A 576,716-nucleotide genomic window follows, 5' to 3' on the forward strand; every position below is an offset into this window, starting at 1 on the left:
ATGATGGAAGAAAGCAAAGCAGTAAAGAAGGATGACAGCTGGTTTTCACTGTTATGGTCATGGATGCCATCTTGGCTGTCGGACGGACTGAAGATTATAGTTGGATGCATAATACTGGCTGGAGCTGTACTGATTATAATAAGATTATGGAAGGCCCGGAAGGCACGCACCACAGACGAAATGCTCGAAATGGTTGGTATGCACCCCTTGATGCAAGCAGATGATGGCCAGCACACAGGCACAATAATAAAAGAGAGAGAAAAACTGTGCAAACAGATCATCACCAACCACCTGGACCCACCATCTGTGAAGCTCAAAAACCCAAGAAACCCAAGGAGCTACATAGGGAAATGGGTATACTGCACACCTGGAGGAACCTATGTATATATGTATTGGTCATTTGGAGACCATGTCAACCATTATGGACACTTGGGAGGAGTAACAAAAATATGGAGAGTAAGAGGAGATAAGTAAAAAGATATGTTTGTGGTTGACAAGTCGACCAGAGGGGGGACTGAAGTGGGAGAATGGAACAAAAGACTCTATGATACCGTAACTTAAAGCGCCGTGCATCAAACTTCCCCACCTATGCACCAGGCCCAAGTAGGCAGCAAGCAAGAGCCTCCATGAACATTGAACGAGCAAGAGTACAATTGCTGACCCTGCAGAATGAGCCCGGCAATAACAGACAGTCAAGGGCACAATGTTGCAAACTCGCATGCGACAAGCCGAAGCCAAGGTCACACCTGCAAACTAAGCCAGACACACAGTGGAAGATACAATATTGAATGTGCAGAATTCTGCCTCAACGACGGTCTCTCCTCACGTGACCAAGCCGAAGCTGACAGGGTGCCAGGCCCAGGAGAGAGGAGGCGCCTGGATCCCACGTTTTGAGACACAGGCAGCAACAATTAAGCGACTCAATGGACATCTGCGGCAGTGGGAGTAGCCTGCCCTCCAGCATATGAACAAATCCTCGCATTGTCTACACATACCCATAGTTATACATTGTTGCAAATGACAGGTGCACCGCGAGCTGGGAACAGCGATGGTCCCAGACTGGGGGGCTCGCGAGTGGACCAATCAGAACATGGGGCTCTTATCACTGACGCCATTAACATTAGCCAATCCTCAGGGGTCTTCATGTAACAATTTCCATGTATGTAATTGAAGGCACAACCCAAGTATACCACCTGACTGACCCTCAACCACTAACAACGTTCTCTATACGTATGCTATACTAACCCTACCACTCGAGGAACCAATCCAGAGTGGCGATAGGTTTTTTGCTAACTTTCCCAGGTGACGCAAGTAGCGCGTCATACTAAGGTAAAAAGGGCCTGCGAGCCCCACGGAGAGTGAGAGTGTCAGGACGGACGCGTACGATCCTTGACCCATCCCTGCCGTTTTGTTTAAATAAACAGCAGAACCACCTTGCTTCTTGCGTGTGCCTTATACTCATTTTTGGGATACACGGGAGCAGTTGGGGCCTCCCTGCCCGGAGGTCCGCATACGGCCCAGCCGACCCCGGGAGAATTTTTCCCCCCGACAAGTTGGAGAGATCTGTTTAAGATCTGCTTTTATTTTATTTTTCCGAGTGCTCCCGTTGCGAGGAGGCCCGGCGGCGCGGCCCACTCTGCCGCTGCCCCCTTTTGAGGACTACAGGACCATCGCGGAACTGCGAGACGACCGGACAGCGCAATCCGGATATTGGCCTTCGGGAGCCGGTTGAGAAGTATCCCGCCCGTGGTTGGCGAGTGTCCAGACGTGGTCCAGACGAGGGGAGGTGGCGAGTCGCTTGGAGGGGTGCACGCAGTCAAGCGGCCCCGCATCAAGAGAACTCGGTGAGTATGCCACGCCCAACAAGCAATGTGAAATTGTGAGGGAGGGGGGAGGAATAGAATACGGGAGGCGGGAGGTGTTACACAGGTGCGCGGCAAAGGTTTGATAAATTAGTGTTGACGGTGAAGTGAATGGTAGCTGGACAAGTGTGAGAGCAGTCCGCTAAATTACGGAAGAGGAGGGGGCGGAGCACGAAAACATCACGTGCGGCCGCTCGTAGACACTGATTGGCCTAGGTCGCGACCACGTGTAAGGGTGTGTGTGTGTGCAGTTTCCTACGATTTGGCGATTAATGATCAATGAGTAGATGAGGATCCCTATTGATCGAGCAGGAAACTCGATAGATAGGTGACGTTTCCCTGTAGGCGGTAGCTAGCTGGTTGCCTAATACGGAAGATAATTGGCTGGTTAAGCCCTCCTGTCGAGGGGCGTATCACACGCGAGGCAACGCAGCGTGCGCAGTCCGATTATATTGTTGATTACCTTGTTCCAGGCGTGACAGGAAGACAGCTGCGGGGTTAACGGGGGTAGATTAAAAGCGTATTTTGAACTTTTAAAAACATGTGAAGAACTTACCTGTAGTTTTGGAGGAGATCGGTGACGTCACCAGTAGGGCTTTCATAGGAAGAGAATAATGGTAAGGGAGCGGAGAAGGAGATAAGCGGTAACGAGTAGATCGGGGCAAGGTGAAAAGGGGGACGTGGCAGCGCACGGAGAACGCTGGCCACGACAAGTGAAGAAAGAGGAGGAGAGGTAAAACAAAGTGGGACGGCTGTATAAGAACATCACACAAGGCACGCAGCCGCAGGGGGCTACATGCGCCTCGGCCGTAGGGGCCGTAAAGGTGTTCGGTAAAGGAAGAAAAGAAAGAAAAGAATATACAAATGTAAATGCTATATTTTACTATTTTTTCCTTAGCGGACAATCGCAAGTTCCCAAAAATACGGGGCCAGGTAAAGATCTAAGGTTGTATAGCGTACACTGTTAGCAAGATAACCGCTACCAAATAGGGGTAGAATAACAAGTGAAGTGCTACTATGTCATACGGGACAGGATCGGGAGGGTGGGGGAACACCCTCACTACCCCGCTACAGCACATATGTAAAACACTGTCACCCCAGAGGGAGAAACTGATCAAATACAGCATAGAATGGACACAGGGGACGGACAACAAAATGACGACACCATGGCCGCCTAATGGCAGTTTCGATCCATATACCCAACATTCACTATTAACCCACCTGCATAACACATACAAGGGGAAGAAGTTGACACACCACGTGGAGGTGTTTAACTTATGGAGGATGTTCCAAGGGTCCCGACCAGGACCAAACGGAATGTTCATTATGGGGGAAACAACAGAAGAGAAGAAGATTAAGGAGGAAGGAGAGAATGGGGAAAAAGAGAGTGAAGGCACACAGAACACGGGGAACGGACAAGAGGGGGGAGAAAAGAGTATAAACCTAAGCGAAAAGGAAATAAAAAAGCAACAGAGCAACGATATGCCCCTAGCTAAGGTAGGGAAAAAGGAGGAAGGGGGGTTATATCCTTTAACAGAACTACGAGAAATAGTACAATTAAGGGCGGCTGAGGGGTACTCGAACCCGGCATACAGCCCACCACCATATACAGCTACAGGTGGCCACACGAGAGGGGAGCAGACTAGTACGACGGGATCAGCTCGTACGAAGATGCCCGCAGGGGAGGGGAGGATTGGCGAAGAACAGATCGCGGGAATAGGACATGATGAGTGGCTAGCTGCGCAGGTACTATTAAAATTACGAGGTTCATTAACAGGAGAAGAGAAGGAGGTAGTAAGGAAAATGGACGAGGACAATACCAGGAAGAGTGAAATGAAAGGGGAAGAGGGAAAAAGAAAGTAGGAAGGGCTGTTACGACAAAAGGAAGAGATTTTGGAGGAACGATTAGCAGAATTAAGGGGTGAGCAGAATGCACTGATCAAGCAGCTCGAGAGAGAGGAAAGAGAGAGAGCACGGGAAAGGAAGGAGAGCAAGAATGAGTTGGAAAAAATGAAGGAACGAACTGAGGAGCAAAAGAGAGAAGCTGAAAGGGTGAAGGCAGTAGCAGAAAGTGTATCCAGAGCAGCACTGTGTGACAAGAAAAGAGAGGAAGAAGAGAAAGAAAAAGAAATGGAAATATGGAAAAGGAGATTACTATCAGAGACGACAAGGAAATATGAAGAAGGGAGGAAGATAGAGGATATATTAGAGCGGGAAAGAGCGAGATGGGAAAGGAAGAGAGAAGAAGAAAGGATAATGGAAAAGATGAGTAGTGAAGTAATGGAGGAATTGAAAAAGAAAAGAGAGGAAATTGGTAGAGAAATAGCGGAGAAAAATGAAAGGGAAAGAGAAGATAGGAGAGGGGAGAGTGAAGTAAGGAGGTATGTATACAGAGACACAGAAGTAGCAACAACATCAGCACAAAGGGGAGCAATTGGTAAAGAAGAAAAGGGAGGAACGGATCTAATAGACTTAAAAACAGTAACGATTAGGGGGGAAAAGACAGATTGGGGGTTGCCATTCCTGAATGACTTTTGCAGTGAGGAAGGAGAAGGAATGGAGAAGGAAGGAAGAAACAGTGAAAGGGAAAGCTTAGATAATTTATACATCACCCGGACAAATAGAGAATCACCATGGATCTGCAGGAGAAAGGAAGAACTGGAGGGAAGTGAGGGGGAAGAGCAAGGAATGGCGGAAAGGCAGACACGTGCAGCTACACCCTCATCATCCCGTCCAACATGCTCCACCACCCCACGCTCATTACGTGCAACATGCCCACCTAAACTCGCACCCTTCCCCCACGAACTGACACCCTATGCAGGCAGGCTTAGAGACCTCCCTGGACGCAGGCAGGGAGAACGAATACACACGCCCACATTAAATAAAGGAAAAGATAAAAGAAGGGGAAGAGATGGAGGAGAAACAGTTACGAGCAGGGGAAATATGGACCCAATTGACGATGTAGAAGACACGGAAGAAGAGGAGGGGTGTACGGACTCGATTCTGTGGAACCCAGGGGGTCAAACAGGACACAACTTAATGCCACTTCTGGAGAGGGGAGGGGTTAGACCACAATACGTCCCTTGGAAGCATGCAGACAAGGAAAATATAAAGTGCAGGCTCCCATCATTAAGTGGAGGTGCGGGAAAATGGATATATGAAATGGAAAAACACACCGCAGGACAGAAACTGGCAGTGGGGGATGTAAAGGGCCTTCTAATCTCAATATTGGGGGATGCAGCAGATGACATCTGGAAGAGAGCAGGCTTCCCCGGGGTTACAATAACAAACACATCACACGATGGGGCACCATTCGCAAACTGCAGACATGCATTATGGCAAGCACTGAGGGTACAGTACCCAGACACATCAGACATAGGAGCAAGTACCTCACGCAAGATGCGTGACAACGAAGATCCTGTTGATTATATCCAGGAAATTCAAGAGAAGTGGCGTATGGAAACTAGAGAACAATGGGACAAAACACCAGCAATATTCTATCATATACTAATACAAGGGCTCCCAGAAGCAGTTCAGAAACAACTGAAGAAGGTAGTGGGGATGGAAGCAAAAGCATGGCCAGAAATTCAACTAACGATAGTACATCATTGTAGGACATGGCAAGAAAAGATGAAACAAAAGGAAGAAGATAGAAAAGCGGAAGAGGCTAAATTGGTACAGAAAAAACCTACTAAATACACGATGGAAGGTGCACTAATAACTACACCTGCAACAATGACTCAAAACCCCACACAAGTAGTGGCTGCACAAAATCCCTCCCAAATACAATCATCACAGATTGTAGCACAACAGCTGCCACCACCCCAACCATACACGACTAACATGGGAGGAGGATACTCAACGCCAGGAGCTGGATATTATAATTATAACAGGGGAAGGGGAGGAATGATGAGGGGGAGGGGATACGGCTATAACACACAACAGCAAGGAGGAGGATTAAGAAATTTCTACCCCACTGGGCAACCAGTATACCAGGACAATTCAGGGAGCTTTCCATCGCAGAACAGGGAACCACCGGTATGTTGGATTTGTGGATTACCAGGGCACATGTCACGCACATGTAGAATGAGACCAGGCACACCATCATGGGGAGAACAGGGACAACAAAGGCCTACAACGGAACAGCAGGACATTCAACAACAGCAGACATTGCAACCGGGAAATGGGCAGCAACAACTAGTAACACAACAACAGCCACAGACATATTCACTGCCACAACAACAGGTAGCGATAACACAACAACCCCAAGTGCAGGCAGTACAGCAACCTGCCCACATTCAAGACCATAACATAACCTCCACCAATACACAACTACAGCAAACACAACTGGGAAGGGTGACGGTCCTGGGACACAACCCTTACACAGGAAGTGGTCAATCATTGTACCCACAATAGGACGGCCAACAGACGGCCTTAGTGTGTCCCATCCTGTCGGTAACACCTAATAGTGCGGAGGAACCACGCATAGAGGTAACGATAGGTGACAAAAAATGATCATTCCTTGTTGACACCGGGGCGACCCGGTCTTGCATAAGGGAAGGTAAATTTAAGATGTCAGGTGAGGCCATGAACACCCAAGGATTCTCTGGGGCTAGGGAGTTGGTTCCCTTTACTGATAACATTCCTTTATCAATAGGGGATTATGACATGTCCGTCCCGCTTTTATATTATAGGGCCTCACCAGTAAACATACTTGGGAGAGACATAATGAACAAGTTGAATATGACGATCTCCTTTACGGAGGACGGCATAATTTGCTCCACACCAGGAATAAACATGCTCACTGCACGACAAATTATGCAAGCATACTGTGGACAGACAGTGATTAGGGCTGAGCCAGTAGATGGCAAACTGTTCCAGTACGGAACAGACATGACATTCGCATGGATGCCAGGAATAGAAGGAAAGATCTGGAGGAGGCCAACAGCCTATTTGTTTAGACCAGAAACACCAGCCAATGAACCAGAAGGAAAGGTGATTTCAGTGAGCATAGAGAGCATTATAGCAACTGCTGATTACATCGCAGTACATGCCCAAGACAGAGAAGGAAGAGCATGGAGGGCAGTGATAGCCCTAGCAGAGGGATGCAGGCTCACCCAGGTGTCAGACGAGGAGCTCTTTTCAGAAGAAAAGGAAGAAAGTGAAATGGTATTTATGATGAGTGTAGACATATGGCTAAGAGTAACATACAAACAAGTGGCACAGAAAATTGCAATGGCACTTGAAGCACCCACATCCACTCCAGTTCCCTTCTTTGAGGAGGATATGGCAAAAGTACCAACATCATTATGGACTACTAGTCCCTATGACGTGGGGTGCATAAAGAGCATAGGGGGAGTAAGAATAAAATTGAAAAAAGGTGCAATACTCCCTAGAGTGAAACAATACCCACTATCAAAAGAGGCAGATGAGGGCATATATGAAACAATAACGGCCCTTATAAATAATGGCATATTGGTACCATCAGAATCACCATGTAACACAGCTGTATACCCAGTGCGCAAAGCTAAAGGAGGGTCTTGGCGTTTCATCCAGGACCTCAGGCCCTTGAACAACATAGTGGAAGCAGAATACCCCATAGCTGCAAACCCGGCCACAATATTGTGTGGCATTCCAGCACAGGCATCACGATTTACAGTGATTGACCTCAAAAATGCCTTTTTCTCAATACCCCTGCATCCAGACTCACAAGATCTAACGAGCTTCACGTACAGAAACACAAAATGGAAACACACTAGATTGCCACAAGGGTACTGCGAGTCACCCTCAATTTTCAACAGAGTAATACAGATGGACTTGGGAAACATTGAAGTGGAAAGCACAGTGTTGCAGTATGTTGACGATATAATAGTTTGCAGCACAAGCGAAAAACAATGCAGAGAGGACTCATTGAAGATGCTGACAATATTGGCTGAAAAGGGTTACAAGGTAGACAAAGAGAAGTTACAGTACTGTCAGGAACAGGTAATATACATTGGCCAGCTCATATCCCAATACGGAAGAAAGATTGCACCACAAAGAGCATAGGCAATATCAAAAACGCCATTGCCACAAACAGTGAGGGAACTGCAGCAGTTCCTGGGACTGTGCAACTACTGCAGAGCATGGGTATTGATTACAGCTCATACATTGGACCCCTACTTGAGGCATTAAGAGAAGCTAACAAAGGGGAGAAAAAATTGGGGTGGACAATGGAAATGAAAGAGGCCTTTGATGAACTGAAAGATGCAATATCAACTGCTCTGGTACTGGCCACCCCAGATTATGAACGACAATTCTTTATATTTTCACATTGCGACTCAGCAGTAATGAAAGCAGTGTTGGCTCAAAAAACAAGCATGGGTTACAAACCAGTAGCATTTTACAGTGGTCACTTGGATCCTGTGATGTTAGGACATTTCCCTTGCGAACAAGGTCTCGCCGCAGCTGCCTTTGCGGTAGAGAAAGCATCATCAATCACAATGGGGTGCCCAACCACACTATTTGTGGAACATGCACTATTTGCAATATTAAAAAAGCCTAAGTCCACACTAACCACGCAGAGGGCGTCAGGTTATGAGATCATTTTATCTAGATCAGAATTATCAATTGTTAGATGCAGCACAGTTAATCCTGCAAGGTTTATAGCGGAAGTAATTGAGGAAGGAGACTATGCACATGATTGTACACAGACTACCGAAATGTACTCATGTACTAGAAAGGTTGAAGAGAACGCACTAGATGGAGGAGAGCTCTTGTTCATTGATGGGTTTTATCAGCAATTGTCTCACATGTCAACAGTTTACGGCTGGTCACACGCTGAAAGTGATAAAAGGTACTATACCCCGGCCAGAGGGACCCTTCCTGCACATCCATATTGACTATGTTGATATGATCAACGTATGTCAAGGAAATAGGTATATGATTGTAGTAGTATGCCCATTCTCCAGGTGGATTGAGGCAGGACCCTGCTCACATCCAGATGCATTTAGAGCAGCTACATTTCTAGTAAGGGAGGTTTTCCCCAGGTGGGGAGTGTGCGAGGTACTGCGGTCGGATAACGGCCCGCATTTCGCTAATGAAATGTTCCAACGCATCACATCCTTACTGAACATCAAGCATAAATTCGCATGTGCATATCACCCGCAGGCCAACGGTATATGCGAACGCCTGAATGGCCTACTGAAGGAGGCAATTGCAAAGATACAGCAAACAAGAAAGAAGAGTTGGTTGTATTGCCTTCCGCTAGCTCTATTTGAGCTGAGGAATAGACCAGGCTCCGACCACCACCTCACTCCTCATGAGGTGGTGACCGGACGTCAAATGCGCCTTCCTCTAACGCCAACATCAAGGGCATTCACAGACTATGAAAACACTGCAACTGTTCTTGGTGATGAAATGTACCAATATGTGTCTTCTTTGATTACTAGTGTAGTGTTTGTGTCTCAACAGCTCGAGCGCACGCAGGGCGGGTCTAAGAGTTACCAACAAGAAGACGAGGACCAAGGACTGGAAAAGGAAAAACTGTGCAAAATTGCTAAAGGTGACCACGTGCTACTCCGCAATTTCAATAGAAAGTGGAACAGCCCACGCTTCACTGGTCTCCACCTTGTAGAGGAGGTATCTACGAGAGCAGTAAAGTTGCAGGACAAGCGTGCTTGGAATCACCTACACGACGTAAAGATCTGCAAACTCCAGACCCGCCCTAGCGTCACCGGCAGGGCCATTGTAAGAACAGTGACAGCGTTACCCACGGAGGAAGAGACTTCTACCACAGCTGATGACATAAGTGTCTCCATACCCTGCCACCCCCCAGATTCCCCAGAGACAACTACTGGTATAGAAACTGGTAATTCCCATACCGCCCACCCCATGGTCACACGATCAAAGAGTAAAGAGACTTCCGCCAGTTGAGCCCCAAACCCTCTGCCCATTGACCCCCTACCCACTACAGTAACCACCCAATTGAAGGACATTGTCTTGCACATATACACATGTAAACACTTGAATGTTCTCTTTTTTCTTTCTCGCACACGCAGGTACCGCGTATTATTGTATTGCTAAGAAAACAGATAACTAATAATGTTCATTGCCCAGGAGTAGATGCTACCCTCAGACGATAACTACCCTGAAGCCCTATCACACCAATTTGTCTATCACATAAAAAGGCCAAAGTACCTAAAAAGAAGGAGGGTCCGTGTCTACTACACAGCATTTATCTTGGCCATAGAACAATCAATGCCCCATCTTCACCGACACTTGCCTGCCCTAAGAGACAGATCGCTTAGATTGGGGTGGGAACAGCTCTTCGCCTGGGCACTGAACGACTACTTGATAGGGAGAGCTTGAAAACAACAACTAACACTAATAACAAGCCTATTGAGAATTTTCAGGCGGGCAACTTTAACGTCGCAAGAATAAGCTGCCGGACTGCAGCCAGGTAAGAGAAAAATGCCGGTGAGACTAGCTTCTGTAATAAAGATGATAGGGATTTTGATGATCACCGGATTTTTGGCTGCCTCTGTATGGCAGAAAAGTTATGCTATCAATATTTTGGCTGTACCCAAACCTAATATACCCCCACCCACGGCTGCAACAGGTGTCACGTCAGGTGGTACTAGCAAGATCCCACATAAGGGAAATAAAGTTAAACGCAGCACATACTCAGACAATAAAGGTATTGATAACTACATAACAGATTCAGCACACGTCTCGAACAACATGTGGTACCAACACATGACCCAAATAGGTAGGCAGACAACAGAAGACAGCTGCTACGTATGTTCACTGATCCCATACGCCATGAGCGCTTCTCGAACATTCGTTGCCACGGAAATAGATGAAAAGACAGCACAATGTATAATATACCTGGCACTGATCCAAACGAAAGGGAGATTTCAAGGGACTGTGGTGAAACTGGTGTGGAAAACGCGAGACACGTATCCATACGAAAACAACTTCCTCAAGACTTATTTGAGTTACCACAAAAGCAGTTTGCATGCTGAAGCATTCAGATACGTCACAAGTGGTCCTGAAAAGGGAGAAACAAAGAAAGTAACACTACAATGCCTACCATGTGACTGGTACGCCACTGAAGTTCCTGGTAAACAAGGATGTTGGGAAAGCCCACTGGTAACAATAACAGGGAAGGTGTACATGGACAACAAATGGGACATAGGAGTGATTGGCAGCAACATGGTAACAAGAGAAAATATTACAACTATTGATGAACACAATAACAGATGCTGGACGATTTGGGGCAAGTACGTACCCATGTTGACGTGGATGGAGAAGGATGAAGACCCAATAAGCATACTGCCGCTGTCTGCACCTACGATATGCTACCAACATAGAGGAGAAGTGGACGTGGGATACAACACCAACTGTGCAAGCGTGACAGAGTTACCTGAGGGGGATCAGGAACAGCAGTATTAATGGACCATTACTGGGCCTGCGGAGACAAAGCATATCACACACTGCCCCCTCTGTGGAATGGTATATGCACAATGGTACACGTTAATATACCATCACTAGTAGTGCCCCAGAAACATGTGAACGTGGCGAACTTCCCTAAAATGGATGAAGGAAACAAGAGGAAGAAGAGATCTGTAAAACCTCAGAAGGGGCCGGAGAACGAAGACAACAGCAACAACAATGTCCTGAATAGAAAGAAAAGACAAGGAGAACCTCTGACAGGAAATTACCTATGGGGAAGGTCGGAAACAGCACTCACTTCAATCCCACCAGAACACAGACTATTCAGCAGAGCAGCAATGTTCTTCTCGTCAATAATACATCCGGGACTACAAGCTTACGCAAACGCAAAATGGCTCCAGATAACTCGATGGGAGCTAATGATGACAATTAATTCTACAGTAAATGGATTCAACGCAATAAAAGAGGAACTGCGAGCAGTGAGGATGGTAGCACTACAGAACAGATATGTATTGGATCTCCTTACAGCAATGGAAGGAGGAGTTTGCGCAAAGATAGGACAATCATGCTGCACATTCATTCCTGCTAACGATGCTGACAATGGTACACTGACAGAAGCAGTATCACAACTGGCCCAGATGCACTCCAAAATGATGGAAGAAAGCAAAGGAGTAAAGAAGGATGACAGCTGGTTTTCACTGTTATGGTCATGGATGCCATCTTGGCTGTCGGACGGACTGAAGATTATAGTTGGATGCATAATACTGGCTGGAGCTGTACTGATTATAATAAGATTATGGAAGGCCCGGAAGGCACGCACCACAGACGAAATGCTCGAAATGGTTGGTATGCACCCCTTGATGCCAGCAGATGATGGCCAGCACACAGGCACAATAATAAAAGAGAGAGAAAAACTGCGCAAACAGATCATCACCAACCACCTGGACCCACCATCTGTTAAGCTCAAAAACCCAAGAAACCCAAGGAGCTACATAGGGAAATGGGTATACTGCACACCTGGAGGAACCTATGTATATATGTATTGGTCATTTGAAGACCATGTCAACCATTATGGACACTTGGGAGGAGTAACAAAAATATGGAGAGTAAGAGGAGATAAGTAAAAAGATATGTTTGTGGTTGACAAGTCGACCAGAGGGGGGACTGAAGTGGGAGAATGGAACAAAAGACTCCCACCAATCCCCTCACGCCCCTGGCCTAGAGGATTGCGGCCCAGACACCCGCCACGAGAGGAGTTTGCCTATCTACCAGACGACCAAATACCCTGGTACAGGAACATACGGATGTGCCCACCAGCCTGCCCACCAGCCTGCCCTGCCCATGCCGACACCTGCGGCATGGATGAACTCGACTGAACCATTCAACAGTAAATGAACACATCGTTAGAGATGCCATGACGACCTAACCAACGGTCAGAACTCCCGTACAAACATGCACACTGGACACTCCCACACCAATCCACACGAAGAACACATTCAGTGCTATGACGTAGGTGACGGACACACCCACTGACGCGCATCTTTATTATTTTTCACATAGGTTTTTCAAAATGCAGAAACGCAAGACGCACAACGAACTCATCTAAAATGCTTGCTGACGCTTCTCCTACCACATGCATTGCAAATGAGAAACAACAAAGACATGATACTGGGGATAAAGCAATATGATACCGTAACTTAAAGCGCCGTGCATCAAACTTCCCCACCTATGCACCAGGCCCAAGTAGGCCGCAAGCAAGAGCCTCCATGAACATTGAACGAGCAAGAGTACAATTGCTGACCCTGCAGAATGAGCCCGGCAATAACAGACAGTCAAGGGCACAATGTTGCAAACTCGCATGCGACAAGCCGAAGCCAAGGTCACACCTGCAAACTAAGCCAGACACACAGTGGAAGATACAATATTAAATGTGCAGAATTCTGCCTCAACGACGGTCTCTCCTCACGTGACCAAGCCGAAGCTGACAGGGTGCCAGGCCCAGGAGAGAGGAGGCGCCTGGATCCCACGTTTTGAGACACAGGCAGCAACAATTAAGCGACTCAATGGACATCTGCGGCAGTGGGAGTAGCCTGCCCTCCAGCATATGAACAAATCCTCGCATTGTCTACACATACCCATAGTTATACATTGTTGCAAATGACAGGTGCACCGCGAGCTGGGAACAGCGATGGTCCCAGACTGGGGGGCTCGCGAGTGGACCAATCAGAACATGGGGCTCTTATCACTGAAGCAATTAACATTAGCCAATCCTCAGGGGTCTTCATGTAACAATTTCCATGTATCTAATTGAAGGCTCAACCCAAGTATACCACCTGACTGACCCTCAACCACTCACAACGTTCTCTATACGTATGCTATACTAACCCTACCACTCGAGGAACCAATCCAGAGTGGCGATAGGTTTTTTGCTAACTTTCCCAGGTGACGCAAGTAGCGCGTCATACTAAGGTAAAAAGGGCCTGCGAGCCCCACGGAGAGTGAGAGTGTCAGGACGGACGTGTACGATCCTTGACCCATCCCTGCCGTTTTGTTTAAATAAACAGCAGAACCACCTTGCTTCTTGCGTGTGCCTCATACTCATTTTAGGGATACACGGGAGGAGTTGGGGCCTCCCTGCCCGAAGGTCCGCGGACGGCCCAGCCGACCCCGGGAGAATTTTTCCCCCCGACAGGTGTAACAAACAGAACCAATGTGTTCCTTGTTTTCCCAGAAGAAATACTTAAACTTGATGTTGTGAAGCAAAAGACATAGTTTTTTTTTTGTTATTCTTTTTATTAGTGGTCACAAAGGCTACACAGCACTACTCCACATCAACCTCCCACAATATATACGGATACATTTCATGGTTCATTGTCACGATACATGTTAGAGAGACTCGTCATCGTCAGAGATCATATCACACAGTTACATTCTAAAGGGGCCCCAAATGTCCCTGGGTTTACTTGTCACGGGTTGGGTCAGGACAAATTGTTCTTCGGATTCGTTAACATGGGTCAGTTCACGAACAAAGTGGTTCGTGCTCGGTGGCGTTGAGCTTTTCCATGTTTGTAAGATGCATTTCTTAGCCACCACACATGAGATGTTGAACAATCTTCTGTTTTTTTCGGAGCACTTGCCAATGTCCCCAAACAAGTATTTCTGAGGTGTTAGGTCAGGGGGAACCTGTGTGATTTCTTCCAACATCTTAACCACCATGCTCCAGAACCCCGCTACCACCGGACATTCCCAGTACATATGGAAGGATCCTGCCTGAGGCGTCCTGCATTTGGGGCATTTGTTTGGGCCATCAGTTGCCAATTTAGCTATTCTAGCCGGTGTGTAGTGTAGTCTATTTAGTATCTTAAATTGGATTGAGCGTAGTCCAGCATTGAGTGATACATTTTTTGTGAGTGAACAGTATTTGCCCCATTTCTTTGCCCCAATGGGCATCTGTAGATCCCTCTCCCATTTGTCCTTGGCCTGGTTCATTGTGGGGGTATGAGTCTGCACTGACATATATAGCTTGTAGATCCCCAGGCCTTCTTTAGCCGTAACTAATTGTGTACATGGGTGTGGGGGAGTTCATCCGAGAAAAGCGGCCATCTCTTTTGGAATGCAGATCTCATGCGGTAATATTGAAGTATCTTAAGTGGCCCCCACCCAGACCTCTCACAAGTTCCTTCAGGGCTACAAATTTCCTGTTGGGGAACATGTCTCCCAGTTTAATTTCTCTATCGGGGTCCCATGATTCCTCTAAGTTACTATCATGTGTTGGAGGGATGCCTGGGAAATTCCATAGGGATATTTCTGGGTTATAAGGTGTATCTATTTTCATCCTCTTGTATATTGCTCACCATTCCCGGACTGTGCAGTTTACTGGGTTGTATTCACATGAATCTTTGTATCGTGAGTCAAAAATAACCGATTGTATGCTTGTAGGGTGTGTAGTATATTCTTCTATCCATGTGTGGGGTGACCTATCTGTGGCATTATACCAATATTTCGCAAATTGTGCTTGAGCAACATAGTAGTAGAGTTCGAAGTCCGGGGCAGCTATGCCTCCGGTGCAGTATGGTTCGGTCATCTTTTCCCACCCTATCCTCACCGTCTTCCCGTTCCAAATAAATGTCACTACCATGGATCTAAGTCTGGTGAAGAAGGCCGTGCCAGGCCATATAGGGACGTTCACAAAAAAATATAGTAACTTGGGTAAGAATATAATTTTAAGAATTGCGACCCTACCATATAGGGAGATGGGCAGGCGCCCCCACATCTGGAGTTCAGTGTTTAGTGCCTGTAGTGAGTTTTCATGATTATCTGAATATAGAGTGTGTCTGTCTCTTGAAACTAGGATTCCCAGGTATCTAATGTGTTGTTCTGACCTCTTGAGTCCGCACACCGCATTTAGACATTTGGTAGCTGGGATAAGCGGGAATATTTCAGATTTAGCACTATTTATAGTGTACCCAGAGTATGCAGCAAACTCTTGTAGTTCTGCCATGATGGGTGCAATGTTCTTCTCGGGTTCACGGACATACAATAGCGTGTCATCTGCATATAACGAGATAAGCTGGGTGGAGCCTTTCATTTTAACCCCCTGTCTTCATGTCTTAGTCTCACTGCAACTGCCATCGGCTCTATGGTTAGGGCGAATAGTATGGGTGAGAATGGACAACCTTGCCTAGTGCCCCTACCCAACAGGAACAATTCAGAAATGGATCGGTTTGTTAAAACCGGAGCGCTGGGGTCAGTATACAGCAGCTTCACGTACCTAATAAAGTTGGGCCCTATTCCAAAAGCCTCCAGTACAGCTAGGAGATAAACCCACGAGACTGAATCGAAGGCCTTTTCGGCGTCGAGAGATATAGCCACTGCGCACCTTTCCGGGTCTATTTGTGCCATTATACCAAAGAGCCTACGGAGATTCAGGGCCGTGGACTTTGTGAGGATAAACCTGCTTTGGTCGGGATGGACTAGAGTAGGTATGGCTGGCAGAAGTCTGTTCGCCAGTACCTTCGCGAATATTTTAGCATCATAATTTATAAGCGATAGGGATCTATAGGACCACAAGTCCTGTGGCGGTCATCGAGGTTTAGGCAATACAGTTATTATAGCTTCTCTCATTGTTGGGGGTAGTATATTACTCTTAAGGGCTTCCTCCCATATCTTCAACAGTATAGGTACCAATTCCTCGCGGAACTCCTTATAGAATTTAGCACCTATCCCGTCCGACCCCGGTGCCTTACCAGATGACAATGCTTTGATTGCTTCAGTAATTTCCTCAGCAGTTATAGGTTGGTCAATTGCTAGCCTGTCCTCAACTGGGAGTTTTGGTAGACCGAGTGCCGCAAGGTAGGATTTAATTTCAATGTTCGTTTTCTTATCTTTGTTTGCATATAGAGCTTTATAAAATTTTACAAATTCACTGTTTATTCCCTCCTCACTCAGAAGCACCTCCCCTTGTGTTGTTTGAATGCTAGTGATCTGATTTGGTTGTTTTTCGTGTCTTATCATGTTGGACAGTGACTTTCCAGCCTTGTTTCCTTCCCCATATCTGCGTGCACATATGGGAGCTGCTACATAGCGTATTTCTCTAGTAGCCAAGTTCTCGATTTTTCTGAAGACTCTATTTATTTTGGCAAGTATCTCTTTGTCTTGTGTTCGAGTATAAGCCTCTTCCAGTGTGTCTAATTTGTTTTCAACCTCCGCTACCTCGCAGCGCACACCCTTCAGGGGCCCACCAGATTTCGATATCAGGACTCCTCTGACCCAAGCCTTGAAAGATTCCCACACAGTGGAATACCTGTCAACTGTTCCTAAATTGCTAGAGAAGAACTCTGCTATGTCCACATGTAGTGATTCCACCACACCCAAGTCCACAAGTATTCTGTGCGAGGCAAGATCTCACATAATTTCAGTACTGCAGACATAGTAGTGGAAACAAACCAATAATCAATTTTTGACTCAGAATCATGCACCGAAGAGTAATATGTGTACCTCTTACTTACAGGGTGCAGTTCGCGCCATGCATCTACCAGTGACAGCTGCGAAATAACGTGCCCCAAGGTCAGCACTGTCTTATTTGGTGCCCTTATGGTTTTTGTGGACCTATCGAGTATGGGATCAAGAGCAACATTGAAATCTCCTCCCCATATTATAATGGACACATCTATTGAAGCAATTAACTGATAGACATTCATGTAGAAGGCAGGGTCATCGATGTTAGGTCCATATGTGTTTACCAACATGTATTGTTTACCTATGATTTCCCCCCAGACCACCACATATCTCCCAAGCGGGTCCAGCTTCTGACCCCCGAACTTAAACCCCACATTTGGGTGTATGAGAGTGATAACTCCCCTGGACTGGGAAGAGTAATCTGTGTGGAACCTTTGCTTGTCCCATTTGGACAGTATGTGCATATTGCTAGACTAATATGGGTTGTATGAGTTTCTTGTAACATTAGGATTTGGGGGCCATGTCTGGTAATATAGTTCCCAATTTTCTTAGCTTTCATATGGTTATTTAAACCCCGGACATTCCATGACAGTAATTGTATCCTTAACCCGTCACCCATAATTTGAAGAGAAGTGTTTTGACGATATCTTGTCTCATAGGGTTTTGGTTTATGTGCAATGTGGACAGTGCCTGCATCTGAGCGACCACAAACTTAACAAACAGTAAACATTTCACTGCCCGTCAACTTCCCACCAGGACACAACGGCATCCAGTGGGCCTCAACTCTCATTTTATACCATAATAAGTCTTTTCCAAAACAGCAACAACCCACATCCGCTCGTCCTCCCACCCACCCTCATCATCCACCCGCAACGTCAGCTCCACTACTCCATTTAAAACATAGTTGATGAGGTCGCCCTTGGAACACAGTGCAACACGATTGCTGCTATAAAGGATACGGTACACTATGTATGTACTCTTTCAGTGCATTCCTTTAGTCTGCTGGCCGGGGTCTGTTGTTTTGTTCCAGTCTGCCCCCTACGGGAGGTAGTGGTATAGAGTTTTCAATGTAAGTCATGTCTTCAGTCGGGGATTCAAAGAAGTGCGCTCTTCCTGCATGTTGAATTCTCATTTTGGCTGGGAACATCCGAGCATATGGAATTTGGTGTGCCTTCAAGAGTTTTTTGACTGATTCATAGGATCTCCTGCTGGCCTGAACCCCAGCCGAAAAGTCTGGGTATATGTGTATTCGGTTTTCTTCATAGCGCAGTGTACCATGTTCCCTCGCCAGTCACAGGATTGCATCTCGGTCCCTGTAATTGAGGAGCCGGGCAATAATTGCGCGTGGTGGTGCTCCAGGCTTAGGTATAGGCGCTAGTGTGCGATGTGCTCCCTTGACCAGAAAGGGTTCCAAGAAGGATTCGAGTCCGAAGAGGGACTTGAGCAGTGCTTCAACTTGTTTTTCCATTTGTCCCTTCCCGAAGGATTCTGAAATACCCACAATTCAGACATTGTTTCTTCTTGATCGCGATTCAAGGTCCTCGCATTTATTCTGTAGTTTGGACATATTTATTTGAGCTAGGTGATGTCACCACCATGGTGGGCAATTGTGTCTTCGTTCGTGCTGTTTCAGTGATTTGTGCGCTCTCTTTGTCCACACTGGCTTTCAGCGAGCCAATAGTTGCTACTATATCATCCAGTTTGACATTGACTGCAGGGAATCCATTTTGCACTATAGTCGTCAGCCTGCCTTCCCATTCCCCACCTTCAGGCTCTGCAGTCTCAGTAGGATTAGTGTGTACTTCCGCAGTGGCGATCTGGTTCTGGCTGCTTGTATATGTATCCATTGGGCCTTTTCTTTATTGCCAGGAGTCTTCTCTGCTTTGCCGGATTTCTGTGGCTCCCCCATTGTGAGGTAGTAGTATGTGGTGGTATCGTTTCTTCAATAGTAGTATCCCGCACAGTGGTTAGTTTGCTACATTTCTGCGCTATGTTTCGCCAGCTTCTATAGGTTTTTCCTTATACAGTGTTGGTAGTATAATGCTTACTCAATCATTCGGTTTTTTACCATTCAGCACAAGAATGCCACGAGGTAACTGTGTCCTTCCACATATTGTGTTGCAGCCACATATAACATATAATGATTAAAAGTGTTGTGTCACTTTCCCCAGTATTCGCAGCTTCCAATACTGGCTGACAGTTTCCTTGGGCTCTTCTCCTGTTTGCAGACTAGCTTTCCCAATAGAGTCAGGGATTATGCCCTCGAACATCTCGTGTGGCGCAGGTTCAGAAGTGTATGCGTGCTTCTATTGCGCCGTATCACTTTCCGCCTGTTTGCTAGCCGCTCTCAGGAGTACAATGATAATCGGGGCAGCGGTGTATGGGAGCCGCGTGGGTCTTATGGAGCCCCTCATGTGCCCGACGTCCTCCGCCCGCCGCGTGCACCGTAGGCCAGGCTAAATGTCAGCTACTCCACGGAGCGAGCCCACCGCCCCGTGTTGCTGCAACGTTTCAGGATGTTTTTCTGCTTCCCTCCAGTCACGTCTCCGGCCCACTTACTTGGTTTTCTGCGGCGTAAATTAGGTCGGCACCCAGCCTTCCACCATGTCGTAGGGCCGCAGAACTCCTCGGAGCCACGTGTTACCTCTGTGCCAGGGATCTGTCGCCCGCGAGGTGGTGCGCTGCAGAGGCAGTACACAGGCACAAGTTTACCAGTTCCCGGCCCGACCAGGGGGTCTGCAGGATTGCTCCCGTTACAGTCGCCTTCTCACGCCTACCTGCGGCCTTTTGTGTTGCTGCATCCCCGACTCCTCTGTATTTTCCCATGGTACTCACGGTCGGGTCACGTCTCTGCCTCTCCTCGGCAAATGTTTCCACGCCCACAGCTCTGGGTCATCTAATCGTAGCTCGCTAGGATTTCTGCTGTGTGTGCACGGATGTTCGGGCTATTGGCTCGTCTGCTTATTAGGCCTGCGGACGGCCTCTTACAGGATATCTCGGCTTAGGATATTTTAGTGCAGCGGGAGCTCTTGACTCAGGCAGCCATTTCTGCAGTGCGCAACAGTGCCCCCTCGAAGCAAAAGACATTGTTAACTTGGTGCAAGCTAACCTTTACCACAGATGTAATTGTAGTTAGTAGTTGTGTTCCGTCCTGGCAGGAGACTACACAAGGGCAGAGGACCTTGTCATAATAGGCCTGGCAGGTGAGTGTACCAGGTGGAAGTCATTGAAGTACTGTGGTGTGATTATAAGAAGAAGTGGCAGAACCACTAATGCATTTTTGTGAGCTGTTGCAGAATTATCCTGACAAAGACATATTGGTTGATCCTAATGATCTAAGGAGGTATTCTTGGCTTATGAAAAGAGGTTGTTTGGAGCTCTTTGTCTCAAGTGGAAAGAGGAAAAACTTGTTTATTTTTTTTTATTTGTATTTAATTGTATAACAATTTTTACAAAGACGATGTGTTTCCACAGTTCCTCCACTCCATTTCATTAGTACCTATTCTTTACCTCCTAGAATTGCTCTATTCATTCGCTTTTCTGTCCGTCTCCAACTCTTAAGTCAGCCCAATTTGCTTGAAGAAAAGGACAACTGCCACTGCCCAACTCATCAATCGTGTCCACCACTCTTCTTCCTCTACCGTGCTTGTTTTTCCCAAGATTCTGCTTAGGTTGGTATCTTGAGCTCCTTGCGTTCCTCTGCATTTCAGCCATAAGTGTTGAATTGACTCGACCTGATTAGTCTTGCAGAATCGGCATTCACTCGTGTTGGACTCCCCTCTGATGGCCATGACCTCATTTGTCCATAACAGATTTAATTCTCAGGAAGGTTCGACCCAACTTCTTATCTGGGAACTTTTTCAAGTAGCCTCTCACCTCATCAATTTTCATTTGATGTATAGATGCTTTGTTAGTGAATTTGTAATATGCTGCTTTTTCTTGCGTTTTAATCCAGTCCAGGTCTTTCAGTTTTTTAGCCACCTTTACTGGATTCCCTATCAGTGTTTCCTTTGTGAAGGCTATTTCTTCAAGGAGGTTTGTACTCCCCTCTGCCCACATTACTAATGTTTCATTCTTTCCGCTCATCAGCTCATCTTTTAGGATCTCGTGTATTTTTGCTCTGGGTTCCGTGATGATTTTCCTGAAGAGCATCATTGCGTTCCTTGCAACGGTCCCCTTCAGCGATGTAAGGCATAGCTCTAGCCTGATTATGGTGATCGGTGCTGATTGCGGGAGGCCCAGCACTTTCCTCCAAAATGCCCCTTCCAGTCTGTCCTACAGCTGGTTTGGAATTTGGGGCATTGCTTTGGTACCGTACGTTATGGCGGGGATCACCTTGGCCTTAAAGAAAGATATCACCGGGATCAAAGACTATCTCCCAAACTTTCTGTCAACCACCCTAGCTTGACATGCCAGCATCATCATTTTGGCTGTTAAGGATTCTTGCATAGGTAGTTTGGTGCTACAATTACTTAAAGTAACTCCCAGGTATTTAAAGTACCTCACCTTTTCGATTATTTCCTCGTCCACGTACCTTTTTCCCTTGCTCAAGGTCCTGGTAGCTGTTTCAAATGCCATAATCTTGGTTTTGTTCTTGTTTAATTCAAGATTGTTCTTCTCCAGGTATTTTAACAAGTTGTGCAATTGTCTTTGGAGGCCCACTAATGTTTGATCTACCAGAATGATGTCATCTGCGCACAAGATTCTGTGGACTTCAACGCCCCCTACAGTGGGGGGAAATCATCTGATGTTAATTTTCTCCTCTTTATAATTGGCTGTATACACATTATATAGCGCTGGTGCCAAACGACAGCCTTGTTTCACTACGCGACTGGTGTAGATTTCTTTAGATAGATCCCCATCCCCATTTAATCAAACTCACATTGATGTACCTTCGTACAAGGCCATTATTGGAGCCAGTATTTTTTCTGGGCATTTCTTGCGTGATAATTTGGCCCACAGCTTGTCCCAGTTCACTCGGTCGAAGTCTTGTACAAGGTCGACGAAAGCCATAAAGATTCTGTGGCTGCCTTGTTGAACTTTGGCTTTTAAGGTGCATAACAACAGAATGTTCGCTGTTGTGCCGATGCCTTTAACGAAGCCTGTCTGAAACTGGTCTATACATTTTGCTTCTTTTAGCAAGCACTGTAGGTCCTCTAAAACACATGGTCCAAAAACCTTTCCTATGACGTCCAGGAGCACTATTGGGCGGTAGTGCATCAGGTCTTCCTTGGCTCCTTTTTTAAAGATGTGGACGGCGTTTGTACTCTTCCATGATGATGGGACAGTGGTGTTTAAGTTACAATTCTGAAAGATCTACCCAATGAGGGGAGCCGAGGTATCTGTGTTTTTTAAGATCGATATTTGAAATTACATTCGGTCCGGGTACTCTCGAATTTTTAGCTTTTTGATTTTTAGCTTGATAGTCTCCGTGTCAGATGGAATTTCCCACGGTGTTATACCTTGATGTGTGGTGTCTGTAATTGGGCTTTCAAGGTGTTTGTACAGTTCTTCAAAGACTTCAACCAATTTTTCTTCGCTCACGTTTTTCTGTAAGATCTCATTAGTCTTTGAGGACGTTGCGTTGATTATTGTCCAAAAGTCCTTACTGTTTTTGCCACTGATCGTGCGTAACATTTGTTTGGCATCTTGTTGAAGGAGTAAGGTGCGATGTTGTCGCACCCAGGCCTTATAAACACGTTGGGCTAGTTTTAGCCTGTTTTCGATGATGAGTTATTTGCCATTCGTTGGAGCTTCCTTAGAGCAGCTCTTCGGACCACCAGCTCCCTGTTGTAGCTATGGCTTGGGGGTTTCGGCCGTCAATCCCTCCTGATTTAGCTGTTCGATAAACGACTAGTAAGGGCACGTAGTCTACAGCCGTCGTGTGTGCACTTCCTTTATTTGAGCACTCCTTATGATGTTTTACGTAGGCGGTAGTTATGTCCGTTATGCTTTGGCCCGTTAGTTTCAGGCGGTTACCTCTGGGATTGGCTTCTAGCCAGTTTATAATGCGTTTGTGCTCTTGGCGGTGAGGCTGCCATGTTGTGATCAGTATGTTATGGTCACTATTTTTAGATTCCTCCACTCTGAAGGTTTGTATCAGGCTTAGCAGCTCTCTGGATACAATTGTATGGTCGATGGTCCCTTTTAGCTACGCTCTTTGCCACGTGGGTATCTCCTTGTTCTTCTTCGTCTGTAACCAATGAAGGTTGTGTAGGTCTCATTTCTCCATTAGGTTTTCCAATCTCTTACCTCACTCCCAAGCAGCCAGCGCACTGGTATTTGTTGGTTTTTCAGTGTCCATACATAAACAGTTCAGATCACTGTTTATTATGATATAATTTGCTAGCTGATGCTCACGTTCTTCTTCCATGAGATTATTGATGTCATCTAAATACTTTCCTGTCGTGATCTCTGCTGGATTCCAATAGGTGTTAACAATCAGGATACTCTCCTGGCATGTGTTGCTCTTCGTTCCTCTGGCGTTTAGCCATCTGATTCTTGAGGCCTGAAGGAAGGGTGACGGGAAGGTTTCAGGTTGGAGTTCTAGGCCGCTTCCCGATTTTATAGCTGTCAGAAGGCCGGCCCTTGGTCTGCCTGCACTTTCCTTCATTGCCGGAGTAAATGACAGTACATAACCATCTAGATATGGTTTCAACACCAACCATGTCTCCTGAAGACACAAGACGTCGAATTTACCCAGGTTCACATCAGATCTTACCATCAGGTGAGCAAACCCTCGGGTGTTCCACGAGCCCATGGTCACGTTTCTCTGTTCCTGGTTTATACTACACCGGGGTTTACTGTTCGCTGGTTGCTAGACCTTTCGGGTATTGATAGAGGCTTTAGAGGTCCAGGTCCATTTCAGCTGTGTAGCCACTCCTTCTATCACCTTGTCATTCCCTACTTCTTTTCTTGTGGTACTTCTTGGGTTTGGATCAAATGTTATCCTGATTTTTTCGCCAGGACCTTTAGGCCACCTTTCTGCCGGGATTGGTGATTTTGTCTCAGGATCTCTGTTAGATGGTCGTCACCGATTGTCCCTGCCTATCTCTTTCCTACAAGCCTTTTGTCTGCCCTGTTGTCAAAGGACATTTAGTTTGTCTTTTAAGGTGGAGCTTCTCCCCGTGCACGGTTATCTTATTCTCTTGTATACCTCTCGCAATCCTTACTTCTTATGCCTTTAGGGGTCGGCTGGTGCCTTTCCGATCTTTTTTGGTCATCATGGCCGTGAGGCACACTACCCTCCTTCAATTCCTTCAAGTCGTACCCCAGGGAACAGAGGTTGTAAGACTCCTTATTTAGGATGTTTCTCACTGTTTTAGATGCTATGTGCAAGTAGGCCCGATCGTCACTCCCTTTCTCACAGGGTTAACCTTGTTTAATATTTTTGAACTGTTGTTTGAATTCAAGTTGAAACTTTTTTTTGTGAAGTTGGAACCAAAAGAATTGAAATGGAATTTTATTACACAATTTCCTGATACTTATGTAATTATTGAATATAATCCTGCTGGAATCTAGGGAAGTGGAATTCAGCCAGGTTATAAGGAGAAACAGTTATCAGGTTGTGAACATAAGTTTAATATTTGTTATATTTGAACTGCCATATTTTACCTAGTAGAGTTGTTGTATGTACAAGTGTGAGGGACAGAAACCTTTTGTCAGAGTGTTTACTTTATTGTAGGCAGGGAAATCCCCACAGGGTACAGACAGTGAAGCATGTATCCAACCTTCTGAGTTAATAAAATGGTCTCTTTTTTCACAACGTTGTCCACCACACATTTCTGACCCCTCACACAAGACTGGAAGAAGCACACTGAACAAAAACACATGATGTGATCACCTGCTTGTGGTCATTATTTCACATAGCATGCAGCTGGATGCACCTTTTCCCAAATCTAATTGTCCAACAGGCACAGCTCTTATGAGGCAATAACCCCTGCCAATCACCCACTCGCTGCTGTGTCCACAGCCATCTGAAAGTAATGGCACTTGGAAGTGCTTATATGCGAAATAAAGACAAAGGGCCTCATTACGGGTCAAACGGTAACCGTGCCGGTGCTACCGTACAACCCCGGTGGCCCAGAAAGTCAAGCGCGGCAAATTGTAATTCCCCTTTACCATAGAGTTGTTAATGGTGCCAGTGCTTCCGTGACGGGTCTGCCCACTGTGGCAGCTGTGCCCGACAGGGTCAGACCTGCCCGGCACGGCGGCTCCGGCAGGCAAACGCATAGTTTGCTGGTCCAGAAACATTGGTGCTTACAGGCACCGTTGTTTATGGACCGGCAAACTTAGAATTAGGGCCGAAGTCGGGGGGCACTGTTGCGCACTGCAAAGATGGCTGCCTGATCTGTGAGCTCCCACTCCAGTTCAAAATCCTGTAATTATAAATCCTTTATGGAGCCGCCGTATGACTTGTAAATCGCAATACCGAAGCATTAAATACCCGTCCTTGGTACCTGAAAATCCTGGAGTGCTGCAGTGAGAGGCGCTGGGGTTCTGACGACTTGCAGTTTTGCCGACCCCTGATGCGGGAGCGATCTGTCTAGGGGCTCCACGAGGAGGTAACAGGAGGCCGCGGTCGCAATCCAACACTGGGCCGGGTAGATGCCGGGCCTGTGGATGCGGTCCGCGCCCTGTGGTGGTGACAGAGCTCCGAAAGGCACATCGGCTGAGAAGAGGAGACGGCATCAGCACCATAGTAGTGCGACTGCTGCGCAGCCCCAGAGATACTCCATATCCTGCAGCGCCCCGTCGGGGAGCGGCGGAGCAGCGATTCCACGAGAGACACTGGGACCGGGCGGAGCGAAGAGACGGCCCGCCATACACCAAGTAAGGAGAGCTGCAGCGCGGTGGCTGCGGGAAAAGACCCGACGGTGGGACACTCAACCACGTCCAATTATCCGAACTGTTACGGGCTAACGCTCGCAGAAATCCTAGCGGGGGTGCGGCCCTCACCGGCCCTGAGACGGCGGCGGACCGTGCCTGCCGCCACCCTAGATTGTCCAAAACGACGGGAGGACGACACATATAGAAGCAGGCATCTGTCGAAATACTGTACCCTGCTGACAACTCTGCGGCCCGGAACATCAAATATATGAGCATACTGCGGCAAGGACTGAGCTGGTGGTGAACCTATATACAGGACTTGGCCCGTGACCCACACCGACCTACACACTACAGTAGAAAGAGGTTTGTGTGGTAGATGGTGGGAAGGAGGGAGGTTGATGCTCCCGGTAAACCAGGAGGCCACCCAATAAGCTAAACCGCTGCTGCAGTGCGGGCTACGTTGGCCTGCCCCGCGGGATACACTTGGCCCCTATCCTCCATTGATTAAACATTGGGTGTTACCTGGGCAAGATGCTACATTGAACATAGGGGCACGGCAAGTAGGAATCCCGCCCTGGCGGTTTGTCTGACCCGGGCACTGGAAATTCTTGAAGGACCCTCAGAGTTACACTATTAGGTTTTGACGAATTAATACGTGGGAAGACACAGTCCATCAGAATTGGTGAGCCATCTGCCCACACACCAGGATCCGGGTGGCACGGCGGCACATTGTGATATACCCATAAGAGGAAAACACGGGCTACGGCCAGGGAAAAGGAAATTATAGCAAGAGCATACTACGTGCAGCGACATGGGCGAACCCCAAAAAACAGGAAAAGGGGGCAAGACCCCCAGCAGCAAGAAAAAAGGCCCTATGGACATATACACTGCTAGCCAAACACAAACCACCGCTGCAGATATACCCATCAACAACAATGAAGCTCCGAACCCGGAGAATGGTGATAAAGAGGATAGACTACCGACAATCGTACAAGATGGATTTCGGGCAGTCAATACGAAGCTGGATGACATAGTGTCCACCATTGGCTCCCTAAAGGCCAGGGTTGAAAAAGAGAGTGTGCGTGTAACAGAAACAGAACATAGAATAAGCACCAACGAGGATAGATTGCACACCATAGCCATGACATCCCCCAACTCAAAGAGGCTATGTCCAAAATGCAAAATAAATGTGAAGACCTCAAATCCAGATCAAGGCGAAACAACATCCGAGTGGTGGGCGTGGCGGAAAAATTCGGAAAAGGCCAAATGGAAAAACAACTTGAACTGCTTCTTAAAACGATATTCGGCCAGGAAGCATTTTCCGAGCACTTCTTGGTGGAGAGGGCACACCGCATACTGGCCCCGGTCCCCAAGCCAGGTGTACCACACCGTACAATAATTGCGAGACTCCTTAATTATAGGGACAGAGACTTAATCCTGCGTATGGCTAGGGCTGCTGAAACACTACAACATGAAGGAAACCGGATACATATATACCCAGACTTTTCGGCCGGTGTTCAAGCAAGTAGAATATCCTACGAACTGGTCAAAAGACTCCTAAGAGAACGGCAAATACCATACACTCTGATGTTCCCCACCAAAATGAGGATTCAGCATGCGGGTAGGGTGCATTTTTTCGAGTCCCCAGCTGAGGCCACACAATATATTGAGGCTCCTATACCCCTCCCACCTAGAGGAGATAGACCGGCTCAAAACAACAGACCCAGACCAGAAGATTAAGGTACATTTTTAGTCAAAACACTTTTTACACTACTACACCATCAGAGCTACAGTCCTGACGCTTCAATAATCAAGGCGGCTCCACTCCATATGGTTATCAGAGTTGCGGAGGCGATTGGGCGGTCATGTGAAGCGACATGGCTACCCCTGGAATGATCCAAGAGTTACTTTGGTTACATCGTGAAGTTGGGGGTGATGATGAGGGTTGGTGGGTGAGGGGAGGATGGGGGAGTTGGATGATTTGTGGTGGAAACAATTTCACTGAAGGGAGAAGGTATAGTCACCAGGAGAAGAGTGACCCAGGTTATAGTTTGACTATGGTTAACAGTTTGTTTGATGTTGAAAAAGTGGTCGCATTGGGAGTGGCGCTGATCGGCTGGTGCAGATGGCACAACTTTAATGGTCATGGCTTTGGGAAACTATGTTATCACAAAATACTGGCGATGGGATGAGAATAAAACTGCTTACATGGAATGTAAGGGGACTGAATAACCAGGTGAAAGTCAAGAAAATTGCTAATTATGTTGCTAGACATTGCCCTCAGATACTGATGCTGCAAAAGACACACACAATGGGAAGCAGTACCTTACACATGATGCCCAAATGGGGAACCAACGTTTCTACACAGACTATTCTAATCAGGCCAGAGGGGTAATTACTCTTATCCACCCAAGCTTGGGGTTCGGGCTGGAGGGTCATAAGGTGGATCAACAGGGAAGATATGTGGTCGTATGGGGCAGGCTCGCTGGACAACAACTGCTTCTGGTTAATACATATGGGCCTAATATAAACGACCCGGCGTTCTATGTGAATATATACCAGATGATCATTGCCTATGGTTTGTCTAATGTGTTATGGGGAGGGGACTTTAATGTGGTTCTGGACCCTGTGCTGGATAGGTTTTCCAGGGTCGCTAGATCCCCTAGTAAAACAGCCTCCACCCTGAGTAGCATTCTTTCACAGTTGTCAATGGTGGACGCATGGCGCACGATACACCCTGGGGACAGGAGATATACATATTATTCTTCAGTTCATGACTCCAAGTCTAGGAATGATTACTGGTTTGTTGCATCAGTCATGTCCTCTACGCTGCAGAAATGTGAAATCTTGCCCCGTACGTTCTCTGACCCCCTGTCCTGCTAAAAGATGAAGAATGCCGGGTGGAATGTTGGGTGACCCTGGGGTGGTGGAAACATTACATGTTGAGATAGCAGAATTTTTCACCAATAATGTGGGAACGGTGGGCAAATACTCCGCTGTGTGGGAATCTTTTAAAGTATGGATCAGAGGGATACTGCTGTCCAAGTCCGTCGGTATGCTAAAGAGCGTGCGCGCTGAATTAACAGACATTGAAAATAAATTGGCTGTATTAGAGGAAAACTATACCCGAACACAGAATAGGGAACTATTAGCGGACATACACACACACCTGCAGGAATTTGATAAACTGGCCGCTAGAGAAGTGCAATACGTGGCGGCCCCCATGCGCGCACGTAGGTACGGAGAAGGTAACAAGGCTGGCAGGACACTCTGTAATCTTCTCAAGTATGATAAACAACCTAACCAAATAACTAGTATACAAACAACACAGGGGGAGGTACTCTTAAGGGAAGATGAGATAAACAAAGAATTTGTCAAATTTTATACCAAGCTATACTCTAACCAAGATAAAAAATCGCCCGTAGACATTAAAAACTATCTTGCGGCTCTCAACCTTCCCCAACTCCCAGAGGGTGATCGTCTAGCGTTGGATCAGCCGATGTCAGAAGAAGAGGTCACAGAAGCTATCAAAACATTGTCATCAGGTAAGGCACCAGGGTCTGATGGGATAGAGGCAGAATTTTATGAAATTCCGGGAAGAGCTCGTCCCGGTGCTCCTCCGGGTATGGGAGGAATCCCTCGAATGCAATATACTACCCCCATCCATGAGAGAGGTGGTGATCACGGTGCTCCCCAAGCCGCGACGCCCACTACAGGATGTGGCTTCCTACAGGCCCCTGTCACTCATAAACACGGATGCTAAAATATTCGCAAAAGTAAAAGCCAATAGACTCTTACCAGCGGTTCCCGGCCTGGTACACCCCGATCAAAATGGATTTATTCCCGCCAGGTCCACAGCCCTGAATCTCCGTAGGCTCTTCGGTCTAATGGCACAAATAGACCCCAAGAGAAGCGCAGCTGCAATATCCTTAGATGCTGAGAAGGCCTTTGACTCGGTGACCTGGGTCTACCTCCTTACGGTACTAGAGACATTTGGGATGGGGCCTAATTTCATTAGATATGTAAAACTACTATACACTGAACCGGGGACTCGAGTTCTGACCAATAGGTCCATCTCTGAACTATTCTTACTGGGCAGGGGCACCAGGCAGGGCTGTCCGTTTTCGCCCCTGCTGTTTGCACTGACTATAGAGCCTGTGGCAGCTGCGGTGAGACTGAGACACGCTGACAAAGGCATAAATATAAAGGGGTCCATCCAATTAATCTCACTATACGCCGATGACACGCTATTCTATATCCGCAAACCTAAGACAAATATAGCACCCATAATGGCGGAAATACAGGACTTTGCGGCTCACTCGGGGTACACGGTGAACAGAGCCAAGTCTGAAATATTCCCACTCATGCCGTCCACAGAGTGCCCTGATGTGCTGCACGGACTTAAATGGGTGGATCGACACATCAGGTACCTGGGGATCCTGGTGTCTAGGGATAGGAACACACTATACCTGGACAATTATGAGGCCAGGCTGCAGACCATTACCACAAAGCTCCAGATGTGGGGGCGTTTGCCGATATCACTGTATGGCAGGGTGGCGGTCCTTAAAATGATAATGCTGCCCAAGCTGCTTTATCTGTTTGTTAACATTCCCATATGACCGGGTAGAACCTTCTTCGCCAAGCTCCGTTCCATAGTGGTGACGTTCCTTTGGAATGGAAAAACTGCTAGGATAAGCTGGGAAAAGATGACTGAGTCATACTCCACTGGCGGTATAGCAGCTCCCGACTTTGAGCTATATTACCATGTGGCTCAAGCACAATTTGCAAAACATTGGTATGATACCACGCAGGAAACACCCCATGCGCTAATAGAGGAATACACCACACACCCCACGAATATACAATCAGTCATTTTTGATACACAATACAGGGACACGTGCAAATACAACCCAGTTAGCTGCACGGTTAAAGCATGGGGGCCGTATATAGAAGATTGAAGTTAGAAGCACCCTACAATCCAGAGATACCTCTTTGGAATTACCCAGGCATACCCCCCACGCATGACATCACAATACAGGAATCCTGGGACCCCAATATGGAAATGAAAATTGGAGATGTGTTCATAAATGGTAAATTTGCGTCCCTGGAGGAACTATTGAGAGCGTTGGGAGGTGGGCCACTCAGGACACTTCAATATTACCGCATGCGGTCATCATTTCAGAGAAACTGGCCGCTATTCCCGTACGAACCCCTGCCCACCCATGTGTACAGATGGTGACCACTGCGGGAGGCCTGGGAATTTCTAGACCGTACACGGCGGTGCAAGCCCACACCCCCACAATAAACCAAATAAAACAAAAATGGGAGAGGGACTTACAGGTACCCATTGAAGACGAGAAATGTAATAGATATTGCTTATTGACTAAGAAGGTCTCCCTGAACGGTGGACTGCGCTTAATCCAATTCAAAATACTGGACAGATTATATTACACCCCAATTAAAATGGCGAAATTTACCCATGAGGTGTCGGATGCTTGCCCCAACTGTAATATGCCATGGGCAGGAGACTTCCATATGTATTGGGAGTGCCGGGTGACGGCGAGCTTTTAGAAGGAGGTTGCTGAGATGTTGGAAGAAATTACACAGATCCCCCAGACCTGAAGCCCCAAAAATACTTATTTGGGGACATAGGCAAATGTCCCGAGAAAACTAGAAGATTGTTTAATGTTGCATGTGCAATTGCCAAAAAATGTATCCTACTGAAATGGAAAAATGCGGGCCCACCCAGTATGAACGAATTTCTTCGTGAATTAACGCATGTCATGAATCAGAAGAACAGTATGTAATGACCCGACCCTCAACCTGCAGACCTAAAGATATATGGGGCCCTTTCAGAACTTACCTATGTAATATGTCCTCTGATGATGATGAATCTATGTTAGTCTATGTAAATATCATGACCATGATGTCTATAATTTGTTTTGTATATGTATGGTGCAGGTGGAAAAGTGCTGTCTATCCCTATGTTGCCACTAATAAAAAGAGTTTGAAAAAAAAAGAATGAGGGCCGAAGTATAGCTGAGCTTGGAAGTTAACATACCGTGTAATATGAACAGCTAAGTTCTGAGCCTGGAAGTTTGCCTACAGTGTATTATGGAAAGCTGAACTTTGTGGGTGCACTGTGTGGTGGCTCCGGCACAGTAATTTCATTTTTCTGGATTTGAGATCCAAGGGTACAATGTTTGCCAGTCTTGATTATTCACCAATTGCATACAGCATGATAAACTGAACTGTCTCTTCTCAGTCAGTCAGTAGACCTCTTGGATAGTATGATCTATACAAGTTCTCATGCTCACTCAGGAACAGGTGGTATTATGATCCAAGTCAGATGTTTACATTTCATCAGTAGACAGATTGGATAGGATGAACTCTACGAGTGGTCCAGCTCACTCAGGAACAGGTGGTATTATGATCCAAGTCAGATGTTTACATTTCATCAGTAGACAGATTGAATAGTATGAACTCTACGAGTGGTCCAGCTCACTCAGGAACAGGTGGTATAATGGTCCAAGTCAGATGTTTACATTTCATCAGTAGACAGATTGGATAGTATGAACTCTACGAGTGGTCCAGCTCACTCAGGAACAGGTGGTATAATGGTCCAAGTCAGATGTTTACATTTCATCAGTAGACAGATTGGATAGTATGAACTCTACGAGTGGTCCAGCTCACTCAGGAACAGGTGGTATAATGGTCCAACTGAGTGGTTTACAATTTAACTTTGGAAGCCTTCATCATGAGGAACACTTCTCCCATCCCAACTTTGAGGCTACCATGGCCAAATTAGTAGTCATTTTCAGTGGGAATGAGTGGATCCCATAAGTGTGCAAGACTGGCCCACCTGGGGGCATCTGCCGCATGTGAGCTGCTCCAAGGTAGTGATATGTCAGCAGGTGGCCCAGCCTGGGTTACACAAACATCTACCAAATGATTGCTATACTGGGCATTCAGCAAACACTCAGCTCTGTTGGCCGGCTAGAAAACCCCACCCTGCTTCTTGGAGATTTACTCAAAGATCCTAACAGTAATTTATCTTTCGCTTATTAATCATAATTGTACATTTACCACTGTGATCTTCGTTCTGTCGGGACATGTGCTTAATTTACTATTGACAGATGCTGAGAGCAATTACCTGCCACTTCATAGAGGAAACTGAGATCACACAAACTAGGCTTTTTAAAGAAGAGTCCAGATGGCTGTGAGTGAGTGTGTAAGAGAATTTGCCTTATACGTAGCTTCATACTCAGCCTCCCCAACACGCTGACTTTGACTCGTGTGACATCATGAATGAACAAATGGTTTCTGTGGTCCAGCACTGCACATTGAATCACCTGCATAACGTTGAGTGTGTTCATTCATATTGTGAAACATTCATGTCTCTTGTGTAGGTGAATGACCCAAAACCTGAATGATAAAAAACAATTTCAAGTTGGCCAAATAGTCAATACATGCAAAAAGTATCAGATGGTCCCGTAGAACCGAACTAACATGGAGCTCGCTCCACCCAAAGAAGTTACAGATTATATAGCGGAAACCACAAACCACAAATTAACAAAACTATGCATAATAAAAATTACAACATGAACCCGCCCTACCCATTGCCTAACACTTAATTACAATTCTCATTATCCCCTATAGTCCATTATCCTATTGGTCACACATTATCTAAAACACGTTCCCCTAAAGACGTGACCTACTACATCATCATTGTGAAATTTAGGAGTTTTCTGACTACCAGGTACATTGTTATCATAATACATTTCTCTAACAAGTGAAAAATCCTAACCATCACGTGATGTGCACCCCTCTGTCAGAGCCTGATCAAAGTGTGACTAGCAAGGTCAACTCTGCTTTGATAATACAATGGACCTCCTCATTATACCAGACACTGTGGCATACACAGACACCTCCCTGCACTTGTAGATGAATTTATTGGCATCACCTCTGCTCCTCCCATCCCAAATCACGGTACACCCCTTGCATGTCTCCATCCTTATATCTCTGTGAACCCGGGTGCGCATAAATGACATGATCGGGGCACCACTCTTATATTTGAATTTTGCTTATTTATTGGTCTCTGGAGCGCGGAGCCTGCAGTTCAAATAGGATGACCGCTCTTTGGGTGAGGGCAGTAGTGCTCTAAATCTTTACCTTGCCTCTTGGCATCACAGAACCTCATGCCCTGGTCACATGAATTCATCTTTCAAAAGGCACATCCCCACCCTTTCTCCCTGGACCTAACATTCCTTTCCCAGCTCATCTGAGCTCTGCAGCTGCACTCAATTATCTGTTATTGGCAGAGCGCGCTGCCTGTGGCCTTGGCAGCATACCATCTCTCTGGGAGATGGAAGGGGGACTCATCTCTGGATCAACTGGACAGAGCCACAGCTCCACCTTAAGCCTGTTTCTCGTACTTTCACAAACCCATCCTGTAACGCTCCCTAAAATGCAACATGGCGTAACTCCTGCTACCTTAGATGCTGGAGCTCACCTTTGCTGCAACACTTCTGACTCCATCGCATACAACTATCTATATCAGCTACCTACAAGCACATCGTTGAAAACATAACACTGTATACTACAGGTTAAAAAAAATACATCACCCTATGTTTGACCTCTGCATCTGCAACGTGAATACATTATTGCTCTTTCTGTGTGGCTATATGGTGTTTCTAATAGTGTCAAAGCTAACTACAGATGGATACATGTGCAATCTTCCACACCCAATGAGAACTAATAGCAGTATGCTGTCTACTTATATGTTTTGTGCAGTCTAAATCTTTTCGCCTGCCTTGGACATTGCACTTGCATCCAACACTTGTGAAAGGACTGTTTGAGAAGTTAGTCAATAAGTCATGTGACAGTATCAGTAAACATCTGAGTCTAGGCATGGTCCCTGTATGCTTGCCTTCAACCTTAAAGTGGGTGCCTACCTTCCTAACTCAGGCTCCCGCCCCTACTCCCAAAAGGCCAGAGGTAATGATGGCTCAGTACAGAGAGGGCCCCTCCTTTTTAAACTTCCCTTATTCTTTGAAGGCCAAAGGGTTTCAGCCTTATTTCTCTTTTGCTCTCTCCCTCTCTGTCTCAGGATTAGCATGATCGTCCCATCATACCCTTCCTTTCTTCCAATGGCCTTTCAGTTCTTATTCCCACTCTTCTCTCCACTCCTCTTCTCCACTCTTGCTCTGGACATTGCTTCTTCTAGTCACTTCTAACTCCTTCCATCTCTACTCTCCCCTCCCTCCTGCTCTCCCTCTGCCTCTCACTCCTCCTATCTCTCCTCTCCTCCTGCCTGTGGCAGATTGCCATTTGGCAATAGTGTAGGAGCACTGGCTTTTTAATTAATTAATACAATTGTGCAGGTAATTCCATCTCTAAGGGAAATCTTCTGATCAGATTTTCATAAGCTCCATGCCAAAAGCATAGTTTGTACCTCTGTCCTGCTTTTGCAGTGCCTGCCCTACCGCTGGCACAGAGTAGGTTTAGAGGTCATAGCTGGCCATTTGACAGTGACAGCCTAGTTTGTGCAGTGTAGGGGCTGCATTTAAGATATGCACCCCTGTTCCAAAACCCTATAATTATGGATCAACCTCCCGGTAGCAGAATCATTTTTAAATATAAGCCATACCTGAGTTAGGTTATGGTAGATGGTATTTTCATAATTATTTCAGCCACATCCAATTTGATATCACAAATATGTCCACTCCTGTGAGCCAAGCTCAGCATATGGAAGGTGATGTATATTCAAGTCAGATGGGTTGAGCCTGACAGGACAGGAACCTGAATGGCCAGGCCTCTTCTATGATCTCTTTGTGAGGGCAGGCAACACCCTCCACTGGAGACAGCCACACAGCAGGTAGCTGCCCTGTGCCCAGGCAACAAAGGAGCATAGGGAGTAGCTTCACACCAGTGTGCTGCATTTCAAAAGTCATTTGATCCTAGGTAGATGGAAAGTGGATGGTGTTTGAGTAGTCAGTAGAAATATTTTCAGTGGCAGAAGACCTCCACCATTTTGTTTCTCTTATGCCTTTCTCTCTACTTCCTTTCCCCTCCACTTCCCCTAGAGCAAAGCACTTTGGCTGTGATGTCAGAAGTGCAAAGTCTACTTCTTTCAAGAAAAGTGATTGGACCACTAAGGCAGGCTTACTCTAGTCCAATCACCTGCATTTGTTTACCTTTAAAAGGAGGGGTCCCCCAGCACTTCTTAGATTCACTCTGGAACTACACCTGAGAAGAACTCACCATATTTCCTTTGGGAAAGTTGCACTTTCCAAATCGCTCAGCCTGAGGTGAAGAAGGAGCCGTCGAAGGCAGAAGAAATATCTGCCCCCTACCCACTACCAGGGCAAATTAAGGTTGAACTGTTGCTGTGGATCAGGACCCCAACACTCTGCACCAGAATCTCCTATAGCTGGGAGAGCAGACCCTGCACAGAACCATCCTGTCCTCAAGTCCATCTGAGTGAGCCTCAAAGCAGCCGGAGGATCAGACCAGCTGAAAGCTCCCTGTTCTGCTGCATCAAACCGGTCGCTCCGTGTTCACTGCACCTTCGACAAGAGGGAGAGCGCTGGCTTTTGCGCTCCTCCAGTAATCCAACCAAATTCTTGTCCTTCAACCTGTTTGATGCTGCATTGTGCTCTAGCTGCGCCTGTTACTTGCTAGCCCAAAGGTACTGCTCAATGCCGCGACCCGTCCCGAACCACTGGTGAGTCACACGCCGACTCTAACCAGAGGTTACAATCACGGCTCGGCACAACTTGCCCTCCAACAGCTGCCTCACTGACCTGCACACCGACCCACCCAACATCACCACCTTTGAAGCCCATCACCCATTTACTCGAACCACTGGAGCATCATGCATCGACCCTGTCCAGCGGCTAGTAGCCTGACTCGGGCTGGCCCAACTGCTAAGAGATCCTGGGACCACCCACACTTGCATCGCTGAGAGCCTCCCTTCGACCTCACAGAGCAAATGTATTTGTCCCTACTCTACGCCCGCTTGTTGCATGGGCCCACATGATCCAACGTGCCTGAACTGATCCTGATCTGCTAACATCTACGTGCGACACTGGCTTAGGCATCCGTCAACCCACCAAGAATTGAAACCAGATACTGTTGACCCTGAACTGCCCCCTCGGTCCACTGGGACCTATTGACTGGATCACCTCAGCACCTTCTTTCACCCAAAGACATATCCTTTTTTGTGTTTGGTAATTTGCCTATCACCCCCTGTTTGCACAGTCCGAGTGCTACTTTCTTCAGTCTGTCGCAATTTTTCTGTCTTTCCTCAGGGGTGGGTTTTGTGTAGTGTTTTTCTAGTTAGGTATTATTGTGCATATGTGTTTAGTTAAAGTGTACATGTTGTTATAGATCCTCGATTGGACTTTCCTTTATTTCAGACTGTACTACTTCGCTGTTTGAGTTGCTACTGAACCACATTCACACCCCTCTTAAGAGTATAGCCTTCCCTCGGCCCACGTTACATCAAAAGGCAAATGAGGTTTATCTCTTATCTGTGCTCGTTTTACCTTTATCATTGTAATGGCACTTGGTTTGTAGAAGTGTGAGGTCTGAGTGCGCTTTTGAGCCTCTACTCATCATTGTACTTCTGGCAGGCAGAAGTCAATTTGTCACACTCCCACCTGATCTCACTATGTCTCTCACCCCTTCTGTCTCTACTCTCCTACTCCCTTCTGATCTCACTCTGCCTCTCTCTCCGCCTGTATCTACTCTACTTCTCCCCCCTAATCATACTCTGCCTCTCACTCCTCCTAACTCTACTCCCCTTCTTCCTTTGGATTTGACTCGACCACTCACTCCTTCTGTCTCTACTCTCCTATTCCCTCATGATCTTACTCCCTCTCCCACTCCTTTCTCCTTCTGATATTAATGTTCCCCTCACTCCCTCATCCAGACATACAACAGAATTGGTACCTCTCGCTCATTCCCAATACCATACTTGTAGTCTCTCCCAAATACACCAATGCACTCCACAGAATGCTTCTCCACCTGCTCCAAATTCCTCTCTGGTCTTTTGATCCTCCTGCACCTCCTCTGACCTCACATGAACAACTCTCACTGAGGACTGCCTCTACTGGGTTTTCACAGCCTTATCATTCCTTAGGAATTTTCCCTAAACTCCCGTTGTGTGCTCGGGTCAGCTGTTTCTCTGGACTATACTCTGCCTTGTCTACCCCAAACTCCACTTATCTCCTCCTCCTGTGGTCTAAAATTTTCCCTGGAAGTCTTCACAAGGGCCTTTAGCCCTCCCTGCTTTTTACCCTCTATTTCTTTCCAGCCTGCCTTGTGGTTTATCATGTCATTTGGTCTTTACTCCCGTCCTGCAATAGGTAAATCACTGTCCATAAGGATTTGGGGAAGTGTTCCCAGGTCTCCCTCAATATCTGAATCACTTGACTTCTCCACTCTTCCTCTGGACCTTGCTTATATGAATTTGCCTAGTGTTCATAATTAAAAATCACATCAGAAAAATAATTTCCTAGCATTACATATAGCACCCCAAGCTGAAAATGTCACCAAAACAATTATTTTGCTGTGACATTCCGTTCCAGAATTATGGGAAAATAGTAAATCCCTGTGTAAGATTTAAAAGACATTTCTTTTTTCTCACTTCATGCATATTAGTGAATAGATTGCTCTCCTTTTGGACCCATTTTGGGTTATTGCCCTGAAAGTGAGGCCTACCATGAGTCAAAGCACGAGGCTTTCTTCAGCGTTATAAATAGCAGACGGTTTGTGAAAGAAAGCTGATCCCATCTTGCTGACTAGCTGTTCCATGAGGGGTAGAATTGAATTAATTCTTAAGAGGTTGCCCACCTGTCTGTGAAAAAAGCCAAAGGAAATTAATATGTCAGTATGAACGAAAGGGGAAATAATGCTGAGGAGAGTTGTAATATAAATGGAACTAGATTACATCCTGGCCCCTGTGATTCGTCAGTACTGAGGGGTAGGAATATTTCCATTGATTGTGCATCACCGAGAAGTTAGGGAACATTTCAGTAGTGTGTGTGCTTCTGGAAAAATAAATATTTTATATATTAGGTCCCATGGTGTTTCTACAATAAGATCTCCTCACTCTTTCTATGTGTAATGACGTCTAGCACAGAATAATTCTCTGGGAGTTTGTATTTGTATATTTGTATTTATTTATTTATAACGCGCAAACCAACAGGCCCGGAGGCATCAGGGCGCAATTTGTACAAGGTTACAGATATGCAGGCATAAGAGAATCATTAAACATTTACACATGGGTGCAGGTATAACATAGAATCATTATATACATTTACAAGAGGATCTTATATACATATGTACAGTAGTTTCAGTGCCGATAGGTGATAATAGCGGTCGGCAAGTCAGGGTAGGTCAGGAAGAAGCGCGAAGTTAAATGAACATCTCACTGTATGCATACCTAGAAAAAATATATAACTGAAGTAATCCCTGGGGATACCATCAAAAAGAATATTGTTGTTAAAGCTAAGTTATTTCAGTCCAAAGGGAGCGTGTGATTATTTACTACCCATTCTCTTGCTGTTTAAGGTGTCCATTGAAAGTGAGAGAGGTACGCTTTTACACAATAATTAAAAAGAAACATCACTGAAGGGAATTTACCCTACATACATGATGCACATGTATTATTTTTTCTACAAGCCATTTACATACACAATGGTCTAGTAGTTCGTTGCAATTGAATTCTTAGGATGCTGTTTAAATTCTGGCATGTCTATTCAGTAAGGGAGGTGGAATTTGGAATTAAGGGGAAGCAGAGAGATCGGATAGGCAGGGATATTTTAAACTAATTTGTTGTTTTTTCAAAAATGAAAGATTCCTCCTGGACTCTTGTGCATTCAATCCATGGTACATGCATGCTCAGGATGAATTGAATGCATAGATACCTATGGTGATGGGGTGTTACAAAAGTCTCTATCTCTATAACTGAAGCCTTGGAAACTGAAGTGACTAGCGTGTTGATCATTTTTCATCATTGTAATCGGATTTAATAGAAGGTTAACTTATTTATCTTTAAATTGATTCAATTATTTCTATTTTATTAATAAATATACCTTCTGTGGAACCCTGTGTGTTTCTTCTCCTAAAAAGTGAGGGAAGCTGTAAGGGATCGATGTTATTCTATTGGGGGGTCCCAGATTCATAAAAAGAACTTAATTAAATAAAGGAAAATGAAGTGCCAGGTTTGGGGTGGGTGGAAAGTTCCCCTGAATTAGAAGTCGCCCGATTAAAACATCCTACACTGCAAAGTGTTTTTCCCTGGGGTCCACTATCCATTCAAGCGGTATGAGGAGGGGAGTGCTTACCGGTAGCTGTATTCCTTGGTTCTTTTGTTAATACACCATTCCGACCTTGAATGCCATGACTATGGAGAGCAACCTTAGAGATTGGAGAAAGAGACCCAGCCAGGACAGAGGCTGCTAAGCACAGTTACAGAGAAAGAGGCACCAATGCACAGACACAGCCCCACAAATAGCGGGAAGCAAAGGGCGGGCACCCTCTCAACTTCCCCACATCACCTCTGGGAAAGGTCTGACTCGGGCACTGTCATGGTAGGCCACCTACGCTAAATTGGAGGGTTCCATGGACCCCTGGCAGGGTCCTGTTGATGGCCCTGTTACAGGTGTTATTGTGTTGTTTGAAGGTTGTTTTGCATTGAATGCCCAGCAAGGGTCAGCTGCATTAATAAACCATCCTCAGCCTCCCAAGTTGAGTGGCTTTCTAAATATAAACTACACTTTAAGAATAGAAGTAGTGAAGGTTACTTCATCAGCCGCTTTTGTTGGATTCATAGATATCTGAAATTAGCACTCGGCTTGCAGCGCCACTTTCAAGATGTCAGAACATGTGCTAAGTACATCAATATAGGCCCACTTTTGAGGAAGATGAGGGCTGCTCCAGTGTGCTCCCCATACTCTTCTTGAAACCCTCTTCCCCTACCCCAGCAAATAGTTATTTTTAAGCAATATCCCCTCAATGGGTAATGTTATAACCTGGGAATGGCCCAGTCTCCAAGTTATAGGCCCGAGTGAGGCGAGAACTGCCACTGTTACTAGGTAGAAAAGCCCGCTGCTGAGGTATCGACAGCTATTAATATTGTGGGACCACTGGTGTAACAGGGGCCACCACAGCCCTGTGGTGCGGGGGGCCCTGCCAGCACATGTCATGGGAGGGGGCACCACTTGGAGAAAAGAAATTTGTAAAAATTAAATGTCCCACTTTTTTTTATGTTTCTTAATTCATTCTGTATTCATAAAAAAATAATTTCTGTAACAGAAATAATTTCTTTTATGAATGCAGAGTGACTACAAAAATAAACTTTCTTTTGTTAAGTCCAAGGGCTCCACCCACCCCAACACATGGAAGACCTTAGGATGGAGGCCTCCATGTCATGGGGTGTGGGGAGCCCTATGAATTCAAAAAGAAATCATTTATTTTCGAAGTCACTCTGTCTTCATACTAAAATTATTTCCATTATGGTCCGGTCCTTAATGGAAATAATTTCTTTATGAAGTCAGAGTGACTTCAAAATGAAACAATTTCTTTTTAAAGTAATATGGTACACTTAAATGTATAGGTGGCTGCCTGTGTGAATGTATGATGAAAGGGTGCACACAAATGTATGGGTGGCTGGGTGTGTGTGTGTGCGTGTACAGTGAAAGGGTGCATTTTATAGTATAGAAGAAAACAGTTCAAATTCACGTTGACAGTGAAAGGGTGCACCCTTAAATGTATGGGTGGTTGCCTAGGTGTGCCAGTATGGTGAAAGTGTGCACAATTAAATGTACAGGTGGCTGCCTGTGTGAGTGTATGGTGAAAGCGAGCATCCCCCAAAAAGGCATTTAAAGCTCCACAATGAGAGTCGGTGATGGACACACCCCAGGTGAGAATGAGACCAAGACCAAGTGCGGGTGAAGTCAAAAAGTAAAAGTTTATCTAAACCAATATAGGGCAAGCAGAGAACTCTGCAAACTCCGAGAGCACTCTGCCAAACATCAGCAAACATTCACATTTATTACAAAGTTGCATCACAGATGACGTAAGCTATAGGGGGCACATAAATTGTAGGGATTGGATGATGAAGACTAGACACTATGTAATTTGTAGAGCCGGTGCTCCTGGATTTGGGCAGAGGTCCACGTGGTGCCAGCGTGATGCTTGCAGGTCAGCTGCGCTCGTCAGGGTGGGGAATGCAGGCAGATGATGGTTCATTGATACATCTCGACCATTCTAACATTTACTCTTGCGGCCACACATACTCATTGAATGGTAATTGCAAATCACTATGCCCAGTAATCCTACAAATCGTTATTCTAACATCACAAGAAAAAATGACATGTAACTTGAGGGCGGGCATTTCATCGTTTTGGAGACAAATTACTATTCGAGGGGTGAGCAATAGGTGGCCAGCTTTCATGGGGTTAGGTCACTAGTAAGGGGGCACATTCCAGGAATACATCTGTTACTTTCTTCACGTTAGATCTAGCAGACGGACATCTTTATAGTATGTTAGTATAAGAGTGAATATATGGCCATCATGGTCAGTCGAGGTTGGGGTGAACTGGACTGCTTTGCTGTCAGGGGGCACATGATATACATCAGAGAGGCGGTGTGATGAGAAGGGCCTGTGGGCCCAGGAGGGCGAATACCTAATGCTGCTCCAAGGGGGAGGTGAGGGGGTACAATCATAGCATCGCATCGCCAGTAGGCCCAAGGCTTCACATCTCAGCCTGGTCAGAGGGGGAGAGGGGTGGGAGCTGGTATGTGGCGCTGCTACAGAGGGGAAAAAGAGGTCTTATAATATTGCTGGCTGTGCCTTGTTTAGTTGGGTAGGGGACATGCACACACACATGGAGCATATAAATGATGTAGGAACAGGTTTGTTTGTGTGTAAACACAAAAACACGGTGTACAATGCACCACTTATAACATGGGTTACATGATTAAAATCTCAGCAAATATATGTATATACATACACACAATTGAGAACTACTCTATATATGTTGTACCACATACCATAAAAAGACCCTGCACATGGCAATACTGATAGGTTGTGCAGAAAATTGTACATGTTTAGAAAATCATTGAGTACATCTTGGTGTAAAACATTGCCTTGTGCAGTCCACAGCAACCAGTGCTATTTGATCAAGAGCGAGGATCTTAAACATACAAATCATGGCGTCTGTGTGTGCAGATGGGGGATAGGTGAGGATCTCCTTGTTTTATTATTTGCAATCAATCTCATGGTGTATAACAACAGAACTGAATTTATAGTTTCTTAAGAAGGATTATCTGCAAGGGTGAAACAGGGTGGCACCCGGGTTTGGCATACATGCCTGGCACTTCAAACGGGGAACCGGGTTGGGGGGGTTATTCTCAGCATATATCATAAATGTGGGGGCTGAGAGGGAACAGGACAAGTTTTTTTTTTTTACCAACTATTTATTTTGGTTTTTCAAAAATAGATACAAACATTCATGATATTCCCTCCCCCCACCCCCCAAACATCCCAACATTGGATACGGTGTAGCAAGTTCCAACAATTTGAGACTCCTGGGTCGCACCTTCTTCCAGTTCAGCTTGTGTATTTAAATAATAGAAATGCTGCGCAATAGTCTCGGCTTAAAGTACATTTGTTCTCTGTCATTTGTAAAGTCGTGTAGTGGCATCTAGATGTTCAAATATTTTGTGTAAGAGCTGTGGGATAAAGCAGTAGTCTTTTCCATTGCCATTACCCCCCATAGTCTCACCCACCACATGGCCACTATCGGACCTTGTTTATTCTTCCAAGTATGAGCCAGGGTTATTCTAGCAGCGCTTAGCATATGGGTAATGAGGTGGGCTTTTGGACTAGATTTAGCGTAGCATCCCTCCACAGCCTCCCCCAGTAGTACCACCATCGGGTCAAATGGTAATTGTGTCCCAGTTATCTCTTTGATGTGACTGAGGAATTCTTTCCAGTATGTTTTGGCAAGTGGGCAAGACCACCACATGTGTATTAGATCACCTGGTTGTCCGCAATCTCTTCAGCAGGCCATGGGGTAATCTGGGTTAATGGAATGCATGCGTGCAGGCGTCATGTACCATCTTAAGCACATTTTGTATGCTGCTTCTTTAATGGAGGTGCATTTGGAGCTTTTCACAGCTCTTTGCCAGATTTGGCTCCAGGTTTTGCTAGAGATCGGTTCCCCATATCCGCCTTCCACCGCTGCATATAGAGGAGCGATTCTTCGGGGTCTACTGCTCCCATTAAGCTATACAGTCTCAACACCCCTTTTTTGGGTTGGCCCTCTTTTATCGTGAGCTCTAGTCCCACTGGTTCTCAGGTTGCCTTTTCTCAGACCTTTCTGTTAGAGGTCCAATGCCTTAATTGGACATAGTGAAACCTTTCAGTCTCAGGTATATTAAATTTAGCTTTGCATCTCTCAAAGGTTAGTGGTGTGCCTTCCTCGTAGAGGTCTCCCACTACTAGTGCTTTCTCATTCCCGCCCCATTGTACCCAAAAGTCAGACCGCATTCTGGGGGTGAAGTCCGGATTATGGGCAATTGGTGTCAAGGGTCCCTCTCCAATTCTCACACCTCTATTTCATAACGCTTTGTCCCAATACCATAGGGAGGCCTTGGTGGATTCAAGTAACACACCTTCTTTGTTTCTGTGTCATTCGGGAAGGAAGGGGAGGTTATCTAGGACTGCTCTAGTTGCTTCTTTTTCAAGGGCCGTCCAGCTCATTTGGTTATTTATGGGTGACTATTGGAGCCAACTGTGCCGCCCATAAATATCTGCGGATTTCGGGGACTCCCAACCCTCCCAGCAATTGGGGTCTGAACGGGACCTTTTTTGGGACTCGTGGTTTTTTCTTTTTCCAAATAAATGTCATTATCTCCCTTTGTAGTTTTTGGATTGCTGGGGTTGGGATGCATATTGGTAGGGCTCTTACTACATAGAGGAACCTGGGGAGCAGGGTCATCTTTACCGCCATTATTCTCGCCAACCATGACAACTCCTGTGCCTCCCAGTGTTTTAGGTCCTCTGCTAGCTCTTTCAGCAGATCCGGGATGTTGGCCTCATATAGTTTCTCATATTTAGGGGTCAGTTGTATTCCTAAATATTTCACTGCTTTTTGTTCCCACTTCAGCGGGTACCTATCCGCCCATTCTGTCACTAGCTCTGCTCTCTCAGTAATATTGATTGCGCAGGATTTGTTATAATTAATATGGAATCCGGAGACCTGTGTGAACTCCATTAAGAGGTCTAATGTTTTGGGTAGCGAGTGTGTTGTATCTTCCGCGTAAAGAGCTATTTTTTTAGGACCCCGAGCGCCCACTTCTACTCTTTGGATCTCTGGATCATCGCAGGTCTTTTGTGCTAGTGGCTCCATGGCCATGGCGAATATTAAAGGTGACAGCGGGCACCCTTGTCTTGTGCCCTTCTGGATAGGGATACTATCTGTGAACCGACCATTAACCATTAGTGGTGTGGATGGGTGTGCAAAGTTGGCCATTACCATGCGTATGAATATCTGGCTACACCGAACTTTTCCAGCGTCATCTGTAGGTACCCCCAATGTAGGCTATTGAATGCTCAGGAGGCAACTAGAGCTAAAACTGAATATCGCTGTCCTGTTCTACGGACCCATTCGATTGCATTTATAGCTCTGTGGATATTATCGTGTGTGTTTCGCCCCTGTATGAAGCCTGCTTGGTCGGGGTGGATTATCCCAGGCAGCACCTCTGCTAGTCTGTGAGCTAGGATCGTCGAGTAGATTTTTGAATCTCCATTTAATAACGAAATAGGGCAAGTTTTATGGAAATAGTTTGTTTTTCTCAAAGTCATCTGCAGGTAAATGATGGACTGCGGAAGGTGAAAGATACAGTGTTTGTCATGTAACTTGTTCGTGCTTACTCTCCCGTGCTGGATCTAGATCTGGAGTCTGGAGTGTCTGTCTGGATATTGTCTGGATCTGGTCTGCCAGAGTGCTTCGCAGGAATCAGTGAGTAGTGGAAAGAAATGTGTCTTCCTTATCTGCCCTAAACAGTCTCTATGTGTCATGATCTCTGCTTCCAAAAGGTCAGGGTTTTCCCAACTCCCTTGGAAGCAGATCCATAACCCAGGTTCCGAGTGCCAACCAGTCCCAATTGGGACCTTTTGGACCCAGTCCTGGCGCCAGTGGCACCAGGCTCATAAATATGCCCAGTCCCAGCGCTGGAAGCGCCGGGCTCATAATGCTTGGGTGGACTTACCTGCAGCAGACCATGCTGCTTACTTGCCTGCCAGTTGAGCCTCTGATCCTCTTCTGTTTGGAACTACTTTTCCTGTTGGGTGGGGCTGGAGCCACTCCCTAGATTCAGAACACTGGAACTCTTCTGGAAGGCAGGAACTCTTTTCTTACTTAGGCGTGGCTGTGGAAGGAGACACCTAAGCACTACAGGAGGCTATTTAAACCACACCCGGTGGATGAATCTTGCTTTGCGTTATTCTGCACCCTCTGCAGCAGAACGCTCATCGTGTCTTCTGCATCCGGTCCTGGGCCTAAGGAAAAAGGCTTACCATCCTGAATCCAGTCTTCAGCAACACCTATAAAGACAAGAAAGAACAGGTTAGCATTCCGGCATCTGAAAGGCAAAGGCTTACCTAATCTTCGTGCGCTCCGAAGGTCTTCACACTGCATTCCGGCATCTGAAAGACAAAAGCTTACCAACTCTTTGCACGCTCCGGAGGCCGTCGGCGCTGCATCCCGCATCTGAAAGACAAAACAAGGTGCGTTTAAAGACATTGGGGAACTTTAATACTCACGTGCCATTACTCCTTTCCACATCTAACCCAGTGGGTATCCCGGCACCCTGCAGCCGCTCCGAACTTGTACCTGCAAAATAAAAAGACAGTTAGAGCGCATCGTGAAGCTGGCAACAAGCGCTTACTTACGTGCTTCCAGGCGCTTCTATCCATCACACGGGCTCCATCTTCAACTCACTTCAGCCCGTCATCCGCCATCGCCGGAACCCTGCAAAACAAGAGACATCATTATTAAAGATTTTAAAGACATTTGAGTTACTCGAAACTTACCGTTTGTGCAGTAAACGACGGACAGCAGTCCTCTGAAGTCAAGAGGCCTGCGCTACCTATCCAGTGAAGAAACTGGTTACAGCACCCTGCCCCGAGGCAGATGGAGAGCTCGGCATTCACTTACCTAAGGTGAGAGCGTTAACCTGTGGGGGTCTACAGGAGAGGAGAAGGGGAAAGAGATAGGGACACCCCAATAACCCCAGTTCATTAACCCCGTATTTTCTATCTGCAGACATCTTACTCTGCACGTCAGGCATACAGGGCACAAAGGTCCAGCCCAAAGAGCCAACCGGGTGCTGCACATCACCTTTGAAGATACGGTAGTCGCCCAGTCAAGACCGGCGCCTCTGCGAGAATCAGGTGAGCGTTACAGAACGCAAAGCCTACCGCAAAACTCTCGCCCAGGCGCTATGGAAACCTCGGATACTGACCACCTAGCCCGGTTACTTGGGGAACTAAGGGCAGAAGTGCATGCAGCTCGTCAGGAAACGAACGCTCTAAGAAGGGAACTAATTATTTCCAAGGAGAGAACAGATGATCTTGCTAGACAATTGCTACAGTCACAAGCCGGACAGACCCCGCTACCCGCATCAGGGGCAAATCTTCCTTCAACATCCTCTATGAATCCAGTGCAGATCAACCTACCTGGGGATGTACCTCTGGCTCCGCCCGAACGATTTTCTGGTGACCCAAAGAGGTTTGCGATATTTATCAATCAGTGCCGGTTGCACTTCTTATGCCGGCCAGCAGCCTTTCCAACTGATCAAGCTAAAGTAGCTTTTGTACTTTCGTACCTTAGTGGCAATGCGGCAGACTGGTCGATCCCTCTAGTTAATCAAGATGATCCGGTTCTCCATGATTTTCAAGCCTTTCAGCTTAGTATGGAAAAACTGTTCGCAAGACATGCACAGGGGCAGGCCTTGGACAATGAGCTTCTTTCATTGCGACAGGGTAATCAAGACCTTTTGGCTTATATTGCATCTTTCAATAGACTAATAGTGGAAACTCAATGGCCTGAGGACAAAAGGATTACGCTGTTTTATAGAGGTCTACGTGGAGAGCTCAAAGACGTTTTAGCCCAAGTAGTGAATCCCCCACAAGACTGTTCGGATTATATAGACTTGGTCGTTCAAATAGATCACAGACTGCAGAACAGGAAGGCCGATCGTTCCAAGTTTGATGCTCGAGTATTTTCCAAACCGCCAACTCCTTCCAAAGGAGTAGACTCCGGGGAACCCATGCAAATAGGGGGTCTGAAAGGTCCTCTAACACAAAGGGAGCGGGAAAGGAGAAAACAGTTGCAATTATGCCTATATTGCGGAAACTCAGGGCACTTTCTTCGAGACTGTCCGGTGAAACCTGCCAAGAAGGCAGTAGGAGCTGCAGTTACCACAGTTACAAACTCTGAGCAGGGAAACGACCTCGCCCGACAAGAATAGAGGTCCTCTTGCCGAGCGTGAAAACCAGTTCCGTGACCTCGCATTTCGTGATACCTATGGTCCTCATTGGCCCTGATAATCCGGATCGATTACATGCAATTGAAGCTTACGTCGACAGCGGTGCCATCGGCAATTATGTGGATCATGAAATGGTTTTGAGGATGAATCTAACTCTTTGTCCAAGGCTGTAAAGGACGTCATTACTACGGTGGATGGTACGGAGATAGCCTCTGGGCCAGTAACGCATACCACTCAAGAGGTGACGCTAGTAAGTCAAGATGGACACCATGAGAAGATCGTGTTCGATGTGATCAAGGCCCCTCAGTTCCAGATTATTCTAGGAATACCTTGGTGAGAGAAACACAATCCTCTGATCGATTGGCGAGCAAGAACGGTCCAGTTTCCAGAATGTGTCTCTACTTGTCACCCTCCACCTGGTGTTGCACTGGCAGCAATTTCTTCAGAGACTCCCCAGTTACCTCCCGAATACCTAGAATACCAAGATGTTTTCCGGAAGGAGCAGGCTAACTCTCTACCTCCTCATAGGTCTTATGACTGCCAGATAGACCTGATACCTGGATCTACTCCTCCTTGTAGTAGAATTTATGCCCTCACCGAGCCTGAGAACCTTCACCTTCGACAATACCTGGATCAATACCTGGCAAATGGGTTTATTCGTCCTTCCAAGTCCCCTGCCTCTTCAGCTTTGTTCTTCGTTCCAAAAAAGGAAGGAGACCTTAGAACTTGTATCGATTATCGCTCCCTGAACCAGATCACCGTTAAGAATAGATATCCGTTACCTTTGATCCCTGAACTCCTGGACCAAGTCAGAAAAGCATGCATATATACAAAGCTGGATCTTAGAGGAGCTTACCACTTGGTACGAGTAAAAGAGGGCGATGAATGGAAGACGGCCTTCCACAACAAGTATGGGCTATTTGAATATCAGGTCATGCCCTTCGGACTTTGCAATGCCCCGGCCGCCTTTCAATATTTTATGAACGATGTCCTCAGAGAGCTCATAGATGTGTGTGTTGTTGTTTACATCGACGACATTCTCGTTTATTCTTCATCGGAATCTGAACATCGGAAACACGTGAAAATGGTCCTCGAAAGATTGCGTCAACACAAACTTTTCGCTAAGTTGGAAAAATGTGTTTTCAACGTGACTGAAGTTGAATTCTTGGGATTCATATTATCACCTGGCGGAGTGCGTATGGATTCAAAGAAGGTCGATGCAGTTCTCAAATGGCCATCACCATCCTCCGTAAAAGGTGTGCAAAGCATGTTAGGCTTCGCTAACTTTTACCGCAGGTTTATCCCCGAGTTCTCTCGAATAGTCCAGCCCATCACTGCCTTGTTAAAGAAACACAAACGTTTTGAATGGTCTACCGAGGCGGAACAAGCTTTCCAGGATTTGAAGACTAAATTTATCTCTGCACCAATCTTAAAACACCCTCGCCCCGAACTCCCCTACATCGTGGAAACTGATGCTTCAAGCCTTGCCATGGGGGCAGTTCTATCACAAAAGGACCCGGTAACCAATCAGTTGCATCCCGTGGCATTTTGGTCCCGCAAATTCTCGCCTCCTGAAGTCAATTACACGATTACTGACAAGGAACTTCTGGCTATCAAGTCTGCCTTTAAGGCTTGGCGGCATTATCTGCTGGGGGCCCGACACACCGTTACTGTGATTACGGATCACCGAAACCTGCAATATTTGGAAACCGCAAAAGCCCAATCCTCTAGACAACTCCGTTGGGCATTATTCTTTGCCGAGTTTGACTTCATAATTACCTATCGACCTGGTACAAAGAACGGTAAAGCCGATGCCCTTTCTCGGATAGGAGTGGAAGAACACTTGATCAACCCTAAACCTGTACCAATCATTCCTGAACAAAGAATTCTGGGTGTAATCGCCACAGAATCCATAGAGGAAGTTAAGGATAAAGCCAGGCAACTTGTAACTCCAGCAGACATACAGAATTGGCATCTGCAGGGAAAGGACTTTGCAGTAAAGGACAACTTATTGTATTTCCAAGAACGATTATACCTACCCAGCACAAATTTACAGAAAAAAGTAATCTCTTGTTATCACGACTCTTTAATGGAAGGTCATCCCGGTATAGCCAAGACCTCAGAAAAGATCAAGCGCTACTTCTGGTGGCCGTCTTGGAAAAAAGATATCAGAGACTTTATAATGTCCTGTGGAGTATGCGCCCAAAACAAGAGTCAAAAGGAAAGACCAGCAGGCCTCTTACGCCCTATTGACATCCCACCTCGCCCTTGGCATACGCTTTCTATGGACTTCATCACCGATCTACCTCCATGCTCCGGATACAATACGATTCTAGTAATCGTGGACTTATTCTCCAAGATGGCGCATTTCATTCCGCTCAAAGGCTTGCCAACAGCAGCAACTCTGGCCCGAGAATTTCTCGAAAACATCGTCCGACTGCACGGTTTTCCTTCGGTTCTAATTTCGGATCGAGGTAGTCAATTTATTTCTCATTTTTGGCGAAGTTGCTGTCGGTCGGCTCAAATTGATGTGAGACTATCGACCAGTCACCACCCTCAGACCGACGGACAAACCGAGAGGACCAATCAAACTCTGGAACAGTATTTACGCTGCATGCTGCAACAAACTGAAAAAACTTGGAAAGATATCCTTTGGATAGCCGAGTATGCCTACAATAACTCTGTCCATTCGGGAACTGGGAAAACCCCGTTTTTTCTTTTGTACGGCAGTCACCCTCGAACCTCGGAGTTGGATCCCCTCCAAGATCTTGAAACACCAGCAGTAGACTACCTGCATTCTACAATCACCCAAGCCTTTAAGGAAGCTGTTTCTCACCTTCAAAGGGCTAAAGAACAATACAAGAAAGGAGCAGATCAACATCGGAAGGAAGCCCCTCACTATCAAGTAGGGGATCAAGTCTGGTTATCCACCAAATATCTATCTCTAAAAGGGCCACGCACATTCAACCCAAGATACCTTGGTCCCTATTCCATCACTACCAAAGTAAACCCAGTAGCGGTCAAGTTGGACTTGCCCCCGCACATGAAGATACATCCGGTCTTCCACGTCTCTCTATTAAAACCCGTGCAACCTCAAACCCGACTAACCAAATCTCCAAAACCTATCCTAGTTGATGGAGAACTCGAGTTTGAAGTCAAAAGCATTCTGGACTCCAAGATCTCCAAATCTAAACTATTCTACCTAATTGACTGGAAAGGCTACGGCTCCTGGGAACCTGCTGAATATGTCCACGCTCCTCGCCTAATCAAAAGATTTCACCGAACATTTCCTGACAAGCCAAAACCCCCGGAGAAGCCCGGTTTGGGAGGGGCCTTGAGGGGGGGTACTGTCATGATCTCTGCTTCCAAAAGGTCAGAGTTTTCCCAACTCCCTTGGAAGCAGATCCATAACCCAGGTTCCGAGTGCCAACCAGTCCCAATTGGGACCTTTTGGACCCAGTCCTGGCGCCAGTGGCACCAGGCTCATAAATATGCCCAGTCCCAGCGCTGGAAGCGCCGGGCTCATAATGCTTGGGTGGACTTACCTGCAGCAGACCATGCTGCTTACTTGCCTGCCAGTTGAGCCTCTGATCCTCTTCTGTTTGGAACTACTTTTCCTGTTGGGTGGGGCTGGAGCCACTCCCTAGATTCAGAACACTGGAACTCTTCTGGAAGGCAGGAACTCTTTTCTTACCAGGAACTCTTTTCTTACTTAGGCGTGGCTGTGGAAGGAGACACCTAAGCACTACAGGAGGCTATTTAAACCACACCCGGTGGATGAATCTTGCTTTGCGTTATTCTGCACCCTCTGCAGCAGAACGCTCATCGTGTCTTCTGCATCCGGTCCTGGGCCTAAGGAAAAAGGCTTACCATCCTGAATCCAGTCTTCAGCAACACCTATAAAGACAAGAAAGAACAGGTTAGCATTCCGGCATCTGAAAGGCAAAGGCTTACCTAATCTTCGTGCGCTCCGGAGGTCTTCACACTGCATTCCGGCATCTGAAAGACAAAAGCTTACCAACTCTTCGCACGCTCCGGAGGCCGTCGGCGCTGCATCCCGCATCTGAAAGACAAAACAAGGTGCGTTTAAAGACATTGGGGAACTTTAATACTCACGTGCCATTACTCCTTTCCACATCTAACCCAGTGGGTATCCCGGCACCCTGCAGCCGCTCCGAACTTGTACCTGCAAAATAAAAAGACAGTTAGAGCGCATCGTGAAGCTGGCAACAAGCGCTTACTTACGTGCTTCCAGGCGCTTCTATCCATAACACAGGCTCCATCTTCAACTCACTTCAGCCCGTCATCCGCCATCGCCGGAACCCTGCAAAACAAGAGACATCATTATTAAAGACTTTAAAGACATTTGAGTTACTCGAAACTTACCGTTCGTGCAGTAAACGACGGACAGCAGTCCTCTGAAGTCAAGAGGCCTGCGCTACCTATCCAGTGAAGAAACTGGTTACAGCACCCTGCCCCGAGGCAGATGGAGAGCTCGGCATTCACTTACCTAAGGTGAGAGCGTTAACCTGTGGGGGTCTACGGGAGAGGAGAAGGGGAAAAAGATAGGGACACCCCAATAACCCCAGTTCATTAACCCCGTATTTTCTATCTGCAGACATCTTACTCTGCACGTCAGGCATACAGGGCACAGAGGTCCAGCCCAAAGAGCCAACCGGGTGCTGCACATCACCTTTGAAGATACGGTAGTCGCCCAGTCAAGACCGGCGCCTCTGCGAGAATCAGGTGAGCATTACACTATGTATGTGTTTCCAAAGTGGGTGGGTAGGCTGATTCTCTATGCCCAACCCTCTAAGGATTTGATAGGTTAGAGAATTCTCTGTCATCTGACTGGAGAAAGGATCAGCGTGTCATGAGGTGTCATCATGATGCTGCCATTTACCATCTAGGGAAGAAACTACCCTTTGCTTTTACTTAGAAAATCAATTTTTCATGACAAACATATTTCCAAGGTGCACAACTTGTTCATAATACATATACACATCAAAAATTACTTAAGGTACATTATTGTCCAACTCTGATCTTCCTAAGAGCTTGAGTTCAGAAATTACAACTTATTTGCGCTTTTGGTGGGTTTCCCAATATTGGTTCTGCACCAAATTTTACACATGCATGCAGCTCCTCTCTGGGCATATTACTGTAAGTTCTTGCATTCATAGCAACAACACTGCAGCTACAATATGAATAAATTCTGGGGTTTGGTCTGAGAACATCAGACAGCGTCCAGCTTAGTCTTAAATTGTGAGTGAATTTTTCATTTTAAGAATCCCAAAGTTTCATATTTTTGGCAGCTTGGTACACTTTGTTATACTTAATTTTATCAAACATATGTTTGCTGGGCTACCTGAATCCACAATGGTTTGTCCCCGCCCCCAGAGCTGGCTGACCCAGAGGGTCACATGTCCTGTCTCTCCCAGAGCAGTTGTTGACCAGTCACACCCAAATCAGCATATTCCTATTCATCCCAAAGAATCCATTGTCTTGACTGAGAGCAACATGCCAGGGTTCCTTGGCTAGTTCCTGTTCACACCAGTCGGTCAATCTCTTGGCCAAGGGCAGAAGGAAGCTTCTTTTGTCCAGGGAAAAGGTGTGGAATCTGTTTGATCCCAGTGTGGGAAACTTTTTATCTCTGCAACCAATGTCTACAATTTGTCTTTTCTTACAATATAACCCACATTTTTAATACATACATTAAACAATTGCTTCCTTCAAGTCATTTCAGAATATAGTTTTAAATTGTCTCCACCCCTTAGCAAGTCTTTCTTTGGCATAGTTTGGGGTTCCATGTTCAACTTTACTTAGAACTGGTTTTAAAACGCCGGCTTTCTGGTAGAGGTGAGCAATGGTACTACACCCATTTTTGACAGCCTTCTTTCCATCAGTATTTTTAAAAGGGGATTTTGCTCTAATAGCATATGATTCTTTGCTGATATTGTATTGATGTGGATTCTTGCAGTAGAGTAATGTGGAACACCCAACAATAAGGTCGGATCTTTTTGGTGGTTTTGTGAGCCATGATTTTAGCAATTTTTGACAATCAAGAAACAGATTTTTTTGGAAACTAGCTCTGTTTCTTTTGCAATCAGCATTGCTATTTCCAAGTAGTTTCAGGCTACTTTGTGGGTTGCCAATGGTGGTTTTCGGCAGTGGTCTCCTGTGCTCACTAAGATAGGCAAAAGTGGATGGTGGCCTGTTTTTCAGGTTTTCACTGCGCATTTTCTGGTGATTTCTAGCGAGCAACATGCTTTCCAGTGGCCATTATGATGTTTCTGCTGCCAGCAATGCCTAGTGATGTTGCAGGGCTTGTATGAGTGGGTTGAGACATCCCACAGGAAGGCTAAGGAAGAGGGCCCAGGACGGGTGGCCAGAGTGAGAGAGGGAAAGCAGGGGTCCCAATGAGAAGGATCTACAACTTACTGGCATTAAGGCAGAGATCATTGGAGGCGCACCAATCCTGAATCGAAGATAGACAGGAATGAACGAGAGAGGAGAGGAGCCTGAAGGAAAGCGGAGTGTCATCCACAACCCTGAAAGTTAGAGGAGAACGTAGAGATCAGGTGGGCCAAAGGGTTGAAAAGCCAGGGAGCGAGATGATAGAGCCCTGGGGAACGCCACAGGTAGAGAGAGAGGTGGCGGAGAGAAAGAGACCAAGTTGGACCTGAGAGGGGCAGTCAAAGAGGAAGGAGGTCAGCCACTCCAGTGCCTGATCCGTAATGCCCAGGTTCTCACAAAATCATTTGATCAGGATGGCATGGATGACCATGTCAAAAGCAGAGGAAAGATCAAGGAGGATGAGGACAGAAGGAATATTGGAATCAAGGATAGAGAGCAGATCTTCACGGGTATTCAGGAGAGCAGTTTCCGTGCCTCTGGCAGCTCTGAAGCCAGAATGATGATCATCGAGACAACCAACAAATTCAGTGTGGAGAGTAAGCTGGGAGATGGCCAGCTTTTCCAAGCGCTTGCCCAGGAAAGGGGTGATGGAGATTGGGTAATAGTTTGCCGGGCAGGTAGGATTGGGGGACAGCTTCTTGAGGAGTAGGTGCACCAGGGAGTGCTTAAGGGGAGAGGGGAACGTTCCAGTGGTGAAAAAGTGATTACAGAAATCGGCCAAGGCTGGAGGGAGAGTGTCAATATGGTCCTTGAAGGTTCCAGAGGAGCAAGGGAGCACCAGTTTGGATGACACTTTCATGGATCAGACTTGTCTAGAAACCTGGTCAGGTGTTGTCAGAGAGAAAGAGGAAAAAGGAGGAGGAGAGATAGAGATGGCCAAATGGGGGCAGAGAGAGGAAGAGGGAGAGGAAGAGGAGATAGAGGACAGGATGTCCCGAGTTTTAGCTGAGAATTGAGAGGCGAGAGCGTACAGAGGGCCTGAGAGGGAACAGGAGAGTTAGAGACCGCAACAAGATTGACCAGTTCCTTGCAGTTCAGCCGTGTTGTTAGAGGCCGCAGAGATGCTGGGTTGAATATGTGCTCTCTTCTTGATGAGTGCTATTGCTTTGGCTGGCATTTTGGTGCAACCAGTCTATGTATGTCTAAATGTGGCCTGGCATGCTTTACTGTAATGTTATTATGTGTTTACACTGGTCTTCATTGTGCAGCCAGTTAGACATTTTTTCAATGTGGCATGGCATATTTAATAGCAAAGCATTAATGTTCCTGTGCACTGTTGGTGACTTGCATGTATTGGATTGATGTTACCCTACAAGCCAATTCTTCTCAGAAAGTGTGCTGTATGTTGCATTAGAACACATATGTGTATCTTTCTCCTATTGCAGTGTCCAGCATACTCCTTCAGCAGAACCTTTGTGCGTATTGTGCAAGCGTGATAATCTAGGCCGACCCAGAGTGTGGCACAACCCGTGATTTGTTGCCACGTTGGGGGGCCCCCTCAGTATGGCTCACACGGGGGCCCTCAAATTCTATGTTACCCCACTGCTTGGGACCACATTCAGGGAGAAGTGGACTCGCAGGTACTAGTGGGGCAAGGCAGTAATTGTGCCTGCTGGCTGTCCGAAGAGAAGTGTGTTCAGTGCACGCAACATGCCGGCAAGTGTCAGTTTCAATATGGTTGACTATTGAACCACCCCCCCACGTAATCACAGATGCTGTATGACACGACCCTCCCACATTAGATGGCACGGATGCCTGGGTTCTGATTAAACAGGTCACCATAAGGCAACCAATGGTAGGCGTCAAAATAATTGGAAATCAGGACTATTATTTCCCTTAAGTAAACCAATGCTGAAAAATTGTGATGTATGTATATATGCATATGTGTGTGTTGTATGAGGGGGCAGGGCGCAATTGTTGGCGCAAGGACGGGGAGCAAAATGATGTGTTCGATTAAAACATAATTCTGCTAGTGTGGGAGAAGATGTGGCGGGAGGGAAGAATACTCCAAGCGGTGGTTAGGGGGATAAAAAAACGAAATGGCCCTTGATTTCAGCTTCAAATCAGAGTAGAACTATTGCCCTTTTGTGGATATAGCCTCAAACGGGCGGCAATGAGGCATAGAACCAAAACAACCAATTATTAGCACTCCAGACATTATGCCAGGGTGCCAATGGTGATAACGGTATGATATGCTGGCCATACCAGGCTGTAACAAGTACAAGCTCTTGTGAAGTCCCTTGCTTCGTTCTGGCCTATCAACTCAGTCAACTGGTACAGCCCCAGGAATCCCGCCATGGCCAGCTCATCATTATTATTATCATTAGGGATGGTCTAGCACAGGGGTCTCCTTAAGTGGTACGGCCTCTTTAGGTGCAGTCCTTTCTGTGCCGGCTGTTTTGGCGCTGTGCGTTGGGCACAGGTCTCCTTTAGTCACATCCTGTTGGCCATGGCCAATAGCGCCCAGGGACCTATCCACGCTAGGATATTCCAGTTTCCTTAAATAGAGTGCATACAAAGCACAAGTAAATCCAGTGCTTTGAATGAGAGTCTATTTAAGGAAAACACTACTTGCTCGGTTCTGGGAGATGTACTTTGAACATTTGATGCACAAATAGGTTGCTGTGTTCCCCATGTCATGTATGCGGGACACAGCAACCCCACTGCGTCTATCCTGAGGTGCCCTGTTGTCCCCTGTACCATCTTCATCATCAGAGCCAGGGGGTGCTTTGTCCTAATCTTAAAGCTCCTAAACCTTCCCTTCAGTAGTCCAAATGTGCACTCAATGCATGTTCTGGTCCTCTGGTTATCTCATAGGCTACCTCCTGCGGGTATCAGGGTTCCTGACAGGTGTCATCACCCACGTTAACTGAGGATAGCCTAAGTCACCTACAACAGGTAGTAAGGACAGTGTTCAACGTGATTGTTGCTTGTCAAAGTGCTTGTTGCTATTACTATTTTGCTGGTGCCTTTGTGTGCTCCTAAATATTGTTGAATGACACTTGTACATCACTTGGGTGGTCTGTGGCTTTGATTGGGCTCATGCAGAAGAGGGCATTGTATTCTGCATCGTTGCGCATGGGTTTATGTCTGTTTGGGGATCACCCCCAAATGTGATACTATGACCATTTTCTGGCCTGTGCCCTTGCATTGGCTGGGAATGGCTTGTAGGATTTGACAGGGACCTTGATTGATGCAAGGGGTCATGTGCCTGCTTTCAAGCACACCAGAATAGCCTATACAGTTTGCTCAGGTCACACTGTGCCCAGAGGAAGATGGATAATTGGCCACAGCCTATTTCATGCATCTTGGACTAGGAATTATGGAACTTGTAGTTTGGTCACATTAGTTCTCTTACCTGTCTTCATGTGTGCCTCTGTGCTGATTAATTGTCGGTTTGACTACTTACCCAAAAGCCAGGTACGCTGTTCTCTCTGTGTGTTCATGTAAGCTGGTAGGGTGCTGTTCCTCTGGACCATGGCATCATGGGTGAAACCTGGAAATCAGGCACACCTATGGCTGATGGTGAGTTCTGCATCACTTGTCATCTGAATGTTAACGGAATGATACTGTTTGCGGCTCCGATATACCGGCTCCACTGCCTGGGGGCACCAATGCCACATGTGTGCCGTGCAGGATTGCTATGACATTGGCAAACTGGACGATGGCATACAGCCATGCCTTTGCAGTATGCACCTGAGCCTGGGTGGTGGGCAGGCAGATGTGCTGATGGGCATGCCTCATGAGCGCATCCACACCTGCTCCAGCACTTTGGGGAATGTTGGATGGGTCATGCCATTCAGCATCTGGACAGTGTGTTGGAATGCACCCGTGGCACAGAAGTGGAGGACAGACGGCAGCTTGAGGACGAGTAGGATGGCTGTTCTGAAGGTTCTGGTGCTCTGAAGTTCTGCCCCACTCAGGGTCAGAAGGTCTGCAATGGTCTGCTGGTTCAGATGATGCAGTGGGACTAATTGTTTGTTAGTCAGTGACCAGGGGGAAAGACGGACACCAACTATGGGCGGCTTCGCAACACACATTTCTTCCACTTTTGGGGTACCTGTATCCTTGCCTGCTGTGGTCTTGCATGCCGCTGGAGCTCAAGGAACAGTCCCAGGTTGTGAAGGCCATAGTTCATGTCTGCTTGTGGCTGCACATTGCTTGGAAGTGTGTTTGAGGTAAGTGTGGGCATTAAGTACACTTTTGGTAGCAATTATTGGCACCTCTGGATTCATTTTCATCACTGGTTTACTTTGACCTCCACCTGTTATTGGCACTGTGTTTATTGGGGAATTTACTCTTTTGACAATGTTTCAGCGGTATTTCAGCTTGTAATACAGTAGATTTTCGACTGTCTTTTTTAGGGGGTAATTCCTCCTACGCAATTAGCACTGGTGGAACTACTGCCGGTTTATTGGCGTTAATTTGGCTGCCGGTAAATCTGCCTGCTGAATTAGCACCGGCAGAATTAGAGACAGGTTCTGTGACCTGTAATTCCGAAGAAGGGTAAAAAGTAGCAGTAATTCTATTACTCCCACTTTTTACCATTACCACTGAACTCGTAATGCAGGACTTCATTTTGAACGCCACCTTTTGTTGGAGGTTAAAACGTGATGATTTTTTCATGAGGTATTTGTCCTCATAATCAGGAGGTTTTTGCCTTATATGCTACACCTAGAACTACCACTTGAGCAAAATAGTCTGTCTCATAATTGGATAGGCGGTAAAAACAGGCGGCATTTCGAAATACTCCCTATCCTTGCCGTTACTGCCAGCTCTTAATGGGGGCCGTGCTAGTTTCTCTTTAAATTCAGAAGCTTTTGTTCACATACTGTGTTAAAATATAAACCAACGAAAATACCCAGATGACGGTATACAGTGTTTATATCGAATCCTTTATATTGAATGGCCATATATCAAATATTTTATATTGAAAACCTTTATAATGAATGTATTTAGTGTCGGGTAAAGGGTTAAATATTTTTTGGGAAGTGTTGGGATGGATTTTTAGGGGTTGAGAACGGGGGTTTGGGAGGGGAACCCCGAGGGGTACACCCCTCTAGGGGTACCTCCCCCTCCCCCACAAAAAAATGCATTCACTCTAAAAAATTAAGATAAAAGATTTGGTATATGGGTATTCGTTATAAATGACTTTGATATAAAGACATGTAACCCCAGAAGACAACCATTTCATGTTGCCCCTTCCCGTTCCACCCTCTCTCCTGCCGCACCAAAGCACTCATCTGGGCGAACATAGGTATTAACTGATTTCCCGGCACTCTTACCAGCGGGTTACATAAGGAGCCATGCGATACGCCAGCAGCGACCTGAACATGTCATCGACATAAGTGATATGCTATCATTCCCTTCAAGCTTATCTGTGACAGAAGGCAAGGAAGGACAGGGCTGGAAGGATCATTACATTGTGTAATGGGTCTTATCTGTGTTTGCATGCAGTCGCACATACCACATTCAAATCAGGTAATTGGCTACCTAAATGGCATTATAATTACCGAGGCGGTGTTACATAAAGGAGATAGCAGAGGAAGTTCCTTCCCCTAACATTAGATATTCCGCCAGCACTAGGGCCTCTTATCTGAGCAAAATAAGAAGCTGCACGTTTCCCTGATCTAAAAATGAACAAGTTTGGCAAAGCCAAAGGCTTCTATCGGCAGTCATGTTGCCACGCTCATACCCTTTTAACATTACAACTCGGATATTTAATGTTACTGCTAATATCTATATTACGGAAGTAAAACAATGGCTCAAGCGAAGTACTTTAATTCAGGCATGCGTGCTGGGATGTTGCATTACTAATGAAGCAAGTGATTTAAGGCATGGTGGGAGGCTCCAGTTTCCCCTTCATCGCTGCAACTCAGCGGAATTCCCTTCCACCCAACCTAAGAGGGACCTCATCCCACTTAACCTTCCGTAAAGAATTCAAAACACGACTGTTCATCCGAAATCTCCCAGTAGCTACCCACTGGGCTCCAAATGCGTTCAATTGTCCGTCATGTATTCACTTGTTGTGTCCTATTTCTATGGACACGTTATTTCACAGTTTCTGTTTGTGTCCGTTCTTTCTGTTTGTGTTGGGAGTTGTGGCGTGGCCACGGAAAGAGGAAGAGGCGGGGCTACCGCCTCCGACGCCAGTTCTGGCGCGGACAATAAAGAAAATAGCAACTCACTACCCCGGCTCCTGCGTCTCATTAAATTGACTCGATTCATTTGCATGCTTTACATATCCTCAGGTTCCTGACTTATTGGGAACCTAACATTGGCGACGAGGACGTCCTACTCACGCCCGCCTGCCGGCAACTCCAGCGTCGCGTGTGGGCCGCGGAGCAATGCCGCTGCCTCCAAATCTGTTGCACGTCGCCGGCCCGCCCACGCCCGCCCGCAGGCAACTTCAAAGTCGCGCATGGGCCGCGGAGCAACGCCGCTGCTTTCGGCCTGCAGCACAACGTCAACCCGCCCACGCCCACCCGCAGGCAGCTTCCGGAGTCGCGTGTGGACCATAAAAATTCAACGTTGCTGCCCCGGGCACGACCGTTTTCGTTTTGCTTGCGTGCCGCAGTGGAAGGGGAAAGGAAACCCTGCAGCTCTCACACACGCACCAGGAGGGAAGTGTTGCAGCCCAGTGAATAAGGGCCACCTGCTACTCGTGATGCCCTCATGCAACCCAAATCGCCGCTAGCCCCCACGTTCAGCGGGCGGGGCCGCGCTGGTGAAAGAAGTGGTGAGGGACCTTCAACACATGACACCACAGTGAGTAGAGTGCCACAGCAGCGCAGCCCAGCCATGTCCACCAGCATGTCAGCAGACAATATTGACAGTGGCTTACAGAGCCCCCAAGCCAGCTCCACTCCGAGAGCAGCCAGCACTGGAGAGGACAACTCCTCCGAATCCCTGCAGCTACAAGCGGTCCCTCATTTCGATATGACGGACACCAACAGCCTGGCACCCAGATGGGCTCGATGGCTGAAAGAACTCCACATCTACATTGATGCCTCGGGCGTGCGAGAAGAGCGCCGGTTAAGAGGCATCCTGCTTCACTCTTTGGGTCCCGTGGTGAGGGACATCGTGTTCGAAATGCCCGAAGACAACACTAACTCTTTTCAAGGCATTATTGACTCATTGAATGCTTATTTCGCACCCTTACGGAACGTTGACTACGAGAGACATGTGTTCCACACAACAACGCAAGACAATGATGAAAGCATGGACAACTTCATTATGAGGCTAAGAAAAAGAGCCAAGTACTGCGATTTTGACAAATATTCCACTGAAGAGGCACTAAAATCTCAAGCCATCGCAGGGTGCGGGTCCCCTGACTTTCGCAGAAAATTGTTGCAAAAAAGCAGAACGCTAGAAGAGATCCTTCAAATTGCAAGAGCAGACGCTGCACTAACACTACAAAAAGAGTCCCTAGGCAAGATTTCCATCAAGCAGAATGCCAAATCAGCCTCTCTCTGCCCCATCCGCACGCCTGGCAGCCCGTCGGAACCAAAGAAGTGCTACCGATGCGGTTTCCGTTTTCCTCATGTTGGTCCATGCCCTGCGATTGGACATCAGTGTGATAAATGCGGGGGAGACAATCATTTCCAATCTGTCTGCAAGAACATCAAATTCCTCCAGAACTCAGGAAGCAACAGGGAAGCCGGACATCAAGAAGGTGGACGCTCTAGGCGGGAAAGCCCGCTCAGAAACTCTCATCGACGCTCCACGCATGGAAGGAGGCGCTCTCACAGCTCAGCCAAAGAACAAGCGCCTTCATCGAGGAGGCGAGAAGAGAGGAGAGAGAGAGAAATGTCCAACCACCGAGAGAGCAGACGCCACTCCCCGCACCGCAGACCAAGACATAGGATTAGATATGTGAATGACTCGCCTCAGGACAGACAGGCAATCAGATCATCTTCATCCAGTGGAGAAAGAAAGCGGGCATACGTGCATGCCATTGGAAATGCCACAGCGACTGAATACAGTCCGACCCTCCTACTCCAACTGAATGGCCAAAATCTAGAATTCTTGATAGACACAGGCGCCACTGTGAATGTCATCAATGACATAATATACAAATCGTTGGAAGTCAAGAAAGACTTAAAGAAGGCCGACACGCTCATATACCCCTACGGGTCCAACAGACCGCTAGACTGTATTGGGATGTTCAACGCACACTGCAACTACAAGGAGCAGAGCCAGAAAGTAAAAATATATGTAATCAGAGGTGAAGTCCCGGGAGGAAGCATCCTAAGCTTCCGCACAGCGATACAAATGGGCCTCATCAGCATCATGTATCAGATCATGTCTGCATACACCTCCAGCGCCAAAGACATGATACAAAAGGTATTTCCGACACTTTTCAGAGGACTAGGGTGTTTAGAAGACAAACAGATCAAACTGCACATTAATCAGCAGGTGAAACCTATTGCCCAACACTATCGGGGCATCCCCCTCAATATACAACGGCAAGTTGAAGACGAGATCCATTCATTACTACAACAAGGCATAATCGAACCAGCGTCAGGCCCGACTCCATGGGTCTCACCAATAGTACCGGTACCCAAGAAAGATGGCACATCCAAGATACGCATCTGCGTAGACATGCGTGCTCCAAATGTGGCCATCGAAAGAGAGCGACATCTGGCTCCACGTATGACCGACATGATACACCTTCTACATGGGGCCACCATCTTCTCGAAGCTAGACCTGAACAAGGGCTACCACCAACTCGAACTTCACCCGTCTTCTCGATATATAACCACATTCTCAACCCACCTAGGGCTCTTCAGATACAAGAGACTAAGCTTCGGTGTGTCATCCGCGGCCGAGATTTTTCAGAATGAGATACACCAAATAATTAAACACATCCCGCATTGTTTGAATTACAGTGATGATATTCTTATCTTCGGCACATCCCAAGAAAGCCACGATGACACGCTACGTAGGGTCTGCATGGCGCTGGAAAATGCCAACCTCACGCTCAACCCAGAAAAGTGTGAAATCAACAAGACCACACTCAAGTTCTTTGGACACATATTTTCAAACAAGGGCATGCGTCCAGATCCTGAAAAGGTGCAAGCCCTGGTGGATGCCCCCACTCCCACTTCATCATCGGGCATACGATCATTCCTGGGCATGGCAAGTTATTGCACGAGATACATTCAAGACTTTGCGTCAGTGAGCACCCCGCTAAGAGTCCTCACCGGGAAGGACCAGGAATTTGACTGGACAACCGAGTGCGAAAAAGCATTTCAGGAAATTAAACGACGCATATCATCAGCGTCCTGCATGGCTTATTACGACCCTGACTACGACACGGAACTCACCGTAGATGCCAGTCCCGTAGGCCTGGGCGCCATTCTAGCTCAATCCAGACCGGGAGCGCCACCCAATGCACCCAAGCGCATAGTAGCCTATGCCAGTCGGAGTCTATCAAAGACAGAATGCGCATACTCGCAACCCGAAAAGGAAAGTCTCGCAGTCGTATGGGCGTGTGAGCATTACCATCTCTTCTTATATGGCCGCCCATTCACCGTCGTGACCGACCACCAAGCACTAACCACGATATATGGCAAGCCCACTGCCAAAATGCCACCCCGAATTGCCAGATGGGGTCTACGCTTGCAAGAGTATTCCTTCAAAATTATACATCGCCCAGGGAAAGAGAACAACCCCGCCGATTTTCTCTCCAGATACCCGCTACCAGCTCAAGTGGAACGACAATCCACAAAAGCGAACCAATACCTTAATTTCCTGGTCAACAATGCACTCCCTAAGCATGTCTCCATTGCCCAACTCGTGGAAGCCACATCCACAGATAAGATGATGCCCATCATAAAAGAGTGTTTGCGAACGGGCCGGTGGCATGTCAAGGAACTAACTGAAACAGAAAAGGCTCAACTTCGCGTTTTCAGACTGATACGCCACTCGCTATCAGTCTCTCCAGAAGGTTTACTTCTCAAAGAGAACCGAATTGTAATCCCCTCCAGCCTGCAGAAGCAAATACTGGACATAGCTCACGCTGGCCACCGTGGAATAGTGTCCACCAAGAGACAACTGAGAACAAAGGTCTGGTTCCCCAAACTGGATGAACAATTAGAACAAATCCTAGGCAACTGTCTCACCTGCCAAGCGGTGGGCCCCCGAACATTCCCGGCACCCCTACAACCATCAGAGATGCCTCTGCAAGTGTGGGACCGAGTGGCTGTAGACATGTTTGGACCCCTGGCAAATGGGAAATACGTGCTGGTAATTGTGGACGAAATGTCACGATTCCCTGAGGTGCACCTCATTCACTCTACAAGCGCCCAAGCGGTTATACCTGCCCTAGACAAGACATTTGCCGACTACGGCATACCATCGACAGTAAAGTCAGACAATGGCCCACCATTCAGTGGACATGACTTCGCAATGTTCGCGGAACACCTTGGTTTCCAGCATAGAACTATCACACCGCTGTGGCCACAAGCGAACGGAATGGCTGAGAAATTCATGAGCTCTCTCAAGAGAACACTCCAAATATGTTCCATAACAAATAGGTCATTCATGCAGGCCATCTGCACCCTCCTACGTGAGTACCGGAACACTCCACACAGCACCACAGGGGTGTGTCCGTCCACACTAATGTTCGGGCGCATCATACGAACGCAACTGCCCCACAATCCCCATGCCCGTCCGTCGCCAACAGCCGTAGGTGACGCCATCAAAAGAGACAAACGGAGCAAAGAACTAACAAAAGCTTACACTGATCAAAAAAGACAGGCCAAACCTTGCCACATTCAAGTGGGCGACGTGGTGTTGGTAAGGCAAGAACAAAACACCAAGGACACCCCGGCGTTCAGACCTGAACCGTTAGAAGTGACGCACGTCAATAGCTCCATGATAACAGCAGCCAGCCCCACAGGGACCATCACGAGAAATTCGTCATTTTTCAAGACCTTTGAGGGACACGCCGTACCGACCACTGATCACTCGAGGTCTGACCAGGAATCCTCAGAGGTGGAGTCAGAGTATCAGGTGGAAGTGCGAGATGCGGACGACAGTGACAGCGACACCCCTTTGCGCTGGGAGAGAACACCCCGGAGGAGCCCGTCCAAAAGGACTATTCGTCGACCTCCTCGATGGATAGAAGAAATGTAACAAGGTGCGCCCCTCTTTAAGTGGGGGGGAGATGTTGTGTCCTATTTCTATGGACACGTTATTTCACAGTTTCTGTTTGTGTCCGTTCTTTCTGTTTGTGTTGGGAGTTGTGGCGTGGCCACGGAAAGAGGAAGAGGCGGGGCTACCGCCTCCGACGCCAGTTCTGGCGCGGACAATAAAGAAAATAGCAACTCACTACCCCGGCTCCTGCGTCTCATTAAATTGACTCGATTCATTTGCATGCTTTACATATCCTCAGGTTCCTGACTTATTGGGAACCTAACATCACTGATTACCTAACTTTGTCTTGTATATACAATGCAACATGCTCCAACCTGCTACCCTTCTTGTAACCAGTAGCAATGACGGAACCTGTAACTAAGTCACTCTCTTGTAACAGCGCCTGGATGCCCCCGGGCTGCCAGGGCGCTTTATAAATGCAAATACATAAATAAATGGCTGTGCACGAGGCTTATAGTACACCAGCAGCAGCTTAATAGCTGCAGTTAAGCACACTCCCTTCCATACCGATGCTTTTGGGTTGTGAAAACGCTGTGGCATGGATATGGACACAGGCAGTTTAATAGCTGCAATCAGCCGACTGACTACCTTTCAGACGTCGGAGTTTGACGCAGAAGGGGCTGCTTTAAATCATCGGACTGCGAGAATTATTTAGACTGCACCGAACATGTGGCACTAGTCATGCTACTGACGATATGTGCCCCTCCACACGTGCAAGGAAAAGGTTGCAAGCCTGTTACTATGTAGCAATATTTTTTCTCAGGCATGTCTATAGCGCCACCTCTGATTCACAATTAACAATGTATTTATTTTTTTATTTTTCATTTATATAGCGCACAAAGCCCAGAGGGATCTAGGCGCTTTAACTTAAGACCTGGAAAGTGCAGAATATACATACTTGGAGGAGCTCGCCACTTGTTGATATCTATGTCAAAGTTGTGAGGGCACAAAGGGCGTCCCTCATCCAGATGTTGACATTCTGCAGGCAGAAATCAAAACTCTCCTAATATGCGGGGCATCGGGATTAAGTTTATGGCCATTAAAATCTTCCTAATTTAAGAATAGGTGTGTGTTAAAAAAAAAAAAAAAAAGCTGCGAGTGATGAATAAACAGAAACATATTTCTTGTTTGTTTAATTGGATTTATAGGGGGCTTGCTATGTACTGACTCATATCGAGACGTGTTCCTGGGTGCTCCCCCGTGTTGCCTCTGTCTCATTCCTCTTTAAGTGCAGCTTTGCCTCATGCCAGGCCAGAGCAGCTTATCCAGTCCTGTGCTTCATGAATCATGGGACTTACAGCTCTGCACTTATAATGGGAAGCGCTAAAGCAGGGTTGTCCAACTCCAGGTCTTCATGATTTCCCTCATTACTACTCATGAGGGAAAATGTGCATACATTTAGAATCATTGTATGCAAATTTCTCAAGAATATTAATGAGGTGTATCATGAAAATCAGACATGGATCCGGCCCTCCAATTGGACAACTCTGTGCTAAAGGAGTGTCTACTTTCACAAGGAGCGCTTGCCTCAGATCCTCGAGGGTTGTTTGGTAAATGAATGATCCCTCCACAACGTATCTCGGCCCTCTTGCTTGGAGCCTGTAGGTCAAACTGTGCCAAATCATTTATCCTACCAGCCAGACCCTAACAGGGCAATAAAAGGGAGAGGCTTTAATTAGATTCCATAACATGTGCTCTGTGGTACACCCTCCTCCTTGCTGTACCTCTTATCATCATTAGGGTAGTCATAAGTGCCAGGTCATCTATAGAACCCCCAAACTGGCCTGGCTTTAGAGCAAAAGCGCTTTGCATGCTGGTCCTAGTGAAGGCAGTTCTTAATAGGAAATGGGAAGCTACAACCATGAAATTGCTCAATACTATTGATTTAAAAAAAAAATAGCTGCACTGGCAGAGGATTTCACCCTGATATCTGTCATATGGCAGCTAGGACAGCTGTTTCGAAAACCACCCTTTATAAAAACCGAAGCTGCTAAGTGGCCCCATGTCATGCCTGATACCTTGAGCCAGTAAAGCTTGCATGCTGGGATTTTTAAGCTCATATTTACAGAAAGTGAAAATATAAGTCCAAAACTGGAAAGCACGGTTGTTTTAAAATCCAGATCATGTGACCCCCTCACACCATCACCCAAGGCTCGTAACCTTGACACCTTCTTTTGATAGCGACCTAACACTCCAGCAATTCATCATGGCTACTGCAGCATCGATTACGATTACCTTTCTCAATTTCAGGAAAATCAACCTCCAACTCACCCATCATTGCTCCAGATCCTTTATCCCCACACCTGTGCTCAGCAGATTGGACTACTGGGTCAGCCTACTTCTTGGTGTCCCACTCTAATCCTTCTACCCTCTAGATAGAGCTCTCAGCTTTGTGGCCGCTACCCTCCACAACCTACTCAATTCCTTCCACATCTTTACACACCAACACTGTGCTGGATCGCTCTCGCTTCACGTTCCTATTCCTCGTCTATAAAATTATCCATGGTCTCCCCCCCACATTGCTAACTACACCGCTCTCTCTCGAGCTGTGCATCCCTCCTCTCTCCAGAACCTTTCGATCTCCCTCCCCACTCAACCCCTTGCCCCTTCCTTCATTGTACTAGCCTCTCTCCACGGTGTCTTCCTCCCGCCTCCCTTGGCATTGAAGCTAGCCCACCAGAGGAATTATTCACAACCGCACTCAAGCTACACCATGCTAGGCGGCAGAGAGGCACCTCCCACACAGACCACTGAGCATGTACTGACCCCAGACCAACCTCTGAAAGATGCCACACCTATTGGTGTAATAGTATGCAGGTACATTAGTTGTTTGGAAAGGCTGTAGACCCTACATAGAATATTGTACTTGTGTCTGTAAACTGTTTCTGTCCTTGGACTATGTCTCTCTACACCAAATCACCGTCACCCGTTTTTGACTCAGTCAGACATCCGCCCTCTTTTACAATCACACAGTAGGATTTCAAGAGTGGTAAAAATACATATGGTAATTATAATTTTGCCCAAACTTTTGGTTTAAAATAAACACAGTATGATTTATCGCTTTGTTTTTCAGACCCCTCGCCCCTTGCTTTGGTCTATGTTGGCAAGTCAGACAGAAAAATTGGAATGCTTTGGGGAATTTTGGATTTCAGACCCGCCTTACTGAAAGGCCTGTGTTGGAGAAGCTGGATAAAAAGGTTGGACGGATTTAAGAACAAACACACCCCTCTTCCTTAAAAAAAAAAGTCAGGGTCAGCTGGACAACAAGGATTGCCCAATTAATTTACAGGCTGTAGTTTTCAGCGCACACTGGGAAGTTAGCTTTGTTAATTTCAAATTTTAACACAATTCACCCTGTAGTGTTCTTTCAAATGGGGAATTAATTAAATTAATATTTTTGGTTAAATAGGCTAGGGATCTATACAGTTTTGCCCCCCTGCCCACTATAAAGGGAAACAATTCAAGACAAGCAGACCCCCCCCACTTTTTGGTTTCTCCAGGCTTGGTTATGATATGATATGATATGGCATTTGTAACGCGCCTATTCACAAGTTCTACTTACATATCAAGCCTCTGTTTAAGGTTTAGGAAAGCCAGCTACATCTCAGGAACCTCTGGAAGATAGGGCATGGGTCTGGTCACTCCACTCTCAAAGATGGCCTCCCGCTCTCTACAATAGGAACCAGTTAGCTTTGAGGCCTTCCTAGAAATAGACAGCTCCACTCAGATGCACCCTCAGTAATCTCCTCTGGTGTCTCCTTTGAGCTGTCAGATGGTAAGTTTCAGCAGCCTTCATGATGGTATGCCTCTTCTCTCTGTCCTCCTGTCTATCTTCTTTTTCTGACCCATGTCCTAGTGCAGCCCCCCTTATATAGCAGCAATGGCACCATCAATTTTACAATCTTGGGGAAGTACCCTGCAATAATCCCTGCCACTAGGATTGGACAGTTACCCCTCTCTCTCCTCCCAAATTCTGCCTCGAAGTCAAGATTGGTTTTGGGGTCTGGAGCAACATATGGCAATTCCCATTTGTCATCATCCTTTGTTCTCCTTTCAACTGTTTTGCAAAAAACTAGTTATGTATCACAGCTTCATAATTTTACTAGCAACTGCCAGACTAAACATATTTTTTGTTTCCACTAATCATGGGGCAATAGATAAGCCGAATACCAAATCTGTATCACGTAGGATGACCATGTGGCACCTTTCTGCCATTTCTATAAAAAGCACAACAGTTATGAATATGTAAGTTATTAAGCGTATCCCTAATTTCAATGTCCACCGGCACACCAACTCTCACATTTGGAACATGTTCAGATCAGCCAGAAACCTAGTTTAACTGGCCCTTACTGTTCCTAGAATCACAGGAAGATGAATTGTATATCCCAAAATCACCTGGAAATGACATACAAAAATGGTACATAGATGACATTCATCTGCCTTATGATGGCTGTGAAAAAGGCCTAAATGATAATAGTCCTTTTAAATAAATTGTGAATCCTCCTGTGGGACAAATGGTCCTGCTGCTGCTTCTGGCTATTTGTTTATTAGTCTCCTTTGTGTTGGTTTGAAGTGGGTGCCCCATTTTCACACATTTTAGTTGTGCTCCAGCCAATGGTGACTTTTCTTGAAGTCCATGATTTCAGAACAAGCAGGTCTGGAGAACACTGAATGTTCACGCCTTTAGCATGACATTTTTATTGTGGTTGGTCATTAGATGGGAGTGGGAGATGTCTTTGAAGTTTTGCCCACAGCCAGCAAAAGGGTCTGCCTTAGGCTGACATTTTCCATGAAGACAAAGTGGCTCTTCAAATGTCACTGGTTTGTGTAGGTGAAACATAATATACATTCCTTTCGGTCAACCTGCACATCATGTTTTGTTTTCCTGACATTTTTCTGTGAGCAGTGATATTTTTTAACTTTTACTTTTTTTTTCAAACTATTTTTATTTTCACACACATGTGCAGGCTGTTTTTGTTTTCAATGTTTAAAAATCCTGTTTCCCATGTGACAGGGATCTTTGATTCCTCCTTTCCAAAATTAAAATACTGCTTGTACATTGGTAATGACAGGTAGGCCCCTTTCCACGTGGCTCTTTAATTTTACTTGAAAAATAAAAACAATGGGCATGCCTTTTTTGTTTTGGTGTTTAAAATCCTGCTATTCGTGTGAAAGGGACTTCTGTTTGGAGACTTTAAATGCACCCCACACTACCCACAGTCTCCATTGGGAAGGACATATGGGACTTGGGTTCATACCCTCCATTTGCATTGAGCGGGAGATCTGGGAATCTGATTCAGACCCACTCATTTCCATTGAGGAGGAGATTTGGGAATCTAGTTCATATCCCCAGTTTCTATTGAGCAGGAGATGTGGGAATTGGGTTCAGACCCCCAGTTTCCATTGAGCAGGAGATTTGGGAATTGGGTTCATACCCCCGTTTCCATTGAGCATGAGATTTGGGAATTGGGTTCATACCTCCCCATTTCCATTGAGCATGATATTTTTGAATCAGGTTCAGACCCCCAGTTCCCATTGAGCAGGAGATTTGGGAATCGGGTTCAGACCCCCCGGTTTCCATTGATCAGGAGATTTGGGAATTGGGTTCACACTCCCATTTTCCATTGAGCAGGAGATTTGGGAATGGGGTTCATACACCCAGTTTCCAATCAGCACATTTGGGAATTGGGTTCATAGCCCCATTTTCCGTTGATAATTACCATAAAAAAATGTGTTTAAAAGACACCTCTAAGTTCTATAGTGCACTATTCCAGATGCACGCCCAATGCTTTCCAAAACAGTTTGTGTGCAAATCAATAGCTGCCCAGGGTCCCACGTCATGTAAGGTACCCTGAGGCACGCCTGGCTCTTCATCCTACGTCGCTTTGCATTCATGGACTTCTTGTTCACTTTTATTTTACGACGAACTTAAAATTCTTACCTTGTAACATACTATTCCTTTCTTAAATGTTTTGTTCTCAATGAGTCTACTACATCACTCCCAAGTTTCACCAACCCATGCGTTAGAAAGTCACCCAGTCCTGTTTTTGCTTGGAATTCCGGGACTTGTGGTCTTAAATGTATTTAAAATAAATAAACTAAACAAAACCAGAATTTCAAGAAAAGCAGCACTGGATAACTATCATGAGTGGCATGGGGAAAGCTGAGAGCTCTGCAGCTTGCAGGCTTGTGCTCTGCAGCTTGCAGCACTGGAGAGCTCTGCAGCTTGCAGCACTGGATAACTATCATGCGTGGCATGGGGGAAGATGAGAGCTCTGCAGCTTGCAGCACTGGATAACTATCATGCGTGGCATGGGGGAAGATGAGAGCTCTGCAGCTTGCAGCACTGGATAACTATCATGAGTGGCATGGGGAAAGCTGAGAGCTCTGCAGCTTGCAGCACTGGATAACTATCATGAGTGGCAAGGGGAAAGCTGAGAGCTCTGCAGCTTGCAGCACTGGATAACTATCATGAGTGGCAAAGCTGAGAGCTCTGCAGCTTGATGTTTTGACGTTGGGGGGCCTTTCTTCTGAAGTGGGCACATGTATTTTGAGGTATTGTCACTGCGGACCTCAAGATAATCTGATGAGGTCCCTGTTTGTGTGTAGCACCGTTCGCAGCGCTCTCAAGTTTCCCAGTTGCATGTGCGAGGAAACCACACAGGCCCCTTTTCTCCCCTTTGACTTGTGGGATTTGTAGTCCTTCATTTTAAACAGAAAACACTAAATTACCAAGTGCCAGAATTATGGGAGAAAAACCAGAATGGACGTCTGTCTTTCGCATGAACCAGGGAAATTTGAGAGCTCCAAATTTCTGCCGGGCCCAATACCCCACTTATACCCTTGCATTCTCCTGGTTATCTGGATTTTATTCTATTTATGTCTTGCCATTTGATGTGTTTTATTATAGCATTTATAAAGATACAACTTCTTTCAAGTGCCAAGAGGCTTCCTAAAAGGCATAAGAAAGTTCTGTCAAAGGAGCAAGCACAAAAGTGTTTTTGTAAAAAAAACTGTTTTTTAAATCATGCTAGGTCCCACTGTGTTCAATCTTTTAAAGCTACTTCTAGTAAGCAATCGGTCCCTTTTTTTATGTTCACACCTTAGACATTTCTCACAGGTGCATACGAGAGGATAATGTGTTCATCTCTCAACAAACTGTCTAACAATACCTCATTTTTAAGAAGGGGCAGCCGTCTGCGGTTCCTTATTATTTAAAAAGTGACAATAAAATTTGTTTTAAGGACTTGTTCCCCAAGCACAAGGCAAACAACGGGAGGGGTTTCACTTTTTGCAAAAGGCCTAGAACGTCCTTAAACTGAGATTGAAAAACTCTATTGAATCGGAAGGTGCTGGAAATAGTCAAGTGTAGTTTCTCTGGAGAAAAAAAGATACTTATTCTAGCATGTTTCCATTTAGTTTCGACGCGGATAAAAAGTTGATAGTAAAACAGCAGGCGTGTGGCTGTTCCCGACCCATTCCTTGCAACCTGTGCTGTTGGAGGCAGGGGCGCCTCCTCCTTCCACAGGTACTAGGCACAACCCCCGCCCGTGCATGCAGCGAGGAGGAGGAGGGACGCGGGGCCAGGTGACTGCTGAGGCAAGGCGGCCGCACCACGCCTTGTTCACACCGCACAGTGAAAGGTGAAGCCGGGCAGTGCAAGGGGACTTTGCGGAGCTGGAAAGACAGGTTCTGTGGACAGCGGGGCTTTTGAGGGACACTTGTTCAGTGCCTGGTTGACTCTCGGTGGTTTGCCCGCGCTCCGGTGCCGCGGTTCCTGGCTGTGCTCAGGGGCAGAGCGGTGTGACAGGATGCCGCAGGTGTGGAACCGGGCCGCAGCCCTCCTCCTGCTGCTGCTGGCCGCCTCGCCTCCGCCGGGCTCCCTGGCGGACGCCTCCATGTGGACGGCCTACGTGAACTGTACCTACACCAAAAACAATCACACCCGCTCAGACGTGGGCGAGCTCGGCATGTTCGGGCAGGACTCCCCGCGGATGCGGGTTCAGGGGCTGGTGGCGGTGGCCGATGACCGGGCACACAGGGCCTGCTCCATCAATACTAACTTCTCCGCGCCGGCGGAGGGTGCTTGGATAGCGCTCATCCAGCGCGGATACTGCACGTTTCGGGAGAAGATCGTTTTGGCGGCCAGCAGGGGCGCTGTGGGGGTGGTGGTGTTCAACTCGGAGCCCGGAGGCAGCGTCACCACCATGTCACACCCAGGTGAGTACAGAGGGCCCAGTGCATGCTCGGGGCTGAAGGGAGCCACCCCACCCAAGAGAGATGGACCAGAAACTGCCATACCCCACCTACTGTCTTGGTAGGCCATAGCATTTACAAACGTGTTACTGACCTTTCTAAAATAGAGCTGTGTACAGAGATCCTAGGTGTCCAGCCTTGCTGATGTGTGGCCATCTTACACAGTCTTGTTTTTCTTGTCTTCTTCGCCTTCTGGTAGTTGAATGCATTTTTATTCTTCAATAATAGGGCAACACAAGTACTAGAATGGTGGCAAGGGTCGAAGTGTGAAAAAAGGGTATTAAAACTATGTTCGCTCTACTACCTGGGCCCTGCTTTCCTTTTTCACCAACACACCCGTTACGTTTTCTAACAGTGCTATCAAGACCCGCGAAAACACAATGAAAGAAAAGGCATTTAAAGGACCACCATTAGTTTGTTAGCATGCATCTTTATGCAGCCTTTCCAATCACCCACCATGTGCACCTCTTAAGAGACATGCCCAGGACTGTAGCTGTACACCTCTGCCCGTTACCTGTACAGACAGAGGTGACTGCAGCAATCCATGCTTCATTTCAGAAGACCAACACATATCATTACAAATTAGACATGTGTGCAGGCTTGGCAATGGGTGTAATGTCCAAGTGGTGTGTGTATGTGTGTGTGTGTGTATATATATATATATATATATATATATATATTTTATTTCTTTTTAAAAGCACAGTGTGATATAAACCTGGATTGTTACCAAAAGCAGTGCCCAAATGTGCTCTTCTCTGCTGTCCTGGACCAGTGCTTCATTCCTCTCTGAAAACTAAGGGAACGGCATACCCTTTAGTTCCCGCCCACTTCGACATCTGAATGGAGGATGCCGAAAGACTGGAGGAGCAATTAACCCCTGAAATGGGAGCGCTTGATGTCCCCCCCACCCCCCATGTGAGGTATCGTTTACATCGGGACACCCGTGGGAACGCGGGAAGGTAGGACATATGGTGTTGGCGGCGTGTTTCGGTGGGTGGCAAGAGGGAAATGTCTGAAAATTGTAGTTTCTTCACCAAATTTCAGATTTTGCCAGGGATTATGGGTAATACATTCTGGGGCGATTCGCGCAAGTCAGTCCTCTGTGGATTCCCATGGGTGTCCTCTTTTTGGAAATGCATGGGCTTCCCTGTTTTCCTTCGTGGCTTCGACGCCCTAGGCCTAAATCTGTAGGTTGTCCACATGAGCAACATTCTTGAAAATGTGCTGTGCGAAAAGACTTGGGGTTACCAGTGTTTTAGGCATTTCCCTTTGCACCCAGGTATGTGCACCCACACATGTGAGGTACCGTTTTCATCGGGAAACCTGTGGGAACGAGGGAAGGTAGGCCATGTGTTGTTGGCTGCGTGGTTCGGTGGATGACCAGAGTGAAATGTGCGGAAAATGTTTTTTTTTTTTTTTTTTCTGTAATTTTCCCGATTTTATTTATTTATTTTTTTGTTCCCCCTACCCCCACCCCAAACTATGGAATCTTTCCCTACATAGTTGTTGCCTGACCTGTGCAAATCACCCCTTCATAAACCTGGAATATTGTCTACTTTTCAGAAATGTATGCCTTTCTGGCTTCCCATTCAACTTTCCTGCCCTGTTCTTCCATGCCCTGTTCTTCCATTCCGTCCACGCATGTCCAATTGGACAAAAAACGCCAAAATCACCTACCTCTCACAAAACAGCTGATTAGCATATCAAAATATGTTATTTTGGTTTCCACTCAATCTGTTCTTGAAAGCCTTGAAAATGTTGACTCCAGTACAGCAAACCATTTGTTCCTAGCTCTTACAAGGAAAGCACCACAGTCGACTTTGTACAATATTTTATTGGCATTTTCTGAAAATAAACCAAATGTTCTCCTTTTTGGTTATTTTCTTTCACCCCCCTACAGCAAACTAGGATTCCTGGGTGGCGTCACGACCGCCTACATGTGGGAAAAAAAAGGGCCAGCTTTGGCCGAGATATCTCATGTAACAAAGAAGTTACAAGGGATTGAATGGCGACATACCGAAATCACCAAAAAAGGCCTTGACACTGGGGGGAAATACCCATGGCAGTAAAGGGGTTAAGACGGTAAAGTCCCAGAGGAGATATCATTTGTAAGGTAGCTCAGTTAGTTAATTCCCCAAATGCAGATTGTGCACAGGAATATGTAACACCTGTGTTCATCATCTGGTTAATCTTCCGGTGGGATAATAGGCAGAGTGAATGCATTCCGCTTCCAATGCAACACAGCATTTTCCAGGTCAATTGGTTCAGAAAAAGTGGTGGAAAACACTATTACTGTCACTTTTTCTAATTGGCCAGATTCTCATGCATTTTCTGGGTGGAGTTCGGGAGCCGAGTGGACACACCAGGACCCCATGTATTTCCCGCTCCACCAGACAAATGCGGCCTTACTGCCAGCATGGATTCTCATGCTGGAAATAAGGAAAGGGATTCCGATGGGATCTGCTTGGAAATTAAACCTGGCAGGCAGAGTCCAGAGGAAGCCATTGTCAATTCCGCCAGCAAAAGCTAATTGCGTGAGGTATTTACACTCTTCCAAAGTGGAAAAGCAATTTGATTTCACCTGCCTTTTATGCCAAAATCTTCCATTTTGTGGCGGAAAAGTAAAAATGTGGGCCAGTGCAAGTGGTCCACTCCATGCAGTTTACTTTGCGCCTTGATGCTTGGGGGGGTTTGCGTAATGCTACACATGTAACAAATAAATACGTTTAACATGACCCCCGATAAATGACAATTTGTGATCAGAATGAGTGAGCATGGCATGTCACTGGTAAGAGGGTGTCCTGTGCTTCTTGAGTGCGTTGGCAAATGCCTTTAATTGCCATTTCGCGTTAAGCAGGTGCTGAAACCCATCAGTGTGGATTGTGCAATAATAAGTCGACAGAGGTATTTCAAATGGCCAATTTCACTCTTTGGATGACATTGTCAAAGTGGGAGACTGTTGCCCAGCATGTGCCACTTTCTCTGCGGAGTGAATTGTGCCCACCCAGAGGAAGAAGTGTGAGAAACCCACAAGGGCACTGTGCCCTGCTCTTTCTGTGCGTGTCTTCCCCACAGGGCGACAGATGCTGACTCAAACATGGGTAAGTCTCAGGTGGCAATCCTGTACCCTAGTTGATGTGGCAAAGGATTCCAGACTTCTGAGGCTGATATCATTAGTAGCATTGAGTTACATGCCACCTGACAGGTATGTGTGATAAAGTTGCAAAGCAGAGCTGTTAGTGGGCTAAAGCAGGAGGCAATGTCTGCCCACCCTCAAAGGGTACGTATAACCAAAGTAATAGCCCCCCCCCCTCATGGTTGTAGGGGCCAGGCTCCAAAACAGGGCAAGAATGCCCTCCAATCATCCATGCCCACGAGTAGGGTACCCATCCATGCCCACAAGTAGGGTACCCCTCGTGCTCCAGGAACCCTGTTGAGCAACCTCTTTGCTTTCCAGGTGATACTAACGTTATTTAAAGCCTGAAGTCTAAAAGGTAATCACTTAATTGCAGCTGGAAATTAGCTCCTGGCGTGATCAAAATGTCTTAACCAAGTGTGACATCATCCCCTTCCTTTGTAAGCAATGTGTGTGCTCTTGCGTTTCTTCATCCAATGAATTAATGTTAGAAACAAAGGCTAGAGTTGTGTCTCTTGTGTAGGCATTAGGAAGGCAGTTGCCAGCCTCTGGCATAATATGCCCATGTTCTTCCAATATTGGCTAGCTGTTGTCCTCTTATGGCCAGGTAGAACCAGCATGGCAGTGACAGGCAAATGCCTTTCCCCTGCAGACAGAAAAGTGGAAATAAGAGGCCAATTCAAGACACGGAACAAATAGAAGTTAAGACAGACTGCAGCTGCCATTGCTGTGTTAGGGAGAATATGTTGAGTGTTCAAGCAAGGAGGTATGTATTAAGCAAGCAAGCAGTGAGACATGGGAGAGGCAAAGAAAGGCCACAGGGGCTCTTTGGGGTGTGCTTATAAGGGGGTGGGCTTGCGATCGCTCATCCTCTTTGTTTGCTGTACCCCCACCCCCTACGGAAGACAGTCAAAGCAGCAACATCACACACCTGGTCCCTCTACTCCCATAACAGGGCTTACTCAGAGGTACAAACAAGACTTCCTCTTTCTTTGAAACGCCCATTTTTCCATTCCAAGAGACGCACACGTCTCCTTGCCCCACACAAAAAAGTAGCAACTTGCAGTTGTCAGAAAAGGCTTCAACTCCTTTATTTGGCAGGAGTCCACTTACAGTTGATCTGCCTCTTAACGAGCTGGCGTCCTAGCTGTGGCCCTCTGGAAGTAATTGTTATTTCCTCTCTCTTACCATGAGCTCATAGATGAAAAATCCCGAAGATGTCCCCTGTCCCGCCCAGATTTTATGTGACTCCTACGCCCCTGCCTGCAAAAGTTGTGTTTACAAATTGTTTGTGCCACTTTTGCAAACGTAGCCCTTTAGTCGTCTTTGTGTTAAGCGATTGCATATACACCTATGAAAAGAGCCAGAAGTGCCTAGAGTTTGACATCGCAGCGCCATCGCATGAAGGCTTTCAGCCAGGGTTGTGTCTCGGGGAGGGCGGTGTGAAGGTCACAGGATTCGCTGTTCCCAGTCTCCCCAGTGCGCGGAGACTAACCTCTCAGCTCAGACTGGAAGAGCTCTTCTCCCGTTTCTTTTTGTGAGTCTGAAATCTAGAGAGAGCCCTGGGGCTCCTGGTCTTGTAGTGTGAGTTTGTCAAATATCAGTTTTCCTTTATCAGCGGAGAACTTAAAATGGGAAGTGATTAGTGGTACGTGGCCAGAGACACAGCAATGACCAAATAATGGGCAAACATTAACACATTATTTGTGAGAGACTATTGTCTGCAGCAAGTCATGCAAAAAAATCCACGTGTTGGGTGATTAGAAATCAAGCCTCGTGCAGTGCTGTGGAACACTGGTTACATACAAGCGGCCTTATGCGTTTTTTTTTCGTTGAATGTCTATGTAGTGAAAGTACAGCTTTTCAACCCATAAGATTTTTGTTTAGGCCCACATTACTTTTCATGCTGGTACCTGTCTTCCATTCAGGGTTAGAGAAAATTATGCTACTATCGTTTAGTTTTTGTTATCTTTATTTTTTTGATCAACATGGCTCATTAATGTAAATGTTGTCAGGTTGGTTTATTATGAATGTGTTCCTTTCAGTCCTGTCTAAAACAGAGTATTGTTTTAGCTCTGAAAGCCCAAACACGAACACCCAATTGTGCCAACTAGGGCTGGAATGCCTAAATTGCACACTGTGCTCAAATGACAGTTTCACTTATTATGCACAATGTGTGATCCTGGCCAAATGATGTAATCTCCTTGTGCATTATATGTCAACATTGGGAGTTCTGGAATGGATTCAGTCCACAGGATGCTCTTAAATTCTTTATATATATTTAACAAGTGACCAGATATTGGACAGCGGTCATTTCTCTTTACTTCTACCAACGCCTTGTGATGTCACTGTCGTAAGGCCCTCGTGTATCAAACCTTGTGATGACATCCTGTGATGTACATTTCTGTGACATCCCTTCTGATGATATTAGGGACCTGCTGTATTTTGCCACATGGGTCCTATGCATTCCTATGACCAGCCCTGTAAACAAATTAACCAGTCATGCCATTTTGCTGCGCTGTTTATTCACCATGAGAAGCTGAGAAAGGTTATATGCAAGAAATCCCTTGTCAAAATGATGCTTGTTCATATAAATGGCTTTATTTTTCAGATTTCTTTTTTATCAAGCAAAGGGTACGGTGACTTTATGGGTGAGAAAGGGGTTTAAAGATGGAGCTAAGGGAATTGGGCACAGGTGGTATATGAGGAGGGGGTCAGGCTTGTTTCCTTCTTTCTTTAGGGTAGGGTGATTAGATGAATGCCAACCAGATCACACTTTCACAAACCTTGGTTTCTTTGATTGCTTGCTTTCTTGTTGTTTAGACCAATTGAACCCAACCAAGACTACAACACCCAGAAACCATTAATTGGATATGTGAAAGTCCAGGACTGGCAAATCGTGTCCAGGTGAGTGGCAAACATATGCCGGTTAGTGGACACATCTTTGCGCGGGTTGAGAGGTGCTATATTTGTACACGTTGGTTTTGTTACTGATCTTCAAGTTCCAGGCAAGAGAGAGGGGCTGTTAAAACAGGATGGTAGATGGATTAGAGCCCAGTAAAGTAAGGAGACTGGATTAGAGCCGAGTAACCTCAGGAGACTGGATTAGAGCCGAGTAAAGTAAGGAGACTGGATTAGAGGCGATTAAATTGACGAGACTGGATTAGAGGCGATTAAATTGACGAGACTGGATTAGAGGCAATTAAATTGACGAGACTGGATTAGAGGCGAGTTAACTGAGGAGACTGGATTAGAGGCGAGTAAGGTCAGGAGACCAGATTAGAGCCGAGTAAGGTCAGGAGACCAGATTAGAGCCGAGTAAGGTCGGGGTACTGGATTAGAGCCGAGTAACCTCAGGAGACTGGATTAGAGCCGAGTAACCTCAGGAGACTGGATTAGAGCCGAGTAAAGTAAGGAGACTGAATTAGAGGCGATTAAATTGAGGAGACTGGATTAGAGGCGAGTAAATTGAGGAGACTGGATAAGAGGTGATTAAATTGAGGAGACTGGATTAGAGGCGATTAAATTGAGACTGGATTAGAGGCGATTAAATTGAGGAGACCGGATTAGAGGCGATTAAATTGAGGAGACCGGATTAGAGGCGATTAAATTGAGACTGGATTAGAGGCGATTAAATTGAGACTGGATTAGAGGCGATTAAATTGAGGAGACTGGATTAGAGGCGATTAAATTGAGGAGACCGGATTAGAGGCGATTAAATTGAGGAGACCGGATTAGAGGCGATTAAATTGAGACTGGATTAGAGGCGATTAAATTGAGACTGGATTAGAGGCGATTAAATTGAGGAGACTGGATTAGAGGCGATTAAATTGAGACTGGATTAGAGGCGATTAAATTGAGGAGACTGGATTAGAGGCGATTAAATTGAGACTGGATTAGAGGTGATTAAATTGAGGAGACCGGATTAGAGGCGATTAAATTGAGACTGGATTAGAGGCGATTAAATTGAGGAGACTGGATTAGAGGCGATTAAATTGAGGAGACCGGATTAGAGGCGATTAAATTGAGGAGACTGGATTGGAGGCAAATTAACTGAGGAGACTGGATTCGAGCCGAGTAAGGTCAGGAGACTGGATTAGAGGCGATTAAATTGAGGAGACTGGATTAGAGGTGATTAAATTGAGGAGACTGGATTAGAGGTGATTACATTGAGGAGACTGGATTAGAGGCGATTAAATTGAGGAGACTGGATTAGAGGCAAATTAACTGAGGAGACTGGATTAGAGCCGAGTAACCTCAGGAGACTGGATTAGAGGCAAATTAACTGAGGAGACTAGATTAGAGCCGAGTAAGGTCAGGAGACTGGATTCGAGCCGAGTAACCTCAGGAGACTGGATTAGAGGCAAATTAACTGAGGAGACTGGATTAGAGCCGAGTAAGGTCAGGAGACTGGATTCGAGCCGAGTAAAGTAAGGAGACTGGATTAGAGGCGATTAAATTGAGGAGACTGGATTAGTGGCGATTAAATTGAGGAGACTGGATTAGAGGCGATTAAATTGAGACTGGATTAGAGGCGATTAAATTGAGGCGACTGGATTAGAGGCGATTAAATTGAGGAGACTGGATTAGAGGCGATTAAATTGAGGAGACTGGATTAGAGGCGATTAAATTGAGGAGACTGGATTGGAGGCAAATTAACTGAGGAGACTGGATTCGAGCCGAGTAAGGTCAGGAGACTGGATTAGAGGCGATTAAATTGAGGAGACTGGATTAGAGGTGATTAAATTCAGGAGACTGGATTAGAGGCGATTAAATTGAGGAGACTGGATTAGAGGCGATTAAATTGAGGAGACCGGATTAGAGGCAAATTAACTGAGGAGACTGGATTAGAGCCGAGTAACCTCAGGAGACTGGATTAGAGGCAAATTAACTGAGGAGACTGGATTAGAGCCGAGTAAGGTCAGGAGACTGGATTCGAGCCGAGTAAAGTAAGGAGACTGGATTAGAGGCGATTAAATTGAGGAGACTGGATTAGTGGCGATTAAATTGAGGAGACTGGATTAGAGGCGATTAAATTGAGACTGGATTAGAGGCGATTAAATTGAGACTGGATTAGAGGCGATTAAATTGAGGAGACTGGATTAGAGGCGATTAAATTGAGGAGACTGGATTAGAGGCGATTAAATTGAGGAGACCGGATTAGAGGCGATTAAATTGAGACTGGATTAGAGGCGATTAAATTGAGGAGAATGGATTAGAGGCGATTAAATTGAGGAGACCGGAGTAGAGGCGATTAAATTGAGGAGACCGGATTAGAGGCGATTAAATTGAGGAGACTGGATTAGAGGCAAATTAACTGAGGAGACTGGATTCGAGCCGAGTAAGGTCAGGAGACTGGATTAGAGGCGATTAAATTGAGGAGACTGGATTAGAGGCGATTAAATTGAGGAGACTGGATTAGAGGCGATTAAATTGAGGAGACTGGATTAGAGGTGATTAAATTGAGGAGACTGGATTAGAGGTGATTAAATTGAGGAGACTGGATTAGAGGCGATTAAATTGAGGAGACCGGATTAGAGGCAAATTAACTGAGGAGACTGGATTAGAGCCGAGTAACCTCAGGAGACTGGATTAGAGGCAAATTAACTGAGGAGACTGGATTAGAGCCGAGTAAGGTCAGGAGACTGGATTCGAGCCGAGTAAAGTAAGGAGACTGGATTAGAGGCGATTAAATTGAGGAGACTGGATTAGAGGCGATTAAATTGAGGAGAATGGATTAGAGGCGATTAAATTGAGGAGACTGGATTAGAGGCGATTAAATTGAGGAGACTGGATTAGAGGCAAATTAACTGAGGAGACTGGATTAGAGCCGAGTAAGGTCGGGGGACTAGATTGGAGCCGAGTAAGGTCAGGAGACTGGATTAGAGCCGAGTAAGGTCAGGTGACTGCCAGGGTGCACCCCTATTAATTTTGGCTGTTCTAGTTGTCGGTATGGGAATATCATGCATATGCACAGGTATACCATAAGCAATAGCAAAACCTAGAATTTTGCCTTGTAGATGGTGACATTGTATACTTGGTTGCAACATAGTTCTCATACTAATCAACCATTGGCGTTTCCAAATGTCGATCGCCCTGAGGATCTTGGTCCCTCCCCCTTGCTGTTTTGAATTATCAGAGGAGTTTTAGTAAATTATGCTTGATTTTAAAAAATGGCAGTCCTTATTGGCAGAAAATAGGTTAAAGTTTTTTTTTCTTTCTTTTTACATTTCAATTGATGGCAAAATGGTCAAAAAATGTGATCACAACGCAACAATAAATTCTTTTACTACCGAAAAATACAGGAAAGCATCTTTATTTAAGCAGTGAACATATACAGGAGAATAACGATAATGTTGTTTAACATGTTTTCTTAGTCTACTTATTACTTTTAAGTACTTTAATTGCAAGTTGATAACGTTTCTCTTTATATTGCAATGACGGAATAATGTTTATTTTTATTTATTTTTTGTATTTGTAAAGCGCCTACAACCCAGAGGCATCGAGTCGCAGTTTCAAGGTGTCTTAGTTACATGAACTGAGAGGCAGTGCCTAGGTGACATGTAGCAGGTGCCTTACAGGATATAAGTGCAATCGTGGAATAAGACAAGACATTTGTGGATTATTGCAGTGTACAGTAATACATTTACTGTACAGGTGATGTACTGGTAGATTGGCACCCTAGAGTCTACACAAACTGCATTGATTTGATTGCATTCCCGAAGGCTGTGTGGGACTCCATGCTATGTTGGTTCAGGGTCTCGCCTTGTTTGCCATAGTTTATGCCAGGCATCCTGCGTCTTCGAGGTTCATGATTTGTATGTGCCATGCCTTCTGCTAAATATTTTTATTTTCAACTTCATACAGATGGGTCAGTATTCCCATTCTGTTTTCATTATAAATTCTTGGATATTTCCCAATAATTCATAATGCATAATTGTCTTTTGCGAGTTCACACTCTGGTTAAATAGCTCTATCAGAGGAAGTGGTGAGCAACATACATATGTTCTCCCCCACCCACCCTAACCTTCATTCCAGTGCCTCGAGCGTAAATGAAATACAGCTGTGCTGCCTACAGCCTTCTGGTCATTGCAAATCACTTTGAAGAAGGTCTAGGCCAAGGGTGTTAACACCTTTGTCCCACCACTTGTTTTGGACTATAACTCCGATCAGCACTTCTCAACATCGTCAACCGCTAGAGATTCTGGGAATTCTAGTCCAAAGCATCTGGAGTGCTGCAGTTTGCAGACCCCTGGCATAGGCCCTTTTAACCTTGTGCTGCTCACTGTTTCATCTGGCCTCTTCTATTGTGCTTGTGATACAAGAACTGATACACACTGGGTGATGGGTACAGGGTTTCTGAGCAAGGCCCCTTTGTTCATTTGTCCTTTGGAATGTTCAACCAAACATTGTGTTAATTCAAGTAAGTTAATTTCCTCTTGTCCAACTCTAACGTCTTGGGCGTGTCCCAAGTTACTGGCTGCAGATGACTGGTCGTCGACTCTGCCTTGTGTTTCGGGGTTGGCGTGATGCAGTGCCGCCCTGTGTCCTTCCTGCATTCGCCTTTAATTTATGCAAAGCACTGGGACCCGACATTTATTAAAGACTGCTAATGATTAGGTTGGGCTTCTCTTCTACCATTGCGCAAACTAGGCAATACAAGCAGACCGGGGACAAAAGAACATCACGCGTGGGTCCACCCGGCACCGTTCCTCGGTGCTTCTGTAAATGAATGCATGAGTGAAGCGAGCCTGCTAGTGGCAGGAGAGCCTGGGCATTACCAGCGCATTATTTGCATGCAATAGTTAACATTTTAATTTATCCTTTTCATGGAAATTTCTAGAAGCAGAATTTCCACTTGTCCCAAGAGTTTTGTTCCATGTAGACTAGTCCAGGGCACCTTAGTTTGTATTGAACAACTGCTTTTGCTCTACTGGTTCCCTTGTCCTTGGTACTTAATGCCACCCCTCTCTGGTTCATCTCTTGCCATGTGATCCTTGGAGGAGCACCTAATATTCCTTCCCTGTCTATAATTGTCCTAATTGTCCTTATAGTGCCCGTCGCCATGACACCTCTGGTGAATTTGTGCTTTCGATGTTTTAATTTGCATTCTACTAAAGGGATGTGAACATTATGTGATTCTAGCAGACTAGGATACAGCCAGTCACCAAACTCAATTCAATATATTAAAAACATTCACTTTAATGAAAAATCAAAGCTCTTAAAACCAACATGTAAGATGGTAAATCCCCATAATTAAAATTTCACCAGCACTTCTGTGCGTGACCCAACCACCATGTGACTGTATCCACTATGCATTAATCTTTCAACCAAATTTAAATGGTATACAGTGATGTTGTCGCATTGAAAACAAAGAATGACTTAACGAATGAAAAATTAAAGGAAACATTTCGAATTGAAATGTATGTGGTGGTGGAGTAAGGGGTTAAAATGGATGGGGAGGTGTTGGGGTGGGGTTTTAAACACAGAAACAAGAATGGCTTGGGGGGCGGGGGCCCAAATAAAAAATGTTCTTAGTTGTTTTAGGTTTGTTTAAAAGTGAATTCTTCGTTTATTTATACGTGAAAATCACATGTAACAATTAATATTCTGGTTTCCTGACCCCTGATTGGTGGGGCAATTTAATACGAACGGCAGAGGGCAAGTATATATTTTAAACCCTTTTGCTCGACATGTTTCTGTTCTTTGGCCTGCATAGTGCCTAACTTTCATCAGGAACCAACCCCAGTCCCACCACGGTTGCCTTTACAATTTTCTCAGAAGGGTCCCAAATTCATTACACTTCACTATGAACCCCTTCTTTGTGCTCGAAAAACCACACGCGCAGCATGGAACCAAGGAAGAAGGCTGTAAAAAGCTCTGCAGTATCCAACGCGTACTGTCTCACGCCACATCTCCCTGTGCTCGGAGAAATGTGGAGAAGGCATTGGTGCCTGTAAATAGTGTGCTCCTAGATGCGTTTTACCATAAGACTTCTAACGTGATGCACAATAGTAGTCTTGGTCTGCTAATCGGTGATATATCCTGTTTACTCAAGCCCTAACTAATTAATCTTTGAGAAGGACCCGGGGAGTCGAAACATGTGTTGGCTTTTGTACCATTACCAAAAATGATGAGTAAAATAATGCATCTCTAATTTAAAATCTTTTTATATGGATGTAGGATATACACTATCTGGACTAGCTGCTTTAGATTATACTGGGTAATTTGGAAGTTTTATATAGATTAATTCTTTGGATTGAGACTACATGAAAATTCATAACTGTACGATAATCGCTATATTTGTTTGATGGGACTGTGTCTTAGTTCATATTGTGTGTGTGTGTGTATACATTTGTCTCATTCTTTTTAGTTTAACTTTAGTTAAGTGGGATATTGCTTCTTTTTTACATTTGTGTCTAGACTTCATCTGCTTTTTCATGATCTTTGCATGTCAATACACTCACTTTTGAAAGGTCTAATTTGTCATTTTTGTCTTTTCAATACATTTATTTTTCCACTGAAGTATTATTTACATTATTTTCATTTCTTTTAGTGAACATAGACAATTACTAGGTCGCACACTGTTTGTGCTTATCTCTACATAATCTTTAAACTAAGCAGAGTTGAAAGGTAGCCTTTTGAATATTCGAGCAAGAACACCTCTCTAGTATGTTCAACTTGGCAACGGAAGCACCCGTTGCATGTGTGTGTCAGTCTGTGTGCGCTCCTGCATGTTGTGGGTTTTTACCATCCTTTTTTGTCTTTTCACCTGTGGCTATTGTAACCTGTCGCGGTTTATTACGCAGTCGCACTTGACTCACGGAGGTCCTTTCCCCCCAATGAATGTGGCAGACAACAAATCACTATGGTTTGTGTGTTTTTTTTTTTTTTTTTTTTTTTTTAATTATTTATTTTTTTATTCAGGTTCAGTTTGGTAAGGCCTCCAACTCATCTCGCACCCAACCCCCAACAAGTACCCGGTGCCACAATGGACTAAGAACCAGGCCGATGTGTGTAGTAAGAATATATTAATTTATTTAACCCACATTTTACAACCAGACTTAACATCAGCCACCAATGCTGTGGCAACACAAGAACAAAAATGACTTTCCTAATGGCACCAACAAAGAGATGAGATATGCAATCACAATTTCCTTTTCAAATCATCAACCAATACAGAAAAGAACAATTCAAGATACAGAGTGCTTGCTAATTTGGTTATAATACTTTTTCCCAGCAACCCCCACCCTCGATAGATCAATTAGGCTTGGCCCCTCTGAATTGAAGGCCAGTGGCAGAGAGTGGGAACCCAATGGGAAAATTGTTTTTGAATTATGATCAGAGGCAATATGAGGGGAAAGAAAAGCAATGGGGAAAATGTGTTTTACCACACCTAAAAACAACATGCAGGGCTTTGTGGTTGTTCACAGCACAATGGGAACAAACAGGAAATTTCGTTTTTGCACCATCCACATACAAAGAAATATCAGGCTTCACACTTCTGATTTAAACGAAGGGAGTCTATGGGGAATTTGGGTTTCCACCCTGCATGCTCACGTGGACGTGGAAGCAGGGTTTTGGGATTAATTCTTTTGGCAGTTCTTTATGTCGATACCGGCTCAAAACGCACATTAAGAGCGTGCTGGTTTCGAATGCCAACAAAACGCATCCTGTGATTTTCTATATGGGAATCAATTGATTTTAATTAAATTTAATATGCTAAGGATCTACACAGACCAGCAGGATATTTTGCTATAGGGAAATAACTAGAACAATACTTGAAAAATGCAGGGCCTACACAATCTATGGCTTTGGGGACAGGTTTACTTACAGAAGAGGCCTTGGAATGGGCATCAGGGAATGGCAGAGTACTGCTGGGACAGCAAGGGTGTCAGTCAAGGATTGTCTCCTTTTGAATCCTCCAAGGGGTCCCAGTCAGAATCTATGTCTCCTGGTTCCTGGCTCCAATGCAGATTTAGGCCTCTCTGCTTGGATGTTTCATGCAAGGGTACAGCAGCAGGTTGCTTCCTGGATTAAGTGAAAAAGCCCAGTTCTAATACAAATTGGTCTACTTATATGGCAAATGACATTGCGAACTTGTCATGATTCTCGCAAAAGGGATTGGTTGGTTTTCTCTACCCACCTGTGTGCTAATGGGACAAGGAGATCCAGGGTGTGAGTTAGGAAAGCTATGGGAGGAGAAAGCTTCATCCCAATTTGGCAGGTATGTTCAGCGTGTTCAAAACTCTAAAAATCTATGAACATGGCAAGTACCCTAATTTTTCAAATCTTTACATGTATGCATATATTTTAGGGAAATACATTTTAAGGCAAATCAGATGATACTAATCTGAAGTTGTCATGCCCTTCCTACGCAGAGATACATTTTTTATTCATTTACTCAGCAAGCTGTATCAGTGAAAAATATACCACTTCAGAGTTCTCATGTTAATTATTTCCTTCACCCTCACACCACTTTCAAATCTCTCAGAATCAAGGAATGGCCCAAATCAAATTTTCATTAATACCTTTCGTTATCACACAAAAATCATTTTAGCATGGTTCAAAGGGGGTTACTGCCACCTTCAATAAAAGTGTGGAATGACTGTTGTGGCATCTATGACGCACCTTTTATGCAATATGTATTTTTCTATTCAACTGCAGCCTTTTCCCTTTGTTCTCAAGTTTCATTTACACCTTAAGCATGTGACCAGCCATGGCTGGCTCATGTTTATGTTCGCCTCCCCCTTCAAGGCCTGTGGGGGCCTTCATTAGAGTTGTAATCAACATTTTATGAGAATTATGACCTCAACGTCACTTCTGCTGAAGGAATAGGCATGGCCTTATCTATCTTCCCTGTGGTTTAAATCTAAGAAGTTTATTTCTTTCTGTATTTTTAAGCAATGACCCTGATTGATGGTTGACAACCGGGCCCCTCTCTCTAGGACAGCAGAGGAAAGGTCTTGGAGGTTACGTTTCATCTTTGGACAAATGACCATCTCGTAATCCTGCAGGCAATAGCTTTTAAACATGCACACAACACATTTTACATGACATTTTATAAGGCACCTGCACCTTTCCATAAGTAATGTACTTATTTAATTGCACGGTTTCAAAATGTGAGAGTCACTTCTGGATTGTCCATATGTATAGAGCAGTTATATGAGAGAACCCTGTTCAAACTCTGAAAGTCTAGTGAGCACTTCTGCATATTGTCCTTTGGATGAGGACAAACAAAAAGGACACTCTATTTCTTGTAAATGCAAGATGCTTGGTTTCAATTTAGATGACTGGAACACAATCTAGTATTACATTGAATATAACGTACGCACTGTTGTCTAAGTGAAAGTGCAGCTCTCCATGGATTGAGTAAAACAGCATAGTGACCTCACCATTTCTGTGCTGTCCTTACTTTAATGGGTGGTTACAAACCACTTGGGCCTCTTTATTTCTGGCATTCAGGGGCTATATTTCACCCTACAAACCATGCTTGTGGAACCCCACTGGTATGTATTCATGTTAAACTCCTTCAGAATGTCTGGTAGTGGTTGTGGGCTCTTGTAAGCGGTTCACTTTTTCAGAGTGGAAACCTCTGCAAACCCAGGAGGCAAAGATCAATGAGCCCTGATTGAAGGTGCCAAGCATTGATGGCTACCCTGTAGATGATGATATATATTTCTAATTTTAAACCTCATCATCAATTCAGGCGATAGACTTACTCTGTACTGACTGATTGGATGCTTTCATGGGAAAGGAGCCCCATGCTGGGTGCACTATGAAAGTCCAGCCAAAAACAAAAAATATATATATAAAAAAAAATATCCCCACACCATGGTGAAATACAGTTTGCTACCCAAGAGTGTATGCAGAACCAGGGGTGTGGGTTGGGGGGGGGGGTGATTTGGAGGTGGGAGAACGCAGAAGGGGGAAGCATCAATGCAGATTTGGTGGGGTAAATTAAGGGGAGAAAGTTGGCATGTGTTCTATCGACACACCCACCAACGTGACGGAGAATGACACGTGCCTATATGCCCCAAGTGATTTAAAGTGGTGTTCCCATCTGTGTTCTTGCCAGGGCATGCAGGTGCAGGCACTTTGATCCCTGTTGATTGCCAAGGAGGCGACACGCAGTGGAGCATTGATCAACATTGAGCCTGTTCCAGTAATTTGATCCGACTAGTGCAAAGCCAGTTGGAGGTGAGTCAAGCAACTACCCACTGAGCATATTTCAGTCTTGTCATAGCTCCCATAAGTGGAATGGGAGTAGACCGACCAGCACCTTTCATGGTCAGCAGAAGATGAAGTTGGAGAATTCTTGGGAAGCTTTTCTACCTGTAGCATTGACAGCTGGCAAAGCCCCCTCCCCCCTCCGGTGTGGCCATTAACACTATTAGCACCACAAGTAAAAATCCAGGCTGCCAATAGCCGTTTTTTAGGGGAAATATGCCTTGTGTGTACCACGCATGACCATTTCCCTTTTTAAAAAAAACTACAACCATGCTCTCCATGGGAAATGGTGAAGGGAGTTCACAATTGAGTCCTTTTACTATGTTCACTGCAGCCATTGTAACCTGTTGAGGGAGGAGACTGGGGGAGGGCAGATGAGGCTTGCTCCAGTGGGTGGTTCTTAGGAGGTTGAGGATTCTCTTGTCTTGCTGAGCCCAAAAAGAAGATGGCAGCTCACGGGAGAGGTATGTGGCCAGGCTCGAACTGGCCTATAGGGCAACCAGGCAATGCCTGAACCAAAAAACACAAAATGCTAGTGTGAGCCAGTTTGTGTGGTCAAAGTGGGCCACTTTTTTGCCCCATGTGGGCCAGTTTGATAACAATGTGGCTAGTAGTTTTGACTCAAACTGTCTGTCCCAAAAGGAATGAATCTGCAACTGTGGGCCACTTTTTCACTGGTGCCCGAGACAATTTTACGCCCCAGTCTGACCTGCCAGTGGCGGGGATTGAACGTGGGCTCCCGTTGCTGAAATCGGCCATTGTTCCGGCCCACCTTATTTTCTGAAACGTCTGCATGGGTGTAAGGCAGGAAATTGAGCACAGCAAAGCTGCACAGAACTTGAAGGTCTGACCCGCCTAGATCAACATGTCCAGTCCGGATTCCAGTCCCGTCTCCCAAATTGATCAGGCACAGGCCCATATGTAAATGGGACAAGACTGTGCCTTTCTTTCTATAGTCCCCTACCTTCCAGTAGATTCTTGGCAACACTTTATCCTATTTTTCTGTCTGCCTTTTTGTGGGCAACAGTGCCTTCGACCTCCTTGTTCTACCCCCAAGGTATTGTAAGGTTCAGCTGATCTACTTCCAAATAAGCAATGGTCCCTTCAGGCCGTTTTACCTAACCACTTGCGGAAGTTTCAATCGTGTGTTCAACATCATGTATGTCTTTTTTTTTGTTTTTGTTTTTTTGTGTGGGGGGGGTTGGCTTTTTTTTCTTCCGTGGCTTCATCCCTCCCACCCCTTATCAAGCACCCAGGACTGTCAACATTGTATGCAGTGCTTTAGGGGGGATACAAAATCGAGAGTGGGGGTGGGGGCGGTCGGGGGCACCCCTGGAAAGGACGTGTGGTCAAATTGGGCTGAGCGTGGACTACAGGGGGGGGCGGCAGGTAACTTTGGCAAGTGCCACCGGCCCCAAACAAGCAACACCTCCTGAAGCCCTGCTAACCTGTACTCTGTGCCAACCTGCATGGCCTCGGTTGGCCCAGTGTGCTTAATGGCTCTTAAATGCTCATTTAGGGTTTGGGATCCCCTGCTGTCTGCTTGCCCGAGATAAGTCTGTTGTGCAAAGAAGGGTGACTAGGATGCCCGTATTCCCTAAGGAGGCGCCCGTTTTCTCAAACTAGATGCCATGTCGATTTACATGCTCCAAGCACTCTGGGCGCTACTCGTGGGGGACTGAAGGACAGACAGCGACTCCAGGACCGTTTCTGGGGACTGTCGGGGCTCTGCCCCGGCCCACTTAGCCCAGGTTTTCGGTATTTAGAAATGCGCCCCATATGAGGTGAACACTTCTCTAATACAGTTGGGATGAGCGTAGCTTGAAAAAGAACTTTGCTGTATCTAACATGTGGGGCCTAGCAGTCCTTAAAGGGCCAGAATGAGAGTTGCCATGGAATTGGCTGGAAGGTCAGCTGATGCCCCGGAGGCCCTTCACCTGTGACGCTCTTGACCAGCGTTCGCTAATCCCCGAGTGCAGGCGCTCATCCAGGAAGCTGTTTAGTGTAAAGTGAGATGGCGACTTGCTGCTGCGGTCTTTGGTCAGGTGCTTGTTTTTCGATAGCTTGAAGTAGGACTTTGACACTGCTTATAGGTTTTAACGTCGGCCCTTTTCCTCATTAGGGCAGTATAACTGAGCTGGCTGTTTAGTGCTTAATTTTAGAGACACCTTTAGCGTTCTATTGCCTCTCTGTTTTGCTGTCATGCTTGGAACTGGATGGAAAGTAAGCACAGCGATAAGGGCAATGTCCTCAGAAATGGGCACAAACGAAAGAGAGCTTGAAATGGGCCCTTGGTCAGAATAGCAGAGGCTGGGTGGTAAGGCGAGTATGTAGCACACTTTGTAACAACTGGTATTTGTTTTTAGCTTCATGCTGGATTCCTCACGCATCTAAGCTCTGTGTCAATAGCTATCGTAATGCGATTTAAAGGGTATTCCATGTATTGGCTTCAGTAGGATGAAGGCCTAAGTCGGCCCTGCCAGAGTCGATCTGTAGTGCAGACGGGTCCCATGGCAGAGGGGATCACTTCACTTATGAGCTATCTGCCTGGACTTTGATGTGAAATGATATAGTAACGCTCTACAGAAACACATGGCTGGGGAGCATTTTCAAGCAAGTGCTGTGATGATCATAAACTAGTAAAATGTTTTGGATGGCTAGGCAGTGTCTTCTCTCTTTGGAAATGCACTGGATGTTCGGCAGCGAACTAATCTGGAGTGCAGTGAATGCGCATTCCGACCGAAGGGGCGTTTCCAGCCACAAGCTTATTCTGATCCGGGGAGTTGTAGCTTTGTGAGCAAAAAAAGCAGCATTTTTATTTTGAAATATTTTTACTAACCGTAAATGAAGTCGATAACCCATGGATCTTAAAACAGAATAGATTAACAAACCAATGTATAATTCACTCTCCACAAAATGGCATCTAGCCAGGGTCCTTCCACATCTAATTGCAGCAGACCACACCTTGCATCACGCAGCTATTTATATTCTCCACTACCGTCCAATCCTGGGGTTTGACCCATGTAGCACAGAGGTAGAAGTCTAACTCGTATAATTCCAATTCCAGTTGTAGTGGTGTAATGTAAATATTAAACAAAGGGCATTGTGCCTAATCTGTATTATTTTAAAAAATATATATATTTAAGTAATCCTCAGCAGCAATTTGGCAAATGGTAATAGACTATACATCAACGATCACTTCAATTGTCACTTGTTCGCAGCCTTTGGAGAATTCATCTTCATAGCAGCACCTGTTACAAAGTAACAAGAATAAATTGATTACTGGAAGCCCAACATTATTCTGCAGTGGCTGCATACTGTCTGAATGTATACACCGAGCCACATCACTGAACTATACAAAAAACTAAATAATTGAACATTAAATATCTGTTTAGGTTTCTCCAGCATTATATCTTTCATAGATTCACATGCTGTGACTATTTCCTGTCATCAGGCTGGGAATCCTCGGTAACCTTGAGCAGTTTAAACTTAAACTGAAACTTTCAGTCACTTTTGTGCTCTCCTACAGTCATTTTGGGTTATACTACCCACAGCCAATAGGCACACCTTCCCTAGCTCCTCCCCTGTCGGCCATCTTCAGATTTGTTTACTGCACGTTTGGGTTGGGGGTCCTCAAATATTCTCTCCAAGTAATCTTCATTTAAAATCTGAAAATGTGATTAATGATGACTCCTTGACAACTGGCACTGACAGCGACACTGCATAGCCCAATGACCATTCCCGCCAGCGGTAATCTTAGTTTTATTGTCTACGCAGTTGGGCCAACCTCATGGCCGAGTCCATGATGAAGAGCCTGTTCAAGGCGTGTGCTCGCTGTGGGCTGAAAAACGTCTACAACGAAGACCCCCCTCTCTTTATTGTCTTCACCTGCATCATATAAGACAAGACTGCAAGATCTGCCAGTCTTTCTCCAACAAGATGTTTCAGGTTCGTCGCCAGCATATCGTCACGTGGCTCGAGGATGCCGGCAAGGGCCTCTGACTTTGCTTCTGTACAGAGCCATGCCTCTTTACACAGGGCAGTACGGCCCAGCGAACTACCTTTTAGTAAAAGGTATAGGTCGCATTAATTCCACGCCAGCAGCAGGAAGAAGCACATGGATGCTTGAGACGACCTCCGACCTCCGATCGTCTCACAAAGACCGGCCATCTCCCAAGGTCAGTGCCCTCGGGGTCTCTAAAGAAAACAGCAGCCATGGCATTTTCACTCTACCTACGGAGGCGATGCCTTCAGGCAAATCCACTAAAGTGTAGTGGCCGTTCTTTGTCTTTGTGACGTCATCACTTTGGATGCGGCTCCAAGTAGGTCCTCATCGACAACATTGTCTTCTTCCAGATCGTCCACACCAAAACCAGTTTCACTATCCACGAGTGCCTCGCTGTCGAGACTGACGACATCGAGCAAGCAGGCTACCCAGTTGATGAAGACTTTGTCAATGATATCTTCCCGCTTGGTCACGACTACCACATTCACCGATTGTTACAACCACTTCTGACAACCCCACCAACACGGTGTCAGTGCTAGCTGCGCTGCCTTGGCCTTCGTACTCAGAACTTGGAGTGGGGCCTCTTCCTGAAGGGACTATCATAGTGGAACCAAGTCTGTTTTCCTCTGACGAATCGAAGCACTGGGATGTGGGTCCTGTTATGTCGCCTCCCTGGTCCCTGCAACGCAAGACATCGCCTCCTGGGAAGCAGCTTAGTTCGCCCTGTGATTAAGCGGGCATCATAAAGCTGCCAGTATTCCTACTATTGCTCCCTCCCCCTACCGTGGAATGTGGGCCTCCGGTGCAGCCGGCTCAGCCAACTACTCCAAAAAAGGAACTTGTCAGTGGACGTTTTAACAATCCTTACTGCGCAGGTGGCTGCATTGCACAAACGGCACCTGGCACCGTTTCTGGTTCCTTCACAGTGGCCTCCTGCAGAGGTTTGTCGGAGTGATTTCCAACAAACGGAGCCGTCTGCGGACCTCCGAGGCAGGGGAGGCCCCAACTCCTCCCGCGTCCCAAAAGGAGTATGACACACGCGCAAGAGCAAAGTAATTACTGCTGTTTATTATAGAAACTGCAGGGATTGTTCTCAGCCCGTATGCATCCGGGGAGGCGCTCTCTCTTAGTGGGGCTTGCAAGCCATTTTTACCGTAGTGTGAAAATCGTCACAAAACCTAACTCCACTTCGGGTTGGCTCCCCGAGTGGTAGGGTTAGTATAGAAACATATAGAAAGAAATATTAGTGGATGAGGACGGGTCAGGTGGGACACTTGGGCTGTCCCTAATAATTGCTACAACAAATTAGTTACAAGGGGACACTTGGTGATTGGCTAACTAAAATGGCGTCAATGCGGTGCCCCTCCTATTCTGATTGGTTCCCTCGCGAGCCCCCAAGCTTGGGACCATCGCTGTTCCCAGCCTGCAATGTGCCTGGTACTGGCATGGCAACAATGTGTAACTATGTGTTAGTGGTGGACAATGGACAGGTCTTGCTAGTGGCTGATAAACACGCCTTTCCCACCGGTATAGGTGTCCAACTCGTCGCTTCGTTGTTGCTACCTGTGTCTCAGGCGTGGGATCCCAGCTATTCTCTGTCTCATGGGCTTGGCATTCTGTCAGGTCGGCTTGGTCACGTGTGGAGAGACCGTAGCTGGAGCAGAATTATGATCATTTGATTGGTATTTCAGCTTTCAGGAGCGCTTGGCGGCGGAGCACGGCGTGTGAGTTGCAACATTGCGGCCTTGGCTGTGAGCTCTCATTGGGCTCGTTCTGCATGGTCAGCGCTTTGCCTTTTTGTCTTGGGAAGATTTTCATCTGAGAGGCTCCTGTCTGGGGACTCATGCTTGCGGTCTACTCGGGCCTAGTCCTGGGTGGTGATGTACAATCCATAATATGGAGTCACGCGGTGATAGAATGTCACGAACATCAGTAGATGTATAAGATGGCGTCTTTATGGGGATAGATGGCAAAAAAGCATCTGCAAGCATGTATACACAAGCTCTTCAGGCATCTTGCATTTCTGCGGTGCTGTAGGAGGCCTATGTGAAAAATAACAACGATGCATGTCTGTGGGTGTGTCAGTCCGCTACGTCATAGCACTGAGTATGTTCTTCGTGTGGTTTGGTGTGTGAGTGATCAGTGTGCATGGTGGCACATGTGTTCTCGTCCGTTGGCTATGTCGTCATGGCATCTCTAACGATGATGGGTTTTGTGGTTGTTGTTTAGTCAAGCTGGTCCATGTCGCAGGCGTCGGCTTGACCGGGGCGTGGTATTGGCCATGCTCCTCGTGCGTGTGGGCCTCAGACACATAGTACCTTGTCATCTGATAAGGAAGTGAATGGGTTGAACTCCTCTCGCGGGGGGTGCTTGGGTCGTGATCCTCTAGGCCAGGGTCTGGATGAGAATGGAGGTAGGGTGTTTTCCCATTTTCCCGCTTCAGGTTCAAAGCTGATCCAGGGAAGATAATGCTCTGCAACCCCCGAGAAGGGTTTAATGCCAACCAATTCCCCAGCAGCTGTCCGAGGCAGGGATGGACACTGATCCAAAAAACCAGGATGACGTGGCATCAACACCTACATCCCATACTGACGAGTTCGAAGACTTCGTCCCAGCCGACAGGACACCTCATAAGGTAGAATCAGGTGTTTGCCTCCTTATGAAGTGGGAGCTTTCCATGTACTCTGGGTGGGGGTCAAGACCGGCCAAGTTGTTCGGACTTGCCTCTTAGAAGCAACGCAAGGACAGTGTTTTATATCAGCAGAGGAAACGGCGAAGAAAGTCTGTCATGTCCATCCCGTTTTTGGAGGACATCTGGGAGGATGGCCTAATCACCTTGGCACATCCCGCTGAAATTGTTTTGACAAAAAATACAGGGCCCCAGACAGTGCCCCGCCTGCCTCTGCACTTAACCTACACCGGACTCACCTGCTGGCAGGAAAAGAGGTTGGCCAACCCGTCATCTTCCTGCTCCGTTCCTACGGATGAGGAAGGTAAATGCCTCTTCCTTCGGCAAGAAGATCATTACCATCACAGCCACGACTACCATGGCCATTCTCGCACGCTATCATCGAGTTGTGGTGAAAACTGGGCCCCATCCTAGAGTTTCTGCCTAACGGCGAGAAACAGAGGCAATGGACATTTTCCACCAGAGGGAATTGGCATCGGACCATGCCATTACAGCTTCAGTGAAAATCACTGACACTCTATTTTGCCAACTTGGCAATGGGGCGGTCCTTCAGACAAGGTTGGCTAAAGAGCACATATTTCCGACCCGATGTCCAATCCTGAGTCGTAGACCTGCCTTCCGTCTGCCTGGACCTATTTGGGAAGAAGGTTGATGAGTCCTCGCTCTCTATCAAAACATGTTTGCTCCTTGGGCAGGCTACAGCAAAAGCGCCAGTCCTTTCACGCTGGAAAAGAGTGTTATTTATTTATTTATGCCATTTGTTGAGCACACCGAGGCATGTAGGCAATTTTTGTATAAGATGGTTGGTTACGAGAGTTGCTTACATAGTAGATTACATACTTTGGTAACAGTGGTTGCATCTTTCATTAGGTTACGGTAGTTATACATTACATCAGGTTACTATGTGCTGGAGAAGTACTGGATCGAATACGGACAGGTTAGGACATAGTTGTTACAGCTGGAGGAAGGTCAAGGTCAAGGTAGGGGTAGGCGGGAGCGATAGGTACATGGTATGGGTGGGAAAGGAGCCACATTTTGAGGTTTTTGCAGAAGGACCAAAGAGAGGGGTCTGATCTCGGGGCCAGAGGCATGGAGTTCCATTGTTTTGCCGCAATCACAGGGAAGCTACATCCTCCGGCTTTTTGCTGTCTCAATCTTGGTATGGTCAGGTGGCAAGAGTAGGCTGATTGGGTGGGTCTGTTAGACTGGGCTTTGGAGATTTGTCTGGCTAGATAGATCGAAGCGCTATTGGACAGGCATTTGTGAGTTAGTGATAATGTTTTAAAGGTGATGCATTCCGAAACGGCAGCCAGTGGATATTCCGTCTGGCTGAAGATGTGTTCTTTTTTTTGGATGTTAGTGAAGCTCTTACTCCATTAATCTGGACTATTTGTAGTTTATTGATGTTTCGGGCATTGGAGCCTGCAAAGAGGGAGTTGCAGTAATCAATCCTTAAAAGAATGAGGGCTCTGGCGAGGGTGATACAGTTGTCAGTGGTCAAGAAGGGTCTGCTGGCATTGATTAGTTTGGCAGGGTAGACAGCTGCCTTCGCAATTGCTTTGACATGTCTTGTTATGGAGAGCGAGGAGTCCAGGTAGACTCCTAATGTTTTTACCTATTTTGCTACCTTGATAATGTTGCTGTCAATGCTGAAGGAATTGAAAGGATTGAGGTAGGTTGTTAAGCTTGGGCTGACTACCAATGATGAGTAGTTCAGTTTTCTCATCAGTAAGACAGAGCTCATGTTGTGCCATCCAGGCTTGAATGGTAAGGTACATTTTGTTAAGTTGGAGTCTGTGTCATGGTTGCTTGTGATGGGTAGGAGTATTTCTGCATGATTGGTATACGTGACTCCCAATTTGTCTAGTTCGAAAGGTGGATTGGTGAACACATTATACAATGTTGGCGAGACACAGGAGCCTTGGGGAACTCTACAGGTGACTGGGGCTAAGGGAAGGACGGGGGTGCAAACTGCAGATGTAGAGAAGACTCTCATGATTCGGTTGGATAGGAAGGATTTTATGGCATTGGCCGAGAAGTTAGCAGCTAGGGCAAGGTGTTGGCAAAGTATCTTGTGGTTTAGCAGGTCAAAGGCTGCGGACAGGTAAAGTAGGAGGAGAATGGCCAGGTTGCCCTTGTCCTTAATCTGGTCCATTTGGGTTTTGAGGTCCAAGAGGGCGGTTTCCGTTCCGTGACCGGGGCAGAAGCCTGATTGGCAGAGGCCAAGGAGGTTGTGGGTTTCCAGATATTTTTGAATTTGCACGTAGGTGACCCTGTCAAGTATTTTCAGGAGAAAGGGTACCGTTGTTATAGGGCGGTAGTTGGTGAGTACATTCGGGCCCAGTGTATTTTTTGAGAAGTGGGGGGTACCCAGGCTTCTTTCAGGTTTTCTGGAACATTACTGGATGAGGAGTTGTTGATGAAGGCTGTGATGAACGGAGAAAGCTTGTCTGCACAGTCTTTGATGAGAGAAGCTGAGCAGATATCTCCTTGACATCTTGTGGGCTTCAGGCCTTCGATGACTTTAGTAGTTTTGGCGATGGTAACGGGTGAATTCAAGTCTAGGAGAGAATGAGTGTGGTGTAGGGGGTAGGACTAGGGTTTGGGCAGCTGGGGTGAGTTTGGATTTTTAAGTGATGATTTTGTATTGGAGTGGGTACATTTTGCAGATGAGGGCATTTTGGATGTCAAGACACCCGGATTGATCTTTGATGCAGTGGTCAGGGGATGAGGCTGGTGATTCAAGCTCGCGTAGTATGGTGAAGAGCTCTCTTGTGCCTGAGTTAGCATTTTTGATTCTCACATTGTATGAGTTGCCTTCCGATTGGATGGTGGCTTGTTAGTATTCTGTGGCTCGTGTGTTTAAGCACACTTGTTTGCGTGAGTGGGTGTCTGTGTGCTCAGCCATTCTTTTTTGTGGTTCGCAGATCTTTGAGGCTAGTGGTGTATCAGGAGTTTAAGTGGGCTATAGGTTTGGCTTTGCAGATGCCTAGTGGAGCAACTCGGTTGATTGCTGCCTGGAGGGTTTGGTTGTACAGTGTCACCATGGAGCTGGTATTAAGGTGGTGGGCAGTGAGAGGTAGTAGACTGGGAAGCATATTGTCTGGGATGATGTTTCGACAGTGTTGCCTCAGCGAATTGCGGTGGGATGTTTGAGTGGACTGCATCGCTGATGGAGAATACTATGACGTTGTGGTCTGACCACAGGCATGGGTTTTTGGCTAGTTTATTAGTGTGGTAATTGAGATATGCTAGCCAGTCCTATATGGGCCCTTTGTCATGTGTGCGGTTGGAGATTCGTTTGGTGAAGACTTGAGCGTCAATGGTATTTGCAAAGGCGAGTGCCTGGGTATCTGATGGGTCTTTAAGACCTTGGTTGAAGTCCACCAAGATGATGATTTTTGATAGGGGCTTGGTGTTGGTTGCGAGGAGTTGAGCCATGTCTTCCTTGAATGATGTCAGAGGACCTGAGGCGGTCTATAGATGAGATGGAGAGTAAGGGCGGTGTGGCATATGGGGAGATTTTCAGTGAGATGAGTACTCCTGATAGGAAGGTTTGAATCACGGTTTCTCTCTGAGGTTATTTTTGGAGATAATTACAACTCCGCCTCCTTTAGATACTGATCTGTCTTTTGTAAGGATGGTATATCCCCCGGGATGGCCTTGGAGAGGGCAGGGCTGTCTGCTGGGTGCAACCCAAGATTCTGCTGTGATTGCAAGAAGGTCTAGGTTGTCAGTGGCGATAAGGTCAGCGATATCCAAGGCATGTGCCAAGAGGGATCTGGCATTGATAAGGGCTCCGTTGAGGTGGGTTGTGGTGTCTGATTTCACACTGAGGTGTCGAGTTTCGTGGAATTTGGGTTTTAATAGGGTTTCACTTTCCAGTTTCGGTCCGACGGGCTAGTATGGGTGATACGGTTGGGAGGTGAGCTAGTGCTTGTCAGTGCGTGCTGCTTTCTAGTCGCTGAGAGTCTTTGTTCTGGAGTTCAGTAGTTCGTTTCTCCGGTCGATGGGTGGGGTGGTAGTTAGTGGGTTTTTTTGGCAACTGAGTAGGCAAGAAACTAGAAACTGGACATTTGTTCCTATTCTCCCAGGGGCAGGGAGTCTTCAGAAATATGGGGTGGTCTTGGGAGTCATAGTTTGCGAGTTTGTTGGCAGGGGAGCGAGACGTGCCTTGGGGAGGAAGCTGGATGGCAGAATGTCTTGTGGGTTTGGGAGCACACACGCCATTTGCAACTGGCGTAGGTATTTCCGTTGGGTGATGGGGTGGGGACGGTAGTTGTTGAGATCATGTATTCGGGCTTGGGTCTCTGAAGCTTGGTGCTCCCGGTGGACAGCAATGCTGGTCATTGTGGGTGGTCTGTTGTCTGTGTGTCAAGGTGGTAGTGGGCTGGTGGGATAGAGATCCTCTCTGGGCTTGGGGGGGGGGGCAGAAGGGAAGTCTTCCAAGCATATAAAATCGCACCTAGATTTGAGGCAGGGCCAAAGGGCCTGCAATACATATAAAATCACACCTAGATTTGAATGGTGGCCAGGGGCTTGCAGTACATATAAAATGAACCTAGATTTCAGTGGTTGACGGGGGCCTGCAGTACGTATAAAATAGCTCCTAGATTTGAGGCAGGGCCAAAGGGCCTGCAATACATATAGAGTCACACCTAGGCAAGCCCACCTAAATAATTGATGGTCGCAGTAGTCACTATGTGTGGGGCACTTATGCCATGGTTGGCGGAGGGAGTGGGTGAGCATGATGAGGCACCGGCCGTGACTGTGAGTGGGGGGCAGTCGGTGGTAGTGCTGCTGCATGCGTGACTTATACAGTAGGTTATCTTACTTTTGTTAAGTGTGGATAGGTTCAGGTCCTAAGGACGGCTTTCCGGGGACTGCGGGAAGGAAGTCAGTGTAACGGCGAGGTGAAGCAAGGAGCTGCGTTCGTGGTCTCTCGTGGTTCCTGCTCCTCCACGCTATGACATGCTCATACAGGAGCCTTAGTTGTCAGACTATTGTGGGAGTGGCTGGCTACAGCCTCCCGTTGAATCTGGGTTGGTTAAAGTGGGTATAGGCACCCAATCAGACTTTGCGGCACAACCGCTCTACATACCAGTGATATCTTCATACAAGTCACCTTCCTCCTCAGGAGACCAGTACAGAAGAAAGACCCAGTTTTATAGAGGCTCACAGCACCACCGTGGCTCCTCCCAACCAAGGGACCAATCCGGCAAGCAACCATGACCAGCCAAGGGCCCAGTCCTCTTGCTTCAGCACACGAATGGGAGGACAACTGTCCAGAGTCTTCAAGGAATGGAAGAACATAACATCTGACGAATAGGTGCTATCCCTTCTCAAGCAGTGTCACTTGCTGTACACTTTGACATTCCACCCGCGCATAAGCCTGAGACGTTGCGGCATATACTGATGCAAAAAGTGCGCTCGCTACTGGAGAAGGTGCCAAAGGACGAACTGGTGGCAGGAATCTACTCCTGCTATTTCCTGGTAAGAAAAAAGGCTCTGCACAGCAAATCTGGGGGTTGGAGGCACAAATTAGATTTAAGAGTACGTAATGAATTCCTAGGTCCTGTCTCGGCTGCAACTGGGAGATTTCTTGGCATCCCTCGACCTAGAGGACACTTATTTTCACATCCCTATTTGCTGCTCAAACCAACGTTACTTTCATAGTGGCAGGAGTGCACTATCAATCCAAGGCCCTTCCCTTCGGCCTATGATCTGCTCCACAGGTGTTTACCCAGTGCCTTGCTCAAGTGGTGGTTCATTTAAGGTGAAGGGGCATCCATATATACCTATACCTAGATGACTGGTTGGTGAGAGCCCCCTCCAATCCACTGGCGAAAGTCAGCACAGCGTCCACCATCGAGTGCCTACAACGGCTCGGATTCTCCATGAACTACCCAAAGTCGCTCCTAATGGCATCAAGACAGGCACTCTACCTCGCAGCGAACTCGACACCCAAACCTGCACTGCCAGACCCTAGGACGAAAGGGTGGCAGTGCTTCTGGAAAAGGTACACTGCCTCAGCAGTGCTCAGATGTCCCTAGTCCACAATTACAAATCATTGCTGGGGATGATGTCATTGTGTATCCCCTTGATCACTCGCTGCATGCTGCACATGCGGCTGGTGCAAGAATTCCTAGACGCCCGATGGATACAGGAGTCTGGGTCCTGGGATGAATGCATCATTCTGACGCAAGCGTTCAGATGGCGCCTTCGCTGGTGGTTGGTGAGGGAGACTTTGGTGAAATGTGCCCCATTCAGCCTGCCAGACCATCAGGTCACTGTCATGATGGACGCATCCCTTGAGGGCTGGGTCGCCCACCTTCGGGACCAACACACTAGAGGCCTCTTGTCTGAAGAGGAAAAGAGCCTACACATCAACCTGCTGGAGTTGCAGGAGATATTCTGGGCCCTGAAGCCCTTCCTCCCCCTGCTGGAGGGGAAAGTGGTATGGGTATACGCCGACAATACAACATCAATGTTTTATGTCCACAAACAAGGGGGTAGCAGGTCCCCTCAGCTATCCAAGGAAGCTCTGGCACTGGGCTCTGCAGCACCATATGTTTATCATTACACTCCATTTGCCGGGTATTCACAATACTCTAGACGACTCCCTCAGCAGGGAGTTGGCACTCTTGCCACGAGTGGGAGCTGCACAAGGATCAACTTCACCTATTGTTCCAGACTGGGGGCACACCGCAGATCGACCCATTTGCCACCTACTACAAAAATCGGTGCAAAAGCTTTGCAAGCAGATTCCCTCATCCGGAGAGCTTTGTGGTCACCTTTGCATTTCCATGGGAAGGGAAGTTCCTGTATGCATTCCCTCCGATCCTGCTGGTTCCTCGAGTCCTACACACCTTCAGGCTATATTGGTGCAAACTGATACTAGTGCCCCTGCACAGCTGAGGCAGTTTACGTTCTCTAACCTCCTTGCCCTCACCGCAGCTTCTCCTCCCATGTTCAATCGGCACCAGGCTCTCCTGTCCGAGAAGCAAGGGCCAGTGCTGCACTGAGACCCCCGCCTCATTCAATCTGACAGCTGGCTCTTGTGTTCTTAGAATTTGGATCTTTGTCCCTCCCACAAGACTGCCAAGAGGTCCTAGCCCGGGCGAGAGCTCAGTCCACTTTGAGATGTTATAAAAGCAAGTGGAAGCGCTTCTAGGTGTGGTGCCGGAGCGAGCAATTGCGGCTGCATGCTGTCCGACCACAAGATATTTTGCCTTCTTTGTTATCCTTGGCCTGCACCGGGTTAGATGCTCTCTTAAAGTACACCTAGCTGTGATTTCCAGATGCAACCACTCCGCAGGCGCACCATCCGCAGGCACACCATCCCTGTGGTTTCACCGGCTAGTGAAGGAATTCCTCTGTGGGTTGGTCAGGTCTTTCCCACCCGTCTGTCGCCCAGCTCTAGTGTGAGAACTAAATGTGCTACTCCCAAAGCTCATGAAACCACCTTTTGAGCCTATGCACAAGACATCCATCAAGCATATTTCCTGGAAGACTGCTTTCTTGGTGGCCATAACATCGGCGAGGAGAGTGGGTGAGATGCAGGCGTTTTCCTGCAAACCGCCTTATTTAACGTTTCACAAAGAGTAGGCTATCCTGCTCACTAACCCGGCGTTCATGCCAAAGGTGCCGTCCTCATACCACATAAATCAGCCAGTGGTTCTACCAGTGTTCTTCTACAATCAATTATCCCCAGCGGAGTGGACACTGCACACGCTGGATGTGGTGCGAGCCCTCAAGTACTATGTGGCACATACCAAGTCATTCTGTTCACGGATGAATTGTTTGTGAACTTTTGGACCTACTGGGCCAGGGAAGGCTCGGTCTATATTGTCCATTTTAAGATGGGTTGCTGCCTGCATTTCCTTCTGCCATCAACAGGTGGACAGACCACTTCCGGGAAGGCCCCAGGCTCTCTGCAGCAGAGCAGTGACGGCTACCACACTATTCTTTTTCCGGGATCTTGCTGCCTAACATCTGCTGTGCAGCCACCCGGAGATCAGCGTATATGTTCACCAGGTTCTACTGTGTCGACGGAGATTTGGCAGAAGAATCAAGGGCTGGCCAGTCGATTCTGAGGTACCTCCTCGCGTGAAGTTAGTAAGTTTCAAGTGGTAAGTTGTGCTGGGCGCTTACCTTCGTCCGTATGTATTGTTTATTAATACTGCTTTTTCATTTATTCACAGCATGTGAATCTATGAAGGATACCAATGCTGGAGAACCGCAGTTACAGGTAACTAACTTATTCAGTCCCTTTAGTGCTGTAAGCGATATTCAATCAACACTACAGCTAAGTCAATGCCTAGTCTGGGATGCTGAGGAAAACCCTTATTGATGTATTTTTATATCCAGTTCAGTACTCTGGATGACAACCCTTGTATAACACCCCCCTCTTAGAATCCCCCTGACCCCACTGAGCCAAGAAGTAGGTTTGTTTTGCAAATTAAAAGGTTTATTTGGACAATTCAACAATATATATCTATCACACTTTTATAATATATTAATATCTGATAGTACACTGAGACATATGGTGTTGATCAACAATGGGTAATCTGGCACTAGCACACTTCTTTACAATCAATGAGGAGTTAGTATAGGATGGATAAAGTAGCAAAAATACTTTTATGATTTCAAGGGAAAAGCAATGAGGAATACAATGCAGTACAGAAATACTTAATATGATTTTAGCAAAAGATAAGATAATCACTTTTTCTCTGGCAATTCACCCCCCTCTCCTATGCAATGTAAGAAATGGAAGGAGATGGAAAGAGGAGCACACAGTTCTCAGGAATGCAATCAAATGCAATACGAAATTCAGTTCCCGCCCAGCAAGCTTAGAGGAAACAGGTAGGAGTTTGAAACACAGGCCCAAAATACTTTGAATGTGGTGGCAGTGAAGTGAGCAATATGCTGAAAATGCTTTTAATTCCCTTTAGGAGGTTCAGGGTGAGTGAGAGATACTTGGGATGAGCTCAGGCTCACTTTAGCAATGATTCAAGGATGGTTATTAAGAGGCAAACGAATTTTTAGCAAAGGAAAGCAAAAAGCTGCTATCTTTTTACAGGTAAAGAAATCAGGCCAAATCGCGGCACAATTCGCGAGTGCGTGAATCGCGATTGCGGAAAATAAGGAGTAGAAGTCGGTTCTAGGCTTGTTGGAAAGCTTAGATTCTAAGCTTTCAGAGGAAAGTTAAACCACGTTCCTAGCACAAACGGTTCCAGAGATACAGACGATTTAATGAAGGTAGATTTTCGGATTTAAAGTAAAACTCAAAATGATAGGTGACAGCTTGCAGCTTTACAAATGACAGATGACACGATTTCTAGGAGGCTGTTCTACTTAGGTTAAAATAGTTTGGATTAGATTATTTTAACTAAGAGATTGGTTCTGCACAGGCTGCTACGTACTCACAATATAAATTTGAAATAGGCCTCGCCACGGATCTAGTCAGGTTTGGGCTGGACTCCGGTTCTGGTCTCGGCACTTCAGTGATCTGGGTCAGCTCTCTGGTTCTGGTCACAGCAGTCTGGGTCACTCTGGATCTCTGTGGTCTCTGGCAATTGTTCTTGGCAAAAGAATTCAAACAGCTCGCCCGGCTGTGGAATAGTTTGCAAATGATTTTAAGGATGCTGAGGCCTGCTGAGAAGAGTTCTCAGTTTGTGGGTTTAGGCCCTTGCTTTAAGTTCTGAAGTAAAGTTCTGGTCTTTGGAGATTGATGGATTTGAAGTCTGGATCTCTGGATGTGAAGTCGTCGGTCAGCATGCTCCGCAGCAAATGGAATTGAATGTCTCTACCTGTCACAGCAGTTTCTTCTTATGTGTTTTGGAAATGGGTGTGTGCCTGGGCCTAGCTAAGCCTGCCCCTCTCTGCTTGTCATTGGCCCAATTCTCCCCTCTCCCATGATTGGGGGAAGGAAATGGATTGTCATCATGATGAGGCCTGTTTATGGGTCAGAGGATCCTCCCCTGGTCAGTTTGCCCACAAATCTATATTTGATTCAAATACATCTTTCCCAGTTATACAATTTGTTGAAATTACATGTGCACATTATATATTCCTTATGGTCCATGCTTGTCCGCCTCTGATCTTCCTGGGGGCTTGCATTCAAAAATGACAACATTTTGCGCTTTTTAACTGGTTTTGCAATATCGGACATTTACCCAAAATTACACACATGTGCGCAAGGAGTATGCACATTAATTGATGAAGTGTCAGATTTTTAACATGCAAACATTTGGAGTGAGACCCAATTTTCTGCTAGCAACCCCCCAGAATACACCACAGGGTCCTAATGCCTCTCAAAATGTTCACAGAAAAATCACAAAAATAATGATATTACTTATGATATTACTTATGATTCTGACAAGTCCGCACTATGAGTTATCTATCTTTTTAAAATTATGCCCTGGTCAAAAAGGGGTGGGCTTCCCACATCACAGGGTGGAATAACTGGTTTATCCACTTCCCCCAAGCTCAGCTGCTAGCAGAGGCACTGCCCCTCCCAGTTTCCCCTAAGAGGAAGCCACTTTACGACGCCCCCAATATAACATTTGCCTGAGTCAAGGGAGTTGCATTGTTCTGTTCCTTCCAGTTCCCAGGTGCTCCACCCCAAATCTAATCAGAGAGGTGACAACTCCTTTTGGCAAGGGGCAGCAGGATGCAGCTAGGCCTGGGAAGAGTGGCTGAACAGGTTTCTCCTGTCGGGGGTAGTTGTCAGGCAGAATCCAGTTTCACTAAGCCAGGTTTCAGCTAAATGTCACTTTTTGTTCCCAGTTTTCTACATTCAAATCAAACTGACAATTTGTACCGATACATTAAATAATTACTTCCTTCAAGTCATTTCAGAATATGGTTTTACATTCTTCCACCTCTTAGCAAGTCTTTCCTTGGTCTGGTTTTGTTTCATTTGTGCAGTTTTACACAAAAGTCTGGTGGTTTTAAAACACCGGCTTTCTGATAGTGGTGAGTACTGGTAATGCAACCATTTTTGGGATTAAGAAAATGAATTCCCCACAGTTCTGAGTTGCTTTTTTGGCAATCAGCATTGCCATTCCCAATAATTTCAGGCTACTGTGTGTGTAGCCCAATGGTGGTTTTAGGCAGTGCCCTCCTGTGCTCACAACATAGGCAAAAATGGGTGGCAGCCTATTCTTCATGTTTTCCCTGTGCACCCTCTGGTGAGTTCTGGCCATCATGATGTTTTCCATGCCAGTACTGCACAGTTTTATGGTAGGGCTTGTATGCATGGGTAAAAACATCCCACAGTGCTCTCCCTCCTCAGTGTGTAGTGATACAATGTGGCGCAATGATTGTTCTGCTAAGAATGCAACTTGTCTGAAAGCAATGTTAGACTTCCAGCAATCAATCAATTGTTTATACTTTGTAAAAATTGCCGCAGAGTTGAAAAGAAGATTTCTAAAATGGCTGCCCACAGGAGTCCATTTGAGTGCTCAATTTGAGGCTAGTATGCATATTTATATATGGTATAGTGCCATCCAAGGAGGAGGCACTAATAATAACTTCATTGTTTTTAAAGAAACCTTATTGAAGGCACCAGCCCTATGAGTACCCTATACACCAACATATAAGTGGAGTGTTTCATATAAATTACTCTCATCTAAATACATTTGAAGGACACGTGTTTGGAAAATGATACTGCACATATGTGAGCAAGTGACTTATTTGTTAGTTTCTGAATGGAAATGTAGGTAGTCGGCCCCATTCTCGGTGCCACTTTCCCAGTCGCCATCAAGAATTTGAAAAGGTTATGCTGCCATGATGTCACTAAAGTCTGAAAATACCTGCATTCTCTACACTTCAATCTACCTCTATTCTCCCAATTTTAAATTTATGCCATAATTTCCAGGACGTTCCCACAGTTCTTCATGTTTGCTGGATCTTATTCCACATTATAGCTTCTGGAGTCCTTGCAGCGAGAGGCATAAGAATGCCTGGTCATAACAGTGATATGATGAGCGCTACCACACATTTGGAGTTTTACAATATAAGCTTGACAGATTTAATTAAAACTGCTGCTAATTAGCAGAATGTGTAACATGCAGTTAATTCTTTTCCTTTAAAAAAAAATATATATTTTAGTAGAAAGTATGGCTATGATGTCACTCGGATGTTTTCAAGTGGAGGATGTAACTGACTTCAATTCAGCAATCCAACTAAGTCAATGCCTAGTCTGGGATGCCCAATGGAAGCCCTTATTTATATATTTTTATGTCAAGTTCTTAAATCTGGATGATAAACCCTTATATAACGCCCCTCTCTTTGAATCCCCCTGACCTCACTGAGCCAAGAAATAGGTTTGTTTTGCAAATTAAAAGGTTTATTGGAAAAATTAAACAATATATATATCACTTTTATGAATAAATTGATATGATAGCACACTTAGGAGCATGAACAGTGATCAACAATGGATAATATTACAGTAGCATAATTCCTTAATTACTTAGTTGGTATAGAAAGGATAAGGTAGCAGAGAATACTTTATATGGTTTCAAGGAAAAGCAATGATGGAAAGAATGCAGCACAGAAATAAACTGCATATGGTTTCAACACGAGATAATCTGATCACTTTTTCCTTTGTGACAACTCACTCCCCCCCCCCTATGCAATATGAAGAGATGGAAATGAGGGCACACAGTTTTTCAAGAATACAATCAGAAGCAGTTCAGTTCCCGTTCCCCCCCCCCCCCAGCAAGCTTAGAGAAACGGGGATGATTTTAAAACACAGGCCAAATACTTTTAAATGTGGTTGCAATGAAGTGAAAAATATGCATCTCCTAAAAAAAATGATTTAGGAGATTCAGGGTAGGTGATAACTACTTTGAATTAGTTCAGGTCAACACTAGCAATGATTCGGGAATGATTATCAGAGTGAAAACTAATTTCAGCAGTGGAAAGCAAGAAGCAGCTATTTTTACAAGTGGTGAAATTGAGTCAAATTGAAATTCGCAGCACTTTTTCCGAGTGTGTTGATCGCGATTACGGAAAACCTATAAGGAGTTTGTTGAAAAGCTTAGGTTCTTAGCTTTAAAATGACAGTTAAATCTCGCTTCTAGGACATACGGTTCAAAAGATACGGACGTTTTTGTGGAGGTAGATTTTCAGAAATGAAGTCAAGATTTCAGAATGACAGATGACAATTTTACAGCTTTGAAATCACAGGTTGGACCCACGACTTCTATGCAGTTCTAATTAGGTTGAAATGGATGGGATAGGATCACTTTAGACTAAGAGATTGGTTCTGTACAGTTCTGGCTGGATACTCGCTCCTAATTTTGGAAGGAAGGCGACCTCGTCAGGGATCTGGTCAGGTTTGGGCTGCGGTTCTCTCTCCGGACAGTCTCTGGCACTGGTTCTGCTCACCGCGGTCTGGTCTGGGTCTGCTATCGGCACTGCACAGCGGTCTGGTCTGGGTCTGCTATAGGCACGGCACAGCGGTCTGGATATGGTTCTGGCACAGGGTTCTAGCCAGAATCAAAACGGCTCACCCGGCTGTTGATTAGTTTAGTTAGGTTGTTGGATTCTGACGCCTGCTGAGTATTCAGCTTTTGGTTCAGGCCTCTCTGCTTCAAGTTCTGGAGTCTAAGTTCTGGATATGGTTGGGCAGCGTGCTGCCCAGAAATCGATTAAAGAGTGGAAAATGAATGTCCCTATTTGGGTCTCAGTGGTTTTTTTTTGTGTCTTTTGAAAGTGGGTGGAAAGGCTGACTTTCTATGGCCAACCCTCTGAGGATCCTGATAGGTTAAAGGATTTACTGTGACCTGACTGGAGAAGGGAATTGTGAGTCAGAATGAGTCATCAGGTATCATCTTTAGGGCTCAAGGAGAGGACACTCCCCTTTGTGGCCGTACAACTTATCTTCTTTTTCATAAAATACATAATTACACTATACCCCACTTGTTAATATTACCTAAATTGCATGACAGATTGCTTAAGGTACAGTTCGGTTCAAGTCACATGTTTCTACGCGCTTGGGTTCAGAAATGACAACAGTTTGTGCTTTTAGTGGGTTGCCATATTGGTTTTTCATATTGGAAACACGTGTATGGGGTTGCTGTTGGTACTCTTGTTCAGAAGGGAATTGCCATAGTATTTCAGTGCTGGACTGCCCATGTGGGTGGGACAAAGACTGATATGCAAATGGATATTTCCCATCTGTCAAAGGCACAGTGATCTAAAGTGGGGCTGCAACTTCTAGAGTGGGTCCCTTCCCAAAGAACAGGCCATTTTTGCTGTGTTCATTCTCATAGAGGAGCGCCGATGACTGATTTTTGATAGTCTTGAAGGAAAGCAGGGAGCTGGAGTAGTTGATTGGGAGGACAGAGTGAGGCCTTGATTAACCCCTTTGATGGTCCCTGCAGTGGAACCATAGTGCCATTGATGACTATAGAGTCCTTTTCTTCTGTAAGTATAGATATCCACAGCCATAGAAAGTCCTATCTATTTAAACACTAACCTAGATTGTCTCCACACAGAAAAATACTTTATTCTATCTGTTTGTGAAATTTAGTCATTTTTCTATTGAAAAGTATTTTCTTTCTCTGTGCATTGTGGTAACTCTCCATTAACAAATCCTGTGTTCATCTGTGCAGTTTTTTTCTATGCAACAAAATCCTCCCTTGTGTATCTGTTGATTATAGTTCTTTCCCCTGAAAATCCTTTGTTTGCATAAGTAAGTTATTTCCCTAGTATTCTGCGGAGTAAATAAAGTAATTCCCTCATTGAAATTCACTGATCAAGATTGTTGCAATTCGAAATCAACCATCTTGGTCCCAGTATTCTCATTAATTGGTATAGTCATTGAAGTGTTGCCTCAAAAAGAATTATTCCCATGAGCCAAAACCGAATTTTTCCATGTGTTAAATGGTGTGTTTAATAATAAATCCCCATTGGCATCTGTCATATTAGACCGAAACCGTGTTCCCACTGTGAGAATCACATTGCCCAAAACATACCTGTGAGATGCCCCTGTCATTTTCACTGAACCATGGTACCTATCTGCCTTTCTCATTGTTGAGTGTGTGGGTCATTTCCAACTCCAGCCAAATTCGGTGTGATCCCAATTTTCATTTTTTCCAAATATGTTTTTTCTTCCTTGAAACAGTGATTTTCCTAGAGTATTCCCCTTCCTCTATCATGTTTGGGGCTCGGATTTGGCATTGCCTTTCTTTCATTTTTCATGGTTTGAGCTTGCCTGACCTTTCCAGCTCCAGCAAAATTATGTGAGATTTGCCATTTCATTTTTATAAATCTTTCTTTTCACCTTTTGAAAAATAGTTTTTCTTAATCTATCATTCTTTCTCTATCATACCCTGATCAAGGATTCAAATTATATTCCATTTTATTCTTTTGATTTTTCCTTCTCATGTGCTGCCTGTCTTAAAGTCGGATTTCCTATGTGTGCTAGCTCGTCTGTTTTGAAGCCCTGTTTGTTCTCTAGTGTAAGCAGCCCAAACTACCCTTGTGTGCTGTCCCATGGTAGTATTGAATCATTGAAAACTGTTTTACATTGTCACAGGGGGGGCTTAACCTTCCTGCACTCAGTTGAGGGAAATTATCTTTCACAACACAAAATTGGTGTGGCATTGAAGTCTCTTGTAACCTGGTTATGTTCTAGAAGCCTGCGCATTGTGTTGCCACAACATCAGTGGTTGCTGTTCTATTTTTGTGCTGATTGGCTATTAAAATCATAAATTAATAAATTCATTGACACACCAGCCTGGTTCCTGATCTATTGGGAAAAGGGGTGTTGGTGGAGGTTGGGTGCGAGTTGGAGGCTTCTTCAAAAGAGAATTCTGTGTAATAATAAGTGTTTTATTGTGCAACACTTTCATTGCAGGGGAAAAAGGGGGGGAAAAGGTCCCTGACTTGCTTGTGCTGCATATCTCGGGGCAAGCCGGTCTATGGGTTGGGGGGCTTCTGGTAGGAAGGTGGCAACCCATAGTGGTTTTAAAATGGTTGGCATAGAGGAGAGACTCTGGGGAAATCCTAGTTTACCTCCTTATGGGAGCAGTTCATGTGGCGGGTGGGCATTCCTAGTCCCCAGATCCCTTGCAAATGACTAAATCGCATCTCCCAGTGATGAGCAGTAGCTACACCTGCCACTCCAATGAAGCCATGGAGTGGGAAGCCCCAATTCATTCCATCCATGGCCAACCTATAATGTAATCTCCTAGAGCTGCCGACAGACCCGGCCCTCGTACGCTGGAAGTATTACCAAACGGCAGTATCCTCCTTTCTTCTATGTGCCACTTCCAGTGGTCAAAGTGAGCAGGAGCGGTGCTCCCTTCGTTTTTTGAAGACAAAAAAAGGTTTTACTGTTCCTATACTTTTTTTTTTTTTTAAGTGTAGGAAGAATTTGAAACTTGCACTTTGGTGCACTGCACGGAATATTCCCTTAAACAACAGCTGTGTCGGTTTGGAGGTTTGATTTGCACGTGGGAGGGTGTGTGGCGATGGGGTTTGTGGAGAGCAGGGGCTGGCCAACCAGGAAGATGGTTCCACTACTTCTCTTCGTACACTTCCACTACTGGCCACCTCGCTGCTGTGTAATAGAGAAGTGGGTTGTGCAGTGCCGAGTGGTTGCAGAGTAGAATTTGGACCCGTGCTTGCATTAATTCGACATACTGAGGTAGAATGCAGTATTTCACACTCCTTTTGAAGCACTCCGTGCATGCAGCCCAGGTGACTCGCATGAAGTGGACCGGTATTTGAGAAATCCACCAACCGGGATTCTCCCTAGTACTGCACGGATCTTTGTAGGTTAAGTGGCAATAAGTAAAACGTTCAATAACCATCTGACGAGCTCCAGTCGTCAGGGTAACTCCAGAGTTTGAGTAGACAGACGGGGCCATCCTCCAATCGAAGAGCACTTGACATCACTTGTTAAAGTGACATACGCCTGCACTGGTTAGCTTGAGGGAAGGCGAAACTTTATGTCCATCTCGGTGATAAACTGCAATCAATTCTTGTTTGCTGATATGACTCTGCAGATAACGTGTTATGCTAAATGCTCAGTAACATTGCTATGTCTTTACTATATGTTGCATCTTTGCTATGATCACTTCAGCTGGAATTCACCTGTTCTTGGCATTTTCTATAATTTATTTACCAGTTAAACATTAATTTGTGTTTCGTGACATCTCCGTGCTTCACTATTTCAAACTTTACTGTGAGAACTATGCAGAGGGTGCAGTGGGCTTGTTACATCAGCAAAGCCATTCGTTTGTTGCATTTTACATTTCTAGGAATGAATGTGTCGCCCCCTCCACCTCAAAGAACATACAAGCTGAAGGGCCTAATATTATATGAGATATTGCAAGGGTCTGCAACCTTTGGCTCTCCAGATGTTTTGGACTACAAATGCCATCAGCCTGAGCCAGCAAAGTCAATGGTGAGGGGTCATGGGAATCGTAGTCCAATACACCCGGGGGGGGGGGGGGGTCAGGTTGCAGACCCCTCAGCTATTGGATTTTTCAGGCTGAATAAATACTTCTGTTTTACATGGGCAGCTGGGCCACATAGCCTTCAGCTTGTGCAGACTGAACAATTATGTCCAACAAAGCAGTACAACCTCGAGCATTTACTAGACGGTCCTAAAATTGGGCTGGCACCACCCTGAAATAGAATATAGCCTTACATGAAGTGGTACGACGTCCTTTCATCGCAGGAGGTTTTTACGCGGGGGGTTTACCGTGATTTTTTTTAAAGGAAAAAACTCATTGAATTTTTAGGGGGGGGGGAGTTAAACAAATATTTGGGGTGTGTGTGTTTGGGAATAGCAACAAAATTAAATTTAAATTCGATTAGTTTTTTTCGTTAAATCCATGGTAAAAACCACAGCGAAAAACATCCAGCGATGAAATGACATGGAACCACATGAAGTACGGGGAGTCTTGGAATAATGCATGAAAGATGATTAAAGACCATGTACTGCTTGATAACTATCGTTTGCTGCAAGATGAGAATAGCATGGAGGACATATATCAATTTCTGGCTGAGCAACATTCATGCCTTAGTATTTACTTCTGGGAAAACTGACATGACTGTCCTTGCCTGACTTTCACACTTAATAACAGAGCTGAAGTACCATGCATATCTCAAACCCTCCAACCAAGTGAGTGAGTCCACTAGTTTCAAAAATGCAGAAATGTTGCATGCAGATTTGGGAGAAGGCGGGGCGGTGTGGGGTGGTGAGGCTGCGACTGGCGCACGGGCTGTTTCGGTGTAAGCGTGTATATATATAGATTAAATCACGTTTTTGAGTGGTGTCCAGCTCTCTTAAAGACTTTCCATAAAGTGTTTAGTTCTCACTTTGCATTCTCTTGTGCCATTGCCACCATGATCGGCACTGCCCCTCCCGAGTCCCCCCCTCCCCCCTTGGTGAGAGGGTTGGAAATAGGGCAAGCGATAGAGAAAAACAGGCCGACGTATGAAGGGGGGGGGGAGAAAAGAGAAATCTATATAGGGGTTAACCGGAGAGACACTGCGACTGGCTATGATAAGTAGGGCAGAGACTGGGAGGTGGGAGTTAGAAGAGGATGCCAAAGTATGATGCATGTACCAAACTGCAACAGGCTGCAGCACAAGAGGTCAAAGTGAGCAGGAACTGCGGGGAACTGAGTCGAAAGTATGCCTCTTCAATTTTAGTTGACGGGCTCTATGATTCTAAGCATGTCACGTGGGCTCCTACTGAGCTAGTAAACCATGTGTAAGATCTTGAGTGTTACTTCATGGCTAGTGCGTGGGTGTGGAGGGGACTATTTAAATTGTACTAATACATCAGCTGCAGAGATGTATGTGTAACCGGAAGTTGTAATCCTGGTGAGTGTACTTGGCCTCTCATCTTTCTGAGGTCGATGACATGAGTATCATTGAAGTGGATAAAGGCATCTGTGAGTGCCATGGGACGGTTCACTATGTGTGCTATATAAAGTGAGTGCACTCAATTAGTCTTGCGTTTACAATGACAGGATTTCTCCCACCCCTCAGCTACCGCTCTGGTTTTATTTTGTGGGGGAGGGTTATATATTTTTTGGTGAGGGGCACGTGACGCAAGATCTAGCGGCCAAGGCACTACCAGTTCTCTTTGCACTTGAACTATTATAAACTGGTCAGTGTATGGAAAGTACGCATGCCCCGTGGATTGGTGTCTTGGCACCGGGCATGCGTGAACTGGCTCTGCACCCCGGCAATGCCCATGAAGCTGTTACAGTGTTTCTCTTGTCTCTCTGGGACCCCCGTCCCGCTGTCTGGCTGTTCATTATGCACTTGAATCTATAATGGCTGCTCACAATGAGTTCCCCATGATTTTCTGGGTTATTTCATTTCTTGTAACTTTTTGTATTTTCCATAAACCTCCTTTGTGATTGTAACGTTCACATTCTACTAGCGGCACCTTTTTTTACATTGAGGGTTTTCTTCTTCCTAGTAGAGTACCGAATTCATGTTTTGTACGGAGCCAGCACCTGAGCTGCTTCGCCTTATTCTCTTCACCAGCATTTGGTGGTGTGCTGGGGATCAGGGAGCACGACTGCTTGACTTCTCTGGAAACCATAAATGTTTATGCCTAGCAGGCATGGTTCTCTGAAACCTACAACTTTCCCCCCCCCACCCCCCCCTTTTTGTATTATAAACGTACGTTTGGAACTGTTGTAAAACAATTTTAAAATGTCCTATCCGGGTTAACAATGAAGACACATCTAAAAGCCATCTTGCCCCATAGGTGGAAAAGCACCCGGAACCCTCGCAGCAGTTACAACTAGAAGGAAATCTACCCAGCCCAGTGATGGGGGAAAGTAGGAAAGCAATCCGGTCTCCTTGGCCGTCTACCTGCCATGACCCTTCTGGTTTCCCACCTCGGTTCTCGCTGTTCCACTCCATCTTAAATGCCCGGCTACAGTCGCCATGTGCTGCGTGCATCCCCCTGGCTGGGTACTTAATGTGTAGACCATCTACAATTAATAAATGCTTCTATAGTGCACCTCTGCCATTTTGGCTGCCTTGCTGTGCAGGGCTCTGTAAGGAGGAGGGGTAGGGGTTGTTGATGGGTTGGAGAGCGAGGTAATTGTGAAACTGGAGGTTATGAGCAGAGCAGTCAGGATGTACCAGTGTCCCGAGTGCCAGTATAGTTCTCTGTGGATTGGCGGTGACGCTTGGCGCCATGTTTTATCCTGAAAAAAACAAGATCTGGCAAATCGGGGCTTCAATACTGAATTCGCTTCTGGCTTGGGGCTGGGGTTGTGTGATAAGAAGTGAGCAAGGATATTGTGGTATTGGCAGGCATGAAGTTGTCAACTGCAAAGCAGTATGAGATTTAAAGGTGATCCAGCTGGCTAGGGAAAAGAGGGTTTTGGGAAAGGTGAGGACTTCAGTCATGGAATCTAAAGGCTAGACTGAAATTCTCCAATTTGTTTTTGATATGAGTGGGTCTTCATGCTGTTCTCCTTCGAGGTAGAGTTCTTATTCTTCTGTTTTTATGGCAAGATCAGGCGACACTGATCCGATTTAAGCAGATATCTCGAGTTTGTTTAGTGAGGTCCTAAGCACTGGTGCTATTCATGTTGGTGAGACTTACCTGAAAGTGTTGTTGTGCTTTGCCTGGATTGTTCTTGTCGATCATTGTGGAAGCTCGTTTTGGAATCTGGTCTGTGATGCTCATCAACATCTTAAGATATCCCAAGCAGTTCCCTTTTGTGTTGGGTGCTTGTTTGTGTGTTTGTTTGATTGCTTCTATGGAGAGGGGTGGCTATTGGTTAAGATTGTTCAAACCTACTCTTATTTGGTCTTCGAGTGTGCTATTCTAATTTACCGGATGCAGTCTTTTGTGGGTAGCCGGACATGCAGGATTTTCTTAGCGTTAGATGGTCTTCCTCTGTGTGGAGATATCTAGGTAGCGAGTTGAATCTTGATGTTGCACTGCTAAAGCAGAGCTATCAAGATGGCTTTCACTGGATACATTGCCTCTTTGTGGTGTCCGGGTTCCTGCAATGGAAGTAACAATGGGTGATGCATAGTGTTTAAAATAGTATCCGATGAAGAGTGTATGGATGGGCTGATGTTTGTATCTTCAAAGTCTCAGGCGGGGACTGGCTGCTACATTTTGAGCTCAAAGTAGTCTGTTTAGTAAGTTTTCTGGGAGACCCAGGTAGAGGCTCGTATGTAGTGTCACCTGCAGAGTTCAGTAGTCTCACCTGCATAGTTCACGTGTGATGTCTGTCATTGTTCTGTGTGGGAAGGTCGGATATGACGTCCGCTCTGCAGGAGTACAAGGATGTGTAAAGGCTCAAGCACCCACTCAGCCCTCACGCTTCTACAAACCAAGAGCCAACACACTCCTAACACAGGCACAGCTAAGAAATATTATTCTTTCACCTTTTGTGGTAATGTTGGCAGAGGGAAGGCTATACTCTATGGGTTGTGAATGTGGTTCAGTAGCAACCCAAACTAAGTAGAAGAATAGTCCAAAACAAAGGAATATCCAAATCATGTTATGTATATTTTAATCTACACACTATGTATCTGCAACCCTGCAGTCCATTCTCTCTGCACTTATGAGCCACCCGCTGGCTGCACTTGTGAGTTAACTGCACTTCTCACCCCCACCCCCTGGCACTTCTCCCCTTCCCTGTTCTCTGCACTTGCGCGATGTGAATATGACAGTGCCTAGGAAGATCGTTATTTTGTCCTCCCTTTGTTTCCCCCTCCTCGTCTTGTCACGCATAGAAACACTTGTGTACATGCGCGTTTATCATGTACATTTAATAACGAACTAGAAAACACTGTAAAACCAACCAGTTGAATGAGCACAGGATATAGAAAGATGGAATAGATGAAACACTAATAAGACGTAGGGAAATGTAATTAATAGACAACCGTGCTTTAAAAGGATATTTGTTGAGGTTTCAAAAGGGATTAAAATGACCTAGCCAGTCTGTAGGGCCCGAAGATGGACCAGTCAATAAAACCATTGCAAAGTTCTTGGTTTGAGGGCGTTGAATCAGGCTTTTCTGCGACGTTCATGGATTTTATTTAGTCTGAGGATGTGGCAGCTGCGATCGTCACGCGGCAAGCTGGAGTCTGGGTCAAACGGAAGTTAGCTGTGGTTTCAAAGTGTCTATTTGAGCTTTGCGGATCGGTGGTCACCAGGTCCGCCCCGCGATCGAGGTTCGATGGCGGTCAGAAAGAGGAAAGGGTGGTACCTGCCCATACAAAGAAACAAAGGGGGGCAATCCCCCAAGGGTACAGTGCTGCCACTGGGCAGGGGGAACCTTGTCTGGAATGAATACACCTGAGCCTTCCACGGCTGCTCTGGGCCCACAGGGCTGACCCATGTTATCATTTTAATATCCCTGGGATAACTATGAGAGCTGCTGGCCTTCATTCCCTTACTCCGGTATGGCCTATATATATACTGCAGGTGCCACCAGGACAGCAACTTCAGTTATGCCGTTTTTGGAACAGGTGAACTTGGCGGTCACTGCAGCTGTCAAGAGAGCAACTATGTCCTCTGGACCTGCTCTGTGCCACTGGTAGAGCAGGCGCTGCAGATCCAGATTCTGATACATCAGGGCACAGGTACACACTATGCTATTATCATAGAGCTTATGAAAGGGGAATCTGATCAGCAGTTCCCATTCAGAGATGTAATTCCATCATTTCATTTGTTGATAAAATACTGGCAATTTCTCACACGGACATATGCTGGCTTTTGCTATAGACTGCCTCGGTACGCAAGACAGAATGCACTCTTTCACTTAGCACATTAGCCCCACAGGTTTACATTTCCTAGAATGCACCGGAGTACATGTTCTGCAATGCACTCTGCCTCAAAACATTCAGAAGCCCCAATGGGCGGCATGTTAAATGTGCACGTGACCTGGAAGGCCTTCTTACTTGGTACAGATAGCCATTTAGGACACCTTGTTCCACAAAACCGTACACCTCATCACAGTCCTACCCGCACTCGGTACAGGGGTCCCTAATAATCAATCTGTCTGAGGCTTTGCGCTCTCTTACTGACGAGATAAACCTACTGCAGAGTATGCTCTGCCTTTGAATGGGTACCTGTGCTAAGATTCTCATGGGGCGATATAACCCTCTGGGGTGGGCCGACCCTGCTGATAACGGCCTGCCTCACAAGTGACGAGCCCAAGCAAAGTGAGGGTCCCTTAACGTGGGTGGTGGGCCATTACCAGCGAAGGTCGGCCCATCCCGAGGGTGGTATAGCCATTAGCACCTATGTAGTTCCTCCAATTATAAAAGACAATATTAATCTTACCTTAACCCACTACTGTCCCTAAAACGGACATTCTCCATTGTTAGCTTTGGCTATTAGTCTGTGCTTTCGCCACCTACAAGTCAAAACTATTGTATTAGAGTACAGGAAGGGAGAAATGGCATATGAAGAGGCATACAAAGCTTGTAGGTGTTTGGTTATTTTCCAACCTATTGACTGCCGATGGCCATGTTAACCCCTATGGCACTTGTCACCCATTTACTGCTCCTCCCCAACCAAAACAAATCCTCCTAGGAAGTCTAAGCTAAGTTTTGACAACCCCTATGATCAAACTTTAAGCTCGAAGTGCATGCCTTTTTTTTTTTATTTTTTTTTATTTTTTAAAGCGGTCTTCAGAAAGTTAATGACCGTTATTGGAGCTGTAAATGGACTACGGGTGTAATAAAAATGTCTGAACCATGTCTGCCTTCAGCAACTCTATTTAAAAGCACTATGCGTGTCCTACACTGAAGTTCTGTCAAAAACAAGCATTGACAAAGCCATCACCTTTGCCTTGTGTATAAGTATCAGGCATTTGCCAGGCACTGCTATTATGTTCCCAGGCACTCTCACCATTTTGCAGCTGCTAACATACATGGTCCGTTATTTCCCTATAGCGGTGTCTGACAAATGCCTTTTCCTCTGCCTACGCAAAAGCAAAAAAACGGTTGGCATTGCCAATGCTCAGTTCTTTAAGTGGGCCGGGGCCGGGCTCCGGCAGTCTCCAAAAAGTGGGGCTGAGCCGGGGCCCTGCCGGGGCCCCCCGGCCTCACCACGCCATGGCAGGACGCATTATCCCGCCGCGGCCGCAGCCGCGACGGGAGATGCGCCCGCCACTTTAACGTCAGGCAAGCTGACAGAAGTGCCAGCCAGGCACAGCGTTGCTGTGACTGGCTGGCACTTCCGTCAGTCACTGTAACTTTCTCTGATGACCCCTCATCTGAGGGGCCATCAGAGGAAGCTAGAGTCCCTTAGTTTTCCCTCGCCAGGTCACTGACCCTCAGCGAACCCGCGGGCTCCATGATCTAATCTGCAGATTAGATCACGGAGCCCGCGGGTGCGCAGAGGGTGAAAGACACCTCGGGCTCTGTGATCTCTGCTCTAAGCAGAGATCACTGAGCCCGAGGAGCCTTTCTGCTTTGGCAAGGCTTTATAAAAGATGCCTTCAACTGTGTACGTTTAAGCCATCTTTTATAAACGTAGAAATATTTCTATGTTTATAACAGACGGCTTGAATCGTACACAATTCAAGGCATCTTTTATATAGCTTTGTCGACGGACAAAGCCACCTTGGGTTTTGTCCGTCCTCAACGCTTTATAAAAGATGGCTACGTTTCAAGCCGTCTTTTATAAACATAGACATATGTTACAAATGTCTATGTTTTTAAAAGGCAGCTTGAAAAGTACACAAACCATAGTAAGGTAAGCACACAAGTGTGCATAACTTACTATGGTTTGTGCACTTACAAGCCACCTTGCATAAACATAGAAATATGTAACATTGCTATGTATATAAAAGAAGGCTTGAAAAATCACAAACCATAGTAGTACGCAAACAAATATATAAATGCTCAAATACATTTATATATTTGTTTGCGCACCTTACTATGATTTGTGCACTTTTAGGCCACGCCCGCAATGGAAGCCACGCCCCCAAACGAGGGCCCCCCCTCAGTTTTTTACCCCACTTAAAGCACTGCCAATGCTTGTTTGGTTGGTGAGTGGGTTTAGAGGCAGCACTAGAATGCTGCGCTCCTGGCGCCATGCACACTTCTGTTGAAGGAAATGAAGTCCCCTGCTGTTGAAACGGTGAAATGCACTGAATGCTGCATTGAGGAATGCTGGAGTACTGCCATTGTATGCCTGGTGTAGCTTCGTTGCCCATGCATTGCCATTCTTTGTTCAAATACGGTGTATGCCACATACAGCCTTGTGCCTTATGATACCTTTGGGTGCTTTGGTACTTTGATTTTTAAAAAAAAAATTTTAAAAAAATAAAAAAGCCCAGGTGTTGCCACTAGATACCAGAAGGTGTGCTCCTTGACTCACTACCGCCATTCCATCAGGATAATGCCTTCTGCCTCTGTGTACATATCCCTTTAAGCTTTAGGAATGCATATCGGACCATGCACTCTGGCTAACTCGGCGCAGAGCTGCTGCAAACAACTAGAAGCACCACCGTGTTGATGCTTTGTCGGGCATGCCTGCCCCAGCGTTATTCACAAAAACGTGAGGTGCTCCACAAGCTTCATGTGTGGGCATAGAGAGAGAATCAAAGACGACACAAATATGAAATCTCATCCGCCATATTGGATGGAGCTCACTTTTATGTCAGTAAAGACAATTTCATGTTGAGTTGCAAAAATATTGATTTGTTCATTTTTAGAAATAAATGTCGAAAGACAAACCGGAAACAAAAATATCAGTATCAGAAGGGGAGACCCGGGGGGAACGCGAAGCGTTTCCCCCCGGGGAGTTTTTTGGCGCTGCACACGGCCAGCGAGTGGCCGTAGGGGTGCAGAGCGCCTCCCTAGGGGTACTTAAGGGCTCAGGGAAGGTTCGGGAGGCAGGCGACGGTTAGGACTTGGTGATTGTATCAGTCCTGTCGCCCGCTCCCGAGCCTTCCCTGAAGTTAGCTGGGCCTTCGGTTCTGCAGGGTAGAGTAGGTAGGGAGGTTTAGTTAGTAACTGGGGGGCGGTTTAGGTAGTTGGCGTTATTTAATAAAGTTATATAAAAAAAAAAAAAACTTTGTGCCAGCGAATTTCGCCCATTGGGGAGTAGCGTAAATAAGTTACCCCCTCCTCCTTACCTGAGCTTCCGTGGGCGTTCCGTGCACGGTGGGGCGGTGGGATTGTGGGGACGGGTTTTTTCCTTCCAGTCTTCGGTCTTCTGGGGAACCGGTTCGCTGCGTGGGAGAGGGGATTTTCCTCGTTCGGGCCCATCTCGGGTTTCTTCCTCTGTCGCGCGGGAGGAGGGGCGTGCAGGCCGGGGTTGGGCTGCATATTGAGGCGGTTCCGTAGGGAGCCGGGGCACCGGTTCTTCCCTGCCCGGATCCTCCCTGCCCGGATCCTCTTGGTTGCGGAGGTGTCGGCGGGGGGGTGATTAGCAGAGCCCAGGCGGCCCTGTCTTGTGGAGTGTCCCGGTGTGGTGACAGCCTTCTGTTAGAGGGGGCAGGGCAGGCGCCTTAAAGGGGCCGCGCTATTTTGCTGGTGCTGCTGGTAGTGCGGTGCATCTCGTGGGCCACCAGGGGGCAGGGCGGGCGGTGCTATAGTGAACTTTTACCTGATTTACAGGGTTCAATAAAAAAAATAATAAAAATTTTGAATAAAAAAAGAAAAGGATAATTGTTATTTTGGGGTTATTTAACCCCTTTGGGTTATTAGAGTTATAGCGCAATTTCTGCTGGTTTTCCCTCTGCTAGGAGTATTTTTCCACGGGTAGGTACCGGCTCGGGGGCGTATTTAGCTAGTGAGCGTCAGGGCAAAGTTTAGTGCGCTCTCAGATTAGTAGTGCACGACGGTGGGCCAAGGGGTTAGCAAGAAGGGGCTGGTTGATGCCAGGGCTCTGTGGGAGGCCCTGGAAATCATCGGCAGGGCATCGAAGGCCCAGTGGAGGGGGCGGTGGGGGAGACCACGGGTGAGGGGAGATAAGGGGGAGTAGACCGCAGCGTAGAGCTGCAGCTGATGGGACGCTCGCGGCAGTGGTGGCTTGCACCCCTACGGCGGGGAGGGGGGAGGTTTGGGAATCCAGGGGCAGGAAAATGAGGAGGGAGATAGACAGGAGGGCGGACGGGAGAGAAATGATGTCGGGTGGGCAGCCAGGGAGGGAGGAAGGGAATGATAGCCCTAGGGAAGAAGGGAATGCTCAAGAGGGTGGGGCTCGAGGGAACAACAGTAGGGGCAGGGATGGGGCACAGAAGGGGGTGTCAGGGCAGAGGGGAAGAGGGGGTAAATACCTGCAGAAGAGTGCAGGTGGGAGAAGGAGGGAGAGGTCCCCATCAATTGAGGGTAGAGTGGGGCGCGGAATGGCCCCCCCGGGTAGGAGGAGTGAGGGCGGAGGGCGCTGCGCAGCCCCCGCTGGTCAGGTGGAGGGTTTCAGTACGGCCCCTCCTCGGTCAACGCAAGGAGAGCCTAGAGGGCGCAGCACAGCCCCTAGCAATAAGGATTCCAGGGTGGAGATCGGAACGCCTCGCCCGAGAGAAGAGGACCAGGCAGGGGTTCCCACAACCCCGCTGAGAAGACGTTAAAGGAGTGGCGGGGCGGACGCCCCAGGCTCGCAAGAAGATCATCAACTCATCTCGGGCATGAGCTCGCATACGCAATGGTATTTAAGGGGTGATGAAGTTGGTTGGGAGGAATATGTGGGGCAATGGGAATTGGAAGATTACAGGGCGGAAAGGGAAAAGGGGGAGGAGAGAAGAAGTTCAAGGTGGGATAGGGAAAGGGAAGTGCAGGGTGGACTGGGTGAAAGGGGTCAAGGGAACTATTGGCTGGGTGAGTGTGCTGACATGTTTTGTCCCCGCAGTAGGAGCCCTCTAAGAATGGAGAGGAGGAGCATCGGTGTGGACGCCAGGCCGCAGGTGGCAGGTGTGGAAAGAGGTGAGCGGGAAAGGGAATGGTCATCTGCATGGCAGAGAGGGGTTACAAATAGGTGGACAGGGGATGAACGGGCTGGTCTTCAAGGTGTAAGGAAGGAAGTTGGTGTGCAGGCCATTGGAGCCGAGGGGGTTGAAAAGAGCATTTGCTCAGTGGAGGTCCAAACGGACAAAGTGGTGGAGCCATTGGGGCTCGAAGTGCAAGCTGGTAAAGATAAGGAGGTGGAAGTGAAAGGAAAGGAGAAAAAATTGCCATACATGGGGATAACAAAACCATTGGGGGCGCACTTGATGGCAGCGACCAGGGAGAAGATCCAGGCAGGGGAATTTGCGGATGTCTTCAAATTGCTCCATAGGGAAGTGAGAGCGAAGGAGGGGTCTAAGGAGGAAGAGAAGGAACTGGCTTCACGCCCGAGGGTCCCGGTGACCATTGAGAATTGGACGTCGGCGTTTATCATTTATGCCAGTATGTATTGCGAAAAATTCCCGGAGCGTTGCGTGGCCCTGCTTAAATATATGGATGTAATAAGAAAGGCTTTCACGAGCTTTGGGGGCTTTGCCTGGGTAAGGTATGATGAGGAATTTAGAGCGAGAATGGCAGAGGACAGTCAGGCGGTCTGGGGGGAGATAGACATGGATCTCTGGCTGCAATGGATGGCCCCAACGAGGCCTGTGCCTTTCCGGCCCTTTCTTGGTCGCCCCGCCCATGAGGGGGTGAGGGGAGGAGGCAGGGGCCAGTCCTCAGCAGCGTGCTGGGGGTACAATAAGGATAGCTGCGCAAGGACCCTGTGTAGGTTCAAGCACAAGTGTAGCAAGTGTGGTGGAAAACACCCTCTCGCGCAGTGTTTCCAACAAGGAGACACGGGGAGGGGGAGAGGTTCAGGAAAAGGGGTTGGGGGGGAAAAGCTTTTACTCCAATTAAAGTGGGTGTGTTGGAAAAATGGTTGCAATTTTATCCAGATAGGGAAGGGGCTAGGATTTTGAGTGAGGGGTTTTGTCAGGGGTTCAGATTAGGTTACCAGGGTCCAAGGGTGCGTCGGTGGGCAGAAAATTTGAAGTCGGCAAGAGAGAATGTTGAGGTGGTAAGACAAAAATTGAGAAAGGAAATAGCGGCAGGAAGGATAGTGGGCCCATTTGATGACATGCCGGGTGATTTAGTGATATCCCCATTGGGGGTGGTGCCCAAGAAAGATCCGGGGGAGTTCAGACTGATTCATCATTTGTCATGGCCGGAGGGTATGTCAGTTAATGATTTCATTGCCCCGGAAGAATGTGGGGTTGTGTATGCAAGTGTTGACCAGCCGATTGAGCTGATAAGGAAGGAAGGGCGAGGGGCCTTCATGGCCAAGTGCGATATCAAGGCGGCTTTTAGGTTATTGCCGGTGCACCCGGAGGATTTTTGGTTGTTGGGTTTGCAGTTTGAGGACCGCATATACATAGACAAAGCATTGCCAATGGGGTGCGCAATTTCCTGTGCTTTATTTGAACGGTTCAGCTCTTTTCTACAGTGGGTTTTCTCATTCAGCTCGGGGTGGGAGAGTGTGCTGCACTATCTGGATGATTTTCTGTTCATTAGCGGGGGCAAAAAGAGGGGAGGATTGCAGAGAAATGCTAAAGTTGTTTCAGGAATTGATGGAGGAGCTGGGTGTACCATTAGCCGAAGACAAAACAGAAGGACCGGCAGTGGTGTTAACATTTCTAGGAATTGAACTGGATTCAGTGGCCATGACCTCACGCTTGCCGCACGACAAGGTGAGCAAATTGGTGGTACTGTTGGAGAAAGCGGTGGGGGCCAAGAAAATGATGCTGGTGGAGATGCAGAGATTGGTTGGGCATCTGAATTTTGCATGTAAGGTGGTGGCCCCAGGGCGGACGTTTTGCAGGAACATGGCAAGGGCCATGGCGGGAGCAAAGTGCCCACATCATCGGATAAGAGTATCGGGGGCAGTGAGGGAGGATTGCAGAATTTGGCTGCGCTTCTTGGAGAGTTTCAATTGAGTGTCAATGTGGTTGCAGGGAGACCCGGTGACATGGGAAGTTCAGATACTCTCGGATGCAGCGGGGGCCGGTGGTTTTGGAGTGTTTTGTGGGGGGAAATGGTGTGCGGAAAAGTGGCCAGAGAGATGGTTGAAGGAAGGGAGGAGTATAGCATTTCTTGAATTTTTTCCATTACTAGTAGCATTGGAGTTGTGGGGGAAGGAGTTGCAAAACAAGAAGGTGAACTTCAATGTCGACAACGAATGCGTGGTCCATGTGGTGAACAGTCAGCTAGGGATCAGAGGGTGGCAAGGCTGATGAGAGAATTTGTCCTGCGTTGCATGGAATGGAATGTGGTGTTTAAGGCAACACATGTGCCAGGGAAGGATAATTTGCTGATGCATTATCTAGTTTTCAATGGCAGAGATTCCGTGGATTGGCTCCAGATGCAGATCAGGCGGGGCAGCAGATTCCGGAAGGAGCTGTGGAAGATAGGAAGCTGAGAGCGCTTGCTCTGGTGGAGGGTTCATTGGCCGCGGCATCTAAGAAGTCATACAGGAGGGCCTGGGAGGATTTTATTAGAGGAGGAGCTTGTAGTTGGAAGGGTAGATGGGATGCGGAAGAGTGGAGGAGGGATGATGTCACAAATTTCCTTCTGAGGTGCATGGACAGGAGCTGGTCAAGGGCAACGATAGCAGGAAAGCTAGCAGGGATTGCCTTTTACGGGAAATGGTTTTGGGGTTTTCAACCAAGTGGGGGGAGATGGCGAGTAGGATGTTGGAAGGATGGGCAAGGGAGAGTAAGAGGGACAAGGATAAGAGGAGGCCGATATCGGCGGAATTGCTGCAGAGGTTGATTGAGGTGGTGGGGGGAGTTTGCTGGTCGGTATGGGAAGGGGGAACTGTTTGCGGCTTGTTTTACATGGTTATTTTTTGGGGCCTTCAGGGTTTCTGAGTTGGTCGGGGGAAAAGGGGGGGGGTAAGGGGACTGCAATGGGAAGATGTTCAAATTACAGAAGAAAGTTTAGACATCAAGATTAAAAGGTCCAAGACGGATCAGAAGGGAAGGGGCTCTTGGGTTCTGCTGGGTCGAGGGAGCGAGGTTTTATGCCCAGTTCAGGCAGGTAAGGTGTGGAAGGAGCGCTGTGGGGGTAAGTCAGGCTTGGTTTTTCAGCATGCGGATGGATCGCCGGTTACAGCGGCACAGGTGCTAGGGGTGTTGCGGAAGGCGCTGGTCACGGTGGGAGAAAAGGCTGAGGAGTTCGGGACTCAATCTTTTAGGATGGGCGCAGCATCTGAGGGTACCAGACTGGGTTTTTCGGAAGACAAAGTGAAAAGATTGGGGCGTTGGAGGTCGGGGAAATACAAGGGTTACGTCAGGGATTTTGGGAAAGGGGATTGTTGAAGAAAGGTGGAGGAGGACTTTGTGGGCAAGATGTTGTTGTAATAATTTGACTTGTCAGTAATTTCGTAATTTCTGTTTCAGATGCTGCGCAAAAGAAGGGGGAGTTGGCGCAAGTTTGGATTGTTGGCCATTCAATTGTGAAGTGGGCTGGGAAAGAGGCGGAGAAAAGGGTGTTTGGAAGGCAGTTGGGGTGCAGTTACAAGGAAGTGGTGGTGAGATGGCACGGTTTGGGGGCCTGCGGTGGGATCAGCTGCTGCCCATATTGGCAGGGATGAGGGAACGCTTTGGAGTTCCAAGGGTGGTGATGCTGCATGCTGGGGAGAATGATCTGGTGAGAGATACGGGGGTGGCTCTGCTAAAGAAAATGAAGAGGGACTTAGTGTGGATAAGGGATATGTGGCCTCAAGAGGTGGTGGTGTGGACTAAGTTGTTGCCGCGAAGAGTGTGGAGGGGAGCAAGAAGTGAGGGAGCAATAGAGCGGGCCAGGAAGGGGATAAACAGGGAAATGGAAACATTTTGTGCCTCAGTGGCAGTGAGGGTCATGGACCGTAAGGAAATAACATATGAGGGTTTTCTTATCTTTAGAGAGGATGGGGTACACTTGTCTGTGTATGGGAATAATCACTACCTGGCGGACTTGGGTTCTTGGCTGGGAGACTGGGTAAAAGGTTTGAGGTAGAAGAGTCGGGGGGGGGGGGGGGGTGGTTTGGGGCAGAAAGAACTCCTCGGGGGAGGGTTTTTCTGGTGCCGGGGGCATGGCCCCTTTTGATGTGGGGGGAGGGAAGCACAATGGGGGAATGACACAGGAAAGGAGGGGGTGGTGCTGTTTGCACAAGCAGGTCACCCCGGGGGAACAGGTATTGAGCCTAGAGGGGCATGGCCCCTGGGAGAAAGCGGGACGCCTGGAAAAGGGGCAAGGAGACGGTAGGATCCAAGGGATCATTAGGGAGGAAATTGGTTATTTAATTATTTAAATTGTTGGGGGGGGGGAATGAAAATGAAAATGTTTGTTATTTAATTGATTGTTCAAATATCTCTTTAGCTTGTTAGGCCATGGAGCCAGTTAAGCGTTTTGATTGTAAGCTTTGGCCTGTCACATTAAAGCGACCTTTTCCACTTTTAAATGAGTCTGGGTTTTTTTGCAGTAAGCCAAAAATGAGCACCAGCGTGGATGCCGTGATCTAAGTCCGTGATGGCGGATTCTCAGTTGGTGGGTTGTATTAATTGATTAAACCAGGTCACCATATTTGATCGACTCTCTCCAGTCTGCTACTACGCATGCAAAAATCTTTTCAACGCTGCAGTTCCGTGGCTTGTTCAGTCACTGGACATTGGGGCTACCTGCATAAGGACCCCTATAGCATCGTGGATCATCTGCAAGAAAGGACAATGAGTGTACAGTGAATGAGCAATTCTCCCGCCCCGCGTGCCATCCCTATAAAAAGACGTATCTCTATAGGAGTCTTCCTGACCTTTCCCTGCACCCCGACGGTGTCTGGTCTGCTGCAGGCACCACGAGACCTGCCCCATGGATATGGCCACTCTTGGAGCGTTTCCAACTTTTGTCAGGTATTTCACTCGCAACATAAGTAGAAACTCTGGCCTCACCGACACAGACCGAGCCACACTAGCCGAAACTCGAGTAGGCCACTCTACAATCAGGAATTGCTATAAGAAGATCCATCACTACTCTGTAGCCAGAACGAGGCTGCTTTGTTCTGCCAAACAGGCTCTTTAAAATCACCAGTCACTTTGTTGCACTTTACCAAGATAAATAAATCAAACCCTGCCAGTGGATTGCAGTTTTTCATGATTAACTGTTTGTAAATTCCTGTGTCTCTCTTTTTCTTTTGCAATGTTTATGATTTGGACGGTTCTCAGTTATTCTGATACAGATAACCGCATGTGCCTTTCCCTGGGACGCCAAGGTTTCTGTGCACATAGGAGATAGATGCATTTTAGTTGTTTGCGAGGCTGACTGTATGGATGTGAATGAGGGAGTATGTGTTTTGGAATGCTATGAAATTCTAAAACACTGTATTTATGTATGGTGGTCATTTTTGATATTGATGTATTTATTTGCTGTTTGTCTTTCGACATATTTCTAATAGACAAATATTTGTTTAACGTAACATGGAATTATCTTTACTGGCATAAAAGTGAGCTCAATCCAATATGGCAGCGGAGATGTCATGTTTGTGTTGCCCAGCGTTCTGCCTCACTCATTTCAGATATTTCGCTGGCCTCTCGCTCTTGCCCTGCATGACTTCATTTCTTGTGTTGTGGTTGTCCTGTCAATTCTCACACCTGACTGCATTTCCAAGCATAAACGCAGCCTCAAAAGAGGCATACACCTCCATATGGGTGCATACCACAGAATGAGCTTTGTCCCTGCTGCCCCCCCCCCGATCCGCAACACACAAACGCCGCACCTCCCCATCCACACAGGTGCGCGCGCGCTCTGTCAGGTGATGCTTTTGACTAAATTCTGCCTGTAAGATGTCGCACGACATAATACGTCCAAACCGTGCAGCGTTCCCTCACTGACAAGCCACTAAAGTGATAAAAGCAGCGAGAGAGGGGAGGTTTGTCTCCACGATCAAAGTTTGCAATTTTAAGGGAATCGCTTTAGCAGAGTCCGCACCCTGAACCAAGGTGCACACGTGGTTGTGATTTTCATGGCCGGTTAAACCTTGCTTCTTTGCCTCTTCGTTTTTATTGTGTAAGAGTTGCTTTTGTTTTTGCCTCTTTTTAAATTAAGAATCAAAGTAGGTTTTTCCTGCTGGGCTAGTAACACACCTTGTACTTGTTTTAGTGATACCGGCTGTGCTTGCCAACTTGAAATTGCCACGTATAGGTGGAGCCCTTGTTTGTATAATGGATTATGCAAATTTAAGTCGTCACTGGACACCTCCCTGCTATGCTCCAATGATGTAAAACAGGCAAACAGGCACACGTGCACCTATGCATCCTTTAATAACGAGCAATGCAACAAACTACATTGTTCACACCTGTCCTTACCTGCCCCCAGGGTTTCCAAGGAGGGCTGGGGAGTAGGGGACGCACAGGGATAATGAGTGAGAACCGATTGCATCTGGCGTGGATAGGTTTATGCTAAAGGTGACTGTATGTATTTAAAATCAATGGAAGTAGGAAGAAGTGTTAATTTGAAAATGTATTTAAAGGTTTGATGCAAGTCGCTGGTTTGAAAAGTAGCCAAACATGTATTTATACTCGTGCCCGCATTGGACCAGTGGCGTGTCCAGACCATTTTCACTGGGGTGGCCCAAGTGGGGCACTGATTTATGCAGGGATAGCACATAATGATCACAGTTTAGGATAATCAGATTCCAGGGGTAGCACATGAAGCCCCAGGCCACTCCCTGGACACGCACCTGCATAGGACATCAGTGAAGTTGATCAGTTTGTGCTCCAAGTGGGGCAGACGACCACCACTCTGCTACTAAGGTGTGTGATCTATGCAGGGACGGACTCGCTGCGTTTGGTGCATGGATTGGACAAGGCAAGTGGGCGGGGCTCCTGCAGTGTGTTCACCGCATATTCTGACTAGGGGTTTCCAGAATGGAAATTCCCTCTGTTCTCAACTTCCTGAAGTCACTTTCAGGTATGTCTTTCTCCTAAGATACCGGGCTCTAGCTGACTCTTAAACCCTAGCGGAGCCCAGCCCTACTTTGCAAATTAAATGAACCCCAATTGGTTTGCATAAGATTTTCCTAAAGTGGCCATAGGCCGCACATTTACTAACGTTTCTCCTCCTACTAAGGTCACTATTCCTTTTCTCCTTCACCACTGGAGCCATGACGAACAGGCCTGCTCCCACTGCACACACGGAGTGTGCCCCTGCTATTGCCTGAGGCTGCATTGTGTTCCCCTCTTCACTCGAGGCAGGACCGCTTCTGCTACAGGGAGACGCTTTAAAAAATAAAAATAAAAAAAATCAGAAAAATTCCAAAAAAGGGATTTCTTTTATATTATTGTGCTCCCTGAACACAGCGAAGTTCGTGCTGCATCTTTCTGTAATCTATCACACTGGTGCAATGTGAATGTGGCCAAAAGGGGTAACTCAACTTAAACTGCCCTTTTATCCCTGGTGGTCCTCATGGCAACTGCAAGATGGCCGCCGATCACTGTGCACCCTAGTAGGAGGTTTGGAGTCCTCCTCCCTCTCATCACCTGCAATCCAATTGGCCTCCGAGTTCCACATATTGGCCTATCGGGGACCGGCAGGCATTTAGCCAGCCCCCTCACCAAAGGCCCACTTTCTTAGACCCTGTCCATCGACTGTTGAGGTCTGTGGGTCCCCTCGTACCCCCACGTGCAATGGAGGCTGAGGAGAACGCCACGTTCTTGGGACACATTGTAATCAATGGAGCATCTAACATTAATCTGAAGGTCAGTTCACTTAACTAACTTCATCATTCCTTTTCAACTGGGACTGCCCATACTCTTACTTCATTTCATATGGACTCCCACTAATCTAGCTGTTCCCATTAGCTGCATGTGTTTTTCACCTTGTCCTGCTGAAAATCTAATTTAGTTGTGCCTTGTGGCTGCTTGTCTCCTCACTAGCTGGTGCGTTTCCCTCGGTCTCCCCTCACTTGTGCCCTCCACCGCACCTGACCCCCTTCCTCCGAGTGCATCAGTGCTTTCAGACGGTAAACATCTCCTCCTCCACTGCAGAGAACCATGTCGTTTTCTGTCTCTCCTATCCTCTCCAACTGCTTCACTATCTCCTATCCTTCTCCCATCACTAAATTTGGCCGGACGAAACATCTGGAGGACATACTGGGCTCCAACCCAGGCCTTTCTATTGCAGACACCCATGTCATGGCTTCCGCCAGGGAGACTATCACTGACATCCTCTTCTTTGTTAACGCACCTGACTTATGGACTCACTACATGGTCGGCTTTCTCTCGTCTCCTATTAATGGTGGCACTCGCTGGAAGGTTCTCCTTAACTTCTTTGCCATTTCCAATGTCGTCATTAATCTTTATCGCAATGGAACCATCATCGTCCAGGGTCCTCAACCCAGCCTTCGTCCTCGCCTCTCTACCCTCGCCTCTCCCTCTGTCCAGGCTCCCTTGCCCTCTGTGCCCTCCTCTGTACAAGCGCCCCTGCCTTGCCGTACTGTCCCAGCCTCTTGCCACCCTCGGAGGGGACCACAGCCGCCCTGTGCCCCTCGAGGAAGACCTTCAAAGATGGCAAGCTGCTCCACATTGCCACTCGCACAACTGTCAAACACTTGGCCGACATCTTCAACCTCCTCGAGCTCATGGATGTTGATATGCTCCCCATCGAGAAGACGGGGTTCATAGAGAGCTCTGTCACGAGTATTGACGCACTCCTCTCTGAAGGCTACAAAATCCTCTCTGTGCCTATGCCTAAGAAGACAGGTGGGAGAGTGGTGCTTATCTTCCCAGAATGGATACCTGTAGCCATCATCCCTACTCAGGCCTACTACTCCTTCGAGTGCCTAGTTTGCAGACTCTCACTCACCTCTAAATCTTCTCTCACTATGGCCACCTTCCATCAGCCACCAGGACAGTCCACTCTCCTCCTCTCGGAATGGGTTGACCTGGCCTCCCCTCTGCTCTCCTCCTCCTCTCAACGCCTCCTGATGGGTGATCTCAACATCCATCTGGACTCTCCTGACTCCTCTGGACCTTTCCACAACCTATGCGACTCTCTCCCTATCTATCCTACCCTTTGGCCCCACACACACCTCAGGCCACACCATGGATGTCCTTGCTCTACCCCTCTCACTACCTCTCTCTCTTGGACTGACCACTCTCTTCTCTCAACACACACTCTCCTCTCCTCTTGCAGCAACACCCCCGGCACTGCCACTCGGCTTCAAAGTCGCCAGATGCATGAAAAAAGTGACAGTGTCTGTCTTTGCCTCCACCTCCCATTCATACAGCTGACTTCCACCTTGTCGCTATCGTCAACCTCTCTATCTCCAACACTTTTGTCCCTGCCATGCGGGTCTGACTGAAGCCTTCCAAAAAGTGCAACTCTTGGTACAACTCCGATATGGCTGCCCTTAAACGTAAATGTAGGGCAGCTGAGCGGAAATGGAACTTATCGGGTGGACCATCTGACAAACTGGCCTGCAGCCTCCTTCAAAGGCAATATTGACTCTGCAACCGCTCCAAGAAAAGTCTATATTCAAGCCTGCATCTCTGCGGCATCAAACAGCATGGCCAAAAAGTCTGTAAGGAACTGGCCAATCCTGCAGCAGCCTCTTCTTCTGTCACACCCACCCAGGACCTTTGCTCGGCCCTGGCTGCACACTTCATCACAAAAACCCAAGACATCCTTTCCTCCCTCTCTTCCACGCCACAGCATACACCAACACCGGATCCTCCCTTGCCCCCCTACTCTCCTTACCCTCTCCTCTCTCACCCATTACACCTGATGAGGTCACCAGACAAGTCTGGTCTATGAAGGACAATATTGACTCCCTCACCCCAGCCTTGGCTGATCTCTGCAATCTCTCCTTTCCCACTGGAGTTTCCCAACTGGCCATAAGCAGAGGGTGCACAAGGGAGTGCTTAAGAAACCCTCTGCTGACACCTCAATTCTGGCAAACTACCGCCCTATCTCCATCACTCCTTTCTTGGGCAAACTCCTGGAGAAGTTGGCTATCACTCAGCTGACCCTCACACTGAAGCTATTGGCTGCTTCCATGACCATCAATCTGGCTTTAGAGCATCCAGAGGCATGGAAACTGCCCTTCTGAACACCTGTGAATACCTGCTCTCAAATCGACACCAATACTCCCTCTGTCCTCTGTCCTCATTCTCCTTGACCTCTCCTCTGCCACGGTTAACCACAACATCATGGTCGCACGTATCCGTGACCCCCTGGAAATCGCAGGTCTGACTCTGGCGTGGTTAATCTCCGTTCTCTCCGACCGCCCATCCCAGGTGGAACTCGGAGCCTTTCTCTTGACTATTGCTCTCTACACCTTTGGCATCTAACCTCTCTCCTTGGTTCTTCATCTATATCCTATCATGGCACGTGTGATTGCCGCTTTTACCTCTAACTTCCAGCGTTATGCGGATGACCATCCACTATCTTTCAGGCTACCCTCAGCGCCTCCTCCTCCGCACTCATATCTGACGGTCTGTCCACTATTCAGTCATGGTGTGCTGCAAACGACCTCTGCCTTAACGCCATTAAGACAGAGATCATTCGCATTGGGACCCCTGCTCCCGATTTCCCACTTTCGCTGTACCTGGCCTCCCTTGGCCCTGTGCCCGCACCCACCTGTGAGGCAAAAAAACCTCAGTCATCTTCGATGCCACTCTCTCCTTCTCGTCTCACATTTCTGACATCTCTAATAACTATCAGCTACACCTCCTCAGAGGTACTCTTCCTTTTCTCTTTTCCCCCAGCGGCTCACTGTCTACAGAGCCTTGGTTCTCTCTAGGCTGGATTATTGCAACAGCCTCTTCCTCAACCTCCCTTCTGCCCTGCGCCCTCTGCAACTGATCCAGAACAGAACCGTGAGACTTATCCTTGGCCTCAAGCCCAGGGACCGCATCTCTCACACGCTGCAATCTCTTCACTGGCTCTCTGTAGCTGCAAGGAGCAATTCAAGACTGTATGCATTCTCCACAAGGCTTTCTGGGGCCTGGGACCTACCTACTTGCAATGCTGTCTAACTAAATACGGTCCCTCATGAGCCCTCCAACCTTCTGTGAGTGAGCTGGTTCTCCAAGCAGATATTTGGAGGGAGATCCTTCTCCTCAGCACGTGCCTCCCTCTGGAATAGCCTCCCTCCAGCCCTCCATCTTGAACAAGACCTTTTTATTTTACGGAAACTCCTCAAGTCCTTCCTCTTATCCTCTTCCTTCGCTCTCCCTCTACCCTGCTAACCTAGCCATATGCTCTCTCCATCTCTCCCTCCTCTTCCTTACAGCTTGCTGACTGGCTGCCTAGTGTACCTCAGAGTCGCTCCAGTCCTGGGCACCCCCACCAGTCCTCTCTCACACTTGAGTAAGGGCCCTACTCCCACCCACCTTCACTGCCCTTAGAATAACCCAAGAGAGTGGCTCTCTCTGCACCTACCCCAGTCTCTGACTAGGTGCACTTGGAATGCCCCCTTCTGTGACCTTCTATGCACTTGCTGGACCCAAATGCAATGTGCCTGATGAGTCTGTCTGTTCTCCCTTGTCTACTCCCCTAATCGCACAGGTAAAACTGCAGAATTGCCATCAGGTCTATTTGCTGTGTCTCAACTATTACGCACTTACTCTGCCTGTGCAGACTATTATCGTCTCAGAATTTCAAGGGCTCTGAGCGACAGTTGTTTTTCCCCTTGTTCCCACCCTCCTTGAGCGCTTTGAAACACTTTCATGTGTATATGTGCTATATAATATACAATACAACGTTCTAAAGCCTACATGTTATTAGTGTTGGGACTCAGTTTACCCTTTCATCGAGTAAGGTTTAACATCGTAATGTACTGCAGTTGAAATATATTCCCCAAACAAGTAAACTTCATGCAAATATTTGCTGGTAAATGACTAAAAGGGCTACATATAAAATCTTCTTGGAGTCGTTCAAGGCATGCAAGTTGCCCTTTAATATTTAATATAAAGAGTTAGAGATTGGGGGGGGGGGGAATTTCCATTGTCCCGAACTAATGGTGTGTTCCACATACCACACACACCTTGGATTTCTGCCCAGCAAAATGTAATAAGGTTTAGTGAAACCTGAGGCTTTGTATTGACTCAATGCTAAAAAAAAGTTTACTACTTTAATTTTGTGTTTGTGGGTGGTCCGCGCATGAATCTCAGTGAAATCTACAACCAAGAGCCAGAAAGAAACACCCTAAAACCACCCATCCCTCAACTAACTCCCTAGCACTATAAATCTTGCAGCTGTACTACCCACCCGTCTTCAGACTGACCGGGTCTAGTGCACTTAACAGACTTGGACTCTGTCCATCTCCTATCAACAACCATTGTGTTAATGTGTGCGCTCCACAATCCAGGGGCTGCCCATCCGGCTAATCTGCCAGCGCCACATCACCCACAAAATATAACCTAGAGATGTTCATAGCCGCACCCAAGTAACTGGTACTTTGGACCTGCATCCATCTACATCACAGGTTTCTGCATCTCCTTTCCTGCTATGTGACTAACTCGCCCTACCCTCATTCCTTACAAAGCCATGCGCAGGGAGCCCAATGTTATTGGCAGAATTGCCCTATAGAAGACCTCTTTACATTGCATTACTTTAGTTAGTGTTCAACGATAATGTAAAGCAGCAACAATGGAAAACTGCAGTGGAAGGTAGTGTTAAGGATTTTAATCAGGCGACCCACACCTTGGTCTCGGCCTAGTATGCAGCGCACGACCAAAATGCTTATCCTTTTATGTTTATAGATTCAATATTGAGATGGTACACCACTCCTATCACACCCCCTTTTCAAATACCCCGGGTCACAATGGACCATGAACCAGGCTCGTTGGTAAAATACAATATTTATTTATTTTAAAATTCAAAAGAAATCATACACTTTTTAATATGGGGCAGCAATCACCAATGGGGTGATAATTACAATGAGAATGTGAGTAATGCACTGGGTTTAACCTGCTAATGGAACATAGACACAGCACAACAGTATAGGAGCACTTTTTGGTTTAGGAAAGATGGCACCCAAGTTAGAATTTCCCCCTCCAATGTTCCCTCAACCCACAAATAATCAACATACATAAACGGAAGCAGCAGGTAATCGGGAGTAAGAAACCGGAAATGGAATTCAAATCTGACCTCCCCCTCCCCAAATAAGAGAGAAAAACTGATTTTAAACCCCTTGAAATGTTATGAAATGGTACTCGGAAATTAACAAATAAATAATGAATGTGTGTTAAAAACCGTGAAGCAAATATAATTCCTCACTAAAGCAACAATGCAAAGACACTGACAATCACAAATAATGGATTACCAAAAGCATACAGGTCGAAAATAAGTGGAAAATTTAAAACAGATTGCAGCAAAATGACACGTTGGAAACTTTGCATTTTTCTAATTCCCGCATGAAATTACCCAAACGGTTTTTAATAAAAACGGGTGAAATACACTGATTTGGAGTTGGTTGGGGAGTAGAGGTATATCAAAGGAACAATATGTAAGTGAAATTAAGTCTCTTGCTGGTAAACTGGATGAGTTATGGAAGATATAAAAAAGGTGTGCTTTGAGTAAAACGGAGCTGTGAAATAGGAAAGGAAATCGGTTGTGACAAGAACAGTTTTACTTTAAACCAGAGTATTCAGGCCAGGCCACCAAAGATGGACACAGTAAGAGCCAGGGTTGATTTGCGACTTCAACCCCATCACCCCAGCGCCCAACTCTGGCGGAAACCAGTCCGATCATTTGAAATAGGACTAATGGCATAGGATTTCACAAGAGAAATGGCGCTAGCACTAGAAATCAAGGGCAGGGGTGTACGTATAATTCTGACAGTTTTACAAATTATCAGGATAAGGATAGGATGGCTTATAGAGTGGGATAAGGACAAAGGCAAGCCAAGGTATACTATGGGTTTCTATGGGGTGGTAATTTATAAACAGTCCACTTTTAGTTTTAGGGATTGTTGAACTGTCAATGGTTCTGGTCACTACACGGCAGCGCACCTGGCAAACAGTAGGGCAGTTCTGGTCACCGGATGGCACTTCTGGACTGGCAATTCTGGTCACTAGATCAGCTGGGTGGCAGGATTGCAGCGAGCATGCAGTTAGGGGGCAGCAAGTCAGGCTGGTTAAGGATGCTTAACAACAGAATACCATAGCTTTCCCCTTTTTAATGGGAGATTAGTGGGTTTTCAGAATTGAGGCCTTGCTGGGAATATTATCAGCGTTGCTTGGGTTTTGCAGTGGGCCCTGGAGTACGGTCAGCAATGCTTTGGCCTTGTAGTTGGGATCTAGAATCTGGATGGATGGAACAGGAACGCAGTGCAGGAACATCAGGAAGAGTGTGTCTCTAGAGTCTTGTCAGGGACTCTTATTTATAATGCATAGTGACATCATAGACTATATTGCAGAGCCGGCTTACATAAGCCCACCTCTAAACAACTGGATTGGACAATCAATGTTGTTTGCATCCCCTGGGATGTGACTCAGTTCAGCAGGTTGCATTCTATGAATGAAAAAGACTTCCAACAGACCTTTTTGCCAAAAGTCATACCAGAATTTACACATTTGTACAGTTGTGGCACCTTAACAAATGACATAATCAGGTTACATATTTTATGTAGAGCACAGCCGTCCAATCCTGCAATCTGTGAGACATTGTTTTGTCCTTTGTTATACTTTTTTTTCAGTGTGAAATATTCAGCCTAAAATTCCATAACTTTATACATGTATGTACAAAACTTTGCATTTGCAACATGGATGCTTTTCTTGTAATCCGCAGTGCTTTGCTATTTCTGTCCCCAGTCAGATTTCTACCATGTCTTCAATTAAAGCCCATAAAATCATATTTAAACTATAACATTTTCACATTTTCCTAATTCTTGCTGCAAAAGTCTTTAAAGTTTATTTATAAAATAGTCTTTGGAAGCAAATGGCAGTCCTTTTGCACTGGACCATTCTTTTTCTTTTTCAGCTGCCACCAACTGTCACTTCAGCCCTATGTGGGGTGGGGGTTCCCAGTTTGATTGAAGATTTTTTGCCCCCCCTCCACTCACAGGCTAGTGTCCCAGGACTTCTATTGTCCCAGCCTGGAGCACAGACTAATGTCTGACGAGCATGTGAACTTTCTTGGTCCTGGTCCATTCAAAGTTTTTCAAGCTAGCAATTATCACTTTCATGTCTTGGAAGTTTATGGTGTGGCTCCCTTCCTAGGGGGAAGCTTTAACTCTGCCAACCGGGATACCTGTTTTTTTGACAGCTTGCAAATCCAGTCAAGGCGGTTTAAAAACCTTGATAGTTGGTCCTGAATTAAAACAAACCTGTGGAATAAACTAGCCCATGTATGTATTTTTACCAGCCACAAACCGCTTTACATTGCTAGGTAATGGCAGGCTTTCCTTCAACAGTTTACTTTTTAAAAGGGCGTTTTTCTCCTTTAGTTTTGCAAAAGCCCATTTTTACAGATGTGTTGAAAACTGCTAGAATTTCCGTTCAAATTCGAATTTGCCATCTGACTTCCCAATATTGCCTCGCAGCCATAGTTATTTTCTTCTAGGCAGTAGTTTATTTGAAGCACAGATGCATTAAAACTGACATAGCTCAGATAGCTGGAGTCTCTTTTGAACTACTGAGATTGATACATTTGTAAAGAAATGAACACGTTTTCCCGTGCAAGTAAAAGTGGAGTTCCTTGTTGTCTCTGAGTTAGTTTGACAGGGCCTGTCATTCAGAATCATGCCTGGTTTTTCTGAAGCACAATGAGATACTGGGCATGGCAGGGCCTTATTAATCAGTGATTTAAGGGAGAACAGGTTGAAATAGCGTCAGCAGCATTATTTCTTTAAGGTGAAAAGTTTCCTTTTATAATGGAGTTCGTGGGCCTTCAGCAAAGCAGTGCTGCCTTTTCACTCCATTTCTTTTGTACAGGTAAGAACACACAGGCCCACTCCCCTTAGTGGGTCCCCATTTTCCATCCTGCCCCTGTGTGCTTGGCAAGAAGGTGCAGCCATCTTTTTGTTGCTGCAAAAAATGCAGTTTTAAGGCCATAGCTCTCACAGGAGCCAGTGCTGCCATTTTGCTGTTTCTGCGCACATGCAGCTTGGTGATGTGGGGAAATACTGTTGAGATGGTCAATATATCCCACAGGAGACCAAGGTGGTAGAGTTGTAGTTCTTAATGATTTTGGTTTGCATTTGGTCACCAGAGTAAGAGATTGACTCTTTAAAAAGATTTCCTGAGTCATCGGAAGCAATCGCATTTCTTAAAATTTGTCCTGCCTCACTTCACATGGGTCATCATCTTAATGTTCTTCTCTGAATCACTTTATCACTTAGTTTGACATGTCCCAATTTAATTGTGCCAACCTCAAGATAATTAAGATCATTATAGTCTTTTCTTGTCACACAGTCCTAGGTTTCATAGTATTTTTATTTTCTATTTCACATTTGGCTACATCATGGTTAAATTCATAGCAGGTTTGTTTTCAATGACAGTGGTATGTGGATTTTCCTTGCCTTTCTGCTCCATACTGCCGCTCATTGATTCTCCACCAGGCCATATTTCTACCAACTGGCAAGATTTGGATTACTCTTCGTCCTTGGACTGACCTTGATGGGGGGGAAAAAAAGAAAAGTGACACTGATGCAAAATGACAGTAGGTGCCATTGAAAGAATAAACCATACATCCTGGTGGAAAAACAGGATCTCAAAGAACCAGGCTCCAAAAACAATCGCTTCCAAAACTGCACACAGCCGAGCTCTAACTAAAGTGTGCCTTGCAAGATGCCTTCAGGTATTTCTAGACTAGTTTTCATACCTTTTCAATAGTGTTTGAAATTGAGATTCAGTGAGCAGGAGTTAAAACCAAATACTGGGTGTAGGGCATTACCCAGGAGGCAGGAGCTACGGCAGGGGGACCAGAAGCTATCAGAGACGCCCCTTTAACTTTTTGTCCATTTTTTATTTTTTTATTATATTGTATGAACCACTGTGTTTGTGTATTAGATGTGTTCTTATTCATCTTTATTAACATTCTCAAATACTCAAAATGAATGTTATATCTACATGTTTGGAAGGCACCAGTTGACCCTAGGAGCCAAAAGTAGCTCTTTGTAGTTGTTGGTTTCAAGCTAACCAGGCTCTAATATGCTAGAAGCTGGAGCTAAATGGCTCCCAGCATCGCTCAATTTTGAACCCTGTTTCAAGATCCCTCTAAACAACTAAATGACACCTTAGATCCACGCCAGCAGAAATCCATGCAGATACCTAGCAACTAGAAGAACACCTCAACAAGGACAAAGGGAATGGGTCATTCAAAACTTAATAGAAAAGGCGATTTTAGGATATCTGAACTGCACACCCATATATAGCATTCTTCCAAGGAATCCAAAACGTGCAGTGTTTTAACAGCACTACATTAAGATCGTCTTTTTTCTGTATCGGATGAGTTAATTGTTTTAAGCATTGTAGATTTATCATGCACTGAGGGCTTTGGGGAAACCTACTGACATTATTCCCCTCATTTTGGCCAGGTGTCCTTCCTGCCACCCGGATAAGCTCTCAAGGTTTGTGTGGGTTGAAATAGTTTTGTTTGGTGACCAAAATCTGGTGTGGGATCAATCCTTACATGGATCCTTACACTCGCACAAATGCAGCTGCTTTTTTGTTGTTGTTGTTGTTTATTTGTTCCCAAAACTCTTTTTATTACCATTTATAGCAAACATTAGCTTCAGTATTCTCAGTGACATTTTACCAATTGTCTTATGAACAAACAAGCAAACTTAGCCTCCACTGAGGCAAACGGGGTCGGCGGTGTTTGAGGGGGGTAAGTCAGGAGGGGGGGTTTCTGCAGTCTCAGATCATTAATACCGGGGATCTGTTCAAGGGCGACAGAGTTGGGGAGCAAATATTACCGGCTGAGGGGGGGGGGTCTAGTCCGTTTTCAACAGCCAGCTGGGCGACAGTGGTTGTCTTGCCACTCCGGGAAATTTCTCCACGTAATCTAGGAATGGAGCCCAGATGTTGTAGAACTTGCTTGTGTTTCCGAAGCGGAGGGCAGTGATTTTCTCCGCGGCTGCAATGTCCCAACACTTTACCCACCACACAGGGATCGCCGGGCCCTCCGGGAGTTTCCACAGCCTGGCAATGGAGATTTTGGCCGCAGTGAGTAAATGCTGCTTCTTTAAGGCAAAGAAAGTTTCCTGATTTCGCGTTGCTATATGGACATAAATGCATCCACAAACTACGGATTATTTCTGTTTTCTCCGAACGTTTGTTTGTCCTTTTCTTGACCAGATTACTTTTCTGGCAGCACTACTTTCCTGGATAATAATGCTTGTGCCCCAAATGGACCACATGACAATATCAGATCATCCCCCAAATCGGATAAGTCTGGCTGCCTTGGTTTTTTGGAGATAGAGGGAGCTAGAGATTCCCAGAGGACATTTGGAAGGACGCCATTTTGAAAACTGGGCTGTCAAAAAAATGGTTATTTTACTATAAAACTCCCTCTCCGATACCAAAGTAGTAACAAACTGGGATGCCTTTTAACAATGTTCTCCTAGGAGAAAGAATCATTATGTCTGCAGAGTGCAGGGGACTAGACGGTCGGAAAAGACCTTTCTGAAAGAGCCAGTTGAACTAGAGGGGAAACCTAAATCCAAGTCTTCTCACCAACACTACGAAAGTTACAAGCAATTGTTATATATTTTAATTTATTATTTATTTATAATTATATATATTTGAATAGTCATAACTCTCCAGCGCCAAGGTGCTTACGGACGAACGTTGCGCTTTAGAAATGTCAAAATCAATCAATATATACTTTATGCAGAAAGTATCCTTGCTATACAGCCATTAAAAATGTTATATCAAATTGTTTGTGTATAGAAGATACCGGCTGCTAAATTGATGAGAAGGAGCTGGTCATTAGATCATGAAAATTCAGTTCTTTAAAGGCATTCATATGACTACCACGATGTCAATCGGTAGGGACCTGTCTGGTTTTTATAACGTGCTTTTACAAATCCATCTCCATCATTTGGCCGGTCCAATAGCATAGCGAGTAGAGCGCTCGCTTTGATATCTGTGCAGACCTGCTGATGCAGGTTCGAATCCCAGCGGGGCCAAACTCAGCCTTTCATCCTTCCGAGGTCGATAATTGAGCACCACACACGTGGGTAATAATAAACAGCGCTCAGATGCCTTGAGTGTTTGTAGCGCTATATAATTGTAAAATTATTATCAGAGGATCTGATTAACAAATATCTGCATGATAACAATCTACCTCGCCTGTCCACACAGGAAAGGGAATTGCTCAACTCCCCAGTGTTCACCGAGGAGCTGGTCTTGTCCACAATGAAATGTGCTTAAGCATAACTAAGTCCCAGGGCCCGATGGATATACGTGTAATTAAGACATGCCGCTCTTCCATTCCCCAAGGTGACTTATTTGTTTAGCTCATTTAAATTGGAAGACTGTTAAAAACAGTGACATCTCCTTAATTGCCAAACCTGGAAAAGATCCAGAAAACTGTTTGTGGTACAGGTCCGTTGCCTAATTAATTTTGATGATAAATGATATACCAAAATATTAGCCACCCGTTTGAAAGAGATTATACCACAAATGATGCATACCGATAAATCGGGATTCAATACGGGCAGACAATGAGTTCATAATATCATAGGGAGGCCCACTTAATAAAAACAAGTTAAAATCGAGGGTTTTTAGCCTTCATTGTAATCCTGTGTGTCGAGAAGGCATTGGACACTACGACGGTCCATGGGATTTGTGGAGGGAGTCTTGGCTGGGTTCGGCAGATGGAGAAACTCTTTGTGATTGGAGAGGGCTCAACCAGAAACTTCAAGCAAGGATGTCCTCTATTGCCGTTTGTTTTCAGGAAGTATAGAACCCTTTGCTTTTAGAATATGAACCATGAAGGGATACAGGGAATTCATTTTGGACATCTGGCCATGACATTTGGTTGCCATTAGGAAATCCAGACCTCTAACGTCCTAGCTCACTTGAAGAGCTGGGAAGTATCCAGAGAGTGGTGGGGTTTAAGATAAACCACAAATCCTAAAGTTTGACCCTAAAACATTGCATGAATCATCAGAACGATGCTGCCAGACTTTTGACCTCCTTTGGTTGGATTCAGCAAAGCATCAAATACTTTAATGTCTCTTACTCCCTAGGTGAGATTCATTGCATTTGGCTAATTCGCACCTGGGCAAGGGCGCTCTACCAATCTGGTGACTGGAACAGCGGGCGAGCATACACCATGTTCCGTTGTGGTTTCTATCCACCTGGGCCCTTGGCCAAGGTGGCCCCATCTTTTTGTTTTTTGTGTGGGAGACCTCATGCAGCCACTCCCTGTTGCCGCCTCCCCCACCCCCCAAAAAAAACATTCCCTTTCCCGAGCCCCTGTACTCCCACCCCGTACCTGCTTTGTGCTCTGGTCCGGGTGCTCCTCCCGCCCACAGGGGCTGCCAAAAAAGTTGACAAGGGACTTAGTCCCGTTTCCAATGGCGACAGGCATCTTCTTTTATTTTTCCCATCAGATTGATTTCACGCAATAGCACGGAACACATCTCCTGGGAGACAAAAAACTATTTGCACCCCGGGGTGCAAATGGCAATCACACCCTCGCTTTGCTCAGGCCTGCCTATGCTCGGCCTAGCAGACCGTTATCGCCCATGTACGCCCCCTAGCTGAGGCGTGATTGTTATCCCTCAATGTTAAAACAATTACGAAGTGACATGATTAAGTGGGCTTGTTTTGTTGAAAAAGTCTTGGTTATTTCGGTGAGGCATGCCTTAAAATGAATCTTACCCTGACTGATCTATCTTTTTCTGGCCCTCCCTCTAATCATTATGGTCTTCTTTTTTACTCCCCCCCCCCCCCCTCACGTTACCAAAACTGACTCTGACTTCGGACGGCAGAAAGCCAGAGGGCGTGTAATAAACTTCTGAAGGCTCCGCAAGGCAAGTAAGGTTTAGTGCTTCATGATTTTTAGGCAGTATTGTGAAGCTGCTCAGTGCTGCCTAATTGTTGCATGGGCTAATTGTTCTCCAGATAAAATCTGGGCTTGGGTGGCTCATGCAGTTTTTACGTCCCGGTATATGAAGATCTCTTGCTGGATCAAAGAAATAGGCCAGTGGACATGTTTTAAGCAGAGTAATGCATACATATCACTGTGAAGATGTGTGATCTTCTCTCAATGAAGTTGAATTTGAGCCTTTTTCCTGTGCCTCTCGCACCGGTTCACTACAATCCTTAACTATAGACCTGCTCAGAAGATTCAAGTGTTTGAAAGAAGGAGTGAGTGAGCTTGCAGTAAAGGAAATATATTATCAGGGTGTCTAGTTTAATCATTCAGAAATGTTCAGAAGAGTTTGCTATTCCAGTGTCGGTTTGCCTCTAGGACTTTCTAAAGCGTACTATGTTGCGGGGTGAAAGGAAATGGTCTGATACTGCAGGTAAGGGAAGTGAACTTCTTTACTAAGTTCGAGTGACAAGGCATATACGTCAGATAAGTCCAAGGGCAAGTAAGGAGGAAGGTACGCAGGAGACATCCACTGGCTTTCTCTCTCACAGGCTGCTTCCCTCCAACTGACCTTCATGGAATTTACAGGGGCACTCACACCATAACATTCCATAGGCGTAACATTCCATCAGGCATTCTCTCGGCCAAGCATTCATGCAGGACCAAAGCAGGGAACACAAGATGCAACATACTACTTTTAGATAATCAACTGCGTGCAATTTGGAGGTACTCCTGTGAGGCTGAAGTTACATTTATCTAATGATGGGGCCCAACAGAATGTTCGTAAGTGCGATTGGAACGTTCTGGTGGTTGCAAACTCCCATGGTTCAATTAACTTAAACTTCTCGTTTCTGCTCTTTATTAGCGTTGCAAAGTTGGTGTAAAGGTTGTGTGACATGGGTAGGAGTAACTTGAGCCCAATTCTGAATCGATGTTGAATTTTATTACGTGACATGACTCGCAGTTGTGGACAGTAGGACTCGATTTCCAGTTAGCCTTTTTTTTGTAAAGCCTTCTGGTTGCTCAGCCAGCATTAACATTTGCAATCGTTTTAGATTCTGCAGTATGTAAAACCTTCTTAGAAAACCATATTTTTCAGAACAAAAAGGCCTGGATTATTTTATTTTTTTGATTGAGAACATCTTATTGTGGTGCTTGGATTATAATACTCTTCAAACCTGTGTAGAAACGATTCCCAAAGAAGCAGGCCTAATTTCAGTGAGTCCGCAGTAGATGGTGGGTATGATTTGGGAGTTGCTAGGGTGCCTTTGTGTGGTTGCTGGGATGCCCCAACCCTTCATTAAATTATTATCTAAAGGAGGCGGTGGGGCAGCCCAGCAACTACATGGCAATTTGTTTTGTTCAGTCATATTGGTTTAACGTTCTCTTTAATTGTGGTCCTTGTCCTGTAATTTTATTTTAGTCCAGTTTATAATGTGTATGAAAGAGAAATGTGTAACCTACTGCAGTATATTTGCAAATATTTTCTAACACTTCTTCCTACACTGAGTGTTTGTCCTTGCTGTTTATTTGTAAATCCCTCCCTCGCTGATACCCATAATATCTTCAATTTTAAAAACTGCTTTATACCAAGGAATTATTTCTGATTGTGAAAAAAAACCTTAGTATTTATGTTTCTCTATAAAATGTGGCAAGACTTTTCTATGCAATGCAAGGTTTATAGCGCTGATCAGACTTGGTTTTTCTTCCCCAATGAATCCCCCCCACCCCATTATTCCTGTTTTTATTTTATTGTTAACGCGTGGACCTAGATTCAGAGCAGTGGAACGCTGTACAGAATATGGGTCGCCCACGTTTGGGTTGGCATCATTTAACAGTATTGCGGTACTGCGAATGCAGCAAAAGCAGTTAACTATCCAGGTCAACTTCAAAAACGTGCAGATTTAAGTGAACTTGGTATGCTCGCGAGAAGCCTTTGCGTCGTGGGAAACTGAGTCCTTGGTCTTTAAACCCTTAAGTGCTAAAGGCGAGTAAGTTTGTCCTGAGTTCCCATAAGCAATACTGTAGGTTCCGCTCACTCCTGCACGTGTTAATGCAGCACCCTTTTGCTTGATATCACCTCTCTGACCAAGTGCAGGACTCCCATTCAGAAAATGCCACAAGTCCTTCTCCTTCTGCCCCATTGAAGATGCACGATCCCCATGCCTGACTTGGCCCTGCCTATTGAAGGCCATGCTGGTGTCTGCACTGTCAATGGTTTCTCTTTACCGTTACCTTTCCTGGTGGTTGTGCTTGCCGGAGGAAGAAGTGGTTTGTGAAGACTGTTGAAGTGTACCCATATCCATACAAGAACTAGATGGGGGAGGGGGGCCGGCCACTATAGGTTATGAATGGAATATCTTCTGAAGGAACAAACCAGCTGCAATGTCTTTAGCCATGGAAATGTTACTGGTTCCACTGGCTGAAGAGTAATGATGGCTGCACGGTTTTGATTGACTAATAACCACTGGCATTTCTCGAGCCAATCCTCGAGACGATCATTTTTCAGCACGACCTGCTATTATAGAAGGGTAAAGACCGTAATGAAATTAGGTTTCCGCCAAAACTTAGTTCTGGTCCTTTCTGCACAAAAGCGCAGGCAACTCGGACATGCTCTTGCCCCGTTGGGCATCATAAGTGAGGTGTTGCTTGGATCTGTAGGCACACCAAGCAGGGGGTCGCATGCCTGCTGTGCATGGAGACCAATCCACGCTTCATTGTGTGGGGATGCTCTAGCCTGGAACTGTACTTTGAAATCCCGCCAAGTCATTTTTTTTATTTTTTTGGTGGATTTTTTTATTTTTATTTTTGGAGTGTCAACGCGACCAGGCTTAAGTTTCAGCGTACACGCAGGTGGATGGCACCGGCCACTTTTATCTATTTATTATTTTAGAGTCTGTGTGTAAAATCGTCGAACTCTTGCGGTCGCCAGGTTCACAGGCTGGGCACTTCACCACTGCACCAGATAAGCTGATGAAAAATAGCATGCACTAAAGGTGCTCACATATCGGGACTGCATGTTCCAGGTAAAACTTTAAAACGTGTTCACCTATTAACGTTTTCAAAATACTATTGGAAGAAAATGATCCTCTTGGTTTTTTGTGCGTTGCCATTCGTCCTGTGTAATTTGCATGGTTATGCAAAACCAATGGAATGACAATTGCATATTTTACCTTTTCAATATGTTATTTTCTGGGGACGTCACATCATTTTGCGTATGCTAATGAGTAACCCCACTTTTTCTTTTTTTCGGACTAGACCCCTGAGGCAGACCGCGCATTGTAACCTACTTGAAGGACACCTTTTTCTATCAAATTCTACTACGCTGTGCCTCCGAGCCTCCTCCACTCGTTCCCTTTGGCTGTTTGCAAATTCTCTCTTGGGGCTACAGGGCCAGGTTTTTATGCAGCACTGCACTATAGAACGGTACAGACAATGTTTCCCTACTGCACATAATGTCTGCCACAGTTACTATGCAGCATAATTGTCAAATAGTAATGAAAGCCTGGATTCGTGTGTCCATTTGCTCTTCAGACCTTTTCACGGTCATATGCAGCACCTCTGCTCCACGAGGAAGCGTCTCCTTGTTTGTGCAGCTCTTACAGGAACGCAAAGTCATCTTATCGGAGGGAAACTGCTGTGTTGGTTTATGGCAGTCATTGCAACGATGGTACCTCTCTGTGGCAGGGTGAGAGGGTCCAAAGTACGACTCCTGACCTTTAGAAACTGACACTCGAGGGAGATTGGAGAGCACAATAAACCAATCACTTTGCTCGCAGGCTTGTTCGTTACCTTTGACAGATAGTTTTCTTATACACGCTTATTAATGTGTTGGGAATGTATGAACATGCATTTCTGGTGCACAGGTTGCCACAAAGCAGCATCGTGGTGCACAAACCTAAATGAACAATACAATAAAACAGATTCATGGGGTTGAACAATATGCTTGATCTAGCTGAAGCAAAGAGCAAAGAAAGCGGCGGCTGAAATCTAGCCATGCTTCTGCAACTGTATTTTAGTTTACTGGTGGTAAATATTCAAGGATGTGTAGACCCAAGCCAGCTGGCAAAAGTTTTCACGACCCTCCCCACCCTTTGGGTGCAGACCTTCAATAGGGTCCGCTTCTTGTCCAAGGACGAGTTGCGGGTCCTCCCAGGCTGATGGATGGGGGAATGGCCTGCTTGCACAGATCATGTGGGCCAATGGACTTCAAAAGTCACACAACCTGGAGTTTATGCTGCAGCTCTGTGGAGAGCCAGCCTGGCTTTCATATCTGACGGGAGACTTGGCTGTCTTCTCAGACCACAGACGAGCTTGCAGCTTGATTTTTGAACCATCTGGAGTTTTTTCAAATGTTTTTTTAGCACTAGCCCTAATAAAACACTGTTACAATAGGAAAGGCCGGAGCCTGAATCGGAATATCCGACGAGACTGGCCTAAGTAGATGACCCCTGTGAGATTGGCCTAAGTAGATGACCCCTGTGAGACTGGCCTAAGTAGATGACCCCTGAGAGACTATGACCCCTGTGAGAGTGGCCTTAGTAGACGGCCCCTGTGAGATTGGCCTAAGTAGACGACCCCTGTGAGACTGGTAGATGTCCCCTGAGATTGGACCAAGTAGAGGACTTGTGTGGTCAATGAGAGTCAGATGATCGTGAACACTCTTTACCAAAATGTTGAACATCAACAACAAAATTATAAGCCATCCCACTGTTGCCAAGAGGTCCCAGGAATCTCAAGCCAAGGACCAGGGAGATCGCCAGAGTATGAAGTGGGGTCTGGAAAGGAAAACTTTAACTTGCTCACATTAAAGAGCAGCCAGTAACCCCCTTCCATTCCTGAACCGGCAGCAAATGACCCCCATCATCCTTCATCCCCAACACTCTGATCCAGGTTATAGGCAGCTGGGTGTCATTGGCGTAACCCCTCAGACGGCCCAACAGAGTGAGCCAGGAGTAAAAAAGGATGGGTGAGAGTGCGAAGTCTTGAGAGAGACAGCAGATAACTTTTATATCTCTCGACAGTGCTCTCCAAGTCTCACCCGCTCAGAGCAGCCTGTCAAAGGATTGGATCAAGCCTGGAGCTATGCCGTCTCTCCAAACAGGGTGGAGAGGACAGGGCGGTTTTTGCAATGCCTAGCTTGTCTTCACAGCAGGGTTCAGGGCTGGATGCATGGGCCTCTTCCTCTCTATTTCTTCCCTCACCGAGGGCTTGGAGTCTGTTTTCCACCCACCTATGCCGGGCCAACGGGTGGTGGGGGGGGGTTTCCTCTTGGTTTTCTTGCAGCCGTCACTTTACAGCATCCAGTCTTCCTGTGCTCTGAGTTCAGTGCCTTGGCTCAGCCCTTTGCTGGGACTTTTGCTTTTAATGTTGCTCCCTGCAGTAAGCTCACTCGGTCGACTGGTTAATTGGTGCAAGATGTTTTTTCGGGCGTCCAGTGCCTCAGCATTTTTTTGAAGACTTCATTAACAAGAAGAAAACTTGTCTTTTGTAAGTAACTTTCTTTTTTTCTTAGGGCATTTCCAAACCAGTGACCTCTTCCTGGGGGTCATTCGCTCCGAGGGACCGAAGAGCTCCTACCGACACTGGGACTTACCCTGTGGTACCTCAGTGCGACTAATATGGTCACCAGAGGCAACTCTGAGGATCACCATTCTGGGGCTAGACACTGTATTGGCAAATCTGAGGTTCCCCACTCGGGGTGGGTGGGGGTGGGGGGCCTAAGACTACCAGTGGGCTCAAGGAAGATCCCCATTGATGGGCTAAAAACCAGCTCCAGCCATACCAAATGCTTCTCCTCCTTTGTACCAAATCTACTAGGAGATCTGCCGAGGGCTCCCTCTTAGAGGGCTACATTTACGGTCAGCTTGGCTGAAGTTTCCTCAAAGGACTAAACACAAGTCTTGGGCAAAAGTCCATGCTGAGACTCCCCCAAAAAACCTTTTATCAAACCAGGCAAGATCAACCGGGAAAACTACAGAGGTTGCCTCCATTCATGGAGCTAGAGTTGACTAAAGCCAGACAGGCTTTGTCTCAAAGCCTGCTGTCATGCAGTTGTATTTCTGACATGACAAAATGGCAGGAGGGTGTGACATCACAAAAGCAGACATTTTGAAGACGTTGCTTCCTTTCACCATGAAGGCAAAACCTTCTGTCAGCTCCCGGTGCGGTGCTAGTCGGAACTTTTCGCCCTCTGGGTTGAATGCTCTGCTTCAAAGAAGATGTTGTTCCCTCCAAATTTGTCTCTGGCACACACCTCGTCACCTTTACACTGTGTACTCCTAGTTGGGGAGGCCTTTCTGGCAACTCGTTTTTTTGGATTCTAGGTCCAACCATCAATAATACAGTAGCTCATCCACCTCAAGCTGCCTCTAATGAATCTGGTGGCAGATTATTCCTTCTTCGCTAGGTTCCGGATGCTTCTGTACTCGGCGCCTGAAGAAATACCATAGCCACAGAAGCCTTCACAGGTTCCTACGCTGAGTAACTAATAATAATTTAGCATTTATATAGTGCTACGAACCCTCAGGCATCTTATTATTACCCACGGTGGGTGGTGCTCATTTATCGACCATGGAAGGATGAAAGGCTGAGTTTGGCCCCGCCGGGATTCAAACCTGCATCCGCAGGCTCTGCACAGATGTCATAGCACGCTCCATTTGCTGTGCTATCAGACATGGTGACTTCCATTCAAGTACCCATGATACTTCAGTCTTTCAGTGGGCATATAGGTTCACAAGTGCCTCAAGTTGATCCAAAACCTCAGTCTCTGCCAGATCCTAGGAATTGAGCATGTCTTCCACAACAGACCTCAGGAGGGGAAGGGGGTAATTGAAATGTAGTTTTGGAGACCACCCCACTCCCTGACTGAAGCGGGCATCTTGGCTGGTGTGCTGTCAATCAGGTCTTACGAAAGATTAGGGATAGGCTGTCAAATATGTTGGCAGAGGGTGCAAAAACTGTGGGTGTGGCCTCCTTCTTTAACTCCAACAAGAAGAGGATTGATGTGTGTTATTGCCTTCTTACATTGCAAGAGTTCTCTAGGTGCGTGCCTGTAACCTTTCCTTTTGGTCGTTGCTGAGTTTACTCTGTACTGTAGACCTTCCTCATCCTCATCCTCATCCTTTACCTTTGCAGGTCCTTTAGAGAGACCAATTCTTGGAAGCGGTGGGCAAGAAGTTATTTACATGTCTTCTGCCATTTGAAAGGGAAACATGGTGAATCGTGCAACTTTCATTTTTGTGTTCTATAATGAAATGATGAGCAAAGTTATTACAAATCGCATATATTTATGATCGGAGCAGCATATTATTACATTATTACAGGTAAAAAATGGCTTACATTGTAAGTTCCACTTTTTATTAAATGCGACAGAAGTTCATATCCATCCGTGAATTGTCAATTTAGTTTGAACTCAAGGTTTGATTGGGCAGAAGTCAGCTGCTTTGTGAAGCAGGAATGCCCAGACCCCACTACCCATCACTTTGATCAATGCATCAGAGGTTCAATGGGCACATTTGTATTTAATGAAGACAATGGCCTCTGTTTCTAAGCTTCAAACATAACTTTTCAATGTGGGTAGTTTGCTTTTAAGAAGGCCCAAAACCACGAACCTCTATTTTAAAGTTAATATAAAGTTACACCATTCCAGCTTCTGGTCAATCACTAGATGATGCCTACATAGGCCACCAACCCCTGACCTTGGATCTCATTAAGCCTCTTAAGTTAATGCAAAATAGCACATTAAGATGATCCTGGTTCAACAGAAAGTCTTTCTCGAAACTACAGATGATTGCCATTCATAGAAAGTAGGTCACACATCCGAAGTTCAATAATTCTATGTGATGCATAGCACAAAAGATGCATTCAAAGTGGCCATTGGAAAAAAGTTATTGAATGTAATTTCAGATGCAAGTGTCCGACCCAAAAGCGGATACAGATCGTGAATCAGTAGAAAAACCTGAATTGCATGCATAGATCAAAATAAAAATGTGCTTTATATTTTAATAACTCTACTATGCATAAAGGGCCAAAACATAAATTACCTCTCAGATTCAGAATGTTCTTACCCATCCAAATGAGTCATCATTGGCACATGATCATTTAGAGAATTATTCCCAAAATTAACATTCAGGTTCAATATTCATTTCACTTGGAAAGGAGGCGGCTAGTTTGTATCTAACCCATCACCTCATGATATGTCAACATTCACTCAGCCAATAGAAGCCAGGAGGAGAGCCCTGATGGGTGCGTGCAAATGTGAAAGAAACCTATCGCAGAGTCTGTCAAATCCAAAATGCTGTTTCAAGTGATGCTGCATGGGAGGAGTTTGCTGGGTATTTCAGAATGTAACCTCGTACACAGTTTGGGAAAATAGAGGAGCAAGAGAGTCCAACCACCAGGAGAGTAGCGGATTTGGATTCAAACTGGATGCATTGACTGGGAAATCTCCTTAAAAGAGGTGTTACCCTAACTGAACTGAAGCAGAGACCTTTCCCCGGGCAGAACCCCAGGTTATTGGAGGTGGATTTTGGGAGCAGGTGCCTAGGCTGAGAGGTGTCTGACAGTCAGTCAGTACAGTGACCCCATGTTATTTAGACCATTTACCAAGTATTAATTAAATTCCAGATAGCAATTAGGGTTTTTGGGAAACCCTCTTTTAACAAATGTCATTGAAATGGGGAATATATTGCAAGCATCTATGCTTTGTAGTTTGTACTTGAAATTGAAACCCTAGATAACGTCATCATAATGGGGCATTTATCCTGCTATGCGGGATCTCTGGCGGCTGTTGACATCTCAAATTGAAATGTGCAATGACTTTTGATTAATGCACATGTTGAAGGGGGTGTGGGGGTGAACTGGATTCCTTGAGACTAGTAAGAGTTTGACCTTGCTGTCCCAGAATTCCAAAAGAAAGAGTCCAAAGAAACACAAGCCATAACAACTATTTGCAAACAATTCAACATTATAACGGGTGTCAAATAGTATTGGTGCCCGAGTTAGAATCCAACGTTTGATTTCAATCAGTCCAAGAATTGGTGAACTTTAAAAAGTAACACATTTCTCTGATGACAATACATGTTAAAGGTTTCAGAGAAAACTTAAGTACATTATTTTGTTTCCAACTTGTATCCTGATATTTGCTTAACTTTTTAATCTCAAAGGGGGGGGATGATTTGGGGATAACCAACTGTACAGTGTAGACTGGTGGTCTCTTAAAGATTAAATCAATGTCTATGTGTGTGTGTATACATTGTGAAGTGTTTGTGCCTATTATTTGGACTAGTCATTCCAATTTGTTTTCTGTGCATGGATGTTTGTGCTAATTTGAATGAAAACATCAGTTAGATAACCGCATGCAGGTTATTTTTTAATTGTCTGTAGACAAGCTGCCTGTATTCCTTTGAAGTATTGTGGGAGACTTCCCCGGCATTGCAAGTTAGAAGACTGCATTTAATTTAGTTCCTTAATTTATTAAATCTAAAAACGAAATAGCCTGTTTCTTGTGCCAGATTGTAGGATGGTATTGTTGCACTTGCGGGGAGAATTAAATTTCCTTCCTAGTGAACTAATAGTGTGAACCAATATATTGCATAGCTGGATCTCGCTATGTTCCAGACCTGAGCATGGCTTCCACTAGTTAGAAGGCTGTTGGGCTTTCAGGACCAGCAGACGAATTTCCCCAACCCCCAATCGCCCCAGAAAGATGAAGCAAAGAACGACTAATAGTTTTTCCTCTCTGTCCTCCTCTGGGATTGGCGCCTCTGCTAGTTCCTCAGACAACCTATCTAAGTGTTGGTTGTGTCGGGTCCCACAGCATGACGTGTGGGGCAACTGTCTATCCACGTTGCAGCTTGTAGGACCATCTCCTGTCCACAGGTTTTATCATTGGCAAGAAGAGTTCAGCCTACCAGATGCTCCAATCCCACCTGCCTCCCTCCCCACCTTAGAGCAGAGTGACTGTCCCTCCCTATCAGAAATCAAAAAACTTGTTCAGATGAGGGGATCTGAGATGGTTTTCTTCTTGGAGAGTGGACAGGTTTTTCACAGTGCCAAAGCCGAATCGGGCAGTCCTGTGCACCATGTACACCACTTGCCGGGTTTCATCCTCCACTTACCCTTAAAGTTCGAGCTGATCCCTCCGCCACAGATCCGGTTTTGTCTTCAGATGGGGAAAATGGATCTGTACAGTGAATCTGGAGGACGCTTACCTCCACATTTTCATCTGGCCGCCCCACAGACGATTTATACACTTCTCAGTGGGAGACTCCCACTCCCAATGCACACTACTCCCATTGGTCCTGAACTCGGCACCAGAACTCTTCCTATAAATCATTGCAGCTGTCCCTGTATTTCTCTGCTTCCCGAGTGTCCACACATCTATGTACCTCTAGGACTGGCTGGTGAGAGCACATGCACCACAAGTGGCAAAGATGCATCTTCAGATTTTACTGGCCCTCTCTTTCGACCTGGGTCACACTCTGAACGTGGTGAATTCTTCTCTGATGGATTCGCAGGGATAGATTCTTTTTATATATAGGCTGCTTCTGGAACACAGCTTGACCCAGAGTCTTTCCACGAGCAGAGAGGGCAACTGACAAGCCGAACACATGATCCATCTTCCTCCGGGCCACATCCTTAAGTGCCCGGTGGGGTGGTTCCAGATACTGTTAGTTCCCATGACCTCAAGGAAACGTGCTGTTCCGGCTCATCTGTAAATGCAAAGAACACAACTAGCTGTGAGAGAATATAGGTGTCTGGTGACGGATCTTTAGTCCGACTATTCTAGTCCTGTAAGAAATATGTCTGCACATGATTTTCTGCTCCAGCCCAACCTACCTAATAGTTGGCATATCTTTCACGGAACCCATCACGCAGGTGACAATGCCCTCCCCCCCTTTGGATGGGATGTGACACTGGAACACCTCATGGTTTTGGTTTTAGGCTCCAATCAGGACTGCAATAATGACTAAATTAACATTCCATAGCTAAAAGCCATTTGTCTTGCCCTGCAAGCATCTCTGCCCAACATCTGGGACAACAGGTTGTAATCAAGCAGACCACTTGACATCAAGGTTTTAGTAAACAAGTAGGGAGCGGGGGATTCAAGCCCCTAACCCTTCTGGCTGTTGGGATGGCATTCCACCAAGGAAGGATTCTTCAGGTGGTCCATCTGCTAGGAATGGAAAGAAGATGTAGATTTTCTGTTCAACCTAGTAGCAGCCAATGAGTGAAATCTGAATCTGAAAGTCACTTTTCTTTTTGGCTGTTGGGGTATTCCACAAGTGGACTTATTCACTGCCCTGAAAAACAAGGAATACCCCCTGCCTTCAAGAGAGGGTCGAGGCCTAGATATTGTTGGGGATGCCTTGGAACATCGAAGGGATGGGATGCACAACTTTGCATTCCTACTCCTTCCTCGGCTCACTGGGCACTCCTGAAATTTTGAAAATCCAACAGTTCTTTCTTATTTTCATAGCAGCATGGTGGCCAGTGAGATTCTGGGTTTCTGACCTTATGGACCCATCTACTCTTTCTCCAATTCGTCTCCCAGATTGACTGCATGTGCTGTCCCAAATGGCGAGCCAGGTTCTGCACCCTTTCCCGCAATCAATGGACTTGGCAGCATGGTGCCCGAGTAAATTTCGTTGGGACACCTGGGACTGTTAACAGACAATATGCGCATCACACAGGCTGCAATAAAAGCATCATCATGTTCTCCATATAAGAACAACTGGACTAAGTTTTGCCACGGGTTCCTGGAGAGACCCAAGTATCCTCTGTCGGCTTCTTCACATTATGTGCTCTTTAACTTCAAGTTTGGCTTCCTCAAGCATATTGATATAATCTTGCAGGACATACCTCTCTACGTTGGGAGCCTACCTTATGTTCGATCAGACCTTTTCTATTTCTAATCTGGTATTCAGACGTTTGACGACTCATGCCATCTGTTTCTCCCAAGAAGGCTGCCCCGTCCTCAGCAGGATCTTGACTCCACTTGACTGAGATCTGCCAGTAACCCTTTGAGCCCATGAACACCAGGAATATCGGACTGGTCTCCTGTAAGGTAGCTTTTCAGTGGCGATCACTTCAGCGAGAAGAATAGGTGAGATCCAAACCTTATGAGGAGATGAGAGAAGAGGAGTCAATGTAATGAGGGCCCTTAGATTTTATCTGGAGAAAAAACAGACTTTAAATCATCGAGCTGGCTTTTTGTAGCACTTAGGACCTCCTAACAAATGCTCTCCAGCATCCAAGGCCACAATTAACTGAAGTTCAAGTGAATTTTAACATGCTCTGGCACCTCACTATCCTGGAGCCCTGGCACCTCACTATCCTGGAGCCCTGGCACCTCACTATCCTGGAGCCCTGGCACCTCACTATCCTGGAGCCCTGGCACCTCACTATCCTGGAGCCCTGGCACACTGAAATGTCCCAGAGTGATCAGACCAGCTACGTAGGGAGTTACATTTTTCAAGAATTAGGACACGTCTGTCCAGCACTAGGTCCAGTTGGTGCCCAATACATGGGTCAGACCATTTAACAGAAGAATAAAGCCTCTAACACAGAGGTATGCAAACTTTTTAATGCTGAGCCACCTTCACCCCCCCCCCCAACCCAGAGTAAAAATATTTTTGGTGCCCCTCATGCACACCCAAACTGCTTCTATGTTCTGCCTATTTCTCCCATAAAGAGCCTAACGGGGCGCTGACCACCCCACTACCCCAGGTAATCTTCCAGGACCACCTAGAAGGGCCAGTCCCACAGTTTGGAAGACTTTTGCTCCAATTGCCTAAAACTTGTTCAGGTCCATATGTGTTAAAATGATCTTAACGCAAAACTTGAAACGCTGAGAAAATGAGACTGATGTTTAGGTGAGTGGTCTATAGCCACCGTTCTTATGCAGGTCCCAGCTGAAAGGTAGTAAATGCATTTCTTTTTACATTACATAGCAGATCTTGTACAAAGAAACATTGATTCATGTTTACCTTATTGCAAAAATGTTTAGATAATGTAGACTGTGACTAGACCCCCAAGCATTTGCTCAGTTCCTAGAACTGGTGCAAATGTTAATCTGGCCTCCGATGTTCAAAAAAAGCTAAAGTTATCATATTTAGTTCATGAACCAATAGTGGAATTAAAAATTGTACCCATTTAATTTTAATGTAAGAATTTTAGAAAGTTGATATTTTGCTAGAGGGGAATTCAGCATCGGGCCAAGTTTGGATCACCAACAAATATTGTACAGTAACTTTTGCGAATGTAACCCTCTGCGTCTTAAATGTGTTATATTTCTATGTGGTTTAGTGTAAAAAAAATACTTCTCTGATGTTTTGTTAGAAATTGAAACTTATTTGTAAATACATGCATCTTTAAGTTGATTCGTTTTTACTTTGTCGTTCTAGAAATGTAGTTTGTATTGTGATCTGTATTTTATTCTGTCTTGAAATTTGTTTATTTTTGAACCATAAACAAATAAAATAATAATTATAAAATTGCACCCAAGCCTCCATTGCAGAGGGGCAGTGTTGGCTTAAAATTGAGACGCCTGCACCAAGTCTCAGTAAGCATTAAAGTGAGATTCAGCCCAAAGATAATCATGTCTGTCATAAGTGCGTTTCACAGCTGATGTAACATTGAGCATTGGTCAAGTTTAGGATCAGAAGTCTGTGACAAGCTGCCCTAGATTCTACAGTATAATGCAGTAGTGACTTCAACACAACCAAGATGTTACTGCTAAAGGAGATAATATATAAAAGTCTAAAAGGGAGATGACCACTGTTGCACAGGTGGGGTCAAGGGAACAGTGAACCCAAAACAATATTGCAAAAGGCACCCTAGAGGCAGCACACCACATAAGGTCATAAGAAGTGTCCATTGGCCCCATAACAAAAGTAACTGCAGGAGGTGAGTGAGATGAGTCTCGCCCTGCCTTCAAGGTCAACAAAACAAATCCCAGTGAGTCCAGCAGTAGGGCTGGGAGGCTTTCATCCTAAGGCAGCTGGTAACCTTTTATAGAAGCACTATATCGGGGGAATTATTTGAATGAGTCTACATTTGTTAGTGTGAAGATTCTTTTTTTTTATTTTTTTATTTATTTTTTTTTTTTTTTTTTTTTTTTTTTAAATCTCAAAACACTGTCCCAGTTTTGGGAAAGGGAGGATGGCCACTGTAGAGATGCAACAATTCAAAGCAATCGATATACATAATAAAGAGGAGGGCACTTCCGTAACTTTGCGTTATCGGATCTCAGGGTAGGCTCGAACCCCCAACCTTTCTGCCACATGCATTTACAGATTGAGATTACAGGTTGTTTTTAGCACGTTTATTGTCGCAGTTGAATGTGCAGTTTATATACAGGAGCAGTGCTGGAAATTGTATTCGTTTAATGTGTGATTCCACCAGGGGGAGGTGGTCGGGAGTTTGGAGTGCATGGACTGGATGGCTCTAGTTTTACGTTTAGGTATGTGGCTTGTCCCGTTCCCTCCCACTCCCCAAAACCTGCTCTCCCTAACATTTGATTAAAGCAGTACCTATGGGGGACAGGGTGGGGGGGTAGAAGGGGCTCCATGTACAGATGAGCAGTGAGAAAATGTATCATCCAGACCAGTGCAGTCCCAGGAACAAGACCAGAACCAGCCCCGAGAAGCTTGCAAAACAAAAATAAAGTTTTGTTCAAACCTTCCTGTGTGTAGTCCGTTATTCATATCGACGAGCCATTCAGAGACCTAATCCTATGCCCTGGCGCAGACTGTACAATAGCCTGCCAGGTTTGGGGCGTGTGTACTTTGCTTGGGCGTTTGCTATTGATGTTGGCATGACAAGTATTTGCTTGAGCACTGCTCTAATTAACAATGGCTCCAATGTCTCTTACTATACCTTTTTTAGTAAAGTAGGACACCAGGTCTTTGTTACTGCATGTATGTGCATAGAAAATGGTAGGGCAGCGTAAAAAGAGGTCCTTCCAGCGTTGGCGTGGATTTGATCAATTCGTGTTGGGTTGAAGAGAATTGGGCAATAGGGGCAAAAGCTGCAGTCCCCTAAGAAGTAAGTAATGATTTCTGGATTTCTTACCATGCACCTCTGTACTGCCGAGTCAGCATTTCTTGACGATTGTGCTGTCCGGATTGTCCTAATTTTTCCCTGGGAGGATAGCTCGGCAGCAACGTGCTCGCTTGGAAGCAAGACGAAAAGGAACAACACAGGTTCGATCCCCGGGTCTGCACTTAGAAACCTCTGGGTATTAAGCACGTTATAAATAACCTATCGTAGCATATCAAAGATAATTGCCCCGTCCTCCTAGGACGCGTTTCAAGATATTATGAAATCTCCTATCAAGGTGTAGGGAGAAGGCAGGTGTGGTAGCAGGGAAGCAGCTTGCGGAACTCCACAGCCCATGTTGCATTGTTTCTCTTGATGCTTGGTGTCTGCTGGGGCGTTACAGCTCCCATCTTGTGGGAGGGAGATGATCCACCCTCTGCCAAGAGAAGCGTTTGTGATCTGTTGGTGAGCGATCAGGTCAATCTGCACGCCGTGCAAGCGGGGGCCATCCTGGCCTTGCTCCTTGTCTGCTCAAAATGAAAGACATTAACTAAGCAAGCGGTTAACTCTGTGCTTGCTGAATTAACTTCTTGTAGAAGAGAACTGCTTATCACGGCTTGGGAAGCGTTATTTAAACATTCCAGCTGCTTGATAAGTACTTGAAAAGGGCTAAGCAAGCGTTTGTGTACTGCAGTGGTGAAGACCTCGCACCAAATGAGCATTTTGGTTCCAAAATTGCAACAAAAACCCTGATTTAAGCTCCTTCAGCGGGTTGTTCTTACCTGGGAACAGTTGGAGTCTGTGGTGCCGATCCTCGCCTTGATCTTGGAGGGTAGTGGATGTTGCACAGGGGCGGGCAATATCTAAGCAAGTGTCAAACCTTGTATGGATAGTGGTCTGCTGGGCAAAGTATAAGGTTGCCATGCTGGAGTGCCGGCAGTGGTCGAAGTGAGTGGGAGTGGTTGGGAGCGTTGCTCCTCTACTTTTCTCTTTTTTAAAAAGGTTTTACTGGTCCCATACTTTTTTATTTGAAAATGAAACCGTTCCGGAATGGTTTACTTTTAAAATAAAAGTGTAGGAAGAAGTTTAAAAGAGCACTTCAGTGCGCTGCACTGAACATTCCTTTAAACAGCCGGTGTGTGTGTTTTAGGGGTTTGGATTGGGTGTGGGATCGGATGCAGGGATGGGGTTTGTGTGAGTGGGGCAGACGTGCAGAAAACATAGTTCCACTACTTCTTTTCGTACTCTTCGACCATTGGCTTGCTGATGCCATATTGAAACTGCAAATCTGCCTGGGGAAAGTGCTGCCTGTGACCAATGCTGCTCAGTCGGGTGTTATGCGCTTGCTTTGTGCCCCCCAAATAGGTTCAGCCTATTATTGGTGAACATAATTCTGTTCAGAATTAGTTGGCTATTAGCATCACCTGATTTGCTCTGCTTTGTTTCCTTACTTTTTAGTTGGGGATATTTGGTGGCATAGCCACCTACATGTAGAAACTATTGCATTAGAGTACAGGAATGGCATATAAGGAGGGACACAAAGATTGAAGGTGGTGTTTGGTTATTTGCCAACGCATTGACTGCCCATGGCCATGCTAATCCCTATGGCCATTCCCACCCAGTTCCTGCCTTTTGCGCCCAAGACGCCTCCTCATCGAAACTTTCATGTCACTTTAATCAAGCCTTACCATCAAAGTTTGGACTTGAAGTGCCTGCCTGTGTTTTTTTTCAACAATCTTTGGAGGGCTAATGACTTAATTGGAGCTTTAAACACGCTACTGGTGTAATAAAAACATCTAAACCATTGCACTTCACTGAAGTCTGTCAAAACAAGAATTGGCAAAGCCAAGAGTTTTGGCCTGTGCATAAGTGTTAGGCATTTGCCAGGCACTGTTATTAAACCCCCAGGTACTGGCACCATATTGCACATGCTACCAGTGCCTGACAAGTGCGTTTCCCACGCATCCACAAACTCCCAAACTCTTGGCATTGCCAATGACTGTTTTTTGTCTTGTTAATTCATTGCCTGAAGTGTACATGTTGCAAACTGTCTCCCCCCCCTTAAACATTCGTCACCCGTCCTTCCCTCACTCCCGTCAGCTCTGCCTCTTGCCTTGAGCATTTGTCAACGTAAACCAGAGTACCTGTTTTTGCACCACGTTTTATTTTGCACTTAGGTGCCCGTCACACCAGGTCACAAATGCCACATCCGTTATGCCCATTGTGAAGAGTAAGCATGCCTCTCTATTGAGAGAAAAGACCAGCACAACGGTTGTGCTTGTGATGCACAACCGGTGTGAGGCTACCGCGCTCTGTGCTGCCACTCCCAGCACCCTACCTTCAAATTTGAGAAACTTTGTCAGGCTAAAGGGGCATTTACCACGTTCACGTGGTTTTCAAATGCTCTTTAGTCCCTATTTTTCAGTATTCATGTTTTCAACAGGGCATTTTAAAATATGCTCTCATTATTATGTTTAACCTCAATTCAAATGGCCTTCAGCCAGTGATCGAAGTGTACGAAAAGAAGTAGTGGAACTATGTTCCCTGCTGGCCTGCCCCTGTCCCCACAACCCCCATTGCCACAACCCCTCCCACACAGTGGCGTCTCCAGGAATGACATTTAGGAGGGGCACAGAGGGGGGCCAAAGACAAAAGTAGGGGGGCACAGTCAAATGTAGGGGGAGAACATGGTCACTGCTCATCTTAGGTAGGTGGGCTCAAGGGGGGGGCAAAGGGTTTCACAGGGGGAGCCTGCCCCCCCAGGTCCCCCCCAGCAACGCCACTGCTCCCACACACAATACCCAAACACTTGCACCTGCTGTTTAAGGGAAAGTTCAGTGCAGTGCACTGAAAGTGAAGGTTTCAACTTCTTCCTTCACTTTATTTTAAAACAAAACCATTCCGGAACGTTTTCTTTTTAAAGTAAAAGTATAGGAACTGTACAAGGTAATTTAAAAAAGTATAGGAGCACCGTTCCCGACCGCTCCCGCTCACTTCGACTACTGCCTTCAGCAACAATACTGGCTAGCAATTGCATGGGACCCAATGTTCAGGCCCACGCAAACTGAAAGATTTTACATGCCCTACAGGCACTTGCCAGATGGCCTTTGCACCAGCGCTTTAAGAGGCTGATCAAAACCTGACTATTTGATACATTCAATTAGGTTTTTTTCTGTTATGACTCTAGACCAGTGGTCTTCAAACTTTTTTGGCCGGGGCCCTCCCTGAGCAAAGTTTGGACAGGCCGGGCCCCCCACCAAAAATGTCAAATGGACAGTATGTGTTGCACGCCAACACTGCACCCTACTTCCAGTATAGTCCCTGGGCTCCCCCACCTGCTCCAATCAGTCGTTGTGCTCCCTCATCCCAATCCTAACCAGGCTCTGGGCTCTCCCCACCCCATCACACACCCTGGGCTCTCCCCACCCTGCTCCCACCACTATCCCATGGTTCCCGCCCATCCTGATACCGAGCGCAGTGAGGGAGCCCAAACCAATCTAGGGGGGGTTTGGGGAGATTTTCCCCTTGTGATTCTTTTTTTTTTGTTTAATAATGGGTTCAAATGTTGCATTGTAGAGCATACTTTAAACAAAATGGGTAAATAGCCAAACAGTTTGCAATTGGTGCTGGGGGGCCCAGGAGGCAGGCATGACATTTACTGGGCACCTATGATAGATGTGTAGTAAAAATATACCATCCCTGTCCCCTGGGCTCCACTGGGCCTAACACAATCAACATGATTATGTGTGTGCAAGGCGCTAGGGTGCCAAGGGGGAAAGCATGGTATTTTTGACTGGACATCTAAGATAGAAATCCAGTAAAAAATAATACCATCCTTGTCCCATAGGCTCCACAGTGCCTCAGAAGGAGAGCTGATTTTGACAGGTGGGTAGGGGGATTGTGCAACACAGACATTTAGGCATTTTGAAAATGCCTTTGTTGTACAACCCTCCTTGCCCCCTCTATCCACCACTTGCCAAAATCAGCTCAACAGACCAAAACAAACTAACACACACACACACACATTCATACAGCAATCACTCTTATCATACACATGAGCATCCATCACCATACACTCACTCATAACACAAGCATACACGCATCCATACACATGTTTACATTTTTTTAAAAACTAAAGTACCTTCTGCATTGGCATGTGTGTGGGTACTTAAACGCCCTGTCTGTTCGTATGTGGGAGGCGGCGCAGGAGCTCCTCGTCACACATAGACATGCAGTGTCCCAGCCAGCATTTCCAATGAGCTATGTAATGCTGGCGAAGCAAAACGCCCCAGCACCCGCATGGTTTACTGAGCATGTGCGGCTAGGGAACTAAACTGAACTGTCAAAGGGAAATAGTGTTTCCCTTTGTCAGTTCAGCCCGCCCAGGAGCACTCCCTCAGCTGGAAAAAGCAGCTGAGGGAGTCTTCATTGTTTCACTGGGCTGGATCCTTACCTCCTCCATAATGGGTCAGGGGGCTACTGGGTGGGTACCCCCTCACCATTACAGATGAGCCGTAATGCTCTGACTGGCCTATAGGGCAATGCCTGTAGCAAAAATGCAAAATGTTAGTGTGGGCCAGTCAAAATGGGCTGCCTTTTTCGCTGATGTGGGCCAGTTTGAGTAGTTACTTCACCATGTAATTAGTAATTTTGACCATTGTTGAATAAATACTCTTTAAATATCACAATTTACTTACATTTTAACACAAGGCACCCCCTTGGGTACTATTTAAACAGACTGTAACTAAAGGAATGAATATCCGTTTACAATTGTGGGCCACTTTTTAATTGGGGCCTGAGACAGTTTCATGCTTCAGCCCAACCATGTGAGCAGCCCCTGCCCATTTCTTCCAATCTAAAAAAGAAACAAAAAATCTTTTTTTTTTCTTTTACATTTCATGCTGGGCTCGCACGGCCCCCCGGGACGCAGTTGCGGACCCCTGCGGGGGCTCGCCCCACCGTTAGAATACTGCTGCTCTAGATGGATCTGCTAGCTTGATATGCTGAACTCAGTGCATGCAACATGTCTATGGTAAATTCTTGTCTGTGTAACATAACCTGTAACTAGCTAAGTTTCCAAGTAACCGAAGCTGTGATACCTACGGTTTTGGGCGTGTAACACATGCAATAAACATATAAATAAAGGCTACAATGGCAGTAGGAGGTGATCCCAAGATGCTAATGGCGTATAAATGAAATCCACAGCATTCACGTGGTTCTCGGTGAACAAGGCCATCATGACAATGAGAGCCAGGGCTCAAAGCAGCGTGTGTTTCTGTGGCATGTTCAGGCAGAGCTGGCGAAAGAAGAGCTGCAGGGTCTGAGACGAGAGGAGCCCATGCCCAGGACGGAGCTGGGAGAAATTGGGGGTGGTGGAGCGCAAGTGTATCAGTGGAGATGGCATGCCGTGTGTGCAATGCTCAGGTCGCCTGAATCCGTTATTTCAGCCCACGTTGTGAGTAAACTGACGAAGTCGTGGTCTCTTCTCACCTTTTCTACCATACCTTTTGAATTTCAAGTCTTTGCATTGGTTTGAAAATCCTTTCACTGTAGAAGTCCTACGGAGTGACTGCACAAGGAAAAGCAGAGGAAAAAGATCCTTGACGCACATCGGCCCTCCCCGAAGCAGGCAGTGGTTGCGGCTGTTTTCAATGGAGCAGTTACTGAGCTGAGTGTCGGGGTAGCATTCTTGCGTTGCTTAGCCCTTTGCCCATCCTTCTCCAGACTGCTGACTTTTTCACCTGTGCTTAATGGAATTTACAGAGCGAAAGTAAAATTACAATTTTTATAGAGGGCGTGAAGAGTGTGCAATGAACTGATTCACACCCAGGCAAGTAGAAGAACACTACTTGCTTTACTAAGTAAATGATCAAACGCAAGCTCGCAGGCATCCCTGCGTCTCACCAGCAGGATAACAACTGCTTTTCTAACCGCTCTCCTAGAACCTACAGCCTTCCATACTTTGATTCCAGGTTCTACATGGAATCGGCGATTGCTAACACAACACTACACGCAAATCACATAGTGAACCGATCTGAGCGTGTACATCTTGTTCTTGTTGCTCAGCCTTACTATGCGTGTAGCTTGATTTTCCCATCCTGATGGTAGCCTACGATTTGCAGCATGCAAAGTGATGCAAGCCTACACATAATCGGCGTTTTATACTTGTCATCAATGGTGAATGAAAAATTCATCATATCATCACCTGCTGGTGTTTATGGTTTCTCGCAGGCTTTATGTACCATCTCCGCTGTCTAATCACTTCCCATCCGCACCGCTTAAGGGACACTAACCTCTTTCAATCACCCACCTTCTGCTTTGTTTTTTCCGTTTATCGTTAATTGCACTTTAATGTGCTTCAGTGTAAAGCATCGATTGGAGGAGGGCTCTTTTGAACTCGACATTTCTTCTGAAGCACTGGGGACATTTGATGACTGTAGGTGCAGTGTCTGTGGCGTGTGATTTGCATCTCCATGGATTGGGGGGGGGAGAAGGAGAGAGAGAGGGAGAGAGAGAGAGAATATATAACTGTGTATCCATCCAAGGGGAGTCACGTGTTTACTCTAAATCGGGGTAGCTGCCCCAGACACTTTTTGCTGCCCCACAAAATCTTCAAGGGTCCACTCGGATCAACCCCTTTAAGGGTTTGAGCAAGACGCATTATATGCTTTCGTGGCATCTTGGAACTGGAGACGAGTAAGGAAGATAACAAATTAGCAAAGGTAGCCTGTACAGAAACACCATTTGAAATGGAGGTTCTCCTTTTCAGCGGCGAATAAACGACTGCACAGGGTGTTGCCACGTTTCCACCGCTGGTCTCTTTCCTTTGTTTAAACGATTACGTTGAAAGCAGCTCTCCTGGCATCGGACTACTGCACTTGCTGGAGTGGAGATGGTGGTGAATAAGTGGTGTGCAACATTTTGTCGGTCCGCGAAAATGTGCACATTTGTCGGGTTCTTTACAAAATTGTGAAATGTTCCCTTTTTTCACTCATGCAATTTGATGTATTTTCGGGATCTGATTTCCAGCAAAAGTAATTTGAACCTTTTTTTGGTTTGTTTTTTGTTTGAAGCAGAAACCTTGCCTTGATTGTGCTGGTCCGCACTCGCTTATGGGTTGCCTGGCTTTCAGCTGATTGGTTTACTAAAACTGGGGAGGGCGGGGCATACAGGGAGGCCAACCAATACATTCCAAACTGGCCACGCGGGTGCTACATGTTTCACTTGGATGTGGGGGTGCAGCAGTGGAATAGTTGGGCTCAGGGCAGGTGTAGGCTCAGGATTTCAGCAATGAGTGAATAACGATGCTTGGCAAAAAGGAAAAAAACAGGATGGAGTGTGTGAGGTTTGCTTTACTCTTGAATTCTCAGGCAAAGTGAATTTTCATAATATTTGATAAAATAACTAGCAAAAAGTACTTGTTCTCCGAACGGTTTCTGTGGACCGACCTGACAACACTAATACATTCTTGAAAATCAATGATCCTGTAGGTCGCTGTTGCGATTCTATTATTGCTTGATGTGCTTTGCACTCAAACTTCACTGGGAATGGGACTGTGTGTATGGCTGACATGTCCGTAAATTTCACCAAATCCATTTCACCTAATGTGACGTTTGAAAAAAAAAAATGTCTTCGAATTTGGTTGGGTAAGTGGGTACATTTGTTCATTTCTCTATTCAAGCTCGCTTCCCCATAACATTTAGAAACAAGGAGAGGAGTGGTATCACCAGTAGAAACCCTAGGCTACTTACTCAGGAGAAAATTGAACCATTGTTGAATACCCACAGACACTGTAATGGGGATGTCTAAAGCGTTGATCTCTAACCTAGAGGACATTACTATTACCTTGGAGTCAGCGAAAATCAGGAAAGCCAGGTTGGATACCAAAAATAAACCTTGGTTCTCTCCAGACCAGATCCAAAAATCTAAATCCACTATGTTTAAACTTTTTTTTATCAATGTAAAGGCAATTCTGCTGTGGGCCTTTTGGGGGTCTACAAAGGTGCCATTAGAATTTATAAATGATCTATACAGGATGCAAAAAATAACTTTTTTAATGATAGGATTGTGAATGCGAGATCTGAGACCAAAGAACTCTTTATAATTCTTAAAGAGCAGGAGTCCACTTCCCCCTCTGATACCAGACTTGTTTTGAAAGACGCTGACTGGTGCCAGAATATTCAAGATGCTATGATCAAGAAATTGAAGGGAATCAGGGAATATATTTTATGTAAGAAAGATGCCACCATTTTAGACTCGTGCAAGCCCAGTCTTGTGTGTTTCCAAAGATGTACCTCTATCCCTCAATTTCATTTTTTACCCTAGTACATTTGAGGAAATGGCAGAAATTGTGACCCATCTTAAAACCACCAGTTGTAAAGGCACCCATGCTCGGCCCTCATTATAAAAACTTGCCCCGGCTCTGCTCGCAGCCATTTGTAAATTTGTGAATGCTTCTCTTATGGAGGGCTTTGTGACAGTAGATCTTAAACAATCATGGGTGAGCCCCTTACTAAAAAAAAGAGGCCTACCTGTGGAGGAGCCATTGAACTACCGGCCCATTACGAATACGGCATTCCTCCTGAAGATTCTGGATAGGGTTGCTTACAAGCAAATTGCCCAACATCTCAATAACTATCCTGTCTTGAACTGTCGCCAGTCTGGATTTAGAATGGGCCACGGCACATAGACTGCGTTATTAGAATTAAAATCTAGGCTCCTCGAGCAAATGGACAAAGGTCTTCCTTCTATGCTTTTGCTTTTGGATCTTACTGCTGTGTTCGACCTGGTAGACCATCCTTTATTGGTCTCCAGGCTAGAGGAAGTGGCAAACTTCTCCCCAGCTGCAACCCGCTGGGTCGCCTCTTTTCTCAGTAATGCAGTGAGTAAAGTTTGCAATGAGATAGCAGAGGTTAATACAGTACCGATCGAATATGGTGTTCTACAGGGAGCTTGCATTTAGCCCTGCTTGTATAACGTTTTTATGGCTCTTTTGTTTGCATTATTAGAAGAAGGGATTTGGTTCACTAACTTTGCCGACGACACGCAGTGTGTCGTCCCTTTGTCAGGCCATCATGATCAAGATGAACTAGAACTGAATTAGGCCAATGCCAGTATTGAAAAGTGGATGATCTGGAATGGCTTGGCTCTTAACAGGTCCAAGACAGAACTATTGATCGCAGTTCATGATATCCAAACTGGGCTCGGCCTGTGATGAATTCCAATTGGGCAATGGTAAGATCATACCCCTTAAAGTTAAATCTTTGGGGGTCAGACCATGAAGGCCCATGTAGGGAGTCTGGTCTAGTCTGCTGCATATTTGATCAAACTTCTGGCACATCTGCGTCTCCTTATTACACAGGCAAATGCAGAGATTCTAGCAAGAGCCATTGTTTGCTCCAGCTGGATTATTGTTGCAGTCTCTTAACAAATCAGTTAACAGACTGCAAGTGATACAGAATAGTGCTGTGAGGGTGGTCATGGGCTGGTCTAGACGTGATAACGCCACAGAGGCTATAAGAGCTTTACATCGGTTGCCTGTGAATGTGCGTATTCGCTTCTGCCTCCTTGTGATCACATGGAAGTGCAAAATTGGCATCATGCCAAGGTATCTGCAGGAAATGATTGTGGAAAATGCCTTTAGTAGAGCTCTCGGATCCAATAAACTGAAATATCTAGTGATCCCGAGATGCAGAACCAGTAAGCCGGAAAAGGGTGCTTTCTCAGTGGCGGCCCCCAAGGCCTGGAATGATCTTCCACCCGATCTCAGGTTCCAGACTAAGCTCGAACCATTTAAGAAAAAGTTAAAAACTTAGCTGCCTGTTTGAACTTCTCCTGTTTTCCATCTGAGCTCCTTGATCAAACCCCCATCATTCTTGTTTTTTTACAACTGTTTTCTTATTTCTGTGTGTGTCAGTGCCCTCATGCCCATGGGTCCAAGGCTGCGCTAACGTAAAACATGGATTGGGAGGGGTAAGGGGCTAGGATAAGGTCAAACATTATGTAGATTTCACCTCAAGTGAAGTAAATTCTGTGGAATCGGACATCCTGCTGACATACCGCAGAGCATATGTTGGGGGGAGGGGCGAGAATTGTGTGCTGCTGCATATTGGGACCTACTGTGCTCTCTCCCCACCTGTTACCTCACCCTGGCTTGGTGCAGTTTGTTGCGGTGCAAATGTCCCAGAAACCCTGCATTCTAGGGTGGAGGACCAGTCCTTCTACATCCACATTGATGGTTTGCCGATTTCAAGCAACCGTCTCATGATTGATCTGGGGAAAGGGGTGGGGTGTCCAAATGTTATGTAGCCAGTAATGTCCGTAGGGCCCTAATGGGTAACTATGCAAAATGTGGTGCAGATTAGTGAAACTGTGTGGAATTGTAGAAGGAACCACACTTTGCAAAGTCACAAACTAATTTTGACTTGGCTGAAATCAAAGTATTGGGGTGTGGTGTCCACATGTCATGTAGTGTGATGGCATCATGAGCTAAGACATAGACAACAGATACACTTTTCTTAAACTCGAGAGTTTATTTCTTATTTGTCAGGATGGAGTGAGGCCTAACTTGCCCTATGCTAAGGTGGGGTTTCCCTACCTAAAAAACTAAGGATAGTCTGTGTCCTTGAATTCAGCTTAGGTGTCAGTCTGTGTCCGAAACCTATGCTTGCTCTCGCATCTAAAAATACATAATGTGTAGGGGTGTCAGCAATCAAAGAAATAGTGTTCAAAACAAAGTTCTGAGCCCTTTCCAGCTCCTTGGTTTGTATTACAGCCTCTTCCCCAAGTTCAAAGCAATGCCACACTAAAGACCTTGAGGTTCATTTGGGATTCCCTTCCCCAAATTCAACACAGTTCCAAAACAAGGCCTTGCGGTTCCCTTTTCCAATTTCAACACATTCAGCTTCAAATTTGTGGTCTGTTCTCTTGGCTTTCAGTAAGTTTTCCACACCAACTTTGCACTCCGATTAAGGTTATCCGGTCTAGACGCAGTTGGCGGACCACACGGTCAACCCATTACAGGTCACGCAACCAAAAACTTGTGGCATTTGTTACAGTCACTTGTTCTCATTGGACTTCCTTGCAGACACAGGTGCCCTCTTTGATGCTTCATCAATTGTCCACTTGCAACTCATTTCCTCTTTGGCAGTTTCCTCGACTCTGCCACAACCTTACTTTCACACCATTCACTTTGTGGGATGTGTTCCTTGTCACCGCCTTGCTTTCACCTTTGTTTTACACTTGCTTTCAAAAGCCCTGGTTAGTGGCTTTCCTTTGGTTCATACTTTAATATTGTCCATTGACCCCTGGGACAATGGACGATATTGTGCTTTCATGTGTTTCACATAACCTTTCATTAGTTAGGTATAAAAAAAAAATGCAGGCAACATTTGTCAGCTTGTTCGGGTTTCATAAAACTCTCCTTTGGTCTCCTGACACAATGAACATTGGCTTTTGTCTGATCAGCACCTCTGTATGCCCAAACGCAAGCACCTGGAATGCCCTGGTGTGACCTTCCCTCGCCATTATCTGGCAGCTCCTCCAGTTCTCTCCTCTGCGTTCGCTCACTCCCTTTCACCTAATCGGCAGCTTTGGCGAGCTATGCTGAACCTTCCTGCTGTGGCTCCCTGGGGTCTTCAGTGTTCCCCCCCCATCTTCAGCGGAGGACATGTGGCAGTGGATTCTGCAGGACTCCTGACACTCTCACAGCCTGGTCAGACTGCAGCTTCTCTGCTTTTCCTACAGCGCTAGGCGTCCTTTTCACTAAGCGGGCTCCGTTCTCCACACTGGACACAGTCTCCTGCAAGCTGGGTTTTCTCTCCCAGCTGGACTCCCTTTCCTTCTGACTTCTTTCTCCTTATATATACCTGTAGCCTGTCAACTTGCTGCAGGTGTCCCCTTTGCCTGACCCCAATTAGTGGGACTTGCCTGACTAATATAGTGGTGTTTCAAAGTCCTCTTGTACGTCTCTGTACCAGAGTGGTGAAATGACACATTAGTGTGTTATGCTCCTAGTCACCTCTTTCTCGTCCCAGTACTATAGTGGTGTGACTGAGGGGGAATGATCGACTGGGATTGACAGCAGCCTATAAAGGTAGGGCATGGGTAAGGTTGGTTAGCACAAGGAAAAGGAGCATACCATGCCTCGCCTGGAGACATCCTCTCCCCAAGGACCATCAACCCAGGTGTTCCTCCCTCGCATCTCCACCCCCAGGGTCAGGATCCAAAAGCAATGGTCTTTCCCAGGCCACCTGAGAAGAGGATCCCAAGGGAGTAGGTCTGAGGATGCCCTCGGGTTTCTCACAGTAGCCAGTAATGTCTGGGGGGCCTTAATGGGTAACTATGCAAAATGTGGTGCAGATGAGTGAAAATGTGTTGAATTGTATAAAGAAAAACGCTTTGCCAAGCCACAAACCCAGCTACAAAAGTATTTTTTCACTTACTCAGCTAATCTTCCTACAGATTTGATTTCCAACAAAAATGAATTTTTAGATAATTTGTGTTACAGCAAAAGTACAATGGCAGTGTTTCGACCTCCGCAATAGTTTGTCATGAATTTGGTTTCCAGCAATCGGTTTGTTTTCCAGCGATATTTAACATGTAGGTTTTGAAATCTGAAAACTGCAATCTGCAGATTTCAGTGCCTACAAATGCCCAGATTATGACCCAATTTTGAAATGTTTACGACATATGTGGAATTTATCCACATATTTGTGAAATTGGCGAAACTATGCACCCTCCATTGTGAATCCATCATTGGAGTGAAGGGGTGGGCGTGGCGTGGCGTGGCGTGGCATGGCGTGGCATGGCACTCACTGAGAAATGGACACAGATCAGGGGGAATGAATGGCTCTTGACAAGATTCCATTTCCCGGCTGAGGCTCTCACTCTTCTGAGTTGAATAGAACTAGTTACATGAAGTTGTTCAACAGATTAACACCGAATATTTCGCTCCCCATAATCTGTTCAGATTATACGATGAGGCAGATAAAAGTAAGTTAATCACCCCGGTTGGTCTGAGACCTCAACCTCTCATGGGAGCCTTAGGGAACTTTGTGGTCAAAGAGGGCAAAGCAACAAAGGGATCTAGTAAATGCTTTGCTGATGTAGAATTGTGGTCCGTTATTGATCACCAGACCAGACTCCCAACCGGTTGCAATGGTTAATGCTACCTCCGAATTTCAGTGTGCCTCCTCTAGCCCCATAACCCTAGAAATTATGTGAGATTTGATGTTCTTGGGGCCAACATGCACCCCCTGCCCTCTCACTGGGGGCATCTTCAATGATCTTATTCTAGGACCCGACCTGTCTTTCCTAGGGAATTCAACCTTATGTGTATTTATTTTGTTTATTTAGTGCAGTTGGGTCCATTATGTGAACAGACCACTTTACAATACCCGAAGCACAGATGGAGGGGAGAGATGGCTCTTCAAAGCATCAGAACATTCTGATCAGGTAAGTGCATGGGAGGAGCAGGATACAAGTGCAGACATTGGTTCAAAAGCAGAAAAGCAAGTGCACACTTTGGACCAGGAAGCACTTGGACAGCAGTGCAAGGTAACCTGGGGGCTGTGGTGCCCAGACTCCAAGGCCTAAACCAGGCAGAAGTACATGATACACTGGGAAGGCCCAGATGCACATCACGCCTTGTGGCAAGGAATGAGGGGCCAAGAGCCACCAAGGGACTCCGTCATAGGGTATATTAGTTAAAGGCATTTTTTTAATGGAGAATCTTGATTATATGGGGCTATTTATGTAATTCTGTTAATTTGTTCGGATAATAAGAACACAGTGGCCGATGACGTGGATTAAGATATTGAAGACCAAGTCCTGTTGCAAGGGGATTTGGGATTGAGCACGTCTTTCAATGGTTCAATTTATGGTAGCATGCCTGCTGGCAGCAGGTGAGTGCCCCAAGGCCACATTAATGGAGTGCGGCAGCGTGCACAACTGAAGCTCTGCGCGCAGTTCCATGAGCGGTCGCTCAGGATCTTGCTGCCAAGTCTCCCAATGCAGCTGGTGCTCTTCAGACCCAGTGTCACGGAGCTCAGATCAACTGCCATGGCAGGATGAATGGCTGACTCGGCCGAGATTATGGTATCGCCTGAAAAAAACGAATACAAAAACATTGTTTTGTTCGAATTTTGCCTGATTTTTGCAGCTTTCTGTAAAATAAATGGATTCGGGAGAGTTGAGTTGGGGAATAAAATAAGGTGGTTGATGTGTGGAGGGTTTATGGGTCGGGGGGTCTCTGCCCACATTTAAAAAAACAAACAAAAAAAGTGCAAAAAACCCAGTGTGTGTGTTTTTTCTATTTATTTTTATTTGTTTTGCGAAATCCGATCAAAACAAATTCGCTGTTTTTGGCTTCGTTTTATTTTCGCTATTTTAACCTAGATCCTAGATTTTGGCCTCCGACAGCTGGTATCACACATCTCTAAGGCAACACTTCTCTCGATGAACTGTCTTAATACATGTCTTGAAACCCCAATATCAGCCAGCCCATCCACTTCAAATTCTGCGTGATCCAGGTTGTGACTAAAAAGGCGTGCCTCTGACCAGCTGCGGGATCCCACCGAGCTGCACAGTCGTTGTCCTGGTCTGAATCCTTTGTACTCCTAGGTTTTTGGTTCTTGAAGGAACTGTAAAGGGGAGTGAGTGCACTTTTGTACCTCACACTACCCCCATTGGTCTCTTGGCACCACAGGAGTAGTCTGCCTATTCCTCCTCCACCCCGCCCCCCAATGTTTGGCCAGTGACCAGGGTATTTCACTTCTGCTTAGCAACTTATATTGGTGATCATTAATAGTGGGGATACAGGGTTGTCGTGTTGTGCCCTCTTTCTAATGTGAACTGAGCTTGTCAAAATGTTCGGCTTCCAGCAACCTAACTTCAAAACAGTCCAAAGAAAGGTACCCCTAGTGTGTGTAGGTGACTGCAGCTGCTAGCTCGCTGTTCTGGCAGCAGTGCTCCATATACCATTTTAAGTGGGAGTATTTTACTCCATATTTTTGAAAGTTGGGAGTAAAATGATTTAAGGAAGTAAAAAACATGAGCACTGCTCCCAATGGGAGTATTTTATAAACGAGTAAACATATGTTCAACTGTAAAACAGAATTTTTTTTGTGAGAAATAAGTCTTTGCACCAAGTATTCATGCATATTAAAAGAGACAGTTGACCTCTTCCATATTTATAGTCATTTCTTCCTGTGCTACTACATGAACTACTGGCCCAGATACATCCATGGAACTGTTTGGGTGAACGTAGGGTCACAAGCTCTTGTGTCCATTTGCCTTTTTTATTGGGTTTATTTTGTAGTCCCATTTTGATTTTTTTTTTGGGTGGATTTGCCGTTTCTTAGGGAGTAAAGTGGCCGATAGACCCCTTTTCTCAAGGGCCGCATAGGGGGGGGGGGGCAGGGGAGGGGTCCGGGGAGGCTTGCTGGTTGCATAATGTGGAGGTGCTTGATGTCATGGGTAATAACCTGATATGTAATTGTGTGCCGATAGGCGAGCACGATTGAGCCAACAAGTTCTGCCAAATGCAGCTATTCGCCCGTTCCCAGGGGTCAGTGGAAAATGCATGCAGCATTGTGAATTCGTTCTCGTTTTTCTATTGTGAATGCCGTGAAAACCTGTAATATCAGAAATGTTGACCCTTCCAGACCTGAAAAGAATGTGTGCACCTGGTAGCGTTACCTGGAGGTTGTTTGTTGAAAAGCTCTTCTACTGCAGCAAGTCACCGATGAAGAAGACTGAGCGCCTAGGCTAGTCGGAAAAGTGTCCTGTTGTGCACACGCCTGGGGTTTCCAGGCCATAGCCTACAAGAAAGGTGCCAGAGAAGGGGCGTTAACAAAGGGCAACATGGGGGGGAAGACCTAGGTTAGTAGGTAAAATGGAGGGAGAAGGGGTCAAGTTTGTGGAAGCTTGCCTGCTTGTTGCTCCAACAAGCTTGGCGTGTGAAAATAAAGTGTGCAGAAAAATGAAGGACCAATTCAATCTGTGTCTGTACAGAAGGCACCATTTTTTTTAGGGCAGATATAATATAGAAATAATAGTACTACATGATGGATCCGGGAAGTTCTCAAACCACCACTTCAAGCGGAGAGGCCTTTGTTGTCTCAGAAGGCAATTCATGTCTCCAAACAAACGGACACCAGCATGGTACTGCCAAGTGGCCTGGAGCACAGTGTGACCCTTGAACGTGGCAGAATTAGAGTACATTTTTCACTTTTTTTGATCTAGTAAGGAGTTGAAAGTGTTGCGCTGCTTCTTTTGCCATTCTTCTTATGCTATATTTTTTCAAAAGACTGTGGTTTGTTGAACGGTAACTACGATCTTGTTTTCTATACTACAAGCTGTGGTTACACAGAAGTGTATGCTCTGTCGATAAGCTTGGGATAGATGCCGAGTCCTTAAATAATCGAGGCCTGAAGCGATTTCGGGAGGATAGCTCGGCAGCAACGTGCTCGCCTTGGAAGCAAGATGAAACGGAGCAACACAGGTTCGATTCCCCGGGTCCGCGCTTAGAGACCTCTGGGTATTAAGTGCGTTATAAATAACCTATCATATCCTATCAATCCGCAGCATACGATAGCAGAAATCTCTCTCTTGCTCACTCACCTCTGCTACGTGGACATAGTACAGATGATGAGAGGGCATCGAAGATCTGAGCATTGGCTATAACTAGCATAAATATTCCTTGAATTTCAACAACTGCTAATTTACATGAGTAGTTGTGTTTTTGTGTTTTCTTCTGTAACACTCCCTGTTAAATGATGTGAGAAAAAGGTTTCAGAGCATTTCCAGAAGTGTGAACTAGTTATCAAATATATTTGCCAGTCCAATGCCACACAGATGACAAACATTGCATTAATATATAATAATTGGCTGTCTATTCCACTCGCTCTTAGGAAAGATTTTTATTTTTTATGTTACGTTACGTTGATTTATAATGCGCGCTGCTACCAGGCAGTCACCAGGTGCCCAATCTCCTCCACATGTGATCCCACCAGCACTTTCTGCTGGTCTACTTGATTTTCGGTCTGTTGCCCTCAGTGAGTGGGAACTTTTCACACTCTTTTACTCTCTTTTGGGCTATGCTTGTTTTTCTGTGTGTACCCTTTTCTCTAAGTAACACTTTCCTCCAAGTTTTATGGCATCTGTCTTTGACTTTTGCAACTCATAGCACTTTCTGTGCAGTTTTGCTAGGAGCCCCTTGGGCTTCCCTTTTTATGTTCTGTTATAGGGGGATATTTGCATCCTTCCTATCTTTTTATATTGTGAGATCAGCACACCCCACCTTATGTGGACTACTGAGGGGTTACACTTTATCCCCTTTCTCATTTTGGTTACAGTGACAAGCTAATCTTAATGGCTGGTGGCAGTGGTTTTAGCCTACCTACTTTTGTGCAATTTTTATTCCCAGGCTGTAATCACAGAATGATCACTGTTGATCGAAAATATGACTGTGCTCTCTTTTTTTTGTTGTGCCATTTCTTATTTGCTTGTTCCTTCCTGCTCCTTCTTACGCCGTGCTGGGTAGGGAGGTCGTGGTTTGACGTTTCTTTGGCAGGATCCCTTTGCGAGTCCCGCCAAGGCTCCATTGTGTCTGTGAGGACAGGAAATGGGGGAGGACTCCGAAACTTCACTGTTCTTTGTCTTCTGGTGTGCCTGCCTGGAACCAGTTCCCACTGGAGTGCGGGCTGGCTGTCCTAAAAGGACAGACCGCACCCAGAGTTTGAATGGTGCCTGGCTGCTGATTGACTGGGTTCCTGAATAAGAGGCATGAATCCTGAGGACAAACTGACCCCAGGAACTGAAGAATCAATGAGGAAGAAGAGGAGAGATGTCTGCAGCCGCTTCCGGATGACCGGCAATGCCTTCTGTGTAAGCACTGCTGCTTGACCCTTTCTCCCAAGCATCGGGAGAATTCCAAAGAGGATGATTCTCCCCTTTAGAGTTGGACCTACTTTACGAGCCATCCCACGTTGAGCTGTGACCTTCACAGGCAGCAAACCGCCAAACCCTGAGGCCTGTGGCCACTGTGCAGTGCTTTATCTTCTGAAGCTATAATCCTCCTGAAACTTTGGTGGACTCCTTCTGGACCTCCTGAGGCAATATTACCCTCCTAAATCCCTTCACCAGAGTGCTAGACTGAGAAAGTGAGACAAATTGACTGGGCAGTAATCGTTCTTCAATGGTGCTTCACAAAAGGTGTCAAAATCACAGAACCTTGAATATTCCTTTGCTGGAAGCCTTTTCACTCGGCTGCTGCCAGATCCGCTCCAGTGTCCCTTCTTCAGTCTGTCTGGCCAATAATCCAGTGACCTGGTCTGCTGCTGCTGCATCGTGGGGGCATCATGCTGCAACCTCATCTTCACTCTGTTTGTTCTGAGAGACTCTTTGTCAAACTGAACTAGAGCTGAATTGCTGCTCCTTTGTTGCCGGACAGCTGATTCATGTGTTTGGGAGTTTGCCCATACAGGTTCACCCAGGCCCAATACCTGTGTGTCTACAAGGAGCCTTCTCTGAAGTCCCTGACCCCTTTTTCCCAACCAAGAGTTACTTACCTGCTACTGAAGACTTCCTCTTGAACATTTGAACTTTCTACTGCTGTGCAAAACCTGTATTGCCCTCCAGTGACACTCATAACTAGATAAGGATGGATTTCTAAAGTGTTAGGCCTCTGTGAAATTATTGCAAAGTATTTATTTTGTGTTGTTTTATTTCACCTGAAACAGTAATTACAAACATATTTTACTTTACCCTTTGAATTGCATACTGCCATTCTCAAAGAATATGAAAGTGTATTACTGTGAATCTTGCATTGTTTCTTCTATGGCTTATTGAATATTGTAGCACTTGCCTTCTGAAGAATTACTTACCTTTAGTGTATATACAAAATAAACCATTATTTTATTTAACGTAAGTGTGTCAGTGTTTCTTTGGGCCTACATGTATACTCCACATTCTTTGTACTGCCTACAGCCCTTTCTCCCTTTTAAGATGAGCCTGGCTGCTCAGCCATTGCTACCAACATACTTGTGTGGTTCAGGCCTAGAGTTGGAGCCCTTTGTCCCAAGTGTGAGTCTTCTAAAGGGATCTTTTTTAACACTCTAACACTCGCAACCCCCAATTTTGAAAATCTATGGGGTTCCCTCTGCAGTAACTTAATAACGTTGCAGTTACCACTCTGTGCCACTGCTCTGTCTTCCTTCTGTCAGTCCTGGCCCCTCACTGCAACCTCAGGCTAGCCTGTCCATCCAAACAGAACTACCCTCCTTAGAAATAGTACAGTTCCATACTTTACCCCAAGAACTCAACTCGCAGTGCATCTGCAATCCAGCTCCCTGAATCCTCCTTGAAAAATCCAACTAACAAAAGCATGTTCTCTTCCGCCACCCTACCGGCAACGAAATCCGGCTTACCGGTCACACAAACAACAATGTTACAATTAAGCACCCCTAATACCTAGACCTGTCATACCAACCCCACACCTGCATTCTTTTACAATTTAATCTACCCTCACTTACCAGCCACCGCCTGGTCCATACGCAATACAGGGGTAGACGGGCACACCAATGGCTGCCAAACGTTGGATCTTCCTGAACCTTCAAGGCCCCATAAATAGTGCAGGACTCTGTTCCCTAAAAACCTGTGTGCTGCACCATTCAGTATCCTGCCCAGAACTGCCTGAGGGAAACTAGGCCCTTGTTCTCCCTGGAACCCACATTGTTCGCACTTAACCAGCTACAATTTAATATGGGTATAAAGGTCTACATAGTGACCCATCCCTTTTTACCTCCTGGGCTGTCCCCATAAAGCAGTAGTAGGCGGGGTGAAGAGGATAGCCATGAGCTATCTGTGTGCCTTTAGAAACCTGTGAGAGGATGGGCCTGGCCATTGGAGCTGGAGGCACAACCTTCCGTGATGTCTGGGGGACCCTGGAAAGGTGATTGAAGACTGGCATCATTGTAAATTTCACTCACATGTGCTGAATTCTTTGTTTCTTGCTCTGCCTCAAACCCTATACCAAGCTCTGCTGCTCCGACCGAGCAATGCCTTTGTTTATTTTGTTTTGTTTTATTTATTTATTTTAACTCTTCTAAATCTTTGTTTCACGTCCCCCCCCTTAATTTCATTTGGTTTAACGGTTGATTTGGACCATTCAGTCCACAAATCACATCAAATACAGATTGTACTCTCGTCTTGATTATTGCAATGGTTTGTTAGCAAGAGTCTCTCAAAAAAAAAAAAATCCAGCTCCAGGTTATACAAAAAATGCAGTCAGGACTATTTGTAACATGGGTCAGTCCGACCATGTAACCCAATCTAGGCAAAACCTTCATTGGTTACCCGTACATCACTGCATTTCCTATAGGATTCTCACATGACACCCAAACGCCAGAACAGACAAGCTCCTAGTTCTCTCTCCAGTCGATTGTCCAAACTCACAGCCTCTCGTTCTCTTGGATATACAGACCTTTCTTGGCTCCACCTCCATTGATTTAAACTTAAACACTTTGGTGGTCCATGTTTCCCCGTGCAGGCTCCAATTCTTTGGATCTCTTTGCCAGTTTCTCTCTGCAACATGCCTTCTTTTTTAGGGTTTAAAAAAGGTATTAAAGCGTTCTTTTTTTAAAATTCCAATTATTAGAATGGCTGCCTGCTGCAGCCTGCCCACTGACAGTTTCCTGCTTTGTGTATTAACTACTCTCGTGCTGTGTCCTTTCCTGGTTCCAGCGCACTGAGGCCTACGGGTGAGTTGTGCTCATCAAGATGTCCATAACACAACAACAGAAGAAAGGGTGAAATGTGTACATAATATCAAACAGATTGACCATATAGTTCAAGGAAGGGGCCCCAAATGGCCTTAAAGGTATCAATGTCCTCTTTTCACTTATAAATGTTCTTCGCAAAAGTAGGAGACCGCATGTCTTGGATCCGTTCCTCTATGTCAAGGTCTTGGTTATATAGCTCACCCTTGGAGAAAAAAAAATCAAACGGGCCGCTAAGGAGAAGGAAGGCTGCTTAATTATTTTATTTTGAGTATTTGAGACCGTAACTAACTTTGGGAAGCTATGTAGCTCTACATCAGGAAGAGGGTACAGGAATACTTGACATGGTCGCGTAGGAACAACCCGTACAACCGAACATTTACTACTGGCACTCCACTTTGGGTAGCAGAGAACATTTACAGTTAGTAACATGTAACCACGTTGAGAGGGGCCCTCACAGGAGGAGAAACCTCTCCCACTCGTCGTGACCATTTGGGAGGACTGTGCTGGGAGGATGCACTCAAGAGGTCAATTTTAACCATATGATCAATCACACTGAACCACAAGAAGAGGAGCAAAAATCAATGGATACTGGTTTTAAATTCTCTGAAATCACATTGGCAGAGATTGAAAACATCATGAGAGTTATGAATCCTACCAGTTGTCCAGGAGACTTGATTCCATCGAAAATCATATTAGATCATCAAAACATCTTTGCACCATTTATGTGCAGATTTGTAAACGCCTCTTTCAGGCATTGTACAGTTCCACAAGCCATTAAATCAGTGGCTGTTACCCCCCTTCTAAAAAAAGCTGGCTTGGATCCTAAAGATGCTGCTAACTATCGTCCAATTACCAACACTCTTTTCTTTCTGAAACTGGTAGATAAGGTTGCTACCTCTCAACTTCAATCATATATTGAAAACACGGGAAGGTTGCACGAGAGGCAATCGGGTTTCCGCCGCTTCCATGGCACAGAGAGCGCCTTGGTCGATCTCCAGACGCAGATGCTATCACTAATTGAGAAAGGCAGATTAGGCCTGTTAATATTATTTGATCTCAGTGCTGCTTTTGATCTTTTAGATCATAAGATTCTACTACACAGACTGTGGGATACCGGCGGCTTGGCCATTGAAACTGTTAACTGGGTGAGATCTTTTTTAGAGAGTAGAAGTTCCAGGGTGCATTGGGGCGAGGCCTTCTCGGAAGTAGAGACTATCCTTTGTGGCGTTCCACAAGGAGCTTGTCTGTCGCCCTTGCTCTTTAACATTTATATTGCCCCTCTATGCAGAGAACTGGAGAAGTTGGGCTATTTTTTCACCAACTATGCAGATGACTTCCAGTTGTCAATGGAACTTTCAGGCGACCATCAAGCAGACCAACTCAAATTAAATAAGTTATACAGTGTAATAAAAGACTGGATGACCACAAACTGGCTATGCTTAAATGCAGGAAAGACGGAACTAATGATCTACGGGCCCAATAAACCGAGAGAGGGACTAGCTAAGGCTTTCACTGGCTTTCAGGTTGATGATAGCTTTATTGAAGTTGTTGGCAAGGTAAAAACATTAGGGGTTTATATGGAGGCTTCCTTGGATGCAGGCGCACACGTGAATGCTATAGTAAAAAATACCCAATATCATCTACGAGTATTGAGGCAGGTCGCCCCTCTTATCTCTGAAAACAACCGAGCCAAACTGGTCAGAGCCGTTATCTTGCCACGACTTGACTATTGTAATGCTCTGTTGGGGGGGGCTAGTAGAGAAGACGTACAGCAATTGCAGAAAATCCAAAATGCCTCTGTACGTATAATATACGGTATGAAGAGGCATGAACCCACCTCTAACGCGAGAAGGGAGCTACATTGGCTCACAGTATCAGCCAGTGTCATGATCTCTGCTTCCAAAAGGTCAGGGTTTTCCCAACTCCCTTGGAAGCAGATCCATAACCCAGGTTCCGAGTGCCAACCAGTCCCAATTGGGACCTTTTGGACCCAGTCCTGGCGCCAGTGGCACCAGGCTCATAAATATGCCCAGTCCCAGCGCTGGAAGCGCCGGGCTCATAATGCTTGGGTGGACTTACCTTCAGCAGACCATGCTGCTTACTTGCCTGCCAGTTGAGCCTCTGATCCTCTTCTGTTTGGAACTACTTTTCCTGTTGGGTGGGGCTGGAGCCACTCCCTAGATTCAGAACACTGGAACTCTTCTGGAAGGCAGGAACTCTTTTCTTACCAGGAACTCTTTTCTTACTTAGGCGTGGCTGTGGAAGGAGACACCTAAGCACTACAGGAGGCTATTTAAACCACACCCGGTGGATGAATCTTGCTTTGCGTTATTCTGCAACCTCTGCAGCAGAACGCTCATCGTGTCTTCTGCATCCGGTCCTGGGCCTAAGGAAAAAGGCTTACCATCCTGAATCCAGTCTTCAGCAACACCTATAAAGGCAAGAAAGAACAGGTTAGCATTCCGGCATCTGAAAGGCAAAGGCTTACCATCCTGAATCCAGTCTTCAGCAACACCTATAAAGACAAGAAAGAACAGGTTAGCATTCCGGCATCTGAAAGGCAAAGGCTTACCTACTCTTCGTGCGCTCCGGAGGTCTTCACACTGCATTCCGGCATCTGAAAGACAAAAGTTTACCAACTCTTCGCACGCTCCGGAGGCCTTCGGCGCTGCATCCCGCATCTGAAAGACAAAACCAGGTGCGTTTAAAGACATTGGGGAACTTTAATACTCACGTGCCATTACTCCTTTCCACATCTAATCCAGTGGGTATTCCGGCACCCTGCAGCCGCTCCGAACTCGTACCTGCAAAATAAAAAGACAGTTAGAGCGCATAGTGAAGCAGGCAACAAGTGCTTACTTACGTGCTTCCAGGCGCTTCTATTCATCACACGGGCTCCATCTTCAACTCACTTCAGCCCGTCATCCGCCATCGCCGGAACCCTGCAAAACAAGAGACATCATTACTAAAGACTTTAAAGACATTTGAATGACTCGAAACTTCCCGTTCGTGCAGTAAACGACGGACAGCAGTCCTCTGAAGTCAAGAGGCCTGCGCTACCTATCCAGTGAAGAAACTGGTTACAGCACCCTGCCCTGAGGCAGATGGAGAGCTCGGCATTCACTTACCTAAGGTGAGAGCGTTAACTTTTGGGGGTCTACAGGAGAGGAGAAGAGGAAAGAGATGGGGACACCCCAATAACCCCAGTTCATTAACCCCATATTTTCTATCTGCAGACATCTTACTCTACACGCCAGGCATACAGTGCACAGAGGTCCAGCCCAAAGAGCCAACCATGTGCTACACATCACCTTTGAAGATACGGTAGTCGCCCAGTCAAGACCGGCGCCTCTGCGAGAATCAGGTGAGCGTTACAGCCAGGATTTCCTTTAAATTATTGACGTTAGGTCATAAATGCATCTATGGAACAGTCCCTAATTATTTGAAGGACAAAATCATGATATATCAACCGACAAGAAATCTGCGCTCTACAATGACTCTAAGTCTGCAGGTGCCAAGGACTAAGAGAGCGCGTGGAAATGGACGTTCTTTCCCGGTGCTCATGGCTAAGGCCTGGAATAATCTACCGTTAGGGCTCCGTACAGAGAGCAATCACCTGGCTTTCCGGAAACTCTTGAAGACAGAACTTTTCATCTAACCTACATCTTCGGTTGTCCTCACTGACCTCTCTGCTTGTGATGGAGCGCTTGGATGCCTCAGGGCTTGTAGCGCTATAGAAATTCAATAACATAACATAACAATGGTGCAAGGGGTGCAGGCATCACTTATTGGCAGGTGGAGGCTACACCCCCCTCTAACTTCACAGAATCATAGGAGCTTACTCCCCTCCCAACCACCCACAGGATGGCCCGTGAGTGATGGCACTGCGATACGTAGCTCCGTCTAAGGAGGAGGCCACAACCCCTATTAATTTAGTGCAAATCACTGATAGGGAGGTTCTGCGTGTAGTGCCTGAGCAGCTGCTAGAGTAGAGGGTCTGCCCAGGAAGGAGGGCTGCATGTGCTGTTGTGCAGACAGCCATTTAACTTGGGGGTCCCCTTAAAGGCAGAGGGTATGACTCTCCTCAGGAGTTCACGTCTGGTTAAGAAGGGGGCAGACTTTCAACAGAATCTTCTGGATTGCTTTCTACTGGGAGTGTATTGGGGCTATGAGCCCACGGCTGGGGACATGGGAAGTAGGATGGTTGAGGGAGTGGGCCAGGAAGAGTGGGGCAAGAAGTGATGCACCAAAGCCCACATAAAGTAGCGGTGCTGGCGGAATGCATGGAACAGGCGGAAGTGGTGTGTTCCTCATGTTGGGAGTGCAGAATATTCCAGGCACTGTTTTAATTGATGGTTTTTGAGGCTTCCAGGGTTTTGGAGTTGGTGGGCAGCCTTTGTTTTCCGGACTTGGGAACCAAGGTCTGTGGAATGGAGTACGGATGGCGGAGTGAGTTTATAAGTCAATAAGAACAAGTCTGACCATAGGGACAATGGCTCAGCAGTGCTTCTAGGCTGGATAGGGGTCTGGTGGTTGATCTAGTATTGGCACTCAACGTTTTGGGATTTGTAAAAACCAATGAGGAGGGACTGTTATTTTATGCACATGAATGGTGTTGAGGTACAGGGTAGCTAAGTGTTCCCAGTTCTGCTGAACACACTCCTTCTATATCGGGGCGGGATCGATGGGCCAATTTAGGGATGTCTTGGAAGGAACTGAAGTTGTTTGGTAGGTTATGGTCGGCTAGGTATTGGGGAGGTGGAGAGAGCTCAGTATGGCCTGGCTCAACCGTTTTTTCTTTTCTTCTAGAAAGACTGTGGAGAAAGGAGGTATGGATTTGTGTACTCAATTGCGACATGGACTTGGAATCTGGTGCGTGAAACAACCGAGACACTGGTTTGATGAGGTGGAACTAGTATAGTCACGTAATGGGGTAAGGCAATGGGGATCAGCTTTTGCTGATGCGTTTTGAGCTGGGTGAAAAAATAAAGGCGGTGGACATGGTGATTGTCCACCTGGGTGAGAGGCACCCGGTGCAAGCAATGGGTCTGGAAATGATTAAACTGATGAAAAAATAGTTGGGGATTCTCAGACGTTTGTGGCCGGACTGGGTCTAGTGCTGGAGGCAGCACCCCGCACATAACGTTAAGGGGAGCAAGGGATCTGGCAGCAATTGCCAGGGCTTGGGTGGAAATTAACATGGAAAAGGCCTACTTTAATCAGGGTGGCGTACATCTATCCTTTTTGAGGATGGAGACCTACTTGATGAAATTGGTGGATGTAGCGGACAAGTTTATGAAGGCGTGGTGGGGCGGGGGAGATGCACAACACCATCTAGAGCGAGTTATGATGAGCACCAAATATGATGGCACCAAAGAGAACAGTTGATAAAAGTCCTGAAATAATGTATTTAAATTGAGGAAAGTTTGGACTTTGGGACGTTGGGGTCAAAATGGGGGGGGGTGGGGGGTGGAGTTCAGGTCCAGGAGCAAGCAGCTATATCGAAGACAGATGATAAAGTAAATAAGTACAAATAAGAGAGCACTAGTCTGGAATAAACCCGGGGGAAAGATGAGACTCAATGTACATAGGGAGGGAAGTGGGAAGGGAGTTTGGATGGTATTGAAATTGTGGGAAACTGAGGTCACATGAAGAAACCATATATTGAGACGTTCATACTGTAAAACACACTGGCCGTGAGATAAAGCAGTCTTTCAAACAAAATCCTGTCATTGAGTGATTTGACGGTCTTCCCAAAGACTGGTGTGCGGAAAAGTTTGTTGTCGAGAGATATTGGGCCGTATGGGTTCCAGGTTTCTCCATAGTTAATAGATTTCTTCCTTGGCCTTGCCCAGCCTCAGGGTTCAGGCTCGGCGGCAAGGCCACTGGCCATGGTAGTCAATATTCTGAGCTACTCTTTAGCGATGGTCGGGCATATCCCCACAGCCATTCTTTCTGCCTGTGTAACATACTCCACTTAATATTGTGCTTTCAGCTGCTGAGCTGGACTGTGGTAATGTTTGCATGGTGGAGTGCGCCGAGGGCGAGTGGTGGTTAGGCTCTTGATCTGTCGCTCTCATCTGCTAAGGGAGCCCTCAGGCAGTTAAGAGCCCCCTGCCTGCCCTGTAGAACAGTGCTCCATCATTCTCTTGCCTAAAACATGGAAAGTGCATGCACGCTTATGATGACTTGTGTTTTTAGCTTTGGTCTACTGGACTGTAATCTTTACACTCTTGCAAGCCACCGTTTGTGTGCTGTAATGTCTTTTGTTCCTGTTGTGACCATTTTCCGGGGATATTGGGAACCAGAGAGACCTGCTGTGCACGTGCTGTCCTGATCTGGAAGGAGTGTGTGGGGGTTGTCTTGTCTTCATTTGGGTCGAAAGGGGGCTGTAAATGGGTTTTCACGGAGCTAACGCTCTTACTGCAGGCCTCGGCCCATTCACAAACGCACCTCTAGGTGATTTCTCGATCATTCTTCTCATGTACGCAGCTGTCCTTCAGTCTGCTGTGTCCGTGTCATACCGAACGGTGAGCTATTGCGCACTCATTATTTCCCCATCACAGGCCACACTTGCTCTGACCCTCTGCAACCCTCTCCTTCAATAAAGTTATTCAAATCAGTGTTCCTGATAATGGTGAAATTGGTATTTGTACAACCACTGGCATCCCTCGCTACTCGGTGCAAACATGAAACGAGTACAGTACAAATTCCTTTATTCTTTTCTTTTTGCAACTTTGAAAGCACTCCATGCAAAACACGTGGCCAGAGCTTCTTTACACAATTGGCTAAAAGCCTGGCACAAGCCCGCTACCTCCGACCATTCTCCATCAACCCTGTCAGTTACTGTCTGTGCTTTGAGTTTCACAATGCAACAGCCCGACTTCCGGGTTAGGGGCAGGGGCAGCAAGCTGGCTGTCCACATGGCACGCCGTGACTGCCGTCTTGTTGAACTTGAAAAACCAGTCCCAAGAAATGTGGCTACTTAAAGTAAGGGGCGCAACGAAACTTACGTTTGGGTGTGAGGGTGGGGAGCAGGGGTGTTGCTAGGGGGGGCTAAGGGGACTATAGCCCCTGATCTTTTGGTTGTAGCCCCAGATAGAATCTCAGGAGCTACAGCCAAAAGACTAGCTAGCCCCCAGTACCAACAGTTCCAACATCAGCATAGCCCCGGGTCTTTTCCAGACCTAGCAACTCCCCTGGTGGGGAGAGGGGTGAATCGGGTCTAACTGGTGATGGGAGGAGACACTCGTGGCCGGCTTTACCAGGACCTTGGAAATGTACTTGTGCTCATTCATAGCTCTCAACCATTTATGTCGCAAAGGCGGGTGAAAATCCCCGATTTTTATTTTTGGCGGGTGAGAGGCCCATTGAAACGAATGGGAGTGCAGGAGGCTTGGCGGGTGAGAGAACTGTTTACAAGGAGGGTGACACCCGCCAAAAGCGTGAGTGTTGAGAGCTATGGCTCATTAGTACAATTGATCTGCATTTCATGCCGACCCTGGATTGCTAACGCAGGTTATCGGGACCAAAGTCAAGTGACTCACCCACTAGACTAGTAGAAGGGGGGGTCCCGGAGGGAACGCGCAGAGTTTACCCCCGGGGTGCTTTTGGGCGCTGCACAGGCCAGCGAGCTGGCCTGCGTATAGCGCGTCACTGGGGGGGGTATTTAAGGGGCAGGGAAGGTTCGAGAGCAGGCGACCATTGAGGGTGAGTCTTTGTCCCCGCCCCCCCTCCTTTTGGTGAGGTCCATTGGGGTGGGGTAGGGGAGGTTGATTTGTGAGTGGGAAGTCAGTTTTAATTTTCCCCTGGTTGTGTTTTTTTCAGGTCTTTAATGTGGGTTTCAGGTATAAGGTAAAGGGGGGTTGTTGGTAGCCTTGATGTGACAGGTCGGGGCGTTAGTTTGGAATGTAAGAGGTTTTGTTGCTGATGTGACAGGTCGGCCTGGCTACGGGTCGGAGGTAGGAGGATATTGGTGTTGAGGGGAGTCCCTGGGGTGCAGGAAGTAGTTGGCGGGGGGGCATGGCCCCTTTGGATGAGGGGGAGGCAAGCAATGGGGGGAGTAGCGCGGGTAAGGATGGGGGTAGTGCTGTTTGCACGAACGGGCTACCCCGGGGGATACAGAGAGGGGAGCAGGTGTGGAAGATGGAGGGGCATGGCCCCAGGGAGAGGGTGGCAGGAAGCGGGGACGAAGGCTGGAGAAGATGGTTAGGGGATGGTGAGGACCTGGAGATAGGTACGGAGGAAATTGGGGCTATTCATTCAATGGTTGGGGCTTTAAGAGTTAATTATTTATTTAATGTTTGGTGAAATGTTAAAACGGTTAATTTAGTCTGTAAGGCCAGGGGTCAGGTTAGCGTTTTATTTGTGAGCTTTGGCCTGTCACATTAAAGCGACCTTTTCCACTTTTAAGCGAGTCTGGGTTTTTGTGCAGTAAGCCCAAAGGTCTGGTCAGCACACTTGTCAGGACTGTACTCTGCAGAACTGCAGCTTTGTGCATTTAAAAGATGCTCACCTTTTCTAATGTGTTTGCAACATTATAGGGAACTCTCTGTAGACTAAAAGACTTCCAGGAAGTCCTGCACCAAGTCTCGCGGGAATGACCGTGAGATTACCAGTGGGCTCGCAGGCTCGCAGCGAGGGACATTAAGAGCGCAGCTGGCCAGAAGAAGGAAGGCAGCCCAACACTCTCCCCAGCAACCTTCTGATTATGGGCCCACTCACCCTGACTGCAGGAGTCCAGCAGTGACGTTTCCCCACATAGACATTTACTGCACTGCAAGCTGAGATTGTACCTAATGGGGTGAAGCCTGAGTTATGTGTGCTGTATAAATAAAATGACACTACTCCACCCCCTCTTCCCCCACCCCCTGCCTGCCTGCGTGTAATCATGGCTGTGACCACAACACTCTCCTCCTTTCTTTAATAATGTAGTATGTATTTACATTTCTGGAGATGCATTAATCTCCAGAAATGTAATGGTTTATTTATGGGGATAGCTGAGAAAAATCATATCAGTTCCCACATCTCCCTTAAGACCCCCACCTGCTTAACCCCCTCTTCCCCCCCCCCCTTCTCCCGCCTGCCCATGGCTGGTGGGATCCCACAGTTTATAATTTCCATTTCCAGCACTGCACTTTTAGATCGAGATTAAATCCCTTTCCTCTGCCATCTTGGTTTCTATCCGCCCCAGAGCACGTGCTCGAAACGTCGTCCCAGCCCAGTGTTTCACCTGTCTGCGGCACCTCTCCGTTTGCTTGCTATGGTTAATTACCCGATGACTTGCCAGTAAAAACAATGCTTATTGGTTTGGGGTCAGATCGATTGCTGGTTTTTACAATGGGTATCCGTCTTGCAGTGTTTTTTGGGGAGTCTGTATGCAGGCCCGCCTCGAATACCTGTTATTTTGTTTTAGTGACGCACCATACTGTCTTTGCTGTCCTTTTGAAGTGAATTCATTGTCGTCCAAACCTGTTCTCCGACACTGCAAACCTTTCTCTCTGGAGCAGTAATCTAAATGCTGCAATCTACCTGAGGCGCGTGTGTTTATTTTGTAATGACTTTATTTGTGGAGGAGTAGGTTTGCGTTTTTCATATCTTGTGACTGCAAGCTGCATGGGTGAGTTCCATGTTAAAGCTGCCAGGTTGAGCGCGCTGGAAGCCCTGGCCCTTCTTAACCGTGAAACCAGTATGGCCTGATATGTAGATGCTGCCAAAGCGTTACCCCGTTCTCCTCGATACTGTGCTTGAAAAGTTTGTGTGTACTTATTGAAGTCTTTACCTCTTAAATTAAGGGGGTTATTTGTGCAAATTGGACCATATGTTTGGCGGCAAAAAATGGCAATTGGGAAGTGCTCGTTTCTTACTAAATTGTGCCTTGGATTTCTCGTGAAATTGTCTCCCCTCCATCTATGGAGAATCCAAATATGTCTGACTATACAACGGAGCGCCATCTGAATAGCGTTTTGATGAATTATACATATTTCTGGTAGCAATGACCCGTTCACTTTCCGAAAAGTGGCCTTTGACCTCACACAACTCGGGAGAAGGGGCGGGGGTGGGAGGGAGGCAATAATGGCTCCTGCTCTTCACAATCGCTGTAAAGGCTCCTCCTGTTGCATTTGGTAAATGCTACTCCTCAAACCATGCTAAAAGTAGATCCTGGTCTGAAACCCTGCAAACTGGCCTCAAAATGTCCACTCTGCACTTGGTTAGTGATAGTTGGTTCTTGGTGAGTTTGAAGTGGCGTGCTGTGTTCGTGTAGAGAACCGAGGGGGCAAGTGACTTTTTATACCTGGCCAGATGCTTGCAGCTTGACGTATTTGCCAGTACCTGCACATTTTATCTTTCCGAGTTCCAAATCCAAGGAGATGAAAAACCACTCTGTGACTGCCCACTTCTCAAGCAGGCTGGTCCTAGTCTATCCGTCACCATATTTTCCTCAAGCAAGACCTCCCTATGACCACTTTAGCCATGCATCCAAATCCTGAGGCTGTCCAAACGTGTAGATATGGTTCATGGGTACAAACAGAGTGTTCTGCAAAATGTCATAAGCACCATGCCCAGTGTGTATTATGTACTTCTTGATTCAAGCATGCCATTCTTTCAGAACGCAGAGTAGTTGACTGCAAAGATCTGTGGTCATTCTTGTATTAAACGCATTTTGGATGATTTTATGCAAGGCAGCCAGGAACCCGCATTGACGCTATTTGTCCCTTTCTCCTTTCTCATATGGGTATTTCAAAAGATCCGTACATGAGTTTACCAAACTTACCATCTTGCAATGATAACCTTCCTTGCTTGTTAAACAGCTTCTCAAAAAAGCCAAGTAAATGAAATGTGAAATATGCTCACATAAAAATCAATTCCTTCTTCTGCGGGAACAAGGCCATTCTTATTTTTGCATGCTGGGTGATGATTAGATGGTATTTCTGCTGAACCTGGACATTTTATTACATTTGTACACTGTTTTGTGGGAATGTATTAGCAAAGTTGTTCGCAGAGAATATTGCTAGCCTGATATGACTGCCATTCGCTCTACCCCAATACTCTGGCCACATGCCCAATCCCACAGAAGGTGGAATCCAAGAGTACATTTTCTCTTTTTCCAGTATTTCTGTCAAAGTATAACACACGCACCTTTGCAGCTAAAGATCCACCTGATGGTCGTTTTGCTTCTTTCATTGGGTATTGTTCCTATTTATCAAAAGCACCAGTGCTGGATTTCAAACCACAAAATCTGGATACATTGAATTGATGTAAATTAATCATCCAATAACTTTTGAGAGAAACGCCATCAAAATCTATGCTGCTAAAAGCATTTCATTGTTTAGGTTGCGAGTAACTAGATTTCTTGAATTCAAAGTCCTGTCCTAGATTCAGATTTTTTAATCTCCTCATAAAAGATGGCTGTTAACTCTTCCCTGAAAAAGATGAAGAGCAGCTCTTTTGTTACGCTCCGGCTGAGGATCTTCCTAATTTAAACCCCCAAATACCTTGCATATAATATGCCTTACAGCTGCACCCTATCGATGCTAGAGTTGCTCTAATCCCATTGATGCCAGCAGAGTTTCCCATATTGGATGCAGCAGGCTACCCTTTGCTGGCAGGGACTGGTGGAGGCAGGTCGAGCACCTGCTTGTTGCACCTTCTGTTCTATATTTGGTCTGAAAAGCATAAATCGTAAGACAATCGATGAGCAGGTGCTAGAAGCGGCTCTAGGGTGTCTCATCGCCCAGTAAGGAGGCGATAACCCTTGGGGAATGAAAAACTAATGCATAGTGTGTTGCAAATCTAACTTCCACGTGAGAGGCAAACTACAACATTTTGGCCAATTTGTGTATGGCCCATTTATACTCTACACACCTGCATCAAGCCATTTTTCTCTCGGATATAATCTACTTATTAGAAATGTCCATATATATTTCAACAGGGAAACCCAAGTGTTTTCGAAAAACTGTCGCCTTGGTGCTAATGTAAAAATTGTTTTCTTAGATTAACATATAGTTCTGTCAGCTGTAATGAAAATGTCTTAAGATAAGTTTGAAGATCTCAAAGTTATTTCTATTAGACAGCATAGGTTGCTGGTATAATACAATGCACTATAGAATTATGCTTCTCATATTTGTTTTTTCAGAGTTATGAATTAAAAAAAGTATTAAGTTAAAGGTTTCACACATATTAGATGGGGGCCAGGAGAATAGATCAGGGGCAACACGTTTGTCTCGGATGCAAGACCACACAGAGCAACACAGATTTGAATCCCTGTCCTGTGCTGTGCTTAGAGTGTCCAGTATTTAGCGAGTTCATACATTTATTTTACTTTTATTTTTTTAAGATTCCATTTTGTCTAAAATAGTGTTGAGCCAGAGATGATCCTATCCCACCAACCCTCGCCTGTATCACGGTAAATAGATCACATGTAGGCCAAGGGGGAAGAGACAACCCACCCCCAAGGCACGTCCCCTTATGATACCACATAGACACTTAGACGAATAACATAGCTCATACTCCCGAGATCAGGCGCCAATTTGTATTAAACCAGACGCCATCTTTTTACTAGGCCCTAGAAATCATCCCTCTGTAGACTCAGCTCTCCCATCCCCAGCACCTTGCTCAGAGAGCCCAAGATATCACCACCCCCTGCCAGCTGCGCTCAAGACTTGTTCTCGCGGAAGTCCAGCCATTTATTGTTGCAATTGTTTAGTATCGCTTCCACAGAATGTCTGCAGAGCGTGAGACCGAAACAGGAACCAGCACAAGTGCCCATCCATCTCCACTAAACTGCCCATGCCCTATCAACCGCCACTCCGCCAGGCCTGGCCAGGGCCCACCAGTCCCGTCCCTCCAGCCTTTTTAATGTGCTGCCCTTGTAACTTGTGGCAGAGCGCTCTCGGGCAGCAGAGTTCTTTGCTGGCATTTTTTATTAAATGCACTTTGTCATTCTTGCAACTCATCTCTTGGTCTCATTCCCTGACGGGGTGTGTTATATTATTTTGCATTTCTCCTGGCACACTTGTGAGCGGGTGCCTTCAATAGTCATGCATGCGTTAGAATCTTTATGTATGGTTATTTCCATGATTATGCAAAATGGTTATTTTAGTGTGATGCAAATTTAAGCAAGACAATAGGCAGGTTGCATTTTCCTTTCTGTTGGCGACCTGCTGCCTGTGTTTTAATTTTGTTAATTTCTATTATTTTAAATAGAACAGTATATTCAGATTTAAAACAGCCTGTTTATTGTTCCAGATTGTGGGGTGGCATTATCCTAGTGTGAGGGCGTGGGCAGAGTGCTGGATCAGGAATATTCCTCTGCAAAAATAGCACCAAGTGAAAAGTAAATAAATTCAATAGATCAATCCACCAATTTGTAATTACGTCTATCTTTAAGCTGCTTAACATAATGCAATTCTCCCCACATATGATTTTACTCTTTGCACTTTTTGTGTCCTAGGGAACCTGGCTAGGAAGATTTTCTGGTTCAGTGCATAGAGCAAATTATTCAATCATCAGCAGTGCCCTCCCTCAAGGCGCCTCTGTTTAACACACCTATGCTCCTTATCCTTCAGAGTTTCGTCAGTGATGCATGTTAAGTGTTTGGGACTCACATTCTTCATGCCCGTCCTCCAAGCAGTGATTCCTGCATGCATTTGATTGGGGTAATGTATGCACTGGAGACATCCCTGGTCTGTTGCCTTAAATGCATCCACTTGAGGCATAGACCCTCTGGATGGCTTCTCTTGGGCTCCTTGAGCAGTTTGAATCTTGTTTTGGGGGCCGTTGGGGCCCAAACATTTAATGGCAATGATTTTAACCATTCTCGATTTTTATCAGCATAGGAGTTCGTGTTAGATATCCCTCCCCACGATTTTGGACTCCTCACCCTGTACCTTCCTTCGGCCCCGTTCCCAGTCATTTCTAAATTCCAGTTTTTATCTCCTCCGTGACAATCTGCAGGTGTCTCATTTAGTCTCTGAACCACCAAGCGCCCCATGCTTCCCCTTTTCAACCCTCTAGAGCCGGGTAAACTCCAGATTTCGAAGGCTGGGAACCTGACAGGTTTTCAGGCTATTCCTCATTAATATTCATGAGCAAAAATGTGCATACTTTTAGAATGTCAATGAGAGGCATCCTGAACATCTGACATGGATCCGGCCCTCGAGGCCTGGAGCCGGACAACCCTGCTCTAGAGCTTTTCAAAAGAAAGTTCAGAAAGAAATATCAGTACTCCTTTAATACCCGGCTAAAACAGTGTCCTTGGCAGGATGTATTAGCTCCCAGGCATCCAATGTCCCATCCATGCTCCATGCAAGTATGATTTCATTGTTTTAGTGTCAAATCCGCCGAGTGTTTCGAAAGCTTCATCTGTAGCCCATACAGTGCTCGGTCAGTAACTCAATTATAAGCTTGTTGTCTGTGGCCCAATATCACTGGTGCTCTGTCATGGAACAGTTGCATGGAGCTTTTGAGGAAGGTACTGGTGCCTTTTGTTACTTGCTGCCGCTATGATCTTTTCTTCCATTTCATACCTTAACACGTTTCTTGGCGCAAGCTCTGGGGCTGGGTCTTGCTCTCTTCTTACTGATCCAAACCGCTCTGGCATTTTGTCCAACGATGAGCGCAAACAGTTCCTGAATGCTGGCAAATGCAGACCACTCCTCCAGTCGTTCTTTCAAGTATTTGGCTGATTGGTATTTGGTGGGCCTCACTGAGTAAGGCAGAGTTACAAATTTGAGAAGTAAAAATATCTAGGCATAGGGTTTAGGCACCACCGCATGGAGTCCTTTATTTGTCTGGCAAGAATTTGCACGGAACACCATCCAGCCCTATAGGTTTTGACTTGCCGTGGACAGAATGACAGAAAGGGCAAGAGTGCAAAGAATGCACTGGTGGCCTGAATATAGGAAACTGAAAAGTATTCCGGAGCTTGGTGTAGAGGACAAGGTGTAAGAAAAATATATTCCGCTTCATGAACTATTTTTTTTTATTTTTTAAAGATTTTTATTGGTTTATAAACAAAGTAACTTACAGATATCAACGCATGATCCATGACAATGTCCATCAATGTCTGTCTACATAACTTCCCACAACTCCCGCCAACCCAGCCTATTTCACCCTTTATACCATATCACATTGAACTGTCTATTGCACGCATTGATCTAGACCTTCTACGTCGCTGGGGAAGCTACGACCTCTTGGGTTACATCATGCACTGATCCCAGCAGGTCTTGTATCGGTTGTTTCCAGGAATATAGGGATACATTTTGTTCATCCTGAGCACTCCGGGGCGCTTCTTGCCATACCGCGGATTTGTTTTAGACACTTTTGGATATCACCATAGACCCATCTCCTGTCCCTTGCATGCTTTACACCCCATAGCTATCCTCTGTTTCACCAGTAAATGTATGCTAGGTCTTTTTGTTTACCGACGTGTCTCGCCTGACTTGGCCGTGCAAAGATACCCAACAACCAAGATGCCGGAGAACCTTCATCCAATATTCTACCTGTAGCGGCTAGGGCCCGAGGTATCTCTTCCCAAAAATGCTTAATCAGCATGCCTGCCCAAAACATGTGGTATAAATCTGCATTGATTGTTCCACATTTTGGGCAAACCTCCTCCGACCCACTACTAAATTTGCCGGTCTTCTTTGGCGTCAGATACGCCCTATGGGTGACGTACAGTTGGATCAGCTGGAGCTTTGCATTTCTAGAATCCTTTTTATGGTACGTCAAAACTCTGCTCAGGGGCGTGTCTGTCATTTGCTCCTGTAATTCTGCCTCCCAACTGCGCTTGGTCTGCCCCATCACATCATCCGGTCGTGACATGAGCAGCTCGTATAGCTGCAATACCCTGTGTCCCCCCTGTCCCCTGAAGTGTCATGCAATGTTTCTATGGTCTCCTCTTCCTGTAATATCCCATCCGGGGTAGGCCATCGGCTCTGCTCCCCCAAAGTAGTGCCACATGTGTGATGTATTGTCCTACATGTATTCCTGTGTTAGAGGCGAGTGTGTCGAAATCTAGCAGTTTATCTTCTTTCAGTAGGTCGCCTACCGTCGCAACCCCCAGTGGTTCACAATATTTCCTTATCTTCTGTCTGAGTTGTGAATCGTCACATTTTAGTGACAATAAGGTTACTTTGGGGTTGGGGGGGCAATACAGCAATTCCATATTCAGGAAGCAACCAGCTCTACGCCATATCTCTTTACCCAGTTTCAAAAGTAGCAGGGGGGCTAGGGGTGCACTGTTTAACAGTCCAAACTAATTCTTTCAAGAAGAATGGAGCGTACTGTGGCTGTAATAACGAGGTGTCTTGGGACTGTCTGTCCAACAACCATTTCCCCACAAACTGCAATTTGCACGCCATGAAATAAGCCTCGAAATGTGGGGCACCAACTCCTCCTTGGGCATACGATTTTTGCAACTTCACTAGGGCCCTACGGCGTCTCGCATTATGCCACAGGATACTACGATATGTAGTGTCTAGAATCAGAGTGATTTGCCCGCGGCTGAAAGTACCGCGGGCAAATCGTTCGCATGAGAAAGGTGCGAACTACCAAAAGTTTGCACCTTTCTCATGCAATCACAAATACATTCACACACCCACAACACAGCCCCCACCCACACCCCCACCCCCAACATAAACAAACCCCACTTACCTTCATCTTCACGCTGGTTCCCTGCAGCGCCAGTTCCCTTTCACTTCCGTGATCGGGAACTGGCGCTGCAGGGTCTTTTTTAAATTTTTTTTTTTTGTGTGTAATGGAAGGCTGTGGGGGTGTCCACTGCAGCCCCCGCTCACTATACCATGAAGTATAGTAAGCGGGGTGATGCGAGGGACACCCCAGCAGCCCCTGTTTTTTTTTTTCAATGCTACCACCAAAGGTTCGAAGTTTTGGTGTTTGAAACTTTGGTGGTAGCATTTTTAGAACTTTTGGTCAATGCGAACAAATTATTTTTTTTTTTTTTCCTTTTTTTTCTTCAAGGTATTTTCAACCTAATCCTAGTGTCTAACCTCTTAAAGAAGCTTCTGGGTATACTGTATGGCACATTGGTGAAGAAATGGAGGAGCCTCGGCAACACCACCATCTTCAACAGCGCCATTCACTTCATCAACGAAAGCGGCAGCTACGCCCAAAAAAAAATGGATTTCTCTGTTGTGCACTGCTTTTGCCGTCTTTTGCAAGTGTTACGTCTTCGGGTCGTGATAAATATCTATTCAGCTTCATTTACAGTGTTAAAATCATCAACCTTTTCGCAAATTAACAAAAATACAATTTCTGCCTTTTTGTATTTCTTTTTTGCAGTCGCTCTTTCCAGCAGTTCTTTGTGAAGGAGATGTATCCCACTGTTTTTGTTTCAGCAATGGTTAGTGTTATCCTGTATTATAAAACAGGCTGGATCCATAAAAATACAGAATTTAATGTTCATCGATATGGTGGAGCAGAAACCGTGAAAAGCCACCCTCAGTGGATCAATGACTTGGTTTGTTGTAGTTAGTATTTCGTAGTAGTTCTCAACGGTCTGAAGTGGACTCCATTACATTATATGATAGGTTATTTATAACACGCTTAATACCAAGAGGTTTCTAAGCGCGGACCATGGGATCGAACCTGTGCCCTCTTGCTTCCAAGGGGAGCAAGTTGCCCCTCCTGCGACCAATTAGGTTCACTTGCCAGTGTAGCCTGGTAGGACATGAAACGCTTTGTTGTAGAGTCACCCAAACCATCTGCTCTTGACGTGTGTTGACTTGTTGGACATTCTGAAAAGCATTATATATACAGTCAACGAGGCAATAGTGGCCCACTGTCACAGTGAGCAGTCCAAGATTGACGTGTTTGGTCTCCCTCCTCATGCTTGGAAACTGTAATGAGTGCTCTGAACGCTTCTTTAATAAGCTCTTTGCAATTTTGTTGAAAACAAATCCTTTGGTATTTAAACTTGGACTGAACAAATTGCTTTTTGCACATTTTAAAACTACTAATATGATTTTTTTGTGGAATGTTTTAATAACCTAAGCTCTTGCCCAGAATACGTCTGTTAAGTCTATTTCTGCAGTTGATGCAGGTGCCTAGGCGATGCTTGAGGCTAGATATTGCAATCCTCCATCTAGTAAGGTTGCCTTTTTCTTTGCTAAATGAATTGTTTACTGTGCAGCGTTTGAATGGAATACCCTTTTAGAAACCCTGGACGTCACCATTTGTTCTTGAGGAGTTGGGTAAGAGGCGTAGGTCCCGAGGAACCTTCAAGCTGTGCTAGAACTTTCTGGCCTTAGTATGCATCAAGAAGGGCAGGGGTCCATGCTATTGTGTGTGTCGGCCCTACCCTCGCCACCTGCCTGCCCACCCCACATTTGGAAACTAATCTCTTCCTGTCGTCCTCCCTCCTGAACTGCATACGTCGACTTTCAATGTTGGAAGGGTCTTTAGGTAGAGGAAGATGGCGGTTTTCGCTCTTCCTCCCCGCTCATGGGAAGGGTATCGTTTTCTGACGTGAATCCTGGCGTTGTTAGACTTTTTGTCCTCCGTGCACGGGTGATTTTGGGTAACCTGGTGATGTCTTTGTTTGACTGGTTTTGGGCCTTTCTTTCCTTCCTGCTCTATTTGTTTTAATTGCACTGCATTTCGGGAGTTGTAGTTATCGTCTAAGGGCACGAACGTGATATTCTAACCTGTGATGTGTGTTGTGCTGCTTATTGCTGCTTATGCCTCGGGGTATTTAGAGACGACTTTTGGAAAACTAATATTTTTTTTTAAATAAAGCCTTTGGGGGATCTGTGCTTGGAAGGATTTTTAACTCTTCTAGAGGCCACAGGTAAGTTGCTATGTGAGGCTTGTGGCCCTTGTCATTTGATAAGGACTTGTCATTTTTCCTGGGAGTGCATCAATTGTGCTGTGCTAAATTCCTTGGGGGGTTTTGTGTGTCCCCTTTTGGTGATGATCCAAGCTATTCTTTGCTTATATATTGCTTGGTATTGTCAATAGTGGGGCCATGGGAGATACCCACTACTCCTCCCAAGTGCTAGCATGCCCACTATATGTTCTGACTTTGCTTTCTGCACTGTAGCCTCAGTAACCCTCTGCTTACATAAGCAGTCTCTCTGCTCCAAACTTTGAGAAACTCGAAGAAGAAAGGTGAAGCAGTAGAGGTCCGTGGATTGTGCTCAGAATGTAACCGTGCACCTTGCAAGGTGATGTGAGTTAGGTGACTAGAGGTCCCAGCACAGCAAGCACATCTGTGTCAGGAACTCCCCAAGAGCTGGATTTGATGCCTGCAGGTTACACATATATGAGTGCATTAACCTATGGCAAGATCAACCACCCACCAACCCCCCCCCACCTCCCACGCGGGAAAGGAGTTTGAACATCCATCATGTCTAGTTTAGCAGAACAGTTAAGGCTTTAGCTTCCTCATGGGGGTTTATGGATCTGGGCAGGGCAGGCCTCTGTGCTCTGCCACTCTGTCACTGTGGCCTGTTAATGATTGTTTAAACACTCTCTGCTCTCATAGTTGTCATTTGGAAGGCTCTTGCTATAGCACCGAAGACAAACCTGAATGTGTTTCACCCGCTAGTCCCCGGCGATCTGTCATCCAGGTGGCCAGGACACAGCCATCGCTATTGGATCCAGCTCCTGGGGGTGGACCAATGGGGGTTGATCACCTGTATGGGGTGTCTTTGGGGAGTGGAAGTGGACACTGATGGGTGACACTCAGTACCCCCTTACTTATAACACCTTTTCCCCGTCCTACCCCGTACGATACTTGGAAGCTCTACCCCCATCCAACTTTCTGACACAAACACTTTCTTACACCGTAAAAGACAACAGACTAACACTAGAGCCGTTTACCTGACATGTCCCAACACAAGGGTCAGGCGGAGTCAGGCAATTGACAAACACCCCTGACGGCCCTTTCCCTTCCCCACAGAGATAAAAAGCAGAGCACAAGAGCACACTTTGAGCAAGGACAAGCGCACGAGGAAGCAGCGTTTCCCAGATGGCAGTTCAAACAGAGAAGAAAGGCGGCAATACTGGCTATGATGACCAGGAGGAAAGTGACCTTGCCCTTTTAGACCCAGGCCCATAAAGCTTCCGTGAAAGGAATCATAAGACCGGGAACTACAGCTGACGTGTGGTGTAACAGATATCAACGGTGCACAGGACCCTCCCACACTGATAACCGAGGCAATGAGACGCACTTGCTACTGTACTACTGTTCTTGACTCCAGAGACCAGAAACAACAAGGATTTCAGCACAGTCGGTGAGTCGGAGGGAGAACTGATAGTAAACCAGACAGTTGATATGAACAAAGAACTTGTGTGCTACTGAACTTCTAAAGCCCAGGAAAAGACCAACCACAGAATGGTCCGGTGCCACGTGAGCGCTCATTCGACAGACTCTGGCTGGTCTCATTTTCTTGTGAAAATTATAGTACCAAGAGGCCATAGGAAAGGCTGGTATAGAGTTACGGTGGTCATACAAGGGTTGCCCCAAAATCCCTTGTACAATCGAAAGTCCTTAACCCATAACCAATGTTTTGACATTGTGAAACATTGTGAGACTGGGGGCTGGAAAAAAACTAAGGGAAGTGAATCCTGCAAGGTGTTATAAGTGAAATGTGTTAAACTGGCACCATAATACATAGTGTCTACCGGCCTCCAGGCACTAATCCCGACTTCCAATCTAACATCACCCATATCGTAGGAGACAACCTCAAAACAAACACAAGAGCCATTCTTTTAGGTGACTTCAACCTGGGTTTCAAAGACCCCAAAGACAAGAAAGGCAAAGCCCTTGCTAAAGCGCTCCATGACCTAGGTTTCACCCAACTAGTCAACGATCCAACCCACACCAAAGGTTGTATATTAGACTGGATTGCGGACCACAATTGTGCGGCCGACATAAGCTCTAACACCCCGCGCCCATAGACCGACCACCATTTACTGCACTTCTTCATACCTGCAAAAACAGGAGGGAACCCAAACCCACCGGTGCCAGCCACTATGGCTAGGTCAAAGAAACTACCTACAGTTGAAAGAATGCTTCCTCTTCTTGAAACATCAGCACTTGCCCATCCCACTTCCAACAACCCCACAGAGCTAGTAGAGATTTACAATACCACTCTCAGAGGTACGAGATGCTATAGCCCCACTGGAAAAGAAAAAAGCCAAGCATATACTTCATGCAAACTCCTGGTTCACACAAGAACTCCTGGATGCCTGAACCATTAAAAGAGCAGCACTAACCGCATGGCAAACAAACCATTCCTCTACCACAAAGGAGACTTACCTTACAGTAGCTAAACAGTGCAAGCAGGCCATCTCTAAAGCCAAAGCCACCACTTACAACTCCAGAATTGAGAAGGCTAACTCCCAATCCAAAGAGCTATTTGCCATCTATAGTGAGCTGACTATCCCCCCAAACTCCACACAAACTACCGAGAAAAACAAAACCTGGTGTAGCAACATTCAACACGCCGTGTTAAACAAAATAAAAACACTCAAGAACAAAATCAAGACTCAATTTGACAAACTGCCCAAAGCCAAGCCACACACACACACCTAAGCCCTCGGCCACCACGCCAGTCGCAGACTCTCCACATGACCCAAACAAACCCACACCCTTTGCATTCAGGGAAGTTACCATCCCGGAAGTCCTGTTGATCGTGAAGCGCACCAAACCATCGCTATGCAAAGGGGATCATGCCCAGCCAACCTAGTCAAAGAATGTGCAACAGCCCTGGCCCCAATTGTCACTAGCTTCATCAATGCCTCCTTCGCCAACCGCACCGTCCCGCTCGCCCTTAAGGAAGCTTGGGTTTGGCCACGCTTAAAGAAACCCACCCTTGACCCTGACAACCCCTAACAACTACCACCCAATTACATTCCTGCTGAACATTCTGGACAAGGCCGCCTACTTACAAATTCAATCTTACCTGGAAACACACAACATCCTAGGCAAAAGACAATCTGGCTTCCGTCCTCGTCATGGCACAGAATCAGCCCTACTGGACCTCAAGAACCAATTACTTGAAGCCATGGACAAAAGCAAATCCTCACTCCACCTACTCTTGGATCTCTCGGTGGCCTTTGATTTGGTTGACCATAAGATCCTGTGTAAACATCTCACTGACACGGCGCACTTCTCCCAAGAAGCTACCGTGTGGATCACCTCCTTCCTGGAGGGCCGAGCTATGAGGGTCTTCTCCGACCAGGCCTCGGCTTCCCCTTCCCCCATTGAATGCGGAGTGCCATAAGGATCATATACCTCCCCTACTCTCTACAATCTTTTCACCCTTTCCCTGTTCAGCGAACTAGAAGAAATTGGCATAGCGTTTACTAACTATGCCGATGACAAATTCTACCCCCCCTAACAGGGAACTACGAACAGGACTTCAACGCCCTCCAGAAGGCATATGCACGCATCCAGGCTTGGATGGCAGCCAATGGCCTCTGCCTAAATGGAGAAAAAACAGAATTTCTACTGGTAGGCCCAAAAGAATCCCTAAAAAAAACTAGACATCAAATACAATTCCTTCAGTATTGAGAACACTGTTATCACAGCCTCTACTGCAGTGAAAACCCTTGGTGTGTATCTGGACTCCACCTTATCAATGGAGAGGCAAGTCAGCGCTGTGATGCTGGAAATGCATCTGAGGGACAGGGCCTCTGAATCCTTGTCCTTTACTGCTTTTTATTGTGTGTTCTGTCATGTTTTCTGCCCAGGAGTCCATGTGGGACTCCTGGCAGTGCAGCTCTCTCTTTTGGTTTGGTGAACAGACCCATGGGATACCCTTATGGCACCCATGGGTAGGGGTACAACCCTGTGCCCCTGGTGTATGTTTTTGGGCACCTGTGAGTGGCCCACAGAGCAGGGTATGGGCTGGTGGCAGCTCCATGCTGAAGTTGACAGGTGCTCTGGGTGTCCTCCATTTTGGGATACCCAGGCCCTGCCATTGGGATCAGTTGATTCCTGATAGGAAATAAGATGGCCCCTGTGGCCTCTTGCTTTCTATTGCCTGTTACCTTGTTTTCCCAAAGTCCTGGGAAGGCCTGACTCTGTCCCTTCCCCCTCACTGGCTGTTGGGTGGAAGTTCCATATATGGTGTTGTTGTGAAGGCCCAGCTAGACTGACTGGAGCCTTCCCAGTGACTGTATGTTGTGGGTACCTCCTGTGGGTGGGACCTGGGTGAATGGAGTGTGTGACCAATATGCACTCCTTGTTGTGGTTGTCTGGTTTCTGGCATGAGAGACAAAGACTGAGACAGCCCTGCCCGAAACTGGCCTGAATGCAGTGTGTAGTGTTGAATGGCTGGGTACTTGTCCCAATCCACATTCCTTGTTGTGAGTGTCTGAAAGGGAGGAGTGTGGCCTGAATGCACTGTGTGCCTGATTGGCTGACTGGCTGCATGAATGCCCTTCTGTATGATTGGCTGCTGAGTGTGTGCCAGCAGTGTGGATGAGAGACAGAATAGTATATCTGGGGACCTCTCACCACTGACAGGGGGGTTCAGGAACATTCAGAAGCGTTCAGAAGCGTCCTGGAGCTGAGTCTCCACTCTAAGAGTAACTGGAACTGCTGATCCTCGACGTCCAGTTGGAAGAAGAAGACTTGCTGTTGCATTTGCTTCGACCGATCCGAAGGCTGCCGAAATCGTCGAAGACTGACCCGAGAGAGGACCTGGTAAGGCGCCCTCTTCCCGTGCTCCGAGGGACCATCGAGCACCGCTCCATCTTCGCCGAAGCGCCCTGGAAGACAGACCCTCGAAAAGGCTGCCGACCCGAGACGGGATCGCCGAGGAGATCGAAGTGAAGCACCCGGACATCGACGCCGTCGAAGTCCATTGCCGTTGACCAGGGTTCGCAGGTTTGTGTAACCGCTGGAGGCCCGTCGAAGTTGGGTTGCCCAGCCGTGGGAACCACTTGACGCTGTGCCGTCGACCACCGGAGCCGTCCGCTCCTTTGCCTAAGAACATTCGAATCGAAGGACTCCGTCGACCGCTCTATCCTGCCGGAGAAAGTCGAGGACGACCAACGCGCCGAGGAGAAACCTGCCGGTGGGTTTCCCGCCACCCAAAGACCACAAAGACTCGAGCGACTCGACGCCCTTGCTGGGCCTCCGTCTCCACAATCTTTGCGGTCCAGAACTATTGTCACCGAGGTGCCCCGCACGCCTCTGCCTTGCAGGACGCCGACACGCCGACGAGCACCGCTCGGACGAAGCTACCTTGTTTGTCGACGGACGTTCGACGCCCCGTGCCTCCCGCTTGAAAGGGAAGGCATTCAAGAAGGGCCGTCGATTCCCCGTCGCCGAACCCCGAGTTCCTCGACGCCTCTCGACGATCCGTGACTCCCGCTTGAAAGGGGGTCGCTCAAGAAGGATCTGTCGACGCCTCTTCGAAGAACTCGACTCCACCAGGTACATTGGGGGGGTAAAAACATTATAGGAGGGAATAAGACTTGCAGAACAATATATGGACTGGGCTTGTACTATATCTTTATTTTACAGGTTGCCCAGGTGGGGGGATCTCCACACAGAACTGTGCCTATTGGTAGGGGCCAGTATTCTGCCTATTGTTCAACCATCTTATTTTCTCTCCTCTCTCTATTGCTGGTTTCACTCTATTGATCTGTGTGACATTGTTACAGTATTGTTGATGCACTTTAAGAAGATCTAGTACAAAGGGTGGTACCACTTTAGAATTGTATATATTTGCCATTGTTGATTTTCCAGAGTACAAAGTGAGTTATTGTGATAAGTGTACATAACCTTGACTATTGATTATATAAAGACTGTGTTCTAACCAATACAGTGTGTGGACATTCCTTTGTGGGGGCTTGGGGTACACTGTACTTAAGAACCAGCCTGCATCACCTCCTGAGAAGCTAGGCCTTGATTGCTCGTCCATTGCTACCGTATTAGAGAATCTTGGCCGGGGTCCTCTGTGCCTCTCCTCTACCATATAGAGAGCAGAAGTACAGACACCCCCCACCGGTCGTTGTGTTCTCTTCACAAGCGCCATCTCATCTTCAGCTGCACTTATAACAAAAATCATAAACGCAGTAAAACCTCACCTGTCATCAAATAACTGTCTTAACATCGCTAGAGCCACAATTGGTGCAAAACTTGATTACTGTAACATCCTACTCCTAGGCACTTCAGTAAATAACATTAACAGATTGCAAATTGCACAAAGCAGTGCCCTGAGAGCCGCCCTCAGCATCCCCAGGAGAGAGCACATCTCCCAAGTCGAGAAAAGATGCCCACTGGCTCCCTATCAAAGAACGCATAATATTCAAGGCTCTCACGATCACACACAAATGCCTCGCCCAGACCACCCCAGCATACCCAGCAGAAAGAATACACCAGGCTCCGGCCTACAGACCAAAACATGACCAATACTCTCACCTACTCTCATTACCAGCATTCAACAGAGCCAAAGCGGGCGGCACCAGCTTTGAAGTACTAGCCCAAAAAGCCTGTAACGCGCTTCCACTCAGCTTAAGAAACGAAGAATCCCTCAGTTTTCAGAAAGGTGCTAAAAACAAAGCTATTTAACTAGACCACCCCCAGAATGTACAGTATCCTACACTGTTCCTCTGTAACCATGGAACACCAACTGTCATTAACATGTATTACTGCCTATGTATTATCCTTGCTATTTTGTATCACTGCTTCTGTCATATCTGCCATCTTGTAATAAGTGAATATTCTGTAACAGCGCCACGATGCCCCAGGGCCGCTGGGCACTTTATAAATTCAAATAAAATAAAAATAAATAAAGTGGCAAATGTGAACCCAACTGAGGGAGTCCAACATTGCAAAAAAGATCGTAGCCCGATTGAGGGGGATCCACGGGTGAAGGGAAGATTGAAAGGAACTTTTGTTATTTATAGCACATCAGCCCCTCTGAGGCAAGAGACTTGGTGTAAAAGAGACTTGGCCACAGAAGGCCCTGATGATTTGGAAGCAAACTGTAAGCCCATTCTGGAGAAGTCCAGGAGTGTGTTATGCTCCAGTCCTGCCTTGTCCCGTGCTAAAAACGTGGGGAAGGGAGACCCCAATTTTACCATCCGGACTTATCATTTTATGAACACTTCTTTATTTTCTGGTGAACATTATCTCACACTATTTTGTAATTTAGCGGTGAGGATTGGCAATGTTTTTTTTTTTTAGTAAAGGCCCTTTTATTTGACAAGACGCCACTAGAACTGCCTTATTTGATGGGTTGTAGCTTGCTCTCATCTTAAACGTAGGCTTGATTAGGCATTTTCTCACCCATTTACACAGTTTAATAAACACCCTTGATACTGTGATCCCTTGTGTCTGTTGCCCCAATGAGTTCCTTAGACGCCCCCTTCCCATCGCAGGCTGAGCGTCATGACCAAGTGCTGCATACAAATTCCTCAATTGGGGAGAGCTAAACCCTCCTAATCCAATGAGTGCCTTCAGCGTTCAAAGAAAAACATGATGTGATTATGTGTGTCAAGATGGTTTGCTCCATATTTGGACCATTCATTGGATTGTATGGTATTGTACATAACATTGTGTACACTTGTCAATGATGACGTTTATTTTTTGATGTGATTATGTGTATTTAAATGCTTTGACTATTTGTTCTGTGTTGGAGAACATCGTTTATTTATCCACGCTGGGGAGATACTAGAACTGCGGAACTGCTGTGCTGCCAAGTGAGTATGTTTGGTGCCCTGCAGAGTGTGACGTGGTCTCCTTGGGACAGTGCCCCACTGTCTCTGGTTTGGGATATGAGCAGTGGTTTTGAGGCCTGTCACATTCGCGCTAGACACTGTATTGATGTCAAGAGACAGTTCTCTAAGACTTATGGAATATTAGTCTGAAGAGAGTGTGATTGACTGATCAGGAATGCTGTATCAGCCACCAGGCAACCTCGATAATGATGTGGAATTACCTACAATACTAATATAGGGGCTTTCCCCTTCCTGATCCAAAGGCGGTCTACCTGCCCCTGACAATAGATTGCCTTGAAAACGACCTGTATGGTAGAAACGGGTGTTGGCAAATCCTAATAAACAGCCAACTATGTTCCATCACTAAGATTCCATAAGTCTTTTTTGAGAGGACTGTCTCTTGACATCAATACAGTGTCTAGCGTGTATGTGACGGGCCTCGAAACCCCTACTAATTTCCCAAACCAGGGACCGTGTTCTTTCTGCACATCGTGGTTGAGGAGATCATATTGAATAAAGCATTTTTTTATTATTCATCAAGGATTATGAGATTTGGGAACTGTCAATGTATTGTAGAAGAGTACCTCAAGATGGCTGCCGTGTGGTTTACGCATAATGCATGATGTCATCACGTTACTGTGCGCCATTTGACTTAGTTGGGGCAGACAGCTGCTTTTCCAGCTTTTACTGCTCCATTGCTCGTACTTTTAAAATGTGAAAGGTGGAGACTTGGGGGGGATTGATTAGAGAAGGAAGTTATTATGATGTACACGTCTTTAGAACAAAGGGGTCTTCAAGATGGCGGCCGGGTGGTTAACGCCGCAACATAATCACGTTACGATGTGCATCATCTGACAGTTGGTCAAATAAATACCAACGTGGGGCAAATAGCTACTTTTCTAGCTTTTCTGCTCTGTGGTTTGGGGTTAACAGGTAACGACTTCTACTAAATTGACTTAGAGTGCAAAGGTACGATTGTGGAGTACATGTCATTAGAACAATGGGCTTCTCAGTCTTGTTGGTTCCTTTAGTGACATGGAATGGATCGTCACCATTTGGTGGAGTATGATTGTCACCATCTTTTCCTTGGAGAGTCTTTTCACATTAAGTTTGTAAGGCATTTTTGTTTGGGTTTTGACCTTGCATTATGATTCATCATGGAAGGGCTAATGGCTCTGTTTATTTGGTTTCAGAATTAGAATTGTTACTCTTGGAGGAGTACTGAATTTGACATGTTTGCAGGTTAGTTATCCTGATATTAATCATAGGGTTGAAATGATTTGTATTGAAGGTAGGTGGAGGGCTAACTCAGCATGTGCTTGTGACCATAGGAAGAAAAGTTCTCATGTACCTGAAGAAGGATTTGACATCCGAAACGCTTTGGGCATGATTAGGAGACCAGATTAGTTATCCGTCTGAAATTGTCCTTTCACCAAAAGAGAACTTTTGTGCTTTCATACTATATACAGAATTGGAAAATACTTTCATCTGAGTTATGTGGGTGTAAACAACATTTTTGTGAAACATGTTGGATGAAAAAGATTTTGATTTATTGTTTTTTGTAATATGCGTAAATAAGAACTTTGAACACGTTACGGATTTCATTTCTCCAAGAGTTTTTTCATGGAAGGTGCAGCCGATGGGAGTGCTCGTGGGTTTCTCATTGGGTAATGCTAAGATTTGCTTTCTCTTTGCTTTCAGAGTTCAAACAGAATGTGAGGTGGCGTATACACATGGGTGAAATTTAAGATGCTGGCTCACTTGCCTTATTTTCGAATATGGACTCCATATTCGGAAATAAGGCCGAATGTTGTGGACTCCACATCATTGGGTTGGGCCTGACTCTGGTAATGGACTCTCTGCACTGAAGAAAACCAGTAAAATCATTTCTCCTTGCAGTTGAGCTTTTATTTTTTTTAAACTCCAATTTTCATTTGGCCCTCCAGGCTATCATCCACCCTCTCATATCCGCCAACCTCCTTTTTATAGTTTAACAACCACTTATTGTTTGTATGGCCGGATGGGAATTTTCTGTAACCTAATGCGATGGCATGAATGCTTGCCAGTTGTTGTCTTAGCCTAAGGTTTGGAACTTGTGAGCCTTTGGCATTACTAGCAGATCCTGTTTTTCCATATTTTTTGTACACATGGACTGCCAAGGTGCCTTGTGAAATGCTACTTTTGATATTTAGTTCCAGACCTGGCAAAACAATCGGGAGAGCACGTCTCAATAAATTCTCATAATTGTGCGATTCATTGGACTTGCCCTGCTTTCGTAGCCACCACCAGAGGAATTCTGCGACTTCAAGCGCCGCTTTCTGACCAAGGTTAAAGAGATCCAAAATGTACGACTCCCAGTAGTTTTGAAAGATGATGGGACAAAGCCAATCACTGCACTGGGCTAGAGGAACCCAGCCTAGGCACACCCGTGCACGAGGAGAAGGCACACGACGGAGGACGGGTGGGGGGAGTGAGCACGGGTAAAGCCAAAGGCAGCAGAGGACAGTGGGTTTGTTCATGACAACGTAGGTACACGGGAGAAATTGTTTTGGGACAATGTTTTGCCTTGATATGTATCCTACCAAAGTGTCGCCATTGTGTGGGAAAATTGGATATGCATTGCTTCCAAAAGTTTGTCTTTGCCACATGTTTTATGAAATAGTCTGTGTACCTTTCTATGCATAGATGCCCATTATGTCCACCCTGTATTTGGTGAGGATGAACTTTTTATTAAAAACTACCCTGATTACACTTTTTGGGTGCATGACCTGCCCTCTTTGAGGTGCACGGCCAGCCCCATCTTTGGGGTGTACAGTAACCCTTCTTAAAGAGTTCACATGCTCCCGTCTGTTTAGATGCGATTGCTTGCCAACTCTGACAGACGCATACTGTATCCCTATGTGCTTGTTTCTGGACTGTACGTGTGGTAACGCTGGTGCTGGTAGGGGAGTGGTTCAGTGTGCATGGGAACTATTTTACACAGTACTTCCAATGGAATGTTAGACAAGCCCTTCAAAACGATAGCATTTAATTAGGCCATGAAAGGACTACTCTTCAGACCCAGTCACCTCCCATCTTGTGTGTGACCGACAGGAATTTGTTTGCAAAGCTTGAAACTTTGGAGCTTGAACTTCATTTATTGTGATTTGCTAAAGGCGTGTGTTTGAAAGCCGGTTTGTGCCACCCCATCACCTTCCAAGCAATCGTGGCACTTTTCTCAGCGGCGCTTGTCAATGGAAGTGCACAGAGAGGTCTGCGCTTTTCCCGCTATACAAATGAAGGTGCATAGTAAACTGTGAAGGTAATAGTTGCAGGCACTTTTCCCATTGAATTTGCAGAAGAATATTCTTATGGCGCTTATGCGGAAATGTAGCATACAGTATAATGGTGCATCTTGAATCCATCTCTGCCACCACATTTGAGGCCTTGATTTATCCCACCGCTCCTCACACTCCAGGTAATCTCCTCCGCCTTATCGTGGGCAACACGGACCTCCACGCATAATCTGTGTTCTCGGATCAGGTCCACACTTTACTGGGTAGATACATCAATTTCGAGTACAGGACACCACAAATGTAGTTGCATTGCAAGCGCCTGGTCAGCGGGAGGCCAGGAACACTGCTCAATATGGAGGAGCCCCCAACATGCAGCTCCATGAGGGCTCCTGATTGTGGGGTCTCATCGCCCATCCCAGCCTTCAATGGGCCATGGAAGGACACTAACTGTAAAGATAGCTGGGTGGATTAGCCCTCCAGGTAGGCCCATCCAAGCTGGAGATTCACTGTTCTGGAAGTTGATTACGACGACCATCATCTGGTGACTGAGGATTAGTGTCACCTTTTCTTCCATTTTGAGGGTTCAGAGGGGGTCCCTTTCTAAAGTTTCTGGATCTCTTTATGAAAAGGTTTGTTCTTTTGGGAATGATGCAACTGGCGAAATATTACAGAATTTTAATGTTTGCATCCAACACATTGAATTCCACAAGTTAATCATGAAACTTTGGAAAAGCATTCTTATTCCATTAGTTGCAATCCATATTTACTTTTTGTTTTGGAATAGCACTTCCATGACTACGGCCATTATAGAGTTGCTGTGATGCTACGCTCAACGAGCACGCTGAAGACCATGTGGGTGTATATTCCACTTTATGGAACACTCCAATATAAATGTAACGCACTACAGGAACATATCGAATCTCCCTCATGGTGGCGGTTCAGCCTCTGGGTGTACAAGTTGGACCCTGGAGTGGAGTGTTCGGGCCCTGACCGCACTTGTGCAGCCTTACTTGTGAATTATGGACCCAGACCCTCCTTAACAACCTTTTGCTTTGGCTCATTAGTGCGGCTTCTGGGCTCATAACTCTCAGTATTGACAGCGGGCAATAACGCGTAATTATTCCAAGGTTTTGTGATCCAAGGTTCCATCCCGGTCAACCTTGGTGTCTCTTCACTAAGACTCCTATGATGTGCGCAGGTCAGTACGGCGACCTTTAACTTTGCTCAGATATCTGGACTGGATTCAGTTGGCAGCATACAGAGGGATGATGTGCACTATCGAGTCGCACTTACGTCATCAGAGGGCATTCAGTGGAGCGACTGAAGTATACACCACATCTTCATGCAGAAACAATCCCATTGGAAATGTTGCCATATATGACCATCACAATTGACGATTACAACAATAACTGCACCGTGTGCTTTATCGAATTGTCCCCTAAAAGTATTTCACAACGGCTTGGTATAGAGATTTTTGTTTTGTTTGCTGTTAATATGTAGCAAACTTTGCAATAACTGTGTGAATCCCCTTCAGCCCATCTGTCTCCTTTGAGTGGGTAGTACAGCAGGAAGAAGTGACTAACAGCAGCAATTGGCAAGTGTGCAACTGTAAACTACTCTTCCTGCACTCTCCTTTTCCTTGGCTGTGCAGAAACCTCTGCGCTAAAAGCCAAACTAACCTGGTTCCCTGAAAGGACCCAGTTGAAAACCTCACACCAGTCCTACCCTAAATCCATCCTCCTTCATCCACTCCCATCTTCCTGCAGACCTAAATCCCAGGTTCTTGTCCAATGCCACACGCGGACAAGCAAATTAGTGCATGTGTGGCTGTGTTGGTAAACCTATCTCTCATTGAGCAAGCGTTTCACTCGAGAGGGAGTTCAACATGTTCTTGGATGGGTCTGATCGAGTCTTCAAGGAAGGAATGATTTAAGGAATGATGGATCCCACATTGACATTTTTGAATGTTGGGCAATGGATTGGCATATGGCTATTAACTGGTATATGCATTTTTTTTCCCGACCATCCTAAAGATTTTTATTCCTTCTCCCTGCTTTAATTAAAGCTTCCATCAACAGAGACTTCAACAATCAAACTATAGCATTCCCTTTCCACCAAGGGCTCCCCCACATTCTGGTCTGGAACATCCTCCATGGTGGCCATAAAACCAGCTGGTGTAGACTTCATTAGTGGGCTATAACTTTTTACAATTCATGTTCTTTTCCTGTAAACTCTTAATTATCTGGCATTCCCTCCTTTAATTTACTTTAATAGTTTATGAAATTATTTGAAGTTTCTTAAATCTTCTTTGACATCAATTGTGGGGTGAGGCCTGTCATTTTTGCCTCCTCTTCACGTGTTGCTATTAATTTGGATTAAACCTTATCTGGGGAATTTATTGAAATTAAACATGCACCGGTGACACATTTTGTGCATATGGGTTTAACTTCTCCACAATCTAGTTATTTTATTTATGAAAATAAAGGCTCAGAAGAATAAATATTTATCCCCATACCTTATTTCTGCTGGTTTGTAAGGTGCCAGATTTAAAGTATCCTAAGATCTAGAAGATCTCTCTAGTGGCAGCTTTGAAGTATACCAAAACTGGAAGTTATATGTACATTTTTATCAAACATTGAAATTGGTTTGTCTATCTACAGGAATACTACTTTTGCAAAGAAGTGATTTTTACCCCGATTTCACTCTGCCAACTAAAATTGGGTATGTTTTACATAGCTTAGAACTGGTGTATTATCGCAAGTGCCTGGATCAAGGAAAGACTTCTAGTGGTTACTTCAGGCTACCATTGAGCCATTGTCCTGAAGGGAAGTTCCTAGAATTTCATAGAAATGACTGACATAAAAACCAGCCTGGGGACACCCGTCACTGGATGAGTTGACCGAGGATGACTTGACTTGACCGAGGAAGTCTTCACAGCAGAGACTCCTTTACCATGTTGGAATTGGGAGGAATTTTTCTGAATGTGGCCATGACTGCCGTAACCCAATCTTCGTGTGATTTGGTAAGGTCTTTCCGTGCTAAATATTGGTGGAGGTCAGCCTATACAAACCTTAGGATGGGTAGTTTAAGGAACGCTTCAAACTGACTAACCATGGAGCTGAAAGTTTAGGCTGTGCTGAGAAACCTCAACTTTGGCAATTTGTATTCCTGCACTACCAGTGAACTATCAAATACGATTTTCTCAACTTTTTTGCAAAAAGAGTGATGGTTACCAGAACTGGAGACGCTACTTCTTATCCCTTTCCCTAACATGTCAAAGGGACTACACTTTTGGTGTATTTTGGAGCCTTTAATATTAAACCCTGTGAATGGTGTGCCCTCTGATTTGTAGACCAGTGAGTGTTTTTCTGCTCTGCCTGAAGTGCCTACCTGGTGTCCTTGGTGTCTTTGTGTACAGAGGAGGGTCATAAAACAAATGATGTGACCACTAGAGATGCCACTTTGTTGAGGGCTGATAGCCCTTTGCTGGTGTCCACTGGAGAAAGAAAAAGAGCCTAACGGGTTGCCACCATTCAGAAGAAAGACTGCGAGGAAATTGATCTTCCAGCATCTTGCATTTGCAGCAATTTTATGTTCAACCCAGAATACAGCAAGAGATTTCTATATACACAATATGAACAGAAAGCCAGAGTGTTAACTAATTGCGCCTGTCTCGGTCTATTACAGACTGTGTTCTGATGGTGCACTGTGGGATACCCACACATTTCTTTAATGAACATTTCTATAATTTTCCATGGGACATCTATTTTATAACTTGTATATTTTGGTGCAGGTTTCTGTATTTTTCCTTTTGTTGTTTTCATGCAATTTGTAGTGGAACTTTGTTCTCTATTTTAACTGTATCGCTTTTTATTTGAATGTTACTTCCTTGCACACCCCAATATCTATCTGAGCAAGCTCTGAGCTCCACCCCCACTACTCAAGGTAGAGCTTGTAGGGAAGTCTTAACTCCTAAGAAAAGATGCAGAGCAAGGCATCGTTTTAAAAACAGCACACAATGCACGGCCTGCGCAAAGCAGTTGGGAGGGGGGGGGCGGGGAACGCGCGAAAGCACATTTTTGCAGCGACTCAAATAAGACTATAACTTGCCAAGGCCTGAGATGAACATTTAAGTACCAGAAAATAACCTACAACTTTTGTTAAAATGGGGAACTGCTTAACATGAGGACAAAGAACAGCAATTTTCGATAAAGAAAAGATCATTTGTGTTTTATACCACTGTGTTTTGAGGGAAAATCTAAAATTGAGGGGAACAGGAGCATTTACATTTTAAAATCTGTGACTAAATTAAAGAAAGCCAGAACTGAACTCTTGACACTTGTATTCTGCCGATGTCACCTCCCCCAAAATGAGATGTGACAACAGATACCATTCTTTCTCATGGAGATGAACTGGTGGAGGCTAAGCCCATAAATCTAACATCTGTTGCGACTGTAAATCCTAAACCGGCATTTATGGGTTGCATCTGTGTACGGTGAGCTTAAGATAAGGAATGGGAGTTCAGCAGATCTGTGGTGCCTAATGTTCTCCCCAGACCTAATGCAGGCAGAAATGACAATATCTGGAAACCAAAGGTTAATCTGAGGAATCTACTGACCCGGGAACTGGCTAAGAGGGGCAGTCATAAAGCCCTGAAGAACCAAACTTCAAAAACCTCATCACTGCCAGGCCGTTGGGTCATAAAGATTAGCACAGAGTTAAAAGAACTGAAGACTCCAGATCCTCTGTGGGTGATAGACCTAACTGCAGATGCAATTTTAATATTTGGTATTGGAAAAATGCATTTTGTTTTTCTTTTACAATAGGATTCACTATTGTGCCCATAATTCTTGAACAGAAACTCGTACAAAGGTAATCTTTCTTTTGTAATGTTCATCTAGAAATGCTCTATTAGGTGGTAGAAAAACATAGTGTGTGAGGTCATTTTCAGCATGCGAATTAGGCAAATTTGCATTTTATTGCAAAGAAATGGTGCACGCTGATGTCCTATTTCATAGTGTTGCAGGGGCGAGTCTGTTGCTTTGAGATTACAAAACAATTTGAATATAAATGTAGAAGTGAGTTAAATAGAAAAATCTGTGACTCAGTAATTATTTGTACTATTATGATGTTGTTTGATTTGTGCTAGAGAGATGGATCTGGTGAGAAAATTAGTAAAGTTGTAATGTGTGGGATTCATTATGTGAGAATGTGACCATATTTATTGCAATAAATCCCCAAGATGACCTCACATTAAATGGGAGGGAAACTAAGTTTAGAAGTTACTCTCATCAGACTGCCCTCTTCATTAATATACCCAGTGACCTCGGAGGGGGGTGACTACTGTATTGTCACTTTTGGAACACACACTGACATTTACATTGGGAAAAGTATATGTATAAGATTCAACAAACACTGACCGACTCAGTCCCTTGCACACCCACTGACTGATGGAGAGAAAGAAGAATTGTTAACAGGAAGGAGAAGGAATAGAGTGCTCTCCTTTTGGACCCATTGTGAATTATAACCAGCGTCCTGAAAGTGAGACCTAGCAGCAGTTTAAGCCACATGTCTTCTGTGGGAAAAATCGCAGACAGGCTATGGAGGAAAGCTGGTCCCATTTGCTTACTGGTGCCCACCTGTTACTAGAGGGAGAGATTGAACCAGTCTCTAAGAGGGTGGCCACCATTCTGTGATAAAGCCTAAATAAATTCATATGCAAGTATGATTGAAAGGGGAAACACTCCTGAGGAAAGTGATGCAAGAAAGGGAATTGGGTTAAATCCTGGGTCTGTTATTTGTAAGTACTGACTGGTGGCTGTATAGAAATTGACTGCACATCCTGGGAAATAAGTAAATATTGCATAAGCGCATGTGCTTCTGGAATTGTAGATCAATTAAATGGTATCTATGGTCTGTACTTGGTGAGATCCCCGGACTCCTTCCCTGTGCATTGCACAAGCACATAAGAGCAAAGGACATCTCGCAGTGTGCATACCTAGAAAAATGAAGTTCCTTCCTGGATATGCCATCGAGCAGAATACCATTGTTAAAGCTAAGTGTGCCAGACAAAAGGAGAGGGTGATTATTTCCTACTCATTCTCTCATTGAAAGTCAGAAAGGTATGCTTTTTCACAATAATTAAATGGAAACATCATAGAGGTTAATTTAGCCTACATACGTGTTGAGCATAGTTTCTTTTTTAAACAAGCCTTTTACAGGCCATTTACATACCTAAAGGTCCAGTAGTTTGTTTCAATTGAGTTTAAAATGCTGTTGAAATTCTGACATGTTTATTGAGGGAGGGGGTGGCATTTAGAATAAAGGAGAAGTAGCGGGAATTGGGTAGTGTGAAGGCATCATGAAGTTAGACAACAGATTCAAAGTTGAAAATAAAATGATTTATTAAGCCAAATGTCAGGATGGTAGAAGGCTTAACTTGCCCAATGCTAAAATGGGATGTTCCTACCTGAACGAAACTAAGGAACGTCTGAGTCAGAGTTCAGCTTAAGTCTGTCTGTGTCCAAAACCTATCCTTACCCTCACAACTAAAACTAACCAATGTGTAGGGATGTCAATAATAAAAGAAATGGTGTTTAACAAAAGGTACTGATCTTCCTCCAGGTATAAGCTTGCTTTTCAGCTCCCCTTCCCCAAGTCCAAGAAAGTTCCATAAAAAGTCTCAAGATTACCTTTCTCACGTTCAAGGAAATACAGTTCCACGCAATCGTCTGGATTCCCTTCCCTAAGTTCCATGCAACGCAGTTCAAAAGAAAAGGGTCTTGAGGCTTTGTTCTCAAGACAACACTTGTAGTTCCTCAAGTCTCAGGCTTCCCTTTTCCAAGACTTCAACTCAGCCACTTGTACTTGTTTCAGTGTTTTCAAAAAGATCAATACGTCTCTAGGTCAACCTGACCCTCCTTCTGGATTGCATCACCAGTTCACTTACAGTGCTTCTCCTTGGTTTGTTTCACAATGTCTTTGAATTTCACAATTTAGGGGCCACTGGTCTAGGTGCAGTTATCGGACCACCGGGTCCACCCATCACAGGTCGTGCAGCCAGGACCCCCTAGGCTCTTCAGCCCACACAGGTGCTTCTGTACATGCCCCTGTGTACAGAGTCACATTCACTTAGTTCCTCTGAGTCAGCCTCTTGGCTTTATGTGCACTTTTACTCTCTTCTGGCTTCTCCTGGCTAGTCTCTTGGCTCTCCCATTACGTGTCACACACCTCTTGCCAGTTTTTGGCCTTGCCGCACTGCATCCACTCATAAAGTTCACTTTGTGGTGGTCCTGTTCATGTCCCACCTTTGTATGGCATTCTTTCACACTTGCGCTCTTTTCCATAGGTTACTTTCAAATGGGCACTTTCCCTTTGGCTGTCCTCTATTTGCCTTGCCCATAACGGGTTATTCAATTTGGTTTTCAATATGCATTCTTTATTTAAAGTTTCTATTCAGTTTGGTACTTTGTTACGTCTTTGCAGGCCACTAGGAGTGGCCTTCTCTGGCACTCGCCGGTCCTCAGCGTTCCTCCTCGGTGGCTCCTACTGCTTCCTTCTGCCTCTCTTGCTCGGCGGGCCATCCAGTGTGAGCCCTGCTTGCACGCCGGCTGCAGTCTTGCACACACTGGAAACTCAGCATCCTCTCTTCTGTCCGGCTCACTCGAAGCTAAAGCTGCTTGTTCTTGCACACCGAGGCTCCCACACCTGTAACAGCCTTATGGCCCAACTTGCTTTGGGCTCCACTGGTCCTCTGGAACATAGACTAGCCTTCTGGCTCCTTCTCGGGTTCCACCATGGCTGCCGCCTCAAAGTGTCCCCTGCTGGTCCCTCCCACATAGGCCTCCCAGTTGCTCTCTGCTGTTCTGTTTCTTTATACACCTTCAACCACTTGACAGGTTGCCGGTCTGGATTCTCCGTTGGGCCTGCCTGAACGTAATTAAAGGGACATGGCTGACACTCCCAGTATTCTGCAGGCATCTTCCTCATCCCAATACTAGAGTGGTGAAATGGGTTTTAGTGTTCATCACTCTGTTGCCTCTTCCTCCTCCCAGTACTGTCAGAAATAAAAGTATTGGGAAATGAGGGGAGGTGATTTGCAATAGTCTATAATGGCTGGGGGAGGGGGTAGGTTGGCCTTCAATAGGGAAAGGGTGATACCATGTCTCTCCTGTGGGTACCACAATCCCCAAGAACACTCCACCCAGGTGATTCTACCTCGCTTCTCCACCCCCAGGATAGGTATCTAAAAGTGATGTCTTTCCCTGTCCACCTGAGAAGAGGATCCCGGGGAGTAGGAGTGAGGATACCCTCAGGTTTCGCACAGTAGGCATTAATATTTTTAACTAATCTGTTGTTTTTCACAAATGAGATTCCTCCAGGCTCTCATGCATTCCTGGTGCTTGCGTGCTCATGGAGTTTTAAATGCATAGATACCTATGGTGAAGCCTGTTACTAAGGTCTCTATTTCTGTAACTGTAGCATTGAAAACTGAGGTGTGTTGATTATAAGCAGACATCGATGTATAATCTTTAAACTATTGTCTTGGGAGGATAGCTCAAGGGCAACGTGCTCGCCTTGGAAGCAAGACAACGAGGACCAACACAGGTTCGATCCCCGGGTCTGCGCTTAGAAACCTCTGGGTAATAAGCGTGTTATAAATAACCAATCATATCAATTGTTTCGATTTGGTTTATAAATAGACCTTCTGTGCGACCCAGTGGGTTTCTTGTAAGGAAAGGGGAGGGAAACTGTAAGGAATCAAGGTTATTAAATTTGGGGTCCCAGATTCATAAAAAAAATTTCCTTAAAGGAAAAGTGCACACCTGGTTCCGGGTGAATAGAAAGTTCCCTTGAATTAAAAGTTGCCCAATTAAAAGCTGATGGTACTCGAGAGTTTTTTTACTCGTCTTTGTGGTCGCCCCAACCCAGTTGTTGTGGAACCCTTGCTGTTTCGTGTATCGGTCCTTCCCTTCCTCCTTGCCTTCATTCAGTCTGCCTCAGTTTCACTTTAAGAAGCAGGATTAGAATGACTGCTCTGTACTTTGGATGTGCTATGCCTTTAATGGATTAACCTCTGGGGAAATCGATCTTTCAGCTTGGGAAGCCCAGCCCTGGCTTCTGGCTCTGTTTCCATTCAGTGAAGCTGAATGACTCAGGGAGGCATGTTCCATAGGGATAATTAAGAGGTTTGTCACAAACATACGGTCTGTAACTGTACTGTTGATGTGTACATTTTTTTTGGTCCAAGTAGTGCTTCACTTGTTTTTTCCTGCATAATATTTCGATCGCAAATTAATGGCGTTGAGATGACATGCAACATTTCTGAAGGCTCTTTTAAAATGGTACCTTTTTTTTATTGAATTGTTTTTTTTCTCTAGAACAGCCCTCTCTCCAAAGAGTAGCAACACTGACTGTACTGTAACTTTTTTAATATATTTACGTTGCACACTTATAGAAAGTTAGAAAATAGTGCCAGGTGATAGTCGCAATTTAAACCCATGGGCAGATTTACAAAGCATTTTTCAATGGGATTGCGCAATGCTGGGCTCCATGTCTCAACGTTTGCAGACTTAACACATTATACACGAGACTGGTCCCACTGGAACCTGTTTATGCAATTTTTTTACTGGAACAATATTTTTTGTGTTAAAAAAAAAAAACATTTCTTTGTATACCATGCAGCGTTTAAATGGCTAAATACAATAACATTTCACACGCTTGCGCTCTTCCATCCAGCTGCAGGCTAGAGGGCAAAGCGCATTACGCTTGGGGTACACTGGAGATGCTTCCCCTGATACCTGCAGTACTCCAAGTCCCTTGAAATGAAATTCGTCTATACACTGCACAATGTGCAAGGGCCGCTGTTATTCAAGCAGCACGCGACTAGTAATTTGCAAAAAGTAAACTTAACAAGTCCCAAGAAAAGGTCATCTTCCACCCTTTAAGAATTTGATTGTTTTTGTTTTTATGTTGGGATGGTAGACATCGTTTTTCTTTGTGATCTTACAGTTTCATGGTGCTCTCGGGAGCTAAAATGAGTGATCACGAAGGAAACATTTAAGAATTTTGAGAGTTCACAAGCATGAGCGAAACAAACCCCAATACTCAAACTGCCATTTCTCTGCCGCGGTAATGCACTGCAGTGTGTTTCAATTTAAAGTCCACATTGTAATGTCATAATTTTAGAATGCCACCTCTCCAACATTAACATTGGAAGCTAAGTTGAATTGTACATGCATGTTAACTCTCTGCATATGTTTAAAGTAGACTTTACCACTCACATGGAGTAGTTATATTGTTTTCGTGTGTCCCTCCTAAATATATTTAACTTCGCGTGAAATATTTGATGTAATACATATTGCATAAATGCATGTATTTTAATGCTGAGATAGACGGGCTTGTACAGCTATCGGTGGGTATGTTGCTCGTGCTTGTTCTTGGAGGTTCGAGTAACACTGTTCGAGTAACACTGTTCAAGACCAGTTCATCACCTTTTAAGAGTGGCTAAATGTTTGAGCTCATACGAATGACATTAGTGTAGATCTGAAATTATCGATTCTCTGACCTGAGTCACAGCAGCAAACTGGCCATTGTTACTAAAAATGAAGAGCAAAAGCAGACTAACATAACCAGGCCTGTTCGGGTTTGACCCTCTTATTGCTTTTTTCTGATGTTCATGAAATTCAGCAGATGCCAGCATTGACAATTTTGTTAACTCATAGTCCCCACTCCCGCTGCTCAGTCCATGACACATGCATGAGATCACAGGTCGGGGGAGGGGCATGAGATCACAGGTCGGGGGAGGGGGGGTGCCAATGATGCTTCCCGCCTTGGGTGCAATCTGTTGTAAGACCGGCCCTGGCTGCAGCTCATTACCCGTGCAGGCCATTGCAAATGCCCCCACCGCTTCAGTTTCCACACCCCTCTGACAGTCACTATTTGTACTCTGCATAAGGTAGCACATCCATATGTCCTTTGGCTTGTTTCCAGCTGCGGTGTCACCAGGAATCAAATTTAGGAGGGGCATAGAGGGGGGGGGCCAAAGACGAAAGCAGGGGGGCCGCCTATGAAATGTAATGTGTGACGTCACAAGCACTCCTGCAGAGATGCTTTTGTGCACACTATAGAGGTCGCTGTGCAGAAGCCGGTCAGAAACATCTGAGAAGTGGCTCGTGTTCATACCGATGCCAGAATGCATACCAAGATCACTGCTAGCTTTGAGACAAAAGGGATATGCACAGTGCTTTGTCTCCAAAAAGTGAGAATGAGCCTCGGCCTTGCTAGGGCCCCCCTCCCCTGGTGTCAGCCACGGCGGGTCATCTCCCGCCACAGCCGCGACGGGAGATGAACCTGCTGTCTGTTTGCCACTGACTTGCCTGACTTAATCATGGGCGGCGCTGCCTCCCATGATTAAGTCAGGCAAGTCAGTGGCAAACGGACAACAGGCAACAGCTGTGACTGACAGAATTGCCAGACAGTCGCACTGTTTCAGCGACGCTGTGACTGGCTGACACTTCTGCCAGTCACAGCGGCCTGCCGGAAGCGTTTGTAACTAGCTTCAGAAAGTAACGCGTTACAAGCTCCGTGAATGCCAGGCCCTGAGGACAGCAACACCTGCGTATTTGTTGCGAACATGTCCAGCTCTCTGCTCTGAAGAGCGTGGTGGGAGCAACCCGGAGCCGCGCAGGAAATGAGCATTTAATAACAAACAAACGCAAATTTTGTTTTATTGAGAGGCACGGCTCGTTGCTTTAGGCAAAGAGGACCAGGTGGCGGTTGAAGATAAACTGGCTTAAAAACTGAAAATGCTTGATCTCCCTAGGTGACTGTGCCATCGGCCATGTAGGTTTGCACACAATACCCCCTTTGCAGTGTTTCCAGTTCTACGGCTCCCTGGGTAGGCTGTGAGGCAGAAAGTGTTCTCATTAACTTTACAGACTTTTGTTTAAAGTGCTGACAAGCCACCTTTCATCATTTCATTTTACTTTAAGATCCTGGAGCAAGTGGAAGAAGAGAGGTGGCTGGAAATGAAAGCTTAAAGAAAGGGAGAAGAGGACCATGAAGGCCGTAGCAATAAAAAAATGCAGAGCAATTCGCCAAAAGATTTAACGCATCCGCTCCACTTGCGTAACAAAATGCACCCTATTCACAAAGGGCATTAACGTGCACATAATACATGCACAAATCCAGATACCCCTTGGTCACCCATGTGAGCAGTTTTACTCAACAGGTACTTAGTAATGTAGGCTAGTTTTACATGTTTATCTTTAGGCCACGCCCATCAATTCTTAGGCCACGCCCCAAAATGAGCCCCCCCCTCAATTTCTTACCCCACTTAAAGTACTGGATATGCAGACGTTTGCCTTAGTGAGTGTCACAAATAACACCACGAACAGAGAACACGGATGCTGCCCACCTTAGGTGGGGGGGGGACAAAACTGGGGGCCCAGGATTTCAGAGGGGAGTCCTGGGCCACCCAAGCTCCCCCACCTAACGAGACCACCCAGTATCCCCCCTCCTAGCTACGCAACTGGTTCCCAGTTGGTTAAAGAGATGCATAAGCATCCTTGTTATCGTTGGCCTATGTCAATGCAGCGAGCCAATGTTCAGGTGTTGGGGTTGTTTTCTGTTTCCAACGCATCAATGTCGCTCTGATGGCCAATAAGAATGCCATGTTGCCACAACCACCCAGAAGGACCCCTCAAAGATCCACGGGGTTAGCCTGGTCCAATAGGCGGGATAGTCCCATGCACACACCCGTCTAGTATGAGGGATCTTCAGGCAAGGAAGAGCATTTTTAAAGGGCTTTTTGTATACAAGTAAATCATTTGTAAAACCTGGAAGATTGTGTTCGGGTGCTTGTGAATTTAGTTTGGGGCATGGCTGGCAAAATTAGAAATAAAGTACACTGAGACAATGTAATCTGAGAAGGTTTTCCATAGTATTTAATGTGCATATGTTTAAGTTGAGATCAAAGGCACAATTCCTAGGAGTGACCTGTATAGGCGACTAGATTCTATAATTGACCATTTGTGCTAATAATGGATCCTTGGGTAGTGTTGAACGTCGTGGTGCCGGTAAGTGTTTAGCTTTGCCTTTTCTCAGCACACAGACACGCAAAACCAGAGCGGCAGGTCGGTGTACATTGGCTGACTGACTAAAGTAACTCGGAGGCATTGAAGCACGGGTCTCGCTCTGTGTGTATATGAAAATATGCACACGGCTTTGCACTTCACCCTAATGGCCTCTTGTGAAAAGAAACTCCTATCCTTCTAAATGGACTAATTGTCACAGTCACTGCTCATTAACCTGCGTATCCAACTGTACAATGCTGTTGCGGTTTCTTTTTAGGCAGTCATTGGTTGCTTTATTCTTTGTAGCACCTGTATAGGAAGAGGCTGGGGTGTGGGGGGGTGGGGTGAGTTGGGGGCAAACACTTCTTCTAGCCTGCGGTCCGCACTTTTATTTGCTTTTGATGGTCCGTGTGAGGTGACCGAAAATGGCGCCCAAATAGACCAGACTGCTTAGTAATTGGCTGAAAATGTGGTGCACTTTGCTTGCAGAATTTTCTTTCACCAATGAAGATTCTGCCCCATCATGGAGGACGAAGCTAGAAGTCAGGTCCACGCTGCTGGCTGAATGGCAGAGGAGACCGATTGTTTCCATTCCATGATCCTGCTCCATGGTCCAGAAAAGGGCACCAGTCCAGCCTGTATGCCGCCTTGTGCTTGAATTTCTTAGATCCCAGCCTATTGAAAACGGGGAAGCAGTAGGAATATGGTAGCGATTCAGAGAAGGAATTTTTATTTAAGTTCAAGGAGGAGTGTTTCCAGTCTCACTGCGCCAACACATACAAAATTGAGACACTGCTTAGTTTGCAGTTTTATTAGGTGAGTATGGTACAGCCTTACACGTGTTTCGAGCAACACTGCTCTTCCTCTGAGGCTTGTACATAAAAATTAAAATTAAATTAAATATTAGCCAACCATATACGAGGTTGTAAAAGTAACAAAATTGATAACGACAAAAGATAAATAAAAAATAATAATGAAAGAAAAGAATAGTCATGTTTCAAAGCAACCATATAGTGATAATGAATAGATTCAAGAATTCAAGATGTACCACGGGGCAGTGGGGGTGATATGTCACCCGATTTTTTAAATAAGTCGGTCACATTTATGCCCCCATTTGTATAGAGGCGTGAGTTAAATTATATAAGACAAACACATTTTAAGTCCAAAAGTTAGCGGGAAACATTGTCCATGCATAACATAAAAATTAGTACATTTTAGGTAAACCCACAAATACATTTGTGTACATTTAGCATTGTTGACCAAATAGTAAGAAAACCCACCGTATTAATGTGGTAGGTTCAAGTGGCATAAGCAATTTAGAAACCGGGTTGGAGAGTTGAGAAGGAGCGGAGGATAAGAGAGAGACAAAACAATAGGAAAACCGTTAGTGCATGATTGCAGTGTGTTCCCAATGACCATAAAATGCAAAAGTTCGATTTGATTTAAAAGCTTGATATTAAGTACCTTGGGTTGATTGTTGAACATACGTGATTACGTGTTGTAGATGTACTGAAAAGTATGAACCTAAAGTGGATAATACTGATTATAGCATTGGTCGTAATTAATCAGTTTAGAGTTGCTAAATTATGCAATTAGAGATAGTTAGGGCATACCTTTTTATATTCCTCGCAATTGCGGAAAGCTACCCAATTAGTATATCCGACTGTAGATGTAACATAACAGTTGATCGGCATGAGTGTTCCATTGGGGCAAAGCCGTAAAGGAAAGAGAGGTAGATCATTCGGTTAGAGCGCTGGCCGCTTATCTAATTACAGGCAAATAGGCATGCAAACACATATTGGAGGGTGTTCTAGGGACCGGCGAGAGTTACTTACCCTGGTGGTCCGAACTGAACGTGTCTATTCCCCACGCATGCGCTGTGCGAACTGTTGTTTTTATTGAACTGCTTAGAGCTGTACACTCCAAAATGGTCGAACCACACCTAAACCCATGTCGGCCATCTTGGAAGGGTTAAATTGCTGTATCTTTGAATTGTAAAAGTGATAAAATAGCGCCTCGCGCGAAGTAGTAAGTGATGCTACCAAAGCCTGATATGTTCTATCTCATTTTGACAAATGTCCAACTCAAAATTATTATTGTAAGATAGCAGAATTCTACATGGTATTGCAATATGCATCTCAGGTTGCCATGGAGACCAAATGCATCTCACCAATATGGTGATGTAAAGTGTTATAGAGGGCCTAACTGAAAAATTATAATTAAAAAATGCTAAATGTACACAAATGTATTTGTGGGTTTACCTAAAATGTACTAATTTTTATGTTATGCATGGACAATGTTTCCCGCTAACTTTTGGACTTAAAATGTGTTTGTCTTATATAATTTAACTCACGCCTCTATACAAATGGGGGCATAAATGTGACCGACTTATTTCAAAAATCGGGTGACATATCACCCCCACTGCCCCGTGGTACATCTTGAATTCTTGAATCTATTCATTATCACTATATGGTTGCTTTGAAACATGACTATTCTTTTCTTTCATTATTATTTTTTATTTTTTATTTATTTTTTGTCATTATCAATTTTGTTACTTTTACAACCTCATATATGGTTGGCTAATATTTAATTTAATTTAATTTAAATTTTTATGTACAAGCCTCAGAGGAAGAGCAGTGTTGCTCGAAACACGTGTAAGGCTGTACCATACTCACCTAATAAAACTGCAAACTAAGCAGTGTCTCAATTTTGTATGTGTTGGCGCAGTGAGACTGGAAACACTCCTCCTTGAACTTGACCTCACAGTGGTGTATATGGGCAATATACCCACACAACCCAGTCACCTGCTGCCCTCCATCTAACACCAAATCAATATTGCAAGCGCAGTGTTCCACTTGGCTTTTTTGCCCAACCCTCTTGTTCCTGAATTTTTATTTAACATTGTGGGCCAGTACTGACTGGTGCAGTGCCTAGAGGGGCACCTTTTGGTCCAGTAGGGGGTGTGGGTAGATGTAGTATCAACCTGCCTGCTGGTGCTTCTGAGCGGAAGGTAAGCTTCCCACTCAACCTGCCACAGTTCTGGAGTCTGCAGATGCGGAAGTGGAATGAAGGCTCACTCAGCGTGGGAGAAGATGCAAGGTTTCTGTTACTATCAGAATCTGAGTGAGTGAGACGAGGAGTGTGCACCGGCTATACATCCCTGAGGCGGGACGAGGAGTGTCCACCTCCCCTTCCTGACGGGCCATTAGACAGTGGGGCAGATGATCTGGAGAAGTGCCGTGGCCTTCCCGGCCCGCGAATGCCATGGCCTATGCATGTCTTCGCTGCTTCAGCCCCAACCATTTTGGGCATCACTGATGGATCTCTTGTAAACTGCGATTGTATCGACCAGCTTGAAATTTTGCGGGTGATTATCCATTGTATTTATAAAGGTTATTGTAGGTTGGTTAAGAAAGAGGGTAGGAAGCAGAAATTTGAGTGGAGAAGAGGTTTACTTGGGAATTCAAAGATACAAACTGAAGATCAGTAGGTCAATAGAGGGCAATTACAAGCAACGTAAGAGGCAGAATGGAAAGACTGCCTAAAGTCTGGTTGGGAAGGGTAGCATGGATGTGCCAGAAGAAGGGGATTGGGAGGTTAAACGGAGGATACTTCTATGGCAAAATGTAGCCTGAAATGTGTCGGGGAGGAGAACATTTCATGTGGCTAAAGGTGGGTCTATGTTAATGTATAGGACAAGGCTGGGGAGTACGGTGTAGTGCAATGATCGACCAGACGGTCTCCTTGCTTGAAGGCCATGCAGAACATTAAGTGATGTTGCCTCAAAAAGAAGTCCTTGTTTAATCAACATATATAAGAATGGTGGTCTTTCATGCCAAACCGCCTCAAGTTGGGCTGAGTGAAGAGGATCATTCTCAGCACTGGTCAGGGTTATGGAAGCCCCTTGGACAGAAGAGAGCGATCGAAACAGTTACCTGAGCACAGGCAGAAGTGACCGATATAGCTCGTACTTTTTTCTGCCTAGTATCCCAGTCTTCTTCTCCTCCTCTCGTCATATTCTTCATCGCGCCTGAGCAACCTCGTAAGTCTCAATCCCAACATTTGTCTGCTCTACAGTGATGCCCCGTAGATGGTTAGCAAAACATTCAATACGTGAAACTGAATGGTGTCTATGCAAGCATGCATGCATGCATGCATGCATGTCTGTATCGGATATCATGGCTGTGTCGAGAAAGATAGAATGACAACGAATAAACTGTTGGGATGGATGGATGGATGGATGGAGGCGGCGGAGAATCAAATTCTTGAGGTTTTGGCAGTTTTGGTTTGGGCAGATTGGGTTTGGGTCAAATTCAAGAGTGGTGATTAAATAGTACTGTGCATATGGACGTCTTTAAGCTACAAAAATGGCGTTTACCCCCAACATTTGACTTTTGGAGAATGCAAATGTGACTCTTTGGTCCCTGCCGCTGCAATCTGAGAGGAGTCTATACCATATGTCTGGGGTGGGCCATCTTTGTCTCTCGCTGCTTTGGCTCACTGCTCCCATCACCCCCAGCCAGGGGGTTTGGCAGATGGGAGTATGGTCATGGACATCCTAGTCTAAACCATCTGGAGTGCTGCAGGTTGCCTACCTCTCCCCTACAATCTATTTAGGGGCCTGAAGGTAGTTCAATATGCAGATCACTTATTGGGTCACACTGTTGATTTCATATTCGTGGGGCTTTTTTTCAGGTTGTCTGCTACTGACCGCAATGATTGTTTGATCAAATCCAACGTCTCTGACACAGTAAGTTTGTAGACCACATTGGGGTTTGTTGAAAAGGGCATGCGCGATGGTCTGGGTGATTCCTTTTATTTGTCGTCAGTTCTCACAGGTTTACCATGAATGACAATCCCAAGCCACACCAGGGCTAGTCTGGGAGACTGATCTATCAAAGTCTGTTTCCAATGTCGATGACGTCACAGTCATCAACTTTGAAAACTGACTTTGGTGACAGCACTGCATGGTTCTGGGCTGCACAGCAAAGGTAAGTTATTTTAAAAGAAAACGTACCTTTGCTGCACAGCCCGGCACCATGCAGTGATGTCCCCAGAATCGCACTTCGGTGACAGCTGTGCATAGTGCCAAGCTGCGCAGCAAAGGTACGTTTTTTAAAACGTGTTTTTTTTTTTTTTTTTTTAAGGCACAGGGTGGCGGTGCCGTTACCGACAGGGTCAGCCTGCCACCTTAGGGCATATCGTCCCAATAACATCTACAAGTTCCAAATGTTTACGGTTCAGAGAGCAAGAACTGCTATAAGGGCTTTATATCCTTTGTAGTGTGGAAATAGTGGTGCATGACAGTAGTCTGCATTCAAACACAGCACACATGTGACCAGGCAACGTGCCATACAGTCGTCAGGCAGGTAATGCACCCTGTCTCGCCTAGAACTCCACTTTGAATTCCACGTCTGCAGAAGTGTGTTCCACATGCAGGGGCTCTTTATCCTAGAGTCATGAGACACACAGCAACACAGCAATTGCACACAATCATTAGTCTGCATGTGCACAAGAGCACTACCTCCCACAGCTGTATCCTCTAAGCGGAATGCTATGCCATGCACTGGCAGGAAAACCAAACCATGCAGACCTGATATTGCCATAATCCCAGGTTATATCCTGGTACTCTCTGGCACCAGTTTCACCACTACGATATAACTCTCATCCAGACCAACCCAACACAACAGGAACTCATCCTTAGGAAAAGCTATCGCATACGTTTGGGAAAGAGGACCCTCTCTTAGCCCATGCCCAGATTCCGCTCCTGATGAAACCCAATTCTAGGTACTTAGTTGCCAAAACAAGACAATAGACGCGCACACCATGTCAATGTACTATCGGTGGTACAACCTACCTACCACACGCCCAAACCAGCAACATGCTCACGGCCTGACTCCCGCTTTGTCTCCCTGTGGGAGTCCATCCACAGAAAAGCCCCAAACCAACATATGTTAAGGTTTGTGAAATCCCCACACAACTCGGGCAGCTGTTGGTGGCATGATGCCGTGCACATACACATTCCAAATTCAGTGTAAAATAGCGTAAATAATTAGCAGTGTTCGTCTTATTGACTAGTTTTTAGTCAAAATGTTTAACCGCTTGCGCTTCATTTTTTTTTTTAACTTAGCCAATGTATATTACAAGACAATGCAATTGTTCTGGTATTTCTTTTGCCGCTGACCAGAAACACACCCCACATGTAGCACACTGTATGTAGAGTAGATGTCTCGACAACAATTCACAAAGGAAAATGGAATTAAAAATCTACCAATTCTATCCTCTGCCTCTCCATGTGCCCTGGTTCCCAGTAGAGCAGCTTAGATGTACAACTGTCAAAGATATTTAAAAATTCAGTGCTGAACAGTTGTAATAATAATAATTTAAGGTTCTTCCACTCCCCTTTTATAGCAATGTTTTAAGGGACTGTGATACTTTGACTACAATAAAGGGTGATGTAATCGCTAGCCAAGTGCTACTTGGAGCGCTCCTACAGAGGAACAGGACGTTCTAGGCCTAGAAACCCCCATGCAACTGGCTCAGAATGGACCATTCCTCAGCCAGCCTGACTGAGCATATGAAGGAAGCCTTTAGCTGGGAGCTTACTCTCTTGGCTCTCCTGTCCTTTGAGAGAGAGATTATGCTTTGGGGGTTAGCCTCTCCACTAAGACCTAGTTGTGTCAGGCCTCTGCCAGGAAGCCCTGACATTGGAATTGTCTAATGGTGAGGAGAGCTGGGTGAGTCCAGACTGTGACTGCCCAGGAACCTGGTGAAGAGCGGGGAGACCGGGGGAAACTGAGGAGCTGCAAGTCTGCTGCTCCTGGCAAACCAACCCGTGCCTAGTATCTAGTATGGAGGGGCTGCCGTGGCAGTGGAGGACCTCTCCTTCAGACCCCCTTCTGGGTGCACCTCGTTGGTTTATGGTGCCGCCCCCCGCCCCCATTAAGCACCCTGGCATCTGGTTAAGGGGCTGAGCGTGGATGCCTGAGTTGAGAGATTAAAGTGGGTGTGCATGTTTTTTGGGTCCAACTTTATAAGAAAGCACAATCTGCTCAATGGCTAGGTCGGATTGGCCTCGTTCTCCCCCAACCAACCCCCCCCCCCCCCTTTGCTGTTGTGGTAATGTAGCACGGATTAATAACTTCAATTTGAGGTTGGTTGCAAACCATTTTCTCGTTTGCTGTTTCCTATGGGCTGGTTTCACAGTTTACAGCCAACCTAAGGAAGTTCTCAATACATGAAGCAATTCATCCGGTTGGGGAGACTTTTCCTCAAGCATAATGCCTGAGGTGGTATACCACGATACTGCCACCCCTCCTCCACAACCCCAACAGGTGCTGTGCCGTTCTGTGATCACATCTAGGAGAAGGGAGCTGCACAAACTATCTTTTGAACAACGGACAAATCTAAAGCAGGACTGCACCTGAAACAAATGGTTGGATGGGGTCATTAAATGAATTAAGATGCCCGACTGTCCAGAATCCCCACACATTGCTTCTGAAAACACTCATTGACCAGGACAGCGTAAGGCATCCGTAAAAGCTGCAGCCTTACTGGTCTTCGCCAATCAGGAAGAACATTCTATCCTGGTGCTGCCATGCTGTGTCTGGTGTCGCGCGAGATACGGAATTAAGGCGCGGGCGATGAAGCATGGGTCTATGGTCTCTTGGTTGGCACTGTAACTTGATTGCACTTTCTAGTTGAGGTTCACTATTCAATGTTGGGTTTGGTATAATGGGAAACGCAAACTGACCACGAGACGCTTGGCTCCCAAAGTATTTTCCCATAGCTACCAAAGACATTGGGCCTCATTAGGACTCCGGTGCTTAACCATGTACTATTAGCACCATGGTCCATGGTGGTGTCCGCCATGGCGGAATGGGGAATTACCACCCCATTCCGAGGTTGGCGGGCGGTAATTCCCAATGCCGCCATGGCCCTTCACCATTCCCATTTTTGCCCCATAGGGCTCAATGGGAATGGGGAAGGCGCTAATTACGGTACCGCAAATTGCGGTAATTAGCACCAAGGTCCCTTTGCGGGTCCCTACTTTAACGGCTGTTAAAACCAGCCGTTAAGGTCGAGTTAAGGTCGAGTCCCGCAAAGGGACCTCGTAATTAGGCGCTAGGTGTTTAACGGCGCCGCAGCCTTTTACGGTGCCGTTAAACACTTAGCGCCTGGGTCATAATGAGGCCCATTTTGTTTTAAAAATCCTGTGACTAGAGTTTTAAAATCGCCCAATTTCGGAAGAATTGCGTATTGACCATGGAAAAGCCCGCAGAGATGCCGCGTTTGCGTGTTCTGCCCAACTCCGATTATAATGTGGCGGCCAAGGTGGCTGCAAGTAAGGCAACCGGGGGGGGGGGGTCACTACTGTGGTGTTGATGGGCGCAGTTTGGATTTACCATGTTACCTTTTCCAAATGTGCTTTCCATGGGTTGGGCGGAGAAACTTGGAGTATGTTATCCATAGGAAAGGGCCCATTTGGGAAATCTCCCTTGCAACCCCCGGAAAAATACTTTTTATTTTTTTTTTATTTTTTTTTAATGGAAGCTCATGAGTTGTGGCCAGTGCCATGTGACTTTAAATAAGAAAGAATAGGAATAACAAATAATCTGTCTTTCTCGAATTCTATACAATAATTGCTTGACTCATTAAAGGTTTATTTTTTAGGCACACTTAAGAGGGCGAGTCACTTATTTAGTCAGTTCTTAAACAACTAAAATTCATGATGCAGACAAAAACGTCCAAAAAGCATTTAGAGAAGACTAAGCATCCTTTTCAGACTATGGGCCTGATCACGACTTGGGCGTTACCGCCGGCGGTAATAGCCCTACCGCCAAACTCCCTGGCGCTAATAGCGCCGGATCACGAGTTCGGCGGTAAAGTAATTCCCCATTGAGCCCATTCGGGAATGCCCCATTCCCCATTGGGCTCAATGGGGGAAATTCGCGCTCTAATTTTAGGCGGATTTCCCGCCAGCGATAATAGTGCGAATATTCAGCGGATTTCTCCCCAGCTAAGAGCTCGGGCGAAATCCGCTGATGTCCTGATTTGGCGGACCCTTAAATCCGGCGGTATTAGCGCTACCGCCGGATTTAAGGGTTACCGCCAAAGTCGTGATCAGGCCCTGTGTATTTTGCTTTTCGCAAGTTGCAGATAAAGCATGTTTTTTCTGCCGTTCTGTTATGATCATCACAAGACATTCCACCTCGGTGTCCTTGGTCCCTTAACAAAATCCTTGTGCCTAAAAGCTTGTGTACAGTGTAGAAATGTTTGACAATAGCACATCAAGTGGCCCTTGATTTCATTGTGCCACAATTAATGCTTTGTTGTAATGTGTCTCTTTCCCATCTCCCTGGCATGCTGATTAGGATGTTTGTTTGCGTGTATGAGGTAAGTGGGATGACGTGGGAGTGCTCTGCTTTCCCAAATGTGTCAACCTCTGAAGCATTAAAAGTAGATCCACGCAGGCTTGACATGTGGCCAACTTTGCACCAGACCTGCAGATGAACTGGCCTGCTGTTCAATCTCAGTTACCAATTTAATGTGATCCACTACATAGTGTAATTTGCTTTCTGACTTTGAGAACATTCAGACATGTAATTGCTCATTTTATTATAGCTGGTAAGATAGCTGTAGCCGGTAAGATAGCTCAGTTGGTTGAGCATACGCTGCTGTGATGTTTGTAATCTTCAGGTTCGAATCTCGGCATGGCGACCTTAGCCTTTCATCCTTCTGAGGTAAATAAATGAGTGACAGCACAGGTTGGATGATATTGTATGTGTATTTGTTCTATATAAACTGGTTAAAAGTAAGTGATATACAATAACACATCCTTACCATTTGGCCTTGGACGTCTACTTGCATTCAGTCATTTAGTAATATGGGCCTATACACACTGATATTAACGATACATATGGTGATCTATTCTTGCATGAAATGTATATCAGTGATATTGTAACCATATTTTTCATAGTGTAGTTAGGAACAGTGCTATGTGATGCCACATCCTGTTTTGTCAAGGGGTGAAAGGTTGTGTTCCATCGCTTAATGTGACATCATTTCTTGGTGGGGTCAAATTACATCATTGCCTATGATGTCATCGGAGGTCAAGGGTTGTGTGATGTCACTTCAGCTGCCCCTGGCATTTTGGGGAAATGACATTCCTGCTAGTCACACTGATTGAAAAGCATACACATACACCTGTATTGATGGATGCAATTCTCCTAGGGCACTCATTCCAATCTTTGTCTGTTGCATCAATAGCATTGACAGGGTCTACACAATGGCATTGACTGAATCTACATGCAAAGTGTTGAAGAGCAGGACACTTGCTGATCAAGTCACCGTTAACATTGGCCATAAGAATTCAGCTGCCACGGAGTGTGAAGACCACTCTTCAGCACTGAAAGCACTACTGGGGTTGGCCATTAGGTCTAAATAAAAAAGATGATAAAACTTGTAAATATGTAAACTCTGGCCCTAGGATTGTCTCTGCTCTCCTTTTAAGTGCCTGTCTTGTAAGTCATTTCTGTTTTGGATAAAAGTCTCACTGGCTCATATTGTGTGAAAAATAGTGTTCACAGATTCCTGATTTCAGGTTTCAGCGCTTGTTGGTGGCATCTGAAGGGGATGTAGGTGGTGCCGGTGTAAGCATCCATGCCTCCTGTGGGGAAGTGACATTTTGGTGCTGTTCTGCCTGCCAATTGTCAGGGTTGCAGATGCCAGAGAAAACAATTAGGTACATACTTTTAGGATTTAAAGACAGAAGATCAGATGCGCTGTTTTGATCCCCGCGTATCTGTGATCTCCCTCCCCATTCCTTACCTCCTTTTCCTTGTCCACTTCCAAGATGTATTCGGTCCACTCGATCCCTTCCAGTGATGAGGACTTGGGATCAATGGGGACTACCTTTGCTGCTTGTAGGGTCAGGCTGGGACCACCCTTGCACTGCTTCCTTTGACAATCCTGTATTGGTGCCACTGTAGGTTGCACCAGTACTGCGCGTGTTTAAGGGAGGTCAAGCAAGGGCACACTTGCAGTTTACTGGCCCTTCCTGGCTTTATATGCAACATATGGAAATAAGAAACCATGCCACATTGGCTACCTTAAGCAGGAGGGTAGGGCACACCAGATGGTCTCGGAGAAGATCTCAAGTCCAGGTTACACACAGGTGGACTTTTTTCAGGGGGCAGGCCCCTGGGTATTTTAGAGGCTGTGTGTAAAATTAGAACAATTGACTGTTTGTCAAACTAATGCCGTCCTCAGGACTCGACCCATGGTCACCAGGTTTGCAGGTTGGGCACTTCACCACTGCACTAGCTAAGCAGAGGAAAATTAATGAACAACTGAAGGTGAAAACCCGTTTCGGGACTGCATGTTCCAGGGAAAACCTTGTTTTTGATTCTTCGGCACGATTTTTGTGTGGCTTATTTTTTTGTGTTGATTTTATGAAAGGCAAGTGCCATTCGTCCTGTGTAATTGGTATGGTTATGCAAAGCCAATTGACTGACATTTACATATTTCACTTTGATATGCTAATTTCTGGTGACCTCACACCCCCTTTGCCTATGTTAACAAGTCCCCCACTTTTTTTTAGGGTGTGACCTCTGTCTCTGAGTGATTTACAAAGTTCAAAGGTTGAAACGGTGGGAGGTGAAACAGAAGTTACAACATGTTTTCAGGATAGAAAGATTGAGGGACAAGGAAAGATGGAGTGCCAGGGTTATGTGCGGGGAAACGGGTATGTTGGAAGGTTCTTTTCCTCTTAGTTTTAGATTCGGGTTCCATAGATCAGGTTTTGTTTGGGTCTGCTGCTGGGTAAGCTCTCGTCGGTGCCGCTCAGTCTGAATATTCCCTTCTGCACCCATTGCTCGCAAAGAATAGCCCTGAACGCGAGGCAAACACTAGGCACTGTTCAATTCTGTGAATCTGTAAAAAGGGTGGTTATCGATGCCATACAAACAGCCCCCTATGAATCCGTTTTCGGTCGGCAGCTGCAGAGTGGAGCGCAGGAACGGCATTTGCCCCCATGAGGTGCATCTTGCTCCTGCATGGCTGCTGCTACTGCATGAGGAGCTGCAAGCTAGATTTCATCGGAATCCAGTGCAAGTTCAGGTGTAAGGTCTTATCCACACCTAATCATTATTTGACCGTAGCAGGTGTGTTTGATAAACCAGGGCTTGGATTATCTCCCATCGTGATTTGAGAGGGACTGTGTGCACACGATGGAGATGAAAGTTGTGGAAAAATTCCGACCTGGGCCACCTTTTCTTCAGGGTCTTTGATCTTTTCTGAATCTAGTGCATATTTACTCGGTGTGTCAACAGTGGCTCGCTGCATTGATTTCTGCTCTATTTATCTTGGCCAGGCTTCCGATTCCTTCTAGTGCCTGGCACCGTCCTGGCCAAGCTTCTGATACCTTCCAGTGCTTGGCACCATCCTGGCCCTCTCTTTATCAAGTTTTAATTCTAGAAAACTGGCAGCTCTGGGTGCACTGTGTGGCTTTTACACTGAAAGAATGTATGTTACATTTCAAATATAAAACGTGTCCACTTTTTTTGCCTCAACGCCACCGCACATAGAAGCCCTCTGCACCATACATAAACCTAGTCCTATCATCATGTGATACTATATAATAAAAGGCCAGATCTACGTTTGTCCGAAGCCGTCATGTGCATTAGAGGCTGCTCGAACACACAAAATCCTCCGCTAAGGGAAGCTGTTGCCTTGGGATATAAAGTGGTCCAATTCGCATAGCTTTGACTGCTGTCGCCGCTCGAGAGAGCTTTAGGCTTAGGATCTAAGATGGTCCAACTGTGTTAATGAAAACCTGCACTTTGGCCCACGTACACAGGCCTGTACACTAGTCTGTAATAAATTGCAGGCTTATGTGGACATTATCCCACATGTACAGTGCCTTGGATGTTCCTGTTGTTGGTGTGCAGCCGGTATGGGCAAACAGCGGGCATTGTGGTTGGAGTAAACTCTCTTCTAATCCTGTCACAAAAGTGCCCGGAAGGGGCCTTACTGCTTCTGTGTTGCTGAATTGCAATCTCCCAGCACAGCTGTTGAATTGCCTTGGAACATAAAGGCTACATAAAGTGTACATTCTTTGATCTCAATATTTGTTGGTCATTGGCTGAAACATGGACTGCACATCTGGGTATGCTACTTTTGAGGAACCGAAGAATATTTCTCTGGCTGCAGCGCCTGTTAAGAATGCAAGAATGCCGGTAGGTGGGCTAAAGCTCTAGGTGTAATGCCGCGCAGTCTGCCAGGTGACAAGGATGCTCTGCTTCTCTGGAACCAACCCAAAGCCATCCGTTTACACTTTGCCCTTGTGAACCGAGTGTGTGTCCAGGGAGCATTTGGACTGGAGCAGTAACATATCCACGAGGCGCTGTACATGGAACCCTATGGTTTGTGGGGTGTGATGAAGACCAGGTTCCAGAAGCTAGTATATCATTGTGAATGGGGTGGTCCAATCTAACGGTAATGTTACCATACGGCAAACCGCATACGTGGCTTCTGCAATTTTACATTATGTTGCAGACATTTAGGCACAGGGAGATGGAGCTTTGTCAAGCAACACATAGTTTTGTTCTCTAAGTACTGAGACTGGGGAAATAACCCAGGACTAAAGGTTCCAAGTGCAGCAGCTTAACCATTAATCTCGGTCTCCTTCCGAGATGCTTATCTAGTGACCTTGGCAGAGCGGGCATGGCTTAGTCCAGGGGTGTTCAACCTGTGGCTCTCCAGATGTTTTAGACTACAATTCCTATGATCCCCCACCATTTGATATGCTGAACAGGGCTTATGGGGAGTTATAGTCCAAAACCTCTGCAGAGCCAAACATTTCAGACCCCTGGTTTAGTCAGTAGTTATTTCACGCTTCTTATTGGTTTAATCCATACTTCAACAGCACGAAGAGCGGATGAAAGCATCACTATGTATGGTTGTGCATTTCTTGCCTATATAGAGTTCAGAGAACATCAAGAGCAGATGGAGGCAATCGTCAGGAGCTACGTACAGGGTGGTTAAAGACCCCCTAAATGGGTCTGAACAGCTGCTGAATTCTTAGGCATCCATCAGTTCTCCCTGGGTGTTCATCAAGCTCCTTGATTGCACTTGTGCCACGTGCATTGAGCCTACCTGCTGAACCACCCCCAGTAATAATCACCTGAGCATGTGTGTGGCTGTCTTCAGTGGTTGTGGGACAGCAGTACTGGGTGATTTTCACGAGCCACACAAAAGATGATGAACATAAGCACCTTCTTCTCGTTACCCTTGTCTGTTAACACTGTCTGAGGGCCTTTACTTGAAGGAGGCATCTGTCAAAGGCCTGTTTCCTGGAACCTTGCATCTTCTAAATAAACAAGCATTGGCAAAGTCAACAGTTTGGGCTTGCCTGCAGGCATGGGATAGGCATTTGTCAGACACTGCCATAATGGTACTCCTAAAATGGCAATAGCTGATCAATTATGTGATTACCGTGGCATATGGCAACGGTGTCTGGCAAATGCCTATACATGTGTCAGAACTGTTCGGCTTTGTCGCTGCTTGTTTTGAAAAAGGAGTTAATTGAAAGGAAGCAATATAAATCAAGTGCCTGAAGGCACACTTGTTTAAAACACATTTATTACACAAGTAGCACATTTACATCTGCAATTAAGCCCTTATTCTCAGCAGTCTTCTTAGAAATAACACTGGCTGCATGGAATTGTGTGCTGCTGCTTGATCTAGCTAGCTTGGAGATCCCAGGATGTGTTTTGGGTTTGGATGGACAGGTAGTGTGTGGGAATGGCCATCTGGATGATCATGCCATAAGAGGGTGGGGAAATAATCAAACCGCACCCACAAGCGGTGTCGCTCTTCTTATGTCCTATCCCTTCAAGCTGTACTCCAATGCAGTAGTTTTGGCTTTTAGGTGGCGTTTTCGTACCACCATATAGCCATTAAGAAAAAGAATTGTTAAGAGTAGATTGTTTCGCATGTCTCACCTTCTTGGATGTCAAGCTTGCATGCATTTCTCGCCAAGCAAACTTCTGGGCTGTTCGTTCTATTATGTACAGGTCTGTTAAGGAGCCTTAATTCTTCCCCTTGGAACGTCCTACGAATTTTTCTTCAGAACATGCTGGCGATCAGCCTACACAACTATTTACTCGCTGCAATTCCACCTCTTCTTGCCACTCTGAAGTGTTTCTGTGCATGTATAGAAAAGAATTCATGATGATTATAGTGACTGTCTAGAGCTCCACACAAATGGAATGGTCTCCATGAAGTTGCGAGTCTTTCATCCCTTAAAGGTGGATCACAAGGAGTGACTTGGTGCTGGTGGGGAAAGGATCCTGCACCCTACAGGGCTATTGGTGGCAGGTCGGCCCGCCGGGATAGATATGTATGAACAGGCTGTATTGGGTATGCAGCTGTTTTATGGGTGCTGGCTCCATTCCTCTTCCCTACCCTCTAAACCCTCCACGTCACCAATGTAGATTCTTGAGCTTTTGCATGCACCTCTGTCGCCAAAAGAATCACGTTTTGGTTCTAGTGAAACCCAATGGTAGTTTGAATTGACAAGTCTGCACTGAGGGACTCTGATTGTTTTGCTCCTGCATTAAAACCCATGCGTGTGAAGTCTGCGGATGGCCCAGTGGTTCAGGTGTGGTGGGGAAAAATAAGGGATATCATAGTTACAGACCAAATCACTGCATTGTGCGAAGGACTGTATGGCAAATATGTCGCTCTGTGGAAGCCTTTCATCAACTTTGCAGAGAACTATCCTGCAAAAGTGGTTACGCCCCTGCTTATGCAGCATTTCTCATTGCTTGGTTGGTGGGGGTCAAAAGGGCTGAAGGTGTCGAATACACAGATGTGGCATTTTTTATATTTATTTATTTATTGTAATTCTTGTAACGTGCCAACATGCCCGTAGGCCTCAGGGCGCACATAGAAACTTAACAGGACAGACAAACATATAGAGTAACCAGTATAGAGCAGAGAAGGAGATAAGTCAAAGAAATTATTCCATGTTGAAAAAGTGTGTTTTTACGGCGCGTTTGAATACGGTGTAGTGCTGTATCTGCCGCATCTGGGCTGGAAGTTTATTCCATAGTAGGGGTCCCTGTGCGTCGAGTAGTACCTCCAAATTTAGCTGTCCTGGTTTTTGGCTGTTTGAGAATAATAGCCGAGGATGACCAAAGGTTCCTGACGTTTGGCTTAATGCTTATGCGGTCTGACAGGTAGGTGGGACTGCTGAAACTAAGGCATTTATGGGTCGTGGTTAATATCTTATGGGTTATCCGATGTTTGACAGGGAGCCAATGAAGTTTTTTCCTGAAATTGGAAAAGTGTGTGCGACGGGACTGAATGAAAATATTGCGCACAGCATTGTTCTGAGCCACTTGTAATGATTGGATATTGAGAGCTGTGGTGCCCGCAAGGAGGCTGTTACAGTAATCCAGTCTAGAATTAATTAGTGCGGTGGAAAGAAGAGCGCAGTTCTCTTGTGATATGAATGGGCGGATGTACCCTATTCTCTTATTTATGAGACCACAGCTTGATTTAATGCTGGAAACGTGAAATTTCATTGACAGATCTTCGTCGAGAACAACTCCCAAAGTCTTGACCTTCTTCTGGACGAGAATGATGTTGTCAGCAATATGGAGGCTAGCATAGCCGGGATCTAGTTTCGCCCTAATGTTTTTAGATGCCACGATGAGGATTTCAGTTTTTTTATCATTAAGGGCAAGAGAGTTGCAGGCCATCCAATCTTGTATAGCTTTGTTTATTTTGTTGATGGTTGCAGAATCGCTGCTATATAAGCCACTCAGCTGTATAACCACCTTAGTGTCATCGGCGTAGTTCGTATATTGTACGCCTAGTTTGTTTAAGAGGTCAAGAAGGGGACGAATATAAAGATTGAAGAGCAAGGGCGAAAGACAGGAGCCCTGCGGAACTCCGCATGTCTGAGAAATTGGAGCAGATTGGCTATCGCCCACGCAAACTCTCACCATTCTGGGACCCAGAAAGGAGGCAATCCATCTGGATGCATTTGCGGAGCACTTGGCAACCTCTCCGAGCCTTGACACCAGTAAGCTGTGATCGACTAGGTCAAAGGCTGCGGAGAGGTCAAGTAACATGAGCAGGGCAGCTTGATTATTATCAGCTATGCTAGCTAAGGTAGATTTGAGATCTAGCATAGCTGTCTCAGTCCCGTGACGTGCCCTATAGCCCGACTGACGGGTGCCCAGGATATCATATTTTTCGACATGGGCCTGTAGCTGTAAGTAGGCCAATTTATCGATTATTTTAAGAACATAAGGCACGTTGGTAATAGGCCTGTAATTGTCGTTATTCGCTGGATCGAGGTTCTCCTTCAACAAGGGTGTGATCCATGCCGACTTTAACAGTTCCGGCACCAGACCCTCATCAAAAGAGAGCTTAACCAGTTTAGTGATCCATGGAACCAGAGTTTCTAGAGACTCTTTAAGAGTGCTTGTGGGACAGTCATCCGCAGGACAGGACGTGTCTTTGAGGTCTTTTATGATTTTAAATACTTCATCTTCGGTATAGTGTTTAAAGGAGAATTGAGGAATATCGTTTTCAGAGTTGCTGGGCGAGGTGGTTTGCTTGGATGTTACATTGCCTAGGGCTTATTTTATTTTTTCCTTGTGAGAGTCAATCTTGAGTGAAAAAGCTTCATGAATACTCTGACACCATTTATTGTCCTTGATAATGTTGTGAGTGATTGGGGGCTGACTTTGGAATTCTGCTAGGATTTTAAAAAGCTCCCCTGTATTAGATTGAGCATTCACTATTCCTGCATTGTAATGTGTGGCCTTTGCTTCTCTGATGAGTTTTTTTTATAATTAGGGATGGATTTTTTGTAATTAGCCTGTGTATTGTCGTTAGGATCCTTCCTCCAGGCTCTTTCGAGTGCTCTTTTTTTTCTTGTCTGGCTACAAGAATTTCACTGGTGAACCAGGTGTTCTTTATAGTTTCAGTCTTTGTCTTCATTTTTAGTGGGGCAAGATTGTTTACTGTTTCTTTGATGTTGTTAGACAAGTGGTTGATAAGTTCAGAGGATACCGTGAAGTTATCGAGGGGTTGAAGTTTAGAAGGGGTTGAAGTTTAGAAGACAGCAGTGTGGTAAAATTAGAAGCTTTTAGATTCTTCAGATTGCGAGACATTTTCTGTATACGTGGGTGGGCGTTGAGTTTTAGAGGAGGGGATGGTAGTGAAATCTTGGCTTGAATAAGAAAATGGTCAGACCAGATGCATGGTGTGGCCGAAATATTAGAAATATTGGCATTTTGGGACAGAAGCCAATCCAGAGTGTGACCCCTATTTTGCGTAGGAGACTTCATCCACTGAGTAAGGCCAAGAGAGGTGATGGTATCCATCAGCTTAGTGCCTGCTTTGTCCTGCCGGTTGTTAGCCCAGTGATTGAAATCACCCATAATGATAATTGGGCCTTTAGTGGTACAGATCTGCGCCAGTAGATCGCTTAACTGTTCTTCGAATAGGGGCATGGTTTTAGGTGGGCGATAGATTGTTAGTATATTTAGAGTGGTGTGTGGGGAGGTTTTTATTTTCACCCATAAACTCTCGCAGCCTTCCGGAGAGGCATTGGGGTGTTGAAATGTTGGGCCTTTCTCTTTTTGTTGCACAGAATGTATGTCATTTTGTAAGACTCCGTCATCATGTCGCTTTGAATTGTGATTGCTATGTTCATGCTCGCGTCGTTTCTCACAGTGTGTTAAACATTTTTATGAGAGAAAAAAACATGCATGTATATCCAGCTTTTAAAGTATCCAGCATGCTACTTGGGACCAGCCATTGAAATGATATTAGTATTAATTGATGGATTGTTGTGGGATTGTTCTAGGGGAAGGAAATTTGGGGGGGGTGTATTTGACGGAATGTATACAGTATTATCATGACCTTTCCTAGGATGCCTTTGCAAGTCCTTTTACTAGCCAATAGAGGGCGGTGTAGGATTGCTAGGCAGTATAGTCAATGGATTGACAAAGTGCTAGTAGTGGCTGTAAAACAAATATTACAATTGTGGAAAACGAGGAATGAGTGGAGCGTTGGGCGAGTGATGTGCAAGTGTTATCTGACTTTGAGGAGGTCTTGTTTCAAAAACTAAATAAAGAGGATGATTACTACTCTGGTCACCTTTTAACAGCCTCTATGGTGGGTAGGTATTTAATCACTTGCGTATGAAGGTTAGTCTGGGAATTCTGGTTGGGGGGGAGGGTTTTTTTTTTAAATGCATTTTTTTTTTTTTCTCTTTACTTTTTTTTTTTCGATGCGTCGCTGTTCGATATGTTCGGTGGATATTCTGTCCAAGGACAATGTATGTTGGAGGGGATTGCGCCATATTAGTTATTGCAGTACAAGCCTGTATCATAGGAAGTAGTGTATTCATTGATTGTTCAGAAAGGAATTGTAACTCTGATATTACACGAATGCCTGTATTAGTTACTTTTTGGCTATTTTGTGAACTTAATAGTGTTGAGTAAAAGAAACAATTGATGGATGGAGAAGCAAATCGGGACCTCTAGCTAGTCTGCCATAGACTAGTAACAGTATCACTCTGTTTTAAAAAGATCCTAGACTGGCTGGAGCGGGCCGGAAAAGCTCATGATATGAACCGCAGATGCTCTGCTCCAAGGTGAGCGAGTTAAGTGGGTGTTCATGAAGGTCTGCACTTGCCCAACCAGTCCAGGTGCTGCCGTGGCCTAATGCTGACGTACCTCTGTAATGCAATCCTGCGCAGAGATGGCTGGATGTTTTGTGCAAAGCTTCCTTCTAGATACATTTTGTTGTTCTTGATCTGGCTCTCTGAAACTAGAAATTCTATCGAGATCTGGTTCAGGGTGGATTGAAGTCGGCGTTTCCTTCACAAGGAAGTCTCCCCTTGCTGAAACATAACGCTCGTGTATTTATTTCCTTGTTTTCCAGGGCGTTGTGTGACGTCTCACTGCACCCTTTCACACTGTTATCCTTTTCTGAAGAGTTCTCAAATCAAAACATTTTATAGAGATTCCCATGGTCGGGCTTTGTCGTACATCGAAGACCCGTTTGAACCCTCGTCTTTCTTTTAAGTGGCAGTGTGAATACTATTAGCTGTTGCTCACCTTAAGGCTCACCTTCATTTTCTTTGGGTAAATATGCAGCAGTTTCTAGTGATATTTGTTTTTTTCTTCTCAATACAGCCCTCAATCCTGCCCATCCCCCCACCAGATTGCTCCTGCCACCCACTCAGAAAATGGGAATTTCCTTGAACAATCACCCACCCTTTCATGATCTTTTCCTTATGGAACAGGAGCTAGAGAGTCCTTTTTAAGAGCACTCTTCCCTCCTCCCCCCACCTTGCTTCCTCTCTCACTCCCTTCTCTCCCTCTTTATCTCTCCCCCCTCTTCCTCTTTATCTCTCCCCCTCTCCCTCTTTATCTCTACCCCTATCCCTCTTTATCTCTCCCTCTCCTTCCTTCTCTCCCTCTCCTTCCTTCTCTCCCTCCCCTCCCTTCTCTCCCTTTCTCCTTCCTTCTCTCCCCCTCTTCCTCTTTATCTCTCCCCCTCTTCCTCTTTATCTCTCCCCCTCTCCCCCTCTCCCTCTTTATCTCTCCCCCTCTCCCTCTTTATCTCTCCCCCTCTCCCTCTTTATCTCTCCCCCTCTCCTTCCTTCTCTCCCCCTCTCCTTCCTTCTCTCCCTCTCCTTCCTTCTCTCCCTCTCCTTCCTTCTCTCCCTCTCCTTCCTTCTCTCCCTCTCCTTCCTTCTCTCCCTCTCCTTCCTTCTCTCCCTTTCTCCTTCCTTCTCTCCCTTTCTCCTTCCTTCTCTCCTTCCTTCTCTCCCCCTCTCCCTCTTTATCTCTCCCCCTCTCCCTGTTTATCTCTCCCCCTCTCCTTCCTTCTCTCCTCCTCTCCCTCTTTATCTCTCCCCCTCTCCTTCTTTCTCTCCCCCTCTCCTTCCTTCTCCCCACCTCTCTCCCCCTCTCCTCCCTTCGCTCCCTCTACTCTCCTTCCTTCTCTCCTTCTCCTCTCCCTCTCCTCTCCTTCCTTCTCTCCTTCTCCTCTCCTTCCTTCTCTCCCTCCCCTCTCCTTCCTTCTCTCCCTTTCTCCTTACTTCTCTCCCCCTCTCTCAGTCCCTCCCTCACTCTCGTCATATCTGCCTCTCTGACCCCCTATGTCATTAATCTGTTAACACTGCAGATAATACATAACTGACACTCGGCCTCATTCCGAGTGTGGCGGTCTGGAAATAAGGGGGCCGGTCACACAGTATGGGCACCCTTTCTGGACTGCCACAATCCAACTCTGCCTTAATGGGCCGTTGCGCCCAGCAGGTCTGACCTGCTGGGAGTGCAGCAGCCCCAGTAGGCGTTGTCATCATGGAAGCACCAGCACCATTGGCAAAGCCCCAAAATGCTGAATATTAGAGTCCATCTGGCAGAATTATGTTTAACTACCCCCAACTTTACCAAGGGATGAATGTAGAGACTACTATAGGGACTATATAGCAACAGTAGACAACATAAATATCACTGCAGAGAAAAATACATTTCTATTGTTACATGCACTAGGTGCATGTAAATACATTTCTATTGTTACATGCACTTCAGAATTCTCCTGAAGGCAGGAGAATTGGGAGATGAAGATAAGAGTGTATGATATAGCACTCAACTTGAAAAATATCTGCTGGAGGTGAATTTTGCTATCAACAGGCATCATTTATACTTGAGGAAACAGAAATCCAAAGGAGGAGTTACAAGAGTATTGTGAGAAACCTGACAGTGTCTCCCTAGCTAGCCCACGGGTGTCTGTTATCCAGGTGGCCAGGGCACAGCCATCGCTATTGGATCCAGTTCCTGTGGGTGGACCAGTGAGGGAGGTTCATCTGGATGGGTGTCCTCGGGGAGTGGGACACCGATGGGCGAGTTAAGGGGAGACCAGCTGCAAAGGGAAACCGGCAACCCGTGGGTGCTAGCTCAAGAGACTGTTTGTTCCCCATCTGAGAGAAACTACATATACCAGTAGGCCTTGGGAGAGCCAGCGGAATAGGTCAAAGTGGTCATGCTGAGAGTCAAGCAAAATCCTTGTACAATCAAAAGACTTTGATCTACAAACTAAGTGAAAGAAAGGGAAGCAAATACCACTGAGAGGAAACCAGTGAAGCGAATCCCAAGAGGAGGGACAAAGTCTAAAGTCCCAAGAAACAGAGTGTTGACAGACGTAAAACCCGACAGAGGGATGCCCACTATAAACTGTTTGAAAAGACATTGAGAAAACAAGGGAAGTGAATCCTGCTAAAGATAGGAGAGAAGGGTCGGTGCACAGAAGAGGGGGACCCAGAGGTGAACCCATCCCCCAGTGAACATTGGAAACTGAGTTTAATTGTTTTATTAATGGAATTTTGTTTTTGTTAGTTGAAGACCTCGAGTCCTCAAAGGCAAGAGACATTCAAGTGAAGCGAGACTTGGCCATCAGCAGTCCTGAAAGCTGCCATTAGAACTGTCGTCTTGTGCTGGAGAAGCCCGAGACTCTACATCTTAGGTTGAGAATAGGCGTTTTTCCGACCTGCATACCGAATTCATTATTCAATAAACACCCTTGAACTGTCATGACTTCTGTCTTATTTGTTGTCAACATGAGTTCCTCACGGTATGTATCGGCTTTGAACACAGTGTCACAATGCAAATTTGAAATAGAATTGGTCCGGATGAATTGATTAGAGATTTGATAACAATACACACAAACAACCCAGTGGTACAAGAACGATTATGGTTGTGTGGTGACCCCACACTAGAAAAAACAATTGCAATCTCCAGGAAAGTAGAAAATGCAGACTTGTGTGCAAAAGTGATAAAATAAATCTGCAGTGGAAGAAGGCACACAGAGTAAACCATCAAGAAAAATGACAAGAGACAAGAAGAAAACAAAGAAAACCTCAACATGGCCAAGGAAAGGCGTAAAGAATTTGCTCAGAGAACATGTATGTCATGAAGTATTTAAGCCCACAACATTGACAGGATGGAGACAAAAATTCTTCAGGTGTGGCAAAGCAGGGCATCATGCAAATTCACAACCATGTCCAGCCCTTTACAAAAAATGTGCGTAATGGGGTACAAAAGTTAATTTCACAATAGTTTGCAGGAAAAAGAAAAAGTAGCTGCGTGTGTACAAGAGTGAAGACTAAGAAGAACATGTAATTAGCATTAGAAGTTTCACACACAAGAAATAATTGAAATGCCCAGGCTGCAAACATCGAATTGAAGGACACAGGATTAAAATGATTGTAGATGGCCGTTCTCCGTACACCATCGTAAACACAGAAAAAAATGGAAGAATTGCAGAACATAGGGTGGAAATCAAAATTGCGCAAATCCAACAATAAAAAAACAGAAGAGGTTTTGAATTCCATATATTGGATTCTACTTCTGATGCATAAAATCCTAAAGCAGAATAGCTCTGGTGAAAGTATACATAGCTAGAAAGGATGCAAATGTATTAGGATGAAAAGATCAAGCAGCATTAAATATAACATTGGATCCCCGTAGCAAGGAGCAAGTATTAGGAATCCATGCAGTAAGTGGAAGAGACATATTCGCTGAAGTATTTCGCAGAGAAAATCATAAATTGAACAAGTTATACCCTCAAAATGTATTTAATGGATGGAGCAAAGCCAATCAGTCACAAAGTAAGCAGCATACCCACAATGGCCAGAGAGAAGGTCGAACAAGAATTCAAAAATTTGGCACTCCAAGTAATAATTACAGTTGAATCTGCCCAGAAGAAAAATTGTAATATAAGGAGTTGTGAATGTAAGAGATCTCAATAAGAACATTACAGTCGATGGATTCCCTCTTATCATATCAGAAATGCTAAATTGCATCAGATCGGCAAAGATGTTTACTACGCTGGACCCTATCCTCTGCTTACCACCAGATAACCATCACAATGGATAGCAGACATCTCATTACATTCGTAACGGCTTTTGGAGTATTCCATTACTGTAGAATACCTTTCGGTCTTGCAGCTGCAATTTTCCAAACAGTGATGGCACATCTTTTGAGAGGAATATCTGGAGTGCTAATATATTAAGACAACATTTTGATTTAAGGGCAATATCAGGAAGAACACAATGATAGACTAGATGAGGTCCTGGAACGCGTCAGAAAGAGTGTCTCACCATTGAATTAAGCATGTGTAAATTGTAATTGGTTATTTATAATACGCTTAATACCCAGAGGTTTCTAAGCGCGGACCTGTGGATCGAAGATGTTGCTCAGCATTGTCTTGCTTCCAAGGCGAGTGTGTTGCCCCTGAGCTATCCTCCCTAGAAGTGTAATTTAAGAAGGCTAGAAGTAGAATATCTCAGACATGTAATCCATGGGAATGGCTACAAACCCAAATTGGATGCAATGCGAGTCATAAGTGGAGCACCAACTTCTACTTTAGTAGAAGTTATGTTTTTTAGTACTTTAAAAATATTACAGCATATTTGTAAAAGGGTTTGCGGATATCTCCCATCGAAAGAATTAATACCTTTGGTGCTAATGAAGACGGGCACTGCAGTTACCCCCTGAGCCTATGCTGCCTTCTTCCTGGTGTGCTTGAGATGCTACATGTTGCAGCAGGTAGAAGACAACTAGGGAACCCTACTTTTTAGCAGATTGTCCTGAGACTGTGCAGATGATTTTCTTGATTTGAACCACAGTGACAGTCCGTGAATTCCTACCAAGCAATAAATGCCGGCCAAGGGGCTTTAGACAAGTGCTTAATTTATTGGGGTGTTTGCCAGGGCTCATCCCTGGTACTCATTTCTGAGCCCCAATCTCAATTTGTTTATGATGTAGAGTTTCAACAACTTTATTATATCTGTCCCTCATAGTCCTAGTCGTACAACAAGCTTGTCTCTGCATCCTGGGCTGGCTCATTGTTACTCATAAGCCTGATGACTCACGCTGTCACAGCAGTGTTTGTTTTCCATTTTCATGAATAACAATGAGTTGGAAAGTGACAATGCTAAATGCTCATTGGGCCATACCCGCACACTGTGTCACCAGCCTGCATGACAATGGTGCAGATCAGCTACTGTTAAAACTAATGGAAATTCCACAGCAGGGTGTGCTGACAGCCGCAGCATTTCAGGGGCAAGGCTAGGGAAAAAGCCACTGCCAAAGAGGAGTGCTGGGTGCCAACCTTTACAAGCTCTTGCTGCAGTGTTTGGTGGACAAGGTCATCAATTCAGTAATGATTTTGCCTTCATTTGCAAATCAGCACATATGCTCTATTTCCTATTGATAGATGGTCAATATATTTTACTTGCTACCAATGGAATCAGAGCGAAATGTTAATGTTTAATTTCTTTTCTCATTTTAAGACCTAACTAGAATGCATTATTCACAAAAGTGGCTATCCAGACCTCCATTCTTATGAGGTTGTGCAGAGGAAAGAATTTAGACGTAAATTCCATAAACAGCCGATACTGCAGAGAAACTAGATTTCAAGCTTTAAGTCCCAGGTGGGACCATAGTTTAGGTATATGGTAAAGAATGTGGATAGTTTACAAGTTTTATACCCAAATTAATCCTATTTCGGAAGTAGCCTTAAAGGAACACTTGTTAAGGATTTATACCATTGCATGTAAGAGAGTAAGACCTTGTAGATGTTGAACGATTCAGCCTAGCATCTCAAACAACGATACATTTCATCTGATTATATAAACGAAATAGTACAACATGAAGAGACTCCAGGACTCGGCGCCATCAAATGTGTGTATGCTTGATTTTAATGAACAAGCACACGATTCATTAGAGCCCATGGATGATTACACGTGTTTCGGCTCCCCTGAGCCTTTTTCAAATCTGGGCTACTGATTAAAAATAAGCAAAAACCATAAGCATAATAACGTGTTACACATAATTAAAAGTGTGTTACAAGGAATAGTGTAAAATCAAAAAAGTTTAGTAATTCATCATTTGTACGGTCATTAAACAAGCATGCCGCAAAGTGCACAAACAATTTCAAATGAAAACAATAAATTACATAGACAGAAAAACAAGGATTGGTGAAAGGGAGGATTGAGGGGATAAGAGAATACATCATGTATCAACATTTTAACGAGAATGGGTGAGGGGGAAAAAGAGAATACAAACAAAAGCTCATTAGTTTGATTAATAAGAGTAAATCAGAACTGGCCTATAATCCAGCATGGTATACCATACAACATCTCACAGGTGTGCTTACCCGCGGATGAAATAACCAATCCATAAGACTGTTGTCTCGGTAGTAATAGCAGGGCCAAATCCCCCCGTCAAATGGAGTCTGAAATCAAAGTATTTGCAAAATAGGACTTAATTTATCAAAAAAGTTCCCTGAAGCGTATTTGTAAAGTACACGTTCATGATATATCTCTCCGCAATGTGTGAGAATTGGACAAAGCCTCATCTCATAAAAGGAACATTCGAAATGTATCAGTGGAGTAGGGTGTAAAGGGCATACGAGGAATTAATGATCCAATGTTTTATGGTATCATTTTAGATCCAGTATCTGTCATGCGTGAATTAACTCTTTAAAAAGTCTGTGCACCACAGTGATCATCAGTCATATGACTGGTGCTCAATATTGCAGTTAGTTCCTATACCTTGCACCTTGTGTGATCCTAATGTGCCCACATATGCCTCTTGAACTTGCCTGAATCCGAGTGGTAAAAAGTAACCTGTGTCGGCAAAAGCGGAATCCCGTCTACCAACGCCATTTTGTTGTAGTGTAATGTGTATCGTAACCATAGCAACGTGACTAGCGTTGCTATAGTAAGCCACGTCCATCAACCCAATGTAGTGACGTATAACGTTATCAATGAGTGGTTAGTCCTTTGAGTTCAATACTGAACATTCATTGATCTCAAAGTTATTACACTGAACTGTTTACTGTTCAAATGCATCGTCTCGCACAGGTGCCCATCCACTGGCGCCATTGCTAAACCGTGGAGTGTGTGCCATATCCAATGGCAACGTGGTTACGCATTGCCATTGTGGAACGCCTCCCATCACCTCAATTGCGACCGAAAGGCCGCCATTGCTAAATGGTGAGTCAGCCTATTGCAAACGCTGTACTGTCTACTGATTCATAGTGTTATCTTCTGTGTGCTTTGTAGGATACCAGTAAAATAAAGTATTAAGTGAATCTCGGCCAAATCTTGATCTACCTGCAATTATGGGGGGCTAATTGAACAAACTGACATTATCATGATTTCATAAAGTCTACTGCAACCAAAATATTGTAGCGGTCTGCCTGTATTGAAAGCACCAAGCAGCACTTTGTCGCCCCTGCATACGGTCATATACATTACCGTGTCACATAACATTGCACTTGTAATAGCTATGCTGCTAGATAAAAAAGAGTTATGCCAGATAATATCTCCCTAAATAATGTTTGAGACTAATCTTGAGTCCCAAAAAGCACTCGCACCCTACAGCACCCCTTGGTACAAGTAATATTATTGCTCTCTAATCTATATTCGAAAGATTGGATAAATGCCAATATGAAAGTACATAAATGGAAGAGTTCTGACATTCCACCTGCTGTGTGATTCCTCAGTCAAAAGAATGAACCAGTTAGGTGATTTGATTTACAGATCTATAACCCGTACATTGCATTTAGCTAGCACTGCAGGAATGACACCATTTCGCTATCCCTGTTGAGACATGTAACTGTTGAGTTAAAGAAACAAATGCCACCTGCTTCAGCTTGTCTAAGTGCTTTCAACCTGTCCCCACCTCCTTTGCTGAGGGTTACATGCTGTAGTCGAATGAACCTGATCTCTGATTTATTGTGCATTTGATGGACATTCTGCCAATTTTCAGCCAGTGGAAAAGATGGATCCTGGCTGTCGATCTTAGCCAAATGTTCACATACTCTTACTCTCAACTCTCTTCATACTCCCCATATAGATTTTATTACATACACAAATAATGCCATAAGTTACCAATTTTGTCTCAAACATTATTTATGGAGATATTATCTGGCATAGCTCTTTTTTATCTAGCAGCATAGCTATTACAAGTGAAATGTATGTGACCCAATGCAGGGGCGACATACGGTGCTGCTTGGTGCTCTCAATACAGGCAGACCGCTAACATTTTTTGGTTGCAGTAGACTTTATGAAATCATGATATGTCCGTTTGTTCAATTAGCCCCCCATAATTGCAGGTAGATCAAGATTTGGCCGAGATTCACTTAATACTTTATTTTACTGGTATCCTACAGAGCACACGGAAGATAACACTATGAATCAGTAGACAGTACAGCGTTTGCAATAGGCTGACTCACCATTTAGCAATGGCGGCCTTTTGGTCGGAATTGAGGTGATGGGAGGCGTTCCACAATGGCAACGCGTAACCACGTTGCCAATGGATACGGCACACACTCCACGGCTTAGCAATGGCGCCAGTGGATGGGCACCTGTGCGAGACGATGCATTCGAACAGTAAACAGTTCAGTGTAATAACTTTGAGATCAATGAATGTTCAGTAGTGAACTCAAAGGACTAACCACTCATTGATAACGTTATACGTCCCCACATTGGGTTGATGGACGTGGCTTACCATAGCAACGCTAGTCACGTGGTTATGGTTACGATACACATTACACTACAACAAAATGGCGTTGGCAGACGGGATTCCGCTTTTGCCGACACACGTTACTTTTTGCCACCCGGATTCAGGCAAGCTCAAGAGGCTTATGTGGGCACATTAGGATCACACAAGGTGCAAGGTATAGAAACTAACTGCAATATTAAGCACCAGTCATATGACTGATGTTCACTGTGGTACACAGACTTTCTAAAGAGTTAATTCATGCATGACAGATACTGGATCTAAAATGATACCATAAAACAATGGGATCATTAATTCCTCGGATGCCCTTTACACCCTACTCCACTGATACATTTTGAATGTTCCTTTTATGAGATGAACAACACAAAGGAAGGGCGAATTGTCCCAAAAGCAGTGAGGGAGAGGGACGGTAAACTAAGCAAAACCAATAGGGTCCATACTGCTATAAATTCAATTAGGGAGTTACTTGAATGATAAGTTATTTGATGAGTATACCAAGAAGGTATCACTAAACCAATAAATTTGGGCGACTGCAGACTCAGAAAGCAATCAGGGTAGTCTCATGTTGAAAACAGTAAACATATTTATTTTACAAAAAGACATCATAGACAAGAAATGCATACATAACTAAAGAGAAATGGTGTGGTGAACAAATAACCACTTATCTGTTGGGTAAACAGTTGAACATTGAAAACACAAACAGAAATAGTGGTCTTACTTCCAAAATTTAAGAGAAAACAAACAAAACTGCAAATTCTAAGAGATGACCTAAAACTGAGCCAACACTCTTAGATTTGGCTTGTATTCAGCCAATACAAGTTTTTCTCAGGTTTGGCAAGGTTGGATTATTCTATGTTCTATTTTATTGACGGGTCTGCCTACGTGTATGTGTCAAAAAATAATAACAAAAACAGCAGATTAAGTAGACATCTTGAACACGTTTCGGCAAAAGAGCCACCTGTCAGGCAAATGATTCCAGAACGTGATTAGAATGGCCTTCCTCAGGGCGAGATAACACACAACTGGACCCTGTGGGGAAGCAGACATGAACATGATAAATAATGTGAAAGAGATGATCTCTTTGAGATACAACCGAGATTGCTTAGAGAGAGTTAAAAGCCGAAAGGCCCAAAAATTACCAAAGAAAGGGGCTGTGGATAAGTAGAAGTAACCAGGCGTGGTGCTAACCAGGGACTGGTGCAGGGCGTCTGGGTGGGTAATAGGGCCCGGGGTGACTCACGGCAGCGCTACATCATCAAAGAGGGGAATGCGTTTGCAATTCTATTTTTTAGAGTGTTCTTTCCAAACACAAAGGTTTAAGAATTATGCTAGAACAGGTGTTCCAAAAAAGGGTGCTGTAGGGTTACGGAACTACCTGTCAATCAATATTGCTTTGCATTACGCTGGAACAGTTTTGTGCTGGTGTAACTATCAAAAAACTCTTCCATCGTTATTAAACCAGCTGAAAAGGGTGGGGATATAGTTGTGATGTCAAAAGTACAATATCTAGACATGATGAATGATCTATTACAAGATCAAGTTAGTTATTAAAAAAAACTCAGGAAAGATCCCACAAGTGACATTAGAACTGAAATAGAGAGTGCAGTACAATTTGCTCATGACCGAGAATGGATCACAGAGAGGCAATCAAAATTTCTGACCACAAGCCAAGACCGCATACCAACAATGTATGCACTCCCGAACATACATAAAAATATGGAAAAACCACCCGGGAGACCAATAGTCGGTGTCCAGACATTTAGTCGACCTAAAACTGGTCGAATAACATTTGGTCGACGCAATTTGGTCGAAAACCAAATGGTTTCATTTTTTTTTTAATTATATATTTATTTTTCGGGTTTTCGTTTTTTTACAAAAATGGGTTTTTAGAAAAAAAAGGAGGTTGGGGGGGGGACCCCCCCAAAAAAAAAAAGGGGGTGAAAATAAAAAAATAAAAAATTCGACCATTTGGTTTTCGACCAAATTGGTTCGACCATTTGTCTGGTCGACCAATTTTTTTTGACCAAATGTCTGGTAACCCAATAGTGTATGGCTATGGCTCCATACTTGAGCCTCTGTGTAAATTCATCAGCACTTTTTTAAAAACCTATTAGTGTCAATATGGAAACTTACCTTAGGGACACTACTCATACAATCGCAATCTTTGAGAATATTGACTTTGACCAATCAACTCAGATACTAGTAACAATGGACATCCAGTCCCTGTATACTAGTATAACCCAAGATCAGGCAATTGATTGTATGCGAGAACTCCTCACAGAGCATGATGCACAGGACCGAGTCCCACACAACTTCATTTTGGAACTCATGACCACAGCATTAAATAAAAGCTATTTGGAATTTAATGGTCAATTCTATTTGCAGACAAAGGGTACAGCAATGGGGGCTGCATTTGCCTCAAGTCTAGCTATACTCTTTATGTTCAAATTCGAATCACAACACATCCTATCGATTACCAACCCCTTCTGTCACTACATAACAAAGTGGGAGAGGTACATAGATGATATCATTTTCATCTGGACTGGGCCTGAGACAGACTTGGCACTTTTTCTAAACTGGTTGAACAATATCGATACCAATATCAAGTTCACAATGGAATTCAACACTAAACAAATGGCTTTTTTAAACCTGGTTGTTAAAGATGAATCAGGGAAATTGATATGTTCTTTGTATCGCAAAACAAGTGCTTGCAACACTGTTGCACTACTCTAGTAACCACCCACGCCATCTTCGTGATAACTTACCGTATGGACAGTTTCTCCGCATCTAGAGGAACTGTTCCAATCGGAATGATTTTTATGAACAATCTAAAAATTTGAGCACCCGTCTTATTGAAATTTGCAGTTTTGTTTGTTGTCGCTTAAATTTTTGGAGTAAGACCACTATTTATGTTTGTGTTTTCAATGTTCAACTATTTAACCAACAGATAAGTGTTTCTATTTGTTCACCACGCCATTTCTCTTTAGTTATTTATACATTTCTTGTATAGGATGTCTTTTTGTAAAATACATGTTTACTGTTTTCAACATGAGACTACCCTGATTGCTTTCTGAGTCTGCAGTAGCCCAAATGTATTGGTTTAGTGATACCTTCTTGGTACACTCATTAAATAACTTATCATTCAAGTAACTCACTAATTGAATTTATAGCAGTATGGACCCTATTGGTTTCGCCTTTTATGAGATGAGGCTTTGTTCAATTCTCACACATTGCGGAGAGATATATTATGAACATGTACTTTACAAATACACTTCAGGGAACTGTTTTGATAAATTAAGTCCTGTTTGGCAAATACTTTGATTTCAGACTCCATTTGACCTGGGGATTTGGCACCGCTATTACTACCGAGACAACAGTCTTATGGATTGGTTATTTCATCCGCGGGTAAGCATACCTGTGAGATGTTATATGGTATACCATGCTGTATTATAGGCCAGTTTTAATTTACTCTTATTAATCAAACTAATGAGCTTTTCTTTGCATTCTCTTTTTCCCCCTCCCCCATTGTCTTGTTAAAATGATGATACATGTGTTCTTATCCCCTCAATCCTCCCTTTCACCAATACTTTTTTTCTGTCTATGTATTTTATTGTTTTCATTTGAAATTGTTTGTGCACTTTGCGGCATGCTGGTATAATGACCGTACAAATGATGAATTACTAAACTTTTTTGATTTTACACTATTCCTTATAACACTTTTAATTATGTGTAACACGTTATTATGCTTACAGATTTTTGCTTATGTTTAATCAATAGCCCTGATTTGAAAAAGGCTCAGGGGAGCCGAAACACGTGTAATCGTACATGGGCTCTAATGAATTGTGTGATTGTTCATTAAAATCAAGCATACACACATTTGATGGCGCCGAGTCCTGGAGTCTCTTCATGTTGTACTGTTTTTGGACGACGGTTAGGCTTTTTTACCGTCCGAATCCAGTGACCTGCGACATCCACTGGACTATTTTGATGGCCATAAGGTTATGGCCTCTCATCAATAACTAAAATTAAGATTATTGAAGGGATTGTAAGGAGTCGCCTGTCAGAGCAACTTGCACAAAAGCCACTTTACAAACTATATAAATGAAATAGTCTGAAGTGCAGGGTTCTGACAAACTAGCAAATGTCACACTTGAGGCCAACATAGTTCTTTGGGCCTACATACTATACAAGATGTTGTGGAAATAATCTTATCTTGTGCCTATGTACAAGAAGTTTGATGGGCTGAACTAGATTAATTATCGGGCTATCGCCTTCTTCACACTTTCAGTAAGATCTTTGTGGCTCTCATATTGAAGGACTTGCAGAAATGGTCACAACAGCCCAGGAATTTGGATAAAACTAAATCCGGTTTCAGAAAGACTGAGTACTTCCTTAAATGGATTTATGATCCATCTATTTCATTAAGGAGTTGCTTTGCAACACTCTCCAATCCATCTAGTCTTCATAGACGAACTATGATGGCCTTTGATTGGGTCAATCAAATTAAACTGTGGGAAAAAATGAATTAGATGGTGTTTGTCCCTCATCACTGATTCATTTTCTCATGTATCTACACTCTGGGACTCTGCTTAATGAAGATTGGAGAGGGAGGGATCTTAGATGGACCCATTGTTTACCGATCGCGGGTTATGACAGAGACGTGTCTTGGTGCCTGCCCTGTTCAACTTATATATTACTGACTTAGGGAAGGTTCTCGCCGAGTTTGAGGCCTCTTCGCCTCATTTGGGTTATTTTCCTATGCAGTATTAGGCTTATGCAGACTATCTAGTTTGAATGGATGAGTCTCTCATCGGAGTCAGTCTATTAAACTTGTTGATAAGTTTCTTAAAAATTCCTGCAAATCTAAAATCCAAGGGTATATAAAGAACACTCGACTAAAGATTGTGGAAAACTCAAAGATCCACATTAAATCGGGAGATCAGTTCCGTAACTGCCTATAGAATTGCACCGTGGCATTCTCGGCATAAATGAAAAAACCTTCTATTAAATATGGCTGATATTCTATGATGCCAGTGATCAAATTACAGATCAAAAATTATCCCCAGTCTACTATATGGTTCAGAGACTAAAGGTAGGAAAATAGATTGGTCAAAGATCTAAATTAAATTAGATTGTACCTTAACCTGCCGAAGGGGGTTCCCATTTCCATAGTCCGTTATGAATTGGACCTTTGATTGCTACAGCCCAGAGTTGTTTGGAAAATTGTATTACCTTACGAGAAAATAATGAATCTGCCACTGCATTCATTTAATGTTGCTCTCAGAAAGGCAGTGTTATATTGGGCTTTTCAATGTGAAAGATTACAAAGGCTAAACGGGAGTTTAGAAGATTGTATTCAGCACATCTAGATTAAATTTCTAATCATTTGGTCAGATTTCCCAGTAAAAGATGGATAATTGATTCATGAGATTAATGATTTCCAACTAGAAGTGCTGGGTGCAAGGTGTAATACACCCAAAACACAATGTTTGTGCAGATTCTGCCAAGATCCCCACACAAGAGATATTAGAACATCTTTTATTGAATGTCTGAAATTACATCCCCAGAGGGTTTTACATTTTGCTCTTTGTTTATAACAATTCTAGCCTTTTAACTTCATGTTTCTGGAAACAAATTTTAAATGGAAATCAAACATCGTTAACTATAAATTATTCCTTTAATCTTTAGGGATCATTCGATGGACTTGTTATTGATTTTATTTAGATAGTCTTTTTAATAATTCATTGTCTAAATGCGTAATCTTATTGAGACATGTTTTTATTGTGTACTTTCTTTTATCATGTTTGTGAAAGTTTTTTTTGTTTAAACCAAAACACAATAAAGCAAAAGAAAGGTATGTTCTACTTAGAAAGGTACACATCACCCATCACTGCCAAGGAGGGAGTGCCAGTTGCAGCTTTAACCACAAATCTGTTGGTAGTGTCGCTAGCAGCCATGGGTGATGGTAACGGTGGCCGGGTAGCTGTCTGGCAGTGCCCGTTGTGATGCGTCACTGGCATGATAGAAAATATTTGGTCCCTGGCAATTACATTTTTGTTTAACAAATTAGGCTCTACTTTAAGCACACATGAAGGCATTGATTGGTCAGCAACGGAGCACAGTGGATAGCACATCTCCTAAGTTACACAAGCAACTGGTGGACAGCCTGCCAACACCTATAGCACGGCTGGTCAGTTAATAAAAAGCCAAGGTAATGATTTTCTAGGCTCTCAGGTTACGGCAAGTCGCTCCTCATGAGTGGTTTTCAGACACTAGGTTAGCTGGGAGCCAGGAGTTCCATAAACATGTGGGTGGCAAGGCCTTGGATGGCCACTGCCCGGGTACTCGGAGTTGCCTGCTCCTGTGGGAGTTGAAGAGCAGCTGGATCTGTAGGGCCTACCCTCCAAATTATCGGGGCAGCCTTGTTGGCCTGAATACTACCCAGCTGAAGCCCTTACCCATGCAGATTTCTGCAAGGCACAGGGATGGCAGGGCACCCTTGTGGACATTCCTCAAGAGTCTCCTTTTTTCCTATCCTGCCTGTTTTGGTGGCTCCGTCTGTTCTACCCGCGCATCCCTCAGAGTGCATCCGGTTGATAAAGATTGCCCTGCTGTGGGAATATTTCTATTGGATACCACCAGCTGCTGGTGAGCATTTCTAATGGGGAGCTCTTGCCTCGCGCGTGATTATTTTTTTTAATTCTTTTCTTTTTTTTTTTATTAATTCTTCATCTGTCTACCCCGCTTTCAGGTAGTCCCTGATCTTTTGGGTCCCTTGTATGAATCTCTCCATTATGATCTTGGAGATGTATTCTCTGTTAAGGGAGCTGCTCTCACTCCATTCTTACTCGTTACTGCACATTTCACCGAGTACCATTTTACCTAATGAGATTTTACTGAATTTATTTCTCTGAAAATGGCAGGTGAAGTGTTATATGTGTTATGCATAATAGGTGGGGTAAGGGAATAAGTTAGGGTAGGGAGGGGTGAGGAGAGGGTTTGGGGGTCTCCCCCAGCATTATAAAAAAAACTTGAAAAAGTGAAACTTCATTGCGTTTTTCGGTTAAATGGATTTGATGAAATCTCCATTAGGTAAAATATTTACGAAGAAATCACATACATCCATTCTTACCTCAAGACTGGTCCTCAAAATACCCTGAAGAGAGCACATCTCTCTGGCGCTAAAAGCGCTACACTGGCTACCAATAAAACAACAAATCAAATTCAAATCAATGTGCATCATGCACAGAGCAATCCAGAACCAAGGCACAGAATTTCTGAGTGACCAACTACAGCTACATCAACCAACGCTAACCCTCAGATCAAGCAACAACATCCGTCTGGAACCAAAACCTTACAACAAAAGAAAACTAGGAGGATCCTATTTCTCTCACCTTGCACCAAAAATTTGGAATAGTCTACCAAAGACCATACGCAACACAAGGGACCACCTACTATTCAGGAAACTGCTCAAATCTTGGCTCTTCACAGAATAATCATATGAACGCTCACATAGGCACACACTCACCAGAAACATTGGTGAGTGGAAAATACCAACCGTGGACCCAAACAGCCGACCAACTACATACAGATATCAATGTAAACCATCTATGACCTATCACAAATTTAGAGCTAGCCTTAACAGGATGACGCTAAGGACCATACACACAACTAAACCATGATGTAAGACCATAGACTACTATCAAGAACATCCTGAAAGTCGGACCCAAACCCAGCAGACTGCCGTCAAGAGCAGCAATATAGGAGCCAGCCAGACCACAGCATCAACACGAGAAGGAGAAAGACTAGACATAGCCAACCTCTACGCCAAGATCCAAACGACACACCCAGGAACACTGCAAGCATCATGACACTTTAACCTAATGAATAGATGACGAAGAATAATAACCAGCTACCAAGAATACCCACAGGCACGCCACCTATCTAAACTGGAATGCTAATAACCAGGGCACACAACATACTAATCCATCCTCCATCCTCTGCTTACCTAATGTACCCAGGAAATCGCACTACCATCTCTCGCCAAGCAAACCACACCAACTTCACCACACTGCAACAACACCAAAGAACACATAATCTGCATCAACCACACACAAGGTCTCGCTCCGATCCGACATTTACACCTAAGCGCCGCCCACTGTGAAAACCGAACTGAAGCCGCCAACAGCAGACCACTTTCCTCACTCTCCTTCTCCCTCTTCACCCGACTAACCTCCCACCAACCCCATTTGTTACAGATCCGCCTGAGCGCCTGGGGACCAATTCCATTGGTGACTGTGCGCTATATATATGCCTTTGACATTAACATTACCAGGGGGTGCGTGGCCAACAGCCGAACGATGAGCATGTAAGCCTTCGGGAAGTGAGCGCGATGGGGAACCAATCTAATCCTTGCCGAAAGCTTCAGCGATCGGTGGAAAGAAGCGCACCTAAGATGGCCCCTGCTGTGGACTGGAGAGGTGAAGTAGCTCGTTTGGCAACTGGACGTGAGGGAGGCACACCGCGCGCCCAGGTGGTGAAAGAGAAGCAGGGGCATTGGATCGGCCCCAGTGGGGCAGGAGAGCCAGGATACGTTGGAGCTGGTGTTTCGGCGAGGGATTTGGAAGCACCCACCCCAGGCGAGATACGACTCCGGCTGTAAGGAGCAGGTTGGCGAAGAGGAGCGCCGCCCAGGACTAGAAAGGTGGACGTGGCCCTCCCCTCCCCCAGGGTGGAGGCAGTTGGCCCAAGGGAGGCTGCGGAGGGTTGTAAGTGCGCCGGAGGAGGAGCGGGGCTGACAGAGCAGATTGCATCCGTGAAGAAGGGATCAGAGAGAGGCGCTCCCGGGATCTGGCGCATACAGGAGACACAGCGTTGAAGCCCGGGAGGCTGTTTAGGGGCTGGGGGAGAGCAGTCATGGAAGCAGAGAGATGGGGGACACATTCCTTTGTGACCCCCACCGGAGACACCCCGCAGTACAGGCTGGCCAGTGGGGGAGGAAGCCCCCCCCCCCCCAAGGCAACCAGGTAGTGGGTGGTACAGGCGTAAGAAGGAACGAGGAGTGGACACAGAGGTGATACTGGGGGTCGAAGCAGTGGATGTCCCCAGGGGCTGAAGTGGCTGCACAGTAGAGGGAGAGGAGAAGAGAGGGTGGGAAGCACCCCCATCCTGGTCGGTGGAGCTAGGGGACCCAGCTGGGGGATAGCTAGGTGGCCCTGCACAAGGGACTGTTGCAGAAACCTCTACAGTCATTTTAAGTGGTGGCTTTGGCTCCTGGAGGCTGGTGGCACCTCTAGGATTAGTGGACTTGGAGAGCAGGGTGCGTGCTGTGGAAATGGAAGAGGCCTGGCGTGAGGTCTATAGGGGCCTACAGCAGTGGGCTGAGACACCAGCAGGGATTAACCTACTTCGGGGGGGGAGGGGGTCTTCGCTGGCAGACACAAGGCGAGGCAAGCAGCACCGGACTTTGGGGCACCAGAGGTGTACGGAGTTACAGAACCTGAGTCCGGGAGGGCGAGATACATAGGACTTATCCAACATGGGCAAAAGCCAGCAACGAATGGACAAATATACAGAGGCAAAGGTCAGAGTGCATAGATGGGATGGGCCAGATCGACGGGCAGGGGAGAGATCCTCAGGAGGGGAAAGAAATACAGTGACTTTGGACTCGCTAATGGAGGCGATACAAGTCTCCAGAGACACACTTCAGGAAAGCATCAAAAAGGTGGGGGTGGATGCCTCCCTGGTGAGGGCCGACCTTCGCAATGTGTGCGAGAGGGCTACAGAAGTGGAGCAGAGGGTCAGTACGGAGGAGGATGACGTCCATAAGCTCAAAAACCAGGTGGCGGGCCTGGTGGGGGTGGCCTGAGTACTGGAAGCTAGAGCGTAGGATGCGGAGGGCCGCTCCTGACGTAACTTCCATCTGGTCGGGGTCCCGGAGAGAGAGGAGGGCCCCCGTGCGGAGCTATTCGTGGAAAACCTGATCCTAAAGGTACTGGGGGATCAAAGGCTTGTCCAACCTCTTCACGGTGGAGAGGGCCCATAGGGTCCCGGGAAGGCCCCCGCCGAGAGTGTTGGTGGCCAAAATTATGAACTTTCGATATCGGGACGCCATCCTACAGGACGCCCGCAGGGAGGGCCACTATGAGATTGGTAATGCATAGCTGAGAAAGTTCGAGGTGCAATGTCTGAGGAGGTCGTATGATGATGTGAGAAGCCGTCTACGGGAACTCAACTTAAAGCATATGATGTTCTTCCCGGCGAAGTTGAAGGTATTGTCAGGAGGGAAGTCGTGGTTCTTTGCATCCCCAAGGGAGGTATGGGACTGGTTGGACACAAGGTCGCATCAAACGGATCCCCAGCCCGAGGGATCTAAGGAGGCGGCGTGCCAAGACACGGAAGAACATGGGTAACGTGGATTCGGAAGCGAGTAGGGGATGGCACTACTGGAACGGTCTATCTGGGAGTGAGGGGGCTGTGGAAGGGGGGGGATATGACATTGGAGGAATGGTACGGGGAAGGTAGTGGAACCTCCCCAGACCAAATGACACTATTGGCTACTAACCCTGTGGTAGGGGAGGATGGGGGGAGTTGGCTAGGTCAATGGCTCTACAGATCAGGAGAGGGAGGGAGGGAGTGGAGGATTGGAGTTCAGAAGGGTGTGTTTACTTACGGTGGTAGTGGGGACTTAGAGTGCCAAGTTGGGGGCAGGTGCAAGGGGGAGGTTGGGTACAGGGAGGGAAGGTTTGGCACAGTAGCAATAAGGTATGTGGGGAGGGTGGGGGCGGAACCGGGTACAGGTATTGGAGGTTCTGGGAGAGATGAGGGGATAACTTGAGTGAGGGCACCAATATCTTAGAAGGGTAGGCTAGGGAGTCTGAAAATCGGGACGTGGAATGTCCGAGGATTGGGGAACTACCATAAGAGGCGGAGAGTGGGGGAGTTTCTGAAGAGGCAGGGGCTACAAGTGGCTTTGATACAGGAGACGCATGCGGGTACAAAGGTGCTAGGGAAACTGGGGAAAATGTGGGGGGGGACAAGTAATCGGCACAGCGTATTCAACCCAGGCTAGGGGCGTGTTCATTTGGGAATCGAGGGGGGACACAATTGAAGGTGGAGGCGGGATTAAAGGATGAGATTGGCAGAACGGTGCTTGTACAGTGCTCATGGGAGGGTAGGACAATTTGCTTGGTTAATTCGTACACACCAAATGTGGATGACAAGGAATACTTTCCCTCGGTGCTTCGCATGATGGGGGCGTATAGGGGGGGAAATGAGAATATGGGGAGGAGATTTTAAATGTCATTTGGATGAGCGGTTGACTGGGTCGGGGGGTAAGGGGGTGTCTTAAGAAGTATATGACAGGGTCTCTCCATAGGATAATGCAGAAACTTGATCTGGTGGAGGTGTGGAGGGAGAGGCATGGGGAGGAAAGGGGCTATTCTTATTACTCGGGTGTGCAGGGCTCATATTCGCACCTGGACTACATTGTAACGGGAAGGGAACATTGCCAGCATTTTGGGGAGACGATGTACCTGGGGCGCACTCTGTCGGATCATTCCCCTTTAGTGGCTATGTTATTTGGGACCAATGAGAGGCCCCTGAAGCGGTTGTTGCGTCTGCAAAGGGAGGCGCTGCGGGATGGGGCATTTGTTGGTGAACTTAGAGAAGGGATCAGAGCGTGTTTCGAGTTGAATGAGGGCTCGGTGGAATCTAGGGGGGTGCTGTGGGAAGCCTTTAAAGCGACTATGATGGGGAAATGCCTATCCATGACAGTAGGGATGCATAAGCGGCTCCTAGACACGCTGCAACTAACGGAAGCAGCGGGGGGTGCAGAGGTGAGGGAGGCCTTGGCGTGGAAGTTGGAGCTCCATCGGGGAACCATGGCAGGGCTGTCGCACTTCGATAGCAGCAGGTGGGATGTTAGATTACATGGAAAGGGGATAAGGCGGGCAAGCTGTTGGCTTGGTTGATTGGCAGGGAAAACCCAAATTGGGTCATAAACCAGCTTAGGTCAAGCACGGGGGAGATAGTTGGGACCCAGAAGGAGATTAATGAAACTTTTGTGGCATTCTACAAGGAGCTGTATACGAGCAAGGGTGGGTATGTAGATGTTGATGTAGAGGACCTCATGGAATCATTGCGGCTACTGAAACTGGGGGAGGACCTGCGGGAGGAATTGGAGGCCCCGATTGAGGAGGGGGACATTCGCTGGGCGATCCGCACAATGAGGAGAGGTACAGCACCGGGTAGTGACGGGGTCCCGGTAGTGTTTTACTCAGTGTGACCTCCTGGTGCCACAACTCCAGAAGGTGCCTGAGGAGGCTTTTCAGAAGGGTTGTCTCCCGGAATCAATGAGGGAAGTAGTGATCACAGTGATATTAAAAGAGGGGAAGGACCCAAGGGATTATGCGACCCATCTCCCTACTGAATGTTGATGGGACAATCTTAGGGAAGATCCTAGCTGCTAGGCTGGCAGGGGTTGCGCCGAACTTGGTCCATCCGGACCAATGCGGGTTTATCGGGGGAAGGAATACATCTGGTAATATCTCTCGTCTGCACCACATTATGTACCTAGTGAAATCACAGAGGCACGACATGGCAATAGCTTTGTTGAAGGCGTTTGATTCCCTGGAGTGAAAATGGCTGATTCGGGTGTTGCAGGAATTCAGGTTTGGGGAGAATATCTTTAGATGGCTGGCCCTCTTATATAAGAAACCGTTGGCGATGGTGAGGACTAACAACTGGGTGTCTGGGACATGGGTGTTTGGAAGGGGGACGTGGCAGGGGTACTCGGCTCCCTCAATTTTGTTTGCCCTGGCCCTGGAACCTTTGGCAGCGTTCCTGCGGCAGGAAATGAAGGATGCTGGAATTGAAGCGGGGGGTCAAAAGCACAGTGTCCCTTTATGCGGACGACTTGTTGTATGTGGTAGATCCCAAGGTGTATCTCCCAGCGCTGCTAGAGATGCTGCGAAATTTTTGATACATGTCGGGTTTCCACATTAATCCGGGGAAATTGGTGTTGTTCCCGTTAGGGGGGTTACGGGATTGTCCACTGGAGGAGCTGCCGGAGCTGGGGATAAAGGGGGAGACGGAGTAATTTCAATAATTGGGGATACAGGTATTCCATGAGATGGAGGATATGTTTGTACACAACACAGGGAGGGCATTATCTAAAATAGGAGACACCGTCCAATTCTGGAAGGTTTTACCCCTTTCTCTGATGGGCAGGGTGGCGTTATGCAAAATGGTGATCCTGCTACGGTTGCTTTATTTCTTTACTAATATACCATATGTGGCAAAAGGAGTTTTCTTTAAAATGCATTAGGGAGCTAATGTGGGATACGGGGAGGAGGAGGTGTCCTTGGAGATACTGCGGAGAACTAAAGAGGAAGAGGGACTGGGCCTCCCGAATTATGAAAAATACTTTGTGGCGGCACAATTGCAGTCGGTGCTGGTATGGGACCAACCGGGGGGGAGACCCTTAAGGGATTGATGGGGAATCTGCCACCTAATCGTAGGTCGGTTGAACTACTCTGGTACCCATTGGGTGATAAGGGGAGAACTGTAGTGTTTGAGGCGGTGAGAGAGACATGGAGGAAGTATGTCAGTGGCAGGGGGGTTGGAGGACGGTATGAGGGTAGTCTCCCATGGGGTGCTGATCAGAAGCTCTGTCAGGCAATTGGGAGGGTAGGGATACAGAGGCTCCAGGTGAAGGGATGTGAAATGGTGGGGGATCTCTTTGAAGTTGTGAAATTACTTGCCTGCAAGGAATGGTGCCGGAAGTTTGGCCTACCGCAGGGGCTTTTCTTAGCGTATGGGGCAGTGGTTCGTAGGTTAGTGGAGATATGGGTAGGAATTCCAGAGGAGCCGGAGTCGTGTCCGGTGCTCAGAGTATTGCTAGACCAGAGGGGAATTCAGAGGGAGAGCGGAAGGTTGAGGAGAAATGAGGAGAAATGGGAGGTGGACATGCAATGTCAAATACCAGGAAAAGAATGGGCACAGGTCTGGGATTTGGTCCAAAAGACATCAAGGAAGACCCGTTTCCAGCTGGTCAAATTTAATATTTTACAAAGGACGCATGTGACTCCGGTGGTACTCTGGGCAATGATATGACATGGGAGTGCGGGATAATAGCTGAGTATTGGGATGAGGTTCTTAAAGTAGTGAATGGGTTGTTGGGGACCAGATTGAAACGGTGTCCGGAAACTTGTCTATGGGGTAAGCTCCGAGGGGGGAAAAGGCACAAATACGGAACAGAATGGGCCGGTTTCTACTTATACTGGCTAAACGCCGAATGGCGATAGCATGGAAATGCCCACAAGGCCCGGCGATCAACCCATGGCGGAAGGATGTGCAGAGATCGGGTTTGGCAGAACTAATGGTTTTGCAGAATATGGACCCTGAGACGGAAAGGGAGGATGTAACTATCCATTGGACCCAATTGCTAAATGACCTGTAAAGGACAACGATTTAAGACTGCCGTGAAGCACAGATGGGATGGGGGGGTAGGGGTACTGTGACCGATGGAGGGAATGGAAGCCTGGAGGGCTAATACGGACACTGGAAGGGGGGGTAGGGGGTATAGGGGGATGGGTGGGGTTGTGAATTGCTGATACTTTCATTTAAAAGTTATTAAACGTGTTGGGGGAAGGGGTTGGGGATAAGGGGGGGTGGCGGATGGGAGGGGAGGAGTTGCGGGTTCTTGGGTTGTTATTATAAAATGCCAATAAAGAGAGCTTAAAAAAAAACATTAACATTACCATGTTCTCACACTGTAGAATACCATTAGTGGAGGAAGGGAAGGGTTCCATATAAAACTATTTAATACATGCATTTTGTTAAAGTTTGTTTTAATGATTAATAGCCAAAAATACGGATTTATTTCTGCTCAATGCTGTTGAAGTAAATATCACATCCATAACTGAAAAGCTCTGCGACAAATGGGGATATGTGCTTCAATAAAGATGGATGGAACCCGTGACAAAATCGATCACTGACTCGCAAGAGCACAGGCCTTCTCAAGCAGTTATTCAGAGTAAAGTGTACTAACAAGTTAATATATATATAAAAAAAAAGAAAGAAATGCACACAGCCTTTGGGCAATAACTTCAAAACTATTCGCAATTGAGGTTTCCGGTGTTGGTGTTGGAGCATAGAGCAAAGGCTTGCCTCCCCTCCAATGCCATTGAAAATCGCACAATGCAGTTTATCACACGCCCATTTCCCCCCTCGATGGCAAAACAGTGGTTCAGAAAAACATGCAGAATTCGTATGCATTTTTTGTTTTGGTCTACTATAACGTGGAATGGTTTCCCTACAACTTCTTTTTTTATTGTCTATGGGTTCAAAGAGAAGAACTTTGACTAGCGTTCAAACATATACTGCTTACATTGCATGTTGAATGGAGTGAAAATCAACTTGAAACCCAGGCAACACTTTTAATGCAACTATATACTCGAACACACAACTCGCATGTAACTAATATGGTGTATGTATTGTGTGTCTGTCGCTCTTCTATGCTTATTTTTTGTTCGTTTCTAACTCTTGAAAACATCACTTTTTTGCATAAATTCATTGGAATGACTGAATGTATGTTAAGATGCAATGCATGAGCTTCATGTCGTCCCATAAAGATTTTCACCGGGTGTTAACAACATTCAAATAGGTTTGTCATATTAAAATTGGGCTCAAGGCTTGAAACCTTTCTCATGTCTTCATACCACCTGTAGACTACAGACCTTGATTTTGGCATAGTTTCACTATTCTGGTACACTTGTGTTGTCAGATAGCTCAGGCAGACTTACATGCATATATGGTTTGCCAAGTAAGTGACCCCTTAAATATCCTGTGGTTTGTGTTTCGTCTGCAGGTACTGAAGACACGGTTGCCATTATGATTGGATATGAAAAAGGCAGAGACATCTTGGACCTGATAAACCAAGGAATCCAAGTAACTATGGTCATCGAAGTTGCAAAGAAACACAGCGCCTGGATGAATCATTATTCCATCTTCTTTGTCTCTGTATCCTTCTTCATCGTTACTGCCGCAACAGTGGGATATTTCATCTTCTATTCTGCAAGGAGGCTCAGGCTGACCAGAGCGCAGAACCGCAAGATGGTTGGTACCAAATGGACTTCCCTAATTTACAGCTATATATTTGCTTGCTGTTTTGAACTATCTTACTCTTTCTGTCCCAATATCACCCCTCCCCACAAGTTCTTCCTAATTTCTTTTCAAACCTTAGGATGTGGCTCTTTCTATGGTAATTCATATTTCCTACAATTAAATGACTTCAATAATGGAATTCTGAGATAAAAATATAATCTCTAAATGCTGTTTGGTTGGATTGCAAACGTTATTCATATTTGTTTTGATAACTTTATCCTTATTATTGCTTGTGCTATAACGGCTAAAGTGATAGATTTTGCTTTATTTCTGGCATAACCAGTGCTCCCTCCTGCAGCATCTTAAAAGTGCTCTGTTTATCCTGAATCAGGTAACCACTATTGTTTTCCTCATACCCTCGCTCTTGTTACGAGCCCTGATTCGGTGCCGCCGCCACCGCTCTCGCTTACTTTCATCTTGACTCCTGCAAGTCTGGGCTCCATGTCCACACTCCTCCTTTTGGCAGGTCCCCATAGCTTGAGAAAAGTTCAATGCTCTCCAACGGTCCGACACTTTCGCTGCGCTGGCCTGGAATACAGCCGCAGTATGTGTATGCATAACAAAAACCTCTTGTCTTTAATGTTTCTGTTTAAAAGTAATTTTGAAATGTTAAACGTGGTCTACAAGACTTAGTTTTGCGCAGGGTAGATAATCCTGATGTGTTATTTGGGTTTCCTTTTCCAGAATTTTTGTCTTTTCAGTAAAACAGATGCTTTTTAGATTGATTTTCTTGTTTTAATGTTACTGTGTTTTGATCAAACATTTCAACTTTCACAAATCCTAAAATACAACCATTTTTATACAAACCTTATAAAATTATAAAAACAAATAATTAAAGAAATTGATTTCCCTACACCATAAAACTAAATTTCAAATATAATCTACTTCAAAATACAATTCATTTAGTGATCTTCACCAGAGTTTAATAAACCTAATTCATCCAACATTTTTTTACAATTGCAAACGTTAAAAACAATTCACTTCCTACTCACATTCCAAAGATCATCTGGATACACATCCTTATTCTGATAAAAAACCGACCTGAATGCTTCAATCTAGTTACAGCCAGTTTGGTGATTTCCGCCAGTAAATGTTTCTGAGTTTCTGGTTTCCCTGGGTTGTGACAGTGGGGAGAGAGGGAGGCAGACCCAGGGCCTTCTTCCAGCGTCTGCCCTCCAGTCTAGCCCATGGAATGTCATAAGCAGTCGGTCCTATCGCCATTCCGTACAGAATCTTTGGGATTACTTTTCCGACATAACATTTTTGTAAATGTTTGACTGAAAACGTACAGAACCTGCCAAGAATTTGCTTAATTTGAAATGCCAGATGATCTATCTCATTCTCAACGTTTTGACTCATCACCACCTTATTAAACTGTTAGAATAAATTAAAACTCAGATAGGTAACCTCCCTCCTGAGTTCAATGCAGATGTCATCAATAGTCCATTTCACATTACTGTTTTCCTTCCTATGATTACTAAAAGTGATTATATGACATCTTTCGATTTATAATTAAATCATTCATTTTTGAGTAATTGCTCAATTCTGTAAGAAGCCTCTGTAGTCCTATCATTGAGCCATCCAAGAGGTTCACATCATCTGCATAGGATAACCAGTTGATTCCTTGCCCCCCGATTTTAGGACTGATCAGCGCAGCACTCTCCAATACTTTGTCCAAATCGGCTAGATACAAATTAAATAAACAAGGTGCAAGTATGCAACCCTGCCGCAACCCTTTGGATGTGGGGATATTGTCAGCGAGTGATGCCTTCACATCTAGTCTGACTTTCACCGATGTACCTTCATGCATGTATTCAAGAATAGATAACGAAGAGGGTGGTATACCCCACTTTCTCCATTTTTTCCAGAGGAGAGGGTGGTTGCCCATGTCGAATGCCTTCGAGAAATCTATCAAAGCCACATACACTGCACGGATTATGAATTCTCCTAAGGCCTTGTCCTTTCTTTTAAGACTCAGAAGATTAAACCATTCAGTGTTGTGGATAGACCCTTTCTAAAGCCACATTGAAATTTGGATAAAATGTCTTTTCTGTTACCAAACTTCTAGCTTTTCCAGAATTAATGCTGCAAACAGTTTGCTATCAAGAGTCTGAAAGGTGTAAGGGAGGCATGGTCTCAAAGCATGACAGACACAAGCGATCACAGTTCAAGGGTGTTTATTGAACTGTAAAAATGGGTGAGATGCATGCCTAATCTAAAGTTAAATGTAAGATGGGAGCAAGATATGACCATCAAATAATAATAGTCCTTGTGCAGTCTAGGGCCTAAACTAAGAAAAACATATTGCCAATCCATACTGCAATGCTACAAAATAGTGTGGGATAATGTTCACAAGGAAAGAAATAAGTGTTCTCAAAATGATAGCCAGGAAATTATGGCTGGGGTCTCCCTTCCCCACGTTTGAAGCCCGGGACAAAACGGGACTCTCAAGCACAGGACACTTCTGGGCTTCTCCAGTACGAGTTTACAGTTACTTTCTTCAACGTCAGGGCCTCTGTGCCCAAGTCTCTTGCTTCAGAGGGCCTGATGTATCACTAACAACAAACAAGTCTCTCTCTTCTAATCTTCACATCGGGCGATTACTCTTCACCCGAGGATTCCCCTCAGCCGGGCTCCGATCCCCTTCATGTCGGCCTCCCTCAACCAGGCTCACTGTGGACATTCCTCAGTCAGGTTCATGTTTGTCACCACAATGCAGTTCACTTAGCTTTTCAATTCTTTCTCAACCTGTGAAAGACCTTTGACTGTACAGAGGGTTTGACTCGACCCTTGTATAACCACTTTGACATCTCTCGCTGGCCTCCCATAGGGCCTCTTGCTTGTTGTAGTTTATTCAACTCAACGTATCATCTTAGTTCATGAGTGTTTGTTAGAGTCTTTCGAATGAGTGGTGCCAGACCACTCGAACGCGAATACCTTGCTTGTTCACAGAAGACCAGAAGACCTTTATCGATTATCTTTTCTTTTACACAAATGTTGCCACCACATCTTTGAGCTTAACGCCGTCCGGTCTACTATCAGTTTCCTCCTACTCACCGGCTGTGCTGAACTTGTTGGCTTTTCATCTGCTTGAGTCAAGGATGGTATCACGGTGATAAGCTCTTTTCCCCACCCTGGCTATCAGTGCGGGAGGGCCCGTGTACTGTTGACATCTGCCACACCAATCGCCAACTGCAATTCCCGGTTTTACTGTTCTTTTATCACAGGCTTCGCGGCTCTGGGTTGAAAAGTGCAAGGGCAATTCCCTCCTTGTCATCCTTTCGGTTTTCACTGCCTTTCTCCTCTGTTGGAACTGCCATCCTGGAATAGCTGCTTCCTTGTGCATTCGGCTTTGCTCAAGGTGTGCTCACATGCTCTGCCTTTTATCCCTGTGGGGAAGATAAAGGGCTGTCGGGTGTGTGTAGTTATCAGCAATTGCCTGACGGTTCTGGTGTTAGTTTGTTGTCTTTCACTGTGTGAGAAAGTGTTTGTAGGAAAGGTGGGGGGGTAGAGTTTCTAAATATTCTACTGGGTAGGATGGTGAAAAGGTGTCATAAGGAAGGGGGTACTGCGTCTCACCCTTCAGTCTCCGACTTCCATTCCCTGAACCCACCCCCCCCCCCATCCAGGTGATCCTCCGGCACTTGTCTGCCCCCAGAACTGGATCCAGTGGCGATGGCTGTGTCTTGGTCTCATGAATGACAGATCCCCACGAACTAGCGTGTGAGACACCTTCTCACAAAAGGCAATTGGCCAATAGTTGTTCGGATCGGAGTGATTGCCCTTTTTAAACACTGGAATAATGATGGATTCCTTCCAGGGTTCTGGCATGTTACCGTTTTTAAGGATATCTGTGAAAAGTAATGTAAGTATTAATGATCACAGATCGTTATTCAGTTTGAACAGCAAGTTAGTTAGGCCATTCGGCCCAGCGGCATTAGATGCCGATGATTTCAAATGAGGCGTTTAATATCATCTTGTTCAAAGTCCACATCCCACAAAGTAAAACAACTATTCAACTTCTCATTGTAAGCAGTTTTCTGATGCATATCAGCCCAATATATCTGCCAACAGTTTCATTAATCCCATTACTTTGTGACTCGATTTGACCACCACTTGTTTCATTTATAATAGTCCAAAAACTTTGCGTGTTTACTTATTGTGCATTTGTTAGGCGCTTATACATTAAGTAAATTGTGTTTCAAAGCGCCCAAAGGGCAACAGGGAGGGAACCTGGGATTGAAAACCATTAATAACACTGAGGATAAAGAGGGACCTACTAGGCCTTGTGATCATTCAGAATGTGCAACAGCAGAGAAAGAAAAGGGGAAGAGGGCGTGAGGAGGAAGTGCTAGGAGTGCCTCTGCTCATGAGGTAGCAGCAGATGTAAGTGCCCAGTGGAGTAGTGCTATGGAGCGGTCAGCTGCCAATAAATAGGTAAGTGCAGACCTACTGTGGCATAGGCCAGTGGGTGCCAACGCAAGTGCTAGGAACGGGCAGAGGCTGCAGGTGATCGGGTGTGGAGACCAGGGCACAGAAGGACACATAAGGGCCCTGGTTACCAATCTCAGCAACTGTGGGATTAATAGAGAAGGGAGGAAGGCGAGGAGGAGGTGAAAAGGAAAGTCTTGAGGAGCTTCCGGAATTTGAGGAGATTGGCTCGAGACAAGGAATTCGGGAGAGGCTGTCCCATAAGAGGGACCAGCTGAGGAAAGTGAACGGCCACCAGCCCTCTGTTTGGCGAAGCGCTTGACACACAGAGTTGGTACCATAAGAACGTAAAGATCTAGAGGGAGAGTATTTAGTAAGAGCATGTTGTAGATAGCGTTGTCCCTGGCCCCAGACATCCTTATGAATGATGCAGAGGGATTTGAATTTGATCCTTGCAGCATCTGGGAACCAGTGGAGATTTTTAAGGGCTTTGAGTGAGGGACTGTGGCATATTTTCACTGTTTTACTGTACCAACAGAAATGTGTGGTTCTGTAGCCAATTTATATGTGCTCTTATCTGTTCATGCTTTTTTGATGATATATGTCTGATCTGTAATGCTTCAGACACAATTGTTTGAAATATGTCCTTTGTTTTTTCTTTCGATCCCATACTAACCAATCAAAGCGATGTACTTGTTTAGTTTTCTTACTATGGGGAACACTGGGCATTTTCCTATCCCATATCAAATCTGAAAACATGAGCTCGCACAACCTACAAAGATTTCATCTTTGGGTGCCTTATTAATATCATTTTCAAATTTCCTCATCAAATTAAATTCCACCCCTCCTGAACTTCTTAATAAGATTTCCACTACTACTCACAACAAATTTCTGATATCTGTCGCAGTCCTACTGTTTGGCGTACAAATGAAACATTGCCATAAGTAGATTGTGATCAATCAACTTTGTTGGTTTAATCTCGAATCGATTGCATCTTTTCAACATTGATTGAGATAAAATTACATAATCTATATTGGACATATGATCTCCTCTTTTCCAGGTAGGCATTTGCACGAGATCTCCATGCACACCGCCATCAAGTCCCATTCTTCAATGAAATGTATACATTTATTATTTACAGTGGTACCAGAACTTTTTCTGGTGTTATGATCTGCCGCACAACAGGATTTTAAGTCTTCCCGCCATAATCACATGAGTTTCTCCAACTATCAACCAACTAACAATATGCTCCCAAATCTGGTTTAAAAAGTAATCTATTTCTGAATTCTTTGAATTCCAGTGTAAATTTAAGATAAGAATGTTATATTTTTCTTCACCAGTTTTTAAATTCCAGGGTGACTGCTACAATACCCGGAATGGTATCAGATACAAAATGTGCTGATTGCAATTTTGAATTTCTGAGTGCAATTAAACCACACGCAGGGCGGCCTACCCTGGGTTTATGAGCAAATTGTTGGATCGTTTTGAATCCATCTAACCAGATTGCATTAGTCAGCCATGTTTTTTTGTAACAGAATAATACCACCTATTTTAAAGCTGTTATTGTGCTTTTCATTTTTTATAAAACTGTTGAAATCCTCAAATTCCATACTACTAAATACAAGTTATCCAACATCAGAGCACTCTGTCGCTGCAAAGTTCCTCTGCAAACGATCGTATTCGCAACCATGTCCAGCTTCCCTGATACTTCTTTACGTTGGGTTTCTTCTTTTTCTAGGCTCTTGTATGTGGTTTGAATGTACCACAAGGCCATGATTTTCATAAGTGTCTTCTTGGCTACATACCCACCCCACTAACAGGCTTTACTACTGGCCAACCATACAGACACTGCAGGAACAAAACATCTTGAACATTCTTCAGATGCATACTACACCGCGCTCACCCCAAAAAACCATGGCACCACACTACAGATCTCCATTCCATCCACGCTAGAAGGCCGAAATGATGACACGTGATGAATGGGAGTCATCACAAACATGGGGGCATACTGCCAACATACACCGTCCATAAAAATATAGCACATACAGTGCTTGAGTCTCATCAAGGTATTAAGTAGCGAAAAGGATGCATAAAGCGTTAGCAACCTTTTCGCTACTTAACACCTATTCTGAAGGTGGCACATTCTTCCGAAGTCGGAATGAACGCGCCACTTTTGGAATATGGGTGCCAGTTGCTAGGAAGGGCTGAAAACCGACCCAGCAACCGGCACTTTCTTTATGTGGCATTTTGCATGCCTATTCTTCTGCCACTGCTCCACTTTCAGAACTGCCTGAAATTGGCACTGAAATAAAGCACCAAATTGGTGTCGTTCTTGTGGAGAAGTGCCACAAGGATCACTGATTTTTGGGTGAGATAGCAGGCATTAACTATATTGGCATTTTGATGATGATGATGGCTGCGCTCAGATAACACGGCTCTCTGATGCCCCCAAAGCACCAGCTCACACAGAGGCACTGCTTGCTCGGAGTTGTAAAAATAATATGGCCTTGCATTACTTCATGGAAGGTTTTTATGAGCTTGAGTGTGCTTCCCATTAACCTCAGTGGCAGGTTCAAGAAAGCACAGGACTGCATTTGTGCTGAGATAATTTAATATCATCACAAGGGCATTGCAGCAAATGTGGACATGAAATCCATCATCAGGGTGTCATATCAAGCATATGGACAGAATGCCACATGCTGGGATGAAAGGGAGAGAATGAAACGGGAGTATTGAGTGAGAACAACGTGTGCATAAATTGGCACGTTGACAAAGATTGCTCACTGATTGTTTTGATCTCGGCAGCACTTTCGTAAAATTACGAATCCTTGTAATTTCACGAATGTGCTGCAAAGATTCTGGAATCCGCCGGTTCTTGAATGAAACGGGCGGATTTCAGCCAGGGCACAATCGTGCTCTGCGATGACGCCCAGACCCACTTGAGAATACTCGTGCCTGGGCATTGAGCCTCACTGCGCCTACATAAGAATCGGGCCCACAGTCCCAGTTCTTCGAATATGAACACCTCAACACATCTGCACGTTTGCACATGCAACTCCTCCCTCTCCTTTCCACACTAACACTTCACAAACCTTTTCTTGCTAGGCCAGCAAAGAATGGTGTAAACTGTGCTTTACAGGACCCACACACTTTAACTAGAACGTAAACAATCATTTGTAAAGGCCACAGCTTGCGCCAGGGGTGTTTCTAGGTCTGGAAAAGACCCGGGGCTAAGCTGATGTTTGAACTGTCCGGACTGGGGGCTAGCTAGCCTTTTGGTAGTAGCTCCTGATATTCTATCCGGGGCTACAACGAAAAGATCAGGGGCTATAGCCCCCTTAGCCACCCCCTAGCAACGCCTCTGGCCTGCGCCCAGTTATATGGTTCGTTCAGTGAAGCGTACAAAGCCCCAAAAAATAGTGCCGTTTGCACATTAGTTGGATCAAAAATTGATCCGTAATATTTTACAATTATCGTTAATACAACTCTATGATCCATCAAGAAAAGTAAATGGAAACCAAACGTACACGAACAGAGCACTCCCTCCCCTTCCCTCATCCCCGTAGCTCAGAAATTCACACCCTGCAAAGCACCATGGTGCACGTTTGCGCTCCCCCCCCCCCCCCCAGATTACTCCGACTTTGGTGCCTGGGTTCATACCTCTCAACTTGCATGCTTTTGGCGGGTGTCATCCGCCCTGTAGTCATTTTACCCCCCCCCACACCCCCCCCTCTCGCAAAGCCACCAACATGATACGCTGCAATGGGCTCTCACCCACCAAAAACAAAATCTTTTGATTTCACCGGTCCTGGGGACACAAACTTGTGAGAGCTATGTGTGTTGGCAGAGTAGCCGTTTCCTGGCTTTGTAGCTTCCAAACAGATGGCCAGAAAGTCCTCCTAACTCGGAAACGAAAGGTTTCCTATTTCTTTTCAGAAAGATTCTCTGACAGCCACTGGTCAAGAATTTCTGAATTGACACAAAGGTCAAGAAACACATTGACTTCATGGGGGGGAAAATCAGTTTGCAATGCCCAGTGCATGACCGAGTGAGCAATAAAACGTGCTGCTACTTGCCTTCCTACTTGTTGCTGAAACGCTGCTTATACTTTGAAGAGGGCGCCTGTGCTTGTAATTTACCTCCAGGCAAATAATACATAACCAGATGGTGTTTTAAATCAACACATTTAGACTTTTCCCTTAACTACTCCTGTTAAAAACCTAGACTCCTGTGTGGGTGCCCGAACTTGTTGCAATTTTATCTCGTTGTTCCAGCTGTAAACTAAGTGGTGTCCCCGTGTCATCCGTCACCAAGCTGTCATTTCACGCGCTGTTTTAGGAACCTTTATATTGGCGTGCACAGAATATTCCAGCTGTAGCGTAGGGTGGCCCTCCCGGCAGGGGTGCTTTCTCAAAAGTGAATTGGTCACATAAAGCCATGTCTTAAATTATTAACCACAGAGAAGTTTTAAATAAACATGACATCTTGCCAGCATCGACACTCTATAATGAGCATTAAGCCTGCACCAGAGGACTGTATTGTGTGGTAGGTGACTTCCACCCGAGTAAGGTCCTGGGCTGAAGGCTAAGCCCTTTAATGAGGGTGAAGCCCCTCCCCTCCTCCAGCACTATCTGAAATGTTGTCAGGCCTAGTACGATAGTCGCTTGTTTTGTTCCTCCCCTCCCTTTCTGCACCCCTCTCCCTCACCTTTTTGTTTTCTCCGGCTCTGCCAGAAATGTCGTCAGGCCTAGTATGGTAGTCGCCTGTCTGTTTCCATTTCCTTCCCACTCTCCCCCTCCCTTTCTTATCTATGTCTTCGCTGAGTACGATAGTTAATTTCACATCCTTACTGCTCATGACCTGTAAGAATGTCATTGTATTTTTCCTTGTTCCCTCCCCTGCCTTGAAGCGCTTTGAAACACATTGTGTATAGGCGCTGTATAAATAAACTATCATATCATACCACACAGCCGTGTCGGATGGTAAATGATCCAACACTATTAGAGCTCGTTCAGTGGGAGGGGAAAAAGGAAGTCTCAACTCTTGCTTCCCGTGATGGTGCTTGTCCATGTGTCCTTGCTCAGTGCCTAGTGCGTTACACTTTGTAAAGGGAAGTTTGGAATCCAGGCTTGTACTGGCCGGCATTGCACATTTGGTGTTTGGATCAAAAGTTCGAAGCAGTGAGAAGAACAAAGGAGAAGTATGGAACACAGGTTTCTACTAAGGCGATATGCCCTGAGGTGGCTGGCTGACCCTCTCCTTAATGGCCCGTCACCCAAGTTAAGGGCCCAAGCTAATGGTGCTAAGAGACGGAGTCGGCTCGTTGCCAATGGGCCTATCGCCATGAACCCCCCTGTGCAGTCTCCTTTAATAAAACCAAAAGAAGCGTAACTTTCCTGCGCTGCATGGCTCGACCTGGTGCAATGCTGCTGTTAACCTCAATCTGTTTTCAGTGTTGATGACTGTGATATCATTAACACATGAAAACGGACTGATGGGACACCAGCACTGCGCAGCGCTGGGCCGGAACCATATGCTTCTTTTTTTAATATAAAAAAAAAGACACCACTAGCACCCGTGTAGAAAACTACACGTGTGCTAAGGTGAGGGGGAGCCAGGAAGCAAAGAGGTGGTGGCAACCGAGGCTGTTTGGACACTGGCTTCTACAGCCCGCATTCAGGGGTGGACTGGGAACTAAAAGAGGCCCTGGAAATAATTACTGGGGACCAAAAGAGGCCCTGGAAATCATTTTCAAAGTGGCCCCATATGACACATTTTCAGCAAGCCCAATGCTTTTCCTATGAGAAAATTTGGAAATACCACACAAAAGAGGCCCAGGGTGCAGAGGCCCACCGGGAAATCTTCAGAGTTCCCTATAGGCCAGTCCACCCTTGCCCGCATTACGAGCATCCACGATTGGACAGTGCCCCCTCCCAGGGTCGGATCGGGTGTTTAAGGCCATTGGCACCCCGGGTAACCAAAGCGGTAATCCGGGGTGTTAAGAAAAAAAGGAAAGCATTTTCATTCATTGAATGGGACGCTGCACGCGTCCCACTCAGTAAATGAAAATACTGTCTCAAGATGACCACCATGGATATAGGAGACGTGGCTCCAAAACACGGTAAGTGGGGTCAGGGGCTAGAGGGGAAAATAAAACGATGAAAGATTGAGGGAGGGTGGGGGAAAGATGGCGCTGCGGGCAGGGGACGCACCCTCCACGATCCATGGAATGCAGGCTGAGATTAGCGGTGTCAGCCGCCATCCAAGGACCCTTATTGTCCGTTCCCTGCACCCTCGGTGCTAATGATGGTAATAGACTTCATTCCACACTTTGATTTTCTAAAGAGAAGAAAACATTATCGAACATGAAAAAGAAGATGGCTGTTGTCATTTTTGTTTACAGACAGTGATTTCTAATTAGGTTATCGTTTTTTATTTTTTTGTGTGTACATTTTCTAAAACATTCTCCTTATCCCAAGGAAGCATTAGGCAATATGTTTGCATTGTTTCATAGCAGGCAATGCATGTGATAGACGTAGATTTCAATAGTTGTAGTTCACTTGATAAAAGCTAAACCTGCTGCCCACTTTGGTGATGGTGGGCGAGTTGCTGCATAATAGCAATAATGCGAGGATTTTATATTGATGTCCGACTCCTCCCTCTTCTAAGACCTTTGATAGCTGCTGGAATTGCCCAATTCAATGATTGGCCTTCGGAAGGATAAAGGATGCTTTGGACTTGAAGACTTCCGGCTTGCCCTCTGCCAAAGGTGCTGCTTTGTGGTCCGACAAATGGATGTTTTCTATAGCGTTCCTGTATCGCTTATCTAGACTGGTGATTATCTGAAAGCTGAGCGGAACCGTTCTCTTAGACATCCCCTTTCTCAGGCTGGATCTTCTGATATCCACAACATCTGAACCTTCTCACTGGCTGATGAGCAGCATAGAGCCAGAGAAAGTTCCTAGATCTATAGTACAGGCATGACTTGTTCCATCACATCAGCATCCTGTAAAAATAGTAGGTGATCTACCTACCCAGAATGCCATCTTTCTCATGGTGCTTTAGAGAATGTTGATTGACGCAGAACATCAAACCAATGTTCTACTTGAATGAACACAAAGCACTCGTTCCACCCAACTGTGCTTGTTAACTGTGGAAACATTGCAGTGGGCAATAGGACAAGAGAAATATCCTTTCTTTCATCCACATGGCAAGAGGTGAGGACACTCTGGCAGATCAATCTAGTTTGCACCTCTCAGGAGAGTCGTACAACAAAATGGAAGCACTTTCCAATCACTGCGACGAGCCAAGACTCCCCCATGCATTCCTGATGGTTTGGCAGTTGGGCAAGGAAATAATGGTGTGTCCTATTCCCAATATTCTCCCCAAGTGTTGGAGCAGGCTTTTTGTGAAGCGGCTAAAGGACCTCCTTGGGTGCAAGGTATACACGCTCTATCTTTGCCATGCTGCACTCCCTGTAAAAGAATACTTTTTTACTAAACACTCAGTCAGTGAGTTGGTCATCGGTGCACGGTGCCTAACCCATGAATAAATGTGACACATGGCAACTCTTCAGGGACCTTGTTCGTTATGGTTCGATCCACATAATGTCAGTTTTCCTGACGTTATGATGTGATTGGAACTGAGAATCTGAAAAATGGTTCCTCCGTCAGGGACTCTGTTTACATCAGCATTCACCTGAAATAGGTCTACCCCTGCCTCAGGCCTCTAACCATGCCCTTGCAGAATAGCCCAGTTTTCCCTATCCTGTCAACAGTCCACCGGTTCATTGGCTCAGTCATCTGTCAGTCACGAAGAAGCAGCTACTCCCATACAGTCTCTCGGACATCTCTCAGCGGCAGGGGCCTCCCTCTGGAACAGCCTTCCTGCCTCCCTGAAACTTGAGGAGAACCATCTCTGGTTCCGGAAGCACCTCAAAACCTTCCTCTTTGCTTCTGCTTTATCTCTGCCTCTCCCCTGCTAAATTCTTCACTGAAACTGCACTGAATCTGCAACTGGGCCACTCTCTCCGACCTCGGTCCTTGGCCCAGCCACTCTCCACTTGCACTGCCTCCCTGGCAACCCCTGCACTGCGGCACTGTCTCTGTATCCCTACAGCCCCCCCCCCAGCACTTGTCTTCACTTACCTTGCACTTGCCACCAGCTGGCCCTATTATTTGTTGTTTATTCTACTTACCCTGTACTGCACTCCCCCCCCTTCCCCTTGCACTTGCGCGATCTAAATGACACCTGGCCTAGTAGGATCGTTGTCTGTCTTCCCCTTGTTCCCCCTCCCTGCCTCGTTGCGCCTTCAAACACTTGTGTATAGGCGTGTTACAAATGCCATTTCATATCATATCACCTACAGTCAAGTACCCTTCACCGCAGTTCAGGATCACCCAACCAATGAACAACCGTCCTCGCCTCACACCAGGAACTATTGAGCTGAGAGCGCAATCCCCAGTCCCAGGCAGCCTTTTGTGTCTTTTTCCTGGCAAGTAAAAAAGAAAACTGCATTGTAAGCCCAAGAAATGACATGGGGGCTACACAGGACCAAATCCCCAATATTATTTCCACTAATGTATGCAAAGTGGTTCCATACCTGCAAACTATGGATCAATAGGAACTCCAATTAAAAGGAATAGTTTCCTTGGTGATAGCTTATGCTAGCGTATAATTCAAAGTGATTGGAACCTTATTCCTTCCCAGGTGGCGCTTGATTGAGTTGTCTGGGTTTATAACCTACCTTAAATGAATGCTAATATTCGTTCTTCCACAAGGGCATACGATTTTTACCAACTATTTGGTTCCAAACTAGAGTTTCTTTTTTTTTTAGTTCAGCCCTTTGACACTTTGGTCCATATCACAGTGTTCACTGTTTTAGTGCATTTTCTGACTTTATGTGCTGTAGGGCGAATATTGCCCAATAGAATAAGTATTTATCCACCCGAGTAATTTTTATCCCGTTGCAAATAGCATGCAAAATTGCCCTTGCACTACTGCAAAGTTTATGTAGCTTGTCCCTATGTTTATTTCCTGTGGTGACCGGCGCAGTGTTGAACACTAGGCCTAAGCCTGGATGACCTGATTTGCTAGAACCTCTAATCATGCAAACGTTGGGGGGATCCAACCAGGTCCAGTTGCTGATGGCCTTTTTTGGGAATAGTTCGATTGCATCCCTGTAAAGGGGCATTCATGGATGGAGCTTGATTTCAGACTTTGGCAGCTTGTAGCAAGACCAGAAGGTTGGTGCTGGAGGCAGGGTTAGGACATTTAGGGAAGGGTTAATGAACTGGCGTGGAGTTAAAGTAGTTGAGCTGGACTAAAGATAGGGACAAGTAGTGAGTGGCTGGGGACACACCTTGAGTTTATGTTAAGGTTTTGTTTTATGCACAGCTATGAGACCCATTCAGTGATTTGAATTGGATTAACAACACAAGTGCCACCTAGTGTGAGTTTAGGGGGATGGAATGCCTTATTGTGAGAGTCGCTTGGGTACAGGACAATCCTGAGGGCAGCTGTTGCAAAACTCCTGTGAATTCTGAAAGCATCAGATTCAGCAAGGTGGGTAATACACTTGTCAGTGAGTGAGCAACAGAATGGGTCCGTTTCAGCACCCAAAGGAGTCTGACGCAAGGCTGATGGTCATGGTCCTTTCACATCTGCAGCAGCTCTGCTAATGCCAGAATTGAATGTGGTAAATGTAAGCCATCATCCAACTCAAGTTCCAGAAATCCCTGTCGTAGGTCACTCTGGAGTCCATGCACAGTTATTGCACCTAGGTCCGCAGAGGAGCTTGCACTGTGAGTCCATTCTACCACATCAAGGGCACCGTGAGGCGGGCTACTTATTTACTGGAATTCAGGAAAGAACGAAACAGACGAGTTTGCACAGAGGGAGGAAATTGAAGACACCAGGTCTCTATGTCCCACATTCATGTCTAAGCTAGACAATAATGGGGACAGTGACTGTGCCCTGGATGATGCGAGGGTTTCAAGGCGTAAGCCACAGATGCAGTTGATTGGAAGAAGTTAGAGGGACAGCGCTATGGGCCACTTAACTTGCATGTGGGCTTTGTAGGAGCAAACAATGGATCAAATGCCCTTGCTGCCTTATGAACTGGCTAAACCCAAGCTGCGCATCCCATGCTTTGCGCATGTCCTTCACCTTGTGGTCGAATGCCTTATCAGTTATGGTGCTGTGGCCCAGGAGTTCGGATCCATTTTCAGCCAGATTTCTGATGCCAAAACTATACTGTGCCAGCAGCAGGTTCGCCAAATGTTTCCACTAAAAAAAACCTGAAAACCTCGGTTCTCACCCATCTGAACTCTGCTGCACAGGTTGGAAAGGCTACATGAGCAGCGTATTTCAAACAGAGACTACTGTAACTGAGTTCTCGGCAGGACTTGTTTTGACCGTGTCACCGGCCCCCAGTGCTGCTGTCAGTACTGCACTCCCAATGCCTTCCTTACTGAAGTTCTGCCTCTTTTTTGTAACCCTGGAGCTGAGCCTCAACATGGAGAAGGCCGGTGATGCTGATGTGGCCTAGCTGGGGAGGGGTGACCTCCTTTGATCCTTGCGTGGTTAGCCATATGTAACTTCAGTTAAAGGAAACCTGGAGTTGCTGCTGGCTTCCTTCATAGGCTCACATTTTAAGGTAAGACATTTTTCATCCACGTGTGTCGACGAGGAGGACATCCTAAGAAGACACTGTGCAAATGTGGAAGGATGTTTTGAGAAAGTACACGGGCAGCAGAAAAACAAGCAGCCAAAACGTTGCCAGCTACACCAGGCAGGTCAAGCTCAAGAGTGATGACATCGATGGGGTATGCATCACTGGCCAGTGTTGAAAGTTTTGCGTACAGTGCAGGTACAGCCTATGGGGGTGATGCTTTGGGACCCCTTCCTCCGTGACTCCGGCATCTTGAATACAGAGTGGTTATCAACGGGAACAGGCAGCACACGCTTGATGGCTGTCTAATGTAAGGGATTACACAGTTTAGTATTGGTATAGCAAGTTGCCCAATTGGCAGCAGCACTAGTCAGGGTTGTTGTAGAATCACTCCCTTTCGACTGGGAAAAGGTACACTGTTTATTTTGGGAGGTGGGATTAGGACAGGAATGTTTGGGCTATTTTAAGTTTATAAAGGCGAAATAAAAGAGAAAAGGCAATAAGAGGAAAGGATACTGAGACAAAGAAGCACACAAATGAACAAACACCTCTCCTGAGACCATTGAGCTACACAAAAATAAACACATACCTTTTGTTCAGAGCACTCCATCCTCTAGGAACACACTCCAAGTGTTCTGCTGTTGTGTGTGTGTCTGCCTTCCTCACAGCCCACCAAACCCACTGGAAGTGGAGCTGGGCCTTCGGTAGAGGCTAAACCTCTTTTGGGTGATTCAAAGCCTCTGATTGGCTGAAAAAACTTGAAAACAATCAGGCCAAGAGTGTTTGTATAGGCTGAACAAACTAGACTAATAAATTCGACACAAGAAGCGAGGCTCCTGATTGATCCACAAATCATTGCCGCAGATTTGACCTGGGATTAAAGTGTACCAAACCCCCATTGGACACTTCTGCTGTAGGACGAATCACTCGGGAAGGATTTGAGGTGGCTATGGGTCTTTTTCAAATGCATCGAGGCTTAACCACGACCCTGAAGTTCCACACGCCAACTTCAAATGGAGTATTGCACTGGCGGCGAAGAGGGCAGTGAAACCGAATGCCAAGGACCAGCAGAAAGCTGGAAAACACGCACACCCGAACACACGAACACACACACACCCCCCCCACACACCACCCCCCCACACACACACCACCCCCCCACACACACACACCCCCACACACACACCACACACCCCCCCACACACACACACCACACACCCCACCCCCCCACACACACACACACACACACACCACACACCCCACCCCTCCACACACACACCCGCGCACCTTATTAACTCACTGACTTAAGTTAGACCTTCCTGCCACAGTTCAAGCCCACTGCGAAATCTGGTGGCCTCAGGATGTGGATGTTGAAGTCCTCCGCAGTCCAATGGTATTGCTGCGGACGTCGACATCCTCGGCACTGAACTAGTGCAGTGATTGTGGTTTAGTATCCACCTTCATGCTTGCCATTCCTAGCCTCCGTGCAATGTGGGAATGGTGGAGTTTCAGCATCGGGCATGGCTGTGGCATATGACTAGAGAATGGCAAACACTTCAACCTTTGCAGTTACCAGACATCTGGGTGTAGTTAGGCTATTCCATATTCTAAAAGATAAGGGGTTGAAAGAGCACTGGACTCCACGCTGGAGAGATGGCAAGCGGGCACTCTCCGAGGATGTAGGCACGATTTGCCACACATGGACTACTGGAATGAATGGATAGACAGTTGCATGTTTCAGTGGCTCTGTAGGTATGACTGTTTTGTCTGGCAAGTACTTTTGACTGTACTACTGAGCTGGTTTAATCAATTTGTGTTTTAAGCTACTTTGTTAACCTTTTTCTTTTACCAGGTGTTTGGCTTATTAGCCATCGCCCGTTTCTTCTGGGGGAATGAGCCCTGTACAACACCATCGTTGATTGTTTTGATTGGCTTGCACAAATTACTCCCATGGTGACCTTTGCTCTCCTCTTCACCCTCAGGCACCTTATTTGCAGTTTTCACCCCGCCCCCTTTTCATGCCCTCTCCTTGTCCTCCAATCTTGTGCGGTAACTGGTCCGTTTCCATGGCAATGAAATGATCTTTGCAATTCGAGATCCAGCTTCTAAAAATAGACTTCACTGCACAGGTGGCAGCCAGTCGCAAGGTCTTTCCTTGTTCCAATGGTATCATGCACATTTGCAGCACATGGTTTACACATCTGGTGCCTTTGTGCAATAGTAGCGTGTGCTGTGTGCATATCAGGCGTGTTGCTAGGTCTGGAAAAGATCAGGGGCTAAGCTAATGGCGGGACTCAGGGCTAACTAGTTTTGGCTGTAGCATGTGAGCTTCTATTCGGGGCTACAACCAAAAGACCCCGGGCTATAGCCCCCTCCGCCCCCCCTAGCAACGACTCTGGTGCATATGCAATGGAATATGCTGCCACATTGTTTGGTGTCCTTCTCTGCTAGGCTCCTTTTATTCTAGAGGGCCAGTGACCTCTAAAGGTTACTTGCCTTGTCAACGGAACCAGCGGGACGGGCTACTTTCTCGTTGGAGAAAATGTGCCTGCTGTTGGAGATCAAACTCCAGATAGCCGGTATAGCAGGCTTCGTAGGTATGGTACTGCAGTCAAGAAGGAAAAAGTTAGGCGCCTGCTGCATTTTCAAAGGTCTGCAAGAGACAAGAGGAAGAGCTCCGGAAAGCCTGAAATGAATCTACCTAGTGCCTTGCCAGGCACACAGTAAAAACGGAGATGTTGCATCAGGGAACCTCATTGAGCCAATCCTAGGGCAGAGCAGGTTCATCAGAAACCCACTTGAACTGTACACCATTAAAAGGGTTTGTGTCTGCACCTGCTCAGATACTGACCGGAGAATCCTGCTTTGCTGCTCCGCAGCTGGACTAGCTCTGTCTGCTGAATCCTTCTTCAAGGCTCTTCACTGCAGGCCCCTGCCAAGTCAATTCAAGGACATGACAATCCCCATCTGTACAAGAAGGGGATTAAGAGAAGGAGAGCGGTGGTGTGAATTGCGAAAGAGATTCAATGATTGGACTTGAATATACAACCAAATTATCCTACTTTATAGTTGCCTTCTTTATCAATCCAGTGTATGTATGGGCAGCCTGGTCTGTTTCAATTGGAGCTTTCCAAAGTGTCAGCATCAGGATTAACTCAAAAGCAATAGGCTATTAAAAGTATAACATTGTTTTTAAACTATGGTTGGTGAATTGGTGAGGGGCAAACCGTGTATAGTTTGTGATGCACCGCAGTGTCCATTTGAACCTGCCAGTGTGTGCTTTTATGTAAATCTGTGTCTTTAATTTCTTTTTGGCATTCCCTATCGACACAAGTGAGCCAAGCTATAGTGGAAAAGGGTTGCAAATGGGGACAGCATGCATAGCAAAACAGCTGCCACCTATGAAGGGCATTTGAAAAGGCAAGGACACCATGTTATTGAGATTGCTACTCTAATGCTCCCTGCTGATAGGCCACTATCTTCTCATGTGACTATGCATCGGCCAACACCAGGAGAAATGGATTTTCTTGTTCTCAGGCAGCCACTCTTAAAGCTGGTCCGATCCATGACTTCCATCCAGTGAAGGGAGCGTCTAGCACGCAACCTGTTCTCTCTTTCTTTAAATTACCCAGACATTCATATTCTGTGTTCCTTAAAACCTGATAGCAGGTGATTGGGTAAACCAACATGTAAGTGGTTGCTTTAGTTCAACCCTAGCATCGGTGTCTGCCTCTACCGAGAGGACCCAAAGCTTTAAATCTAATAGCATTGGCATTTTTCTGAAGAATTTAAACTGAAAGAACCAGTCACTGACCTCTGTGTTCACCCCTGGCTCAGTCTACGTGCCAGTCGACATCCAGAGATTGGCTGAATTACTAGCAGCTATCTTACTCCATTTAAATAGACCCTTTTTAACTTTGGATGCTTATCAGAGTTCCAAATATATATTGTAAGAATCAAATCAGTCTTAATGATCTATCCCTAGTTTGAATCCGAAGATGATGCCTAACGTTACTAACAGGCCTCTCCCAATTAATACCTAACCCTTTTACCCTTCCTTGTTCAGGGGCCAGACTGTGGTAATGGGCACCGAGCCGGCGGGCCATTACCGCCTAAGGTAATGCCCCCGGGGCCCATACTTATAGGCCCGAGCGTAGCAAGGTCTTTGAGTATGGGCCATTTGGCTCTGTCAACACCTCTCTGCTAGTGCACCAACTCTCTGGAACACCATCCTAAATCCCACACAACAGGGTGGTTTGTGCCTCTCTTTATATTGTATATTATTTAGATATACAGAAATGGAACAAGAGATTCACTCTGTATAGGAATGTAATATTCGAGGTAAGCAATAAAGAATTAAGCATGTCCAAGCACCATCAGCCCATTAGCACTAACTGTTGTATGTACTCCGTCCGCCGAAGGTGGAGCAAACATGCACTTTGGCAAAACCAAACTTGCTTGCTACTAAACATTTACTGGCAAGAAGTAAAAAGCAAGAATGAAAGTTGACGCTAGCCGGTGTCCGACACTAGCCTGACTAGAATTGAAACCGCACCCTCTTGTTTGGATCTGGGCTATGCATTCCTTAAACAGCAAGGGTACAAACCTATAGCGCAGTCTATGAAACTAGTTGGCTTCCATATACTTGAAATCCGTCAGAACAGTAACATTAACCACCAGCACAGGGCTTTAAGTGGGCCGGGGCCAAGCCCCGGAAGGCTCTGAAATCTCGTTTTGAAGCAGGACTCACTAGTCTCCCCTGGCAGCCCCGGGCAATACATGACCAGGATTTCTTTTCTAAAGCATGAAGCTCTCGCTCGTGTATGAGAGCTTCAGGCTTCAGAGAAAAATGCCCTTCCTCCATAATGGCAAGAAATGCCCGTCGGCCGGCGCCATCATTATGGAGAGAAACGTGAGGCCGCTGGAAGCAGAGGCCTTGTTTCTGTAGCTCATGTGCATTCGTGGGAGTTTCAGTCTTTAAGGAAAAAGGCCTCCGCTTCCAGTGGCCTCACCCTCGCAGCCTTAATAGTGAAGCTGCTCCTCCCCAGCTGGCGAGGGGCAGCACAACCATTAGGGCTGAATAGGCGAGGCACTGTCCCCTGCCAGGCAAGCTTATAGAAAATAAATGCAGAGGTCGGCACAATCTTCCCCCATTGGAAGAGGGTGCTGATCTCTACAACAGGCTGCCTCTCAGTGGTGCCAGTAGCCCATTGAGCCGGGGCTCGTCAAAGGGTGGGTGGCCTAACCGGCCAGCATGTGACCCCCGCCATTAGGCCATGCCCCCTTGACGAGCCCCGGCTCATTTAGCACTGCCACTTAAGGCACTGCACCAGCACGATTAAGATATCCTTCTAATATCAATGGTCAGAATGCAGTCAATGGCATGAACTCTGAAGGATAGCACTGATATTGTTTTGGAATGAAACATGTGCTCACAGAGACCCTCCTCATTGGCACACCTCCACCCCCCTTTTAGCCACTCTCTGGTCAGCCTCCCTTTGCCCTCTTCCTGCTCTCACCTGTGATGCTAGCAACCTCAAGATTATTTTTGACTCCACACACTCCTTCTTCCCTCATATTTATGAGATCTCTAAGAAGTCAAACTACCAAATGCACCTCCTCAGAGGTATCCTTCCTTTCCTCTCCTTCCCTCAGATGCTCACTGTCTCCAGAGCTCTGGTTCTCTCCAGGCTTGACTACTGTAACAGTCTGTTTAAATCTACCCTGCTCTACTCTCCGTCCTCTGCAACTCATCCAGAACAGAACTGCAAGACTTGTCCTTGGCCTCAAGCCCAGGGATCGCATCTCTCCAGCACTGAAACATCTCCATTGGCTCCCAGTAGCTGAAGGATCAAATTCAAGACCCTTTGCATTGTCCACAAGGCCTTCTGGGGCCTGGGAACCCCAAAATACCTCCAGCTCCCTGAAGATCAGTCACTTTTCCAAGCAACGAGTTGGGGGCAGATCTCTCTCTTCGGCCGGGCCTCCCTCTGGAAGAGCCTCTCTGCCTCTCTGAAACTTGAGCAGAACCATCTCCGGTACCAGAAGCATCTCAAGACTTTCCTCTTTGCGTCTGCCTTCTATCTTCCACTTCCCTGCTGAGCTCTTGTTTAATAATGCACTGGTTACCTGGCTACTCTCTGAACCACGGACCCAGGTCCCTGCCCTCCTAGTTGCACACCTGCACTGCCTCCTGGCAACCCTGCACTTGGGCTGTAGCTGCATCCCTACAGTCCCCCTACTTGCACCCCCCCTGCACTGCCACCAGTTGGCCGCACTCTTTTAATGTTTTTTTTTCTATGTTTTGATCCTATGTCTCGCACTTCTCCTCCTCCTCCCCTGGCACTTTTCCCCTTCCCCCACACTTGCACGATCCTAATGTCACTTGGCCTAGAAAGATTGTTGTCTTGTCCTCCCTTGTTTCCCTCCCTTGCCTCGTTGCGCCTTGAAAAACTTGTGTATAAGGGCGCTATAAATAAAATATTATATCAAAGGTATTCTTTAACTCTCCCAGCAGTTTTCACACTCTATAAAAGTTGCAGTAGTTATTGATAAACAGTTGATTCTGCAGTTCCTCTTCCTTTTGGGGTTCTCTCTTCCCTGATCTTGCATTAAGTAAAACAGTCTCTAGCTAAGTCCGATTTATGTTGTTGAACCCTTTTAGTTTGTTTCAGGTTTCTCAGACTCCTTTAACCTGCCACTTGTGGAATTGCACCCCTTTAAGGAGCTTGTTGCCGTGGTAACCAGGGTACCCTGCTTCGCTCTGTGAGAATTGTGAGGAATTCGACCATCTGCTCGGGAATTGTGCGCTCGCCTGGGCTTTTTTTCAAGTTTTGTAATTAAAAGGAATGATGGGAGATCAACCTCAGAAAATGCGTGGTGCTAATCCACACACATTTTCCTATGCTCGCCGCACAACAAACACATAGTCAAGTGTACTCTGGGGAGACACAGCCTACAGGTGCAGTCCTTCCTGTCACATTTAGCTGGAGTGTAACAGCCACGGGTACATCAAAGCATCTCAGGAAGGGGGGAGGGTGGGATCAACACCTACCTCCGGCCATGGCCAGCCTAATTAAAATAACAAAGGCTCCATGGATCCGCCATTTCTATTGTAGTTCTGTGTGGTGGCAGCACATACTGATGAGTTAATTGAAGCAGGCCTGCAAAGGGGCCTGTTCACAGAACACAAGGGACAGGAAACCCAACACATCTCTGATATGCAATGTCAACTTGAATCTAGGTCCCACCAGTGAGAAACCAAAGGATGTCTCACCCGCTAATCCTTGGGGACTTGTCATCCAGGTGGCCAGGACACCGCCATCGCTTTTGGATCTGGTTCCTGGGGGTGGCCAAGGATGGGGAGGAACACCTGGCCTGGGTGAGGGTCTTTCGGGAGTGGTGGTGAGGCAGCCGATGGGGAGATGGAGTGCCCCCCATTGTGTTTTTCCAGACCATCCTATGTTCTAGGATTCTCTGAGGTACCAACTCCCTCCCCACCCCCTTATTACACACACTGGGCGGAGGAAGAGGGCGACTGAGAGTAACAACATAAACTTTCACACATCGTACTGGACATGGCCTGCTAATCGGATCAGGCAAAGTCAGGCACTTGACTCCCAGTGCATACACTTAATACCGATTGGCTCTCCTCACACGGATAAAAGGCAGAACCTCTGAGCAAGGTGGAACACCAGTATGAGCAGGGGTTCCGGGAGGAAGGCAAACCTACTGGAGCACAGTGACAGACCAAGGGTTGGGAACAGTAGGTCGAAAACCCCAAGATTTCCCTATGGGAGGTCGTTGCCTCCGGCAGGCAGCCAAAGACAGGTTGAGAAGGCCAGATCCCACAAGTAAAGACTGCATTGTGTTTCAAAGACGCCAGTGACCCTCCCAGGTGAACGGCTGCTTTGGGAAGGCGAGGCCAAGCCTGTGGTACTAACCTTGACTTGTGAATTGGAAAACACAAACCCAAGAAAGAGACGCACACAGCCGGTGAGTTGGCAATCGACCTGAAAGACCAGTGTGCGCTGAAGTTTGAAGTAGCAACATTATATCGCAAGTGAAGGCTGCACAAGTGTGAATAAGACGCGAGGAAAGGCAGACCTGTGAATGTAATTTGAAGTAACAGACCACTGCGAAATCAACAATACTAGGTAACTGAGTGGTCCGGCGACAGGAAGTAGCCCACTTGAAAGTCTCAGTAAACAGTACATTGTTTGAAGCGATGAAGCGAATTAACAACGAAAGTGAAATAAAGAAGCTGCTTCTAGAGAACGGGAGAGTGAAAGTTGAACTGTAAACTGAGTTGAAGTGGTCCTGCAGTGGCCTGTAAAGAAATCCACCCACATTCGAAAGTCTTCGATATGCGAAAGAGGTCGAAGCCTGACAGTGGGAGACTGAGGGAACTGAGCCCTCTTGCAAGTTTGTGTTGAACTTTATTGTGAGAGGTCTGAGCCTGACAGAGGGGGGACCATTGTGAACTTTTTGGTTGAACATGTTTTTGGGGAGAAGTATGTGAATTGATGGAGATAAAAAGTCTGTTCTCGCCACAAACTTCAAGGGAGAGCTGCGCTTTGATCAGCAGTCACAGAGCGCTCCATTAACCAGATAGACACTTTGATCCACAACAGACAGGAAGATGGGTGGGACTTGGTACATGTTGTCATCCCTACCTTTCCTGTTGCAAAGCATTTTGGTTATGACCTCACCCATTACAGAAGATTGTTGGTGGGGACCAAGGACTAGCCTGCACCAATCACTGGAGCCCATTTGGCTTTAAGAGGATTGAGCCCCTCTTTTGGCAGATCATCCAATGACTTTGAAAGGAGTAAGAAGAAGAACGCATGTCGAGCTTGGCTGAAGGTATAGTCTGCCTTATAGCTTCCGTGAGTAAAGGAAGGGACAGATTTCCAAGAGGGAAGCAAGATCACTCCCCTAAACATCTCCCAGGGGACAGAGGGAGATGCCTGACTCTGAGGACCCGTCCAGCAGCTCCAGAACCGGTACCCAGCCAGCACACAGTGTGCCCTTCTAGGTTATGGTTCTTAGGGGAACTATTGATCTGCTTGCAGGTGAAGGCAAAAAGGTAATTTTACTTGATATGGAATGGTCCTAGATATGGGACACAAGATGGGCAGCTGAGCAGGCCCTCTGGGAAGGTACCCAACCGGGAGGGGTAGCCTATCCTGAGACAGCGAATGGTGTAACGCCTGTCTGGGAAAGAGGGGGGGAAGGAGAGATTAACTAGGGCCGAACCTGCAGAGCTTTTCACCACCATTCTGATCCCACAGGATACCTGGAGCACCAGGAAGCACCCAGGATCCCTTGCAGCCTGTTTTTGCTGACCCATTCAAAGGACAAACGGAGGATGTTACTTTGCAACTTATGAAGTTGTTTCTTGTCCTGAAGAAGGTCTGCAACCACTAGAAGAACCATCAAAACAGGTCGACCAGACCTGTTGTGGCTCCTCCACAACACCACACTATACCCCCAATACCAACAGTGGGCTAGCTCACAAAAACCAACCAGAAACCCGAAGAACACGGGTTTCCCAGCACACACACCCCTCCCTGGGGACTGTGTGTGTGTTTTTAAGAATCATTCGACAATCTCTACCCACATTGTCCTATGTTTTATTGTCCGGGCAACCACCCACATGGAAAGAGCACTGAGCTATCAGGGTGAATAAACCCAGAAATTCCCGATGTCTCTAGCCCATACATGTCAAACGAATGCCTTTTTTGGCTCATGACTACGAGATCGAATTCTCATCTCGCACTCACCTACAACACTGTTGGTTGCCCCACCGACACCTTTTTAGGCTGCCAGGGATAGAACTGCATGTGGAATACAGTAACCCACATGCAGGGAGTTAGTCAGTCTCTCCTCCCTCCCTCCCAGACAGGCGTTGCACCACGCGCTGTTTCAGGATAGGCTACTCCTCCCAGTTGGGTTTGGGTACCTTCCCAGAGAATCAGCTCAGCTCCCCATCTTGTGTCCCATACCTAGGACCATTCCATACCCAGTACAATTACCTTTTTATTTTTCTCCTTGCCTTCACCTGCAAGCAGATCAATAGTTCCCCTAAGAACCGTCCCCTGTGTACCGATATGCTCTTACGGTTTGGGAAGACCGTTGCACTCCCGGCTTTTTAAGCCCAATTGACCCTGTTGTTATTCCCTTCTAGGTTATGCCAGCAAGCTTCCTAAGTGAGAAGTGCCAGAGTCTCTGAACAAAGTACAAGGCCATTGCCTGCAAACACTCTCCTCAGCTTTAGGCCATCCTCCTTAAAGGACGACACTTAGCCCTGCGAAGAAGCTAGGAGGAGTGCCACAACAAGCATCAAAGTCCATCCTTTAAGGACATTTTCGAGGCAGTCGAGCCCGTGAACAGGGACCGGCTGCACCACTGACTGTTGTCACGCCGCAGTCACTAAAGCCGGCAGGTGCCTTGGCCAGCGTTCCAGATCCACCAACCAGCAGAGACAGCGATTCTTGACGCTGAGCTGCCGTGTAGGCCAGACTGCAGCCGTCTATCCAGCCTCGTTTGCTGAACAGCCTGCCGCCCTGATTGCTGCAGTGGTTTCCCGTCCTGAACTCTGTCGCAGGAGCTGCAAAGCATCCTGGAACCGACTCAACCCTGTCGAGCATCAAGATCATCTCAAGCACCAGGTACATTGTGTTTATGTCCGCCTGGTCCTTCTCCGAAGGCCCCTAGTGACCTTTACGACCCCTTACTCCCTTGGTGCTGAAACCAAATAGCCTTGCAGTAAGACTGATTTCTTTACCGACTACCCTCCTGTCAGTATCTATAGTGCATCCCTTTCCTTCGTGAAACTGTCTGTCCTCTGTGTTCCTTTACAGGGTGGGTTGTATTTTGTAGTGTGCTAGAACTGTCAGTTGTAATAATAATAAAGTAGATTTTGTCATACAACCTTGACTGGACAGTCCCTTTTATCATGTTGCAACTAACAAACGATCCACAACCTTGCCGAGATAAGCCTGCGGTTCCGTCCACGTTACCAAAATTGGACAAGGAGGTTTATAATTTACTAGTGTTTCCATCTGTTTGGATCCCTTCTGTGTACTAGAGGTGTGGGGCTGATTGATGGTTTAGAAACAAATATTCATCCCTGGACCCCTCGTGCCCCGGAAGTTGATTTGTCACAGGAATGGCATCTTCACCTCTTAGAAGCTCTGGCACGCTCGGGGCGTTGTATCCGCTCTCACAACTACACATTTTGTGCATGTAGTTTCTACCATCCTGCACGTGATAGAGGACTAGTACCTCCTCCGCTGGATGGTCTCAATATTGGGTTGACTGGCGTCTGGCTTCCCGTATTTTCATGTACATCATCAAAGCGAAAAGGCATGTGTCGTTTCTTTTAGGAGGTGGACTTCAGGTGGGATTCAGTATTACCTATTACCTGAAGCCAAAGGGACTGAAGCAATGTCAAGACCAGGATAATTCCAAATAAATGTAAGCCTTTCCGATTCCCATATAGGCAGACCATGTACTCTGGGCAGGGAGTTCCTTACCGATTTGGGAGTCCTTGTCCCCCAGAGGGGAGTCGCTCCCAGTTAGATCCCACTTGCCGATATACCTAGGGAGGTTCTTGCTTTGTGGGCTCACCTCCCTAGCCTCAGAGGGGGTGGCTTCTGACACTACCCCACATCCAGGTTTCCATGGGGAAAACGAGAGGTGCCAGAAGCTATGCTATGGTGTCTCTGGGTTTGCTTCCTGCTCGTGTGACCACAGCGGGCCATAGTGGAGCGCCTAGCATGGCTGCAAGATCATTTTTATGGAGTGCTGTGCATTCCTGGAGAGGAAACTCTTCACATTATGGGGGATCGCTTCATTGAGCAGAAAGGTGAACATTGACACTTTGTGAAAACTGTATTCTTTGATATGGAATCTGAGAAACGCCCATGTGTATGTAGATGGCGGCACCTGGGTAGCTGAAGACATGCCGTGAAAAACTGGGGTTACTACAAGAATGGGATGTTCTCAGGGGTGGACTGGCCTACAGGGAACTCTAGAGATTTTCCCCTGGGCCTCTGCATCGTGGGCCTTTTTTGTGTGGTTACCTATTTTATTTCCCAATGTGTATTATGGGAAAGGGTTGGGCTTTCGCAAAATGTGTAATATGGGGCCACTTTTATTTCCAGGTCCTCTTTTGGTCCCCCGTCCACCTCTGGATGTTCTACTGAGGGGGTGGTGGAGCTATTGCGATCAGAGAGTGGTATTTGTTGGGAGGTGATATCCTTGGCAGTTGTGGAGTCCCAGAATGTGGGCAAGGATTTAATAGGAACTGGACTAAAATGCGTCGGTGGAAAGGGGAGCGACTTTAGGGGGTGGGGGGATTCTGTACTAAGAATCATCCTGTGAAAAGTTGCTTGTTGGGTCTGAATAGGTAACTGGGCAGCATTTTGGCAATGAGTAATCTGAGATTATAATAGGTATGCGAAAAGGCGGCGGGGAGGGCGGGGGGATTTATCCCACTTCCCTTTATGCACTTCTTTAACAAGATTGCCCTGTCACTTTACTTTAACATATAATGTCTGTTTTCGTTTTTGCTATAATAATATAATTAGTAGAGTAAATTATAAAGGGTAGATTTTGTACATCGCTCAACCGTGACTGTAATGTCTATATATAAGGGAAGACCCTGGCAGCTGCAAAACTTCCTTAGCAGCACATAGTGCCATTCTCGGATAAATCGAATAGTGGGCGCCACAGTCCTTGTGTAGGTCGAATTTGAGAGTTCCATTTTAGGCGGAGGTATAATGTGAAGGAAAGACATTCTAAGCACCAATAACTCCTAAATGAAGTCCAGGCATCGGACACTGATATATTCCATTCCCTTCAAATGGAGTGACAAGAAAATGTAAACAAGCAGTGGTAATGGCAATAGTTTGGTCTTTTGTGTAGGCATGGCAAAGGCTTTTGCCAGGTACTGCTATAGTGGTGTTACCTGGCCATTGATGGCTGCAGCTGTAAATTGGTGCGAGTACCTGGGCATATAATAGCAGTGCCTGGCAAATTCCTAATACTTGCACACAAGCCAAAACTGTTGGCTTTGTGATGCTTGTTTTTAACAGGACTTCAGTGAAAGACCTGCATAGTGCTTATAAATCGAGTGGCTGAAGGCAGACCCGGTAAATACATTTTTATTACACTAGTAGCACGTTTACAGCTCCAATTAAGTCATTGGCTCTCAGAAAACTGAAGAAACACTGGCAGGCACTGCGAGAGCAAAGTTTGATGGTAAGTCTTAATTACAGCAGGCTGAAAGAGTTCCCAAGAGGATGTGTTTTGGGTGGAGACCCAGGGAGGGGCAGGAACTGGGTGGGAATGGTCATAGGGAAAAGAATGTTCATGGGGAGTCAACGGGTGGGCAAATAATCAAACAACCCCTAGAAGCTTTGTGTCCCCTCTCATATGCCATTTCTCCCTAGCTTTACTCTAATACAATAGTTTCAGCTTCTCCACCTAATAGCCAACAATAAAAATGGTACAATACAGTAAGTACTGTGACACTTACACCTGTTATTTGTGAATGCATTGTAATTAATACAGCAAGCAGGTTTCCAGTTCAGCTCAGCAACGCCCTCTTAAAGGGCCCAGTGTTATTTAGGAGGAGCGGACTTGACAAGGAAGCCTAGCAGTAATGGAGCTTGTGTAGCCACCCAGTTTAAAACAAACAAACAAATAAATAAATACTGTTTCCTGGCGCTTTGCCTGAAATACTCACCATGGGTAACTAAACCAAATGTGTCTATGTACTGGGCGTATTCATGTGGACCGCTTTCATGAACTGTGTCTGTTTCTGTTACAGAAAAAACTGAAGGCGGATGCGAAGAGAGCGATTGGTCAGCTTCAACTGCGCACCTTGAAGCAAGGGGACACGGTAATGATGAAATAACATATATTTAAATGATTTTCTTTTTTTTTTTAAATGGCCTGTTCTCGTTGTCAAGTTACTTTAACACCTCATGTCACATTTTGACTGGAAGAAGAGCGCCCCCTGTATGGGCGCGGAAAATCCTGCACTGAGTTGATGGGCATGGGTGGTGACTGCTTTGTGTATGTGAGGGGATTGTCATTCTGCTGTGCTGTGCATAGTCCCACTGCGTGTGTAATTGTGTCTAACACACATTACAAGGGAAAATCTGCTCTTAATATTATTTTTTATTTTTTTTTATAGCCACTAATTCTAATACCAAACCTGAGTTCGGCTTCTAAGCCCGGGTCCGGGATTCGAACCCCTGTTGCTCTGAGTGGTCTTTCTTCCAAGACCAGCGTGTTGCCCCTGCTTTCACTCGTGGTAAATGTTCACAAAGCATAATTGGTTGCAGCAGTTTCTTTCACAAAACAAAGGAAAGACGATTTCGCCTATTTGTTTACTCCTTTGTCTTCCACTCTGTTTTGTGAACGTGCTAAATTCCATGCGTGTCGCCCAGCAGCACTTACGTGCTAACGCTGGCGATGCTCTATGTACTTTACCACTTTGTAAAATGGGCCACAACGTATAAAACAGCACCATGTTTTGCATGTACTGTAGAATTTGGGGGAGCTAGTCCGCCTGCTGGGAGTCGAAGCCAATCGGCAAATGACTGTGGTCCCACTAGCGCACTTTGGGACACAAGAAGGCCTCAGTGACAAGGGAATTGTGAGAAAAGCCACCTCCCCCACCCCCTCACTGCTGTCCTCTAAACCACTGCTGGAAAACTGATCTTGCAAAGAATTTATTTTAAAAAAATTAAAATTGGTTGGGCTCCAATTCTCATTACCGAGATTAATGCAATAACTTGTTCTTCTAAACAATAACTGGGTTACATATTATTTTGATACATTTACTGCCTCAAATTAAAATGACAATGGCATCCAGTTGTTTACATTTGGAAATTGGGATCATATGCACCCTATGTGTGTCCCATGAGGACCCAGAGACTTGGCGTGATGTTGAGATATGGTGAAATGAAGTGTATAATTTGACAATTGAGTTAATCTCTGAAAACCTAAACAGAACTCCACCTGGGCAGAACATTTGCAGTTCTGTGCAAATACCATTTACAGAGAATGGACTTTTTATCTTGCCACATTCTTGACATGGACATTGAGATGCAATCTGGGATACAGTTTGGTTACTGACGATTTTGCATTCGACACAGTGTGTGGTGGGACACGTTCAGATAGTAGGCGTGGCAAGGTGGCTGCTTGTAGCACAACTGTTTTTTTTGTAAGTTCATCAAAAAGTCTTGGCTTGAATGGTGTGGTCTAACTTGGCGACATCTGATAGTAATGAAAGAAAATCAGAATAGCTTCATTCAGTGCATTGAGTCCATTAAGTCGCGTCTCACCAGGTGCAGGGTTTAGCCAAGTAAAAGACCCCTTGAGAAATAATGTGAAGGCCCCCTCCGGATTCTTAGCAACTTGCGATCAGACGCTTGTATTGGAAACAGCAGGGATTTAACCCATTCAATATATGGAGGTCTTATTTTCACATTATGTGACAGGGGCATTTAGATGACTTCACGATCATTAGCCCTGATTTGAAAAAGGTGATTGGAGGACCGAAACACGTGTCATCTTTTTTAAGGGTATTTTTGAGTAATAAACGTTTTCTGTAAATATCTGGCGCAGTCTCTTTCCGGGTTATTCATACTTCACATTATTTTTTTTGTAAATGTGTTCTTTGAGAGATGGTTCATATCCAGGCCTGGTGAACGAAGATGCGAATGCTAGTGATCTAGGGGACTAACTGGTTCTAAAACCTATACTAGAGGGCGTGGACTGCTGCATCCTTGTTAAGTGCCACCACCACAGGTTTAGATTTCATGCTGGTTTTGATGAGATGATGTGATGCTGCAGAATTGTGGCTATTCATGGCTAGCATTTCATGTTCCGCTGGGGTCAAATGCTGGAGGCCGGTCTATTGGAACACGACCTCCTGCTCCACCTGTGTGCGGTACCCATAGCCAAATCCATGACTTAGGCTGTGTTTATTTCCCTAATAGAATCCAGTCTGAATCCAGAGTGAAGGGCTCTTTAATGGGCCCTACGACTCATCAGTTGGGTGTAGAACACGTGCAACTTTTTATTAGTAACTAAGGACAGTAGGAGATGGAAAACACTTTACTTTGTGGGGAGGGTGCCTTCATTTACTCTACACAGAAAGAGACAATTTACTGTTTTTACAAGCGATGCCAGAAGGGGCATTGCAGAGTATCCGGTTGGTCTTGGATGCAATGTTGTTTTGCTGTACCTTAACTCTAAATGTAGGGAATCTTTGCAGACGTGGGGTCTTTTGTTAAGTGGCGGACCTCGGCAATGCATGTTTGGGAGGTTGATTATAGCTCTCTGAGAACTGTTAGTGGGATTTACGTTTCTTTGCATCATACTTTATCTAAAATACTACTTTTAGGTCAATTGCTTGATTTACATAAATTGCAATGCAAGATGTGTAGGTAAATTGTTTCAGTTGGCAGTGGTTTCACTGGCCTGCAAGACTGGATTTTCATTAAGATCTGGTGAGTTTCAAGGGGCTTTTGGCTTTTATTGCTCAGCACGTCTAGCATTCTCATGACTTCTCTGATTGCCTTTACTGGATCATAATTGTTTTTTAGTTTTTTTCTTTTCTGTTATTTGCAAAAAGTTTAATGCCATCGGTTTGTTTTGTCTGGTCATTTGCACAGTTTCCTTATTGATGCTCAATGAGATGGGAGGCTTGCTGGAGCACTCTAGCTGTATTTAACTCTGAAACCTCAGGTTGCAGTTCTTGACACATGTACGAACTTTCCCAATAATTAGGAGTTGGTTGGTCACAATGTTTAGAGTGTATTGTAATTGAGGTCCATTGAAGAAGTGGATGCTTTATAAAGGTTTTACCTAGAGTTCTCAAAAGACCATTTGTTTCTTTAATCTGTTCAGATCATGCTCCAGTTCATTAGCCTTTTCCTCTTTTCAAAATTCCTTTAATTTCCCAGATAAATGTTCTAAACGTTCAAATCAGTCTCTGTAAAAGTGTCTTTTAAACACTTCAGTATTTCATCTTCCAGAATTAGAGTTGTTCTTCTCACGCCAGCTTTATTGGAAACTATTCCATAACTACAACCCCCGTTCAGCCAGAAAGCGTCCTTTCCGTTTTTATTATACACATTGGTGCCCGGACTACAAATTTCAGGGTTCAATTCCTGGCCTTTACTTCTCTGCCATCTCTATGGGATGCTTGTGTACGCATACCTCTAGCATCTTGCTTGCCTGTTGCCGTGTCCTGGTGGGAAATCTTGTTGCCCCTCGGGGTGGTATGTGGGCCGATTGTGTGTGTGTTTTCTCCAGACTGTCACAGCAAACTGTTCTCCTCGGATGTCAGTGAAGTCTCCGATAGGTCCTTTCACAGGCCGCATGCTGGTGTTATTATTACAGTATTTATTGCATATGGACCTCAATTTGGGAAGCAACAGTGGACTTTGAGTTATAAGGGGAACTAAACGGCAAGGGGACAGATCGCAAAGGATCAGTACAAGAGAGGGGTGCAGCGAAGGTTGGGCAATATGGCAGCAAGGGATCTACAAGCAGCCAGGGGAGGAAACGGGGAGTAGATCGCTCAGGTTAGATATGTAAAGGATGTTCTCCAGCTTTCCTTGCTCGTCAGCCAACTGCCGCTTTGATACTCTTCTGACTTTGCATTTCTGACTCAGGATCTCATGATGCATCCAGTAACTTGGATTCTCTGGGTCCACCCGGGACCAACCCAACCAACCTCCAAGCCCCTCCTGATCCCTGCACTCTCCGGGCCATCTCTTCTCCAGGTTTCAGAAATGACCTCCCCTGTTGCATAATCCTGGTCTCCACAGCTTTTCACCCTCTCCTCATACCTCTCCTCACTTCAAACCCCTTCTCACAGGTCTATTTGGACTACTGGTCTTTGCACCCTCCTCTTTTCCAACACTTTCTCTCTGACTTCCAGCCACATGGTCCTATGGAGGAGAAGTTATAAAAACCATTGGCTACTATCTTGGATTTCCTTGTCGTTTTCTTCCAGAGCTGTTTGATGTCACAGATGACTTCACAAATACACTACCCAGCATATCCATTCCAAGTGTGTTCCTTCATGTTTTCCAAATGGCAGAGTAGATAAGGCTTGGGATGGCCAGAGTAAGTGTCTCCTTACTATCACTTAACCTCTAAGTGGGCTCCCTGTGCCCTAGCCCAAGCGTCCCTGTTCACCTCTCTCAAGGGATCTAGTGATATTGCCAGGCAATCCCTGCTATTTACACTAGCCTACCCCTTGGTTAGGGCCTAGATGCGGTCGCCTTGTCTATCCGTCTCTGGCTGGGAACTCCTAAGCGTTCCTGACTCTGGTGTTCCCTAATTTGTTGTATCAGTATTTTCTTTAGACGCTCGCTTCTCACTCTTTGATCTTACCAGACTGTCTCTCTCTCCCTTCCACTTTCCTTCCATTTCTTCTCCTCCTCACTCTCCCTAATGTACAGGTTCTTCACTCTCCTTTTCCTCCTCTCACTACCTTCCTACATACTACTCCTACATCCACTCCACTACTGCCCTCCTTTCACTCCCCTTTTCTCTTGCAAGCCCACCCTCCTATCTAACTTCTCCCTTCTACTCCTACACTCTACCTTCATCCCTCTCTCCCATCTCACACGCTCACTATTCGCTGCACTCTCAAAACTAGTACCATTCCTTCTCACACACAACACTCACAAACTCAACAGATGGTGCATAACAGCACTAAAATCTGCACAGCCAATGCCGGTGTACAAATGAACAATTGAGCATTAACAAACTCAACAAGTATTCACCAAAGTAGACAACTGATATATTCCATTTTATTTAAAAAAGAAAGACTTCTAGCAGTGACTGTTCATTCGGACAGGATTGGTCTTTTGCTTCGTTATTGTTAGGCACTGGCTGGTAAATCGGTGAATATATTCCTGACGCAGTTTATCGTAGAGAACCATGGCGACAAGAGTGAGTGGACAATATTGAAAATCATCCCTTTGCTGGCTTTGCTTGTAAATAATTAGAATATATATCGAAGCGGTCATGGCTGTGGTTGAACCGGGTGGAAAGCCTTCTCTAACCATGTCACGTGACAAACCTTTTCCTGATGCAATTTGAAGGGATTAAACCTGTTTTGGTTATTGTTTATGGCAACCTCTCTTTCCTAATACACTGATTCCCTCTGGCTGGGCGCTGCTAGGAATTCCTATCTGCACTCGTCAAGAGAGGGAGAAAGAGGCCGCATGTTCGGTGTATCGTCGCTCGTTAATTATGCACACGATAAAGAAAAAATGTAGACTTAAACTGAGTATGTAAAGACAATGCAGAAACAAACCAATATTCTCCACTGAAAAACACGATTAGCGTAATGATTCCACGCAGATGCTGTGAATGCTTTCAATAGGAAACCATTGGCAACTGTTTCCCTTTCTGAATACTGTGTCCTCCTGCTCTGACATCATGGCAGAGGATTGACGTTCTCCCAGAACCTGGAATTGTTTTAGATTGTTCTCCCATGCCACCTTTCTACATCCCCTGCATTGCTGGTCCGTGGGGACAGGGCAGGTCGTGGAAAAGGGGCACAAGCAGCTGTTACACAACCTAAAATCACAGATGGATAGCTTTCTTCTATGGGGTATATCCAGTGCCTTAAGTGGCACTACAAATCGAGCCAGGGCTCATCGAGGTGGCGTGGCCTAACAGCAGGGGCCTTGATGACTCGTTAGGCCACGCCCCCTTGACGAGCCCCGGCTCAATGGGCTACTGGCACCCCTGCCAGGCAGCCTGTTGTAGAGATTAGCACCCTCTCCCCCATGGGGGAGAGGGTGATGATCTCTGCATTTATATTCTATAGGCTTGCCTGGCAGGGGACAGCGCCTCCCTATTCAGCCTTAATGGTGGTGCTGCTCCTCGCCAGCTGGGGAGGGGCAGCGTCACCATTAAGGCTGAAAGGGTGAGGCCACTGGAAGCAGAGGCCCTGTTCCTTAAGACTGAAACTTCCGCGAATCCGCGGGAGCTTCAGCATTTAGAAAGCAAGGCCTCTGCTTCCAGCGGCCTCACGTTTTCTCCATAATGGTGGCGCCGGCCCACGTGCATCACTTGATGAAAGGGATGCTTCGTAGGTGAGGCGCCACCATTATGGCTGAAAGGCATTTTCTGAAGCCTGAAGCGCTCGCACACGAGCGAGAGCTTCAGGCTGTAGAAAAAATGCCTTTTCGTGGAGTGGCCGGGGCTGCCAGGGGAGATTAGTGGGCCCCGCCTCAAAACGGAATTTCGGAGCCTGCCGGGGCCCAGCCCCGGCAGGCCCCGGCCCACTTAAAGCCCTGGGTATATCCCTCCTCGAAGTTCTGAGTTACCTCATAGACTCCTCCTACCGTCATGCCTGTGATGTCACCCTGAAAATCCCCTCTGTGTGCTATATTCCCGTAATTGACCTCTTCCCACCTATCATTTTACAAATATTCTTTTGTTGGCGTGCATTTTTGAACAAGTTTGTTCTATTGTAATATTTATTGTATTGCCAGACGTGGGTAACCTGCATGCTGGGCCTAGAAACCCAAGCTACACCACACTGATACCAACACAAGTCTAGGGTTGCTTTTGTATTTGCATTTCTTCATTTGCATAGCACGCCTGGCCTAACGGCATCGGGGCGCATGTCTTAGGTTGCGTTACATGACATCATATACAGTTACAAAGCAGGATATAAAATGTCAAAATGCTTACAGGTAAAATATACAGGTTAAATTTACAATCCATCTTTACAAGGAGACTCAGAAGGAAAAGGCAATGAGAAGAACTGGAGCTCTATATTACTGAGGTTGAGGTAGAGTATTGTATGGGTCTCGAGCAGTGGGCCACAATTTGGTGTTGCTCTTGAAGGCATGGAAGGAGGGTTCTAATCTAAGTGGGGTTGGCATCGAGTTCCATAGTTTGGAGGCGAGGACCGAGAAACTGACACCCCCAGATTTCTGTAATTGAATTCTCGCTATGGACAGGCAGTGCGCTTGGGATAGAAGTATGCGAAGTGAACCGGTTGGCCAAGTATTCAAGGGCCTTGTTGGCCAGGCATTTATGTGTGAGGGCAAGAGATTTGACAGAGATTCTTTGTGCTACAGAGAGCCAACGCAGATTACGTTGGGTGTCCGATGTGTTGGTTTCTAGAGATATTCAAGGCAGCCCTAATGGCATTATTTTGGGTGACCTGAAGTTTGCATAGGTTGTGCTGGCTAGTCCCTAGATAGAGGGCATTGCAATAGTATAACGTTTCCATAATTAACGTTCTGGCAAGGATGATGCAGTTTGGTGTGCAGAGGAAAGGACGGCAGGCTGTGATGAGCTTGCATGTGTAGGCAGATGCTGAAGTCACAGCGTTGGTTTGTCTAGAGGGAGATGGGGAGGAATCGAGGTAGTTGCCTAGAGTTTTGTTGACATTGGTAACCTTGATGGTGTTACCATCAATTATAAAGGATTTCAAAGAGTGGTTTAGTTTACTAAGTCAGTTGGGGGAAGCCCAAGATGAGGAGCTCTGTCTTATCATTAAGATAGAGATCGTGTTGAGCCATCCGAGCCTGGTTAACCTGATAAACATCATTTAAGGCTTTAGTGTCCACAGTATGGTCACCCGTGATATGAAGGAGTATCTGGGTGTCATCCACGTAGTTCGTGTAGGTGACACCCAGATAGTCGAATATCAAATTAGAGGTTTTGTGAACACATTGTATAGTGTGGGTGAAACACACACTTTTGGGCTTGTGCAGAAGGGAGGTTACATAGCAGTTCAGGGTGGACAGTCCCTTTTGCTGTGGGATCAAGCCTGATTTGCATATAGTCGATCGCCTTTCTGTAATGGCTTGTTAGGTGAAAAACAAGGGCCTGGAAGGTTGCCCAGAGTGATGCCAGCATTTGTTATTAATTGGTTACATTTAGTTATATTTCTTACAGGGTGGAGTGGGTTCATGAGAGGGCGACGGATGATTCGGGGGGTTGGAAATATAGGGTGTGATGGGTTTGAGGGTTGGAGAGCCTAGTCGCATAGGGGCAAGAGGTAATTGACTCAAGGCAACCAAGTGATTGGAAGGGAGGTGGAGTGGGTAGGGCGATTGGACATCTTGAAGGAGCGTGGATTACAGCTATGCAGCAGAGGATTTAATCATGATTGATTCTGAGATCAGGCTATTGTTGTGGAACATGAAGGGACTGGGGACTGGGGAACAAGATTAAGAGGGGGGCTGTGTTGGGATGCTTCCAACACCACAATGCTAGAGGTGGTCATGCTTCAGGAGACGTGCATAGAGGGCACACAGTGTCAATTCCTGGGTGGGAGGCTTTACCCCATTTTGTTTCACTCTGTATTCACAAAAGGGGCGAGGGGTGTCTATTATGATCACAAAGTCGTACCCCTGGACTATGGGGCAAGTGATAACTGATATAGGGGGCAAATACATACTCATTACAGGGACTTTAGGACAGGGGACAGTAACATTGACCAATATATCCGCAAACCGACTGGTACAAGATGGGCTTATGCAGGAGCTGAGATGTCATCTTGAGGGAAGGGTTGACAAGCGTGATAGTAGTATGGAATGTTAATGACATCATGGGTTTGGGTTGGGAAAGACTGGGTGTGGCGAGCCCTAGGTGGACAAAATGCTCGAAAATAGCCAAGTGGGCTCAATCCTTAGATCGTATTGACCTATGGAGAGAGTTGCACCCTGGGTTATATGCTTTCTTGTTTCTTTCTGGGGCCCATGGGTCGTTCTCTCGCGTAGTCTGTTCACCCTGAGCGACGTGGTACACCATATGTTAGAGGCAAAATATGTAGTATGGGGTCTTTTGGATTCCTCACCCTTGATGATTTCGTGGGGACTGCAACAGAAAAGACTGTAAGGGGTATGGTGACTTAATGCTCATCTGCTATAGCTCAGACTCGGAGACGCCCTTGTGGACACAACAGATCGGTTCTTCAATAAAAACAAAGGATTGGCCGAGAGTCTGGTGATGTTATGGGAGGCTTACAAAATGGTTCTGTGGGGAGAGATGCTGTGGAACGTTAGGAGGGAGAAAAGGAGAGCAGACAGGATCTGTCTGGGAGGCAGAGATGAATCTGACCAGGTGCAGAGAGATCTGTGTTGAACCCAGGAGAGGGTGAGCACCAGCAGGCGAAAGCCGGCCCCGACGAAGGCAACCAAAAAAGGTTGCTTCCTGACTGAGCCTAACCGAGCTTGGACGTGCTCGAGTGCTCGTTGACTCTGACGTATTCACAACGGTGAGACTCCTTGCAAGCATCCGGTTGCACATGGAATGCTATTCTGCCCCCTCTCCCCATTCGTAACCCATTATGCGCCCTACAGCTCACCCGCCGCCTTCCACTCGATTCCTGCAACCTTCATAAATTTACCCCACCTAGCCATCTGAACTATGGTTATTGCTGCCGCCCACGTCTTCTACTGAGCTGCATGAAAGATGTTAGCACACGGCAGCGACGGCCTGATCCGGTTACTGCTCCTCCTCCACTGTGAGAACCTTTATACTAACTCTCCTACATTAGGTAACAGAAGGGTATCTGCGAACACTTGAGAGCTATAACTTCCATGAACTATGCTAACGAGTGCATCTCTACTACATTCTGTATTGTAACGTACAGCTCCTGCAACACGGCATGTTTTAGCTTGCTAATTCTTGATGTGTAAGTGCCACAAACACACTACCCTGCCTAATCAACAGCAAGCGGCCATGTGCGCATATGGCTACTGTCTCTTTAATGTTCGTGTGCATGCAATTGCCTTTGCTCGATCCGCCACGTTGTTCATTCTGCCAATACTATTATGTATATGCGATTTGTGCTTGTGACATACCTGCCTAGAATTGATTGTATCCTTTGTATTTACTGCAACTAATCAGGGGCATTAACCTATCCACGCAAGACCAGTGCCCTCACCGGCAAGCCTGCCTGTTTTCTTCTGCTCATGCACAAAGTTAGCATTTCACTTGTATCTGAAATTGCACCTCTCTCCATTGTTTACTCAGACGAGGCCTCTGCCTCCTCCTGATTGCCTCACTTCCCACTTTGGCTGCCTTGCACTGCCTGTGCCTAATCACCTTACTGTTTAATTGATAGCACTGTATTTTAATTTGCATTTAGTGCCTTTCTGTGCCCCACTTCATTGGCCTGTAATTATTAGAGACTACACTCCGCTGCAATTACTTTGTATACATTATATTACTAGTACTATGCCAGTGCCCACACTTGCCTGCTCCCTTTATCTCATCTGCTTATACACATGGCCCACACTTCTATGATTAGGGTTCGTATATCTATTTTGTACACCCCTGAACGAGGTTAGTACCTCCCATGATTGACTGCTTTGTCTCCCTATGCTGATGACCGCGCTATTGCCCGTCCCCAACTGCTCTGATGTTCATTTACTAGTACTGTATATTTGTATATTAGTATGTGGCCTATTATTACTTGACTGGATGCACAAGCCTGTGGTTAGTCCCTATTAGCTTGCTGCCCCTACTGACCTGCATCTGATACCCTGTATTCCTTGCCTGTCTCAACCCGTAGATATCTGCTTGACCAAGTCTCTTCTGAGTAGAACAGGCTCCTCTCATTGATTACCCATCCCTAGTGATACGACTACTAATTAGCCACCCAAGAAATATCTACCTCCAACCAACTAGCATGTCCCCCCTGGCCACCAGCCAGACTGCCTGTCTCTTGCTCTTTATAAGCAATTTCATGCTTTACAATATGCTACCGTACTCACCAATATCTACGTACTGGCTCAACACGCCTATCACTAGCTTACCTTCAAATATGAATGATACCCAACCCTATTAACAAGCAATCCTTGCCCAACTCTAGCTAGAAATTCAAGACTCAGAGCCAGATTAGCCAACATATATGAACCTCCAATCCATTCAATGCCCACTACATCTAGACTAAAAACTATGCCAACCTGGCCTGACCAAATTAACCTAAACTTAAACCCACTCCATAATTCTGATTCCAGATTCCCAATTAGCCAACCCAAGCATAATGAACCTAAAAAAATACAAGACCAACACCCGCAAATAATTTCCACAAGTCCACAGATCAAAGGAGCGCTAATTATCGCCACATCTTTAGCAGCCCACTCTACGGAAATTGCAGACCTGATCCTCAGAGAAGACCTTGACTTCCTGGTCATCACAGAGACCTGGCTACATCCGGCAGCAGGTCCTATGCTCATGATAGCAGTCCCGGATAGATACTCCATATTAAGACAAGACAGACCAAATTCCAGAGGAGGGGGTATTGCAATTATTCATAAATGTAGTCTCTCCATGAGATTAGCCACCCCCATTAATGTCCTCTCTTGTGAATTGCTCTCTGTTAAAGTTCCACTCACTTCTGCTCAAACCCTCAACATCCACCTGATCTACCGCCCCCCCGGCCCAAGAGGAACATTTGATGAGGACATCAATACCATTTTGTCCAGCAACCTCAAAAATTAAACTCAAGTACTTATTCTTGGGGACTTCAACATGGGTTTCAATGACCCAACCGACCAGCTTGCCAGCACTACCTCCAATACCTTTTCAGAAATATGATTTACTCAAAGAAGTAATGTACCTACACACGACAAAGGTAGGATACTTGACTGGGTGGCTGACTACAATTGTCAAGCCAGCATCCTTGCTATTTCACCTCTAGCTTGGATGCACCACCACTTTGTGTCCTTCATGCTCTCTACCACCAGACCCCCATCCCCACTAGCCACCAGAGCCCCACCTACGCTAACCAGAAATAAGAGTATTACTGCGGAGAGACTTATACCGACCCTACTCCCCACACTTAACAGGCTCCCTAACAACTTGGATCCTGAAACTTTGGTTGAAGAAAACAACAAAATTATGTCCTCCTCCTGGACCTAATTGCCCCCCTCAAATTCAGACCAAGTAAGTCCAAAACGCACCTGAACAAATGGTTTACACCATTCCTCAAAAACCTAAGGCAGCAAAAAAGAAACTGCAAGGGTACTTGGAAAAAACTACCATCAGCAGCCAATAAACTTAAATTCACTAAACTCTCGGCCCTCTACAAAAAAGAAATATGCCTAGCAAAACAAACCTCTTTCGACTCGCGCATATCCCAAGCTTAATCTAGTACGAAGCAACCTTTTTCTATCCTCAAAGAAATAGAGACTCCTCTAGCACCGCTTGACACGTGCACCAAAGATAAAATTTGGTGCTCAGAGATCCAAAACACATTAGCCAACAAGATTTCTACTTTACAAAACAAAATCTCCGGCAAAAGAGCCTCATTAAACGACCCCCCCTACCCAAACCGATTGAGAGTACTATAGACACTGAATCTACCCGCTTCAACTTTACCAAAGTCTCCATACTCGAAATAGAAAGAATCATCCTGTCACTGAAACCTTCCAACTGTCAGGATGATCTATGCCCTGCACAGCTCATCAAGGATGCTGCCCGAGACCTCTCCCCCTTAATCACAAAGCTAATCAATGCATCCTTCTCCTCTGGCACCATCCCCACCAATCTCAAACAATCCTGGGTACTCCCACTCTTTAAAAAAAAAAACCACCCTTGATCCATCCACGCCAACAAACTATAGACCGATTACGACTGTACCCTTTCTTCTAAAAATGTTGGACAAGGTTGCCTATGTACAAATACAGAAGCACTTGGAAGCACACCACCTTCTAGGAGCTAGACAATCAGGCTTCCGCCCCCAGCATGGGACTGAGATGGCCCTCACTGACCTTAAGACACAAGTCGATTGACTTAGAGACAATGGTAAAGCCACCCTACTCCTCCTCCTAGACCTTTCGGCTGCATTTGACCTCGTTGACCATACTATCCTTTGCACCCACCTTGGCACAGCCGCTCACTTCTCCAACGATGCCATCACCTGGATTAGATCGTTCCTCCATGGCAGAACCATGAGAGTCTTCTCGCCTTTAGCAGCGGCAGACCCCATACTTATCTCCTGCGGCATCCCACAGGGCTCTTGTGTCTCGCCCACCCTGTACAATATCTTTAGCAAGCCCCTTTTCGATCTGGATCATCTTAGTATCACCTACACTAATTATGCAGATGATACTCAGATCCTCCTTCCGCTTTCTGGAGATTATGAAAGGGATTTGGCCTTGGTGAATATTGTACATCATCATCCAGGCATGGATGGCCACACACGGACTATGCCTGAATGGTGACAAGTCTGAACTCATCATCCTGGGCACCCCTTCTAGCCTAAAGAAACTAGGCCATGTCTATTCTTCATTTATAATCAATGGTAACGGTATCAAAGTAGGTCAAGAGGTCAAAACACTGGGTGTTTACCTGGATTCAAACCTCTTTTAAGAAACAGGTGAATTCCTTAGCGTCCTCTACTGCCTATGCATGTAAACTGATCTGTGCAGCCAAGCCATTTCTATCCGATACCAGTTGCACTACCCTTGCTAGAGCCCTTATTCTGTCTCGCTTGGACTACTGCAATGCTCTCTACCTAGGGTATAGCAAAACTATTACCAGTAAAATACAAACCCTACAAAGTAACGCACTCAGAGCGGCACTAGGCATCTCTAGAAGAGACCACATCTCTGCACACAGCCAAAAGAATAATTGGCTCCCTATCAATGACAAAATCCTGCTAAAAACCTTGTCACTCACAAATCTCTCAACAACGCTGCCCCCACTTACTTGATCGATAGATTCCACAGACAGACCTCCTCAAGACCCACAAGAATATAATACAAAGACTGCCTCTTCATTCCCAACTTCAATCGTTCCACAATAGGGGGCAACAGCTTCCCAGTGAAAGCCGCTAAACTGTGTAACTCCCTTCCTCCCACTCTGAGAATGGACCTCCCCTACCACAACTTCCGGACTAACGTCATCATATGGTTGAAAACGTAGGATTATACCATCATCTGTAGATATGTATATAACTCTTGTTTTACCTGTATGTATATATTTCCGCTGTTGTAACCAAGCTTCGCATATTCATGTAACTGCTGCACCCTGTTACCCGAGGGTATGACCGCGCATTATAAATAATAAACAAACTCGCAATGGATGATGCTGGCTACCTGGCAACACTGAGTGGGGGGAGGATATTTAAACGTGGGGATAAGAATGCGAAACTTCTAGCATGGTTGGCCAAAAACGAGGAAGGGGAACAGATGAGTTTCAGCTAATCAAGAGACCAGGGAGACAATCCTTAGGGGTGGAGAAGACATTGAGGATGCCTTTTAACATATGTCAATATGTAATATGTTGCACTATGTCCATGCATCCAATCCTTTAAGAACCGAGGATGGACCATCTGTGGCCAAGCCCTCGCGGGACAAGGACCAGTGTTGTGCGACACAGGTGTTTGGTGACAAAGGGGTAGCGGCGTAGAGTGCGAGCACATTGCGCAGCCGTTGACCATCAGCGACCGCAAGGTAAGAAAGTTGCGGGATGTGGGAGCAGCCACTACTGCTCTCTATTAAACTTCCCAACCTTTGCATGTACTTCCACCTAACTGTCTTGGTCCTATTTCAAGTGCATCTACTGTTGGGACACAGTGAACTGTGTCCCATTAGGCTCTCTCTAGGTCCCCACGCCTCTTGGGGTACGGTTGTAGTGTTGCTGTCACCTGTCTACTCCTCCTGTGTGACCCCCCCCTTAAGGCATCCTGCATTGTGCTGCGCTGGGCTGTGCCCTCCTCTCTCTCGCTCTCTCTCTCTCCCCCCCTCCTACTATCCTCCATGCACCCTCTATGGTACTCTGTTTCTCCCATCTTCTCTAACTGCTGCTCTAACTCCTATCCCTTTCACTAAGTCTAGAAGAAAGAGGTTCAGGAGGAACTTCCTGGTCTCCAACCCAGGCCTCCCCATCACTGATACCTACAGCAGTGCTTCCTCCAGACAAACTCTCACCGACATCCTCTGTCGTTCCCTCACCAGACCTATAAACCCCTCATATGGTCTTGGCTCTCTCTCCTATCTCCTCCTCTCCCATTAATGGTGGCACTCAGTGGGAAGCCCTCTAGGCCTCCTTCCACTCCTCCAAGAGCATCATTAATGTCTATCTGAATGGCACCGTCTTGGTCCAGGGCCCTCAGCCCAATCTCCTCATTTTTAATAGGCATTCCCAAGCCTTAACATCTTTCTCCTGCTACTCCTAGCACCCTTCAGGCTCCTCTGCCACCTTCTTCTGCCGCCTCTGTGGCACCTTCCTCCTCCCTAGCTACTATGCCACCTCCAGCTACCACCTCTGCCCACTCTTGGGCCCCTCTAGCACCTCTGCTGGGTGTACCTCAAGCATGTACCCCACTCCAGAAGACTTTCAAAGGTGGCAACCTGCTCCACGTCGCTACTCTCAACTCTCATTCTGCTGTCACACTCCTCAGAAATCTGCCACCTCCTGGAAGAACTTGACCTGGATTTCCTCGCTCACACCGAGACATGGTTCACAGCCAGCTCTGTCAAGAGTTTTGACGCTCTCCACCCTGTTGGCTACATGATCCTCTCTGAACCCAGCACCAATCGACCCAGAGGTGGAGTAACTCTGAGCTTTCCGGAGTGGGTCCCTGCTTCTGTCATTCCTATGCAAGCCTACTCCTCCTTTGAATGCCTGGTCTACAGGCTCTCTATCTCTCCTGCCTATCTCTGACTGTGGCACCATCTACAGGCCACCTGATCAGGTCGCCCTCTTCCTCTGAGTGGGCTGACCTCTGCTCTTCTCTCCTTGCCTCTACCTCCTCAACGTCTCCTCCTTGGAGACCTCAACATCAACCTGGATGCTTCTAATCCCTCCTCTGGGCTCCTCCACAACCTCTGCAACACTGTATCGCTTTGCATTCTACCCTCTGATCTGACACACTCTGCCGGACGCACCTTGGATGTTCTCATCTACTCCTGGCGCAACACAGAAGCTGCTTGACTGGAGACTGGGCCTTGCTTTCTTGTGTGGTGCGCTCTACGTCCTGCCCTTCGGTGCAGGGGTGCATCGACTGGTGCAGCCTCTATGCTGCCTAGTTGCTTCACTGGCACGGGCCCAACGGACTGGGCTTGCTGTAACTTCAGCCCAACCGGTAGGTTGAACGATTCTTATGAACTGTCCTTTTGACTCTTGTCCCTTCTATAACGTGTCTCTCCTCCCTTAGGTGTTGGAGGGGGTCGGAGATGGCGTTGTGCTACTGAGGAGAGCCAAGCACTAACGGTGAGTGAGAGCGCGATGCTGCCCGCTCTTCCCTGTATTGACCAATATTTGTCTCTGTGTCCCTTTCAGGTGCTGCAATCCCAGCGTGGCTGCCGGCTGAGAGGATAAGGTGCGGTGGGTAAGCTCGATGTGCGGCGCTTCTTTATGCTTTCCGTGCTAACCTGGAATGTCTTTTCCCCTTGCAGGTCGATTGGATGATCTGGAGCTAAAGTTACCCCGAGCAGCTTGAGTTCAGGTAAGCGTTTGACTTCTTACAGTTTTCGAGTAAGCTAAATGTGAAGAATGTTTACTAATGTCTTTTCTTCCGTTCATTTTCCTCCCCTAGGAAGCGGCGTGCCAAGATGGAGATGACACCACTGTAGCTGCCCACAGGACCGGAGGAGCGATGGATGGAAGCTGGATGCTCTTCAAGGTAAGTATAAGATTAATGCTGTTCTTGTTCTTGCAGGTGCACGGGATGCGGAGGAAAGGCGAAGGCCTTGAGGAGACCGACCGAGCACTGTGAGTGTCACGCTGCAGGTGCAGAGAAACGAAAAGCATGTTTCTCGGCCCGGGCGTGGTTTAAATAGCTTCCAGGTATCCCAGGTATGCCTGGGTTGAACCACAACCAAAAGGCTAGACCGCATACTCCGTTCAAGGAACTGGGTCATGTGTGGGCATCCATCTTGCCCACAATACATTATAAGTCCAATGCCAAGTGATTCTTAGAGCTATGTGTGAGCCTGGCGCCACAGACACCAGGTCTGACTCCAAGTGGGTCTCTGGTAGGATGGAGAGGCCCTTAAGAGCCACATAGGGGATCGTGGCCTGGCTCCAGCCTGATGTCTCAGGGGGCTGGGGGCAGGAATCATGACACCTTTCCTATGTTCTCAGAGGATACTGTCCTAGCAGCAATCAAAAAGATTAACTCCTGCTCTCCATCAGATGCCATTCCGATTGATATCATGAAGACTATCTCCCCAGATCTTTTGACAGTACTCACAGCCACAGTGATCAATTCATGTCAATCTGGTCTGGTCCCGCCTGAACTCAAAGCGGCTAGAGTTGTTCCTCTTCTAAAGGTTAGTTAGCTGCTTCCTTTAGTGGTTTTCATATGGATGATCTATCTCAATCTCCGGTGCCAAGATGACTTTGGGCGACAGTTTGTGCTTAAGAAATTTCAAAATCAATCAATCCTCAGACATCTCTCTCACCATGCCTCTCTTGGACTGACCACTTTCTGCTTCTGCTCTCCTCTCAGTTGCAACTCTCCGTCCATCAGGCCAAGCCTACCCCAGCACTGCCACCTACCTTCTCGGTCTTTCGGCCTATGAAGCGTGTCAGTGGATGCCTTTGCTGCTACTGTCTCTGCTCCTCCTATGCCTGTGCCCGGCTCACACTCTGACACAGCCCTCTCTATCTTTCTATCTCCAACACTCTGGACGTCCTTGCCCCTGTCCTGAGAATCCACCTGAAGCCTACCTCCAAGTGCAACTCTTGGTATGACTCTGACCTCGCCGCCCTGAAACGCAAGTTCAGGGTAGCTGAGAGGAAGTGGAGGGCTTCAGGTGCATCCTTTGACAAACTGGCTTGCCTCCTGCACCAATGGCAATACAGACGCTGTCCTTTCCACACATCCCACATCCAAGCCCGCAACTATGCGGCCTCCAACACGACGACCAAACTCTTTAAAATCTGCAAGGAGCTGGCCAATCCTGCTGCAGTCCCCACCTCTCCTGTTCCCTCCAAGGCCCTCTCTGTCTCTGGGCTCTCACTTCACCACTGAAGCTCAGAACATCCAGTCCTCTCTCTCTTCCTCTATCGGCCCACTCTGGCCACTTTTCCCTCACCTCCTCCCTTCTCCTCTTTCTCTCAGACACCTGACGATGTTTCAAGACCAGTCCGATCTATGAAAGTGTTATACAAACAGGTGCTTCTCTGCTCCTCCAGAACCATCAAGGATCACATAGACACCCTTGCTCCAGCCTTGGCTGATTTCTGCAATCACTCTTTTACCACTGGATATTTTCCCTCTCTCCTTAAGCACTCCCTTGTCCACTCCCTCCTTAAAAAGTCTTCTCCCGATCCTACCTGTCTGGAAAGCTATCACCCAATCTCCATCAGTCCTTTCCTGGGCAAACTCCTGGAAAAGATGGCCATCTCCTAGCTTACTCTCCACACTGAATCTGTTGGTTGTCTCCATGACCATCAGTCTGGCTTCAGATCAGCCAGAGGCACGGAAACTGCTCTCCTGAACACCCATGAAGACCTGCTAGCTATTCTTGACTCCAGCCTTCCTTCTGTCTTCATCTTCCTTGCTTTACTCTGCTTTTGACATGGTCATTCATGGCATACTGATCAATTGTCTCTGTGAGAACCTGGGCATCAAGGGTCAAGCTCTGGAGTGGTTAACCTCCTTCCTCCTGGACTGTCCCTCCCAGGTCCAACTTGGGTCCTTTACCGCTCTCTCCACATGTGGTGTTGCCCAGGGCTTTAACCTCTCACCCTGACCCTTCAATGTCTAGTTGCACCTTTGGCCCACTTGATCTCTGCCTTCTCTAACTTTCAGTGTTATGCAGCTGAAACTCTGCTCTTTCAGGCTCCCCTGAACCTCCTCTTCTCTCTTCTTGCTCATTCCAGACTGTCTATCTGCGATTCAAGATTGGTGTGCCTCAATGATCTCTGCCAGTAAGACAGAGATCCTTCTCCTTGGGACTCCTGCTCCCCCTGCTTGGGCCCTCTTCCTTCGCCTTCCTGTGAGGCAAAAAACCTTGGTGTCCTCTTTGACTCCACTCACTCTCTCTCCTTACATCACAGACCTTGCCAAGAGGGCCTACTACCAGCTGCACCTCCTCTGAGGTATTATTCCTTTTCTCACATTCTACCAGAAGCTTACTGTCTTCAGATCCCTGGTTCTCTCTAGGCTGGACTACTGCAACCTGCTCAACCTATCTTCCTCTACTCTCTGCAATTAATCCAGAACAGGACTGCAAGACTTGTCCTTGGCCTCAAGCCCATGGACTGTATCTCTCCAGACCTGAAATCCCTCCACTGATTCCCAGTGGCTGCAAGAATCAAGTTCAAGACCCTCTGCATCGTCCAAAAGCTTTCTCGGGGCGGGCCCGCACTACATCCAAATCTCTCTTCCAAAATATCTTCCTTCTCGAGCCCTTCGCTCAGCTAGCTCAAACTCTCTGATGGTCAGATGGGTCTCCAGGCAAACAGTGGGGGGTAGATCTCTCTCTCCTCTGCAGGTGCCTCCCTATGGAACGGCCTCCCTGCTCCTCTCAAACTTGAGCCAGCCCACCTGAAGTTCTGGAAGCAGCTCAAGACCTTCCTTTTCTCCTCTGCTTTCTCTCTCCCTCTCCCCTGCTGAGCTACATGTCTGCTGCTCCGACTGGTTTCTTGGCTACCCTCTGTGGGTATCATCTTCCTCTATGATCCGTCTCCCCTGCTCTGCCTCTGGGCCTACCATGCACTTGGGGGCTAAAACTGCAGCCCTACAGTCCCCTGCCTCCTTGCACTTACCCAGAGCCTTGCTTCCCTGGCTGCACTTCCCCTTTGACCCCTCCCTCGCACTTGCACGATCTGAATGACAGAAGACTTAGTAAGATTGTTTGTCTTGTCTTCACTCTGTCCTCCCTCCCTTGTCTTGTCACACCTAAAAACACTTGTGTACAGTAGCATTATAAATGACCTATATCATTATCGTATATCTCTAGGGTCTTCTACAAGGGGTTATATGTGAAGGCCCCAAAGGGGATGGGGGCCAGCCTGCCGGCCTTCCTGGAGGCTCTTTATAGCGGCTTGCGGAGGCCCAAAGGGAGGAATTTGAGGCTGATCTGACCCAGTTGGAGGTGGAACACAGGGTGTACTACCTCCAGGCGGGGAAAACCCCAGCTCCAATGGGCTTCCAGTTGAGCTATGGAAATCTCTGGGGGACAATGTAAGTCAGTATTGACTAAATCTCTATAAAAAGAGCGAGGAGGATGGTATCCTCCCATGCGACCTTAGGTAAATGCACAATTGTAGTGATTCATTAAAAGGGAAAAGCGAAGGAAAGTTGAGTCATACAGACGAATTTCCTTGCTGAACAGGGAGGTGAAGATCCTGCCCAAAATTCTGGCGGATAGCCTTTTCAGGGTGCTTCCCAGCCTGATACACCCGGATCAGAATAGCTTCATGGTAGGGAGGTCGACTTGTCTTAATCTGCGCCGGCTCTTCTGGGCGGTCTCGATGTCCAAGTTAGTTCCTTCCGAAAGTAATGTAATCCTGGCATTGGATTCATCTAAGGCATTTGACTCGGCCAGGTGGGACTACATGTGGGCTGTGTTGGGGAGGTTGGCGTTTGGGCTGAACTTCATGGGCTGGGTCAAGCTACTTTACTGGTCGCCCACTACTAAGGTGAAGGTCAACGGTCACCTCTCTGAACTCTTTCACCTGGATAGGGGGGGGGTGGCAAGCAGAGCTGGCCCGTCAGCCTATCTTGTCATGCTACTAATTGAACTCCTGGCTGAATGGATAACGGGATGGGAAACTCACTTGGTATCAATTACCTGGGGCCACGAGGACAGGATCTCTTTATTCGCTGATGATGTGCTCCTTTGCTTGAGTAATCTGATTAGATCAGTACTTCAGGGAATCAAAGTTTTGGGTAGATGGGAGTATCTAAGCGGTCTGAAGGTTTACATGCTTTAAGATATCGGGTGACGATATGGACGATACTAATGGGGGAGAGGGGTCACAAGATTATTGCGGATCCCTTTTGAATACTTGAACATTTGCATTACTTAATCCAGAGATGCATTCCTCAAATTAAATTTGGAACCGGTGGTGACAAAATTCATGTCTGATGCGAAAAGATGTGGAAGTATTCCCCTGACATCTATGGGTCATCTGGCCATATATAAAAAGATTGGTCTCCCTAAATTCCTGTATGTACTGCATGTCACTCTCTACGGAATCCCACTCGAAGGGTTTGACGAAGTGAATGGCTGGGTGAAAAGATTGCTGTGGGGGGTCCGCAGTCCTGAGGATTGCCTTGGACACAATCCCAAACTCTGTTTGGGATGGGATCTCAACCTCGCGGACCTCCAGATATTTTTGGGCCATGCAGTTGGTAATAGCAAGCAAGTTTGTTCTGGGCCGCGCATGACCCTTCCCTGAGATTAGAAAAATGGAGATTGGATGCATTAACAAAGGATCAAATATTGTTTTTGAAGTCTCTCCCTCAGGGCTTTCCGCCAGCAGGGCAAATAGTGGTCAAGCTGTGGAGTAAGTTGCTCGTTAAAACCGGATGGGAGACTAGAGCGGCGGGATATCGGCCACTATAGGGGAACAGACTACTACATAAAATACAGAATGTGGAAGGGTCCAAGGGCTGTATTGGGAAGGGCGTGGGAGACCCTAGGGATGGTATCACTGATGGTTCTCCTTGTTCAGAGTCCTAGGAGCTAGCTTTGGCCTAGGGCAGAACATGTTTTTTCAATATATACAGCTACGGAATGTATTGTGTAGGCAATTCGTAGGGGACTATGATATCTTGCAGGAAATGCGGCTCCTGACTAAAATTGCCAATGAGATATGTATGGCAAAGCTAGTCACCAATGTTTATAGGTGGTTATGGGGGGGGGTGGAGGGGTTTGGGCCTACTGGAGCAAGGGGGGTGGGATATTGCATTAGGCCAGACGAATGAGTTAGCCATTAGTGCCAAGATGAGAATGATACACTACAAGATCCCACATAGCGTACTGTACTCCCAGACTATTGTACCTCATCGGCAGGAGGGAGGACGGCATAATTTGTCCCAAATGTAAAAGTGAAAGGGGCAATTTCGTAGACATGATCTGGAGGGTGCCCCAGGATACAAAGCTTTTGGGAAGGGGTGATGTCGAGTGTGTGTGCAGTTTACTGAGAGAGAGGATAGAAGCTGACCCCAAGATATGCTTGTTGGGGATATGGCGGGACTCCTCTCTGTCGCCTTGGGATACCAAGTGGTCTGACCTGGCTTTTGTTATAGCCAAGAGGGGCATCACCAGAGTTTGTGGATCTGAGGACTCCCATGCCCTGGTTGAATGTGAATCCATCATCGACTGGTGCATAGCAAAGGAAAGTCTGATCTACAAGAACAGGGGCTGCCCACAAAAGCACAGTGTGGGGCAAATGGATGAGGGATGTGTGCCAAGGATTTGGTGGTGCTGTGACAGGAGAGTTCAGGTTTGGTCTTTTAACTGCTATGTCAGTGGCCGGCTTATGCTCCCACGATTACATACTGAGAAGTACTTTGGAAGGGGCAGGATGAGGGCTCTGTGGTTGGACATTGGATAAGTAGATTAATCGTTTTCTGCATTGCATGTTGAATATCGCCCTGGTCAGTGGTGATATAAACTCGTCCTCCAGTGATCTGCTTGGAAGCCATTGTGAAATCGGTTGAGGGGCTCTTGCTTGCATATCCAAAATCATTGGGCAGTGTCAGAAAGCAAGCTGTTTTGGGGATGACTTTGATTTTCCCCCGTTCCTAATTTAGGAACTTACTTTAATTCACACACATCCCTGTTAGTAATTAAGATGCTCTACAACAATCACTCACTTGGATTGCACTCTTTCACTGATAAACATAGGATTATCTCCCGTGTCCTCAAAGTCACTGTATGTGTTTGGCTTTATTCTCTCATTGTATATATGTCATGACGTCACTTCTTTCCATTTCCTCCACCGCACATAATGTTCTGTGTGGAGTTTTGAAGGCATGTGAGAGGTTGAGACATTGGCGTGGAGGGTTGGATTAGGGACCCGAGTGCTTTAGTTACTCCTATATGTGAATCAGTCTGTTGACGGAGTATCAAGAGGAACCCAGCTGTGCGAGTCATTGCTCCGATGGTGGTGCATTGCCGTTAGTATCGGGCCCAAACCTCGTACCTACAGACACCTGCATTTGCTGAGGTTTGAGCCAGGAAACTGGTAGTTGCCTGAATAAGCTTGCAGAGATGTGCCCACTGCTTAGGAGTGTTCTCTAAGGCTTTGCCCAGGAACTCAATGGATATCTATCTCTTTATTGTTAAAATGTGGGCGGGGGGGGGGTGCTCAAAGTAAAAAAGAAAAAGCCTGTAATTCATACACTGTACTGGAGTTCAGTAACACTAGGACTGCCAATGATACAGGCAGGCACATAGTTAGAATCAAAATCTCGTTGGTTGTCTCATAGCCCAAACTACATTTTACTAAATCTTCTATTTTAAACAAGAAAAAGCACTTTCTTGTGTGTGGGTCTTCATATATCACAAACCTAACTCTGAAAAGCTAGAAAACCGATAAAGAGCAGTGCATAACATGTATTGTTAGTTGAGGGGGCACCAATCTTGTTAGTTGAAATTGCCATTGGCACTCTCAAAAATAGCTAGGGGGCACTGCTGTGCTTGGGATGAAGTTAATGGAGGGATTCTGTTCTGGTCAGTTTTTAGCGACTGGATCGTCTCAAAAGCGTTCTTTGGTCCATGAATTGTACCAGGTGAGCTTTCTTGGATGCAGTGGCAAGCATCATGTTAAGTCGCAGCTGAGCTACGTTGCCACGAGCTGTCTGGCAAATAATGAATCGGTATGTTTGTTTTCAGTGTCTCCTTATCCCAGAACAGCTACTTATTCACTTCACTCTGCTCAAGTCCTTTGTTTATTGTGTAGTGTACACCCAGCCACATAAATGTGTACTCTTCATTTCGCATTTGTATCCCTTTGTACTGAGCTCTCCATACGAGTACATTGAATGTACATGACGAGGGTTCACCGTAGGGAAGCTGCAGAGTTGAAGGAGTTAAGTCGACGCGCAGTAAGGGAATGAGATGACGTATGTTTATCTCCCCGTGCTAACAATTTCATGGCCGCCTGCTGCCAGGGGATTTTTTGTCTTCCACCTTAAGTATATGCAATCAACAACAAACACATGGCCCTAAAGGAAATTTGTTGCAGGTCACCCCAGAGGATCAGCAGCTTTCCCGGCGTGTGACTGTCGTCACAGCCCCCCCAGGGGGGGGGTTAGTCCTGTATTCACCTGGGGATCCTATGTTGTTTATGTAATTGGGCAGTTACTTCTCATATAACCAGTGCTGGAGACTTGAGTCAGGCGAGGAGGAGGGGGGAAGGGGGATCTTCTCTGTGATGCTTCCAATCTAAATGAAAAAAGTGCACCACCAGAAGGAGTGCATTGGATCTCATAAAATGATAATGCTGTAGATTGTGCGGCATAGACCGCTGATTGCGTAACACATGCAAAGGCCTGTTCACCAGAAGTGATGTATGGGGTTGGGACGTAACAAACCATTCTAGCCTCCACTTGAGTCATGAAATAACCACTGCAGTAGTGCCTTCGAGCCCCAAGGAAATACTCCCCAGAACATCCTCAATACGTATCCCCAAATCGGCATAAACCATCACTGAAATATCAATTGGAAATGCTTTATTGCTCAGAGCATGCTTCTCTAGCTCGCAGATTAAATATAAAGCACTGCCAGTAGGAGGGCAAGCTTTTCCCCTACCGAACATCTACAGTACAGACCACACGGGGCTAGGGTTTCCAACCACGGAGCAGTCGTGGCGCATGTAAGCAGTGCGCGCTTCACTCACACCGCATATCGGGGGCACTTCTGCACGGGACTCTTGGGTAAGCAACCCACTGCTTAACTCATTTACCTATATTATGTGTGCCCCATGAAATGTTCCCTCAAGTCTCATATAAATGATTATGGAAACAGTGTACTTAAAAATAGTAATCTGTCTGCTGAGCCCAAATCTCCCATTAACACACACTCTTGACTCCCAGTGAGACTCTTCTGCCGATCCCTCGATGTTAAAAGCAGCCCTCCATCTCCCCTTCATTCTGAAACCAGACCCCTAAGGACTGCTGTGTGAAGATGCGTTGTCTCTTGTGCCCTCGTACCCTTCTAAGCACTCCCCTGACATGCAAGTGCTCACATCCCATCACAATTTCCATTGCTTAAAAAAAGTACGCATACGAAAAGCACAGTTGCTGCTAAGAATGCAGTGTTTTACAGAGGTAACTGCCACGACACCCCAGACATCCTTTATCACCTGCGTGGTCCTGTCTGCAGAAAGCACTGCAGGTGACTGAGGTCAAGTCAACATAACCCACACTTTTCTGTAGGATGGATGTAGCCCCAATTCCGCACTGGTCGCCGAGTGCCTGTGCGGGAAGTAACTAGTTTGTTCATAAAAATGTTAACAGCGCAGGGGTGCAGGAACAATTTTTGGAGTGGGGTGCTGGGTATTGGCAGAACATCACCAACATTATGGGGGGGGGGGGGGTTGCGAACAAATGGTGTTGCTGAATAATCGAATGTAACCAACAAAGACCTTCAGCAGATGCCTGTTTGATGTATGCTCCACACATGCCATTTAAAAAAAAAAAGAAATGCCTCAGTGGCATATATTAAAGCAATTTCCTGTAACAGATGCGTGACATTGTTGGGTTTCGTCCTTTACAGAGATTGATTTCTCCGTCAAAGTGTTTTCTTGGTGCAGAAAAATGACCACGACTACTGGAGCGGAGACCAAACTAAATGTCTTCTTGGGGAAACATCAAGTCTTGAATCTATAGGAGCTGCTTAAAAAGATTTGTTTTTAAAGCCAAGGTAGAAAGATGGGGGAAACCTCATGAATTCATTTAATGCCTGGAAATTATCCTCACTGCCCTAGATGCATTAGTCCTCTATTGCCCCCAAACCCTCTACTTTACCATCATGCTTGCAGCCCCAGATGCACGACAGAAGAAAGTCACAGTAGATAATGCAGCGTCACGGTGAATACTAGAAGGCTGTGTACATGCTCAGGAAGGGCATTGCCAAGAATAATATTGTGACAATTATTTTGCGCTTAGTAGAAATATTGTCACCACTTAGAAGTATGCCTAATTAAACGGTGCTCTTTAGAAGACTGTAAAAGAGAGGCAATTCCACATGAAGCCTAGGAGGACTTCAATGCACACACTTGGACAAAAAAAGCTTCTTGCTCAAATGATAACAATTATTGATTTTTTTTTAAAGAAAATATTAAAGAATAATTGGCATGTAAAATATCTACCCCAGAAAGAAAAACGTGATTTTTCTCCTATGATTTCTCTTCAAAGAAAAACAAATATCCAAAAACACTTAGGAATGTCTGATGAAAAGAAGGACCCAGATCAGTCCTTCAGTTACTCAAGAAAAGAAAAGGAAAAGCCATCCAAAATATTTGTGTGGTCACAAGTTCACAGGGTGGCAAATACCAGTCTATATGCATTTCAACAAATGTCCTCCTCCACCGAGCGTGATGATCCTGAAGACACAACATACAACACCAGAAGGGAGGAAGCAAAACTCTTTTCTTCCCATGATGCTTTTATCGTTAATTTAAGCTACTAATACCCAATGAAATTCGGTCCAGTTTGTAATGCAGCCAGCGATCACTCTGTCGTCTAAGTGCCTCATCTACCCCAATTCATAGTTCAGGTCCTCGTTCAATTTCCGTGCCCTAGCTAGGCATAAACCAATCGGGAAACCGCGAGTCCTGCAACTTGTCACTGGGGAGGACTTATCCTTCCTTACATAGATGGCTGGTCATTGATGTTGGATGAAAGGGAGAGGAGCACCCTCCTCCCTCATTGCCCATTATAATGCCAGGAAGGATTGTCACATACAAGCAATATGTCATACATTATTTATTTCTAATAATTCAGCGCAGTTTCTTTAATGTGAATCTGATGTTGATGCTTCCTGTGTCCCGTGTCATGACCAATGCAGCCCCAAATTATGGTGTAAGGTAAATGTTTCTAGAGAATGTAATGTTTCCAGTTGGATCCATAATCCTTCTTGTGGATTCCAATTGGATTCTGAAAGCCGTATCAGATTTACAGTTGAAAGAGGAATCTCAATCTGGGACATAAAACTGTTAAGTGAGCTGGCGGAATTACAGGCAGATCACGAGAGGCACTACAGCTTTGGTAGTCCCCATGCATGCACTCCTTAGCACTTCATGCGAAATGTAATTCCTCTGCATATTGGTTTTAAAGTGCTGAATTTACCTCAAGCAATTGAGTGGAGGTAAATCCCATTACCACCCAAAAAAAGTAGTAACGGAATTACTGACAAAAATGTACTGCATTCAAACCCATAGTGAGGCCCATTGCGTGCGCCATGCCAGTGTTCTCAAGAGGGTACGTGTATATTTCAAACCCCATGAACATTTAAAGAAAAGCCTCTGCTGAGACTAACTGGAAATGAAGCAGCCCAGCTGAGAGGAACTGTCAACATCGTGCAGCACTCGTGCTGAGAAGTAATGGTCACAGAGTATAGCATCTCAAGTGAAAAGTTGATATGCACCCCTACTAAAAAGGGGGTTACTGTTCAATTGAAGCACAGTAGCCCATTCGAGAAATATTAGTATGATCCCCTTAAAAGTGCAGTAGTGTTGCTCAAAAGCGTCACTATTATCAGATCAAGGTATAGGATCCTTGTTGGGAGGTGTTCATACTGACCAACTTAATGTGTTTCAGCTCTTGATAAAGATGCCTGTACAGTTATTTGGAGGGATAATGAGGTGGCACTGACTACCAAAACAATTAAAACTAAACCAATCTGCATTCCCGAATCAGGTGCACTAGTCCTGCTGGAACATGTGGAGTCTGTTCATTAAAGGTATGCCAGGTATGCTGATCAGTGTGCATCCAAATCTGCTGATCTGTGATTCAAGACAGTAGCCCACAGGTTACATGCATATCTATAGGTCAACCACAACGAGCTACTCTAGCATGATGTGCTCCAGGCACCCGATGGTTCAACATGGATCACTGCTGCAGGTACATTACCTGACTGGGTTATATTAAGATGTCAATGGCACTGGAAGGTCAGTAAGAAAGGTGGCGTACTGCGAGTACTTTTACCTGAAGTCTGCCTCAGCGATGCAACCGTATCACACTGCCTATCCTTAGGGAATTTAGCCACAATCCCTACTTAGTGCTGCAAATCACTGCTGAGTCTTAAAGTAAGCTTCGGTCAGTTATGATATGGCATTTAGGACGCGCCTATACACAAGTTTTTCAAGGCGTTCAAGTGCATAAATATGTTAGAGATAACCACTGGCGCCCATCACCCAGGCAGGAGATCTCCAACTGACCTATTAAGGAACCTTCACTCCAAGCATTCCCTCCCTCGCAACATAACATTCTCTCTGACACACCAAGACTCTCTTACACCACCAAGCACCTGCATTCATGCCAAGCACAAAACAACCCCCCCTTCTTTCCAAATCACACAACATCACAACAAAGCAAATCACAACAAAAATAGTCGGCCCACCTGAGAAATTTGTATTTTTCCCTACTGCCAACTATTTTTCTCTGCACATAGGTCAGAGGACTCAAGTGAGCAGTCTGTCTTTGGGTTCTCTTCTCAGAGTGGTAAAGTGCCTATATTTCCTTACACACACACACAATCTTTTGATGTATTTGTGAAACGTTATCATGCTCAACACTCTAAAATCCCTATTTATAAAAAAATATATTTTTGTTTTCATCAGTAATTGTGCCACCAGATACAATTCACAGAATCCCCTCTGTAGTCAGAAAAATAAACGGAGCTCTGAAGGCTGCGGAGATGAGCGAAACGTTAGTCAAGCATGTATTCCAGGGACTTGATTATGCCTCACGCCAGACTTTCTCTGAACAGCTACCCATGTTGCAAGCGGAAAGCAGTTCTGAGGCATCTTTATTGCCCATGCTCCTTCTGAGGTCAAACCCGGAGATAAGGGAAGCACCCCTAGTTCAGTGCCACTGCTTCAGTCGTTGATTCAATCAACATAATCCTAGTGAAGTTACACGCGCAGACACGTGCACAAACATGGGCTCGCTTGCACACACCTACGGCTGTAGTTGCAGTACATATTAATGAGAGGCAACCACAGAGAAACACATGACCTGTCTAAGAAACAGGAACTCGCCCTTCTAATTCAGATAACAAAAGCATTAATTTATTGAAATTAACACACTTAACATTAGCCTGTTAGGAGGAAAATGGAAATGGAACCAAGAGTTTAAGAATGTCTACTTTCTGTAACCACTCTGCAGAACGCCAGCTCGCAACCTTTAGTATTTAAAGGGGAAGTTCACTCAAAAATGTTATTGGCTCAAAAAATGGGCCATAATCAAAAATATACATACAAAATATTTTTAAACCAAGTTCCTATGTAAAAATTTTGAGCAAATGACGCTCCAACCCAATAATTTCAAGCACTAGGAGGCATCCATTTTGTGAAATTGATGAGCCTCCTGTGCTTGTGTTAAGCTCTGCCCTTGCAGCAATAATGAAGCAAAAGCCAACTAGTGGTAGCTTTTGTTTATTACAGCTGGCTTTTGCTTAATTTTTGCCAGAGAACAGAGAATGCAGTCGGGGCCTGCCGTCTGCTGCTGGTTAGTGCCTTTTTTTTAAGTTGGAAAGAAAACCACAGTAATTATAAATAGGTTGTTGTATTTGTTTGCAGTGGCCTTAGCTTTAAGTAGAAAACCACAGTAATTATAAATGCTTTGTTGTATTTGTTTGCAGTGGCTTTAGCTTTAAGTCTCCCAGGCTCCCCCGAGCCAGGGGAGCCTGGGAGACTCAAAGCGAAAGTACTGGTAATTGTAAATTAAACATTGTATTTATGATTTCCATGGTTTTCTTTTTAAGTTTCCCGAGCTCCCCTGAGCCGGGGAGCATGGGAAACGTAAAGAAACCACAGCAATTATAAATGCAACCGTGTTGTATTTATGATTGTGGTGGCTTATCCTTTGAGTCAGGGAGCCCGGGAGACACAAAGTGTAAGTACAAACTTAAAAAGAAAACCACCGAAATCATAAATGCAACATAGTTGTATTTATAATTGCCAAACCTTTACTTTTAGGCAAGTCCAGGCAATTATGAATACTTTGCCGGCATCCAGCAGAGTATTCATAATTGCTGTGGCTTTCTGTTCTAGTTTCCAGAGCACTGGAAACTAGAAAAGAAAGTTTCAGCAATAATGAAAACTGTGCTGGCAGACGGCAAAATATTTATAATTGCTCTGCCTTTCATTTTACGTTTTTTGTTCTTTCCTGGGTTTGGGGAGCAAAGAAAACGTAAAATGAGTGAAGGCAGCCTTCTCTCTATGATAAGCTCTGCTCTCTGGCTGCAGTAAGCAAAATCTCCCATTAGGGGGCTTTTGCTGCTTGATTATTGCCACCAGAGCAGAGCTTAACATGAACAGAGGAGGCTGCTTCATGTCACAAACTGGATGCCCCCATGAAAAATCTTTGAGCCTCATTTGTTCAAAGGCTTACATAGGAACTTTCTTTAAAAATGTGTTATATATTTTTGATTATTGTCCATCTTTTGGGACTATAAAAATGTTTGAGTGAACTTCACCTTTAAGCGGTTTAAAAGGTTTTCGCCTTAAAATCCATCTGACTGTACTAAAATCTATCGGAGCCCCACAGCAAATATTAAACTTGTTGCCAGACCTCTGCCCCTCTGAAAGATTAAAATGTATGCGCCTTCTGTGAGGATGAGTTCTACCTCATGGTGTCACTCTATGAAAGAGCTGAGGATTTCAGCCCGTTCCTGGGCTGTGCAGTCTTGCTGCTGCTGGATGCAGCTGAGCAGGGTTAAGGGTGGCGTGATTGTGACTGGCGGCAGATACCACCAAGTGTGCCAGGGGTCCTGTTTCTTTTTTCAAACTTCATGTTAGTTCATTGGAACAATTTTGGCCCAGTAAAATGGGACGAGAGAGCGCAGAGCACTGTAGTTCGGGCTGTGCTGCAGGAAGCCAGGGGAAACCTACCAATGTGTGTTTAATACATTTTAATTTTGGGCCAACTGTATAGATTGTACAACTGACCCCACCAACAGGAATAAGATTCGGCCAATGGCCGAAAGCCCGATGACCCATTCCACCACTGATTTTATAGTGCCACGGGAATGCTTTCTCAGTGTGGCAACCTAAAAAAACACAGCTGCTCAAAGTATTTTCTACAAACATGTACACAACTGACAACCAGGTGACCACTCTGGAGACACCCTTTCTCACCTGTGTACTGTTACCCTACCAGTTCGCTAGGCATGTCAATTGAGTGTTTGCTTCTATAATCTCTGTCTAACTCACAGATTCCTCAAAAAAGGTAGCAGGCGCTCCTCTCCAGAAAGAACATGGCATGATAACCTGTTCTGAGATGAGTGTGCAGCACACTCGTTTTGCACACTGTACCTTTCACAGATGGAAAATATCCATTTGCATATCAGTCTTTGTCCCACCCACATGGGCAGTCCAGCACCGAAATGCTATGGCAATTCCTGTCTGAACAAGAGTACCAACAGCAACCCCATGCACATGTTTCAGCCTTGTTGGGCCTCATCAGTGAGGTGAAGCTGTGCCTCTCTGTTGCCTCATTGAAAGACCAATGTTGTGAAAAGCCACAGAAATATGCTGATTCAGAAGTACATTAAAAAGTGATAGCAAAATGCAAGTTATTTAAATAAATAAAATGCTCACTGGGAAATCAAATGTAACCAATTGAAAAGGATTTTTTGTTTTCAGATGCAATGTTTTGTGGTGGTTTATTATGCGGTCACACTCAAATCAGGGAGTTCCTTTCCCCCTAAGCAAGGTGGCGCACAATGAGGCACTGTTTATTCAAGTTCAGTTGGGTGAGGCCTCCAACCCGTCTCGCACCCAACCCCTACAAATACCCAGTGTCACCAATGGACTAGGAACCAGGCCGGTGTGTAGTAAGAATATATATTTATTAATGTATTGAATCAAGGTTTGACAAACGGACTAACATCAGCCACCAACGCTGTGGCACCAGTCAAAATCACAGCTATGACTCGGTTATATACAACAGAGGTGAAATTTTGAAACCTGCAATAACAATTTACACAGATTTAATTTCAATTTAACCGACAGAAAACATTCACAATCTGATACAGGGTCCACAGGAATTACCTACTTTGAAACAATACTTTTCTCCGAGCAACCCCCACGATCCCGGCCTCAATTTAATATGACCCCTTTAATTGAAGGGGCAAGCTGCAGGGAGTGAGGACACAATGGAAAAATCTTTTTGCTGCTGATTTAAAAGGCGCTGTTTGGGAAAGGAGTTCAATGGGAAAAATCGTTTTGGACTTATTTAAACGGCAATGTTGGGGAAAAGGGCACTTACATGAAAATCGTTTTTCAACACACTCGAAAATAAACGGCAGGACTTGATAGTTTGAGGTCAGAGAAAAATTAAAACAAAAGAGAAATTGTTTTGTACCACACATGCAGATGAGATACAATACTTTATAATTCTAGTTTAAAAGGAATGGGGAGTTTCGTTCCCCCCCCCCGCACTGACTTGAAAGGTGATGTTTTATGGATGACTTCTTTTTGATGGACATCCTTTCCCCCACGCCCACTAACCCCTTCTAAGTCAATGATTTCAGAGACTGTCAACCAGGTCTTTATGGGTTATACCAGCTCTAACACACTGGGCCTGAGCTATTGTTAGTTTAGAATTCCAACAACCCTCATCCCATGATTTTCTATGTGGGAATGAATTGATTTACTTTAATCAAATGTGCTAAGGATCTACACCTCTTTCCCCTTCCCCACACAAGGATGGCTGCTCTCAACACAATTTCAACAGAGAGGTGGTTTTCTAGTGGAGAAATAAGTTTGATTAAGAGTTAATAAATTGTGTGAAGGGCCTATCCAGTTTCATCCCCCTCTACCCACTATTGGAAAGAGATAAAGGCGACTGAGCCACAGAGGCAGATTTGCTCAATATATATCATGAATCTGAGTTAAGCCAACCACTTTGGAGATGCAGACACTATGACAAGCCAATTGGCCCACCTCAATGCACCAATATCAAACGTACTACTAATCACCCTTGAGTCATTGATTAAGACAATGAGCCTGCCACCAACCCCATTGTCCAAGAAAATGTAAGTCATCCAGCCCTCCGCTCAGATGGTACACACTATTAATTGAGCCAACCCAAAGCATTGACCCACTTGCTCAGGGCTGTTGTGCCATCAACAATAGACTAAGATAGAGAATGTAGGCTAGGTGTCGGTCCCACGGCACCCAAGTCAACCTGATTCCCTGGCCTTATCTTGGGCCAGAAAGACTGGTGTTCTCTATTCCCTACCTTGGCCAAAATATTTAAAACACCATTTTCTTTTTGCATTTTCCTTTCCTTCAAACATTTGCGTATTTCTGATATCCCTCCTGTGGTACAATTCCTATTTGCCTGCCTGCCCGTCAGTAATGTAATTTGGCATTTGTATAGCGCCTATTCCCGTTGGTATGGCCTCAAAGGGCTGTAGGTGAACGCCCTGTGTGGGCTGAAGTCTGTGGTATGGGAGATTCGTCAAAGGAGCTTAGAATGCGTGTGTGTATTTTAGCCAATACAAAGGTAGGTAGGGCCAAGTTGCTGCTAGTGACCCATATTGATCTGGCTTGTGGATGGGTGCTGTGAGGTTATAGGGAGAGAGAGTCCAGGAGACTGTTTAGCATGACTGAAGTTTTGTTGTGGGACTTAGCTGCATTCTAATGGCATAGGTGTAATGCAATGTGTCTTCAAGAAGCTTGTGATTGCAGATGAGTGCAGGTGGCTGGCTGTGCCTGCAGCTATCTTCCATTGACATGGAGTGTGATCCATACCCGTGTGTTCTGGATGGTTTTTTGTTTCATATGTTCATGTCCTATGATCTGCTGGGCATAAGTGTAATATATATTCAGCCTATATATAGAGCTTTTTTTCTCGTGCCAATGTGGGTTGTTGATGCTTTAGTAAAGACTGTTATTTTATAGAGCATTTGCTAGGACATTGTTTTATTGTAGTACTTATCATATTGTTCAGGAGCTTCTGATGCTGCTCCACATCTCTGGATCATGTCGCCTGCACTCGGACGAGGCAAGACAAAAGGTGGTATCCTATCTGCTTTTCTTTGCTTAACTTTGGTGACTGAAAATCCTTTGAACTAACTTGTGGTACAAGTTTAGCCATGGCACGTAGAAGCTTTTTCATTTGCCCCCCCCCCTTGCACCTCCTCTGGCCAGAATAGGTTTTTTCATCTTTATGTGTTAACCAGTGAACACACAGCCTTCCATGTCCTTGATAACTATGTTTTGAAGCATGCAGGCGTGCAAGATCTGCCCCAACCAAGGATCCAGATTTGTGGGAAATTTCACACATAGCGGGACATTTTTACTGATTGTCAACCTTTGGTTTACAAGATTCAAATGAACACATGCCTGGTGCAACCAAAATCGCACATTACACAAGTTCAATCAAATGACAGGCAGCTCCGCTGACGCCACCTTTAAGGACTATGCTCACTCTGCGTATGCCTAGAGAGGGATGGGTAAGCAATGTAGGCTTTCTATATCGTACAACTTTAAAACTTGGAAAGGTTAGTCGTTCATTCTTGGGAGACAGTATCAGCCCTATAGTTAAGGAGAAACCTACCATCCATAGGAAAAGCGAAGTTTCTATGGTTAACTATTGAGCCGTAGGACGGATCAGCACAGTGTTCGATATTCCTATATAGGGCCCAGGCCCACCATGACTGGAAATTCTTAGGCAAACCCATGTTATGGTTCAAAAGATGTAAAGGGAAAAAAGGGTCATTTTGTTCACTTTTCCATTCAATGTCCCATAGGGAAAAGGTCCAATTTGTGCTCACTGCCCAACCCAAACCACTGGACAGATTTAGGCCAAATGAGAAACTAGTTGGGCATGAAGCGATTGGAGGAAATACTTTCTTGTATTGGTGAAGATACGCCCAGTATTTTTTTTATTTAGCACAGAGAGGGTGCCCGTGTACCCAAAGTTCTTAGTCTGCCATTACGGGATTCGAGAAGTTCAGAATCGACATTGCAAAGCGCCCAAAAATTACATAAAGGTTATAAATTAGGACATTTTGAGGGCAGGGAGCATGTGGGTAGGGTAGAGAAGGATGATTGGTTAAGGATTTGGGCTTGGAGATAGCATATTTATTTTCTTTTTGTTGAGCATTTTGCCGAGCTAGAGAAGCGGCGCGAACAGCAACAAATGTAAATACTCCAAAAACGATGATACATTGAGATGTGGCAATCTGTGTTGCTAGTTAGGGGAGTATTGAGTATTTCAAGTTAATTTAGGAAACGTTTTTTGCGGAAAATGTATATTTCTATTCAAAAGCTTTCTAAATTAACTTCAAATGTGCATGCGTTTGTGTTAAGGTGATTTAACATTCTGCGTTCGTGTATTGAGATTGTTTTATTTTACTCCGATTGTGAATATGAAGTGAGTCACTGAGATGTGTTCATGGCTGAGCCGTGGTTATATTGTTTTGATGAGGTTTTCACCTGATGTGATAGTGTTCTCTTTAACGCTGTTCAGACGTTTTACAGAAGTAGTAAAAGCTGATTTACGATTGTGTAATGTTTGATTTGTTTGAAAGGGGTATGTGAGGGGTAAAAATAAAGTGGGTAGATTAGTGTTTTTGGAAAAGAGGCAGTGGGAATCGAGATAAATCAGCACTATTTTGCCTGATTTCTCGATTCAGAAGATGTGACTAATGAAGAGTATACAATGTAAAAAGGTGAATAATCAAATGTAAAGAATATAAAAGTTTATTTGCCTAAAATAAGATGTACGAGTATTGGTTCAAAAACTGTGATTCTCGATTCTGATTTTATATTTGTATATTAGTTGCTGGTGTTGCATTAACTTTGTTATTATATAAAACAGTTGAGAAGGATTGGGCAGTGGTGCACCATAAGCTAGAGGTACATTTTTCTTATTTTGTATTGGTTCCCTGGAAGCTGGCGATAGCCAATCAGTATGCTTGGAATGTGAGCTACATTATCGGGTATAAGCCTATGATATGAGCAGCCTCAGTGCACATTCTTCCTTGTAGTTTCTTATATGGGTGCTAAAGGTGTTTAAAAATAAATTGCTGTGCCATCCCATACTTTTCAAAGTCTGTTTCCCTGTTGATGACATTGAAAACTGATTTGAGGAGCTAGGGCGTGACACTGAGGTGCGCCGCAGGATTAGTGGCTTTTTTTTCTTCTAGTAAAGACCCTTGGCACCTTTTGTAGAAATCTGCAGGGTAATAATGGCAATGTAAACCGTGACGGCGGGCCAAGAATGCTAGTAATGGTACCGCTGCCTGCGTTAAGGAAACCTTGTTCGATTTGGACCATTAACTTGAGTGGCGGGCGATAACCAATGGGTTTTTAAAAAAAACTTTTATGGTGATTCTGAAATGAACCGTTGTGGGGTTAAAGATGGGATGGGAGGTGTAGGAGTGGATGTAAGAAAGATGGGTCGAACGTAGTTTTTTGTTTTTGGTTTTTTAAATTAACAATCAATTAAAATAAAAAACCTGAAAAGAAACTCAAAATAAAATACTGGCAATTTCATCAAGTATCCACCCAGGCATCCTCAATTGCCTCAAAAGTGGTTGCATTCAGTGCTATTGGCAGATGGCACTTCTGCAGGTGAAAACGCCAGCTACTGGAGACCTGCATTGGCATGGGTGGTCCAAAGCAGGGGCAGCAGATGAGACACTACCATCATTGGCACCAGATGACTTCGACAGGAGAGGTCCAGATGAGGATGATGCAGTTGGTGGTGGTGGTGGTTCTACTTCCTCTACGGCCTGTGGCGTTGCAGGTCTGGCAGTGGATTGCAGGGCATTGCAACCAAGACAGATTGCTTGTTGGCGTAACCTGCTCTTGAAATGTTCATCCACTTGCCGTCAGTGGTAACAAATTAGGTGGTCAACAAACGCTGTGGTGCCCAAGCTCTGCGCAAGAATAATTGAGAATCCTTTCCTGCACATCGCACAATAGAATGTGCACTGTCTATTTTTGACGTCTGAAAGGTGAGTATTTAGGGAACCTTGAAGTACTGCCAGCATAGGGAAGGTGTGAAACTTTTACAGCTGTACTTCTTCGGAGGAGCTGGCTTCTCCACCCATTCAACATCCTCTTCCCGCATGTCTTCCAAGTCTTGCGGGTCGGTGATTAGGTCGATCTCCTCATCGCTGGAGAATGCCTCAGGATGTTGTGTCTCCATCTCCATTAAATATCAAAAATCAAAAGGAAAACAAATGTAAACCAAGGATAAAATCCTTGAAGGAATAAAAATACTAAAACAAATAGAAAACAAAGTACAAGTGCTCTTTGAAAAAATAGGACAGCTCTAATTTGCACTATAACTATCTGAATTTATCTACAAAGCAATGAGAAAGTGTAAGGTTTTCTGGAGCGTGTATGTGTGGTTAGCGATCTGGGTTTCTATGAACAGATCCACTCTTGATTTTAGGCCATTCCGTTTGAAGATTTTTCTTTTTACGCATGAATTGCGAATTTGAAAATATAGACGATTTAGCTTCTTTTATATTATGGATTTTTGAATATGTTGCCAATTTGGTTGTTAATTAGGTTAGGTGTGGCACATAATTACTACTAAGAATGTCATATGTATGTTTTTCCTTGTATGAATATTCTGATATATCTCAATTCTGATGCATCTTGATTTGGGAATCGAATGTCAAATTTAGTGCTGCTCACATTGCAGTTTGAATCACAAAGCAAAATAATGTGTTTTTTCCTCTGTTTTCATTGAACCTTTTCCAAAAGAGTGCCATTATCTATTTTTTTATAGTGCATTCTCCCTTTACATAAATGAAAATTATTGGAAGATTAAGATGCAGTTTCTATTTCATTGGGTGTATACGTGGTTCTCGATCTAAAAGAGTGATGGAGCATTTTAATTGGAAAATTTGTTGCTCAATCTCCTCTACCTCCTCTCAGTATCGTCTAAATAATTTGTAATATAACTTGATTAGTTTGGGGTGCGGGGTAGAAACAAGGTTTTCTTTGAAAACATTATTTTATCCGGTTCTCTGTGTCTTCATATCGCTCATTTTTTTGTTAATTCTCAGTCCTCGCATACAATCTGAACAATATATGAAACGCATGCACTTGTGATTGGAGATCAGTGACTAATGAAAAGAAGCAATATTTTGAAATGTGTAATTCGGATATGCTGAGAAAGTATTTTTTTGTTTCTATATTGAATTTGCAATCCAATAAAGTATTGGGACGAGTAAGAGAGCTGTATGGGAATGAGATCAATGTGAGTGGGTAGAGTGGGAAGAAAAACAGAAAGCAAGGTGTTTACATGTTATGAGTAGCATTTTTTACTTTTTTACTCTGAGACCCCCGGCCGGCCCAAAGAGCCAAGGCTTGCTCAGAAGTACTTTAAAACAAGATAGCTGCACCCTTGAGATGCATGGGGGTGCAGATTCATTATTCTAACACCAATCAATGAGGACAACTCAATGGTTTGGCAAAGGGAGTCAGTTTAATGACAAGTACAGAAAACGTGGAGTCATGGATATCAGCAGTGATGTGATCATCCTTCTCGCTTCAAACTCCAACGAGCTTCATACAAGTTGTACAATTTATACTGACAACTCGTCATCACTGACGTGTAACACTCAAAAGTTAACATGCAATTCTATTGGTTAGGAAAAGGTAACTTTACTATAGGTACTATATCTGTATATGGTAACGAAGTAAGGAGATTGGGTAAACTGTCAGGTGGGCATCTAAGCCCTTCCTTCAAACATGACTACTGTAAACGTCACAGAAAGTATGACGTTTCCTTGGTTCTACTAACTATAGGACCACAGATTATTTGGTCTGCTGTGATTGGGTTGGCACCAACCCCATGCATACTTTTTCACTTCGCTTAGCAGCACGGAGAATGGTCGGCCAGGTGCGGGGTGCCCCCTAGTTACCCGGCTATCCTCCGATTAAGGTTACAATCAATCATCACTTAGTGTCCATGTGTCAATTAGTTCTCAGTGGTTGGCCTCGAGACTGCATCATCTGTCTTGGAAAAGTTCTGATGTCTCCTCCTGGTCTGGTGCCAAGCATAGGTGTGAACCCTTGCTTCTTCTTGCTCGGCTGGTCACATGATTCCCACCCAGTTAATGTGTCTCTTTTTCTCTCCATTTGTGCATTTGATTCTTATTTAGCAGGCCACATGCCTATGTCTTCTTATCTCGACCTTTCAGAGGCAGGATTTTCTGTTTTCAGTTTCAATTAGATGTAGCTACTGTTCGCATCTTTTATTTGTATGACCTTGGCTTTCCTGGCACGAGTCGCGTCTGCATAGTTTCGATACAGCCATCTCTTTTCGTTTTGCTAAATATGAATCTGTTCTCGTTTGGCCTTTAGTAACCTGGGTTGATTCTGCTTCTTGTGCAAAGTAGGAATACACTTATACTGTGCTTTATTTTAAGGTAGATTATGTATACTGGCACTTGCGGCACTGTTTTCTTAGCTTTCTTGCAGTTCCAAACATATTTACAGGTGTAAACTGGTCACTATCGTCATCTTGCTTATAGCTTAAACTTCTTTGTATTTCGATATCGTCCTCTCACTTCAGGTTCACGATATCCTTATACATGGCGTTTCGTCTCTTTTGTGTCATTCTCTGACCTAATTTCTTCTGTGAGTCAGTCTGGGTTCTTGTGACGTCAACATTTGCCTTCCATTAAGACCTTTTGGTTTCTTCCGGGAATGTACTTGGGAAATCTTCATTTCGTCTCACCTGTTGGTAGGGTTTCCTCAATGGATACCTTACTGCCCATGGTTTTCTTGGTATTGGTACTTCACTAGGTGCTGTTCTTTCAATAGGCACGGGGCAGAGCCCTACTGCGGCTCTCTGCTGGTTTATTTGCTCATCATACATCACATATCTCAGCGTGCACGTTCCTGGTACTTCAAAATGGACGATTGGAGGGCAGGCTTTAATTGGGACCTCCTCTACAATATTTTTTCAGAAGTGAAGTAGGCATGATTTAATGTTTTGTAGGTCGCATAACCCCACTATCACCACATCATCCCACTTCCTTGTTTCAGTATCACACTACCACGAACTCGCTGTTCCTCGTCACAGTCCCTAAACTACCCCACATCGCTCTTCCTTATCACAGTACACCATTACTAATACCATCTTATCTAGTGCACACACATAAAACAAAATACTTGATAAGCCCAATGTGGCGTAACTCAAGAACAGAAATTGATAACACATTTTACGACATCATATATGTTATCAGAACGAAAGCCAATTACAGGTGGTGGGAGGTAGCATAACAAAACCCTTAAAATTCAGTGGAAAAACTTTAGGTAAGGGACAAAGTTAAATGAGTTCCGTGCAATAAAACTCTTGAAATTCAGTTAAACATTTTTTAGTTAGGGAACATTAAGATGGGTGAAAATGGAAAAGCTGCTGGAAGCTATGCCACCTTAACTGTGAGGCCCCCATTTCGCAGCCCGTAAGCACCCTGATGACAACCCTCCTATTTCCGTCCATGCTGTGGTCATGTGGATGGTGTAAAGAGAAAGTGGACATGCGCTTATGAGGGTATGGATTGAAGTTGGTGCTGTTTTCAAGCAGATTTGAGGGTGGGTGATTTTTAAAAGGTGGATGGAGGATTGCTAGTCTGTGGCATGGTGGAATGCACCTTTGGGTTGAGTCCAGAGTATGTTGTTCTACTTGTTTTGGAGATTATAGTGGAAGGAGGGTGTGGAACTGAATGTCAGAGCATGGGATTGGTTACAGTTGGAATATGCCAAAGGAGACGGTTGGTTGGATAGTGCACGCAGGACCATTGATGGAGGGTGGAGACGTCTTTTAGCAAAACTATTTGAGCTGTCTGTTGTGGAATTTTTCTTAGCGCTGCATGAGATAGTTGTTTCTAATCCAATCTGGTGATTTTCATTAACATTACATGAGATTAATATGTGCCTGGGATCTCTAAATATTGCTACCCAGTGTCAGTTGACCATTGTAGCTCACTGCTGATCTTTTGTTTGGGGGTCAAACCTAAAAATTCTGCTTGATGGCCTTATTCCTAATCCCATCTAATGGCTTTTCCTGCTAGTCTTGTCTACTATTGTTATTGCATCCGCTTTCAAGGGGGAAATGATCTGGTTCTTACTAAACTTCTAAACCTAGGCCTGATTGCTCAGTGAACCCAGACTATGTCTAAAGTGGGAAATATTTCACAGCGATTTATAGGCTTGTGGGAAATATGTTGTGTGGTGGGAGATTTTGCAGGGCTGAATACATGTAGAGCTATTGTTGGCCATCACCCTTTTTTGTGAAATCCTTTACTTTACAGTGCAAACTTGAGTGATTGCAATGTTGTAACCTGGTTCATTGATGACTCGTTTCTCTGTCTAGGAGGTGGGCCCAGAAGGAGACAGCTGTGCGGTGTGCATTGATAACTACAAGCCCAATGATGTGGTCCGCATTTTAACTTGCAAGTAAGTACTCGTGAAAAAAGTATTTTATTAAACCATTTTCTGACTTCTTACAGCAACAAGTGGAACATTTTCAATTTTTTAGTTTGTCCTCCTGCAGGTTACTTTTTTATACAAAAGAAACTGTGGGTGCTAGTCACTTCTAAATTTAGCTGCAATTTTACAGCTATGATAAGAACTAGTGAATTGCTTTATTCCCATGTGTATGATATCATCTGTGAAACTAATACACCTGTAAATGTTAAACTGGAAAGGCTTCCCATGATATTTGTCAGTCCTATTAAATTGAAGATGCATTTTAATCTGTGGTTTATGTTGCGATCCTGCCTTTTTTAGGTGCTGTAATTGGGGGTGTTACTAATCCATTTAATAGTGGGGGGTGCAAGCATGCCTGAAGCAAGATGGCTGCAATGTCTTTAGGCTTTCCGACCCTCTGTTTCCAACTGCCATCCTCCATTATCCTGCGCCTGTTGTGGATTCTGTATCTTCTTCCTCCACGTGCTGCTGCCTGCCTGGATCCCTGTGTGTTTTGCTCTGAGTGTGTGGGTTGGATTACACCCGAGTGCCAAAGGCTTGCCCCATTCTTCTTCCCTGTGAGCCAGCTGGAAACATTCTGTCAACAAGCCTGTGGTGACACGGTCTGCACATCCATGTGACCCTGACCTTTCGCAGGCAGCCAATAGGTGCGGAAAGGTTCTGTCTGCCTTGGCAGTGGATGTCTGTTGCTTCCATGCTCCCTGGGACTCTGGACAGCTCTGTGTCACATGGCCACTGGTCCTGGTCATATCTAAACCTTGAGCTACTTCTCACTGGGGCCTGAGGAGGAGGGGGTGTGCAGGTGGCAGTTTGACATTGGTACAAATGATCTTTTTGTTGTGTTCCAGCTGGAGGCCTTCGTGACGTGCCTCTCATCTTGCACTTGTATGAGTTCTCAGCAGATAACTTCACTGTGGTGCCAATAACCCTCTTTCAATTAGTAATTTTCTCTCACGTCCACAGGCCGTATGGTAGAGGTGGCCATCTAAGTGTGGAGCCTCTCCCTAATCCTGCAGGTGGTTGGTTGCACTTTTTCTCTTATCCTTTTTTCTTTAGTTCACCACACGCACCATTGATTTTCCCCCCAAACACCTGACCCTCCATAGCCCCCATCCCCTCAAAGTGCAGACCCAGTCTATATCCCACCAACCATTATGGTCATGGGTAAGTCTGACAAGGGTCAATCTAAACTCTCATTTGATGGTGGAAATAAGATGGGCAAGGAATTGCATCCTTTGTCGTAGATTCTCAAAGTGTGGGGGATGAGGTGAGCAGAACCCTTCATGTGGGTAATGCATGCTGACAAGCTGCCATAGAGATGGGGGTGTGGGGGGGGGGGGTGGGCGTGTAAGGAAACGTTTGCTGGCCACAAAATTGCCATTAATGCCATCAGTACAAAACTCTTCACCTTGGCGTCTTGCATTGTGGAGTTCCTGCAGATGTCTCGATTATCAGGCTGCCAAATATAGAATGTCTGCAGAAGACTAGGTTTGGAACACTTCCAAAGACGAGGCCATGAGACTGTCAAAACCAATGGAAGTCATTGAAGTGAAGAATGATGAGCTCCAAGGGAGGTTGGGATTGATTAACACCTATTTTCGCTGAGTTTTGAATTCTTGACATTCGCAAACATGGACTTTGATTGAGAAAGTATTTGACTCACAAACCTGTCCCTCCTATAACCCCCTCTGATTCTCATTGAAGGCTCACTGATCTCCCACTCCAACCCTAGAAGATAACCTGCTCCTGAACTCCCAGGACAGAAATACTGTTTAAGTTGGCCACCATGTTCAAACTGCAGGAGAATATTTTTTTAGAAGTGACTAACAATGGAAATATATTTATTTTCCATTCTGGAGGAAGCAAGTGGCTTTCTTGATGGTCTCTCCTTTGGGTGGTGAGTGATTGCTGAGCCCCGAAAACTCAACATTCATGAGGCCCTGTAAAATGCTTGCATTTTCTTTCCCTCCTTGATCCAGGTGCTATAACCATGTTCTTCTTTTAGCAGGTAGTGCTAGGTGGTGTAAGCGATATTCAATCAACACTACAGCTAAGTCAATGCCTAGTCTGGGATGCTGAGGAAAACCCTTATTGATGTATTTTTATATTCAGTTCAGTACTCTGGATGACAACCCTTGTATAACACCCCCCTCTTAGAATCCCCCTGACCCCACTGAGCCAAGAAGTAGGTTTGTTTTGCAAATTTAAAAGGTTTATTTGGACAATTCAATATATATCTATCACAATTTATAAATAAATTGATAACTGATATCACACTTCAGAATACGACCGTGATCAACAATGGATAATGTTACAGGGGTACACTGATTTGGTTACTTAGGAGTAGTGTAGAGGATGAGGTAGCTGAAAATGCTTGATGGTTTCAAGGAAATGCAAGGTGGAATAAAATGCTGTACAGAAATAACTTGTTATGATTTTAGCAAAAGGTAATCTGATCACTTTTCTCTGGCAATTCACCCCCCTCCCCTATGCAAAGTAAGAAATGGAAGGAGATGGAAAGAGGAGCACACAGTTCTCAGGAATGCGATCAAATACAATACGAAATTCAGTTCCCCCCCCAGCAAGCTTAGAGAAAACAGGGATGAGTTTTAAACACAGGCGAATTACTTTAATGTGGTTCGCAAGGAAGTGAAAAGGTGCTAAAATTGCTTTTAATTCCCTCTAGAGGTTCAGGGTAGGTGATGGTTACTTTATATTAGTTCAGGCTCACTTTAACAATACTCTATGAATGATAAGCAGATGGCAAACGAATTTTAGCAAAGAGAAGAAGAAAAAAGCTGCTGTTTTCTACAGATGAAGAAATCGGACCAAATCGCAAATCGCTGTAAATTCCGCGAGTGCGTGTCTCGCGATTACATTTCGTTCCTAGCATATTCCAAATGGCAGAACTTATTTTTGTTAAAGAAGATGTTACTTTTCAACTGTAATAAGCAAACGGCCACGCTAACATCAACTACACATTTAAAAATTATATTTTTTTGTAGATTGTTCAGAAAACTTTGGATATAGACAACGAATTTGTGTTAAAAAATGAGACGAAGGAAATTGATGTAATATCAGAAGCTAGCACTAACAAGGAAATCCCAAAATATGTAAGTAGGTACCGTATATAAATAAACTTGAATAGGGTGAACCTGATGATGATCTGCTCTATAAAGCATTGATTTGCTGCTTTTTTCCTTTCTGTTCCTTTTTTCTCTTATGCTCCAACTAGCATAACTATACGTTAAAAATCCCTCCTGAAGATCCTTGCCAACACAAGCAAGGTGAAACACGTGTAGAGGTTGAATCTTATAACCCTCACAACTGAGAAACAATGTATTGAATCAACTGAGGGTGAAACTTATAACCCTCACAACTGAGAAACAATGTATTGAATCAACTGTGTAATCAATCAAATAAAATTTATATTTGGAGCGCAAAAGTGGAAGTCTGGTATTTTTCCCAGGAATACATTTTGTTCCTAGCCCAAACGGTTCAAGAGATACGGACGATTTAATAAAGGTAGATTTTCGGATTTAAAGTAAAACTCAAAATGACAGGTGACAGCTTGCAGCTTCAGAATTGACAGGTGACAGTTGTGCAGCTTTAAAAATGACAGATGACACGATTTCTAGGAGGCTGTTCTACTTAGGTTAAAATAGTTTGGATTAGATTATTTTAACTAAGAGATTGGTTCTGCACAGTTCTGCTAGGTACTCACAATATCAATTTGAAATAGGCCTCGTCACGGTCTGGTCAGGTTGGACGGGACTTCCGGTGGGTGGTTCTGAAGTCCCGGCTATCTGGGTCAGCTCTGCTCTCTGGGTCTGTCAAGCACCGGATCTGCTCACAACGGTCTGGTTTGTGGTTCTCTCGGGTTCCGGATACAGCACTGCTTTCTGGATACTGCTACCGGTTCTTGCAAAAATTCTTGGCAAAAATTCAAACAGCTCGCCCGGCTGTTGAATAGTTTGGTTGGTTTTGAGGCCTGCTGAAGAGGATTCAGCTGGTGGATTCAGGCCTCTCTGCTACAAATTATGGAGTTAATTTCTGCTACAGGTTCTGGAGATTGATGAATTTGAAGTCTGGATCTCTGGATGTGAAGTCGTCGGTCAGCATGCTCCGCAGCAAATGGAATTGAATGTCTCTACCTGTCCCAGCAGTCTCTTTTTATGTGTTTTGAAAATGGGTGTGTGCTTGGGCCTAGCTAAGCCTGCCCCTCTCTACTTGTCATTGTCCCAATTCTCCCCTCTCCCATGATTGGGGGAAGGAAATGGATTGTCATCATGATGAGGTCTGTTTATGGGTCAGAGGATCCTCCCCTGGTCAATTTGCACACATCTATTTCTGACCCAAATACATATTTATCTATGTACCATTTTTCTAATATTATAGGTCCAGTTAACATATTTTCTGTAGCACCAAACCATCCGATCCCTGTCTTTGTACGATGTCGTGTCCACTGATGACAGAATTCTCCCCTTTTCATCCAGATAACGACCTCTAAACCTTTCCAGATTTTACACAAATGTGCACCAGGGATATGGGTTACAGATGATAAAGTGTCAGATTTTTAACATGCATGCATTTGGAGTAACAACCTTTTTTCGGCTACTATCCCCAGGAACATACCACAGGGTCCTAACACCTCTTAAAATGTGCACAGAAAAATCACAAGAATAATGATATTATTTATATAATTTTTACAGGTCCGTACTATGAATTATCCATCTTTTTAAAAGTATGCTCTGGTCAAAAAGGGATGTGGCTTCCCACATCACATGGTGGAATAACTGGTTTATCCACTTCCCCCAAGCCAGCTTGTTCAGAGGCACAGCTGCCCCCCAGTTTCTCCCAAGAGGAAGCAATTTTACGACGCCCCCAATATAACATTTGCCTGAGTCCAGGACAAGGCTTTGTGCAACCTCCTGCGGTGCCCCTCCCCTAATCTAATCAGAGAGGTGTCAACTCCTTTTGGCAAGGGGCAGCAGGATGCAGCTAGGCCTGGGAAGAGTGGCTGAGCAGGTTTCAACTCCTGTCAGAGGTAGTTGTCGGGCAGAATCCAGTTTCATTAAGCCAGGTTTCAGCTAAATGTCACTTTTTGTTCCCAGTTTTCTACATTCAAATCAAACTGACAATGTTTACATATACATTAAATAATTACTTCCTTCAAGTCATTTCAGAATATAGTTTTACATTGTATCCACCTCTTAGCAAGTCTTTCCTTGGCCTGGTTTTGTTTCATTTGTTCAGTTTTACACAAAAGTCTGGTGGTTTTAAAACGCCGGCTTTCTGATAGTGGTGAGTACCGGTATTGCAACCATTTTTGGGATTAAGAAAATGAATTCCCCACAGTTCTGAGTTGCTTTTTGGTAATCGGCATTGCCATTCCCAATGGTTTCAGGCTACTGTGTGTGTAGCCCAATTGTCGTTTTAGGCAGTGCCCTCCTGTGCTCACAACATAGGCAAAAATGGGTGGCAGCCTATTCTTCATGTTTTCCCTGTGCACTCTCTGGGGAGTTCTGGCCATCATGATGTTTTCCATGCCAGTACTGCACAGTTTTATGGTAGGGCTTGGATACATGGGTAAAAACATCCCACAGTGGGGTTATATCTGGGGATATCTAGCTCTTTCCAATGTGTTTCCACCTTCCATTCTTTTTTTGTTTTTAAGGACGTGTGTGGTGTTTGAGAGGTGGTTTGGCTGACGATAGCACTGATCCTTGAGGTTATTCCGTGGTGGTGGGGGATTTGTTGATAGGTTTTGCCATTTCTTGGATCTGGCATTGGCTATGTTGTGGGGTGTGTGTGATGAGCAGTACTTTGTGTTGGATGAGTGACGATCTTTTTTTTCTTCTTCTGTTAGGTACATCCACGCTTAGTGTGCGATTACTCTCCTGGAATATACAGGAGTTGAATCACCCAGTCAAGGTTTGGAAGGTTATGGGATATATGGAATGTCAAGATGTTGTCTTGCTCTAAGAAATACACCAGGTTCCTGAATGTCATGGTACCTTTGCTACAAAGTGGGGATACCTTTCTTTCTCAGCTCACGCTCTTTGAGGATAAATCACTCTGAAAGTTGGTATAAAATGTCATAGTGAGCAGGGGTGGGCCTTATGGATGGTTTGTTTTTACTAGACGCACATGTTTTACTTGTGAGCGTGTACGCAATGAATTGGGATAGCCCTGTATTTAAGGATTGGGTACCTAAAAAACTGCTTGATTATTTTCTGGGGAATTTACAATTCATCATCATAGTCAACTTGGACAGGTTTGGGGGTCAAAGTGGACTTTGTCCAGGTAAGCCAGAACAATCCTACAAGTTTTCGAGCAGTTTGAATTGATAGCTCTTTGCAGGTTTCAGCATAGAGAAGAGATTTACGTTCTATTCATCTGTGCAGAAAGACACCCTCTAGTATTGACTTTGTTGACTTCTAAATGTGTTTCCCGTGCGATGGTGGAATATACTCTGGTGCCATGGTAATCATCGGACCATTCACTGGTATGCTTTGATTTATTGTTACCTTCGTCACATCATGACCCAAGAGCTAGAGGTTTAAGGCACCATTTTGATAGACCTTGCACTTTGAACCACTCTTCAGAAGGAAAGACGACTGATCACTGCTGCAAAGGCCAACAAAAAACGTCTTCAAAGCCTTCAAGCATTTTATCAACCCTCTCTCCGAAAGCATCCACCCATACCGCACTCCATAAAAAATACCCACCGCCATGAACTTTCTTAATCAACAAGATCTATATTATCCGCCGTCACATAGATATCCATCTTACAAAAAACACCACTGCCTAGTGTAAGGAAGGCATGGTATCAACATTAGGACAAACACAGGTGGCCACATTTCAAGGGTGTTTATTGAGCTTTAAAAAGGGTTTGAGAAACGCCTATCTAATCCTAAATCTACAGGTGGGAGTAGGCTACGACCATCAAATAATTAGAAAGCAGTCCTAGTGGTGTCTTGTCCGAATAAAAGGGCCTCTACTAATAAACCTATTACAATCCTTGCCTCTAAATACAAATAGTGTGGGGAAACAGTGTTATGAACAAGAAAGAAGTGTTCACAAAATGATATGTCTGCATGTTCAGGCTGTTCGCCTTCCTTCCCCATGTATGTTTTCAGCACTGGCAAGGCAGTACACTGGAGCTCAGCACAGTCTCTGGCTTCTCTAACATGAGGATACAGTTCAATCGTTGGCATTGAGGCCTTCTGTTCCAAAGTCTCTTTGCCTTTCAAAGTCTCTTCTTTCCGAGTGCCTAATGCGACAAACAGTTATTTTCCTCTTAGGATTTCACAAGTACTCAATTTTCTCAGTCAATTCAGTATTCACCTCAGATCCCCCTCAGCCAGGCTCCGATCCTCTTAACACAATGCTCAATTAGTCATCTCCGCCGGGCTTGGACCAATTTCCATGTAACTTTTTAACACAAACTTGCTTTAACCAAAAGCCCTCAGCTGATCTCCCTGCGCCTGGCTACAGATAGCTTCATCTACAACACATCAACTTTCTTTACGCTATTAACATTGAAGACTTCCGATTGTGCATAGGAGCCAAGGACAGTACCACGGCGGTAAGCGATTCTCCCCACCTTGACTATCGACACAGGAGACCCGGATACTTCCGAGACACTATGCAGAATTCTTCAGCCTTGTTTCCTGCTCTTACATTTTCTATTCTCAAAGGTTCATAAAGGCAAAGGTTCCTCATAGAAAAGGTCAAGGGCACTTCCTTCCTTGCAATCTCCTTCTGTTTTACTATTCTTCACCTTCAGGTTTCTCACACTAGACTGCTTTCAAGACGCTTACCATCCAAGACATAACTGTCACCCTTGCTCCCTCGAGCCTATATTGTACATGGACAACATTTCCCCTCCTCTGTCTTCGGGGGCGCCTTCTTACAGAAGCACTACTCTTATCTGGCAATCACCAACAGCTCCCTTACTGAAGGCACCTTCCCCTCAACCATCAAGATTGGACAAATCCTCCTGCTTCTCAAGAAACCAACACTGGTACTACACAGCCCTCAGTAACTATCGCCCCCATCATCCTTCTTCCCCCTCTTAGGTAAGATCCTTGAGAAAGCAGTAGTCGCATAATGCAAGCAACCTCCCTCAGTTCTACCAATCTGGCTTCAGACCCAGATGCAGCATGGAAATGGCTACCATAAAGGTGATTCGCCATGTCCTCAACACACTCGACACTGGCCAGCCTTTTCCTCTGGTTCTCCTCAACTGCTCAGCAGTGTTCGACTCAGTAATTCACCAAACAGTCGCTGAAATTCTACATCACTGCATGGGGATCAGTGAGACTGTCTTTGGGTGATTAGAGTCCTACCTTGCTAACTCCACCAATTTCTCTGAATAAGTTCCTCCAGATCACAACTTCTACCCATCACATGAGGAGTCCCACAAGGATCCATCTTCTTCCCCCTTGATCTTCAACCTTTACATCGAACCACTCTTAACCCTTCTGGCTCCACACAACATCCACATCCACCCAACATTCACATCCACCAATGTGCAGATGAGAAACCGCTTCACCTCCAGATAGCCTCCATCAAAGATTTCCACAGACTAAAGGCATGCCTTTCATCATTCCAGTTCTGGCTGTCCAGTGCTTACGTGAAGCCCAAGCCCTCCAAGACCGAACTCCTACTGCTGACTAACTAAACCAAACACCATGACATTCAGGCCTGGTTCTCTGCTCTGAACTTTGAAAGCTTCACAACCCAGCTGACCACCAGCACCAAGTCTCCTGGGTTCTAAATTGATGGACAACTTTCGTTCAAGGACCACAAGAAGACACAAATGGCTTGGTACCAATTTGCCCCCATCGGGTAAATAAAGCCCTTCATCCCAGCAGACAACTTGCCATCTGCTGCCAAAGCTTTGGTCCTCTCCCACCTGGATGCTGGCAGTGCCCTCCTGGAAGGCCTTCAAGCAACTACTCTGGCACCCCCGACATGTGTCCGACATGCTGCAGCATGACCCATCAAAAGTCTCAGCAAATTTGAACACATCACTGTATCCTCTTCAAAACGTACTGGTGCCAGCTGCAAGTATGTATCCAGCTGCAAGTATATATCTCCTTCAAATTCTGCTGATTCATGTACAAGGCCATTGCCCTTTAGTCTCCAAGCTACCCTGATGAGAAGCTCGGCATCTCCTGAGGCCCCTGAACCAGCAGAATTGAGGACCTGTGCAGACATGAACTCTGCCACGGCAGGAAGGAAAGAACTAGAAGCTACGTCTTCTCTGTCAAAGTTTCCAGACTCTGGAACCTTCTCCCAGTCAATGCCGGATTCACCCCCTTGCTTCTACATTTCAGGAAGGTGCTCAAGACTCGCCTCTTCAAGAAATGGCTCCTCCCTAATACCTAGGCCCACGCCCTCCACTCCCTACCTAACCTGAGATTGGAAAATCTGCTCCCCATTTCCTGTTGTCCAGTCCCCACTCCCTTATACCGATGCCTTACAATCTGCTTCCATGCCATGTACTCTCCTGCCCCCTCCACTCCTTCCTCTAGGACTTGGAAAGCGCTCTGTTGCTTCCCGTAGCTAGGTCTGTGCTCAATGAATACCATATTGTTGCTATTAATAGGCATATGGGCAATGTTGTTACCAAGCAAATGCTTTGAGAACGTTGTACGGTGCACGGGATATTATTCAAATTAACTTGAGGTTCTTGAGTCCTTAGGAGATAGATTAAGAGGGCACTTTGATGGATCTCAAGGCTGATTATGTTGTCGGAATGCCTTGCAAAACTTGCAGAACTGCAGGACTCGGAGAGGAGTTGTGAAATGTTGCTGAGGCAGTGGGTACACTTTTTTGGTAGAGATATGCGTGCAATGATATGGGGAGGAGGGGTCCTGATAGAACATTGGCATGCTTGGTCGCGGGGTTAAGATGGAAATGGAAATTGGTAAGGTTAGAACTCTGGCTAGTTCCATGTCCCTGTTGTAGCCCCTGCTTTCTGGCCCTGGCTGCGGCAAGGGTGCACACCTCCCTCATCCCAGGCCAGGGGCAGTCCTCACTGGAACAAATCACCTCCACCCCAAGACAAATTTGCACAGGAAGGGGCACTCTGCACCCTGCAAATACAATCGCTGTTCAATCAGGAGCTGGGTTACGCCCCGAGTCCTTACCTTATCTACTCCAATGGAACACTGACACCAAGATGGAATTTTTAGGGATCGCAACGGGGACCCTTCTTTATACAAACACAAACACGATAACTTATTAAACATTTCCTCCTATCCATAAACACTCTTCTCTGTCCCCCTGGTGTGAGTTCTTTGAGTGATCTGCCCTGTCAGCCCACCTCCCCGTAGAGGATTCGCAGGGAGACCCATAGGGTGGAACTGATGGAACAGACCCCTAACCTCTACCTGGCACCACACATGTAGCGCAGGGCCAGTAGATGGCCCCACCCTGAAGACAGCCTCTGGCAGGCTGCTGCTTCTCCAACTTGGCTCACAACAGGGAACCAACACACACCTTCTCCCCTTCTTCAAATCTTACCTACCCAACACTACACACATCCCCCTTCTTAATCCTCTGCTCAATTCTAATCCCCCTACTTCTTCTGGGTGGCCCCATCCCTCATGTGGCGCTACCCAATCTCACAGCATGACCCCACAACTTAATTTGTCCTTTTTCCTGTGACCCGGTCATGTTGGGCCATCTTTTACTGCAGCACCACTGTGACTTCCTTTCCATTGGCCCCATCCTCCCTAGCCTTGGAGTACTGCCCATTGTAACCGTCGAAGCTCAGTGATTTTTAAATTCTTCAGGATGCGTCCCTGTTGCCATAGGGACACTGCCATTCCTCAATGCCGCGCTCTCCCAATGCGGTCCACTCTCTCTTCACTGCACCTGTGCGGCACAATGGGGCTACCCCACCTTTCATCCTGGAGCTCCGGCTGTTACTATGTGTAACACACAATAGATCAAGTTCCCAAATGTGGGAACTCCCGTCCTCTGCACTCTATGGATGGCTCTGTAAGGAGTCCTTATATGTTTAATTATTTGTTAAATGGATGTTTCAATAAATTGATTTGTACAAAATTGTAGGTAATTTGCTTAGTAACATATATCCATACATGTATTAATACACATTGACACAGTTAAGCATTTTTAGCAAAAATCCATTGATTTATTAGAAGCCCAACGCGTTTCGTGAAATAATTCACTTCTTCAGGGGCAAATTGCATAATTTTTCTTAAAGTAATCTGGAAGAAATAATATTGAAGTAGATGCATATTAGTCCCAATAGTTCACAAAAGAAAATGTGTATAATTTCCAACAGCAAAAAAACTTTCAAGGACGATCCATATATATCCTATTGTCGAGTATCTCGTTAAGTTGACATAAATTTAAAATTTAAGCAAATCATACTTTGGTGACCAGTAGTAACCATTTAGCAATATCTTCACGTTCAACAATGATCAATACATTGACATTTTTATGTTGTAAGTAAATTACCTATGGACAAGGTTCCATTGTTCCAAAATGTTCGCTGTTCATCACAAAGAGAGAATTGTCAGTCTCCTGTACTGGTAGTGAGATCTTAGTCCCTAAACAGTTAACAAGATAAAGTGGAAGACGGGGAGGTGTGGTGGGAAGTCGTCAAGATAAGAAATCCTAAATCTAGCTATCAAAAGATTAGAATAAATTAAAAGTGATGACTTACCACCTAATGTCAGAAGAAGATGGTAAGTTGAGTAAAAATCACTTCATCTTTTAGAACATTTTGTGTAGGAACAAGCGTCCTGTCCAAAGTGGGCAAGTTCCAAAATACCTAAGAATAAACCAAAATGTGGACTAAGTATATAACCAAGAAGTCCGGATTAAGTAGCACAGATAATCCCAGAGTACTTACAATTCATGTTTACATTGTGACGTCATGCGTCTTCTGACGCGCATACGCCTGACGTTAAGCAGCCATCTTATGGGTATTTAAGGACAGCCAACGCCAGTATTGGCTAGCGAGTCCTGAAAGTAGATCACAATCTCGACCTCTACACACCACAAGACTATTGAATTGTAAGTACTCTGGGATTATCTGTGCTACTTAAGCCGGACTTCTTGGTATTTTGGAACTTGCCCACTTTGGGCCGGACGCTTGTTCCTACACAAAAAGGTTCTAAAAGATGCAGTGATTTTTACTCAATTTACCATCTTCTTCTGACATTAGGTGGTAAGTCATCACTTTTAATTTATTCTAATCTTTTGATAGCTAGATTTAGGATTTCTTATCTTGACGAATTTCCCCCCCTGTCCCCCCCGTCTTCCACTTTTTCTAGTTAACTGTTTAGGGACTAAGATCTCACTACCAGTACAGGAGACTGACAATTCTCTCTTTGTGATGAACAGCGAACATTTTGGAACAATGGAACCTTGTCCATAGGTAATTTACTTACAACATAAAAATGTCAATGTGATCATTGTTGAACGTGAAGATATAGCTAAATGGTTACTACTGGTCACCACTGTATGATTTGCTTAAAGTTTAAATTTATGTCAACTTAACGAGATACTCGACAATAGGATATATATGGATCGTCCTTGAAAGTTTTTTTGCTGTTGGAAATTATACACATTTTCTTTTGTGAACTATTGGGACTAATATGCATCTACTTCAATATTATTTCTTCGAGATTACTTTAAGAAAAATTATGCAATTTGCCCCTGAAGAAGTGAATTATTTCACGAAACGCGTTGGGCTTCTAATAAATCAATGGATTTTTGCTAAAAATGCTTAACTGTGTCAATGTGTATTAATACATGTATGGATATATGTTACTAAGCAAATTACCTACAATTTTGTACAAATCAATTTATTGAAACATCTATTTAACAAATAAACATATAAGGACTCCTTACAGAGCCATCCATAGAGTGCAGAGGACGGGAGTTCCCACATTTGGGAACTTGATCTATTGTGTACATTTTTTCAACCTATATGCCAGGGTTGTTATTTATCTCCTCTGCACCTTAAAACCAATAACTCTCAGGATATATCTTTAAAAATACTCTTGTGTAAAAATTAGGAGTGCAACTTGATTAGCTCTCATTTGACTATGTGTAACACAGACACTACATAAAAACAAAGTATTTTTCCTACACCCTGATGTCTATATTTCTAGATTTCCCTCAGGGGGACAAGCAGGTAGCCTAGGCAGGCCTGATTTAAGCCACATGCTCACTACACTATAAGAACATCTGATGCCTTCAGATGTTTCTCTGACTCCCTTTATTCAACAAGACTAGAGAAGGACAATTATCGAATGTACTTAAATCTGGGCCAGATTACTCTAGTGCAAGTAGGTTATGTCCCATAGAAACCTAACACTCCACTCTGCTGAGATTGTCCAGGTGGTCAAAGGTTTGATTGGTGGCACGGCCCATGGGCTGGATGGCTTATCAATCGAATCTCACAAGGCCCATCTTGAAGTGTTTATGGCTATGTACGAAGTGACAACTTAACAGGTGTCATTACCTAACTCCACACATTGAGCTCTGAAGCAGGACAAGCCTCCCAAGTATTGTGCCTCCTATCCCTCCAACCCCCCATTTCCTCAATAATTCTTGATGATGCAATTCTAGGTAAGGCCCATCCATGCAATTATTGGTCATGTGGGATCAGTCTGGTTTCATGCCCAGAAGGTTCACATCATGCAGCCTGCAGCACCCGTTTAATTTGCTTTACCATATTGATTCAGACGTTCTAGTTGTTACAGTACTGCATGATGCAGAGAAATCCAGAATGGGCTTGGCGAGCAACTTTCTCTCTTGTGGTGTTTTATGTACGTGTCCCAGCACTACAGGCCCATGTTTGAGGATTTTGTGATAGAAAGGGCTATTCAATGTGGCTGCTCTCGCCCATGTTTGTTCTAGTGTTTGAATGCCTAACTGCATGGGCAAGGGAAGCTCATTAAGCCATGGTCTTGCACGTTTACTTACACAAAGTAACTATTTCCCTGTATGCAGATGATATTCGGCTCAACGTGCAGCATCCCTGCGTACTTTCTCACTCATGATTTCAGATGTCAACCTATTTAGGGACCAGTTAGGGCTGTGTGTGTATCAGAATGTCTGACTTCCTCAATATCAGTTGTTGAAGAGGAATGGCAAACATTACTGTTTTAACCAGAGTAATGGTCAGGTGTGATATATTTGGGACATAGTCTGTAGGGATGTTGCACAGATTCTTTTACTGAATTATGATGAGGCAGCAGACAAGCTTGAGGGGGTGATTGTGCAGTGCCCTAAACTCCCATTATCCATTCTCTGAATAAAGCGAATATACTGCCCAGGATTGTATACCTTATTTTACAAATATATTCCTGTGCCCAGGAGCTTCTTCATGAGGTTGAGGTCCTTAGTCACAATGTTGTGATGGGACGGGGAAAAGATCAGCTGTCAAGTTTTAAGTCTTGTGATGAGGGTGGTCGGCAGCCTTCAATTTGGAGACTTATTACTTGGTCCTCTAGGCCCATTACATGTCGTATTGGTTTTCTCCACATGTTGATTCTCAACATGTTTATCTTGAAAGGGTCATTGCAGTGCTAGCATCTCTTCAGTCAATTGTGTTCGGTGGACCTCTAGTGAGTCACCCATCTGTTAATGGGGTACCAACCTCATAACGTAATGGGAGATTGGAGTGTGGGGTAATGAGCAATAAAACCCATCTCAGCATAACAGGAAATTTCAAATATTGAACTCAATCAGCAGCATGCTTTCTGAGGTTGTACAGCATAGGGGAATTAAGACAAGAGAGTAATGAATGCATCCGTGCTCCCCTTGTTCTCTAGTCAGGAGATGGGTGGAGCTAGGATATGGTGGGCCCTTGGGTGCAGTAAGATTCACTTTCACAATTATGAATATTGCAGCATGCCAGCATCTGCAATCCTTTAACTCTGCCAGAAGTGAAGCACCTGGTGACTGCTGTAAAGATGGTGGGCCCCCAAGTTGGGAGCCCCTTAATCTCAGAATACACTTTTTTTCTATACAGAGTGAGAAAGACCCACTTTGTTGATTATATTGTTGGAGATCAAATGTTTCAGAGCCTCCTTCCAAAGGAGTCCAGGCAGAAGAATCTAGAAGGGACAATCCGCTTCTTTGGTAGCAGAAGAAATGCTTGCTGCTTGAGTATCCGAGGAGCTTGTCTGTTGAGGATAACCAGAGATCGAGGACACCCGGATGCTGACTAGGGTTATGTGTGTCTGGAGGTGCCACAGACATTACGGTTGTGAGTGTTTTGGGAAAAGAACCTCGCCGTCCCCCTTGCCAAGAATTGGCCCTTCTGGCTGTCCCTGTTGACCAGCAGACTAAGAACATTTGAATCATGATATTGAACCAGTGTACCCAACACTATACCCTTTAAGACGAGGTAGCAATACTTTGAGATGGATGGAGATGCAGAATATACTCCAACATCAATAAACAGACTGACTCAGGAAGTTGGCAAAGTACGTCTGTTTTAATATCGTTTGTCTAAATCAGGGAGTTACTAATCCGCACTATCTTCTCACTCAAGGAATTTCATAAAAAATAAAACATTTATAGTAAAAACACGTCGTCATTGACATCAATCTACATAGCAAACTACAAAAAACTACTGGGGAAAGTGATTGGCTTAATCAGAACATCTAGATATACGTTCCATACTTGTTGGGAAGTTGATTGGTCTCTAACATCAGGTGAGGCAAGTAAGCCCTCCTCTAGTGCAAGTCACTACGAATGTCATCAAATACACGACGTCACATTGGTTATACAAACTATAGGGCTCTCTATTATGTGTCCCTCTACAATTGGTTGGCACCCTTTCACCCCTGTGTACTACTACACACATGCTAGCAGCATGCGGGCTGGCACCAAGGTGCTAGTGGGCTGGTGATAACCATAGCTTCACACCTCATTAGCCTGTTATCTATCATCACTCTTGCGGTCTGCCAGTCAATTAGCCCTTTGATAACTGGCCTTGGAAAAGTTCTCTGTGCCTGAGAATAAAAGGGAGTATAGGCATACTCTGTCTCTTGGTTTCTATACAGCTCAATCAGTATTTATTTTCATCCATCCATGTGACTTAGAGGGCATGTTTCAGAGCTTTTCAGTATTTGAAATACTATTAAATGATGAACCTCTTATGTCTTCAATGTTCTTGCTTCTCACCTCAAACAGTTTGTTCTTTTCACACGTTTTGCAGCTACAGAATGAACATCCAAGCTCACGGTGGCCTTGACTTCCTGGTACTGGGCCGCCAAGCTCTTCTTGAATCTACCTCCGGTATGAAGTTGTTTTCCAACTGCGCCACACTGAAAAAGTGCGTCTACTTTCTGGGGCCAAACTCTGCTAAAGTATGTTGTGGAATATCCATAGTCTATACATTCTTATGCATATACTTTGGCGCATTGCTGCAATCTATTTTCTACACAGCCAGCCTTTAAGAATACTTTGTCTACTTGTGTTGCGCTGTACAATTCTAAAATGACGTTTTCTTCATCGTTTTGGTAACATGAGCATCTTCATCTGGAGGCTGAAATGTTGCTAATCTTTAACATCTCCTCCTTAGATCTTCATAGAATGCTTACATTCTTCAGCCTCTTGTCTCTTCTCTGGATACGTCAGCTCTGCTTCGCATGACGTCATCAATCTTCTCTTTTGCTCGTTTTTCACACTTCTTCTGGGATTTCATTCAAATGGCCATCATATTGTCGGGAGTGCATATATGCTTTCTCAATGAGTATCTTACTTCCAGGATTCTTTTCGGTATAGGTACTTTCACTGGTACTGCACGTGTCTCACACTGTGGCTCCCAACATATAGGCATCATGGGGAGGAGCTTTGAGTGGGGGTACTTGGCACCACCTCTACACTATCACCCACTCTCCCATCATCCTTCACATCTAGACATTCTTGTCTGAAGAAATGCTTCTTTGGGACCCATATCTTTAGGACTCCTTTTAGGCATCCTGCTTATTTCACATGCTCATCTTTATTCCAGGACATAAGCACACATTGTCCATTTGGACTGCAGTAGATCCATCTCCCACACTTTTTTGTGGATCTTTGGGTACAGGAACTTCATTCCTTCAGGTGCATGAATGCTGGCGTTCACATAGTCTTTAATTTCTTCATCTGTCAGTTCCGTAGTCTTCCATTCTAATTCAACCTCAATCATGATCTTCATTCCTACTGGCTTCTTTGCAGTCTTCTTACACTGTGAGATTATTATCCTGATCACACAAAATACAAGCAAAACCATCACTATCAGGGCTCCAAGGAACTTGAAAATGTCTGCCATCCGTTGTGGAACCCATGAGAAAACGGATCCAAACCAATGGTCATCAGCAATGTCTTCCACTTAGTTTATCAAGTGGACATGTAACTTTGTCAGCAATGTTATGGCCTCTGTCAAGGTGCCATTCCATCATGAGAAAGTATGAATGTGCAACATGATTCTCCGATTTTGGCACAAACACCTCCATCTATTTCTGTAATCATGTCCAGGACATATCTATTCTGAAGAGTCATCAGTCGAATGGCTCTCAGCTCTTCCTTGATAGCATTGAAAACCTTTATGGTAGTGTTAAGCATTTGCAACAATTGCCATCTGGTTATCTTTAACCACTTGGTATTTGCTGCCAGTGATCCTGATAAGATTTTGAGTTGTCAGTATTTTACGCATGTGTTTTCAAATTGGAGAGTAAATACAATTTCAAGAGAGTAAAAATAGTTTTCTCCTCTGCAAGAGAGTAAAACATATCCAACACACACCCAATGCATACGTAAAATCAGACCCGTAAAATCAGACCTGAAGACCAAAAGAGTTGTAGATCAGTTGTCTGGCTTGTCTTTAACCATTTTATTACACTTGTGGAAAATATTCTGCTATAATAACTTGTAAGTACATGCTACATACACAGCTTCATTTTCAAAATTCTAGACCCTAGAACTCTGTTAAGAACTACTATAGGTAGAGACTAATGTATTGCTTGCAGAGGGAGTGTGAGTAAGCAAGTGTTAGCATATGATTTACTTACAGAACTTGCACACATAATCTCAGCAACAGTCACAACCTGCTAAGCTACCTTCCCTGCTGTCTGCTGCAGGAAATTAAGGTGGATCCCCACATTGTGTACAAAACCAAAAAATGATTCTGGCTGGTAAGGGCCACAAATGAGTTGTCGATGTAGGCATAACATTCTGAGGCAATCTGCTGGATTTGGAAGGACACTACACTTTTCAAGTGAGTTTAATGGAAGATGAATTTATAGAACAACTGCAAGGTCGACCCTAGATAGTCCTGGAAGTGCAGAGAAAGATCGCTCCTCCCAGCAATATTCCTGAAGAGGTTATTTGAAGTCTTCTGTTGCTCTGCAAAGGATTGTTAAGCTCTTATGCAAAGAGGAATTTCACCAGTTAAAACCTGCAGAATACCTGGCACATCTTTTCAGAGCCCAGCATCTTATAGGCTATTGGGACGCAGCGACTGGTGTGTTCGCTACCATTTCTTTTTTTCATTGTCTTCAAGATGAATATATTCGTCCCAATAAAGTAGTTTGTTCAGCCCTTATGACTTGCGCATATGTTCTAAAAAACCTGTACAAATACTATTGCCTGGACATTCCAAATCTCCTCTGTTTTTGAGGCTCATGGCTAGGCAGATATATCGTCAGTGTTCAGAAAATGTCTTCTAAGGATTGGAGTGATGTAGTCTGCACCAAATTCATTCTATGCCACAAAGAATTGGGTTGTTGTGCGAATTGTTGACGGCATTATCTCCTTCCTGCAATGTAACGAAAAAGACAAAACTACCTGGCATCTCCTAGCACTCTTCAGGATTTCCGAAGCACAAACCAGGCTCTCACACCTTCATGGAAGGAACTGGAAAGTGTAGGTAGGACATCTTGGGCCAATCATTTATCCTTCATGACCCCAGCGTTACAAGACCTTTGTGAGGTTGCAGGGGGGGGAGGCAATGGCCTCATCCTGTTTGCCCACTAATGAAGGATTTATTTTGGTGGATGCTGTGTAGCCCGGAGTTCTTTCTTGAAGGGAAAAAAGAACTAAGTAAAGGTACCACAGGCATGCATTTTCACACAGTGCTTGCCACAAAGAGTAAGTGGGTGGTGCACCTCCCACCCATTGACTTACTTAACAGGAGGCTTTGGGAACCTGGATAGGCCTTACATTGCAATTCTCTTGATGTACCGTAAATGTTCATTTTGGGAAAAATGCAATGTAGCAGAAAGTTTGACATTCTCAAGGTGAGGTAAAGTGGTTTTAGTGCACAGATAATTTTCTGTGCGATGCCCAAGGTCTATCCGGGTTTACCCACTTTGATATAGGAGGATTGGAGGCACTGATGGCTATTAGTATGAAATAGTTTCTATAAAACGCCCCATCCATTGCCCACCATACCCAATACATCTAGCATGGGATGGTCCGAGAACTAGGGTTCACAGATGCAGTTTCCAGGGCTGTACACACATCATGCATCATTAAAGGGCAATGCGTCCATCGTGTAGTTGATTGCTTTGCCACAACCTCAGGCGAGACATATCGGCCACTGTGGCCCCTTAAAAAGGCACCACAGCCACCGGGCCATCTGGTGGCGGTACTTTGCACAGGACTTCAAGGGAACAGGCATAGCGGTAAAGTAGTGTGGCTTTTCCACTCCCAGTGCAAGGAAAGGAATAGAAGAATGTGCAAGGAAAGAATACTGCCTCTCCTAGAAGCTATCACCAGAGACCTTACCCATACCAGCATGGACCCCTCCTCACTAGGTGAGCTGTACAAGAATACTCACAGCCAAGCCATTGAGAAGATAGCACCTCTAAAAATGCTCAAAGCTAAACCACGTGTCCATCTTAATACCTGGCTCTCCCCTAACGTTAAAACCTTACGTAATTAAAAAAGAAATGCAGAAGCAAATTGGAAAAAGTTCCCATTAGACCTAAACAAAGACCTATTCAGTAATGGTTACAAAACTGCCATACTCCAGACAAAAAGGGACACCTTTAAATGATCGAATCACGAAAGCGAACTCCGAACAAAAGAAAGATTGTTCATCCTGAGAGAACTAGAGTCCCCGGCTCCCCCACCAGAAACCTGCACCAACGATGCAACCTGGTCCTCAAATATACAAAAAGCACTTCTCGACGAGATCTCTCTACTACAAACTAAAATAGAAACTAAAAAACTAAGTTTGACAGATGATATACAATTTATAGTCACAAGACGCCTCCTCAGATCACTGCAGCCCATTCAAGTCTACTAATTTCGCTATTCGAGAAATAGAGGAAATAACTAGTCTCAAATTGTCGATATGCCAAGGAGACATTTGCCCGGCAACAATCGTCAAAGAGGCTGTCGAGGTTCTCATGCCATTACTATGTTAATCAACGCTTCTTTCGAAACAAGTACGGACCAGACAAATTTATAAGATGCTTGGGTCCTACCTCTTTTAAAAATCCTAGACAGGGCAGCCTACTTGCAAATCCAGAAGCACTGGAAATCAAACAATCTACTGGGTTTGAGACAATCTGCATCAGACCAGGTCATGGCACCGAATCAGCCTTGATTGACTTAAAAACGCAAATGGACAAATTAAAGGACAAAGGCAAATTAGCCCTCCTCCTGCTACTTGGTCTTGCTGCTCCTTTTGATTTAGTCACTCAAGTCTTTTGTAAACACCTCATCAGCAGCACATTTTTCAAATAAAGCAACCACCTGGATACTATCATTTTTGGACACTAGAACTATGAGGGTATTCGCACCCACAGTGATAGCCAAACCGGCCACTGTCAACTGCGGAGTACCACAGGGCTCTTATGTCTCCCCTACTTCATACAACATATTTACTAAGCCTCTGTTCAACAACCTGGACAATGTGGATGTCACCAACACGAACTATGCAGATGACCCCCCTTATTCTCATCCCTATCTGAGGTGACTACGACATTGACACTAAACTGCTCAATGAAATCTGCCTGACCATACAAGCCTGGATGGCCATTCACAGTTTATGCCTCAATGATGACAAGACAGAGCTACTCCGCATAAGATCCCAGACTAAACTGAATAAACTGGACTGTCATTTTAAATCCTTCAAAACCAACGGCATAGACATCAAAGTTTCCAAGGAAGTGAAGACCGCTCACTCTTACCAAACAAGTTAATGCTAACCTTGACTCTAACACCCCTTGTGTTCTCATTTTGCTCGACCTCTCTTCTGCCTTTGACACTGTCAACCACACCATCAAGCTCATCGTCTCCGTGATAACCTGGGTATCACTGGTCAGGCTCTGGCGTGGCTGACCTCCTTCCTCTCCAATCGACCCTCCCAGGTCCAACTGGGTTCCTTCCTCTGATATCTTTTTCTCTACTGTGGTGTCCCCCAGGGTTCTAACCTCTCCCCCTGGCTGTTCAACCAATATCCGGCACTTCTTGCTCACCGCATAGCTTCTCTCTGTCCCTACTTTCAGTGCTACACGGTTGATACCCAGCTCATTTTCAGGCTACCCTTGGCCTCCTCTTCCCCTTCCCTCATCTCTGACTGTCTCTCTGCCATCGAGGAATGGTGTGCTGCCAACGACCTCTGCCTTAGTGCCAGTAAGACTGAGATTCTACTTATCGGCACACCCACTCCCTCCTTCCCTGCAGCTCTCTGGCCGGCCTCCCTTGGCCCTCTTCCTGTGCCTACCTGCAAGGCAAAAAACCTTGGGGTCATCTTTGACTCCACTCTCTCTCCACACATATCTGACGTCTCTAAGAAGTCACACTACCAGCTACACCTCCTCAGAGGGATCCTTCCTTTCTTCTCCTTCCCCCAGAAGCTCACTGTCTCCAGAGCCCTGGTTCTCTCAAAGCTGGACTACTGTAACAGCCTCTATCTAAATCTTCCTGCCTCTACTCTTTGCCCTTTGCAACTCATCCAGAACAGGACTGCGAGACTTGTCCTTGGCCTCAAGCCCAAGGACCGCATCTCTCCAGGACTGAAATCACTGCACTGGCTCCCAGTGGCTGCGAGGATTAAGTTCAAAACACTCTGTATTGTCCACAAGGCCTTCTGGGGCCTTGGGCCAAAATACCTTCAACTCTCTCTTCCTAAATATCTTCCTTCTCGAGCTCTTTGCTCATCCACCTCCAACTACCTCAGGGTCAGCCGCTTCTCCAAGCAACGAGCTGGGGGTAGATCTCTCTCCGCAGCAGGGGCCTCCCTCTGGAACAGCCTTCCTGCCTCCCTGAAAGTTGACGAGAACCATCTCCGGTTCCGGAAGCACCTCAAAACCTTCCTCTTTGCCTCCGCTTTCTCTCCCTCTCTCCCCTGCTAAAACCACTGAACCTGCACCAAATCTGCTACTGGACCACTCACCGATCTCGGTCCTTGGCCCAGCCACTCTTCCCTTGCACTGCCTACCTGCACCACGGGACTGTCTCTGTATCCCACAGCCCCTTCTTCCGGCACTACCTTGCACTTCCCACCAGCTGGCCCTATTATTTATCTTGTATTCTACTAACCATGTACAGCACTTTCCCCCTCTCCCCTTCCCCCTGCACTTTCCCAGTCCCCTCTACCCTTGCACCTGCACGGTCTGAATGACACCTGGCCTAGTAGGATCGTTGTCTGTCTCCCCGTGTTCCCCCCCGCCTCGTCGCTCCTTGAAACACTTGTGTATAGGCACGTTACAAATGCCATATCATATCATATCATATAGCCTCTGGCACGGCTTATACATGCAAACTGATTAATGCCAGCAGGCCGTTCTTATCTACGGAAAGCTGTACCAGAGCAAGAGCCCTCATATTGTCAAAATTAGATTATTGCAACGCCCTTTACTTAGGGACCAACAAAAGTAATGTAGAGAAATTACAAATATTACAAAACAACACGCTGAGGACTACTCTTAATATCCCCAAAACTCACCATATTTCTGCAGCCATACGCAACGCCCACTGGTTACCAGTTCAAGACAGAATTGCATTTAAAACCTTAGCTTTAACCCATAAATGTCTATCTAACTCAGCTCTGAAATATCTTGCATACAAAATCACTAGAAACAAGTCTGACAGCCATTAAGTGGGTGAGTGATCTTGTAGGTCGAACGGCTCTATGGCGAGGCCATGGAGTAGTGGGTATAGCGGGCACCCCTGTTGCATGCCCGAGTGGAGGTTAAATGGTGCATATGTCGTGCCATTGGTGGTTGCGGTCGGGTGGTATATAGTAGCCTAATCGGGTTGATCAGGGCTGGGGGGAAAACATATTCAGCGAGGGCCAGAAACATAAAGTCCCATAGGACCTTATTGAATGCCTTCTCGGCAGCAGTGGCTAAGATTGTGTCTTCCGGTTGCAGATCATTCGTGATATGTAGTAATCCGCGGACGTTGTCGCCCGAATGTCTTAGTGATAAAGCCGGTCTGGTCTTTGTGTATTATGTGCGGGAGAAACCCCTCAATCTTTTGCGCCATACTTTTTGCCAACATTTTTGCATCGGAATTTATTCATGAAATTGGCTTAAATGAGCTGCATTCATCTAGAGGTCGCACTTTCTTATGAAAGACCACAATATTTGCTATTGCATCGGCCGAGGTAATTGGCCTTTTAATCCTGCCCCTGTAAAGACCACCTCTGTGGATAGTTTGATCCGCATCTGCGACCGATATTGGGTTGCACATCTAGTCTTTCTGGGCCTCGGTTAGTCTAGGGAAAGGGATGAAATTGTTGTCTTCTTTAGCGCGGGACATGTTCTGGGGTTGCATATAGGTCAATATAATATTTGGTGAATCGGACATTGATTGCACTGTCGCCCATCAGGAGGTCTCCGTTATTATCTTTAACCGAAGAAATGGTCTGGGTGGCTTGCCGTTGTTTCTGAGCAAGCGCCATTAGACGTAGTGGTCTATCGTTCTTGAGGTAATATTTCTGGGACCAACCAGAGTATGATTTTTGAACTCTAGTAGTTATTTGAGTGATTTTTGGATCGGAGAGATCCTATTTGGGTAAGAGTCTGCCTATCAGGCCTTTGCTTATGTGCCTTCTCCAATATAGTGGGGTCCCTGGTGAGATGGGCTTCTTTTTCCTTCCATTGCTTCAATTTGTGTGACCATCTAGATATGCACTGGCCTCACACAAAAGCTTTAAATGCATCCCAGCAAGCGTGTGTGTCATACACCTGGTTTGTATTGGAATCCCAAAACCCCTTCATGTCTATCCTAATATCTTGGTATGTGAGCACCCTCATGTTTAGATGCCATGGTATGGTTGTATGGGGGGGTTTCTGGCAGTGTTATCTGAAGCCGCACATGGTCAAATTTGATGGGCATTATGTTGCATCCCTCCGCCATATACATGGCCTTGTGCCTATTCGTCAGTCTCTCTCTGGGGGATCATCGCCGGTATGGGTGGGTGTAGGAGGATGTGTGATGCTGGTGAGTGTCTTACCGCATGCCCTGGTCCCATCCACCGGTGGCCTTGCCATTAGGGCCTGCTCGCCTGCTTCTGCGCTGTCTTCTTTCCAATTGTTGGTCAACTGAAGGCCTAGTGATCATTCTTTGGTTTCTTTCCTCGACCGGTCTAGGGCACGGAGGCCACTCCCAGACCGCTACGTCTGTCCGGGGTCTGCGAGAACCTTTGGCTCAACCCAGGCAGCGAGGATGGCTCCAGGGTCCCTGTGCCACCTCACGAGGGAAGTCTGCTGTAACCAAGGACTGTCATTGCAAAAAGCGCCAGGCATCTTATAGGTCCTCAAACAAGTGCCATTGGTGGTCCAGCTGGATACATCAGACCGCTGGAAACTCAAGGTAGCGACTGACCTCTTTGCCTTTGAGCACTTCAAAGATGGGATTGAAGCCTCTCCGGCGGTGGGAGACCTCCACCGAATAGTCGTTGAAGAGGCGTATCGTACCATCCCTGATCTTTATTTGGCCGACCGTTTGGTATGCTTTAGGATGGCCATTTTGTGCTGGAAGTTCAGCAGTCGGAGCGTTATCACTCTGGGTCATTACCCTAAAGCTGGTTTAGGGATTGGGGCCCGGTGAATTCTATCAATGGTGTAGTCCTGAGGGTTGTGGATATGGAGCACATCTTGTAAAAAATGATACATGAAGGACTCAAGGTCTGGGCCCTCTGTGATCTGTGGTAGGCTGACCATTCTAAGGTTATTGTGCCTTGATCTATTTTCTTGGTCCTCCACTTTCGGACCCAGGCATTGCACCTCTCGAATTACTCTGCCAAGCTCAGTCGTCCTGATTTCGTAGTTATCTTTCAAGGAGCTGATGCGCTGTTCTTTGTCTGTGGTCCTCTCCACCTGCGTGTTGAGTCTAGTCTGGATGTCCTGCAAGTCCCATTTAATATCTTGGACTGTTGTGTTAGTCCCTTGGGTTCGTTGACCGATAATTTTCATCCCTGCCAATATGGCCTGGAGCTGTCTTGGGATAACAATAGTTGTTTTGGGACGTACAGAGTGGCGTGGTATGGCGGTGTCGCCGGCGGAACTCGATGGTGTAGGCGTACTGTTTAGGGGAGCGTCGGGTTGTGCTGGTAGCATAGCACAGAGGCCACCTATGCATGCAGTCCTCACTGGGCATGCAGCCTATATCCCTGTCTCCAGGCAGGTTAGTTTGCAGCCACCAGGAGCCTGTGGAGAGATTTCATAGCTGGAGAGATATGGTCCCTGGGCTTGAGGCCAAGGATAAGCCTCACAGTCCTGTTCTGGGTTAGTTGTAGAGGGCGGAGAGTAGAGGAATGCAGATTGAGAAATTGGCAGTTGCAATAGTCCAGCCTAGAGAGAACCAGGGCTGTGGAGACAGTGAGCTTCTGAGGGAACCTGAGAAAGGGAAGAGTCCCTTTGAGGAGGTGCAGCTGGTAATGGTACTTCTAGGCAATGTCTGAGATGTCAGGAGAGAAAGAGAGTGGAGTTGAAGATGACACCAGGAATGAGCGAGAGAGGAGAGTAGTCTGAGGGGAGCCTGAAGGAAAGCTGAGTGTCATCTGCATAACACAGTTAGAGGAGAAGGTAGAGATCAGGTGGGCCAAAGGGGCCAAGTAGAGGTTGAAAAACCAGGGTGAGAGGATAGAGCCCTGGGGAATGCCACAGGTAGAGAGAGGTGGCGAAGTGAAAGGGACCAAGTTGGACCTGGAAGGGGCGGTCTAAGAGGAAGGAGGTCAGCCACTCCAGGGCCTGATCCATGATGCCCAGGTTCTCAGAGTCAATTGATCAGGATGGCGAGGTTGACCATGTCGAAAGCAGAGAAATGCTCAAGGATGAGGGCAGAAGGAATGCTGGAATCAAGGTTGGAGATCAGATCTTCACAGGTGTTCAGGAGAGCAGTTTCCGTGCCTCTGGCAGCTCTTAAGCCAGACTGATGGTCATGAAGACCACCAACAGATTCAGTGTGAAAAGTAAGTTGGGAGATGGCCAGCTTTTCTAAGAGTTTGGGAGAGGGGAAAGTTCCAGTGGCAAAAGAATGATTACAGAAATTGGCCAAGGCTGGAGCAAAGTTGTCAATATGGTCCTTGATGGTTCTGGAGGAAAGGGGGGCCAAGAGAGGAAGAGGTGATAGTGGACAGGATGTCCTGAGTTTTAGCAGGGAATAAAGAGGTCAAAGCCGTACAGAGGGTCTTTTGATGGAACAGGAGTGGTAGAGACCGCAACAGGATTGGCCAGTTCCTTGCAGATTTTAAAGAGCTGAGCCGTGTTATTAGAGGCCGCAGAGATGCCGGCTTGAATGTGTGCTCTCTTCTTGATGAGTCTTATTGCTTCGACTGGCATTTTGGTGCAACCAGTCTAGGTATGTCTAAATGTGGCCTGGCATGCTTTACTGAAATGTTATTGCATGTCTAAACTGATCTACATTGTGCAGCCAGTTGGACATGTTTTCATTGTGGCATGGCATTTTTAATAGCAAAGCATTAATTGTTCATGTGCACTGTTGGTGACTTGCATGCATTGGATTGGTGTTACCGTACAAAAACATAGCAAACACTGTGCCTGTTTAACTAATTGTTCTCAGAAAGTGTGCTGTATATTGCATTAAAACACATATTTATATCTTTCTCCTAGTGCAGTGGGCGGCATACCCCTTCAGCAGCACGTTTGTGCGTATTGCGCAAGCTTGGTAATCTAGGCCAGCCATATTGCGCAAGCTTGGTAATCTAGGCCAGCCCAGAGTCTGCCGCGAACCGTCATTTGTTGCCGAGTTGGGAGTCCTGGACTGGGGGGTGGGAGGGTGGGTTCCTCAGCATGGCTTGCAGGGGTCCCCCAGATCTTGTTACGCCACTGTCTCAAAGTTCCCGAATTCAAGCTACAAAAAGCAGGGGGCAGCGGCTTTCCTGTATTAGCCGCTAAACTATGGAAATCCATGCCAGTAGCATTAAGAGCTGAACCATCATTCTGGAGCTTCAGGAAAAAAGTAAAAACCTGGCTGTTCACACAAGAATTGTTACACCTTTCAGATCTTGGTCCTGGTGGCAAAGAAGGAAATTATGTGGTTCCGCCTTTTGCTATGCGGCGATAGAAACGACTAGGTCAGACGATAACAATCTCAGCGGTATAGTTGTTCCATGCTGTCAACGAACGTCGGAGACGAATCACATGATCCCTTCACGTGGTCACCTGATGCCAGCAGCACGTCACGTGACATCATTTCAAGACCAAGGACTCACTTCTCATCGCGTCGCTACTGAATTGCATGACGCTCTGTAAATTCGAACACTAGGAACCCTTTCCCAAGTACTTACTTTACTCTGCTTGTGCTTACCGTTCCATTCTATCACTTTCTACCCAGCTTTCCTTTGCAGTGCTCTCTTCCTGTGACTCTTCCGAGAATCCGTGTTTTCCTCCTCCCGATCTGAACATAGAAGTTTCCCGGGTCACCTCGGCTCAGTGAGTTATTCTTCCGGTTTTCTCTGTTCTCCCCTTCTTTGGTCCCGTTTCTAATCTCTGTCCATTACCGCAGGAATCCTTTGAGGGTTCTGAGCACCAGTCGCCATTCCACGGCGACGCCGAGTAATCAGTATCTTTAGCCCATAGCTATACCAGTATAACTCCTTCGGTAAGAGAAACTCTACTCTTGAATACACTGTCTCTCTCTTCCGACCATTTCTGAATACTTATCTGTCTCTCTTTCATTAGAACCCAAGCTACAGTCTACAGTTCAGAGGTACTATGCCTAGGCAACCGCCCACCGACAAGACCAGCTATCTACGCATCCAGGGTTTTTTCCCCCAGAGGGTTTCCCTGGGGTTCGTGTTCCTCCCTACTGGGGTCAGATTCCCGGGGGGGGGGGGTGTTCAGGAGCCTCAGGGAGGCTTTCATTTCTGCAGTTGCTGCTTCCTTGCCAACTTTCTGACCAGGTTAGTGGATACTAATATTTGACCGTCAATTGTGGGAAGATTATTACTTTGATGCATAGTTGCAACAAGAATGCCCTTAAGCCATATGCACCTCAACCCACGATGTTCACTTGCATGTGGTCTAGCAAACTTGCTCTGGGTCACTTCTTCAATATACTTCTGATGTAACCTGCAAAGTTGTTTAATATACCGAAATTCTTTTGATATCTAATGTGGTGATTTATGCCTGCTTGCTGGAGCTAGATTCTCTTGTAAGTAGTTTGCAGTTACAGTTACAAGCAGGCAGAAGCAATGTAGATTTTCTTGAATGCACCCAGATACCTAAGGGTCAGGAGCGCTCTACAAATGAACAACTAAATAAAATAAATAAGAGGAGCAGGAGAAAGGATGTGTAGGCCCAAGCGTGCATGTTATTACTAACTTTGCTTACATGTTATTGGCTGTTGTCAGTTTGGTATACATCAAGGTATTTTAGAAGGCAGCATTGTTTATGTGCAGATGGAGATCCGAGCGCTGGATGAATGATGATGGATCGATGACGATGGATCTCCTGTACCCCTGCATTAATGAACCCAGCAGTAGGAGTCGTCATTGTATTTGAGAAATGGAAAAAATGCCACATTTTGAAGCAAAAACAGACCAATAGCTTTCACTCCTGCCTCCCTACTACATGAAAATGCCATTGAGTAATGCAGCCTTAGGGGTTTGTACTCCTGAATATCCTTAATGTGGGCTCATGAGACATACATAGATGGGCTCAATGTCATTGTTTAGATTTTTGTAGGTCGCCGCACCAAAAGACCGGTTTCTTGCAGCCTGTTTAGGCAGCCTCCAAAAATGCAAATAATGACCTTTCTGCACCCCCCCCCACGCCCCGCCCTCTCATCCAGGTTTTACACACAATCGGCGGAGTTCACCCCCCGAAATCCCCCTCCTCACCACCTGCCGCCTCTCTCTCCCTTCCCAAGACCAACCCCCACCAAAACGCAAACAAACATGTGCGGTCACAGCGGTCTTTCTAAATCGTTTTTATTTTTGGTTTTTTTGAAAAATGTCTATTGACCTAACACTACATAGATGTGATTAAAGGTTCTGATCTTCCAAGGTGCGTAAACAATGCTTTGCCATATATATTCCATATAGCTCCCCAGAGCCTCTGAACACCTGACACAATACTTCGTATGCAGTGATTGTAACGCCCTAGGTTTTCTCATTATACGTGCCATAAGGAAGTCACATAAGCGTGTGGATGCTAGACCTGCATATCTGCCTATTGGGGCTAGAACTTGCAGAAGCTAAAATAAAATCAGTGGGTGGTGACTCTGTGAATTAACAAAATATGTGTCTGACTAACGACATACAAAGTAAAGCCTAGGTGACAGTGGCGTGTGTGGCGGAGTTGCAAAAAATACATGCACACGTAACTGCACCAACCCCACACTGAATTCCCCGTCCAGACACACAACCTAACCCAACATTCCAGAGATGGGTGTTTTCAGGATGTTTCTGCATATATTAGAAGAATCTCTGAGGAGGCTAATGTGTGCAGGAGGGGTGAATCCGTGTTAGGTGTGGCCTGTCAACAATGTTGAAAAACCTTCATTAACTGACATTATGCAACCAGATGTCAATATGGGGCGTAGCATCACTAACTAACCATGGGCAAACTTTGTCTGGATATACCGCATTCTAAAGGAGGGGCACGCGGGTCTGAATGAGCGAATGGTGACATTGTGTAAAGCAACTCTGGGCAACGTATTTTGGCAGTGAAAATGTTCAGCCGAAACAAAGAATTGGGAATGTTCCTTGGTGAAGGAACTAGACCTGAAACCGAGGGCCTGTAAACCTACTGGAAGGTCCCCACTTCCCTTCTCCAAAGCACTCTTCTGCCATGCCACCCTTACCTGCATAGCCCAGGAAGGAACCTGGAAAGTGGAAGGGGCAGGAGGAAGTGAGTTTGCTCTCATACGAGAGAGACCCTTAGCCCAACCTTACCTCCAAATCCATTCAGATAACTGTGACCTCCGAATAACCAGATAAAAAGCTGCTACATGGAACATTTAGCTGCCACCACTTCAGCCAGCCTGTACATTTCCCTGCAGAGCCGTCAGCTAGCCTGTACATTCGGCTGGATAGCCATTTGCTGCTACATGGAACATTTAGCAGCCACCACCTCAGCCAGCCTGTACATTCCCCTGCATAGCCGTCAGCTAGCCTGTACATTCGGCTGGATAGCCATTTGCTGCTACATGGAACATTTAGCTGCCACCACTTCAGCCAGCCTGTACATTTCCCTGCAGAGCCGTCAGCTAGCCTGTACATTCGGCTGGATAGCCATTTGCTGCTACATGGAACATTTAGCAGCCACCACCTCAGCCAGCCTGTACATTCCCCTGCATAGCCGTCAGCTAGCCTGTACATTCGGCTGGATAGCCATTTGCTGCTACATGGAACATTTAGCTGCCACCACCTCAGCCAGCCTGTACATTTCCCTGCAGAGCCGTCAGCTAGCCTGTACATTCGGCTGGATAGCCATTTGCTGCTACATGGAACATTTAGCAGCCACCACCTCAGCCAGCCTGTACATTCCCCTGCATAGCCGTCAGCTAGCCTGTACATTCGGCTGGATAGCCATTGGCTGCTACATGGAACATTTAGCTGCCACCACCCCAGCCAGCCTGTACATTCGCCTGCATAGCCCTTAGCTGGATTATAGCTGCTCATCAAGCCTTTCTTCTTGAGTGAGGTTGCACCTACATGAGTTTATCTTTAGACACAAAGGATGATTCAATGGAAACATTCCACCGTCTTTACATGGACAGATGTATTTCTTACATTGGTGATGACGAATGAATTACCATCCCTATACATAATCTTACATAGATCTGTGTTATTAAATTGCGTAAAAGCATTAACACTAAATATATCAGAAAGGCCTCTCAAGGCCAATCCTTCCCACACGAGGGAATGGGGTTCGGGGAGGGTTTAATGATCAAAGTATGCATGTTGCTTTGCCTTGCCTTTTGCTCTTTCCTAATGATAAGTAACCTTGGCATTTGTTTGCTCGCCCAGTCACTTCTTCCACAAAGCCTGCATTGACCCCTGGCTCCTGGAACACCGAACCTGCCCTATGTGTAAATGTGACATCCTCAAAGCTTTGGGAATTGAGGTAAGCCAGCTTTCTGCTTTTACACCAGCTCTGAGTGACTTGTACTTTGGAGAAAGCATGTCCAATAATTGGTGGTAGTTGACACATGTTTAGGTTGTTCATCCAACAAGGTTTCGAATGCGGTATTGTGGAAATTGATGATCTACCATGCTGCCCATGTATGTGGAACAACTTCACTTTTATTCACAGGTCACAGAAATATGCTTAAAGGGCAGACACCATGGACATATGCTGTGCGCTTGCCTCTGCTCGTCTTCTGCTTGCATTGTCTTGGCTGGGGCATGCATGGCCCTTTTTACATACACCGAGGTGAAGTGAGCACAGGGAGTGGAGTACTGGAGCCTTGGGGAGAGAGGAGTCCTCGCCTGGAAAGTGGTGTGGGGCGGGGGGCAGGAGGGGTGATGTGCTGGATAGGATTAGATACTAGCTCTCTCCTTTCCTTCATTGTAGGGGAAATTATAATGTCCATCGTTTCCCTCTCCGGAGTGAATGTGGTTGAATGTAATGCCTGTTTTTTGTCTTCTCCGTCAGTGTCTTCAGTGTCCTACTACTTCCTGAAGATTTCAGTGTCTTTCATCTACCTCATTGTCCTTCTTGTGTGGCCGTTTGGTTGGTCGTTCAGTGTTCTCATTACATGAGGAGACGAATCAGTTTATCGTGTTTGGGTGTGGCTTGTTGAGTGCTTTATGTAGGGTTCATCAGTGGAATGTTCTTGCTCTCCGTTTTTGTGCAACGCTCCTCGACAAAACTTGAGTATCGTCTCCCTTCCCACCACAATGGGAACCTTTGCACCTTTGTTGGTTCACGGTGCTTTAAGGAAGAGTTTGTTTTATTCTCCAGCTTTAATTTTGACAGACTTCTCATACACATCTGACATGTCGTCTTGTAGCACTGCGATTGTTGTTTTTGTGTACATGGCTTGCTCTTTCATAACTCTCCACTTAACGGCATCCATGTTTAGTGGAGGCTGAATTGCCTGTTTATTGGCCAGTGTCGTGCGCATGGTTGAGTTTTCAGAACCATCTCTTAGCAGGGCTTATTAAACTACCCTCTGTCCCCGTTATGGAATTTTCGATGGCTCTCTTCATACCAATGATGCTCTGATCAGCTGGAGGCTCCCTTCAGTGAATGTATGTACTCGTTAAACCTGACCAGCGTGATGGATACGTGACTGGACGCAGTGTGGCATCCTTCGGTGTTGCCGCAAAGGTTTTTCCTTCGCGTCAACTGAATTCAGTACCTGGACAGCAGATAATGGAGAATCCTGTCAGAAAGACTTCTGTCAATAAAGCAATTGTGGTAGACGAAATGTCTTGGTGGGTGTGGCTTAAAAACAGTAGACACTGCTGCATACTTTTTTAACATCCTAATACGCTCCACTAATGGTAGTCTTGTTAGTAATTGCCAACGCGTTTCGGATTCTTCCTAAATCCTTCTTCAGGGCCTTGGATCCTTTTATTCCTTGTACATGTAATCAGAATTGAGGGCCTGATTGTGTACCTGAAAGGTAATGCACAGAGGCTAGGTTCAGATAAAGATCAATGGGTAATGAGGAATAGCTACAAAAGCGTACACTAGGGATTAAAAGTAACTAACCTTCAATCTTCCTTGTGCAAAGGTACAATGTCCGTCAACTGAATTCCTGTGTCATACAGTTTGGGGAATACATTTCCTTTTGCTACTGTATATTGTCGACCCACACTGCTGGAAATCAAATCCTCAATTAGCTCCCTAGGCGACGCACGCCGGGAAAGGTGAAGGTCTTCTGGCTTGTTGTCTATCATGAAAACCACAGTGTAAATAAAGAATGAAATTAATCGTAGTAATGGGTTGATTCTCAGGTGCACATTCAGCCAAGTGCGCTATGGTCTGAGCTCGCCTTGCATGCTAGACACACCCATTGTGTTGCGCATGCCGTTCAGCAATGCACAATTTTTACACTATTTTATAGTGTGTCATTATAGACTCAGAAGGTGTACGTGGGTTATACTCATAGTGGCATCTACAGGGTCAGCCTGTGCGTACCTGCTGTATTTTAGTGATTCCGAATGTTAGCAGGGATTCCCTGGGGTCCACGTACTAACTGTGATTTTGCTTGTAGAATAGTGTATTGTAACCAGAGCTCATTAATGTTTGTCTCAAGATATACCGGTAGCCATGGGATGTGTAGTATGGACTGCCAATCCACCTGCTAGTTTCATCACAACTCTTCAGTGAAACTCGAATATCTCGATCAGCCTGGCCAACCTAAGGGTCATTTGTTGTTGCCTGTTAGATTCCGTTTTTGTGTTTTCTTGGCTTGCGGTGAGGTTTACAAACTATTTTTTCTAACTGAAATAGAAATCTGGAAGTGTGTTGTGTCCATGGCATAAAGCAAGAATCACTTAATTGGTGACAGATTAATGGTATTCTGGGTCAGTGAATGAGCGCAAGGAGGATGGGCCAATGTTCTCTATTGGTTTCTCCTGCTGCATCTTGACTGCACATAGTCTATACACTTGCATCAACTCTGATCACACCCTGTGCGACTGAGAAGAATTGAGGCAATGGGCATGGATGTTGTCCAATTTGGCCTTATATGCAGTCTGGCATGGTCCAAGCCACTGCAAGGAAGATCTGTTCTTCAACAAGGCACATCATTTCTTGAAGCACTGTATTTGGTATACGGAAGAACATTAAAAAGGTGTCTTCATCAGCAAATATAATACACACATTCTACTCCTTTACTCGTAGAGCCTTAACTACACCTTTAATGTCATTTAAGCGAAAATTGGCTGATTGTGAAAAGTGCTGGACATGTTATGCTTCTGAGGGTTCTTTCAAACATGTGTTTAGATTGTATCGGCATTGACATTTTAGCTATTAGTATTGAATGATCTAATTAATATTTTTAAGGTTGATCCTCTTACCTCAGCCAATATTTTATTAGGCAGTTCATCGTTAAATTCTATGATTGATCACTCCTACATTGTCTTCGATTTGTTGATTGCACTTACAATTCATATAAAAAAAATCACTATGGAAGGTTGGTGGAACAATATTTGCAATGTTCACAGAATGGAAACATTTACTGCTAGCAACCCTACATTATTAAATAAATATGACTCGAAATGGCAGCAGGTTTTACAGGAATCTTTAAACTTGGAAACAAAAGAGGCAGCTATACATAGAATCGCTCTAAGGTAGGCTGTTGAATACTGCAGTGGTGATGAGTGTTGTGGTTGTTGGATCAGTCGAAGGTTCCATCAGCTTCCTGCTCTGTAAAATCTGTCCCTCTTTTCACTGTCTCCTGCCCAAGGGTCCACGATCCAAGACTCTTGCTGTCATTTCTGAGGTCAGCACTAAGTAAGGGGAGGCAACTTCCACCTCCCGTCTCTACAGTCCTCCATTGCCATAATGCCAGTAGTGACTAATTCCTCCTGTATTTTAAAACCATAGAGTTCTCATGAACAACCTGAGCACCTTCTTTGCCAAAGTCTTTGCAAGGTAAAATAAAGTTGACTTCATTCAATGTTCTAACAAACGGATGACAAAGACTTTGAGGTCACCTTTCGGGAAGCCCATGCCAGCGATTGAAAGAGGATTCTGAAAAAGGAAACCTTGTGCAATTGAGGCAAAGGTTTTGCTCAAAGTTGTGGAAGCGTATTGCTATGTGCTGTGGCGAACCAGGAGGAGGACTCGGACTACTGTATATGTATTTTTATTGTTTTATATAGCGCCTTAATCCAAGGCGCTTTACAGTTAACAAGTACACAAAAAACATGGAACAGTAGAAGCAAAACAGTAAACGTGAATCAAACCATAAAATCAGTATTTAGAACAATTTGCAAGTAAGAAGGGAGAGGAGGGAGGTAGAGAAAGAGGGAGAGGGTAATGAGTGAAGTGAGCAACAAAAGAGAGGAGATCATAGGAGAGACGGGGACAGATAAAGACAAGGAGAAGAGAGGATAATAGGAGGGAGGGGATAGAGAGAGGGAAGGTATCAAGGAGGCGAGTGAAGAAGTTGTTCTTTCAGTGAGGAGCAGAAAGAGGAATAGGTGGGGGAGGAGCGGATAGAGAGGTAGGGATTTCCAGTGTAAGGGGCAAGGAGCGGAAACGAGAAGAGGCACATGGTGGTGGGGGAACAGCAAGTAAGAAGAGATCAGCAAAACAAAGGGAGCGAGGGGGGTATAGAATGAGAGAAGAGAGGTTAGGAGGAGCAAGGTAATGAAGAGATTTAAAGACAAGACAAAGGAAGTGAAATTTAAACTGGGAGTGGAAAGGAAGCCATCCTTGGTAAGAAAGTGAGATGGAAATAGTCATGAGAAGAGAGTAGACGGAGAGTACGTATGGCAGAGTGATAAAGGGATTTGAGGGGGGCAAGATGGGAAGCGGGAAGACCGAAGAAGAGAGAACAACAATAGAAAAGGTGAGAGAAGATGAGGGAGGAAATTAAGAGTTTGGTAGCATGGAAGGTGAGAGCGACAGACTTTACAGATGTTGAAGAGATGATAGCGGCATGCCCGAGCAGTGAGCGAGATATGATGAGAGAAGGAGAGGGAAGAGTCAAAGTATATTCCTAGATTACGAGCATGGTTAGAGATTGGGAGATTAGAAGGGGGGAAATGGATGGACGGAGGGGGAGATGGAGATGGTAGGGAGTTGGATGGAAAGAACAAGACTTCAGTCTTGTCAGTCTTGAGAGAGATAGTGAGATGAATCCAGTCCTTAATGGCAGTAAGACATGAAGAGAGGTTGAGATGTAAGTCAGAGGTGAAGGAGGAAAAGTGGAACAGCTGGGTGTCATCAGCATATAAATGGTGAGAAATCCTGAAGGAAGAGATAATAGGGGCGAGGAGAGAGGTGTAAAGAGAGAATAAGAAGGGTCTGAGGACCGAGCCTTGGGGGACGCCGTAATTAAGAGAGAAGGTAGTAGAGGTTCATCCTCCTCAAGAGACTGTGAAGGAGTGGTGGGAGAGGTAAGAGGAGAGCCAGTTAAGAACAGATCCTTTGAATCCGAGAAAAGAAAGAGTGTTGAGAAGTAAGGGGTGATTGACAGTGTCAAAGGCAGCAGAGAGGTCAAGGAGGATGAGGATAGAGGAATGTTTAGAATAGCGAGCGGTAAAGAGGGAGTTAAGGACCTAGGTAAGAGCAGACTCAGTGGAGTGTTTGGGGCGGAAGCCAGATTGAGAGGGGGGAAGGAGAGCGCGGGTAGTGACAAAAGTTGAGCTGAGAATAAGCTAAGCATTCGAGTAATTTAGAAAGAAAAGGTAAAAGTGAGATTGGACGAAAGTTGGAGGCGAGAAGAGGATTAGCAGGTTTTTTTTATTATAGGGATGATAGTGGCATGCTTGAAGGCAGAGGGGAAGGTGGCTGTGGATAAACAAGTTTGAAGAAGGAGTTTAGGTAGGGAGTGAGAGGGGGGTAAATCGTGGGAATAAGAAGGGTAGGAATAGGGTCAGAAAGCCTGTCAAGGGGTTTTAATTTAAAAGAAAAAGGAAAATGCCTATGTAGCCCTTACCGCTATGAGGGACATACACTACCTAATGAAACTAAAACCTATGGGTGCTCTGAAAATAAATAGCCTGCATCAAAATTTTAGAAGCTAACTGGCCCTACCACTTAAGAGAAAAGCAACAAAAAGGAGGCCGTAGCTATAACTTGTTTCTACTTTTCAGCAGGTTTACAAAGTTTGTCAATGTCTCACTTTCCATAGATTTACAAACTTCGTCAGTGTCTCAAACCTCTGCCGGTTATGTTGGTTCAACTAGAGGCTTTGAACCCTTATGGTTCTCTTTATTACACTTCATGATTCTTTGACTCTCCAAAGTCCTCTGGACTTCTGACAGGCAGGATTACTTTCTCTCGGTCTCGGTGGGGCTCACCCCATTCGGGTTTTCTTGGTTCCTGCAAACCTGGTGGCTCTCCTAACCTCCAATGTTAGTCCATGTGTTTCCTAGGACTCCCCAAAGTCCTTGGATCTTCAGGCGGCCATGGTACAACTTGATTGAAATAGGGCCTCTTCCCATTCAGGTTTCTCCGACAATCTTGTCAACTTTCCCAGCCTTGACAGACTTTGTTTCTCAGGACTCTCTGAAGTCCTCTGGCCCTCTGTATAGGCTTGTTTTCTCTCTGCTCGGGTTTATCAGGCTCCTGTAACCTCTGCAGCTTCTCCAGCCTCGTTGGTCTTAGTTTCTCAGGTCTCTCTGAAGCACTATGGCCGCCTGATAGGCTTGCTTTCTCTGAACTCTGGTTTATCAGGCTCCCATAACCTTGTTGGCTTCGCCAACCTTGATTATCTATGTCCGTACTTATCAATTGAGTTCGCTCCTTGGGAGTGTTTTCTTCCCTTCCTTTGCTAGTCTCATCAGCAAATGCACTTCTCGGGCAGAGATCTGGGCCCTGGGTTTCCTTCGGCAGTTCGGTCTGGGTGTCTGTTACCTGGCCCCAGACCCACCAGGGCTTCCTTGTGGGTGGACCCCCTGATGAAACGGTTGCTCTCCCGTCTTCATCTCTTTCCTGGACTTGGCTTCTCGGTCGGGTAGGACGCCAGCCTTCAGACATCTGACAAGTGATTCCCTCGCTCCCCATGCAATTGCATCCTCAGGGACCTAGCATTTCTCCGTCCCTCCAGGACATCTCATCACAGGCTCACCTCTCAGATTGAAATTTCCTCTTGGATTTTTATAGGTCATCACAAACAAAAAGGTTATGTCCTCCTTTAACTGTAGTGTTCAGGGGACTTTCAGCATTACCTGAAGCCAATGAGATTGAAGAAATGTCAGTATTCGGTGGATTCAAAACAGAAGAGACAGATTTATAACGGGTCACTGTTCAGGAGTGTTTCAGATGTAGAAACCACTCTCAAATAGCCTATTACAAGGACCACCATGTGCTTGGCAAAGACTGCATCAACTGCAAAAAGGTCAACAAATTGTGTGAACTGTGCATAGAGTACTATGACAGTTAACAAGTACGAAGGAAACCTGAATGAGCAAATGGCCCAACTTGTCTAGTGTACTTCAGCCACTACAAGAAACAGGGAATCCTATGGCTCACTATCAATTGATGGCGTGCAGATACAGTTGCTGGCTGGTTCAGGCTCACAACGCATCATTTTTCACACAAAAAATGTCAGGTTAGTGATTAATTTTCTTTTCCTTTTTAAAGTTACCGTATATTTTCCTTGGAGCTACTAGCCCTCCAACCATTCTATCTATTCCTTTGTGTGGTGACTAGACCTAGATAACGCTGATGAGCCGCTTATCTAGGGTTAGGGGATAGATAAGAGGCGTGCACTGTGACTATTTTGACACAATAACCACTTTTATCACATAAAAAAACACAACTTGTGATTTCTAACCAAATTGTCTGTACAACGCTGTGTAGGTGAAATGTAATTCCTTTATTCTTTTTCCCTGGATTGGCAATGAACGTAGCATGAAGCTACATGCAGAGGCACTACTGAAGTGTTGCATCTCTCTCACAGGTGTTGTAATATCCACTTGCGTAGACCACTGGGCCATACAAGTGGTCCTTTGCTTGCAAAAGGTCTATACAGGCCTACCGGTTTCAGTGGTATGGTGATAGTACCACTTTCATCAGGGCCACAGCACGCCTAAGGGTGCTGCAACTCCATTTGTGTTCCATCCTCTTAACTTAATATCACCTCACCCACCATGTTTTTAGTTTATTAGACTACAATATGGACAAAGGAGTTTCCTGAATACATGCAACAGAGGGTTTGAATCTGTTCAAATATAATAACACCTTTTGCCTCTTGGCCAGATTGAGACCTTTAACATTCCAAATAATACATTTAAAGTTCATTTGGTTGGTTGCTATAAATGTTATGTACAGCATTAATCATCATGAATTGCAAGGGAGTATGACGTTGAAAATATAAAGCAACAATGACCACATTCTACTATGCCACTGATGTATTCTGAGACGACTTCTATATATGTAACTGAAGGATGAGAACATATATCTGCAAAGTTGGATGTAAAAATAAAAGAAAAATGTGCTCAAAAACGAGAAGCAATGATGAGTGAGCATTATTATGAGCAAATAGCATAGGTAGAGGTTCAAACGAGACTCAAAAATCTAACTTGCAGATATTTGAGATCGGTAGACGGAGCACCAACAAGAAGAAAGCAAAGACGCCCACCTACCCCTGCAACACCAAACATTAATATGTTGAAGAGGTATTTGCCAATAGATTTAAGTAAGAGATACTATCTTTATTGCATTTGTGTAGCACCCAAACCCCTAGGTGCCAGGGCGCTTGAACTTAGTAGATGCAATTGAAACGACTGGTAGCATGTAATAAGCCATACCATGGATTAGTTTGCGCCTATCCGGTTTCCACCCAAGACACAGAACAAAATCAGCGCTCCTAGACTTAGAAATGCAAATGGATGCGATCATCAACAATGGGAACCTAGCCATCCTACTCCTGCCTGACTCCTCTGCTGCATTCGACCTAGTCGACCACAAAATCCTATGCCAACACCTCTCATCAGAAGCCCACTTATCCACAAAAGCTATAGCACGGATTGAATCTTTCTTGTCCAACTACACTATGAGGGTCTTCTCAAACTCAGCTGCTACCAACCCAGCGCCAGTCCTATGCAGGGTTCCTCAAGGCTCCTGCGTCTAACCAACACTTTACAACATCTTTACGAAGCCCCTCTTTGGATGCTCAACCATCTATGCAGACTATACTCAGATCCTCCTCCCACCTCTGGGAATTACTACACTGACACCAATGCCCTCAACAAAAACTATCAAATCATCCAAGTCTGGATGGCGCAGCGTGATCTCTGCCTAAATGACCAAAAAACTGAGCTGCTCCTAGTGGGGACCCAAACTCATTTAAACTGGATAACAAATACAAATCCTTTGCCATAAACTGGATCGCCATCCCTGTCATAAATGAAGTAAAAACCCTGGGGGTATACCTAGACTCCTCTCTTTCATTAACAAGACAGGTTAACGCAACCGCTTCTGCGGCAGCCTATGCCGCCAAACTCATTAATGTCTGTAGACCATTCCTTACTCCGGAAAGCTGCATCACACTAGCCAGAGCACTTACCCTGTCTAGACTAGGTTACTGTAACGCCTTATTTGCTGGTTCAACCGTGGTTAACATCAAAACATTACAAGTCATTCAGAATAACGCCTTAAGAGCTGCCTTGAATATCCCTAAAAAGGAGCACATAACATCAGCCAGACGTAATGCTCATTGGCTGCTGGTGTAAGACTGCATCATAGTAAAAACTCTCTCCATCTCGCACAAATGCCTAGCAAACAATACGCCGAAATATCTCTCCAACAAATTCACTAAACCTCTGTCCCACCCGGTCCACCCATTTACATCTCCTGACCATGCCCAAATTCAAATGTGAAAAAGCAGGAGGCCGTAGCTACACAGTCATGGCTACTAAACACTGGAATGCCCTCCCTCCAGCCCTAAAATCAGATCCCTCCTACTCGTTCTTCCGCAAGAACCTCAAAGCATGGCTCTTCACCCAAGACCCCTAGGTTGAAAGACCAGCATGCTCGTCCTTAACACAAATTATGGCTTATCCCACTTGGGGAAGGGCCATCTGCGGCCCATCCAGTCTCCATCGACACCATCTGTATATACTGTACTTATGTCTGTTTTGTAACCAGCTGTGTGTATGTCTGTATGCAACCAGCGCCCAGATGCCCTTGAGTTGGGCATGCTTTACAAATGCCAAAATAAATAAAGCATGAAGTAGTATATGGATACGAACTGTGTCATGTTTGTTGAACAGCCACATTTTTAGGAGTTTTGTGAATATGAGGTAGTAGAGTTCATCTTTGGTCAAAAGCAGGGGGTTTCAAAGGGTGCGGGCAATGACTGTGAAGCTGGATCCTCCTGCTAGTTTCCTTTTGAACCTGGGGAGATCCTTTCAGAGGGTGAAGGTTGTTGACTAGTAGATGGGATAGATGTACCCATATCATCCTCCATTTTAACTGTTATGATATATGCTTTCAACTCAATTGGATCATCAAATATAAACGTTTTTTTCTTTAAGAGTTATGTTAAAGGAACACTGATGTATTACATTGTATTAGAAGAACAGGTATATATGATAAAAATTCCTTCCAACGTTCAGCAGTTATTTTGATGGTCGCCCTGCTGCCGCAGTCCCCAGCACAGGTTTACATGCACTGTCCAGCAGCGGTCAGGCTCAGCCCTGACAACCGTCGGTCCGTCGGCAATGATCGCGCACACTGGAGCGTCCGTGGTGTGTTGGAGCAGTGATGAAGGAAGAGAGACAATGTTCCCATCGAGGAAAACGGTTCTCCTCAAACCGCCAGCAGCCGTAATGCTGGGATCAGGCCTGGGGGTGCGAGCAGGAGCAGTAGAGCGTGCCTGGTATGGAGAGGGAATGACTCCTGCCCATGCAGGAAAAGAGGCGGCCGGCGGCACAGCAATTTCAACTGCTGCATTAGTGGGAGTGACTGGCCACCGCATAAGGTAAATAACTTTCCCCAAGGAAGAAATGGAGCAGCCACAGCCACGTCGAGGCATGCTGCCACAGTGAGAAGAATACAACCCCAACTGAAGATGACAGTGTGCCGCATCACAGGTTCCAGTCAACATGGATCAGCAATGGACTTTTAACACCGCAGCAGGAAAGGAAACAGCGCGGTTTCATCTGCTGCACCGAACAAAGGCTGCTCCAGACTGGGTAGTGTGGCCCGTGACGGCAACATGCCCACTGTATCCCCCATGAATTAAGAAATTCAGCCGATGTGGCCCCCGGCACCTCTGGGTACAGTTTTGCCGGATTGCCACAAGTACACTAAAGTCTCTCCAGCTGTGAACTAAAAAAATGTTATTGCCCAGATGTGTAGCACAGCGACTGTGATTGACTGTTTGAAGCTGTGATCCTGCAGGAGCCGAATGATTAAAATGGGCACAGTGCAAAGTTGGGATCCCCGCATGCTCAACATGCTTAAAGAGGACCCAGCAAAAGCTGTGCGTCAGTCAATTCCAAAAATGCTTAAAATGGATCCAGTAAAGGTGCGTGTAATGCGTGCGCCACCTCTCTTGGACTAGCGGTGTTTTGGGCGTGAGCAATGCCCAGTGCCCACTGGCTGGGTTCTGAAATGTACGGGATTACTGTCTGACACCCTGTGACCAACTGCCTAATCATAATGTATTTACAATTGTAAGTAATGGAATGCTTTGTCTTGCACATGCTCAAAACTGTGCTGAATGTGGCATTGGCATTGTCATTGTTTTTAACATTTACCCATGGCATGGGATGTTGTAACTTAATCCCCTCCTAGGGTGCGTGTGGTGTCATGTGTGACGCACACGTGTCACACACCATGTAATAGAAAAGGCGCACAGCTTCCCGTGTGCCAGTTAACCACCAAACTCAATGACTTCTGTGTATATGCAAAGCAGGCATGTAGGAGAGGGGTGTCGTACCTCCATACTCGCAGAAACCTCCCAATGTTTTCGTGGCACCGGAGGCCACTGTCCGTATTGCAATGTGGGTTGCTTACAAGACTCATGACGCCCTCTGCAAGCTCCGCCACGTATGAGGTCCCCACGCTGCCACATGATCTTCTCCTTCATAATTCTTGAAATGGAAACTCATTTAAACCATCACGGAACTCCCATCTTTGCGTTGCACCTCAGGTAATTCTTGCCTACTTGTTGCTAATGCTAGTTCTTACTAGCATTTGCCTGTGCTATATCCTTCCCCCTGCTTTGTCTCCCATTTCTGCTGGGTCCGTTCTTGCTTTCCGTTTTTCGCGTACTGCTGGAACCATCGACCTTCTGCCTTTGTTTGCTCAGTCTGCCTCTGGAAATACTCCATCACTCCTGACGTTTTGTTCTATCTCTGAGGTTTTTCCCCTTCCGGGGTTTTCATCTTAATTGGAGATTTGCTCCGATTTCCAGCCCTTCCTGTTACTACCTTGGGGAAGGGCTGGTGGCCAGAGAGGACCGTCCCTTTCTTCAGGACAATATCTCCAGCCAGAAGAGACGATCCACAACTTGCCAGGGGTCCCCAAAACCTATCCCATAGGCTTCTACATCGCCATGCAAGCTTCAGGTGAGCTCCGACACTGATTGGAAGAGCTGGCCTTGTTGGCCTCCATAACACTGTATAGCCCTCAAACGCGATGATAAACGGAAATTCCCTCCACAAACCTTTAAAGACGTGTGAAGATTGGAATAATCCACATTTCAAAAACATGCCTCTTTAGGTCTGAACCTCCGGGGGGGAGGGTGGTGGGTGTGTGTGTGTGTGTGTGTGTGTGTGTGTGTGTGTGTGTGTGTGTGTGTGTGTGTGTCTCTCTCTCTCTGATGAACAGAATGAATGACAGAGTTGAGATGAGTACACACTTGTATGGATGTCGAGTGATGGGGGCATTGTCAATGGGGAGGATGAGGAGAACGTCATACACATACAGGGAGGGAGAACACAGTACAAAAGAGGGCACAGTAGGTGCTAGAACAATGCAGAGAGATTTGATGGTGAAGGAAAATGAAGCATTAGTATAAAAACATGCAGAATACCATGAAAAGCAATAGATGGGAAATAAAGAGAAGTTTAGAGGAGCAGAAGTATATAGGTGCAGGAGATCCTACCCCCCTACCTCCCATGTTTTGGAGCTATGAGACCATGCCCTGTTTAACACCAGCTATTGTACCAATACCGCAGCGAGTATATGGAAGACAGTATCCATTAAGACAACCATATCGAATGTACCCTCTAGTTGATGAGTCTGCAAGAGGAACTCCCTGAAGGAATGAGAAAGAGCTAAGAAAATGAACTGATGACTTCATAAGAAAGTATGTGCAATATCTTAAAATACTGAGCAAAGACGATGTATGGATCCTAAAGGGGAAATGATGAAGTAAAGAATCAAGTGAACCTTAAAGTGTAAAAATAGATTACACGTTAGAAAGTGCTGCAGAAATCAGAAGTATAAAGAATGTACAGACACTGAAAAACAAGATAGATGAAGTCATCGTATAGGCTATCTACAAGTAGTAAATAGAATGCAGGCTGAGCGGGCATTGTACAGAAACTGGACATTGGTATCATGATATAAACCAAAAAAAAAATCATAAAGAAAGAATGAAGGGTTGCAGTAGAATAGCAGGTTGTTGGAGCTGCGTTGGGAGGCTGTCTTCAAAAGCTTGCAGAATGAACCGAATCGTGGGCTCCTGTCACGTGAGTCAAAGATGGCAATAGGGCTTGAACTTGGAGTTCCAGACACAATAGCGAGTGCCCCCACTCCCGTTGCATTCCGAGGACAAGAATACTCTGCAATGCCAACTACAAAGAGAATTTCATGGGAGAAGGCATGGGTGATGAGAGATGTTGGGCTAATTGGGTGGTAGGGCAGACTCATGTCCTATCTACTTGCACCTGGGTCTTGGCTCACGTGCTGCTAATTGAACCGAATGTTCCAAACATTGCACAAGCCTGCCAACCAATTGTATTGGTAGATATATAATGAATGACCTTTTAGCTTGAGAAACCAATGAAACACTATGTAACTGATTGGTCTTAATGTGACACGTTTGAAGAGGTAGTCATGAGTTGTCTACCTGATGTAGGGCAACCAATAACAAACCTAGCTCCTATATGATTGTACATCTAGATGTGTCCCTTAACCAATCTCCACCCTTGATAGGTTTTTCTTTATGCCACATAGCATGACACCATTCTGATGCACAAAGAGAGTATATAATTATATTTCATGCGGAAACTGCTGGGAAAATGAGCGTACGACCGTTAATGTTCGGTGTAAACTCCCTCATTTAGATAATTGCTAATAAAACCGCAACTTGCCATCTTCTCGAGTTTGTCCGGTTATTTGGACTCAAAATTATTCTGGTGTAATCCCATCCAGTAACAGATGCGCGTTCCAAATGCCGTAAGCTTTAGATGTGGAGAATCAAATACAATAATAGGAATTATGAGAGTGAGAGGGAGAAATGGGCATTGAAAGAAAAGTGAAAGGAGGAAAGAAACAAAAGGACGTTAAACGATGTAATTAGAAACCCGATTGAGGGTGAAACCTCCTGTCCTTAGGGCCCTACTGCCCCATCAGGTGATGGATAGAATATTGCCCATTTCTGCCTCTGACGCTTTGGAGTTCGTCAAATGATCCCACAGACCAATCATAGAGACCCTGTTTGCACACATGTACATATCCAAGCAGCCCTTTATACATTGCTTCAAAGCACACTTAAAAAAAAGAAACGTGTGTCTCAAATCTTGAACTGCCACTACTGTGGTCACTTTAAGAAGCATGCGACGGAGTGGCTTAACTTTGTGAATAAAAGATGCGTCCTTGCTACGGCACGTCAGTGCACAAGCAGAGCCTGGACAGTTCACAGCATCTCCCATGTCTTCTGTGAGTCCGGGGCTACCATCGTACAAGGTCCACTGGGGGGGGGGGGCATATAACATTGGCTGCAGAGGTGGCCATCATGCCAGACCTTGAGGTTGGGCTAGGCAGCAGTGATCCCTGGTACACCAGCAGTGAGCAGTGTAACACCGAGCAACGCTAACTGGCCGCAGAGCCGACTCACAGATCACTGTGGTTGCGGCTCCCCTGGGGAGTGCACATACCCCTCCTCCACTCATTTATTTGAGCATCCACGGATACATTCAATTTCACACAAAAAAATGTAAATAAGAAATGTGTTTTTCTCCTTCATAAATACAACCCATCACGTGCCCCTCATAAGGGGACTCCCAATGCTGGTAACTTGATGTACAATCATGAGGGGGAGGACAATCTGACACTTTTGTGCCAAGCGGCTGACCGTGGCCCTCTCTACAGTGCAAATAGGCTGCAATAGTGGCTGAATTGGCCAAGAAAACACAACTTGCTTGATTTTAATCCCTGAACCCACCCACACATGGCCCTGGGTTGCAGCCCCTGGTAAAAGGGGTGCCTGTGCACCCAGTGGGTGCAGTTTGTGGTGTGAAGTGTGCATCATGGATGAAGGTCAGGGAAATGCGGCTGCCCCAGCAGGTGCACAAATACCCCGCCAACAGGGTTCCCTTGCCCTAATGCCATGGTTTAATGTCTCTGGTGCCCGGTCTAGTCTCGGGCCGAGGTTGATCCCATGGATTCAATGCCTGGAGATGTACTTAAGGGCCACAGGGGAAATCAATGACAAAGCCAGGGTGTCGACTCTAATTTATTCGGTGGGACACGCTCTCCACCAGATCTTCAGGACAATGCAACCGATTAAATATTCCTACAACGCATCAAAAAATGCAATAAGGAATAATTTCATGCCCCTCGCTAATCTAGATTTTCTGGTAAAACTGGAGGCGAGCATTATGCCTCAACTTTTTATTCACTCTTCAGCAGTTTCAACTATAAACATAAGAAAAAACGGAAAAAGTGGCTTTCCCTTCAGCACTTTTCTTTTTTCTTGTTCAAAAAAACAGGTCCCATGTTTTCTGTAGTCCATCTAATACTATTCCATGTTATGTCCACATCCTCTCTTTAAGATCCTCCTCTTCCTTTCCTGCTCTTCAAGCAGATAAGTACACTTCCATAACTACTCCGTTAAAATCCAAGTGTTAGTCTAGACAGGACACGCTGTCAGATCTAGCCATAGAGATTTAGGTATGCAGGTTTTAACTAGCAGTCTTAGAAATGTTTAAGCAATGAATGTCAGATGCACCGTCATTTAGACCGTACGATTAGCAGAGCTAATAATTACCACAACGCACGTGCGAGAGTAAATCGATTCCGTGGGTCGGACTACAATACCTTTTTTGGTTGCAGCCGGGCATTCGACGTTATCAAGGCTGAGGGAAGCATGTCCTGTGTCGCATTCCCGACACGCCCAATGGCTCGTCCTCCCACTTAGACAAAACGCGGCAGCCCCCCACCTTTGTGGGGGCGTAGCTAGGAAGGAGAGCGACACAGCAGCCCCCTCCAATGGGGAGGCAGAGCCTCAGAGCTGTGTCACACTCCTTCAGCGTGTATCACGGACAGTGAATGGAGCCCGGCACCGTTATTACTAGCAAACTATTGCAAATATCTTAAACAAAATATAACGAAGAGAAAGAGCAGCATTCCAGGCACCCTCGCATCAGGAGGACCAACGCTGGTAATCGCGCTATATACACAAGCAGAGCAGGGGCTCTGCACAGAGTGACAGCTTCACATGCTGTCAGCAGGGAAGCTATCTCAGCAGATTAAGGCTGCGCCCAGTGCCAGGGAGCACGGAAAAGCAGTATAATACAGGTTCAAGCCACTCAAAAAAGAAAAGAAAATAAAGACCATAAAGCAGAATAATTTCTCGGGCAATAGTACGCCTAGCTCATCACAGGGCTATACAGGCGATTACCTCTGCCCCATACACAGAGCCAACATAGCACTGGGCGTGCACTTGACACCGCAAAGGTATAAGGCACACAGCACTGTCACCAAGTCAGAGTTTGAATGGAGCGAGGAGGTACAGTCCCTAGATCTCGCCTCCAGCTTCAAGCAAGTGCTGGGGAGCTTGATGGCAGACGCAGTGGTGCAGGGGGTGAAACCCCTACTCGAGAGGCTGGAGACCCTAGAGTCCATGCTGAGCCAGCCCCGAAAAAGCACCTTGGAAAAGAGCAACATGCCCACAGAACCTAAGGGGAGTAAACAGACCCGTAAGAGGAAGATCTGTTATGACCCCCGGGTCGACCATACGGGGTACCTGACAAGACCCCAGAGGCTGCCGGCACGTTCTCCAAGCTTAAAGAAGCTTGCATGCACCTATTGGCTGTGTCAGGCCTCGAGACCCCCACCCCAGAGGAAGAAAATTTGGGCACTGATGACCTAGGCTCAGAGGAACAGCCAGCAGAGGACGAGCGATCCTCGCTAGGAGATGGAGGAGGAGGAGGAAGAATGGGTGAAACCCAGCGGTAAAAGAACCCGCAAGGAAAAACACCTGGACGAGGAGCCAGAAGAGGATTCCGACATGTTAGACCATGACAACATACGGAACCCGAAAGCATCCGATTGGCATCCATCTCCGAGGGTGACAAAGTACATGACCGCCAGGCTGAGAAAAGCCCTGGACAAAAGGTGAGGCAACGTCTTCGGGCGGAATGCCCTTACCCGGACCTACCAGGCAAGGTAGCAGAGACTCCGGATTTAGATCCGAAGATGTTGACCTTTGTCGCTAAAACCAGCAAAGACCCAAGGAAGGGAATAGATAGATCTTGGCAGAGCTGCCAAGAGAAAGTCCTGGATATTGCAGGGCTTCTGGCGAAAATGATGGACCTAGCCGAGAAGGCCAGGGACACGGGGGAGGAGATTGACTCTGAGGCACTCGCAAACTGGTCCCAGAGGGCAGTGGGTCTCCTTGGGAACGCCAATTGCGCCATCTCGTCCGAGAGAAGGCGAGGTCTCTTACTCAAGATAGACCCCAAACTAAGTGACCTAGCCAATGTATGGGAGGATTGCTCCAGGAGACCCCCCACTCCTTCATCCCCTCCTCCCCCGGTGAAGTCCATGGCTCGTCAGGGGTCCCCCCTGACACCAGGGCCCAGGTGGTGGGTGGGCCACTGGCTGAAGACATTGACCAAACCTGCTGAGTTTAGCTAGGCCCTGGAAACCATTTTGTGAAATAAAGATGGTTTGAGCCCTGTGCACCACAGCGCGCCCCCCACCCTTGGAGAGTTTCAATTATCCCTGTGGCCGCAGCTCTCTGGCAGATCCGCTGAGAGCCCGTTCCCACGAACAGACGGACATGAGCTAGTGTTAGATACCAACACTGTAACATTTCACCTTCCGCAGTGTATCGCTGTTTCCAGTATGACCCTGCCAGCAGGGCCGGGGTGGAAAAGAACTGTAAAATGGTCCCCTGACAAGCAGAGTCCCCAAATACTAATGAGCAAACCACCTGTGATGAAACTTTTCTCTCCACGACCTCTCTGACTAAAAACCTGTAACCTCCATTAGAATGGCAGAATGTGTGCTTATATGGCATTAGGGATGAAGCACCCACATCCCTGTAGCTATGCGCAAACAGTAAAAGTGTCCCGGGGGGTTTTCATGTTTTGTGTTCCTCCAAGAAGCCTGCACCCCAAGGTCCCATGCCATAACTGAACTAATGCTGCTAGAATGCAAGTGAAGACAAATGCAACCCAATTGGGAGCTCACGTAAGGGGTGCATGAAAATGCACCATATGTATGTCCAAGCTCACCATGTGTTACTGCCGTCAGTCTTATTGGCGGGTTGTTCCTGCGCGCTCCACCAACCTTACTACTACCTCACTTACCGCACATGTATAGACATGTAACAAAATGTTGTGGTTGTTAAATACGTAGAAGTAATATGTTCGAATTGGCCATATGGATGGCACTAGCAATGTCAAAAACGTGAGCTTTGAAAAGACTCAATCAGTATTGTATATTATGTGAATGTTTGTCTCTTCCACCTAAATCTGCAACACATGAGGAAAATACCTTTGTGAAGCACATGCAAGGCCATTCGCCCTTCCCCCAGTGAAGCCTGCCAGAAGAAAAAGCAGAGGCCTGTGCTGCTCTGCTCCACCTCCCCCAATTCGGCTGGAGCCGCTTCAAACATTCACATTCCCCCGCAGCGCCCAAGGCCACGGCCTGCCACCTAATTATTTACAACCCAGCAGTAAACCCCGGCCTAAAAACATAGATCCACAGGTGCCCTTTCTTAGGCTCCACGACCCACCGGCTCACCTTAGGTTAATGGCCCCTGTAAAATTAGGACACCCAATATTATGGCAACACTACAGGAACACATCAATAATGACTTCTAACAAGACATGATAACGCAGACCGCCTGTCCCATGCCCTGAGACCCAACCTCGCGACCTCTGATACCCGGTCAACAGGACAATGGTAACCATGTATTGATGTATCGCCAAAAGACCCCACTCTAGGTGCATTCCTCCTGTGTTGCATTAACCTGTAGAATAACCTATTGGAAGATTTACCAGGGAAGATAATATTGCAATGTTGAATGACTGCGGTGTGCGTGGCCCTAGGGCAGAAAGCCAGGAAAGACATTCCTCACTGACACTGGTCACGGTTGGCACAACAACACCGTCCGGATGAGCCCAGCTGACCTGCCAGGCCCAGCCCAACCCACGAGGGTAACCAGTGACGTCCTCCAGCCACGGCAAACCACATCGCAGCAACACCTATAGTTAGTTGTCGCCACCCAATCCCCACAAACTTGTGCCCCCTATAGCATGTAAGTTCTTATGACGCATTCTGTAAATATATACGCCTGTCTTTGCTATTGTCAGACAGAGCACTCTGAGTTTGCAGAGTTCTTTGCATGCCCTATTCTGATTGATAAACTCCCATTTAAGCTCACCCGCACTTTGTCCTGGCCTTATTCCCATCCTGGGAGAGTCCATTATTGTCTCTCATTGTGGGGAGGATTGTGTATTTGGGGGACGCTCGCCTTCACCAACTATGAAGCAGGAGAGTCAGCTGAGGGACTCCTATTCTGAGACACCTTTGGGAAAGAAATGGACAAGTTCGTTACCACCTACACCTCCTTAGAAAAAGGCCAGCCGTTTATTCGCAGAATATTTCCAGGCAGAGTTTTTGCCGGGACCGGCCGCCACCAGGGTCGATCGGCCGGTAGTCACCAGGGAGGAAGCAGACCCAATAACCCAAGATCACAGTACTTGGAGTCCAAACAGGACACCTTCCCGACAAGAGGTTGCTTCCCCGGAGGTTGGAGGAAGAAGAGCCAGCCGTGGGCAGAGCTTTACACTAGGTGAGAGAAGGGTACTATCCCCCAGTGGGGCGGGAGGACTCTGCTCTGTTGGCAGAGCTGGCGCAAGCTATCCAGCGATGCATGGGTGTTCCAAACAGTAAGATGGCTACACATAGATTTCATACAGGAGCCAGTGCAGGGGACCCGGCCTCCAGAGATTCACTTGCAACAAGCAGATCTGGCCAGTCTGCATCACAAACTCCAACAGCTTCAGCTGATAGGAGCCATAGAAATATGCAGAACAAATCCGAGCTTCATCAGCCCTATGTTTCTGGTAAACGGGAAAGAGAAGGTGCAACGTATTATAAAATTAAAGGAGCTGAACAGATGGGTAGTATACAGTCATTTCAGGATGGAAGGCATACACCAACTCAGGGATAGACTTGAAGGATGCCTACCTCAGAGTACCAGTACTGGCAGAGTTGAGGAACTTCCTAGCATTCCGTTGTAACGGGCAGCTGTGGCGTTTCAGCACAATGCCCTTTGGTCTAGTCTCAGCACCTTGGGCTTTCACCAAGTTGATGAATCCAGGAGAAGAGAATCTGGATGATCATATACCTGGACGACCTACTACTCCTAGCGCAGGATCGGCAAACTCTGGCGTACCAGACCTCCTGGGTGCAGGAGCTCCTTCAATCACTGGGTTTCCTAGTGAACAGAGAAAAGTCAGACAAAACCAACGCAAAGACTGGACTTTCTGGGATTCGTACTAGACGCCAGAAAAGCAACCCTAGAACTAACGAGCAGGAAGATCGAAGGTATCAAGAAGGAAATCGGACTGCCTGAGGGACCAGGAGATCTCAATCAGGAGACTAGCGGGGATGCTAGCCACTTCAATCCAAGCTATATTTCCAGGAGACCTGCATTACTGGGCCCTGCAGAGGCTGAAGATCAGACACCTGCAACAGGGTCTAAGATACCATCACAGTGCCTCTGGACCAGGATTCTATCACAGAACTGGAGTGAAGGTTGAAGAATATGGACGCCTGGGGGGTGTGCCATCATTGGAGACCGCCCAGACCTAGTGATGGAGTCGGACGCAAGCCAACTAGGTTGGGGAGCGAGATGTGGGTCTCTTGAGACCGGAGGGAAGTGGAGTGAAGAACTCCATCTGCACATAAACTGCTTGGAGCTTCTGGCAGGGTCATTTGCCATCAGAGCATTCACGAGAGCGAGAAAGAGTGAGCTCCTGCGTACTCCTCAAAATGGACAACCTATCGGCCTTGAGATACATAAATCACTTAGGCGGTACAAAGTCCAAACTGCTAGCAGAACTGGCAAAGGACTTATGGCATTCCTGCCTCCAGTCGAAGCCAGTCACAGCAGAATACCTGCCAGGAGAACTCAACGTGATAGCCAATTGGAACTCCTGTTATCTGACCTATTCCAGTGACTGGAAGCATGACCCGGGGACGTTGCGACAGCTAGACCAGAAGTGGGGTCCAGTACACTACGATCTCTTTGTGTCACGTCTCAACACACAGACGAACAGCTTATTCAGCTGGAGGCTGGACCAAGCCGCTCAGGGCACAGATGCATTTCTACACACATGGGCGGTGGAGATACATTACGCATTTACCCCCTTCGCGAGGCTGAGCAGAGTGTGGTTTCCAACATTGATGGAGATGACAGCGGCCACACAACAGTTGCTCTCAGAAGGGCAGCACCTGCTCACGGACCCAGCTGGATCGTTTCACCCTCTGAGTGAGGGGGATGCTCCCTCTGATAGCGTGCAGAATATCAGGAGATGCTGGGAGTTGCCAGGCATTTCGACACAGGCTGCTAAGCTTATCGCGGAATCCTGGGCCCTCTCCACTAGGAGGTGCTACGACGCGGCTTGTGCCAAGTGTACAAGCTGGTGCAGAGAGAGAAATGTTCATCCCGTTTCAGCGCCTATAGTAGCGATCCTACATTTCCTGGCACACCTCTTGCAGGATGGCAAGGCTTTCAGGATGATCGAAGTTTACAGGTCAGCCATCTCCGCAGGCCACTTGACAGTAGAGGCATGCCGGCAGGAGAGCATCTGGCAGTGGCCAGACTCGAAGGGAGCACAATACAAAGCTGTAAGAGGATTCAATTCAGCACTACAGCCAAGTCAACGCCTAGTCTAGAATACTGAATGAAAACCCTTATTGATATATCTTTATGTCCAGTTCATGCGTTCTGGATGACTACCCCTATATAACACCCCTCTCTTGGAATCCTCCTGACCCCACTGAGCCAAGAAGTAGTTCTGTTTTGCAAGTTAAAAGGTTTATTTGATAATTTAAACAATAGATATATATATCAGACTTTATAATAAATTAATAATTGAATATCACACTTAATCTGATATGATAAAGATTAACAACGGAGAATCTGGCACTAGCACACTTCTTTATAATCACTAAGGAGTTGACATGAAATGGATAAGATAGCACACTGGTAAATAGGGACAGAAGAATAATGTGGAAGAGAATGTTTTATAGGGTTCAAGGAAATGCAAGGTTGAATGAATGAAATGCAGTATAGAAAATACTCAATATGATTTCAACAAAACAATGTAATCACTTTTCTCTGGCAATTCACCCCCCCTTTTATGCAATGCAAGGAAATGGAAGGAAGCACACAGTTCTCAGAAATGCAATTCAAATGTAATTCAGTTCACCCAGCAACTTAGACTACAGAAGTTGAAAACACAGGCAAAATGCTTTTAAATGTGCTGGAAATGAAGAAAAAAAATATGCTAAAATGCTTTTAATTCCCTTTAGAGGTTCAGGGTGAGTGAAATCAAGTTAATATTAGCTCAGGCTCACTCTAGCAGTGATGCAGGGATAGTTTTATGAGGCAAACGATTTTCTTTCAGAGGAAAGCAAAAGCAGCTATCTTTTTGCAAGTGGAGAAATTTTCAAATCGCGGCAAAATTCGCAAATGCGCCGGGCGCTATTACAGAGGAACTACAAGGACTATCACTATTGAGGTCCTAAGAAAGCCTAGGATCTCAGCTTCCAGATGAAAGTTACTGCAAGTCTCTAGCACAAACGGTCACGGAGATATGAGCGATTGAATAAAGGTCGTTTTTCAGATTTGAAATGTTAAAGTTCACAAAGACAAGTGCAGCTTGCAACTAGCAAATGACAAGTGACAGCTTTACAAATGACAGGTGACAGTTAGGAGACAGTTCTACTTAGATTAAAATAGCTTGGATTATATTATTTTTACTAAGAGATTGGTTCTGCACAGTTTTCTAGGTACTCACACTATATTCTTGAATGAAATGGGCCACGCCACGGATCTGGTCAGGTTTTAGACTCGCCTCTGGTCTCTGCACTTCACAGTGATCTGGGTCTGCTCTCTCTCTGGATTCTGAAGATTGAGGGATTTAAAGTCTGGATCTTTCTGCACAGCTTTCTCTGGAGATTGATGGAGGTAAAGTATGGATTTTCCCGGCAGAGCTTCCAGCTGCAAATGGATTTGAAAGTCCCTATCTGTCCTGTCTGTCTGCTTTTATGGGTTTAGAATGTGGGTGTGTTCTAGCATCACTGACCCTACCTCTCTCTCAGCTTCTAATTGGTCAAACTTCCATTTCTCACTTGATTGGGGGAGCTAAGTTGTGTCAAAGTGATGTCATTTTACAGCCTGCAGCAAGTCCACTCCTCCTGTCAACTTGCACACATTCTATATTTGATAACAAAAGACATATTTGCACAGGTAAACATTGGTTTAAAATTACATGCACACATCACATATCACAGGAGATATACCCTGTCCAAACTTTGCTCTTCCTGGGGGCTTGCATTCAGAAATGGCACATATTTCACTTTTTAACTGATTTTGCAATTCCGGACATTGACCCAAATTTACACACATGTGCGCAAGGAGTATGGACATTAGTTGATGAAGTGTCAGATTTTTCACATGCACACATTTTGAGTAATATCCTCTTTTCCGCTAAAACCCCCCTGAACATGCCACCGGTTCTAAAAACCTCTTAAAATGTGGGCAGAAAAATCACAAGAATTATGGTGTCATTTAAATAATTTTCACAAGTCCGCTCTATGAGTTATTCATCTTTTTCTAAAACCATATTCTGGCTATAGAGGTGTGTCTTTTCATGTCACATGGTACAGAAACCAGTCTTTCCAGTTTCTGCCAAGCTCAGAGACCCTGCCCCTCCCAGCTTCTGCCAAGCCAGCTTGCTCTCACAGGCAGTGCCCCTCCCAGCTTCTGCCAAGAGGAAGCCACTTTTTACGACCATTTACGACTCCCGTCATAAACCATCTGCCTGGGTGAAGACAGGGCTTTGTTCAATTTCCTGAAGAGCTCCTGTATTCTGTGGGGCTCCCCTTAATTCAATTATCAGAGAGATGGCATATCCTTAGTGTGGCCAGCAAAAGGCAGATAGGCCTGGGAACACAGCTGTGACTCAAGTTTCACTCCTGATGGGGGTAGCTGTCAAGCAAAATCAAGTTCCTTAAGCCAGACTTTCAGCTAACTGTCATGTTTTTTGTTGCTTTTTAAATTAACTTGCAATTTTACACATGCAGCTAGAATGCTGATTCTAAGTGCAAAACTATGACATTTCAACAGTTACAAAGGCATGTGACACCAAACATAGGTCACTCATTTAATCTAAACATTTTCGATTTTAGTGTCTTTAAATCCAGTGCAACTTAAACTGCTGACTCCATAGCAGTTTTGTTATAAGCATTGTTTTGGGCTCTTCATTTCCCAGATTTTGTAAGCACACAAAACTCCATTCTGCCAAATGTCTGCTGGTGTTCAGTGAATATTTTGCACATGTTGCAATGTTTGAAAATAGGCATTTTGAGCCTGCCTTCAGAGAGACACAGGGTGGTTTTAAAACGCCGGCTTTTGGATAGTGGTGAGTACTGGTACTGCACCCATTTTTGGGATTTAAGAAATGAATTCCCCACAATTCTAGGTTGCATTTGGCAATCAGCATTGCCATTCCCAATGGTTTCAGACTACTGTGTGGGTAGTCCAATGGTGGTTTTAGGCAGTGCCCTTCTGTGCCCATAACATCGGCAAACATGGGTGGCAGCCTATTCTTCATGCACTTCCCTGGGCATTTCCTGGGAAGCTCTGGCCATCATGATGTTTTCAATACTGCACAGTTTTGAGGTAGGGCTCGCATGCATGGGTAAATACATCCCACAAGCCCCCCTCTTGCGATGGCCATTCTATTTCACGAATGGGACTCGCAAGACCTGGGATGTTTCCTCATCTTCTTCCAATAGATGGCACAGTTCAGCATCTTTTCCTCCATCCGGTACTGATCGATCGGTTCTCCTCGCCGGTCCTGATGGGAAGATTGGGCGGTACCCCGGGCCCATTGCGTCTCTGCTCGCGGTCTCCGGATCGTCCTCCTTGGTCATTCTCCATGGTTTCATCTCCCCTAGGATGATAAAGCAAAAGCGGCAATACCTATTCATAGACATTTTTCCACCACTGTTGAGATAGTGGGGCAGCATATGCATTTCATCATAACGAAACATTACATTCTTATTTTGAAAAAAAAGAACAGTATAATTAAGAGACAGTTTCATGCAAATCACAATATTTTAGAGACTAGATGTGGTATGTTTTATGGTTGGAACTGAATTAGTCTGAGACAGTACCCGCTAGGATTCCAGAGGATTCCTCCAGTTGTTGCAGAGCGTGCCTGGGATGGCAACATTTCAACTGGTTTATGTGGACCCACTTGTCTTCCCCCGCTGCCAAAGGACCTTTGGGGATGTGGATTTTGTAGGCCACAGGAGAGATCTTGTCGATGATCTCAAAGGGTCCCTTCCATGTAGGCAAAAATTTGCGCTGCTTGGCCTGGTTCCTTTGGAAGTTGTATAGATAGACCCGGTCTCCCACCTGATATTCCTTCCTGGAAGTTTTCAGGTCATAATGGGTCTTCATGCTATCAGCCGATCTTTCTAGATTCCGCTGAGCATAAGCAAAAGCATGTTGAAGGTGTTTCCTTAAATTCTCCACATACTCATGAGTAGTGGAGGCATTTATCAGTGTCTGCTCTTGGGTCCTGTAGAGCAAATGCTGCGGAAGCACCATCTTGTGCCCAGTCATCAACTCAAATGGTGACATTTTGGTTGCAGATGAAGGGGTAGATCTGATGGCCATTAGGACCAGAGGTAATCGGATATCCCAACTTGGCCCAGAATCTGCCACAAACTTTTTTAAGATGCTCACAATTGTCCGGTTATATCTCTCTACTGCCCCAGAAGAAGCTGGTCTATAAGCAATATGCAACTTCCTTTTGACCCCCAGTATCTCCCACATCCTTGTCATTACTTCACTGGTGAAGTGGCAACCCCTGTCTGACTCAATCCTTTGAGGTAGACCAAAACGGGAAAAGATGTGGTTAATCATCAGGGCAGCTGCTGTTTCTGCCTTGCAATTTGGGGCTGGGAGACATTCCACCCACTTGGTGAACAAGCATGTGGCGGTCAACATGTACTTATTCCCCCTAGCAGAGCGAATCACAGGGCCGACAAAGTCGATTTGTAAATCTGACCATGGCAGTGTCATCCCCCTCTTTTGGAGAGGTGCACGGTGCGTGAGGGATGATGGCTGAAATTGTGCACACACAAGACACCCCTTCAAGTATTGGTCGAGGTCCTGCCCCATGTGTGGCCAGTATGCAACCTCTCTTAAGATTTCCAATGTTGTGTGAAACCCCCTATGACCGGCGGTGGCCGCATCATGGGCGTGACTTAACATCAGGCTTCGGAATGAGGTAGGAACCACCCACTGATCGTGGCCAGCTTTGGATTTCCTTACCAGCAAACCGTCTTGGATTCGGAACATTTTTGGACATTTCATCAACACTCTTAGGTCCTCTTTCCCAATGTAATCGGTATCCGTCAGGGGAAAGTTCTCAGGGTCCTCAAGGTGTTGGTAAAACTTACCAATTATTGGATCCCCCTTCTGAGCGGTAATCAAATCAGCATCAGGGGTCTCCTTACTCCATTGTGCAATTGAAAGGTCGTTGTGAGCATTTGTCTGGGACCTAGTGATAGCAGTGACCTGGATTTCCCCCAACAGGGACTCAATCTCAATTAGATCCCCTTGGATGGCCCCGGTTTTGGCCAGCTGATCAGCTAAGTCATTTCCAGTTTTGTCTGGTCCCTCTACTTTGGAATGACCCTTGATCTTTTTCCAATAGATGGTCATCTCATTCGAGGTGACCAGATCATCAATGTTTTGGATCAACTTCCCATGTTTCAAGGGTTTGTTGTTAGCACATAACATGCCTCTGGTTTTCCAATTAACCAGGTGCTCCACGAACCCGTTCCGTACATAATCCGAATCTGTGATTATGACCAGTTCGTGGAGTTGATGCTGGACAGCAGTGAGGATGGCCTGATGCACAGCCATCAATTCTGCCACCTGACTACTTCGGGGACCAATTTTGTATCCAGCGGAGGGTTCTGGGAACTCATTCACCCATGCATTCCCTACGCCGGCCACCAGTTCTTTCTCCCCGTTGTTGTCAACATGGTAAGAGCATCCATCCACATAGACAGTGGGCATTCCCTCACACTTGTCCTCTTCAAAGACTTTGTGTGGGGAATTAAGGTATGCCTCCGTGTTGTCCTTTATTTTTAGACTCTCGTCCTCGAGACAGTTTTCTCTGGCACAATCATGCAAGTCAGCCAGACCTTGCGCGAGGGGACTCTTCTTGTTTTGGCCATATCTGACTTCCACAGGAAAGCCTTGCATTGACAGAATCCAGGAAGTAATTCGGGAATTACTCACATTTCCGGCCCGGATTCTGTCACTTTGGAGATATTGCAGAGGCTGGTGTGGAGTCTCCACTATGATGTGCTCCCCCTGGATAAACGGGCGGTAATTCTTCAATGCCCACACCGTCGCCAGGAGTGCCTTCTCACAATCGTTGAATTTCTCCTCCACAGAGGATAAAGTTTTGCTCGCATATGAGATTACCTTATTGACCTTGTCATGCTTTTGGTATAATACTGCCGTCAAGCACGTACTAGAGAACCCCGTCTCCAGGAAGAACTCCTTGTTTCTGACAGGGTAAGCTAGGCAAGGCGCTTGTGAGAGGCTTCTTTTGAGCTGTTTTACTGCCTCGGCTTGTTCTGGACCCCATTCCCACTTGACCCCCCCCTTCAGGAGATGAATCAGGGGTCTGGTGATCTCTGCGTAGCCCTCAATGAACTTTCTGCTGTAATTAGTCAGTCCAAGGAGGCTCCTTAGTTCCCGCAGAGTTGTGGGGTCTTTCAGTTTCTGAAGTGCTTGCACTTTCTTTTCCTGGGGACAGAGACCCTGAGGAGTAATCTCATGCCCCAAGAAATTAACACGGGTTCTACACCACTGTGCTTTCTGAAAGGAAAGTTTTGCTCCGGTGGCTCTCAACTGGGTCAGAACATAACGGATCTCCGCTATGTGTTCCTCCACAGATGAACTTTTGATGAGGACATCATCTACATAAGCCAGGTTACCCCTTGCACCCAGGTCGGGCATGGCCTTATGTAGGAAAATATTGAACTCATTACCGGAGTTAAGGTATCCGAAGGGCGTCCGGGTCCATGTATACTGTTGGCCCCCAAAGGTAAAAGCCAGTTTGTATTGGTCCTCCCTACTGACAGGCACAGTCCAGTATCCATTGGTCAGGTCTATTGCAGTGAATACCTGTGACCCCTGAATCTGGGCCAGCCCTTGGTCAATGTAGGGCAGAGGCCATCAGGAAGTATGGACCCGTTTGTTGAGCTCCCTGAGGTCAGCGCAGAGTCTCCACTGGCCGTTTGGCTTCAATATTCCCAGCACCGGATTATTGAAGGTGCTGTGGACTGGACGGATTATTCCCCGGGACTCAAGGTTCTTAATTATTTCAGTAAGGGACTCCATTGATGCGAGAGGCAAGCGATATTGCTTCACAAACACTGGAGTCATGCCAGGGTCCGTAGGGATTGTTGTTGTGTGGATGTCGGTGCAACCACAGTCATATGAGTCTACCGCAAAGAGATCTTGGAAATCCAAGAAAACTTGTTTCAACTTTTGCTTTTGTTCCAGAGTCACACAGGCATCAGCTAGGTTGACTCTCTCTTCCACCATCTGCCTGAAGCCTGGAAAGACTTCTGGTTTGGCTATTTCAGCGGCCTCCTCCAGCTGGGTGGAGAAGTCCCTGGTCAGAGTGCTGATTTGGACTGGAGGCTTCAGGTGGGAAAGGCAGCCCTCATGGACCTGGAAAATCACCTCATCCCTCCTGAAGTCACAAGTCACATCTTCCTTACCATAGGGGCAGGAAGTGTACACCAGGAAGTTCCCCCCATGCCGGGTAAAAATCCTGTCTGGTGTTGTGTTGTCATCACTGTCACTGTCAAAGCAGCCCTTGGGGATTGGCCCTAACAGTTCATTTCCAAGATCAATGGAGAAATGTCGGTCAGCAACCGCCATTCCAATAATGGTGCCTGCGGCTAGAGTAATACTCTTTAAGTCGCTGTTATCCACCTCTATTGGAATGGTGTCATGTTCTATGTTGACTAATGGAGTTGGGTTTACCCCTAACCCTTGCTGTTGGAGAGAAGCATTTAGATGTATGTAAGCATCAGGGTTTTTCAACTCTTGTCCTCTTTTAACTTTCACTTCCAGGGAGAATTGTCGGGTCCTTTCTGGGATGGTGACTTCCTCTTTGATCTGAATTTCAACTGCATAAGGTAGCAATTGAGCTGACCTAAATGCTTTTTCTGGATCATCAAAGCCCATGGGATTATCCGCTAATCGAGGCCAAGCTTTGAAGTTTATTAGGTCCAAACTAATGGCAAAGCGATTGAGAATGTCACTGCCCAGGTAAAAGGCGGCAGGGACGTCTCGCACGACCCAACAATTGTGGACTATGCTCTTGTTGCCAATGGAGATTTTGAGCATACACCTGCTTGGCAGGAGATGTTTGGAATTAGGTGCTTCCAGGTCCATTTCCCATTTGTCTATCAGTTTGAATGTGGGAATGGCTGGATCTTTTGGGAGTTGGCGGAACATGGCTTCGCTGATGAAGCTCTTACCGTTGTTCACACACACTCGAGCGAGAACAGAGTCCTTCCCATCATTTAACTTAACAGGGATGAACAACTGCTCTCCAATTTGCTGAATCTCAGCCAGGCTCTGAGCTGATTTCGCATCTTTCTGGACTATAGGAGTGGGAGTTTCAGATTGTGGATTAGTATAGAATTTCAGAGTGTTTCCCTCCAGCGTGGAGTACCACTTTAGACTGGAAGGAAGGTTGATTTTCAGAAATAGAGAGGACCCTCCATCACCAGTCTGTTGTCCTACTGCTATTACTGTCACGTCTGGAATTTGGTTGTTCTGGAAGTGAAATTCTACTTGGTCAGATTTTTGTTCAACCATGTGGCAGGTGCCGTTTAAACTAACATGGTTGACACTCTGTTTTAATTTTATTGGTCAGCTAGTCTGGGTCCAGAGGACCTTGTTTACGCAATCTATTAGGGGTGACAACCTTCTCAGGAGGTCATTCCCTAGTAAACAAGGGGTGCCCTCTGGGGTCACAACTATGACCGGGTGTTTCAACTTGTGTCGCCCGATCTTAATGTCCAAGTCTGCAGTCCCCTCAACGGGAATTTCCTTCCCGTCAAAGTTCTGCAGTTGTCCAGGAAGAGAGGTGAGAGGAATTTGGTAATTCTCTCCCCTTCCTGCATTCAGTTCGTCAAAGGCCCTTCTGGACAGAAGGGTAGCTTGAGATCCCGTGTCCACCAGCGCTGAAATTGTACCCTGCCCCTGTACTTGTACCGGGGCATAGTATCTTCCCTCCTTCTCCTCAAGGGGGCACAGATAATGCACATTTTTGGACAACTGGTGGGCTAACTTTCTGGTTTTGGACATCGCTAGCGAAGAGATTTGGGCAGAATTCTGTGGAGAGCCTTGGGAATCTGAAAGAAAAAGTTGGCAACTGGAGATCAGAGCCATTTTGGGTTCCCCTGGCTCCGGTTCTGGGCCGCCCCCCCCTTTTTGGAGGCAGTCACCAGGATGGGTTTGAACCAGGGGATTTTCTTGCTGTTGGTTCTGGGATGAGATAGTGGGCGGCGGTAGCTCAGTCTCCACATCTCCCCAGTCTGGATTTGCATCCCTAGGGACCCATTTTTCTTTGGGAGGAGTTCCCCCCTCTCTGAAGGAGAAGATCCTTTTCCCAGGATCCTCTGAGGATCCCTCTCCCTCAAATTGGAAGACCTGTACCTCCTCCTCAAACTGAGTCTGTTTGGGTCTTTTGTTTCTCCTACCCCCCCTCTGCTCCTTAAGAGGCAGACTTTCAGGGGCAAGAGATTTTGTTTCCGGTTCCTGGGTTTCCAGGGGCTGTTTACAAGTGAGGAAGGAAGCTTCCTCCAAGGCTTTACACCCCCCTTCCCTTTGTGCCTCCTCCCTGGGAACCGGTGAGTTATCAGGGTGCTGCCCCCGTCATTGTTCTGGGGCACCAGGTCCAGAGTTGGGTGCGTTCTGCACCGGCATGCCGATCTGAGGGTTCTGCTGAGCCCTCAGTATGTGACCCAGATCCCGCGCCATGTTTTGAACCTGGCGCTCTAACTGGGAAACCCGCTCAGGCTGATACGGGGCCCTGTTTTCTCCCCTGGGCTGATCCCGGGAAGGGTAGCTGTCCCTCCTCTGGTAATACCCCGGGTTGGGAAGATTTGGGTACCCCTCCACCCTTGGCCTCCCCTCTCCCGGATTAGGTTGTCTAGGCTCAGGGAATTAGGGAAAGAAGGATGGATGATTTTGGGGTCGGAAATTGGGTGGATACCTGGGGAAAAAGTTCTGCCCCGGATTTGGAGAATTTCTGCCCTCCTGTGGGCAGTTGGGAGGGAAGTTCCCTGGGTTAGGTGCTTGGCTGGATCCCCCCCCTTGGGCTGGAGGAGTCCACACATAACCCAGGATGGGTCGATTTCCCTTGTAACGGGGACTTACATAATCAGGAGAGCGAGGGACCCCATTTGTGGGGCTGCCTCCCTGGCTCCCTGTCTGTGACTGGCCCGAGGACCTTCTGGGCCTAGCATTATTAGATGCAGGTAGGTTTTTAGGCCCCCCCATCTCCAACTCTAAAACGGGGGTGACCTTTACCTCTGCCACCTTGGCAGCAGCAGGGGTGCTGTTGGCTTTGGGGTTTTTCTGAGCATTATTTTTGCTATCTACCGGTTTCTGCACCTCATAGATCCGGGTAGCCTGTTCAAGGACCCAGTCTAAAGATCTTTTCTCGTGAAAATCCCTCACGAGCTGGGTCATTATGTATTTGGGCAAGGCATGAAAAAATGTATTGATGAATTCTCTACTGTCTGTGCGCACCCTTCTGGTGGTCTGCGCAAAAGCACGTTTCAGTTCTTGCACAAATTCTTGTGGGGCCTGATCCTCCCCACATTGCAAATTGTAGGCTGCCTTGCGAGCCTCTTGAGGATTTCTATGAATGGAAAAATGTTTCAAGATGGCCGCCTTATAGGTGGACCATCTTAAATGATTTTGGTCCTCCAGCCCCGCAAAGAAACTGGAGTATTCCGGGGAGAAGGTCCACTTTACATATTGAATACAGCTTTGGCTGTCCTTCAAATGGAAAGTCTCCATCATTTGCTCAAACAACTCTAAGTGCTCCCAAACAGAATACTTAGCGTTCTTATGGTAAGGCGTGATGACGCTCCTGATCGCCTTAATCTGCTTTAAGGGGTCCTTAAGCAAGGCCCTTTTTGCCTTATTGGCCTTTTTGGTTCGGGTAACTCTTGTCCATTCATCCTCTGACTCAGAGGCACTGCTCCCAGAGGTTCCCGTCAGATCTTCCAGGTTTTCCCGGATTCTGCGAGCCTGGGAATGGCTGGCAGAATGTGGGGACCTGGTCTCCTGTTTCCTGTACCGCTCAGAGGAGTCTTCAGATCCCTCCTTGCTGCCAGGATTTGCTGGGTACCACCCCCACTGACCTAACTGGGCAGAGGTTTTCAGGATGCCCTTAATGGGCCTACTCTCCTGGGGTTCCCCACTGAACTGTACTGTACTTGGGTGCCCATACCCGGATGCCCACCCCTCCATTCCTGAGTGGTACTGGCCTATGAGCCCCATACTTTTAGCTGGATAGTAATCTGCCATCCCTGTGGCCCTGTGCTCATGTGCGCCAGGGGACATGGGGGTGGTAGAGTCCAGGGACTGGGAGAGATGAAGGCCCCTGGTGTTAGGGCTCCTGAGGTTATGGTCGGGAGTCTCTCTTTCCCAGCGGACCTCATCTCTATCCGCCCCTGCTCCCTGTTGCAATGCAAGAGCCTGCATTTGTGCTTTCAGTTCCTCAGTCAAGGCCTTACTAGACTCTATCAGTCTCTCCTGCATCGCTACCTGTTGTTGGAGCCTATCATTGTGTTGACAGAGGGCCTCATTTTCCCTCTGTGCTTCCTGGTTGGTCCTGGAGAACTGGGCCAGTCTTTGCTGCAGGAGGTTTACCTCCTGAGTCCCATCCCTACCGGCCTGCTCCTTTCTTGCCAGAGCATCTTCCACCCTTCTGGTGTGCTCTACCAAGTTCTGGTTTTCTTTTTGGAGGTCACCCAGCCCCTGGAGGGCCAGGTGATTTTCTTCAATTTCCTTTTTTAAGTGGCAGACTTCCTGGCCTAAAGTGTCTCTTTCCTGACTGAGAGCCTGCATCTGTGCTGCCAGGTCGTCCCTCTGCCTTTGAAGGGCACCAGCTTTCCGGCGCTCTTCATCAAACTCTGCCTGGGTATCCAGGTCTTTCAGAATCAGTTTATTGCTTTCTGCCTTTTCCCTATCTAGGTGGCCTTGCAGGGTGACTACCTGCTCAGCACATACCCTGTTGAAGTCCAGTTGTTGCTCCAGCTTTTTCTGGCTTTGCAGTAGGGAGTCCAAACCTTCTTGGTGTTCCTTCTGCAAGGCCTGAAATCTGGTATCCTGTTCTGACTTTTCCTTTTGCAGCACATCCATATCCTCCTTTATTTTAGTGATATACTGTCTGGTCTCATTTTCTGACTCCTGGCTTCTGTGCAGCCTTTGCTCAGAAGAGTCCAGATCAGATTGGGCCTTCTCTAACGCCATCTGTTGCCTTTTTGCCAGATCATGGCCTTCAGCACATTTATTCTGTATGGCTCCCATATATAAATATAAATATGCCACTATCCTAACAATCTTGTCGTGTTCATCTTTGGCCTTAGGAGCCATATATAGTTCACTCAGGGCCACATGTAATGGACCCTGATCTCTCCATAAGTCTGACCCTGTTTCAGTGGCCTGTCGCGTGATGGCCTGCAACCAGGCCTCCTGGCCCTGCTCAGCCCATTCACCTCTCACAAATAACTTATGTAAGAAGTGCTCTCTGGCTATTTTCATGTCTACTAAGGTCGTCATTCTAGAGATTGGTCTCTGTCCTGACTTACAGAAGTTTGTATTTTATTTTTGCAGAACAGAACTTTTCTTGGAGTGTCCCTTTTGAGGAATGCTTTACAGCGTAACACAGCGTGGTGATCCGACCGGATATGTGTATCTGGTCAGCTGGCACGCTGTATTAATCTGCACAAATGGTAGATCTAACCCAAACATCCCGGACGAGCCCCCAATTTGTAAGAGGATTCAATTCAGCACTACAGCCAAGTCAACGCCTAGTCTAGAATACTGAATGAAAACCCTTATTGATATATCTTTATGTCCAGTTCATGCGTTCTGGATGACTACCCCTATATAACACCCCTCTCTTGGAATCCTCCTGACCCCACTGAGCCAAGAAGTAGTTCTGTTTTGCAAGTTAAAAGGTTTATTTGATAATTTAAACAATAGATATATATATCAGACTTTATAATAAATTAATAATTGAATATCACACTTAATCTGATATGATAAAGATTAACAACGGAGAATCTGGCACTAGCACACTTCTTTATAATCACTAAGGAGTTGACATGAAATGGATAAGATAGCACACTGGTAAATAGGGACAGAAGAATAATGTGGAAGAGAATGTTTTATCGGGTTCAAGGAAATGCAAGGTTGAATGAATGAAATGCAGTATAGAAAATACTCAATATGATTTCAACAAAACAATGTAATCACTTTTCTCTGGCAATTCACCCCCCCCTTTTATGCAATGCAAGGAAATGGAAGGAAGCACACAGTTCTCAGAAATGCAATTCAAATGTAATTCAGTTCACCCAGCAACTTAGACTACAGAACTTGAAAACACAGGCAAAATGCTTTTAAATGTGCTGGAAATGAAGAAAAAAATATGCTAAAATGCTTTTAATTCCCTTTAGAGGTTCAGGGTGAGTGAAATCAAGTTAATATTAGCTCAGGCTCTCTCTAGCAGTGATGCAGGGATAGTTTTATGAGGCAAACGATTTTCTTTCAGAGGAAAGCAAAAGCAGCTATCTTTTTGCAAGTGGAGAAATTTTCAAATCACGGCAAAATTCGCGAATGCGCCGGGCGCTATTACAGAGGAACTACAAGGACTATCACTATCCTTTTGAGGTCATAAGAAAGCCTAGGATCTCAGCTTCCAGATGAAAGTTACTGCAAGTCTCTAGCACAAACGGTCACGGAGAAATGAACGATTGAATAAAGGTCGTTTTTCAGATTTGAAATGTTAAAGTTCACAAAGACAAGTGCAGCTTGCAACTAGCAAATGACAAGTGACAGCTTTACAAATGACAGGTGACAGTTAGGAGACAGTTCTACTTAGATTAAAATAGCTTGGATTATATTATTTTAACTAAGAGATTGGTTCTGCACAGTTTTCTAGGTACTCACACTATATTCTTGAATGAAATGGGCCACGCCACGGATCTGGTCAGGTTTTAGACTCGCCTCTGGTCTCTGCACTTCACAGTGATCTGGGTCTGCTCTCTCTCTGGATTCTGAAGATTGAGGGATTTAAAGTCTGGATCTTTCTGCACAGCTTTCTCTGGAGATTGATGGAGGTAAAGTATGGATTTTCCCGGCAGAGCTTCCAGCTGCAAATGCATTTGAAAGTCCCTATCTGTCCTGTCTGTCTGCTTTTATGGGTTTAGAATGTGGGTGTGTTCTAGCATCACTGACCCTACCTCTCTCTCAGCTTCTAATTGGTCAAACTTCCATTTCTCACTTGATTGGGGGAGCTAAGTTGTGTCAAAGTGATGTCATTTTACAGCCTGCAGCAAGTCCACTCCTCCTGTCAACTTGCACACATTCTATATTTGATAACAAAAGACATATTTGCACAGGTAAACATTGGTTTAAAATTACATGCACACATCACATATCACAGGAGATATACCCTGTCCAAACTTTGCTCTTCCTGGGGGCTTGCATTCAGAAATGGCACATATTTCACTTTTTAACTGATTTTGCAATTCCGGACATTGACCCAAATTTACACACATGTGCGCAAGGAGTATGGACATTAGTTGATGAAGTGTCAGATTTTTCACATGCACACATTTTGAGTAATATCCTCTTTTCCGCTAAAACCCCCCTGAACATGCCACCGGTTCTAAAAACCTCTTAAAATGTGGGCAGAAAAATCACAAGAATTATGATGTCATTTAAATAATTTTCACAAGTCCGCTCTGAGTTATTCATCTTTTTCTAAAACCATATTCTGGCTATAGAGGTGTGTCTTTTCATGTCACATGGTACAGAAACCAGTTTTTCCAGTTTCTGCCAAGCTCAGAGACCCTGCCCCTCCCAGCTTCTGCCAAGCCAGCTTGCTCTCACAGGCAGTGCCCCTCCCAGCTTCTGCCAAGAGGAAGCCACTTTTTACGACCATTTACGACTCCCGTCATAAACCATCTGCCTGGGTGAAGACAGGGCTTTGTTCAATTTCCTGCAGAGCTCCTGTATTCTGTGGGGCTCCCCTTAATTCAATTATCAGAGAGATGGCATATCCTTAGTGTGGCCAGCAAAAGGCAGATAGGCCTGGGAACACAGCTGTGACTCAAGTTTCACTCCTGATGGGGGTAGCTGTCAAGCAAAATCAAGTTCCTTAAGCCAGACTTTCAGCTAACTGTCATGTTTTTTGTTGCTTTTTAAATTAACTTGCAATTTTACACATGCAGCTAGAATGCTGATTCTAAGTGCAAAACTATGACATTTCAACAGTTACAAAGGCATGTGACACCAAACATAGGTCACTCATTTAATCTAAACATTTTCGATTTTAGTGTCTTTAAATCCAGTGCAACTTAAACTGCTGACTCCATAGCAGTTTTGTTATAAGCATTGTTTTGGGCTCTTCATTTCCCAGATTTTGTAAGCACACAAAACTCCATTCTGCCAAATGTCTGCTGGTGTTCAGTGAATATTTTGCACATGTTGCAATGTTTGAAAATAGGCATTTTGAGCCTGCCTTCAGAGAGACACAGGGTGGTTTTAAAACGCCGGCTTTTGGATAGTGGTGAGTACTGGTACTGCACCCATTTTTGGGATTTAAGAAATGAATTCCCCACAATTCTAGGTTGCATTTGGCAATCAGCATTGCCATTCCCAATGGTTTCAGACTACTGTGTGGGTAGTCCAATGGTGGTTTTAGGCAGTGCCCTTCTGTGCCCATAACATCGGCAAACATGGGTGGCAGCCTATTCTTCATGCACTTCCCTGGGCATTTCCTGGGAAGCTCTGGCCATCATGATGTTTTCAATACTGCACAGTTTTGAGGTAGGGCTCGCATGCATGGGTAAATACATCCCACAAAGCGCCTCCCGAGCCGAGATATAAACAGCTTTGGGACGTGACGGTAGTGCTCAGATTAAAGGCATGGTCTAGTAAAACATTTTATTTAAAAAATAGATAGGCAACATAAAAAAAAATACAAGCATTCTCTTTTTTAAAACTTCCTAGAGCCCCAAATGGGAAATGCTAAATGCTGCGTTGTTTCTGCCTGAATCTGCTTTCCCATTTGTGGCTCTCGGGCTCCCCGCGGAGAGCCCGAGAGCCCCAAATGGGAAAGCAGATTCAGGAAGAAACACAACGCGGTTGTGTTGGAAAATGCTGCGGTTTTTCTTTCCGCGTTTCTCAGGCTCCTCCGAGCCGGAGGAGCCTGAGAAACTTGGAAAGAAAAACCGCAGCGTTTTCCAACACAATAACGTTGTATTTATGTTTGCGGTCGCTTCAAAAGCGACCGCAAACATAAATACAAAGTTTTTAAAGCTGCGGTTTTATTTCTAAGTTTTCCGGGCTCCTCCAGCCCGGAAAACTTAGAAAAAAACCCCCAGCTAGTGCTTATTTTTTTAAAAAAAATAAATAGCACTTACCGAGATTCAGCTGCAGCTTTCCTGCTCTGGTCTCCGGTCCCCGTCCTCCGCGTACAGCACTAATGAAGGGAAAGCCACCCACTGGTAGCTTTTGTTTACTACAGCTGGCTGCCTTTTCCTTCATTAGTGCCGCAAAAGCAAAAGCCAGCACAGGAGGGCATCCATTTCACAAAATGGATGCGCCCATGTGCTTGCTTTTGCGAATTTTGAGCTTGAATAGCTCAAAATTTTACATAGGAAGTTTTAAAAAAGAGAATGCTAGTATTTTTTTTTTTTTATGTTGCCCATCTATTTTTTAAAGAAATTATTTTACTAGACCATGCCTTTAATAGACGGTTGGCCAACAGACAGATTTCCATCGTTAAAATAACTGTCAGGCAAACTAGCAATGCTCTTATGTTTAGTATCCTGTAAGAGAGTAGCAGATGTTAAGGCCTTAGAGATTCATAGGAAAGTTTTTGGACTCGGAGTGACCGTCTCTATAGTGAGAACAAAGACAGGATCCACCTCAGTACATTACCCTTATTTCCCTGACCATTTCAAATGGTGCGTAACTAGATGCATTAAAGAGTACGAGAGCAGAAGAGCAGAGTACAGAGCAGCTGGCACCACACAATTGTTAATAGCGCGCAGGAATCCATTTCAGGCAGTGGCTACGGCCAGCATAGCTAGATGGGTGCACAAAGTGATGCACTTAGCAGGCATCAATCTCAGAGAATACGGGGCACATTCAGTGAGAGGGGCCATGGCGTCCAAAGCATTTGCAGCAGGAGTAACTCTCCAGAATATCATGCAAGCAGCGGACTGGGCTAGGGATTGTACATTTAAAGAGTTTTATTTTAAACCGATTAGAGGGATAGCAACAACTGTGCTAGGGAAGCTTTAAACGAGCATAATGCTCCCCTCCAGTCTAGCCATAAAATGTAGATTACCCCTGCTAACTGCGCAGGGAGTATTAATTCTATTAAAGACTAGGAGGCAAGCATTAATTTCCTACCCTCATACGTACTGTTCAAATGTATTAATTACTGTATTGTTATGTAAGACAGTATGGGAACACCACCCTAACATTGTTGTTTATGTGCTCACCTGGAGAAGACCAAAAGAATAACTGAAGGCGAGATGTCCGAGTGATCAAGCAAGGAGAAGTATTCGCCACGTAGAGAGATTCGCAGCAAGAGCAAACACCAGTTGGAAGGGTTCAACACGTTTGATGGCCTATTTGTTATTCCAAGTTCGAAAAGATGCAGTTCAGAGCATCAAAAGAAGAGGAGGAGCTTAAAGAGAGGATGTGGTCCTAACATGGACTAGTGTTCGATGGACTACAGAAAACATGGGACTTGTAGTTTTGACCAAGAAAAAAGAAATGTGCTGAAGGGAAAGCCACTTTTTCAGTTTTTACTTATGTTTATAGTTGAAACTGTTGAAGAGTGAATGAAAGTTAAAGCATAATGCTCGCCTCCTAGTTTTGAATAGAATTAATACTCCCTGTGCAGTTAGCAGGGGTAATCTACATTGAGAGAGTCATAATGTGCAATGCCAAACAGAAAGACGATGAGCCATTGCAAACTTTCAATGACAGACCCATCATTCACCTGTGCATGGGTCAATGAGGAAGGCATGATACGCTATCAGCTATTTAAAGGCTGTGCATCAGGAAAACTTCGAGGCCAGGCCAGATGCTGAGAGTGACAGGCCTAACCCTGGCACGAATTCTCAAACTAGGGAGGTCACATGAACTAGCAGACATGCGCGTACGTTAAAAATTGATGTGTGCCGTAGGCCACCCTCGAGAGACAAATGGGCCATGGAGAAATATGTCTGCAAGGGCGTGAGCATCCAGACACCCAACCCTTACCTTCAATGTGGGTACAACCTCCCACATGCAGCCGAGTGTCCCGCTAAGGGTCGAGCGTGCGGAAGGTGTGGAAACCTGACCACTATGCACACATGTCGGACACCACTCCCAGTGGTGGTGCAGAGAGGACCAGCTAGGATGAATCGGGAGGAAGACCCAAGTGGATAAGACATGAAAGAGGACGACGAGAACGTTCATCTCCAATGTGAGTGAAATGAAGTCGAGAGCAAGACTACAACCAAAATGTATAGTCAGGGTCAACCAGTCAGAAGTTCCCATGCTGGTGGAGACCAGGCGGTCTACCCTGGTGTTCCTATACTGTGGCTGCACCTACGGTGGTTAATAATGTCCTGTTTCATTACTGCATTTTGCTAAAGTAAATATTTTGCCATTTGTATGGACTCTTGGTGCTCGTATGAAACATTATTTATTTATTTTCACTTATAAAGTGCACAAACAGCCCAGAGGCATCAAGGTGCTGTTACAATCCAGTTACTCGCAGTACAGAGGACGCCAGGGCGCCAATGAGGCTTAGGACAAAGTGAGTTGTATGCTTTATTTGGAAACGGAACAAACAATTGCATTGGGTCATGTTTTCAGGGCTTTTCTAAATGTATAGTAGGAGGGTTCAGCTCTAAAGGGGGGCAGCAGGGAGTTCCACTGTTTGGCTGCGATGAATTAACTGTCATTAAATGGTGTGTCCGGGGCATTTGATTATGCACTTGGTAATTTGGCATATGATGGTGTCAGGCTGCCATCACCTGCACATGGGGGTGTATACATTAAAGTGTAGTGGAGGTGATGCAGTGGATTTACTGTCACTTAAAGAAAAGGTGTCTCACTGACACCAGGTCCATACAGCACTTAATGAGGGGATGTGTTCCTAAATATGAATGCCTCAGAGTTCCCACATCACACAGTTGTGCACATGGCTAAAATAAGGTTTGCACATAAGCTTTGTATCGTCGCACAACGTTCCCAAAAATTTGAGGGATCATTGCCATGACAATTCTGCTAATAGCAACCTCATGGGGTGTTCGAGTAAATGATGTGCTTCCCATAACTGCAAAGACCCACACTACGAAGCCCTGAGTCAAGTATAGGACCATTCTCTTCTACAAAACTTGCTGCAACCCCAGGCAGGTTTTAGTTAAGTGTTTGAATGAATCCTCCTGTTTGGGATCTGGGGAGGTGCACAAAGGTCTCTTAAGCTTAATAATATATAAATGCACAAAAAACGAGTGTAGAAATAGTAGAATATGACTCAATAACCCAGCCAATATCGGCTAGGTGCCATTGCGCATTAATACAATGGTTCTCAGTTGGAGGTGTTCGAGCAGCTGGTGACACTAACTTTACTGTGATTGTGGTGCACAACCAAGCGACTTGCCAGATGAGACACTTTTCAATTACATGAAAACATATGCTGCTAGGGTGGCACCCACATTTGCACCCCTTTGCTTAAGGAAAGACTTAAACAAAGTACATTATGCACCTTCTAGGTCTCCTGAATTAGCCTTGCAGCATATAGACTGTTAGTTCTGGGGTGATTTGATATATGCCGGACCTGGTGCTCCCACAATAGTAGGGTTGCCACTAGGATGCCTAGTTAGGTTTCATTCCAACAGGATGCACTTGCGCGGTCTGAATGTCACTAGGCCTGATGAGATCATTGTTTTTATCCTCTGCTTCCCCTCCCTTGTCTTGTCACACCTTGAAACAATTGTGTATAGCCGCGTTATAAATGGCACATTAGGAACTCTTTAGAAAAACTCTCTTAAGGAAAACGTTTTGACGCTGCATGAGCTTGAGCCAAAGGGGATAGCTACCCTTATAGAGGCTTTGGCACCCCATCCATGTTTAACAGGAGAAGAGGGGCCTCTTTCTGTAACCCTCTACCACCTTGAGAGCAAGAAAAGAGAATTCAAATTGGTGACATATTTGAGAAACCTGATGGTATTCTCCACCCACTCCCTCGGGATCTTACATTCAGGTGGCCTGGGAAGGGCCATTGCTTTTGGATACTGACCTTTTGAGGGAGGATCACCTGAATGGAGGGTCACGAGGGATTAGGAGGAGGATACCCGAGGGTGAGACATGGTATTTCCCCAGTCCTGAAATCCTACCCTACAAATAGGTAGAGTCAGGCATTTGTAGGTAACCATTCACACATGACTCCACTTGACTGTGTGTTCAGCTACAAAAGGTGTGGTCATTCACAGAGAAATTAACAAGCTGGGGATGCAGTCCCGACTGGTGGAGCCCAGGAGCAAAGTGCTTGTTCCCTTGGGGCCAGTGCCGACCCAACAGTGTCTGAGGGGCTGGTGGTGAGACCCGGACCTCCAAAAGAAACAGCAAGTGGCCCGTAACACAAGAGGGTCATGAGAAAAGACAAAGCAAGGTGCAAGGGGCAAGTTAAAGAGGGTGCAAGTGTGCACGGAAAGGAAAGCAGACCATGCACAGAAAGGAAAGCGGACCTTGCAAGTGTGCACGGAAGAAAGGCAGAAGAAAAGGGGTGCAGGAAGCATCTGAAGGAAACCGAGGTGTCCGAAAAAGGGAGAGCAAGAAAACAGAGGGGCAAAAGGGTCAGAGTGGTCGCCCCTAGGAAAAGCAAAGAGCCTGGCGTTTTCAAAAGCCTTTGATTCTTCCCCATGAAAGGGTGGTATGTGGAAAAGATTTGTTAATCACAAAGGGTACATCCTGACAAACTGAATTTGCCTAAACCTGGGGAAGGGCATCCTGTGAACATATGAAAGAACTGTTAAATGATGTGTTATGTTTGAAAGCTGGAATAGGTTTAAGGCTTGGGGGGGAAGGAACACTGAGCGGCCTATCCAAGAAAACATCTCGATAACAGACTTTGTGTTTAAAGGTTGAAAGGGGCCTGAGCTTGGGGAAGGGAACCTTAAGAGGCCTAGCCAAGTCAGAGACGCGTTTGTTTTTTGTACTGTTCACCGGATTGAAGCATGGGGAAGGGAACCTCAACAAGCTTAGCAAAGGAACTGTTCCAATTTCTCATGGTGTTTTGAAATTTGATTAAGCTGAAGCTTGGGGAAGGGAAACCGAAGGAATTCAAAGACACTGAAGGTAGTTGGAATAACTACAAGGGGCCTGTGGAGAAGGTCCTATGAATAGCCGTGTGGATGGAATCTATTTCTGTGATATTGACCAAACAGCACCTGGTAAGAAGACCACTTGAAACCAACTCTGGTTTCCAATTTTGTTGAACCACTATTTTACTTTATTTTGAAAAGACCTCCCATCACATTTTTGTACAGAGTGAGGGCAAGCATAGGTTTAGACACAGACCGATTTTCATTTTGGACTCTTGGACAACAACGGCCATTAGAAACATCAGTTAAGGGAATTGCCCCTTTAAAGTTGGGGCCAGTCAGGCATAACACCAACCCAGGAACCTTAGGAAATAAAGGTTTTCAAACGAACCCTTTGAGTCTGTGTCTCTCTTGATACCATGCCTGTCTCACACATAGTATAAGCCATCTATTTGTCTCCAAGTAGAAATCACCTGGGTAAACGTCCAGTAGTAGATGCTAGGACAGAACATAACAGTAAGCTGGATAAATGGTGACACAGCCTTGGAAATCTGATGGAGGCAGGACCACCTTTCCAAGGCGAGGGGAGTATGCGGCATACTACTAGGCTTCCTCAGTATGTTAGATGGACATAATGGAAGTCATGGCACGAATTGTGACAGAGCAGCAGCTACAGAAAGACATTTCCCGCCCTAGAGAAAGAGCCGATTCACAGAGGGCATCGTGGGGCAGTTGAAAAGTAGAGTTGGAATTTCCTATTACTTTAGCGGCCTATGTTACTGCTTTATACCAAATGTTCTTCGGGGGCTGAGGAGGGAGCGACCCCCCCCCCCTCTAAACACCCGTAGGCAAGTTAGGCTCTCGCGCTACGTTTGTGTTGTATATAGCTTGGGTTTCCCTTGCCTTAGTACCCCTGTAGATTCCATCACTGTCAGTTGGAGTGAAGCAGTCTGTGCGAGTGGAGGCCGGTGGATGCCGCCTTGTGCCTTCCTCCTTACTTACCTTTGGACTTGCCTAGTGTATACACCTGATCATCTGTAACTTAGTGAAGTAGTTCACTTCCCCACCTGGACCTGGATATGGACTTTTACTTCACACCTTATCAGTTTGCTCACACAGTGTAATATGGACCCAGTTTGAAAGAAATGTCCATTGTCTGATTTGGTTCCCAATCTACCCCTGGTTATGTGTATGTCCCTCCTATAGAAAACCCCTTGTCATGATGTACTCATGAGTTTACGGGGAGGAAGTGACGTGTGCCAAGTGTAATGACCCAGTTGGAAGCTTATTTTCGTTGCAACATTAAAAGTGGATTTTCTTTACTATTTTTTGAAACTGCCACTAAATTGGAATTTTGAAACTGTAACGTGTGATGTCTTAAGTAGTCCGAATAAGCCTTGAGTGAAAAATTGGTGCGGAATGCTAAACTGTACCTCCTATTTAATTTCTTCAAAAGGTGGATGTAGAGGCAGAAAATGTTGAACCCGCACCAGACTTGGTGTCGACTGAATCACCCGACGTTAGTGAATCGAATGCATCTGCACCTGCTTGGACTGAGGAAGATAGTCGGAGTGAGACCGCGTCATCGGGGTATGCCTCAGTTCGAGGAATGGATGCCATGTCTACGAAGGAAGAAAGTGCCCCCGTAGAGAATGCCGGTATGTATGGCCGAGCAGTCTGTGATGAGCTCAGGGTTACTAGCCAGGCACATCGCGTGCTGCACGTCTCGTTTTGGCAATAAAATACTGGAGGATGAAAAGAAAAATGGAAAGCCTTGACATATTGATGCACCCTTTTACGTGTGAATAGGTTCCGGAACACTTTCTGCTAAATAACAAACCTCGTGATCTCCCCACCTCTATTAACCATTCTATTTAATTGATTCTAGAAATTTAGAAAATCTATGATCTGAGTGACACTGATGGGGCACATGTGTCCCTCTGCACACCATTCACATACAATGAATACAATGAATGATTAAGGCCACCATCCCAGGAAATGTAAGATGTGTGTTACTCTATGCAGCCCTGACAATGACCCACGATCATGTGGGTGAAACGTGTATAGGCTATTGGTGGACTAGCTAGCAGGAACTAATTGCAATAGCATGGAGTACAAGGAAACTTTAAATACCAGTTGAATTAGTTTTTGCACATCAATGGCGCCGTCAAGCAGTCTGATCTTTCATGTTCATCGCAATTTAGTGCGTAGTGGCGTGTGGACTTGCTGGCCGTATTGGAAATACAAGCACCGTTTTCTGCAATGTTCCCCAATCCTCAGTCCTTGTGGAGCCCTTCCACCTCACTTTACATTCAACGCGCTGGTCAAGAGGTCCACTGACTCTCAGGAGTTGCTCCCCTTCTAATAGACCACCACATAGGGTCATCATAGTGGAAGAATACTCCGGGACTGGGGAAGAGTGTGACTGAAAGAGAGGAACATGGATAAGGGCATTGGTAATGAGGGTTACCTGTGAGCTAGTTGGGCATTACATCCTCATCTCCATAGCCCAGTCATTCATTTCCCCGTTTTTGTACCCTCTCCCACAGTCTCCAGGTCTCTCATTAGAAAAAAGGCTTCTGTCTAATCATGGTACAATGTAGGTCTTCCACCAGACATCAAGAGCTGCTCCATGAGCACCCCCGGGCAGGGCTTGTGTCCAGGTCGTCTTGGATACAAGACAATTACTTCAGGCAAGTTCATTGCTGCATTGGCTGGGCTACTCTTGCCTTCTTGAGTAAGACTGTTGCATCCAGGACAATGACCACATCAGGCCAGTGTTGCGCCTCACTAGCTATACAGTGCGCTTCCATGGTGTGGCATCCATCACTAAGCAGAACTCGCAGGTGCGGGACTGGCTGCTTTTTTACATGCACTGCTCCTTCATTATTATGCCTTGGAAACTATGCACCGATTAATATCAACACCGGGGAGGAAAGACCGGTTTAACTTTTTTGAAGCCTTAAAGGTTTAAGGTTCAAATAGTTTTTTAAAGGTACTTTTCTGTGCCTATGCTCTCATTTATTCTTTTTTAGGCACTGACTGATGGAGGGAAAGGCACCTGTGAAATGTTTTCAAGTTTTCTTTCTCTCCTAATATAGAGATTCATAACACCAATTGACAGCAGCAATTGACCCAAATGCTGGCACATAAGTAGACACACATGCATATTTGCTTTTGGGGTTTTTGAATAATCCCATATGAGACAAGCTGTTCAGCGCTGTCAATGGGCTGAATTATTCCCCCTCACATAGTTTACGTTCTGCCTTCAGTTTGTCTTTGACCTTGTTGGGGATGGTCCTGATATTGTGTTCCTTGACGCAGGTTCCCTTCTTAAATACTATCTGAGGGTGGAAGTCCTGGAACAGCCTAAGGCTGTCTAAGTACACTTTGGGTAACCATCCAACAGACATAAAATCTTCCACCAAGCATTGATTTGTCTGTTGGTTCTCTAGCTAAGGGAACTGGAATTTCTCCCTGGGTCTCAGTGCCTTCATAGCTCCCAGGACACCCCACGACTGAAGAGCCTTCTTCTACAATGTATAACTGGCAAGCAGTCACCTGGATCTTCAACTTAAAAGTTGACCAGATGTATCACAAGATGATTGTGGCTTTTCTTGACGGCCTTTAGTTTTCTTACATAGGGTTATACCTTACCCCAGTGGTAATAAACATCTTATTGGGACCATTGGTGTATGCTAACGCTATATGCAAAAGCATTTGGAGTGGCTTTGCCCAACACTCAGTGGCTTCCACTGGCCTTTGTCTTCCTGCTTACCACCGCAAGCAAAATATCTTAATCCTTTTCTTTATCTTTGTGTTTGATAGATATATTGATAACATTTGCATATGTGACCGAACATACAACCAATAACCAACTCTCACTAAAATACACAAATTCATAAAAGTATTTCTTCCGAAAGACTTAAAACTGCTAAATTCAAGAACTGTCTGCCACCAATTATTCTTTGCCAGAATTCTTCAGTCTTTAAGTAGGTGCTCTTACAAACAATCTTGATAAGAGGTTCGGTCTTAAAAAGATACACGACGTTACACTAACATTTTTTTAAAGTTTGTCTGACCCATATTTCTAAACCTTCTACAACTTCATTTACATTTTACAATTCCCCTTCTCCCTACCCTGTTCAGAGTTTCCAATCTAGTGAATCTCATTTCTCTTCAGATCATTCTGAAACAATCTAATGAAATGTTGGGATTGGAGTAGCTCAGCAGAAACGTTTCACTCAAAAGTACATACTTCCAATATGAATGAAGACTAAACAATTTCCTTTTTGCCTCTTTTAAATATTGTACTTTGAAGCTATCCAGTCTATATTTGGAACAAGTTAGTCAATAATTCTTTTACATTTTTTTTTTAATCCTCTATAACTCTTTAGTGTCCCAATTGCCTTGCTATAAACCAGTCATTAAAGGTGCAGTTTAATTATGAATTTCCGAAGCTTTCATATGGTCACCAGGGAGATCAGGCCTAACTCATTACGTAGGAGATCCCACTGCCCAGACCTAGCACTTTGCGCTACAATTTCCCTTCCACCCCATCCATCCTTTAAGGTTGGTTTTCCAAACCTCAAATGCATACAAGATCATTGGGATGACTTATAGTTGGCAGGCTTCAGTTAACTGGCTTAAGGAAAAACCACTGAGCTTCCTATTGAAGCTCCCCAGACAAGACTGAAGAACTGCAGCTATCTGTGTATCATTGGCTCAACCTTTCGTTATGGATTTTGACACTTCAAAACAAGTCCCTATATAGCTGAGACATGAAACTTGATGTCTATGTTCAGAGGAATCGTATTGCCTGTTTCAGAAACAGAGGTCGTAAATTGAACAACAAATTAGACTCTTTAGTAAGGTATGGCGGTGAATGTAATCTTGATATGCTCTGCTCTCCGGGAACATTTATTTATTTTATTTTTCTTTATGTACTTATAAAGCGCCAAAGCCTGCAGGCATCAAGGTGCGTTGACATGAAACAGATTACAACATAAGACGTATACGGACAGGCCTAAACTGATCTAAGTGCTCTACCAGGGGTGAGGAGTCTAACTTGAAGAGGTGTGTTTTTAAACTCTTTCTAACAGCCGGGTAATTGGATTCTAATCTCATGGCTAGAGGGAGACTATTCCATTCGTTAGCCGCCAGTAACGGGACAGCCCTGCCTAGCCCTGATTGTTTGTGAGTTGGTACTATGATTATGCCTAGTGCCTCCGATCTCAGGGCCCGAGTGGGTGTATAACACACTATTTTACCCTTCCGATATGCAGGTGCCCCGCCATGCAGGCACTTGTGTACCAAGGTGAGGGATTTAAATTGGATCCTGTCTTCAATTTTTAGCCAATGGAGAGCTCTTCTGTCCATGATAATGCGTTCATTTTTCGTCTTTTTACTATGCAAACCGCATTGTTTTCCATAACATGGCATTTTGCGATGCAACTTTTGCTAGCCCCAAGAATGAGTGCATTTCTGCAATCCAAACTTGACAGAATGGTGGCCTTTGTGATCGTTGCGCAGTTACTTTCACTCAAGAAAGGTTGAATGGCTCTAAGTAGCCATAGATGGTATAGGTTACTCTTGTGGAGATGTTGACCTGTGCCTCTGCTCCAAGTGAGGCTTCCAGTACGAGCCCGAGGGTTTTCACCTTCCCCAAGACCTAAATGCAGGTGTCCTTAATCATAAAGGCCTCATATGTGGGCCCTAATTTGGCTCGGGCCTGATGGGTACCGAAAATAATTATCTCCTCCTTGTTGCTGTTGAGGCACATCAATTACTCTCCATCCACTCCTCAATGAACTTATATAGAGTTGTAATTTTAGCACCATCCTCAGTATAGCTACCACGTAGTTCCACCACTAACTGGGTATCATCAGCCTAGTTAGTAAAACACGCTAAGATACCTTCCAGAACTTCACAGAGACATCTCATATAAAGGTTGAAGAGTAGTGGCGATAGGCTGGCTCCCTGCGCCATACCTAAGGTATGCAGCTTTAGAACATTTCTCCCCCCAGTGGATTGTTACCTCTCTATCCGCGAGAAACAATGTCAACCATGTGGTGGCCCCTTTGGAACATGCTGCCACTTTCTCCAAGACCAGTTGTACCGATTGGAGGTCAACCAATTCAAAGGCCGCACTTGGATCCAGGAGCATAAGAAGCCCTGTCTTACCCTTATCCAATAGGCTAAACATGTGCATCTGTACATCATAACCATCTCGGTGCTATGTGAGGCCCGAAAACCAGATTGTTGATCATGCAGGGAGTGGTTTGCTTCCACATGCTTTTGTAGTTGTGATGTTGCAATTTTATCGAGCACTTTGAGAAGGGAGTTGCAATTTGTGATTTGTCACAAGTTCCCTGGGTCTTTATGATCCTGCCCGAGTTGTTGGGGGAGTGGCTAATGGTGACTGATTTGATACTCTTGGGAACGATACCAACTCTGAAAGAGACATTTGCTATTTTAGTCAATAGTGGTGCAAATATTTCCTTATTGTCTAGAATTATTTTTTGGGAGGTGTTCTCAGTACATGAGGTAGGTTTCATAGCTGCTAAGACTTTGACCATCTCTTCCTCTGTAATGGGCAGGAATTGAAAACTTTCCACGTCTTGCCGGTGGTATTCTCGTAAGATTTTATCTGTCTCCGTATTAGGGGTATGTCTGGCTGCTGTGATAGATTCCCTAGCTTTCTGGATTGTATGCGCAAAGGCCTTTTGTATGATCTCGCAGTCTTCTTGGGACGGCGAGAAGGGGGGGGGGGCAGGACTTTGGGCTTATTGATAGATTTGAAGATTTCAAATAGTTTGCTCATGGAGTTTGATGCTGAAGTGATCAGCTCGTTAGAAAAACAATTCTTAGCCTCCCTACTCTCATTTTTGTACTGTTTTTCGGTGCACTTCCATAGCTCGTTATTGGCTTCTCTGGGTTGTTTGATCCACTTACTCTCTCTACCTCTTTTCTCTTTAAGTTTGCTTAATTCACTATGGAATCATTTCTGGTGGCTTTTGTTTTCTCTTACTGATTTCGACTTTATGGGTGGCAACTTCTCCACTAGCTCCCTTGTGCACTGTGAATATTTCAGTATCATGTCTTTGCAGGAGTCTTTCTCCTGGGAATCTTCGAGTATTAGCTTGCCCTATGTTCTTGTAGTTCCTGCTTTGGACTTTTATGTGTCTATTCAGACCTTTCTTGAGAGCTTGGTTTATTTGTACCTCAAAGGTTACTTTTAAGTGGTCATACCAGATACACAGGGCGGTCTTGACCACTTGTATTTCCATGTTTTGTGCTGTGACCCAATCTAGCTGGTTCCCTTTAGCTGTGGTAGGTTCATTATTTTTTACCCTGAAATCAATTTTATTCAAGGTGTGTTCCAGATGGATGGCCTCTTTGTCTGTTGCGTTCCCCCTCCAACTATTGAAGTCACCTACGAGTAGTGTGGCTGAGTTGGGGGATTTCAAATTGTTTAGCTGTTGGGTAAGTTTGTCTGTGAAGTCAGAGAGGAGTGATGGAGGTCTGTGTACAACTATAAAGTTCATGCATTTGTAGAATTTATACGAGATCTAAATCCCCTGTGCATTATTACAGATACAAAAATAAAAAACGTTGTTCATACTTTCGATGAGATTACCCACATAAATGAAATACTCCTTAAGCAAAACTTACGTAATCTAAAAGCTGAACGTCTAGCCCCAGATATCTATTCTGCAACAAAGGCCAAATTGCAAAATAATTACAAACACCATTCATTTTGCAGGTTTTCTCTTATGCCGCTTATTAGCTTTTATAAAGGTAAGATAATTCCGGCCGTTCTTTACGGCATAAAGTGTCATCCTTGTGTGACACACATTAATTGGGACAGGCACGAAGGTTGTTTATAGAAAAAGCATTATTCTAACCTCTTTCTCTACCTATCTCCAAGCAGCGCTATGAGTTAGGTCTGTATTCCCTGAAATCATACTACAACTGGAAGGTTCTTGCCCTTTATAGACTAATCCTCATTCCTAAAGATCATTCGCTGTATGGAGATATTAATCTCTATTTTTGTACGTACAAGAATTCCTATCTGATAAACTTACATCGTGAAGCAATCTTATGTAACTCTGAATGTTCTAAATCCATTCTTATAGAAAACCCAGACAAGGTAAAGCGATCATTGATGTGAGCAGACTGGTTAAGTACTAGAGCTTCGATCAGTAATCTAAAAAACACTAATACATTTACCTTATGTGAAAAACCTAGCAAATAATGTTTTCGCATACATAAGACGTTTTCCCAATCCTGTTTGGAGAGCAGAGTTGTTGCGCTTCTGACTTAATCTTATTAAAAACAATGAAACGCAGCAGAAATGGTTAAAACTCTATCCATCTGCAGGGAAATGTACTCTGTGTGGAGAAGGGTTAATACAAGATCTGAGACATCTTGCCATGTTGTACTCTTTTACCCTTGCCCTTAGAGAAAAACACTTCTCGCATTTTGTTCATAATCCAATCTGGCTCTCCACCTAGGACATCTGATCCTGGATCTCATCTAGCAAGGAGATCCCTTTGTCTATCACTGTGCTTAAATATCTGAATTAATTGAATCTTATAAAAATCTCACTGTAATTGCACAGATTGTTAGCGTCTAATAACAGCAATCATTTTTCGGTTGCTTTTTAGATTTGTTTATTATTATAGTCATTTAGTTGACATGTGTTATTTTTAAGCTTTTGCATTGTTAAAAACAATGTGTCTGGGATATACCGCTATGAAATTGGGATGTTCTAGTGAATTTATTTGACCTTTTCTGTTTGTTTTCTTATCTATTTCTGATGGCGAATGTGTAAAAAGTCCTTTTATGTGACTATGTGCACAATAAAAACAAATAAAAAAAAGTACAAAAAAAATAGGTGAAATCCAACACTGTTTCAAGAGGATTTGACTTGATTTTCCAGACAATGTTCACTGCCTGTCTAAGTGCTCCAAAGTGCATTATTTGGTTTTCTTAGTCATATTTTAAATCGGTCTGTTGGAAACCTATGAAGGGTAACGGCCAATAGAATGTCAGCCAGGTTGGCCAAATAGTGGATATGCTGAAGGCCAAGCATGGGGGTGGGGGAGCAACAGTTCCAGGTCAAGCAATTCTTCTATATCTGCTTTGTATAAACAAAAGGATGGATGTGAGAATGCACCCTTGATCTAAGCACCTGTAGGTTTCAATGGGGATGACCAGGCTCCACTGGACTTCAGACAGATGCTGACTGTTATTAGAGTGATAACAGATTTAACAAGCCACAGTCAATACCACATTTCATTTGTTTTATGAAGAGCACAGCCCTGTTAAGCCAATTGAAGGATGCAGTATAATCAACATAATCAACATAGGCCACATAAAACAGCGGCTGTCCAACGGGGGTGGCTTTCTTCACCGGAGCACTTTAGCGAAGGACTTGCCTTTTCTGAAGCCAATTTGGGCTGCGGGTAGAATACTCTTATGCACAAATCTTAATGTCTTAATTGGCTTCATCTCTTCCCCCTTTGTTGTTGCTTTCTACTCGCCATATCCTGTTTTGATTTCCTTTGTGACACCTGCAAAATGGCCTTGCAATCTCAAACATATGCATTCAACCCTTACAGCAAGGAACTTTTCACTTTTCAACTCCTGTACAATATGCACTGTTTTCCCCTGATATTTCCACTGTGTTCATTGCTCTTGTCAAACTCTTGAGCGGCAAATTTGCACTGATTTAGGACTCTTACTTTCTCCATGCCACCTGCCAAACCACTTGACTCTGCCATAGTTCTTCCAGAAGGGGGCACACCATCACGTGCATTTTGACACACTTGTCGAACAATTCTATTGCCCTATCAATGTTGATAGCCTCCTGCAAGATGGGCTCTTTACCCCGACCAAGTGGCTAACCTGCTCCTGTCCAGGAGAAGCACACATTAAACCCTAAGAGTAAACGCATGTTTAAATGTATCTTCCGCAAAGCTTGTGAAGGGTCTTGAAAGAAATGGGGCCTCCACCTACCATATCTGTAAATTGAGGCTAGTAGGAAACCCCCGCTCACAATAACCCTGGAAGATATTGCATTTAATTTAAATATCAGAAGATTTGGCAAAAATGCCTTTGAGGCGGTGGCAAATTTAAGTGAAGAACACAAAGGCTTACCTTCAATTTATTAGTGTGCACAAACATATAAAAGTTAATTATTTGAATCTCATTAATACCAGTTGATTGGTTGTGTATTTTAAAATAGTGATCTAATTGGAACAGTCTGCCTACCTTACCATCATAGTCTCCACTGTGATTCCCAAACACCACCTGCTCACTATAAACACCTACTCGTGTAATTCCTCAGGATGCTGAAATCCAAATGCTTGGTCACATGCCAGAATGAGTCATATGCTAGTTTTCAACTCCTCGCAAGATCTCGCTATATGCAATGAGTACCAGAAATTGAGCACTCTGTCTCCAGCACTAAAGTAGTGCCAAGATGCAACGCTGAAACGACTAACGCATATCTGTATCGCATTCAGTTAAATGACTCTTCTTCTATAAATGCCTACTTGTTCTGTGCGTTGCCATTTATCAACATTTAGGAGATTGTAGAGCGGATGGATCCTTACTTTCCCTGGCCCAGACTTCATCCTGAAACACAAATACGAATAAATACTTGCATAGATGTTTATGGTACCACTAGGCTCTCACCTTGCTTAAATTGGATAGAAGCTGGCTTCTGAGGGGATGCTTTGCAGGGCTATTGGAACTCATATGCTCTATGAAACTCAGCAAAAATGTAAGGATTCTGTGGGTGTCTGCTGTAACCTACACCTCTGTGAAATGGAAAAGTGGGGGATACGTTTAGTGCCTGCTGACAACCATCCCTCTGTGAGGTTAACTAGCCTTCCCCATGTTCCCCATATTTCAGAGCATGACATGATTCTGAGTCCAGTGCAGTCTTTGATCCTATCTCTCTGATGCCAGACTTTGACCAGGGGCTACAAAGGACCTCTCAAATATGTCCTCTTGCCAGAAATAAACGAAACCAGTTCAATTCAAGAAACCTTTTGGGTTCTTCTTTTGGGGGCTCACTCTCCACCTAGTGTGGGAAGAGCCCCAGGCATCTTTGAAGGGAAACCCACTAGTGCTGTGACATTTTAGTGTTGCCCCTTACCAGAACCAACTGTTTTTCTCTGGCCCAGGTCACCAATTCTCTCCAGGGGCTCAACTGTCAGTTGCAGGATCATCCCTATTTACACAACACCCTGGTACATCACTTCCCCCTGACGTGAGGAGTGGAAAGCTGGCCAATGGAATTCTAGGATGTGCTTAGCAAACCAGGAAGCAAAAATTCGTAACCCCTTGTCCTCCAACATACATCTCCCAAGGGAGAAAAACGTATTCAGATAGAACGGCTGTGGTTAATGTAACATGAGTTGGTCTCTTAATACAAGTCTTTGCGCCTTTTGAGTACAGTTCATCTTCTCAATGCATCAATATAGTTGTTGACGCATTCACCTTTTAATTACTTGCTGGAAATAATATCTATCTTTTACCTTGTTTGAAAAATGAATTGCTAGAGGCAGTTGTACCGCTTTGCGAGGCATTGCTTTTGACTCGAATGTATGTAGACACACTTGGATACATGCAACTCAAAGGAGTTCAAGACTATCTTCCCTTCTATGGCTTTGGCCTGTTCACAGCTCATATGAAGATTTAAGAAACAGCACCCTCACGGCAAATTGACAGAAAGAGGTAATTGAGTTCTACTTGCGCACCTTAAAAGGTTTTTGGTGCTTCCAAGATCGTAAGTCCTAGCATTCGGAAAGGTATCCTACTATCCACTGGAAAAAAACTTCAAAGGACACCATGGAGGAGGATTTTTCTCCCACCCTTCTGCCTCCTCTTCCTCATCCCCTGCTTACAAGCCTAGTAAGTGTTAGTCAGGTATGGTCCCATGGCACACTGGTGGGGTGGGGGCCTACATTCTATTTAAAAGCCTGGAGTTCGGATGCTTTAATCTTGTCGGTGGTTTGCAGAGGCTTCCAGTTGCCACTTAAGCCCTCTCCTCAGTCATTGTCCCCTTCAGCAAATAAACTCTCCCTCTCCGAGTGAAGACTTATTGAAACCCATTCCAAGAAAACAATCGAGGAAGCTACCCCTAAACAGAGGACAGGGATTCTACTAGAGTCTATTTACAGTGTCATATCGCTTCAATATGAATTTTCCCCTACACAAATTCAAGATGATCACTCCCGCTCACATAAGCCAGTGGTTCAGATTAATTAAAAACCTTCCACCCATCACTTTTTTGGTTATAGTTTCTCTCTGTGAGAGAGGGTATGCCCAGACATGTGTCCATTGCTCACTGTGCCATAGGGCACCAAGCTGCACCTCACTGAGGAGGCCCAACATGGTCGAAACATGTCTGGGGTTGCTTGTGTCTCCGTGCAGAGGGAAACTGGCCTAGCAGTTTGGGCTGGACTGCTCCCATTGTTGGCAGTACCTGATTGATTTGCATATGACTGAACACTTTTTGCAATGGTGCAGACGAGCGAAGAAACAGTGGTGTGGAAGGTTGCTCAGAGCAGTGCCAGTGATTCAGATTAATTCAAAAACATCCACCCATCACCTTTCTGGTTAAATCCTGTTCTCCAACCGGGAGACTGGATGTGTGCTGTGGATCTGATTGATGCATACCTGCATATTCCAGTATGGCCTATATTTCTAAGGTTTTTAGTTGGGCAGGCTCATTTCCAGTATTGTGTACTACCGTTTGTGAAACCTGTTCATTTGAGGAAGAAAGAGGTCCACAGTTGCAGCTTGTCTCCACATTCAGGTGTATACGGTTTTAGATGACTCTACAGTTTGCGATTATCCAGGAACTGGGCGAAGTACAAGACCTGTTTTTTATAGACATTTGCCGGAACAAAAAGTATATCCAACGGCAGAAAGATTAGTGGGTATTGTGAGGGTCTAGGAGTAAGAGGTGGACACAAGGGTGGCATGTGGATTGGCAAAGACTTTTATTAGCAACAAAAATGGGGGAGTTGGGGAAAATCCTAATTAACCCTACCTCTAAGAGGGGATTCCCTGCTTCCAAAAAAAAAGTAAGTAAAGTTTGCCGCCCTTTGTCCAAATCCTAACCTATTCCTCACAAGCTAAACTTAATACATATTTGATATGTGACAAGGGAAATGTTTGGCTTCCGACCTGCAGCTCAGCTTTGCAGTGCAAAACAAAAGTTCCAAAAAGATGTAGAAAAGCAAACCAAAAGTTCAATAAAAATCAAGGGGTTGCTTCCTTTTCCCCAGGATCTCTCCAGCTCTATCCAAAGTGTTTTCCGTCTCATCAATGGTCAAGATATGTCCTTAACTATGTTTGACAGACCTACCTCCCAGGCCCTGCGACAAGGAGGAATGGCCTGGACTCCTTTCCATGCTGTCCTGAAGATCCCAGACCCTTTGTGCGCAAACCCGGCTCCCAGGTTACTGTGATGAGAATAGCCTGGCTTTTTCTCCCAGATTGTGCAGAGGGTCCCTGACCTTGTTTTCTCAATACCCTTTTCTTGGTCCACTGTCCTGCGAAGTGGGTTATTCAACAAACATGTTTTCCCTTCTCTCTGGTTTTACTTCCACCCACAGCCTTGGTTTACTCTCCTGCCAAGGTATGAGTGTCATTTGTGCACGCTAGCTTTGTATTTCTCTTGGTCACTGGCCAAAGTGCCACACCCCAGCATGGACCCCAGACCCCCCTTTGCTTGATCAAACTCACTGTTCTCTTTATCTGATGCTTCTTGATGCCACAGCCTTGGTTTACTGCCCAGCCAATGTCTGTGAATGTCAACTGTAAATGCAAAGTTTGCAATTCCTCTTAATTCTCTTTGGGATATGTTTCCCAATGTGGGTCCCAGACACCCTTTACTTTGCTACTGCATGTCAGCCAAGGTTTACATGTTGTTCTTATTTCACGTAGTGTTTCTCACATTCTCTGGGTCACCCCAACCCCGCCTCAGCTACCCTAGTACCTGCAGGATTCTGGCTGCTGCTCTCTGGTTGTGTTTGGGTCTCCCATGGTCATATGTGGCTTCTCCCGCTACCCCGAGTCTTCTCCGGTGTCCCATGAGCCTCTCCAGCAGCGCAACTGTGGGTTTAATGAGCTCCCTTCCCCCGTCCCCTGCAGGAAGCTTCGTAGGATCCTTGCGGATGCGCTGCCTTCCCCGACTCGTTTTTAATTAGAAAGGTGGGAGGGTCAAAGGGATGCTGCGTTCTCCTGAAGTGGTCACTACTCTCAATGGGGCCCTCCCCCCACCCCCATGAGATCCTCCCGCTGAGTGCCACCCTGGCCTCATGGAAAGATGAGCTCCCCCATCTAAAGCAGTGACAATGCCTCAGGATTCCTCACAGGATCTTCAAGATTTGTAGTATTTTTCTCAAAACACATTACATGACCGCATACTGGTTTCAGACTTTTAGGTCTCATGGCCTCAGGCATGCTGACTTGACTGGCCTGACTTAAGATGCGCAGGACCCATCTGACACAGAGACTGGTCTAGTCCTTGGTAATGGATCCTCTCTCCTAGCAGGCTCCAATATTGGATGAAGTGAGTCAAGATATCTCGCTGTGATAGGATCAAGCAAACCTAGCGACACGAGTGCCATGTGGGGTTACCGCCCCACTCCAATTTCTACAACAAGCCACTGTGGGTCACCTACTGGTCTTTGACCTTTGGCCCAGCAGGGAAAGACCGCAACAAATCTATGCTTTGGAACTTACTGCAGTTTTAAATGCTTTGAAGGCATTTCAACCCAATATCTTAAACAGGTCTGTGTGGATTCTGAGAGAAAATGTTATGTCCATGTTTTACAAGAGGGCATGAAATCAGAATAGCTGACGTTTTGGCAGTGTGGATCTGGGGTGGGCCATCTTCCAGGGCTTTTGGCTTGACTATTCATCTTCCCAGTACAGCAAACACCAACATAGACACTCTTTGCTATCTAGCATCCCCCAACCACAGATGGGAACTGCACAAGGAGGTGACTCTGATCCTGTTTGTGAACTGTGGGTATACACAGATGGATCCGTCACAAGCTTCATCTGGAACTGCCCACTTGAGAGAGGGCCAGGGAGAAAACTACAGTGGTGATGCACTGGAGATGTCTTGGAACTGGTTGGAGGCCTTCTAAAGACCACCTTGCATTCCCCTGATTCAAGCCATGTTAAGGTTCCAGAGCTCAGGTCTTCCCTGACCCTCATAGCTCCCTGGTGGCCAGCGACAGTCTGGTTCCCAGATCTGATGACTGCTGTCATCCCCCAGACATCTTGGACCTGCGATCTCAGGAAGAGGGCTGGATCCTGCATCCCTCACCTCAATCATTGAGCTTGCCAGCATGGTTCCTGAATTCAGGGCCTTAAGCCACTTAAGACTATCACTATCGGAGGACAACATGAGGATTATTCAGGCAGCACGAGTCTTTCACGCAAAACCAGTATAGAAGAAAGTGGTTGATGTTCTGCTACTGATTCCTGGAAAAATCGGTTACTGGTATCACTGGACGACATCTCATCTTTAATATCACGTTTAGCATCTTCTGGCATTCAGATGGAATCCTGACACATACCTTGCAGCACTGGAAGCTTCTACTCCTGTGGTGAAACATTTGATGGGCTTTGTATCCACCAGTTAAAGCTCCTCGCCATAAATGGGGTTTGAACCATGGTCCTGTTGGCCAGGTGCCATAAACCATCTGAACCGATGGCTACATTAGGTGTTAAATATGCCTCTTGGAAAGTGTCTTTCCTTATTGCAATCGCTTCTGCTAGGCACATAAGTGAGATCCAGGATTACCAGTGGAGTAAACTTTCATGGTTTTTCCATCAAGACAAAATGGTTCCGCATAGCACCCTTCCTTTATCTTTACCAAAGATAGTATCAGAATTCCATATAAATCAAGGGATACCCTTGCCAATTTTGTTTTTGTATCCTCCTTCCGATGTGGGGAGAGCCCTCCATTGTTTTGACGTTCGGGGGGCCTTGAAGTTCTCTTTGGACGGGAGAAAGGAGTTTGGGAAATCCCCTACACCCCCATCCTTTTGGGACTTTTTTGGAATCTCAATAAAGGATATCTGGCATCCGAGGCTACCATTTCAAGATGGGTAGTTTTGTGTATTCTGGAGTGCTCTTCTATACAGGGACTACCTCAAAGGAAAGGACTCCAAGCACTCCTAGTCAGAGCAAAAGCAGGTTCAGGTGCATTTCAAAATGTTCCATGGAGCATGATCGCCAAACAAAGCAGCAACCTGGGCTTCTCCTTCAACATTTGTAAACACTACTATGTCGACATGAGCTTGAGGGCATCCGCCCAATATGGACAATTGTGCTCAAGAACCTAACCAGTTAAGTGTGTAAATAGGAACGTCCTCTCCTAAAATAGGAATCCCTAATTGCAAGGAAGAATTGTACCTATTTTCCCACTCATGGAGTGGTGATGACAGCAGTACTCGCACAGAAGACAATGGGACACAAACCATTGGCCTACTACAGTGGGCTTTTAGATCCAGTGATAAAGGGTCATTACCCTTGTGAGCAAGCTTTGGCTGCAGCAGACTTCGCACTGGAAAAGTCAGCAAATATTAGCATGGGCTGTGAAACAACACTATATGTGGAGCATGCTCCTTTTGGCATTCTTGAAAATCCCAAGAGCACACTGACTAGGTAGAGTGTAAGGTTACAAAGTATTAATTTCGAACCCAGCAGTGAAAGTAGTGAGGTGTAGATTAGTGAACCCCGCAAAATTCATAGCAGAGTCAGTTGAGGGGGACCATGTACACGGCTGTACCAAATATACTGAATGCTAAAATGACATATCCCACATGATAGAAAATACCCCCTGAGGTGGTTGGGGGAGAGTACTCTGACGGTTCTTTTTGACAATCGACCAGATGGGATGGCAGTAGTGAAGGCGAGACAGTGGGGCTTTTGAGGTAGTATCAAGCGTGAGACTGCCCTCACATTTTTCAGCGCATAGCTCATATTGTGGCCCTTGAATCACATGAGGTTGATGAAATCACAGTATATTCCAACTTCACCTACGTGACATCTACTGTACATGCAGGACAGTCACAGTGGAAAAGGAGGGGCTTCCTACTTGCTGACGGCACACCAGTGCAGCATGCACCCCTATTAGACCGACTGATCGACACACTTCAGTTCCCAGCGGCCATTGCAGAGGCCAAAAGAGCTGCATATTTTCCTGAAATTAGAGTTTGACGCCCCACCCAACAAGCACATGAGAACACTTAACATGATGCTGAAGGAAGGTTTTAATTCACTACCCCTCACCAAAATAGCAGAATTACAGGAAAGCGCCCCACCAGAAGAGCAGGTGCTCTGGAGAAAAAGGGGGTGTTCGGTGTTGCCCAGGGATGCCTTATGGCACCATGAAAACATTGGTAAACTGTATAATTTGCCAGTAGTTCACAGCAGGAGATCCGTTATGAGTAGTGAGAGGAGCAATACCCTGGCCCACAGGGCCCTTCTGCCCTTCTGCTGTCTACAATTTTTAATCATGTCTATATGCAATGGCTAGCAGTCGTGTGCCCATTCTCATGCTGGATCGAGGCTGGTCTATGCACTCACCCCGACTCCACCTGTGCTGCCATTCCTCGTAAGAGGGGTTTTCCCATGGCGAGGTCTGTGCGAAGTCCTCCAGTCCAACAATGTACCACATTTTGTAAATAAAGTTTTCGAGCATATCACAACTCTATTGGGGATCAAGCATACGTTTTGCTGTGCTTATCGTCCACAAGCAAATGGAGTTTGAGCTCCTCAACAGCCTGCTCAAAGAGAAAATAGCCAATCTGAAGATCACACTGACAGTGTTGGCTCCATTGCCTTCCCCTAGCACTCTTTGCACTACGAAATCAACCCGGCTCGGATCACCATTTAACTACTCCTCATGAGTTAGTGACAGAACGCTGCATGTGTATACCCCTTACTCCTTTCACTAGAGCGTTGACTGATGACCAGAATGCTGCTGTTATTTTAGGAAGTGAGAATCAGGAGTACCGTTACAGCTATGATGGCAAGTGTTTCATTTCCCAACCGCTTTGAGTATGGCATGGGGGGTCAAAAAAGAACGAGGAAGACTACGCAACATCGGATCCCCAAGAATTCCTCCGGGGCACACTGTCCTTTTAAAGAATTTAAACAGAACATGGCACAGGCCTAGGTTTAATGGCCCGTTTTCAGCAGAGGATGTCACTCCCACTGCTGTAAATCTTGTAGGGAAAAGATCCTGGTTTCATCTCTGAGATGTCAAACGCTGTACAGGTGAGACCCCCCTGCCTCACAGCACAGACAAAGCAGCCCAAGAAGAAGATTAAGAATGAAAAGTGCAGACGTGGTCCATGACAAAATGTGGATTAGCCATAACGGAGAAGTAGTGTAGGTACACCGTCCCTTTCTTACCTAAGGTTACCACTGTGCACGATGGAACAGCACTATCGATTTAAAAGACTTCTACATGCAGAGTAAAAGGAGCCACCAAAAATCTGTTTTGACACACTGAAGCCCAGACATTCACTGTTGCCCATCCAGATTTTTATCTGTGCCTTTCTTGCATACGTTGCCAGTAGCTACCCAATTTTGACCAGAAGTAAGGTGCCTGTTGCTGTCTTACTCAGAGATCCGAAACCCAAGTTCATCTTTGAGGGCACCTTATTAGCAATTGTAACGCATTTTCCTCATAAGAGTTCAGCACCTAAACACAAGGGTGAGAAATGCAAACGATGGCGGCGAAATGATCGTTCTCAGTAATGCTGTGGATTTTTCTAAACGTAGAGCGATTGCTTACAAATAGACATGCACACCTGAAACACATGGCCTATACAACAAAGAGGATTGTGATAAATGCGCATTCTGCTAGGTCTACCCTTTACCCTCCCAGCATTGAAAAAGGAAGATGCGATTGAGGCTCTACGTGCCGAGCAGTCAATGACTACCAGTCTTCATAGAAGGTGCACAAAAATCAGAAACGATGACTAGCTGCCAAAATAAGGCGGTCCCACAAGGAAGAGCAGCGGGCAGACACAATCCCGCCCCTTTCCCTTAAATTTATGCCACCTTCCCCGACTTCACAACAAGTATCTATAACAAAGGTGCAGGGTGACGGAACTGTTAGACAGGGGATACTTCAGGGCCGTCGATCGAAGCAGGTCATTGAGCCAGAATTAAGCCTCTGCAAAAAAGCTTTCTCTTGAGGTTTGTCAGCGAAACTATATCCGAAGGCCCATTGTTGTCTTACCAGAATAACCACCCCTTATTAACCATCATCTACCGTTGTGTGCAGAGCCGGCAATAGGTGTCTGTAAAGTCCATAATGATTCACATGTCAACTCTTTGCTAACCAGGATGGTGAGAGTTGAACTTTCTTCAAGAACTGATAGCCCATTTCTTTTTTTTTTAACTTTATTTAGTGCAGTGTCAGACATACAACAATGAATCACATGCGTATAGTAGTATGTAGCCGAGCACAATGGTAAACCATCAAAGGGACTGTTCAAAAAGAAAAGATAGGCATGTCATGTCATGATACATTTACTGAGCAGACCTCACCCTCTGCAGGTGCTCCCGGAAAAGTTCCCATATATCCTTGGGTCTGCAGCTGGGTAACACAGATGAAACGTAGCCAACCTCACATTCATCAACTTAAGTTAGTTCTTTGACACTTTACAGTTACGTCTGGGGCTTCTTTCGTCTTCCAGTGGTTAAATACACGTTTTTTGTCAATAAAACAACCCAAATTGAAGAGGCAGCGTATCTTAACAGGTACCTTTCCAATGTCAACAAACTAGTATTTGGATGGTGGGGCAAAGTGTAGGGGGGATTTCAGTGATCTCATATAGTGTTCGCAACTGATCGCCATTATTAAGCAATCCGTGGGCAACTCCAATACATGTGCATAGAATCCACTGTTTCAGCACTGCATTTGGCTCATACACTACTGGACGTGGGTGCAAACAGAGCCACACGTGCAGGTGTGCAATGCAACTGATTTTGCACCTTAAATTGCATTAACCTGAACCTAACATTTAGGGAGGCCTCTCTCGTCAGTTGGCACCACCGTAGCCATGTTCTGTCGTTCACTGCGCTATTTAAATCTGATTCCCATTTCCCTATAGCATTGTGCATGAACGTTTGAGCATCCTGACATATCCAATACATCCTGGATACCAGCCTACTGGGGTCCCCGCTGGACACCACCATCCCCAGTGCTTCAGTCGTTGGGTTCATTGGGGAACGAGTGCCATCGCCTCCGGACTGCTGCTCTCATTCTGAAGTACTACAATTACTTTATTGGGTTGTTGCCCAGTTTTTCAGAGAAGACCTCATGCGTGACAAGACACATCCGGGAAAAGATCATGCAACGTTAGCATTTCCCCATGGTCCCATGCTCTCTGAATGTCCCTGCCCTGTCATATGTCGGGGGAAGGCCAGTGCAGTTCCATAGTGGAAGCGCTCCACAATATGGAGCCGGAACTCCGAATTTCTAAACAATCTTGCCCACGCGTTGACAGTTGTGCGGACAGGGTCAAAAAGTATCTGCATGCTGGTTAGCAAGGACAAGGGATTTCAAGTCCGAAGGGGAGGCATGGTACCTTTCCAGTGCTGTATGGATGAGGCTTTCCTGGGAGGAATTCCAATGGCCAGCAAAGTGTCCCTGCGAAACAATATAGTATAGTTTGAAATCAGGGGCTTGTAGGCCACCTTGCGCAAACGGCTTGGTCAGTGCCTCCCACTTCATCCGCAGAGCTCCAGCTCCCCACACATAGCCAACAGCTAAGGATCGCAATTTAATAAAGAAAGCGCGACCCGGCCAGACAGAATGTTGTTAAAATAATACAATAGTTTAGGGACCACTATCCTCTTCAGTATTGAGTCTGCCATATAGTTGGATAGAGAATCTGGCCCAGAGACCCAGCTTGTCCGCCAGACCCAGTAAGTATACTTAAAGGTTGTCTACAAGCAAAGAGCAATGAGAAACAAATATGCCCAGATATTTAAACTTGTGGGACCCACCTGAATCCCATCAGGTCTGTCGGGGGGGAGATGGCATCAGTCAGTGGGAACAGCTCAGGCTTATATTTGTTAATCCGATACCCTGATTGAGAAGAGAACCTATGGATCTCCTCCACAGCTGAGCCAAGTTTTGTGCCGTATTTCGAATATACAAGTGTATCGCCGGCATAAAGAGATCATCTGTGGCGGGCCAGCTATATGTATTCCTCTGTGGATGTGTTTAAGTCATATTATGTATGCCAGGGGCTCTATCATCAACGCGAAACGTAAGGGGGAGAGAGGGCACCCCTGTCGTATACTGCGACCCATGACAGAGATAGGCGAGAGTGCACCTACAGTGCAGACCCTGGCTGTCAGAAAAGCATATAGCAGTCTTAACTGTATGAAGGGACCTTCTAATCACAACCGCTGGAGTACCACGAAGAAAAACTGCCAGGAGACCGAATCAAAAGCCTTCTCGGCATCAAGTGAGGCAGCCACGGCCTAGACCTGTGGAGATTTAGCACTATAGAGCGGCCGGGAATTAACCGAGACTGGTCTGGGTGAACCAGGGATGACATGCAGGACAGGAGACAGGCGGATAGTAATTTAGCAAATATCTTAGTGTCTGAATTGAGTAAGAATAGCAGCCTGTATGGGGCCATCTCGGAGGCTGGTCTGTTGGGCTTTAGTAACACTGTAATTACTACCTCTGAGAGTGAAGGGGGTAACCGACCGAGTTGGAGAGATTCCTCCAATACCTTCAGCGTCGCAGGGGCGAGGATATCGTGGAACTCCTTGTAGAATTCAATACCTAGACCGTCGGGGCCAGGGGCCTTATTGGACAGGAGTGCCATGATTGTGTTGCACTCCGTGATCTCCTCAGGAGTTAAAGGTTGATTCAGTGCCAGCTGCACTTCCTGTTTCCAAAACGACTTGGTGTAGTAAACATGTGCAGGGCATGAGCCAGAGGGTGCGGGGGGGACCAAACCCATCCCAGAGTACTGTCAGTGTTACGGGAGATGATCAGAGATTGTTCGAGGGTGAATCCTACAGTCATGCACCCATGTCATGAGCGTGGCCGGGACCAGCCAGTAGTCAATCCCGGACTGTGCATCGTGTACCAACGAGTAGTAGCTATATTCTCATATACCGGGGTTACGGGGTCTCCATGCATCTACCAGGTCAAGTTGCTGCATAATATGCAGAATTGTGCGGCCTGTGTTCATCAAGTCAAACTAGGTAACCCTAGAATGGTCTAGCACACAGTCCAGGATTGAGTTCAAACCGCCACCCCAAATAATACGTGTATGGGCTCCCCCTATAAGGATACCCCGGACCTGGCGATAAAACTCGGCGCCATCTAGGTTGGGGACGTATGTATTGACCATTGTTAAGTAAATGCCAGATAATTTACCCCGTAAGATCACCAACCTCCCCCGTGGGTCAACGCAGTGCTTGGATTCCTGGAAGGGAAGTGAGCGGTCTATCAACATCATCACCCCTCTAGCTTGGGAAGAGTAGTTAGTATAACAACATTGCATTCCCCATCACGTGACAAACCTTTCAGTAAGCGTCCTTTGGGCAGTTGTCTCTTGGAGCATCACCACTTTTGGGCCCTTATGGTTGATATACTCTACCACCTAAATTTTCCCTCGTGGGCTGAGCGGGTTGCTGTGTGTGCCCAGACTCCTTAGGTAAGACCCTCTGGGGCCTTGATTTTGCTGTATTTCTTGCTTGCTTCTGGTGCCCCCTGACCACCTAGCTCTGTGTCTTTGTGGCTAGTTTTCCCGTGTTGTTTTCCTCCCTCCTCCCCGCTTGCCTGTGCGCCCACCCCCTGATTGGCTCTCCTTCTCCTACTTACAGGCCCTCCCTGGGCAGCCCCCACCCTTGCCTGGCAGCCCCACGGTTAAGGGCCCTAGGCTAAGGGCGGCTCCCACTAGAGTGGCTCCCTGTTAGTGTTTCCAGGTGTCCGCAGGGGTTTGCCAGCTGCCTGCCCTTCCTACCCCTTACCACCTGTTGGTAGCTTCTCCACCATGTGTTATGTGACTAAGTTCCAAAAATTTGCACTGTACTATCTAGGCCTTCCTCCCACTATCTAGTGTTCCCAAACCTAGGTGGTTTTTCCACCATGTGTTGTTAAGTGACTATCTTAGTTCCAGAAATTTGCACTGTACTACCTAGGCCTTCCTCCTACTATCTAGGATTCCCAAACCTAGGTGGCCTTTCCACCATGTGTTATGTGACTGTCTTTGTTCCAAAAATGTGCACTGTACTACCTAGACCTTCCTCCCACTATCTAGGATTCTCAAACTTGGGTGGCTTTTTCCACCGTGTGTTGATTTATGTTGTCTGTCTAAATTCCTAATTGAACTGTACTACCTAGGCCTTCTCCACCATGTGTTCATATGTGCATTCTGGGATCCCTTCATCCTGAGTGTCCTCCTGTCCCTTTGCTCAAGCTGCCTGCCTCTCGCTGTCCTGTCCACCTGCACTAGTGACCTTTCTAGTGTGTCCCCCCCCCCTCTCTCTTCCCCCACCCAATCTATGGTGCTCTCTGTCCCTCCTATATTTTCCAACTGCTTCTCTATAGACTATCCTGCTCTCCTAACTAAATCTGGTAGGAAGAAGTTTAAAAAGGACATCCTGGTCTCCAACCCAGGCCTCCCTATCGCTGACACCTACACCAGTGCCTCCTCCAAGGAAAAACTCACCGACATCCTCTTTGTCGTGCCTTCGCCAGACCTCTGGACCCTCCGCATGGTCTCTGTGCTCTCCCCTTTCTCCTCTTCTCCCATTAATGGTGTTACCAACTTTGGGGTGCCCTCCTGGCATCCTTCCATTCCTCTAAGGTCATCATTAATGTTTAGTCTAATCGGACCGTCCTGGTCCAAGGCCCTCAGGCCAACCTTCACTTCTTTGATAGACGTTTCCCGCGCCTCATCAACTTCCTTTCCTCTCCTCCTGTCCCCTCTCCCCTTTCCATGACTACCGCACCTCCCTCTTCTGCCTCCTCCTTGGCTACCTTGCCTTCCCCTTCCCTCTCTGCTCCTTCTACACCCCCTGCGCAGGGCGTACCTCTGATCTGTACCCCTCCCCGGAAGTCTTTCAAGGATGGCAACCTTCTCCATATTGCCACGCTAAACTCATGCTCTGCTGTCAAGCACTCCTCCGATATCTGCCGCCTTCTGGATGAACTTGACCTTGATGTCCTCCGCCTCACCGAGACATGGTTCACGGCCAGCTCTGTCACAAGCTTTGATACACTCCTACCTGATGGTTACAAGATCCTCTCCACACCCTAAACCAACCGCTCGGGTGGTGGTGTAGCCCTGATCTTCCCTGAGTGGATTCCTGCCTCTGTCACTCCGACGCAGGCCTACTCCTCTTTTGAATGCCTAGTCTGCAGGCTCTCTCTCTGAGCCATTCCCTTACTGTGGCTACTATCTATCGACCACCTGGTCAGATCTCATCCTTCCTCTCTGAGTGGGCAGACCTCTTCTCCTCACTCCTGGCCTCAACTACTCAACGCCTCCTTCTTGGAGACTTCAACATCCACCGGGACACCTCCTGTCCTCACTCAGGACTCTTTCGCGACCTTTGGGACTCTCTCTCACTCACTATTCTCCCCTCGGGCCTGACTCATTCTGCAGGGCACACTCTTGATGTTCTGATCTCCTCAGACCTTCCCCTCTCTGTCCCTCTCACCACTCCATTCTCCTGGAGTGATCACGCTCTCCCTCCTCCCACCTCACCCTCCCTTCCCCTCAAGTCAAGCCACCTCCATCACTGCCACCCACCTTCTCGGTCATCCGACCCATGAAGCGCGTGTCAACGGAGGCTTTCGCCGCCACCTTCTCACCCCCCCCGTCTCCCTTTGGCTGACTCTCATCCTGACACAGCCCTCCTCACTTTATATTCTGCTATATCTGATACTCTTGATATCCTTGCCCCTGCCATGAGAATCCGCCTGAAGCCCAAAGCCAAAAGCAACTCCTGGTAGGACTCAGACCTCGTCACCCTAAAACGCAAGTGTCGGGTTGCCGAGAGGAAATGGGGTGCTTCATTTCTTCATTTACATCCTCTGACAAACTGGCCTGCCGCAAAGGCAATACCGGCTCTCTGTCCTTACCAAGAAGAGAGCTCACATCCAAGCCTGCGTCTCTGCGGCATCTAACAACTCGGCTGAACTCTTTAAAATCTGCAAGGAACTGGCCAATCTTGCTGCAGTCTCTACCTCTCCTGTCCCCTCCCAGGCCTACTGCACGGCACTGGCTTCCCACTTCATCTCTAAAACCCAGGACATCCTGTCCTCTTTCTTCCTATCCTATCCTCTTCCCCCCCCCCCACTCCCTGATCTTCCTCTGGCCTTCCTGCAGCCACCCCTCCTCCCTCCTTCTCTGCCTTTCCCCTGTTCTCCACAGACAAGGTTTCTAGACAAGTCCGATCTATGAAAGTCTCGTCAAAACGGGTTCACCTCTGTTCCTCCTAAACGATCAAGGACCACATTGACTCCCTGGCTCCTGCCCTGGCCGATTTCTGCAATCACTCCTTCGCCACTGGAATCTTCCCATCCCCCCTGAAGCACTCCCTTGTGCACCCCCTGCTTAAGAAACCCTCTGCCAACCCCTCCTGCCCGGCTAACTATCGCCCAATCTCCATCACTCCTTTTCTGGGCAAGCTCCTGGAGAAACCAGCCATCTCCCAGCTTAATCTCCACACTGAATCGGTTGGTTGTCTTCATGATCATCAGTCTGGCTTCAGAGCTGCCAGAAGCACAGAAACTGCTCTCCTGAACATCTGTGAAGACCTACTCTCCAACCTTGACTCTCACACCCCCTGCGTCCTCATCCTGCTTGATCTCTCGTCTGCCATTGACACTGTCAACCATGCCATCCTGCTCAACCGTCTCCATGATAATCTGGATATCACTGGTCAGGCTCTGGTGTGGCTGACTTCTTTCCTCTCCGACCGACCCTCCCAGATCCTACTTGGGTCTGAGATCTTTTTCTCTACCTGTGGTGTCCCCAGGGATCTAACATCTCTCCCTGGCTGTTCAACCAATACCTGCCACTCCTGGCCCACCGCATCGCCTCTCTCTGCCCCAATTTTCAGTGTTATGCGGATGATACCCAGCTCATTTTCAGGCTACCCTCGGCCTCCTCTCCCTCTCTCATTTCTGAATGTCTGTCTGCTATCCAGGAGTGGTGTGCCGCAAATGACCTCTGCCTTAATGCCAGTAAGACTGAGATTCTACTCATTGGTACACCCACTCCCTCCTTCCCTGTTGCTCTCTGGCCGGCCTCTCTTGGTCCTCTTCCTGCTCCCACCTGCAAGACTAAAAACGTCGGGGTCATCTTCGACTCCACACTCTCCTTCTCTCCTCACATCTGTGACTTCTCTAAGAATTCACACTACCAGCTGCTCCTCCTCAGAGGTATTCTTCCTTTCCTCTCCTTCCCCCAGAAGCTCACTGTCTCCAGGGCCCTGGTTCTCTCTAGGCTGGACTACTGTAACAGCCTCTATCTAAAACTGCCTGCCTCTACTCTTCGCCCTCTGCAACTTATCCAAAACAGGCCTGTGAGACTTGTCCTTGGCCTCAAGCCCAGGGATTGTATCTCTCCAGGACTGAAATCTCTGCACTGGCTCCCAGTGACTGCGAGGATTAAGTTCAAAACCCTCTGCATTGTCACAAGGCCTTCTGGGGCCTAGGGCCGAAATATCTTCAACTCTGTCTTCCTAAATATCTTCCTTCTCGAGCTCTTCGCTCATCCGCCTCCAACTCCCTCAGGGTCAGTCGCTTCTCCAAGCAACGAGTTGGCGGTAGAGCTCTATCGTCGGCAGGGGCCTCCCTCTGGAACAGCCTTCCTGCCTCCCTTAAACTCGAGGAGGACCATCTCTGGTTCCGGAACCACCTCAACACATTCCTCTTTGCTTCTGCTTTCTCTCCCCCTCTCCCCTGCCGAATTCCTGGCTGATACTGCACTGGTTACCTGGCCACCCATCTGATCTCGGGCCCAGGCCCCACCAGTTGCACACCTGCACTGCCTCCCTGGCAACCCCTGCCCCTGGGGACTGTTTTCTGTAGCACTACCATCTCCTACCAGCACTTTATCTGCACTTACCCTGCACTTGGCATCTTCTGGCGGTTACTATCTGTTATTCTACTATCCTATGTACTGCACTTCCCCTCGCCCCTCCCCCTCCCACCTTTTCCCCTTTCCCCCTTCCCATGCACTTGCACGATCTGAATGACACTGGGCCTAGTAAGATCGGTGTCTGTCTTCCCCTGTTCCCCCCCCTCCCTTGCCTCGTCGCACCTTGGAACACCTGTGTATAGGCGCCTTATAAATGCCATATCCTATATCAAATCACCTTGTGTGACTTGATAGGATGGTTTAGGCTTCGAACGTTCTAGGTCATTAATGAGATCTTATTGTCTATCACAACAGGGTTGTATCAAATGAGGGCCCAAACACACATGAAGAAAAGTAAAGGATAATTCTGCATTGAGTTATTGAGGGACAGTCTGCACTGAATTTTAGTGAGGAACATAACACGAAGACAAAAACATTTGAACCCCTGTGAACATTGATTCGCTCGTTCGTTTGCCCCAACTTGACGCACTTACAACCCACCACCCACATCATCCCCCTGAACTTGATGATGGACCCCATTATAAAACAAAAACTAGTTGGCAACCCCCTGGGGTGTGCTGTGAGCAGGGACTGCTATACCTCAGGAGGCTGCAGTGTCTGCGACCGGCCCCAGAAACACATGGGTTGTGTATCCATGTTCAACACTATGAAGGGGGCATATTGCAATATTCATAGGAATCGATCAATGTCCATTATATCAGGATCATTGTTACGTGGGCGGGGGCTACGGCCACCCTTACCGTCCCGCCTCAGAAGTGGAATTGAAATGGAGGCTTCTATGTAAGCCGTGGCATCCGCCGTATTCTCAAAGGTGTGCGCGCCCTCCATGTTGGATGCGCAGCTTGGCCGGGTACAGTAGTGCGTAGGAGACTTGTCTCATGCGTAGCAGCCTTTTAACTGGATCGTATGATTTACGTTTAGCTTGCACATTGGTGGAGAAGTACGGGTATTTGTGAATATCGTAGGACTCAAATCTCAGCGCACGCTTTTCTCTGGCCAGGCATAGAATGGAATCTCTGTCCCGATAATTGAGTAGTTTTGCAAGAGTAGTGCGAAGGGGACACCCCAGCTTGGGGACCGGAGCCAGTACACGGTGCACCCTCTCCACCAGGAAGTGCTGGGATGACTTTGAAGGGTCAAACATTGATTTCAGCAAGTTTTCAAAAAAAGGGCTCAATCGGGCCCTTGCAGGCCGCCTCGGGGATCCCAATGGTGCAGATATTGCACCTGGAGCACAATTCCATTTATTTCTGATCTTGTTGCGCTCCTGTTGCAGCTGGGCTATGTTGCGATTGCGTTTTTCGACTGTATCCTCTGTTTCACCTAACCCTGTCTCTGCCTCAGTTATGCGGGTGCCCTTCTTCTCCAATTTGGATTTCAGGGAGCCAATGGTGGACACAATGTCGTCCAGTTTCATGTTGACCGCCATAAAGCCATTTTGCATTGCTGCCAGTAAATTACCATCTCTGGAAGAACCTCGAGTGTAAGGTGACCAGCACGCCCCAATGCAGAAGCTGGTGAGCTATACAGGGGATTTAAAGTTGTTCCAATGTCTCACTCTGCACCGCCAGAGTATGCAAGGTGGTTGCTCCTTCCTGAGATTGTGGCGGGGGGAGGAAAGAGGCTGTCAGCAGGATCAGTCGGTGCGAGGAGGTCGCGCAGCCACCCTGGGCTCCCCAGGCCGTAGCGGTATTCCCAAATGTCAGGCTAGCAAATGTTTGTAGGCAATATAAATTGCTTGCAGCATACCATGGGTGCCCAGCTGCGGGACTTATGGAGGGCCTTCCAATCGCATATATGAATGGCTCCAAGTTCCAAGGCCAGGCAGGAGGGACGCACAAGGGGGCTGTGGGCACCGCACTCACTGACACCATCTGCAGCACCTGGCAGTCTCCAGTCGTTGGAGATGAGATGAGGGGGTCGAAGTCACGGCAGCAAATCCGCCATCGCCCCCTGCACCAGATGGTGCCGCGCAATAGCCGGAGATGAAAAGGTGAAAGAATGGTGTTACAACGTGAGTGGGAATAGACTACACAATAGACCAATGTGAGGTTGAACTTTGTTTTAATAGTTTCTTATTACCTTTTCTCTTGTAACATGGAAACAAACAACATTGGCAAATAACTAGGTTACTCTTGACTCTGGTGGCTCCTACTTTCCTGGATCAGTCTTTTGACTTCTCTTGACCATACGTTTTTGATGAGAGGGGTAATGTCCTTATAACTTCCTGTACATATCTTCTGTACTGCTTGACCTCCTCCAGATTCCCACGTGGCCTCTTCTATAACTTCCTTTCTCTCTACAGATCCCCTTGACCCCCTTGTGGCCTCGTACCAATATGGATAGGGCGCTGATTCTCCTATTGTCAATGTCTTAACTTTTCTGCCGCCGCTCCTGACGTCGTACCCGATTATCCCCACCTCCTTCTCCTCACCTCATTTCACGTCACAGGCTCTTCTCCTGCTACTCGGCCGTGGGAGGAAGCCTCTGCTCTGCAATAGGGGGTTACCCTATTACTGTTCCTCCTCCGGAGTCAGCGTTAGCTTACTGGGTCTTCTGTCATCGCTATTTCATTCAGCCTGTACCGGTACAGTCGCTCAGCTGATCGTACGGCTTCAGTCGTCGTAGCACTGACTGATTCCTCCTCCGCAACAGCGGCCGTTTCGACGCGGCTTCGCTGTCTTCGTCAGGCTGCCGGGCGGACTCCTTAGCTCCTCCTCCGCAAAGGTGGGGGCCTCGACACTGCTCTGCGGTGTCCTCCCAGCTGATCGACCTCACAGCTGATCTCCTCGCTTCAGCTGTCTTCGGCGAGCGGACTCCTCCTCCGCGAAGGTGGGGCTTGTCACCGCTCCTCTTCCCCCTCTCGGCAGCGAGCCGGTCCAAACTACGGGGCTCCCTTGGCAGATGGAGCGACCCTCTTCCCACACCTGAGGCTCTGTCCCTCACTCACGATTCTCCGCTGAATCTTTGCTACAAACTATGGTAAACTATGACAACTTCACAAGATGCTCAACGGGAGCGTATCTTGACTTAACCTTCCTGGCCCCTCTGTCTCAGTAGGCCCATTCATATACGATTTCCTCCTCCGAGGTAGCCTTTTCCTCCTCACCCTTCTCGGCAGGCTAAAAAACAACAACAAAAACAAAACGTCCAGTATTAAAGTAAAGCACCTTCTTAGGTCATCTCTTTATCTCTCATTGGAGCTCTCAGATGTCTTTCCCATCGCTATGGCCCTCCCCTCACTTATGACCTCATCCATGTACTTTTCCTGCTTAGCATAGGCCTATGGGGTTTGTCGTTGATTGGCTCTGATATATCTCAGCCTCCTCTGGCCTCATCACAAATGGGGAGAGGAGAAGATTGGCAGACCCCCCACCAACACGCACCGCGCCCAGGCCGGCCACTGAGGAAGTGATAGGGCTACCAGTGATGTTGAGGCTCTGGCTGCTCACAGGTGTAATACGGATGGCAACCAAGTAGATTCAGTGATGTCCGCCGGCAGTCGAGCAGGGGCCACCAGGAGTGGGCCACAGCCGTCGACTACTTGGGCCGGCCCAGTTGTATTCCTAGTGCAGACAGCAGCGACACTATCGCTCAGGTCAAGCCCAAGCTCACGACACCACGCGGGCCAGTCCCCCATTCAGTGCGGCAGCTTCAGGATCTCTTCATGTGAGCAGGTAGCAACCCGCAGGAAGGACATTCAGGCCATCAGGAGGCTGACAGCAGCACAGGTCCCGGTGGCATAAGAAGCTATGGCTTCCGCTGGGGCTAAACACACCGCCCGGCTCCCACACCGAGCAACCCTTTACAGGGGTAGGTAAAGTCCCAGCCGCGTACACTGAACCGATCAATGTGTTGCAGCCGCAGTCTGATGCCACAAGAAGTGGGGCCACAGGCTCTGGGGGGAGGGGCAGAGGCACCCCATCTGCACCAGCTGCAGCACACCAGTGAGTCAGAATTGGTGTAAGTTGGCAGAGGGATCCCTGACAGGCCACCACCATGGCCCATCGCGTGGATCTGCCCTGGTGGTGCCTGGAAGGGAGTCGCACAGCTCAGAAAGGCGGTGTGAGAGGATACGTCACCCAGGCCTCCCCACTCTCACAGCCAAGTCAGTTTGGCTTTGCTCCTCACTCCGCACACTGGCTGCGGTTTGGCGTCAGCTCCAGGCTGCAAGCAGTCATCGGTACGTCGTAATAGTGGATATTTGCAGGATTAATTCAAGATGAGGATTGCGTAGGGTCGGAGCTCACATGCAGGTAGCCATCACCCCGGCTGCTCAACAGCACCCCCCGCCCCCACCTTCTAAACCATACCTCTCGCCCGAGCAGTTAGTGAAATATCTCTCTGCTATCTTCAATCCGCAGTTGCAATATAGTTCATATAGAACTTCCTAAATGGAACAGTGCTAATAATTGGTCTTAATAGACTTGCTTCACCTGTGACTGTTTCTCTACTCTCTATATGCTCAGGAATTGTATTATCAATGCCATTTAATCTTAGTGTGTTACAAGCAGTCTATAGATGCTCGCCCTTTTGTGTCCCAGAATACCTATGTCAGCACCCAGGAGATGCTTCGCATGGACAGTCTGGGTGCCTTAACTCTCAACCAGCGATGTCATTGAACAGTCTAGGAGTAATAAATGAGAGCAATCTGCAAGCACGTGTCTTTTACCAACAACCTTTGACTTTGAATCCATCTAACCCGGAGGCAGCCAATTGACTGGGCAAAGGATCGTGCTTCAACACAAGCAAACGGGGCTTCAGCCTGTTCTCCTGGAATTTCGCTGGGGTGATCAGGCACTTGGAGGATCCCACGTGGAATGGTTTTATTATTTGTGGTTATAATGTAATTGCTTTGCAGGAAAAGTGGGCCTTGGATCCGATTATGTTATGCAGGTACCAGTGTTTCTGTGTACCAGCTATCGAGGGCCCGAAGGACAGGCCACGAGGTGGCCTACTGGTTTGGATTGAGCTTCTACTTTGTTGGGAGGTGAAATTAGTTGAAAACAAATCCTCGGATGTACTTATGCTTGATATGAAACCTAATGAGACAGAGTCCTTGTGCCTAATCAATGTCTATAACAGACCCTCCAGTCTAAATGGTATGGCCTGCATGGAAAATCTGAAATCGTTGTTAGCTGCCAATGATTTTTTGAGGTAGCAAAACTTTTATATTGTTGGTGGGAGATTTTCATTTGCTATTAGAACCAAATGTTCTCCATGAAGGGCTGTGGGATGACCAAGATCAACCTTGGTGGCCTCTGACTCCCTAACTCTGTATCACTTAGCAGCCCAAACATCAACCATTATGTTAAACCTGAAATTAAGAGCTTGCAATGGTAGATTTGATAGTGATCAACCTGCAAAAAAGACCTTTATTGGGCAGTACCTTAATCGATTATATTTTAATTTCTGTATTTGCTTGGGCACGGGTTAGTGATTTTAGAGTCATCGATATGATAGAGAGCGATCACCGCCCGTTAGCCGTCCACCCGACTGGATGGGAGGATTCCGTTCATGGCCCCAGGATCCAAAGGCCTCGAATATTGCCCGTAGGTCACTGAAATGGGGTGGTACTATAACCCTAGAAACGAAGTAGAGAATGTATGCCTCTATTTTACCTAATATTAAAATGATTTGTAACCCTGAAATGGGGTCTGTTCCTTTTTTGGCTGAGTTTGAAAAACTCAGATGATGATCTGCCGTATGTATCTGTGCCTGTAGTTAAGCCCAAACACAAATCTACAGAGAAGATGCCATGGTTTGACCGTCTTTGCAGAGCGGCAAAAAGTGATATGAAAATATGTAGAACAGATCCAAAGGGAGTTGATAGGTCAAAGCTTTGCTTGCTAAGAGCAAGATACAAAAATGTCATAATCACAAAAAAGAGCGACAATCTAAAGGGGAGAATTTCCAGTTTTGGAAACTGGTATCAGAATATGACCAAAAAGGGGATTCCCAATCGGTTTGCAGCATTGATTAGGACAGATGGAGGGAGCATGTCTTTAATCGGTAAATAAAATATCAAAATGTTGCATCTTTACCTTCAATCTGTCCCCTAGCTTCTTGCTGTATAGCTGGTGCTCATATCCTGTGTATTACCGTTAAGGATGTAGAGGACGCAATTGTCTCTACAAAGAGGGGTAAGGTGACAGGACCAGATGTAATCCCAGCTGATCTCTACAAAGATGAGAGATCTAGCTGGGCACCCACATTGTGCCAGGTTTTTAACGCAGTATTACTTTCAGGTAGGATTCTGGATTCGTGTCATAAGGTGGTCATTATCCCAGCATATTAGGCCGGAAGGGATATGCCGGCCTATTATCGACCAATTTCTGTGTTAGATGGGGCTGGAAAACTATTTGGGGAAAATCATTTTGCAATATCTCCAAATTTGGGTCGACAACAATAGGGTGATTAGCGTGCATCAGGCAGGGTTTCAGAAGGGCTGTGGAACGGTCAGTCAGTGTTTTTATGCTTTTTCTTATTCAGAAATATTCCATCTTATTAAAAATGCATCTATTTGCTGTTCGTGGATTTGAGGACTGTGTTTTACTCGGTGTCGCCTGAGAAGCTGTGGCGGTTGCTGGTAGAAGGTAAGATCCCAGAGTACCTTATTAGCATTATATCTTCACTCTATTCGAACACTGTGTCCATCTTGTGTTCATTACAGTATGGGTCACAATCAGACAATGTTCTTGGAGGTGCCTTTTCAGGTGTTAGGCAGGGCTGTGCCCTGGCCCCCCTTCTATTTAACATTTATATACAGGTGATTATAGATGAGTTATTAAAGTGGAGCCAGGGCAGCCCAAAGCTTTCCGGCACTTTTTTAGGCAGACAATGCTGTCCTAATAGCGACCACGTCACAGGGACTTGCGAGATCCCTTTCCATTTTTTTTAAGGAAATCTAGGGAGCTAGGTTTCTGCGTAAATTCATCCAAAACTAATATCAAGATGATGGTTATCAAGCCAAATACTGGGAAGAACACTTTCATCAAAATAACGATCAATGATATCTTAATAAGACAAGTTAACAGCTTTGATTACTTAGGTGAGATTCCAGGAACGTCCATGATGGCGTTTTCAGGTAAGTAGGGCCGCTGTAACTCTAAATGTAGTGGTGCTATTCTATCCTCTTTTACTCGTTCTGGGAACGGTGCTATCTCGCCATCCTTAGAACTCTACCAGAAGCAGGCAGTTTCATCCACACTGTATGGTGCTGAGATATGGGGGTATGAGGATGCTGGGATGATGCTTGGAGGGGAAAATACATTTCTGAAGAAATTATCTTTATCCCCTTGTGTCCTTACTGCCTTAGTCTACCTGGAATATGGTACAATTCACTTAAGTACAGACCTTTTATTTCGCCCTGTCTCCCTATGGATCAGTGTGTGGGCCCAACCAGCTTTGGAGCTGTGTAGCGGCACGCTGTCGTATGTTATGTCTCTTAATGGAGCTACAATTTGAAGTGACACCTCCCATATTAAAGATGTATTATTCTGTCTAAATGTGTTTTGGAAAAAATCCTGGGAGACTCTCCTTCAAGTGAGAGTTGAATCAAACCTCTCGTAAAACAAAGAGCATGTGCTCTTCTCCTCTGCGAAGCATTAAAGTTAAACTTGGGCCCGGATTATTTAGACAATAGGCAGATAAATGGCTTTAAAGCCTACTTAGATCAAGATCATTCTACACCAAGCTTAGATTGGGAATCTTGCCAATTGCTGCCTCCACTTCTAGATGGTAAGTATGAGTCTGCTGGTTGTCCTTTATGTGGAGCTGGAAAAGAGACACCTGCACACTCCTTCCTTTTTTACAAACCCACTCAGCGGTTAAGACGGCTATACTTGAGACCCATATTGTGGTAGGCAGATATTAAATCATGGAGTCATGCCTTGGAATTTTTAGCCCGATGTTCTTCTTCCAGTGCGTTCAGTAGCGTGTTATTTGAACAGAGCATGGCTATTGAGGAGAAAGGTAATAGTATCTTAATTTGAGGTCCCAAGGCTGCCAGTTCTTCTCTCCGGGTTATTATTCGATCTGTGATATTAAGTGCTTCTTGTTCTTTTAAATATTTTTCTGTTGAAGATTTCAATTTTATGCATGGTTTGTATTTTATAATGTATTTAACCTGATGACTATGTCGAATCAAGGATTTGTGAAGTAAAATACAGTACTAAGTTGAAACCCAAATGTCCTGGCTAGAGGCCTGGGGAATCAAAGAATAGTAGCATTGGTGGGACATGCAGCGCCTTGGGGCGATTCCCATCACGGTGAATTGTTGCTCATGTGTTGGTAACTGTACAACCTGCCAAGGCTGAGAAGCTATCCCTGAACAATCCCTGTCCACCTTCCATGTTCACCTTAACAGTGTTTCAGCAGCCACTCCTAATATGCTGTAATGACATGTTCCTCATCTATCCTTTCTGTAGGTGGTCCTAGGCGGAGTTAGCTAGTGTAGCCGGACCAATTAGATGACTAACCCAATATACAAAATAAACACTACACTACTACTCGCCCAATCATATCCCCTCTGGGTTGGATCAATGTATCAATTGTTTGTGATGTCATATCAAGGTAAAACTCTGGGGCAAGCCCATGTTCAAAGAAGAGGAAACTAGAGATTGCCCGATGTCCTTGACTATCCCTGTTTCGTTTTAGTGTTAATAGAACAGTATTTTTGCCACAATATTGGTCTCTTCAGTTTTTTGGGCATGGGACGCTCCCTGCCTGTCTGCTGATTACCCAAGAGAGGGGGGGTGCCATCCCCAAACCCTACAATCCTTTTAAGATCCTCTTTTTAAAAGTGTTCTTAGTGGCTATTACCTCAGCCGCGTGCTTCCAGGAGCTGGGCTGTCTGTGTAATAAGCCCTGATCGGTAATGGCTTACTGACAGGTTAGTTGTTCCTCTGGTGTTTGTCCTGAAGATGATTTTCGGCATTTCAGGTTGAGCAGGAGATCCCTCTCCCACTTCCTTGCTTTATAATCCCATCCCGAATGATGAGGCACAGTTGCACTTTCTTGTTTTTCACACAGATAACACATTCACAACCACATGCCACTTAAAAGCAGACATTCACAACCACATACCACTTAAAACCAGACATATCAAACTTCTAACATGGTTAGACATGTCTTAGCAAAGTAAACCGGTCTGTCACTTCTTTGCGTTGTTAGTTTTTGTTTATGGTTGCATGCAGGCATCCAAATAAGGTGGGTATTAGGCCTTTTTACACATGAAAATCTTGCAAATACGACAGCTTTATTTTTTTCCTGGGTACATTTACACACAGGTTTAGAGCAGAGGGCAGTGCAAAGGTCATGTTACTTGATAGAGGCTAGGAGGCTTCTTTTGATTTTTATCTACATGGATGTAATTGCAAGCCACTGCACACTGTGATAAAAGGAATGGTTTATTTGCATTCAGCTTTAGAAGCACTGTGCATAATTTCATGGAATTGTAGGATTGTATAATTAGATGGAAAACTAAGTTGCAATTGAAAATTAATATTTTGTAACAAATTATGCTTTTTTCCAGTGAAAGCAAACCAGTATTGCACAATTGTATTTTTCAGAGTTCTGGTGCTGTGTGCATAATCATGCAGAGGCAGATCATTTCTACACTGATAATTTCATGTACACTCTAATTATAAGTGTGTAAAATGATGACTATGCACAGTCTAGATTACATCCATTCAACCTTGCAGTAAATGGGGTAAATTACTATAAATGGTCAGTGGCAGCAGAGTCTTTGCTCAAGGGTGAGTGATTGTCATTACACCAATCACAGGTGTTCTAGCCTCTCAAATCTTCAAGACTACAATTAAAACATCCAAAACCTGACTCTCCAGGAAGTGCAAGCTCTATTCGAAAACAAACCAATGAAAGTTGCATTTGTAATTGAAATAGAAACTCAGCAAAACCTGTCCCTGTGATAGTCCAGATAGGTATTTAACTTCATGTAGTGCTTCATAAATGGTTTGTCCAACATCTAGGTACTGTGATTATTATACCTCAGTCGATACTCAAGTTAACCAACCGCTGAAGGATGTTCGCCAATAAGATAGCTCAGCCAGTTGAGCACACATTGCTGCAATCTGTGCGTGATCTGTAGGTTGCAGGCTTGAATCACGGCACGTCCAACTCAGCCTTTCATCCTTTGGAGATCGATAAAGGAGTACCGACTTTGGTTTGGTGATAATTGTGATAAATATGTTCTATGTACAGCGCTTGGCCAAAAGCGCTATATAAATAACCATTTGACCATTAAAATAGTTGTAGAATTTAGCATGGAGTAATTGCCTCTCTGCACTGTTGTATCATAACATTGGCATACCATTCGGTAGTAATAGCTCCAGAAAATGAGGACTCATTAAACATCAAATGACAATTCTGCTATCGAACCTCAAAACACACAATACAATTCATGTTTGCTTTACTATGTAATTGGCTAGGTTTTTGTTATTTCAACATTTAAATATATACATGAGAGATCAAATGCCAGACCTTTGAGAAATAATGAAAGGTGTATTCTGTCACAATGCAGTAATGATTCCCATACAGTTTGTGCATGCGTCGGCTGGATGGCACATACATTATACTCTCTTGCAAAGGAGAAAAGTCATTTTTACTCTTAAAATTACATTTACTCTCAAAGTTTAAAAACAGGGAGTAAAATACTCCCACCTCAAAATCTTATCTGGAGAACTGGTTGCGTGGATGAGTTGGATTGTGTGGATGATGGATGGTTTTTGGATGGATGGTCGGTGAGATGAACAAGTTACTTCTTACCTGGTAACGTTCTTTCGATGGGATGTTCCTCCGACGTATTCCTTATCTATGATATTTATATCTCCAGCTTGCTGGCCTCGGAAACTTTTTTGCCCAGTAGAGGGCGCTGTGCGTCGACGTCCGTCGAGTAGGTGTTCCTCGACAGCCACCGTATCATCGCCAACGTCGTCATGCCTATAAATGGCCACGCGCAACGTCCGTTGCTCAGTTCCGTTTTGTAGAGTAAAGTAGTTATTGCATGAATGGTTACTACCCTTGAAGGAGCATAAGCTGCAACCACAAGGGAAATGTTACTGCGGGGATGGATGGGAGGGGCGATAAGGAATACGTCGGAGGAACATCCCATCGAAAGAACGTTACCAGGTAAGAAGTAACTTGTTCTTCGAAGGGATTGTGTCCTCCGACGTATTCCTCATCTATGATAGACTCCCATAGCAGTGGTATGTGATTGGAGGCGGGAGTAAGAGATGCCATATTACTCTTTAAGAATGAACAGAGTGTAGCACCGCTTTGCCAAATCTAGTCTCTTGACTAGAGGAGGAATCCAGGCTATAAAATTTGGTAAAAGTATGTGCGGACGACCATGTGGCAGCCGCACATATGTCTCTAATTGGTACCCCTCTTTGAAGAGCTGAGGAGGCTGCGATACCCCTGGTCGAATGAGCCCTTAGATTTTGAGGGGGCTCTTTCCCTTCCAGTTTGTAGCATTCCAGAATGGCTAAAATAATCCATCTGGAGATGGTTTGTTTGTTTATTGTACTCCCAACTTATGTCCTGCATAACCTACAAAAGAGTTGGTCTGCTTGTCTAATTTTAGCAAGTCTTCTGAGATAAAAACTCAAGGCTCGCTTAGGGTCCAGCCTGTCTCTCTTCCTCTCTTCCCCGGATGGGGAGGAGGATAGAATGAAGGTAAAGTAATCTTCTGAGTAATGTGAAATTCAGAAACTACCTTTGGGAGGAAGTTAGGCTTCACCTGTAGAACAACTTTGTCCTTGTGAAAAATTGTATGAGGAGGTTTACAAGATATGGCTTGTATCTCGCTAACCCTTCTAGCAGATGTTAATGCTACCAATAAAACAGTTTTGAGGGTGAGAAACTTCAATGAACAAGGGTGGAGTGGTTCAAAAGGAGCACCCTTTAGGAAGTTTAAAACTAGATTCCAAGTCCCATAAGGGAACTTGGAATGGTCTTGGAGGGTAAACATTAGTTAGACCTTTCAGGTATTGTATTACCAATGGAATTTTGAAATACGATGGCTCCTCTGCAGTGCGCTTAAAGATCGATAGCGCTGCGAGATAGCCCTTAATAGTGGCAACTTGAAGGCCTGAATTTGCCAAATAAAGTAAGAAGGATAAGACCGCAGGTGTATCACATGAAAAGGGTTTGATATTCTTTTCTCTGCACCAGCTGCAAAATGTATTCTAACGGCAGCGGTATAGAGTTTTAGTTGCTGGTCTTCTGGCCGAAAGCAACACCTCCATGACGTCATCTGGAAGGTCCCAATCCTTGTACCTCAATCTTTCAGATACCAAGCGTGAAGGTTGAGGGTCTTGATGGCTGGATGGAGAACCTGACCTCCCTTCTGTGAGAGAAGATCCTCTCTGTACGGTAGACGAATTGGAGGGCAGATGGACATGTCCAGAAGGTCCGGGTACCACGTTCTCCTGACACAATCCGGGGCAATTAGGATCATGGTCTTCCGAAACCTTCTCAACCTCCTGATCATTTGAGGAATGACAGGGACCGGAGGAAACGCATACAGAAGTGGGAACTCCCAGTCCACTACGAACGTGTCTCCTAGAGCTCCTCTCGGGGTAAATTCCCTTGAGCAAAATCTATCGCACTTCCTGTTGATACTGGTGGTGAGCAGATCCACTTGAGGGGTTTCCCAAAGGGCGAAGATCTCTTGAAGGACTTCCTGAGCTATCTCCCACTCGTGGGAGACTGTGTTCTGCCTGCTCAGAGCGTCCGCTGTCAAGTTCTTCTCTCCGGCTAGATGAATTGCCGATCGAGATTCTTTCCTGAATTGCCCAAAACCAGAGCTGCATCGCCTCTCTGCACAGTGGCAGTGACCCTACGCCTCCTCTTTTGTTGGGGTAGTGCATGGCCACTGTATTGTCCGTCATTATCAGGACGTTTCTCCCCCGTACAGACAGCAGAAAAGATTTCAGTGCCAGTCTGATGGCTCTCAGCTCCAACAGGTTGATGTTTAGTCTGGACTCCGATGGAGACCAACGACCGCTGATGGTCAGGTCGTTGGCATGGGCTCCCCACCCCGTGAGGGAGGCGTCTGTGACTACTGTCATCTCCGGCCATGGTTGCCAAAACAGTTCTCCTTTCAAGATGTTCTCTGGAGAGGCCCACCATTGAAGGTCGTGGGCTACCTTGTCCGGGATCCGGAGGAGATCTGTCATCCTCCCTGAGAATTGTGACCACTGAGTCCTCAGTGCCCACTGAAGGGATCCCAATCTCAGGCGAGCCTCCGGCACAAGGGATATGCAGGATGCCATGAGGCCTAGCTGGGAGACGTTGGGCATTTTGAAACCTGGTGACCATCTGCAGAATATCTTGAGCCCTCACCTCTGGTGGCGAGGCTTTTCCCAGGGACGTGTCCAGGACTGCTTCAATGAACTGGACTCTCTGTGATGTATCATCTGTGACTTCTTTAAATTGAGGGAGAAGCCCAGCTTGTGAAGGAAGTGGCAGACATAATCTAGTTGGATCCGAGCTTGTTCCGAAGAAGCTGCTCTGATCAACCAATCGTCCAGGTAGGGGTAGACGTGAATCCCTTCCCTCCTTAGACTTGCAGCCACGACCGACATTAGCTTGGTGAAGACCCTCTGGGCGGAGGTCAGCCCAAATGGCAGAACTCGAAATTGATAATGAGAGTTGCCAATTGCGAACCTCAGGTACTTCCTGTGCTTGGGATGGATTGGCACATGGAAATAAGCATCCTGAAGGTCCAGAGATACCAACCAGTCCTGAAGCTGGAGGGCCTGAAGGATCTGAGAGAGAGTTACCATCTTGAACTTGTCCTTCCTGAGGAACTTGTTCAATTCTCGTAAGTCCAGGATGGGTCTCAGTCCTCCGTCTTTCTTTGGTATGAGAAAGTAGGGGGAGTACCAGCCCTTGTTCCTGTCCGCTACAGGTACCGGTTCTATGGCACCTTTCTCTAGCAGGTCTACAATTTCCTGCAAGAGGAGAGGATCCTGCACTTTCAGCGAGTTGTTCCCCGGTGGATGGCTCTGAGGGATACGTAGAAAAGGCAGGCAGTAACCTTGGGCAACTGTCTCCAGTGCCCAAGCATCTGACGTAATAGCCTGCCATTCCGTCAGATGGTGAGTTAACCTGCCCCCTACAGGTGTCTTGTGATGGGAGACCTCAGAGTGGTTTGGGAGCGGCTGATGCAGTTGCCAAAGGTAAAGCGGCTCCTGCTCCTGCTGATGCGGCTTTCTTTCCTTTACCCCGTCCACCACGGGTACATTTTCCTTGGCCTCTTTGAGCCGGCCGTCCTCTGCCTCTTCCATATGAGGAATATTAGCGAAAGGACCTTCCTCTCCAAGAGGATGCTGAGGGACGAAAATTAGTTTGGCGGATTGCAGCTCCTAGTGACTTGGCTACTGCTTTAGATGTTTGCAGTTTTTCCAAACTGTCATCCGCCTTTTTACCAAACAGTGAAGAGCCGTCAAAGGGCATATTTAAAAGCCTGGCCTGTACGTCAGAAGCAAAGCCGGACTTTCTCAACCACGCATGCCTGCGGATTGTGGTACTTGCCGCCATGGCCATGCTGATACTGTCAGCAGAATCAATGCCAGTTTGAAGGGACTTGCACATTGCATCTTTACCATCTCTGATGATATTTAAAAATGCGTCCCTTTCTTCTCCTTCCTGGAGGCAGTCAGCCGCTGATGAAGCACACTCCTAAAGAGTGTGGCTGAACCTAGTGAGCGTACAAGTCGCATTAATAGATTCTAAAGCCATGCTACAGGCCGAGAAGACTTTCCTAGCCATGGCATCATATTTGTTATCATCCCTATCCTGTGGAGCAGTGGGGTATGCAGATGTACTGCCTGATGAAGTTGCAGCCTGGACCACCAGACTCTCTGGAGTAGGGTGTTTAGATAGGTGTTCAGGGTCAGCAGCAGATACCCTATATTTCGCTGACAACTTCTTGTTAACTGCAGGGACAACTTCAGGAGTTTCCCAGTTAGTTAAAATCTTCCTTTGTAAAGCAGAATGAAAGGGAACCACAGGATCCTCCTGTGGACCTTTATCCAGAATATCTGTGAGGTCATCCTGTTGAAAAACAGGTGAAGGCGCAGACCAACCCATGAACTCCATAATTCTTGACATTAGGGTTCTATTGACATTAGGGTTCTATAAGGGGTTTCAGTATGTTCCCCTGGGTCTGGTTTGACAAATTCCACTTCTGGGGAAGTGTCTAGGCCACTTGCTTCCTGTAATGCATCCTGAAGGTCTTTCAACCTTCTTTCCTCGGAGGCAAAAGTCTCTGGTTCAGGTGATGTGGTCCTCTCCAGCCCAAAAGGCCTTTCTTGATCAGAATCTTCCCTTTCTTCATAAATTGAAGTTAAGGGGGATGCTCTGGCCTGTGAAATGGTATAAAACCCATCTCTAAAGCAGAGGGAGCCATCATCAGTGGCCTTGAAAAGGTTGATGTCGTCGACGCCGATGTAAAAATCCTCGAAGGCACCGACAAAGGCGTCGAGAAAACTGGAAGAGGCCTCGAAGAACTCGAGAGGATTGGAATCCTACTCGAGGATGTCGACGACGTTCTCGACGTCGTGTCGGAGGCTCTCAGTGTAACCGTTGGCTGTGGAGTAGCCGTGGGTTTTTCTTTTATCGGCGTCGACTTGATCGACGGATGCGTCGAAGAACCCTTCGATAACGGCGTCGATGGCGCCGATCTATGCTTCGAAGGGGCTTTTGACGATGGTGTCGACGATGCTTTACTTCCCGATGGCTCATGGCGCTTTCGGGTCGACTCTTTCGCCGGGTGCTTCGACTCGCGGCGTTTAGATTTTTTGGGCTTTTCACCCAGGGTATCACCCTCAGCTGACTTCGAGGGGGTCGAGGCCGCTTTCTCGAAGACGCTTAGCATCTTTTTTCTGAATTCCTCCCACTCAGCCTGAGAGCTGTATTTTGTGGGGCAATTTACTCTTTCAGGGGAACTAGAAGACGACGACAAAGGAGATCTTGTACGTCTCTTTTTCGAGTGTCTAGACCTCGACGAGTGGTGGGAGCCACTTCGAGACCTAGACCGAGAATGCTTTCAACGGTGAGGAGACGAATGTCTCGACTCTACCGCGGAAACTTTCGAGGAAGTTAAAACTGACTTACCTCTCATGAGCTTCCCCTTACGCTCCTTCAAGGCTTTCGCTGTCATGGACAGGCATTCCTCACACTCCGAACACTGGTGTTCGATTCCCAGACACCACAAACAGATCCTGTGAGGATCAGTCAACGACATTTTCTTCCCACAGTCTCGGCATTTTTTGAAACCGGACCGAGGAGTCGTCGGGTCGGAGGAGGAAGCCATCGAGTACGAGTCGGTTTCCTCGAGGAAATATGAATATATTTCGACTGACGAACTGAGCAACGGTATTCCGAGGCACACAAAGCGCGGAAAAACGGAACTGAGCAACGGATGCTGCGCGTGACCATTTATAGGCATGATGGCGTCAGCGTAGATACGGTGGCTGTTGAACACCTACTCGTCGGACGTCGACGCACAGCGCCCTCTACTGGGAAAACATTTTTCCGAGGCCAGCAAGCTGGAGATACAAATATCATAGATAAGGAATACGTCGGAGGACACAATCCCTTCGAAGAACATGATTGTTTAGATGGATGCTGGCTATCCTTGTGCAAATGGATGTGATTGAGTCGGTGTGTGATTGTATTGTGCTACAAAGGCAGCACCATTGGGCTTTGCTGGGGTTGGACCTGTCGCACAGGGCATTGCCACCACTGTAAATCACTTTCATACAAGCATCGCCAAATTAAATCACGTTCATGATGCTGTGCTCAGGATATATACTAGCATTGCCAGGAATAATCTTTAATGAAGCTGCCCCCAATACATGCCAGCATTCACAATGAGAGTCATGTTGATCATTTCAGGCCCACAATATTCCAGAATAGTTACTGTATATCACTTTCTTGGAGATGGTGTGACAAACACCCCCCCCACCCCCACACGCACATATAAAACGTATGCACATGTCACACTGTTCTAATGTTGTTACATACACTCAAACACATGTATACACATACATTGCATAACATACGACTGGCTTACACTTTCAAACTTACTTTACACCTGCTATACAGCTATAGTCTCCAAGCTCTGTTTGGTCTGGCAGGGCATGGGCCTATCAGTATTCCTGCGGGCACTACTCAGACCAAGTGCCAGCCAAAGAGGGACCATAAGATTAAAAGTGCAATTGGCAATCCGGGAGGTAGAACACAAAGTACACGCCCAAGGGAAGGCAATGTTTTCAAGAAAACAGATAAAACGGCAATGAAGAATGGAATGGAAGTAAAGAAAGGACTACAGAATGTGCTCCGTGAACATAGATTTAGATGTTAGTTGTATATAGTTTAACACAAAATCAGCCACAGGAAACAATTAGGAATACTTACAGCTGTGCACTGTAACACAGCAGTAAAGTGAAATGCACGATGTTCCAAGCAGCTTAAACCTAACAACTTCCTCTTTAAAAAATGATTGTTGTTCTGAGCTTCTGAGCAGGATGCTAAATGTCCTGCTTGCTCGAGCAGCTGGGCTTTTCTAAATATGTAACAGCAAGAGGCTGGGGGAGAACCAGTCTCTCGCAAGACCTAAAAAGAAGGCCTACTAGTAGGTGTATGACCTTTCGAGTGAAGAAAATGAGTGTTCTTCATCTTCCCAGTAAGATTTTAAGAAGCCTCTTTAACACTACAGCTGGTCTTGGCCAACCATACTGGGAGATGTCCTTTAAAGGCCTACTCGTGAGAAAAATATAGGAATACTTGATTCCAGGACAGTGTCCAAGAGTGGACCTTCCATTGAGTGTTTTTCATAATCATTTGTTACTACTCCACTGAGCTGAATGAAAGGAATTCAGTACCTAAACAGGTGTAATCATTCCACCGTCTGTTATATATGAATGGTACAGATCAGGGAATGTAAAACCCTGCTTTGGGTATATTTGTTTAGAGTTTCCTATGCACATCAGAAATAATGCCTAGTCAACGGTTCCAACAAGGTTAATAACTGAGACACGGCACGATGGACATGTCCAGTCGGCACTATTGACTCTTCTAACATGTGTTGTGTTTGTGGGGCCCTCTCAAATGAGAAAACAAAATATTATGGTAGTTAATGTACCTGTACAGGACAAATATTATTGGGACTAACATGACAGGTAAGTAATGTCTTTGTTTTAAAATACACAATCTTGTTAAAATGATAGGTATTTAAAAAACTTGTTTAAAGTGATTCTGCTTTTAATAGTTGTAATTTGCTTACTTTTCAAGCATTTCATGCTGCATTCCCCCCACTTCTGAGCACTGTAATAAGTAGTGGTACCCACTTTAGTGGTACACAGTTCGGTGGGTTCCGTTACTTCATGTTCATAAGGCTCCCATCATCTGAGCAGGGCGGGTTAAGTCATCGGGTCCAGCCCTTCCCGGGATCCTGCAGTAATGTGCTGATGTATGTCTTCATTTTATTTGCATATTCAGTTGTCTCCTTTCTCTCTGGCAGATGACAATGAGCAGCTTGTCCAGAATGAGCGCAACCCGTTGGAAGTGGAAGTGTTGCCCCACCTTGACAACCTGGGTTTTGAGCAGGAAGAATCGCACTTGCACGAAGTGAAGTCCTAAATTCCATCAAGCAACACCAAGTTTGCACCGCATAAGAACTGTGAATCGGTCAAACCCTTTTATTGACAGTTTTAAAATTATTCAGTTGAATAGCTGAAATGTATGAATAATCTTTCAATGACGGACTGAGCAGCGTATTGTTTTAACCTAAAGTACCTTATAGTCAACGAGTGGCGATTGACAGATCATGGTTGTAATGTACTACTCAAGTATGGGAACTACATTCCAAACAGTTCATTCTATGTTGCTGCTACCCTTAGTTTAACCCATGATGAGGCTTGATTCCCCCATTTGTCATTTTTCGCATTTACTCTTCACTGCAAAGTCTAATTTTGTAGCAGCTGTGTGTCCCGGTAACCTATCCACTGATAGGCAACAGGTCTGGTTGCGTGCTTTTCTCATGAGGGTACACTGTTACTTTGCAACCGACTATAGACATTCTGCAAACACTACACGCAGACGAGCAATAGTGGCGGGAGGATTGAATCGCTGGTAGCAAGATTAAGGGTCCGGCAGAGAGACAGAAGTTGAGCTGTAGGAGAAATCCTACATTCTACCACAGATAATTAGGCGTTTGCTCTGCTGCCAACTGACGACCCCTAAAAGAAGTAGGAACATGATGTGCATTTTGAAGCTTTCTTTGACTATTTGTATTGGGTTCCATGTGATACCTAGATTCAGACATCGGACTGACAAGCTCTAATGAATGTTAAATTAAAAAATGTGAATTTCTGTACATTAATCAGTCAGTGTATGGTCTCAACTTTAGCAATTTTACATATAGATTTCATTATTTTTCAAACTGGTTTGCTAGTGTTCATCTGTCACACTGCTAGAACAATTCAGTTTTGAACCCTACAATGCCTATAAACATAGTATTTTTGATAAACCACATGTTGAGATTAATAAAGCAACCCTGATAAGTAGCCTTGCTTTCTAGAGTGTGGTCCGGTTTGTTACAGCTGCCCCTCTCAGATCTTCAATAAATGTAAATTTGATGACTGGCTAGAGAACATGATCCTGTTACTTCCCGCCACATCAATGTATTTTTAATTCATGGAATTCTGCATAGCAGTCTGTTAATTCAGCTATTCTGTGCATTTCTAACTGCCTGAACAAAAAGTACATTAAAAAATACACTTGCCTATTATTTTTTAAATGAACGTGTTCAATAGTAGGCACATATGGAATGAAGAGTAGATATCCTTAAGTGTAGTGTATTAAAAACTGTAGGGACTTATTGACAAAGATCCTTAAATTGAGGACTGATTGTACTTGGGCATACACACAACGCTGGCATCTACCTTGGTTGGCATCCTCCACCATATATTGCATCAGGGATGTACAGCAATCTGCAATACCCTCAACCCAATAATGGTAGTATTGCATGTGGGCAAGGTTGGAGGATGCAGAATTTTATTTTTTTAGCAATTTTCAAAAGGATTTGTGTGTTGCAGTCCATATTTTTATTGCAGATTTCTTAGCTTAATTAAAAGCATCACAACTAAACTTTCTTCTAAAATAGTACGGCACGGGTCTTCTGTCCAGATGTTTTTGAATACGACTCCAATGTTTTACCACTGACTCTGCTGGCTTGGTCTAATGGGAGCTGTAGTCAAATGTTCAAAACATCTGCACTAGGTACATAGAAAGTATCTCAGATTTCCAGACCATTTCATCCATAAGTTAGATCATATAAAAAGTCTGACTTTGAGTAATGGAATCCACAGCTGTTTGTGTATGACACAGCTTTGAAATAACTCCTGCTTCTTAAATTGTGTTATGGGTGACATTGGCGCATAGAGGTTGTACCATCTGGTCAGGAAGAGTAGAATTGCAAGTTGTTAACTCTTTAGCTGATTTATTTTCATAACAACATACCAGCCAGTGTCCCGGTGCCGCACTGTTCAAAAAAGATAGAGATTTTTCTAACCAACTTTTGTACTAAACAAAAATTAAACAATGATTGCCTTAAAGAATAGTTCAAACCCTCACTTATGAATGGTGAACACCTTCTTAAAAAAATGCACTTTATTTTTATTCTACCTGACTATAGCTTTCATCTTATGATCTTGTTAATCAAAATGTGAGAACAATCTTATGTATCTCAGCAAGGAAATTAAATAGCACGAATATACTGTACCATATTCTAGTTTATTGAAGAATTCTACTCGAGAAATGGATAAAGTCGTATTTGCTTATTTCCAGGTGGAAAGTGTGATCCGACTATGTTGTAAATATACTTGATTTGTATTGAGTCTTTAAATATCAAATGTAAATAAAGTATAAAAGTGAGTTTGCCTCTTTCATCCCAAATGTTTTCAAACTACTGAAATAGGTCCTTGAACAGTGTGCCTGCTCCCCACCTCCCGCTGAGAAGCCCTTGTTCCCTCTGTCACCAAGGAAGGCGAACCCTAGCATTGTAGACACGCGACTGAGTTAGAACAGGTACCATTATTGCTTTCGCCTGGTGCAGCGATTAGTTTTGGAAATCATTTCTAATCTTAATGTTACTTCTCTAGTAAGTACACTGTTGCATTTTCATTTTTCTGTATGCCATTGAGGTGTTTGTTTACCGTACATGTGCTTCTGAAAGCCATCTTTTTTACATTTTATACAGCATCACACAAGTAACTTTCCACCAAACCTAAGTGGTAAGATCAGGGAATTGGCAGGTTGCAGAGTTGAGGTTTAGTTCAGGCTAGTTTACTTTTAATTTCCATTGTGTGGGTTTGTTGCAGATAATTGTGATATTTGGAAAGAATCGATTAAAAGGCGCTAGCCTATATTAAATTAAGGATAATTTATTCTATTTTGACAAAGATGGCCAGCCAGTGTGTTTTTTGTCAATGAAAAGATTGTAATTCGCAATGTTTAACACTAACCGATGAGCCTTCCTGCCCTGATTTTAGGGAATGGCTTGGTCACATCAGATTTAACATATTTAACATGTATTGTGGCGGTTCCAGTCCCCAGTTATCAACCTGGACTACTGTTTCAACTTAACCTATACTTAAATTCTCTATCTAAAGGGTCTGCAACCTGTGTCTTGTCAAGATGCTTTGGACAACTCCCCTGATCCATCTTCATGCACTATGCTGGCTGGGGTTGATGTAGTCCAAAACATCTGGAGAGCCAAAGGTTGCAGTCTCCTGCCATACACCCTAACCTCTTGTTCTGTGGAAAGACGGAAGCTTGAATCCATAACCTGCGCAGTCCTGGATTTAACCCTCCTTCATTTTGCTATGCACAACCCCCTGCTCCTCATCTGGGTCTGACCCGGGCTATATTAATAACCTAAAGTAAAATAAATGCAAAGTATCCAATTGGCTAGCAGACTCAACAGGAATTACAAGGGTATCTGAGTCCACATCAATGGTGTGTGATATTTCTACCTGCCTGGAAACAGTGTAGGTGCGTAAAGGTTGAATAGAAAACTAAAGGGGAAGCAATCTTAACAAAATCCTTTGCAAATTCACATAACACTTGCAACTGCACTTCTCAATGATATGTTGTTCCTATAACATGGGTGATCTTTCAAACTTGAAGAGGGACTTTGATAAGTCAGGCATCCACTCCATTGGTTTAATTGGAGCCACCAGCTATGATCCCCAGAAGCAAGAGGCCAGGCATGGAGAACCCCAGTCAAAGAAAAACAGTCCGGCACCCTCTCACTCACTAATATCTCTCCCTTACTCAGCAAAGCGGAACAGTTAAGAACCTTGCACACCCACCCCACCCCGCCTATTCAGAAACAAGGCTTTGTGATGAATAACCGTATGCCCTGCAGGGGTAAAAGGATAAGTAAAGGTGAACCACCTGCTCAGCCACACACTTCTGCAAAACAAGAGTGATCCCATTCCTAAAGGTAAAACACACATACGAGATATATCTTTTTTGCCTTTTATGGTAGTGTGGGCAGAGGGAAGGCTGTATTGTGAAGAGGAGTGTGGATGCGATTTAGTAGCAGCCCAAACAGCAAAGTTCAAGAGTCCAAAATAAATGGAATTCCCAATCAAGATTCTATTAAGAAAATGATCATTTAATTAAATTAAACATACAATCTGCAAGAAAATTAAATAGAACACTGTACAAAACCTGTCCCTGATGAAAGAATAGAGAATATGCAGAAATAGATGATGCAGCACTCGGAGTACAGCAGCAGGGTAAGAAAAGGCCATAATTAACCACAATGATAGTAACAATTATATGTACCTGAGCGAACAGGGGTGAATGGGAACCTAGCCAGTCTCTAGGGCTCAGAAATGGACCAAGAGGGCAATTGCTAGTCAATAGTACATTTAGCTCATCTTGCCGATTCAATGACGGTGAGCTTGGGTTCTAGGTTCTAGGTGCTTTTCGAGCGGTTTTAAGTAGTGTGAGTGTGACGCTTTCATCGTTCTGAAGTTCATTGCGGTTCAAAGCAATGCTTGAAGGGTGGATCATGAGGGCACCAGGGTTGGTTCAACAGTCTGTTCAACTGCGAAGATGCTGGTGATTGGATGTGCTGTTCTATGCAGTCAATTCGATGTGGTGCTCGAAGTGCGGATTGTGAGGGTCACCAGGGTTGGTTCAACAGAGAAGATGCTGGTGACTGGATGCGCAGTTCGGCTTGGGTGGTTTGATGTGGCATCTGCAGTTCCAGGGGCCACCAGGGTTGGTTCGACTGACGAATATCAGCAGTAAAGATGCTGGCTAGTCAAATGGTGGTTTGAAGGCGGCAGAGGCAACAAGACACTTTGAGCATGATCCAAGGCAGCGACATGCTAGTTCGAATGTGCAGTTCAGTGTTCAAAGAGTGGGTGAGTGCCAAATTCACCTCCTGAGGGTCCCGCTGGTCCGATGCAGTCAAGCTGGCTCAAATCACTGTTCGGAGTGGTTCAATAGCAGGAAATAGTTGTCCTGCTGTCTTGGTACTCTGGTGCTGCGAGTTAGTCTCAGAGCTCTCGGGGACAAATGTCCTTGCTCACGGGCTCCCAATGCAAGGTAGGCTGATGCATACGTTCAGGAGTCCTTCACAATGAATTCCTTAGCAGCAGAGATGTAGGTCTTCTTACAGCAGCAGGTCAACCCCAATGCGCCACTGGTATGGATACTCGGTCTTTACCACACTGGTGGAGGGCTTAAGAAAGTCAACTATCCCAACATAGGTCCAACAAATTCTTCCGTTGGCCGTTGCTCCAAACTGAATACAAAGGAGGAGTGGGAGACCCTTTCTTTTAACGATAAAAGTTCATAGGTGATTGGATGGCAGCAAGCCTTCTTTAAGGGGTCCAATCTCTGTGCTTGATACAAGTGATGTTAGCCTTTTGACATCACACCTAAATTGCTTTGTGCTGCAGGAAGTGGAGTGAGCAGGAAGGCGAAAAAGGGGCAGAGAGAAACAAGATAGTGGAATCTTTCCCCAACTTTTTGGAGCTACTCAATCTGCATTAACACCCTCAATCTGCATTCACAGCCCCAACTTCGGTGCAATAACCAGATAATTACTGTATCAGTCTCTTATGTTACAGTTCTTTTTCCCTCTGTTTTTAAAGTATTTTTCCATGTTCACCCTGATTAGCTATCGTATGAGGAGCAGTTCCTGTATTGTCACATTAAATAACCCAGTCACTTGTTTAGACGTGGGAGTACTTTATCAGGTGTCTTAGTTCACCCTAATCTGAAGACTATTCTAGTAATCCGGTACCTGCAGACTACCAAAGGAAGAACATTATGAAGAACACAAAGGCCCTTTTGGTATGCAGCACCCTGGTGTAGGACTAGTTGTTTTGGGATGTGTGTGCCCTTTGATGGCTGTTTCCTATGCTAGCTCCTGCTGAGAGGCTGGCTCTCTGAAAAGGGGCATTATCCCACCTCACAATGGATCCGAGAGACACCCCCCAGGGCTACAGTCTTTCTGGGAGCAACAGAGACCACGTGGCTGGTGAGTTTCCAGGGCTGACATAGGCCTTTTATCCATTTGATATGGCTGAGATACTTATGAGATGCTAGCCATGTTAAACTCGGGTATGACTTGTATTAAAAATGTACAAGAGACAGCAGAATAGTAGATCTCAAAATTATTTGGTTTTAGGAACAAGGGTGCAGGTCTTGGAGAGCAGGCATTGCAGATCAGGATGCTGATCCATCAGGGAACAGGTGTACACAATTCTTTTGTTGTGCAGCAAAGTAAAGGAGTTCTAATTAGCAGATTACTCTTGGTGACAAACCATGAGTCTGACTATCCCCATGCTATGAGGGTAATTCACTAGCTACCAAATTAAACTAAGGGTGCTTGTTAAATGTCGAAAAAAATATAGTCCTCCGTCCAAACCTACTTGCTATCTGTCTCTACCACTTTAGAAAAAACATGACAAAAATAGACCACATCAGTAGCCTTTCCACTTGGCCTTCGCCTGGCTAAACTGCTTGGGTTCCTCCCAGATAATGTTCATCAAAAGGGGTCAAAATTCTTCAATCCTTCACAATATAGTTCTCCATCCTCTTTTCAGGTTCTAAATGACTTCTTCAAAGGGGAAAAGGGATTTATTTTCTTAGTGTGATTCCACCACTTTGACCTGGTCTTTGATAAGGTTCTTGGTGTGGCTTTGAGCATTGGAACCCTCCAGGTTCTCTCTGTTCCCAATCGTGATCATTACTGTTTGTATTTCTAGGGCTCCCGCAAACCCTTCAGGCTCTCTGATGTGTTTAACTTCATAGTCTTTCATGGTTGTCAGCCCGTATCCGATGTTTGGGTTTTCCTGGTTCCTGTAACCCTTTTGGCTTCCCAGTGCGTATACCAATGTTGCTTGTTTTTCAGAGGACTCCCCAAGGTCCTCTACCCTCTGATATGCTTAATTCAGCAGGGGGTTGATTGTGCGCCTGCCCGTGTCTGTTTTCCAGGCTCACGCACACCCTCTTGGCTTTTCCAGCACTCAGGACACAACTATTTGCCCCCTCCCACTGTTACCTTCTCTGAACCGTTTGCTTCTCTTTCTCCACCCTGCTTGGCAGTTGTCACATTTCTCATGCAGAGGTCAGTGATCCAATCCTTCCACTATGATCGGGTCTCTGCGTCAGTTAACGGGCACCATATCCACTATGACTTTGGTGTGGTCATGCCACCAGGCAAGACAGTCCTCCTTGCTTTCTCGTTCTCCACTTCGGCTTGCTTGCCTGTCGGGGTGCCAACCTTCCAGTGTCTTCCTTACGATCCGCTCACTCTCCACGCTACCACTGGCTCTGCGTGGCTCTGCCCATCCAGGCGTCTTCCCATCAGAGGCATGCCTCTGCGTAGGATTCTTTATCCTCCACTCAAAGTTCCTTGTCTTTTTAGGTTTGCCGCTACAAACGAAAGGGGTGTGTTGTTCCTATTTGACTGAGCACAGGAGGATTCCAGCATTACCTGAAGCCAAAGAGATGAAGTAATGTCACTATTTGTTGAATCCAAAACAGAAGTAACATTAGTCTTTTTTTATTCCCATATATGCAGACTATGGATTCTTGATAGCGAGTTCCCCATAGCAATGGGAGTCCCTATCCCCTAAAGAGGAGTCAATCCCAGTGACGTACCACTTTCCCAGACCCCTAGGCAGGGTCTAGCTTACCAGGCTCACCACCGTAGCCTCAAAGGGGGTGGCTCCCTCTGGGGAGAAGGGACAAATAGTCCAGATTCATCACGCCTGCCTCAGATGGAATGAACCTCATCATTCTATTAGTTTAATTTAAAAAAATAAAAAACAGGGCTTCTACACCCTCGCCAGATGGAAATCCGTCACAGGCTTGCACATTCAACACATTTTTATGGTCCCAAACCACACTGGGGACCCTTAACTTGACATTTCTGAATTTCAAATTCCCCAATGCTAAACTCATGTCTCTGCAATGAAAGCAGCAAATCATTTGAGAGAGTGTAAAATAAATGCTGCTCAGCAAAACCAACATGGCATAGATTCAAAATGGCTACTAGTCCTTTTTTTTTTTTCCTTTTTTCTTTTTTTTAAAAGCTCTCTTCCTTATGACCCGGTGTACAAAATCCTCACTTACAATCAGATCACTGCAGAAACCCCACCCCCGACCACACCATCCATATACAAAGGGAGCACCTGTAACACCGTGGCTCCATAGCATCCATGCCTCCCGCTCCGGACCCTGATTAGAGGAGAGCAGCCATTTGTTGTTGGCAGTGGGAACTCCGCTCCCACACCACCGAATGCCCCTCAGACCTCCAGCTGGCGCGAACTTCACTCCCACCAGCACCCTCCAGTGACTCTCGACCACAAGAACATTGGGGAAGCAGCTTGATGTTGCACCTAATGAGCATGGATTAAACATACATTGCTACACACCTGTGGACCAGCAATTCAAGGTTCCGCTTAGTGATACTACCCTCAAGGGAGACCTACTCCAGGCCCAAGATGAAGGCATCTTGCCGAAACGTCTAAGGACCAGCACCTTATTAAGTCCCACTTGGTCCTCCTAACTTATTTCAACTACCAGATTTACATCCAGACGTTGACCACGTGTTAGGTCACCTTCCAGCCTGTCTATATACAACCAATTGTGATACCACTGATTGCTTTCTGTTTGGCTGTATTTTGTATTTTAACTATCACTTGTCACTATAGGTGGTGGTTACACATTAATTCCAAAGCACTACTTTGTTATAGCTTTGCACAACTTTGTTCGGTTGCCAATTCAGCTATGTTAAGGTTCTCTGAATGTTAAGAACAAACTATCCTTAATATACTGGATCTCAACAAAAAAATCATAAAAACATTTCAAATGCATGACTAAAAAATGCATGAACAGCCAAATAAAAGCTGTATCCTCTATTTTTATCTGCACTCTCAATTTCATGAGCACTATTGCACACTGAATACATTTGCATGCAAGTTACATGACAGAACAAGTCTAGGTCTACTGCATTTAAGAAGTAGACCCCAGAAACATAGACGTCAAGACAAAACCCCTTTGTGTCAACTAAGATGGGAGTAGTCTTGACCATCAAACAATAATCAAAACAGTCCTAGTGGAGTCTGATAAATCAAAATGTCCTATACTAAGAAAAACCTAATGCCTGCCCTATCTCTTTTACAAAAAGTGTAAAAAGGAGGTAATGTATCCAAAAAGGAAAAGAAGTCGGTGTTCAAATGATAATGTGGCTGCACCAGCTCTCCAACCCACATTAGACCTCACAAGGTAAGGCGATCCGTGTAGGCAGGATGACACACTCTGGCTTAGCTTCCAACACAGTTCAAAGCTGTGGATCAAGGCCCGCCTTGCCTTCCAAGTTTATAGGTACTTTCTCTCACTTTCAAAATAATGTTTCAACCAAAACATTCACAAAGGTCCCCCTCTGCCGGGCTCAGACATTTCAGCACAGAGTTTTCGTAGGTTCCCCTCTGCCTGGGCTCAAACCTCTCATGATGCAGTTTACACAAAGTTGCAAGGGGGCCGCCTGCCCAAAGCTTAATACCCTTTAGGTATCCCTCAATAGGGCGCAGACCACTTTCGGATGTCAAAGTCTTTCGAATGTGCCTGGCTTTTGTTTACAGATCACTTCAGGACCACTTTGACTCAATGTTCACTATTTACTTTCACACTTGCTGTTTGCTCGCCCTTTTGCTTCAAACAATGCACCTTTCACAGAAACTTTCAAATGAGCTACTTCCTTTCACCGGACCACTCCGTTACTTGGTATCGCTAATCTTGCAGCTTTATTTTACTTTAAATTTCAAGTTGATTCACAGGTCTGCCTTTCTTTGTGCCATATCCACACGCGTGCAGCCTTCACTTGTGATATGATGTTGCTACTTCATTCACTTTAACACACACCGGTCTCTCAGGTCGCTTGCCAACTCACCGGCTGTGTGCGCTTCTTTCTTGTCTTCCAATTTTCGAGTCCAGGTTAGTACCAGAGGCTTGACCTCACCGCCCCCACTCTGCCGTTCGCTTGTGTCCTTAAAACACAATGCAATCTTCACTTGTGGGATCTGGCCTTCTCCACGTGTGTTTCGCTGTCTGTCGGAGGCAACGGCCTTCAGTAGGGAAGCCTAGGGGTTTTCGGCCTGCTGCTCTCATCACTTGGTCTGTTGCTCTGCTCTAGTAGGCGTGCCTTCATCCGGGAAGTTCTGCTCATTCTCTGCCTTGCTCAGAGTGTCTTTGTGTTGCCTTTTATTTGTGTCAGGAGAGCTAATTGGTATCAGGGTTATGCACTTAGGGTAAAGTGCCTGACTTTGCCTGACCCGATTAACGCGACTTGTCCAGTAGGATGTGAGAGTGTTAGTCTGGTTACTCTGTCACCCTCTTCCTTGTCCCAGTGTTTGTGTAAAAAAGGAAAGGCAGTGGGGACTTTGGAAAATCCTAAAAACTAGGATGGGGTAGATGAACAAAAAAGGGGGAATACCACGTCTCACCATCGGCTATCTCACCCCCACTCACCAAAGACCCCCCCACCCAGGTGATCCACCCGCACTTGATCACCCCAAGGAACTGGATCCAAAAGCGATTTCTTTGTCCTTCCAACCTGGATGACAAGTCCCTGAGGACTAGCGGGTGAGATGCCCTTTGGTTTCTCACAGAACCCCATCACTGTATAGCTTTCCCCACCCTCCACTGTTTGCTTAGATAGTTTTCAGTGAAGAATATCCGATTTTGTTATGAAAAGATGCCTTTTCCGCATATGTTTTCTAAAACCCATCCTGATTACGTTCATAAAGATTGCTTTTGAAACTTGCTTCTATGTGAATTATTTATTGGATCCGCCACAGGACCTACAACATTACCCTTTACACTGTGTAAAATACTTTATGCAATGAAAAGTTGTATGGGGGCGCAGGGTTATTTTTTTGTTTTGTTAATTAGGAGGCATAGTAAGTGCTGTTTGTACATCTAAACTATTAGCATGGGGAAATAATGACAGGGGGTACAAAGTCTCATGGTTTTGCCTGGCTTTTAACCCATACATTGACTGCTCATGATATACAAGTCCTTATGGTCATTGCCACCCACTACCTGCCCCTCACCTTCCACAAAACAATCACACATACACTTTGGATTTCTTTGCGAGGTTTTCTTTCCAAGCAGTCTTAAAAGTTATTGGCTTAAACGCAGCTGTAAGGCAGCTACTTGTGTAATAGAAATGTCATGTCATGTTATGTTAAAGACTCATATACCGTGGTGCTCTGGCAGTTCTGTAAAAACAGAGTGGATGGGGCGGGTTGGTTAGTAGGAATCGGCAGGAGAAGAGAGCTGTGATGTGCTGTTGGTAGCGTCCGTTTGTTCGCTGAGTGTAGGTGTGTCTTCCGGTTAGTAGCCGCCATGTGGTGTTGGGCGATGCTTTGTGGTTTGTTTTGTTGTTGAGGCGTAGTGAATTTTGTTATGCTGTAGAGGTCTGGTGGTGTTCAGTTCAGCGTTTGAGAGGTGTATGCGCAAAGATTAATTTTTTTATTAAATTGGCTAGTTGTCCTGCACCTTCTTTTTTCATTGACTGTGGCTAATAGCCCTCCCCATTGCAAATTCCGTTGTTTTAAAAGTACTGCTCCTATGTTGTATGCAGAGGTGTGGGTCCTCCATAGGGCTATTCAGTGGTAGTACCTTTTTTACCCGTAGTGTCAAGACTACGTGCTCCCCAGTCCGTCTCAGTTTGTCCTCCTTTTCATGGTGCTTGTCTGTTGTTCATTCGTTTTCATCCCATTCGGAAGAGCCAGGTTTTTAGAAGTGTTCTAAATTTTTGATGGTCCTTCTAGTTTGTATTTCTCTGGGGAGGGAGTTCCAAAGTTTTAGTTAACCAAGAGGAAGCTGATAGCCAAGTTTTTTCTTCGTGTTTGGTTTTGGCTCAAGGCCGGATGTTGATTGATTTGAGTGTTCTAGTCGGCTGGTAGATGGTGATTTTCTTTTGTATGAATTCCGCTCTGTGGCCGTGGATTGCTTTGTGTTATGCACATTGTTTTTAAGGCGATTCATTTTTTGACTGGGAGCCAATGTAGCATCCTTGATGCTGGAGTGATGTGGTCCCTTCGTGAGAGTATGAGGAGAAATCTGGCAGCTGCACTCTGAATCAGGATTTCCTTCTTGTCCGGGTTGATTTTGTGGTTGTTAATGTTCATCCATTGTAGAGTGCTTTGAGACAGTCTGAGCATTGCATTCTCCTGTTGTTCATCACCGAATTTGTAAACAATTTGGGTATCTGCGTAGTTGTAGCAAGTGAATCTGTGTCTTTTGATGAGGTTGATGAGTGGTGTTGTATAGATGGTGAAGAGGAGTGGGAATAACGAGAATCCTTGCGGTACTCCACATGTGGTGTCTCACTGGGGAATTTGAAAGGTTTTATCCATGCTGTTTCTGTTCTTTTGGACAGGAAAGATTTGATCCAGAGCAGCGCTGTGTCGGTGATCCCTATTTCTTCTATTCTATTGATGAGGATGTTATTGGTTATTGTGTTGAATGCTGCAGAGAGGTTGAGGAGTATCAGTGCTGAGTTTGCGCTGGAGTGTACATGGTCTTTAGGTCGTCCCTTATAGAGAGCAGTGCCGTCTTCGTCCCTCTCATGGATATGAAGCCAACTTGTGCCTGGTCCAATAGTTGGTATTTTTCTGTGTTCCAGTGCTTGTTCGTATAAATAGGTCTCTAATAGTTTTACTGTGTAGGGAATGTTTGAGATTGGTCTGTAGTTTGAGAGGTCTTCCATGTCGCCCTTTGTGTCCTTGAGGAGAGGTTTGATGTACGCAGATTTGAATGCTCACTGCACTTTCCCTGTTGAGAGTGATAGGTTGAGTTTTCTCTTGATATTTGGGTGCAGCTGTTCAACTTGTTCTGTGTTCCTGCGATGGGTATGCGTGGTTCACTGTCTGGTTGATTGGTCTACTTTGAAGGATCCAGTATATTTTTGTGATTTTATTCTTAAAATGATCTGCAAGTTAATTGCATCATTTTTGGGAAGGCACCGGTGTGGTATTGCATCGATGTGGATTTTTCTTCTCGTTTACAATGTAGTTCTTTCTGAGTGTTGGTGGATTTTGGGATCCGGTCGTTGTCGTATTTCTTTTTGGCTTTAGAAGTTCCTTTTTTTTTAATGCTCGGATTTGTTTCTGAAAAATTATTTTTTTGGCTTAGTAGTAGTTTTTCCTTCCAGTTTCCGTTTTATTTTTTTTCATTGTATTGCGGTGGGGTGTGAACCGTCTTGCCACAGCTTGATTTCTTGATGGGATGAGGGGCTTTTCCAGGGAGATGCTGTCAATTGAAATGTCTAAACCAACTGTGCTTTGTTTAGTGGGTATCCTTCCATCTGTTCCTGGCAAATCATTCCTATTAATAGGAAGCATTGACAAAGCCAGGTTTTAGCGCTTTGCAACCCTTTATTCTATATAGTTGTCACTATTCCTTGTTATGGCAGGTGTAGAAGCAATCTGTAGGGTGGAATAAAAGGAAATGGGCTACATACTCTGCAAATACCAGATTTCTTCCCTTGGATCATCGCCTGGGCTAGAGAAATTGGTAACATCTGTTGATACCTGTGTGAATATAGTGCCTACACTGGGAGTCAGGATGAGGGGTGAATCCCATATTCCACAGCTGGAGTTTAAGGATTAGGCAACCGTCCACGTACATGTACGAATTAACATTGTCGACGGACACCTCTGATAAAACCGTTACATGAAAGTGTATTTAAAACACATTTCGGAGTGGAACGTTTCTATAGACCAATGAACACCCCCAACTTCGGTGCAATAACCAGATGATTACTGCATCAGTCTCTTAAATTACATAGTTCTTTCCCCCCCCTATTTTTAAAGTATTTTCCAAGTTCACCCTGATTAGCTATCGTATGAGGAGCAGTTCCTGCAATATCGCATTAAGTAACCCAGTCACTTGTTTAGAGTTGGAAGTACTTCATCAGGTGTCTTAGTTCACCCTAATCTGAAAACTATTCTAGTAATCCGGTAGTTGCAGACTACCAAAGGAAAAAAATAATGAACACAATAATAAATAATTACAAATAAGGAAAATGACAATGTTGAAAAACCAAATTACACCTCGGGGCACCCCAAAAATAAAAACTGAGAAAAACATAAGGAGGCTTACGTGTCTGAAAGGCAATACCTGCTAAAGGTTACTGGGCTGGCCTGCTGGATGTAGTGGCTAGCTGGCAGGGAAAATAGGCAGCGCTAGGGCAACCACCAGCTTTTTTCTTCTAAATAAAGGGTTCTTCTATCTTCCATAGCTTGGCACTGCTAGGCTCACAGCAGCAGGAAGGGCTAGACCTGCTTTACTGAGGAACAGGCTCTTAACCTTTATTCCAGGTGCAGACATTGGTTCAGAGACATTTGCGGTGCAATTACATTTGTGGTTACAATGCTCGTGAGGGTTATCCTGAAGTTAAAACTCGCCTCTAGTGGGGTGATGCTTAGGCTAGAAATCGTGAGGAAGGGAAGTGCCAATCAAGACTGTCAGTCAGCAATCCGAGGTGATGTCGCTTGCGGGGGCCTACGCGCAGAGCCAATAATCACGCGTCCACTCTGCCTCTGGGTTAATACTAAATTGCTTTATTGGTGCATTGTGAACGCTCACATTATGTGTGGTCATGTGACCAGGCTTGGTTTGCCGCTGTGTCACCAGGTGGGGTGAACTCACACAACGGTACATCTCCGCTCAAAATAACATTAACCCACCCCTTTCTTCAATCCATCGTCTTGGCTTCTGAATGGTGCAGCATGGCCTGTTCTCGGCTCGCAGTTGTGCACTCACCGACCTGTTTCTCCTCGGGATGCCCCTGTTCCTCTTCATCGGATTCTTCTTTGCCTCCTGTGTAATCAGATGTGTCTCTCTCAGGTTTCGTCTTTACTCCATGCTGGGTCTCTGTGGGTTCTGCTGCTGCCTGCTTTCCAGAAGAACGATCTCTTCCTTGTCACTGTCCAGCCTACTCTCTCGGCCGTGACCATGGATCCTTTTATGCCAGTGCTGGTCAGAGGCAAGAGGTCAAAGGGTGGTGTGTGCTTGTGGGATTGTATCTGCATCACCAGGACATGATCTCCAACTTCCAAGCTGGCCTCCCGGGCCCGCCTTCTATGGGTCTCCTGGGGCATCCTTGAGCGCACCAGTCAGCCAAACATCAGCTCTGCAGGGCATGCTCTTGTGGAGTCATGGGGTGGTTGCTGGGAATCCCACAGGAGCTGGGATAGAGCTTGTTCGATGGGCACGTGTTAAGTTGGCTATCCTGATAGCCCTCTTGACATTTGCCATGAATCGTTCAATGGCCCCTTTCGCTTGGGGACACAGTGGTGTCATTTTTCTGTGGTTGAACCCCATGTAATTAGTGAAGATGTGGAAGTCCATACTGGTAAATGGGTCCTGTTGTCAGACTTTACTAATTTGGGGACCCCGTATGCGGTGAATATCCAATCCAGAGCAAGGAATCATGGCTGTGGAAGACAGTATTTCTATTTGGGGATACCTTGAGTGTCCCTCCAGTACTACCAGTACATATTCCCCAGACCGCAATGGGCCATACAAGTCAATCGCAACTACCTCCCACACCCCTTCTGGGAGGGATGTCATGTGTAATGGTTCTGGGAATGATGGGCGTTGCAAGCGGAGACATATATGGCATCACTTCGGCGTTGTTTCAATCAGTTCATCCATCCCAGGGAACCCCACTTTCCTCCTTAGCATGCGCTTCGTCGAGGTGATTACCCTTTGGTTTTCATGTGAAATGTCAATCGCTCGATGGTGTAGAGGTGCCGGCAGCATGATCGGTCCCCTTTGAGTATTGGCGATGAGAGCAACAGGGATAGTTCATCCTTGGATCTTGCGAGAGACCTAAATGGCAGTGCATCAGGAGCTTGGTCATTCTGTACAGCTGCTTCAGCCGACTTCCATAGCCCATTCAGGATGCAAGATGTTGCAAGGGCCTGGGTTGCATCATCCACGGTACACCTTGCTGGTTCTGCCATCTCAAGTGCTTGTGGCACTGCATGATGGATTGTGTAATTGACGTTTCCGTCCGCTCAGTTTTTCAGCGACTGTGGGGCAGTAATTGGGTGATGGAATAGGAAGTCCACCAGGTTCTTGTCTTTTTCCAGGTTATGAATGATGGTATACTTGTACTACAGCAGGCGGAGTCCCCATCTCACTATCTTGGATGGCATTTGAGTGGTCGGTTTCCCATAAATGGTGACGAGGGCCTGGTGGTCCCTGATGATCATGAATCGCTTGCCGTATAGAAACAGGTGGAAGTGTTTGCAGGCCCAGACCACTGCTACGGCCTCCTTCTCACCCTGCAAGTATCTCTGCTCTGCCTCGGCAAGGCTCTTGCTGGCGTATGATACTATGCGTTGTTTTGCATGGTGGCTACTCGAATGTTGGGTGAGAATGGCTCCAAGACCTACTGGACTTGCGTCTACCGTAACTTGGATGTGCCCGTTTGTGTCAAAGTATGACATGCAGACGACCGCACCAATGTCTCTCCTGATTTTCACAAAAGCCTTCTGTTGTGTCGAGCCCCATTTCGAATGGATGGGCCTGTTTTGTTGGCGACTGCAGCGGCATGCTTGTGGATGCAAAATCCGGGCAGATAACTAGGGCAATAGATTTCCAGCCCTAGGGAAGATCTCAATTGCACAATGTTAGTCAAGCAAGGGTCTTTTGAAACGCTCACATTTTGTCAGGGTCTGGCTGGATGCCCATTCCAGAAAATGTGTCCACAGAATTTAAGTGTAGTCTTGTTGAAGGCACATTTCTCTTTGTTTAATGTCACATTAGTGTCGCTGAGGGCCGAGTAGGCTTTGATCACTGTTGCATCATGGACCTCCTGTGTCTGGCCGTGTATCAGGATATCATCACTGTAATTAATACAGTGTGGAACGTGGCAGATTTTGCGGATCTCCTCTTGGAATATCTCCACTGCAAAGGATACTCCAAAGTTGAAACTCTTATAGCAGAAGAGTCCGAAATGGGTGGTGAAGGTTGTAATGTACCTCTATTCCTCAGTTTGATTTGATGGTATCCCTTGTTCAGGTCTAACCGTGAACATTTTTTAGCCCCGTTGAGCAGATGCATCATATCTGTGATACGTGTGGATTGATGGTGTTTCCAAAGTATGGTTTTGTTTGTTGCATGCATGTCTACACAGTCTTATTTGTCCTTCTGGCCCTTTTCTTCAGCACTGGTACCACGAGGGAGACCCACGGGGTCAGGCCAGATGCTGGTTTTATTATGTCAGCTTCAACAAGGGCAAACAGTTATTTTTCGACCATTTGTTAAATGAAATGCAGTGGAAGTGTTGTACTATTGGCTTCACTGATTTATCAATGTGTCGATGGATCTTCTGCCCTTTCAGCTTTCCGATTCATTTGAATAGATATGGGAAGTTCATCACTATCCTTGCGACGGGTGAGCTGCATTTGTCCGCCATAACCTGGTACGGTATGTGGATGAGCCCCTTCTGGACAGCTGATTTGAAATTCAGTACACACCTGCTGGTGGCCTCTGTTGCCAAAACGTGGAGTATGCAGTCCTGCTTGACTTTGTGTCGGCAGGTGGTTGTGAAGGCTCCTGGATATTGGAGTGGTTCCTTCACGTCATACGCGTAGATGGCTACTCATGCTTTCTTTAGTTTGGGTGAGCTTGTGGTATTCACATTTTGGCATTGAGTTGATAGTGGCTCCTGAGTCAGTCTTTCCTTGGGTTTTTTGTGGCAGCTTGGGGCTATGCTCTGAGGCTGCAGGGTTGCCCAGAGCTTACATTTATCTGCACCGCCCACCTGGTGCCTTCCCGTTTGATGCTCTTTTTCACCACTTAGCAAGCACCACCCACCTTCTTGGCCCTGCCTCTTCCTTCCTGCTCCTAACTATTAGATCAAGGGTGTCTCTCGCCTGGGCGTCCTAAGCGAAGGGCAGATGAAGAAAAGGGGAATTCCTGTTTGGACCTGTTCAGACAAGGAGGACCCAGGGCCCGACCCCCTGCTCAGACATCAGGTAAGCATGGACCAACATGTGTTACTCCCTCTGGGTTCTCGCACACAGGTGTTGCCTGTTTTGCTTGATTCTTCTACCCTGCTCCCCCCTCACCCCACTCAAGCCTACTTCTACAGGAGTCTGTCCTGATACATTCTGGTTTCACCATCACCGTCTTGTGGACAATGCTGAATTTGACTTTTATGGACTTCATTCATTCATGGTGCGTCACCCTTTCTCAACTCTCATGCTGAACTTCTTTTGCATCTTGTGCTCATGGTGGCCCTGAATCATGCTGTTCCCATCTTCATCTTGTATCCTGGCTTGCAACATTGTGTTACTACTGACATCTGCAATTGTATTCACTCTCCCCTCTTGCTTCTCCACTCTTTTGACTGCTAACTCTGTTCTCTCCTCCTTTCCCTTCTCCCTTTTCCTATCTCCTCCCCTTACTTTCTTCTATGCACTTACTCTATCAGAATTGTCCCTGGACCTAGTATGATAGCAACCTTGTCTGTCTCCTCCTCTCTCTCCTTACTGGTTTTTTCCTCCCCAACCCCCCTCCAGCACTATCTGAAATGTCGTCAGGCTTAATATGATAGTCGCTTGTTTTGTTCCTCCCCTACCTTTCTGCACCCCTCTCCCTCACCTCTTTTTCTTCCAGCTGTTAGGGAGAATTCTCTGTTTAGGCTGAATTTCCTAACCTAGTGAGTCCCCCAGCAGCTTTGCTGGATTTCTGGAGTTTGTTTTTTCCATCCTGCCAAGAGTGAGACTCTTTTTCTCCCACTCTTGGACATGAATGTTTGTAATTCCTGTGAATGTCAATGTGTTCTATGGGCTATGGGGTCTTTTACTCCATAGGGTCTCATATGTTTTGCTATGTGTGTTACACCGCACCCTACGTGCCGTAACACTGGGGCGTCCTAGCGGACCTCGACCATAGACTCCATACCCGGGGACTGATTACTGTCTCCCCGGGCATGTAAAGTCACCATTGGCTTTACTAGACCTAAATTTACTAACAGAACTAGTCCAAACCATCCTATTGTGGACGTACTAGTAGGGGTAATTCGATTCCTCCTAGGTCTGTTATTCGAGGGGGCACTGTCCCGTCCCCCCTCGTCGAGTTTTGGCTGGTGGCAGTAAAACTACTTGTTATATTCAACCCCGAATATAACCCTATGGGATTCTTCCCATTGTTAGAGATTGATACTGTTTCTCGTTAATCTCTAACATACCACCGGTCTACTTATCTTAAATAAGTCTATCGGATGGTATTTTCTGCCAGAACTCGGTTTTTAAAATGGCGTCTCTGTGACTCCTAAACCAAAGGTCGAGCCCTTTGTTCCACTTTTGGCGGGCTCTGTACAGAGACCCTCCAAAGTGGTGCCATTCTATCTGGGTTACCACAGGGGCGTGGGAGGGGGTTTAGGCACTCTGGACCGAGTTGCCTTGCCAACTCCGGTCGCACTCTGGTGTGATTGGCCCAAGTGGTGAGCCTCCCCGCTCACCACTTAGCATGTGTTGATTGACAGCTAGGCTGAATGAATGGGGGTTTTCTGCATAAAAGCAGGGCTTTTGGGACTGGATCTTCAGAAGTCGCCACAGGACTTAAGAATCCGACGAGGGTAAAGCTGAGCCGACCTGCACGACGACACCTCCGGTGGAGCCCTGCGGAACCGACTCACCACTTCCCGACGACAGAGGAGATCTCCCTGCCGGAGAGTCTCTTCCCCTGACTGGTGGGAACAACCAGTCCCCTTTGCTTTTTATTCGCCTCAGGACGCAGTGGTCGAATTGCCCGTGCAGAACACCTCGGCAACCGGATAGCCACTACCCCTGTACCGCGACCAAAAGGTGGTGCCTTGTGACGGAGCACTCCGCGGCTGGTCTCTTCCCTGGTGGTGCACCGGACTTCACTTTTCTTCGACGACGAGATCATCTCTACTCTTGGCAAAGACCCGACGTGCATCCACCACCAAGAACAACTGCCCCCGCCGGAGCTGTCTCTCCACAAACAAGGTACCGTGTCCGCCTGGCTTCCCTTTCGATCGGTTCGAGTGAGGTGTCTTAATCCTCTCCTTTCCGTTGGGTCGCCTCCAAGCTTTCTCACGTATTGTTCTGAACTAGTTCAATCTGCCGATAACAATTTGCTACAAAGACTCAAACGCATCTCCACTAGAGACTTTCTGGGACAAATCGCCTTGCCTCTCTCCGAGTGGGCCTGCCCTCTCAACTTTATGATCTATTGTGGTTCTTGCCTTCTTGCCTTGCATTTTTCCTGTGAAGTATAAAACTTTGTTGATTTCATAACCTGCTTATTTTTCTCTCCCGTCCTAACTAATATTAGAGTGCCATCTAAGTTGAGGAATACACCTCTGTCTGCAAATAAGTGGTGCCGGTAGAACCTAGACTTGTCAAAATATTGTTAGGGGGATTGATTGTTTCTTCTTCGTAGAGTAATTGTATTTGATTTGTTTGCCGTGATAGTGCCATAGTGTTTTTGATAGATGTTTCATTATAAATAAATACCTTAATATCTTTACACTGAGCCTCGTTGCGTGTTTGCTTGTCTTACTGTGAAGAATTGCCCTATATTGTATACTCCACATACTGCTTAACTCTTCTTGAGGGAAGTCTGACTGCTCAGCCACAGCTACCAAGTGAATCTGTGTGGTACAGACTGCTACCAAGTGGGTTTACTGCCAAACACCTGTAGTCCTAAATCTTTTGCAGTGGTCCCAGAGGGAACTGCACAGGTTTCCGCCTAACACCGGCTCTACCAGAAATGTCGTCAGGCCTAGTACAGTAGTCGCCTGTCTGTTTCCATATCCTTCCCACTCTCCCCCCCCCTTCCTTATTTATGTTTTAGCTCTTGCACTATCTGAAATGTCGTCAGGCCGAGTACGATAGTTAATTTCACATCCTTACTGTTCATGGCCTGTAAGAATGTCATTGTTTTTTCCCTTGTTCCCTCCCTTGCCTTGAAGCGCTTTGAAACACATTGTGTATAGGCGCTATATAAATAAACTATCATATCATATCTCATCTTTCTCCGTTCTGTGCTGGACTGGGACTCTGATTTGCTTGTGGATGGCGTATTCATGTGTAGGTGATGAATCCGCCTCCTTCCTTTATGACGGGTGTTTAGGGGGGGATGGGGAATTCTTCATCCGAGCATGGCGCCTCTCTCTGTGGTGACACCTCTGAGGCTCTGGGCCAGGAACATCTTTTCACCAAAATGCCAGGGGTAGTGGAAGTGACATCACACGACCCTTAACCCCTGATGACATCACAGGAAGTGATGTCATTTGACCCCACCCCGAAGTGATATCACAGGAAGCGATGGAACACGATCTTTCACCCATTGACAAAACAGGAAGTGGCATCACATAGCATTGTACACTATGAAAAATATGGTTATGATATCACTATAATGTGATGTACATTTCATACAAGAATGGATCGCCATATGTATCATTAAGATCAGTGTGTATAGGCCTGTGTTACCAAATTACTATGAATGCAAGCAGACGTCCATGACCAAATGATAATGATGTGTTATTATATAGCACTTAAGCGCTTTATATAGAAAAAATATACACCCAGTATCGGTACTCATTTATCGACCTCGGAAGGATGAAAGGTTGAGTTGAAGCATTTAAGAACAGACTAAATCAGTGACTCACCCCCTGAAGTGTGCCTGAAATAAACCTTTAATGAGTCTAGCAATTATTGTATAGAATTCCAGAAAGACACATTATTTGGTATTCCTATTCTTTCTTATTTAGTGTCAGTGTTGAAAGTGTTAGACTTGTGGCACTTCTGTTCTTATTGTGTTTTTTTTTTTTTAAGGGGCCTGAACAAGAAAGCCAGCCACTCCAGAAGTAAAGAGCCACATGGTGCTGGCCAGATCCCAGGAGCTTGCATTACAAAAAAGTGTGTTTTTTTTTCTAGAGGTCGCAAGTGAGACATCAGAGGTCACACTTGAGACCTCTGGCGAACCCTAAATGACGTCCCTGCTCTGGGCCTTTCCTCAGGGTAATGACAGTAAAATAATGATAGATACGAAGCATAAGTACATTATGGTTCTATGTTAGGCGACAGCATTTCCTTCCAGAGAAGCGAGGGTGCCTCTCTGCTTGTGGAAGGACCAGGTTGCTGCTCTCGACCCCCATCTCAATCATTCAACAAATGTCACTGTTATTATTCCCCCACCCAATATTGTTCTTCAAGTTCTGTGTCGAGTGTCAGTTGCTTCACAAGTGTCACCCCTCTTGTGAGTGACAAATTGTCTTTTGGTGCAGGATACAATTCCTTTGCTAGACTATGGGAAAAGTTAAATAGAATAACGTTTCAGTTGATTCCTTTACTGTGCATGTTCAAAGTACGTAAACTCCCAGTTCACTCCTTGAATCTGCTTCAGTCCTGAGGACATATTGGACACTGATCAGCATGAAGAAATAGGGAAAAAATAACAAGTATAACAAGTAAAGTTCTTGAATCTGCTCCTTCGATCTGTCCCTTGGTGGAATGCTTTCTTAAAATCTCCTCAGATAATCTCTCTGATGGTTGGAAAGTTCCACTTGGAGTATGATTCCATGCAGGATCATTCCCATCTGTGCGACATTAGCTGGATCTCTGATGAACGTGAGGACGTCAACATCAATAGGTCTCCCCACTAGCTCTGGAAAGTCAGTGACTAGGCGAAAAACGACATTGTATGCCAATCTGCTGTCTTCTGGCGACAGGGACATCTGTCCTGTCTTTGTTGAGTTTCAGGATTATATGTTCTTTCCTTGATGTAAACCATGGCTGCACTGTTTGGTCGCATGGGGAGTGCATCCACAATGATTATCTTATTCAAGAGATGGCTCAAATGTTCTGTATTTGCTGGATCTCGAAGAAATGTGAGTGTCTCTGTTGTTCTCCCACTGAGAGTTGGACAATCTTCGATTATGCAAAAGAACAGTGTGTTGATGAGCTCATCTATTTCCGCCTGTGTTGGGAACATTTGATTCCTTCTCGTTGTTCTCGGGGGAGTATAATAAATTGTTCAGCAATGACAGTAAGCAGTTGTCTTATTATTTTTTCATGATCTTGTAAAAAGTCTGGGACACTGGTGAGCCTCCCTACCAGTGACGGGTATGACCTTAATACTAAGTTGAAATAGGTGACTAGGTCCTTTGTGATGTCTCTACTGTGGGACACCATAAGTGATTCCGAATAAGGTCTCAGTACTGAATGAATCGGGATACTGTATTTGCTTCCAATGTAAATATCCTCGATCAAAATGTGTCCTACTCTTTTTCTCATCAAGGTTTAAGTGTGCCTCAGTCCAAAGTTCAAATCAACAGATTATGTTGAGGCTTATACGCGCAATTTGCTTCTTGACACTGCAACTAGGATGCACAGAGTGTCCGTTTTTATGTCCTTATCCCCTTTTTTGCTTAGAGGAAGTGGCCAAATTAAACCACAACTTTGCAAAAAGTTCTTTGTCTTTACTTTGCTGGTCATGCGTCCTTCTTTCTCCTCATGGATCTTGTCTGCACGTGCTGTGGTTCTTCCCTGTTGCTCGTCGATTCCTCTCCTTGGGGTGCAGGCAGGGGGCCTTCTCTGATGTAGGGTTTGATATCACAGAAAAATCCATGCTCTCTTGCCCTGTAGCTTCACAGCGGATGGAGTGCAGTCCTCTACGATAAAAGGACCGTTGAATCTCGGCTCATCCCACCTCTTCCTTGTATGGTTTTTCACAAAGATGGCGTCGCCAGTGAAGATGGGTGGAACACGTACCCTTGAACTGGGTCTGTTGCAGTGTCTCCTTCTGTGTTCTGTGCTGCGCTGCACCATTTTCGTCATCGCTGCAGCTGGTCTGAAATTACAGTAAGGTAAGATGTCTTGCAGCTCAGATAGTTTTGTGTTTCAGACCCTAAAACCTCTCCTGTTGACTGGGCATTATATCACATCTAGCTCTGTCTCAGGGTGATAGGGGAGTTCTCATTCTTCTTCCTGTGGCTATCTTGTGTGGCGTAAGATGATGCTCGGAGCCGGGTTGGTTCCGAAGAGCATACAATGCCAGTGGAAGGCAGTGCAATCCCTTCTTTAGAGTAAGCTTCAAGTTGGCTATTCTCTCCTTCAACATGCCGTTGAGCTTCTCACAGATTCCATTACCTTGTGGATGATACGCCAACGAGAACGTGTGCTTTATACCTAGCAACAAGTTAATCTGGTCAAATACTGCATTAACAAAGTTTGGGCCATTATCTGATCTCATGACTTCGCAGAACCCCCATCTGGGGAAAAATTCCTTCACTAAAAATGTGGCTGCACTGGTAGAGTTTGGGTGTGAACATGGACCTGCCTCAAACCATCTAGAGAAGGGACAGACCACAACAATTAAGTATCTGTACCTGTCACATACTTGAATCATGTCGACGTAATCGACGTGCAAGTGCTGGAAAGGCCCATTTGGCCTGGGGATGACTCCTCATTACTTTTAATGTGTGCCCAGCAGTGAATTGCTGGCAGATTATGCAGTTCAACATAAAGAATGCAACATGCTCAGCTAAATTTGGTATGAACCAGTCTTCCGCGAGCGTTGCTGCTAGATTCTCCTTTGGCATATGCGATGGGTAATGTAACTGCTCCAGCGCTATTTTTAATAGGGATACAGGCATTACTGGTTTACCAGTGCTGTCTTGTCGCCACAAGCTGTCGGAGGGGTTTAAAGAACACCCCTGATGTTTCCACACATTCTTCTCTTCCTGTGGTGCCTTCCCTTGGAGTTCCATTAGTTGTGTTTGCCCCAAATCGCTATAACTTTCAGGCGTATTTCGTGCCACCATCATCCATTCATTGATAGGGATGACTTCCATTTCCATGATCATCTCATCTTTGGATGCCATTCATTTGGCCTGCGTGTCTGCTGCGTGATTTCCTCATGAGATAAAATCTGTCCCCTTCGTGTGGGTGGCACATTTCACGACCGCTATGCCCACTGGGAGCTCTAGTGCTTTTAGGAGCCTGTCCAATAAGGCTGCGTGCAGCACTGGCGTGCTGTCCGCTCGGAGGTAGCCCCTCCTTTTGCAGCACACTAGTCCTGCATGCACTGTTGATGTCACATAGGTGGAGTCACTGTATACCGTTACTTCCTGATCTGCGTGATTTTCAATGGCGAGTATCAATGCAAATAATTCTGCAGCCTGTGCTGGGTAATGGGATGGTATTCGCGCACTAACAAGTTCTCGAAACTCCATTTGCTGTGTACTTCATCACAGCAATGCCTGTGTACCTCTGCCCATCACTTTGGTTGATCCTTGAAGACCCGTCAATAAAGACAATCTCTCCTCCTGCCAAGGCATTCTCGTTCACCCTGGGGATTTCATCGTAGAATTCTTCATAATTTGCACAGTCATGTATGGGCTCTCTTTCAGTGACTGGCTCTGCTATAAACATATCTGGGTTCACTATCTTACATCGAACTATTTTTATCGAGGGATTTGATATGCTCACTTCATAAGCAGAAGCTCTCTGAGATATCAATGTGCCCTTTGGTTTCTCTAGAATGGCAAATAGCGAGTGCTCGACATACAATGTCATGGAGCATCCCATTACAATGGTTGTGGCCTTTTCTATGGTGAACGCTGCGGAAGCTAAACGTTGTTCGCATGGGAAGTGGCCTCCCATCACTGGGTCCAGATTCCCGCTGTAATATGCCAGGGGATTGTACCCCAACAAGGTTCTTTGAGTGAGCACTGCCGTCATAACGCTGCCATGTGTGTGAAAACAGGTAGAATTCCTCTGCATAATTAGGAATCCCGAGAACTGGTGCTGTGCAAATAGCTCTTTTGAGTTCAGCAAACACTTTTTCCATGGGCTCAGACCATTCAATCTTCTCCTTCGTCACTTGGGCCTTCTTTAGGACCTGAAGCGAAGGCTTAGGGTAAGAACTGCAGTCAAAGACCTGTGCCCTGACATAGTTGCATAGGCCTAAAAAGCTCTGCATCTGCTTTATCGTGTGTGGCTTAGCCGTGTTCAATGTGGCTTCAGCCCTTTCTGGGGTCACCTTTTTTCCCTCATGTGAGATCAGCTGACCTATGTACAGCACTTCTTGCTGACAATAGTGTAGTTTTTCTTTGTCAACCTTGTATCCTTTCTCAGCCAGTATAGTCAATAGCTGAATAGAATCGTATCTGCATTCCTCTTCTGGTGTGCTGCAAATCAAGATGTCATCCACATATTGCAGGGCGACACTTTCTAGTGCAATATTGGTTAAGTCCATCTGCAGGACTCTGTTGAAAATGGAAGAGGACACCTGTGGTAGCCTCGTGCTTTTCAGACGCATTTGTCCGAATGTGAATGACATCAGATCTTGAGTGTCACGGTGCAGCAGGATTGAGAAAAATGCATTTTTTTTAAACCATTTTTATTTTTCGATAGAGGCATAATCAATTACAACATATAATCATTATACTTCATTAACACAATGCATAAAACAAAATTTTCATTCAGGGTTAATTTCACCCGTTGTGTAAATTGCCTCCAATTTTTAAAACTATACATTATTATTCCACCACCCTCCCCACTGTCCTTTTTTTTAAAGTTCTTAAAACAATTTTATTTTCTTGCCGAGGTAAGGACATTTTACTTTCAACAAATGTACAAGAGTATAACTTTTGCCAATATGAGCCTGCATCATAACTTCGTTGTCTGCTGCTATACAACAGAAATTTCCACGTTTTTTCGATTCATTCTTAAGTTTCTATCTCACCCCCCACCCAGATCCTTTATCTCTAGGTTCCAGAGTCTTTTGACCTTTCCGCTAAAACGTCCCCATATGAGGATCCAACTTCTTTTGTGTTCCTGGCTGTCAGGAGGTATAAACGTTTTTGAGAATCTGAGGTTTGAGGAAATTGTTCTTCGACAAAGTTTCGTAAGGGGGACCCAGTAGGCTAGAGTCTCTGCAGTGTTCATTTCTTTCATACATAGGTTCTTGAATGTAACACTTAGACAGTTAACTCCCTCCCCCCCTTTACTTTTTGCCTTGTTCCCTTTTCTCGTCGTGCTGATTATTTCTCTTTCTCTGTTCTGGGTTGTTAGGTGATCAATATATTTCTGAGTGTCCGTGGTTTATAGAAGTGGGCTTCCCTGTCTCCGAAAAAGTCTCTAAAAAGGGAGAAAAATGCATTTTTAAAGTCAATCACAGTGAAATATTCTGCCTCAACAGGTATATTACATAGGATTGTGGGCAGGTTAGGGACTAGAGGGAACTCGGCCTCCACAATATCTTTTATTGGCCTTAGATCTTGCACTAGCCTCCAAGACCCCCCCTTTACTTTTTTTCACAGGATACACTGACGTATTACATGGTGACTCTGACGTCACTAAGATGCCCTGGTCCATCATGGCGGAAATTGTCTTAAAAATCCCTTCATCTGCCTCTCTGGACATGGGATATTGTCGTGCCTTCGGTAAAATAGCACCTGGTTTCAATTTAATTCTTACTTCTCCAACCCCCTTCAAGAGGCCTATGTCATAGGATCCTGTAGTCCATACTGAGACAGGCACCTGGGGCATGTCGCCATCATAATATTCAGGACGCTTTAGTACCAGCATCATTCTCTGGGGCACCTCTCTTTTAATCATTTTAACCCAAAAGGTGAGACTCACTTCCACCATTGTCTCTCCCATCTCTGTTGGTTCTTCAAATAGATTGTCATCGGTGACGTCAGTCACTCGATGTCCTTCAGTGGCGATTATCACGCACCATTGTCTGCCCTCATCATCGTAACCGCCAATTAAGACTACTGTCCCTCGTACTACAGCTCTGTGTATCATCAAGGGAAATATGTGTCCCTCTTCCTCATGTATCGGTATTCTGGGTCTGAGTAAGAACTCACCAGGGGTTTTCATGGTTTTGTCTGCCAGGCCGCGTAATCCTGCCATAAGCACATACATACCATATGCGAAAATCTCTGGCTCTAATGGTATGGCCCTCATGGCTGTGTGTCCTGAGTATGCCCTAACCATTTTGCATACATGTGAGTAGTGCATACCTGGAGTGGAACATACTATGCCCTCCACCGTGAACGAGATTGTCATGTTCAACTTTGTCATTAAGTCTCGACCCAAAATATTTACTGGGGTCTGCCGAGAATATAATAGAGGTACATTCATTTCGCGATCTCCTATAGAGACGAAGTGCATTTGTAAAGGGAACTCAACTGGTCGCTCCTGTAAAACTCTGAGTATCTATGGCCTTGCCAGACAAGGACAACTTGCCTTCACGTATGCACGAGCGTGGCACACCCATGTCAACTAGAAAGGGATATTCTTTATCCCCTATATCGACATCCACCCTGGGTTCCCTGTGAGGGTCTGGTGTGACCGATAGGATAGAACACATCAGGGTTCCCAGTGAGCTGTCCTAGCATATATATAAATTCAGCCCACTGTGTGCTGGTGGATTTCCCCCATTCCCATTGTTACCCCCCATTCCAGGGTTCTGGGTCTGCCCTGTGTTTATCGTCTGCGATAATTGCAATGGTGCCTGTTGGAATTTTCCTTGTGGAAAATTCCCCAGACTCTGAGGTTGTGCACCCTGTTGCGCTCCTGGCGCTTGTTGTTGCACCACCGTGTGATTCTGTGCAACTCCCTGCTGAAAGGCTGCAGGTGGATTCACCATACCTGCTCCTGTCTCTTGGCTGTTCTGCATCTTGCCTTGGCTTATGCATGTGCGCGCCAAGTGCCCTGTCATTCCACACAGCCAACATACTGGCGGTGGTCGGATTATTTGCCCTTTTGACATATCTTGATTACCATTTTGCTTATTTTGAAAACCACCTTCATTATTTTGGAAACCTCCCTGATTGCTCTGCCATCATTTTACCCTAAATCCTCTTCCCGTGGGATAGAATCCCGTATTGCCCTGATTATTGTGTTGCAGACTAGCCACCTGCTGCATGCTTGGTGCAGCTTTGCTAGTTATCATGGCTCCCTCAAGAGCATACTTTGACAATTTCTTTTGCACCAACTTCGCTTCCTCACCCTTACGAGTCGCTTCCTTTCTGCAGTTCTTTTCTTGCAACAGTCTACAATAATGTGCAATGGTCAACTGTATTTCAGCCCAAGGTTTGGCTTCGATTCACACCAATTTCTTGAGTTGTTTTTGCACCGGCTCTGGCAGCCCTTGGCACAGTATATGGTAAAACACAGGTATAGATTTCATCCAAGATTCAAGCGTTTCGAGCACCCACGCGTCTTGGAAATTCTATATATACATCAACAGATCTTCCAACTACTTCATTTTTCGAGTCATAATAGCTCCCATATCAGAAGTATCTGGGTAAAGTATTCGTAGCATTTTCCATACTGCAGCTCTACAATTGTTAAATGAAGCTCTGTCATGCGAGTTATTCATTGTGGTTACACCAGGGTAGCCTGCTCGTGCCCACACATCGTCTGTTCTCTCACCAAGTATGGCGATCAGGAGACCTTTGATGTCCCCCATAGCTACGGTGTTGCCTCCTGTCATTTTTTCTAACTCATGTATCCATTTTCCTGCTCCCGATGTTCGCATTGGAAGCTTGTTTTTCAAATTTTCTTGATCCATGTGTGGCCATGGAATATATTGCGGTCTTACTCCCCCCTTCTCAAGCAGTGGAAATTGGAATGTATAGCCCTCTCGCTCTTCTCTCATTGTTCTCCTGTCTATTGCAGGCGTAATATTTCCACATCGCCGTCTACCTGGCAATGCCCTTAGTCTGTCTACATAGGGCAGCAAAGACACCCCCCTCTGACCATGAGATACTCCTTCATATCGGTCAGGCTGTGTGGCTGACTCCGATGCCCTCGGTGCAGACTCACTAGTGTCTGACTCTCTTATTCCCTTCTCCTTTGGGAGTCACATTTCGCTTCGTCTCTCCTCCTCATTTTCCTCACGCTCCTCCCTTTCAGAGTCGGGCATTGTGTGTCCCCAATTCGTGCAACTTCTTGCATTGTCTTGGTTCCTACTGATTTCTAATCTATCTAGGGACAGTTCCCTATTCCCACTACTTCGGGTGACATCCTCAGTGTCGTAAAGCTGAGTGCTCTCTAGGCGCTCGTCTTCCCCCTCTCCTTGGGGTATTTGTTCTAGCCCCATTTCATCATATATTCTATCGATCGTTTCTCCGATGCTTCTGGTGTCAAAGTAATCGTCAATATTTGTCCTGGATGTGCCTGATACTGAATCATACGCAGGAAAGAATTCTTTGATGTCTTCCCAATCTACAACTGGAGCGGGTTTTTTAACCTCTCTCCCCAGATATTCAAAATCACGTGCTCTGTCTTCGCTTACCTTCTATATCGTCATCAAAATCTTTGCACTTCCTTGCCTCTTCTCTGACCCTATCATCTTCCTTTCTCTTTTCATTTCCACGTTCATCTGCCTTTCGAATTTCCTCATCTTTTTGCCTCCTTATCCTTTTTTCACGTACCCTTTGCTCTTCTAACCTTTTCTATCTGTCTTGATCATAGGCTGCTCTTGGTTTGCAATCAAGCCATCTCTCTTTTTCTTCGCGATATAGCTGTTCTCGCCTTTGTCTGTCTTTCTTTATCCTCTCGTCTCTTAACTCCTTCTCTTTCCCCTTTCTCTGTGTCTCATCTAACCACTCATTTTGCCTCGGGTCATCAATGCCTTTCCCATTGAGTTTCAATAGAATTTGCCCTCCCATCCGTTTGTCTTTTGCGAATGCTATCTCATCAGTTCTGTCTTTGCTTCCTTTCCATCTCTTCCCTCTTTGTCGAGAGATGCACTTGTCTGTGCCTGATCTTTTCTTTCATCATCACGTCTCCCCTTGTCCCTTGGGACTGCGGAGGTAATATTCTTGTCCTTATCTTTCCCTTGATTCTTGTCACTACTATGTGTAGGTGACGCATATGCGGGGTTGCTATACCCGTGGCTGCTTTGAGTTCTCTGTGGGTATAATCCCTCATCCTTACTTTCTTCAACTTTCATTTTGAGTGCGGCAGGTGGCACGGTAGGCGTAACACCTCCCTCTTTTCATACATTAAGTATCCAATCTGTTGGCGCCTCTTCCTCCTTTCCCTGTTCATACATTTTCCACAACTCGAGAACAGGAAGGTGTTTTTCTAACTTCTTGCCTGTATATGGCATGCAAATATGTCGTCATATGTTGTAAGATGGCTTTAGATAGACCCATTTTGTGGCCATGGCATAAACATCTTGTGGGTGGTACCTTTAACCCACTCGGTACTATATTTCTTTAGCTTGGGTGCATGTTTTGGCAACTGCTTGCATAAGTGTGCCAGCTGGACACAGATATCTCTGCCTCTAACCAATACCACTTCATGGAGTGTAAACGTACCCCTCTCACGACGTCTTTTAACGTTGTGGTAGTCTAATCATTCCCTATTATGTGGAACTCTGGGTACACGTTTCTTCTAGCAGCTATATTAAAGCATAGGAATAAGGCATATCCTCTCACTTCTCGGGTGTCTCCCCCGATATCCTCTTACTTCTCGGGCGTCTGTGCCGGTAAGCTTTCACTTCTCTATTCTTCAGTCATTATCCACTTATATATATACAGTCTTCTCTACCTCTAACTATATTTTGTTTTCTTCCTGCCTCCCTTTGTTACCTTTTCCCTTTACTTGTTCTAAGGCATGCACTATTTGCCAAAGCATTTAATTTTTGTTTCACTCACCGTTTCCTCGGGATCACCACCTTCTTCTGTTTTTCGCTCGCTCAGCTGCCCGTAGGAATGGGAAGGGATGCGTGGGGAACACGGGTCCCTTCAGGCCCTGACTGCAGTCTTTTTATGCTACCATTGTCTACCGGGAGCTTCACCTTCTACTCAACCGAATGGCAAAGGACTTGTGATATTGCTGAAGACCTAGAGTTACTTTATGTCGACGGTCAATAGGTGTCTTACTTAATCAATAATCTATAGTCGATAAACCATCCACTGCTACCAAGTGTACTGGGGAGACCCACAGCCGGCCCATAGTGTCGTGGTTCGCTCTGCAGTACTTTAAGACGAGATAGCTGCACCTTTGAGATGGATGGGGGTGCATGTATGTTACTCCAACACCAATCAATGAGGACAACTCAATGGTTTGGCAAAAGGAAGTCCGTTTAATGACGAGTACAAAAAACACGGAAACATTGAAATCAACAGTGATGCGATAGCCCGTCTCGCTTCAACTCCCTTGAACTTCATACAAACAGTAACATTTATACTCAAAAATCATCATCATCGACGTGTAACACTCAAAAGTTAACATGCAGTCTATTGGTTAGGAAAAGGTAATTTTACTATAGGTACTATATCTGTATATGGTAACGGAGTGAGAGGATTGGATAAACACTATCAGGTAGGTGTCTAAGCCCTTCCTTCTAACATTACTTTTGTGGACGTCATTAAGAGTACAACGTCCCATTGGTTCTGCTATCTATAGGACCCTAGATTATTTTGTCCATTGTGATTGGGTTGGCTTCAACCCCATGCATACATTTCCACTTTACTTAGCAGCATGCAGAATGGTCAGCCAGGTACAGGGTGCCCCAAGATTCACCCGGGCTTCCTTCAATCCATCATTACTTTAGTGGCTATGTATCAATTAGTTGGCTCTGGTCGGCCTCAAAACTGTGTCTTCTTGTCAGGAAAAGTTATGATATCTCTGTCTGGGCGGCTGCCAAGTGTTGGTGTGAACCAGAGCTGCTCCTCGCTCGGATGGTCACGTCCTACTCACACCATGAATCTGCCGAGTTTCCCTCAATTTGTGCTTTTAGTTCTTATTCGGCTTGCCACCTGCCTACACCTCCTTATCTCGACCTTCCTGAGATAGACTTTCTGTGCTTAAGTTTCGCTTCCGCAAAGCTACTGTTCGCTCCTTCTATTGGTCTGACCTTAGCTTTTTCCTGGTGCAAGTTGCATCTGCTGAGTTTCGATTCAGCCATCTCTTCTCGTTTTAGCTGGAATACGAATCCTGTCCTGTTTGGCCTTTAGTAACCTGAGTTGATTCTGCTTTTGTATAAAGTGGACTCGCACTTATATAATGTGCTTCGTTGAGGTAGATGTGTATAGGTGGCATTTGCCGTGGTCCATCTTCTACTAAGCATAACAAGCCGCACTGTTTTCTTAGCTTTCTTGCGGTTTTAAGCATATGTACAGGCATTAGCTGGTTGAATGACTTCATCCTGCTTTACATCTTAAGCTTCCTTATATTTCAACATCGTCTCTTCTTCTAGGTTCACAATATCCTTATTCATGACATTTCGTCTCTTGTGTCATCTTTGGGTCGTATTATCTTCTACCTGCAAGTCTGTCCATGCCGTTGTGACATCACCATTCGTCTTCAATTAAGGCCTTTTGGGTTTCCTGCGGGACAGTATTAAAGCTATCTTCATTTCGTCTTATTTGTTGGTAGGGTTTTCTCAAAGGATACCTTACTGTCCATGGTTTTCTAGGTATCAGTATTTCGATAGGTGCTGTTCTTCTAATAGGTACTGGGCAGAGCCCTACTGCGGCTCTCTGCTGGTTTATTTGCTCATCATATATCGCATATTTTGGTGTGAACGTTCCTGGTACTTTGAAATGGGAGATGGGAGTGCAGGCTTTATCTGGGACCTCCTCTACACTGTGGTGGAGATTTGTGTTGGTGTCATTTTTGGTCTGTTGTACTGAATCTGGAGGTCTTAGGGTTCCGGCACATTACTCGTAAGTGGTCCTCTCCCCCGCAGGCTAAGCCTAGCCTATGGCTGGGCAGGATCCATAATTTGGAAGGTCATGGCCACATCGGAAGCATTGACGCTTCTCCAGTTTTGCTTCTTTTGCGGAGTGTTGGTGTGTCAGGCGCTTGTTTATGGATTCCTCTTTTATTGTGGGCACTGTAGAGTTTCGCTTAGAGTTGATCTCTGCAGGTCTAGCGCAGATGTCGTACTTGCTAGGGCAAGAATTTCTGCTAATGTATGTGGCGCTTGCAGCAGTTTCTTTTTTTAATGGTATTGACTCACATCCCACCATTACTTGTGATTTGATAGCTTCCTCATTGGTGTAGGGGTGAAACTCAGTGTTTTACTTTGGTTATGAGGGGAGTGATGTATTTTTCCATGCTCTGACCGGGAAGCTACATAGTGTTGTCAAACACGTGTCTCGTAATCTACATTCCTGTGTATTGCAAAATGTTCACTTAGTATGCACTTGAGGTCTTTATATTTGTATTCTATGTCTTCTGGCAGCTCAAAAAGTATGTCCTACACCTCTGGGTCGCCTGTGAGGGTGAGCGACCCTATGATGCACTTGTCCTCTTTTGTGTACCGAGGGCCTCGAGGTAAGCGTCAAACTCTTTCATCCATCTGTTTCATCTCTGGCTTAGGCTGGTGGTGTCTGTGGTGTCAAAGGGGAGCAGGGACGGTAGTAGGAAAGCACCCCTCATGTGTGGCATTGGCACAGCAGGGCCCAGATCCAGTGTAGGGCCAGACTTGTTGCTGTTGGTGGGCTGGGTAGTCTCCCTTTGTCGTTCACCTGGGGCACGTGGTGTCACTTAATTATTTTCACCTGGCAGTGTCGCCACAACTTTACCCTCACTGGGCATGCCCCCAGGCTGTTGGTGGGTTGTGAGCAGCTTTCTTGGGAGCCCTCCAGCCTCTCCGGTTCTGCAGGGCCTTTATAATCCCCTCTGCTTTTTGGCTTCTCCTGGAGCGTGAGGCCTGCTGTCTCGGACTCGGCGTACCTGAGCACACCATGTGCGTGTTGAGCCAGTACAGCTGGACTCGATCAGCTACCTTGGGAATGCTACACAGCAGAGCAGGGGCAGGCAGACCATTGAGCAAATCGAGGTCCCGCCTTCCACAGACTATGTCGCATCATCTGGCTGGTCAGGGAGGGGGGACTGCCTCAATGGCCGCGAGGGTATAGGGATGCTCAGGTGAGGTGCGTGAGTGGCGGCCGCAGGGCTTACTGCCTTGTCACCAGTGTCAGATATGCAATCTGAGGTGAGAGGGCGTGGGGAGTGCAGAATATCATCACAACTCCACTCTGCCTCAGTGTTAATATTGAACTGCTTTATTGGCACGGTGTGTGCCCTCACATTAGCTGTGGTCATGTGACCAGGCTTGGTTTACCACTGTGTGTCACCAGGGCGGGTGACCACGCACGACGCTACAAAGACCAGATGGGCTTGTGTGGTTACTTTGGCCCAGGTCCTCTTTGCATAAATGTCGGTCCACTATAAATGTTAGCTGCACTGGTTCAGTGACCACCTCTGCTTTCGCTGACGAGGAACTCTGCAGGACTTGGATACATGCACGACCCTTGGTTTACACGGTTTATTTCGTTCTATGCAGACATCTGGAAACCTTTTAACAACGGAGGCCCCTTTTTTGTTACCTTACACTCCTCGCCCATTATGGAGAACCTGGGCAGAGTAGTCTGAGTGCGGGATCCTCACTGTTGGGAGTGCCTGGGTCACCAGGCCTCCACCAGTTCCGCCCCCAGGCTGTGGGCGGAACAGAGGGAGCACCCTTGTGCATCCGGATCACCGGACTCTTCATTACATGGCAGGCGGACCGCAGGGGGCACCTTGCAGCGCCCTGGACTCCAGGGCACCGGAGCCACCCGGATCACCGGATCAGCCCACGTGGCTGGTGGCACCCAGCTCACAGCAGCCCCAGCTCTGGGGGCACCCAGGCCGTGGGTGCAACATCAGCCATGGTCACATGGCTGCACCATTAAGGGAGGCCGGCGTTGCCCAGCAGGGGCGCCGAGCTTGTGCAGGCCCCGTCCCTGGGCCTACTGCACGCTGTTTTGCACCAGCAGGGTGCACACAAGGATGACACCAGAGTCAGGTTGTAGATTGACTGAGGAGCCGGAAAAGGCTCGTTCTTTTTATTAACTTGGTCACATGGTTCCCCCCATGTGACCAAGACCACAACACTGGGAGATAACATGTCTCCCAACAGGGGTGACATGCAACACTCCTCCTTTTTTATAACTACAAAATAAATGGAACACCATAACATAATACATACTCCAATACTACAAACCATAAATCACACACACACACGCACCCTTTATTAACCTGGATGAGTGGGTCCCATATCACTGAACGGCACCAATTAGGGCCCCTGGCACCACATAAAGCATTCCCAATATCCGGGCATTCACCACTTTACATTGCTCACTGACTGGGCCATTTTAAGCAAAAGTCCAAGTCTGCCGGCTCCCAGCCTTCATGGGGATGTCTCCGGTGTTCATCTTGTGCACCCGGGGAGTAGCAGGAAACCAGTGTGTCTCCTCATCAATGTTTGTTTAGGACAGTCACACCACAGTCGGAGAGGCCGGCAAAGCCACACCTGGGGAGCCCCAGGGGCCACATCAGCCACGCCCACAGTCTGGGGGGGGCACCTGTGATGGAGTACTGGCACCCGGCAGTAGGCCACACATTATACTTCCTCTCCCTCATGCGGGCGGGTGGCAGGAAAACACTGGTGGCAGGGTGCTTGAGCTGCAGGGCTAGGAGGGCGCACAAAAACACTAACAAGAGTTACCAACCATCCCTTCCCCTTCTCTTTGTACCATGGGCTGCTGGCAAGAGGACACTGGTGCAGTGCTATTAACCAGGCCTTCTTTCTTGTTGCCGTGAGGCCACAGGGCCTTCTGCCTTCCTTCTTCAGGGTACTTCCTGCTTGCCTGGCCACATGTTCAATTGGATGCCTCCCCACCCCACTTGATGTTGGCCTCGCTGTCTCATGCTGGCAGATGGAGGAGGTGCAGCAGGCATTCATGTTCACATTACCCTCACCCACCTTCCCACCTTGATGATGCAGGCTGGGTACCTGCAGTACTCCTGTGAGTCAGGGGCTGTATCCCACTGTTGTCCAACGCTGGTTTATTTTGTTTTGTTTCCACCGCCGCGGGCCCGGATTGCCTCCGCCACGCCCTCTTCTCTTCCCCGGCAGAGGCCATTGTGTGACGCAGCTTTTTGCCACATTTGCCGCCTTCTTTGACTCCTAGTGTGGCAGATGGGCACACAAGGCACGCACAACCTTTTTTTTTCATTTAATTTTATTTTATTTTTTTTGTCTTCTGTTACCGCTCCGGTGTGGAGCACTTCCTCTTTTTTTTTTTCTTTTTCGTCACTGCCATGGCCCCAGGTTGCTCCGGCCACGCCCCTTTACTTTGTTCGGTCAGGGCCGCTGCGGGACTCTGTGGTTTCACTGTTTTATTTTCCTTCAAATCTGGTCGGAGCTTTTTCCATGTTTTTTTTTTGTGGACATCTGGCCTCCTTTTCACAGGGGGGGGTGGGAAGGGCGGGCTCAAACCCCTTGCTTCCCCTTCTGTTGCGGCTGTCACCGCATGGGGCATCTCGTTGCGGTGCCGAGGCCGCCAGGCATTTTCTATCTCTTGGAGGGAGGGGGTGGCAGATCCACCTCATTCACGCAGCAGATGCCGCTGTACCCCTCATTTGCGGCCGAGGCCGCAGGTAAGTCCTCTCCGTTCTTTGAAAGGGTTTAGAAGGGGCCCGCCTCCACCACTCCTATGTCCAATATGAGGAGCGCGGACTTCCCGCTCTAGTTTTTTTTTTTTCTGCGGGCCCAGTAGGACTTGGGCCCGCCTCCCATGGGGGCAGCCTCAGCTGTTTGGCAGACCCTGCACTTCCTCCTTGCCGCGGCCGACGCCATTCATGGATTGGTGCTGCCTCAGCTGTTCAGCGGCCCCCATGTGCAGCTGCCTCCACCGCCCGCACCCCAGAGCGAGCTCCTCCATCTCTGTGGTGCGGGGCACGGCCACGCCTCCTGGCCAGCACCGCTCAGTGTTGCCAACCTAGCAACTTTCTCACTATATTTAGCGAGAAAGTACGCCCCCCTAGCGACTTTTTCATCAAAAAGCGGCTAGCGAGAAATCTAGCTACTTTTTTCAATTGGTTTGGAGACTTGCTCATGTATGCAAGTTTCCAAACCAATTGAAAAAAGTGTGGTCATTCGCCTGTTTTCTAACGGGAGTAATGTAAAAACACACTAATATCTTAAAGGGAGGTGTTAAAAGGGGAGGGGGCCACAGTAAAAGCCATAAATCACAGGGGGAAAGAGGAGGTAATTATGCAAATTAGGCAGTGACGTCATCCAGCTGCTTCTGGCGACTTCTATGGGAGCCAATAGCTACTTTCTTCACTGAGGAGTTGGCAACACTGGCACGGCTGCTTCAGCACCTGCACAGCACGGCTCCCATGCAGGCACCCAGTGTCCTGTGTCCACGAACACGGGGCCCTGGGCCACCCACGGATCACCTCCCGAGCGGCCGACGCCGCATGCTCTCCTGCGGGCACCAGGCGGCCCGTGCCCCCCAGCAGCACAGGGCCCTGGGCCACCCTCAGAGCCACCTCTGGAACAGCGGCCGATGCCGCCATGCACACGCGAGCTCCAGCCTTCGTCGCCATTGTTGGGAGTGCCTGGTACACCAGGCCTCCACCTGTTCCACCTCCAAGCTGTGGGGGACCAGAGGGAGCACCCTCGCGCATCCAGATCACCGGACTCTTCATTACACAGCAGGCGGACCGCAGGGGGCACCTTGCAGGGCCCTGGACTCCAGGGCACCGGAGCCACACCCCATTTGGACCCGGATCACCGGATCAGCCCACGTGGCTGGGGGGCACCCAGCTCACAGCAGCCCCGGCTCTGTGGGCACCCAGGCCGGGGGTGCAACCTCAGCCATGGTCACATGGCTGCACCATTAAGGGAAGCCGGCATTGCCCAGCAGGGGCGCCGACCTTGTGCAGGGTCCCCTCCCTGGGCCTACTGCACGCGGTCTTGCACCAGGAGGGGGCACACAAGGACGACACCAGAGTCAGGTTGTAGATTGACTGACGAGCCGGAAACGGCTCGTTATTTTTATTAACTTTGACATGGTTCCCCCCATGTGACCAAGAGCACATTACTGGGAGATGCCTTGTCTCCCAACAGGGGTAACGTACAACACTCGCCCTCGTCATGTGGACCTCGCTGTTTGCTATTGTTTTCTATCGGGAGGTATCTCTTCGAACTTCCACTGAGGCAGGCTGCAAATTCTCTTTTTTTTCTTTTGTTTTAAGTCAGGTATTTGTGTGCGTTTCTAATATTTTCTATGTATCTCAACTCCCACGCAAGAAACCACAACAGGAATGGCACCTTTTTTTCACTAGAAGACACACTGGCACAGGTGCGGCAGAGTAAAGCCAAGGCCCTTCCTGGCTCATCCCTCCTTGCTACGCTCCTTCCGCGAGAGCTGCAGGGAAACGTGGAGAAGGATGTTTTTTGTGCTCTTTATTTTCCCACGTGCCCACTTACTGTGCGCAGAGCAGACATTAGATGGCTAATGAGGCAAGGTACTCGCATTTTTTATCTGCACCGAAAGACCCACTGGACTACAGGGCAGCTCTGGCAAAACACAAGTGTACTACTGATGTGTCATGGGAGTCCAGAGAGGCCCAGGTCTGTGCCAGTATTTTCTTCTTAGCAAAGAGCTGAATTCCATTCTGCTCTGTTTCCCAGGGCCGCAGTGGCTCAATGCTAGGCACAGAAAGAGCTCCACTGTCATCTTGTCTTCCTGGAGTGCAAGTGTCCTAAGATACAGAGCGGTGTTTGCTGTTCTTATTTAATCCCTAAAACGTTGTATGGGTATCATGCTCCCAGGTATGTCATTTCACCAAAATGACAGGGGTAGTGGAAGTGACATCAAACGACTCTTGACCTCTGATAACATCTCAGGAAGTGATGTCATTTGACCCCCACCCTGAAGTGACATCCTGGGACTCGATGGAACACAACCATTCACCCCTTGACAAAACAGGAAGTGGCATCCCAAAGTATTGCTTTTAAGTACACTACGAAAAATATGGTTACGATATCACTGTAAAATAATATACATTTCATACAAGAATGGTTCACCATATGTATCATTAATATCAGCGCATATAAGCCCATATTACCAAATTACTTTGAATGCAAGCAGACGTTCAAGGCCAAACGACAATGATGTTACCATATAGCACTTTGGCTTAAGTGCTTCATATAGAATATACATACAATATCACCCAACCTGTATTGGTACTCATTTATCAACCTCAGCAGGATGAAAGGCTAAATTGACTTTGCCGGAGTCGAACCTGCAGATCACACACACATTGCAGCAGTGTGTGCTGAACCCACTGAGCTATCTTACCAGCTATGGCTATCAGAAAACCAGCCACTCCAGAAACAAAGACCCCCCCCCCATGCTGCTGGCCACAGCCCAGGAGCCTGAAATTAAAAAAAAAACCTTTTTTCTTTTTAAGGGGTAGCAAGGGAGCCCTGGCGTCCCTGCATGCGCCCTCGTTAAGGGGGACTTAACTGGAGTAGGCACCACTTGGCTTGGAACAGGCCTTGTAATTGCCTGACCAGGCAGCTTGGAAAGAGCAGACCCTCCTTAATGCAGGTGCCCTCTGTTCTCTCCTGTTTAAAAAAACCCAACAGGCTTTCAATATTAAGGCACCTCCTGTTCTGCGTCATATTCCCTGCCCACAGAGTTGCGGCAAGCGGATTGACACACTTTTCCTCGGGTCAAGGAAGGGTTCACCCTGCTGGTACACAGCTAGGCCAGTCACTACTAGGTGGATGGCCAATCGGATAAAGCGGGTGAGGTTGTAGAATGGTGTCTGTCTACACCTTTTGTCCCCCTCTAGGACAGCAATGCGTTATCAATACATGTGAGAGATACAGTGCACAATGGGGCTGGTATTACAGTTGGCATGACTGCATTCTGGGAGAACTTAACTGTAAAAACATTACAAATGCAGATCAGCAGATGGCCTGGCATAACATTACCTTGCTACAGGTTAAAATGCAGTAAAGTGTTTTTTTTTTGTTTTTTTGCTCAAACGGTGTTTGTCATGTTTTCGCATGGCAAAGATAGAATTACCAAAAAGCTGATATGAACTGACTTCGTAATGGTACAGGTCATCACACTTAGTGATCAGATTTAAGTGACGGCTGCATCTTCTATTGACATTAGATGAGCATTTGCCAGGCACTGGCACAATGTGCCCTGATACCATCATAATTTTCCAACTTTTGGCCTGATAGTACCATTATGGCAATGCCTATCCGTGCCTACATGGAAGCCAAGATTGCTGGCTTTGCCAAGGCTTGTTTTAACTAGGAAAGTAACCTGCCATCAACGAGAACAACATTTGTATTTTCTTCTGCCACGCTCTCTCGTCCATTGAATGGGTATCTTTGAATGGTAAATGGCGCTGACTGCCAAGCTTAAAGACCGTACTGTAGTCTCTCAATTTCAAAGACAAAAGACTTGATATATGTGTACATCCGAAATGGTCAGATTTCACAGTTAAAAATCTGAGCAGTTGTCTGTGCACCAAATTTCAGACAATGGAAAGACAGCTAGAGTTATACCCAGGAACTCTGGCATGCTGGAAATGGTGAAATTAAAGGGAAGACCAGATGTACTTCAGCTGAATGTTGGCATGATAAGTCTTATGATCTGGCTTGACTAGCATTTTGGTGCAGCCAGTTTAGCCATTTCTTATTATAGCATGACATTTCTTACTCGGCATCTTAGATAAAGCAAGCATGGTAAATTATGTGGCTATCTATGATATGTCCAAACCGGCTGCACCAATGTGGAAGTTGTTGTCTTACTATCTATTGGCATTTTTAATGGCCAAGCAAACATGAGTATGTTCTCAAGTGGGGGTACTGGCATATATTGGCAGAGACATCTTGGCCATGTTTTTCTGTTGTATCATTAGTATATTCCTATGTGTGAATATTGGCATTTGTTGGTGCAGCCAGCATGGAAATATAGGTGCACAGTCTGTGTAAAAATGTACTGGCACATATTGTGGAAAAATTCTCCTGTGCACTGTTGGTGACTTCCATCTATTGGATTGTGTATGTTTTGCCCTTCAAAACCAATTGCAAAACTATCTGGCTTTTCACCCAATTTTTCACAAATTGTGTAACATAATGCATTATTTGAACTCATTCAAAATATTTTATCTGTGGGGGAGTAAGAACCTTGGTTGTTTCAGGCTCCATGGTTCTGCTTGTTCGCTCTCGCATATCTGTGGCAAATGTTTACGCTCTTCCAATTAAAAAATTCACCAGCCCCCACTGGCGGCTGGTACATTTGGGTGCCAGGAGCCAGGCACCACCCCCTAGTTTCTGCACTAGGTGAAAGATGTAAGCTTTGATTAAAACACATACTTGCATCTTTCACCTAGTGCAGTGTGCGCCCTGCCCCTGTAGCAGCATGATCATGGGCATTGCGCAAGCGTAGTTGTCCAGGCCAGCCAGGAGAACCTGCTTTGCTGAATTGATTGGTGGGGGCCTCAGCATGGCCCACAGAGGGGCCCAACATTTTGTACTACGCCACTGTTGACATCACTATGCAAGCACGCGGCGGGTACTAATGTTGAGAGCTATGGCTGCCTGCTGTAATCTCAAACCATGGCAGCAGGTGTCACGGGCTCCATCTTTGCACCAGCTGGTTCTTCCTGGAATGCGTGTCTGCCTTTGAGAGCCTACAGAGAAATGGAAGAGATGTATGTGGAACTGCTGCTAGGCCATACCATACCAAGAGCAGCTGCCTGCCACCTGTAATCAGGGGCGCTGCTAGAGGGTAGCTGAGGGGGCTATAGCCCCTGATCTTTCGGTTGTAGCCCGGGATAGAATCTCAGGAGTTACAGCCAAAAGACTAGCTAGCCCCCAGTCCCAACAGTTCTGACATCAGCTTAGCCCCGGGTCTTTTCCAGGCCTAGCAACTCCCCTGCCTGTAATGTATAAGGAGGGTGAGTTTCCCCTACCTGAGAGTGTCTATATAACCGCTCCTTACACTGTGAGTCACTTTCCTTGAGGAATTTGAAAGAGGCATGCAACGCAAGAGGTTTGCTCATCCATTTGCCCCACCGGCCCCTTCCAACTGCCATTCCTGCAGCTTGTGGAACATGGAACTTGATGGGTTCAATGCTCCAATTTTGAATAGCAAAGAGCATGCTACGCATCTCCTTTCCTCGTATAACACATGCACAATACCAACACTTGCCACCCATTTAAAAGCTACGTCATGCAACCCAAACACCTCAAATGGACCCTGCAGATGCCATGTTTGCAAAAGACCTATAAACGCAGAATAAAAGGAACTAGGATTAAAACGTAGAACCAAAAGGAATTCGTAAACTGTCAAAACAAACTATTTGTAACCCACACTGTTACCTGGTAAAAGAAGAGAAGCGCTGAATTAGAAGTCTCAACTACATCAACAAATTCACCAAGATACACATGCCTCCTCCTTTCCCTTTTAGGCCTATTGGTCTCCTCGCTTCTTGAATTCTGACCCCTCAACTTTCCCTCCTCATTACCTCTCGCACCAGCCTGGTAACGCATGCAACCAATTTCTACAGTTTCCTCACCATTCACCTCGCCCTCCATCGTTAGAGATCTTTTGTACCTACTCGTATTCCACACTCTGCCATCAGAAGCCTTAATGGCTCCATGCATCACTTGTGTTACCCTTATAGGCCTAGACCAGACGGAGCCCTGCTTCTGCAATCCAGGGGGCATCTTAATTCGCACACACGCACCTTCTGAAACATTGCATACTTTGGTTGCCATACGAATGTCATGCACTACTTTATTATTTTGCTGTCTTTCTCTTACACCTTCCCTGACATCCTCTAATTGCGCTTTACTCCTTCTCGACCTGCCTAACCATGCCTGCTGGGCACAACCTTGTGTTGAGTTTCCCACCCATGAGAACCTCAAATGGGGACACGCCCATTGTGGAAGATGTAAACCTGTAAACTACAACAGTGTAATTAATAGCCTTTTCCAGTCTTTCATCTCTTTAATGGCACCATGGATGCTCAGTTTTATCACATGGTTAAACCATTCATCTAACCGTTCATCTCAGGATGATATATAGAACTCGTGCGATGTTCTATGCCATTTCCTTTAAGAAATGTCCCCATCTCTTGAGATACTAACCTCACCGATGATCAGTCGACAACATTGTGGGATAACCTTCTCACTGAAAGACTGTATCTAAAAACACAATAATATCACTGGTCATGTGGAGCACATTCCGTAGTGAAAATGATCAGAACAATGCCCATCTCTCCCTATCGCTAAAGGGAATACCCTACCTATCCAAAGCAACTAAAGTTGCTTGTAAGATATCGGGAAGTCCAAAGTAAATGTGTCATCCGTCCAAACTAACTCTATCTGACCCTACCACTAAATATAACTAAAGTAAATAGCCAACAAGAATGTCTCTTATTCCCCTGGTCATCTCTTCTTCTTGGATAGTTTTTTTATATACAGGTTTCTTTCTGGCTCATATAGTTCTTAGGATAATCTCCTTTGATAGTCTCTCTTATCAACTCTTGTAGTTATTCAAAGTGATTCTAGAGTCTCGGGTTTCCTGTGACCCTATCTCTGGACCTGTACTTTTCCTTCCAGTAGGTCCTCACACTCTTGTCATCACATATATGTTCTTCCCAGGTTGTTTGCTCGGGCTTTCCTAAATCATGTTTTCCTTGATTCCCTTTTAGGCTTTCTTTGTCACAGACTCTCTCTCTGAGGCTGTCTGCTCTTTTATCTTGTTCACTGGCAAGCTTTATCCCGCCTTTCTTGATATGTGTTTCTGGATTGTACTTTCTCCAGCCTTCAACTCTGCAGGTATAGGGTGGTTGCCTTTCCTCCCAGGGTTTTAGTTCCCAGTGTCTGTTGGCTCCGTACCTAAATCTCCCTTGTATATATTGCTCACTTCCCTTGAAAACTGCTTTCTTCAATGCTATCTCATTCTCAGGACTGGGATGAGTTTCTCTCTTCAAGTGACACCGGTCTACTCCAACCAAGTTGTTTATTCACTTGTGTTTTTACAGTTCCAATAATTCAATTTGATATTTTTGTTCTTGTCCTTAGGACTGGGATGAATTTCTTCATGCAGATACGGATTCCGAGGCAGCCTCCTGTTATTCCCAATTACCCCGGTACCTCTCATTATGAAGGGAAAGGTTGCAGGGCACGGCTGTCACTCGGGTACTGCTTTTCGCTCTTCTTGCTGCTCAGATTCCCGTCCTCCGTTCCTTGCCGGGTGCCTGCATTCTCTAGAAACGGGTGATCAGTTGTTGTTCAGGTTGCCCGTCTTGGCAGTCTCTGCGTTGTTCCTCGTGTGTCTTGCTCACCACTCTGCAATGTGGTCACGTCACTACTAGGTATTTATTATTTCTTCCCTCAGTTCCTTCTCGTACTGCCTCCTTTGCAGTTGCTTACACTGGGGCTCTGACCTCTCTCACTGTGCTTCTCTGGCTTATTGAAAGTCACGGGCTGACTCCACCACTAGCAAGGGAGAGCTCACTGCAAGAAACTGCTGACACTCTGCTGTCACTTTGCTTCGCTCTGTGATGTGGGTGCCGGTTTTTAAGAACTCCTCCCAGGTCAAACGGAGAAGGCAGACTCACACCACTAGCAAGGGAGAGCTCACTGCAACAAACTGCTGACACACAATGACGACATATTAACCCCTCAGCAAGGGAGTACTCTTTCTACTCCGGGGCTCCGAACAGCGCGTCTAGAATTGATTACATCATGGTGACGGTGAACCTTGCTAGATCAGTACTGACAGCCAAGATACCTCCCTGGACACTATCTGATCACTCTCCAATGGTGGTGATATGGTGTCTTGCTCTGATCGGACTCACTGACTGCTCCGGGCGGCGCTTTTTGCCAGCGACCTTCAGGGTGCAATGTTTAGGGATGAGATTGCAGAGGACATACAAAGTTTGTTCCTGGTGAATGAGGAGCCGGTCCCTGACACCAGAGTGACCTGGGAAGCATTCAAGGTTTATATAAGAGGATGCTGTATCTCGTAGGAAGGAGGGGTGTAGAAATTGATAAAGGGAACACTAAACAAGCTAGTGGGGGGGATTAAGGAATTGGAGCAGCAGCAAGCATGGGATGGAGAGCAGGGGGTGGCCGAGGCTCTGCAAGCAAAGAGGGGGAAATACGCAGAAGCAGCGGGCAGGGAGGAGAAATATGTGGGGGACCCAATAGCAGTGACTTCTTACGGCGAAGGGGATTGACTGAGCTGCACTTTAGCCTGAGCGATAAGAAAAGAAAGGGGCCAGAGTGTTATCCTTGAGATTGAGGATCCCACAGGATGCCTTGTTATACTCCAGACAGATTAACATGGTATTCCATGATTATTATGATCGGTTATATACTTCGCAGACACAGGTGACACTGGAGGAGATTAGGTGGTCCCTAGATCGTGTGGTGCTGGGTTGTGTGAGAAACATGAAGGTGTCTCACCCGCTAGTCCCCAGAGATTTGTCGTCCAGGTGGCCAGGACACGGCCATCGCTATTGGATCCAGTTCCTGCGGGTGGACCAGTGGGGGAGGATCACTTGGGAGAAGGGTCTTGAGGGAGTGGAAGTGGGACACTGAGGGTTGAGATGCAGTATTCCCTTTTCTTTAACACCTTTTCCCCATCCTACCCTTGTGTATAGGCGCGTTATAAATGCCATATCATATCATATATCATATCATACCCTGTAGGATATTTAGAAGCTCTACCCCATTCCCCTTTCCTGCACAAACACTTTCTTACACTGTAACACACAACGGACTGACACCAGAACCGTTTACCTGACATGTCCCAATACACGGGTCGGACAGACTCAGGCAATTGACAATCACGCACACCTGACGGCCCTTTACCTTGCCCACAGGGATAAAAGGCAGAGCACGAAAGCACACCTCAAGCAAGGCTGAACACACGAGGAGACAGCTACACCAAACTGGCAGTACAAAGGGAGAAGAAAAGTGGTGAGACTTGGAAGGACGCTGAAGGGGGCATTTCCCGTGTCCTTTTTAACTCAGACCCTCAAAGCCTCCTGAAGGGAAATCATAAGACTGGAAGTTACAGCTGCAGCGTGGAGCAACAGAGGTCAATGGTACATGGGGGGCCTCCTGCTTTGATAACGCAGGTGGAGAGGCAAGCTGGCTACTGTGGTACTATCCTTGACTCCAGGGAACAAAGAAGCGAACAGGCTCAACACAGCTGGTGAGTCTGAGGAAGCCGATATCAAACCGAACTGTGTTAAACCCAAGGTTGCGAGTAGCAACACTTTGAACACAAAAGGAAAGAACTTGTGTGTATATTTGAACTTTAAAGAAAGTCCACTTGAGGTCCAGGTGCAGAGGGGTCCGGCGGCACATGGGTGCTCATTCGAAAGGCTCTGACCAGGACCTGTTTTGTTTGGAAACTAAAGCAACCAGAAGGCCCTAGGAAAGGGTGGCGTGAGGTATCAGAGTGGTCCTATGAGGGGTAAACCAAACTGATCGAGACAAAGGAAGACAGTTAATGTTCATTGTTTGTTAAAACCTGGTTTATTTTATTTTTTCCCACAAATATTTGTAATGGCACTGTAATACTGTTTTCTACTGATTGTTATGCAATGTATAAACTATAAATGCCAATAAACAGTTTTAAAAAGAAATGAGGGGTAAACCAAATCCCTTATACAATTGAAAGTCTCGGACACCTTGCCAGAGGAAAGCTAGGGGAATGGAACTCTGCTTTCCACAATGATTGTGAACTGTGATAATTGGCAAGTGCGAACCCGACAGAGGTATGCTTGAAGGAAGCAAATGGAAAGAAACCCTGCTTACCGATAAAACTGAACAATATATGAACTGTATTAGGAATACATGAACTTTGTTGAGGAAAGGCCGTAGGGAACCCGATGGAGGGAGGCCTGTTTTGTAAGGATGATCCAAGCCCGGCAGAGGGAGATCCCGGGGCAAAGAGCAATCGCCCAAATAACTTTTGTCTGTTTGTCATTGTGATATCCCGGCAAAGAGCAGTTGTCAAAGGTGCAAGATCACAGAGAACTTTTGTTAGTTTGTTACTTTGAATCAGCAAACGTTCTAAGGCAAGAGAATTTTGCAGGACAGGGTTTTAGCCTCTAAAGGGGGTTCGAATACTGTCAAACGGAAATGTGAACCTCGTGATGCAGGAGTGTGCTGTGCTCACGAGTCCCGCCTTGTCCCGTGCTTCAAACATGGGGAAGGGAAACCCAGCCTCACCATCCTGACTTATCTTTTTGAGAACACTTCTTTCTTTTCTGGTTAAGATTATCCCACACTCTTTTTGTAATTTAGTAGTAAGGAATGGCAATAGTTTTTTTTAGTATAAACTCCTTTTCATTTGACAAGACGCCACTAGGACTGCCTTATTATTATTTGATGCTCGTAGCTTGCTCTCATTTTAGATTTAGGTTTAGAGTAGGTGTTTATCTCACCCATTATAAAGTTCAATAAACACCCTTGAACTGTGATCACTTGTCCGTCTTTACTGTTGCCACCATGAGTTCCTTACAGTTGGCTTGACCCTGCGCTATCTAATCTATGAAAAACACCCCTGTCTGAAGAAGAGCAATGTCTGGTAATTATGTCTCCCGAACAGGAACGCTCCTGGGATGGATGACCCAACTGCAGAAATGTACAAAGAATACACACAGCTCATGGCCCCCATCTATGCCATCCGGTGTGTTGCCTGAATATACAAGGACAGCGTTGGTGACACTACTCTTAAAACATGATAAAGACCCCCATCAGTGTGCCTCATACAGGCTGCTGTCCTTGATCAATTTTGAACAACAAGATCATTGCTAAATTAATTGCCGATGGACTTCTCCCAAGTATGCTGGCCCTAGTTCTTCCGGATCAGGCAGGGTTTATCCCTGGGAGATCCACCCAAAATAATTTGAGACGATTATGTTTGTTCGTTCCCATTGTAGCCGTGGTGTTGGATGCTGGTAAGGCCTTTGATTCAGCCAAGGGGCTTTTCTTATTTCAAGTCTTTCACTCTAGGTTGTGCTTGGCAGATCTCCAATGGATTAGACTTTTGTGTACTGCCCCACGAGCCAGTGTGCAAACTAACCAGATTGTGTCCGATAACATCAACTTTACAAGGGTGGTACCCACCAGGGTTGTCTCCTGTCACCATCTTGTTTGCCCTAGCTGTTAAACATTTGGCCTGTAGTACAAGGGTGTGCGATGCCCACAGAGGAGTCCAAATATATTCACATGTTTCAACTGTATCGCTGTATGCTGATGACCTGTTGTATGATAAAAAAAAAACCTGCGCCCGCTGGTACAGGAAATCTCGCGCTTCGGGGAGTATTCAGGACTACAAATAAATTGGTTGAAATCAGAGGGACGGCCCATAACGTCAGTTTTGGGTGCAGGAGATATTGGAGAGGGCTTCAGATGGCGTCCTAAGGGCATACGATATCTGGGAGTGAGGGTGTCAACTTCCCCTGCCTTACTCTACATAACGATGTGATGGCTCAGGAGCAACTAGAACGCAAGGTGGAAGCCTAGATCCGCTTCCCGCTGTCGCAGGCCACAAGGATCACTCTGGCCAAAATGGTAGTGGTTCCCAGGATGTTATGTTTTCAATAACAGGCCAGTTATTCCTACTCTTGTTTTTGGAAACATGTTAAGTTTGCTGGTGAGTCCGATATGGGCAGGGAAACAAACCACTGTCGCCTTTGATATCCTGACCCTACTGTTTGAGGTGGGGGTGCTGGAATGCTGGAATATCCTGATTTGATATGGTTACAACCTGGAGTTACAGATGCAGTACGCTATCTGGTGGTGGCACCCATCTCCTGAACCCCCACATATTGGACTGGAGAGGGCAACGACTTGGCCGGATGACTTGAAAGGGATGGGTTGGGGGAGTACGAGAACCATGACTACGGGGAGGTGCAGCATGTTGATGTCACGTGTCGGACCTCAGAGCTGGCAATTGTGGGGGAGGAGGGCAGCGGAAAGGTCAACCCTTACTATGCGATATACCCTGTGCATGGGATTGGGATCACACATGTGTTAGGCTCACCTGGTATTCACAGGGGTGCCAAACGATACTGGATGGAGGTCTAAACGCTATCGCGGACCCCTCTCTGCTTGGTTATGTGCCAGACATTGGGTAGCGCCTATAACAGTAGAATGAAGGGTAAGATACTGGTTCTGTGATGGGTGGACTCCCACCTCCCTCTGGTCCAAATCCCCTCCCTTGGGGTTATTGCTCACCTTAGGTGTTTGTGCCTTGAACTCTCCGTCCTGCATCACTGTGCAGGGACGTGTGGTTGGTGTGGGCGGTCCATGGACCTAGTTGCTTCACTGGTCCGTGTGCCCTTATGTCGGGTGCAGACTGGCTGTGACTCCGACTCTGCTTGCTGTCTTCCAGGTGAGTTACAATGTCTTTTCGGTCTTTATTTTGTCTCTTTCTTTCCCTCCGTTTTCTCTGTCTTCTCAGAGTCTTGCTCTACTATGCTGTTCCCTAACAATGTCTTTTTGTTTTCACAGGGATGTTTGCGATGTTGGAGTTGCCGCGCTGATGGAGAAGACCACAGTGAGTTATTGATGCGGGGAGTGCTGCGCTGTTTATTTGTGTTAATTGCTAACCTGTGTTCTCTTCTCTTTGTACAGCCTGCGGTGATGTTCCGGAGTGATGAGTGATTGAAGCGCTGCTTGCCCAGGTAAGTGCTTTGCCAATGCTGACCTTGTTCCTTCTCCCTTGCGGTTGTGGTGAAACCTGGAGATGGGCGAGGTAAGAGACGCGCAAGGTGCTGCCAGGACTCGCTGCTTGCCCAGGTAAGAATTGTTATTAATGCAGTCCTTGTTTCTTTACCTTTGCAGGTTGCGGCGAACGCCAGAGATGGGCGAGGTAAGCGAAGCGCAGGATGGATTCAAGACCAGTTACTTCACAGTTGAGTGTTCTTGCTCGCTAATGCTGTTCTTGTTCTTCCAGGTTATTAATGGAATCCGGATCTAGGGCTTCAGGATCGGGCCGCCGGAGAAGCAGATGAGCAGGAGCTGGACACAGTGAGCGTTATGCTGCAGGAGTGCAGAATAACGTGAAGCATGTTCTGCTGTTTGGGTGTAGTTTAAATAGCCCAGGTAAAGTAATTCTAGGCCCAGCCACACCCAAAACACTAGACCGCATGGCTGTCATGATTCCTGCCCCTCATGTCCCCAGCCCTCCAAGATGTCAGGCTGGAGCCAGACCACGATCACCTACATGGCTCTCAAGGGCCTCTCCATACCTCCAAAGACCCACTTGGAGTCAGACTTGGCGCTTGTGGCACCAGACTCACTCACTCCCATAGGATAACATTGGGGATTGAACTTGTAGTGCATTGATGGGGACAAGATTGATGCCCCCACATATTTCGGTTCCCAGAACTGCATGTGTGGTCTAGTCCTTTTGGGTGTGGCTCAGCCCAGAGACACCTGGGATATCCAGAGACTATTTAAGCCACACCCAGGCTGAGAAACATGCTTTGCATTTTCTGCACCTGCAGCGTGACACTCGCCGTGTTCGGATCGGTCTCCATTAGGCCTGCATCTTTCTTTGGCGCTCAGCTCCTGCAAGAACAAGAGCACTGTTAGGAACAGCCTTACCTTGCGGCGCTTCTGCCCATCATTCATCGCTCCTTCTGTTCTGCGGGCATCTTCGGTGGTGTCATTCCCATCCCGGCACGCCGCTTCCTGAGGAAAAGGAAAAGAACAGAAAAAAGGCATTAGTAAGTATTCTGCAAATCTTCGCTTATTTTTAAATACTGTACGAGCTTCAAATGCTTACCTGAATCCCAGCTGCTCTGGGGGAACTCTCTCTCCAGAACTTCTCATCCATCTGCAAGAGGGAAAAGGGGGTTAGCGTGGAAAAATCTAGAGGCGCTGCATACCGTGCTTACCCACCGCATTTGTTCTTCATAACCGGCATCCACGCTGAAAAACCTTGTGGCTCCTAAAAGACACAGAAATAGAACTCGGTTCAATGTAAATACGAATGTGGTGCATCGCACATCGTGCTCTCACTCACCTTCAGCGCTACTCATCTCAGCAGCACGCCGTCATCCCCGAATGCCGGCCATCATCTAAGGAAGGAAAGGAACGAAGTTAGAGAACCGTTCAAAAGACTCATTATACTTACCTGTCGGACTCTTGCCAGTGAAGTAACTAGGCAGCAACGAGCCCGCATCAATCAATGCGCCCCGCGCTGAAAGCAGGACGGAGAGCACACTATCCAAGAAAACAAGGTGAGCTGTGGATCAAAGGGAAGGGTTGGACCCCGGGGAAGAAGGGGTTCAAGCACACAGAGACAATAGGGAGTTAAACTCTACCAATCCTGTGTTTCAGGCCCAGTCTCTAGTCGAATAGCCTCCAGGGAAGGGTTTGAGATCGTAAGAGGTCAGAACAGGCTGAGTGACGTCCCCGTGGATACCAGGCCTCCATGTTGGATTAAGGTCCAAAACTGGTATTGCTTTATTCCTGATAATGAGCCTGGCGGCAAAGGCGCCAGGGTTGAATCCATGTATGTTTCTGATGGAGTTTTAAAGCCGTTGGGGCCAGTGTGAAGGGCTTTAGCCCCACTGCTGCCAGGGGACTGTCATACCTGAGGGGGTCAGGGGCATGGATCGTGACAGCATGAGACGCCTTTAGGACTCACTTCGAGAAGCTAGGCATCCATAATCTTGGTGATATGGTACAGGATGCTAGATTTATTCTCTGGGATGTATTGAAGGAAAGGGGTGCCTGGAATGCAGTGACGTTACTGCTGAACTGCCGTCTGAGAGGAGCCCTCTGTGGAATAGGGCCGTGCTTCCATGAGGTGCTGGAGCACTCCCCTCTGGTTCTGTTCGTGGTCAATCCGCCCGGGCCTACCAAGATGGTGGCTTCCTTATACAAACTTATAAGGGGACAGCGGGTGAGGGGGGGGGTCATACCCCATTCAGAGCAAAATGGGAGATATCATTGGGAAAGGCCTTCCCTGATTTGCAATGGTGACAAATATGTATGCTATTCCTGAGAATTTCACTGAATAATAGATCTAATTTAACACATTTCAAATTGTTACACCAGATATACTATACCCCTGCTCAGTTGAATAGATATTACCCAGAGAGGCCTGAAAAATGTTCACAGTGTCAGGTGGACCCGACAGACTAGACTAGGCATATGGTATGGTAGTGCATATGCATCCAACTATTCTGGGAGCGAATCCACAAAATTATGGTTATGATGGTCACTGATTGTCCAGCTTGTTCCCCTGAAGCCTGGCTCCTAGCCTGGTTCGATGTGCCATCTAGGACCGATAGGAAGATGCTGGGAATGGCCTCTAAGGTGGCGCGTTCACTAGGGCTCGGAAAAAGCAGAGGTCTCCAACTGTAAGTGAATGGCTATCTAGTCTAAATTCTTGTGAGAGGTGGGAAACTGCATATGCCTCCACGTTGCCAAGCAGAAGCAGGCCATTAAACTATTGCCACCCCCCCTGCAATCATATATGTGCAGAGACATTATGAACTCGGAAACTGAAGGTGAATAGCTGAAGTTTCTCTTCGGGAGTACATGGCCATGCCGGACAGCTGGAGTGGATGGGGGAGGATGTTTTGTGGAATGGTTGGGGGCATCCGGGAGTGGGTGGGTGGATCGTGCTCTTAGTTTTGCTGTGACTTTGTGTTTCAGGTGCAGGGATACCCTGTTTATGATCTGGTTGTGGTGGGGGAGGGAGGGTCAATGTATCATATTCTAGACATTACGATTATGTTTACAAGTGCTTTCCATTTGGATGTACCGTTCCTGGGTTTGGGGTTAGTCAGGGGGTTGGGGGGTCTGTTGGTTGAGTTTTAGCTATGCTGTATGCATTATGAATATAAAACTTAAGAAAGTTGGAATTTGGCCATAATAATTCTCGTTCTTTACCATCAGTGCATTCTAGCATCAACTGATCTCGGAGACGCTCCTCCAACCTATCACTGAACTCACAAGACATGGCAAGTCCTCTGAGTGCAGTCACCGTGCTCCTGCACTCTCTTACCAAAATGATATCTCTCTAACACAATGCTAACTTTCTTGTCATAATACTTATCCAGCATCTTCGTACATTTTTTATACTCCTTTAATCCATACTGATTCTTCTTGACTTAATGTTGGAAGGTTCTCAAATTGCTCTTGCCCATGATTCCCAAGGGAATGTATCCAGTGTTTTTTCTTTCCCACTCACTCAAGTAGTTTGGTCCGTGCACTGCTTGTACATAATGGTTGAATATCTTCTTCCAACTCTTCCACAGCGCTTGAGGATTGCCTTGAGCTTCAAGAAAATACATTGGAGGATGTACACCTTGCATATGCACAATCCAATTGTTTTTATCTCTGCAGAAAGAATCCTACTGTTATCCTCACAAGTTATACTATCCAACACTTCCCTGTTGAAAGTGTATAATTTATTTGCTTTTTATTCTGTTTATACTCTGTAGTCTTTAAACAATGCCTGATAACAGCATGTAGGTGAGCACATATGTGATTAGTTAAGTGCTCTTCATGCTCACTGTACGTGTCACATGTTCTGGTGCACTTTGCAGGGATTTTACTATTCTGTGTTTAATTACTTTCCTAATTGCTGTTGGACGTGGCACTCCATGGCATCCTTGGCTGCCCAGCGATCTACGTCACGCTGGTATTCATCCTCGTTCCTACCAATTGCTGCTAGTGCGGCTGCTGCACGGCGTCCGCAGTTGCCCAGTAACGCACGTCACACTGCACGCTTATGACACTGGGTCCTTTACTCTGGGTCCGGCATGGTTAAGCAGTGCCCAGTAGAGGGAGCAGGAGCATAACCCTTAGTCTCTGCAAGCCAAAATGACTCTTATTTATTTTATTTTAATTAGCTTATACAAACGTGCTTCAAGGTAAAACAAGACAAGGTGGGGGGGGGAGGGTAGACGGGGATGCCAAAAACTAAAAACAGTCCTACTAGGCCTTGTGACATTCGAATCATGCAAGTGCAGTAACAAGAGGTGGAGAGGGGGAGCCGAGGGGGGGGGAGGGAGTGCCGGACAGGGCGGAAGGGCCTGTGGGAAAAAATTGAGTGCCAGGAGAGGCCAGGTGGAAAGCACCAGGGGAAGCAGACGGTGCAGAATAAAAGAAGGTCCACGTGCAGGTTGGGAGGGGGAGTCAGGGGAGACCAAGTGCAGGGGTAAACGGGAAGAGGATGGACAGGTGCCCTGTAAAAATCTGAAGGAACCAGACAGCCATTCAAAAGGCTGATGGGGACATTAGCAGGGAAGGGTTGGAGCTGGTAGACCAAAGGGCTCTAGCAGGAAGGTATTTGGGGAGACCGAGTTGGATGTAGCAGGGTCCCAGGCCCCAGAAAGCCTTGTGGATGATAGAGACGGTCTTGAACTTGTTCCTTGCAGCAACCGGGAGCCAGTGAAGAGATTTTAGAGCTGGACAGATGCAGCTGGGCTTGAGGTCAAGGATAAGTCTTGCAGTCCTATTCTGGATTAGTTTAATGGGGTGAAGGGAGGATTAGGCAGATGGAGGAAGAGGCTGTTGCAGTAGTCCAGCCTAAAGAGGACCAGCGCTCAGGAGACATTGAGTTTCTGGCCGAAGGTGAGGAAAGTGAGAATGCCTCTGACGAGGTGAATCTGAAAATGGGCCTTCTTGGCAAGGTCCATGATGTGAGGAGAGAAGGAGAGGTGTGGAAGATGACACCAGGTGTTTTCTTCTTGGAGGAGGTTGAGTTGAGGGGGGCCAGAGTGTGGGAGGGAAGAAGGGAGCAGGGGTCCCAATAAGAAGGGTCTCTGTCTTACTGGCATTAAGGCAGAGATCATTAGGAGTGAATCATGCCTGATTAGTAGACAGGAATGAGAGAGGAAGAGGAGGCGGCAGAGGAGGGAAGATTGGAGGAGAGCTGCATGTAACCCGCTTAACACTCAAAGTGAGGAGAGAAGGTGGAGTTCAAATGGGCTAAAGGGCCCAGGTAGATGTTGAAAAGCCAAGGCGAGAGGATAGAGCCCTGAGGGACATCGTAGGTGGAGAGTGAGATGGAAGAGAGAAAAGGGCCCCGTTGAACCTGGGAAGGTCGGTCAGAGGAAGGAGTTACATACGCAGTCTTTATATCGAATATTTTATAAAGAATTAACATATATTTAATATTTTATAACAAACACTTTTATTTATATATGTAATGTGTTAGTTATTTACAAAGAAATACTGTTCACATAATTAAATCAAATTACAAAGATAAAATAATTCATGAATTATACCTTAAGACTTAAAACAATAAAACCAAAGCCATTACAAATTAATAAACAGTTTCCAAATATGCCAAATTCAAACCAAACTAAATTCAAACCAAACTGTGTACTTTCCAATTAGTATAGTATTTCTGTGAACACCTAAACGATATAAACATAGATGATACAGATAACTTTTCCTACAAGTACAAAATTGCTATACGTTTCCATATAGTAAGCCCAAGGGGTCTTGTATCTAATGCAAACACATTAATTCTCCAACCACTAACCAGACCCTATACAGTGCATAGTGTATTTATACATTGGTGCCAGAAATTAATGTCCTTTATAAAGTCCAAATGGTGACCAAATTTACCGTAGTGTTTGATAAAAACTTTCCCCAATTTGGGGGCTCTCAGTAAGAATGTGTTTTGCAGTTTCACTAGAATTCGTAATCTTACATACTCTACAGAAGCATTTGTCATTCATTGTGGACATGAAGTTGTGGCCCAGTGGAAGCAAGCATTTGCAAGTGATCTATTCTAAACAAAAGTATAATTCTTCTAAGTTTGACAGAAGGGCAAAGATTAAGGTACTTCTGTGCTCTTTTAAAGGTGAATAATACATAGTGAACAAATCTATACTTTTTCAAATTTTCTAGGTGGGCGAAATTACGCTGCCAGTCCCATAAACCCACCCTACGGCCCAACTGATATTTCATATCAGCGTGTTTCTTACCCCAAGTCGGTGTCCATCCAATTTTCTCGAAAAAAGCCACGATTTGTTTCCCAAAAAATGAATTCTTACCCTCTGCGTATTTCGTCTTCTACGCTGGCTAAGAGCAGATTTTCGGGGCTGTTTGATGCTCTTATATATGATTCTGCTTTCTTCTTTAAGGCAAGAGCTTCCAGCGACAAGAGCCCAAGTTCTAATCGCAGAATTTCCACGGGGATACAATGAGGCAGGCCCAATACTTTTCTCCAAAACGTACCCTCCATATGTTGAAACCAACTTAGATCTATATTAACAAGAGCTTCCAAACCGTAAATCACTGCGGGAACCAGACATTGTATATATAAATGACGGGGTCCCCACAGTGAGTAACCACAAGTATTACGGGTAAATTGCGATATCAAGGCAGTTCATTGGGAAGCTTTTCCCGATCGGGCTTGAATACAGGAGCGGTAATCACCTTTGGCATCGATCTCCACACCCAGGTATTTGTATACTAACGTATATGGGATCTCAATAGTTTAGGGTCATTTGTTTGAATCAAAAGATTTGAACATTCAAATTTTCGAAACAAAAGTTTCAAAATCAAAAGGTACGACATGCTATCTTTAACATGGAAAGTGCATTTCGTTCAAAACCAATCCATCGACAATAGTCATGGATTGGTTTCAACTGAAATGCACTTTTACATGTTAAAAGTAGCATTTCACTGCTTTTTTGTTTGTAACGTTGAAACTTTACATGGAGCTGTCCAGTGCTGAAATTACAGGATTGAACAGCTCCATGTAACATTTCAAAGTTTAAAAAAAGGCATTTAAATGCCAAAATGCACAAAACACCTTGAAACGTTACATGGAGCTGTCCAGCCCTGTAATTTCAGCACTGAACAGCTCCATGCAACGTTGCAAGGTTTTAGTGTATATTGGGGGGGGGTCCCCCCTATGCTCCCCCAACCACCACTACACCCTCCCATCCCCACCCCCAAACCCAAGCCCCAACCCTAACCCTAAACCCAGTTTCGAAAGGCAAACTTTAGAATTTTTTTCGATCAGATTGTCATTCGAAACTTTTGTATTTCGAAAAAAAAGATTTGAAAGTTTGCCTTTTGAAACTTTTGTAATCGAACAAATGACGACACCATCTCAAGATTATTAACTAACATACAAGGGCGGGCAATCTTACCTGCAACGACCATAAGCAGGGTTTTGTTGATGTTAATAGAAAGGCCGTTAAGCTCTGCATAATGCCATAACACCGCCGCAGATTTCTGTACCCCATTGAAAGTGTGATCCAGTATAACTAGGTCATCTGCGTAGGTTAAAATAGAGCAATGAGCAGAACCAACTTTAGGTGGACACTTATGTACCGATGCTATGCAATTAGGGATGTCTGCCACAAACAAATTGTATAGCAGGGGCGCGGTGACGCATCCCTGCTTCATTCCCATGTTATGCTAGATCGAGGAAGTTAGAGTTCCATGGGAGTCAAGCTTCAAGCATGCAGTGGTGTTATTATGCAATTTCTTGATAGTAAACTAGACCACCCGGCAGCCCATTCTCACGCGTTTTTGCCATAGCAGACCCCTGTTGACCTGTTGAGAACGCATTTAGTGGTTGGGTAAAGGGATAAATATTTTTGGGTAACGGTTGGGGTGGGTTTTTAGGGATGAGAAACAGGTTTCGGGGGCGACCCCCCAACCCCAAATTCACAAAAGTGCATTCTCTAACATTTTTCATTATAAAATATTCTATATATTTTCATTCTTTATAAAATATTTCGGCATAAAGACATGTAACCAGGATTCCAACCAGTCCAGTGCCAGGTCCGTGATGCCATGGGTATCACAGAGCCAATTTATAAGGGTTGCATGATTGACCATATCAAAGGCAGAGGAAAGGTCAAGAAGGATGAGAACAGAAGGAAAGCTGGAATCGAGATTAGAGAGCAAGTATTCACAGGTGTTCAAGAGTCTCTGGCAGCTCTGAAGCCAGACTGGTGGTTGTGGAAACAACCAACAGATTCAGTGTGGTCGATAAGCTGGGAGATGGCCAGCTTCTCTAAGAGTTTGCCCAGGAAGGGGGTAATGGAGGTAGGGCAGTGTGCAATAGCACCTCTACGCATTTCAATGCAGAATGGGATCACCACAATAAATGATCTCGGACCCAAAAAACCAGACAGATTCAAGGAATATGGCAAAATACTACTTTATTATCAGCTCAATAAAGTAGGGAAACCTGGCGAACAAACAGATTGTAGCTCACACACTCACAAATACATTTCGGTTACACTAAGGTTTTATACCTTGATGTCAGTCCGCCATGATGTCATCCTACATGGCAAAGAATAAAACCTATCGGTCAGAGGGATTGGGAAAGGGAACATGTAACCTATATCTTATTTAGTAACATCCTTGGCTGCCCCCTATCTGGTAGGCACGCCTTAAACCTGCCTCTAACTATGTATAATACAGATAATAGTAGAATAACAGCAGGGGATTGGCAACAATGTATGGTTCATCATTGCATAGGCCCTCATGATATGTTGGCATTCTCTGCCAGCCTTGGGCATTTGGCTCATTAGCAGCACGTAAGCAAAACGAAACCCAGGTGCGAGGAACAACATCCAACAACTGCTCACTTGGCCAATTAGTCTACCCTTTCTCATCAGTTAGGCCCTCAGCCAAGGCTGCTTCATTGTAGTCGACCTTGCTAGATGTTCTCTTCTCTGGAACTTTAAAGGGATTTAAGGTACATTGCTATCTTGGTCTGGGGCTTTATGAATATGCCTTGTTTTCTGGTCTTTCATCACGTGTGAGGAGACCATGATTTTGTACATTTTGCCCTTCTGTTTAGTGCTATTTGATTCAATTATATTGGGTGTCATTACTCCCTTCGACCTCTGAATACTTGGTTGCTCTCTCTTGCATATTCTTTCTGCCTCTTTAATTGTCCAATACTTGGCATTTGTAAATGTTCACTCCTTTACTTAATCTAAGAGAAATATGGCCTACGTACATAGCTTATCCTTTGTGACTCCCTTTGCACCTTGAAATTGCTTCTTGCTGTGCCTTCCTTGATCCTGAGCAAGCAGCTATCCTTTGTGCATGAATTTGTTTTCCAACACCTGCTACCTCTGCAGCCTTGGTCTCTCTCCTTCAAGCTTTTCGCTATTATACAGAGCCGAAGTCCATCTTTTCAACATGGCTACTTTACCTGTGTTATAGTTTCTACTGCAGCAAGCTTCTATGTGGCTCATCTACCTTGCGTTTTTGCGTATATTCATTTAAATGTCTGGTTACTTATCTTCTTTGTATATATGTTTTCTGCATATTCGTATATGTGTTTACTTTCTTTCTTCCGTTATATCTTCATTCTTTAAGTAGTCTTACATCGTTTCAGTGCATCATAGTCTGTTCTTCATGACGTCACTTTGCACTTATCTGATTTTACATAGGTCTTCTAGCTCCATTGATGTCAGCAGACTTCCTTCTACGACTTCATTACTAAGATACATTTAGTACAGTTGTCTGAGTGCATAACGTCTCTCATATCTTCGATGTAGTATTGGGATAATACCTGGGGTGAGGCATAGTGTCTTCTTGTTCTTCCAATATGGCAGAGGTGAGGGGTGGAGTCTAATGACGTATACAGCTGCTTCTCTACATTGGTACTTGGCCGGACAAGAAGTGTCGGCAGAAGGCTTTTTGAAGAGAGGGTGCACAAGGGAGTGCTTGAGGAGTGAGTGGAAGGATCCAGTGGCAAAGGAATGATTGCAGAAATCAGCCAAGGCTGGAGAAAAGGAGACAATGTTGTCCTTGATATTTCTAGAGGAGCAGGAGCACCTGATTGTATGAGACTTTCATAGAGCGGTCTTGTCTAGTAACCACATCAGGTGATATGGGATAGAAAGAGGACAGTAGGAGGGGATGGGGGCCAAGGGAGGCCTGAGAGTGGATGAGGGATAAGGGATAAGGAAGTGGTGTAGCGAAGAGTGCAGACAGGATGTCCTGAGTTCTGGTGATGAAGTGAGAGGCCAGTGCAGTGCAGAGAGCAAGAGAAGGCAGAGGAGAAATGGAGACTGCAGTAGGATTGGTGAGTTCCTTGCAGATTTTTTAAAGTTCAGTCGTGTTGTTAGTGGCCCCAGAGATGCAGGCTTGGATATATGCCTCTTCTTTGAGCAGATGGAGAGTCTGCATTGCCTTTGGAGCAAGAGGCAGGCTAGTTTGTCTGAGGATTTGCTTGAAGCCTGCCATTTCTGCTCATCAACTATGCACTTGTGTTTCAGAGAAGCCAGGTCGGAGTCCTACCAGGTTTTGCACTTGGGGAGGCAGGCTTCATGTGGATCCTCCTGATCGGAGCAAGGATGTCGAGAGTGTTGGAGATGGAGATTTGAAGGTTAGTATGGACTGAGTCAGAGAGAATCTGAGGAATGAGTTGGGGGGTGGAGGGGGGATGAAGGTGGCAGTAAGAGCAGCAACTGACACTTGCTTTATAGGTCGAATGATGGAGAAGGAGACTGCCAGTGCAGGGGGGGGGGGCTTAGCTGTGGGACCCATGAGGTCCAGGTGAGAAAACAGGAGAGTATGATCAGACCGAGAGAGGTAGTGAGAGGGTTGGAGATTGGGATGTAAGCAGAGATGAGTGCATCCAAGGGTGTGTCTGGCTGAGTGCATCAGACCGGAGGGAAGAATGGAAAGGGAAACGGTGTCACAGAGGTTGTGGAAGAGTCCAGAGGCTGCATCAGGGGAGTCAAGGTGCATATTGACGTCTCCATGGAGGAGTATCTTGGAGGTGGAGGCCAGGAGAGAAGAGGAGAGGTCAGACCACTCAGGGAGGTAGAGGGAGACCGGAGTCAGGGGGCCTGTAGATTGTGGCCAGAGTCAGTGAAAGGATAGAAGAGACCACCAAGCCTGCAGATGAGGCATTCAAAGGAGGAGTAGGACTGAGTGGTTATGATGGTGGCAGGGACCCATTCAGGGAAGATAAGGGCCACTCCGCCCCCAGACCGGTTAGGCCTGGGCTTAGAGAAGACCTTGTAGCCATCTGAGAGGAGAGTGTCAAAACTTGTGACAGAGCTGGCTGTGAACCACATCTCGGTGAGAGCAAGGATGTCGAGGTAGAGATCTTCAAGGAGGTGGCAGATGTCAGACGGCCGAGCGAGAGGTGATTGAGAGTAAGTGGAGCTGGTTGCCACTTTTGAAGGTCTTCCAAGGAGGGGTACAGGAATGTGTGGTACACCCGTCGGTGGTGGCAGAGGGGAGGCAGAAGGAGGAGTGGCATGAGAAGCAAGAAGTTTGAGAGACGGAAGACGCCTATCAAGAAGGAGGAGGTTGGGCCGAGATCCCTGTATCATGACAGTGCCATTTAGGTAAACATTAATGATGTTCCTAGAGGAAAGGAAGTGTGTCAAGAATACTTCCCAATGAGTGCCACCATTAATGGGAGAGGGAGAGAAAGAGTAAAGGGACAGCACTGAGACATATGGGGAACCCAAAGGTCCGGAGAGGGAATGACAAAGAGGATGTCCGTAACAGTCTGCTTGGAAGAAGCATTGACATAGGTGTCAGTAATGGGCAGGCCTGGATTTGAGACCAAGAGATCCTTTTTGAACTTTTTCCTACCAGACTTCGAAAGAGCGATTGTATAGATGATAGATTAGCAGTTAGAGAAAAAAGGAGAGATTGAAAGCACCATGGAGGGAGGGCGCAGATGAGAAGGTGGTGGAGAGAAGGAGACACTAAAGTGCATGAGCCCTAACTACAACACAGTCGAGCAAGAATCAAGTATCCAGGATAGGGGAATAGCTAAGGGTTCAGCAGCAATAGAAAAGTAAGAACCTAGAAGGGAGCTTTATGGATAGAGGGAAGAGATGCTTGATGGCGGTATAGAAGAAATAATCCTAATTTTCAAACACAGAAGCCAATGAATAACCACTCAGATTTGACTTTCCTAGAAAGATGGAAAAACCTAATTTATCAGCTACAACAATTTACCTAATGCCAGATATGGATAACATTCAATTGTGACATCCAGCAGACTGCAAACTTAGCGAGTAGATGTGATAAGAAAGGATGGGCAGTTAAATAGGGATCAGTAATGGCTGTTCACCCTGCCCACACCTTTCCTACCTTGTCTGTCACTGCAGGATGACGGCTGCACTGCATGCTCCCACAGCGAACACAGGCAAACAAAGTATGGAGCTGCTTCTGTAGGAGCTGCCCTTGGTCGTGGGACTCTTTGCTGGAGGAGCCTGCACGGGCAAGGGGGAGGCTGCACTGGGGAGAGGACCTAAAAAGGGGGCAAGGCCCAATGAGGATGCCGCTGGGTGGGCACAGGGGAAAAGCAGGATGAAACGCTGGCCCAGGAGTGGGCTTGGTGTAAGAAGAAAGGCATCAGGTGCATGAGTGGTGGAAAGCACACAGATTACAACTTTATACTTTTTAAAGTAGATTGGGCACTGGAGCCTCTTACCCCATGTGAATTAGTCAGCAATTGCCATGCGATTCCACTCTTCGGTCTGCCTGGAGGTAGTCAGCCTTCCTTGTCCCTCCACCCCCACACTCACAGCGGTGATGACTTGCAAATGGCAAAGTGAAGATTCGCTTGTACACGCAGCATGGTCCAGGCAACTATTTGACAGCGCGGCTATTTAGTGTAGCGCTAGCCATCATGTCCCACTCGTCGCCAGTGAAATAAAATTCCTTACGCAGTAAGTAATGTGAGAGGTTTATCGTTCATACATTTGCTCCACCGGTTCCTTCCAACTGCCGTTCCTCCAGCTTGTGGAACATGGAACGTAAGAGGTTTGAATGATGAATAGCAAAGAAAATGCTAGAGTTATGAATAAGTAGGGTGAGGTTTCCCCTGCTTGAGATTGTCTATATAACCACTGTGAGTCACTTTACTTGAGGAATGTGAAAGAGGCAAGTAGTTTATGAAAGTACTGCCACATTGTCATGGCTATCTACCCTGTCGTGCTCAGTGAATTATTAAACCTGATGTCTAATAGTAGGCCACTGGACCAGCAACGCAAATCTAACCAGAATGTTATTTTAATCTGATCACCCATGGGTCGCTGTTGGTCCACAAGAAATGACTCAACCTGGATGGTGGTTGGCGGTATGCTACTCCTCCCAATGCTTTGTGGTGGGGGGGGTGCAAACTGCATGCCTGGAACCTTTGTCTTCATGGTCTTCTCTGTGTGCTCTCTAACCCACTGTCGGACACCCCATCCTTTCATTGCACGCCTATGATTGATGGCTGTCTCCTTGCGGCACCGCCATCAATGCAGGTAAGGTAAGGTGGGGTGGGGAGGGGTCCTCCCTGCACTCTGGCACCATGGTTAGGTTGTGGTGAGCTACCGACTCCCTCCCTCTTACTGACAGGGCCACAGCCCTGGCCCTGTCTCACTGGTACACAGCACAAAATGCAGAGAGCAAGGGCAGGGCTGAGATGGATTGTGTCATGTTCGGAGTAAATGTTCACACGAGACACATGGCAAGAAAGAAACTTCAGGAGCCGTTTAGAGTATGACTTTCTTGATTCACGCACAAACTGAAAGCCTTCTCTCACGTCTCTCCTCCTCGTCCATCATATCACTTGAAATATGAGCTGTTTTGAGTAATCATTTGATCGGGGGATCTTGCAGTCACCATCGATCCCTTGACATGTGATAGCATCAAGGGGTTATGGCCAAATGTAGAGACCGCTTTCCTTTCTTGTCTCAGATGGAAAAGTACCTGATCCCTAGGTTGTTTCATCTTTTCCTTCCGCTCCCAACCATTCCTGCCTAGTTCGTCATTTCTCACTTTCTCACTCACAAGCAGTTCTTCTATCAGTGATTTGAGATAGCTGCGTTTTCAACTTACTCCCATACATCAATTTGGCCAGACACTTGCCCGTGGTACTATGGGGTAGGTTCCTATAATCTTGCAGCATGGTGCACAGAGCTTGATTCAACAACATCGATCTCAATTCATTTTGCTGACTTACTGTCTTTAGAGTACGTATGAATCTTTCAACCATGACATTGGCTGCGGCCATAGGGGAGTTATCTTTCTGTGATGCACACCCATGTATTGCATGAACCTAACAGACTTCTGTCCACTAAACTGAGGTCCGTTACCTGTCTAAAACATTTACAGAATTCCCTAGGCAGAGAAGATGCTATCTAGCTCTGGAATTACTTTGCTTGCTGCGGTGGACGACACCATCTGCACAATTGGGAATCTGGAGTATTCATGAATTATTACCATTATATGCTTGCCATCCTTAAGAGGTCAGCAGAAATCAGCTGCTAATTGACTCCACGTATGCTCTGGTAACTCTGACATTTCGGGAGGAACAGACGTTCTGGTATCACGATACTTTGACACAAGTGACATGCTAGTATGGCACCTTCCACATGCATGTCTAACCGAGGTAATCACATGGTCTCTCAAATCTGCTGCTCGTTACAACTACTCCTCAATGGCATTCAAGAACCACATCCACAATTTGTTGTTGACGATTCCCTGTAATTACTACTCTAGAACCTCTCAACACGAGAACTGCCACCGATGGAGAGTTCATCCATTACTTGTATGTTTGAACGCACACAGATCCATCATCAATATCTGGTTACCATGATCACTTCTTGGGAATACTGATCCCCAACGCCCGGAACTAATCAGCTCTTGTACTTTGATTAGCGTTTCATTTCGCTGCATATGTTCAGCAATGAGTGATCTAGATACAGGTCCCGACGCCACTGTCTGAGTAATGAAGTTGAGAGATTTCACTACTATAGATGGATCACTCATTGATTCAGGAAGTGGGTTCCATGAAATGAAATCTGCTGTATTGTACTCCTTTCCTGGTTTGTGGATAATGCAGAAGTCATAGTCTTGCAGACAAAGACCCCACCTCTCAATTCTCAGTGGCATCTTGCACCATGGATTTCCACATATCGTGATCAGTGCCTGGTGTCCGTTCAATCGTAAATGGTTTGCCAAGCAGAACCATTTGGAAGTGTTCACAGACCCATACCACAGCCAGCCCTTCTTTTTCTGGTTCTATCGACTCTCTGCCCCAGACAGACATTTGCTTGCATACGCGATCACAGACCAAGGAGATTCTCTTCCTTATTTGTGTTGTGTGAGGAAAGCACCTAGCCCCACTGGGCTAGTGTCCACGGTCAGTTCTGTGCAAAGAGAAGGATCAAAATAAATCCTGTGTTCTGCGGACGCAATGTCTTGTTTGACGGCCTGAAATGCTTCCTCCCACCTTGCTGACCAGTGAAATGTTGTACCTTGTTCAGTGAGTTTCCTCAATGGTCTGCTCGTGGTAGTAAAATCAGGGATGTATCTGTTGCAGTAACTGGCCATACCTAGAAAGTACGGGATAACACTAATGTCCTTTGGAGTGGACACCTCCGAAATGGCTTTCACCTTTCCTGGTTCTAGCCTTGTCTCTTTATGAGAGAAAATCTCTGATGAACTTCCGGTGAGACTTCTACGAGCGTGGCCCACATTTGTAACAAAGGACGATCGTGTTGCTCCAAATCGAACCCAAAGACCAGAATATCATTGCTGCAGTGGAAACAATTTCCTATGTGACCTATCACCTTACAAACACTTTCCTGAAAGATTTTGGCCGCTGATGAGATGTCAAAACACAGGCGATTGTACAGAAAAAGTCCTAGATGACTGGAGAAAGTAGTGATGTATCTGGACTGCTCATCCAGTTCGAGCTGGTGGTATTCTTTATTAAGGTGAAACTTGGAGAATATTCGGGCCCCATTCAGCAAGCTTATCATATCATCCAGATGCGTCCTGGGATGTCCTTCTCTGCCAATGGTCTGTTTTGTCTGTCTCATGTCTATGCAGACGCATTTCACTTGCCATCCCTTTATCCGGTACCCCCACTATGTGTGAAACCCAGGGAGTGGGTCCGGCAGACAGTTCAATGATGTCACTGGCTAACAAGTTATTTTTCTACTTTTGGCTGGAGATGAATGTGCACTGTTCGAGGATGCTGTGCTGCTGGTGTCGCAGATTCATCATTGTGAAGCGTTACTGGCTTATCTTTAAGTCGGCCTAAACCTCGAAATAGGGAAGTGAACTTCTGCAGTATCGAACTTGATGACTGCATGGTGTATGTCACGGCTGCATTATTCAGGTCTATGGCCGTTGTATGTCCCAGGAGATTGCTCTTGAAGCACATTTACTTCAGAGTGTAGTTGTTTTTCTTTGTACTGCAGTGTAGTTCGGGACTTCCCATGATTAATCACTAGGCCCTTGGAAGCCCACTGAAAAACTCTCAGCTCAGAGGGTATCAATGTCGGAGGAAGAACCATTTTCTTACATTTGGAGATGCACATGATGTTTAGCGTTGCACCCGTGTCTATGACGAACATGGTCACATGTTTGCCTACTAACACATTTACATCACTTCCATGCGGTCCCTCCATATCAGTCCTCATGTATGCATAGTATGGCCTTTTCCCTACGTATAATCTTTTCTTTCGTCATGATCAGATGGTAAGAGTGAGGTGGCTGGCCAGTAATTTGACAAATATTACTTACAAGGTCTATTCTGGCACTCGCTGCTCGGCGTGTCGGTGTGCGAGGATAAGCAGGAGTTTTGTGCCCCATTAATACTGGACTACTTCCATCCTGTTGAGATGATACTGAATTGCATACCTTTGCCAAATGATTTTCCGTATCACAGTTGCTACATCCTTGCCCTATTGCAAGCATCTCACGCTGTCTTCATGCAGGAATGGCAGACCAAATGGGTAGCATCGATCTCGAGAGGAGTACATTCTCCCAGGTGTTTGATTTCCATATCGACCTTCAAGTGAGAAATTGAGTGTGAAACCTGATATAGTTGCTCAACTTTGGAGTCCTTTCTAATTTCTATTTGTGTGGCTTGTGTCTCTGCCCTCGCTTCGGTTTGGGCCATCAAAAGAATCGTGGCTAACTGAAGTGGCTCCCTCAGTAAATTCTTTCGAAAAGATGAGGATAAACCTCCACCTATGATCGTAGTCGAAAGGCCTCATTTGTGAACATGTGGAAATCACATTGAGTCACAAGCTTGCGCTGGTACGTTGCAAATGCGTCCATGGATACTCCTATGGACTGACATGCTGTGTTAAACGTGTGCCTCTCATGTTCAGTGTTCCTTTGAGGGTCAAAGTTTCCACTAAGCACATCTTTTAATCCTGTGTATGTATCCATCTGTTCCAGAGGGAAAGCGGGAATGAGGTCTTCAACTTCTTCTCCCACTAGGTTGATGAGTAAATGCTGTGTAGACTTGTCGGATGCATTTTCATTGTAGGCAGCAAGGTAATTTTCAAAACGTCGTAGCCACCAATCCGAGCGTGGACCCAGCACCTGCTGATCGGTCTTGCCGAATGGCGTTGGTTGATGAAACGCAGCTGCATTAGTCAGCTCCATACCAGCCATTTCAGTATCCGACATAATACTGGTTACCACTATTACTGCTCTGATATAAAGGTATTCGATTCAGGATATGCCTTGGGCCCAGCAAGGGTAAAATGGGTGCACCGTCACTCATTGACTCATTATCCAGAAGTAATAATGTCCATTGAACATAGGCACTAATAGGGGACCCCTGACCATTCCCATATGTCGACTTGCAAAGATTCAGGATCGCACCTTTGTCGTCATGTTGTCGTGTTCTGAGTAAGTGTTCACACAGTACGCATGGCGAGAAAGAAACCTCAGGAGCCATTTAGAGTATGACTTTCTTTATTCACATTGTGTGTGAACTGAAAGCCTTCTCGTGCCCCTCTACACTGTGCATGCTTCTGCATTCCCTTGTTGCATGACACGCACGTTGGGAAGAGGATGAAGAGATTTTGTCATGGTGGTTTGCCATGGGGAGGGGAAAGGGCACTGGGTGGGAAAGGTATGCGGATTAAAAAGGGGATGGTGGACTAGCAGAAGTGACAAACTGGGGGAGAGGTGTGCATTTTTCTCACAGTACGAGTCAACAAGAAGAGTAACGGAGGAAGATGTTTGTAAAAGAACAACACATTTTAAGAGTCTTGGCGGCAGGTGAAGGGGGATGTTTGGGCTACAACATGAGACAATGATGGTGATGGATTTACTTGAAGAGGAGCGTCACATCTTTGGGGGAAGACGATGGGAGGATGATCAATATACGGAAGTGAACTTTGAAAGAAAACCAGGGCAGGACTGGTCCGGAGAGCCTTAAGGAATTGGAACGTGAAAATGGAACTACAAACAGGTGAGAGAAACGAGTAAGACTGAATTGGAAGTGAATGCAGAAACAGAACAGGTAACTATGGAGGGGCAGAGAAATGGGAGCCAGAGGGAGGAAATGGTGAGCAAAAAGTGGGAGTGGAGGAAGAGAAGGGGAGAAAACATTGCAAGCACTTAGGGCGCTCATCTGATACAGGCAACAGAAGAAAGGATTTGTATTGGAGAGTTTTTGGACATGCACACTCCTTCATAGAGAGGTCAAAGTAGGAAGAGGAATTGGCAAGGGACCTATGGCCCCAGAGACAGTATAGAATTGGATGTCAGACTGCTAAATATATATTAGCGTCTACAGCGTGAAGGTGCTGAAGCAGGTTTTGATTAGGAAGATATTTGAGAATGTCCGGGATTTCTCTTGGGTTAGATGAGTTCAGAGCCCCCATGGTGGAGAATGAGTGTTGTGGGGGGAGCTGGACATGGACCTCTGGTTGCTGTGGATGGCACCTAAGTTACGGGTAGCAGCTGCAATAACCTTCCAGCCTTCTTTTGAACATCCCCACCCAGGAGCAGGATGGGATGGATTTTAGGGGGCAATAGGCTAATGGGTACAGATGGAAGCTGTTTTTAGAACAGTATGCACATTAGGCATGAGTACAGTGGGTGTGTGGAACGCCATCTGGTCACTCAATGTTTGAGTGACAAAATGTGCTGCAGCATACTTTGTGGTTTGACAGAGGTGTGGTTGTCAAGGGTGCCTATGCCAGTTAGTTTCAGTGCTTAAGGAGTGGCTGGAACACTATGCAGACAGGGAGCAGCCCAGCTGTTAGGAAGGCTTTCAGAACAGTTTTAAATTGGTGCACGTGTGTTCAAAGGTGAGGAGGAGGGCGGAGAACTTTGGGGAGGGCCATGCTGAAATCAATCAAAGTTTGGGCAGGAGCTGGCACAGAAGCCATTCCAGTGGTGGCCTTTAGATTACCCGATAGTGTCGCCACTGGGACTGTTGCCTAAGAAGACAGAAGGGGAATTCAGGTTGATTCATCATGTGCCGTGGCCTGAAGGGTCATCAGGGAATGGCTTCATCACACGGGAGAAATTGACAATAAATTACATGTGTAAACAAGCTATTGAAATGCAGAAAGGTGGAGTGTTGATGGCTTAGTGTGAAATTGTCTGCTTTTTGGATGTTCCTCATGGAGGATATCTGACTCCTGCATGCCCAGTTTGAAGAGGAGATATTTTTTGACTGTGTTATCCATGTGATGCTCTTGGTCATATGTCTTATGTAACATATTAATATGTTCCTTCAGGGTTGGTTCACATTCACTATGGTATTGGAGCAAGATGTGCACTACCTGGATGACTACATGTTTGCGGATCAGACGAATAATGCAGGGGAATTTAGGAGTTTGTTGGGAGAACTATTGAGGAAGATGAGTTGGGGGACCCACAGGTGCCTGAGAAGATGGAAAGGATGGCATTGAAATCGTCATTTTTGGGATATCTAACTGGATTACACTTAAATGTTTGAGGTTGCTGAAGGATAAGGTGGAGAGAGGAGGGCTGCAATTGGGAAAGGCACTGCAGGTCATGAGGATCGAATCGAGGAAGGTGCAGAAGCTGTTGGGTCACCTTCATTTTGCATGCAAAGTGGTGGTACCAAGCAGGACTTTCTGCCATCATATAGTAAGAGCCATGTCTGGCTTGAAGTACCCTTGCCACCAGATAAGGGTGTTGGGAGCAGTGACAGCAGAAATGGGGCATGGCTCTCTTTACTGATGGGATGTAATGAGATATCTAAGGGGTTCAAAGAGATCCAGTGAAATGGGACATGAAGGTCTCCTGAAATGTGTCAGGAACTTGAGGTTATAGTTTGTACTGGCAGGGGAGGTGGTGTGCAGAGTAGTGGCAAGAGAGGGGTTGGAGAAAAGGTTTGAGCATTGCGTTCGTTAAAGGTTTTTTCTATAGTGGTTGCTGAGTTTATGAGGTGACCTAGTGCACAGGAAAGGGAATAACAACGTGGACAACGAGGAAGTGATGGTGACGGTAAACAAGCAGTCGGCAAGGGACATGAAAGGTCTAAATTTGATGAGGGTGCTTGTGCTAATATGTTTGTATCACAATATTGGTTTTAAAGCAAGGCTTGCAGCATGTTAGGCAGAATCATATGCAGTACCCTTTGGGAACACTACACACAATTAAGACTACAAGTGTAAGTAAAATTTCACCTTTGGTGCAATCCTGTACTACACAGTAAAGGGGTAGCGATGGCTGAGCAGCCAGACTTATCTCAAGAGTAAAGTGAGCAGTACAAGAGTTTACACAAAGGACAACAAATACTATGATTCAAACAAACACTGATTCAAGGTTTCTGAAAGAATATACATTTATTTACACCATCAGTTATAAAACAGTTCACTATCATAAAGCAGCAGAAATTCACAGTCTTAATGTACTACAACACCACTCAATCAATTCTGTACAAGTTAAACTCAAAAGGAAGTGTGAGAAAAATAGCACCCCAGCCATTTTAAAGGGAGAAAAGACAAGGTTATTCAAAATCAATAACACCAACGAGTTATAGGCAGGGCAATCTAGAAAAGGCTACTACAATCACGATTCAAGGAGGATTCAAGTCAATAGGTCTGGGCCATTGTTAATGGTTCAGAGACTTTGCAGAGGATCACACAGTTCAAAGTACTTTGCGGTTAAGTCTTAACTAAGAGTTCAAAACGAAGTTGTTTGGAGGAAAAGTTATTCAAAGGAGAAGAGAAGGTCAAGCCTTCGGAGAGGCGAACGATTTCAAGCACTTTCACCGCTGTCGGATGGAACGAACGACTGAGCTTGCACAGTACCTTAAAAGCAGAAGAATGCTGTAGCTGAGGCAGTTGTTCCTGGCAGTTCCTGCAGGCTCCCGGTTCCTGAAGCGTCAGTCGTGGTGACAAGAAGGACAGCTGGAGGGTCCTGCACTGCCCAGGGATGAAGCCAGCAGCGGAGCAAAACGTCGAATAAAAGGTGTGCTCCTTAAAACCCAAACTGGTTCTCTTCCCACTGGCTATCTGATCTACTGCAGCGATGCACAGCAAATTCGACCAGGATGAGGACCGGTGTCTGGTGTTTGGCAAGCTGGTTGTTCCCACCAAGCTCAAGGGGAGAAGATTCCTTGCAGATCCCCTCTGTCGTCGAAGTTTCAGGCGATTTGGACCTGCAGCAGGGCTTCACCGGGTGTCCAGTAGTTGCAGCAGTCGTCTTCCTTCAGCTTCTCATTGGTTCTCTCATTCCAGAGGCGATTCTGCCTTCCAGTCCCAGAGACTGGCTTTTTATGCACCAAATCCCCCATTCACACAGCCTGGCTGTCAAACACAGCAAGGTGGCTGTCCTGGCAGTGCAGCCACCTAGCCAATCAAACAAGAGTGTGACTTGGGTCTCCAAGGAGACCCTGTGCAGGGGGACTCAAACCCCTCCCTCACATCCTGCCCACCCAGACACTCAGGCGCCTGAAGAGGGCTTCTGTGCAGAAGCCCGCCAAAGGACGGCAAATAAAGGAACCAAACCTGATTTGGCGCGCAGAGTAAAACACTAGAAAGACCTTTACAAAAAGATATGGCAAAACAACTCGATCAGGACCAAGTTAAATAAAAAGTGGATTACCGGGTTTGAGTTTGGGGCTACCACCATAGCCTCTAACGGTTCTGAGGATATTCTCATAGCTCGCGGTAGAATCAAAATGGTAGATACCACTGCCACTAGCCAAATCGTAGAGAAAGGGGAACATACTAATGTTCCATGAGAATCAGACAAAAGGGAATAACTATTAACCCATCCAGTACTCTATTGGAATGTAGGGTGTACTGGGTCTGTACATTTAAAAAGACTAGTAAAGTCAAAGGCAACTTTACATGTTCCGGGAGACAGTAGTCAGTCCCAGAAAATGGAGTTTAAAGTGGAAGTCTGAAAAGACAACCCTGTGTCAATGCACTAAAGGTGCTGTGTGACACACAGTAAAAAGATGATGCCTATGGGGTGGTGAGACTCCATAGTCCATGAGAAAAAAATGAACAACACACAGCAAAATACATGTAAGAGTGGGAAAAAAAGGCTCACACTCTTACCAGGTAAAACGATGAAACCCTATAAATCCAGCAAAGCTGTTGAGGGACTCAAACGGTAAGGGAAATTAGCCATTCTGGAGCGTTCTCCCTAACACAGCTGGTAAGGATGATGACATAAAACACATAAAGGGACCAAAAGTGGGTGTTATGCCTGGTGGCACCCAACTATTATCACACATAATATGACCACAAACCATGCTCTCTTGTAGCCTTCAAGGGATGATGCTACCAAAGACTTCTCAACCAACTGGAGGGCCTTCAATGTCCTAGCTTCCAAAGACCTTCCAGAATCCACACTGACTCAATTTATGCCTCTGTTGCAAACCCATGGAATCTCTGCCACTACAGATGAGACATTGCATCCGCTATGTCATCATCCTTTATCACACATAATACGACAGGTCAGTGGTTACATTTCTTTTCCGTTTGAAAAACTCTAGATTGTTTGCGCTCCAACCACACTCTCTAATCCCCCCGTGTGGTGCCTAGCCCGAGACAGCGCTGGTGGGCCACTTATCTAGGGTTAGGGGATAGGCAGTTCATTTTTGTATAACATCAAAGGACACCGCTCTGAGTTTCTCGAACAACTCTGATCCCACGCAATGTAATCTGGGCCTTCCAGGTGAAAAAGTATTACTTTATTCTCTTTCCCTGGATTGGCATCTAAAACATGATTTAAAACATGGAGAAATAGTACTAAGGTTTATAATCCATCCTCCACTTGTATCACCTGCAGACATGTAGTAGGGTCCTGTTTTTATAGGAGGACTGTATTGGCCCACCAGTGTCTGTGGTTTATCTAGTTATACCACTTTCTTCAGGGCCTCAGCACCCCTCAGGGTACTGACACACAACACAACAAAAAGGAAAAGCCAAAAGCAAAGTGTGATGGCAAAACCAGTGGCAAAATCTGTCACCCAGAGTAACATGGAGCTGAGGACGGGGCTGGAACCCCCTGCAGCCCCAATAATGACCCTGAGATCAAGAATACAAGAATTAAGACAGTCTAATGAGGTACAGACAGTTCCACAGAGAACTCACAGTGAGAATATTTTACACACATAAAAAATGGACAACAGCAGCCCGGTCTTCCTAGTGGTGAACTTATCATAACTGGTTCTCAATCAGGATCAGTATAAAATCCTGGAAAAAGGTCTTTCTTTCATACCAATGGCTAAACATAACCCTTTCCAGACACAGATTGAAATAACCCAGTTGGTGAGAAAAGTGAGACTAAAACAGTTTTTCGAAAACACAGTGGCTACCCCAGACCTTGGCGTCGCTAACCTTAAGAAAAAGTCAACATTCTACCCACCATCTAATGGCATCATTGCCGAATCAGTAACTTTTGAAATAGCTTTGCTGAAGAAACTAGGCGAATTGGAGAAAAACCATGAACCAGGCTTTAGTAACTTTACCAAGGAAGACAAGACTGCTTTGAAATCACTAGCCGGCAGCACCGATATAGTGATAAAACCTGTGGATAAGGGTGGGGCGACAGTAGTAAAGGATGCCTCCAAGTACAAGAGAATGGTGAACGACATCCTGGGAGATCTGCACAGCTACCCGCAATTGAGTAGTGATTCCATGGCAAACATTAGGCAAATGGTCACGCCTATTGTGGAAGAAGCAGTAGTTGAAGGATATATCACCAGCAAGGAAAGTGAATTTTTGAGTACACCTACTCCAAAGTGCCCAGCTTTCTACGCACTGCCCAAGATCCATAAGGGCAAAAATCCACTGCCTGGCAGGCCTATTGTCTGGGATCGGATCGATACTAGAGCCCTTTTCACAATTTGTGGACTACTTCCTCAAGCGAGAGATACCTAAAATGAGGTCACATCTAAAAGATACGACAGCTGTGCTATGACTAATTCAAGATCGACCATTCACTCCTGAACTACAGATGTTGGTAACTCTCCACATTGAGACGCTTTATGCTAAACTTCACTAATAGCTACCTTGAAGATCATTGAGTTGGTACGAAGACACCTAGATCCACCGGTAGCAATACCAGTGATGTTTATAATGCAACTTGCTGAAATTGCACTCACAAAATATTATTTCATCTGCGAGAAAGAGTTCTTCTCCCTTTTTCTGCCTTTGAAAGTTAGACAGAGGTATATTTGAAGTCTTCAGGAATCAATTACCAAACACTCCTCTGGGGCCGCTATTCATGTGCCAGCAATACATCGTAAGGCACCAGAGTGTAGTCCTGTGATGATTTCCCCAGCTGTGTCCCAGAGGGTAGACAATTCGCTGTTGTCATACTCTACCAACATGGAGGTTTAGCATTCCCAGATGACAGTCTAGCTCCTTCAGGCTGTGTAACAGAATGACTTCTGGCGGACACGCCCCCTTCTCAGTTCAATGCCGGTATATACATCCTCTGGAAGAGAGACTCATTGCATAGCTACTCTCATAGGAGTTGCAAAACTCTCCATAAGTTCGCCTCAGGCAATCTCATTACCTAGAGACTTTTACCTTCCTCTTTTGTCAAGCTAACATTCTTTCTTTCTTCGCTCAGACTTGCCGTCTCTCGGTCTTCCTGTTCTTCGTGACATCGCATTCTGTGTTGGAACGCCCCCAAGGCGTTGCAGCTCTCATCTTGATCCGTATTTCCCTACTTTCCCACTTGGTAGGTGCAAAGATCTACAATCACCCACTCTTGTATCTCAGCCCCACGCTATCCAGTTATTTTCCAGAAGCCTACCAGGAGTTCCAATTAGTTTTCTCTTCCTTGGAATACACTGAATTGCCTCCCCATAGAAGGGATGACTGTTAGATAGACTTCATCCCGGACCAGCCCCTACCTTTCGGTAGGATGTATGTCTTATCAGCCACAGAGAAAGTACTTTGCGGCTACCTGCAAGCTAATCTAAAGAATGGCCTTATTACAGAATCAACCTTACCAGCATCAGCTTCCTTGTTCTTTATTCCCAAGAAGAATACTTCGGAGCTACATTCGTGTATCGATTTTCGGGGACTCAATAAAATAACGATCCCAGATAAATATCCTATGCCACTAATACCGGACATATTGGAAGCTGTAAAAGGGACTAAAATCTACACCAAACTCTATCTCCGTGGTGCATACCATCTGATTCACATTAGAACAGTAGATGTATGGAAAACAGCGTTTCGCACTCCCTTTGGGCATTATCAGTACAGAGTTATTCCCTCTGGACTATCCAATGCCCCAGCCGTTTTCCAAAGATTCATGGATCATTTATTTGCAGATATTCTGCTTCACTATGTCATCATATATTTAGATGACATTCTTGTCTTTTCAGGGTCTAGTCAAGAACATGAGAAACATGTCAGAGAAGTGCTTCACTGACTTAGTAGCAATCATTTGTATTGTAAGGTTGACAAATGCGTTTTTCATCAATACTAAGTTTCCTATCTGGGATATGTATTGTCCGATATGGGAATAGCAATGGACCCAGAAAAGGTCTCTGCAGTGCACAACTGGCCAGCTCCTACCTCTGTGAAGGAAATTCAATGATTTGTCGGTTTTGCTAACTTTTATCGATGATTTATTCCTCAATTATCAAGTCTAACTTATCCTATAACCTCTCTACTGAAGAAGGGGGTTCCATTTTTATGGTCTTCAGATATCCAACAGGCATTCGATGAGTTGAAGAGACTTTTCACCTCTGCCCCAGTCCTCTTGAAGCCGGATCAGAATTGTGGATTCATAGTCGAGACTGATGCCTCTCACTATGCTCTAGGGGCAGTCTTATTACAGAAGGATGACCAAGGACTGGAGCGTCCAGTAGCATACCTATCTAAAACCCTTGCACCAGCAGAGTTGAATTACACTGTGCTGGAAAAAGAACTGTTAGCTATAAAACGAGCTTTTGAAGAATGGAGACATTTGTTACTAGGAGCTAGACATCCGGTGGAAGTCAGAACGGACCATCATAATCTTCGGGCGCTTCAGTACGCTCAAACCTGCAACAGCTGGCAAGCCCATGGGCTCATTTTATATCTCCATTCCGAATCACCTTCTCTTTCATTCCTGGGAGATACAATCTCAGAGCTGATGCCCTTTCAAGAAAGGAGTCGATCCCTCAGGATCAATTTCGGTCTGAACCTATTTTTCCTCAAGTCCAGGGGATCCAGTATCAGGTAGTAAACCATCTCCTTACCCGAGTAAGAAAACAATCAGAGTTGTTAACCAAAGGACAACTGGGCAAGATAGACCAACACTTTTTGGTCGAAGAGGAGTGATGTTATTTTCATGGTACAAAAGTATTCATTCCCAATGAACAATTACGAAGAGAGGTCCTGAAAATGTGTCATGGCTCCAAAGTCTCGGGTCATCGCGGTACTGCCAATACTCAGGAATTATTATCACGTTATTTCTGGTGGCCCTCATGGAAGAAGGACATCAAGGAATACGTAGGTTCATACCCTAGGTGCCTTCAGACTAAGATCCCTCGTCCATCCCCCTTAGGAGAACTGGTAAAGATGCTGTTACCCTCACGTCCCTGGCAGATCATTTCCACTGACTTTGTGGTGGAATTATCACCCTTGGCGGGGTTGTTCAACCATTATGGTCACTATTGATTCATTCTCCAAAATGGCACATTTCATACCCTTAGCCAGCCTTCCTTCTGCTGCACAAATGGTGTGAGTATTCATCAGAAGAATGTTCGCTTTGCATGTGCTACCTGAAACTATTATCTCGGACAGGGGTTCACAGTATACTTCCCGCTATTGGAGACAGGTGTGTCAGTGCCTTGGGATCTCTCGAGCTCTCAGTTCTGTGTATCATCCTCAGTCTAATGGTCAGACAGAAAGATTGAACCAGACTCTTGAAGGATATCTTAGGAATTATGTCGCAGCTGCTCAAGACGACTGGAAGGATCTGTTGCCAATAGCAGAATACGTCTATAATAATTCATACCACTCGACCATCAAAATGAGTCCCTTTTACTGCACTTATGGATTTCATCCGTCCTCCTTTTCTGTTCCTAAACCCTCAGCATCTCAATTCCAGATATCGATTATCTGATGAAACAACTCCATTAGTGTTAAACGGCAGCCAGAACAGCTCTCCAGGAGTCTCAGGACCGAGTCAAGAAATTTGCAGACAGACATCGAACACCTGCTCCAGTCATAAGGATTGGTGATTCGGTGTGGTCATCTTCTCGCTTTCTACCCAAACATCTAGTACCATCCAAGCTATCTCCAAGGTTTTTTGGGCCCTTCAGGGTCCTGGCATTAATCGGATCTGCAGCCTTTTGACTATGTCTCCCTAACTCATGGGCTCAGATTCATCCGGTTTTTCATATTTCCCAGCTTAAACCTGACATAGGAAGTAGATTTCATCCTCCTCCGACCCTACCAATTCAAGTCCAGAATTCGAAGTGGCAGATATTTGTGACTCGCGATACCATTGTCGAAAACTACAGTACTTGGTGGACTGGACGGGGTACTCCCCAGCAGATTGGTCTTGGGAATCTGCTACTGCAGTTCATGCACCCTGTCTGGTGCAGAAATTACATCAGGTTCATCTGGGTAAACCAGAAGGGACTCCCTCTAAGAGGAGGCATACTGTAATGATTTCCCCAGCAGTGTCCCAGTGGGTAGACAATTTGCTGTTGTCATACCCTACCAACATGGAGGCTCAGCATTCCCAGAGTGACAGTCTAGCTCCTTCAGGCTGTGTAACAGAACGACTTCCGGCAGACACACCCCCTTCTCCGTTCACTGCGGTATATGCATCCTCAGGAGGAGAGACTCATCGTGTAACTACTCTCATAGGAGTTGCAAAACGCTCCGTAAATTCGCCTAAGGCAATCTCATTACCTAGAGATGCTTACCTTCCTCTTTTGTCTTTTGCCAAGCAAACGTTCTTTCTTTCTTCGCTCAGATTTGCCATCTCTCGGTCTTCCTGTTCTTTGTGACATCGAATTCTGTGTTGGAACGCCCCCAAGTCATCGCAGCTCTCATCTTGATCCACATTTCTCTACTTTTCTACTTGGTAGGTGCAAAGATCTACAATCACCCACTCTTGTATCTCAGCCTCACGCTATCCACTTATTTTTGTTTCACTTCTGCGGTTTTCTTTGTTGTTACATTTCAATAGACTCCAGTCCTGGCTATTGGAACGACCTCTCCCAAAATCTTCTACTTCGGATTGGATCGTACCAACTCTCCTTGGCAACCACGCAGAATCTATCCCAAGATCCTCCATTTTGGATCAGATCGCACAAACTCATTTTGGCAGGTAAGCCTTTGTTCTCCCCCCAAATCCTGGGTATTTTTCTTGTTAATCAAATTCGATTCATATACCTTCATTTCCTTATCACAGCAACATCGGTCAGTATTATCAACCATTCAGCATCTGTCAACAACGGCAGTGGAAGGAAGGGTTTACTTCCATTCTCATTGGGGTAAGATATAGGGGGATAGGCAGGTTACTTACTACTTTCCTGGTATCTCCAATTCCGAACTAATAGTTTCCTTCTACTTTTCTAGTACTGCTTAGAAGGGAAACCAACTACAAACCATAACCTGCTGGACGTATTCGCACTGGCCGTAATACCATAGTCGGTATAAAGGGACATCTGATAAGCGCTCCTCAGCAGCTGTTCCCAGGGTTTTCTCCCCCAAGAGGGTTTCCCTGGGTATCTCTCTGTGATCAAGCCCTTATGGGCTGGATCGCATAGAGACTCTCAGGGGGATTACTACTATCCACAGCTACTGCGACCATGGTAAGGGGTCAGATAGGTGATTTTCTGTGCATTCACTGAAATCATATAGCCCTAGCACAACAAGTCCATACCAGCGATTCTAGCTTAATGAACACGATATGTTCGCTCGTGTCTCCGGATAAGGAAGTTGGCGCTGGATTTAAATATGAATCTATAAAAATAAATGTCCAGCACTAGAATCGATAATCTGTAGATATATAACTCTACTGGTTGTTTGAGCAATTCTTGATTTTCAACAAATGTTTGCATATCCAACTGAATAAATCATGGCTAGTAGTAAGATACATGCAGCCACGACAAGTGTGCAACACTATTAATGAGATGCAGCAACAGCTGTAACTCTAACACATTCAGTTATGGTGGCACCTAGCAATCAGCGAGCTACTGTGCATGTGCACCTTGCGCTATGACAAACACGGAAATCATATACCGGTGTCTCAGCACAGAAACGCAGACGCGAGACTACCGGTCGAGTAAAGACATTCCCGAATTACAACTGGACATTTTAATGTAAGATGCGAGTCCCAGGCACTCGTATTCACAAGGACATGTACAAGGACTTGCACGCCCCCAGCCAAAGGCACACCAGTAGGATTCTCACAGCGTGTCTCTGGTGGGGGCAACTTGGCTGAGTTAATAACAGCCATAATAATGTGTTTCCACTTTGCTGCTACACTTTTTAATAATTTGAAAGTCCCTCATAACCTGAAGACCAACAGCATATATATTACGTATTCTTGCAGGTCGAGCCGGGCAAATTAAGTAATCCCGTATCCTAGAAGAGGCATTTCTTGAACATCTGGCATAGCCGGAACTGCAACCATGGTAAGGCGCGTGTACACCACTAAGAAGGGGTTAAGGATGGGAATGTCCATAGGGGATGATGATTTATCAAATATACCTTCTCTCTTCCCTCTTCCCGTTCCTCTACCCTGTAGGTGCAGTGACCTGTTGGAGCTGAGCCTCTTTTTGCTGTGTTTTGTGTCAGTACCCTGAGAGGTGCTGAGGCCCTGAAGAAAGTGGTATGACTGGACAAACCACTGAAACCGGTAGGCCAATACAGTCCTCCTATAAAAACAGGACCAAAGAAAAGATCTGCAGGTGATACAAGTGGAGAAAAGCCCACTTGCTTTTTAGAAGTATCATCCCGGTATTACCGTATGTGGAATTCCGAGGTGGATTATAAACCATAATAAATTTCTCCATGTTGTAAATGATGTTTTAGATGCCAATCCAGGGAAAGAGAATAAAGTAATAATTTTTCACCTGGAAGGCCCAGAGTACATTGCTTGGGTTCAGCGTTGTTAGAGACACTCAGAGTGGTGTCCTTTGATGCTATACAAAAATTAACTGCCTGAAAGTAGTTCAGGCAAGCTTCTTCTTTTCTATCCCCTAACCCTAGTTAAGCGGCACACCAGTGCTGTCTCGAGCTAGGCACCACACGGGGGGATTAGAGAGTATGGTTGGAGCGCAAGCAATCTACAGTTTTTCAAAAGGAAAAGAAATGTAACCACTGACCTGTCGTATTATGTGTGATAAAGGATGATGACATAGCGGATGCAATGTCTCACCTGTAGTGGCAGAGATTCCATGGGTTTGCAACCGAGGCAGACATTGAGTCAGTGAGGATTCTGCAAGGTCTTTGGAAGCTAGGACATTGAAGGCCCTCCAGTTGGTGGAGAAGTCTTTGGTAGCATCATCCCTTGAAGGCTACAAGAGAGCATGGTTTGTGTTCATAAATAGTGGGGCATGACACTGAGGTCGGATGTGGAACAGAGAAGAAGGGAACAACATGATGAGCATCATACTAAGGTCGGCGGATAAGGGCCTGTCGATACCATGTGGGCTCCTGTGCAACGGTTGCTAGTATGGACCGATCGGACGCCCGGTATAGCGCCCCTGCGGACCTGGGGCCAGATTACAGAAGCTTTGCACAGGTGCAAGTGCAAAGATTGCACAGTATTAGCACTAGGGCAAATGCTCTTCACTTAGATTAGAAAACCGTTGCACCATGACAAGTGTATTTTGGCATGTTATCAGCAGTAGGGCAAAAATTGCCCTAGTGCCAAAAAGATAGATTTTTACTGTTTTTTTGCACCAGGGCAAAGTTTGCCCTAGTGCTAATACGCAATATTACCACTTGGGCAAACTTTGCCCTGGTGCAAATATGCATCAAAAATATATCTTTTTTGAACTATGGCAATGTTTGCCTTGGTGCTTACACCGCGCCAAACTGTCATGGTGCAGTTTTTAAAAAACAATTTCAAGTGTTTTTAGAAATAGGGCAAACTTTGCCCTAGTGCTGATACCGTGCAAACTTTGCACTTGCACCAGTGCAAAGTTTCTGTAATCTGGCCCCTACAGGGCCGTTTGGAGAATTGACACCACCCTGGACATTCTTGGGGAAAACAAATGCATTACATGTTTTATTTTCATCCGAAAAAATGTGCACCTCCAAGTGAACACGGCACAGTGTGTGGCTGTAATATAATACGAGAAGACAGCTCACGAATTTGTATGTTAGTGTTAGAAAACAACTATTTATTTCTGCTCATGCGCAAAAGGTCATGATTTCTGTGCTACTTTAGCATTTTTATTTTCAGTCTACAGGTTCTTCAAGGCCCCCCTTTAATGTGTTAACAATCCACGATTCATGTGCATCACGTCTGTGTGTCTCTTTGTGTAGAAAATCTGCACATTAAAAGGAAAGTCACCCGTAGAAAGCTGGTCTGAAAGGTTATATTGGAGACAACGCAACCTGCTGGCTGCATCAAGATTGGCACGGGGTAAAGGGTGCCTTTAAACGTTACCACTTCATGACAACACAGGAGTGTTTTACACATGCCATGCCTCGCCTTTGATTCTCCCCATTTTAAAACTAAAGCTTGCCCCTGCCTTTCAAGGGGAGGAAAGCCTTTTCACCGCCAGCTCCATCTCAAAGCAATTAATCGTTTAGTCTTTCACCCTGGTAGGCAGGAAATACACCAAGAGACCGGATAGCTGGCTCCCTGGTCCTGTAATGTAGGCAGGAAATACACCAAGAGACCGAATAGCTGGGTCCCTGGTCCTGTAATGTAGGCAGGAAATACACCAAGAGACCGAATAGCTAGCTCCCTGGTCCTGTAATGTAGGCAGGAAATACACGACCGGATAGCTAGCTCCCTGGTCCTATAATGTAGGCAGGAAATACACCAAGAGGCCGGATAGCTGGCTCCCTGTAATGTAGGCAGGAAATACACCGAGACCGGATAGCTGGCTCCCATGTCCTGTAATGTAGGCGGAAAGGGGGGCCCCGGGGGGATCGTGAAGCGTTTCCCCCCGGGGAGTTTTTGGCGCTGCACATGGCCAGCGAGTGGCCGTGGGGGCAGAGCGCCTCCTGGGGGGGTATTTAAGGGCTCAGGGAAGGTTCGGGAGGCAGGCGACGGTTAGGACTTGATGATTGTATCAGTCCTGTCGCCTGCTCCCGAGCCTTCCCTGAGGAGCTGGGCCTTCGGCGGCAGGTTAGCGTAGGTGAGAGGGACAGGGTTTTAGAAGTTGGGGGAGGTTAGTCATAGTTAGTTAAAAAAAAAAAAAAATAATAATAATAAATTTCAATTGTGTTATAGCTGGGGGTACCGTAGATAAGGTACCCCCTCTTACTTGTCAGGCTCTGGTTCCCGTGGTCGGTGTGTGGGCGTAGGGGTTTTGTTCTTCCAGGCACGGCAGCGTGACGTGGCATTTTCGGCCGGTGCTGCAGGGAGTGGGGGGGTTTTCGGCACGGTGCAGGGGAACGCGGGCCGTTGGGAGTGGGGGTGGGTTCGGCGGGCATTTGTTTCTGTGCCTTCCCGCGCACGGGTCGTTTGTTGGGGGGAGCTCCCGGTCCCGTGTGGTTTTGGCTTTGAGGGAGGAAGGCTGCGCGCGGTGGCCGTCGCGTGCCGGAGGGGGCAGTGTGCTCCCTTTAAAGGGGCCGCGTCCATTTGTTGTTTGTAGGCGGTTGGGCTTACACGCCGCCAGGGGGCAGTGTGACACGGGCGCATATCGGCCCGTTAGTTGGGCCTCTGGTTTTTGGGGGGGTTTTCTGTGGCTGGTGCCACATTATTGCATAGTATAGAAAAAAAAAAAAGAGAAATTGTTTATTAATTAATAATAATTTGGAGCATTCTATTGGGGAATTCATATTAACGTTGGGTGTGGCGAAGGGCTGATTTACTAGGTTCAAGGCTAGCTGTTCAATTGGGTATAGGTCCACGGGTAATTTTGGCTCGGAGGCTTAGGTTAGCTAGGAAAACATTTTCAAGTGGCTACATATATTGTAGTGCACAACCAGATTAGTAGTGCAGTATGGTGGGCCAGGGAGCCAGCAAGAAGGGTCTGGTGGATGCTAAGGCTCTGAGGGAGGCCTTGGAAATAATTAGTAGGGCATCTAGGGCCCAGTTGGAGGGGGAAGTGGGGGAGGTCACTGGTGGAGAGGTCACGGGGGAGGAGGAGACAAGTGGTGGTAGGCCGCAGCGTAGAGCAGCGGCAGATGGGGCTCTCGCGGCAGTGGTGGCTTGCACCCCATCGGCGGGGAGAGGGGAGGTGTGGGAAACCAGGGGCAGGAAGTTGAGGAAGGAGTTAGATAGGAGGGTGTCAGAGGGAGAAATGATTTCGGGTGGGCAGCCAGGGAGGGAGGGAGCGAGTATTAGTTCTAGGGTAGGTAGGAACTCTCAGATAGAGGTGGCTCAAAGGAATCAGAGTGGAGCCAGTGAAGGGGCGCAAAGGGGGGTGACAGGGCAAAGGGGAGAAGGGGGTAAATACCTGCAGAAGAGTGCAGGGGGAGAAGGAGGGAGAGGTCACCGTCCTTTGAGGAGGTTAGAATGGGGCGCGGAACGGCCCCCCCCAGGTAGGAGGAGGGAGGGCGCTGCAGAGCCCCCGCTAGTCAGGTGGAGGTAGAGGGTTTCAGTACGGCCCCTCCTCGGTCAGCGCAAGGAGAGCCTAGAGGGCGCAGCACAGCCCCTAGCAATGAGGATTCCAGGGTGGAGGACGGAACGCCTCGCCCGAGAGAAGAGGACCAGGCAGGGGTTTCCACAACCCCGCCGAGAAGACGTCAAAGGAGTGGCGGGGCGGACGCCCCGGGCTCGGAAGAAGATCATCAACTCAACTCGGGCATGAGCTCGCATCCGCAATGGTATCTAAGGGGTGATGAAGTGGGATGGGAGGAATATGTGGGGCAATGGGAAGTGGAATATTATGGGGCGGAAAGGGGGGAGGAGAGAAGAAGCTTGAGGTTTGATATGGAAGGGGAAGTGCAGGGTGGACGGGGAGGAAGGGGTCAGGGAAACGATTGGCTGGGTGAGTGTGCTGACATGTTTTGTCCCCGCAATAGGAGCCCTCTAAGAAAGGAGAAGAGGAGCATCGGTGTGGACGCCAGACCACAGGCGGCAGGTGTGGAAAGAGGTGAGCAGGAAAGGGAATGGTCATCTGCATGGCAGAGAGGGGTCGCAAGAAGGGGGACAGGGGATGAAGGGTCTGGACTGCGAAGTGTAAGGAAGGAAGTTGGGGTGCAGGCCATTGGAGCCGCGGGGGTGGAGAAGAGCATTTGCTCAGTGGAGGTCCAAACGGACAAGGTGGTGGAGCCATTGGTGCTAGAAGTGCAAGCCGGAAAAGATAAGGAGTGTGAAGTGAAAAGAAAGGAGAAAAAATTGCCATACATGGGGATAACAAAACCATTGGGGGCGCACTTGATGGCAGCGACCAGGGAGAAGATTCAGACGGGGGAATTTGTGGAGGTCTTTAAATTGCTCCATAGGGAAGTGAGAGCAAAGGAGGGGTCTAAGGAGGAAGAGAGGGAACTGGCTTCACGCCCAAGGGTCCCGGTGACTATTGAGAATTGGACGTCGGCGTTTAGCATTTATGCCAGTGTGTACTGTAAAAAATTCCCAGAGCGTTGCGTGGCCCTGCTTAAATATATGGACGTAATTAGGAAGGCTTTCACGAGTTTTGGGGGTTTTGCCTGGGTACGCTATGATGAGGAATTCAGAGCGAGAATGGCGGAGGACAGTCAGGCGGTCTGGGGGGAGATAGACATGGATCTTTGGCTGCAATGGATGGCTCCAACGAGGCCTGCCCCGACATTACACACAGCAAGTGGGCTGCCTGTGCCTTACCGGCCCTTTCTTGGTCGCCCCGCCCATGAGGGAGTGGGGAGAGGAGGCGGAGGACAGCCCTCGACAGCATGTTGGGCGTTCAATAAAGAAGGCTGCACGAGGTGGATGTGCAAATTTAAACACGAGTGCAGCAAGTGTGCAGGTCGGCATCCAGTTACAGATTGTTTTCAGGCAGGGGACAGTGGGGCAGGGCGAGGAGCGGGGCAAGGAGGTGGGGGGAAGGACCGCATGCCAGGTAAATTGGGGTGTGCTGGTAGTTCGGGCTCAGTTTAACGTAAAAGGAGGGGGGGCACAAGGTTTGATGAAAGGTTTTTGGGGGTGACTTAAAGGGGGTAGGAGAAGGGTGAGGAGGAAGAAGCGTAGGTAGGGGAGGGCCGCAGGGGGGATGTAACTGTGGAAATTGTTAAGGGGCGGTGGCCGTCGTTTAGAGGGCATGGACGACGGTGGCGAAGCTCTCACGCTTGCCGCACGACAAGGTGAGTAAGCTTCAGGCTGCATGGACGGAGGTGCGGGAGCACCTCTGGTGCAGCTAGGGGAAGTGATGAGCTGGGTCTGCATGGACGGGGGTGCACTAGGGCCCCTGGTGCAACTGGGGGAAAGAAGTGGAGCAACGAAGCAAGGTGCTGGAAGAGGAATTTATGTGGAATGGACTGCATGGACGGGGGCACAGGTTTGGCCCCTGGTGCAAAGGTGGAGAGGAGTAAGGAAGAAAAGGGGCCTGCATGGACGGGGGTGCACTAGGGCCCCTGGTGCAGGTGGGAAACAGGTGGTAATGGACGCGAGGATCTTGAAAATTAGTGATAAGGAAGGGACTGCATGGACGGGGGTGCAGGTTTGGCCCCTGGTGCAGTGGCGGGAGGAGCAATAAAGCAAAGGGCCTGCATGGATGGGGGTGCACGTGGGCCCCCGGTGCAGGGGGGGGGCAACGCAGGGCCAATACTAATAAGGTGATGGAAGGTGGGGGGGGCTGGGGGGGTAATAGTTTAGAGGAAAGAGGGGGTCTAAGTGGGTTTAGGTGTATTGTATAAAGGTTAGGGAAAGGGGCGAAATATTGGGGGACGGTAGGAGACGACCTGAGGTGTTTCCGGAGAAGGTTAAGGAGATGGCCAGAGAGGATAGGGTACTGAGGAGGTGTTACTAGTGGTGTGGGAAAGGTTAGGAGGTTGGAACTCATTCATTCAGGAGGGGTGCAGCATCTGAAAGTAACAGGCTGGGCTATTAAGATGAGTAGGTGAAAAGGTTGGGACGCTGGGAGTAAGGGAGATACAAAGGGTATGTCAGGGACCGGGGCAAACGGAATGTCTTTATAGAATGTTTTCAGTAGGTAGCAAGAGTGTTGCATTTATTAGGATGTTGTTGATTTGTAAGTGATTTTGTAATTTCTTTTTCAGATGCTGCTAGGAGGTCCGGTCAGATGTCAAAAATCTGGTTTTTGGGACATTCTAGGGTTAAGTGTGCGGGGAAAGAAGCTGAGAAAAGGGTTGTTGGCAGGCAACTGGGGTGCAACTATAAAGATGTTGTGGTAAGATGTCCGGGTTTGGGGGGCTGGGCTGGGATTAGTTGCTTCCTATGTTGGCTGGGGTGAGAGAAAGCTATGGGCCTACAGATGGGGGGGATTAGTTTTGCTGGGGAAAATGATCTGGTGAGGGATACGGGTGTGGCTCTTCTTAGGTTCTGGGCTGGGAGACTGGGTAATAAGTTTGAGGTAGAAAAGCTTGGGGTGGGTGTGGGGCAGAAAGAACTCCTCGGGGGAGGCTTTTTCTGGTGCCGGGGGCATGGCCCCTTTTGATGTGGGGGGAGGGAAGCACAATGGGGGAATGACACGGGAAAGGATGGGGTGGCGCTGTTTGCACAAGCAGGTCACCCCGGGGGAACAGGTATTGAGCCTGGAGGGGCATGGCCCCTGGGAGAAAGCGGGACGCCTGGAAAAGGGGCAAGGAGACGGTAGGATCCAAGGGATCATTAGGGAGGAATTGGGTTATTTAATTGTTGAGGGAAAATGAAAATAAAAATGTTTAATTTTTTTAATTGGTGGTTAAAATATTTCTTTAGTTTGTTAGGCCATGGAGCCAGTTAAGCGTTTGATTGTAAGCTTTGGCCTGTCACATTAAAGCAACCTTTTCCACTTTTAAATGAGTCTGGGTTTTTGTGCAGTAAGCCAAAAGGGGGGCCCCGGGGGGATTGCGAAGCGTTTCCCCCGGGGAGTTTTTGGCGCTGCACATGGCCAGCGAGTGGCCGTGGGGGCAGAGCGCCTCCTGGGGGGGTATTTAAGGGCTCAGGGAAGGTTCGGGAGGCAGGCGACGGTTAGGACTTGATGATTGTCCCTCCCTCCCCTTTCATTTTCGTTTAGGGTAGTGTCTGGTTATGTAATATGGGGGGTCCATTGTTCATGGGATTATGTGGGGGTTTTTTAGATGACATGGCGAGTTTATGAGTTTTGGGGTCTGTTAGGAGGGTAGGGGTTGGTGGTTTTGTGTGACAGGTCAGGGCATTGTGAAAGTGTGTGTAATATATGTTGCTGATGTGGCAGGTCAGGCTGGCTGCAGGTCATAGGAAGGGGGAGTTTGGTGTAGAGGGGAGTTTGAAGGGTGTTGAAGTGGGTCGTGGCACCGGGGGCATGGCCCCTTTTGATGTGGGGGGAGGGAAGCACAATGGGGGAATGACACGGGAAAGGATGGGGTGGCGCTGTTTGCACAAGCAGGTCACCCCGGGGGAACAGGTATTGATCCTGGAGGGGCATGGCCCCTGGGAGAAAGCGGGACGCCTGGAAAAGGGGCAAGGAGATGGTAGGATCCAAGGGATCATTAGGGAGGAATTGGGTTATTTAATTATTTAATTGTTGGGGGAAAATGAAAATGAAAATGTTTAATTTATTTAATTGGTGGTTAAAATATTTCTTTAGTTTGTTAGGCCATGGAGCCAGTTAAGCGTTTGATTGTAAGCTTTGGCCTGTCACATTAAAGCAACCTTTTCCACTTTTAAATGAGTCTGGGTTTTTGTGCAGTAAGCCAAAAATACACCAAGAGACCGTATAGCTGGCTCCCTGGTCCTGTAATGTAGGCGGGAAATACACAAAGAGGTCGGACAGCTGGCTCCCTGGTCCTGTAATGTAGGCGGGAAATACACCAAGAGGCCGGATAGCTGGCTCCCTGGTCCTGTAATGTCAGCAGGAAATACACAAAGAGGTCGGACAGCTGGCTCCCTGGTCCTGTAATGTAGGCGGGAAATACACCAAGAGACCCGATAGCTGGCTCCCTGGTCCTGTAATGTAGGCAGGAAATACACCAAGAGACCGGATAACTGGCTCCCTGGTCCTGTAATGTAGTCAGGAAATACACCAGGAGACCGGATAGCTGGCTCCCTGGTCCTGTAATGTCAGCAGGAAATACACAAAGAGGTCGGACAGCTGGCTCCCTGGTCCTGTAATGTAGGCAGGAAATACACCAAGAGACCGGATAGCTGGCTCCCTGGTCCTGTAATGTAGGCAGGAAATACACCAAGAGACCGAATAGATGGCTCTCTGGTCCTGTAATCAAAAACCACCATCAATAAATAAAGTTTTTTTGAAAAAAACAGCTGTTCCAAGCACTTTAATGAAATTGAACACAAATGAAGGTTGCAGCTTTTTGATTTTACATACGGAAAAGGCAGAACTCCAGAGTACCAGTACCGGATGGTATATGCAATGCCTTAATGAAATTAAACCCTGAAGTATGAAGCAACGCCTTATACCATTTATTCAAGATCATTAGCCAATCAGGTCTACTGTCGAGTACTTGGACCAAGAGTATTATTGTTCCCGTATATACAAGTACTCCACATTCAGATCCTGCAAGTTATAGGATCCCTGGTATCCTAGTTGTACCTGCAAAATTGTTTTGTAGAGTCGAACTAAAGGAATTGAGCACTTGGGTGGAACACATCTTACCATTTAACCAAAACAGCTTTCGAAAAGCCCATGCGACCCTGGGTAACAACATCGCTCTCACAACACTGATGGAGAGTGCCTGGAGTTTCCGCTAACAACCTATATATGTTGCCTTTGTGGTGCTTTCGATACGGTGCATACACAAATGATGGTGCAAACTAAATGAGTGGGTACTGCCGTACAGTCTTCTGAATATAAGCTCCTTGTACTCAAACACCACTGTAACAGTCAGAATAGACGAGATGGGTACTTTGCCAGAGTCACTCCCCACCTCACAGAGCTTAAAGCAGGGCTGCATTTTATCTCCATGTTGTTCAACCTGTACATGGTGGACTTGATGTTACATCGGGAAAGCCCTGCTGCATTATCCCCCAAGCTAGGGAATAATAAAATAAGCAGTGTGCAAGTGATACTGTCTGCTGCTGTCTCGCTATCCTGCTCAGAGGTCTGAGGTCTGTTTTCCATTGCCATTTTGGAGGCAGCGTTCTTTTTTTGTTTGTTGCTAAAACCCGCAACCCCCCGCAGCGCAGAGCGGAGTGGTGTGTGAGTGGTACTGTCTGCCACTGTCTGCTTGCGCTGAGCACTGCAAGTTGTTAGTGTTCAGCTGTAATGGAACAAACCATGCAGAAGACTAGAAGGCAAGTCTGCCTATTTGCAACCAAATTACTGCAAGAAGACCAGGTAAGCGTAGAAATGAGGGCGAGGGAGCGGCAACCTCTCACTGCAGTTTGTACTCTGGCGGAGGGAGAGATTTTGAAGAAGGGGGAGAAGAGACATCTTCATGGGCTTTAAGTGGGCCGGGGCCAGCCGGGGCTGAGGCCCGGCAGTCTCCAGAAAGGGCTCCCGAGCCAGGGCCTTGCCAGGGCCCACCCCCGACTACCCCCAGCCAGCCGACACCTCAGGCAGCCCGTGTAGAGGCTGCGCGGTTACACGAGCTGCCTGCAGGTGTCAGTACTTCGGTTTAGAAAAAAGAAAAGGCATCACCTTTTTTTTTTCTAAACCGAAGTACTGACCACTGCAAGCAGCAGGCGTAACCGTGCAGTGCAGGCTGCCTGAAGTGTCTATGTACTGGAAACAGGAGAAGGTCTGGACTGCTCAGCTTTCCTTTTGTTTCCAGTAACTAACCAGTCATCACCCAGCATGATGCAAAAGGAGAGACTAGGCCCTCCAGCCCACCTCCTGTTTCAAGTACTGACCTTTCATTCAAGGAGCCCGTGGTTAAAGCGGGCTCCTTGAATGAAAGGACTGCCTGCTGCATGCGAGCTGGAGCACACTGGTATCACACCTTTTGGTGCGCCCGGCCCCTTCTTTTGTTTAAAAGGTGGGGCAGGGCGCATCAAAGGTAATAATACCAGTGTACCCCAGCTCCAATTTTTACCAGCCGCCCCCCCCCCTTAATCGAGGGGGGGCTCTCATTAGGGGGCGTGTCCTTAGGCCACACCCCCTAACTAGGCCCCCACCCCCCTCGATTTCTAGTCCTACTTAAAGCACTGGACATCTGTCATATCTGAAGCAACTGTCCCAGCTCGAAAAGGAGTGAAAGGTGCTGTCCATAGAATTTCAATAACACCCGAATCCCCCCCCCCAACTCTGCTCCCGACCTTACTTTCACTGCCAGGCTGTTCTCTGTCCTCCACTATTCCACCAGGGTCGGACACGATCTTTACAAGTCATACTGGGTGTAATAATGAGCAAGTTCTAGTAGCTGCCTTGCCGCTCGACTCGACACAAAAGACAAGTTAGAACGATTGCCATTGTGCACCAAATTGGTGCAGCGCTGCCTCTACTGCAATCGGACACAATACACATTGATTCAGAGGCCCATTTACAGAAGCTGGCTCAGTCAACAATGCCGCCGCTTTTCGGACCAAAGATCAAAAGCCGACCTGACATCCATCAATAGAGCAACTCCTCTGGATGATAAAAAAAAAGTACCACCAGAAAGAAACAGAGAATTTCGGATTTGTTTTTTCAATGACCCCTCGGACCGTGTCCCGTTGGAGGTTGAACCTCTATTAAAAGCACTAGCCACCTCAAGTGCCATTAGATCATTTCCACTAGAGAACGAGGTGGATTCCATGTCTCGAGAGTGCCATACCATGAGGAAGGTGGAAAAAGACAAATGCTGAAACACAATTATCAACTCTAAATATGGCACAGAAAAGAAGATGCTTTCAAGATATTCGAGTTCCTGATCAACGAATAAACATGGAAGTGTTTCAATCAATCAAAATCCCAGCACAGTCAGGTATTGATCTGAATTCAGAGAACGCACGCCTAATAAAGGACATTGGGCCTCATTATGGGTCCGGAGGTAACGGTGCCGGTGCTACCGGCAAGTTGCCGCAGGACCTGTAATTATTTACTGGCGCCTGACTGCCCGATTACAAACTCGGCGGTCCGGGAAGTCAGGCGCCGGCAAATTGTAAGTCCCCATTTCCATAGAGTCTTGTGGACTCTATGGGGGAACATGGAAGCACCAGCATCGTTGTTAACGGTATCAGTGCTTCTGTGACGGATTTGCCTACCATGACTGCTATGCCTGGCAGGGTCAGACTTGTTGGGTTCAGCGGCTCCAGCGGCCCCAGCAGGCAAACCAGTAGTGTGCCAGTCCGGAAACAACGGTGCCGATAAGGTTACCGGCACCCTTGTTTTTGGACCTGCCCGCTTATAATGAGGCCCATTGCTTCAATTTCTTTACTAATTGAAAAGAATCAACAATGTGCGACGTCCTTCAGGCCTGTTAAAAATACCACCTCCTTGAATGCTCAGTCACCATTTCCACGAAAGGAGTACACACAAGGCTCCAGAATATAATCCAACAGCAAGAACATCCGGTCTGTTAGATCTCGGCGTGCTTCCACTGAGTTGGACTCCGACTCTTCTTCATCATTAGACCGCTGGCAACGCCCTCGCCCCACGACATATGCAAATAAGTTTGCGCCCAGAAAGGAAGCTGGGATTACCATTCAAGAGGACCAGAATTCCTTTTCAATGCAATGTAGCTTGATATTGGCACTAACGATTACGCTTGCCCCATTCAGGAATGTTATGAGACAATCAGTGAGAGCTATAAAGATCAAGCCACTATGTTGGCCTTGATGCACTCTAAGTTGATTCATATTGAGACCTTTGTCAACATATTAGAAACACGCATAGACCGAGAGGGCACTTCTGAATCTCTTTTACAAAAACTGCTGTGTGAACACATGGCTGAAGTGGGGCAAACAAAAAACTTCAACTTGAAGCAGCAAGGGAGATTCTTAAGTGGGGTAAAGATCAAGAAAATCAACAAGGATACTCCCTATGGAAATGCAAACATCAACTGCTGAGACTACAACAGTTACCCCAGATATTCCAATTGGACAACAAGTAAATGAATCAGAGGAAATAGGTACTGGCTTCTGCTCGGCTCTGTTGTTAAACCCACAAGAACATCATTATGTGGAACAAATGAGCCGAGTAATATTACTCAGGAGTAAACTTTGGAGAAGAGTCAACATCTAAACAAAGCACCCTTGGATGATTCAAATCAAACCCACAGAGGTCTCTCCATGACTGAATCTCCTACACTCAATAAAGAATGTACAAAATGCCTGATTAATCAAAATAGACACTCCTATGCAAACAGCAATGACAGAGAGCCACATAAGCTATATTTCGAAAGAATGCTGCCAGCAAGTTTTGATTTGAGAATGAATCGCACCAATATTCCCACACTTCTGCACCATATTCCAGTGCTCAGATCAATTGAATCCAGTGATATCAGAGCAGTGAAGTTTCCAATTCCATTGAGACATGGCCTTGTCTTTCTCTAAATCGATTCACAGCTGATAGGCAACCTACTGCTTGATTCAGCAGAGCATCTATGGCCCCTAGGCTTTGATATAAGTGTAAATCTGCCAATGAATGATAAGCCAGGATTTAAAGACAGGAAATACGAGCAACCATCTAGCTCCAGTAAGACAGCCACAGCAACCAACTTGGAAAAAACAAATATAGACAGAGCAAGGTCCTCAACATGCTTGGCAACCAAACACTATAAGTTATTTCTTCATTTGGAAAAAGCCCAATGCAAATAACATTTAACTTTCAGCATGCTGCAGAAAGATCAATAACCATACAGCAAAACATCAGAGAGCCCACATTCAGAGATGAAAGCTGGGAGTGGCTAGGCGGAACTCTAAACGCTAAACAAGCACGTTAGAGTGAGAAGTACCTAGAGAAAGACCGAGTAACACTTGCATCATGGAACACTAAAGGTTTCAGTCACCTCTTTAATGTGAATGGGAGTGAGTTGCAGAATTTTGACATATTATGCTTTCAAGAGACTTGGCTCTGGGCTGCCCAGTAGCTGAAGATTTTAATCTCTAATGAACCCTGCACTGAAAGGAAAGAAAGGGAGACCCTCATCCGGTCTCTTAACATTGATTAAAAGAGATTTGGGAACCAAAATCATGACCTCACCAAACCCAAATCCATACATCCAGTTAACATCTCTGAAGTCGCCGTCTGAGAGGATGCATTCCAGAGAAACTATGATCATTATAAATGTGTATTGGAATCCGATAATGTGGAAAGAAAATTTGCTTTGTTGCTATGATTATGAGAGAAATAGATTAAGGTTTTGTAGAATATAGCGACCCAATGAAAAGAGTCTTTGGGGATTTTAATCTAAATTGTTTAGAGATCAAGTAAAAAAGGGCTATTCAAATTAAGAAACCAGGTCAGCGGTGGGAGAGGGGATCAAGGTCAGAGACTTGGCTGAACGAAATGGAAGAACGTAATTTCCACATGTTGAATGGACATACTCTGGGAGATATCCCAGCTGCCCCTCCTGTGCCCGAGGTAGCCAGTCTTTGACACTTGATTACTTCTTTGCCACCGCAAATGTTATTCCCTTTGATGAAAAACTTGAGGTAGTTAGTATGCATCAGAGCTATCATGACCTGGTCAAACTGTCTTTGCTGTTGGGGAAAAACAAAACAAGAATCCAATGGCAATTTACAACAGGAGTAGCTCATAGGAGAAATCGTCTGTGCCTTGAGCGAGCGGATGTAGCTCATTTGTGTGATCAGTATGTAACATCCCAAAATATCAGCCCTATGGGATGCAATTATGTACCTCTCTTGAGAGATTTCGGAGAAATCGGGGGAGGAGAAGGAAGCCTCAAATTAGCTCCAAACACATCCATGATGAAGCAATAATGGGGAAAAAGCACGAATTAAGGAGGGACATCAAAGTGCTACAATCGGCAGGTAAAACGGATAGCACATTATTAATAAAAAAACAAAGACAAAGATACAGAAATTGGATGAAACTATGCAGGGCGACCACGATACAGAATGATGCAGAATGAATGTTAAGGGCTCTTTCGAATAAAGACTCTCGAAGTTTTTGCTCCTTAATAAATGAAACAAGTGCCCCACAGAAGGCGCTTAGTGTAAGTACAGTCACAGAGGATGCATGGACATCCTTTTTTGGGACCCTGCATGAGAGTGTTCCAGATCAGACTCCATCTGTTTCTCCACCCCAGATAAAAAAAGCTTGGGACCTAGATATAAAAAGGGAAGAAATGATGGTGCTAATAAAAAATGTTAGTAATTCAAGAGCCCCAGCGCCTGATGGCTTTTCGAACGTTATACTTAAACAGGCCCCTGAAGAAATGGCGACATTTTGCATGAGTCTTTTTACTGTGATTGGGGCCCAGGGTGAGAGTCCTGATTCATGGAGAAAGTCGGTAGTGATACCCATTTTCAAGAAGGGTTCTCGGACAGATCTGAAGAACTACCGCTCGATTGCCCTTCTTGATGTCTTGGGGCAGATCTATGCAGCTTTACTCCTGTCCCAATAAGAGTGTGGTGATTTATTCGGGACAAATTGACAGTAGGCAACCTGGATTTGTCAAGTGGGCTGGGTGAACCCTACATTTATTTCTATTGGGCATTCTCAAAATAGGAGCATTATATAAGGGCAAGGAAATGTATACTGCCTTAGTTGATTTTGCCCAAGCATTTAATAGCATAGATTGCAATTTGCTGTGGACAAAACTGGCACAATGGAAATGCCCCTCAGATGTTCTGTCCCCAATTTTGACCTTATATAGGGACCCCTCAATTCAAGTAAAGTTGGACTGGAAGGAACGCTCTCTAAAAAAATAGTCACTATGAGGAGTTTGAAGCAAGGCTGAGCAGCTGAACTCTTTAAGCTTTTCATATCTGACATGAAAGATATAGTGAGAGAGGAAACGTCTTATGCTCCCAAGATAAATGGCAAATTGCTGGGGTGGATGCTGTACGCCGATGATCTGATCTTATTAGATCAGACAGAGATTGCCTGCAATGGAAACTAAATTTATTATACAAATAGGTGCAGTCCAATGCTTCAAAATTTGCCATTCTGGTTTGTCGGAATGTAAGAGGTACCTTGCAAAAGAGGAGCTTTGCCAGGTAACAAATGTAAGATATTTGGGCATCGACATTAATTCAGGTCTTTGCGATGCCCAAAGAGTAATTGACCTAAAATTGAAAGTTAAGAATCTGACAACACAGGGTAGGGTGATTCATAGAAAATGTGGTAAATTCTCCCCAGTACCAATATTAAAGTTTTATAAGCAGAAAGACTGCCCAATTCTAACATATGGTGCAGAGGCTTCACTATGCAAGCCCTGGGAATCTGGACAACATTGCAGGGTACATTTTGTTGAAAAATTGTATATCTCCCCAGTGTGTCCCAATGTGTATAATAAAGCATGAGCTGGGCATCCAAACCTTGTACTCAATTGTGTGGAACTCAGTGGCTCTGTATCGAAAACTAATGATGGGAGATGCTCCAGCTCAATTCGATATCCTGAAAGAAAAAGGAGAAAAAAGGGTAGCCTGGGCCATAGATCTGTGGTCAAAATAATGTGCCGACATCCTCACAAACACAGAGATCTTGATAGATCTTTTCAAATCCAATCCAGAAGGTGCCAATAAAAATCTGGCAGAGGGATTGGATCTTGACCGAATCAGAAAAAGCAAAATGTCGCCGTGCATAGTTTCAGAAATTAAAGCCCTAAACAAGGTTCCCAATTACTTAATCAATTTCCTTATCCAATTCATCGAAACTTGTTTCTGAGATTGACTCAATTCGTTCCATACTAAGGAAGTTCTCAATCCTCACAAACAAGTGAAGGACGATAACCTTGCATGCCGTCTATGCTGCAGACCTAGAGAAACACTGAAACATGTGAGTCTCCTTTGGCCTTGCATCAGAGACCTAAGAACGAAGTACCTGGGTTCTTTTGTGAGCGCTTTACCAAAAACAAAATGCTGATTATTTGTGGTTGAAACTATGCGAGGGAAATAATTTCCATTTGATATTCGCCCTAACAAAAATGCTGGAGGAAATTTTAAATTACCACTATGGAGCTAAGATGAAATCGGTCCTGCAGATGGAGATGTCGCCCAATGACTAACAACTAAAATAATATTGCATAGAGAATGTGATAAAGTGTATGCAAACCTCTCCTGACTAATTACCAACCAAAACTGCGATGATTAAATGTACTGTGAAATGGTGGGTTTGGCAGACCTTTGGGAAATTAACTATATTTTAGATATTACCATTGTTTTTATAGCAGGGAGTTCAAATCTTATTTCTTTTTATGTTTCTTTAAAAAAATAGTTTCTATTTTGCAAAACTTTGGGTTGGATTACTTATTTCTTTCTTTGTTTTTTTCTTTGACTTGTATATCGTATTTCGTATGTATTTTTGGTAAAGGTTTGAAATAAACCATATAGCAAATTAAAAAAAAGATCAAATAATAAACTGGCTTGGCTATGCTGATGGCTTGTTATTAATGGATTACACTCAGAAAGGCGTACAAGCCTTCTCAACACAATTAAGCACTTATTCAGGAATACATAATTTAAAGATCAATGTGGCAAAAAGCAAAACCTAAATCATGACATTTGCTTAGGACTAGAAGATAGCAAAAAACAACTTTAAATAGCTTTTAGATGGTAGTCCAGTCGAGCAAGTAAAAGAATACAAATGTCTGGGAATAATAATTGATGGACATCTTTCCTGGAATACACACTTGAATCAAATGAAAACAGAAATGTGCTAATTTTTTAGAGCCATCCAATGATTTGCACTTGCACAAAGTGGTTATTCCATCGCTTCATATATCACCATATATAATGCCAAGATTGTTTAAAAATGTCTTATGGCATGAAAGCCTGCAACATAAAGAAGAACAACATTGCTCTCTGTAAATTGGAAGCCTTTTGCCTAAAATAATTACCACACGTACCAAAAAGAGTCCCGGTACAATAATTAAGTAATTAACTCATTGGAGTCTTCAAATTCTACTCGACGTGCACTGTACTATTATAAATTGGTTAACACCGGGCACCCTACATTGCAGTCAGTTGTTTTAGAAAAAGCAGTGCAGATGTTTAATACTTCCAGGAAGGCAATGAGCATGGAGATTATCACTGAAGGTACTAGGTGGCAGAACAAGTTGAATATTAACCTGACAAATCCAAAAGATTGATAAAAAGCAATAGATCAGGAACAAAACTGGACCAATCTTGCAACTAAGTCCACCAGCAAAGATGATGTTGGCCTCCAGGTGCCGTGCATTAGACCTCTGATATATCGTACAGCGCTACCTAACTTGTACCTACAGTAGGACTATATTAAAATTTAAATGAATTTAGTGGACACTTTCGAGGTAATGGGGGCTAGAGTTGGTGTTCCAAGGGACGGTCGACTGTGCAGACTTTGTAGTGCAGGCAAACTAGAGTCTGCTAAACATCTTCTTTGCTCCTACCATAAGTTAATTGGACAAAGAAAAAAGCCATTATTAGTTCTGGAGATGCTGCACTTTTAAATGCAGACAGTGGTCGTCTCTGGTTGCAATTCCTGACATGTTGCAACATTCCATTACTTTACCAACTTACTAAATTGTGGTTGGGTATCGGTGCTTGGTTGTCTAAGGTGCAAAATGTCATGAATAATCCCGCTGGTCAACGAATGATTGGAGTTTAGACACCTCTCTCTAGTATCAAAGTGGAAAGTCTGTATGTATATTGCTTATGTGTTTTTTGTTCATACAAATTTTATAAAAAGCTACATAAGTGGCTGTATTATAATAAAAAAATAAAAAGGCTGATAGTGACTAGCAACTGGCGATTGCTAGGACGTTGGCTTATAAGCCCCTGATGAGAAAGAAGGGAGAGGATTATATCTGGAGATCATGGACTGCCCTACAAAGGGCCTCTAAATCCAAAAAGAACAAATTATTTTGGTAATTAGTTTACAAGGGCATGTCTGATGAAGCTATTCTGCCTGACAGTAATATAACAGAATGACAGTGGCTGGAATTTTATGAACATTTGCATAATCTAAATGCTTCAGTATGTCCAGTCTTGAGTACTGCTTTACTACAGAATAGAAATGCTAAGAATAATCAGAATCCTTTTTACACTCCAGAGGTTACATTCGCTTTATCCACGCAGAGATCTGGCAAGGCCCTTGGGCCAGATTTCTTTCCAATTGATGTTTTTAAAGAACAACCTGAGATATGGCTCCTTTTTTAGTGAAATGTTATTATGAACTTCTTTTACAGGACAATGTACTGTGCAATTGTCAGGGGGCTATTTTGCTCCCAATCTACAAGAAAGAGGCCCAAAATTCTCCTCTCAACTATCACCCTATATCATTACTCCACTCATTAGGAAAGGTATTTAGCAAGTTGATAGGCTTAAGGATTGGTGTGATAGAAATAATGTATTATCCTTGTTACAAGCTGGTATAAGGCAAGATATTTTCACAATTGATCAAACATTCAGACTGCTCCTGATTTTATATAAATGTGTGTTTCTTAAAAAGCAGCCAATTAGGCTTTTTTAGATTTAAAAACAGCATTTGACCTGGTTCCACGTACAAAACTATGGTTAGCGCTGGAAGAGCTGTCAATTTCTGAATGACATTATTTTCTGGATTAGATCTTTATACAAAAAAACTATGCAGTTGTAAACGGGTGAAAATAAATAGGATACACTGCCTCATTTGTGATTAAAGCTGGTGTCCGCCATAGTTGTGTCCTGGCTCTCCTCTTGTTTTCTATGTATATAAAATTGCTAATCTGGATGGCGATGCACCAAGTCTTGGTGGATGGAAACTGGCAGCTCTCTGGTGATACAATTTTAATATAAAAAACGCCAATAGTCCTGCAGCATTGGATATCAAATTGTAATCCTTTAGCTAAGGAACGAGGGCTAAAGCTGAATACTGGCAAAACAAAAGTTATGGTTTGTCATCCACCTAGACAGAAGAATGTCCCCTGACCAAAGCTGACAGCTGATGGACCATTGGCCTAGTTGAAATCAATGACTATTTAGGGATATGAATTGACAGCGTTACAAATTGCAACTTTCACTAGAAAAAAATGTAATCGCATTCTTGAACATGGGGGGAAGCAGCGATAAAATCATCCAAACAATTTGGTGGAAGGGCGATTTCAGGTGTCATTGAGGTCTTCAAAATGCAATCAACCTCAGCCGCTGCATACAGAGCGGAGCCACATGTTAAAGGGGCCACAACAACATAAAAATGCTGAAAATTAAACTTCTCAAAAGATTATTGGAATTACTAAATCGTTCCCTGTCATTATTGGGGCAAGGATGGAATTAAGATTGAATGGAATTACGTACACACTGAAATTAAAACCGCTCATATGTTGGGTTAAAATCTGAAATAGTTTTAAGTTCTAGGTCTACTGCGAATCCTTACAAGACCTCATGGCAACGGCTTGCGTTGAAGAATTGCTGTTGTTCCTTTATGTTAAATCAATGCTACGAAACATCCCTAAACCGGAATTGTGAGATAACACAAGATGCTATGAAACTGGAGCTAAAATGATGTTGAAGGAGGCATTCAAGGAATGACAATGGTCAGGACCTGGTCGAGTGCTGTAGATGCTCGTTTATATAGCGACTACCTGGAGTTGAAGTTTTGAGCAGGCTTTGAGAATTATTTAGATAATCTGGAAAATAATGAACGCTCACCTTTCTTAAAATTCTGATTTGGGATTCTGTCAAGGAATGGGTCTTTCCAGCGTCGCGTACCTGGTCTTCTCTTGAGCTCGCCGTGACTGGCCTGGACAGGATACTGATGTTAGTGTAGCAGGGAGAATTAGTTCGGCATCCCCAGTAAAATGAACACCAGGTGCTGTCGCCCGACTTCCCACACTACAGACAGCTTCCCCTGTATTTACATGGTGAGAGGACAGTGCGGACAATGGCAGGGGAACTGAGAAGATGGTTGACTGCAGGCAGGTAGAATTTAGATGCCCAAGTCAGGGGAACTGAGTGCTATCCGGTGCAGGTCAAGGCAAAGGGACAATGGCAGAGACATGCTTGGTGCAGGGCAGGAATGCGCAAAGGAATACCAGTGTATGAAGGTAGATCAAGGTATTCAGGCAGGCAGGACTGAACAAGGCAGACAGTGAGGCAGGGCTGATCAAGATGATAGACAAGTAGGCAGGCAGGGCAGAGTAAGACAGACAGACAGGAAGGCAGGGCTGAGCAAGGGAGACCAGTATGCAAGCACAGAAGGAAAACTAGGCAGGCAAGCAACAAAGGTACTGTGTGATGTGCAAACCCAGAGGGTGTTTCACAACCTGGTCCCAAGGGATCCTGTACTGAGGTGGCCAGGGAAAGGCCATCTATTTCGGATCCCGACCCTGGGGTGGACAAACGAGGGAGGATCACCTGCATATGGTGGTCCCCAGGGAGTAGGGGAGAAGTACCTGGTGGTGAGACATGGTATCCCCTTTTTTCCAAAACCCATCTAACCCCTATCCCTACATATTTTATGTGAAACTACAGCTCCCACAATTCCTCCCCACTTTACACTGACAACACTACTGAGACAAGGAAGATGAGGATTTAGGCCAGGAAGTGGACCTCTACGGACAAAGTACTTTGAAGCGGCCTGCTACTCTCCCCGGTGAATAATGGAGTTGGGGAGGAGCAAAGGAGGCATTGGTTACAGCCTTCACTTCTACATGAAAGGCATTGAAGAATCCCAATGAACACAACCAGTGAGTTATCAAAGGCAACAAAAGCCTGGTTTGTGTTAAGTGACTGTAACAACAGTTGATGGTTCCGCATGTGCCGGTAACACGGGTAATGCAAAAGACAAGTGCTGAACTGTGGTAAGTGTGAAAAGAAAGTGTGGGGAAGGGAAACCCCAAAAACAGGCTTGTGCCCGGCGGGGGAAGCCTGTGTTGAATTGTGATAAGTCGTAAGTAGAACTGTGAGTTTGTGGCAAGGCAGACGAAGCCACAAACGTCTTCGACAACTTCTCGAACAGTCAAAAGCTTGAAGCCCAAGCCTGAACTGTTGAATTGTACCAGTAAGCCAAAGTGTGCAAGACTGACAGAACTGTGCCATCCACCTATCCTTTAAGAAAGTTTCGAGATCCTGTGCTCCTGAACATGGGGAAGGGAGTTGTTACCTAAGCCATTCTGACATTTCTTTTGAGAGACTATTTTTCCTATTTAGATCCCGTTTACACATTTGTCATTTGAGAAGGGGAGGGCAAGGGTTTTTTTTTTTTTGTTCAGGTCTTTTTATTTTGACAAGACGGACTTGGACTTGTTTGTTATTTGTTTAATGGTCGAGACTTCTCCCATTCTAGAGTTAGGGCCATTTAGGAATTCTCCCAACCTTACTAAAATACAAAATAAAGGTTTTTGAAATTTGCATCTATGGTGTCTGTGTCTACTGTTGATACCATGCCTTCCTTAGAGTGAGCACAATAAGATGCACTTGGGAATCAGGGACCAGGGTTTTAAATAAGCCTGCAGTGCGGGAACGATGCCATGGAATGTTGGTTCGCCAATCACAGTATGGTTTGTTGGCGTTCTTGCAACAGGACATTCTTTCATTTTGGACCTGTGCTACTTTGCTGTTTGGATTGCTACTGGATCATATAACCACTTCTTCTGAGAGTATAGCTTGCCCTTGACCCACTTTACCACAAAAGGTGAAGGAGGCATATCTCCTCTGTAAGGAAGGCATGGTATCAACAGTAAGACAGGCATAACTGACCACAGTTCAAGGGCTCAGATCCGTTTTGACAAAATGTTCAATCAGTCTGCCTCCTCTGGGTTCGGACCAATTTAATTCACTTTTACACACACTTGCTTTAACCCAAAACCTTCAGTTGTTCTCCCTCATTCAGGCTCGGGCAAACTTTATCTACTTTGTCATCAACTTTCTTGGCTGTATCAAAATTGAAGACTTTCGATTGTGTACAGGATTTTACTTGACCCGCCACAGGACCACTTTGATGCACAGTTCTTTGCCCTCTTTCACCTTTGTCAACTCTCAGTTGGATACCTTACAGAGACCTTCGAATGAGCATGCACACAGTGCCGGACCACTCGGTCAAAAGTATTGTATCTTGGTTTCAAAGTTCAATCACTCAACTGTTGTTCACTTTCACTTGTGTTGGTTATCAAATGTGTTTCATGCGCTGTTTGCGTCATCGCTCATCATACAATGTTGCTGCTTGTAGCCTTGGCTTCAACACAGACCGGTCTGCTATCGGTCTCTCCAACTCACTGGTTATGTTGATTTCACTGGCGCTGCTTTGTTTTGAAGCCAAGGACAGTACCAGGGCAGCAGGCAATTCTCCCAGCCTTGATTATCGATACGGTAGGGCCCTGGGTACCTCCGACACACAATGCAGGATTCTTCAGCCTGGTTACCTGGTATTACGCTTTCAATTCTCAAGGTTTTGTGAAAGTAACGGTTCCTTGTGGAAAAGGTCAAGGGCACTTCCCTCCTTGCGATCCCCTTCTGTTTCGCTATCTTTCTCCTCATGTTAAACTGCCATCTTGAAACTGCTGTTTCCTTGTGTACGTTGCCTCGCTCTGAGTATGCTCTCGTGCTCCGTCTTTTATCTGTGTGGGGAAGTGTAATGGAACTCAGGTGTGCGTGATGGTCAGTAATTTACTGACCCTGCCTGACCATTGTATTGGGACATGTCAGGTATACGGCTCAGGTGTTAGTCCACTGCTAGTTAGCGAGCATTTATGAGGGCACACTGGAGTGGGATGGGATGAGGGTGTGGTTTTGACATTAGCACTTTAGGCTTGGGGATAGGTGTGTCTATGTTAGTGTTGGGTGCCACAGAGGGCAAATGGTTGGGGGAGTGAGGAGGCAGATGTTGCTGCGTAGGTATGGTAGTGGCCGGGACCTTGGTGACATGCATGCCAAGTAGTTTGTTTCTAGAGGAAGTGGGTCTAGGACAGTTTACCTGCTGGTGAGGTTCGGTTTGCCACCTCAGTCTAGCTAGTCTGAATGACAAATGGTGTGTTGGGTGGTTCCAAGATGGGGGTGTCTGGGCATGGGGCTTGGGAGGATTCTGAGGAGGGGCGGGAGGAACGGGGAAGGGGGAATGTCTTCTGAGTTTGGCAGCCTATCCGTTATGATGAGTGGAAGTGAGTGCTGGGAATGGCAGATACTGTAGCTAGGATACTTAAGGCAGTGCCTTAAAGGATTAATGAGTGCTGTGAACAGTGTTGGTGCGTATTGCTAGTTGGATGTGGATTAGCTGGTGGGGAGACAGTGGCTGGGCTATACAGTGTTGCCTATCTGTGGGAGATCCCTGAGTGGGGCTAGGCACCGAGTGCTGTTAGAGGAGAGTCAGAGAAAGACTATTGAAACAGACATGACATTCTAAAATTGAACACAGTGATGTGCAATGAGTCACTTCATAAAATCCCTAATTACTATCTCATAAAGTATAATAGGTTTAATTACTTTGTGTTGTTTTAACCTGTCAAGACAATTAAATATTGATGAGAAAATATTGTCATGCTCGTGTACTCCATAAAGATTGTTTTAAAAAATGGTTACGCACAATTCAGCATACCATATTACTCAAAACCCATTGCACAACAATGCCCAAACTCATCTGCATTTTACCCAGAGTTCCTCGTACAGTACCTATGACAGTGATTTGTACAATGCTATGTTTCAGTCTTATGAAACAAAACGTCCTTACTCTTGACCGTGTCAGAAACTGAGTGTGACGGTTTCAACGACATGTGTAAGGAAATTAGCAACCCTATCTTTGAAAGGGTAGCAGGGTCAGGCAACTTAGGGAAAGCCAAGACAAGCCCTGCCCTCCTCAAGGCCAGCCCTGTTCAAGCCCAGCCACACCCTGACACCACGGCACGGAGTGGACACCAGTTGCTACTGCCTTTCGACCTTTGCAGGCACAGGTGCTTCAACAAAAATAAAAAAGTAAATAAAACTGCATGGTTTCATATATCTCATGCCTTGAATTAGGACCTGGTTGGCCGATGGGCAGTTGGCATTGTGTGCTCCCTCTGGTGCAGCCATTATTTTGCAGCAGTATTGTGTACTCTATAAAGCCGTTTTACGAGGTACTCCAGGGTTGTTAGGTGGACACTGTTTGGGTAGTTCAGCCTTGAGCGAGAAATGGAGGGCGTGGCTAGTGCCCTCTGTTGTTGTTAAGGAAAGGGCTTTTGGGCCAAATCAATTTGAGGCCAAATAACAAGCACAAAGTATTGCGTGATTTACTATAATCATTTTGACAAATAGAAATGTTAGCTATCACTGGATTAGCACATCCATCCTTATTCTCCGGAAAGAGTTCATTACATCTTGCTCTGAGAGATATTAACCTACTTATGCACGCAATGAGACAATAAAAGAATATTAGTGCGTTTACACTGGAAAAACATTTTTTTAAGGGGGCAAACAGGAAAACACTGATAAACACATATTCTGACGATTTTTTAAATCACAGGAAAAACACCACTGGAAGTTGAAAAAAAAGAATCACTGAAAACAGGAAACCCTACCTATGATGATCCACACAAGCCCTACGCCCTCGATGTGGACGCGAGTCTGGACAGTCTTGCTGCTGTCCTCTACCAAGAGGAGCATCGCAACCTACAACCTATTGCTAACCGAAGCTTAGAACTGCAACCGTGTTAATGAAAATTGCCCAGTCCACAAGCTGGAGTTTCGAGCAATGAAATGGGAAGTGACAGAGAAGTTTCAGGACTACCTGTATGGTGCTTGGTTCACCATAATTGCCAAGTACCCGGTCTCGTCATTGGCTGGACTCCAGATCTGGGTTGGTGCTTGTGCCACCTTGAACCAGACTTGTTCCTTTGCAGACAGTCCAGGCTTCCTGAGGGCATCGGGTATGGAGCGCGAATTGGCCTCCGGGCACCATCCCAGACAGGGATATGGAAGTCACCCCCGGGAACCAAGTCCCTACACCACGATGTGGCTCCATAGATTTATGTGGTGTAGGAACAGCGACAAGCACTGTCACGGAGAGCCGGATGTTGTTACAGACAAGATGGTAATGCATGAGGGTCCCGGGCAAAGCAGGTGAAGGAACCAGGGAGTGCAGGCTAGGTCAATGTGGAAGGCAAGCCAGAGGAGAGAGACCACAAGGGCGGGAAGGACCAGAAGGAGAGGATCGCCAAAAAAGGAACAAGAACAAAACTGGGAATAAACAGGAGACTGGAGAACAAGGAGGAAAGCATATGAAGATACAGAGCACATTACGGCACATCTGTGTCTGTGTCAATGGGATTTAAATCCCCCCAGCGCTGAAAGCCAGGAGTGGGTGGCTTCTAGCATCATTGCTGCAGCAACGAGGGATACATTCCAAGCTGCCCATGCGCAAGACAAGGGCACTGGTCCTCTGCACATTCATGCAAACCAGCTGTCATGGCCAAACCCATAGCGCAAGTGACAGCATTCCTGCAGCTACATCGGGGCATCCTACAATTTGTGCTGCTACCACCATGTCTGCCTTCCTACCGGTGCTGCAGTCACCGCTGTGGATACAGTCACCAGGCTAGTCTCCATGGACTGCGGTTGTGAGATAGCTGAACATACTGTGCACCCCTCCCCCCACTGCCACAAAGATCTTGAGGCTCCAGGCTTCCAGGGAAAATGCAGGAAGAACCGATAAACCAATGGCTGGCTGGGTCCCATGACCGATCACAAGCAGTGTATCCATTTCCTTTCAATCAAAAACTGTAGACTGCCATTGCAAAGGTGTGAAATGCATATCTCCTGGACTTCATACTCAGCTGGTCGTCAATGGAGTGAGGCACAGGTCTGAGCGGTGCATGGCTTTAAGAGTCTGGATGAAACGGCTTCAACAAGGATACGTGGAACACCGGATAGACATGCCAGCTTGGCCAGCTGGAGATGGAAGCCCACCAACAAGATGCAGGAGGTGATGTTGAACGGACCCAAGTACCATGGAGCCAGTTGACAGGTACGTTCCGGATAGACAATCGTTGCTGGACAGCCATATCTTATCCTCCACCTTATACTGTGGTTCGACAGAATGGTTCATGTTCACCATGATTGCACCCCGTCCTCTGGAAAGTAAGAACCACATCTCTATGCCTTTGCAGTATGCAGCGGACCAGGGCATACGCAGAGGGTACCAGACTCTGAACTGGCCACAGCATAGGAATGAGCTTGGAGTGAAGCTCAAAGTTACAGCGGAAGGGACTGATTGCGATATTATCATGGGGAGCATGGTTGTACACCACTGCATGAATTTAGATATCCAGGAATTCACACCAGTTGGATCGCAAGGCATTGTCATAGCATGGAGGTACTGCTCAAAGGACTGGTTGGTGCGTTCAGCCTCACTGTTGCTTTGTGGATAGTACCCAGAGCTTAAAGTGTGGTGGATGCCCAAAAAGGTTGTGGAGTTCCTTTCAGAACCGGGAGACAAATTGCAGACCCCTGTCAGAGAACACTTATTCTGGCAGCCCTTGCAGTATGTAGAACTCATGGAAAAACACCTGAACAATTTGAACAGGTGTGGACAAAGCAGGTAGAGGAATAAAGTGAGCAAGTTTGGAGAAACAATCCACCATCGCCATGACACAGGTATTACAGAGAGGTACAGGCAGTTCAACAATAAATTCAGTGATAATGTTATGCATTGAAAATTGTGTAATAGGTTGCAAATGTCTTACTGGTAGACGGTGGTTGGTTTTGAATTGGGAACACACAGGATACTGATTGACTTATTCTTCGACATGTTGGCAAAGACCTGGCCATCAAAATTGACCTGAGATAATAGTTGCTTTTATTCCTCTATGGCCATTGACATGCAAGCCATGAAAAAAGGATAGATATCCTGGCCTTGAGTCATAAGAGGTAGACACAGGTGAAATAGGAGCCCTTTGGATGCTTGCCTCAAGGGGTTTTAAGCAGTTTGGCTGCCACCAGGTCTTGTGATGTTTCCATTTTAACCAGTCTCATAAAAGGAAGATGTAAGGAACTTGTGGTGGCAACAGTAAAGACAGACACAAGTGATCACAGTTCAAGGGTGTTTATTAAACTGTATAGGAAGATTGGAAAAATGCCTAATCTAGACCTAAATCTAAAATGGGAGCAAGCTACTGTAGAGAAGCAGTTACATGCCTCTGCAGGAAATCCCGCCCCCTACCTCCTATTTGTTGGAAACTTGAGATTGTGCCATGCAGTTGTGACCATACCAGGGCAAGTATTCGAAAGAAGGTACCCACTAAAAACCCTTTCAAATGTATCCCTTAAAAGACGATAATCTGATAATCTGAGGGAGGAACTCCCTGAAGGAATATGAAGAGGGGCAAAAAGAGGAGCTGGTGACATCACGAAAGACGAGCATGATGCCTTGAGGATACTAGCTGAAGAGAATGCATGGATCTTATAGAAACTGATGACGAAGTTAAGGTGCAAAGTACTGCAGAAAATGCAAGCCATTCAATAACTGTACAGCTGCTGTGACGCAAGTAGACTAAGTGATCTTAGAAGCTTCCTATATGTAGTGAATAGACTGCAGGTGAAGCCGCTATTGTATAGAAACTGGACGTTGGTGTCATGAATTTAGTAAGCCAGGACACATGGAGGGAAAAGGTGAGAACTGTGTTGCAGCAAGAATAAGCTGAGATCGTGGAAACAAATGGCGAGGATGTCTGGACTGGTATCAAAACTGAAGCAAGCCAAGGTTGGTGATCTATTCTTGAAGGCAGTGAACGTGTGAAGCTGAATCATCCCTTGTTAAGGTGCAAAAAGAGAACACCAAGCATTCCACGTTTTCTTTATTTAAGACATTTAAATGCTGCAAAATTGGACCAAATTGTTTACTCCTGTCACATGAGCCAAGGATGGAAATAGAGTTGAGCGTGGAGTCCTAGAATAACGATAGTGAAAGCCTGTACTCCCATATATTTCCATAGACAAGAATACTTTACAAGGCAAAGATCAAATACAATCTTCATGGCAGAAGGCATGGGTGATGGGTGATGATGGGCTAATTGGGTGGGGAGGTAATTTCTTAAGTTCACCTCCTGGCACTTGGGTCTAAGCATACGTGCTGCTAAGTGAACCGAATGTTCTATACATGGCATGAGCGTGCCAACCAATTGTAGAGGGCCTTATAATGAAGCGCCTTATAGTTTGAAGACCAATGATATACCGTGTACTCAAGAGTGCTAAACATGACATGTTTTGGAGGTAGGCATAAATTGTCCACCTGACAATAGACATCCATTCACAATCCCAGTCCACAGAAAGTATACTTAGATGTTCGCCTTGAACCTATCACAATCCCTCATAGGTTTTTCTTATTTGCCACGTAGTATGATGTCACTGTTGATGTATTTTTTGCATATGCACTGTGTATTTATGAGAAATGCATTGTGAGCTCGAGCGAACATCCGTTTATGTCCGTTGTAACTCGCTGTTTTAGATAATTGTTAATAATACAGAACCTTTGCCATCTTCCTCAGTTGGTTCAATTATTTGGTGTCAGAGTTATTCTGCATCCCCATCCATTGCATGCATGATACCCAAAGGGCCTTATGCTCACTATGACCATCAAATTATAAGGCAGTCCTAGTGGCGTCTTATCAAATGAAAAAGGGCTTATTTCCAATCCTTACAACTAAATACAAAAGAGTGTGGGATAATATTCATAAGAAAGAAAGAAAGAAAGAAAGAAAGAAAGAAAGAAAGAAAGAAAGAAAGAAAGAAAGAAAGAAAGAAAGAAAGAAAGAAAGAAAGAAAGAAAGAATGAAAGAAAGAAAGAAAGAAAGAAAGAAAGAAGTATTCATAAATGATAAGTCAGGATGTGATAGCCGGTGGTATCTCTTCACCATGTTTTGAGCAAGGGACAAGGTGGGATTCCGGAGAACAGCAAACGCTCGAGCACAAGCCAACAGTACTGCTCTCAGCTATCAGGGCCTTCGGTGGTTAAGTCTCTTTGCTACAAAACGTCTCTGGCCTCCGAGGACCTGATGTATTCAAAACAATAAACAAAAAGTTCCTTTCCGCATTTACGTTGGGTGATGCCTTTTCACGCCTGGGTCCCCCTCTTCTGGGTTCAGACCCTTCTCAAATATCAGCCTTCCTCCGTCAGGTTCACTACGGCTTCTCATAACATTCTCTTCTGTGACATTCACAAATCTTAATGTCTTTTTAAACAGTTGACTGTGGACATCCCTCGGACGGGTTCACTTTTGTCAACACACTATTCATTGGTACTTCAGGCTTCGCCGCCTTTTCATCAGCATCCCTCTTTCGGGTTTACTCTTGCCAACTTTTGCCAATTTCATCATTCCTTGCACAGTTCTTATGATGCAGGATTCACTTCCCTTAGTTTTACAATCATCTGCCAACCAAAGACTTTCGACTGTACAGAGGATTTTACTAGACCCCTGTATGACCACTTGGACCCCTTTCTCATGCCTCTCCCAAGGCCTTCTGGTAATGGTAGTTTCAATAATAGGATAATCGCCCGGAGTTTCCTGAGTGAGCACCCGGTGGTGCCTGACTCCTCTGTAGCTGGTTTTCACCTCTCGTATTAACAGTTCTTTGTACTTTCTTCAATTAGCCGTTTGCTACTTTTGTTTAACACAGTTTGGTTTCTTATCAGCTCTCCCCTCGACTCACCGGCTCTGATGACCCGCTTGGCTTTTCTTCTCTCTGGAGCCAAGAATGGTACGACAGTGACAGGCGTCTCTCCCCGGCTTGGTTATCAGTGGAAGAGGGCTCTGTGTACCATTGACATCTGCTACAACACACATCGGCTATTGTTTGCATTCCTACGATTCCTTCAACTGAGGTTGCGCGGGCCTGTGTTGGAAAGGGCAATGTCGCGTCTCTCTTTGTAACCCTTTCGGTTGTGGCCGCATTTCTTCTCCTCTTGAGCTGTCGTGCCGGATTAGTTAGCTCTCTCGTCGTGAGATCTGCCTTGCTCATATGGTGCTCTCGTGCTCCACCTTTTATCCCTGTGGGGAAGGGAAAGGGCCGTCAGGTGGGAGTGATTCTGGTCAATCACCTGACTTTGCCTGACCCTTGTATTGGGACATGTCAGGTAAACGGCTCTGGTGTTTGTCCATCGTCTTTCGTGGTGTGTGAAAGTGTTCATATTGGAATGGGGGGGAATAGAGGTTTGTAAAACGGGGGATACCATGTCCCATCCGTTAGTGTCACAGGGCGTTTGTTTCCTAGTATGGTAGGTGATGGATGCCCAGCATTGGTGTTCAGGTTGTGTTGTAAGAGAATGGCCCCAATGGCTTTGTTGGAGGCATCAGCTTCGATTATGAAGGAAAGCGTATCATCGGGATGTTGTAACACAGCCACCTGCGTGAAGGCCTTTGTGAGCGCCACAAAGGCCGCATCTGCAGTGTCGTCCCATTGGAAGTCCTTCTTGGTACTGAGGACATGGTTGATGTCAGCTTTCAAGTGAGAGTACTCTATAATAAAACACTGGTAATAGTTGGCAATATCTGTGCTGCTTTCATATTTTTTGTTGGCTGGGCCATTCCAAAACTGCCTTCCTTTTACATTGGTCCATGTGTATTCCATGGGGACTCACAATGTCACCCAGGCATTTCATCTGTTGCTGATAGAAAGCATGTTTTTCTGGATTTGCATATAGGTGGTTAGCTGCTAAGCGGGAAAGAATCTCAGAAACTTGTCTCTGGTGGGAGTCGAGGGTTAGAGAGAACCTCAAATTGTCATCCAAGAGATTGTGTCCATAAACTGCTGGAACACTGCAAGGGTGTTTCAGAGGCCAAATGGTATCACCTGGTATTCGAACTTCCACAAGGAAGTCTTGAACGCCATCTTCCATTCGTCACCTTCTTTTATTCGGACCAATTGGTAGACCCTTTGAAGGTCTATTTTGGTGTATATGGTTGAAGCCTTCAGAGATTCCAAGATGTCACAGATAAGTGGTAAGGGGTGCAAGTCCTTGGATGTGATCTCATTGAAAAGACAATAATCAATGCCGGGCCAGAAGGTTCACTCACTCCTGGACATGAAAAACAAAGGGACCCCCATGGAGCACTTGGAGAGTGCGATGTAGCCTTCCTGCAAACAGTCCTCCAAAATTGCATAATTCATCCATTTCTTGAACAGTGAGCGAATATACAAGCCCATACAGAATATGTAAGTATGGTGCCAGATTGATTCCGCAGTCGAATGGACATTGCAGGGGCAACAGGATGCTGTCTGGTTCTGTGAATACACCTGCAAACTGTCGGTTTCATACGATGCACCCTTTTGGTTACAGCCAAGTAAGGGCAGTAGTCTCCTAGATTCTCCTTGAACAGCTTCATTCTGGATCTCCATCAAGGAAATCGTTGACTCTGGATTGAATGGAAAACACATGATTCTGGTGTTCCAGTCGATGCACAGGTTATGAGTACTGAGCCAAGGGTTATGCTGGTATCTGGATGACATCAAATGCAATTGTTTCTGTATGATCTGTAATATGCATAGACAATGGCACTGTGTCTTGCCGAACAGGACCAGACGCTAATGGTGTTCCTTTGATCATGCCGATCTGGCACTTAATGGTTTTGGACAGGAGTCGGATTGCTGTCTGTGTAGTTCTCTGGGGCCCCTGAGTCAAACAGGTATTTCATAGACACCTATGTTGTCCTTTTGTTCCAAGCCAATTGTGCTTCCAGGGACAGAAGACGGTAAGGCGGCAGAGGTTACACTGAAGATACCAGAAGGTGTTTTCCATCATGTGGGCTTTTTGTGCCCTTCTGTTGGGTGGTTGTAAAGGACAAGAGCCCATGTAATGACCGCTTCCCTGAAATAGAGACACAACTGATGCAGACGCTGGGTCTCATTACACAGATGGCGGAGAACCATGGCGCTATTAGCGCCATGGTTCATGCCGGTAAAATACCGGCACCGCCTTGGCGGAAAGGGGAATTACCGCCCCATTCCAAGGTTGGCGGGGTGGTAATACCCCCTTCCACCATTGCCCTTCCCCATTCCCATTTTTGCCCCATAGGGCTCAATGGGAATGGGGAAGGCGCTAATTACGGTACCGCAAATTGCGGTACCGTAATTAGCTCCCTGGGTCCCTTTGCGGGTTGGTTTTTAACGCCTGCAAAAAGCAGGCGTTAAATCCCCCAACCCGCAAAGGGACCTCGTAGTAAGGTGGTAAGGATTTACCGGTACCAGTATTTTACCGGTACCGGTAAATCCTTACCGCCATCCGTGTAATGAGGCCCGCTGTCTTTTGCACTCCTCATCAGACAACGGTCCTCATAGGGCTCCAAGCTCCATTGGTTCCTCCATGGAATCCTTTCAAGGCAGAAATTGTGATGGCACTGGTTGGAAGGCACCCTCTCTCATTCTTCTCCGCTCACATCGTCGTTCCATGATCAATCAGGCCTTGTCGCATTTCAGTTTCCAGCTTTTGTGCTCTTCGTGGAGGCCTCTTCAGAATAACGTATGCTGGGTAACCTCTGTCCATTGGGAGTCTGCTGCTAGTGAAGGGAAGCAAATGATGTAGCTTAAGTGATCAGAGGGTCATTGCTTGAGTTTCAGTAACTGGTTTATAGCCACGGCCGCCAAATTAGGTGATTAAAGAAGAGCAAGGAAAGTTTTCTTGAACTCACTGAAATCATCCAAGACGGGGTTATTAGAAGAAACGTACGGGACAGGCCATGTCAGGTTATTACTGATAAGCCCAATTTTGGCTGTTTCGTGCTAGAAGTGCTGAGGTCTGAACTTAAAGTGGATCTTGCAATGGTTACAGAATTCCATAAGGTGACAAGGGTCTCCATCAAATTTCAGGGATGTGGTGTGTCCCACGGTGCTCTCTGTCAGGGTAATCACAGGGTCTCTACCCATGGCCCCCATGATAAGTGTTTTCTTGTTTCAGGGTAGCTACATGCAGTCTTAAGGCTTGTAATTCCTCTTGGAGTTCCTTGTAAGTAAAGATGGGTGTTGTAACCTGTCAAGTTTCTGGTCACATCCTTGCTGGCCTCCAGATTTGGGTTGGTGTTCGTACCAACTTGAACCAGACTTGTTTCTCTGCGGGCAGATAAAGCTAGCTGGGGGTAGGCGGAGGTGAGCAGGACCGACTCCCCGGCACCACCCCATACAGGGACATCGAATGGGCCCAAGGGAACCAACTCCCTATACCATGGTTAGGCTTTCCGGTTTTCAGTGAAATCCAATAAACACCGGAAAAACACCCACAGAAGAACAAGTGCCTCCTGGGTTTAATATGATAAACACTATTTCTCCTATCCAGTGGTGCCTTAGCTTAGTGTGAGCAGAGAAGGGGGGAAGTTTGGGGATGAAAGGGCGGCTAGAGAGGGGGCTTGGCAGACAATAGGAAAAGTTCCCTAACCCCCCATGTATGCCTGTTTTCTTTCTCCCATTGCTTCCCTTCCTGACCCCTGACCTTATTAAAAAACACTGCACATTCAATGTTACATCATTTTCTTTGTAAAAGAAATATTTGTATTCATATGTGGTCGGAGCTATTTTGAGGAATTGTAGATATTTGAGTCATTTATGTGGGTGCAGATTCACATCTACAAATTGGCTAAAATTCCTACAATTAGCCCTTCACCACTGACAAATGTTTGTATTTACAAAAAACTGTTTAACATGGATTTTTCAGTGTCTCCGTTTGTGCCCACAGACACTATTTGTATGTGTATCTGTCTGGAGAAGAGCTGAAAAGTGTCAGCTGCCTGTTTGCTTTATAAATAGCTGTGTGAGGCTTCCCTGTACGAGGCTCCCTTGAAGCCACAGTGTCACAGTCACCTCGCAATTTCTAGTGGCTCTCTAGAGCACCAGCACCCAGCGGCCCATCAGAAGCTGCAGGCCCCTTAATTGCTGCTTAGCACTTTCTTTTTTCAAGGAGGGTTTTTAAATTAGGAGTGATTTATAAATGGTGGCTCATTTAAGGGACAATTGTTTTGGACAAGATGCTCGTAAACTTTCCGTGTGAAGAAATGCAAATCGGAATTTCATTCTGAAAGCAGACAGAAAGCACAAGTTAGTTGCCTAAATCTATGGCATCCTCCAGGCCAATATCAGACCAAACAGATTTAAACTAACTACATTATTC

The 576,716-nt window shown here is 45.8% G+C and overlaps 1 protein-coding gene across 1 annotated transcript; it reads left to right on the forward strand.

The window, feature by feature from the left end:
* The first annotated feature begins 73,693 nt into the window (after window positions 1-73,693).
* Window positions 73,694-463,627, forward strand: RNF128 (ring finger protein 128). Its single transcript, XM_069612731.1, has 7 exons — window positions 73,694-74,450; window positions 269,934-270,181; window positions 299,170-299,241; window positions 340,861-340,943; window positions 372,430-372,526; window positions 416,901-417,102; window positions 461,214-463,627. The coding sequence occupies exons 1-7, from the start codon at window positions 74,042-74,044 to the stop codon at window positions 461,330-461,332; spliced, it is 1,230 nt and encodes a 409-aa protein (XP_069468832.1). The 5' UTR covers window positions 73,694-74,041; the 3' UTR covers window positions 461,333-463,627.
* The last annotated feature ends 113,089 nt before the right edge of the window (window positions 463,628-576,716 follow it).

Source organism: Ambystoma mexicanum, chromosome 5p, assembly GCF_040938575.1.
Source record: "Ambystoma mexicanum isolate Mex_15411 chromosome 5p, UKY_AmexF1_1, whole genome shotgun sequence".
Lineage (NCBI taxonomy): Eukaryota > Metazoa > Chordata > Amphibia > Caudata > Ambystomatidae > Ambystoma > Ambystoma mexicanum.

Bases quoted from the DNA above. Each gene is read 5' to 3' on its own strand.
- RNF128 (XM_069612731.1), top strand. From the start codon at position 74,042: ATGCCGCAGGTGTGGAACCGGGCCGCAGCCCTCCTCCTGCTGCTGCTG. The intron at 74,451-269,933 runs GTGAGTACAGAG...TTTCGTCTGCAG, and splicing joins CACCACCATGTCACACCCAG to GTACTGAAGACACGGTTGCC. The intron at 299,242-340,860 runs GTAATGATGAAA...TTCTCTGTCTAG, and splicing joins CCTTGAAGCAAGGGGACACG to GAGGTGGGCCCAGAAGGAGA.